General features: G+C 39.6%; 4 protein-coding genes and 1 non-coding gene across 11 annotated transcripts; 3 read left to right on the top strand and 2 right to left on the bottom strand.

The window, feature by feature from the left end:
* Positions 1-4,807: 4,807 nt before the first annotated feature.
* Positions 4,808-33,732, top strand: N4BP2L1 (NEDD4 binding protein 2 like 1). Of its 4 annotated transcripts, none has more exons than XM_028105737.2 (5): positions 4,810-5,218; positions 28,498-28,625; positions 28,937-29,025; positions 31,037-31,105; positions 32,071-32,225. In XM_028105737.2, the coding sequence occupies exons 1-5, from the start codon at positions 5,037-5,039 to the stop codon at positions 32,125-32,127; spliced, it is 525 nt and encodes a 174-aa protein (XP_027961538.1). In that variant the 5' UTR covers positions 4,810-5,036; the 3' UTR covers positions 32,128-32,225. The 4 variants fall into 4 exon arrangements, with proteins under 4 accessions (XP_027961552.1, XP_027961538.1, XP_027961534.1 ...); XM_028105733.2 differs by lacking the exon at positions 31,037-31,105 and adding an exon at positions 30,911-30,987 and having other exon boundaries at positions 4,815-5,218; positions 32,071-33,732; XM_028105744.2 differs by lacking the exons at positions 4,810-5,218; positions 31,037-31,105 and adding exons at positions 19,476-19,510; positions 30,911-30,987 and having other exon boundaries at positions 32,071-33,732.
* Positions 13,207-13,339, top strand: LOC114212968 (small nucleolar RNA SNORA16B/SNORA16A family). The gene has a single exon (XR_003610090.1). It is a non-coding gene; the product is annotated as a small nucleolar RNA SNORA16B/SNORA16A family (small nucleolar RNA).
* A 3,104-nt stretch (positions 33,733-36,836) lies between the features above and the next one.
* Positions 36,837-97,631, bottom strand: BRCA2 (BRCA2 DNA repair associated). The gene is made up of 27 exons (XM_028105568.2): positions 97,527-97,631; positions 96,656-96,761; positions 94,062-94,307; positions 87,803-87,911; positions 87,121-87,167; positions 86,988-87,028; positions 86,686-86,797; positions 85,896-85,945; positions 85,538-85,649; positions 82,809-83,915; positions 76,157-81,151; positions 74,203-74,298; positions 71,689-71,758; positions 64,467-64,900; positions 63,817-63,998; positions 62,495-62,682; positions 58,969-59,139; positions 58,105-58,459; positions 54,687-54,842; positions 54,439-54,583; positions 53,036-53,157; positions 50,657-50,855; positions 50,273-50,436; positions 50,044-50,182; positions 40,947-41,191; positions 39,234-39,380; positions 36,837-38,102 (listed from the first exon to the last, which is right to left on the bottom strand). The coding sequence occupies exons 2-27, from the start codon at positions 96,720-96,722 to the stop codon at positions 37,464-37,466; spliced, it is 10,338 nt and encodes a 3,445-aa protein (XP_027961369.2). The 5' UTR covers positions 96,723-96,761; positions 97,527-97,631; the 3' UTR covers positions 36,837-37,463.
* Positions 97,632-99,471: 1,840 nt separating this feature from the next.
* ZAR1L (zygote arrest 1 like) lies at positions 99,472-143,907 on the top strand. 2 transcript variants are annotated; one of them, XM_088021791.1, is made up of 7 exons: positions 99,472-100,146; positions 100,686-100,778; positions 102,336-102,410; position 103,983; positions 139,988-140,005; positions 142,167-142,193; positions 143,804-143,907. In XM_088021791.1, the coding sequence occupies exons 1-7, from the start codon at positions 99,487-99,489 to the stop codon at positions 143,905-143,907; spliced, it is 978 nt and encodes a 325-aa protein (XP_087877917.1). In that variant the 5' UTR covers positions 99,472-99,486. The 2 variants fall into 2 exon arrangements, with proteins under 2 accessions (XP_087877917.1, XP_027959325.1); XM_028103524.2 differs by lacking the exons at position 103,983; positions 139,988-140,005; positions 142,167-142,193; positions 143,804-143,907 and adding an exon at positions 106,201-106,344 and having other exon boundaries at positions 99,487-100,146.
* FRY (FRY microtubule binding protein) lies at positions 142,798-490,939 on the bottom strand. 3 transcript variants are annotated; one of them, XM_028104226.2, is made up of 61 exons: positions 490,735-490,939; positions 362,795-362,994; positions 337,276-337,329; positions 321,456-321,595; positions 316,155-316,245; positions 315,868-315,947; positions 315,677-315,757; positions 309,698-309,866; positions 306,747-306,839; positions 306,554-306,652; positions 304,696-304,797; positions 282,835-282,938; positions 282,249-282,357; positions 280,313-280,399; positions 274,414-274,585; positions 272,939-273,071; positions 268,595-268,702; positions 260,531-260,789; positions 259,043-259,225; positions 256,606-256,692; positions 254,183-254,442; positions 253,535-253,724; positions 252,771-252,895; positions 250,426-250,483; positions 249,476-249,567; positions 249,011-249,183; positions 247,737-247,897; positions 246,414-246,524; positions 242,477-242,631; positions 234,204-234,303; positions 233,752-233,923; positions 227,549-227,805; positions 226,926-227,072; positions 225,279-225,447; positions 223,994-224,084; positions 217,937-218,019; positions 212,302-212,452; positions 211,677-211,780; positions 210,728-210,913; positions 208,340-208,538; positions 206,753-206,874; positions 202,683-202,870; positions 201,526-201,620; positions 199,693-200,300; positions 198,703-198,800; positions 198,143-198,313; positions 194,411-194,551; positions 192,216-192,395; positions 190,321-190,482; positions 187,726-187,800; positions 185,362-185,532; positions 179,374-179,574; positions 178,662-178,823; positions 175,804-175,970; positions 174,172-174,361; positions 169,101-169,250; positions 167,875-167,973; positions 165,708-165,791; positions 155,568-155,678; positions 144,839-145,041; positions 142,798-144,240 (listed from the first exon to the last, which is right to left on the bottom strand). In XM_028104226.2, the coding sequence occupies exons 1-61, from the start codon at positions 490,937-490,939 to the stop codon at positions 143,982-143,984; spliced, it is 9,177 nt and encodes a 3,058-aa protein (XP_027960027.2). In that variant the 3' UTR covers positions 142,798-143,981. The 3 variants fall into 3 exon arrangements, with proteins under 3 accessions (XP_027960027.2, XP_027960020.1, XP_087877916.1); XM_028104219.2 differs by lacking the exon at positions 490,735-490,939 and adding an exon at positions 407,397-408,244; XM_088021790.1 differs by lacking the exon at positions 155,568-155,678.
* Between the last annotated feature and the right edge of the window lie 27,962 nt (positions 490,940-518,901).

The raw sequence follows: 518,901 nt of genomic DNA, 5'->3' as shown, positions 1-518,901 counted from the left end.
CCATGGGCTGCCCAGCCCCCACTCAGAATGTAAAGTTATGTACATATGCACATACACACACCCTGTATACAGACAAACACACACACACTTTCTGAATTCTGAAACAGATCTGACCTCAAGGATATTGGTTAGGATTGTGGGACTTGCACCATACTACAGGTAACTATCTTTTTAAAATTCCGTTTTAGTTTAGTTGTATTTAACAAACTTCAAATGTGAAAATTCATATTTGAAAAATTGAAGCCAGGGGTGGTTACTCACTGTCCAACATGTAGGCATTTTCTTACTCCCTCTGTTTTCAGAAAGGGAGCCTGTATTGTCTTGTCTTACCTCCACTCCACCCTATCCTGTTTGATCTCCCGGGAATAAACCTCTGGGCTTCTCTAGGAGGTGGGCAGGTGCCTGACTCTGGATGCTTCTTTTTGTTTGTTCGCTTGTTTCGTTTCTTAAACAGAATTCCAACTGACCTTCCTATTTAGAGCCTCACCTCCAGCCCCAAATAGTCTAGTTCTTGAAATTTTAGGTGTTATGCAGGGTAAATTGTGTTGACTCACAGCTGTCTACAATTCAGGGTTGTTTTCTTTGCTTGTTTGTTTTTGCCAAATTAACACTTGGTCTTTGCTCTCCAGTTTTCAAAACTTTGTTGCTGTAATCTTCTCTTTTTTCTTATAATTTATGCTTAAATATAATAACAAAATAACTGCCCTCCCAAAACATTTCAGTGGGGTTTCAAAGAGGGCGTGGCAATTAAGTATTTGTGTTCCATCTGCCATCTTTATTGGGAATTGAGGGCTTTATTTAAAATAGCTCTATTTTCCCCCTTATGCTCATTTCGTACAGCTTTAGTTCATCTTTCTACCAGACGGTGGGTCTGTTCCAGATGGAGACCAGGGTCTTCAGTGTTTTCTTGAACTCCTTGAGAGTCTTGCTCTCTCTGTAGGCTCCTAGAGCCATTGTGAAACTGAACTTGCTTTTGGCCGAGGATGGGATGATTTCAGGGAAGAACGACTAGTATTAGTGTCGAGGCATAGACAGCTGCAGAGGGGACTCTGGGAGCTGGCAAATCCTTGCTTTCTTAGGGGTCTTCACCAGCGATACTTATGGATTTCTAAGGAATACGGTAGAATCCACACTGCCATGCCTTATCCAAGGGTAATATTATAAATATTTAACAATAACTATGGCATGAGTAGTGACCAGTTCCGAAACACCTTTATGCTGTACTGACAGCTGACCCTCTATCTAGGCTTGTGCCTGGGTTCCAGAATGTCCCCAGCTCTCTCCCCTGTCTTTATTATCTTTCCCTAATTTCCAGAATAGAGCTTTAGAAAAATGGGCTGGGGCTACTTTCTCTTGCTCCTAGGCTTTAAAGCTTATAGTCCTTAAGTGTCCTGGTGCATAGTGGCAAATAGTTGCTGTGGAAAAGCAGATACGGTCCTCACCTTGGGGAAGGGGTGTGGCACTAAAAAGAATAAGGGATGGATTGTGGGAGGCAGAGGCAAAATCAGGTTTGTCCAGAGAACATTCCACATGGCAGACCTCTCGTAGGCCACCAGACTCCTGTGCATTTCTCCTGTCAGTTCAGCCAAGTAGACGTACATATGCTGTATCACTTCTCTTCCCTTGTCCTCCTTTCCCTAACTTCTTCTGGCTTCCTGCAGCCTCCATCTGGCTTCTAGGGGAAGGATGAGGGAAGAACCAGGAGGGGGCAGTGTTAGTAGAGAGGAGGACAAGGTCCTATCTGGTCCGATTGTGCAGAAAGTGGCAGCAGGTGCAAGTGGAGCTTCTGGATAATCAGGAGTCTACTACACAAACAGCTAGACTTCGTTCTGGTCCTTTCCATTTATATCACTTATATATAACAAGAGAAATATGTATGTGAATAAGACCAATTTATGTTTTTAAGGAAAAAAATGTCAAAAAATTTTTGATAGGGGAAGAAAAATAGGATTAGAGAGCAGTGGGAAAGCTGCTGCCTACATATTTTAACTGGTTCTGCTGCGTTCAAGGGTCTTTGGTTAGACTGCTTCAGAAGCTCCATCTTGGTCTCAGACTTTCTGCCATCTTGGCATCTCTAGGGTAGAAACTTGGGGCTGATTTATAATTAAGCATTCCAAATCCTGGGTTATTTGGAGCTGTACATTTGAGGGTTAAATTCCTGATTTTCACTAGTTCTTCTTATGTACCTCCTTATTTTTCCATGTCTTTTAAACAGTAGTAATTAGAGAAACATTTGAATGTTTCTTCATTTGCCAAAAATGACTTACAATTTTCTTTACGTCTGTCATGGTAATGGTTTCTAGTGCAGCAAAGTAAGATTGTGCTGGTCATCACATAAGCTAGAAATGGAATGGAATCCTAGAGCTGACAAGTTGGTTGGATGAAATGAAGGCACTAAGGAGTGTTATCACAGGGATCCTCTGACTTGGGTGTAGCCCAGATCTCTGGAGGCTGCCACCTAGGGAGAACCAGTAAAGATATGAATGTAGCTCATAGCAAGCTGGATCTCAGATCCATCGATATGTTTACTGTTTGCTCCTTAGCTGACATTATCATGATCTTGGTTTATTCTTAATATTTAGTAAATCACACTTATCTATTGAGAAAGTAGTTCAGGTCCACATACAATTATTGAGGACCTCCTGAATGTCAGGCTGTCTTATTAGATCTTGAGGGTGACAAGGGTGACACTGTTCCCACTTACAGCCTAGTGGGGGGAAACAGATACACAGATAACTTTAAACAGTGTAGTTCAGAGGAATAAATCAGAAAAAACAGCCAGAGCTTGCTGACTAGTTAAATGTGGGGGTTGAAAGAAAGGAATAGTGTCTAGGGTCACTTCCCAGTACTGCTGCCCATTTTCTCCTCCTTTAAGCTCTTTTCTCCTAGGCCTCCATACATCTCTATTTTAGAGTTCTGTCTGCTTTGCTGATCATTCTCTCATACTCTCCTTTGGCAGATCCACCTCAAAGGCACACTACTTAAATGCTGGTGTCTCCAGGGACCCCTCTTCAGCTAGACAGCTCTATTTCTCTATCTTCTTCTCATAGGGCAAGGATTTCCAAAGCTCTGTCTCTAGCTCAGACCTCTCTTCTGAGCAACACACTCATATTTCTCAGCCTCTACTAGGTTGTTCCATCTGCCACAGACACTCCGGATGCTAAAACCTCAAGACCCCAAAGCTGTGTGTCTCTCTGTGCCCTATCCCACATTGCCTGGGACCCCCTCTGTAGAAGGAGATGGAAGTGGATGGAGGTCTCATGCAGCACTAATAGAAATACACTAGCCACATATGTAATTTAGACTTTTCTAGTAGCTGTCTTAAGAAGGCAAAAAGAAACAGCGATAAAACTTTTAATTCTGTATTAACCCAGCATACCAACATATTATCATTTCAACACATAATCAATATAAAAATTACTGAGATATTTTACATTTTTTTTCCATACTGAACCTTCAAAATTCAGTGTGTGTTTTAATCTCACTTTGCACTAGCCACATTTCAAGTGCTCAATAACGCTGTGTGGCTCGTGGCTCCTGTATTGTACAGTGCAAGTCTAGAATTAAAAAGGTAGTATTTGAGGCTGGGCAAAAACACTCTTGGAAGAAGTATGATAGAACACATAGAAATAGAGGATACCTACATTTAAGCATCACTATTTTTATGAGTCATATGTGTTCTCCGTTCCTTATGGTTTTCCCCTAATATTTAGAGAAGCTTTTGAAATTCTAGTTTTCTCAGCAGTGCCAAGATCCTTCCTCTGATTCTGAGAAGAGATTTTCAAGGGAGAGCAGCTCATCTCCCCGCCCCCACCTCTCCAGGGGAATCCCAAGGGGAAGGTGCGATTCTCAGCACAGAGCCCCTCCCTACTTGGGCCCTTCCTTCCAAAGTTTATTATGAAATCTCTGGATTTTGTTTCAGAAAGAAATTGCTTTTCTTCACAATTCCTTTTCAAAATTTTCATACCTTAGCTGCCAGAAACAAAATGAATTTACTTTACAGTAATTATTACAGCCAAAGCCACCACATCTCCTGGATTTTTCCAGCATGGTATTTTCAATATTGTCTCTTTCGGTCGGTGCATCTTGAATTTTGGTTCAAAAAATAGGATCACTCTATCACACCCTTGAGTGTGAAATATTGGAGAGTGCTATGGTGATCAAGCAACTGGCACTCACCAGTTCCTGAAACTTAGAACTTAATTCTGGATACTTCTCTATAAATGATTTCAGGAGACTGCTCCTTTCCCTGGGGAGCTGAAATCTTTCCAGAGAGGCCGTGTCTTCTCAGGTGGCAGCCCAAGCCAGTACCTGGGCAGTACAGGTCTTCTCATGAGACCTAGTTTATGCTACCGTTGATAGATCACTCTGAGTTTTAAGGGGAGCTTTTTCTGATGAGATTTAAAGTTACGTAGAGGCGACAAAGCTTTCTAAGAATATTTTTGGCAGGCTAAAGAAGGATTAAAAAAAAAAATGATACAGGCCCTGGGACAGCGGTATTAGCCGCTGGGGCACTAGCCAGATATTGGTGCTCACGAACTGGGGGAGACAATGGACTTTACTGTTACTATTCAAAATGCTGTTCACGTTCTTTAATCGTCGACTAAAATTATTTCACTTTCAAGGTCCAGGCCAGTCGGGGGTGGGGTGGAGGAGGGCTGTTGCAGAGGGCCTGACTTCCATGGCGGGCGGCCCGGCGAAGTATCTCAGTGTCCCACCGGGCAGGCCCTCTCCCCTCAGGGCGAAGGGCACCGAGAGGCAAGGGAGGGCGCTGGCGAGCGGGGCGGGGGTCGGGGAGGGGTGGGGAGCGTCACCCAGGTCCTCCAGTCTGCCAGTCTCCCAGCGTCCCCAGCTTTCCAGGTAGGGACGCCCCCTCCCACGCAGCGCGGTTCGCTCGGGTGGGAAGGAGGGGCTGGGCTCTGAGCGCCCGCCCCTCCATCTATCACATGGCCGGAGAGCCACAAAAACAACAGCTTTGGCCAAGACCGTGACTTCAGGAAAGGGAACCCAGGGCTCTCGCAGCCAGCCCCCACCCCATGGAGGAGAGTTTTCTTGACTCCTTTGGGAGGCTGAGCCTCCAGCAGCAGCGGCCGCAGCAGAAACCTCGGCCGCCGGCCCCGCCGCCCCCGCGTGGGACACCTCCGCGCCGCCACAGCTTTAGGAAACACCTCTACCTCCTGCGAGGCCTCCCGGGCTCGGGGAAAACTACGCTGGCCAGGTAATGACAACGGCCTGGGCGCCGGCGCGCGGACCCCGGCCGAGCGAGCCCCTGGCCCGAGCCGCTCCGCCCCGCGCCCCCACTCCCCCGCCCCCCCACGCCGTCGCGCCCGCCGGGGTCCTGGTCCCGGCCCGAGCCTGGCTGCGGGGGGAGCCCGCGCCGTCCCCGGTGCCCGCCCGGCCGCGGGCCGGGAGAGGAGGGCGGCCCGTCCTGTTTGTTTCCATGCTGCGCTTTCCCGGGAGGACGGATTTCGGCACTGCGCCTTGCGCAAGCCCCAGATGGCACCGGCCCCTGCCCGGCCGCCGTGCCAGCCGGGCCGAGGGAACCTTGGCCGCCCCCGGCCTCCCCAGCCCGGGGTCGGGAGGCCCGCAGGGATTCTTCTTCAGGAACCCCGGTGGCGACTGCAGAGAAAACCGCGGGGCCGCCCGCTAGCGCGCAGGCACCCGCTACAGTGCGTCAACAGGCGTTTTAAACCAGAGCGGAGAAACGAGAGGGCCAGGGGGCGGGGGGCCCGAGGCAGCAGTGGCCGTGGCCGGGGTCGGGTGGGGGGCCGTGGGGCCCGCGTTGAAAATCTAGCGGATTGAGGCAGCCCTGCGTTTGCTTTGGCAGCTGCGAAGGCGCACAGGTGCACGGGGGGGGAGGGGGCCGGCGCGGACACCACAGGCGGTCATTGACAGAGCCTCGCTGTGGGCGCCCAAATTCGTTTACTCGCGAATTGCGTAAGCTGCCCTCCCGGTACAGGTCAGCGCGAGTTACGCGGGCTTGTTGCCTGCCGCCTCCTTGCCGGGCCCACCGCTACAGCCTCAATTCCCACCACTCCCCGCCTTGCACTTGATGCTACGGCAACGTTGAACTGTTTCTCTCCTTGCTTTTGCTGACGCTGGCCCGCCTGCCTGGCTTGCCTTCCGCCTACCTTTGCCCGGCTGATTCCACTAGCCCTTTAAGACTCGGATCTGTTACCTTACCCAGCAGCTACCCCTCCCCACCAGTTGACGCTCGTCCTCGGCTCCTTGGCTTCCTGTTTACACCTCTGTGACTGTGCTTGGTTTTACACATGGTTTTGTTTATCCTTCAAGTTTCTTGAAGCTAGGGGCGATAGAAGTAGTCTCTTGCCCTCAAAGAGCTTTCCATCTCATTAGAGAAGTAAGGCTAGCCATAGAGCCATGGAGCTGCTACAGAAGAATCACGGTTAGCAGACGTTCAGGAGCTGATTTGGGGGGGTACATAAAGATGGGGGGAGCAAGGTCTGAGTCCACTGGGGTCAGCGAACTGTGACAGTCCTGGTGATGTGCTGCCAGTTTTAATTCGGATTCCTGGATGGTTTGTGGAGTAAAAGCCTTTAGCGAAACAGGATTGCTACATTTTCACAGATTAAAGGGGTGGTGACTTCCAAAGGGTCCTAGGTACCCTTTCCTAAGACGCAAGGATTTCAGTAGGCCTTCTCTCTGGTTAGGGTGGTGGAGGGTGGAGAGTGGGGGGGAGCCTGCTTAGAACCCAGCAGAACTTGGGTATTTTTTGATAACAGTCATGGTGGGTACATCTCTTACAAACTAAGTATCTTTTGAATTCAAATCCCGTTTAGTTTCACTTTGATTTTGCTAATCTGTGGCCTCTGGCACACTGAGTGTCAAAGAAGGAAGTAAAATCTTTGGCCAGATTTTTTTTTTTAACCACTCAGAAGGGAAGTGATAAGTGGAAGGGACGCGCATAGGACTGAACTTCAAAAGCCATGGAATTTGGACCTTAGATTCCGAATCTGTAAAGTTGAGTGGGTTGGCCGGGGTGGTCTTTAAGGTCCCTTCTGGCTCTAACATTCTACACTTTTAGGATTTTAATTCCTGGTTGACATTTGGCTAACCAGAAGACACCGGATGAGAGACCAGCTTATTAAAGAACATCTCTCTAGGGACGACTGGCGTGAGCACTGGCCTGGGAATCCGAAGATTGTGCCTTTAGATCCTCTTCATCATGAAAGCTGGTGACTTTCGGCAATCACCCAGCTTCTCTGGGACTTATTTTCCTTATACGTGAATACTAAGAAGCGATTAGATTAGGTGATTTATTGAAGATCCTTCTGGCTCTCAATTTCTAGTTGTCAGTCTTAAGAATGGCTTGTTAATAATGGCTAGGTAAAGAGCTCTGACCTTGGAGTCAATTTACAGCTTCAAATCCAAGCTCTGCCACTCACTGTCAGAGCTTGTGACCTTTACTCAGCTCCTCTGCACCTTGATTTCCTTTTCTGTTACACGGGGATATCTGCTCTGTCCACTTCCGAAGACTCACAGACAGAGGTTACAATGTGTGTGAGAGAACTTGCTAAACTTTAAAAGTGCTGTATACATTTTATGAGGTGTTAGTTGCGGCTTCAGATGTTGATCTGCTGAGATAAATCAGGGTGTTACCGGGGAGAAGCCTGGCTCTGAAATGCCGCAGGTAGCTGGAAGTTGACTTGGTCAGTTCTCCGGTTAGGAGTTCTGGGGCAGAGGAGACTTGGCCCTGCTTTGGGGGGGGGGGGGGGGGCTTGTGCATTTGTGTAGCAGTCTGGGAAGTAAGAAGGGAAACAGGCCACAGCTCAGCAAGGAGGGAAGCCTTCAGTGAGGATGAAATGGTGTGGTGGATGTCACCAGGATGTCACCGGCCGTGGCCCTCAAGGACCTGCCTTCCCCTCCTCTCTGGGGGTGGGGGGGTTGGGTTGGGAAGAGAAGAAAAATGGCAAATTGTTAAAAAGTACGCATGTGGAGAAAGTAGTAAAACTGTAAGGCTATCTGATGTATTGTTGGATTCTGGGAAATTCGTATTTTCTTCATTCTCTGTATTTTCCAAATTTTCTATAATGAATATGTATTTTTTAAATCAGAAAAATAAAAAGCTTTTAAAAATTGGAGGAGATCATTTTTACAAATGTGGGTTCCGCTTTTTTTCCTGCTTTTCTCATTTGATTAAAGAAATAATAAAAGTTATTGAATTAGGCTATGTCTTTCTTCCAAATCAATGTTAGATTATTGTGCTTTTCATTTTTATGTTTTTATAGTTTGAAGGGGTTGGGATGTTGAAACCATCTATTTAAATTCTTTGGGCGTATTTAAAAAACAGAGTTTTATCTGGTTAAAAAATTTTTTTAGTACGACAGAGTACTGAAAACTTAGCATGCCCCTAAATCTGTTTTATCACCTCTATTTCATGACAAAAAAATTTCAAAAATAGTTTCTTACCATTGACCTGTAAGTCCTACTTCCAGGAATTCATCCTAAGGCAATAATTGGACAAGTGCATGAAGATAGAGAAATATTCATCACAGTTATATGATAGAAAAAATGTGACCCAACTTAAACATACAAAAATAGGGGATTAGCTTACAAGTCATGCAGTTATTAATGGGAACATAGATGTATTTGACATGCAAATATATTCATTCCTCCCCCCCATTTAGTTAAAAAGCCTATAAGCAAAGCTATCTATCTATACAAAAATTCCATTTTCTATTCAAAGAAAGGGGGTCTACATATAATCATAAACAAATGTGTGAAAAGATATGTTAGTAGTTGTTGACTTTAGATAATGGGATTATAGACCTCCCCCCGACTTATTTTCTTATTTTTCTATAACAAATATATATTGTTAACTTTTTAAAGTTGAAAATAGGGGCACCTGGGTGGCTCAGTGGGTTAAGTGTCTGCCTTTGGCTCAGGTCATGATCCCAGGGTCCTGGGATGGAGCCCCACATTGTGCTCTGTGCTCAGTGGGGAGTCTGCTTCTGCTTCTCCCTTTGCCTCTCTCCCTGCTTGTGCTCTCTCTCTCTCTCAAATAAATAAATAAATAAATAAATAAAGTCTTTAAAAAAATAAAGTTGAAAATAGTTTTGTGAAACAACTTGGCTAAATAGAATCAGGTTGTGTGGGACAAAACATTTATTAAATAACAAAATAAATGTGTCATTTTCTATATAAAAAGTCTTTTTCCTAGGTTTATTCTCAGTTGGACATGTATTAGGAAACTTTTTTTTAATACACAAGATTGATTTTAATTGTTATTTTGTTATTAAATACAGTATTAATTTATTAATTAGCATACGAACTCACATGGGCCACTTGATTCTTTGACACCTCAGGTTCTTTTTCATTAAAATGGAGCTAACATTTCATTAATAAGTTTGTTGTGGGGATTTAAGAGACTGGTAAACAATGATCCCATAATTATATGTGTGAAAGCACTGTGGAATGAATGGGCTACACAAATACCAACTATTGTTAATTATTATTCACTAATCAACAATAATAGTATTTGCTGGGTACTTAAAAAACTATTAGTACTTGCTTAGTAAATAAAATTAAGAGAAGGAGCCTACAAAAGACTAGCAAATGGAAAACAAGAATGCACACACTGCTGTGGGTAAGTAAGTTGTAACGGGGAAGAGCATTTTATATGGCTGTTGGTGTTCAAGGCCAGGGAAGTCGCTGAGGATGATTAGGAGGATAGGAAAACTATGGATGAGAGAGAGTTTCTTCCATATGGAAATGGTTCTTGAGCTGGCCTTGAAGACGGGGAGGATGTGGCTGAACAAAGGAAAGGGTTAGCAACATGAATAAGGAGATGGAGATAGGAGACAGACCGCTGGGTGGTGTGAAGAGAATGGCTTGACTGAAGTGGATGGGAGGAATTAGTGAATGTGTTGGTTAGGTAAGCTCAGAGCCAGATCATGGGGAACGCCAGAACCTGCACCAAGAAGTACTGAGTTGTAGAAGAAGTAGGATTCCAGTCCCAACACCCTTTCACTCTCAGCAGATGATCCAGAAATATCTGTTTCCACAACTGAACTGACAAACTCACCTGGATCTGCATCTGTCCTTTCCTCTTACATCAGTGAAGGGTTCTGTGGACGGTCTGTTTACCTCTGTGCTTTGCATCGTGTGTGCGTGTGTGTGTGTGTGTGTGTGTGTGTGAGAAAATGTCCCCCTTTTGGGCCATTTTAACCATTTTTTAAGTGTACAATTCAGTGGCGTTAATTACATGATGTGCAACCATCACTAGTATCTATTTCAAGAAACTCTACCCATGAAGCAATAACTCCCTGTCCCCCTTTCTCCTCAGCCCCTGGTAACCTCTGATCTACTTTCCATCATTATGTTGTTTGGCTACCCTTAGATAACTCATGTAAGTGGAATCATACAATATTTGTCTTTTTGTGTCTGGCTTATTTCATTAGGCTTAATGTTTTCAAGGTTCATCTATGTTGTAGCCTATATCAGAACCTCATTACTTTTTGTGGCTGAATATTATTCCACAGCATGGATATACCATGAAATTGTCCATTTGAAATGAAATGAAATGGCAATAGAAGAGGGTAGTTTTTCCTTTTGTTTTTAAGGCCATATATGAAAAATGTTGGCAACCTTACGTCAGTTCCCTGGAATTTCTTTGAATCTTTACATATCAATCAGAGCAAAGTCTGAGACCCATGCTCTAGTACGTGTTGCATCCTTTGCAATGTTCCAGTTCCTTTTGGCACCATCACAAATGGCTTGTAACATGGATTCAGCTAAGCTCAAAGGATGCTTGCTGACAGCTGTCTTTTTTTGTTTGTTTGTTTTGTTCATGTCTCCACATAACATGAACTTTTCCATCAAGAGAAATACCTTTCCATTATTTTTGGGCACTAGAGCTTTCCACGGAAGTTAGAGGACGCTTTCCTGATGTGATGAAATGATCACACAGAGGCGAGGATGAAGGTATACTTTACAAGCAAACGCAGTGACATATGGGAGGCAGTTGAGAAGGGTGAGAAGAAGTAGTGAGTAGTGAGACCCTGTAGCATCCTGTGCTCCACAGCGCCCCATGGCTTGGACCATGGGGTTTTTATTTATGAGGCCAGTGCTCTTGAAAATAAAAGCAAGGTCAAAATAGAAAGTTTACAGTATTCCAAGTCTGTGTCTATAAAAATAAAGTATCACTTAGGTGACATATCAGATCTTTATTCACTTAGGTCTATTTTCAATGATTTTTCCTAAGGTGGGTTTTAAATCTCCTCTCTCCGTTGCTGAGAGTCCTTACAATACCTTTTTCCGCAGGTTGGGATGAATAAGGACTGTAAATGCTAGAAATGTTTCACAGAGAGTAAGAAGATACAGTGCAGTGTGTGTTTGTAATTACTTGCTGGAAAGGCTGCCCAGCTGTACAGGGGATTTACCACAACCATGGTCCTGGAGCCACTGGGATCGTGGGAGAGCACCCTGCTGATTCGGAGCAATATCATATTGCAGGTGTGGCTTATGATTAGAGAAGCAGTAGAAATAGGGGAAGAAATGATAGAGGAAGAATGTTTTCATAAGAAAATCTCAGGACATGCACAAGAAGTTCCCGCAGAGTTAATCTAGTCCAAGCCCAAGACACTAAGCTCTGAGAAGTGAGACATCTTGATCAAGGTCATAGGGATGACTTCTTACTTCTAGTCCAGAGCCTTTACTTCTATACCAGAGGAAGAAGTTAGTGGGAGTGATTTCGTAAAAGAGTAATGAGGTTGGTTTTGATCTGTTGTTTAATAAAAACAAAAACACATGGCCTGTTAAAAGGGCTAAGTTTACCTGGATTTCAACTGTTAGGGTAAGAAGGCCATATTTTATTATTTGTTAGTATTGATGATATGTTTCTTCTGCTATTAAAAAATACCAGGGGATTTATTTTCTTTATTAATCTGGTACCACTGGGGATAATGGGAGGGGATGATTTCAGTTTTTTAGTAAGTATTCATATTTATCCTGATTACATTGTGTTGCACAGAGATGTTGTCAACACTCAACTCTGGAGTTGGCTTGGATCTCAAGCCCCTTCCTCGTCTGCTCACATGATAGGACATTTGTAATTCAATCTAGTGCCTTCATTCCCTCGTGGCATTTCAGTGAACTCTTTTCTATAATGGTACCATTCTAGGCCCATTTCAGACTCTAGAGGAACCCAATAAGAAATTGTTCGTTTTCACTCCAAATTATCTAAAGAGATCTAGGCTCTATGGATCGAGGAAATAGTACGATAAAGAGAAACTGATCGAATGTCTAATTGTTCCTTCATAAGTATCTCTGTTGCATCATGTGTGTGGCTATCTGTTTTTATCAAGGTAAGAGCCTGGGAAAAGGGAAGGGAGAAAGGAAAGAAAGCCCACATTTATTAAGTGCTAACTGTATGCCTGGCACTTTATATATGCTAGCTTATTGGATCTTTACAATAACCCTACGATACAGTTGATTTCATTTTATAAGTGAGGACATTAGGATCAGAGAATCACACAATTGATTCTAAGAGTCCAGATTTCATTATACACAAAGTGGTCTTACCTTACTAGGGATGTTCATGAACAAACACACCTACATCTGCTTTTCCCAGTTACTAGGGAATCCCGTTGAGGTATGACTGTATAGCTCGGATGTTTCAATGTTCTTTTCCCACACTTTAAGGACGTGATGAAGAAGTGGGTCTGAGAGGGGCTTTCTCCGCTCTTTAAAGTAGCGCCTCTCTAACATTCTTTGCCCTGTACTTTGACTTCCTTTCCTCCCATGTAGCACCATCTGACATATGCTTATTTATGATCTATTCCTTTTATTAGGAGGTAAGCTTCTTGAGATGAGATGTGTCGTAAGCTCCATGAGATCAGGAAATACTTTCTCTTCAGCTTCTGAGAGAAGGTCTGGCACCTCGTAGGCCTAAATCACTAAATATTTGATGGATTTGTTAATTCCAGAAACTTCCTGAGAGTTGTCAGCTCAGTTGTCAGCATGGGTCTTGAGTAAAGCACAAAAGTGAAAAAGAGATTATTCACATAAAGTGAGCTGTAAAAGAATGAATGCGCTGTGGAAAACAGACAAGAGAAAAAAAGGGGTACAGCCACCCCCTCCAAAGTCCTCTTCCATCCGTGCACAAGAGAACCTGTGTTTTACACGTGAAGATATCGGATGTGCTGTCTCCACCACCCAGTAGTGAACACTAAAAAGAGGTTTAAAATTTAAAATCAAAGATGCAGCTGCTTTCACATAGAAGCAGCAGTCAAAAAAAGAGCCTAAAGGGACAGTTTTCCTGTTCAACCACTGTTCTGTTGTCTGTAACCGATTTATGACATTTTGGGAAAACACAGCTAAAAACAAGCTAGTACTGAGGTAGGTGTGCTTCTGATGCCTTCTTTTCTGAGCATGGCTGAATTGACCAACAATTGAAACTTGGGGGAAACCAGTACCATTGCTAGATTCTACAGAAGGGAGCTCTTCACATGCAAGAGAAAGGAAGTTCTTCTAGATGAAGTGGAGTGGGACCACACTGGACTTGAGGGCTATCTGAGAGTCTGGTTTGGGATCTCATTAATATGCCCTACTTCAGGGCACAAAGGGTGAGGGCAGGAGTGAGCAGTAGCACAGACTGGGAACTCTTCACTGGAGTCTCCCTAGCCACTGTGGCTTGGAAGTGTCCACGGGGCTGGTAGTGGTTGAGCTGCATCTCTCCAAGGGCAAGGCTCAGCCCTTGTGTTTGGCAGCACCTCGAAGGTCAAACCACACCAGGACTCAGGGGAGACTGTTCCAAGTCATTTACAGCTGTGGCCCCCACCCCATTCTCTTCAGGCTGTTGAGTCGTAGAACTTGTTCCTGACCCCGGAGTTTAAAGTCCTTGAGGAGAATAACATCAGAGTAGAGTGCTGGAATCCAAGAAGACTCCTCTCTTCCAGTCCCTTTTGGGGGGGTAAACCCAAGGTTTGGGTAAAATTCTCAATGTACCAAGATGAGTAACTAGAAATTCTCCTCACACAGTGTGGGGCTGTATAAAAAGTGTTTGCATAATTAAGGCAACAGAGCCTAATATTCAAGAACCATTCATATACTCAGCAGGTACTTATTAAATATCTCTCATATGCTTGACATTCTTCATGAATGTCAAGAGAGCAGTGAACAAAACAGACAAAAATCCCTGCCTTCATGGAACGTACATTCTATCAGGGGAAAAATTTTTCTTAAGGGAAGAAGCAAAATTTAAATAACATCTGCTCTTCTCTGTACTTTCAAAAAACAAACAAAAAAGAATTCCATGGCTATTCCACTTGATGTATATGCCCTCAGGGACTGTTCCACATATGCAAAGGCAGATGGGCACAGTGATGTTCGCTGAAACTTGTTCATGGTAGGGGAAATTGCAAACAAACTAAATGTCACTAGAGAAAAGGATACATAAATGTGGTTTGTTTATTTTATAGTGTGCAGCTCTGGGACCGGAAGTCTAGGATTTAATCCAGCTGTACCACTCACGGGTCTTTGTTTTTTTCCAGCTTTAATGAGAGGTCATTGACATATGACATTTGTTTTTTAAAGATTACACATATAAGTGAAATCAGACTGTGTTTGTCTTTGTCTGACTTACCTCACTTAGCACAATGCCCTCCAGGTCCACCCACGTTGTCACAAATGGCAAGATTTTACTCTTTTTATGGCTAAGTCATATTCCATATATGCACCACATCTTTGTTATCCATTTATCTATCAATGGACACTTAAGTTGCTTTCATTTCTGGGCTACTGTAAATAATGCTGCAGTGAACACAGGGGTGCATATAGGTCTTCAAATTGGTGTTTTGTTTTCTTCAGGTAACTACTCAGATGTGGAATGACTGGATTAGATGATAGTTCTATTTTTAATTTTTTTAGGAACTTCCATACATTTTTTCATAGTGGCTGCACCAATTTACTTTCCCACCAGCAGTGTATGAGGGTCCCTTTTATCCACATCCTTACCAGCTCTTGTTATTTCTCATCTTTTCGATAATGGCCAATCTGGCTGGTGTGAGGTGATACCTCATTGTGGTTTTGATTTGCATTTCCCTGATGATTAGTGATGTTGAGCATCTTTTCATGTGACTCTTGGCCATCTGCATGTCTTCTTTGGAGAGATGTCTTTTCATGTCTTCTGCCTATTTTTAGATCAGATATTTTTTGGTATTAAACTGTGTAAGTTCTTTACATATTTTGGATATTAATCCTTTGCTGGATATATGGCTTGCAAATAACTTCTCCCATTCAGTAGGTTGCCTTCTTATTTTGTTGATGGTTTCCTTTACTGTGCAAAAGCTTTTTAGTTTGATGTAATTCCATTTGTTTGTTCTAGCTTTTGTTGTCCTTGCCCAAGGATACTGGTCCAAAAAAAATATTACTAGGAGTGATGTCAGAGAGCTTACTACCGATATTTTCTTTTAGGAGTTTTATGGTTTCAGGTGTTACATTCAGGTCTTTAATCCATTTTGAGTTTATTTTGTGTGTGGTGTAAGAAAGTGGCCCAGTTTCATTCTTTTGCATATGGCTCTCCAGTTTTCCCAGCACCATTTATTGAAGAGACTGTCTTTTCCCCATTGTTTATCTAGCCTCCTTTGTCTAGATAGACCATATACATGTGGGTTTATTTCTGGGCTCTTTATTCTGTTTCATTGATCTATGTGTCTATTTTGTGCCGGTACCATACTGTCTTGATAACTATAGCTTTCTAGTATAATTTGAAATCAAGGAGCATAATACGTCCAGCATTGTTCTTCTTTCTCAAGATTGCTTTTGCTATTTGGGGTCTTTTGTTGTTCCATATAAATTTTGGTATTATTTGTTCTAGTTCTGTGAAAAATACTATTGGTATTTTGATGAGGAATGCATTGAATCTGAAGATTGCTTTGGGTAGTATAGACATTTTGACAATATTAATTCTTCCAGTCCATGATCATGTTATATCTGTCAATTTATTTTTGTTATCTTCAATTTCTTTCATCAATAAAATCTTCTTACGGTTTTCAGAGTGCAGGTCTTTAACCTACTATGTTAAATTTATCCCTAGGTATTTTATTTTATTTTATTTTATTTTATTTTATTTTATTATTTTATTTTTATTATTTTTTGATGTAGTTTAAGATTGTTTTCTTCATTTCTCTCTTTGATAGCTCATTATTAGTATATAGAAATGCAACCAATTTCTGTATGTTACTTTTGTATTCTGGAACTTTACTGAATACATTTAATAGTTCTAATAGTTTTTTTGATGATCTTTAGGGTTTTCTGTATATAGTATCATGTCATCTGCAAATAGTGACAGTTTTAATTCTTCCTTACCAATTTGAATCAAGCCTTTTATTTCTTTTTCTTGTCTGATTACTGTAGCTAGGGGTTCCAGTACTATGTTGAATAAAAGTAGCAAGAGTGGGCATCCTTATCTTGTTCTTCATCCTAGAGGAAAAGCTTTTAGCTTTTCACCATTGAACATGATGTTAGCTGTGGATTTGTCATACGTGGCTTTTATTATGGTGAGATACATTCCTTCTATAACCACTTTGTTGGGAGTTTTTAATCATAAATGGATGTTGAAGGTATGACCTAGGACAAGCACTGGAGTGAGACAAGGGTCACCCACAGTTTGGCCCTCCTGCTGCAGGCTCCCCCCCAACCACCCCTCTCACGCCTGCCTTGGGCCTGGACAATCCCACAGCATGATCTCCCTCCAGGACCCACATACCAGGCTTCCACTTCCAGCTGGGTTCTCGGCCTCATGGCTAGGACCCCAAGGAGGGCCGCTCAGACAAATGCCTAAAGGACCATGCTTGGGCCACAAAGGCTAGCTATTATGGTGTCTAGTGGCCAGGAGGATAAAAATGGATGTTGATTTTGTCAAGTGCTTTTTCAGCAACTATTTAGATGTTCATACGATTTTTATCCTTTGTTTTGTTAATGTGTATCACATTGATTTTTTAAAAGATTTTATTTATTTATTTGACAGAGACACAGCGAGAGAGGGAACACAAGCAAGGGGAGCAGGAGAGGGAGAAGCAGACCCCCCACTGAGCAGGGAGCCCAAAGCAGGGCTCGATCCTGGGACCCTGGGACCATGACCTGAGCCGAAGGCAGACGCTTAACGACTGAGCCACGCAGGCGCCCTCACATTGATTTGCAGATGGTGTACCATCCTTGCATCCCTGGAATAAATTCCACTTGATCATGGTGTATGATCCTTTTAATGTAGTGTTGAATTTGATTTGCTAATATTTTTTTGAGGATCTTTGCATCTATGTTCATCAAGGATATTGGCCAAAATTTTCTTTCTTTTGTGGTGTCTTTCTCTGATTTTAGTATCAGGGTAATGCTGGCCTCATAAAATGAGTTTGGAATTGTTACTTCCTCTTCAGTTTTTTTTTTTTTAAGATTTTACTTATTTATTAGACAGAGAGAGAGAGCATGAGCAGGGGGAGCAGCAGAGGGAGAGGGAGAAAAGCAGGCTCCCTGTGGAGCAAGGAGCCGGATGTGGGGCTCGATCCCAGGACCCTGGGATCACGACCTGAGCCGAAGGCAGACACTTAACCAACTGAGCCACCCAGGTGCCCCTCCTTTTCGGTTTTTTGGAATAATTTGAGAAGGATAGGGACTAACTCTTCTTTAAATGTTTGGTAAAATTTACCTGTGAAGCTCTCTGGTCCTGGACTTTTGTTTTTTGGGAGTTTTAAAATTACTGATTCAGTTTCATTACTTGTAATTGATCTATTTAGATTTTCTATTTTTTCATGATTCAGTCTTGGAAGATTGTGTGTTTCTAGGAATTTGTCCATTTCTTTTGTTTTCCAGTTTGTTGGCATATAATTATTTGTGGTAGTCTCTTATAATTCTTCGTATTTCTGTGATATCAGTTGCAACTTCTCTTTAGTTTCTTATTTTATTTATTTGGGTCCTTTCTCTTTTTTTTCTTGCTGAGTCTTTTTTTCTTCATGAAGTTTATTGATTTTGTCTATCTTTTCAAAAAAATCAGCTATTAGTTTCATTGATCTTTTCTTTTGTCCTTTTTTTAGTCTCTATTTCATTGATTTCTGCTTGGATCTTTATTATTTCCTTCCTTCTGCTAACTTTGGGCCTTGTTTTTTCTCCTTTTTTAGTTCTTTTAGGTATAAAGTTAGATTTTTGGGGGGATTTTTTTATTTCTTGAAGTAGGTCTGTATCACTATGAACATCCCTCTTAGAACAGCTCTTGCTATAGCCCAGAGATTTGGAAAGTTGTGTTTCCATTTTAATTTGTCTGAGCTATTTTTTTATTTTCTTATTGGTGTGTTCATTGACACATTGAGTGTCATTTAGTAGCAGGTTGTTTAGTCTCCAAATGTTTGTGTTTTTTTCAGTTTTCTTTTTTTAATTGATTAGTGTCTCGTTTCATACCACTGTTATCAGAAAAGATGCTTGATATGACTTAAGTCTTCTTGAATTTATTGAGACTTGTTTTGTGGCCTAACATATAATCTATGTGTGACAGTGTTCCATGTGCACTTGAAGAGAATGTATATTCTGCAGTTTTTGGATGAAATGTTCTGTATATTAAGCCCATTAGGTCTACTATGTTGTTTAAGGCCAATGTTTCCTTATTGATTTTCTGCCTGGATGATCTCTTCATTGATGAAAGAGGGGCATTAAAGTCCCCAGTATTATTGTATTACTGTCAATTTCTCCCTTTTTGCCTGCAAATATTTGCTTTATCTGTTTAGGTGCTCCTATGTTGGATGCATAAATATTTACGAATGTTCTATCCTCTTCTTGGATTGACCCCTTTATCATTATGTAATGTCTTTTGTCTTTTGTTATCTTTTTTTTTTAAAAGATTTTATTTATTTTTTAAGAGAGAGAACGAGCACGAGTGGGGGTGGGGAGGAGCAGAGAAAGAGCGACAAGCAGACTATGTGCTGAGCGTAGAGCCCAACATGGGGCTCGATCCTGTGACCCTGAGATCATAACCTGAGCTGAAATCCGGAGTTGGATGCTCAACCGACTGAGCCACCCACGTGCCCCCAGTCTTTGTTTTAAAGTTGGTTTTGTCTGATATGAGTATTGCTTTTCCAACTTTGTTTTCTTTTCCACTGGCATGGAATATCTTTTTCTATTTCTTCACTTTCAGTCTGTGTGTCATTAGAGCTGAAGTGAGTCTTAATTTCTTCATCTGTACCACAGGGGTTACTAACAGTATTTATCTCACAGGTCTATTTGAGCATTATATGAGAAATGTAAATCCATTAGAATAGTGTTGGAACAGAGTAAGCACTTAATAAATGTTAGCTATATTTGTTGATAATGGAGCACTACATATAGCGGTTAAAAGGAATGGACTAAGTCTATATATAAACATGAATAGATATAAAAATATACTTTATTTCATTCAACAAATATTTATTGTGTACCTACTATATTCCAGGCAGTCTTCTAGGTACTTGAGAATAATTAGTGAACACAACAAAGATCCTACCCTCATGGACCTTGTATGCCAGAGGTAGGGAAGCAGTTGTAAAGTATAAAGAAATTATATGTTATGTTAGAAGGGATAAGTGCCCTGGAAAAGGGAAAAGAGAAGTATAGTAAAGGTGTTGGGAATGCCAGAGTTAAGGGCAGGGGGTTAGTTGAATTTTAAGCCAACAAAACAAATATGAGAAAATGTTAACAATTATAGCTCCAGGTGGTAGGTATACAGATATTTATTATATTATTTTTCCTTTTCTATATATTTAAAGTGTTCTTCTTGAAAATTCCTCTCCATGCCATGAGATAAAAAAAAAATAATAATAAGGAGTCTGAAATACGAAGGGAGTCAGCTAAGAAGCAGAAAAGAATTTAAAAGGAGCTAAATGAGAACTATTTTAAAAAAAGAATCCAAAGAAACTGTTGGACTTTTAGTCCATTAGAAATAGAGATGAATAGAATCACAATTCAGAAAATCAAAGAGTAATATAGAAGACACATGATAATAAATACAATCAAATAAAACCATAGTAAATATAACCAAAGCTACGATTACAGATAGAATAGCACATATTTCTGAGTTGAAGACCTAAACAAAAGTGATAAAAAGATAAAGTCAGTACTTAGACATATACTAGTAAGACTGTTGCAAAGCTATTATTAACTACTCCAACCTCCTTAGTTCCTTTTTGTTGGGTGTGGCAATGTGCCAACAATAAAACTACTTTTTCCGGGGGCGCCTGGGTGGCTCAGTCGTTAAGTGTCTGCCTTTGGCTCAGGTCATGATCCCAGGCTCCTGGGATCGAGCCCTGCATCGGGCTCCCTGCTCCACGGGGAGCCTGCTTCTCCCTCTCCCACTGCCCCTGCTTGGGTTCCCTCTCTCGCTGTGTCTCTCTCCGTCAAATAAATAAATAAAATCTTAAAAAAAAAGCAAACAACAACTACATTTTCAAGGCTCTCTTGCTGCTTTCCGCCATGTAGAATATGGATGTGAAAGCTGGAGCTGCAGGAGGAGGCACAGAATAGAGGAGGGAAGGAATGGAAGCCTCATGCTAAGAAAGGTGGAAGATACCTGGATTCACTGTTGACCTGGGTCCATGTGAAATCTCTGTATTTTTTGTATGTAATATATAAATTTTTAAAAGACACTGTTACCTGAGTTTTCTGCTAAATGCAATTAAACCCATTTCTAACTGAAACATTGTTGAACTATAAACATTTGTGGGAAAGGATTGTAATCCACTAGTTCTCATCCAGCCAAACTGCTCATGTGTGAAGACAATATAGGGTCTTTCTCAGACACACGAGAGCTCGCAAAGTATGTAACACCCACGTATCCCGACTCCGTGTAGATCTGAGGTAAAATTCAGGCAGCACAGCATTCACGCTGTGTAAACCTGGACCAATTATTTAACCTCTTGAAGGTTTAGTTTCTTTATCTAAAAACTAGAGAAAATATTATTTACTCATAAGATTGTTGTAAAGGTTAAGGAGAGATAATATATGCCAAGCCCCTTGTGTATGTTTAGCACTCTTGAAAAGAAAATCGATTGCAACAACCAAATTTAGCCCACCAGGAGAAGAATCAAAGACATCTTGAAAAGAATATCCTTGGGGTGCCTGGCTGGCTCAGTCCATAGAGCATGTGACTCTTGATGTCAGGGTCGTGAGTTCAAGCCTCATGTTGGGCATAGAGCCTACTTAAAAAAAAAATCCTTCTATATGGTATCGGTCAAAAATGTCTCCTCAACAAAATAAGAAAATAAAAGTATAAATTGTATAAAGGAAAGATTCATAACTACTGGATATAATTTAAAAAGTAAGAAAATACTGGAAAAGAAGATAGTGAAGAATTTATACATTAAGCTTAGTGGAACAAAACAAAGAGTCCAGTAACAGACCTAATTAGTTTATCATTTAGTATATTAAAAAAAAAGTATTTTAAAGCAATGGGGAATTGACAAAGTATTCAGTTAATGGGTTTGGGATAACCAGGTTCCCATGTGGAAAAAAAACCCAGTTAGATCCTTAACCAATACAGCATACCAAAATAAAATTTTAGATGAATTGGGGAGTACAATGTAATAGAACAAAGAGGAATATTTTCATAAACCTGGGGTGGGAAAGACTGTTATCAGAGGCAGAAAATAGAAAGTAAAAGATGGATACATATGACTAGAAAATTTCTAAAAATTTAGACTTCTATGTTAGAGTTTATCGTAAACAAAATTTTTAAAAAATTTACATATTCAGTAAGGAGATAACGTTTATTAACAAAGGATATGAAAATGCAGTTCATAAAAGAATATTTCTAAATGATCAGCACATGTAAAAATAATCTTGCTGATAATCAAAGAAGTTGGTACAAAGTAAATGGTTAACTCTAGGGCACTGGAAAAGTAAGTTATGATACATCCAAGTGAATATTTATGTCATAATCATTAAAAATAATGTCATAGCAAGATATTTCATGAGTTGGGAAATAATTGCTTTGGAAGTAAGTTTGGTGAAAACTTGGTATGCTCTATATTATGTTTCTGTTTTTAATGTAACAAAACATCGGATAAAAAAGAAATTCTATCTACCTATCTACTCACCTACCTATCCTTCTGTCTCCTGGAAAGAAGATCAGAATGTTCATAATTATGTTTAGTTGGGGGAATATGGGAACCTCCCCTTTTTTGCAGTTTTCTGTTTAAAAATATTCTGCAGTGAATATATATTTCTTTGCTAATTAGGAAGGAAAAACAATATTTTTAAGGTTTGTGTAGACAAGGACAGGAGCCAGCTTGAAGGGATACCTACCGGTGAAATTTGGGACAACTTGAGCATCATAAAGAATAAGGATGTTAAAGATTATTAAAAGGGAATGGGAGGGGCGCCTGGGTGGCTCAGTAGTTAAGCGTCTGCCTTCGGCTCAGGTCATGATCCCAGGGTCCTGGGATCGAGCCCCACATCGGGCTCCCTGCTCCACGGGAAGCCTGCTTCTCCCTCTCCCACTCCCCCTGCTTGTGTTCTCGCTGTCTCTCTGTCAAATAAATAAATAAAATCTTTTTAAAAAAGGGGGGGAAGGGGAAAGAAAGCTCCTCTTTACAAGACAATGCCACAAAGTAATAGAAGAAATTACATAATGAGAAAAATCAACATTCTGCAGTTCCTAATGTAATACTTGATTCAGGCAATGGTCAGCAATGAAAGTAAAGATCATTGAGGGAAAGGATGGTGGGCAATAGGATCATTACATGGAGTCTCACAGTGTCACTGCCCACCCCCCCATCCCTGCCTTCTTGCCCTGATGTTATCTAATATATATATATTTTTTTATTGTTATCTAATATTACAAGTGAAGCAATGTTCCTCTACAGAGGAGAGATCTGGCTGCCACCACCTTTTAGCCAAGTGACCAGAGGGAACATGATAGTACAGACTGTCATTATGTGCAAACAGAAGTATACAAACATTACCTCTGTACCTTCCTTCCAAAAATGTGTCACCTAGATCTAATCCTGAGGAAACCATCAGAAAAACTCAGAATGTGGGGTTTTCTAAAGCCAGCTGACCTGGACTCTTCAAAAAGGGAAACCAAAGAAGGCATGAGGACAGTTGTAGATTAAAAGACACCAAAGAGACATAAAACCAGATGCAGTATCAGAACTATGAAAGACACTATTAGGACCATCAGGGAAATCTAAAATTTTTAAATTTAAAAAATTCTATTAACATTAGCTATTATAAATTAGTGTTCATTTTCTAGATGTGCTCGTGTTATTGTAGTTATGTAGGAGAATGTCCTTGTCCATAGGAGATGCTTGACTAGGAATTTAGGAGCCAAGTGTCACAATGTCTGCAAGTTAGTTTTTGAATGGTTCATTAACAGTTCATATGTGAGAAAGAAAATAAATGAGGCCAAATGTTGACAACTGGTGGCTGGAGATGAAGGGTAAGCAATGTTGATTGAATTATTGTTTCGACTCATTTCTAAGGGTTTGAACATCTAAATATGAAAGGTAATGGGGGGAAGTTCAGGTGGAAATAAAAAGGAGAGAGAAGAGTGAAATACATGAGACATAAGGGACATGGCATCCAGGTACAATGTGTGGATCTTGTTGGCTCTCACTTCCAACAAATCAACCCTAGGGACACATTTATGAGAGAATCCGGGAAATCTGAACACTGGTGGGATGTTTGGTGAAATGAAGTATGAAGCAGGTGAAACGAGATCGGCTATAATTGTTTTTTTTTTTTTTTTTGAGAGAGTGAGCACGTGTGCTGGAGGGAGGGGCAGAGGCAGAGAGAGAGAGAGAGAGAGAGAGAATCTTAAGCAGGTTCCACCCCCAACATGGAGCCCTCTGCGGATCTTGATCTTGATCTCACAATGCTGAGATCATGACCTGAGCCAAAATCAAGAGTCAGATGCTTTACCAACTGAGCCACCCAGGCACCCTTGCTGTGATAATTATTGAACCTGGGTCATGGGTCCATAGGGAGTGATTGTATTATCCTGTCTACTTTTGCATGTTGGGAAACTTCCATAGAAAAGTTGGGGGTGCAACTCAAAATTGCATAGTAACATTGGACTTTGTCAGGGAGTGAGTGACCAATAGATATCTAAATATGTTCCCATGGGTATACATAAGAATTACACAGAAGAGTGGTAAGTTGTGAAATCAAGATTAGTACCCGAATTTCTCTCATAGCAGTGATTTTAAGTGAGTTGCATGGGAGGGGGGAGCTGTGGTAGTGAAGGTTACATGGAAGTAATTGTCTTTCTATTTTTTTCCTTTTCTCTTATTTTTATCCTCTCAATTTCCCCAGTGCATGAGGCTCTTGACCACCATAAAGAAAGCTAGAGCTGATGCATTGTCTTCATTACTTCTGAAGCTGATGGAATGGTATTTATTGCTTCCACCTAAGTTTGAGAAATTCAAGATTTGTCTATTTCATCAGTTCTTATGTAGCTAGGAGAGCTTTTATTGTCCTGCAGATTCCAGATGCTACTGTACCTGCCAGTGCTAATTTAACATTCAGCTGAAGATAAACACAAGGTTTCGAAAGGAATGATCATTCAGGAAGATCATACAAACCTCCTACTCCCCCCAGCCTCCCCAGGATCCGTGAGAGCTGTAAAGGTGAAAAACACTCATATTTTTGCATGCCTGTTGGTTAGGAGGACCAGTTAGGCTACAGTCAGATATCTCTTAGGGAATGATGAGCAGGTGGTCTAGCCCCATGGTGGCCCTGAACAATTTAACTTTGACTCTAAGGCAGAATTTTACAATTAAGGAGGGCAGTAGTTTCTTCGTTGTGCGTGTGTTTTCTTTTCTTTCTTTTTTATTTTTTAAGATTTTATTCATTTGAGAGAGAGACAGAGAGAGCACACAAGCAGGGGGAGAGGCAGAGGGAGAAGCAGGCTCCCTGCTGAGCCAGCCAGGAGCCTGATGTGGGGCTTGATCCCAGGACCTGGAGATCATGACCTGAGCCAAAGGCAAACACCCAATCATCTGAGCCACCCAGGCACCCCTGTGTTTTGTTTTCTAAAAGGAAAAAGGATTGAAATAAAATGTGAATTGGATACTCATGTCTTAAAGCTTTTTTAAAGGAAACATTAGAGAGTGAGAATATTAACTTCCACTAGATAATATAAGCCATAAAGAGGAAAACAAGAGTAGACAAGCCTATGTACAGGAGAAGAAAAATTCAACTCTGAAAATGGTAAAAGACCACAATGAAACCTATGAATGGCAGACTTAATAGGAAAACAAACAAGACTTAAAAGGGATATCAAATCTGGGACAAAAAAAAAAAAACCCAAAAAAACTCTTGGAACCAATATCCATAACTTTGCTTAACTTAGTATATACAGAGATAAGGAAGATAAGTTATACACTACTATTTAGCCTCTGAATGCAGTTTTTATTATTTAGACTAGGTAACACTGATGAAAATACTTTAGAAACTCTAAAATATTCACAAATATAAAATACACATGCACTTAGTGCTTCCTTTAGATTTTTTTCTAAGGTGTCATCATAGTAACTGTTTGCCTTGGAGGTTAAAGTTTGGACTTACGATTTGGGCTTTTCAGTTTGAGTATCTTTAAAGTCAAATAAAAGACATGTACATGGAAAGGAGGCAGATTTGTTTCATCAAATCTCCTTTATACTTTTGTGTCACGCTGTATCCGTGGTGGAGTTTAAGTGGCTACATTTCCTTGCCACCTCTCCTGTGGTTTAGTTCCCTCCACTTTCACTGGGGGCCAGCACAGCGACTCGCTTTGACCAGCAGAACGGGGTGGAAGCCTAGCAGCTTGCACTCGTGCCCTCTGAACTACCGCGGCTGGTGAAGAGGCCTGGGTTAACCCCCCTGAGGCTGAGAAACCACAGGGGCTGAGGGGCGGGCCGGCAGTCAGCGGACTCCTGAATAGAGGAGGCCCGCGGAGACCACCTAGCGCCTCCCCCGTCAGAGGACTGTGGCTGCACGAACGGTCCCAGGCCCGTCCCAGGCAGGACGGGCAGGACTGCCCCCATGCGCCCAACCCAAACTGCCGATCCATGAACTCAGTTCATTACCTTTCCCGGCAACAGGCTTCCTGGGATGGGAGCACCATCATGAATCACTTTGATCATCTGTTCCCACTTTAAACACCCCACATCCCTTTGGTGATCTCATGTCACACGGTTTCCATGCTTTTCAGACCTTACACTGACCTGGTCACTCTTCTCTGGACATAGTCCAGCTTGCCAAATCTCTCTTTACATTGTGTAGCACTCAGAACGGAAAACTGCTGCAAATACGATTTGCCCCTTTTACCTGCTCTGGTTCTTTCCTAGAGCTCCTTTCTCATAACAAGACCCCGAAACAGGAGCTTTACCTCTCGTGCTTTTAACCCCCTCCCCCAGCGGCAGAATTTTCTCACGTCTCAGGATCCAAGTCCACTGGTGTTGCCTTTATAATGCTTCCCTGTCTGAACTGTTCCCGACCCCAAAGTCTCTTCTCCTTCATCCGTACAGCTCTTTACACTGAGTGTTAGGTCCGCTGTGTCTGGCTCCTTGGCTAGGCTCTGAATTCCTTGAAAACAGCTATTTTGTTTTCTTTTTGTACCTTAACACTTCACCCAGTACTTGGCATATATTAAATGCTTAGTAAATGTTTAATGAGTTGGATAATTATCTAATATTCTCTGGGTATTAAAATACATTATCTTCTCGTCTACATTTTTCCACAAGGCCATTAAGAGAGACCATCAGATTCCTGTCTAAATCAAGATGTAAGATTATGTCCATTGAATTTTTCCCTGTTTACCAACTCAGTCCATCAGCTATGGTGCTGCTTTCTTTTTAAATGCTGTCAAGCCTGCTGAAGAATTTTGACAGAAATGTTTGTTTCCTGTTTCTGGAATGTGTTCACTCATTCTTGAACATTGAGGCGTTTGCTTTATTTTGGTTTTTCATCTCTTTCATTCACAGCCATACGAATTCACTTGCAGTAATTTCAAGATTACATACACACTCCGGCGTATTTTACTACTGTGGCACATCAACAGTTGGGGTTGGTAAATTTGATCTCATGCGTTATAACTATTAATACAATAATAGTACTTTACATCGTTAAAGTGCCTCACCATTTGCAAAATGTTTCCCCAGATCTGATCTCATCCGCGCCTCAGGCGAATGATAGGTAGGTGGATAGGTAGTGATGCTTATCTGTGGTTTTCGGTCAGGGAAATAGCTTAGAGAGAGAGGTCACCTGACTGAGTAGAGAGTCAAGAATTGAACCCAAGCCTTTCAGAGCAATTTAGAAGCTTGTTTAGGATCTGGGCTCTGGTGCCTTATGCGCATTCTGCTCAGTCCTGATTAAAGAGAGCTTTTCTCACGGAGAAGGACAAACACACACCACCAGTTGAACAGCTCTGCTTTCTCCGTGCGTTTCCTGTTCTTGTCATTCTCCAACCTTTTTTCCTCCAAGCTTTTACCTTTTTATTCTCCCCTACCCGGCTTTGTGTTCTGAGCATACCCGTTTGGTCATACATTCTGCTTGCCTGCAGAATTTGTTTTGGTGCTGCAGGGACGAAGGAAAGAAACGGACACTCGTGCCGGGCGCTGCACCCGTGACTCCCCATGTTATTGGATCAGTGTGGTGACCTAGCAGGACAGGTGAAATCATCCTTCGTTTCTACAGATGACGAGAGAAGGCTCAGAGATTTACGCAGTTACTACCTACCATCACATCCATCTCCCCCCAAGTTGTCTCAATAAAGATTTCAAGTGGAAATATCTGCCCTCGGAAGTGATTTTGTGCAGAATTTAATATGCTTTTTTGTTGGTTTTGTTTTGTTTTAAAGGGGGCACACCATGATGGTTTTCCTTTTTTCTGTGATATTTTCGTATTTTGAGAGTGTGGGAGTTTAGGAAGTCCTGGGGAAGGCCGGCTATACCTCTTGCCTTCCAGTGTGGTTGTTCCCGTTTGGTGTGGGTCACTGTTAAGATGTAAACTGTTACCTGGATAAGGGTTGCGCACCCATGCAGCCCTGTTATACACCTCTCATACCTCAGCAAGAATTAGTGTCTCAGATGGGTCATTACAGAGACCAGAGCTCCAAGGAGCTGGGACCCGGGACAGGTGAGAGATGGGGGGAAAGGGCCAGGCTGCCACCTGGGGGCTGGCATTGGGGGCGGGTCTGGGGGGAGTGCACTGGTGCATCCCTGCGCAACAGGCAATGAGGACTGGTGCCCACGAGGAGGCTGTCGTCACACCTTCTCCTTAACCTCCCGATCTAGAGTCAGTCTTGGTGCTGCGGAAGTCAATGCGGTGACCACACTTCTGAGTTTTAGGAGTTGGGCCGCACACACAGCCTCCACCTTCTAGAGATGATAAGCATCTCTCTCTTTAAATTGAATTTCAACAACACGCAACCTGGTGGCCTCATAATTACAAACTGCTAAATGTTAGAGATGGAAGGAAATAATCTCTATAATGACTGTGCTTAGTCATAAAGCAATCTCTTATTTCCCCACTTTCTAGACAATTGCAACACGACTTTCCCAGGGCCCTGATTTTCAGCACGGATGATTTTTTCTTCAGGGAAGATGGTGCCTATGAGTTCAATCCTGACTTCCTGGAGGAAGCGCATGAGTGGAACCAGAAAAGAGGTGACAAATTCCTTTCCAAATTCCCCGGGAAATCCTATCGTGCACATAGGTAGTAGCTGCTGCAGAATGAATACGTTTTCTAGAAGGAGCGTAATCAAAAGTTCTGCCATTCCCCCCCCCTAAACAGAATGTCAGAACATAACCTCCCTAGATTCCAGGAAAAAGAAAATGATTGGTAATGGGTTCTGAAATATGTGGCACTAAAGTTGTGTAATGAGAACAGCTGTGATAAAAAAATAACAAAATATGGAGTACACTCACCCTTCTGATTGTTGCATGTTGTTCACTTGTTCTGTAACATTGTGTTGCAGCCAGAAAAGCAATGAGGAATGGCATATCCCCCATTATTATTGATAATACCAACCTCCACGCCTGGGAAATGAAGCCCTATGCAGTCATGGTAGGAAGAAGCATCATTCCGAATTTTCAGTTACGGACATTTTGTGAGAAAGTTGCAACATTTGTTCTTTCCTCTTCTTCTGATCTGCCATGATCTCATCTTTATTAATCGTAGCTCTCTCAGGGCGCAGGTAAAGAGGTTTAATTTTAGTGTTTCTCGGTTGTTCAATGGCTGAAATTTGCTGAGATGCTAATTATCACCTCAGGGTACGTTTTTAAATTGTCCTTGGTCTGAATTCTTGATAGTTTTTCTGTCTTGATTGTTTCCCAAGGGGAGACATACATGCCCAGGAGCACCCTCTGAGACTTACACAGAAATACTGGTTGGATGACGCTACTAGCCGAGTGGTTGATAATAATAAGCCCCTTCTGTCTTTGGCAAGCCAGGGATTTCAGCGCTGGGCGGTATTGGTGCGGGAGAGTCTGGGGCAACTTTTTTTTGGTTTAAAAACAGATTGAGAATTAGCACTCTAACCCTATTTGGATACTAGAATATAAATATACAAAGATAACAACTCGGCTCTCTGTTGTCAGAATAGGAAAGAACAGTAAGATGAATAAAACATTGTGCATAGTTTTAATTTTGAAATATGTCTGAAAAAAAATCAGATCTCTTATGGTAGTAAGTTTTCACTTCCTATTGGGTATATAGACAGGAGAAAAGATCCTGAAACACACAGGGCAGGAAGAAGATAGCTGAGTAGTCTGATTTTGTCACACACAATCCCCACTTGGCTAACTGTAAAGGGAATATCTCCAAAACGGGGCTTGTGACTTCTTTTTAATTTGGGGGCAAACTAGCTTCTATACAGGTACGCTTTTCTCGAACTGTATGTCCATCAGGTTTACTTGGGCCCAGCCTGTGGGACTTTGGGTTCGCGAGTAGGAAGGAATGAACATCAGCTTTGTGGTTACTTCAGTTCATGGACCAAGAATCCACTTGGGAGAGAAATGAACAGGGACATGAGTAGTCTAATCAAGGCAACAACTCAAAACCAAGAGTTAGCGGGAGAGTGGCTTAAGGGAAGACATTTTACTTTTTTATTTTTTATTATCTGGAATGTACAATCTTTTTCAGCCATCCACAGCTATTAGTAAGACCCAGAAATTAGATATTTTCCACTTATGATATTTGAATCCTTCTCTAATTAGAGGGGTCCATCTCAAGAATGAAGAGGAAATCTTTTTACTTTGCTCTTTTCGTTCTGTATTTTAGAACATAATAAACAATAGTGATAATAAAGTTCAGATTTTGAGATAAAAAAAGTAGTAGCCAATTTATGAATGCAAAGAATATTTGGATGTTTATATGGAAACTGTAATCATTTTCTAAACTCGAGGAAAATGGGGCACAGTGCACTGGGCCAAACTGTGTTGCATAGAGGGGAAAGCTCCCTTTGGCGGGAAGAGTTTGTAAAGAGTATGGGAAAATCACTTTTATTTCATAAGCTCTGTTCCTGTGGCACCCTGACTTTCTAACCAAGGTGTGAGGGATGGGACAGGGCATTTGACAGAAGAAACTATGCTAATCATATAAGGGACTTTGAGAAGCCACTGAATGTATTTCTCATACCTGTGAATAGGATATTTAAAACTAGTCCAGCTATCTATTTTTTAAAAATGTCCCAAAACAAAGAACCGTTATAATTTTCCTACATAGTAGATAAAATGGACCAAAATTTATCATTGGGAGCCATAATATAATCTGAGAGTGGCTAAGCATGGAAATGAACCAACTGTACTTATTAAGATAAACTCAGGCCTTGGATTACTGGTAAAACAGAGGACTTGTAGAAAGGATTTGTAGTAAATGTGAAATGGCAGCATAAACATTCCCAAACATACATACCATGTCTTCAATGTTTTATGTACTTTTGAAAAATCAGGCACTTGAAAATAACTATGAAGTTATATTCCGAGAACCTGACACTCGCTGGAAATTCAACGTTCAAGAGTTAGCAAGGTACTTCTTTGTTTTTCTAGTTCCTCATTATGTATCCTGCTATTTTCAGGTATTTCAGACCGAACAAAAGAATCTTTTCAGGCTGGAAATGGACATGGTAGTTTTCAGGCCAGAAATGGTAATTCTTGGAAATTGATAACTTTGGAATTATTAATGTGAAGACTTTAGTTTTGGGTCAGTTTTCTAATATAATGCTAAATGCTAAACCTTGGCTTGGACTTGGTCCTTTTAAAGGACACATATAACTTTCTGCTGAAATGCTTCTTCATTAATGAGCGTTTGAAAGCACTTTTCTCTGCATGGGATTGCACATGTCAGTGGTGTTTCTGCATTTAGGCTAAATCTTTAAAGGTCTTTAGATGTTGAACAGTCTGTGGTTCATTTATGGTCTAGATGCTGCTTCTAATTTATAAAGCAATACATGTCCAAGTAATACTAACTTGTTGACTGAGTGCATGAGTTCTGATATTCACTATGTGTTACTAGATGATGCCAGTGATTTAAAGTAACCAGTGAGATCAGAATTTACTTTTTAGGAATAAGGCTAGTTCATTCTATGGTTACAAGCAGATAGCGTTTCCAAAGTGGGTCTGTGGCCCAGCCTCCTCAGGATTGCCTGAGGGGGTTGTTGAAATTCTAGTTCATGGGCCCCATTCCATTGTGGGGAATCTCTGGTAATTGCATTTTGAACTATATCCCCAGTGGTTTCTCATGCCCACTTGAATTTAAGATTATTTTAATTAGCATCTAGAAGTACCTAGGACTGACTGACATGAATTGATTATAGAGATATGCATGATTAACAGGCAAATATACAATAAAAAGATCTCACGGTGTTCTTTTACGTCTTGAAGCACAGAATTGAGACTTCCAGAAACAAAGCATCGGTGAAGGTCTTGCTCTTTGCTAGGTTCAGGGCGGCATGCAAAACAGGAGTGGAGCCTGAAAGAGAACTCCTTAAGGGGACCTCACGCTTCTGTGAGAGTTAAGTCCTGAGACAAGGGAGTGCATCTCTAAGTAAAATGCAAGTAATTCCTTTTGATAGGCTGCCTTAAGTAAATGTTTGCATTTGTTCCCACGTAGAAGAAACATTCATGGAGTCCCAAGAGAAAAAATACACCGAATGAAGGAGCGGTATGAACATGATGTTACCTTTCACAGCGTGCTTCACGCCGAAAAGCCCAGCAGAATGAACAGAAACCAGGACAGGAATAACGCGTCCCCTCCCAACGGCGCACGTTACTGGAATCCCTACGCAGAGTTTCCCAACCGGAGGGCTCCTGGGGGCTTCACACACGAGGGCTCCTGTAACAGAAGAGGCGGTTGTCACCATGGATATTAGAAGCCTGTCTGACAGGCATTCGAAATTTTCCTAAATCAGTTTTTACTGCCAATTTTGGTATTTATTCTTTGTTCGGTTTTCGTCAAAGCTCTAATTCCAGTGTAAATAGTCCGACCTGAAAGTTTTTGAGCAGAAGCCATTATACTTCATCTTCGCCGAGCATTTGTTTAAGTGATCCTGTATGCATGGTCCGACGCTGGGAATTCGGCCGCTTTGATTGTAAACAGAGTTCCTTTCTCTAGGGAAGCCAGAGATTGGAAACTGAAACCTGAGAACGTACCCAAGCACAGAATCAGTCACCTAAGTCCGAGATGTAGAAGCTTCAGTACCACTTTCTCTGAAGAAATCTATTTTTCCAGGAAATTCATCTCCATCAGGAAAGTTGGAAAGGTGGGGGAGAAGTGGGAGGCAGGAAAAACGGTGCCGTTGCTACTCTGAGAATCTGTGTATCCTCCAAATGTGCGAGGTGTGGCTGTCAGGATGATACTGATTTTCCTTTAGAACGCACATGCCAGAGAGCATACACCTAAGGGAATGTTGTCCTTCAAAGTAGACACTTGGGGAATTACTCCTCTATTCTAGTGATGTGTTATTGTTAAAGAGGTCTGTCGGATCCTTCTTTTAAAAATTTTTTTGGAGACAGAGAGCAAGAGCGGGAGAGCGAGAGTGGGGGAGAGGGAGAGGGGGAGGGAGAGAGGATCCTAAGCAGGCTCCTCGCTCAGCAGGGAGCCCACTGCAGGGCTTGATCTCACGACCCTGAGATAAGACCCGAGCTGAAATCAAGAGTCAGGTGCCCAACCAACTGAACCACCCACGTGCCCCTATCGAATCCTTAACAGCCCTACAAGCTACTGAGGAAAATCAGTGTCATTACTTAAAGTCACATCTTGGTTTTAAATTACCACTTTATTGAATAAGTTTAACCTAACTTTTGGCTGTTGTGCTAATAGTGTAAATTAAAGAAGCCTGACTTTATAAAGCACCAATTTTTAAGAGTTAAAGCAGTTTTTAAAATTATGCCTGTTAATAGACATGTGTGTGATCACTTGGCTGCCCAAATGTTTGGGAGTGCAAGGAATTAAACATCCCAAGATAGAAATCATACAGGGCTATGTCTAAGCCATGCCCCTTGGAAGATGACCAGTCTTGGTGTTTTATGTGGCATTAAGACAAAGTTCTGCCACAACTCTGGAATGTCCCTCTTATGCCGATACTGAATCTATGATTCCAAATTAAATCTCAGCAGGTTAGAATCACATTTGGTGTGAGACCATGATTAAGTAAGACCATGTAGGATGTATGCTTTATTTCTTGTTGGCCAACAGCTTCTTTCTAATGTTCTGTGAAATATTAAGTGTCCTATATAATGGTGCTTTTATGGCTATTAAAAATTATATATGGTATTGCTTTCTATGGATTTGTCACTGAATCTAAACATTTTTTGGACCAATGATATAAAAAAGTTATTCCCCTAAATCCCATAGAATTCTACCATATTAAGAACCAGTTTTTCTTTTTTTTTAAAATTTTTTATTGTTATGTTAATCACCATATATTATTACATCATTTGTTTTGGTGTAGTGTTCCATGATTCATTGTTTGTTCATAACACCCAGTGCTCCATGCAGAATGTGCCCTCTTTAATACCCATCACCAGGCTAACCCATCCCCCTACCCTCCTCCCCTCTAGAACCCTCAGTTTGTTTTTCAGAGTCCATCATCTCTCCTGGTTCGTCTCCCCCTCTGACTTACTCCCCTTCATTCTTCCTCTCCTGCTTTCTTCTTTTTCTTTTTTCTTAAAATATGTTGCATTATTTGTTTCAGAAGTACAGATCTGTGATTCAACAGTCTTGCACAATTCACAGCACTCACCATAGCACATACCCTCCCCAATGTCTATCACCCAGCCACCCCATCCCTCCCACCCCCGACCACTCCAGCAACCCTCAGTTTGTTCCTGAGATTAAGAATTCCTCATATCAGTGAGGTCATATGATACATGTCTTTCTCTGATTGACTTATTTGACTCAGCATAACACCCTCCAGTTCCATCCACGTTGTTGCAAATGGCAAGATCTCATTCCTTTTGATGGCTGCATAATATTCCATTGTGTATATATACCACATCTTCTTTATCCATTCATCTGTCGATGGACATCTTGGCTCTTTCCACAGTTTGGCTATTGTGGACATTGCTGCTATAAACATTGGGGTGCACGTACCCCTTCGGGTCCCTACATTTGTATCTTTGGGGTAAATACCCAGTAGTGCAATTGCTGGATCGAATGGTAGCTCTAATTTCAACTGTTTGAGGAACCTCCATACTGTTTTCCAGAGGGGTTGCACCAGCTTGCATTCCCACCAACAGTGTAGGAGGGTTCCCCTTTCTCCACATCCCCGCCAACAGCTGTCATTCCCTGACTTGTTAATTTTAGCCATTCTGACGGGTGTGAGGTGGTATCTCATTGAGGTTTTGATTTGGATTTCCCTGATGCCGAGCGATGTTGAGCACTTTTTCATGTGCCTGTTGGCCATTTGGATGTCTTCTTTGGAAAAATGTCTGTTCATGTTTTCTGCCCATTTCTTAATTGGATTATTTGTTCTTTGGGTGTTGAGTGTGATAAGTTCTTTATAGATTTTGGATACTAGCCCTTTATCTGATATGTCATTTGCAAATATTTTCTCCCATTCTGTTGGTTGTCTTTTGGTTTTGTGGACTGCTTCTTTTGCTGTGCAAAAGCTTTTTATCTTGATGAAATCCCAATAGTTCATTTTTGCCCTGGCTTCCCTTGCCTTTGGTGTTTCTAGGAAGAAGTTGCTGTGGCTGAGGTCGAAGAGGTTGCTACCTGTGTTCTCCTTTAGGATTTGGATGGACTCCTGTCTCACGTTTAGGTCTTTCAACCATTTGGAGTCTATTTTTGTGTGTGGTGTAAGGAAATGGTCCAGTTTCATTCTTCTGCATGTGGCTGTCCAATTTTCCCAACACCATTTGTTGAAGAGACTGTCTTTTCCATTGGACATTCTTTCCTGCTTTGTCAAAGATAAGTTGACCATAGAGTTGAGGGTCCATTTCTGGGCTCTCGATTCTGTTCCATTGATCTATGTGTCTGTTTTTGTGCCAGTACAAGAACCAGTTTTTCTATATCTTAAACTTATTTACCAGTCTCCTCTAATAGGAGACATAAAGACAAAAGCAACCTTATATTTTACATGCTGAAATTATTTGATCTCTGCACATTAGAAAGACTATTACTTTAACATTTCAATACCTGACACGACTGAAATCTTACTGCTATGTAACCAGTATGAAGTGGCCCCAGGTTTAGATCCAGAGCTTTTAAAGAGCTCAGAAGAGTAGTGTCCCTGTTTCTTTTTTTTTTTTCCTTATATGACACCTGAAATACTTGGTTTGGAAACATAAAAAGAATTATTAAATGCTGCCAGCTTTATCCCGGTAGAAGTGATCTATTTTTTCTCTTAATTCGTATGTGATTTTTTGAACACTCAACTTTAGCTTGTAGTGTTTTGTATTACTAACCTTTGCATCATTCATATAGCTGGCATAGGGCTTTATGTACAAGATAATAGGCTCTCATTAAGTGATTGTTGAATAACACAAGTTGCTTTTACCTTTTATCCCTTATACAGTGCACCTTCTTGACTTTGAAATCATTGTCACTTCTTAGAGGATAATATCCATTTATACTTAAGCTTCATGGTTTGCTTATATAGCTTTGCTATATTATTTACAACGTATAAAAAAGGAGTGTGCGCATGAGATCTCTCTGTGATCTAAATGGTAATGAAGAACAGAGGAGGTACTAGCAATTCAGGTTTTCTAGGAATGAAAAAAAAAAAGGTAAAATTCTTATAATTCTTTTTGTTCACTTGAGATTCAAGTTTTATTCCCTGTTCTAGAGTGGATCACTTGGAAAATGATTGGGGTGTGAAGGACCAAATTGTTTGAACAAAACTTAAATCACATATTATTAAGACTGGCAGAACACCTGAGTTAAAAAACTGCAGAATGGACTATTTATGTTAATAATTTTTAGAGGAGAGAAAAATCATGGATCACAGTTATGAAAGAAAAAAACTGCTTCTTAAAAGATTTATTCTAGGGTTTGAAATGTGTTTATAGATTTGAAAACATGGTATTTTATATAAATTTAAGACATATTAAAAGACCTGTTTGAAGAGCTTCTCCATGCTATTAGCTCCTATTAGAACTGCATTCTCTTTTCTCTATTAAGCATAGAAAGGTAACAGATGAGAATGTCCTCTTATATTGAACTATTCCTGTCTGCCTTGGTGGTTAGAGAAAACCAGGTTTGAAGGAAGGACTTGCTGAGTCCTGTGATAGGGCTAAAAATAAAGCAGGTAGAATCACAGCCAATTTGAAAGAAAGATTTTCTCTTAAGTTGCAGATGATCATTTTGTTAAAAAAACACGAACACTATGAAATCTGCTTTAAAGCATTTGAATTTTTAATTAAAATAATTCAGCGATCACACTGGAATCATGAAAAGGAATTACATTGAAGATTCTGTTTTTCTTGCAGTTATGCTGTCTTAAGGTTGAAGAATTGGTCTAAAGAAAACACCACTGTTGTTTCTTACTCCCGCTGACTTTTGATCAGGATAGAACTATAAGAGAACCAACATTCATTAAGGAAAAGTCGTTCATAGTGGGTTACCTCTGAAAAAACCAAACCAAACCAAATCACCTAAAATAGGAACTAAACTAAAAGGAATTACAGGAGTCAAAATAACTGTACTTAGAAACCTAGTTTCATTTAATTAAGGACACAATTTAAAGAGAAAGGTATGTTTACTTTGTAAAATATACCTGATCAAATCCAGTGATCAAATCCAGTCATAAAGATTTAAAGATTTTTTTTCTTGATTAGTTAGTAAATAAATATACAGTCAATTTTCAGACATGTAACTGAGATTAAAGTATATCGTTACAGAGACAGGCCAGGCGCATTCCTGAGATAGACAAGCACACAGGGAGATTTGGGACTGTGTCCTTTTTTTCTCATGCAAATCCTGATGTACTTGATGCAAATCCTGATAGGCTGAAGCTGCATTTTCTACAAATTGGAAAGGCTGAGTCAGTAACTGATTTATTGTCATTTTTGTTTCTGTCGCCTTTGCAGTCTCACAGATGCCCTTTTCACTGTACTTGCGTCCTGCACATTGGTCTCCCACTCTTCGGTGCGGGCCTGGGGGCTCCCGCATCCTGTGACCCCAGATGCAGCAGAATGCCTTTTCTGCCTCAGATAATCTTTTGAGCTCTCGGGAGCAGTCCTAGGGGAGTCACTGAGAGACATAAGTTGATTTTCTCCTGCCAGACCCGACAAAAGGGCTTGAGTGTTTATCAATGCGAGTTCTTCGTCTGCTATTGAATCACTTTCCAAAAGGGAAAGGTCATTAAATTTAAGTGGAGTCATCTGAGGAGAATTCAACTCTTTCTTCTTTATAGGTGTTTTGTATTTGGTGCCGCAAGCCCGTGGTGGCTGAAAGGCCTTCTGTGCAGCTGGAGAAACAAATGTACAAATGGGACTGACAGGCGGAGGTAAAGGCAGTCTACTCAAAAAATCCAAAGCTTTTCTCTTCTTGCAGCTTTTTGGGTCATCCATCTCTTTCTCCCCTTTACAATAAGACTTTGAAATCATCTGGGCTGATCCAGGTGTGGAAACAGACTTCTCTTTTGGCTTACGAAGTGATAAAGGACTCTGGTAATTCATCTCACTACTGGGAGAAGACATCTGATAAAAAGACAAAAAGCAGCCTAGATAATTATGCACTAATATATAAAACATCATCAAATTAGCTTTTCATTAGAATTATTTTTTTTAAAGATTCATTTATTTTAGAGAGAGAGAGAAGGGCGGAGGGGCAGAGGGAAAGGGAGAGAGAGAGAATCTCAAGCAGACAGACTCCCCAGAGTGTGGAACCCGATGCAGGGCTCGATCCCAACCCTGAGATCATGACCTGAGCTGAAACCAGAGTCGGACACTTAACTGACTGAGCCACGCCTGCACCCCTCACTAGAAATATTTAAGCACACAAATACCACACACATTGTCACTCCCCTCATGACTCATAGGTCAGATGATTCCAAGAGACCTTGATATGATTGTGCTCATTCCAGAAGGAAATAGTTTTGCATAAAAAGATATAAAAATGACAGGAAAAGAAAGAAGAATGAAGACTAATTGTACTAAAAGACAAAAAAGGAGGTAGGGGAACATAACTTATGCACTAATCTTTTCTTTTTCATTAACAGTTTAAACAAAGATAAGCATTTTTAAACCATTTTAAGAGCACAGACTGACTGGGTTCTAGTAGGTATACTTTTTAGTTTTGTGACTTTAAGCAATTGTTCAACCTCTCTAGGCCATAGTTCCCTCATTTGTAAAGTGGAGATAATTTCCATCCCATGGATCGTTGTGAAGATTGAGTTAATATAGATATACCTAGCAACTGTTAGCTACTTAAGAATTAGTCATCAGCCAGTATTACAGACCTTATGGCTTGATGTGCATGTATTGTGATTTAAAGAGTTAAATCAAACTGAGCTTAGAAACAACCCTAATTGTATAGACTAGTCCTCCGAGCAAAAGGACACAAGCCAAGTATTTTCCATTACATGTACTTGCAAAGTTAAAAATGAAAGCACCTGTTTGTAAAATGCCCCCAAAGAACGTTACATTCTGGCTTTGATAAACAAGATAGAATTTCTAGATAACCTAGACTTACAGGAGACAGATAACAATTAACCACACTTTCTAGGTAAGTTTAATTACATTTTACCATGTTTACTAGGTATACACCAAAATATATTATTGCCTTCATTTATAATATTAACAAAATTCCTTAAATTTACATTAACTTACCAGAAATTTATTTCCCATGCCAAGGACTGTTTGAGCAGTGTGTGGCTCTGAAGCATAGTCTTTAGTCGGGGTGGACAACTTGGGAGCGTTTGCATTAAGTATATGCATAAGTTTGTTTTCTGCATCATTGCAAAACATACCAATATTCTAAGAAAATAAATGGGAAAAGCTGTTTTGTAAAATGAAAATGGACATAGTCATGTTTTCAGAAAATGTTACTTTTAAAACCAGAAATGAAAGGTTCAGACCAGAAGAAAAATAATGACACACCCCAAATTTGATAGCAATTGTCAAACAATCTGTCAGTGTAAAAATGCAAAGCCAACACAGTTGTTGGAGGGAGAGAGGGAGTCTGTATGTCAGGGAAGGAAAGAGATGGGAGAGATCTTTCCAATCATCCAGTTTAATAAGCAAGGTTTCACATGATACTGGATTCATTGCTGGAAGATGGTCTCAAGGTCCAGCTCTATTTCCTACCTGATAGCTGTAAATCATCCAACATCTATAGAGTATGCCTTAGGTTAGTAGTAAAATGAGAGAATCACCTCATGTCTGTTCCAAGAATTAACTGAAACAATGAGTAGGTTAAACCACATAAAACTGTTGTTTCAGAAATTTCAATTGGTCAAATACCAGCAATTTTATAGGATTTAACCTAATTCATGAGAGTATTTTGTAAAACTTAAAAATGCTATGTAAATGACAGTCAGTTGTCTCTGAAGTACCCTTGAACAGTCTCAGAGAAAACCTGGATGTACTCTGTATGGGAGCCAAATAATGAATGCACCCCCCACTCCACCCTCCAGTTTAGAAACCAGATAAATCAGGGTGTTATTCTTCACTATGTGTACTGAGTCTTTAGACAAAATATTACACAAACCTCCTTCACATAGCTGGCTACTCTAATGCTTTTAAAACGTAATTTTATTTACACATATTTTGAATAACACACATTTCAAATATTAAAGAGGCTTATCTTGAAGATTCTTTACTAGTTAGCAATTTATAAAATTCAAAATTTTATTGGAAGGCAGCACTGCAAAGTAGTTAATAGTTTGGGCTACACATTCAGATGGCTTAAGTATGAATCCTGCTTCTAACAACTTGGCTGTGTGCCTTAACCTCTCTGTTTTTCATCAATAAAATGGAAAAAAGCTCCATACCTCATAGAGTTGGTGATAGAATTAAATGCGACAGGGCTGGAACAAGGCCTGACACACAGTAAGCACTCTAAACTTTAGCTAATATTATTACTTGCTGTTTATATAGATTTAAGGATAAAATGCATACATTATCCAGGGAAAATAAATTTCAGTGTTCTATTTGGGAGTATTTCAAATCAAAGACAGATATAAACTATAAAATACTAGACATGGAGTTTAAAATGTAAATTTGGAATCGGCATGTTATTAACTAACTACACTACCAACTGCTCTGAACCATGGGCAGCTCCTATAATTCTTGTTGCTCACATGATTTGTAGCTCTGAACGTCCTCCTCACAGTTTCCCCTCACTCAGTCCCCTCCAAATCATCATCTCTCAGCTGTTGTCCTCCCATCTCCTCAGGCTTATGAGCACTTTATACAGGATGAAACCGCATTACATTGTATCTCAACTATCCAGTTTTCATAGAAGCCACCATTTTCCCTTAATATTTGACCATCAAAATAGGAAAATACCAAAATGCGTGGTAATGCACAAAGTAATTTTACCTCGATAGTATTTTTCATTTTGTGGAATAGCTCTTGAAAATGGCCCTCCTTTGGACTGGCAGAAAACCTGGAAAAATCTCCAGCAAATAAAGTAGGAATTCCTGATTTGGCTTCTGGTCGCCACTGGAGGTTGCTTGCAGCAATTAATGTGTGAGGTTTAATAATGTCCTCATTAAGATCGGCCCAAAACTTTATTGCCAATAAATTATGGCATTCATCTGACAAATAGACCAAAGGAGCAAGACCTAAAGAAACAAAACAAAACACCCCACTTCATTATATATGTTAGGTAAATTTAAAAAATGCAAGGAACTTCTAATATTCCCATTTGTTTTGGTATGCTAATGGTAAAAACAGATCAAACTAACTAAATTTAGAGAAAGCTCAGGATTTCCAAAATAGCCTGTTGCTTATCATGCTAAAATGTTAATGCCAATATGACAACATATTCTATTACTGAGGCCATGGGGAAGCAGGTTCTCTGTTGGTGGGAATACAAATTTGTGCAATCCTCTGGTGAAAAAAATTGGTAGAACCTAGCAAAGTGATGCACGTTTACCTTTCCACTCAGCAACCCCACTCTAGTACTCTATTCTGAAGATGTACTTCCAAGTATAGTGAGATACATATGAACAAGGTTCAAGAAAATACTGTGTACGAGCTTATTCACTGAAGCACCGTTTGTAGGTAATTATAAACGATTTAAAGCAGCCTGTATTACGCAAGAGTAGTATGGCACATTCAGACGACACTTACTATGCAGCTGTATGAAAGAATGAGGAAATGCTCTGAAAACACAATGGTCCAAAATCTTGGGGATGAAGCAAAAGCTGTTCTAAAGAGGGAGGTTTATAGCAATACAGGCCTACTTCAAGAAACAAGAAAAACCCCTAATAACCCTTACACCTAAAGAAAATATAAAAAGAACAAACAAAACCCAAAGGAAAGAAATTATAAAGATTAAAGCAGAAATAAATGAGACTAAAAAAAAAAATTCAATGAAACCAGAAGCTACATCTTTGAAAAGATAAACAAAATTGATAAACCAGACTAAAGCCAGACTCACCAAAAAAAAAAAAGAGAGAGAGAGAAAGGACTCAAACAAAATCACAAATGAAGGAGGAGAATAACTGACAGCACAGAAATACAAAGGATTAGAAGAGAACATTATGAAGAATTATATGCCAACAAATTAGACAACCTAGAAGAAATGCATAAATTCTTAGAAACATGTAACCTTTTTTTTTTTTTTAAAGATTTTATTTATTTGAAAGAGAGAGGGAGAGAGTAGAGCGCACAAGCAGTGGGGACAGGGAGAAGCAGGCTCCCTGCTAAGCAGGGAGCCCAACATGGGGCTCAATCCCAGGACCCTGAGATCATGGCCTGAGTCGAAGGCAGATGCTCAATGGACTGAGCCACCCAGGCATCCCTGAAACATGTTAACCTTCTAAAACTGAATCAGGAAGAAACAGGAAATTTGAACAGACTGATTACCAGGAATGAAACTGAATCAGTAATCAAAAAATTCCCCAATAAACAAAAGTTGATGACCAAACGGTTTCACAGGTGAGTTCTACCAACATTTAAATAAGAATGACTACCTCTTCTCAAACTATTCCAAAAAAAGAGAAGAGGAAGGAGAACATCCAAATTCATTTTATGAGGACAGCATTACCCTGATGAACACAGATGTAAAAATACTCAGCAAAATATTAGGAAACCAAATCCAACAATACATTAAAAAACAAACAAACAAACAAACATTCACCACAATCAAGTGGGATTTATTTCTGGGATGCAAGGGTGTTTCAGTATTCACAGATCAATCATCATGATACATTACATCAATAACAGGAAGGATAAAAACCATATGATTGTCTCAGTAGATGCAGAAAAAGGATCTGACAAAGTACAGCATGTATTCATGATAAAAATCCTCAACAAAGGAGGGTTAGAGGGAACATAACTCAACATAATAAAAGCCACATATGAAAAACACATAGCTAACATCATATTCACTAGTGAGAAACAGAGCTTTTCCCCTAAGGTCAGGAACAAGACAAGGGTGCCCACTTTCACCACTTCTTATTCAACACAGTACTGGAAGTCCTAGGTGCAGCAATGAGACCAAAAAAAAAAAAAAAAGAGAGAGAGAAAAGACATCTAAGTTGGTCAGGAAGAAGTAAAACTTTAACTATTTGCAGATGACATGATACTATATAGAAAACCATAAAGACTCCACCAAAGAACTATGAGAACTGATAAATGAATTCAGTCAAGTTGCAGGATTCAAAATTAATACACAGAAATCTGTTGTGTTTCTACATACTAATAATGAAATAGCAGAAAAAGAAATTAAGAAAATCCCATTTACAATTGCACCAAAAAGAACAGAATACATAGGAATTAAAAAAAAAAAAAAAGAGAGAAAGCTCTCTATTCACTGTTAAGTGAAAAGAGAAAAGCACACCAAAAAAAGACTAAAATTCGTTACCCTTCATATAAGAAAGAAGTTGCTATAAGAAGATATATACATGTATCTTTCCACATGTAGAGAACAAACACAGGAAGGATAAACCAGAAACTACAGAGACAGGATGTGGGTAGAGAGAAGGGAAGGAACAGCACTGGGGTAGAAGGGATGAGAGGGACTGACACTTCTTGGAGTATGCCTTTGTGCAGCTGACTCTTGAATGCAGTATTTCACACACCCTTCACATAGCCCACAAACAAATAAACCCAACCAGATAGGAAATTCAAAATGGAACACAAACATATTTCCTGGCCTTTCTATCTAAAAGGGCCTAGAAGCAATGGTACCTCTGAAGTAATGAGTACATAGTCTAGCAAGCAGATGTTGGCTGTAAACAACATTTTCTCAAAAAAAAAAAAAAAAAGTCCAGGGTTCCTTGGAGAAGTAGTTGATTCAACTTGACTGGGGCAAGGAACATACAACATGAACCTGGAACATCTCGTTGATGCCAAACAGTAAAGAGGTGCTCAAAAAATTACAGGAGTCAACCTGAAAAAATTCCTAAATGGCCTAAACTGAAACAATCGGAGCAACAAAATAATGCAGGTATTGAATTTTAACCCACAGAATGAAATACATATTCATTAGTCCATACTGATATAAATCAATAAGGAAGTAAATTTGGGGAAAAGAGGCAGCTCTTACAGTGGAATTCCAATGAATTCCAATAAATGGAAAAGAAAAAAGGAAATCAGGCAAATACTACAATAAAAACTGTTGCAAACAAAATCAGCTGATGGATGCTGAAATTAATTGGTGAAAGTCTGAGGTGAAATAGGACTTGCACAGTCTCAAAGAATCTGCTCCAAGGTTAAGGTGGCAGACACCACCTTCACCAAATGACCAAGGTTGCCACTCTCAGTAATAAGCAACATCAACTTCATTAACCCCTTGATACCAGAGAAGGACAGGCACAACACTGTTTCTGTGGTAATTTTGCCAAACATGCATAAGCTTATTCCAATCATGAGAAAACATCAAACCCCAAATGGAGAGAAATGCTACTAAATAATTGATCAGTCTATTCAAAAGAGTCAAGATCATGAAAAACAAGAGAAGACTGAGGAATTATCAAAGACTGGAGGAGAATAAGGAGAAATGATGATGGAATGAAAGTGGGATCCTGGAATAAAAAAAGGAAAATAGCACGACAAGCTTCTAATTCAATTACATTCTATAGTGTAGGTAATAATAGTGTGCCAATGTGAACTTCCTGATTCTGATCATGGTACCATGGTCATGTAGGATGCTTACATTAGGGGAAGCTGGGTGAGAGATATTTGGAAAGTCTGCATTATTTTTGCAACTTTTCTGAAGGTCTGAAATTATTCAAAATAAAAAGCAAAAAAATTTCAATGCCAAAAATGGGAAGGGACCACTGGATAAGCCAGGACAAGACTAAGGCACTAACCATTCAATCCTACTATTTAGAATTCCTTCTCTGTTACTGTTAAAAATTATGTTTCCCTTTATAAATGATAGGAATGGATCCCATTCTCAGATAATGGGGATCTGATCTGATTTGTTTATTCTATTGCAAATGATGGTAATTCCTTTTATTTCTTTCAATTTTATAAGTCGATTTATTTAATGGATTTTAATCTTAAATATTAAAAATTGCTTTTAGAGAAATTATATTTCCCAAACATGTTCAATTTTCTAATTTTGGAATTTGCCTCTCATTATATTCAAAACTTGATTATAGCCCTTCTATCAAATGCCCTTCTTTAAACTATGTTTTTCAGGCGCCTGGGTGGCACAGTCGGTTAAGCATCTGACTCTTGATTTCAGCCCAGGTCATGATCTCAATGTCGTGAGACTGAGCCCCACATTGGGCTCCACACTGAGCATGGACCCTGCTTAAGATTCTCTCTCTCCTTCTCTCTGCCTCTCCCCCTCCCACTTGTTCTCTAAAACAATGAAAACATAAACTCTGTTTTCCCCCAATTATAAAAGTAATACACGTTTACTGAAAAACATTTAGAAAATGCAAAATATAAAAATAAGCTTCCAGGATAGTTTCCTCACTTCATTTTTTCCTAGAGGTTTCATAGCTAAATCAAATCATATATGTTGGAAAAAAAAAACAAACAGAAACTTTACTTATTTCTCTGATTACCACGCATCTTGTAAAAATGGTAACAGTTGGAAGAATTTTTTAAAGTAACACTTTTAGAATGTTGGCACTAAAAAAAAACCCTGAAAATAAAAGTTTAAGAAGAAAATTATCTTGTTGGTTTGTAGTCTGGGGTTGCTCTGAACTTATGCTGTACCTTTTAAATTCTTTTTAGAAAATTTCACTGAAAGGATAAAGCACGTAGCAGTTGCCAAACCTCCGTTCAGGAATTCTCCAGCCAGCGATGTTGTGATGTGGGTGCAGAGCCCTCCATCTTCAGGTCCAGCCTGCGCTTTCAGGGAGCGCTGGTTATGGCCCGCTCCCACCTCGGCTCCCTCTCCCAGGCTTGCCCTCTGCTGTAGGGCCCGCTCTCTGGAGGAAGCATGCATCCAATGACTGGCCCCTAACCTCAAGCCGGCATGACCCTGAGGGCCATGCTCGCTGCAGAGTCCCTACGGGGACACACGGGTGCTGTTCCTGGGGGCGCTTTCCAGGAAATCTGAGGGTTTCCCAGGGAAACTGACCTAAGAAGTGGTCTCATTTAAGTAATTCACTTTATACCAGTTTTTGTAATACAGTAACAAAACAGACTGAATGCTACAAGTCCCTACTTTAAGTCCAATTCTCAAATGGTTGGGTTGGGTTTGGGTTTTGTCAGAGGGAAGTATAAGAAAGAACACATAAGCATTAGAGCCTGAAAGTATGGGTTCCAATCCTTTACATAACTGTGACCTTGGGCAGGTCACTTAACCTCTTTGAGCTCCAGTCTCCCCATCTGTAAAGTGGAATGATAACAGCAAATGAACAGTGTTACTATGAGGACTTTATGAAATTCTCAACAATTACCTGCTCCCCCACCCTGCCCTGCCCCACTTTGTTAGACGTGGGGACAGAAAGAAACTAAAACAGAGTCCCTGTCCTTGAAGAGATCACAGTATCATGGGTGGGGAAGAGGGTCAGGAATGTGGGCACAGGCCCGGGCCATGTGATGCATGTGATGGGTGCCGACCCAGCGAAACACATGACACGCTGCGGCAGCTGAGCAGGGGAGCTCTGACCCCGGCACAGGCATCTGGCTGGGGGGTGGGGGGGGGGCATGTAAGCTGACTAAGGCATGACAACCTTTCTTCAATTCTTCACGAAGGGAGGACAAAGGGCATTGTAAGCAAAGTGAACACATATTTAAAGGTAGGAAGTGCTAAATGTTCTATATAGTGGGTCAGGAACACAAAGTCACAACAGTTGAGCTGAGGTGTGTGGGGTGGTGGCTTAAGGCAGGCAGCAGATGAGTTTTTCAGGTATATGAAGGAGTGTGGGTTTCGTTTTCTAAGGGATAGGAGCCACTGAAGATTTTAAACCAGGAGACATCATGATCAGATTTGGGTGTTACGTAACTAGTACTTCAGGCTTAAGGTGGCACTTTGAAGCTTTCTATAACAGAATTTTCTTCCTCTAACAGTTAACATCAAACTAAATAAAAACAGAAAGAAATGTTCACCAAAAACAGAAATGAGGGATACCCTGATATAAAATTTAAAAATTAATGATCAAGGAAAGAAACAAGATTGTGGATAAGGCCAGGCACAGAAAGGCTCAGCTTCTAATTCCTTTCCCCAAACTGGTAAAATGACATGAAGCTTGAGAATGTTATTACCCATAAACCTAAAGGAAAGCAAACGGCCTGCGTCTCCTTGCCTTCTTCCTCTTCTGATCAGAAATAATGAAAATGGCCGCAGGGGAAGCAGGTGACCAGGAATGACTGACAGAAGTGAATGTTCCAGGGTTTAATGGGTTGAACTGTGCCCCACCCAAGATGCTAAAGTCCTAACCCTCCGTACCTGTGAATGTGGCCTTATTTGGAAACAAGGTCTTTGCAGATGTAAGCAAGTTAAGATGAAGTCATTATGGTGGATCCAACCCAATGTCCTTATAAAAAGGGGAAATTTGGACACAGACACGTACATGGGGAGAATGCCATGTGAAGACGAAGGCAGAGATCGGGGTGATGCACCTATAAGCCAAGAACACCAAAGAATGCCAGCAAACCATCGGAAGCCAGGAGCAAGGCACTGGAGAGATTCTCCCTCACAGCCTCAGAAGGAACCAACTCCGCTAACACCCTGATTTTGGGCTTCTGCTCTCCAGAACTGTGAGACAATACATTTTGGTTGTTTAAGCAACCCATTTGTGGCACTTTGTAACAAAGTGTAGCATAGCAAATTAATACCCAGGGTGACTCACTCAACTGGGGAAAACAATGTAGAACAGAGATAGTATCTTCCAGGGATACACAACATACAGTGGAAAGAAACTCAAGTACTCAGCCATCACACGGTAACCAAGAGGGGAAGACAATGATTTGGGATATGGCAGAAAGTCAAGACCCGCCTTTTCCTCTGCACACACCTCACCTCCTCACCACTATGTGTCCTGCCCGGGGCCATCACAAGTGGTTTCAGGTCAGTCTCCACAAGCAGCCAGCTCCCAGGTCCTGCTGTATTCCCTGGGCTGTCTCCAGAAAGCTCTGCACAATGACTTCTTTCACACCATCTCCTACCTCTCCCTGTCTCCTGGAGCACCTTCCCTGGACAAATCTCCACTCCGCTCAACCGCTCCCGTAACTGCTGTCCTTACCGGCTTGCTGGCTCTCCTCGGATGCCACGGCTGCCCCTGCAGACCTCTTGTGCTCCTGGCAGTCAGGCTGGGGTAGGTGACTCCCCTGCTCCTTGCAGGCTGCTGCTACCCGCCCCTAGAAAGCATTCACCCTCCTCACTGGGCCTTTCTCATCAGTATACACCATCTCATCAGGCTGCTATTGGTTTTTTCATCGGAAAAAACATTCTCTTGATCCCAATTCTCCTCCTTGTGAGTGCTCCATTTCCCTTCTTTGCTTAAAGCATGATCTTCTTGAAATGGCTGCATTCTATAACCTAATATGCATGCCCCTCCGTGCGCCCAGTGCACTCCCTGGTGCTGAAGCCAACAGTCCCTTCCTGGCCCTCACCTCGCTGTCTCGGCTATCAAATACCATCTGAGACTGAATCACTCTCACCCCTCCAGGATTCTTCTTCCCTCTGCGCTTTCCGTGCAGCTCACTCTCCTAAGTACTTCTGCCATCTCTCAGTGGCTCGTCCTGTTTTTTCCACCGAGTCCTTTACATCTCTCTGCCTGCCTCTAAACACCAGCGTGCCCGAGCTGCTTCTCCAGCTACCCCCACATCCAGTGACCTCGGCTGCTCTCAGCTTTAAACATCACCTGTATGATGATATCCCAATTTATCTTTATATCTTAGCCCAGACCATTCCCCTGATCAAACTCCTGTATATCCAACTGTCAAGCAGAAATCTCTGTTTATACTAAGTGCTAAAACTTAACTGACCAAACTGAGCTCCTGACCCTCAGCACATACCCTGTTTTTCTTGCACTCTTCCCCTCTCAGTCAATGGCAACTCTTTTCCCAGGTGCTCAAGCCAAACACCTTGGCATTGACTCCTTGACTCTTCTTACCCTACCTACACTGTCCGCCTCCTTCAAAATACAATCAGAAACTTGCTTACATGTGGAATTTAAACAACAATAACAACAAAAATAAACAAAAAAACCCCCCAAACTCATAGAAAAAGGGATTAGACCGCCTGGTTGGGAAACAAATCTGCCCTCTGTGTTGGAGGCAGACACGATCTCCATCCTTCCAAGATTTTCTGCTATGCAAGCATTCTTGAAGTAAGAGTCTGAGGCAATGGCTGCTATAAAATGTGCATAAACATCACAGAGAATAGCCTGCCAACACCAGGAACTAATGGGACGAGGGGAAAATAGCTAGCAAGGTGGTGGATTTTAATCCAGCCATATCGATCATCACATTAAAGCTGATCAGATTAAATAAACCCGTTAAAAGACAGGCCCTCAAACTGCATAAGAAAACAAGATCCAACCGTGTTGTCAGAAAGCCAATTTAAAGATGTTGGTAGGTTAAAAACAAGAGTGGGGAAAAGATGTACCATACAAACAAGAACTAACCACAAACAAGTAGGAAGAGCCACACTAAAGTGGCTCCTTCCCTAAAAAGAAAGTAGGTTTTAGAACAAGGGACATTAGTCCAGATAATGAGGGATACTGCCGAGAAGCTGGAGGTGGAGGCTTGAATGTTCAATAAACTGCAGAGGCACATGATAATTATTTGTCTAGTAATCAAATGCTCCAAAACATTTCCAGCAATTTCTTTAAAATTAAATAGCACAGAATGGCATGGAAGTTCTTACCCTGTAATAATGTAGAATTGCTTTTCATTAAGAATTAAGGTTAAAACAGGCCTACTTTCAAATCACTAGTCACCAAATTTGCTGATTTGTAACTCCAATTAATCTTAAGGGATGACAAATTTTAAAAAATATTATTTTTCAAAGGCATCCATAAGAAGTTACAATTAAAAGTACACTGTGTATTACCTATTTTTTTCACAACAGAAACTACAAATCCTATTAGGTCCACCTCAGAACAAGGTGGTTGGAAGTCTGGATCCAATAGTTTGTTGAAGTAAAGGGGCTCCCTTGGCTGATAAACTTGGAATAGGATTTCATCTGAAGCCTATGAGGGAAAAAAAAAATCAGTGTATGTAGATTCTATAAACTAATATGCATTCATCAAAATTAAAAAACTCTAATGAAAAGTTTGTACCGGTAGTTGCTGATACTGGGTTTTCTTTGTTGCTGTTAGCTGTATATTAGCTTTTTCAGATTTACTTTTCGATTGTGATGTTGCAAGATGATGGATTCTGTATCTCTTTCCTTCTGTTAACAGGGAATATAAATCTGATGATGGACGCCAGATACTCAGTGTAACTAGATAAAGAGGAGAAAGATATAATGGAAGAACTGATAAGCATTAAAGTTCTTGTAAAACAAATACCGTAACAACAAAGATCTAAGGATTATAGCATTGTTTTGAGGGCAGTGGTAGCCCATTTTTACTCCTCTGATACAAGTTCACTTTATACTTTATCTAGCATTTGAACTCATTTTATTAATATAGTACTTTAACTTATAAAATTTACATACTGACCTGAATCTTTTTCTTTTTTCCCATAGCTTATGATACGCAATTTCCACACGGTTGTAACATTCCTTGATAAAATTTGTTCTCCTTGCTCAGCAGATTCCATAGCCTTCCTGAATTCCAACTGGATCTGTGCTTGCTTCTTATCATTCAACATCTGTCTGTGATTATTCAAGGCTCTTAACTGCTCTTCACTGAAGTAACCCTATGATCATTTAATATATTAAGGCAAATGATACTAGAATAAAAAGCAAACAAAAAAACCCCTAATCCATTGTAAATGCATCCCTTTAAATGGGGATAAAATACAACAGAATTCGAGTTCACTTTAACAACATGACAATATAAAAATTGAGACTAATATACTCAGCTCATCACATAACAAATATTTTCAGGTGCCTTAAACTGTTCATTTATCTTTGTGACAAATTTCCCGAGGGCCAAGACAACCCCCTACTTATAAATGTACTCTAATAATCATAACCACCATCAACGTTATAAATAGCTGACATTTGAGTGCTCCCTGTATCTGAGGATTGGATCTGTGTGTGGTAAATGTATTAATTCATTTAGTTCTTACAATAACCCAGTGGGGTGGACACTAGTATTGTTTGCATGTTGTAGAAGATGAAACTGAGGTACAGAGAGAATAAATAACTTGCAGGGGCGTATAGGTGGAGGTAGTTCAAGAGCTCTCATTCTTAACCCGAGGTAGTATAATTTTATTAACTCTCTGGAACAGCAGATACTGTTAAAAACAGACGCATGCTACAAGCACTTATCTCTGCCTCCACACTTCTCTCCTGGTCATTTTAGCAAATTGCTGTCTGTATCTCTTGGGACTCTCGCCCAGTACAACAAAAGTGAATGAATAAACAAAAAATAAAATCAAATAAAAGATGAAATGGAATCCTGACTCACGATGCACTAGACTGCAGCTGCCTCACACATCTTAATATCCTAATCCATACTGGGAAGGGAAACTACGGGATCTGTGTACCCTGAACAGGTCTTTCTAAATACGCAGATAATGTTTAGTTTAAATACAAAGTCCCCCAACACTCAACATGGTCACTGAAAACAAACCCTTTGGGCAGAGTCTTTTAGAAATGGATGGCTATTTTTCCCTCCAAGAATTGCAATGAAAACTGTATCTAAGTGAAATCTCTAGAATCATGTACTCTCAGGACCTAGTGAGAAGCCCCTCACAGGCTTTCCTTTGACAGAGGTGGTGGGGAGGCCCAAGAGAGAAATCATCTGTCCAGCTACAAAGTGGCAGGCCCAGGTCTACAACTTAGTCTTCCAACTCTCATTCTGCCTCCTTATTTTCTCCTTTAAATAAATCCCATAAAAGGAAACAAGACTAAATAATATTTTGTTAAATTTTGTGATGAAATTAAAACTATTTTCATGATGACTCATAGAAAACATAGCTTCAATAAGAGGCAAATCATTTTTCAGGAAAGCATAATAAAGCCTTAACTGACAGACTTTCAGCAAGTATACTCACAGGCTTTAAATCCGGACTCACTCCTCACAGGCAGAATCTGAGTTGTCACATTTGGGAATATGAGCAATTCTATTCAGAAAAGCAGTGCTTACTCTCCTAAGGGAGTTTTGTCTATTTTGTAGTCCCACTAGTTAAGAAAGTTAAGGCTATATACTAGATTTACTGTCATCAAATAAATGAGATTAATCAATAAACAAACAATAATTTTCCTCAAATTCCCTCTCCTTCCTATGTAGCAAATTAATCCTAGAATTTGCATTAACTGGATATACAGGTGTCTAAAAATTCAGGAGATAGCTTAATATATAAAATGATCTTCCAATATTAGTAACTAACATGGATGTGGAACTTTATAATAGTACACTTTTATATACATTATCTAATTTGATCCTGAAACAACTGATTTTATGCCCACTTTACAGCTATTTTATGCCCAATTGGGTAATAAATGGCATAGCCATAATTCTAACACAGTTTAGTGCTTCTGACACTTTTCCACCAAAATACCCTTAAGGTAGAAGATTAGGAAATAAACTCTAGGTAGGATCTGAGAAAGAAGTGAGCATATGAAAACTGAGACAATGCTTTGAAGATACTTGTTTTACCTTAAATGTAAACAAGTTTTGCCTGTATTTTAAACCACATTTAACTAATATATAAAATTATTTAATCTTTCTATCCTCCATTTGGTATAGAATTGCAAAGGTACTGCATTGGTCTGGCACATCACTGAGGACCCCAGAAATGCAAACATCCTCTTTGAGAAACACACCCTTTCAACACAGCACTTGCCTTAATGGCCAGAAGATGGACTAGAGCTTCCCACCATTAAGGAGGAAGATTAAGACCCACTGGATGCCCTCTTACTCTCTCACCTCCAGATAACTCGGGTCTGGTGCATTCGTCACTGCTTCATAAAGCTCTGCACCATCTTGCAGAGCACAAACTTGCTGTCTTGTTAATGCACATGATGGTATACATCGTTTTGTTATATTTTCTAGGAAAAAAGCATCATTAATTAGCCAAGCCACAAATTTAAGAACACTGAAAGCTAGAGGAAAAAGCAAAAAGTACCCAAAGAAGGGAGGCTAAAAGGCAAAACACAATTTATCTACTAAAAGTTTTCTAGGAGAATTTCAAACTAGTGTACTCACTCATGGTTTAAAAAATTGTCACACAGAGAGCTTACTTAGAGAAACTCGTAAATTAAGTAAATGATTTCATGATTTACTTAATCATGAAAACAGCATGAGCTGGTGAATCAAATATTGAGAGTCCAATTTTTCTGCAGATTTATAGAGAAGAGGAAGTTGAAAATCATGAATGCAGAACATAAAATTTTCAGCAAAAAACAAACATAAATTTCATGTCCTTTATGCTAAAAATACTGTGATTTTTTTATTATTAAAATTGCTGCCACAGGGAAAACAAGATCTAGCTCCAGGTGTAATAACATATAAATCAACAACTACAACAACGAAAATGCAAAAGTTATATATAAAGTAGGTAAGGATATTGAAGAAAGAAAATGATATACGGCTGGGGAAAGTAATTTTTGAGTGCTTATCCTTCCTTTTTATTGAATATATTTGACATATAACACTATGTAAATTTAGGGTGTCCAGTGTGTTACTCTGATACATTTATATACTTAATATGATTGCCATTGTGTTGCTATTTATCACATCACATTAGTACAATATTGTCTATATTCATTATACTGTGCATTGGATCACTACAGCTCATTAGCTTGTTGTTGTTTTACCCTTAAACACCATCAGTTTTATCCTCCCACCCCTCATCCACTGATAACCACCATTTTACTCTTTTTATGAGTTTGATTTAGTTACATTCCGTATGTAAGTGACATTATACTGTACTTGTCTAGGGGAAAATAATTTGGCAGTTTTTTCCTTTGCTGCTGATCTTTCTCTAATACCAAAAGAGGATACTATAAACACTTTAGTACTGAAGCTTAAGAGGAAGTTTACTTAAGACTTCTGAAAAGTGCTATGGTTATGTAATGTTTTATTGCCTAAGACAATCACAAGTATCTAAAAGCTCAGTGTGTTGAATAAAGAGGTGATAATTTGGGGTCACTTCAATGCTTATCTGTATATCTATGTAATTCAGATACAGAATTAGGAGAGAGAAGTCTATTATTCAAAACAAAGACATTCACTCAATTACAGAGGTTAAATCAGAAGCCTCTAAACATCTTATAAAAAAACACTTATTCTCATATTAAAAAGAACTTGTAATATACAACTCATTTTACCGTCATGCTTTTCAAATTCCCCTTGAATTTTATTGAATAAGACTTCTAGTTTCTTTTGTTGGGCTTCTGCATATTTTGTTGCCTCCTTTTCTTCCTCTCGTTCATTCCGAAATACGCATACTCCAGACAGGGTCCTCTCCATCCACTGTAATGATGTGTCAAACACAGATACATGGTAGGGAGGGATCATTCAAATTAATTGTCCCAAAAGGAAGAAATACACAGTAAGCTTTAAGAATATATCATACCTGTATTGGGTATGCTCTTTGAACAACTACATCAACACAACCAACATTTCCTCCATCACTGAAAAGTGATGACAAGGGGAGAGGGAAAGGCCTAGGATCAGGAGAGAATCCAAGTTTGGCATACCAGCGAGCAGGACGAGTACTGTTAGCAGAAATCTGGACAAATTAATGAACAAATCGATTTATAAGTTTATATATTCAATTCTATTTCAGATGTCATAACATTTTCATTCATTTCTTTCATTCATTCAAACATACTCATTTTCAAAATCCTCATGAACATAGGAGTGTAGAGAAACTGTGCAAAAGTGAAAACACTTTCAAAATACAGTCTCTCAAAAAATCGTTTATGCTGTTGTAGAGTCTTAATGTAAATATTACTATTAGAAAATTAATTAAGAGTCTTCAATTTAAACATGATGGATTAAAGACCTAAAGGACAAAGAGAACTGGGGAAAGAAGGGCAGTGGATGAGACATTAGCAAAATTTTGGAAGCTAAAAGTTTATCGGACAACTGGTAAATAACGAAGCATCCTGAGAATGATTACAGTTAATAAAAATAACAAACATTTCTAAAGCACTTCTTATAGGGCCTGGATAGTGTTAAGTGCTTTACATCTACTGACATTTAATCTTTACAAGAATCCCAAGACTTATTGCCATTTTACAAATGACAAAACTCAAGTATAACCTGCCCAACGTTACTCAGCTGGCAAACTTGTATGGAGCCACTAGGAAACAAAATAATTTAAGGAAATCCCTCAGAATTTGGAGGCAACAGGTCCCTCTGAAGGAGGGAGCATGAGATGCGGCTGAAAACAGAAGGAAAGATTAAGTCCTCAGATTTCATTTCCTATCCCAAGGAGTCCTTCCCTTACACCAAGAAGAACCTAGGACAAATTACTTTCTGGAGAGGCTGAATCACACATATCCTAGACTCTGGAACACAAGGCAGAGGCCACTGGGTGGGGGGGGGGCAGGGTGAGATGCTATACTCAAAACAAAAATGCAATGAAAATCCTTATGCTAAACATGAGTCTCCCTATTAGTTTTCTTACTCTGTTCAGCTCTCAGACAGTCACTGATATTTGAGGGTCTCCTAACAAAAGCAAGTCCCTGTCTTATCACTCCACAAATTGACAAAAGCCCACCTCACACAGAGCTTCTGATCAACTCATTAGTGCCCCACTCTGGAAGAGGAAAGAACAGCTAACAATCATCAGTTGAAGGAAGTCTCCAACTGAGAGACCCAAACAAACAAAACATTATGTGAAAAAAAAAATGCAGAAAACAGAAGAAACTAAAGTAAAACAAAATATTTATCAATAGCTTCAGAAAGATAAGATGTTGCATCTATGAAACAAGAACAGGATGTAATAAAAAAGAAACATTTAGGGAGTAATAAGGGCCTCGGAGACCGGAAAATTATGCCAATAGGTACAAGCTCATTTTAGGGAGTAGATAATTAGAACTAGAAAGTAGGGGGAGCAAAGACAACAAAAGAGAAAATAGGAGAAAAGATGAGAAAATCAGAAGACCAATCAAAGAAGCCTACCGCTCAAATATCAGGAGTTCAAGAAAATTGAAAAGGAAAAAATGGAGGGGGAAGAAATTATCAAAGAACTACTTCAAGAAAATTTCCTACAACTCAATGAGGGACATATGTTTATAGACTGTTAGCCACTGTGTACCCAGGGCCATGATTTTAAAAGACAGGCCAACCCCAAAGTACCTTGCTGGGCAATTTCAGGATACTGCAAACAAACAATCTTCAAAACTTTTTAGAAACAGATCATATAATGAAGGACTGGGAATAAGAATAGCACTGAATTTAGCAGAAGCTATACCAGAAGTAAAAAGATAATAGAGAAAATGTCTTCAAAATTCTGAAGAGATTATTTCCATCTCTAATTCTGTATTCAGCCACCTTACAATAAGCTCAAAGAAAAAGCTACAAGCTCCCTTTCTTAAAAAGCCTCTGGGGGTTGCTTGTGTGCCTTTAGAGCTAGGGAATAAATCCATATAGATATGAAATCCAGAAAACAGGGCTTCCAACACAGAAAGAAGTGAAATTAATTTGTAGAAATGTAACTGTGCAGCATACATAGAAGGTAACCATGTCAGAATGGGGTAGGAGTATGGAGAGGTCCAAGAGATCTCCAAGAAAAAGAAACAGAATTGATAAAGGTATTTTAACATATTGAGATGATTTTTATGTATCTCTTGTGTGGGAATGAGTTGGTGATAAGGATACAGAAAATTAAAAAAACAAAACAAAAAAAGCAAGACAGTTGTTAACTCCAGGGCAAGCAGTAAGTGGTAAAGAAAATGTAATTAGTGTATTATATGCTGTGCTGCGAAAAATATTTTTCAATCATTATAATGTAAACAGTGAATACAGACTTCACTCCTCAACTTTCATAGCAGGAAGCTAACAGTTAATGTCTAAACTGAAGGAGAAAAGATGACATAGTAGTATATAAGCAAAAGAAACTGCCAAAGAGATTCAAAGTGGTTGCCTTTGGGGAGCATGGACAGAGGTCAGGCAGGATGGCTTCAGTAACTGCTTTTTTGCGGGGTGGTCATAAGCCTATGTTACATGAGGTTTGAAATTATGCACATGCACTGATTTGATAAAAGCAAAACAAAAAATTGAAAGCTACTGCAACTTTAATATTCTAAGCAACATAAAACAAAAGGCTGTTTCCACTTGACTAAAAGCAACACAATGTGGAGTTAATGACAAAGTATCTCTTTACTTAAAAATGTTTATTAAATGCCTTCCTGAAGTAGAGTGATCCAGAATATGAAAGAAGTAAATTATTTCACCTCATAAGTGAATCTAACTGCACAATATTAGTAATTTCTCAGTATCAATTATTGTAATTGATCAATTTGTAATTGATCAATATTGTAGACTATTGTACAATATTGTATTTGTAACTTATCAATATTGTAGACTATTCAATATGACAAAGTCCTATTATATAGGTTTAAGTCTACATAGAGATGAAAAGTACATTTTATTATTATAGATTTAAGAATCACTGAAACCTAATTTTCTAATCATACTGGAAATAAAGGTCTAATCGAGTAATCAGGGTGGAAACAGAGCAATACTATGAGAACAAGATGGCACCAAGGGCTAGAGGTACCCAAAGCCCAAAATCAAATCCAGTGCAAATTTGCTCCTGCATTATTTTAGCTCAATATCACTCTCTCGGTTTCCCAAAAATAGCACAAAAAAATTTAACAGTCTGAGAAATTTGCCACTTACACTCAGACTATTAGTATGTTTTCAAGAAATGGAGCATCTTTAATAGGCCAAAGTTTAAAAATTTAAAATACGAAACCTCCCTAGAATTTAACTGAATCAGGGACCGATTTTTACCAAGAGTGTGCATTAATTTAATTTACCTTTAACATAAGAGATTCTGGGGCTTCGAGTGGTGTGCAGGCATCAGGAAAGCCCACCAGTTCTGCCCCGTGAATAATGATCTTCTGACCCACGGTCAGTCTACCGTTCTTTACGAGAGCTGCTAGGGGAGGATCAAACTGGGCCTTAACAGCATACCATCCATCTGTGAGCTCGACAATGCCCACTTTTCTGGTACCCACACTACTAGTTTTACTGCTGGAAGTTTCAGATATATCTGTGCTTGATGAAATTATTTCAGAAATACAGAGAACAAGTGTTTTTGCAGCCGTGTCATCCCTTTCCATTATCTTTTTTATAGCTGATCTTCTGCTTCTATCAATTTCCACATCATATCTAAAAATAAAAAGAAAAATGCACATTTTAGGAATTGTAAGTCTAGAATTTCATTGTAAAAAGGTCACTGAATAATTGAGAATAAAAATTAAATACTTTTGCTGAAGAATTGCTAAGACAGAAGAGAATTTAAAATTTGGTAGCTACCAATATAGTAAGTTTTATAATATTAAAATATGAATTAAATATTAAAACTCCCCAAATGCAAACATGGTTTATTAGCAATCCCTGAACAATGGATCAAATTAGTAATTCATATTCTTCTCACATGCCAAGAGGTTAAAGGGGGTGGGGGAAGAGGGAAGCAAGAGGTGTAGGAATGTGTGATTTCTCTTAAGGGGGCTGGAGGATTGACAAGAGAATTACTGTGTACAACTCAGCGGCAGTGTGGGATGGCGACTGTCACTGACAACCGACTCGTGTACCTCTACGATGGGGAAGTCACAGCCTGCGCATAAGTCTGAACCTCATCACATATGTGATTACATAATATAATGCATTGAACTTGCCTGTATTTTAGTTGAAGAAGCACCCTTTCTGGGCTTAGGCACCTATTAGCAAATTCCTTAGGAAAGGCAAATTCCATAGCTGCCAGTTTCCATATAATCCATCTGTAGTGATTATACACCCAAACTCTAGAAATAAGATTTGGATCCACACCTGGGGTGTCGCACAGAGCCCTGACCAAATAAAGGTAGAACAATATAAAAATACACATAAGATGATACTGAATTCAATAACCATGACCACTCTTTGCACAAACACTACATCACACAAGATCATTTAGTACATTTTTATGAGTCAGAATATAAGTAATATAATTTAGAAAATGATTTGACATGTATCAAAATATACTAATAAAATTAACATAGTAGTCAAAACAATTATTTCAACTGGAAAATGAGATCCTTAATTTAAATAATTGTATTTTGGGGGCGCCTGGGTGGCTCAGTCGGTTAAAGCGGCTGCCTTCGGCTCAGGTCATGATCCCAGGGTCCTGGGATCGAGCCCCACGTCAGGCTCCCTGCTCCATGGAGAGCCTGCTTCTCCCTTTCCCTCGGCCTGCTGCTCTGCCTATCTGTGCTCTATGTCTCTGTCAAATAAATAAATAATATCTTAAAAAAACAAAAAGTAAAATAATATTTTAGATTATTTTTCTTAAAAGAGATTGTTTTTAGAAATCACCTAAGAACATCCTTCTCTAGGCTAGTGCTTTTTAAAGATCCTCCTCTCTCTGCTCAAATCTCTAACTCTCCTTCCTTCCGCATTCTCGCTTTGAGTACTAGGGAAACAAATAATCAAGAGAACTTCGAGATGCTTCCACCCTCACAACCACCAGCCCACCAGCATCTGGACCTTTACACTCTGCCTCTCCTGCCACACTAGCTCCCACCCTTTCTTGCCTAGTTAAGGACTTTGATCTAGGATATGCCTCTTCTCTCTCCCCAACATCAACTTCTTTCTTTTCTACTGAACAATTTCCATCAGTATAAAAATAGTTTTTCTTTCTTCCTTAAACACAATACAATACCCTTTACTCCTACTTCCTTCTCCACATATTGCCCCTTTCTCACCCCATCAATTTACTGACTTATTTTCATTAAGACTAATAATGACCTCTGCATTGCTAAATCCATGTTCAATTCTCAGTCATCTTCCTTTACTCACCAGCAGTGACTGACACTTGGTCATTCTTTATTCCCTGAAGCTCTGTCCTCACTAAGCTTGCAACATACCACACACTCTTTGGTATTAATTTCTTTCAGGTTGCTTTTTCTCAGTCTCTCTTTCATAGCTTTAATTTTCATCTATATGCTGACAACTATGAGATTGATTTCTTTGCCCATACTTCATCTATAAACTCCAGACTTGAATATCCAACTGCCTACTCAACATCTCCACTTGGGGGTCTACTAGTATCTCAAGCTTCAAATGTCCCATGTGGGGGAGCTGGGTGGCTCAGTTGGTTAAGCATCCGACTCTTGATCTCGGCTCAGGTCTTGATCTGAGGGTTGTGAGTTCAAGCCCTGCCTACTTAAAAAAATGTCCCAACTGGACACTCCATTTCTCTTCCATCTTTGAGCTTCTCAATTCTCCATACATGGTAACTGCACCCTTCCAGCCGCTAATGCCAAAGTCTTTGGAACTATTTTTACTCTCCTTTTCTCTCACTCCTCATCCAATCCTTGAGCAAATCCTGATGGTGCCACCTTCAAAATATACCCAGAATCCACCTGCTTTTCACCAACTCTACTGCTACCTTCTTCGTCCGAGCAGCCACATCTCACCTGAATCACCTCAATAGTTTCCTAAGAGGTCTCTCTGCTTCCATCATCGTCCCTCCCGACAGTCTAATCTCAAGAGCAGCCAGAGTTATTCTTTAAAAACAAGGCAGATCATGTCATTCCTCTGCTTTAAACATTCTTATTCAGGCCAAAAATGGTTACTCAGAGTTAAAGCCAAGCTTCTTACGAAAGTTTGTAAGGCCCCGTCTCTCTAACTTCATCTGCTACTACTCCTCTCCTGTCCATTCTGCTCCAGCTATACTCACTTTCCTCCCGTTCCCTAAATAAGCCTGCTTCTTGCTTACAGCCAATGCTTTTCCCCGCAGGGTCCTATGCTCACTCCCTTGCCCTCCTTCAGAACATTGACCAAATGTCAGGGCCTCAGTGAAGGCTCCTGACTACTTAGCTTATTTTAAAATTGCACATTTCCTCACCCGGGTCTGCCTTTGCCCTTTCCAGCTTTATCTTCATAGTATTCATCACCTTCTAATATACTATACAACTTACTTATTTCTTTTTAAAAATTTCCTTCCTACCCCAAACCCCTCTACTATAATGTATGACTTATTAGGGCAGAGATTTTTGTTTTCTTTTGTTATCCCAAGTACCCAGAAGAGTTATCTGGCACATAGTAGGTCCTCAATAAATATTTGTTGAATGATCAAAAAACAACTTAAGCTTCAAGAGTCAATGTTATGAAACATGCTCACCTGATTACAGGATAATTACTTTTTTTTTTTAAGATTTTATTTATTTATTTGACTAAGAGATACACAGTGAGAGAGGGAACACAAGCAGGGGGAGTGGGAGAGGGAGAAGCAGGCTCCCTGCTGAGCAGGGAGCCCAATGCGGGGCTCGATCACAGGACCCTGGGATCATGACCTGAGCCGAAGGCAGACGCTTAATGACTGAGCCACCCAGGTGCCCCAGGATAATTACTCTTAACTTATACACTATGCAAGTATAATATATACTTAATACAAGAAAACAATATAACTGTTTAGTATACTTTTCCACCTAGAATTGATAGCAGATAATTATGGGAGACAAGTGCAAGATGTAAATAACATTCATGTCTTCAAGTATTCCAAAAACATAACAAAAGTTTCAGGAAAAATGTTTTACCAATTTCCCCAAATTATAAATTTTGGAAAGATATATAGGAATTTTAAAAAATGAGAGCATTAGAAAAATGTTTCTCATCTCTTGCCCTTGGCATGGTAATTTTATCTAATAGCAAAAATTTTAAATCATCTTTGTAAAAACATTAGAACTGTAAGAGGTTATATAGTTGTTAAACTGTTGATGTTTTAGGCCAGTAAAATTTACTAGCTATTTGGTATTACTGACACTTGAGTGTTTCTGCTTAGCTTCTAGTATTTATATTTTATATTTCTTGAAACATACAATGAAAGGGAATACGACGTAAGTGTGCGTGTGTGTGTGTGTGTCTATCTACGGTAAGGTCCACTCAAACTTAGCTCTTCTTATCAGTCTTTATTTTACAAACACATATAAAAAATGTCTCAACTGAAGAAAAAACCAATTCATTAAATCCTAGGACAAACCATAATTCATTTTTCAAAAGATTACAACAGAATGTCAGTTGAACCACAATGTAGTTAAAATAATTCACTATATAAAAATTTGATTTCTAGCCAACTTACTAAGTTTTAAAGAGGTAAGTGAAAAAAAGAGAGAGATGGTGGAATACAGAAAAGTTAACACAATCTCTTTTTGCATGGAGTACCTATAAAATTCTTCTTTTCCAGCCTTTCCATCATTGGAAGGTATGAGCCATCCACCGTCAGCCAACTGTATTCCCTCTCCAGACCATAGTCCTTCCTTACCAAAATAATCCTGAGTGTGAAACTGAAAAGACTCTGCATTTTTGCTGTTAATTTTTACGCAATGTTTGGAAACGCCATACATATAGAGCTGCACAAAATAAATGACAAAAAAATTTAATAATGAATGAAAAACAAAATCAAACAAAAGAGCATGTTTCATAGAATAAAAACAATTATAAGAAATCAAAACTGAATTTACAAAATTTTTCATTTAAATATTAAAATATTCACCATCAAAATATTTAACTAATAGAAGCTAAACATTTTAATATAATATAAATGACTCCTACATTCAAGAGTCTGCTGCACCCTTTTCATTCCCCTTGTGCATAAGCCTCCTGCTTTAGCTGCCATAGGAAGTCATTTTGGGGATAAAAAAGTAATTTAATATTTTACGAAATCTCTTAAGTTAAAAAATTCAGAAGGGAAAGAACCGTGAAAAGCGTTAAGTATTTTAGGGGATCTGACCTCAGGAGGTCAGATCTGTACACAGGCCTGGCCCACTTCCATCCCAGCATGCTTCATCCCAAAGTACGAGATTTGTTTGGATGTGACTCTGGAGTCACACTCCTTGCTTTGGAACTAGGTCCAGTAGAGGAAAACTTACTAGTGAAGTGACTTTGGGGCAGTTACTTAACCCTATCTGTGCTTCAGTTCTGTCATCTGCAAACAGTGAACAAAATGACGGTGCCTTTCCTTTAGATGCTTGTGAAGATTGAGTGAGATGTAACCACCACAGGCACAGTGCTTGGAAGGGTGACGAGTGCAGAAAAACTACTCAATAAATGTCACCTATTAATATTATCAATATTATGTTCACCTCTCCATTGCCTAAAATTCTAACTAGACAGCACTGGCTTAACAAGAATCCTTTTTAAAAAAATGTCAATAGCTCTTAATGGATTCAGGGCTATGAGTTAATCACCCTTTCAATTCAAGTAGACTACTTTCTTCTAACACCTGACAGCACTATAGTAATAAAATGAGTACATTTCGAAGGGGGAAGAGAACTAGCAATTCTGGAGCACAGATCACTTTGGTGGGATAAGGCAGCAGAGAAGGAGGCTGCCACTGTTGGCTGATTAGGAAACAAAATTATTTCATTCATCCACTCCCACATTCATTTGTTCTTTCTTTGAACAAAATAATTTGGAGATACTAGTTAATAAAATGAAATTATACATGACTATAGAAGTTAGTAGCCTTGTGGACAAAAGCGTACCTGTTTATGAGAACACGCAGAGGGGACTCGGCCTTCCACTGCTCCTCTCAGAGAGATTCTAGGCACAGTGGAGGTTTTTGCAAGATACAGGCTACCTGGCTGTGGAAAAATGTGCTGCCTTTGTTTCTTTTTAATCCGCATATCCTGTATATCTCTGGCATTCTGAAGATTTGTAATTAAATCTATTAAAGAATTAGCAAAAAATAAATGTGCATGTAACATTTAAAAAGCACAACCTTTGTTTTATAAAGTCATATATATCAATTTGCTCTAATTTTCAGGGATAATTTGCTCTAAATCTTAAGGGACAGGCAAAGTTTCAACTTGTAAATAATAGATCTATTATTTTTATTTCAAATTTGGAAAAAAATTAGTAGCCTGTTAAATATATATTCCACTAACAGCAGTCTTAGATTGTTAGTCTAAATCCCCCCCTTTTTAAAATAAGAATAAGTAGTCACCTTTGAAAGAAAACATTAGAATACTTTAAATCTAACTCTTTGGGCTTAGGAAAAAATCTAAAAGCATTAAAAAAGGTTCTGAAATTATTAATTGTCACAGAAAGGGACAAATCCTCAAGGCATTATTTAAATATGAGAATCATCTAACTGGAAGGCAAAAATATGTCAACACAAATTTTCACACAATACCTAAAGGTTCTTTTTCACACTTTGTGACTATTATAGTTGCTGCTTGATTGGAGTTATTTTTCTTAAGCTGATGAATTCCACTGTCATTATTACTTGTTTCACTATCACCAGGGCCATGTTCATCTATGTTTTTTGGGTTTTGTTTGTTTTCTTCCAAATTAGTATTCTTGCTAATACACTGTTCATCTCTGTGAAAATGTGATTTAGTTTTAAAAGGTGGGACAAAGACTTTCACTGGTTTGCCTGGAGTATTCGAGTGTCTCCTTTTTTCATTTCTTGTGGCAGGAACTGTACAGAATGGCTGCCCTGAAACTGATAAATTGCTTGAAGATTTTTCCAAAGCCAGGTGTTCATAAAAATGAGATTTAGACAAAAATTCTTGACCAGGTGTGGTGAAATTTGGATTTTGCATTTCTTGCCGTTCCTTAGTTGTGCTACAATGAGGAGAAAATATTTAAGTTTGATTATTTACCAATAAATGGACATATATGTAAATGTTTTAGAATGTGCTTTATTCCTGCCCCCCCCCCCCCCCCCCCCCCCGCCATAAACCTCAACTGCCATAATGGCAATCCTACTCTGGCAACTGTTTTGCATTTCATTATGCTTGCCATCCAAGACAACACCACACTTTTCAAGTCTGTAACTATTTCTCCCACACTGACCTCCAGCCTTTACCATTTATTTCACATAACAGTCAAACATGGATCCTCTTTGTCTCCTCTAGTTCGATCACAGTACTCCTTACTTACCTCCTTTACCAGAGAAGGATCTATCCATCCTCTTATGACTAACACCCTCACCTGTACTCCTGACGACACCTACTAAGTCAGTCTCCTCAGGAACCCCACTATTTGAATTATTATTCCACCTCTCTCCTTTCTCTACCACCTGTTTATACGTTTTTTGTGTGTGTGTGTGTTCCTTTCATTTAGCCAGAAAGCCATGCCCACCCTTGAAACACTTTTTTCTTAGCCTTACCTCCCCTTTGAGCTAATACTCGTTGTGACCTACCCTTTATGGCTAATCTTCCTAAACATGTAACCTAAACTAGCTATTTTCACTTCCTCAATTTCCATTCACGGAACTCTCATTTCTCCCACTGTTCTACAGAAATTGTTCTCAACAAAGTTGCTGATCACCTCCCAAGTGCCTACACACAAATTCAACTTCCTGTGTAAACTCATTCTACCTGGTCTCTGACAATGGACTTCTTAAAATTGTTTGTTTCTTTCTCTCTCTTTTTCTTTCTTTTGCTGGTTTTTCCTCTTTCTGACTCAAAAAAATTCCCATCTCTAAACTTGGAATTCTTCCCTAGACATTTTCCCTGGATGATGTGAGCCATTTCAAATGCTTAAATTATCATCTAACAAAAATATTAATCTGTATCTTCATGCCCGACTTTGCCTCAGGTGTTATTCCTATTCTTTGAACCTCATATAGCACCATATACCTCTACCTTGATGTTCCACACTCATCTCAAACTCAACATGTCCAAAATTAATTACCTTCCCTAGCATACATGTTCTTTCTCATATTTGATATTTTGTTGAAAATCCCATACTTCCTTTTATTCAAACAGGAATCCCTGGAACTTAAAGTTACCCTAGAACTAATTTATTCAGTCATCTAACCATCAAATATTTTATTTTTATTTATTTTTTAAGTAGACTCCACATCCAGTATGGAGCCCACGGTGGGGCTTGAACTCACGACCCTGAGATTAAGATCTGAGCTGAGATCAAGAGTTAGACACTTAATGGAGAGAGCCACCGAGGAGGCCCTCACCATTAAATATATTTAATGAGTTCCTACTGTGTGTCCTAGACACTGTTTTGGCTGGAAGATAAAATGGGAACAAAACAAAATCACAGGGTTTATATTCTAATGGGAACAAAACAAAATCACAGGGTTTATATTCTAGTGGAGGGAAGCAGACAAACAAATATTGGTAATCAGTGCTCTAGGGAACATTAAAAGCATGGTTAGCGGGGGCAGGGAGTGTCCAGCAGAATTAAATAATATTTTATAGAGGTTGGTGAGGAAAACATTACTGATAAGGTGACATTTGCACAGAGCCCTGAAGGAAGTGAGAGATAATGCCATGTAGGTATTGGGAGAAGGGTGCTGCAGGCAGAGCGAACATCATGTGGTAGGCTAGGCACAAGTACAACTGGAACAGAGTGAGCAGGGGAAGTCAGCAGGTGAGACTGGAAAGAGAGCAAAAAGGCCAGATCATGGAGAACCTGTACACCCTGGGGTAAGGACTCCCCAACTGTACCCTGAGATGGGAAGTCATGGACTAGTTTTTGAGTACAGAAATGACCCTCTCTATCCTAGGGTATGAGTGTATTTTGAAAGCAGAGTTGTTAGACTTTTATAGGAAAACAGATTAGGGGAAGCTGTTAAGTTTGAGATGTCTATTAGTCACCCAAATAAAAATGTCAAGTAGGTAACTAGATGAATGTGTATGTTGTTCAGGGAAGAAATTCAGGCTTATGACGTTAATTTTGGAGCCATCAGTAAATAGATGGTATATAAAGTCATGAGAGTGGATGAGATAGCTACTAAGGAGGAAGGTCAGGAAGGGAAGCATCTGGAGCTGAGTCATGAGGGAACCAGCAAAAGAGAATAGCCAGTGGGAAGGAGGAAAAGAGAGAGGTCCCAGAAGTTAGAGTAAAGAAACTGTTAAAAAGGCAGGAGTGATTAACTACGTGAAGGCTGGGTTAATAGGAGGGTGGAGAGCTGACAAAACTCAGCAATATGGGGTTAACCGGCAATCTTGACAAGGGGTAGTGCGCAGCGATCAGAGAATGAGGTGGGTTCAGGAGTGAAGGGCAAGAGATGAAGTAGAGAACATGAGTGGAGATCATTCTAATGAGCTGTGCTTCAAGTGGGTAAGGAAATGGATTGGTGGGACAAGAGGGATCAAGAAAGGGGTTTCTTGTTAAGACGGAGACTTCTAGCGACTACCTGACTAATGGGACTGACCTAACAGAGAGGAAGGCAGTATCAGTGCAGGAGAGAGGGCGGCAACTGCCGGGCTGATTTCCCTGAATGGATGGTTGAGAGATCTAGTGCCTAAGAATGCATAAACCTTCTGCCCCAAAACTTGTTTTCATTGATCTTGTATGCCCTTGTTTTGAAATATTAAAATTCCTGTGAAAGTGAGGAGATTACTTTGTAGGTTATGACCAAGATGTCTACTGAATGTAAGTGGAGATACCCTGCCACTCCCAGTATACCCATCATTTGGCCAAATCTTGACTCTTATCTCCCACTCACATTCTCCTCTCTGCTCTAGCACCTGTGTTAAATTGAAATCTTCACTTCCCTACTAATCTCAAGACAGTTTCACTTTGGTCTATTTCTTTTTTTTTTTTTTTAAAGATTTTATTTATTTATTTGAGACAGAGAGAATGAAAGAGAGAGAGAGAGAGAGAGAGAGAGAGAGCGAGCACATGAGGGGGGGTGTCAGAGGGAGAAGCAGACTCCCTGCCAAGCAGGGAGCCCGATGCGGGACTCGATCCCGGGACTCCAGGATCATGACCTGAGCCGAAGGCAGTCACTTAACCAACTGAGCCACCCAGGCGCCCACTTTGGTCTATTTCTAAAACACAAATCCGGTTATGCTGCTCCTCTTAGAAATTTCCACACAAACAGTCACTATCCAAGTTTCAACTTGTCAGAAATGACACAGGAAGCTTCCTATTTATAGGTCCTAACCTCCCCCATTTTTTTCCGTTTCCTCCTAGTCCCCACAGCACCCCAGCCTCCTGAATTCCGTGAGGAAAGCCACGTAACTTCCTACTCTTTCCAGAGTGTGGAGTGCCCTCCTCACCTAAACATCCCTTACATTCTGTCTGAAGAACTGCTGTTAAGCTTCTGCCGCATAATTAACTGCCAGTTTTTCTATGCTGTCGCATCACTTTGTTATACCTACTTTAGTACTCACATCACAGTAATTCTTTTCATGCCTGGCTCCAAGACCAGCCAGAAATCTGAGGTAGAGTTACTTATCTTTATATCTGTCTGCACAATATAAATAAGATCCTTAGGAATTTATGCATGCTTACTTAAATGCACAAGACTATTTTCTCATCATATGTGTAAATTAAGGTAATATGTAGATAAATAAACTTTTACTTTGATTTTTAACATTACAACCTGTTTTTGAAGATGAAAACAAATAAAAAAATCACCTGGGTTTCTATATTCAAAACATGTATATTAGTAGCCTGCTGGCAGAGTGCAGGTCAATGAATGTTTTCAACAATGCCACACATAGTTATTTTTGAGAAGGTAACATTAAACACAATTTAAACCATAGTCCTGGGCTAAAAAATTTACCAGATAGAAAAGTTTTCACAGCTGCTTTCTACAATTTTAGATGCTTCTATAATATTCACATCCATTATCCCTAAGTGACATCTCTGTAACTGCTTCTTCTTGAAGAGCCACTTGGAAAAATGATGATTTAGCTCTTTGTCACCACTTCTACTTTACTAAACTTCCTTCCTTCCTTTCTTGCCTCCCCATCTTCCCAAGTTATGTATTTGATTGTCAATATTTAATTATGTACCCTCCCTGGTCTTCTGTCAGAGTGGACAAGAGGTAGTTGTCTAGCTTCATGGAGTGGAGGAGGCGATGTATTTTCAACTTGTACCCTTGTTCTGGCTCCTTCCTTTGTCATCACCAATTCTGAAGATTCATGAATTCCTCAGCTTTTGAGGCTTCTCCAGTGTAACATGGTTGGTTCTTTCCTCTCCCCATTACGATTCTGAATCTGTTTTTTCCCCATATGCTTTGAAAAACAGCCACTGTGGTCTCCTGTCCTGTTCTCCCTGTCTTGAGTGTAAGGTCACTCACTGTGGTTTTGGTAAAACTCTGGAAGGCAATGGAAGCTACATGAGTATGTTCAATCTACCATCTTTACCAAGAAGCTTCTTACTGCATTAAGACTTCAGGTTCTGCTTCAATTTTATCTTGCAAGCTGACTTCCCCAGGGCTCTATTTTTCTGTTCCAAAATGGTCTAGCTGCCTGTCTGGGCTTAGTGACACAGCTCTCATTCTGGGATCTCCCCTCAGCACCATCTGCCTGGGGGATTCCCTCTGCCTCTCTACATTCAATTCCTGTTTCTTCAATCTCGCCTCTTCCTCCTTCTTTGTTATGTACTGGTTTTGTGAGCTTCCTAAGAAAAATAATTGGAGATACATCTTTTGGTACTCTGCATCTGAAAAATGTCCACCTCACACTTCTTTGATATTTTGGTCAGCGATAGGATTCTAGGCTGGAAATCATTTTCTCTCAGAATTTTAAAGGCACTGCTCTGTAGTATACATTATAGAATCCATAATCTTCTAGCCTCCAATGTTAATGGCGAGAGAATTTATACCATTATGACTCTTGCAACTTTGTTTGAAACCTGATTTTTTGGCCTGCTGGAAAATTTAAGGTTTCCCTTTGCCCTTAGTGTTCTAAAATTTCACAAGGATGAGCCTTAATGTGAGGCATTTTTATTCACGTGCACATTCAGAGGGCCCTTTTAATCAAACTCTTATCCTTCAGTACGGATAAAGTATCTTGAATTATTTCTTTGAAAATTTCTCTTCACTTCTCCTTTGTTCCTTCTTTCTCAAACTCCAAATTTTCAGATGTTAGGTCCATAGGACTGAATTTCCTAATTATCTTTTCTTCTTTCATCTCTTTATTCTATATTTTTGGAGGTTTCCTAACTTTTATCTTCTATTACTTCTGAGTTAATTTATCATCATAGTTTTAATTTATAAGAACTCTTTTTATAACAACTTCTTATTTTAAGGATGCAATAGTTCTCTATCCTGAGAATATTAAGTTTTTTTGAAACTTCATTCACTTCCTTGCATGATCTATTTCCTCTAAGTTCCTTTCTTTTTTGTTTGTTTTTGTACTATGGATATTATCTTTCACAGAGGCTTTCTTCCAATAACTAGTGATCCTTGATTCTCTCTTATTTAAGAGTGAAGTGTGTGCTGTGGGGTTCATCAATTGTTGACATCACCGACTGGTGCCATGGCTATGCAGTTTCATTTGAGTACCTGCAACTGTATTTGTAGTCTTTTCTTTTTTTTTTTTTTTTAAAGATTATTTATTTATTTATTTGACAGAGACAAAGCGAGAGAGGGAACACAAGAAGGGGGAGTGGGAGAGGGAGAAGCAGGCTCCTTGCTGAGCAGGGAGCCTGGTGTGGGGCTCGACCCCAGGACCATGACCCGAGCCGAAGGCAGACGCTTAACGACTGAGCCACCCAGGTGCCCCTGTAGTCTTTTCTATTGAGCTGTCATGTTCCCCAGAAAAAAAACCTTCCAGTCTTCTGCCTAGAGGCCTGGCTGCCAGTATTTGGGAGCCAAGTGTGGGAGAGAGGCTGGGGAGTCTCATTACTCGATAAACAGATTTTTTACTTAATCTCTGTTTTCAGTACCTCCCCTCAACTGTGCCTGCTGTGTCTCCACCCTCCCAATTCAGATTCCCTCCAATTCATCTTTTCCAGACAATAACCTTCTGGTCTTCTGGCACAAAAGGGATAACTAGCTGCCTGCAGTGGGGGAGGGGATATAGATGTTTCTTAAACAGATTTTCAACTGATCTATTTTCTACCTCACCTTCAGAAGAACATGCTGCTGCCAATTTGAGTCTTTCTTGGGTTCTTTAGGGGAAGTTGGGTGGCTTCTCTGCTTGCTCTAATGTGAGGTTTTAGCTTTCTATGGACTAAGTCTTTCATGCTTTTTGGCTTCCAAAATTTGTTGTTTTTTTTCCTCCGATCATTGTCCTTGTGTATTTTTAAGTTAAAAAAATTCTCTTAGTAATTTGGGTAGGGTTTTGAGAGGAAGGAGAGGTAAGAGAATATTTTCATATATGCCATCTTTTTTGATATATTTGAAATTGATTTTCAGTAATTTCCTTATTTCTCTTAATCTCTCTTATCCATAAAGTTGGAATAAAACCTTTGTCTAATTTCCAAAGATGTTAAGAAACTAAAAATGAGGTAATAATATGAACAGCACTATAAAGTACTACCAAAGTACACTTACTTAACTTGCAGGCTTTCAAAAAGGGAAGTGTTAACTTCTTTATTGCATATTAGTGCCATTATTATTTTTAGAAATATTTACTTTCAAAAACCGTACCTTTCCTAAACTGTATTAGAATTAAAAAAAAAAAAACAAACTAAGTATATCTTACCGAAAGGGTCCACAGGTAATTGGCTTTAAAGAAATATGATGCATAAACAAGCTTCTGTCTTTTAGGGTGCCTAGAAAAATATTTCACATTATGTATTAATGAAAATGTATTTTACATTATGTATTAATGAAAATCTAATGGGAGATTTTATTTTGTATGCCTGTTTATCACACATTACTATAAATATTTACATAAAATTTTTGATATTATAGACTTGAAATATTTGACTCACAAATTGATGACTATATACCAAAAAATTCAGTATTAACATATAAGGGAAATCATTATAAATTTAATCAGCTGATGTTAATCATAACTCAAAATGTTAGCTAACTGCCATGCAAATATCGAATTTAAAATTTAGTCTTATGAAGGTTTTACAAGCCAAACTTTATGACAAGCCAAACTTTAGATATTATTCTCGTTATGCAATTTGTACTTTTTTTTTTTTTAAGATTTATTTATTTTAGAGAGCAAGACAGAAAGAGCGTGAGCATGAGTGGGGGGAGGAGCAGAGGAAGAGGGAGGGAGAGAACATCAAGCAGACTCCCCACTGAGCGCAGAGCCTGACGCAAGGCTCAACCTCATGACCCATGAGATCATTACCTGAGCAGAAACCACGAATGGGACACTTAACCAACTGAGCCACCCAGGTGCCCAGCAACTTGTAGTTCTTAAACCTTCAACTAGTTCATTAGTAGGGGATTGGTTGAATAAACTAGAATACATTGATACAGCCACATGATCAAGTGCTATGCAACCATAAAAAAGGAGGAGAAACACTGATATGAGGAATTCTTAATCTCAGGAAACAAACTGAGGGTTGCTGGAGTGGTGGGAGATGGGAGGGATGGGGTGACTGGGTGATAGACACTGGGGAGGGTATGTGCTATGGTGAGCGCTGTGAATTGTGTAAGACTGATGAATCACAGACCTGTACCTCTGAAACAAATAATACATTATATGTTAAAAAAAAAAAAAGAAAGATCGTAGGAAGGGAAAAATGAAGGGGGGGGAATCAGAGGGGGAGACGAACCATGAGAGACTATGGACTCTGAGAAACAAACTGAGGGTTTTAGCGGGGAGGGGGGTGGGGGGATGGGTTAGCCTGGTGATGGGTATTAAAGAGGGCACGTATTGCATGGAGCACTGGGTGTTGTATGAAAACAATGAATCATGGAACACTACATCAAAAACTAATGATGTGTGACTAACATAACATAATAAAATTAAAAAAATAAAAAAAGGAGAAAGATCTCTACATAGTCATTAAAGATTTATTGTGGGATTTATCCCATGTGTTTCAGAACTAAGCCTCTATAGTCCAGTATGTTTATCCCTCACTATCTGAATTCTCCCTTTCCAAACCCAGGAACCAAGTATATAGCGAGCAATAGTTACATGTTTTATTTATTTTTAAGCATTCCATGGTAATGAGATAGGAAGCCATGGAGAGTTTTAAGCACTGGAAGGGGCATGATCTGACCTTTTTGTTACCAGGATGATTCTGGCTGCTATGCTGAGAGCCTGGAGGAGGAGCAGAGGCAGAAACAGAGAGATGAGTTAGAAGCTATGATTGTGGCTTGGATGAAGGTGGCAGGGGCAGAGGTGAGAAGAAATGATCAGATTCTTGTTATATTTCAAAGGTAGAACCTATAGGACTTGTTGATGGGCTGTGTGTGGAGTATGAGGAAACGAAAGAGTAAACGAGGACATTAAGGTTTTGATGTATCAATTGGCAGAATGGCGCGAGAAAGGAAAGAACAAGGAAGAATGGGTTCGGGACAGGGATGGAATCAGGAGTTCAGCACTGGTTGTGGTGACTTGGAAATGCTTATTAGTAATATAAGTACAAAAGTTCAAGGGCAAATGAATGATTAAGTTTGGAGTTCCAGGACAGGTTAAGTCGGCAGATACAATTTTGGTAGTCACTGAAGTTTAGGCAGAGAAGAGCTCTGAGAACAGAGTCGTGGGGCACTCCTAGGTTTAGAGAAAGGAATGAATAAGGAAGAGCCAGCAAAGACAACGGAGAAGTGGCTACGCAGGAGGAGAACCAAGAGCATGTGAGTGACCAACTGTCTAATGTGGTTGAAAGATGGAGCCAAATGACACAGAAATGGCTGCTGGATTTGCCAACATGGCGATCACCATGTGACTTAGGAAAGAGTGATTTTGGTGGAATGGTGAAGGTCAGTCAAAAGCTTGACTGGATTCCAGAATCTAAGCTTTAAATTATTACACTAAGATCTTACTAAATTTTTACAGCTTTTCTATTTAAAAAGTGATTATTCTATAATCACTTCATGCTTCCCAATTCTGGAGAACCTCCACATCATACTAGGTGTTATGAAGGAAGAGCTCACATAACAAAGCAAGACGTATCTTTAGCAAACCACGCTGTAAAAGTCTTGTCCAATTGTCTATATTCTCAAAAAAGCTTAGAAAAAGAACTTAAAAATACTGTGTGTAGTACCTACAGAGAGGGAAAAGATATGAACACAAAGCAAACTTTACCATCTGGAGTGCTTTTCGAAGCTTTTAAGGATTTTTCTTGATTTTTCATTATCCTGTCGAATTCATTTAACAAGTTTCTTTTAATTGGGGGTTCTCCTAAAAAGAAATTTCCATACATGTTTTTAAAGCAAATAGTATCAATTTTATTTTTCCAAAGCCTATACAGTCCATTTTTTTAAAACTGAAGAACTGACTCTTACAATTTCTTAGGCAAAAGGCACATAATAATAATTTAAATAGCAACCATTCTATTTTGAAAGAGACAATGCATTTTTCAATATCAAATTTTTTTTAACCATTTAAGACACCACTATCTAACAGGGTCTAGGGATAAAAACATGTTACCAGTTACCAAAGATACACTACTTTTTAATAAATTGGCACTGACTGTAACTGTAGGTTTACTGGAAATATGGACAAACAAAATTTCTTAAGTAAAACTCTTTCTGCATTAAACTGGAGAAGGAATTTATTATGTAGGTCCTTGAATTAGAGAAGAAAAGACTTTTTAAAATTACCAAAATTACATTAAAATATTAGTAAAAGTATTACTTATTTAAAATTTCTCCAAAGGCTGAGAGTAAAATTAAACCGTAATTCGAGTTATATATGTTCATGTCAACTGAGATAATATGTGATAATAGGTACCTTGCTTTTTGATGCTTTATTAAAGGGAGTGAATTTGTAGAATTTAATAAGTAAAAGTGTCCATGGAAGGCTTTATCAAGTGTTAGATTATGAAGTGATTTAGCTCTTTAACAAGGTCCTGTACTATTCAAGTAACCAGAAGCTGATTAAGCTATATATTTATATATGATAGAGATGAGGGAAATTAAATGGTGATGCTGTTGAGAACATTTATTAGAAGTCAGAGTTGTTGTTTTATTTTTTTCTAAGCAGGCCAACCCATTTGGGAATACACATGAACAAAATGGGTTCCTATAAATAGAGCCACTCTTTTCCATAAAGCAATTGTGAATCTCTTAAAGCATCTGCATTTCAGGATTTTCACTAGAGCGCAGCCATAGTTTAAGGTAAGTATCATAAACTTACTACTATTCCCATAACATAAACTTGGTACAGAATGTGACCCGGATAACACTTCAGCAAATCTGTACCCAGCAGGGTTCCTGAAGGCACCAAGTGGAAGAGTGAACTGACTGCCTTCAATGTAATCTGTAGTCTGAATGTAAACCCTGTAATCTGAAAAGACTGAACAAGACCAGTGATAACTTAATTCTATGAGTTTACAGTTTTTTAAAAGGAGCTAGTTATTTAAGATCATCCACTTAAAAGCAGGAGAGTTAGTTATGGCATTTAATTGTATTTGATCAACAGATTCAATTATTTAAGATTACTCCTTGTCAGAGATACTAACAGAAAAAAAAAATCACACTTCCAATAAACTAACTGAACTAAGTTGTTACATACACATTTAAAAGAGAAGTTAGACTATAGTCCAAATAGCATTAAGACCAGAATGCTATCTGCTAAAAATAACTGATTTTAGAATACTTCCTAGATGAAAAAACAGGAGGCAAAACACCACCTTTAGCTGAAACCTATTTTTAAAGTTCATAAGAGCCAGAGTCGGAACCTCTGTGTGCTCTCTCTATATACATATTCATATTTATTTGTAAAACAGTTACTAAGTTGTATTATGCAGGCTGTTATAAGGATAGAAGTTTCAGATTTTCTAGGGAAACAAACCTTTTAACAGTAATTTCTCAGTTATAACTCCACTAATAGTCTCTAAAAATACAAGAACCTCAAAACATGTTTCTTACTACAGACTCAGAGAAATCAAGAGTGAAATCACCTTCACCTAAACTATACATAAAAGTCTATAAAAATAAAACTTATAAAACCTGAATTGCTTTAAGCTAACATTCCATGATTTTTAAAGACTTAATTTTAAGTGACTGGCAACCTAAAAGTAAAAAAATAGACTTACCAACTGAGACAAGTGCATCTCCTCTTCTTTTTCCAATTCTTGAATTTAACAAAACCACTTCCTCAGTGTTTTGGCGTATAAAAAGAGAGTGTTTGGTGTGACTTAGCAGTTCAGAATCTGTCAGCTCACCATCTTCCATAAAAGCTTTGGCAATCTCTACTGTTTCTGTTTCCAAATAGTTTTCTGGATCCTTGGAATAAGTAGAACAAATTTCTGTATTTGTTTTCACAGGAAGATTAGGAACAGTTTCAGTTTTCCCAATTTCTGTTTTTTTTTTAGGTAAAGATTGTTCTTTTCCCAAAAGATGAATGTTCTCAACAAGAGATACTTTGCTTCCCAGTAGCAATTGCTGTTTGTCTTGCTTCAGCTGAGAGGGACATGGAGAAACTTTAATGGAGCAATGATTTTCTGAAGAACCACTCTCAACATTACAGTTACTTGATAATTTAAATTCTTTATTGTAGGCCTTTTCCAATTTGGAGTTTCCACAATGTTCTGGGGTTCTCTTATCAATACAAGAGGGAGGACGTATTTTTGATACATCTTGTCTAGATGTAGATGAATGCTGAAGACCACATTCAGTTCTGATCAGATCGAATTCTTCTAACATTCCCTTAACTTTGCATAAGGCACTTTCAGAAACTGGAACTTGTTTCCCACTTGCTGTGCTAAATCCTGAGATAGCAGATGATAGTAAATTTTGGGAGGTATGTAGCATAGCATTTTCATTTGTGAACTTGTCTGAATGTTCATTATTTTTAAATGATACTTTGGGAAAGAGTTGCTTGGCACTATCTTCTATCTTAGAAAACACCTGCCTTGCCTTTTGTAATGAAGCATCTGATACTTGTACAGATTTTCCACTTGCTGTGCTAAAAATCCCACAAGCATTCGTACAAGGGACTGACTTGGGAAGCTTCCCTGTACTAAGTTTACATATATCAGAAGTTTTGGAATTATTCTGACAAGGTGGTATTTCAGAAACTTTCTCCAATCCAGATATACTTTGGTTAAGTTGTAAAGTTTTTTCACTTTGAATGTCAGCAAAAACCTTACGTGAAGACGAACTATGTTCTGCATCATCCAGAGAGTTCGGAAAACTAATATCCTCTGAATCATCCAGTGCGTTAGGATAACTTGTCACAATTTTCACATGGTAAGTGTCTGATTTACTCTTGGTGTTTTGCTTAATTACCATAAAGCAGTTGTCTGTAAATCCCTCTGTCACTTTTGACTGGTGTGCAACAAAACTACTTGCTGTACTGTATGCAGGTACAGCATTATTTGAATTAGGATTCAGTTTTTGAATTGAATTAAAATTTGAGTCAGATATGGCCACTTTACTGGGTGTATTTTCATTTTTGCATGAGGAGTTAGTCACAAGTTTCTGAACACAAATATCTTCATTTACAATTTGTGGGTCTGTGTCTGCTTCTCTTACAGTGGACATCATTTCAGAAAAACTACTGTTTTCTCTTTCCTTAACATTGTTTATTACTGGCTCAATACCAGAAGTATCAACTTTATTTTCTGAAAGATATTCTGATTTATTATATACCTCACTGGAATGACAAAAATCTGAAAGGTATGAATACCTGTTTGACATGGTACTATTACTTAAATAAGTTGGGCCTTGTTTTTCAGAAAGATGATTTTTGTCATTTTCAGTTCTGCTACTACTTGAACTATTTCCACATGAAAGATTTTCTACATAATCATCAGGATATTCTTTTAAACAGATCACCTTGGCAGCATTTATTTTTTCTGGTTGATCATCCAATTCTCCTTCTCTAAGCCATTTTTTTGCTTCAAATAGTGAAGCTTCACTCACAGAAATTTTTCTACCATGTCCTGTGTAAAATGCTAAAGGTGAATTTTCAATGGCTGAGTAAGTGGATTGATTTATATAAATTGTAGGTTTTTTTGCTGTTTCTTTTTCTATATTTTCATGTACTTTAATTTTCAGAGAGGCACGATCTGATATTTTAAGATTTTCAGTTTGTTTGTATAAATTATCACTTAAGAGCCTGGGTCCCACTGCAACCTCATTAGAAACAAGTTTTTTTTCCTCTAGAGAATTCTGCATTTCTTCATACTTTGGGGCAGTTGTTAATTCAATTGTCTCACATGCTAATTCAAGCCCATCTTTATATTCCTCCCTGTCCTTGGACATCTTTGCCTCTTGAAGGCTAAAATTAGTGATTCCACTATTATCCTGCTCTTTTTCATCAAAAAGATTTTTCACTTTGTCCAAAGATTCCTTTGCAATTTCTATTTTTTTCCCACTAGCTGTATGGAAACCCAACATGGTAGGTTCTTTGATCTTTTTGATTTCACTTTCTGGTCTTTGCTGGAGGGTCAGTAATTTATTTTCAGTACCAGTTAGGTCACTTGCTTTCATCGTTTTGTCTTTTCTTTCAGTATTTTCTGTTTTCTCATGACTGGAGATGTCTATTTTGTTGCTATCTATGCCAGAAAGTAATTCAGAATTCAAGGAATCTGAAGAGTTATTCAATTCTTCTGTCCATTTTTGATCAAGGAGATTTATAACTTTCTTTAATGACTCTTTGGAGACCCTCATATTTTTCCCACTTGCAGTCTGAAAGGATAAATCAAAAATGTCAAAATCTTTTATGTTTTGCCTCATTGTATTAGCTGTGAACTGCTGCTTATCGGACATATTAACATGAAATGTTTCTTCAGCTCGTGCAACTTCCAAACAGGTTAAATCTGACAAACCTTCTTTAATTTGAGTGTTTCCCTCCTTCATAAACTGGGTAGATAATTTTAGATCTATGTTGTGATCAATACATGGCAAACTGTTTTCTTCATGAATATCAATTGTATCATTTTTACTTGAATCACTACCAACAGATTCTAAGTTATGAGTACTTCCACTGGCACTAGTACACTGGTTATCTTCATTTTCTGTATTTCTCTTGTAACCTTCAGTATTTTCTTCAACAAAAATGCCAGTAGTCATTTCAATATTATTTTCTAGTATTAGTTGGCTTTTATTATTTTTCTCATTTAAATTTTTATCATTGTTACAATCTTCTATCTGAATCATTGAAACAGCAAAATCATTACATTTACTTGAGGAGAAACTTACTGTATCTACTTCTACAGAAGTTTCCTTACTGATATTCTCAAGGTCACTGAACAGCTTCTTAGCTTTTTGCAATGCTTCACTACTAACATTCAGTTTTGTGCCTCGAGCAGAATAAAAGCCTCTAAACTCCACTTCATTTTTATCTGTTAAATAGCCAGAAGCACTTCTGTTACCGTTGGTTCTTGACAAGCAAGCAAACTTCTGCTTACCTCCAAGTATACCTTCAAATTTCTTACTGCTATCTACCTGAATGATAGATGGGGCATTAATTGTGAGATGAAGATCGGTATCTCTGCATTCCTCAGAAGTGCTATTCAAGACAATCAGCTGGTTTTCAGGCATTTCAAATGGATTTTTCTGTATTATGTGGCTTGGTTTTCTAAACTGTGTAAATTCAAACTGACTTCCTGATTCTTCCAAAATAGTAGAAAGTTCTGTAATTTCTGCCTTTTGGCTAGGTGTTAAATTATGATTTGAATTAAAATCTCGCTTTAAAGTTGGAGGAGCTGTGTGACCACTTTCACTATCAGAAACACATGTGCTACTCTGCACAAACCCAGATACACTATTACTTGACTGTGGATCAAGTGCAAGAGGTTTGCTTAATTTCTTTTGACTTTCTAATGATGAGGTATTTACAATTTCAATACACGCTAAGTTAGTAGGATACCGTTCTTCAATATCTTTGAAGAGCATTTTACTTTTCTTAATGTTGTGTTCCGAGAGTTTTATCTCTTTATTAGAAGCTGTTCTGAAGCCATTTCCAAAATTGTGATTTGAAATTGGATCTGACAGTCTTGCCCAATTATTCATGTAATCATTATTTCCATTTGATTTCCTAACTATATTCAAAGTGATGTCTGATTTTGAATCTTGATCTGGAGTCATTTTTAGTTGCTGCTTTATGTTATTTCTGTTCTTTTCTGTAAGATCATCTATGTTTGATGAATCAAAATCTTTCATAATCGACACTTTGGTTGCTTGTTTGTCATCCATGTCTGTATACACCACCATGGTAGAGTTCTTGAGAACAGGGTCTCTTACACAACAGAGGTCTGCATCATGAAGTTCCTTAATATTTCCTAAAACAGAAATATTACTTTCATTAGTTATCTCTAAGACAAAATTATTATCATCTGGGAAAAGTTCTTCAGAGTTTGGATTGACAGCTATTTTTGAAATTAAAGTAGCTTCTTTTTGGTCTTTTTGGATTGTGGTGAGATTTGCATTTTGGTTGAATTGTACCTTCATTGAAGGTGATGCTACTGTTACATATTTTTCAGTTGACAACAGCTTAGCGTTTTTAGAATTTGCATTTAAAACATGTATTTCTTGATTCTTTTCCATGGAAATATTTTTGGTTAATTCAAAACCAGCTTCATGATTCTTACATTTTAGTTTCTCTGATATTTTATATGATTCTTTTCCTCTAGAAATCATGACCGGGTTTGATGGAGGATCCCTGGAGCTAGGAGTTAACAGACTGGTATTATCATGGTCAGATGAAAAGCTTTCTGGAGATTGAAAGTGAATACCACTACCTTCCACTTCTGAATGTGGCACAGGAGGGTGACTTACTGCAGGCAAGACCTTTTCTTTTATATCTGAAACTCTTTGACTTTTTGCATCATCTTCACAGGGTTTTTCCTGCAAGGATGACAGACAATCAGTTTCTGTGGTTATAAATGACTGCAGTTTTTCCTTATTAATTTTTGCTTCTTTATAATCAAGATCCTGAGGTACTCTTTTATTATTAGGAGAACTGGTTCCATTATTGGAAATTTTTCTCAGAATTGTCCCAAAAGAGCTGGCTAAAGACACAGTTGGTTCTTCAGAATCATTCTGTAAACAGTTTTTTCTGACAGAAGAAGAATGTGATAAACCTAAGCATGAAGACACAAAGTGACAAAATTAAAGTGCCATCAATCACATTCACTAAGTATTTTCCACTAAGTAAAAAAAGTAGTATCTAAAACAAGAATTACATGAAAAGTAAGATGTGAATGTCAGGCTTAAAACAAAGAATTCTAAATATTCTCTATTTCAAGTTATTACATTTTCCAACTAAAGATAAATAGGACTTAGTATTTCTTTCTAACATGTATCAATTCAATCAAAATTAGTATGTAGTTCAAGAAAGCAGCTAGCTACCATAAGTAAAATGCAAAGTAGTTTTACTGGAAAAGAAAATGGAAAAAATTCATTGCTAATATGGGTGTAATAGCAGATAAAAAAGCAAGGCAAAGGAAAGGAATTAGAAAAGTAATCACTTCCTTTAGATAATTTTGTCTTTGATATTGAAGAAAATCAACTTTTATTTTTTAAAGATTTTATTTATTTGAGAGACAGTGAGGGTGAGAGCAAGAGCGAGAGAGCGAGAGAGAGCATGCGTGCACCTGCATGCGTGCATGAGTCGGGGGGAGGGTCAGTGGGAGAGGCAGAAGCAACTCCCTGCTGAGTGGGGAACCTGACGCAGGGCTTGATCCCAAGACCCCAAGATCATGAACTGAGCTGAAGTCAGATGCTTAACCAACTGAGCCACCCAGGTACCCCCTCCAAAAATCAATTTTTAAGAACAGGTTCTACAGAGTGAAAGGCCTGAAGGATGACCTGATCTCAATCATAAAGGCAAATGAGATAAACTGCTTGGAGTTAATTTTTCAACACCTCTGAATTCCCTATTAGCAAATCAAAATTATTAATCTCATTTTATTTAATCAGTGACCACCACTACATATTAGCTCTTTCATTGATTCTAATTCTGACATACACAGTACCAAACATTTTTCTCTGGAAATTAACCCAAATCTCAAACAGTTCCTCTATACTCCAGTTCTACCAAACCTATTATTCACAGAGATATTCCACCCACTAAAATCTTCTCAAAGGAATATAAAATCATCTTTTTGACATACAATTTAGTTACTAATAAAGGAACTGTTGCTCAAATAAAAACTGAGTTTCACTGTGTACACTCTGACACCCAGAGATACAGTAATAACTCTAAATAATCTCTAAATATTTAAGAAAACTATGTAACAACAAAAATTACTTTTATAACTGGTTTACATTAAACTTAGCTAGCTATTAGCTTTTCTTTTCTATTTTTTTACAAGACAGAGAATATACAGTAAATATCACAATATATTTATAGAACTGTCAAATTTGCATAAATAAAAATTAAAGCAGTAGTAGTCAAATTCTTGATTCTTATGAATCACATGCTCTGTCTCAAGAGTAATGATCGTACATATACTATGCAAACTGATCCAACAAGTCTGAATAAAATGATTTTGAACACTGGTAATCAAAGGCCCAAACAATGCCGTAGACATTGCCTCACATTGAATATATGATATAGAGATTTGAAAAAACCAAAAAACCACATAAGGAAAACCAAAAAAGAAACTAAAGAAGGAAAGCAGGCAGTATATTTTTTAGAAAGATTAAAGAAAGAGACACATATTCAAATAAGAGAACTTGGCACCACCATAGAACTATATGCACCATTCTCTCTCACTCACACCCACACAGAGGTACCTGAATCAGCATTTGTAAATGTCAGTGGTCCTTCAAAAGTGTTTGCTTCAAATTGGGCCGAATGCTTGGTTAGTCCCGATTCCTGGTCTTTCCGCGTTTTCAGTCCTTGATAAGATGTTTCATCATTTATAACATAAATAAACTTCTTTGTTTTCTTTTTCAAAGTGGATATTAAACCTGAATTCTTCAAAGCTACAGAAGTATGTTTGAGAGTGGCTGGCCAGCTTCCGTTAACAATTGAACCTAAAGAATCCTCTTTCTGTGGGCAAATAGTATGTTTTTCCAATCCACTTTCAGGGGCTTCAGGTTCTTCTTTAGAGTTTGGATCAGTCATATTATTTGAGAACACTACACTGGACGTCTCTTCAGATGATTCTCTTATTCTGAATATAGACTTTCTGATACCCTGACATGGAGAAGCTATTAGAGTAGTTTCAGATATTGCTTGCTTTACTGAAGGAATGGAATCTTCGTGAGATCCAAGACACTGACTTTCATCTATCTTATTTACCACTCTTTCCTCTTTTAATGTCATCTCTGAATACTTTGGTACACTTGAAATCTGTGGCAAAGAATTTTCCAAAGTTATAAAGTTGGTGCTTTCTTTCTCTGTGATTATGAAGTCTTTTTCTGAATTATTTTGGTCACAAGAAGAAATACGCAGTAGAGGTGTATTCTCCATCTGGGTTCCACTTAGACCTGAGAGAGTTAGGTGGGGCCATTCAGAGACTGAAGATGGTACAACTTCCTTGGAGATTTTCTCACTTCCATTCCCAAAGGGCTTCTGATTTGTTACATTCCAATCTAATGGATCACTGTCATTTGGTTCCATTTCAGATAAAAATGAATGTTTATTTTCTTTCATTTGGTTTTTAGCTTCCTCACATTTTGTTTCACTGAAAATATTTTTCCTAGTCTTGCTAGTTTTTATTTTTGGTAGATTTCTTGTTTTATATTTAGGAACACATAATGAAAAACTATCTTCTTCAGAAACATCTGCAACTGTTTCATGTACTTCATCTTTTAGGACATTTGGTGTTGACTTTCCAAAATGGTCTTTGCAGCTATTTACTTCACCAAATGAATTCCCTAACATTTTCCCCAAACCTGTTAAAATTTAAAACAGATGCATATTAATAACATTTCAAAATATAGTCATATAATTTATACTATTCTTGCAACCTCTCAGAAATAGTATATACTAAATAACACATAAGGTAGTAATTAGAGGGTTATCCTGAGCACCAGCTTTTTTGGGGGGAGGGGAGAGGGAGGGAGTGCCACTCTTCTACTGTTCTTCTGGTAAAGACTGATTCCAATGTCCCCAAAGCCTTTTACTCATACTCCAGTCCCTTTCTTTATAAGCTCTGCACAATTAAAACTCAATCTTACTATATATATGCAATTTAACATTCTAAGATTTATCAAACCAGATGTTCCAAATTAATTTTGTGACCTGGGGCACCTGGATGGTGCAGTCGGTTAAGCATCCAGCTCTTGGTTTCGGCTCAAGTCATGATCTGAGGGTCCCGAGATGGAGCTTCACATCAGTCGTCTGCTTGGGATTCTCTCTCCCTCTTCCTTGCCCCTCCCTACACCCCCCCATGCTCTCTCTCTCTCAAATAAACAAATCTAAAAAAAAATTTGTGGCCCTACAATAACTGAGAGTAAAATATGATTTTATAAACACATACACACATATACACAGTTATTCAATCCTACACATTTACACAAACACACACACATACTAAGAAAAATGCAATATTCCTTTTTTTTTTTTTAAAGATTTTATTTATTTGAGATAGAGAGGGAGAGTGAGTGAGATAGAGAGAGCACAAGCAGGGGAAGGGGCAGAGGGAGAGGGAGAAGCAGGCTCTCCACTAAGCAGGGAGCCCAACATGGGACTCTATCCCAGGACCCTGGGGTCATGATCTGAGCCAAAGGCAGATGCTTAACTGACTGAGCCACCTAGGTGCCCCAAAAATGTAAAATTCTAATGATCTGTTTAGGTAAATTTTGGTACCCATGAAACTCTAATTACTTTCCAATTAGAAAATAAGACCTTCACATTTCGTTATTAGTTTTATTCTTAATCTCTGTAAGGTCTGAGTTGTAGGTTTTGTTTTTGTGTCACAATAGCATCTTTTTTTTTTTAAGATTTATTTATTTATTTGAGAGAAAGAGTACACACGAGCTGGGGGAGGGGCAGGGGGAGAGAAAGAGAAGCAGATTCCCTGCTGAGCCCAACACAGGACTGGATCCCAGGACCCCGAGATCATGACCTGAGCCGAAACCAAGAGGCAGATGCTTAACTGACTGAGCCACCCAGGTGCCCCTACAACAGCATCTTGAATGGTATTACCTGACCATGATTAAACATTTTCATTTAAATCAAGTTAGCTTCTGAGTACCTTGGGTGACTCAGCTGAGCATCTGACTTTGCCTCAAGTCATGATCTCACGGTCCTGGGATCAAGCCCTGCTTTGGGTTTCCTGCTCGGCAGGGAGTCTGCTTGCTCTTCTCCCTCTGCCCCTCCCTCTCCCCCTGCTTGTGCTCTCTCCCTCCCTCCCTCTCAAATATTTAAAAAAAAATAAATCAAGTTAGCTTCTACGCACAGTGTGTTCAGTAATTAAGAAGGAAAAGCAATGTATTTTCTCTTTAAGAAAGGAAGAGCAATACTTCAATGATGTCAGTTAAAAATAGCAGTTCAATTAAACAGAAGGACTTACCTTGACTTTTAGCTTCTCTTTGATTCTTGTTTTCTTTGTCTGGCCCAGAAGGGATAAACCTATCATTTTTCTTCAGATTTCCATCATGGTTAGAAAAACAGCTTTTAAAAATCTGCAAAAGTTATATTTTAAAGTCACTAGTATAAAAACTCTCACTATGCATTTATATTCAACTTAGAGACAGAATTACTTCATATGAAGTCAAGAAAATCACATATAGGATCAGGCTTAGAGACTTTCTCAAAGGCTTAGATAAGTCAAATTAAGGAATGAAAAAATGCAAGATAAATAATTTTTCAAGGCATTCTAAAATTGTAAGTAACTGCAACAGCATAATCAAGTTGTCATATTTACTTACGGCAGTAGTGTCATTAGGAAATACAGCTGCAGATGCTTCCTCATCTCTGACTATAAAAAAAAAATTCAATTTATACGGTCTTATATACCACACACTAAACTGAATGTGAAAACTTAAGTATTTTTTGGGCAGACAAGACACATATACTACTTCAGTAAATGGCGCATTTGAAACAAAATGAATTGACTCAAGTATGGTAATTAGAAAGGTCAATCAACATAAGCTACATTCAATTCCTTAGCACCACTCATAAGGTGCTTCTAAGAAACTGGTTTGATGACCCTGACTTCAGGTGATACCATCCATAAAGACAGGAAATCAGATGGAGCTATGGGGTCATGACTTAAAAGATAAAGCTTGTAGACTTTAGCATTTATTTAGATAATAATACTGTCTAAAAGTATATTTTGTTACATACTTCTTACTTTTTAACATGCTTTTACCTGTTATTTCATCTAAGCAACAACAACAAAAAACAAAGTTAAATTCCCAGCCAAAGAGAAATCAAAATTGAATTTATTTTTGCTAGAATAATTTTAAAAATCCTGGTTTGCCTATAAATGGACTCCTACAGAATACCACTCCTAGAACACCACTTAATGTACTTGTGATTTGTCCCAATCTACACCAAGTAGAATTATTCTGAACTACTAACACACTTCTCAAAGATAGTATTATCTAATCTAATTACTACTTATCTTTTCATATATTCTTTTTGTCAGAAGACTTAAAGATGATACTATATTAACGTCATCTACCATCTTACATAATACTCATTTGCTATTATTACCTATTAGCACAGTAGAACTAAGGGTTGGTGGTGTGGCTAAAGAACTTGACCAAGACATATCAGGATCCACCTCAGCTCCTAGACTTTCAGAAATATGTTTTGGTGTCTGACCCTGGAAATAAAGAAAATATTTATTTCACAGAAATGCACTGATGAGTAAGAGTACTTTTTTCATTTATCATTTACTGAATGCCTACATGAGATTGTTAGGTACATATTTGTAAATCTCAGGGCAAAAGTAAGACACTGTTGTCAAATTCTCAATTACTACACAATAAAAATAAACCAGGCAGAATATTTACCTTCATAAGCTTCGGTGTATGAAATAGGCTCCCACATACCACTGGGGGTAAAATGAGGGGAAAATTACTAAGTTTTATATTTATTAAAATTTAAGATTATTCTAGAAATAAAAAGCCTTGTTTTTAATCATACCCGACTTCTCTCTTTGTGGTGTTATATGTGCACATCGTAGAACAGGACTAAAACAAACAAACAAAAAAAACCAAACACAAATCCTTCAGATTATTCAAAGATAACAGAAATGGCAAGAAGAAACAAAATATTAATCTTATTGAAAAAAAGGATTCTCAGTCACATTAGACTTACACTACTTTGTAATATTTTGTTACTTTTTAAAAAGCAAACATCTCATGAAGAATTAACTACTAAATTATATTTAAAATGTCCACTAAAAGTAATGTATAAAGTACTCAAAAATTTCAGCTCCTAGGAACTGTATGTTTTGAATTTAAAAATTATGTAAAATGAATCTATAAAAGCATCATATTCTCTCAAACGATTCAAAGTACACAAATAATTTATTTTAAGCTATTTCAAGGGCGTTGCTTTTCATCATTTTGTAACTTAAAAACTTCATAGACTATAAACAAAAACCAATGAATTCAAAATTGTAAGAAAAACAAAGTAAAATGTTTCTAATGTAAAAATTATTGTATTAAAGGACTCAACCTAAAAGGAGATTATTTAAAAATAGAAGATCCTCTTTCAGGCTCTTAGTTAAAGTATTAGCATGAAAATTAGATGCATTTCTATAAAACAAATAGCATATGTAGGAAAAGGTTTCATTTAAATATTTTAATATAACACATCATACCTTTCACTAAGACAAGAATTTAAAGGTGGGCTGGTAACATCATTTGTTTGATCCACTTTAGACTTCATTGTGCAACAACTTTTATGTTTACTATTGGTAATATTCTTTCCTGAAACAGTACAATAATTAAGTGAGGATATATATGCTCTGGATTGTGAATTTTCATTCTCTGAAAGCATTTATTTTTATTTTTAATTTTTTTAAAGATTTTATTATTGGGCGCCTGGGTGGCTCAGTTGGTTGAGCGACTGCCTTCGGCTCAGGTCATGATCCCGGAGTCCCGGGATCGAGTCCCACATCGGGCTTCCTGCTCAGCGGGGTGTCTGCTTCTCCCTCTGACCCTCTTCCCTCTCATGCTCTCTGTCTCTCATTCTCTCTCTCTCAAATAAAATAAAATCTTAAAAAAAAATAAATATTTTATTATTTGAGAGAAAGAGAGAGAGCACAAGCAGAGGGAGAGGGAGAAGCAGCCTCCCTGCTGAGCGCAGAGCTGAACACTGGACTTGATCCCTCCCAGGACCCTGGAGATCATGACCTGAGCCAAAGTCAGATGCTTAACTGAGCCACCCAGGAGCCCCATCTCTAGAAGTATTTAAAAACAAAAAGTCTCATCTATACTGGGAAGGACAATATATATAGAGTTTAGCCTGAACTGGTTTCTCAGTTTGCTGATTCCTCCCAAAAGGGGATGTCTCAAAGGATGTCTGCCCCCATTCAACAAGTATATAATGTACATAAGACACTGGGAAATACAATTCAAGACAGCTTTAACTTCAAAGAGTTCATAATATAGCAAGAGAAATCTTTTGAAATTCCACAGAAGTGGAATACAGAACAGAATGTTGTATGTCCTATGATTAAGTCACATGCACTATGGTATCATGGAAGCTAAGAGTAAAGAAAAAGACATTTACTAAAAACCTACCAAGGTACCAAATCTGATCTTCTGCTGAAAACCTTTCAAGATCTTGTTCTCAAGATCAGGGTCAAATTCCAACCCCCGCCCCCCCAAACAAACAAACAAAAAAACCTCCCAAGTAACAAGGACTTTCATGGTCTGACTTCTCAATTTCTACGACATTCTTTCACATTCTACTTTTCAGCCATACCCAACCACTTGCATATCCTGTAAGAATGCACTCTTTCACTCTAGGCCTTTGTACAAACTATTTCTCTATTTCTCTTGACCTGGAATATCCTCTTTCAGGCGTCCATTTTGAAACCCCCCGCCCCGGAAAAATTTAGTGGTCCCTAACATGAGATTAAGTGATTGCTGCTACCATATGCTCCCACAGAGTTTATCATACACCATTCCTGCTTCCCCTACTAGAATGTGAGCTCCTTGAGGTAGGGATCTTCTCTTATTTATCATTGTATCCTAAGCAACTACAATCAATGTCTGATGTTACAGTCACGCCACAATCCCTGGATGAATGAATTAGCAATGATTAGAAAATACTTGTTGTTGAACACCTCTACTTTCTAAGCAATAATGCTCAGACAGGGTTTCTAAAGCTGTATGTGGCTCTATCAAATCCCATTTATAGTTTTTCAATATTCCTATTTTCTGTATCACAAATATGGCATTCAAGGCACTTATGATTACTCATAAAAATTGCTTTAAAACAACAGGTTCTTTAACTGATCCTATAACCTCCAACTTAGAAAAGTTTTGGGAAAGGGCGCCTGGGTGGCTCAGTTGGTTAAGAAAAGTTTTGGGAAAAATAAGTCATATCAGTGTTAATAAAATAAGGCAAAGAACAAACTGAGAACTATTTGTAGTAGTATACACAAAACACTGCATTATATTTTCATTTCTCAAGTAACAGGAAATAGACATAATCACTAATAAGCCAAATACACATGAGTTAAAAACCCCATTTTGACAAAATATCCAATCTCTTCTTATGACACTTTTAAAGATACTAAAAAGTATCTAAATGTATTTTTTAAAATTTCACCTTTTCCCTGTTCACTTTAACAAAGATCTTAATCAGAAAGAAAAACCCTGCAGTTAAATAAACCAAACCATGAGCTACAACTACACACACTTATAACAGAATGGCTAAAGTCCAAAACAAAGACAACACCAAATGCTGACGAGGTCTTGGAACAAGAAAAACTCTCATTCACTGTTGATGGAAAAGCAAAATGATGCGGCCACTTTGGAATTCAGTTTGCAGTTTCTTACAAAAGTAAACATATTCCTACCAGAAGATCCAGCAATCATATTCCTTGGTATTTTCCCAAATGAGCTGAAAACTTAGGTCCACACAAAAACCTGCACATGATACAGCAGCTTTATTTATAACTGCCAAAACTTGGAAGCAACCAAGATGTTCTTCAGTAGGTGAACGGATAAACAAACTGGTATATCCATATACAGCATCATTCAGTGATAAAAAGAAATGAGCTATGGGGCGCCTGGATGGCTCAGTCGGTTAAGCGTCTGACTCTGGCTCAGGTCACGATCTCCAGGGTGTGGAAGTGATCAAGCCCTGCTTCCAGCTTTGTGCTCAGCAGGGAGTCTGCTTCTCCCTCTCCCTCTGCCCCTCCCCCAACTCGTGCTCTCTCTCAAATAAATAAAATCTTTAAAACCATACAAACAAAAAAAAATGAGGTATCAAACCTCGAAATGATGTAAAGGAAACTTACACTGCTAAGTAAAAGAAGCTAGCCTGAAAAGGCTACATACTCTATGATTCCAACTATATGACATTTTGGAAAAGACAAGACTATAGACAACAAAAAGATCAGTGGTGGCCAGGGTTGGGGTTGGGGGGTGCTGTGAATAGGTGGGACACAAGGGATTTTTAGGGCAGTGAAACTATTCTGTAGGATACTGTAATGGTGTATACATGATGTTTTATAATTGTCAAAATCCATAGACCAATACAGAGAATGAACCCTAATGTAAACAAACGACTTCAATTAATAATACAGTATCAGTATTGGCTTACTAATGAAAAACTCAAATGTAAAAAATAAAAAGTAAAGAAATGAACCAGGCAAAAATAAGTTCGTACCCAAATAAACATTTCCCAAGTAACCTGAGAATCTCATAAATAGGCTGAATAATGGAGAGAGAAACTCAGAGGATTTTATGCAAAAGTAAGGACTGCTGAGAAGCAGAAATAGCACATTTCCTTATGAAACTTTAGGGATAATTCTTTTTTAAAAAACAATAGATGTTAGAACTAAACGAGTAGGTTAAAAACAGCTTAAGTCTTACATTTTAATACTAAACAAAAACAAAAGGTATCAGGAAACTACAGTCAGAATTATTTATGCACTACAACCTTAAAAAATTAATTCCTTTGCAGCAAGTCCAGAGTAGCCTTATTAATTCATTCCATTCCTTCCCTAACTATAGATAGACCAATTCCAACAGGTTAAATTAAAGAATAAACCAGTGATTCTAGGTAGGTCTTTCAAGATTCAGTAGATTCAGCATAAACTGGTTTACGAAGCTTTTCCTGAGCACATTAAAATAGATGGCTGCTCCCTTTACCATGCCCACAACATAGCACTTTGCATATCTTCCTATTATAGCATATACTACACTAGTGTATTTATTTATACATTTTGTCCTATACCAGACTGAGTTCCTAAAAGTCAAAAGCCATCTATTCATGTTTGTATCCTTAATGCCTAGCAAGCTGCCAGGCACAAAGCATGGAATATTGAATGAGTGATTCCCTTTTCTGTGTTCTGCATTTCATCTGCTAAATATTCCTTAAGGCTCTATCCTAGGCCTCATCATAACCAGTTTTCTCACTTACGTGTGATGACTTTATCACTTTCCAAATAGATAGGTGGTTCCTATAGCTTACTCTCCTGCCTGTATTCATTAGTTTCAGTTTTGTATTCCCCAAAGCCTTCGGGACATCACCTTAACACCCTATTACTGTCCCAAACTGCAGTCCAAAACTCAACCTATTTTTTTTCATCCTTTCAAGCATTTTCCCTTTTTAAAAATAAAGATTTTATTTTTTCATGAGAGAGAGAGAGAGAGAGAGAGGCAGAAGCAGGGTCCCCACTGAGCAGGGAACCCGATGTGGGACTTGATCCCAGGACCCTGGGATCATGACCTGAGCCAAAGGCAGATGCTTAACCAACTGAGCCACCCAGGCGCCCTGACACTTTTTCCCTCTAAACAGGTAAAACCTGTTTTACCTCCAGTGCTTACAACGTCTATGAATGTCATCATTATATTCTTAGTTATGCCCTAAACCTGTGATTTGATCCTTTCTTTGAAATCTCTAGGTCTAGGCTACTGTGGGGTCTTACAGTTTCTATCTCTCATATCCACTTTCACTACCATTACTCTAATTCAGGCACTTGGCCCCCTACCACCTGGACCATTATATGTCTAATTGATCTCCCTGCCTTCAGTCTTCGTTTCCATGCGAATCACCTGATTAGTTTAAAATGTATACTTATAAGTTTTATTTCTAGAGATTCCTAATTTAGTAGATTCAGAGTAGGGCCTGAAATCTTTTCTTTCATTTAGCACTTCAGCAGATTCTCATGATCCAGGCATCACATTTTGAAAACACATCTCCAAAGATGGTTGCCAGTTATTAGGCCTTTTTTTTTTAAGATTTATTTATTTATTTGAGAGAGAGAGAGAGAGAGAGAGCACGCGCGCAAGTGCCTGCGAGCTGGGGGAGGGGCACAGGGAGAGAGAGGATCCTCAAGCAGACTCCCTGCTGAGCACGGAGGCCGACTCTGGGATTGATCCCAGGACCCTGAGATTATGACCTGAGCAGAAATCAAGAGTTGGATGCTTAACTGACGGAGCCACCCAGGTGCCGCAATTATTAGGCTTTCTAAAATAAAACAAATAGTCATTTATTCTATAAATTTTTACTGACAGTCACTTTGTATGCCACTTGGTATCCAACAACATACAAGAAAACCTTTGCCCATTACCTATATCTTCTTTGTGTATGCATTTTCTAGTACCATGAATTTCCTTTTTCATAGCATTTATTCCACTATAACTGCTTATAGAAGTCTCCTCCATTAGAAGCTAAATGAGTGTGACAGGGAAAACTGCCCAGAAGCAGATAGGTCAGTCAAGACCTGAAAGAGGAGCATGAAGTAGCTAGATAAAAGGTAGGAAGAAGTATATAAAGAGCCAAAGAGCAAGGTGGTTTCAAAAAGAAATTCAGTATGAATGAATGGCAAATTGAGGCTGGGTGAGAGGGGGATTATGGCAGCATGAGGCCTGAGAGACCAGATTATAAAGAACCTTGTAAGTCACGTTAAGGAGTTAAGATATTATCATGAAGGCAAAAGGAGGTAAATCAAAGGTTTGAGGCAGGAAGTGGCATGATCAAATTTACATGGGATTTTTCTGCTCAACAACCTATCAAATAAATTCAGTTTTTTAAGTCTGGCGTTCAGTACCCGGCTCTATGCGCTCTTCTTAGCCTTAAGTTTATTGGTCCCTTTTAGACATGCAACACTCCAAACAATCTGAATTACTTAACATTCTCTTAACAATCTATATCTTCTTCTTCATGTTTTCCCCTTGGCCTTGTACATCATTACTCCATGCCATCTTCAAATTTTTGAGTCTCACCTATCCTTCAAGGTTTAATTCAAATGAATCACTCTCTAATTCCTCCCAAACCTATTTATGCTCTTTCTTCTCAACTCTCATTGTACTTTTTGTACTTTGCTTTTCACACGTACCACATTCAATCTTAGACTGTTCTCTGTCGACTGTTAATTCCCCTTACTTTAGAGTCATACTCCAAAGAAAGGGAGAATATGTCACTTTAAGTAATAAACCGTTGAATGACTATGGACTCTTATTACATGATTGATTGGAATATCTGGCATATATGCCAGGGAAACAGCTACCAAGTCATAAGACATTTAAAGAAAATTGATAAAAATAACCTTCTCTGTCCTGTGATAACCTGCAGAAATAGTTTATTTAATTAACATCAAAACAAGTCCTACTTTTTTTTGGTATAGGAAAGACACAATTTAACAAATCTCACTAGGCAGGATACATTAATCAAAGGAGGGAGGAAAAGGAGTACTAAGTACCCACATTATTTTATTTAATCCAAACTTACCAGACATTATGTTCACCATCTCCATTTTCCAGGTGGGAAAGTGAGCAGAAGAGGTTGATTTGACCAACATGACACAATTAACAATAGAGCTGGGAGTTTTAACATAGGTTTGTCTGAATTTCTGGTTCATGTTTTTCCCCAGTTTACTGTACTACATTACTTACCTGAGTCTAACCTGTACTTATCTAATTCTTTTAAAGGAGATTGTTGGTACATTGGCACAATTAGATCTTGCTCTCTGAATATTACTGGAGTTGAAGCCAACTGATGATAAGTTTTCCTTTGTGGTGTTTTAAATAGGTTTGGTTCATAACTGATTTTATATCCAGATTCTTCTGTGGGTTCAGAATTATAGGGTGGAGCTTCTAAAGAAAGTTCTTCAAACCAATTAAGACTTACTGGTCCTAAATCTGTAAGAAAAAGAAAAATTCCATCTTGGTTTTAATCAGTGACAGGTAAGTTCATGGGCCTATAAAAATCATAATAAAGAAAAGGATGCTTGAGATTTTGACTGTAGATTACTTTTGTTAAAGCATATTAATTAAACAAGATCATTAACCTATTCTCCTTTCAATCTGTAGCAAGGTATAACAAGAGTTTACAAAAATTACAAGGTGATTGCTCCTAGCTACATTAGCTAGCTTTTCTAAAGTTTTCTTTCTCTTACATTTATGATTCGGAGACAGAAGTCATTCATAGTAAGAAGGCATTCCACAGATAACAATTTAATTACAAAGAATATAAATGGATGTGATAAATCTATAGGTACAGGAACGTATAGACTCAAATAAAATGGAATAAAAAGAGTCCTTGTTAAAGAGAAATGACAAAACTTCTATTATGATCTATCTGCCCTTAAAGTACTGATTTTCAGTGTGTGGTCTGTGGACTATGGCAGGGGCTGAGTGGGAGGTGGAGAGGTCTCCAAGGCAACTTCAGGAGGTCCATAAGGTAAAAACTATTTTCATAATAATACTAGGGCATTGTTTCTCCTTTTCACAATGTTGACATTTGCATCCCTGGTGGGTAAAACTGATGACATCTTTGCATGAGTCAAGGCAGTGGCAATAAACTGTGCTAGTAATTGTATTCACATCATGCACTTGTCAAAAACAAAGCCAGTCCAATTTAAAATATTAATGAAGCAGTAAAAATTAGTTTTATAAAGCCCAATTCTTGAGCACATCTTTTTAATATTCTCTATGACAAAATGGAAAGTATGCATAAAGCATTTTTGTACATTTAAGTACAATAGTTGTCTAAAAAAGCACTCACTACAAGTTAGCTGAATTAGCACTTTTTTCACAGAAAGCCATTTTTAGTAGAAAGAACAACTAACAAGTCATTTTGAGTTGGGTGATTTGGTAAACATTTTCTTGAAAATGAAGTTAGCCTGTCACTGCAGAAAAAAGTTTGCTGCCAATGATAAAATGGGAGCTTTTATTTTTAAAAAAAATTTTTAAAGTAGGCTCCATGCCCTCCGTGCAGAGTTCAATGTGGGGCTTGAACTCATGACTCTGAAATCAAGGCCTGAGCTGAGATCAAGAGTCGGACGCTTAACCGACTGAGCCACCTAGGCGCCCCCAAGTAGGAGCTTTTAAATGGGAATTAGAATTTTGTTAAACTTTATTAGCCTTTGTAAACTTGATATCTTCCTAATCTCAAAAGACTTTTCTGATGAGATCAGCTAATTAATGAACGTAATTTTTTTGGTTTAATACATAAAATTTAATTTTTATAGTTTAATATTAATGTGTCAATATATGGAATAATTAATTTAAATTAATTAAATGATTATATAGTTTAATACATAAAATATAATTTTTAGTTTAATATTAATGTGTCAATATATGGAATCTGTGTAATTCAGAACAATGACATTTTCCAAATGATCAGTGTCTGATGTTACAACACAGATAAAAGATTTATTCAAAGTGCAAGAAAGACTAATAGAATTAAATGTAACAAAGGGAGTGAAAAGTTCATGATATGGTTTCCCATTCCATACTGCAACTCTTAAAACCACTTGTCAAGTTTTGGTATATTATCAAAGTTACCCACAATTAACTGAAGACTATTAAAATACTCCTTTTTTCAAATACATTGTTGTGTGAGGCTGGCTTTTACTTGTATACTTTTACCAAAACACTGTACTGCAACAGATTAAATGCAGAAATTGGTATGAGAATCCAGCTATCTTCTACTAAGCCAGATATTAAAGAGAACTGCAAAATTGTAAAAACAGTGCCAGTCTTCTTTTTGGGGGGGCAGGGAACAGTTATTTTTCATAAAAATGTTTATTTGTGTTACTATGCAACGGATTATTTTTAAGTGAATTAATAAACATCTTTAAAATTCTTAGTTTTCATTTCTATATGGTAGCCTACATAAAAACTCTTTAAGGTTCTCAATCATTTTCAAGAGTGTAAGGAGTACTGAGACTAAAGTTTGACAACTTCTGATATAAAGTAACATACCAATGCTTCAGATTTGCTAATAGTTCTGCTTTAAAAACAATTCTTCCTACTGCTAATCAAAAGGCCAGTCTCCTCTTTATCCCCAGTGTTCTATACTTATTATTTCGTTAACTGTATATGATCATTTTCTTAACTGGATTTGTGACCCCATACGGAACAGTTTATAGTGAAAACAAAAACGTTACGTACTGGATTCTTCTCAGCAAACATGCACAGCTACGTATTTTTCTGAAAACATTTTCTCAACGTAAATGACCGATGTATATAAAATTTGTCAATACCTGCTTCACTGCACCGTGTCTTAAAAATTTCAAAAAAAGTCGGCCTCTCTTTGTCTCCAATAGGCATTTTTATCTACAATATTACTCCAATGCTTGGTAAATAACTCTGCAAAAGACAACACCAAAATACACTTCACAGGGATGCAGTCCTTGTTAACCGACTCTGAGGTAAAATCAGAAACAGGTAAACTTGCTTAAAGTTACATTATTTACCTCGGTCCTATCTTTTGGGACAATAATCGAACTCACTGCGATGATGGGAGCATTCTATACTTGTGCTGCCCGATACAATAGCCACTAGCCACATCAAGCATTTGAAACATGGCAAGTATGATTCAAGAACAGAATTATAAATACTATTAATTTTAATTAACTAGTTACGTGTGGCGAGGGGGCGCACAGTCAACGAGGAGTCCTATTAGAGATAAAAATATTTTAACAATGTCAAATCAGTAAATCTTCGTAATACGGCAATTGCCTGGGGGTTAAGTAAGGCAGATACAGTGTGTCAGGAGCTGTGAAACACTTTCTAAAATTACAATATTCCGTTAAAGTAACTTCATCGTATTTCCAATTAAGGACATTTCAGAGTGGGACATCTGGGGCAGCTAAAGGGCAAATCCTGGGCGGCTGGCGGGGCGCAAAGTTGGGGAGTGGAGTTCCAGGGAAGGGGCGGGGCTCGAGTTTGCTTAGCCGAGGGGCCGAACCTTTCCGCCCTTTCTCCCAGAAGATGTGAGGCGGGCAGAGACCCGAGGGGGGGGAGCGGGGGGGAGGCAGCAGGCCGCGGCTCCCACCCAGGGAATGAGGGACGTTCCCCCTCCGCCTCACACCGCGGGACAGGCTCGTCCGTCTCCACCCAGCCAACACTAACCGTCTCCGGAGGTGCAGCTCTTTTTAGCCAGAGAAGGCTGACAAAAACCGCGCCGGCCCTTCGATCAGAAAGCTGACCCGCAGACTCCTTTCCGCGGCGATCCACGGCTGGGACTACTTCCAATGCCCCGAGCCCCAGCAGCTCCGCCTCCGCCGACCTTATTTCAGACTCGCGCGCCAAAAGCCCGCTCTCCGGATACGTCACGCGGTGTCGTCGTGACGTGACACGCAGCGTGCGTGCCACCCGGAAGTCAGCTTCTGGGCGGGCGGCTGGCGCAATTGTGTGGCGAAAGCCAAGTCCTTGTTCACTGTTGGACAGTCCGGCCTGGAACCGCGTGAAGAGGGAGCTGGGGTGCTTGTTCTCTTCTCCCTGAGCCTTCAGAGTAGGAGGCGGTGCTGCTGGGGATGACCGCGCACTGTGTATCCTCCCCGACTCCTCCCCCTTTTCTCTGCTCCACCTCACGTTTGGATGGTCGCCGAGCGACAGGGCCTGGGGTCTTTGAAAGAACTTTGTTCTGCCCGCAGAGTGAACGGTCCCCCAAAGTGGCCCGTGGTTGTGGCTGACTGCCTTCCCTGCTGCGTGCTCTCTACAGAGTAGAAAGGGATAAGATTTGAAGCCAGAGGACTTTAGTTCTAGTCCGCATGTTGCTCTTAGGTAGCAGCTTTTCAAGCCCTTTAAGCCTGTTTGCCCCCTTGAAAAATTGTGAAACCACTTTAACTCTCTCCTGCGATGTTAGGTACTACCCTCTGCAGGATTCCGTAGCGTCCTTTACATTCTTCGGGTGCTCATCACCTCGTTTTGTGCTTGTCTTCTCTCCAAGTCGCCCTGGGAGAAGGGAATTTGTTCTCATTCACAGGGTCTGACATGAGCAGCACGAAGCCTAATTCAGGTTTGTTGTATAACCTAGAAAGCTTTCAACTGGTGTAGAGTAAGAGCTGCTCATAGACCTTGGTGCTTCCAGAAAGCTCTTGAGCAGTAAACAGTGAAAGAACCCTGGATTAGAAAAAGAGTGGTTTGTACGTGGTTACATAGGCGTCATTTTAGTTTGATCATACTCTAGCTTTGGCAGGAAGCCTTACCAATACAGATAGTAAAGCTTATGATAGTTACCACTTACTGAACACTTACGAGTTATTCTGTTTTGTGTTTTGTAGGTAATACCACATTAAATCTTATAATCCTATAAATTAGTATTGTCAGATGGGGAAACCAAATCACCAGGTTAAGTAACTTGCCTGGTAACAAGGCCCAGGTTTCAATTCAAGTCCCTTTGATTTCAGATACTTAACCCGTGATTAAATTTCTATTTATCCTTTAAATCAAAATAATTTGCCTTTTTTTTTCACCTTTTTGGGAGAGGGATCTTCACTAGGGGTGAATTAATGAGAACTGTTGGCATACATTACAACCCTCTGAAATACACTTTCTCACACTATATACAACCCTCCCCCCATAACGTTATGCTCCTTGCTTCTGTGGTTCTAGGGTCTTTACATTCATTATCTCTGCCATAGTATACTTACTTCCTTATACTCTTCTGGTTTGCTGTTCAAATAACTTACTATTTGCATTTGATTTACTATATGCTTTAAAACAGTATCTCTAAAATAGTTACTATAGGATACATGAGTCACTTGCTAATGAAAGCATGTGTGCGAATAAGAAGTCAGAAATGAAAAACAGCTCTGAAAAATATTCAGGGACAGTGAATTGAAGAGATGGGGAAGAGCAATTAGGAATCAGGTGGAAATTAGGCCTCTGTAGATAGGTACATCTCCTGTCCTTTAATTAGGGTAATAGGCAGCAGCTCCCATCAGGATCTGAAATAAAGGGAGAAGCTTGGAATGAACCTGCACTAACTTGATTAGGGGGCAAATGAAGGGGTGGATGAAGGTGGAAGGCAAAACAAGGAGACAAACCCCCTGGGATATTGTGCTGTGCCTGGGTACCGGGCGAGCCGATGGAGCGCTTTGTCCGTGTTCCCTATGGCTTGTACCAGGGCTATGGGAATGCAGTGCCTTTGGGCCATCCCGGACTCTCTGAACACAAACAGCCCGACTGGAGGCGAAACACTGGTCCCCCCACTTTCCTGGCCAGGCCTGGGTTGCTGGTGCCTGCAAATGCCTCTGACTACTGCATGGACCCTTACAAGAGGGCACAGCTTAAGGCTGTTCTCTCCCAGATGAACCCCAGCCTGAGCCTGCGGCTTTACAAGGCCAACACCAAGGAGGTGGGCGTGCAGGTGAGCCCACGGGTGGACAAGTACGTGCAGTGCTCACTGGGGCCTCGCACCTTGTGCAGCTGCTCTCCTTGGGGCAGCACAGGCCACAAGGCACCTCTATCAGCCTGGGGAGTCTATTCGCCAGTGATAGGCCGCAGGGGCTTGATTCAGCTGCAGAGGGAGGAGGAAGACCAGGAGAGGAAGGCACTTTTGGGTCCTGCTGAGGCCAGCCAGCAGCAGCAGCCACCACCAACACCTAGGTCGGAGGAGGATAAACAGGAGGAACGTCACCAGCATGATGAGCTGGAGGAGGAAGATGCCTCAAGTCCCCGGGAAAGGAAGAGCAAGCAGGCCCAGGGAGGTGGCGGAGCAGATCTGCTCAGGAAACCCAATTTCCAGGTGAACTTTCTCCTCCCTGTCCTCAGTCCTCAGCTAGCCTCATCCTTTCTTTCCTCTTTTCCATTTCTGGGGCAACAGAGCAAAAATCTTCTTTTGCTTTCTCCCTTTACTTGATGAAGGAGAGGTAGTTCTGAAAACGTGTTTTACATGGCCTATAGATTTTGTAACTTTGGTAAAATAGGGTGCCAACTTTAAGCATGTGAAAACCGAAAGTCTGGCAGCTACTGCTATTGGGAATGAGGAGATAAAATGGGGTTTCAAGCCTGTCAAATATATGATCAGATTTTCATTCAGGGGAGATTGTGCTGGTGGCATTGTTGCAAGAACATTAGAAAAGTATGAGAGACGGGAACAATGGGAATCCCAGAGTAATCCTTGAAAGATGAGATGCTAAATTAGTGTAGTAGGCTTGAGAAGAGCCATGAATGAGGTTAAGGAAGCTTTTTGTTTTTTTATATGAAGCCATGAGGAAAGAGGATCTGGCTTTCCCCCTCTCCCCCCCGCCAAGATTGTAAAAGGCTTTTCCCCCTTATCTGCAGTTTTTGGAACCAAAATATGGCTATTTTCACTGTAAAGATTGTAAGACCAGATGGGAGAGTGCTTATGTGTGGTGCATTTCTGGAACTAATAAGGTAAGTAAAGGTGAGCGAAATGTGGGAGGAGGGTGGGTTAGACACAGATGTTAAATAGAGGGAGAGTGTTTCCTGATGGAGCATGACCATAATGCTGTCTCATTCATTTGGCATCCTTCGTGCCAGGCACTTAATAGGTACTAAATGTTTGAACTGAACCGATTTGGACTGTCCATATGAACTCCTGAGGCTCTTAAACCTGGTGTTACATTTGGTTTGGTAGTTCTGTTGAACAAAATTTCAGGTTATTTAGGTGAACTCTTGTCATTGTGTATGGTGGAAATGTCTGTACTCATTTCTTAGTTGGTGTATTTTTGAACCTGTTTGGGCCTTAGCTCCTGGAAATTTCCATGGTCTGTCCACAAGGTGGGGCAATAAGAGAAATAATTTATTGTGAAGGTTAACCTCGGAGAAACTTCTTTAGGCTAAGCAGCCCCCCCCTCTTAATTTTAATTAGTTGTCAACCTATTAAGATTGGGAAAGATTTCACGATCTGCATTTCCAGATTTCCCTGATAGACTCTGGTCACAATAGACTCTCACTTCAATGTGAAGACTCTAGGCTGGGGCTCAGCAGCTTCTAGCTCCTTGCACTGGGCATGCACACTTCATTTTGCAACAGTCTACATCTGGTCTATTTCATTAACTTCAGCAAGCAGTTGAGTTTGAGACCCCTGTGCTTTCTACATTTTAGATACTGCTTTTCTGGCTAACGGTCTATAGAAGGAGAGGGCAAGGAGGCGTGCTAAGACCTGAGTGAAAACTTGACTTTTCATACTAACCATTTACTAGACCGTGGAGGCAAATGATTTTTAAACTATACTAAAATTACTTAACTCTTTTGCCAGAAGAAAAACAATGGGTTTAATTAAAACACTCCAAGATGCAAGGATACAAAGAACAAGACCTAGAACTCATTCTTAAGAAATTTATTCTCCTAGGAATGACACAGAAAAAATGCAATTTGGTGGTAGATACAGTGGCCCCAGGGGCATGGAAGTCGTGCAGAAATAACACAGGAGGGGGATGATTACCGTGTCGGAGGAAAGGCATCATGATGTCCATGCAGGATTTTAGAGGGTAAAGAGGAGTTCATCAAGGAAAGCAGGGAGAAAATGTGTACAAGAAAATGCACAGTTGAGAAACAATATGTATGGGTGTGTAATTATGAATAATTTGAAGTTCAGGTGGGGAAATAATGAGAAAATGAAAAAGTGAGGGCTCATAGACTAGGACAGAAGGAGAAGGTCAAGGCTTCAGCCCACACAATGAGCAAAATTATAATAGCTACTTCCCATCAAAGATTTTTACTTTGTGTATATTGTTGGGTAGTTGTCAGAATTATAGAAAATAAATGGTAGTATCTTGATTTTACAGGTAAGGAAACAGGTTCAAAGAGTGAGAAAAAGTGACTGATAACACCAGAAGAACTTAAGACCTCAGGGTAGAGGTTGGGCAAAAGCAAGGCAGAATGTGGGGGAATGAATTACTTAAATTAAGAACTGGGAGTCTAAGGTACATATAATCTTGTATAAAAAAAAGACTTATTTCTCTTTAGGTTTATTTCAAACAACTATGTTGCAAATGCCAAAAGAGTTTTAACCCTTATCGAGTAGAAGCAATCCAATGTCAGGTAAGCATGTAGAGCCCTTTCATTATGTCTATAATGTTGCCCCTCTTAAATAGAAGCTTCTGTGGCAAAATGTTGGGATTGGATAGAATTAGATATTTGCATAGGAGTGTTGAGTTTTCTATACCTTGAATCTTTGTAATATTTTAAATCAAAGATAAATTCTAGATTTTGGGGTGGTGTAGGAACGGGAGAAAGATTGACTCCTTTAAGTTGCTTTATATGGTGTGTTTATGTATGGGCTATATGTGCTGTTTCTCAAACATTCTGTGTGTAGTTTGGATGTAGCAACTTTTTTTAAAAATTATTTTCATTCCAGTTAACATAGTGTTATATTAGTTTCAGGTGTACAATATAGTGTTTCAGTAATTCCATATGGATGTAGTAACTTAATAGGTAACTTGTATTAAGCCTTTACTACATACCAAACTTTGGGCTACCTGCTTTACGTGCCTTATCTCCTGTAATCTAAACCTTGAGGTAGGTGTTATTCCCATGTTACAGACCAGAAGGCTAAAGTTCAATAAGAAAATAACTTGCTCAAGTTTAGATCAATAGTAAATATTAGAACTATGATCAGATTTTATGGGGCCTCCAGTGTCTAGGAAGTCACAGAATTAGATGAGAGCTTATCTAAAACAGCTTGCGGGAGACCTCTTTTTAAAATTTTCAGGGAAGTGTGACATAGTTCGTTTTTGTAATTGAGTTTTTTTAAATCTAAATCCTTCATTTAGTTAAAAATATTTTTCGTACTACTTCAAAATAAATATTCAAAAAACTAGTCTAATAATTTATAAATGATTTACCTTTAGATTTTCTAGTCTGACATTCAGTCTGTTTATGTTTAATATAAGTTGGGTTTAAATATATTTTATTTTCTTATACTCCTTTTTCTTGTGTTCAATTGAATTGTTTTTAATTAAAAAAATGATTCCCCATCTCTATTATCTTGGTAGTTATTGTTTATTCTTCTGGTAGTTACCTTAGATGTTACAACATGATTCTTTGACCTATCAAGGTCTACATAAACTGTGAACATTACCTCTCATTGACAATGCAATGAACTTAGAACACTCTAACTCCTTATCACCTCATCTTAATTTATATACTGCTGTTGTATATTTTAATTTTAAACTTCGCAAGACCTTATTTTATATAGTCATTCATTTAGCTTAAGCTACATATATTTCCTTTCTGCTGTTTTTAGGTCTTTTTTGTATCTGGGGCCATTTTCCTTTTACCTGAAGAATACACTTTAATATTTTTAAAAAGATTTTATTTTATTTTAGAGAGAAAGAGAGAGAGAGAGAGTAGTGGGAAGGGCAGAGGGAGAGAATCTTCAAGTAGAATCCCTGCCAAGCACAGAGCCCAACATGGGGCTTGATCTCAAGACCCTGAGATCTGGGCCAAAACCAAGAGTCAGACACTTAATGAACTGAACTACCCAGGTGCCCCATGTTTTAATACTTAATGTAGTGTAGGTCTGAAGGTGGAACATCCTCTTGGATTTTAAAGGATAATTTTGCTGGGTATAGAATTTTTAGGTTGGCAGTAGTTTTCTTTCTGCCCACTAAGGGTCTGACCTTCATTGTTTTTGTGAAGTTGGCTATTAGTATTTTTGCAGCTCTTTTGAAGTAATATCTCTTGCTCTTTGTCTCCTTAAATCTGCTTGCTTTTAAGATATTTCTCTCTGCTTTGGTTTTCAGTAGTTTTACAATTATATGCCTAGTTGTGATTTCTTTGTATTTACTCTATTTGGGATTCATAGTGTTTCTTGAATCTGTAGCTTGAAGATTTTTATCTCTTTTGGAAAGTTATCAGCCATTATCTTTTAAAATATTACTTCTGCCTCCATTCTCTCTTTCTTCCAGTTACTCATGTTAGACCTTCACCATCTCCCTTATGCTTTTTATGCTCTTTTCTATATTTCTTATGCTTTTGTCTTTCCTTGCTTCAGTTTGGATATCATCGACAAAACTATCCTTCATTTCTCTAATTCTTTCCTTAGCTATTTCCAACCTGCTATTAAATCCATCTGTTGAATTGATTTCAGTTATTCTGTTTGGCAGTGCTACAATTTTTATGTGTTGAAAAAATGACTTCCAGTTCTCTGCTGAAAATATCGGTCTTATTTCTTTGAATGTATTAAGCATAATTATCTTAATATCTGTATTAAGTGACTCCATTAACTTAATGCCCTATGGTTCTGTTGCTATCCTCTTAATTTTCTGTGGTTCTGTCTCCTCATACACCTCCTATGGTTATTTTTGATTGAGTGCTGTCTATTGAATATGAAGAATTATAGTGATAATTTGAGGCCTAGGATAGTATCTTCCTCCACAAGAGATTTGTTTGCTTCTGGTGGGAAGATTAGAGACACCAACAATTTAGATTGCTATTTTCTAATCAGGGTTGAGCTGTTTTGAAGCTGGGCTTCAGCGTCTGTGAAAGCTGGGTCAATTCTTGGTTCATCTTTATTCTTAGGCTGCAGCCTTTCAGGGTCCCAACACAAAACCAGGTCTCTTCTGTTGGGCATGTTTAAAATTATCCCTCAGCTTCATCAGCTTGTCAAACTTACTTTCAGCTTCCCACTGTCTTTCACCTCTTCCAGAATTGGCAGACCTTTAGAGAGGAAATAGTCCCAAATATCAGCCTCACCTCCATTTCTGGGTTTCTTTCTCTAATGCTTTGATAATTCTCCAGTGCCTTCAAATAGTTCTTTTAAAAAGTTATTTTTCTTTAGCTCTGCTTTTCAAGTTATCCTAAGTAGGCGGCTTGGTCAAAATTACTAGTCCACCATTGCCAAAAACAGAAACCTACCTTTAGAGTACATACTGATTTTTATTTATTTATTTTATTGAGGCTTTTCTTCCACAGTGAGAGTATTGTGAGGATTAAATGAATTTATATAAAGTGCTTAGAACAGTGCATACAATAAATACCATGTATTAGCTATTAGAATTTCCTTACAAGGATGCATGCTTGTCACTCACTGGAAAAGTGGAAGATATCAATGCACAACATTTCATAAATCATATTTAAGACTTTCATTTGCAAAATGAAAATGCCTGTTTCCACAATATAAAATGTAAAACTCTTTTTAGCTGTGGTCATATGCAGAAAATAGAGCAGTGATGATCAGTTTTAAAGATTAGCAGGTTTGGGAGGGTGGACAAGGGCAATATGCTGGTCTCCATAGGATGTGATTTTTATTTATCAGAAGACAGAATGGGATAATGGTTAAGAATACTCTAAATTATAGTAAAGATTAGGCATGTCTGGAGAGAAAAGAGAATTAACTTCCTCTAGAATCCCTCCCCCCTGGTTGTGACAACCAAAAGCATTTCCAGACATTGCCAGATGTTTGCTGGTTGGTAAAATACAGCTGGTTGAGAATCACTGCTCTCAGGTTTTCGAAAATTCCAGCCTAGATAATCAAATCACTTAATACTCACTCACTGCCTCTCAACCCCACCTGGCTACAAATGTAAAAACCCATTAGTGAAGACACTCTATAAGCTCTTTTAAAATCTTTCTCTTACATTAGATCTTCTTGTTTGGCTTAGCAGTATTCTCTGAAATATCATCTTTGCTCTTTCATCTTGAAAAATGCATGGCATTTAACAGGATAGGAGTGGTTTTGTACAACTTGGTCCCGGACTTCTCATAGGATTCAAAGGAGGATGAAGATATGAGGGGTATGGGTGGTGGGGAGAAGTATTTTGATTTGAGGATTATATTTGAAACACTGATTTAATTATTTAGTGTCCAAACTATTCCTTGTTTTCTAAAGACCTGTTCAAAGTCTCGTTGTTCCTGTCCTCAAAAGAAAAGACACATTGATCTAAGGAGGCCTCATCGACAGGAACTGTGTGGTCGCTGCAAAGACAAGAGATTCTCCTGTGGCAATACTTACAGCTTTAAATACATCATGTGACAGGCAGTATAAATTGTACAGGACACCCAAGTCTCCTTGTAACTCACTGTACTGTTCCTTTTTTGCAACTTAGCTCTGAGCTGATATTGGAAAATGGATTAGGCTTTTGTACTTTTTGTAGGTTGTATAGCAATTGTACAATGTGAGTGGAATAAAATAAATGCATGTAAAATAGACCGTGAAGGTACATTAATTGTGATCACGGGGTAAAAAACCTCCATATTGCAGTGGGAAATAGTAGATACTGTCCCTTATATAAAGGGAACAATGAAGAGGAACAATAGTCATTTGACAGACTTTTTATCAGCTGCGTGTTCTAAGCACTGGGAACACAGATGATGGGGGGCAAGGTCCTTGCCTTCAATAATTATAGCAAATGCTTAAACAGCACTTATGTGCTAGGGATTGTAACTCATCATAGCAGCCATATTAAGTAGAAACTACTATACTGTTTCTTAACAGATGAGGAGGGAGCCACAGAGAGATCATAATATAGAGCCAGGATTTGAACCCACATGGACTTGAACTTGCTCCATGGCTTGAACATTACATTTACACTTTCTTTTTCTCAGATTCAGATGTGGTAAGTCCTATGAAGGAAACGGTGCTATCATAGAGTGAGCTTTTAGACTGTGTGGTTGGGATGAGGGAGCAGGAGAATTGAGACCTGCAGGATGGAGGGAGCAGGAGAAAAGAAGATGGTTTTCATCCAAGGGAACAGCAAGAGCAAAGGCTCTGAGTGTGTGGGCCACATAGTTGGTATGTCCCAGGAATAGGGACCCCTCAAGCTAATGTGGGACAGAGGCTGGAGAGGATAGGTCTCAGGTCACAGAAAGTTCTTTTGGCCATGGTCAGGCATGCAGCAGCCCATAAAGGAGTTTCAACAAGACCGTGACATCAGGTTCTTTAAAAAAAAACTCCCTCTGTTGAGGGAAGACCAGAATGTACAAGCAAAATGATGGCTCAGACAAGGGTGATGGCCATGGAGATGGAGAGAAGTACATCAATTCAAGATAATGTTGGAATTATACAGTATTGGAAGTGGATGATGCAAAAATAAATGACTTTTAGATTTCTACTTTGAGCTATGGGGCAGATGGAATTGAGAGGTATAACATTTAGGAGCATATTCTGGAGGCAGATTACCTAACTTCAAATCCTGGGTGTGGTAGATGTAAGTTTGTGAGCAAATTACAAGCATATCTTAAAGCTATTTCAGGTTCAGTTCCAGACCACCGCAATAAAATGAGTATCTCAATAAAGTCAGTCAAATGATTTTTTTAGTTTTCAGTACATATAAAAGTTATGTTTACCTATATTGTAATCTATACTATGGCCTATTAAGTGTGCAATAGCATTACTAAAAAATGTACATAATTCAAAAATAATTTACGGCTAAAAAATGCTAAACATGATCTGAGGTTTCAGTAAGTTGTAATTTTTGCTGGTGGAAGGTCTTGGCTTGATGTTGATGGCTGCTGACTGATCAGGGTGGTGCTTGCCTACTGACTGATTAGGGTGGTTGGGATGGCTGTGGCAATTTCTTATTTCTTATTTTAAGACAACTATGAAGTTTGGCTCATCCATTGACTCTTCATTTCATGAATGATTTCTCTGTAGCGTGTGATGCTGTTTGATAGCATTTTACCCACAGTAGAACTTCTTTCAAAATTGGGGTCAATACCCTCAAACTATACAGCTATTTTATCAATGAAGTTGATGTAATATCCTAAATTCTTTGTTGTCATTTCAACCATCTTCATAGCATCTTCACCAGGAGTAGATTCCATTGCAAGAAACCACTTTCATTGTTCATCCATAAGAAGCAACTCCTCATCTGTTCAAGTTTGATCATGAGATTGTAGCAATTCAGTCACATCTTCAGGCTCCACTTTGAACTCTAGTTCTCTCATTATGTCCACCACATCTGCAGTTACTTCCTCCATTGAAGTCTCAAACTCCCTCAAAGTCATCCAGGAGGGTTGGAACCAACTTCTTCCAAACTGTTGGCATTGTCCCATGAGTCATGAATGTTCTTTTTGTTGTTATTTTTAAAGATTTAACTTATTTGAGAGAGAGAGAGAGAGAAAGTGGGGGGAGGAGTAGAGGAAGCAGGACAAGCAAATTCTGTGCTGAGCATGGAGCCGGGATGTAGGGCTTGATCCCATGACCCTGAGATCATGACCTGAGCCGAAATCAAGAGTTAGATGCTTAACCCACTGAGCCACCCAGGTGCCTTGTGAATCACAGATGTTCTTAATGGCATCTAGAATGGTGAATCTTTTTCAGAAGTTTTTCAAGTCACTTTGCCCAGATCCATCAGAGGAATCACAGTCTATGACAGCTATAGCAGTTTGAAGTGTATTTCTTAAATAAGACTTGAATGTCAAAATTATTCCTTGATCTCTGGGCTGTAGAATAGATTATATGTCAACAAGCATGAAAAGAACATTAATCTCACTGTAAGTCTCCATCAGAGTTCTTGGGTGACCAGGTACATTGTCAGTGAGCAGTAATATTTTGAAAGGAATCTTTTTCTGAGCAGTAGGTCTCAATAGTGGGCTTGAAATATTGTTAGACATGTTGTAAACAGATGTGCTGTCATCCAGGCTTTGTTTTTCCGTTTATAGAGCATAGACAGTAGGTTTAACATAATTCTTAAGGGCCCTAGAATTTTCAGAATGATAAGTGAATATTGTTTTCAGTTTAGTCACCAGTTGCATTAGTTCCTAACAAGATAAGCTTTGAATCCAGGCATTGACTTCTCTCTTGCTGTGAAAGTCCTTGATGGATCTTCTTCCAATAGAAGACTGTTTTGTCTACATTGAAAATTGGTTGTTGAGTGTAGCCACATTCATGGATTATCTTAAGCAGATCTGAATAACTTGCTGCAGCTTCTACACCAGTGCTTACAGCTTCACCTTGCACTTTTATGTTATGGAACTGACTTCTTCCCTCAAACCTCATGAACCCACCTCTGCTGGTTTTAAACTTGTATAGCTTCCTCACCTCTCTCTGCTTTCTTAGAATTACAGAGAGTTAGGGCTTAAGGGAATGTTGTGGCTGATTTGATCTTCCTCTATCCACACCACTCAAACTTTCTCCGTATCAGCAGAAAGGCTATTTTACTTTCTTATCATTGTGTGTTCACTGGAGCAGCACTTTTTAAAAAATTTTTTATTGTTATGTTAATCACCATACATTACATCATTAGTTTTTGATGTAGTGTTCCATGATTCATTGTTTGTGTATAACACCCAGTACTCTACGCAGAACATGCCCTCTTTAATACCCATCACCAGGCTAACCCATCCCCCCACCCCCTCCCCTCTAGAACCCTCAATTTGTTTTTCAGAGTCCATCGTCTCTCATGGTTCATCTCCCCCTCCGATTTCCCCCCCTTCATTCTTCCCCTCCAGCTATCTTCTTCTTCTTCTTCTTTTTTTTTTTTTAACATGTATTGTATTATTTGTTTCAGAGGTAAAGATCTGTGATTCAGCAGTCTTGCAATTGTGCAAGACTGGAGCAGCACTTTTAATTTCCTTCAAGAACCTTTCCCTTGCACTCACAACTTGGCTACCTGTTTGGCAAGTGAGATTAGCTTTTGGCCTATCTCAGCTTTTGACATGCCTTCCTTACTAAGCCTAATCATTTCTAGCTTTTGACTTAAAGTGAGAGATGTGCAACTCTTCCTTTCACTTGAACATCGAGGGACCATTGTAGAGTTACTCATTGGCCTAATTTTAATATTGTTGTGTCTCAGGCAAAAGGGAGGCCTGAGGAGAGGGAGAGAGATGGGGGAATGGCTGGTTGGTGGTACAGTCAGAACACACATAACATTTACTGATTAAGTTTTTCATCTTATATGTGCTCAATTTGAGGCACCCCAAAACAATTACAATAGTAACATGAAAGATCATAGATCATCATAACAAATATGATAATGAAAAAGGTAGAAATACTGTGAGAACCACCAAAATGTGACACAGACACAAAGTGAGTAAATGCTATTGGGAAAAATGGTGACGATAGACTTGCTTGACGTAGAGTTGCCACAAACCTTCAAAGTCCAGTAAAATGAAGTACAGTAAAACAAGATATGCCTCTACTTAACTCTTCATGTCTCAGTTACTCTTATGTAAAATGGGGATAATCCTAGTACCTGTCTCTTGGTGGTGGCCTGAGGACTAAAGGAGCTGATATGTGTTATGCACTGAAGATCATACCTGTAGCATTGTGAGGGCTCAGTAAACAGCTGTCCTTACTTTGATGGAGCTATGTAGTGAGATGGGGAGAGGGTTTCTGTTTCAGTATATTAGATTTGAAATATTTGAGACATCCAAATGGACACATCATGTAGGCTCTTGAGTACATGAGTTTGGAATTTAGGAGAGCTGTCAGAGGTGTGTGTGAGAGAGAGAGGTTTGGAGATAAAAAATACATAGTTTTTAAAGCCTTGGGTCTGGATGGGACCACCTAGGAGGAAAGCACAGTACAGGGCTCTGGGGGCACACCAACATTTAGAGCAATGATTCTAAAACTTTCATGTCCCAGGAGTTATCTGGTGATCATGTTAATTGCACATTCTGATCCTGTAGGTTTGGGGTCTGAGTCTGCAAATCTAACAAAGTCCCAGATACTATTAATGCTGCCGGTCTTCTGGATCACACTTTAACTAGCAGGAGATTGGAGATTAGGTAAAATAAGAGATGAAGAGGGATAGGAAGAGGAGGGTGTCACAAAAGCAAAGCTAAAACTATTTCCAGTTCAACTGAGTCAATTCCTGTGGTGAGTGAGAAAGATGAAGATAGACATGTCTGTTGGAATGGCGACATGAGGGTTATTGATGATCTCGAAAGAAGTTTTTGATGGAATGGTGGGGATGGAAGCTAGAGTAAAGAAAGTCAAGACAGTGAATAGAGATAATACTTTCTAGAAGTTTTGCTGTTAAAAAGCAGAGAAATTAGTGGTAGCCAGAAGGGCATTTGGGGGAAAAGTGAGATATTGAGTACATTTGTATATTAATGGAAATAATTCAGTAGAGAGAAATAAAATAATTCGGTAGAGAGAAATTGATGGTACAGTCAGTGGAGGACATGCCCACGGGGGCAACGCCCTTGAAAAGGGAGAACAGATGAAATCCAGAGCACAAGTGGAAACAATAATATTTTCTTTATTGTAAAAGGATGGAACACCTAGGGCATGGGGCTAAAAATAAGTTTATAGATTTGGGGGTGAAGATGAAATCCTCTGTGTTATGTACTCAGTGCATTATGAAACAAAGTCATTAGCTGAGGTAGATAGGAAGGGAAAGGGGTGGGAAGCTGAGGAGGAAAAGCAAGGACTGAAGTAAAGTACTGGGAATTTGGTATTATCAGGGAAGCATAATTGTATTTTCTGATAGCATTGGGACCTTATTTTGAGACTTGGTGCTGTTTGAACTATGCTTGGCTGCAGTTGTGTTCTAGTAATGTCACATGTAGGGGGTTCTGGTGCAGGCATGGGAAGGGTAGATCTTAGTTTTAACTAGTTGAGTAAGACATGTGTAAAATATTTGATAATGTCAGCAAGGGAGTGATTATAGTCCCTGGAATTTAAGCTCGTTCAGCAGAAAAAGGAGTGAAGGCATGGGATGGATAGTGGGAAAAGTAGTGAGATCTACAGGTTGTTATTTACGACGGGAGAAGAATTATGAGATCGAGTGGGAGTGAGAATGAAAGGGAACTGGAAGGATCCCCAAGTGGGATGCTGAAAGGTGAGGTGCTGCAGCTGGTACACTTACTGCTACCAATAGGGTTTTGATATAGCCACGAGATCGGGTAGTCAAAGTGGAGTAGAGGGGTGAAGATCCCTGGAGGAAAGAATGCGAAAACTGAGAGGAGAAGATTTTGTGTGGGTCATGCATGAGGATGTTGCAGTTCCTGACAACAATATGAGTGGTTGGGGTGAAGAAGGTGGCAATGAGCAATAAGCTATAGTCTATTCAATGAAGAAGGGGGTGTGAGCAGGAGGGTTTTAGATCAGCGGTTCTCAACCACAGCTGCCATTTAAAGTCATAGGAAGAACTTTTTAAATTCTAAGGCAGGTTCCTCCCCTCAGCATTTAATTTAAGGGATCTGGGGTGGGGCCTGTGCCTCTGAATCTTTTAGAAGTTTTCTTAATGGTTCTCATGTACAGCTAAGGTTCACAACCACCCCTGTGGGTGATGGTGATGGGCTTGAGGGAGGACAGCTAGAACAGCTGGGTGGCATGAATTTCCACCTCTGGACTTTTTGAAGTGGAAATGAGAAAAGAGTTGGAAACAGAGGGAAGCAAGGAGGAGTTTTCTCAATCTCATGGCTTAGGAACTTCTAGAAGTTGGTGGCAGGTGGCTAAAGTTCTTGGGACCCGAATTCATGCATAGGGTTAGAGCAAGAGATTGCTGTTAAAATCAGGGTCTGGGCTGGAGGCGATGGTGACAGAGAAGGAAGTATCTGCTAGGAAACTGATCTGTATGTGGACTGCAGTGAATTCTAGTTGCTCATTTCTGGTGACCTCAAATACAGAGTCACAAAACAATGATAGATTTGGGGTTGAATCACTACACAAACAGCCTACATCAAAAGGTGATTGGTGGTGTGCTGTTGAAGAGCACTTTGCTGGAGAATAAATCTCTTTGAATTAAATGTTTTTCAAAATGGGATAGTTATACAATGGCTGGTTTGGTAGACCCTGCTCTGAATTTGACTGAGGGACTCTTCATTTTTGTCACGTACCCCTGGTGATTCTTAGGTTTGAGAATCACTAAGGTAGTGTTTCAATCTTAGCAACAAATTTCAACCCTTAAATAGCCCTGGAATTTGAGTACACTTTGGTCCAATTACATCAATCTCCAGAGCAGTGAAGCCTGGGTATTGGTGTTTCAAGTTTCCCACATGATGTAATTTGCAACTAAGGTTTCAAATTCATTGTTCTTACACTCGGATTCTTACAGGAGAGACAGGCGAGAATTCTAATTTTTCCTCAGGGGTTTTAAATACCATCTATACGTCTTTGGTCCAGACTTCTCAACAACAGACTCACATATCCACCCATTCGCTCACCATCTGGTCTTAGATGTGTAATTAGGTATCTCATAGTTAAGATGTCTGAAAATTAAATCTTGATTTACACCTCTCAAACGTACTTCTTTATCTCGGTAAATGGCAGTTCCATTCTCCCATTGGTTTGGGCCAAAGTTTGGAGTCTTGCATGTGTCGCGTGTTATCATCAAATCCTGTTAGTTCTACCTCTGGAATATTTCCAAAATATACCAACTTGTAATCACCTCCGTTGAGATTACCCCAGCCCAAGCCTTCATTACCTATTGACCGCACTATTATAACAGCCTTCTAGCTGTTTTTTTTTTTTTTTTTTTAAGATTTATTTATTTGAGGGTTGGAGGGGGAGAGGGAGAGAGAATATCAAGCTGACTCCTCTGCTGAGTGTGGAGCCTGATGCAGGGCTCAAAATCACAACCCTGAGATCACCACCTGAGTTGAAACCTAGAGTCAGATACTTAACAGACTGTGCCACCCAGGAGGCTCTAACTTGTCTGTCTGCTCCTGCCCTTCTGTGTCTATTCTGCACACAGCAGCCAGAGCAATCCTTTTTTTAAAATTTTGCTTTTATCATGGTGAAATATATATAACATGAAACTTACCATTTCTAAATGCACAATTCAGCAGCATTAAGTACATTCACAATGTTGTAAAACCATCATCACTGTCTATTTCCAGAACTTTTTCATCATTCAAACAGAATGATCCTTTTATGACAAAAGCATGTCACTGCTCTGCCCCCAAACATCCAGTGACTTTCCGCTTCACTCAGTAAAGGACCAAGTCCTTCCTGACTCACCTAACCCTTTCTGCTGTCCTCTCTGAATACTCTCTTCTTTATTCATTTCACTCAGTCACTGGCTTCCTTGCTAGCCCTTCAACAATAGGATCATGCTCCTGCTTCAGGATCTTTGCATTTGTTTTTCCCTTTGCTGGAATGCTCTTTTTCCCAGAAACTCATATCATGTCCTCACTTCATTGAGACCTCTGCTCAGATCTCATCTTATTAGAAAGGCTTCTCTAACCCCTTCTGAAGTAGCACCACACCCCAATTATTCTCTGTCCCTGTTTTGTTCATGGCATTAAGCACCACCTGACATAGACAAGTATATCTTCTCCCATTAAAATGTAAGCTCCTTGAATGGAGAGATGTCATCTGTTTTGACAACTGTAGTATCCCCTGAAACAGTGCCTAGCTCATAGTGGGCACACAATAAAAATTTGGTGAATGTAGGAAAAATCTCAGCTCATGATAGGTATTCAAATGTTAATAATCCGGGGCACCTGGGTGGCTCAGTCAGTTAAGGGTCTGCCTTCGGCTCAGGTCATGATCTCGGGGTCCTGGGATGGAGCCCCGCATCAGGGTCCCTGCTCAGTGGGGAGTCTCTTTCTCCCTCTCTCTCAGCCGGCTGCGACCCCTCCCCCGCTTGTGCTCTCTCTCTGTCAAATAAATAAATAAAATCTTTAAAAAAAAACCCAAAATGTTAATAATTCTAAGTAAGTGTATCAGAAACTTAAAACACCCAGCTTTATGGAGATATAATTAACATAGTATAAAATTCACCTGTGGACACTAATGTTTATGTTCAGGCAGGTATTTGTAAGCAGGTATAAGCTACTGATACAAACAGCAGGAGGTACCCTTATTTCTATGATTCTGCAATTCACTGGAAAGACCAGTGTTAGGATTTGGAACCAGAAGCACCTTGAGACCTGCTTCTGTGCATGTTTGTGTATGTGCATGCTCGTGTCCGTGTGTATGTGTGTGTGTTGCTAATCGTTATAATCATCTTTATTCACAGCTTCACTAACGCATTTGCTTAGTGTTCTCATTTATCAGTGGGAATAACACCTGCATGTATCCCTAAAATGTATGGTGCGCTTTCTAAAACACTCTGTTTGGAGACCGTAATTTTAATCAGCTGAAGTCCAAATTATGGTGCCCTATCTGAATTACTTTTTTTATGACTGTGGATAAAATGTGTATAATGTTTCAGTGCCAGAAAGCACCGAGATATGAGGAAGCATTTCTCTTATCATTAAAGCATCTGTTAGATATTTACCCTCTCTTTTGGGTGGCTGTCTCTACCCCTCATCACCTTTCCATTCCTCTGTGTCCCTGGGGAGGTGAAAAGTAATGCTTCAGGCCCAATACAAACCCAAGGAGATTTGACTGTGTAGGTCTATAATTATTACTGGGTTCAGTTGGGGTGGGGCTGTGGCTTTAAGGGGCCTTTCTCTTACACAGTTTTCTTCACCTACACTCAGAGAAGAGGAGATGAAGAAAGAGGAAAAGTAGATAATTTCCACATTAGCAAATCTCTATTGTTTTATAAAATTAAGGAAAAAAAAACACCTCCACTATATTTTATGACTATAGATTACAATGTACTATTGAAATCCCCCCTTTATTTAAATTTTAATTCCAGTGTAAACATACAGTGTTATGTTCATTTAAGGTGCACAATATAGTGATTCAACAATTCCATATGTTACTCAGTGATCATCGAATTAACTGTACTCTTAATCCCCTTCACTTCATCCGTTCCTCCACCCACCTCCCCTCTCGTTTGTTCTTTATAGGTAAGAGCCTGTTTTTTTGTCTCTTTTTTTCCCTTTGTTCATTTGTTTTGTTTCTTAAATTCCACATATGTGTGAAATTATATTGTATTTATCTTGCTCTGACTTATTTCACTTAGCATTGTACTCTCGATCCATCCACATCATTGCAAATGGCAAGATTTCATTCCTTTTTATGGCTGAATAATATTCCATTGTTTATATATACACCACTTCTTTATTCATTCATCAGTCTGTGGACACTTGGGCTGCTTCCGTACTTTGGCTGTTGTAGATAATGCTGCTATAAACATTGGGGTGCATGTATCCCTTTGAATTAGTGTTTTTGTATTGTTTGGGTAGATACCCGGTAGTGCAATTGCTGGATCCTAGGGTGTTCTATTTTTAACTTTTTGCAGAATCTCCATACTGTTTTCCAGAGTGGCTGCACCAGTTTGCATTCCCACCAATAGTGCAAGAGCATTTCTTTTTCTCCACGTTCTTACCAACACTTGCTGTTTCTTGTGTTCTAGATTTTAGCTATTCTGGCAGGTGTGCAGTGATATCTCATTGTAGTTTTGATCTGATTTGCCTGATGATTAGTGATGTTGAGCATCTTTTCGTGTGTCTGTTTGCTGTGTGTCTTCTTTGGAAAAATGTCCGTTCCTGTCCTCTGCTCATTTTTTAATTGGAGTATTTCTTTTTTGTGTGTTGAGTTGTGTCAGTTCTTTATACATTTTGGGTACTAACCTTTATTGGATATGTCATTTGTAAATATCTTTTCCCATTCAGTCAGCTGCCTGTTAGTTTTGTTGATTGTTTCCTTCACTGTGCAGAAGCTTTTTGATGTAGTCCCCATAGTTTATTTTTGTTTTTGTTTCCCTTGCCTCAGGAGACATCTAGAAAGAAGTTGCTATGGCCGGTGTAAAAGAAGTTATTGCTTGTGTTCTCCTTTAGGATTTTGATGGTTTCCTGTTTCACATTCAGTTCTTTAATCCATTTTGAGTTTATTTTTTTTGTTTGGTGTAAGAAAGTGGTCCAGTTTTATTCTTTTGCATGTTGCTGTCCAGTTTTCCCAACACAAATTTTTGAAGAAACTTTTTTCCCATTGGATACTCTTTCCTCCTTTGTTGCAGATTAATTGACCATATAATTGTGTGCTCATTTTTGGGTTTTCTATTCTGTTTCATTGATCTATGTTTCTATTTTTTTATGCCAGTACCATACTGTTTTGATCACTACAGCTTTTTAATATAAAGTCTGGAATTGTGATGCCTCTAGCTTTGCTTTTCTTTTTCAGGGTTGCTTTGGCTATTCAGTCTTTGTTTTAAACTCTATTTTGTCTGATATAAGTACAGCTACCTAGGCTTTTTCCCCCCTGCTTCTTTTTGAATCTTTTTCCATCTCTTCACATTCAGCTCATACTTGTCTTTAGGTCTTAAGTGAGTTTCTTGTAGGCAGCATATACATCGATCTTGGTTTTTCATCCATTCCATCATTTCATGTCTTACAGTTGTAATAGTTAGATCATTTAAACATTTAAAGTAATTATTGGTAGGTATGTACTTATTGCCATTTGATTAATTGTTTTCTGGTTGTTTTATAGTTCCTCTCTTTTGCTCTTTCTTTGTGACTCATCACTTTTAGTGTTATGTTTGGTTTTATTTTTTTGTGTATCAATTATAGGTTTTGGTTTGTGGTTACTATGAGGCTCACTTTAACACTCTAAGTATTTAGCAGTCTGAATTAGGTTGATGGTCAGTTAAGTTATAACACATCTAAAAGAACTTCATTTTTACTCCTTCACCCTCCATGTTTTATGTATAGATTGTTGTTTGTTATATATATATATTTTTTACATTTTGTGGGTCTTCTTAACTAATTTTGTAGTTATAATTGATTTTACTACTTTTACCTTTAATTCTACCTTTATAAATGATTCCTCTACTACCTTTATTGTATATTTGCTTTTACTCATGAAATTTGTCCTTTCATAATTTTATTTCTAATTGTGGCCTTTTCTTTTCCACTTAAAGAATTTGCTTTAACATTTCTTGGATGGCCAGTTTAGTGGTGATGAACTCCTTTAAATTTGTTTATCTGAGGAACTCTTTATTTCTTCTTTACTTCTGAATGATAATTTTGCTGGGTAGTGTATTCTTGGTTGCAGGCTTTTCACTTTCAGTCCTTTGATATATCATGCCACTTTCTTCTGGCCTGCAAGTTTCTGCTGAAAAATCAGCTCACAGCCTTATGGGGCTCCCCTCCTGTGTAACTAGTTGCTTTTGTTGCTTTTAAGGTTCTCCCTCTCTGTTTAATTGTTGACATTTTAATTAGTATGTGTCATGTTTTGGATTTCCTTAGGTTCATCTGGTTTCAAACTCTATGTTTCCTGAACCTGGATGTCTGTTTCCTTCCCCAGGTTTGGGAAATTTTCAGCTGCTATTCTTAATATGTTTTCCACCCACCCCTCCTTCCCTTCTTCTGGGACCCCTTATAATGTGAATGTTTGTTCATTTGAGGTTGTCCAGGAGATTCATTCACCTATCCTCGTTTTTAAAAATAATTTCTTCTTTTTGTTATTTAGCTCAGGTGCTCTCTGTTACCCTTTCACGTCCCTGATTTTTCTGCATTCTTGAATCCGTTGATTCCCTCTAGTGTAATTTTCATTTCAGTTATTGTATTTTTCAACTCTAATCGATTCTTGTTTATATTTTCTATCTTTGTTGAAGTTCTGAGTTACTTCACTCTTCTCCCTAGTTTTGTGAGCATCTTTGTAACCGTTACTTTGAACTCTTTATCAGATAATCATTATCTCCTCATTTAGTTCTTTTTTTTTTTTTTGGAAGTTTTGTCTTGTTCTTTGATTTGAGCATATTCCTTTGTTTCATTTTGCTTGATTTTCAGTGTTTGTTTCTATGAATTAGGCATATATGTTGTATATGGTTGTCTCCTGTGTAGACTTAGATTGCATGGTGATTTTGGCTGGCTGGAGTTGTGACTGGTATTGCCTGCAGTTCCTGGGACACTCTGTGTTGGAGCTGCCCTGTGGGGATGGCCTGAACTGAAGTTGGGGCAGGCTAGGCAGTCCTGGGGCTCTTTGTACAGATAGTGCTCTGGCAGGACAGCTGAAGATGAAGTGGGTGCATGCTGGGCTGGGGGGAGGTCCCAGGGCTCTTTGCACTGAGGGAGTATTGACCAAAGGTGTCCTGATGTATGAGTGGTAATGAACTTCTTTTAACTTTTGTTTGTCTTTATCTCTCCTTCAGTTCTGAATGATAAACTCACCAGGTAGAGTATTATTGGTTGTAGGTTTTCTCCTTTCAGAACTTTGAATATATTATGCCACTCATTTCTGGCTTGTAAAGTTTCTGTTGAAAAATCACCATATAGCCATATGGGGTTTCCCTTGTATGTAACTAGTTTGTTTGTTTCTGCTTTTATGATTCTCATTTTGTTTAATTTTTGACAATTTAGTTATTTGTGTCTTGGTGTGGATCTCCTTGGGTTCATCTTGTTTGAGCTCTCCGTGCTTCCTACACCTGGATTTTCCAGGTTAGGGAAGTTTTCAACTATTATTTCTTCAAATAAATTTTCTGCCCCTTTCTGTCTGTCTTTTCCTACTAGGACCCTCTAGTACAAGAGTTCATAAGTTTGATGTTGTACAACAAGTCCATAATCTATCCTCATTTTTTAAAAGTGCTTTTCAATGAACATATTCAAACACTGACAGTACTTGACAGTAAACACTCATATATCCACCTCATAGAATCTACCTTTAACATTTTACTATACTTGATTTTTCACAATCTAGTCATGTATCCAATCCTCTGTCCATCCTTCATTCCATTTTAGTTTTTTGAAACATTTCAAAGTAAATTGCAGACAATAACACTTCATCCTAAATACTTCAGCATGCATATCATTAGGCCAATATTCTGTTTGCAGTTATTTTTCTATTGGTATACAGTTTAAATACAGTATACTGGACATACTTTTCATGTACCTTCACTGTATTTTTGTAAATGTGTACATACATAACCCATGTAATCCAAGTAACTATTGAGATATAGAACATTAACATTACCATGAATATTTCTTTTCTATTAGTAAAAGTATAGTTGACATATCGTGTTATATTAATTTCAGGTGTATACCATAATGATTCAATATTTCTATACATTACTCTGTGCTGACCATGATAAGTGTAGTCACCATTTGTCACCATGCAATGTTATTATGATATTATTGACTATATGTCTTATGTTGTACTTTTCACCTCCAGGGCTTATTTATTTTATAATACAAGTATGTACCTCTTAATCCCCTTCACCCATTTTACCAATCTCTGCACCCACCTCTCCTCTAGCAACCATCAGTTTATCCTTTGTACTTAAGTCTATTTGTTGGATATTAGCTATTCTGACTGGTGTGAGGTGATGTCTCATTGTGGTTTTGATTTGCATTTCCCTGATGATTAGTGATGTTTAGTATCTTTTTATTGGACTGTTGACCATCTGTATGTTTTCTTTGAAAAACTATGCATGTTCTCTGCCAATTTTCAAATTGGATTATATGTTGGGTTTTTTTTTTGTTTTTGTTTTTTGGTATGAGTTGTATGACTTCTTTATGTGTTTTGGATATTAACCCTTCATTGGATGTATCATTTACAAATATCTTCTCCCATTCAGTTAGGTTGTTTTTTGTTGTTGTTGATGGTTTCCTTCACTGTGCAAGAGCTTTTTATTTTGGTTTGGTCTCACTAGTTTATTTTTGCTTTTGTTTCCCTTGTTTGAGGATGTCTATCTAGAAAAATGTTGCTAAGGCTGATGTCAAAGTGTTTACTGCCCATGTTTTCTTCTAGGAGTTTTATGGCTTCAGGTCTCACATTTAGATCTTTAATTAATTTTGAGTAACTTTTGTCTAAGAAAGTGGTTCAGTTTCATTCTTTTACATGTAGCTGTCTAGTTTGCCCAGCACCATTTGTTGAAGAGGGTATTTTTTTCTCATTTTATATTCTTGCCTCCTTTGTTATAGATCAACTGATTGTATAAGTATGGGTTTATTTCTGGGTTCTATATTCTGTTTTATTGATCTGTGTGTCTTTTTTTTTTTTTTTTTGCCAGTAACATAACTGTTTTAATACTGTAACTTTGTAGTATATTTTGAAATCTGGGATTTTGATACCTACAGCTTTGTTCTTCTTTATCATGATTGCTTTGGCTATTTGTGGCCTTTTGTGGTTCCAGATCAATTTTAGTTCTGTGAAAAGTGCTATTGGTATTTTGATAGGGATTACATTGAATTTGTAGAATGTTTTGGGTAATATGCATATTTTAACAATATTAATACTTCCAGTTCATGAGCATGGTTTATTTTTCTATTTCTTTAGGGCATCTTCAATTTTTTTCATCAGTGTCTTATAGTTTGTAGAGCATAGGTCTTTTTCCTCCTTGGTTAAATGTATTCTTTTGGGTATAATTGTAAATGAGATTGTTTTTAAGAAAAAGAAATTTCTTAATTTCTTTTTAGGCTATTTCATTATTAGTATATAGATATGTAACAGATAGTTGCATATTAACTTTGATTCCTGAAACTTTACAGAATTCATTCATTCTAATAGTTTTTGGTTGAGTCTTTAGGGTTTTCTATATGTAGTGTCATGGAGTCTGCAAATAGTGATAGTTTTATTTATTCTTTACCAATTTGGATGCCTTCTAGTTCTTTTTCTTATCTGGTGTATCTGGAACTTCCAGTAGTCTGTTGAATAAAAGTGGTGAGAATGAATATCCTTGTCTTGTTCTTGATCTTAAAGGAAGTGTTTTCAGGCTATGATGTTAGTGGTGGGTTTTTCATTTATGGTCTTTATTATGTTGAGGTATGTTCCCTCTAAAACCAAATTTTTTTTTTTAATCACGAATGGATGTTGTATTTTGTCAAATGCCTTTGCTATATCTACTGAGATGATCATACGGTTTTTTTTTTCATTCCTCTCATTAATGTGTTGTATCACATTGGTTGACTTACAAATATCAAACCATCCTTGCAAACCTGGAATAAATCCTACTTGATCATATTGAATGATCCTTTTAAAGTATTATTGAATTCAGTTTGCCTAGTTAGCTAGCTAACTAGCTAGATGATTTTTGCATCTATGTTCAACAGGGATAATGGCCTGTAATATTCTTTTTGTAGTGTTTTTGTCTGGATTTGGTATCAGGGTAATGCTATCCTCATGGAATGTCTTTGGAAGTTTTCCTTTGTTTTTTATTTTTTTGTAATAGTTTGAGAAGAATAGGTATTCACTTTTTTTCTTTATTTTTCCTGAGTTGGCATATTTTTTGATTGACTTTTAATTTTAAATTCAATTAATTAATATATAGTGTATTATTGGTTTCAAAGGTAGAGTTCAGTGATTCATCAGTCTTAGGTAATACCCAATGCTCATTACATCACATGAGGTACCTGGGTGATGGACATTAAGGAGGGCATGGTATTCACTTTTTCTTAAATGTTTGGTAGAATTCACCTGTGAAGCCTTCTGGTCCTGGACTTTTGTTTATTGGGAGTTTTTTGACTACCAGTTCAATTCTGTTACTAGTACTTGGTCTGTTCAGATTTGCTATTTCTTCCTGATTCAGTTTTGGAAAGTTGTATGTTTCTAGGAATTTATCCATTTTTATATAGGTTGATCAATTTGGTGGCATATAATTTTTCATAGTATTCTAATTTTTGTATTTTTGTGGTTTTGGTTGTTATTGCTCTTCATTTCTGATTTTATTTATATCAGTCCTCTCTATTTTCTTGATGCATCTGGCTAAGGTTTATCAATTTTATTTTTACGAAGACCCAGGTCTTGGTTTCATTGATATTTTCAATTTTTTTCTAGTCTTTATTTCTACTGTTATCCATCCATCCTTCCTTCCTCCCTCCCTTCCCCTTCCTCTCTTCCTTCCTTCCTTCCTTCCTCTCTCTCATTTTCTCTTTCTTTCTTTTAACCAACTTGGTACTATATTTGTTCTTCTTTTTTTGTTTCCTTTAGGTGTAAAGTTAGATTTATTTGAGACTTTTCTTGTTTCTTGAGGTGGGCCTGTATCGCTATAAACTTCCCTCTTAAAACTGCTTTTGCTGTGTTCCAAAGATTTTAGACTATTGTATTTTTATTTGTCTCCATGTGTTTTTTGACTTCCTGTTTGATTTATTCATTGATCCATTGTTTTTTTTAATTAGCATGTTGTTTGTCCTCCAAGTTTTTTTTCAGTTTTTTTCCCCCTTGTAATTCATTTCTAGTCTCATACGTTGTGGTCAGAAAAGATGCTTGATAAAAATTTGAAATTTCTTAAATTTATTGAGACTTTTTCTGTGGCTTTAATGTGATCTATCCTTGAAAATATTCCATATACACTTGGAAAGAATGCGTTCTCCTGTTTGGAAGGAATGTTCAGTATATATCTGTGAGGTTCATCTGGTTTAATATGTCATTCAAAGCCACTATTTCCTTGTTGATTTTTTGTCTGGATGATTTGTCCAGTGATGTAAGTATGTTATTAAAGTCTCCCACTGTTATTGTATTACTGTCAGTTTCTGCCTTTACATATTTTACTATTTGGTTTACATATTTAGGTGTTCCTGTGGTGGGTACATAGATACTTAAAATTTTATAGCATCTTGTTGGATTGATCCCTTTATCATTATGTAATGCACTTCTCTGTCTAATGCTACAGTCTTTGTTTTTAAACTCTATTATGTCTGATATAAGTATTACTACTTTGGCTTTTAGTTCTTACTTCCATTTACATGGGATATCTTTTTCCATCCCTTTACTTCTACTCTGTGTGTGTCTTCATGTCTGAAGAGAATCTCTTATAGAGAGCATATAGATAGGTCTTGTTTTCTTTCTATCCATTCAGTCATCCTATGTCTTTTGATTGAAGCATTTAGTCCATTTACATTTAAAGTAGCTATGGAGAGAGGAAGGGGGGAAGATGGCAGAGGAGTAGGGGACCCTCTTCCAACTGTCCCCTGAATTAAGCTGGATATCTATCAGAACACTCTGAACACCCACGAAATCAGCCTGAGATGTAAGAAGATATATCTGGATCTCTACAAACAGAATATCGCAGGCGGTCATTTTCGAAGTATGAAGTGGGGAGCCATGATTCCACGGGCAGATATTAGAAGATAAACGGAAGGGAGAGGGAGCCGTGGGGATCCTACACCTCCAGTGGGTGATAGCCTCCCATGCTGGGGACAGGGCACAGGGTTGCACACCGGTAGAGGTGGGGAAAGGACTTCAGGGCAGCCGCCCAGACTGAAACCTGGGGCGGCGGGGCCGTGCATGCAAACTGGGGGTGGCTGGCAGTTTTAAAAGCACAAAGGGCAGAGACGTGCTCCCATGCACTGACCTGGAGGTGAGGACTGGGAACCCTGCTGAGGGGCGCACAACCCAGACGCTGCAGTTTATAGCAGCACAGACAGAAACAGAGATAGTGTGGCCTGGAGAGCTCACTTTCTGCCTCAGAGCGATCTCTGTGCTCTGAGGCAGAGGGTTGGAAATGATCTCTTCTCCTCTGACTCTCAGAAGAGATGCGGAAAGCCGCCAGGGAAAGCCACTGGAGAACAACAGCCCCCCAAAACCGGTTTTCACTGACCCCATCCCCTCACAGGGGGCAGAGCAACCCTGCCCAAATAGGGTTGCCTGAGTACCAGTGTGGCAGGCCCCTCCCGCAGAAGACAGGCTGGGAGATCAAGAGGCCCACAACCCTAAGGTCCCTATAAAATAGGTGCATCTTGCTTGTGTTGTGGTCAGGAATTTGAACTCTGTACATTCCCTCAACCACCCCTCAACAGAATGACTAGGAGGAGGAACCCCCAAAACAGGAAAGACTCAGAGACTGTGACTTCTGCCGCAGATTTACAAATGGATACAGATATAACCAAGATGTCGGAAATGGACTTCAGGGTAGCAATTATGAAGACAATAGCTAGAATGGAGAAATCGATTAATGGCAACATAGAGTCTCTAAGGGCAGAAATGAAAGCTGAACTGGCAACACTTAAAAATGCTATCAATGAGATCCAATCTAATCTAGATAATCTAACAGCTAGGGTAAGTGAGGTAGAAGAATGAATTAATGATATAGGAGACCAATTGATAGAAAAGAAGAAAAAAGGGGAGGCCAAGGAAAAGCAACTCAAAATCCATGAAAACAGAATCAGAGAAATAAGTGACACCATGAAACATTCCAATGTCAGAATTATTGGGATCCCTGAGGGGGTGGAGAGAGAGAGGATTAGAAGATATATTTGAGCAAATCATAGCTGAGAACTAACCTAATCTGGGAAATGAAACAAACATTCGTGTCCTAGAGGCAGAGAGGACCCCTCCCAAGATCAAGGAAAATAGGCCAATGCCTTGGCATTTAACAGTAAAACTTGCAAATCTTAGAACCAAGGAAACCATCTTAAGGGCAGTTAGGGGGAAGAGATTCCTTACATACAGAGGGAGGAACATCAGAATAACGTGAGACCTATCCACAGAGACCTGGAAAGCCAGAAAGGGCTGGCAAGACATATTCAGGGTACTAAATGAGAAGAACATGGAGCCAAGAATACTTTATCTGGCAAGGCTGTCATTTAGAATGGATGGAGAGATGCAGAGCTTCCAAGACCAGCAGAAACTGAAAGAATATGTGACCACTAAGCTGGTCCTACAAGAAATATTAGGGAGGGTTCTATTAAAGGAGAAAGACATCAAGAGTGATATAGAACAGAAATGTACAGAGACAATCTATAGAAACAAGGACTTTTCAGGCAGCACGATGACAAAGTCATATCTTTCAATAATCACTCTCAACGTGAATGGCCTAAATGTTCCCATAAGACATCACAGGGTCGCAGATTGAATAAAAAGACAGCACCCATCCATATGCTGTCTACAAGAGACTCATTTTGAACCTAAAGATACATCCAGACTGAAAGTGAAGGGATGGAGATCCATCTTCCATGCCAACGGACATCAAAAGAAAGCTGGGGTAGCAATTCTTATATCAGACAAATTAGATTTTAAGCTAAAGACTGTAGTTAGAGACACAGAAGGACACTATATCATTCTTGAAGGGTCTATCCACAAGAAGATCTAACAATTGTAAATACCTATTCCCCCAAGATGGGAGCAACCATCTACATAAGCCAACTGTTAACCAAAATAGTCATATTGATAATAATACGTTAATTGTAGGAGACCTCAAGACTCCACTCTCAGCAACAGACAGGTCATTTAAGCAGAAAATCAACAAAGAAACAAGAGTTTTGAATGACACACTGGACCAGATGGACCTTATAGATATATACAGAACATTCCATCCTAAAACAACAGAATGCTCATTCTTCTTGAGTGCACCTGGAACTTGCTCCAGAACAGACCACATACTGGGTCACAAATCAGGTCTCAACTGATACCAAGAGATTATTCCCTGCATATTTTCAGACCATAATGCTTTAAAACTGGAACTCAATCACAAGAAAAAAAATTGGCAGAAATTCAAACACTTGGAAGCTAAAGACCACTCTGCTCAAGAATGTTTGGGTCAACCAGGAAATCAAAGAACTTAAACAATTCATGGAAACCAATGAGAATGAAAACACATTGGTCCAAAACATATGGGATACTGCAAAGAGGGAAATACGTAGCCATCCAAGCCTCACTCAAAAAAAAAAAAAAAATAGAAAAATCCCAAATTCACCAACTAACTTTACACCTTAAAGAACTAGAGAAACAAACAGTGCCTAAGTCACGCGTTAGAAGAGAAATAATTAAGATTAGAGCAGAGATCAATGAATTAGAAACCAGAAACATAGTAGATCAGATCAACAAAACTAGAAGCTGGTTCTTTGAAAGAATTAATAGGATCAATAAAACACTGGCCAGACTTATCCAAAAGAAAAGAGAAAGGACCCAAATTAATAAAATTATGAATGAAAGGGGAGAGATCACGACTAACACCAAGGAAATAGAAACAATTATTAGAAATTATTATCACCAACTATTTGCCAATAAATTAAGCAACCTGGAAGAAATGGATGCCTTCCTGGAAACCTATACACTACCAAGACTGAAACAGGAAGAAATTGACAACAGGAATAGGCCAATAACCAGTAACGAGATTGAAGCAATGATCAAAAACCTCTCAAAAAATAGGAGTCCAGGGCCTGATGGATTCCCTGGGGAATTCTACCAAACATTCAAAGAAGAAATAATACCTGTTCTCCTAAAACTGTTTCAAAAAATAGAAACAGAAGGAAAGCTTCCAAACTCATTCTATGAGGCCAGCACTACCTTAATCTCCAAAACCAGGCAAAGAACCCATCAAAAAGGAGAATTTCAGACCAATATCCCTGATGAGCATGGATTCCAAAATCCTCAACAAAATCATAGCTAATAGGATCCAACAATACATTAAAAGGATCATTCACCACGACCAAGTGGGATTTATCCCCAGGATGCAAGGTGGTTCAACATTCACAAATCAATCAGTGTGATAGAACACATTAATAAGAGAAGAGAGAAGAACCATATGGTCCTCTCAATTGACGCAGAAAAAACATTGGACAAAATACAGCATCCTTTCCTGATTAAACTCTTCAGAGTATAGGGGTAGAGGGAACATTCCTCAAGTTCATAAAATCCACGTATGAAAAACCCACAATGGGGAAAAGATGAGAGCCTTTCAAAATTTCCCTCAAGATCAGGAACACGTCAAGGATGCCCACTGTCAGCATTACTGTTTTACATAATACTACAAATCCTATCAACAGCAATCAGACAACAAAAAGAAATAAAAGGTATTCAAATTGGCGAAGAAGATGTCAAACGCTCTCTCTTTGCAGATGACATGATAACTTTATGTGGAAAATCCAAAAGACTCCACCCCCAAATTACTAGAACTCATACAGCAATTCAGTAATGTGGCAGGATACAAAATCAATGCACAGAAATCAGTTGCTTTCTTATACACTAACCATGCAATTGTAGAAAGAGAAATTAGAGAAATGATTCCATTTACAATAGCACCAAAAACCATAAGATGCCTCGGAATAAACCTAACCAAAGAGGTAAAGGATCTATACTCTAGGAACTAAAGAACACTCAAGAAAGAAATTGAAGAGGATACAAAAAGATGGAAAAACATTCCATGCTCATGGATCAGAAGAATAAACATTGTTAAAATGACTATGCTGCCTAGAGCAATCTATACCTTCAATGCCATCCCGATCAAAATTCCAATGACATTTTTCACAGTGCTGGAACAAACAATCCTAAAATTTGTATGGAATCAGAAAAGACCCCGAATCGCCAAGGAAATGTTGAAAAAGAAAAAAAAGCTGGGGGCATCACGTTCCCTATTTCAAGCCATATTACAAAGCGGTGATCACCAAGACAGCATGGTACTGGCACAAAAACAGACATATAGAGCAATGGAACAGAATAGAGAGCCCAGATATGGACCCTCAACTCTATGCTCAAATAATCTTCGACAAAGCAGGAAAAAATATGCAATGGAAAAAAGACAGTCTCTTCAATAAATGGTGATGGGAAAATTGGACAGCTATACAGAAGAATGAAACTCGACCATTCTCTAACACCATACACAAAGATAAACTCAAAATGGATGAAAGACCTCAATGTGAGACAGGAATCCGTCAAAGTCATAGAGGATAACATAGGCAGTAACGTCGTCGACATCGGCCACAGCAATTTCTTTCAAGACATCTCTAAAGGCAAGTGAAAGAAAAGCAAAAATGAACTTTTGGGACTTCATCAAGATAAAAAGCTTCTGCACAGCAAAGGAAACAGTCAACAAAACAAAGAGGCAACCCACAGAATGGGAGAAGATATTTGCAAATGACACTTCAGACAAAGGGCTGATTTTCAAGATCTATAAAGAACTTCTCAAACTCAACACCCAAAAAACCCCACAAATAATCAAGTCAAAAAATGGGCAGAAGACATGAACAGACACTTCTCTGAAGAAGACATACAAATGGCTAACAGACACATGAAAAAATGTTCATCATTAGCCATCAGGGAAATTCAAATCAAAAGCACATTGAGATACCACCTTACACCATTAAGAATGGCAAAAATTGACAAGTCAAGAAACAACAAATGTTGGAGAGGTTATGGAGAAAGGGAAACCCCTCTTACACTCTTGGTGGGATGCAAGTTGGTACAGCCACTTTGGAAAACAGTGTGGAGGTGCCTCAAAAGATTAAAAATAGAACTACCCTATGACCCAGCAATTGCACTCCTGGGTATTTACCCCAAAGACACAGATGTAGTGAAAAGAAGGGCCATATGCATCCCAATGTTCAGAGCAGCAATGTCCGCAATAGCCAAACTGTGGAAAGAGCCGAGATGCCCTTCAACAGATGAATGGATAAAGAAGATGTGGTCCCAACCAACATCTTATCAATCCCTTTTTCAAAAAAAACATTTTTTTATTTTTCATTTTTAGAGCCATATTTTATCCCTTCATAGTAGGTACCCTTATTTTTGGCATATATATATATATGTATATATATATATATATGTATATATATATATATATATATATATATATATATATATATATATAATATAAGTTGTTCTCTCTTTAAAATTTTGAGATACAGTTTCTTCTAAGAGATCAAAATATACCCTAAATCACTAGTGTATGGCTTTATTCTAGTCTCCTGCCTGATCACATTCTCTCCCTTTTTTTTTTTAATCTTCTTCTTTCTTTTTTCAAACAACTTCTTATCTTATCAATTCCTTTTATAAAATATTTTATAATTTTCATCTTTACAGTCATCTTCCATCCCTTCATTGTATCAACCCTTATTTTGTACATATATAAGTCTTTCTTCCTTTAAAATTTTAGGAGGCACTTTTTTCTAACAGACCAAAATACACCCAAAATCTAGTGTGTGGCACTGATCTATGCACTGCCTGATCATATTTGATCATATTCTGTTTTTTTTTTGTTTTGTTCTGTTTTGTTTGTTTTTATCTTTTTCTTTTTTCTTTTTTCTCTTTCTTTTTTCTTTCTTTCTCTTTCTTTTCTCCTGGTTTCAGGTCTTTTCTGATTTGTATAGAGTATATTTGCTGGGGATGTTGTTAACCTGTTAGCATTTTGTTCTCTCATTCATTTATTCTCCTCTGGACAAAATGACAAGACGAAAAAAATCACCTCAGCAAAAAGAACAAGAGGTAGTACCGTCTGCCAAGGACCTACTCAATATGGATATTAGTACGATGTGGGACCTAGAGTTCAGAATCATGACTTTAAAGATACTAGCTGGGCTTGAAAAAAGCATGGAAGTTATTAGAGAAACCCTTTCTGGAGAAATAAAAGAACTAAAATCTAACCAAGTCGAAATCAAAAAGGCTACTAATGAGGTGTAATCAAAAGTGGGGGCACTAACTGTTAGGATAAATGAGGCAGAAGAGAGAATCAGCGATATAGAAGACCAAATGATGGAAAATAAAGAGGCTGAGAAAAAAAGAGATCAACAACTACAGGATCACGAGGGCAGAATTCGAGGGATAAGCGATACGATAAGACGAAACAACATTAGAATAATTGGGATCCCAAAAGAAGAAGAAAGAGAGAGAGGGGCAGAAGGTATATTGGAGCAAATTATAGCAGAGAACTTCCCTAATGTGGGGAAGGAAACAGGCATCAAAATTCAGGAGGCACAGAGAACCCCTCTCAAAATCAATAAAAATAGGTCAACACCCCGACATCTAATAGTAAAACTTACAAGTCTCAGAGACAAAGAGAAAATCCTGAAAGCAGCTCGGGAGAAGAGATATGTAACCTACAATGGTAGAAATATTAGATTGGCAACAGACCTATCCACAGAGACCTGGCAGGCCAGAAAGGACTGGCATGATATCTTCAGAGCACTAAATGAGAAAAATATGCAGCCAACAATACTATATCCAGCTAGGCTGTCATTGAAAATAGAAGGAGAGATAAAAACCTTCCAGGACAAACAAAAACTAAAGGAATTTGCAAACACGAAACCAGCCCTCCAAGAAATATTGAAAGGGATCCTCTAAGCAAAGAGAGAGCCTAAAAGCAGCATAGATCAGGAAGGAACACAGACAATATACTGTAACAGACACCTTACAGGCAATACAATGACACTAAATTCATATCTTTCAATAGTTACCCTGAATGTAAATGGGCTAAATGTCCCAATCAAAAGACACAGGCTATCAGATTGGATTAAAAAACAAGACCCATCAATATGCTGTCTGCAAGAGACTCATTTTAGACCCAAAGACACCCCCAGATTGAAAGTGAAGGGGTGGAAAACCATTTACCATGCTAATGGACACCAAAAGAAAGCTGGGGTGGCAATCCTTCTATCAGACAAATTAGATTTTAAAACAAAGATTGTAATAAGAGATGAGGAAGGACACTACATCCTACTTAAAGGGTCTATCCAACAAGAAGATCTAACAATTGTAAATATCTATGTCCCTAACATGGGAGCAGCCAATTATATAAGCCAATTAATAACAAAAGCAAAGAAACACATCAACAACAAAGCAATAATAGTGGGGGACTTTACCACCCCCCTGACTGAAATGGACAGATCATCTAAGCAAAAGATCAACACGGAAATAAAGACTTTAAATGAAACACTGGACCAAATGGACTTCACAAACATATTCAGAACATTCCATCCCAAAGCAACGGAATACACATTCTTCTCTAGTGCCCATGGAACATTCTCCAGAACAGATCACATCCTAGGTCACAAATCAGGTCTCAACTGGTACCAAAAGATTGGGATTATTCCCTGCATATTTTCAGACCACAATGCTTTGAAACTAGAACTCAATCACAACTGGAAAGTCGGAAAGAACACAAATACATGGAGGCTAAAGAGCATCCTACTAAAGAATGAATGGGTCAACCAGGAAATTAAAGAAGAATTAAAAAAATTCATGGAAACCAATGAAAATGAAAACACAACTGTTCAAAATCTTTGGGATGCAGCAAAGGCAGTCCTGAGAGGAAAGTATATAGCAATACAAACCTTTCTCAAGAAACAAGAAAGGTCTCAAATACACAACCTAACCCTACACCTAAAGGAGCTAGAGAAAAAAGAGCAAATAAAGCCTAAACCCAGCAGGAGAAGAGAAATAATAAAGATCAGAGCAGAAATCAATAAAATAGAAACCAAAAGAACAGTAGAACAGATCAACAAAACTAGGAGCTGGTTCTTTGAAAGAATTAACAAGATTGATAAACCCCTGGCCAGACTTATCCAAAAGAAAAGAGAAATGACCCAAATCAACAAAATCATGAATGAAAGAGGAGAGATCACAACCAACACCAAAGAAATACAAACAATTATAAGAACATATTATGAGCAACTCTATGACAGCAAATTAGATAACCTGGAAGAAATGGATGCATTCCTAGAGATGTATCAACTACCAAAATTGACCCAGGAAGAAATAGAAAACCTGAACAGACCTGTAACCACTAAGGAAATTGAAGCAGTCATCAAAAATCTCCCAACACACAAAAGCCCAGGGCCAGATGGCTTCCCAGGGGAATTCTACCAAACATTTAGAGAAGAATTAATACCTATTCTCCTGAAAGTGTTCCAAAAAATAGAAATGGAAGGAAAACTTCCAAACTCATTTTATGAGGCCAGCATTACCTTGATCCCAAAACCAGACAAAGACCCCATCAAAGAGGAGAATGACAGACCAATATCCTTGATGAACATGGATGCAAAAATTCTCACCAAAATACTAGCCAATAGGATCCAACAGTACATTAAAAGGATTATTCACCACGACCAAGTGGGATTTATCCCTGGGCTGCAAGGTTGGTTCAACATCCGCAAATCAATTAACGTGATACAATACATTAACAAAAGAAAGAACAAGAATTATATGATCCTCTCAATAGATGCAGAAAAAGCATTTGACAAAGTACAGCATCCTTTCTTGATCAAAACTTTTCAGAGTATAGGGATAGAGGGTACCTACCTCAATATCATAAAAGCCATCTATGAAAAGCCTACAGGGAATATCATTCTCAGTGGGGAAAAGCTGAGAGCCTTTCCCCTAAGGTCAGGGACGCGTCAGGGATGTCCACTATCACCACTGCTATTCAACATAGTATTCGAAGTCCTAGCCACAGCAATCAGACAACAAAAAGAAATCAAAAGCATCCAAATCAGCAAAGAGGAAGTCAAACTCTCACTCTTTGCAGATGATATGATACTGTATGTGGAAAACCCAGAAGACTCCACCCCAAAACTGCTAGAACTCATACAGGAATTCAGTAAAGTAGCAGGATATAAAATCAATGCACAGAAATCAGTGGCATTCCTATACACCAACAAAAAGACAGAAGAGAGACAAATCAAGGTGTCGATCCCATTTACAATTGCACCCAAATCCATAAGATACCTAGGAATAAATTTAACCAAAGAGGCAAAGGATCTGTACTCAGAAAACTGTAAAATACTCATGAAAGAAATTGAAGAAGACACAAAGAAATGGAAAAACGTCCCATGCTCATGGATTGGAAGAACAAACATTGTGAAGATGTCAATGCTACCTAGAGCAATCTACACATTCAGTGCAATCCCCATCAAAATACCATCCACTTTTTTCAAAGAAGTGAAACAAATAATCCTAAAATTTGTATGGAACCAGAAGTGACCCCGATTAGACAGAGGAATGTTGAAAAAGAAAAGCAAAGCTGGCGGCATCACAATTCCGGACTTCCAGCTCTATTACAAAGCTGTGATCATCAAGACAGTATGGTACTGGCACAAAAACAGACACATAGATCAATGGAACAGAATAGAGAGCCCAGAAATGGACCCTCAACTCTATGGTCAACTCATCTTTGACAAAGCAGGAAAGAATGTCCAATGGAAAAAAGACAGTCTCTTCAACAAATGGTGTTGGGAAAATTGGACAGCCACATGCAGAAGAATGAAACTGGACCATTTCCTTACATCACACACAAAAATAGACTCCAAATGGTTGAAAGACCTAAACGTGAGACAGGAGTCCATCAAAATCCTAAAGGAGAACACAGGCAAGCAACCCCTTTGACCTCAGCCGCAGCAACTTCTTCCTAGCAACATCGCTAAAGGCAAGGGAAGCAAGGGAAAGATGAACTATTGGGATTTCCTCAAGATAAAAAGCTTTTGCACAGCAAAAGAAACAGTCCACAAAACCAAAAGACAACCGACAGAATGGGAGAAAATATTTGCAAATGACATATCAGATAAAGGGCTAGTATCCAAAATCTATAAAGAACTTATCATACTCAACACCCAAAGAACAAGTAATCCAATCAAGAAATGGGCAGAAGACATGAACAGACATTTTTCCAAAGAAGACGTCCAAATGGCCAACAGACACATGAAAAAGTGCTCAACATTGCTCGGCATCAGGGAAATCCAAATCAAAACCTCAGTGAGATACCACCTCACACCAGTCAGAATGGCTAAAATTAAGAAGTCAGGAAATGACAGATGTTGGCGGGGATGCGGAGAAAGGGGAACCCTCCTACATTGTTGGTGGGAATGCAAGCCGGTGCAACCACTCTGGAAAACAGTATGGAGGTTCCTCAAACAGTTGAAAATAGAGCTACCATACGATCCAGCAATTGCGCTACTGGGTATTTACCCCAAAGGTACAAATGTAGGGATCCGAAGGGGTACGTGCACCCCAATGCTTATAGCAGCAATGTCCACAATAGCCAAACTGTGGAAAGAGCCAAGATGTCCATTGACAGATGAATGGATAAAGAAGAAGTGGTATATATACACAATGGAATATTATGCAGCCATCAAAAGGAATGAGATCTTGCCATTTGCAATGATGTGGATGGAACTGGACGGTGTTATGCTGCGTGAAATAAGTCAATCAGAGAAAGACATGTATCATATGACCTCACTGATATGAGGAATTCTTAATCTCAGGAAACAAACTGAGGTTTGCTGGAGTTGTGGGGGGTGGGAGGGATGGGGTGGCTGGGTGATAGACTTTGGGGAGGGTATCTGCTATGGTGAGTGCTGTGAATTTTGCAAGATTGTTGAATCACAGATCTGTACTTCTGAAAGAAATAATGCAATATATGTTAAGAAAAAAAAAGAAGAAGATAGCAGGAGGGGAAGAATGAAGGGGAGTAAGTCAGAGGGGGAGACCAACCATGAGAGACGATGGACTCTGTAAAACAAACTGAGGGTTCTGGAGGGGAGGGGAGTGGGGGGATGTGTTAGCCTGGTGATGGGTATTAAAGAGGGCACATTCTGCGTGAAGCACTGGGTGTTATGCACAAACAATGAATCATGGAACACTATATCAAAAACTAATGATGTAATGTATGGTGATTAACATAACAATAAAAATAAACAAAAAGAAGATGTGGTCCATATATACAATGGAATATTACTCAGCTATCAGAAAGGATGAATACCCAACTTTTGCATCAACATGGATGGGGCTGGAGGAGATGATGCTAAGTGAAATAAGTCAAGCAGAGAAAGTCAATTATCATATGGTTTCTCTTATTTGTGGAACCTAAGGAATAGCATGGAGGACATTAGGAGAAGGAAGGGAAAAATGAAAGGGCAGAAATTGGAGGGGGAGATAAACATGAGAGACTATGGACTCCGAATAACAAACTGAGGGTTTTAGAGGGGAGGTGAGTTGGGGGATGGGTTAGCCTGGTGACGGGTATTAAGGAGGGCACGTACGGCATGGAGCCCTGGGTATTATACGAAAACAATGAATCATGGAACACTACATCAAATCTAATGATGTATTGTATGGTGACTAACATAACATAATAAAATAAAATAATAAAATATAATAAAATAATAAAATAAAATAAAGTAGCTGTGGATAAGTATGTACTTATTGTCATTTTGTTAATTGTTTTCTGATGTTTTTCTTATAGTTCTTCTCTTTTCCTTTTTTGTTCACTTTCTTTGTATTTTGATGACTATGTTACGCTTGAACCCTTTATTTTTTGTGTAGGTATTATAGGTTTTTGATTTGGGGGTACCATTGGGTTCATATATAAAACTGTATGTGTATAACAGTCTATATTAAGTTCATTGTTGCTATGTTTGAATACATTCTGAAAGCACTAAAATTTTAGTCTCCACTCCACATTTTATGTGTGTGATGTCATATTTTAACATCTTTTTATTTTATATAGCCCTTGACTAATTTTTATAGATATAATTGATTTTACTACTTTTATGCTTTAATCTCCATTTTATAGGTTATTAATAAGTAATTAGTAAGTAATTAATCTATCTTTAATAATTACTTTTACCTGGGAAATTTTTTCTTTCATAATTTTCTTATCCTGGTAATGGCCTTTTCTTTCTACTTAAAGAATTCCCTTCAATATTACTTGCAAGGGTTGTTGAGTGGTGGTGAACTCCTTTAACGTCTCTTAATCTGGGAAACTCCATCTCTCCTCAATTCTGAATGAGAAACTTGCCTGGTAGGGTATTCATTGTCATAGATTTTTTCCTTTCAGTACTTTGAATATATCATGCCACTACCTTCCTGCCTGCACAGTATCTGGTTCAAAATAAGCTATGAATCTTACTGGGTTTCCCTTGTACTCAACCTTAACCGTTTTTGTTTGTTTGTTTGTTTTTCCTTTTCCTACTTTTAAGATTCTCTCTTTATCATTACTTTTTGCCATTTTAAGTATGTGTATTGGTTTGGACCTTCTTGGGTTTATCTTGTTAGGGTCTCTCTGCTTCCTGGACCTGGATATCTGTTTTCTTCTCCTAGATTAGGGAAGTTTTCAGCTATTTCTTCAAGTAGCTTTTCTGCTTCTTTCTCTCTCTCTTCTCAGATCCCTATAATGTGAATGTTATTACCCTTGATGATAATGCAGATTTCTCTTAACCTATTCTCATTTTTTATAATTGATCTTCCTTTTTGCTGTTCAGGTTGGTTGTTTCCCATTGCTCTGCCTTCCAGATTGCTGATTCATTCTTCTGCATCCTCTCATCTGCTGTTGATTCCCTTTTCTGTAGTTTTCATTTTAGTTATTGTATACTTCTCTTTTGACTGGTGATATTTATTATTATTTATTTATTTATTTATTTTTATTATTAACATATAATGTGTTGTTTCAGGGGTACAGGTCTGTGATTCATCAGTCTAACCCAATACATAGCACTCACTACAACACATACCCTCCCCAGTGTCCATCACCCAGCCACCCCATCCCCCCAACCCCCTCCAGTCCAGCAACCCTCAGTTTGTTTCTTGAGATTAAGAGTCTCTCATTGTTTTTCTCCCTCTCTGGGTTCGTCTTGTTTCATTTTCTCCTCTCTTCCCCTATGATCCTCTGCCTTGTTTCTCAAGTTCCTCATATCAGTGAGATCATATGATAATTGTCTTTTCCTGATTGACTTATTTTGCTTAGCATAATACCCTCTAGTTCTATCCATGTCGTTGCAGATGACAAGATTTCATTTTTTGATGGCTGCATAATATTCCATTACACCACATCTTCTTTATTCATCTGTCAATGGACATCTGGGTTCTTTCCATAGTTTGGCTATTGTGGACATTGCTGCTATAAACATTGAAGTGCAGGTGCCCCTTTGGATTACTATATTTGTATCTTTGGTGTAAATACCCAGTAGTGCAATTGCTGGGTTATAGGGTAGCTCTGTTTTCAAATTTTTAGGAATTGTTCTTTTTAACATTTTCGATGTCTTTGTTGAAATTCTCACTAATTCATCTGCTCATCTCTCAAATGAGGAGTATCTTTATGATCTTTACTTTGAACTCTTGCAGGCATGTTGCTTATCTCCATTTCATTTAGCTCTTTTTCTGTGATGTTTGTGTTGTTCTTTCATTGGGGAGATATTCCTCTGTCTCTTCACTTTTTCTAACTCTCTTAGGTAGGTATGCTACCATTTCTCGTCTAGAATGTAGTGGCCTTGTATAGGAGAGATCCTATGGTGCCTTATAGTGTAATACCCCTTAGTAACCAGAACTAGGCGTTCCAGGGCTGTGCATCCACTGTGTGGGCTGCATGTGCCTTTTGTGGCTAAGGTGAGATTGCTGTGGGCAAACTGGTGGTAGGGGCTGTTCTTCACCTCAGCTAACTCCAGTGACCCACTTTGCTTTCTGTGGGCCGCTGGGCAGGGTTTGCTTCCTATGCTCTTTTAGAGGCCCAGCTTTAGCCACCTGGTGGGTAGGGCAGCACTCAGACTAGCTGTCTGCAAGTAGCCTGTCACAGCTGCGGGCACAGTGAAGGGCAGGGCTTGATGTCTGCACAGCCAGCTAAGAGGCCCAGCTGTAGGAACTGCAGGCATACTGGTGTGTGTGGTTATTTCCCCACCTTTCCTGACTCCAGGGAAGGAGTCACTTTGAAGTGGTGTTCTGGTCTGGGCATGGCTGCCTGCTGGGAGTGGAGGGACACGTCCCGCTTTGTAGGGGCACCTTCCAAGCCCAGTGGGTTGGGTGGCTCAGGTTTGTAGTGGTGTGTTGGTGCAGGGCATGTGGTGTCAGCAAGTGAGATAAAGATGATTAGAACTGGCTCGCACAAGTGTTCAGCTCTCTAGGCTGGGGTAGGGCAAGGAAAATGGTGCCCATCAGCACTTTTGTTCCCAGAGAAATTTTCTGCAGATCCCTGCTTTTCAGGCACCCTTTCTAAAATTAGTCAGTAAGTCTCCTTCATGTATACCCGAGGTGTTTTTCAAACTGCTCCTTTTTTGCTGTGTCTCAGGGCAAATTATTTAGTGTGATGACTTTTTCAGGGCAGAGACTCAGTCTCCTATCACCCTCAGGCTCTTTTGGAGTTAAGCTCCACTGACTTTTAAAGCTCCTGGTGTTAAGTCCTGCTGATTTTCAAATCCAGACATTAGGGGACTCATGTTTCCAGTGTGGATCCCAGGGCTGGGGGTGCCCAGTGTGGGGTCTCGTCCCCTTGCTTCTCAGTGATTATGATGTCCCTCCCATTTGTGGTTAGTTAAATGTGGCAGTTTGGTTCTTAACCAAGTGTCTGCCCCTCCTGTCCTTTTTGATGTGGTCTTCTCTCTATGACTTAGCTGCGGAAGATCTGTTCTGTCACTCTTCAGGTCTTTATGTGAGTTAGTTGCATAGATGTAGTTGTTGCCTTGGTGTGTCTGTGGGATGAACTGAGCTCAGGATCCTCCTACTCTGCTATCTTCCCAACTTCCTTATCTTAAAAAAAATTTTTTTTTCCCAGCGTGGTTGCATTCCAGTATTCTGTCTCCCAGATCACTGCTCTCTGTTCTTCTGTATCTTTTAATCTGCTGTTGATTCTCTCTAGTGTGTTTTTCTTCTCAGCCATTTTGTTCTTCAGCTCCTGTTTATATTTTCTATCTCTTTGTTGAATTTCTCACTGAGTTTATCCACTCTTCTCTAAGTCTGATGAACATCTTTACGATCATTACTTTGAATTCTCTATCAGGTAGCTTATCTCTATTTTGTTTAGTTCTTTTTTTGAAGTTTTATGTTGTTCCTTCATCTGGAGTATATTCTCGTTTTGTTTCTATGAATTAGGCAAACAGCTACTGCTCTCAATATTAAAGGAGTAGCCTTGTGTAGGAACATTCCCTGTGTCGATGGCATGTATCTGGCAGCTTTGGCCAGCTGGCTGGAGCTTCATCAGGTGCAGGCCAGTGTTTTGGGGCACTTTGTCCTGGAGATTCTCTGGTAGGATGGCTAGAGCTTGGGTGGGTATGGGCTGAGGCTTTGCATGCAGGGGCATCCTGGTGGGATGGGTGGAGCAGAAGTCAGCATGTCGTGAGGTGTTCCATGCCCAGGCTACCTTAGTGAGATGGCTGGAGCTGTAGTGGGCAAAGGTCAGGGGTGTTAGGGTGTGTGCCACCCGAAGGCAGCTGTGGTGGGATGGTTGAAACTGGAGTGTGTTCTGGCAGGTGGCCATCTTGAGATGATGGCTGGAACTGGTGTGGGCTGGGGTCTGGGGCTTGTGGAGGTGGCCAACTGTCTAAAGCATTTGGGCCCTGCTTCTGCCCTTCCTATCAGGTGGAGGGGAACATACACAGTGGTGCTTGCTAACACCCATTACCCCAGAGAGAGTTGCAGTAGTTTTCCCATTGTTGGGCAGAAGCTCTAGGGGTCATAAATGAGTTTCTTTCACTTATAGTCTAGTTACCCTTGAAATTGATGCTTTTTTGTTTTGTTTTGTTGTATCTCAGGTTGGGGGAATCTAAGCATGGTCCCTTTAATGCTATCCCTTCCAACTGCATTTTGTGTATCAGGTATGGGATTTCCATCAGTACCATGTATCTGTCTCTCCTGCTGTTCTTTGTGTGGTCCCTCTGTTTGTCTGGTCAACTCTTGATCTCCTCTTCAATTCTGAATAATAACCTTGTTGGGTAGAGTATCATTTTTTTTAAGCTTGTTTTTCCTCTTAGCACTTTGATTATCTCATGCCTGCCACTTCTGGCCTGCAAAGTTTCTGCTGAGAAATAAGCTGATAGTCTTATGGTGGTTCCCTTATATGTAACTAACTTGTTTTTGCTTTAAAAATTTTTTTATGTTTAATTTTTGACCTTTTTTATAATAATGTGCCTTGATGTGGAGCTCTTTGGACTTATCTTGTTTGGGACACTCTATGCTTCTTGGGCCTGCATGTCAGTTTCTTTTTTTAGGGTATTTTTCAGCTGTTATATCTTCAAATAAGTTTTCTTCTCCTTTTTCTCTTCTCCTCATATGGCCTTTATAGTATGAATATTAATTAGTATGCTTGATGTTATTCTAGAGGTATGTTAAACTATCCCTAGTTCCAAAAAAAAAAACCCTTTCTTTTGCTGTTCAGTTTGGGTGATTTCCAGTACCATGTCTTCCAGATTGCTAATCCATTCTTCTCTATCATCTAATCTGCTGTTTATTCCCTTAGTGTATTTTTCATTTGTTATTGTAAGTCTTCAGATCTGATTAGTACCTTTGTATATTTTCTCTTTGTTGAAGTTCTCACTGTGTTTATCCATTCTTCTCCTAAATTCAGTAAGCATCTTTATTGACCATTACTTTGAACTCTATCAGGTAGATTGCTTATCCCTGTTTCATTCAATTCTTTTTATGAATGTCTTTTTTTTTTTCCTTCTTTCTTTTTCTTTCATTTGGAACACATTGTTCTGTCTCTTCATTTTGCCTAACTCTGCTTCTGTATATTAGGTAGTTCAGCTATGTCTGCTAGTCTTGAAGGGGTGGCCTTCAAGGGCCCAGGAGATCCTCTGGGGCCCAGAAGTACAATCACCTGTCCATTAGACTCATGTGCTCCAGGGCTGTTCAGTCTGTGTGCTGTATGCATTCCCCTATTGCAGTGGTACCAGACTGCTGTGGGTGTATTGTTGCGCAGGAGTGGCCCCCATTCAAGCTGGCTGTGCATCTGGCAGCAACTGATATAGGTGTGCTAATGGGATTAGGCTGGTGCCTAGCCTGGCTGGCTGAGAGGACCTACTGAGATGCAGGTTTGTACAGGGCTCTCAGTGGGGCATGTTCCCTGCCATTAGGAGTCTAGAGGGAGGATTCCAAAATGGCACTTGCCAGTTCTGGGATCAGCATGGCAGAATGAGTGAACAAAAGTGGCTGCTGCCAGTGTCTCTGTCTCCGTGGAGAGCCCCAGCTGTCTCCTGACTCTCTGGCAGGTACTCCAAAATTCATAAGTGGGTCTCTTTCACCTGTGGTGTGTGCACTTTTCAATCTTGTATTTTTACACTGGTTTCTGGTTTGAGTGAGTCTGTACATGAGCCTTTTTATGAATGGGTTTTCCTTTCCCTGCGTTCTATAATTTTCTTGGACATACTCCCTTTTGGTTTTCATAGTCATGTGTTTTGGGGACTCCTCCATCCTGTGCAGGATGTAAGGGTTAGGGTTCCTGATACAGATCTTAAATTTCAGGGAAAAGTTAATAACTTTGAGAACTCTCCTGACCATGGGACACTGTACCAGGAATGTGTGTTCTTTAGCGAGACCATGTCTCTGCCTCTTCTATCTGTCTCAGTGCTTTTTTTGCAAGGGCTCTGTTCATCCAGTTTCTAGGTCCCCTTCTATGGGAATCACTCTGAATGTAATTGTAGATTTTTGTGTCCATTGGAGGAGAGTTCAGGATCTTCCTATGCTGCCATTTTGAACATTTCCCCCTCTCAAGAAAGTTATTACGATTAGTTAATAGTTGTACCTTTGGTAACATAAAAAAATCCTGGCTCATACTCCCCTGTTACAGGCTATTTCTAGAAAATTTCTACTTAAGATTTAGTTTTTGTGTGTTAGAGAAGTAAGTTATATTTGTTAGTCTAGGTAAGTATGAGTAGGAAGACAGTAACAGATTGCCGTGTGTGTCGTGTCCCTGTTTTTCGTGTGGGGTGGAGATAGATGAGCAATGGTGACAGAATTAAAACTCCTAATTTTCCTTATAGAGTCTGTTTCACAATTTTAAGGATGACAATCTAATGATAGGTGTTGACAAGTAGAGTGCTCACTCTTCTGATTTCTCTCTTTGGTTGATTAGAGAGAGCTGGTTAAAGATCAGTCTTAATTTAGTGTCCACTTCCAAAGAGGTAACAGATAGTTCCTGCTTCACAGAGTCCCTGGTTAGCCCCAGTGAGTGCCAATTATGGAATGTATATGAGTGGTGCCCCTTGGGGTTATCATGTGGCAACCCACATGCAAAACTATAAATGTGTGCCAAAGGCAAAGATCTCTAAACCAGAAATAAAATCCATGGTCGATATGTATTTTGTCTTTTTTTTAGTCTAAAGGAAGTTCTGAATAGAATATCAACCAAGATTACATCACAAAAACTTTAAATGTATTTACAGAGTGAATAAGTTACATAGATCAACTTTGAATATGTTTCTGATGTGCAACTGTCTTACATGCACACAGCTAACACTTGACAGCATTAATTTGAAGGAGAAAACTTAAGAATGACCCTTTACATATATGTTACAAATAAAATATGACATTTCTTAAGTAACAAAGTGACAACTCAGAGTTTATCTTTAGGATTCTACTTGTGGCTATCCAGGTATTAAAATATGCATGCATGACAGGTGAAAAGGCTTGGAATTTATAATGTGAATTTCTTTAACTTTTTCTACAAAATGGCAAAGTTGGTTAAAATTAACACTCATCCTTTTGTAGTATAAATATGCTCATATAAGCAACCTTCTAGTAAAAAGCAGCCAAGACCCTTACAAAAAGGTCTATCTGGACCATATTTGGTGCTAGGGTTCTAATCACAGACTCCTGCAGAGAGATTCAGGGCTTTCAGAAACAGTAGCCTAGCAACATAAGAAAGGTACTTCATAGCAGCTCCTTTTAGATACAGTAATTGTATTCAAATTACAGTGTATATTAAATTGTCCATTTACAATTCCCTTTTCACATAAACAGGCTGTCAGCTTTTGACCGTCTTACAGTTTTCAGTGGCCAGCTTCATTCTGCCTGCCCCTTCCTCAGCCCATCAAAAAAAAGAAAAAAGAAAAAAAGAAAAGGAAAAATAAAAGAATGTACAAGTTTTAGAATATAAAATATTTTTTTAGTGAAGAAAACATTGCACTTTTGCCAATCTAAAATTGTTTCTAGAAAGGAAGGTATTGTTCAGTGTAGTCAGCTTTGGTATGCAATGGAAGTCACTTTCTTCAGTAGTGAGTTGCATCTGCTCAGTAAAATAACACTTTTGTGCCACACAGCATAACAGATGGAGTCTGTCCCAGAAAGTTCTATGCTACCTTGGTTCTGATAGTATTGCTACACGTTGGAAGTTCTGTCATCCTGTTTAGAAAAAGTCCTACAGGTAACAAGAGGGAGAACAGTCTGACCAAGCCTTCTGAAGGCTGAAAAGACACTGAATGACGTCACCCCAGCATGACAGCACCCCCAGCTTGGAACCCATGGGGGATGGGAGGCTCCTGTCAGAGACTAGTACCAGAAACACTGGAGTCTGGAAGAAAAGTAGTGAGGACCCGGTAACTCTGGGCCCTGCGAATCATGTCCCGGATCTCCATGTTCAGCTCCATCAGCTTGGTGCATATTTCGGTCAGGCTCTGGTTAGACCCCACCAATGCGTAAGTACCCGTTTGTCCCAGAGTTTGATGACGGAAATAAATATTCAGTAGTGTCTGGACCTCATCATCAGAACTGCTTCCAAAGATGTCATTGGGCCACAGACTTCTGCAGTCAAAAAACAGCATAGATTAGAGGCACTATTGGTTACAAAGTTGAGAGGTTATGAGCCTCTGTAGTATAAGAATATTACTTTTAAAAAACCAAGCTTTGAGGTATAGCTCACATACTACTATACAATTCAACCACCTGAACCATACAATGCAGTGGCTTTTAGTGTATTTGGAGTTTTACAAACATCACCATAACTGATGGTGGAATGTTATTGGTTCTGATGAAAATATCTAAAGCTTCTAAATATCAGAACAGAATTTGATAATCATAAAACATGTATTTGCTATGCATTCTGGTTCCAATGAATGTGACTATACTATGAAAATATAAGGGGAAAAGGATACATTCAAATAATAGTTTTCAAAGTATACCCGGACATAATTTGAACTGTTTCAACATTACAGGTATGACAAAAGACCAGAAGTAACACCTATATTTTAAACATGTAAGTCCTGAAATCTGATATAGCTGGCATGGTAATGGAAAAGATCTGAGAAGGATGTGTATAAAATATCTAGATGTCCCTTTTGTAGTGATTAACTATTAGGCATGCATTTCTTTACACCGTTTCTAAAAGAAATAGTAGAGTTACCTGCATTCCCTGATTTGCCGTAAAGCCTTGCCAAGTTCATTGTTCTTCAGGCACTCCAGCATGGACTGGATGGCCGCTTCAGTGGATGTGAAGGTTGGCTCAGACCATGCACCCTCTATATAGAGAGGGTCAGCTGCAATGGCCGCAGTGGCCTCCTTCAGGTTTTTCTTTAAGTCACTCAGTTCCCTGGACATATTTAGCAGCTGTTAAAAAAATTGTTTTTACCATATTTAGTTGCAGGCTAGATTTTTGCATCCCCAAGAGAGAAAATTTTCATTTCTCTGGCCTGGTTAAGCATAAGCTTGATATCTTGGTAAACTAAAACAACAAATAAAACTACTACCTGACATGTGTAGGGGATCATATACATTGCATAAATTTCTGTATCAACTACTGGGATATTCTCCTTAGATGAAAGGTTAACATTTGCTTTAAACTGTTTTCTATTTAAGTAGAAGGGCATATCCAGAGTTAAAATGCATAAGACAACAGACTTGGGTAGAGCTGGGTTCAAATGCCAAATTCTGCACTGTATTGTGGGACTATAGTTAAGTAAATAGACTTTTATGTGCTTCAGTTTTCTCTTCTGTGAGACTGAAGACATTACCTACCTCACAGGTATCTTTAAAGATGAGATGATGTATATAAAATGCTTAGTACACTTTGGTACATAAATGCTTAATAAGCATAATCATGAACATGGATCTTGTTTAAAAAGTAACTTTTTCTCATTTGTATGCCATGGGAAAAGATGAAAGATATAATTTAAGGAAAAGGAAAAATCTCAAGGTAATATTATTATTCATTTTACAGAGGTAAGAGGTATTTTATCTCAAAATTACTGGTACCAAAAGATAAATCATAAAGAGAGAACCTATGTCACTTTTTAGTGCCCCCCAGATATACAATGGAAGTCAACTGTTTTGCAATTTGATCTCAGGAGCATTTTTAAAAAGTTGATGTGCATTTAAAGATTTGTTTTCCTTTGTAAGGTAAGTTGGTGCTGTCTTTTACTTTGGAAAGTTGATTTACCCAACATCTTCATCTTTCCTCATTCCCAGCTAGCTCACTGGACCATGTCTAGAACCAAACCCCTCCAGAATTATTTGTCTTCACACAGATTACTATTAAATACAACTACCTACTCCAATACTAGGTTTAAAATTTACTGAGGTAATCCTTTTAAGTAAGGTATTAGAGGAGGAGCTTGGGAAGATGGCAGAGTAGGAGGATCCTGAGCTCACCTCCTCCCATGGACACAGTGAGGCTACAACTACATATAATGCAACTCCCTCTGAAAACAACCTTAGCACTAGCAGAACAGTTCTTCCACAGCTAAAGATATAAAGAAAAGCCACATTGATAAGGGTAGGAGGGGCAGAGAACCAAACCCCGGGTGTGACAATCCATAAGGAGAAGGGAATATCACAGAGGGTGTGCAGAGGTCTTTCCCGAGGAGAGGATCAAGCCCCACATCAGGCACCCCCAGTCTTGGGGATCAGCATGGGGAAGATGAGCGCCTATAACATCTGGCTTTGAAAATCAGTGAGGCTCCAGAAGGGTGGGAGGACTATGGTAAACTGAGACTCTGCTTTTAAAGGGCCAGCATATTATATCAGTCACTCCAAGACACATTACAGATTCAGTAGTATGAAGAGCATCTGGGTTATATATGAAGATTTATGGACTAATTTTGGGCATGTGTCAGATAGGCAGGGATCTGTAGGAGCTTTCTCTGGCAATAGAAGTGCTGGCAGGCAACATTTTTCCTCCTCTCCTTAAGTCTGGCTGGCCCGATGCTGGTGGAAGCCAGTTCTGACAATCTTCATCTACTTTGCTAGCACTGCTTGCCTTGCTTGGGCAGGTATTCCTCCTGCTATGGGGAGCAGGCAGCCTGCAGCAGCTGCAGCCAGGTGACTCAGCCAGCCTAGCTGGGGTCAGTCCTGCTCACCGACATGCCTGAAGCAGTCATGGTCCAGTCACAGAAGGCACACCCCTGGAGTGCCTGGTTCTGGTGACCATGGGAATGCACTGCAGGGCTCCACAGGGACATCTTTTACATAAGGCCACTACTTTCAAGACATAATACACTGAAACAGAGGTAAAGGGAAGAGGGGAATATGTTCCAAATGAGAAAAGATAAAACCTCAGAAAAAGTACTAAACAAAACAGATAAGAGTTCAAAGTAATGGTCCTAAAGATATTCACTAGGCTTGAGAGAATGAACTTGTGAGGATTTCAACAAAGAGAAAATATAAATAAGAACCAGAGTTGGAGAATACAAAAGAGGGAACTAAAAGTAATTAGAGATGCAGAAGAATGGGTCAGTGATCTGGAAGACCGAGTAATGACAGCACCCAAGCTGAACAGCAGAAAGAAAACTGAATTTTAAAAAATGAGGATAAGGGACCTTTAGACAACATCAGTTTTACTAACATCTATAGGGGTCAGAAGTAGAAGAGAGAGAGAAAGGGGCAGATAACTTACTTAAAGACAGAATAGCAGACAACTTCCCTAACCTGGAGAATGAGATGTCCAGGAAATACAGAGACCCTCTAACAAGATGAACCCAAGGGAGGTCACATAAGAAATACTTAAAATGTCAAAAATTAAAGAGAGAATCTTAAAAGCAGCAATAGGAAAGCAATTAGTTACACAGGAGGGAAGCCTCATAAGGCTATAAGCTGAGTTCTTAGAAGAAACATTGAATATATCATGCCACTCCCTTTTGGCCTGCAAGGTGCTGATGAAAGGAAAAATGTCTACAACCAAGAATACCCTACTTAGGAAGCTTATCATTCAGAATTGAAGGAGAGAGAGTTTCCCAGAAAAACAAAAGTTAGGGTTTATCACCACTAAACCAGTCTTACAAGAAATGTTAAAGAGACTTCTTTAAGCAAGGAAGAGTCCATAACTAGAAGAAATTATGAAAGGAAAAAATTTCACTGGTAAACATATACTAAAGATAGTAGTAGATCAATCACCTAGAAAGCTAGAAAGATGACTAAAAGAACAGTAAAATCAATTATATCTACCAAAATTAGGGGATACACAAAATAAAGAGATCTAAAATATGATGTCATATACATAAAATGGGATAGAATTAAAAATGTACTGCTTTTAGAATGTGTTTGAACTTAAGTGACCAACTTAAAACATACTGCTATATACATATACATAGGATGTTATATATGAATCTCATAGTAACCACAAGCCAAAAACATACTAGATACACAAAAAATAGAAAGCCAAGCATAACACTGAAAAGTCATCAAAAAACAAAAGGGGAAAGAGAAGAACTACAAAAATAACCAGAAAACAACAAACTGCTATAAGTACATACCTATTATTAATTACTTCGAATGTAAATGGACTAAATGCTCCAATCAAAACACCTAGGATAAATGAATGGATAAAAAGAAAAACAAGACCCATCTATATGCTGCCTACAGGAGACTCGCTTCAGATCTAAAGACACATACAGACTGAAGGTGAAGGAACGGAAAAGATATTCCATGCAAATGGAAATGGGGAAAAAAAAAAAAAGCTGGGATGGAAATACTTATACCAGACAAAATAGATTTTGAAACGAAGACTAACAAGAGACAAAGAACATGCTATTAAACCAATGGATCAAGGAAGAAATCAAGAGAAAATAAAAAAAATACTTTGAAACGAATATGGAAACGTGTGGTTCAAAATCTATGGGGGGGAGCCTGGGTGGCTCAGTCGTTAAGCGTCTGCCTTCGGCTCAGGTCATGATCCCAGGGTCTTGGGATCGAGCCCCGCATTGGGCTCCCTGCTCTGCGGGAAGCCTGCTTCGCTTCTCCCTCTCCCACTCCTCCTGCTTGTGTTCCCTCTCTCACTGTGTCTCTCTCTGTCAAATAAATAAATAAAATCTTAAAAAAAACAACAACAAAAAAAACAAAAACAAAATCTATGGGACTTAGCAATAGCATTTCTAAGAGAAAGTTTATGATACAGGCCTACCTCAAGAAACAAGAAAAAACTCAATCTAACCTTACATCTAAAGGAACTAGAAAAAGAAGAACAAAGCACAGTTAGTAGAAAGAAGGAAATAATAATATTAGAGTAGAAATAAATGGAATATAAAAAAATAGAAAACCTCAATGAAGTTAAGAGTGACTTATTAGAAAAGATAAAAACAGCATAATATCCTCTAGTTCCATCCATGTTGTCGCAAATGGTAAGATTTCATTCTTTTTTATGGCTGAGTAATATTCCTTTATATATATATACATATATATATATACATATATATATATGTATATATATATATACACACACACACACACCACATCTTTTTTATCCATTCATCAGCTGATGGACACTTGGGCTCTCATAATTTGGCTATTGTTGATAATGCTGCTATAAACATCAGGGTGCATGTGACCCTTTGAATTAGTATTTTTATATCCTTTGGGTAAATACCTAGTAGTATAATGGCTGGGTCATAGGATAGTTTTAGCTTTAACTTTTTAAGGAACCTTCATACTGTTTTCCAGAGTGGCTGTACCAGTTTGCATTCCCACCAACAATATAAGAGTGTTCCCCTTTCTCTGCATCTTCGCCAACACCTGTTGTTTCTTGTGTTGTTAATTTTAGCCATTCTGACTAGTGTGAGATGGTATCTCATCATGGTATGTTTTTTTTTAAGGTTTATTTAGAGAGAGGGAGAGAGTGAGCATGAGTGGGGTGGGGAGGGGCAGAGGGAGAGAATCTCAAGCAAATTCCCCACTGAGCATGGAGCCTGACACCGGGCTTGATCTCATGACCCTAAGATCATGACCTGAGCTGAAACCAAGAGTCAGATGCTCAACTGACTGAGCCACCCAGGCGCCACTCTCATCATGGTTTTGATTGGTATTTCCCTGATGATGAGTGATATTGAGCATCTTTTCATGTGTATTATGTTAAGCAAAATAAGTCAGAGAAAGACAAATACTGTATGATTTCACTCATGTGGGATTTAAGAAACAAAACATATGAACATAGGGGAAGGGAGAAAGAAAGAAGAGGGAGGGAAACTATAAGAGACTCTTAAGTATAGAGAACAAACTGAGGGTGGATGGAGGGGAGATGGGTGGGGGGATGGGCTAAATGGGTGATGGGTATTAAGGAGGGCACTTGTAATGAGAGCACTGGGTGTTTTAGGTAAGTGATGAATCACTAAATTCTCCTCCTGAAACCAATATCACACTATATGTTAACTAGAATTTTTAAAAACTTGAAACAAAAAAAATATAAAATACACAATAAAAAAAGAAAAACTGATTAACCTGTAGCCAGACTCATCGTGAAAAAAAAGAGAGGACCTGAATGAATAAAATCAGAAGTGAAAGAGCTGTTACAACTGACAGCACAGAAATACAAAGGACTATAATAGACTATTATGAAAAATTATACACCAACAAATTGGACAACATAGAAGAAATGGATGAATTCCTAGAAACAGTCTTCAAGACTGAATCAGGAATAGAAAATCTGAATAGACCTATTACTAGTAATGAAATTGAATAAGTAATCCAAAAACTCCCAACAAAAAATCCAGGACCAGATAGCTTCATGGGTGACTTCTACCGAACATGTAAAAAATATTTAATACCTATCCTTCTCAAAGTATTCCAAAAATTGAAGCAGAAGGAATGCTTCCAAATTCATTGTACAAGGCCAGTATTATCCAGATAATCAAACAAGCACAGTACAGACAAAAGATTAAAGGCCAATATTCCTGATTCATATAAATGTAAAAATTGTCAACAAAACATTAGCAGAGTTCAACAAAATATTAAAAGGATCATTTACCATGACCAAGGGGATTTATTTCAGGGATGCAGGGATGGTTCAATATCTACAAATCAATGTGATAAGCCATATTAACAAGATGAAAGATAAAAATTATGATTAATCTCAATAGATTAAAAAACATTTGACAAAATTCAGCATCCATTCATTAAAAAACTCAACAAAGTGGGTATAGACAGAACATACATTAACATAATAGAGGTCACATATGACATACCTGTAGCTAATATCATACTCAACAGGGAAAAGCTGAAAGCTTTTCCTCTAAGATCAGGAACCCAAGCCAAGGATGGCTACTCTTGCCACTTTTATTCAACATAGAACTGGAAGTCCTAGTCACAGCAATCAGACAAGAAGAAAAGGCATCCGTATTGGTAAAGAAGACACTAAACTGTCACTATTTGCAGATGACATGATACTATACACAGAAAACTCTAAAGACTCCACCAAAAAACTATTAGAACTGATAAATGAATTCAGTAAAGTTGCAGGATACAAAATTAATATACAGAAAGCCACACATTTTGTACACTAATAACGATAGAAGGAGAAATTAAGAAAACAATCCTATTTACAATTCCATCAAAAAGAATGGAATACCTAGGAATAAATGTAAGGAGGTAAAAGATCTACACTCTGGTAACTATAAGACATTGATGAAAGAAACTGAAGAGGACACAAACAAATGGAAAGATACCACACTCATGAATTGGAAGAAAATATTTTAAAAATGTCAATACTACCCAAAGCAATCTATAGCTTTGGTGCAATTCCTGTCAAAATACCACAGGCATTTTTCATAGAACTGGAACAAATAATCCCAACATTTGTGTGGAAAAACAGAAGAGCCCCAAGAGCCAAAGCAATTGTGAGAGAGAACAATAAAGCTGGAGGTGTCCCAATCCAAGAGTTCAAACTATACTACAATAGTAATAGTAACAGTAATAGTAATAGTAATAGTAATAGTAATAGTAATAGTGATAGTAATAGTAATCAAAAACAGTATGGTACTGGAACAAAAAGATACATAGATGCATGGAACAGAACAGAGGACCTAAAAATAAACCCATATGTACACAATTAACTGACAAGGCACAAATATATGATGGAGAAGAAAAAAAAATCTTTTCACTAAAAAGTGTTCGCAAAATTAGACCACTTTCTTATGTCATGTACAAAAATAAAATGAATTAAAGATTTACACGTAAGACCTGAAACCATAAAACTCCTAAAAGAAAACATAGGCAGTAAATGCTTGGGCATTGGTCTTATCAATATTTTTTTGGATAGGTCTCTTCAGGCAAGGGCAAAACAAGCTGAAATAAACAACTGGGACTACATGAAACTAAAGTTTTTGCACAGCAAAGGAAGCCATAAAAAAATGAAAAAGCAACCTATTAAATGAGAGAAGATATTTGTAAATGGTGTATCTGATAAAGGGTTAATCTCCAAAATATGTAAAGACTCATACAATCTGATGAAAAAAATGGGCAGAGGACCTGAATAGACATTTTTCCAAAGAAGATCTACAGATGGCCAACAGTCCAGGGAAAAGATGCTCAACATCACCAGTCATCAGGGAAAATGCAAATTGAAACCACAATGAGCTATATATCACATCACACTAGTCAGAATGGCTAATATCAAAAAGATAAGACCAAGTGTTGGGAAGCATGTGGAGAAAGGAAGCCCTTGTGCACTGTTTGCAGGGATGATAAATTGGTTCACCACTGTGAAAAACAGTATGGAAGTTCCTCAAAAAACTAAAAATAGAACTACCCTATGATCCAGTAATTCCACTACTCAGTATTTTACCCAAAGGAAACAAAAGCACTAATTTGAAGAGATAAATGCACCCCTTTGTTTATTGCAGGATTATTTACAATAGCCAAGATATGGAAGCAGCCCAAGTGTCCACTGATAGATGGATGGATAAAGATGTGGCGCGCGCGCGCGCACACACACACACACACACACACTGGATAACTGCACAGCCATAAAAAGAATGAGATCTTGCCTTTGTGACAACATGGATGGACCTAGAAGGTATTATGCTAAGTTGAGTGAGTCAGATGGAAAAAGACAAATACTGTATGATTTCACTTATATGTGGAATCTAAAAAAGAAAACAAATAAACAGGTTCAAATATAGAGAACCAACTTGTGGTTGCCAGAGGGGAGGGGAGTTGGGGGATGGGTGAAAGATGTGAAGGGGATTAAGAGGTACAAAGTTCCAGTTATAAAGTCACAGGGATGAAATTACAGCATATAGAGTAAATAATATTGTAATAACTTCGGGGACATATGGAAGCTACATTTGTTGGGGTAGCATTCCCTAATGTATATAAATGTCAAATCACTACGTTGTATGCCTAAAACTAATATAATACTGTATGTCAAGTATACTTTAATTAAAAAGAATATTATAGTATTTTATATATATAATTTTTAAGTTTGAAAGTCAATATCTTAATTATTTCAAAGCTAGGGATGTTTTATATACTATGTGTAAGTGTGTGTAGCCATTTAAGACTTCCCTAGATTTAAAATAATTAAGGAGAAATTCACTTTAAATTTGTTAGATTGAAATAATTATGCATAATATATATACATGATATGAATACATAATTTATTACTCTAAAGTGAAACCTGAATTGCTTTTAAATATGGGAAATGACATGAGTTACATTTTCATGTGCATTATTTTTTGAGCAGAGATGGACTCTAAGGTTCCTGTTAATATTTGCTAGAATAGCAAACTTTATCTTGACAACATGTCCTGTAACTTGCATTAACTGTGTTCTCTTTAATCTAATAATTTGTAATTCTGTGGAGGAAGCCTGGTTTGTGAAGAGCTCTTCATACCCCTCCCTTGAAATTGGCATTTAAAAGTATACTTAAAAACTAGTCAGTCATTTTCCTGTTATCAAACTAAGTGATAAATATGGTAACAAGGCTGTCATGTGTGTCTCCTCCTCTACCCTCCTCTGACGTGAGGTTTCTCGGGCTCCGTCCTCACCCCACTGCTCTTGGTAGGATGGGCTGTTCACGGATGACCAGCACATCTGCACCTTTAGTCCACATCTCTCCTTTGACCTCAGATCCTCCCACTGAACTGCTTGCAAGACGTCATTAACCCTGGGCATGGTCTAGTAGGCAGATAGAGTCTCTGACCAACACGCGTGGATGTAGAGCGGCCTCAGTCCTCCTTTATCCCTGTGTCAGCTATGGCACCATGGGTCACCTGGTTCATTGGAGATGGAACCTGAGCATTGCCCTCGACCCCTAATCGGTTTCATTGGCCTTTTGTGCTAAGTCTTTCTTTCATTTTCTGCCCTCTCTCCATACCTAGCCCTTCCGTCCTGGTTGAAACCCTCATCCTTGTCTGAGCTATTTCAACAACCTAGTGACTATTCTCCTGTCTCCAGCCTATGTGTCATCAAATCCACCCTTCACATCCCTGCCATAAAAATCTAACTAAAACATTCCCAGGCACAGTATCTTCTGTCATCTAACCCTTACCTATCTCTTGTGCCAGATTCTTCCTTTTTGGTTTGCATTTCATATTCTAGCAATACTAAATTGCTTGTACTTGGGGCTCCTAGGTGGCTCATTTGGTTAAGTGTCCGACTCTTGGTTTCAGTTCAGGTCATGATCTCAGGGTCCTGGGATGAAACCCCGTGCTCAGGAGGGAGTCGGCTTCTCTCCCCCTCCCTCTACCCCTGCTCATGCTCTCTCTCTCTCTCTCTCTCTAAAATAAAATCTTTTAAAAAAAATAAGTTCCTTTTGCTTCCCTTTTTAAGATTTTTATTTATTTATTTGAGAGTGGGAGAAGCAGACTCTCCACTGAGCAGGGAGCTGGACACAGGGCTCAATGCCAGGACCCTGGGATCATGGCCTGAGCTGAAGACAGACACTTGACCAACTGAACCACCCAGGCGCCCCTGTAGTTCCCTTCTCTTTTTTACCACTTTATGCTCATGCTGCAGCTGCTTAATGGAACATTTCTCCTTAGCCCTCACTTCATCTAACTCCAACTCCTTCTTTAAGAATCAGCTCAGGTTGGGGCGCCTGGGTGGCTCAGTCGGTTAAGCGTCTGCCTTCGGCTCAGGTCATGGTCCCAGGGTCCTGGGATCGAGCCCCACGTCAGGCTCCCTGCTCAGTGGGAAGCCTGCTTCTCCCTCCCTCTCTGCCTACTTGTGCTCTCTCTGTCAAATAAATTAAAAAAAAAAAAAAAAAAGAATCAGCTCAGGTGTGATTTCCCCCAGAAGGCTTTCCTACTTCAACCTCCTCACCTCCAGCTGAATTAGATGCTTGACATTTGCGCTTCCATAATATCCAGTGTACATCACCATTATTTCACTTACTGTGTTGCAGTAGTATTTCTTCACTTCTAGGAAAATTTTGGCTCTCTTGGAAGTAATATGTTTGTTACTTTTAAAAATATTAAAGCATCCTAATGCTAAGCAGGACAGGGCAACTGAAAAGAATCAAACGTCATGTAGATATTTACTTCTTATCCGAATGTTAGGGCAAGTATGAAAAAGTAAATATAAAGAAGAAAAACCATAACACAGGAACTTTTTCAAAGAAGGATGTCCAGAACCAAGGTCAGGATCAGTGTGGGCCAAGTGAGGCCTCTCGGCATAGCATCAGGGAGGCACTCACTCTCAGGGTTGTCCTTAAATTTTGTGCCTCGGCTAGTCACTTGCTTTGCCCTAGTCCTGGCACTGCCAAACTAGAGTGGAAGGAAAGACAACACATATTTAAATCTTGTGTTTGAGCAAATCAGTTATGTGGGAATAAAATCACTTGGACAGTTATAAAAGGGCTGGGGGGAGAGACCAAAAGGAAAGGAATGATTTTCATGGTAGGACTTGGCGTTGGGAGGTGTGCGGCTCACCTCTGGCATGGAGCTGACTTCGTGCACCTGGCCGATGAGCTTACAGTAGGACTGAAAAAGCAGCAGCAGCTGGAAGTGAAGCTTATATAACCTCTGGCACAGTTCCAATTGCTAAAGAGAGAGTGTGCATGGGAAGAAACAGTTATTAAGGATCATTCTTGTATAACAAGGGAAATCTTGGTGGAGAAAAACATTTTTTTTTTAAATCAAGGAAACAGAACTAGCTGTTATTATTCCAGATGAAACAGAACAACAAAATCCAGCCAATAAATATCAGTGAGAAATTCACAATACAAGATAGAATAGCTCCTGGAAGATGACTAATTAGGAGGGGTCGCTATAAAGGGACTCAGTGAATCACCGGATTTTCATTATGTTTGCCAATTAAATCCCTACAAATTATAGCTGTGGTCATCTTAATTGCAGTTGTCTTAAGTTTTATAAGCTAAAATTGTTTTAAAAAGCAAAAGCAATTATGAAAAGTATATTTGAAAGGCAAAACATTAAGTCATTCTGGGTGTCAAATTCAGCAACTGGGGGGGTTACTCCATGTGACAATTTTGGCTGCCATTTAGAGTGCAGACACTCATCTCAAAGTCTGTGTAAACACAACAGTCAGTCATATGATCCTCTAAGGTGTTGTATCAGTTTTAGTGACAATGCTTCTACTCAGTGCTCAGTAAATATTTGTTGAATTTCAAAGTTAAAAGGGGGCTACAAGTGCTAACAGAAAAGAGAAATTAAGGAAACATTCAAAACTTTCTGTGGAAAGAACATTTAAAAGGGGTCATACAAAATGGCCCTTGAGCCCTATAGCTACCTCTGGAATTTAAAATGTTTCCATTATATGACTTAGGTATACTATGAGGGAAAAATAAATCTTGAGTAATTCCAACACCAACGATCGTACTACTCTTTGAGCCGTATCTGCTTGTAATGGGCTCTATACTTTGCCCGTTTTACTCTAAGAATGAGTTAGCTCCTAGGTGGTGGATGGCAAGTCTGTGGAAGAAAAGAGGAGCCTTCACGAGATAGAATTTCATGGCTCAGCAGTCACCAGGGAAAGTGGGTTAAATATGTGGCGTCAATGAAACATGTCACTGTTCAGTGTTCAAATGTGGTTAAGTAAGGATAAATAGGGCCTTTCTTTTGCTAATGGACTATACAAGAACTCAGCTCAGAATGGAGAACTTCTGAGGTCCCTTAAAATTGTTCCCCCAAATCAGTTTAGGGAGACAAATGACAAGAATGTAAATTTAGGCTTTAGGAAGAATATCCAATTAATAGTGCTAATAGAATTTTGATCCTAATTGTTAAAAGTTACGAAAGTCCGGGCTAAGGCTACGCTCAATGAAGTTTTCTTTCTCTTGTCCTTTCCCTGGCTCCTGGGGGGAAAATAACAATTCTAGATTTAGACTGATTTGATCTCTCAATGCTGATACCAAACACAAGTTTAAAGAAGTAGCTACACTCATTAGTTAACCCAAACTGGATCTTTGGTTTAGTAAAGCATTTTGTTTTTTGATCATTTCAACCTTTCTTTATGGAAATCTTTTAAAATCTGATGTAAAAGATAACTGCCAGAGACTTGCAGATAAATAAAAAAATATTTTTTAAAAACATAATGTTACCTTCACAAATTTAGGGTGAAACCTAGCTATGAAAACTCCGACCTTTGTTACGTGTTGGATAGTGCTGGTTATTACTCAAGATATCCCACTGATAGTATGAGAGTTCATAGCAACTTAAGTTTCTACTTTGGGACGAAAGCAGCCCAGAATGCTACTAATTCACTGCATGTCTCAGTCTACCAAATAAAATAAAATGAAACGCAAAGGGGAAAACATGCTAAGAGATAGAATAGTAACTGTAAAAATAAGATTTGTTATGGGTCCATGCCTAAAATGGACAAAGAGTATGAAAGAAAGTTAACTTACTGCAAGAGATTCCATTTGCTACACAGCAAGCATGGCACAGGAAACAAAGGAAAGGAAAGAAAGTACAGGGTCAGTGTAATGCATGCAACAGAAAGCATGGCCCTCTTCCAAGAGCAGAACCGTCAGCAGTATTAGCATTTGCTTGCCCAAACTCGATCAATGGTTGCACGTCTTGTACCCATTCAACATGCACAGCGGTCCAGTTAAAAAGAAGCTTGAATGGGAAACATATCACTGAAAAATAATTGGTAATCATTTAGACTCTCTGATTAGTTGGTTTAGGTTTTGTCAGTCTTGGAGACCAGAAGTCAAAACTTTTATTGCTTGAAGGTTTTAGTGTTTAACTGTGAATAATATGTGAATGGAGTAAAACTGGGAGGAGACCAACTGAGTAATCTGAAAGAACTGTAGCCCAAACAAATTATACTTTTGCTACCTGTTAGTTAAGGCAGAGTCTTTAATCCGTTTCACTTCCTATCTGCTAAACTATGACAATCCAATTAACATAGAATATAATTAACAATCTAAGTGGCTTTTTAGAGTCAGATTGCCTTCCTCGTTAAGAATATTCTATAGGACTGTGAGATATAGTCATTTCAAATGAGTAAACCTAGTCTGATACTCCCGAACAAGTGTGAGATACAAGTAATTTTCTTGTATTTCATTTGTAATAATTTTGTTCTCAATTTCTAAAAGTAATCTAGAACTGGTGGGTAGTTTAGAATAATATAAATTTGTAACTGAGCCATGTTCAATTATGGCTTCCATTTTTTGGTGTCATCATATCATGACCATAGACTTGGCTTTAAGGAAAGTGTGGGTATGTTGGAAAGATGATCAGAGTCTGACAGAATATTAAAAAAAATCAATTTGGCCATTCCTAATTATGGATCACTATACCTGGTTCTGGATTTTCAAAATATTTAAAGACATATCTAACTTAGTTTCTAATCCTTAATAGGAAAATCGCTTATTTTAAAGCTCTTTCTAAAATCTCTGGGTTATTATCAGTTTAATGTATTATATTTAATATATGGTATATTACACACACAAAATAAAACTATCAAATTATTTATTAGTATCTTCAGACATAAAGCCCCACCACTACCAACCCCCCTCAACACCTTCTCCTAACCTCCGAGAGTCTCTTCTTGCCTCACCTGTTACTAATATCCTACGAGTTGGGCACACTGATGACTACTGTATTATGTTTATTGAGTAGTTTTTTGGACCTTGGCCATGAATATCTTTCAAAGCGTTGAAAGATGAATACACTGAAGCCTGTGACGCAGATTACACAGCGTGAGGTATTTACTATTTTGAAGAAAACTTTATGCCTAGACGTTTTTATGACCAAACCTTAAGTACTGAAAAAACTGCTATCTTTCTACTGTTTTCCAAAACAAGGTTGTAATTCAAGAAGGTCATCAAATCAGTTAAAGCAGAATGTCCTCTGTTCAATAAAGGAAAATGAGACTTTTTGACTCCAGCTTAGTGCTGAGGAATTTCATTGTCCATGAATTCCTCCCACTCAGCTCTCAAGGCACAAAACTGTATTTCTTGGGGGATGGCCAACTTGACACACACCAGTTCTCAATATCCTTCTTAAACGCTCCTTTTTAGGTAGGTTGGTGCAAGCCGCCTTGCTATTCAATATCTTAGAATCCTTTTCTAGGCCACAGGCCGGGGCCTCGTTTGCATTTAGAGCTCCCCAAAAGATAGTGAAAAATACCTTTCTAGGGGGCGATTTTATGGCAAATGTTAAAACCTTTTATCCCTCTTGTGCTAATGTTTTCCTGTATCCAGATTTTAAGAATAATCCCTTCCTAAGTCTTTCTGAACATATTTATGTTTTGGTGACTTAAGATTCTTTTGAAAATGTTATGGGAATGGCACCATTTTATTTGGTCAGAAGGATTTTCTTCACGCCCTGTTCCTGCACTCCTAATATAATTTGATTTATAAATTGGATTTAGAGGTATGTTTTCTCAAAACGAGAAGATCAAGAAACCAAGACGTTAAAAACTGATCATAGACAGGGTAGCTTAAAAGCCGAATAATCTAATTTTTGTTTGTTAACGGTAGCATAGCCATTCTTGTTTCTCTATATTCTTCTCTAAATGAGTTCTATGCTTAGGACATAGCCAGTCAGGCAAAAATTTGAGAAATGTTTATCATGACAGAAGATGAGCCACAGCGTACTGTAATAGCTATTGTTTTCATCATAGTTAATCTCTGAAAGCCACTGGTTTAAATTAAATGGGATAAAATTTAGACAACCTAGCCTAAGAATACATAGATGTATCTAATCTCCTAAGTAGGTATAATCAACATGTGCTCGGCTGTTGCTAATATCACTTGGGGCTGGCTCACTGATGACTATTGTATTGTGTGTGCTGAGTAGTTTTTTGGACCTTGGCCATGGGTATCTTTCAAAGCTTTGAAAGACAAATACCTTTAAGCCTATGATACAGATTACACAGCCTGAGGTATTTACTATTTTTAAGAAAACTTTAACGTCAGCAGACACTCCTTTTAGTCAACGCGGGGAAGAGGATTCCTTACGGAAGAGTAACTGACTCTCTGAAGGGTGCTGTTTAATGGGTTACAGTTTAACTGCAGAAACTGCAACTTTTCTTGTTCAGTTTGTTTAAGAACAGAGGTTGCAGGCTTCTCGTGCATAGTGTCCAAAAAAGACCCTAGTAGTTGGAATGATGATTGGAATATAAGATGAAATGTAGTTGGGCTAAATGTAAATGACTGCACTTGAGTGTGAAGAGTCAAATGTTCAAGTAGTGCTCAGAAATACCTGTTGAATTGGGACTGTGCCAACTAAAATCACTTACAATGAGTGAAATGGAAACATCTCCAGCTTTGCCAGGGCCAGCCCTACAGGACCCGGGAGGTGAGCCATATTCCTTAGTTGAAAGGCTAAGGCTCGTGCTGCCATCCAGAGCACTTGGAGCGGGGGTTCTTCTTCCCGACCCACGTTTCTGTCCACTTAAAACTATCTAGTGGTAGCCACTCCAGATGAATTCCGCAGGAAACGGAGAGGTCGGTGGAAACCCAAATTCTTAAGGAGAAGGGCTGTTGTAGGGTCATGAAGAGTTTTGTCCCTTCTGCTCAGGCTGAGAAAACATGGGTAAAGCAGGGTCTGCAGATCAGTGAAACTGCTCTCATGAGACACATGCAGATCATACTCCTTGTCTTAAATTCTATTTAGTGTATGCCGTGTGTTATTCTAGGAGAATGGCTATTATAACCACCTGGAAGCCTAAATCATTGACTAATCATGCCTGTCTTTTAAAATAAGCCTTCTCTCAAAAATACTTCCCAAGTATTAGAGACGTTTTTCTTTTCTTTAAAGAAAAGAAATTCTAGAGAATTCTAGAATTTAAAGGAATTCTAGAGAATTCTCTAACAAACACCCGAGTGAGCCGGTTCAACAGACAGGCGCTTGCGTCTTGTATACAGAGAGATGTTTCTCACACACGCAAGAGTAACACTCTCTCAAGCGGGTGCTAATGGGTGGCCCATTTTTCTTGAAACACACAGCCCTGTCTGTCTGGCTTTCCACTTCTCCACTTGGGGGCCTTAAGTACAGTGACACATTCTTCTATTATGAGAAAAACAGCAGTCCAAGCATCATGATGATTGGCACCTGGCTCTTGCCTTCAGGATTAGGAACTCAACACTGCGGCGGGAAATGGTGGACAGCACACCAGAGGGGCAGCTGATGTTCAGCCCAAGCTCGCAACCGCCATATAAGAAGGCAGGCCCAGTGTTGCTGGCTCTTCTTTTTCAGAGATGGCATTCTGTTGTGAATGTATGCGTATGTGTGGACAATTTTAATTTTTAAATGTCAGGCCAATTAAGAAAACATCATACAAGCTTAATAAAACATGTCTGTGAATTGGGTTACAAGTGTACAGGCTACCAGTGTAACCTTTTTATATTATTTTGATGTCTGCAGCTTCATGTTAAGAATACAAGAGAAACTGGAAAATAAACATTTGACACCCAGGAAGGAGTTATATTCTCTTCTACAAACCTATCCATAGTGACTTCTCACTTATGCCACTTGTTTGGAATGACCAGAAATCAGCTTGTGGCAATGACCATTCGGGGCTGGGTAGGACTTGGGGGTGGGAAGACTCCATATGCCTGCGTGTACACCATCACCATCTCTGGCAGACTGACCTAAGAGCTCAAGAATTTACTTTGCTAAGTTCAGTGAGCCAAGTTACTAATCCCTTCCTAAAGTACACACTTCTCTGAAACAGAAACACTACTGTAATAATCACTGGCAGGTTTACTCCCCAGTCTGCATTCAGACACAGATTCTATGAATCATAAGGTCACTTCCCATCCCCATTCCACTTGCCTCCATGCTCAGAATAATTGGCAACTTCAAACTGTTCCAGAAGACAGGGAACCTAACTAAACAAACGAGTTGGAGAGAATCACTTGAGGGTAAGCTGTCCTCTGAGGTCAAACATTTGCTGGGTTTGCTTTGGGACAGAAGCCAAACCGTAGCTCTAATTAGCAAAATAATATCTCTGCCGACTCTGGACGTAAGATTGTTGTTTCAGTGGAGTGATACCATCGTCCATCCTCAAGGCCCACCTTTAGTAGCGTGTAAAGATTCCCCCCCCCATTTGCCCTCATGGCCCATTTTTGGCCTTGTTGGGAGTGTTCTCTGCGATGGGAACACAGTCTTCCTCATTTCTACACTCCCCCCTGTGCCTAGCCAGACCTCACATTCAGCAGTGGTTCAGGTAAGGTGGGTGGGATTAGAGAATGTGTGGTTTGAGCTGCATGCCTGGTGGACAAACTACTTCCAGGGTCTACTAAGAAAACAGAGAATTTAACAGTATCCCGACGATTTAAACAAATCACCCAAGCCTTGCCTGAGTCAGTGGGAGAGCACCCTCTCCAGTAGATAGTATACAATTTGCCTTCCAGACCAGCTTCGACCTCAGAACTGGCACATACAAAGGACCAGAAGCTTCTTCTTCAGGATATTTGTTCATTGTCTGGGTTCTCTGGTCATCAGTGTGTCCATGAGCCACGCGGGGAAATTCTAACGCACTGAGCTAATACCAGTAATGGGAAGAGAGCTGGGTTGGTTTTGCAAAAATGCTGGAAACATCAGACTCAGAATTTGGCCTTAATGTTGACCTTTTCCTAGCAAGCCCACTTTCCTCCCTGCTGGGTGTTGTATGCAGGTTCCTAAAACCATACAGACTTTTAGACAGATGCTGGAAATTGTCCTCTATCCTTTTTTATGTGTATGTTTTTACCTTTAAACTAAGAGAAAGTATGAACTCTGGGGAGGGGAAGAATCTGGCTTGCAGAGGTAGCCTCTCAGCCTCAACTTTCTTATCTGCAAAATTGGAAAAACCATTCCAAGGACTGTTGTAAAAGATCAAATGTGTTTTTATATGTACAGTGCTTGAAAACAGTTTCTTCTTTCCATGTTTGTGTTCTCCAGCCTTTATTATAATGCTAACAGAATTGACACATATAAATACTTGAATGAAGAAATGAAGTCTAAAAACAAGAAAAGGGATGAGAAGAAACACGATTACAACACAGATGCACAGAAAGGGGGAGAAAAGGAGGAAATGAAAAAGAAAAAAAACGGTAAGAGGTAAGAAGATTAAGCAAAAACGACAGAAATCTTTCTTCGAGGGACGTGGAGAAGAAATGGGGAAAAAAGGGGGCAACTGAACAAAAGAAAGCCACAAAAATAAACTGTAAGCACAACAGAGACACATAGTTGAAAATTGGAATGTTTGGGGAAGAGGATATTTAACTGGAAGTCCTGAGTTCTTAGATTTAAGCAGGAAGCTGTAAACAAATGAACAAATAAATAATAGATTTTGTTTTAACCCTCATTCCCCAAAATCTGCAAGGTATTAATGCATTCTCCTGATGGAGATTTGATTATAGAGAATATAACCAAATTAGATGATTGAGGGTAAACATTTAGATAACTATTTTTATAGTCCTAGACAAACTGTTTCATGAATTAGACTAGGTTTTTGCTAATTGTAAGTCATAACTTGGTAACTTTTCTCTGGACTGAATTTATTTTAATAGCAGAGTATAGTGGAGGGAGGATTGGGCCTGGAATCAAAAGGTGCAGGTGCTACTGGGTGGCCAAAAAATCTGTAACATATCCCGTGTGTGTGTGTGTGTGTGTGTGTGTGTGTGTGTGTGTGTGTGTGTGTGTGTGTGTGTGTGTGTGATGTAGTTAACGCGGTACTTTTGGGGTATGCTCATGGCACAGGTTATTCAGTGAAAATCAGAGTCACAAGTCATTTGAGGTAGCACATCACAGATACATAGGCAGGGACTGATGGAAAGGCTAGAGTCTGTTGTATTTTGAACTGCACATTCAGCTATGCTTACTAGAGACATTAATGTGATGTCATAAAACCCATATTTTTAAAATGTAATATAGATACACCATTTGTTATGTACATTTGCCTGTTTCCAGATGTTGTGGCCAGGCCATGTTTTAGCCCGTTGCCTATCAACCATGAAGCCTTGGACCAGTCACTTGGTTTCCTTGGTATCCTTATCTAAAATGGGGCTGTTGCTGTCTGCCCCGCCTCCCATGCCCCGGAAGATCAATGACGACAGGGATATGAAAGTTTTCTGTAAGACACAACGTGAAATAGAATGTCCTCAAGGAGGGCAGTGATGTGGAAATGCAACCCACATGTTAGAACCCTATCTAGATATTTCTCAGTCTTGTAGTTTGCTTGTTCAATCTCATACCTCTTCACTAACACTTACCAAGGGGCTCACCTGGGGACTCACCCACAGCAAGGATAGTTACTCTCAGGACAGCAGACTTGTTCAAAACAATTACCAGATTGAGAACCACTGGTATTCTGTTGAAAATTTTTACCCCTCAATGTTTTTTTTGTTTGTTTGTTTTTACACCTTAGTAAAGCACTGTGTGTCTAACACAGGAAGATGGTTTCTCATCCTCTGAAGGGTGCACAGTCCAAAATGCTTTTTTCAGTAGTGGTGAGGTAATGCCAAGGTAGCACCTCTGCCTAACTGGGCAGCAGCCTCCTCACGTGACTTCCCTAATCCACTCTGGCGCACTTCAGTCTGTTTCCAGAGTAGAATGCAGGAGCCTGACTCTAATCCTACCCACCCATTAAAACATTTCAGTTGCCTACCACTGCTGTGAAGATAAACACCCAAGCCCTGCACGGTCTGGTTTCTGCCAGCTTCTGCTGACTCTTCTCAAGCTTTTCTCCAAGTTGCTTTCTACACTTGCAGCCACGCAGGCTCTCTTCAGTTCTTGCAAAGGGCCACGTCCCCTCCTGTCTCAGGGCCTTTGCACAGGCTCTCTACTCACTCCCCTTCACTTGGCTACCTCTGGCTCACATTTGAGATCTCCACGGAGATGGTACTTCCATGGAGAAGGCATCTCAGAACTGCCCTCCCCATTTGGTCAGGTTCCTTTGCTACCTTCTTGCATAGCTTATGGTTCTTTCCTTAATAGCACTTGGTGCTGTTTGCATTATATGATTTTTTGACTAATGTCCATCCTCCCTGACAAGATCGGAAGCTCCACAAGGGTGCAGGCTTGTCTGTTGTTCATTTTCATATCCACCATGTGGACCACATAGGAAGCACTTAGTACATAACTGCAGAATGAATGATTTTAATCCATTCATAGTCTTCTGCCCCACCGCCTTGACAATACAGCACACATTTACAAGCCAGCTGGTCTGACATGTATATTTAAAGCAATTCTAAATGAGAAAAAAATCATATCTGTTTTAGAGTGATTGCTGAAAGGTCAACAAAGATTTCCTTCACTGAAGAAACTAAGTGATTCGGTGAAGAATGAATGAAATTTGGTTTTATATTCTAAAGGAAGAGCAGATTTATTTATTAGGGAATGATTAGTATAGTTAAATGATGTCCAGCAAAAAGATCATTTTTATACCTCTGCTTTTCCAAAAAGAAGACTCCCCTCCCCACGAATCCCATCAACACACAGTCATGCGTGGCCTGAACATCCTCCCGTCTCACTCTTGCTCTTCTTGTGACTATAATGGGGTGACCCATTGCGCGGCTTCCTTTCTCATGCTCTATGCTTCTCGGGTGGGTCAAAATCAACACACGCTGTCAGGGCACGGAAAGATAAATTCTAACAGGTTTTCATTACCTTTTCTTCCGAGTCCCCTGGCTGACAGGTAATTACTCCATCTCTTGATCCTCCTGCAAATGTTGCCTTGCAATTTGCAAGCCACTGTTGTCAGAAAGAGATGCAGACATAGGTAAAATCAGTGATGTCCTGAGGACATTTTTATCATCAGTCCTGTCAGGGAAAATTGATGAAGCTTCTAATGACAGTAATAAAAAATTTTGCGGTAATGCCTTTTGGAAATTATTTTTTTTCTGGTTGAAGATAATCTATTTGAGATTAAAATATCTTCATATGGGTTCGGTGATGCTCATTTATTTTTTTATTTTTATTTTTTAAAAGATTTTATTTATTTATTTGAGAGAGAGAGAGACTGAGAGAGCACATGAGCAGGGCAGAGGGAGAGGGAGAAGCAGACTCCCGGCTGGTGCCTGACACGGGGCTCCATCCCAGGACCCTGGGATTATGACCTGCGCTGAAGGCAGACGCTTAACTGACTGAGCCACCCAGTACCCCTATGATGCTCATTTAAATATATAATTTCAGCATTGTGATAATAACATTCCTGGAGGATGGTTTCACCAGACCATTCCTATTTTATGTATAAACTTGAAAAAAATCATATACAGTTAGACACCTTTCATATGATTGAGACTGGGAGATAAAACCAACAATTCCTCACAGGCTGGGGGATTCTGGACCATGAAACTAGACTCATGGCCCACCTACCTCTCTGTGATATTGGGTGGCTTCTGTGGGGGCAGGTCTACTTCAATGTAAGAAAGGCTATTAAAATAACAGTTCAGCTATTTAGAGATTCTGACATCCTTAAGTATCTGGGATAGTAACTAATACAGATGGAAAAAGGAACCCCGGGGCACAAAACAACAAGCACTGAAGAACTGAAATTCACATCTGACATCAAAAGATTGGTTTGTTCACTGAGAAGAATGGAAGGATTATTTTTATTAACTGATGACGGAGAAGGGGGAAAGCCATGACCAGTAAAGCCACAGAAGTAGAAGACAATGGGAATTGTTATAGTAGAATGTCAGAACTCTCGCCCTTGGGTAGATCATGAAAAGATCAATAACAACAATAACAACAAACAAAAAACAAGTTAACTGTATAATGAATGTCTTCTGTGTATGAGGCACTGTGCTGGGCAGCTTACACAGGTTATTTCTGTTTTAAAGGCAATACTGTGTTGTGTTTAAGCACATGGACTTTTGAATCCCATAGACCTGGGTTTCAATACAACTTTCCACCTCCTAGCTAATGAGGACAATAATAGCAACTCCAGGGTAGTTGTGAGCATTCCATTATTTAATTTAAGATATATAACTCTGATCAGGTTGTTGGACACGTAGAAAGGACGCAGGAAAGGCTATATGCTATGACTATTATAATTGTTATATCCTTACAACAATTCTGCAAATTAGTTATTATCACTGTCTTACAGATGACGAATCTGAGATAAGGAGGTAAGTAACTTATCCAAAGTCACTAACCCTTAAGTAGCTGAACTGTGATTTGAACCCATGTCCATCTGATTTCAAAATTCATGTCTTTTCTATAGTTTGGCATATTATAAAAAGTGTCCCATAGATATTACACTCAATTGCTTGTCAGAAATCAGGGGCTCTGCATGCCTGGTTTCTGGATCACTTCTGTCTCTAACATTTTACAGTCTAGATCTGTGAAGGAAAAAAAAGAGTAAGGAGCAGGAGTCGAGGCCAGGAGAAGCAATGAGGTCAGGGATAGGCAGCTACTGAGAGTAGTTAAGAGGAGAGAGCTGAGATCCACCCCATCTATGTTCAGGTGAGGCAAACACTGGAAGGAAATAAATACCAATTTTATTAAATCTCTGAGAAAAGTTAATGACATTGACAAGGAGACATATTCAAGCAGATACTCATGTTTTCCAATTTCTGGGTAGGGAAATTATGGGGATAAAAATGAAAGCTGAAGACTTCTCATTTGTAGACATCATTTTTGTATCATCCATACTGTTGACAGTTCTAGCACTATTCAATTGGAACTGTAGTCCCTAACAGAGGAATAGATGAGGTCTGTCTTCTTCCAAAGATCCTATCTTAAATTAATCACAACACCTCCCCAGGGCTCATAGTGGTGGGGTTCATTTGATTTTAACTGAATGTATATGTACAGAAACACAAAAACTTACCGAGAGAGTGGCTTCTTTTCTGTTGTTGTAAGTATCCAAATATTCTTGCAGTTCTAAAACACTGAACTTGAGTTTGTCCAGAAGTCCACAAGAAAGGAGCTAAAGACAGGAAAATAATTTGTATTAAAACAATCAGAAAGATAACCGCACACAGGCGTGGCTACAGAGAGAGAAAAGAGAAATACATTTAGAAATAATGCAAAGTGAGGACCAGTGGCTCCATTTTTAGTAAGCTGTGCAACGTGTAATTTTGTTCCACGATCAGCCGCAATGGCAATTGACTACAAGCTCGCTAATCCAAATCTCCCATGAAAATATTGTTTTCTCCGTATCAGTATAGACTTTCAAATCTTAACAAGTGTCTGTAGGAGCTCACGTTAAATATCTCCATTTTATGCATGAACTCTAGTACCTTCATCTAGTAATATTCCAAGTAGTGTGAAGACAGACCTCCAAATAGACTTTCACACTGATTTTATAGTTAATCTGAACTTTAAATCCTTTAATATAGAATGATTTCTCTTACTGTATTCCCTGCTGCAAGGTAGCTAACTACCAAGTTCCTGGAAAGACTCATTCTTCAGAGACTTTTGAAATCAAAGCACATCCGCGTTGGTTCTAAATTCAGTAATTACTCAGCATATGAGATGGTTGTGTGATATGCATGGGGGCATGAGCCCCCAAAGAGCGCACCCGTCATGCAGGCTTAGAGTTATATTCCTAAAGTCATGATTTGGCAGTCAGCCAGAGGATGCTTTAACCAACTCTCAAACTCATCACTTGCTGTTTGGGCTGGATGAATCCCTCCAGGGGGCGATCAGTCTCCACGCGAGATTTGGGAGTGAGCAAAGTGAGGACATACTGCCTCTGGAGCCCCATCTGGCTGGCCAACCTGGCATCGTGGGGACAGGCTAGGTCAGCTCTGAGGGGTCACTCACCTATTCATGGCTGTCAAAGCCAGAGTTATTGGAGAGAGGTGCCAAGGACACGGAGGGGGCACCAAGGTGGATTTTTCTCCTGATTCTCTGAAACGACTTGGCCTTGGCTGGTAATGTACAGTCATTACTATGCAGACTCAGGCCTTTGGGGGTCATGTCACAACACGGGGCTTCTCACAAACACTGACAGTATCTTTCAGACAAACCACAACACAAGCATGCTTCCTGGAATTTCCACACCTTAGTAAGCTGGGCTAGCCATTTGCTGCCAGAGACTGGGGTACTCACAGTCTCAGCATCCACGAAGAGTGTAGGGCATTCAGAGCAGGAGGTGAGCATCTGAGAAGAGCTGACAAACTTGGACCCGATTCCCCGGAGATTGTCTCCAAGGTAACTGGCCGCATCACAGGTTAGGAAGCAGAATCTTTTCTGAATATTCTGCAAGGTAAAATAATTACCATTTGTAAAGGGCAAGTTTTAACTTATGCACTAGAAAAACCTATTTTTTAATCTTTATAAAAATATCAAATGAGTGCAGGTCCTTAGGTAGAGGTGGGGGGGGGAGATAGGGAGTAGAGTGCATGTTGGTCTTAGGTAAATAATCACCCAGTGTGGACCAAATTTCTTCCTAAAGTGTCATTTCCCAGAGCGTGGATGCTCTTAAAATCTTTTAAATAAATGGTGCTTTTCTTTTTGCTGGTGGTTAGTGCTGGTCAGCAACTTGAGTCCTCCTCACTTGTTTGTCAGATCAGTGAGAAATTACTCAGATTACGTAAATGTGCTCGAGTTAGAAAAGGTCATGAGATGTAATGCTTTTCTGTTCCCCAAGATCACAGCTTCCTGAGAAAGAGCATCAAAATAGTGCCATTTGAGCCTCTGAAAAGTGGAAGTAAATGCTATGTGGGTCTGGAATAATAACTCCCTCTGAAAGCGCGTCTGCTCTGGTGTCTCTAAGTCTGTCCCATAGTGGTGCTTATGTAGACTCATTAATCCTCACAACCGGGGAAAGAAGTCAAGGTTCAGACCTGACTTGCCTAATGTCATGCAGCTTGTAAGTCACAGAGGAATGATGAGCCTGACTCCAGAGTTCATACTCCTTCCACAAATCGACAAAGCTTCCTAAGAGCTAGTTTCTCCTATACTGCCTGAGGACAAAACCGGAATTAGGAAGAATCTGAGTCATGGTGCCTGTGTCAGTGCCAAAATGGGAACATGTTCTAGCCCTTAAGCTTCCAACACACAGTATCTTTAACAAAAGGAACACAATATTTAACCAAAAAATAATTCCAGTCCTAGGCACTGGCTTTCCTCAAAGAGATGTCATACCTTTTGAGTTGTGGAATCGAATCCAGGAGAAATCCTCTCTGCCCTATTGGGAGGAAAGTAGATGTCCCCCAACAACAGCAGGCTGATTCTTTATGCTTTATATTAGAGAAATGCCAATCATGTTGCATATTAATGATTTTTTACTTCATATACATGAGAATTTTGGCATAATGCAGAGCATACATATGTCTTTATGGGGCTAAGTTAGTTTTATGTACAGTTAGAAAAAAATTAAAAAAAAAACGACTGAATGTTAGAGCAGAAAGAACGAGAAATGCCATGTCTAGCATCATACACCTAGTTGAGTGGCAGAGCCGGGAGTAGCATTCAGGTCCCCAAAGAGTTTGGGGTTCTTTCCATTTGACCTAAGGATAAGGTGAGGTCTGGGAAGCTATCTGTCAGGGAACTTGAGAGCCTCTTATATAAAGGCAGGTGATATTGAGGGGATATACACTCATTTTGTCCTCACCTGACTTCCGTATAAACACATCACATCATTTGGAGGCACTGTGTGATACCATGACAACATCCTAACCCAGGAGCAGCAGGAAGGACATATGATGGCTGAGACACTTGGAAAGATGGTCACGCTGGACCATTGGAAATCAATTCCTCATTTTTAAAACCAAATTATTTTGGCAATTACCTCCTCTCTACCCCTCCCAAATCCAACTAAATACAGGGAAATGTGGCCTTCAAACTCACAGGAAAATGTAGGAGAACAGTAAACAGACATGGGGGGGACATGACAACAGCTTAATAGACTGCATGCCTGGAATGTATTTCATTTCCAGCATATTGTATTAATACCTATTTTGTGACTCATATGGCTCTCAATCACATAGCATTTGATAACAGTTGAGAAAGTTCTTAAGGCTCAATGTAATATGTTTTCTTAAGATTCTATTTATTTGAAAGAGAGCGAGTGAGAGAGCACAATGGGGGAGGAGTAGAGGGAGAGAGAGAAGCAGACTCCCCGCTGAGCAGGGAGACCGATGACAGCGCTATCCCACAACCCTGAGATCATGACCTGAGCTAAAGTCAGACACTTAACTGACTGAGCCACCCAGGTGCCCCAAGGCTAAATGTAATATTAAAAACTGAAATAAGAGGTACACATTTGTATGATTATTATTGCAGATAAGCTACATAGGGATTAATCTAATACATGAATGGAAAAATAAAGTTCAAACCCAAAAGTGCCCCCTACCCGAGGGCCCAGCCTCACCTCCGAGCTCATGGGACAACCTGCTGGTCTACTGTCATCAAGTCACATGTCCGTTTAAGAATTCCACTACAAAAGATTCCCATTCATTCATCCTATGTTCACTGAGCACCTACTGTGTGTTAGCAACCATGCTAGCCATAAGACACCATTACTTGCCCTCTTGGGGGGAAAACAGATAATAACTAATTCTCATAGAATGTGACAAGCATGACACATGGAACCACAATGTGCTTGGGATCCCAGGTGACAGAATGGGAGAAAGAAGGGAAGTCTTCATTTGCTGCAGTGAGCTCCAGTGAGGGGTTTGTGTGTCGCTGGGAGTACAGCTGAGGGCCCAGGGGACACGGGCATGCCGGGCAGAGGGAAAAGTACTGCTCAGGATGTGAAAATTGAGCACAGTCTAGTGACCATAATAAGAAAAAAAATACTACAACAGCCAAACTTAAATTATTAACCATTGGCCATTATTTTAAAAGAGACTTCAGAATGATATTAAAAATAAATTCCTTTGTTCCTAAGTCCTTAACAAGTAAATTTGCCTCAAATGGTAACTTCCTCATGGTTTGTTTTAACATTTCAGTCTGGCTCAGTGTTAAGAGTGTTTCTGGAGTTCTTATCTCTCAGCAAACAATTGTTTTTCTCTCTTAAGCTTAACAGCCCCTCCAGCCTCCAGTTAATCTCAGATACAACTTTAGTTTGTCCAGTAGACTTTCTCAAAGATGTCCCTGAGAGGAGACTGAAAACTTGGCAGAGAGCAGCACAATAACACTGAAACTGTAGCTGTTAGTACTACTGGTATATAATTCTCCAAAAAAATGGGTGAGAGAGCTATAGCAGGGGGCGTGGCAGGCAGAGGCAGAGGGAGAAGGAGACTCCCTGCCGAGCAGGGAGCCTGATGCAGGACTAGATCCCGGGACCCCGGGATCATGACCTGCGCCGAGGGCAGACACCCAACTGACTGAGCCACCCAGGTGCCCCCAGACTTTACTTTTTATAGTAACTAAATTGCGGCTTCCTGGGTTGGAAATTTTTTAAGGCAGATGATCCCACTTTTAGTAGAATTCCTGATTATCCTGCCTTTCCCTTCTGCCATGGCTCTTCTTAAGGTAATCGATGAGTGGGCCCATCCCTCAGGCCAACCAGATTATGGTCCCCCTTTCATGATATACTCAACAGAACTCAACCTATAAAACAGTGTAGAGGGGTTCCACTCTTGTCTGTCCATTCACTCGCCCATCACTCACATCTACTGGAGGCTGGAACTCATTGTCCCTTTCCATGTTTCCCCTGTATTATTAGTGGCAATTCTGTTTTGTGGGTTATCAAATACAGGTTTAGAAAAAAATGCTGAAAGAAAGGCATCTTCATTATAGGAAATTAGGAACTTGAAAGAAAGTAAAAAGAAGGGGGAAAAAAGACACCCATAATCTCATCACCCTGAATAAACTACAGTGAACTGCTAGTATATGATCTTCACTATTTTCTGAATATTAAAAAAAAAAGTACTGTACACACTGGTTTTTTAAAACTAGTTTTCTCTTAAACTCTATGGTAACTATGTTTCCATGTCAGTCGATCTTCACCTATAACCTCATCTTCCTGGCTGAGCATTATTCCCAGCCCTGCTACTTTCTTAGGATCGCCTTCAAATAAAGCACACAGAGCCAGTTAACTCCAGTGCTGACAGAAGACCTTCGGGGTTTCTTCATAAAAAGCCGTGTTTCTCTTCTTTTGCTGCCTCCCACCCTCCACCAATCACTTGATGAAATTTGGAGTAAAAGTTCAGAACAGGATACATAAAGGAACTGACAGGGATCTGCACACCAACAGACAGGCAGGCATCAAAATAAACCTTCAAGCACCCCCCAGAAATCGAGTTCCCTCCATCTCTTTGGTTCAGCCATTGTAAGTGTGTTTGGGGATAACAAGTGAAATCTGAAGGTGTCCTCGCAGAGACTGCTACATTGAGCCGTGGGCAAGATGCCACGGGTGCCTGGCTGAGGGACTGAGAGCCAGCCTGCCCTCTGCTGGCCACACTCGGTACTGCACCGGTCTGGAGGAAGGGGCCTCTTTGTAATTTGCGCACACCCTGTTCAGACTAAGCAAAGTATGACCATTCATGTGTTCAGAAGCATCTACGTACGACACGTTTAAGGAACTCATGCGGGGGAAAAGAGAGAAAAGACAACGAAAGGCTAAACACGAATAATGAAGAAAAAGGAGAGACAGAGGAAGTGTCTTAAGAGAAACGACGGGATGCAGGATAGGCTTGGCAGAAGGTACCACTCGATGGTTCTGGTGTCACGGTTGCCTGGGACGGATGACATCCACAAAAGCCAGAACGACAAAAGCGAACAGCACAGGGTGACTGGGTGGCTCAGTTGGTTAAGCGACTGCCTTCGGCTCAGGTCGTGATCCCGGAGTCCCCGGATCGAGTCCCACGTCGGGCTCCCTGCTGAGCAGGGAGTCTGCTTCCCCCTCTGACCCTACCCCCTCTTGGGCTCTCTCTCTCACTCTCTCTCTCTCAAATAAATAAGTAAAATCTTAAAAAAGGAAAAAAAAGCGAACAGCACGTGGACTGCATCCTCGCGGCGGGGGGTGGGGGGGGCAAGGCCTTTGCAATACCAGTTTGGGAAGGTTGTGCAGATTACGGTTAAACAGAAGAAAGGCTGGGGTCAGAGGCAACTGAGGGGTACCCGGAGCAGAAAAGAGTACAAACCCCGAACGAAACCACCACGCCTCCCACCACCGGAAGCTAGCTGGCCCTGCTACGAGACGCAGTCCTCCAGGCGCTGGGCCCCGTACCTTAAACAAGGAGGAGAACACATGAAATGTATACACCGCACAGGAGCCGTCCGAGTCGCACATGAGCTGGTTGATGTGGCTGCGCCAGGCTTCCTCTGCGTCGTCACAGGCCGCCGGCTGGAATGCAGCAAGGATGGCCGAGAAGAAGGGCGAGGGCGGGGGAGAGACGCCCCTGTCACCTTCTCCAAAGCTGGGAAAGAGGAAGACAACCCTGTCAACAAGTGCCGTCTTCGTCCTCCCCCCGGGGTCGCCTCCCTCTGGCCCTGCCGGCTGTCCCGGCGAGGTTGCGTCGGGGACTCAGCTCTCCCTCCCCGATCTTCGGAATTCTCCTCTGAATCTAGGAAAGAGAATTTTCACCTCCAGAATTTCTGGGATTCCTCCCCTTCTGACTTCCTTTATAGTGAGTCGGGACCCGCCCCCAGAGCCTCCAGCACCGAGTGCTCTTGCTTTCCCAGCCGCCGTTCCCCAGAGAAACATTACTTTTGGCACTTTCGCGCCTTTTCAGCTTTCATTGGGAACCATTAGAACACAGATTTGGAATCTGATTTTCAGATTCCACATGTACTTTGTGGGAGACAGTATTAATGGCTGCACATGCATGAATGCCCAGGAGCAGGGGGTGGAGGGAGAAAAGGCAATGTAAGGACAGAGAGGCGGGGTGAGAGGCGCAGAGCCCCACGGAGGAAGGGAAGATAACGACCACAGGCGAAAGGTCAGGTTCTTCTGTAGGAATTGTCACCTTCAGCTTTTCCTTCCAAGGACAGACACTGCTCACCATAACAGAAGGTCTTTGGCCATTATCAAAAGCTCCATAGTTCTTGTCCACATTCAGAAGAGAGATTTTAGGATTTTTTCTTCTCTAGAAGTAAATCTCTAGCCTTATCACTTGTGATTTTTTTCTAGACACTGCGTTAGTGCGTGTGTGTGTGTTTTTGTGTGTGTGTGTTTTTGTGTGTGTGTTTTTTTTTTTAAGCAGGCTCCATGCCCAGTGTGGAGCCCAACGTGGGGCTTGAACTCACAACCCTGAGATCAAGGCCTGAGCTGAGATCAAGAGTCAGCCGCTCAACTGACTGAGCCACCCTGGCGCCCCTGCATTAGTGTTTTTTATCTATTCCTCTCTATTTCTGTCTACTCGCGTTCTCTGACTAGATCTCACTAGTCTCAGAAATATCAGCCACCAGGCTGAAAGCCACCCACTTAAAAAAAGAGTAGGTATTTAACTTATAAAGAGCCTCTTGTTCTTGTCTTTTAACTCGAAGTGGAAAGAACTCCTCGTTTCCAAGGTTTGCCAGTCTTGCTTATCTTCAAAGCTTGCAAGGCTTGGACCATGTCCCCAGGCCCCTCTTTGGCTTTTGAGTTACTCTATGGCTTTATGTTGCTCGGTGTTACTCTGTGTTACTCTATGGCTTTTAGGAGTCACTACGTGAATACCCCTTTCAGTTCCGCACCAGGCCCTGCACCCAGGCTGGAGGACTCTGACCAGCTGAGAGCCTTCGGAGTCAGAAGTCGATTCGGACTCCTCATTAGGAAGTCCCGGCAGTGCCCGTGTGACCTTTCACCTGAGATACAGTGAATGTGATACAATGTGCCAGGTACGCTGTCACCACTCATTTCCACCAAGGGCTGCTTTACCTAGCGAGAGTAAACTGGTCCAGTCCTCTATTGCCTTTTTCTTCTGCCTCAGTCATATCCAGGCTGAAGCTACCACTGCATTCGAAGGTTGCGGGGAGTTCATTGACAGAACTGGACAGGTCGTCCTCATGCACGGCTGTGTCCTCCTCCTCCTGGACGGCTTCAGCCTGGAAGAAGAAAGAGAGGAAAGAATCCCCCCACTTTGTAAGAATATATTTGGGAAAATCTATTCAACTAAAGGGAAAATAAAAGAGACCAATCCCGAGAGTAATAGAAATCAGGGGCATTGATTTTCTGGCTACAAAACAGTCCCTTTCTGTAACTGGACTCGGGAATTCTCGGAAGCACTGTTCATTCTTTACCTTCTTTTCAGTCTTGCCTATAGTGGTTTCCAAAGAGGCTCTTAGTAGATTGCCATATTTGATCCATGATTACGGGAGTATAAATGCTAAACTTAGAAAAGACCACAGAGACCCCTTGGTCTAGCCCTCACATTTTATAGGAAACTCATGTGTGGGAAAGGGACTTGCCTGGCACCAAGTAGATAAATCGGGGCCTTTGGATTTAGAGCTCTTTCCACTGTACAAAACTTGCCTTCTAAAGCGAGCCTATCCAGAGGGAATGCTCTGACACAGGACTCCTTTACCTATGGAAACTGGAATTTAGAATCATCAGTGGCTGGTATACTAAATGCTCAAGATAAACCTGCAGGGTGCATGAGTGGTCCATGGTTGTTCACTGAGCCAGCCATGTTGATAGGCCTTTCCATACTGGAAATCCTCTAAGACCCATTTACATACATGCTTTGCTCTTGGAACCCGCCCCCCCCGCCACCCCGGAAGATAATGGATAGGAGAGGCTGCTCTCACATTGTTGTAGAGGGAGCAGCAAAATGCAAGGGCTCTCGGTCAAGGCAGAGCTGGGATCAGTGAGGTGCAGGAGAGAGACACAGCAAGAGCAATGGAAAAAGAGGCTGGGTTTGAACGGGGGCCAGGGGGACTCAGCTGGAGAACTGACTGTTCTTTATGAGAGGAAGGAAGGCAACTGGGTTACAGACCAGAAGAGGAGAGGAAGACATCACACGCACATGTTTCAGTGAGTCATTTTCTTAAAACAAAACCAAAGCCATGCAAAAAGGAAATCTATATGAATTTGAGCATTATCACGGGTTGCCGGCTGGCCACCCAGTTGGTATTTTGAATCTAAGATTAATAGAGAAATTAAGAGGAGTGTTTAAAGATATGTTAGGGAAACAAGATAGCTCATGTCTTTGAAGGAATTGCTCATAAATACTGAGTTTCAGAGGCTTATCCATATCTGCTTTTTCCGGCTTTTTAAAACTACAGTGGTGCCAACAAGACTGGCTGCTGGTGACTGGTCTGGGTCATTAGTGTACATAAACCTAATCTATTAGGGGAGGGCTGGGTTCTCACAAAAATGTCCTTTATTTTCCCTTTCTAACATCATGGCTGTATCGCACATTGCAGAAACCCAGCTCAGGTGGAAAACAGAGAGAGCCTTTCAGAAATCAGACTTAGCTTTTCCTTGATTGAATTAGATGATTCCTGCCTGAGTTCCTAAGTATATTACCACTCAGGTAGTGCTTTCTATGAGAAATCTATGTAACTTGGCAATCAAAACAGAAAAATTGAGAGAATGTCTATGGTAAGACTGAGAAATAGCAAATGCTAATAACTTCACATTTATTTTGTGATGTCCTTCCCATGATATTTAATTTCTTAATCTTAGGATTCTGGCATTTTGATCTCAGACAAGTTTCCTTTCTTTCTGCACCTTTTTTGGCCATAAAAGGGACTCTGCTGACTCTGAGAATCCAGACTGTAGTCCTTTCGCACTGAGGCTCTCTTAGAAATAATTCTTTAAGCTTCAACATTTTTAAGTGATTGCGATTTGGTTGGCTGTCCTTGGTTTAAAGTACCTGGACCTCAGATCTGTTTTAAGTGCGCTGTAAAAAGAGTACACAACAGCCAGTATTATATTTTTTTCCATTAGAAGTATCAGAAAGAATATACTTTTATACAATTTAAAAATTACTTTATAACCTTCTCTTTCAAACTTATACTACCATAGCAAACTCAGGATAAAGGACACCTACTACCAACAGCTATTTTGGTATTTGTAACATAGAAAATAAAATTCTATATTAAGGGCCACATATGTGGGCACTTATGTGAACACAGTGTGGAAGTGGATAGTTTTAGGATTAGAATTAAAAATTAACAAAAAACGAAATATACATTGCTAGCTTTTTAAAGCCCTGACTTTTTAAATAAGAAAATTGTATCCGTTACTTACTTTTCTCCTCTGTCTGGCTAGGACAGTTTTGTTTAAATTTGGCATAATATTGTGATTAACACTGAAAATTCCAGTAGTATGCCAAAAGGCCAGAATGGAGTCAATGTACAAATTGTATAACTGGTTCCTACATAGGAAAAAATTTCCCCAAGTACATGCAGACACCCACACCTCACTTAGCATATTGTTTTATAAAAGTCATGACAAAGAACAGCAGTTCCCAAGTCACAGCAATCTCAGACATACACCGATTTGTTTTGCCGTTAATCAGCAGTGTTCCTGCTATATGGAAAATGCAAAATGTCTCATTTGAATGAGACCTCAAAGCAAATCTCTTTGAACCACCAAGAAGATGGCTGCTCATTTGTGAGGGTAAAACAACTTCAAAACATAGGCTCAGGTGCACAAATTCAGTTATTTTAAAAAAGTCAGAAAGGAAAAAAATACAGTCCCTCCACTTAGAGCCCCCTAAGATTTCTCAGAAAATTGGAAGTACTTTTTCTTTAAGAAAACTACAATCATAATTGCCAAAATCTCTTCACCTTGGAGCCCTCAGAAATCTGCAGATTATTCATATCGGACAAAGACGCATCAAAGCTAGCCATTCTGGTGTTAAAGGAATGAGGATCAGCAGGGGTCATGTCACAGGCTGTGGTGAGCGATTCCATGGGATTAGTCTCCTCAGAAGGGGAGCGAGTCATGATCTGTAGAGAAAGCAAAGCAAATAAAACCCAGTGTGGAGTTTCTTTAAAAGCTCAAATGATCCTTTACATAAGAGTACAAACCATTGCCCGAGCTTGTTTTTGGGTGACAGATATTATTTAACGTGCATATTTCACTATTGGAACTTAAACCCAGCAGCTGGTGTAGGGCATTAGGGCACAGAACTCTAAAACACGAACACTCATACTTGCAGATAACCACATCCAAATGTCCGTTATATTTCCTAAAACTTCAGATGTCTCAGGCATTTTTTAAAAGATTCCAGCCTCATAAAAGTTATTTGAGGAACAATCCAGGCCTTAATGGATCTGATGGTGTTCAAGGCTTCTAACAAATACCCGAGTGTTTGTGTCTGGTTGCAACCTATAGACAAGAGGCTTGTTACCATCAGTTAGACACTACCTGATTTTTTCAGATGTTAGTTTAGCAGCTGTGCGAAGTTTCTTTAGCGGCAACTGGAAACCACGCTCCTGCTTCGATTACAAAAATAAAACCTCCCGTTTCCCATGGTGGGAAGGTGGTCCCACTTACTAGGTCGGAGTGCTCCAGGATCTGGCTGGTTGTGAGGTCCTCCTCTTCGGAGGATTCATCGGAGTCCTCGTGGTTCATTTTATTTAGGCTGGGAGACCTTCCCGAAAGTTGGCGCTCCTCCAGAAGCTGCATATCACACTTGTCCAAACTGTCCAGAGAACGCCTGCGCACTCCCCAGTTGAAATTGTCCATACTCTCACCCTGAAATCACACCATCAGCGGGTTTTTATGCCAGAATCTTCCTGCACTCACACCTTCACACATTTAATTAGTCATAGCTTAGAAATAAATGCTTTCATTATGAATTTCCAAGCTCTCATCTACTTTGGTACCAGACATTTTGTTTACGTGATGTGAAAGGTAGTAAAGCATAATATTTTCACCTAAGTGCATATTGAATCATAGGTAGAAGTGATTACACATTTCTCTTGGGCCTGGTGGGTAACACCATGTTTTCTTAAAAGGTAACTTTGGTCAACTCTGTAATGATCTAGGTTTCCAAAAATCTGTAAGAAAGAGACCATTTCTATTAAAACAACCTCCAAAGAGGTGAGGCCCCTCCCCGGCCCATTTAGTACTCTTTTCTTCGGAAGGAGAAAAAGTAGGAGCTATGCTGTAGCACATTCCACATCCTTCCGGTATTAAGTAGAAGAGTATTAGGTAAACATTCCAGCCTGTTCCTGCTACAGCGGTTTTTGCAGATCAAATGCAGAGTTAAAAGAATATCTGAGAGCAGCTGGGCGAAGTCTGATGGATCATGCACTATGCACAGGCCAGAGCAGCACAGCTTAACTTTTGCTTTAGGCTCATCTTTAAATAATTGTCCTAACATAGAAAACAGTTGCTTTCCTGGACCTGAAATGGTTGACTTGGTACCAAGCACTAATGCTGACTTGTACCTTTTCATTTCTGAGACCTGTGCTGAGTGACAATGCAGGTGTTAAAGCTTCTCATTGTATCCCAGACTTTCTCTACCGACCATCTGATGTTAAGTAAGTGTATTTGTCCGACAAGAAAATCTTTCTTAGAAAGTAATTTGGGTTTTATTTCTATCCTCTCTGTTAAAACAGGAATAAAGGAAGAGAAATAGCCCCTTGATGAGCAAGTTTTAACCTATATAGATAGGTAATCTGAACAAAATCTAGCCCAGAATCCTTTCATTTAGAAGTCATTTGAAACACTGTCTGATGGTTCGCTGAAATAAAATAACTTTCTGGTGAGAGCTCAGTGAGTAGCATAATCATATAATATGAGAGATGTAAAATCACTGTTAAAATTATGAGCTTTAAATTTACTAATCTTCCTTTGGTTTAAGGATCTATTTCTTCTGGATCCTAATGAAGCAAAACTTGCCATTCTCATAGATCTCTCATATAACAGATGCTTTAACTTTTCTGAAGTCTTTTCTGGCTATTCATGGCAAAAGGCAATAGGTAAGAATCCTAAACACATTCTGGATCTGATACGAAAATTATCATCATGATTTATCCCCATGTATGATGTTCACGATTGTTCTTAGAACTGTTTGATTATAAAGAGTAGTATCTGCACTTTTATCTGTATCTGCTATGATAAATTGTCACCAAATAATTTTTTTCCTAGTGGAAAAGGTTAACTGTTTTGCTGGGATTTTAAATTAGCTATTTCAGTGAAAAACTGAAAGAAAAATGTGGAAAAGGCAAGAGTTCTGGAAAGAAAAAGAAAATGCAATGTGTGAAGAAGTTAAAAAGATGAAAAGAATAAGAATACAGAGAAAAAGAAGAACATGCAAACTACTGGGAGAAATATACAAATATGAATATAAAACCTAATTCCTAAAGTTGATTCTCTTGTACCAAATCAGTGAATGGGTTGGATGAACTATCTTAGGCAACAGTTCTGGAAGTCTCGCATGCTGAACCTGAGAAGAACCATGAGAGAAATACAGACGTCTAGGGTGAGGGAATGCTACACTGGGCATGGATCGCTGTTCCTAGTGATATGACTGCACCACTGGTGAAGCCCTGAATGAACCAGGCATGAGAACTAGGGGTAAGGGAAGGCTGTTCTTGCAGGAAGAATATCTGGATGTCTTTCTAGAGCATGCAGTAGCTCCACTAGAGGCGAAGGTGTTGAAACTGTTTCCCTGGTAGTGGCTGAAGAAGCGAGATGCAGTAGTGCATCTCTAGTATGGGTATCTATAGTCTAGCTCAAGTTCAAGTGTGTGGTTATTAAAAGTCAACCTACGTGGTCAAAAGTCAAAACAGTGTTTTACTGATTATGTCAGATTTTCTACGTGTGAGAAATTTAGGAGATGGCTAATTATTCAAGACAATCTGCATCTGTCAGTTATCAAACTTAAATAACTACTCAGGATTTATACTGAGATGAGAAAGCATTTGTGACTGAACATTCTAGAAATGTCAGAAATAATATTTTTTGAAATAATTTTTTTTCCATACTAGAACTCTATCAAGTAAGGATTATTGTTGAAAGAATGTAGGTGCAGTGTGGTCAAAATATATTTCCTCAAATATACACCTTCTCAGAGTTGTCTGACACGACACAGACATAGTAAGGTGCTCATAGGTCAGTTTGCCCCCTGATGGTCCTGGCTTATGCCTGTTGTCTACGTGCAGTTATTATTAGCACGCCCTTTGACTTGAGAAATGGTTCTCATTTGGATGAAACTTTATATAGTTGCCATACAGAGATAGCTCCTAATGCTGGAAAGGATCTGATTGGAAGTGTTGGTGGTATATTGTTAGATGTGGCTTGTTGGCTTCACTTTTAATAAGAGGATTTAACAACAGAACCAATCCAGCTGGACGGCTGCCTTCTCAGAAATAGTAAGATTTCCATAGATCATATTTAAAACCTCACTTTCGCTCAAGAGATAGACTTATGCGACTTCTAGACCAGGCATACCAAGATTTTAAAACTATCTTGTATTTATAGTTTAGAAAATATTTCCATACTGGAGCAACAAAGAAAAATCCACCTTGCACCACACACACACCTCAGTGTAAATATGCACGCAAATAGGCATATATATGCTAGAAGGGAGGAAAAAAGCAATTATGTTGTTATAAGTCTGCAATGATGCAAAACATCTACTTAGCATATCTGAATTAAAGATAGCATCATCTTACCTGAAGTTCCTGGGTAGCAGATTGAATGGACAGAAAAACAAATAAGAGGTCTATTTAAAACAATTATATTGAAGACACTCAAGTGCATTCATCTTAGTTTTAACACAACAGCAATACACAGGGCCAACAATACAGCCTTCAGTAGATGCGACTTTAAAAAAAATGGTGAAGATATACAAACCCCCAAAGAGAGAAATCAGTATCAAACACCAGGAAGTTCAAACCCTTTTGGGGGTGGATGGTGTAGCTGGGGTAACGAATCATAAAAACAATTTCTGAAATAGCTTGCCACTTCAGGGACCGGCAGCTTCTGCTCCTTAACACTTTTTTGGGGGGGGGGGAGGGAGGATGCTTAAATTTTTATTTGTGAGAAAATTGTTCAACTTCGTGAGAAAACGAATGAGGGTCATCCGCTGGGGGAAAAAGAAAAGGTGGCATCACCTGATCCATCTCACAAGACTAAAGTGTTTGTGGTCGTGGTGTGTTCACTGCTGATGTGCAATTAATAGCAAGGACATGGCACCTTTTAACGATCCTTAAAAGTTCTAAGGCAAACTGTTACAGATAGGAGGCAATAAATTCGGAATTCGGAGACTACTTAATGAAAAGGAAGAGACATTAAAAAAAAAACCCAAAAAACATCTTGTCTTTCTTTTTTGATAATTGTGTTTTGCTCTAGACGCCAGATGAGCTTGGCTTTCTCAGATGAGAATATGCTGAAATTATTCACCAATGACAGTACAAAGGACTGCCTACTGCATGCCTGACACTCGGCAGAGGTTATCTTACTCCCGGCATCAACTTGATAAGCAGATATTATCAAACCCATTTAACAGATGAGGAAGTCAAGAGAAGCTTAAAATTCGCGTTTTAGGGCATAAAGCTCCGTCAGTGGCAGAGCTGAAATTCCAAGTTGGACCTGCCTGACTAAAGCTCGGGCATTTTTACTCTAGCACTCGGTAAACTTGCTAGAATCCCGTATTATAATCTTATTGAGAAGTAGCAGAACATTCTCAGAGAGTTTATTTTATTTGGGTGGAACAGATACTCTCACACTCTGAAGTTTCTTACAAAATCTTAATCGAATAAGATAAAATGATCACTATGCTTTTGAAGTTCTTGTCTGCTAGGATAATAGAACACTAGAAGGGAGAGGAGTATTTATTATTTATTGTCCCTGAAAAACATCAGTATAATATTTATTTTCAAGTGAGAGGCACCTCCGATTTTCCTTCCTTTGTTCTGATAGAAATTAAATTTGTTAGTTTTTCTGAAATTGTGTCTGATTCCTCTACTTTACATCACTCCTGCAAGGTCATGTCCCATAACACATTTTTTTTTTCCTTTTGGCTGAGACTGGAAAATAATACTTCTCTTTCTTCATCAAGTTTTCCCTCATTTTAACTTCCAGAGTAAAGAGGGTGCCTAAGCTTGAATTCTAGCCTAAGAACAAGGATTAGGTCAGTGACCCAGATCAGGGAGCTAATCTTCTGACATTCCCTATAGCTCTGGCCTCAGAGACATTTTGAAAGTATTCTAAACGGTTGTATTTTGGTTTAGACTTTTTAAAACAATCCTCACTCCACTTAGTGATTGATTTCTCTATTACTCATTAAGGTTAACAGTCAGAAAACTCTGCAATCCTTGTTACAGGTTCTAGAATAATTCAAGGTGAAAAGCTGACACTTATTTTGAAGATGCTTTAAGGACTGGGTCTGCTCAACTTGGTTTCTAGAGAAAGAACAGGTAAAGAAAACATTCTGCATTCTGAGGACATAATTCTCCCCAGACATCCAGGCTAGGCCATGGCTCCTTGGCCTTACCTCGACATAAGACGATTGGCAATCATACATATCCTTTTAGGGAAGGTGAGCTGCTTAAGGAAGCACCATTTCTCACAAGTTTATAGGTAAGTCAGGAGGTGCCTACCCATCATGGTATCTGATAAACTTTGAAGAGGGGCCTCCATTTTAAATGTAAGACTGGCAGAAAGCCCTTTCTCTCTCTGGGAAAATCAGTGCATTTAGCTAAACGTAAACTCCAGTGTACTAAGGAACACTGTGAGCTGGTGTGGTACCAGGCATGTTTACATATGCCAGCCTCTCATCAGTCAATTTGGTTTTCCTCCATGAGGCAGAGACTACCCCCAGCTGGAAATGAGAGGGTCAGAATGATGCCCCTCCTTCCAATCCCGGTTTTCAAAACCATGATTCATAACAGAAAGCATCCTATTACCATAATTATCATTCAAATCCATGAATCTGCATTTGCCGGTTGAGACATGAATTCAACAGCTCCAGGTGTTGGGAACACAAGCTACCAACCTAGAGCAGAGCCCAGAGCTCTTACACGCCTTCTATCTTGTTTCAAGTTGTAATGATTTCATCAAACGGCACAAGGATGCTGGAGCCCTCAGGCTCCTGTCTCCTGTTGGAGCAGGCAAGCTTTGAAGTCATCAAGTAATTTCACTTTTAAAATAATTAGATGCTTAGCATGTTTTCCCCAGGCACCAGTGAACAGGCTCAGAACTTGAATGTTTTTGTGATTTTTTTTTTTTTTTTTAAAGTTCACCTTTGCACTGCACACACACAGTCTTTGTGTGGTCATTAAACGTCAGATCTTTGCCATTTAGAAATAACTTGGCAGCTCATGCTGTGGACTCAGACAGGAAGGGTGTGGTAACTTTTGCCAAAGTTAAGCTGCTGTAAGTTTGAATAAGTTGATTCAAAATAAGGTTTACAGCTTTCCAATTAAAGACTCTGTTATAAAACCTCATTATTTAGCGGGTAAAAAGAAACTGTTTTCATTAGTCAAGGAAAGGCTGAGTGGGTTATTTTTTACAGAGAATATACTGTACCTCTCCATCCTCCAGCTCCACATCTAGGAAATCGAAGTCCCTAAAGACTCTAAACTGCTGCTCGCTGTTTGTGTCATCCATGTTCTCCTGCTCTCGGGCGCCGTCCTCAGAAGACACCAAGCTCGTCTGGTGCTCAAGCAGATCCAAATCCCCACACGATGAAAAAATCACCTACGAATCACAAGAGTCCTCTCCTGAGAGACCGTTCTCCCGTCGGTTGTTTGTGCTACGAAAACTGTAATTGGCTCTTCATGGCCCTCTATTTCCAGTACACACCTAATTCCTTAAGTGGGTATTTTTAGAATGTTCTTTTATTATTTATGTTGGACAGGTGCCTTCAGATTAAACTCATTGCAAAGACACAAGTTCATGCAGGAGGAAAATGCTCAAGTCACATTGCTGCTTCCTAACGGATGAAGACTGGATCCCACCTGGTGTGTGTGTGTGTGTGTGTGTGTGTGTGTGTGTGTGTGACAACTGAGCATGTGTTCACAAACTAGGGCAGCCAAGAAATTTTCCATTGTTTCTAAACTGAGGTTAGAAATTGTATATAATGTTTTAAGGACTACTGATACCTGTAGAATAATCTGTGAGAGCAAAGTATTTAACCCTTTCAGAGATAAGCCAGAAACTGATAAAGAAACAGAAGCCAAAAACTACTACAGTCCTTGCTCATTTGAATTACAGACGAGTATCTGAGTAGCCAAGCTTGTAATTTATACCTAAATTCCTTTCCTGTTGATATAAACAGAACAAAACATTTTTTCCCCTATTAAGATCTTTCATATGTTAATATTTTAAAACTGTCTTTTGTGTTTAGGTTCTTTCCACCAGGACATTTACTAGAACTTTACAGAAATAAGAAACTGCAAATGAGGGACGCCTGGGTGGCTCAGTTGGTTAAGCGTCTGCCTTTGGCTCAGGTCACGATCCCAGGGTCTTGGGATCGATTCCCACATTGGGTTCCTTGCTCAGCAAGGAGCCTGCTTCTCCCTCTGCTTGCCACTTCCCCTGCTTGTGCGTGCTCTCTCTCTGACAAATAAATCTTAAAAAAAAAAAAACAAAACTGCAAATGAACCTAAATGTTTTGCTATCCAGCCTTTCCTGAACATAGATTGATATTAAATAAAGTGATCAATATGATTTTTAAAAAGATTTTATTTACTTATTTCTAGTGTGTGAGCAGGGGGAGGGGCAGAGGGAGAGGCAGGGAGAGAAACCTCAAGCAGACTCTGCAGTGAGTGTGTAGCCTGAAGCGGGGCTTGATCTCACGACCCTGAGATTATGACTTGAGCTGAAATCAAGAGTCGGACTCTTAATTGACTGAGCCACCGAGGCGCCCTGCAGAGGCAAAGTGCTCTTTCTCTCTCCCTCCGCCTGCCCCTGCCACTTTCCCCTCGTCCCCTCTGCCCTCGGTAATGTTACCAGAGCAGCAACAAATCCACTGATCAGTAACACTAAAAAGGTGACTTCAGTGGAAGCCGAGCTTAGCTGCTGGCTGGCTGGCTGGCTGGGGCGCATTTCCCAGATAAGAAAACACCAAACTGCGCTTGCGTGAGAATATATGAGCCTCCGACATTTCATCTGCTCATTAACTACCCTAGTAGATACATTTTGAGGTTTAAAAGACAGCTCCCCAGAGCAACTGTTTGCTAATTCTTACTTTATTTGGAAAATTATTTAGTTTGCTATTTACTTTTTTGTTGATAACAAAGATGCGGAGATATGGATGAAATAAAAATGCCCAGTGAAACCAGACCCTGAGATTTTTATTGCTTTGGCTACAGTAGACTCATAGACAACTTGAATTTTCAAAATTATATAAAAACTTCAGAAGCTAAATCCTAATACTGCGATTATTCATTTATTCCAAAACCCAATGGCATGTTGTTGTTGTTCTCTTTTAACTGTAACATCAGTGGACGCTTATAAGAGAAAAAAATCCCATAATGATGTATCATTATTTCCATCCCTATTGTGCATAAAATAATGACATCACAGGAAGAGGTGTGCATACAAGGAGTAAAATTGCACCCCAAAGGAATGTTTATTAAATATCGTGGTGCAGGAGAGATTCATAAATAAGGACGTCTGAGCATATTTATAAAAAAAAAAAATCCAAGAAATTTTAAACAATGAAAACAACTGAGTATTTATTTGCAGACAAACTGGAGGAAACAGCCGTTCATTGTTTCTGAACTAAGTGAGATTAAAAATCATAGTGTTGAGAGAAATGATCTACAGGTTTGATCTAGATGGTGGATATCATACCTGTAATTCATAGCAGACTTCTCTAAAGCTAAAAAAGATCAAAGGTAAAAAAGATATGGTGTCAACATACACGTGATACATGACAGAACTTACTGATGGATTTTTGCTTAATCCTACTTCTTGGCCACACAGAGAAAGGACGTGCACCAACTTCTCTTTTGTCCTCTTCTGGAAAAGAGACACAGAAACACATTTTAATCACGGGGTCCTGTGATCAAATCTGTTCCAATACTGTAAGCCACTAGCCACATTTGACTATGGCCCCCAAAATGTGGCCAGTAAGAATTGAGACATAAAATACACAAAGGAATGCAAAGTATCTCAATAATTGCAAAATAGTGGCTGCATATTGAAATAATAATACTTGAGATGTTTTAGGTTAAATAAAACATGTTATTAAAAATGACTTTACCTGTTTCTTTTTACTTTTTTTTTAAAAAAGGCGACTATTAGTTTAAAATGAGACACACATTATGTTTCTACTGGTCAGTGCTGTCTAAGTTTTCCCAACGGAGGGCGGGTGAAAATCAGCCCCTGGGTTCTTCAGCAGACACTCCTGACTCCCCTTGATAATCTTTTCTTGTCTTTCAGCATTAGCAAGGCTTTCCTTACACCTAAATTAAATCTATTATGTTCCAGCACAAATCTATTTTCCTCAAATGGGAGAATAACTTTACTTCCCACAGAATTAAAAAATTCAATTATCTGCAAGCCATATTAAATCTTTTTCAATTTATTCTTCCTAAAGTTAAACAGATTCAATTCCTTTCGCTTTTCTTCACAAGCCTTATTTTTAGGCACTTACGCATGGAAATCCTTCTATAAACTGTCACATTTTCCAATGACATAGATAAACTAGATCTCAGGATGATTGGTGAGTTGAGAATGAAAAGGAAGAGTAGCTGGGACCTAAAAAATGTTAATATACTTCAGACATGCTCTTAAAGCAATCTTCCTAACTCTGTAAAATGATTTTTCCCTTTTAATCTGATTTAAGTTAATGTGGAGACTGTTTGGAGGCCAATATCACTCATAGCTTTTCTTTCTTAATGGAATTTGGCTTCACTGCATTCTTCTTTCCAAAATTATAGAAGGGACGCTCAATACCGTGTCTTTTCAAGGTCAAAGACAGGAAGACCTTGATGTGGGCGGATGGCAAGAGATTTGCTAAAATATTTTCCTAAGTTTTAGTGGGCATTTTACAGTTGTGGGAAGGAATCAATGTAGAGGAACCTGGAACTGGGATGTATAGTTTTCTTCTCTTTTCCAGATCCCCAAGAAAGTATAGTAGGCTCTCTTGCTCAACAGCTCAATGAAACGTCATTGAGAAGCAGCTATGTGCCAGCAAGTGCGATGCTTTGCGCTCCACTCGCCTAACCTTGGTGAGCCCTGCGGTCCCCTGCTCAGTGCCCACCATTTGGCCTTCTTCCAACAATACAGTCCCTCTTTTTCTCTTGGGGACAGCTCCTCTCCCACTAAGTGGGGCTTTGCCTCCCTCACACATGTTACAAGAGTCCTTTCTCTAGAATCGCTATGGATGTTGGGGAGGGAATGCCTCTGTCCTGGAATCATCAGAGCCAAAGACCATGCAAATCTGGAGCTGCTGGAAGCTGTTGGTATTTCCTAAGACAAGAGTCTGCTTGAGAATGAAGTCGCCAGAGAGGGAAGGAGGGCCAACACTGGGAAGGGAAGGAGAGGACAGTGAGAAGGGGAGAGAGAGAGGTTAAGGATCCAGTTCCTTGGTTTTGTGTACTAGAATCCAGCTGGGTGGGAAACCAAGCTATGGGAGTTAATAAATTCCTTTTCTTCTTGAGGTAATTTTCCACTGGGCTTCTGTCAAGTTAGTTACCAAAGAGCCCTGAATAATGCAGAGGTTTCATTCGACAGCAAGTTTGATGACACTCACACTGTAAGGCAGTCGCCCAGGGAGCGAATGGACCTACAGAGAGATCCAGCAGCCTGCTCTGCTCCGTATGGCTCAGACTGTCCGTGGAGACCATGATTGGAGTGCACGCTCAGGGGACAGTGGTCAGAAGGGCCACCGGAAAACAAAGTATTTGCACATCTTAGACTAAGTACAGGCCTCCTTAATGTCCATTCATGGAGCAGCGGGTAGATCTGACCACTTCCTACCTTCTCTTTCCTCCCTGGTCCCTTAGCATCGTTGGCTAATCTCTTCCCTCCTCCCTCCCCTCTCCATCCGTGTAAGAATTTAGACAATTTTACCGGTCTACAAAGCACTGTGGCTTGAGGAAGCAACCAGAAAAGCAGATTCTGCATTCTTGTGCAGCCCTTTCATGTAGAACTTAGTTCTTGGGAGAACTTAGTTCTCCCAATTAAGGATGCATTATTTGGAGAAAAGAGAGCTCATGTGGGTGAGACGCCGAGGGGATGGGGCTTCTTTATCTATTTGAAGGATTGCCATGTAAAAGAGAGGTCACATTTCATTCGCTAAGTCTTAAGAGACCCAGGACCAATGGGTAGAAGCAGCAAACATCAGACTTCAACTCAATGTAAGGAGCTGTTCAAAGATAAAATAGGTTCCCTTGGAATGCCAGTCACTGAAGTGCTGACGCCTAGATGGGCAACGTCAGCATGGCGAGGGAGGAGCCCCTTATCATATGGGCAGTTGGGCTCGAAAGGTCCCTCTGAACTCCCTTCCAATCCTGGGAGCCTAGGAGTCTATACCTGAGAGTACTGGGGCCTTTTCCAGCTTACAGGAACAAGGACATTGGAGTTGGAGCCTGATGACGTAGATGACGTGCTCCTGGTGACGGCCACGGCCCTGGGCTTCCCATCCCGTCCAGAAGAGTTCTGCAGCTCATCGTATCGCCTCCCAATGATTGGCGTCTTGACAAAAACAAGGAAAACAAAAGTCCACATTCTCCCATCCGCTTAATAGTTCTGTGGAATACGGGATCACTCTCCCCAGCAGCAACCAAGCCCTGCTCATTTGATTAAACCTTAGAGAAGTTCAGAGTTACAAGTAGGCTCATTTTCCTGATGTTCAAAAACATATTCTAAATGGTTTTACATCTTCAACGTTTTCCCACCCTCTTTAGCTGCTGAAAACAAATACAACTCCTTGTTCTTAAACATACTCAGGAAAGCATTGATAAAGATGAGAAGCAAAACATTCAGGAAAGCAAACAGTTTTCAGATGTTTAAGCTGAAAAGAATTTCTTATTGTTGTAACAAGAGACCAAAGTTCCTTCCCTTCTTCCCAACCTTTAAGTATTCTCAATTAATTAAAAAATTCTTTAAATTGATTACATCTTTTCGATTATTTAAGTGAATGAATTCGGGGCCAGGTACTTGGGCAACACTTTAGAAATTTCACTTCTTGAGAGTTCATTTCTCATGCTGGTGTCTTGTGGCTGGGTAGACAGCACCATCCACACTTTAGCCCCGACGAGGCTGCAGAAACCCGTTTGTGGGCCTACCCTCAGAGGTGGCAGACACCGGCTGGAAAATCTCCATCTGGATCTCCAGCTCTTTATTCTGGAGCAGCTGGGTCCCTAGGGGTGTGCGGCCGACTGGCTGCTTGTTTTCTGTACCCCTTTTGAACAGAATAAACTTCACTCAAGGAATAAATGTAGCTCTCCCCCTTAGCCATGTAAAAAAAACGTTAAAAATTAAAAAAATAATTGATCGGATACCTTGAAATCATACACATACTAAATATAGTTGCAGGTATCACAAGGGCAGCAAGAGTACCTCAACCTGGGTACTGAAAGCACAGAAGGTCAATGAGACCATTGTCTGAAAAAACCCAAGCTGGCTTCAACCCACTTCATAGAGCCAGTAAGTTTCACATAATCAGATCCGGTTTATTCCTTCGGTGAATTTATTCATTCAGCAGTGTTGAAGAATATTTGTTAAGTACCTCTCTTGCACCAGACACTGTACCAGACCCTGGTAACAAAGTAGACAGAGTGTAGTTTCTGCTTTGGTGGGCTTATGGGGCCTGGGGTAAGCAAGACAGGAAAACAAAGTATTTGCACATCTTAGACTAAGTACAGGCCTCCCAAATGTCCATTCACGGAGCTGCAGGTAGACCTGACTACTTCCTACCCTCTCTTTTCTTCCTGACTACTTAGCTTGGTTTTACTGGTCCCTTCCCTCCTCCCTCCCCTCTCCCTTAAGGCAATTTTACTGGGTCTAGAAAGCAGTGTGGCTTGGGGAAGCAACTGTAAAGGCAGATTCTGTATTCCTGTAAATCTCAGTCATTTGCTGGTCTGGCTGGGAGTTCAGACAGCAAAGCTGTGGATGTGAAGATAGGATAGGACACCTGTCATACAAAGGTCATGGTTTAAAATGCTTAAGATCATTCCATTTTAAAGGTATCTTTTTTTAAAAATATCATTTTTTAAAAAAATAACTGAGGCTAGCTTCTATTTTTAGAAGCTGCCAATTGGGAGCCCCAAAGAATATGACACTTGATGTGTTCTTAAAAAACAGAACCAAATTTAGGCCTTAGGAAACTTAATTTGAAATAAGTGTAAAATAAATCTCTCTTTCCTCTCTTTCTGACCTTTGCCCACGTTTCTCCCTGCTGAAGTAGACAGAAGCAGAGAGCATACCTCTGAAATATCAAAGTGAAAGTCTAGGGTTTTTCCAGGTAATTCCTTAGAAGCACTGGTCCACACTCGATGTATTTCTATCTTTGAGAGGTCACTGTGCTGGTAGGAAGGCAAAACTAGGCTGGCAGATCGAGAAACTACCAGCTTCAGGATATTCAGAGCTTCTCTCCAGTGAACACTCTGAAGGGAATAAAACATTCGATGGTTAAAGACAATTTCATTAAAAAAAAACCAAACAAACGAATCTACTGCTAGCTACTGAAACTTCTTATGACCAGTCAGAATTCACGGACGGAAAACAGTGCAGCAAATTCCATCCTATGCAAAAGGCAAATGACATAAAAAACCAATTTATATGTAAGGGGAGATACATTTGGGAAACAAGCAAATACAAAAACTGCAAATTTTGTCCATATTCAAATAAACAGAAGTTTAACATTACAAGGTACCATTTTTGCCAACATGGTACCTCCTCCACACGAGCAAAAAAGTCCCCCAGTGCATTTAGGCTACCGACCACTCACTCTTCCGCAAAACTCTCCCCACCTCCAGCTTCTGGTCTTCCTTGGTTGTTTTCCTACCCCCCCAGCTCCCACCACCACCTTTGCTTCCTGGGCGCCTCTGGTCTTCCCACTTCCTATCTTCCTCATGACCTAACCCAGGACTCTGGGCGCCGTTCTTAATTCCTGTCTTTCCCTGCCTCCGGATAAACGGCTTCCCTCTCCATTCCTGCTGGCAGTGCATCGGCTGAATCCTCCCCAGCCTCTGCGTGGACTATTTCAATGGCCTCTTAACTGGCCTCCCTGCTTGCGGCCTCTACTGAAGTCCAGCATACCCTCCCTAACTATGGTGATCTTTCTAGAACTCTTCAGACCGAGAATCTTCCCTGCCTAAATTTCTTCAAGGGCTCCCTCTGGTGGGCAGGGTAGAGTCCACACTCTGAACTCAGCCCACAGGAGTACTCTCCCCCAGGCGGCCCCTGGAGTTCCTCACACCAGGCAAGCTCTCTTTGCCACTGTGTCTTCACTGAGGTTATTCCCGTGTCCCGGAATGCCCTTCCCCTCCTTATCGGCTTATCCCAGGCCTACTCTTCCTGTAAGACTCATTTGTTTTGCCATCTTTGTCTCCCTGACAAACCCCAGGCAGACTGATGGGCTTCTCCCACAAAAATATTGAGCATAGATAAACTAACTTGGTAAAAGTTATTATTATTATTTACCCAGCCTTGGGAATAAGAGCACATGAAAGAAAACACATTTCCTTCACTGTTAAGTTCTGCACAGGGGAGGTCATGATTTGGATGTGAAATTAGCCGCCATTCAAGAGAAGATATCGAGTAACAGAGATAGCCCACAGGCCTGAGTTAGAATAGGCGGCCTAGTCAAACGATTTTTTTTTCTTTTTTACCAGGGGCACATGATTTGTAGAAAAACGTGAACCGAACCCCTGGTCCCCACGACTTCTGTGAAGTAAGAAGGGGCTACTGAATACCTACTAAGTGCACGGCGCTTTTTGGAGAAATGCCACTTGAAAAATGGAAAATAAAAAAGGCTTGGAAATCATTTTTAGCATTAAATAATGTCTGCAAGCAATGTGATGTTGAAGTGACGATGGGGGAAAAATGTCTAAAATAATTTACACTGTATGGCTTTGTGGATGAGTTTAGCCAGACAGAACCTCACATCTGCCCTTGAACTCTGCAACTCACCAAGCACACACCTGTTTATTTGTTGTAGTATTTTCAAGCACACTGAGGCAAGTTGCTCAACTTCACCTCCCTCAACTCTAAAGTGACAATTTTAACCCCTGAATTAACCCTTTGCATGTGGAAACACCTGGCCTAGAACCTGGCACACCTGAGTTCCTTCTTCTCCTTCTGTGAAATAGGATACTACAAATACAACCCTGCTGGGCCCTCCCAGCCAGGTGTGTGCCTTTAATACCCAGCCTGTAAGCCCCAAGAGGCAGAAACATGTCCTCTGAGGGCTCGGGAGCTCACCAGGGCTGGTCCTGTCTTTCCCCTCACTATACCACTCGGGGTGTGGTCAACCACAACTGACTGTTCTCAGTGGGTTAGAGATACCAATGCACGAATGTGCAGCCTGTGCAGCCAAGGTCAAGCTACAGATCCTCAGTCTTTCTGGAATGACTCTGGAAACAACCTTGTTCATAAGTGACGTTATCCAAATACTCACTTGCACGTATTTTTCAATGGTCTTCAGAACTTCCACATTAAACTGTTTTACAGGGACGACGGACAGGTCCATGTAGCTGAGCAGACTGTAGATCACCTGGAGGAGGGGCTGCTGCATACTGGGGAGACCCTTCTCCAGCAGCTGTGGGAGGTAAGGCACAGTGTGACACAGTGTGACACCAGCCTGCTCATACAGGAGCACCAATGCCTCCCCACACCTTTATGAGCACACGTTTCCTTAGGAAGGAAAGGAGAATCCTAACCACTAAAGAAATGAAGATATCATTAAAGGCAGTGTAAGTAGTTCTGAATATATAGATATCATATCCACGGTGGAATACAAGAAACCTCAAAAGGGTTTGAGGTTTGAAAGCATCAAATACCACTAATTACTGAAGATTACAAAGTAACACAAAAGACACAAGTTATTAGTTATCAAACTGGCTAGGTTTCCCAAGTGATAATAGTATGGTTGAGGATAAAAGATGGGTATTCCTACACATCAGTGGAAATGTAACTTGGATAATGTGGCAATTGGCTTCAAGAGTACTAAAAACAGTTTACAGCTTTTGAAATAGTAATTATCCTTCTAGGAACTTTTCCAAACCTATAGACACTAGGATTTATATATGAGATGGCACCAAGGCGTTATTTATAATGGTAATAAACCCACAAAAAACTAAACAAGAAAGCTCTGTAAGCAACATAAATGTTGAACACTAGGGAAAGGGATACAAAATTATGGCAAATTGTATGATGAAATATATAATCAAGAGAATGACATTTTAAAGATTTTTATTTATTTGAGAGAGAGAGAGAGAGAGAGAACGAGTGGGGGGAAGGGTAGAGGGAGAGGGAGAAGCACACTCCCTGCTGAGCAGGGAGCCCAGTGCAGGACTCGATCCCAGGACCCTGGGATCATGACCTAAGCCAAAGGCAGACGCTTAACTGACTGAGCCACCCAGGCACCCGAGAATGACATTTTTGAAGATAGTAAAGGCTATCAAATAATATTAAGTCAAAGAGGAAGGATATGCAATTTCTGTATAGTAGATGATGCCAAAATCGATGTGAATGGGTGGGTGTTACAGAGAAATAACAATGGAAAGAAATCTAACAAAATGTTAACAGTGTTTCTCTCTAGATAACATAATGATTTTGGATGATTTTTTTTTTTTTATCTCCCCCTCCTGTTCTTTTCCCCACTTTTCTGTACCTACTAAACTTTCTTTTAGGGACATATACTATGATATCAACACAATTTTAAAAAAAGAAAGCAAAATAATGAGAAGATTTATGTGACAGACATCATGATAAAAAGTTACTGTTCAAAACAAAGAACCGTAGAAATGATTCAAATAGATGCTGAAATTCCACATCAAAAGTGGTCAGAAGAAATAACTGAGCAGTTAACACATGAGGAAATGAACAATTTGGCAAATCTAGTGCATGGAAAAGTGAACATTATTCCTAGAAAGGAAATACACAAAGAGAATAATTTTAAAGTACCAATAAAAACATAAAACCAAAAAAAGGAATAAAAGGGATAATAAAATATAGCGAGGATATAGGAAAACACGTTTATACACTGTTGGCAGTATTGTAAATAGGGGAAATCTCTGTGAAGACCAATTTCCCAAATGTGTAGAACTAAATAATGTATTCATGTATCCATGCCCTTTACCTGAATAGTTACTTTGAGAAATGCCACCAGAAGAAATCACCTGGATGTTATCCGATAAGAAGTCTACATAAAAGGACCATTTGTAATAGAAAAAGATTATGAATATAAGCAACAGGAGAGATGTTTAAGCAAATTGGGTTACATTAAGCTATTAGAATCCCACAGTTGTTGAATGTGACACTATGTGAGCATAAAGTTAATGCTACGTGAACAGAGCAGGCTCACCGGAAATACTGACCGTAGCTACCCAAAATTACATGTATGTGCCTGGCCAACACCTGAAAGAACACACGAGTACTTGAACTAGGAATTAATATATACTATAGCAAGTGAAGTTTATAATAAAATTTTCAGTGACATTTTGTGACAAAGCCTCAATAGAACAAATTAGGTAATCCATTCTTATTTATTTTTATTGTGGTAAAATGTACATAACATAAATTTACCACTCTGACCACTGTTAAGTGTACAATTCAGTAGCGCGAAGTGTATTCATACTGTTGTGTAACCATGGCCACTATTTATTTCCAGAATTTGTTCATCATCCCAAATGAAAACTCTGTTAAATGTAAAACGCTAAGCCTCCATTACCCCGTCCCCAACCCCTGGTGACCACTATTCTACTTTCTATCACTACAGATTTGCCGATTCTATGCACCTCATAGAAGTGGGTTCCTGTTATATTTGTCCTTTTGCGTCTGGCTTCGTCCACTTAGCGTGATGTTTTCAAGGTTTATCCATGTTATGCCATGTGTCGATGCTTTATTCCTCTTTAAGTCTGAATAATATGTATGTATGTATATGCCACATCCCATTTGTATTTTTGAAACCTTATGTCTAGTGATCCAAGCAAGTCTTACCTCCTTGCTAACTTACACTTCACTTTGTTTTAAAAAAGGCATCGTCTGCCTTCATAAGCAGGGCATTTACATTGGTTATCCCAGTATTTCCTGTGAGCTGAGGCATGTGTGTGCTTTCTTAGTAATTCTTGCAGGGACGGATGTGACCAAGGTGATTATCCAAAGCAGCAGGGTGGCATATAAGAGAGGCTCCTTAAAGTGCCAGGATGGGATGGGGTGTGGAAAGAACCTTTGGCTGTTGACAGTCTGAATGCAGCTCACATACTGCTGACCCAGATTGCAAATCAAAATCCTGCAGATCAACTATCAGTGTTGATGGATAGGGCAAGGACCCTCTTCCAGGTACAAGAGTTCAGTCTTGTGGAGCCTTTCAGAGGATGATTGACTCTAGCCTATCTGCACCCTGTACTGGTGACATAACAAAGAGAAGTTAGAATGTACCATCCTTGTCACTTCTGAAAAGGCCCTAGCAAGAGGTATGCATGCACATCCCTCAAGCAAAAGCAACGATGAATATGCTAAACCAAGGTGGCTGTTACGGCCATTTCACTTAGATTTCACGACCTTGTGTGTTAAGCTAGTGAGTGACCAGAGGTGCTACCAGAATACATTTCATCACTTGTCTGATATGCTGTGTATTTCCAGGATGAAGGACATGGGGCTTGGAACCAATGTGCTAGAAACACAGTTGTATGAGGACGAAAATCCCATTCAAGTTTAAAAAACAAACTTAAAGGTGAAGATAAAAGGCTTATTTCAAAATGGGTGCTTTGCTAATTCGTTTAGAGCAAACAACCATTAAACATATCAAGTCACACAGTAACTCCTTAAATAAGATTTGAACACCTGGAGTAATTAGGATACAATTTCCCCATTTCTGGAAGGTACTGACAGGTATTAGTGTAGTAAAAAGAAGGAATTTAAGTTTTTGAGGCGGGTATACCCCAGTTCAAAGGTTGGCTCTGCCACCTTAAACATATGGCAGATTATTTAACCTGGTTGGGCCTCAGATTCTTTGAGGATAGCACCCTCACCACTGCATTGTTGTGAGGACGTAAGATGCTTCCATACAGCATCTATGATAATATATAATAGGCACTCACTCAATAAACGAAGAGATTATTATCCATTCCATATAAATTTTTTATCCATGAAAACTATAGTGGGTATCCTTGATTGAAGAGCTTACCTCTGCCAGGTAGGTCACCATATTCAAGGTAATGTCAGTATATGCTTCATGAAGGTATCGGCAGACCACGTTGACCCATGTGGCGCAGTCCCTTGTGTAGCTGTGTGTTTTATAAAGAGTCATGACATGTGCAAGATTGGAAAGTTTGGGATTCTTTTCTTCCAAACACACCTTTTAAGAGAAGAAAATCAATGAGGGATAAAATAGCCTGATGAGCAGGAAGATGTGTCAGAAATTTTGCTGTAAGATTGCAATGTTTGCAATTTTGCTTTGGAACCTGGAAAACACACTGATACTTTTTGTGTGTGTGCAAGATGCAGAAGTGCTTATCTTAGTCATTAGCTAATATAATTTTCACAGATTCTTTCCACCTGTCTTCTCAATAATGAAACCACAGGACAATGTGCATTGGCTACTCAGCGATGTAAATTACTAGCCATATCAGTTATAATTTTCAGGTTTTGTGAAACTCATTTCCCTTTCAGGGCAATTTCTGCTTAGCATTGGACCTTCTGGAAGGCCTGTATGGATCCACATGAGTGTGGTGCCAGAAATCATACCTGAGCAATCCTTTCGGCTATATCCTTGCAGAACTGATTGGGATTTTCAAAATGCTGGATCAGCTGGGGCAGGAGACACAACACGTTCAGTGGAAACCCTGGATCAGAGAAGATGCAGTGGAGATAGCTGAATATGGTGCATCTTAACTGTTAACCGTGGGAAGGAATATTGCAGATTTTTTTCCCAAGGTGATGCAAAAGCAGTTTTTTGAACCAGCTTTACTGTGATCTAACACAAAATCCAGGAAAAAAAGGGTACAACCACAATGACACCAGTTATAGAGGAGGAACTTGAAGTAGATGGGTAATTCTGAGATATGGTGACTGTCTTGCTATGGGCTGTGAATCAGGATGACTGGCAGAGATTTTAAAAAGCAGATTAAAGTGAACTGAAGCGCTAGTTTGAAACTTTTATCAAAAACCGTGTTTTATGAAAAGCTTGTATGAGAGGATGTAGGCCAACCAATTTAAGTCTTACTCATGTAATGTAATCAAAAAGACTCTTTAAAATGGTTAAGTAATGGCTTAGTACCACTGTGTTAAGCTCTACCTTCATGAAAAGAAGTCTGGGCCACATGCCATGGTATTAAAAATATGGCTGGTGATTTGGCTTGATTCAAAATGATAGGGAACCAAGTGAATTTTCAAGAGGGGGAAAAAAAAGCTAAGAAAACAAAAAAGATTTATGATTTAAGAAAAAAGAGAAAAAAGGTTTATCTGTACAAGAACAATGGAATAAACTGACAGTACCTGTGATTTGATCTGGAAAACACAAAGAAATCATTAATATATTACTTCTGCCCCTTTTATGCTGTTGCCTTAAACATGCCTCCCACAATTTAAATAGTTTTAAGTAAGAAATGACAAACTATTCCCAAAGAACAATTTCTAAACAGAATTCTTGAAGGTACGAAGCCCATTACCATATTATGCTCAACACTAACACAACCACCACCAGATCTGCAAGAGAATGAGTGATGTTGGCCTTACCGATGGCTTGGGACGAATCCACCATGGATACTTTGGATACTGGTGTGAGTAAACTGAAAAGCTGCAGGGTCAGGTCGGTGGTGGTGAGGGAGGTGAATCCTTTTAGCAGCAGCTGCTGCAACCCTGAGAAGTCTGACCACTTGAGCTGTGCCTGGAGTTTCTCAAGTTTTTCTCGGTTCTCAGCTTTATCAAGTGGCATGTGAGCCAGTAGCCTGTTCAACAGCCTCAAGGCCATTAGGTATTCAAACTCAAAATCAGATTCCATCAAGGCCACTGTGACCCAAAAGATGGTGGCCAACAAGTTGGTTGGATGGTTTATGTGTGATGGGTCTGAGAGGCTGTCCTTCAAGGAAGATGAGCTTCTTGTTTTTGAGGACAGGCCTTGTTGGGTACAAGCCTGAATTCTGTCCAGTGTGGCACTCCGGGGTGGGTCTGAGGATCGGTCGACAACACCAAATTTCTTGGGCACAGAAAAGCTTCTTTGATGCCGGCTCCGTTCTGCGGTTGCCGTGTTGCCACTGGCCGCCCCAGGGTTCACATTTAGTTGTCCTGTGCTCTTTCTGCTTGCTGTTAGTTTAGTGCTAGAGCTTAAATCTGGTGATGAAGAGCTGGGTATAAAAGTAAAAAAGTTCAAAAGAAAGCCAACATGCTTCAATGAAGAGCCAGTCCTTTTAAGATCCACTGTCAAACGGTAAGGTAGGGAAATCGTTCTTTGAAAATACTGTCTATTCTTTTTTTTCCATACCCTTAAGCTTACAGGAATAAATTTCCTATTCCTAAACTTAAAGCTATGAAAAACAAAACAATGAGAAGCCTCACGAACAAAATAACAAAACCTAATACTGACTTATACTTATGGAAAGGCTAAAGAAGAGCAGTTGGTGGTAAAGTTTCCTGATCTTTCATTTATATTTTTCTTTGACTTTGGGCAGGAGTAATTTAGAAATAGAGTATACCTGATAGGCACACAGTTTAATATTCTATTAACTGATAAGAACAGAAATGGAAAGGATATTATCTAGAAAGAAAAAAGTAACTGCATCAAAGGAAATTTTTTATGCTTATAAAATATCTATGAGAAATGATCTCTAAGCCTATTTCAGGCTGAAAAGATAAAACTCTTTATCAGCATTCTTGTTAAATTCTTACTGAGATAAACCTGCAGGTTTATATAGAAAATGTGTATGATGTTAGGAATCATACTAAAATCACCTATCCATAAAAAAAATGCTCAACTTAAAAGTGAAACAAGGCTCAGCGTGATTTATGATAACATTACTGACTCAATTTCAAGCAAAATGAGCTCAATTACACAAAGAGAATACAGAATTGTGAATGATTTGAAATGGGTAATTAAACATTGGCAGGGGCAAAAGGAACAAAAATAAAAAAGAAAGATCCTAAGATAGGGATTTATTCAAGTAAAATCAACATTAATTCTAGCTGTTTTTATAGTGATGGTTCAGATGAGTTTTGTATATATTCGTTCAAAAAATAACATTTAGTTTTGGTTTCTGCTTATAATGTAATAAATAGGATGATTATTAAATAAAATTTGAAAAAGTACTCAAAGGCATAACACAGAAAATGAAAAACCATTAATATTTGTATTATTTTGAAGTAACATTTCTCCTCTATCTTCCTGATGTTTAAAAATACTTATATAATGTGTATATATTGGGTGCCCCATAACTTTCTCTCTTTTTTTAAACTAAAGAAGAAGTCATATATCAAAAACTAGATGTGTTCTTTGGACTTTGCCCAAAGTGCAGGCATCTCTCAAATATTCAGTCCAGCCTATTTGATTTCAGGAGTCATGAAGCTGCTTCTCACCGAGATAATACCGTTAAGAGATCGCTGTTCTTCAAGCAGTCAGACAGGTTATCCACAGCAGCTTCCAACGTAAGGAGTGCCTCCATTACGTAACCCTGCCAGACATGCAAAGATAACATTTTGTACTGCTTAAAACTCCTGCTCACTTCCTGAAGATAAATTTAATTAACGCAAACTTTATTCAGTCTAATGTTAATATCATTGAGGGCTAGACAGCCATTGTTACTGTAACTGACCAAGTCTAAAAACAAATTTTAAGGGCCCCTTAGGAAATGCAGATGGCTTAGCCGTTAGCAGGTAGTCACAAAGATCTATTTCCCGAGACCTGAGGTCCTGAACAGCTCAATGTCATTTGAAATCCAACAGGGAGAGGGCAAGGCTAAAGATGGCAATCATGGCCCCTTGCTGAGGGGGATGGTGGGCATTTGAAAGACAGAGTGGCAATGTCTCAGCCAGAGATGAAGAGCTGAGGTATGAGAAGGGCTGTGCCTCAGCAGTATTTTGAAGAGCACATCCAATGGCCAGAAAGAGGAAAAGAGGCTAGAGTTCACAGGTGTGCAGGTCTCCTAGGTTGTAGTAACTTTTCTGATGGAAAAGAAGGGAAAGAAGGGCTTGGCTCAAGCTGCAGAGCTTGTAATGCCCTTGGCTTTCAACCAGCTCCCCAGTCCTTGGGCTCTACCCAAGGGTCTTTCTTCTTGTGGTATCTACTCCCTCCATTACTTCTTCAGCTCTCTCAGTGTACTGAAGGCTAGCTATACAGAGAGGGGTGGTGCTTTGCATAGACACAATGGAGATCCCTTCTCTGTGTAGGGAGACAGCACAACTGCATCCTAGCTCGGTGACAAAAAGACAAAAACAATACAAATAATTCCCCGATTCCCTGTCAAATAAAACCAACAACAAAAACCACCAAGGAGTCCCCAAGGGGTTTTCAGTGGTTGGCTCAATAAAACAATAGCTACTGGATTTCCAGAACAATGCTCCTTGAAGTGTTTTTTGTAAATATAAAAGTTAATCTCTAAAATTTTTTTTTAAAAATTATATATGCCCAAATGGTTGGAATAATTGCGAGAGAAAGAAGGCTCAAAGAAAGCTGTTAAGTCTTCATCTTTGACATGAGAGAAGGAGAACACATTCAGCGGTCTTTCCTTCCATACCTGAATCTCATCTCCATGTTCTCCGATCACCTCCACCAGTCTGGAGAGAAGGTCAGACAAGGCGTGTGCTGACAGAGGTTGCTTGAGCGCCCGGAATATCTGGAAGGACCGACCGGCATAGTGCCTCGAGGAGCTTGCAAGGGCCGTCTGCAACGCAACTTCACTCAAATGTTGCTCCAGGTGGAAACCTAGGCACCAAGGGGTCAGAGGTAGGTCAACTGATACTCCTCAAACCATGAGGCACCAGTGATCTATAGGCGTCAGTCAGGTTACCTGCACAGAGCTGCCTCCTGTTGGTACTTGTTTAGGAATTAACCATTTTAAAATTAAAAAAAAAAACAAAAACCCAAATTTGGATAGATCTTAAAGAGGCATAGTGCAGTAGAAAGAGTCAGAAGCTTTGAAGCAAGAAGGTTCTAGTTTTGAACGAGGGGTGTTGAGACTCTGGGAAAGAAATGTATTCTCTATGAGCCTGTTTTCTTATTTTTAACTGGAGAATAATAGTATCCATTTCCTAGAGTTGTTGTTGAAATTCAACAATTCAAAAAATGCTTTTAGTACAGCGTCTGACACATAACACCGACTCACAAATGTATTCTTGTTTATTGCCCTATTATTTTTCTACACTGTTCTTCTGAACTACTTTTTGCATGGAATACTTTCACTCCTGTTTTCATAAAAGAATGTGTTGGGAACAAGTTTTCAGAGTACTTGTGAATGTAAAAGAAAGATGTTAGTGGATCTAGTCAATTCTAAACACAACCAAAGCCTATAGCAAAGTCATCGCTCTTCAGAATAGTCTATAAATATGCAGATATTGAAAAGTAGATGTTGCCAAGAAGGCAGCCATCATTTAAACTCTCGCCTGAATATTGGTTCTTCCAATAGCATGAAGGTTGTCTCAGTCATCAGAAAACCACTTGATCAGATGAAAAGAAAATGTAAGGTAAAGCACATGGTTGAATTCTGGGCCACTATCTGTACTTTCTGCTGTGTCTCTCTGCAGGAGAAAACCTGACTACAAAGTCAGAGGACCCGATGAAAACAGTGATTTTGGCTGTCTCTGTGATCTAGAGGGCTCTGTGGTACATTTGATTGTTACATAAAAGTGAATCAGGGAGGATAATTTAACGTCATTGTTCTTAGCTGCTGCTGGGCTGTTTGACCCTAGGGGCCTGTAGATTATATAAGAAAATGTTCCTGCAGAGCAGACAAAGGGTCCTGGAAAATGGAGTTAGGCATGCGTACTCAGGGTGGTAAACACAGGATTAAACCCATACAGGCAGTTCACAATTTAAGAATGGATCATGTTTCAAAACAGAATTTGTCACCTTTATTTTGTTTTATTTTCCTACTTAATTTCATTACGTGTGGGGTTAGATCCTCCGTTGATGAACTAAAATGTTATTTACATCACCATGGACCTGAAGGCTAGAAGGACACTAGGAGGATTGCAGAATCCCAGCGCAACTATGACAATGTCCTTAAAGAAATGCTATTTAATGTGTCACACAGCAACCCTACATTTCCCAGCCTTTCCTGCAGCTAGGTGTGATCTCATGGCCTGAGTCCTGGCCAGTGGAATGTGAGAAGAAACCCTGGATGCCACGTTTGAGCTTGGCGTGGTGTAAATCCCTCCTGAGTAATCCTCCACCTACGCTCTTCCTCCACCTGCTGGCTGGGCAAGGAGGGTTGAGGAGAGGCCTCTGAGTAATGGGGGTGACAGAGCCACAGGACGGAGGTCTTTGAAGCACCATGTGGAAGGCCACTGGACAAACATCTACCCTGGCCTGTTATGGGATCTAGAAGTAACCTTCTACCGTGTTGGCCTCCGAACTTTGGGGGCTGTGTGTTACAGCAGCTATGCTACCCTGATTAACACAAGTGTTCCTGGAACACGTTTTATCCTGCTACAGTGGGGACGGGCACAAAGCAGGGCTGTACAGGGAAACCATAGTGAGTAAGAGTATCTGGGGTACGATGTGGAAAGACAGCCTCTAAGCACCCTCTGAGGAAATAGTAAAGGGATTTGTGTGTTTTCTCATTTTTATTATCTTCATACAATCTAAGGTTTTAGACAAATTAATGGTTCACACACAAACAATAAATTTATTCCTTTGGGTTATGTTCAATTACTAAATGACTTTTAAGTGGGGGAAATACCGAGGTAAGAGGCCTTAATATTTCAAAAATATTCCAAAGGAGACATTCAAAACAAGAAACGTGAATCCTATTACTGAAATGAGTTTCTCATGTCAGTTTATCAGTATTTTTTTTTAAAGCACCCTGTGATAACTAGAAGAGATGTGATTAGTCTGGAATGTTTCGAACTGTGAGGTGTGCTAATCATCAGAGGAGCTGGGAAAGCCGGGGAGCCATCTTTCCTGTGGCCAGCCTGGTGTGGGGGAAGAAGGTAGGGACACTTGTTGCATCATGCTGGGGAACCAAATTTAAATTTCACATGCAAACCGGCCCCGGCCAAGTTGAATCTGAATGGTATACAGCTAAGGGCTTAAACATCACAATCCGGCTATAGTCTAAATAAGAATCATACTGTGTTCAGAATATTGAATGATCATTAGCACAGGAATTACTAGCAAATACTCTCAAAGTTAACATTTTATCACAAAATTCTTTTTCTAACCAGTTTTCAAGTCTGAGAATTTTTCACAGCTGAGTCTGAATATAGTCAATAAGATTTACTACTCATGCCCTTCGTTTTGTAATATTTAAAAATTTGAGTATACTTGACACACAATGTCACACGAGTTTCAGGCGTACAACATAGTGATTCAACTTCTCTATATGTTACGCTGTGCTCACCAGAAGCGTAACTACCATCTGTCACCACACAACACTGTTACAATATCATCCACTAGATTGCCTGTGCTGTGCCCTTCTTCCGTGACTTATTCATGCTGTGACTGGGAGCCTGTACCTCCTACTCCTCTCTACCTGTTTTGCCCATGTCCCTACTCCCTTCGTTCCAGCAACAATCAGTTTGTTCTCTTTATTTGTAGGTCTGATTCTGCTTTTATTTGTTTATTCATCTGTTTTTTAGATTCCACATGTGAGTAAAATTATATATTTTCCTTTTCTCAGTCTGACTTACTTTACTTAGCATAATACCCTCTGGGTACAGCCCTGTTGTCACAAATGGCAAAAATCTCATCCTTTTTTGGCTGCATATATTATGATATATTCTATTATATATTCCATTATATGTGTTTATTATGTATATGTATAATATGTCTATTATATGTAGTGGAATATATATGGAACGGATACATATCTCCATCTATACATACACACACACATCTTCCTTATCCATTCATCTGTGGGTGGACACTTGGGTTACTTCCCTATCCTGGCTATTGCAAATAATGCTGCAATAAACATAGGAGAGCATGTATCTTTTCAATTAGTGTTTTCATTTTCTTTGAATAAATGCCCAGTATAAAATTATTGAATCACTTGATATTTCTATTTTTAATGTTTTGAGGAAATTCCATATTGTTTTCTATAGCGACCGTACCAATTTACATTCCCACCAACAGAGCCTGAGGGTTCCTTTTTCTCCACATCCTTGCCAACACTTGTTATTTCTTATCTTTCTGATTCTAGTCATTCTGATCGGTGTAAGGTGATATCTCATTGTCATTTTGATTTGCACCTGATGATTAGTGATGTTGAGCATCTTTTCATATGTGTGTTGTGTCATGGCCTTCTTTAAACAAAATTAATATTATAGGGCATAGTTTAATTCTAGTGAGGTAAACGAAGCAAGGAGAACAGTGACCTTTGGGAATTACTTGATAGAGCATAATGCAAAAATACATGATATTAACAATCACTCAGTTAGGCACATCTGAAATAAGCCTCAAAGCTCCCCAGTGAATATTCTTCTGCTATCAATGCTCAATGCAGAACTATATATACTATACACACACACACACACACGCTATATGCAGAACTATATATATATATGAAGTGTGTGGTCATAATGGGAAGAATATGCTCCCATTACATGGAATGTTAGAAGTGGCATTTGGGGAAACAGGATAAATTACCTGATTTGGAGTCTTTAAATACAGATACAACATGACGTAGAAAATTAGTGAGCTGTTCAGCACTCTTTGAATTTTGATTTTTGGGTGTGATGTCTTCATGGCACCAAAGTGGACCAAATGCCCTTAAATAAAACATACAAAATGTTAAAAATATAACCATTTAAATATAATCATTTTGCATTTTTAAAACCATGTATGCAGTTGTAACTCCAAGGGCACAATATGATTTTTAAATTTTACTGATTAATGTGGGGTTAATTTCAGTCTTGTAAAACTTAAGAGCATACTCAAAACAGATCTAGTTAATTTATGGAGGTATATTTTTTCTTATGTTTTACTCACAAAATGAAAACCTCACAAAATTTACTCACGAAATTAAAACCTCTCAATTCACCAGAATAGTGTTTACACATAATAGGCGCTACATGTTTGTCAAATAAAGTGATATAAAATATTAATTAAAATATAGGTTTAGACATAGACTCTATTTGTACATTTTAGATTTGCAGAGAGAATTGCTTTTATCAGGATCATATCATTAGGCTATCAAATACTGTAGAAACAAATTGAAGATACAGCCTCTGATATCTACTTGGTTTTCAGCAGGAAGAACAGGATGGAGCCAGATGTGAGAATTTCAGAGAACACTCTTCCCAACACGTGGTACTGACAGTGTTGAGTGGTGAGCACTTTTATTCTCCACAAACCATTCAGGTCTCTGAGATACCCTGGTTGTAGGCACCATCAGCCCCCTTCTGAAGCTTCCTGTTCATTAAAACCTATATTGAGCTGAGAGCTGCAAAGAATACTCTGAAATTAACTGAGGAAAGAAAATGCTTTTCTCATTTTTTGCATTAATTGATACATTGATGGAAGAAAAATCGTGGGTATCAGATAACGTCTATACAGACTAGACTTCCGGGATTTAATGCACTGAGAAAGGAGAGCAGTTCCTCCCCCCATGCAGCATGGTTTTCTTAATACAAATACTGGACCTGGGATGCTGGAAATTCTGAAGCCTTACAAGCTAAATTGTTCAGTAGGAGAACCAGAAGACAAAAAGACAAAAAACAGGATTGCTTGTAGCTTTTCTTGATTTTGATCATCAGTTTGCTTCCTTTCCTATCATGCTTCCTATTGTTTCTGACTTCCATTTATCAATGACTCTGGATTAGAGGAGCAGACAATGGTCCCCTCTGCAGCTGCTCCTGGGTCGACCATGGCTAATATATTTGGTTTCCAGAGCAATGTGCTTTGCCAAGTCTCAGAACTCCCAGATCCTGGCAGCTCTAATAGATGATTAAAGTCATCCTCACGGCGGGGCGCTACTGTGTCCTGTCTCCATCTGCTGCATTGTCTTTGTCCGTGAAACCTCCCGCCCATCAACTGTGCCATCAGTAGGATCTTAGACAACTTCTGCCAGGATCTACCTGGTGCACAGACTCCAGCAGATGCAATTTTGAAGAGAAAAGAAGGCTTTGCTAAAGCCGTGGGCTCGCTTTTCCATCTGTCTGGTTTTAAACAGATGACATTTGCCCCCCAAAGAATAACCTAAAGACAGGCCCCTGTCTCCTGACCCCTCACTACCTGGTCGTCAGAAACTCAATGAGCTTGTTTGCCTTCTCATCCGCTTCAGCAGTTGTGTCTGTGTCCTCCACTTCCTGGGTCATCTGCGGGAGGTTCCCGCTGCTGCCCCCCAGACTGATGCTGGAGGATGTGGAACTGGAGCTCAGCCCCGAGTCTGGCACTGGGGATGATTGGTCCTCTCTCAGGAAGTCAAAGCCACCTAGTGGGACAAGAAGGTCAAGGCAGAATGTGCTAGGCAGGGTGCTTCATGTGGTTAGGAGGTGAGCAAACAGAAGTGCGTAGTTATTTAAATGTTTTGGAGAAAACATTTGATTGTGGCTGTGGTTATGATGAAATGAGACTGATGTTCTTTCCTTGCTTCTGGAATAGTTGCACTGCCGTGTAAACCAGGGTGTCTTTGGTAATAGGGGTGTGACCTGCTGTTTTCTACTCTCGTGTATGAATCGATTCTTTCTGCAAAAGAAGTGGGGTGTGTATGTGTGCGGTGCGTGTGTGTGCATATGTGCACACGCATGCACATGTGCACAGACCCACAAACAGTTCCACTATACATGTGGACCCAACTGTGCTGTTCATAAATTATTCCTGGGTATTAGACTACTTAAATCGGTGAAATGATACCATTTTTGAGGATACCAGCACCTAGTAATTGATAAGTTATACACAAGGTTTTGAGTAAGTGAACTTACAACTGTAAATATGATGTGCATATTAATATGTCTTAATAAAATACATTGCATGGCAGTCCAAGAAATATGGTAGAAATAAATACTATATATTTTTTTCCCACCTCATATTTGGTTATCATTCTACATCTCTGGATGTGTTATTGGTTTGACAATGTATATACACAACCATCCCTTTTCTCCTACTTAATAATCATAAAAAGCCCATAGTATCCGACAGATACCCTGAAATAGGAGTGAGGAGCCGTAGGCCTGACTATCATCCCTGCCATTTATTGTGCAGTCTTAGGGAGTTTATATAACTTCTCTGTACCTTAGTTTCCTGTTATGAAAGAGTAAGACAATAATTTCTATCACACAATCACATAAGATTTTAGCCTGGATTTAAAAGGAACCATAGTTGAAACTAGGTGTTCAGTAAGTATTAGTAAATGTTTATGAAGAGGAGACATTTTCCAAACCCTTCGTACACCTATTCCACGTATGCTATAGAGTCAATCATTTTAGCTGTCTGTTGTTTGTCTTGACTCTGGTATATGGTGTTTTGTTCTGTAAATCTCCACTTTATGCCACACCAGTGGTATAGTGAATACAAAACTGATGCACTCAGGGATACACAACCTGATGGACATTACAATGTTCTCAGTCTAAGACCATATGCTTAATGGAATACATCCTTATCGTGGGGAATTAGGACAGCCAGAAGTCTTCAGATTCTTTTAATTAAACATCTACAGTAAAGAGAGTTTTATGTCTCTGAGTGGCTATTGATGGGTTATTTTCAATAAAGTATAGCTTGGTTTAAAATAAAGGGCTGAAACTGAGATCAGTAGTCCTGATGTCTCAGACTTAGTGACTTCATGTTTGTTTTCCAAAGAAATATCTTAACGTCTGTCAAAGGACAAGACAGCACTGAGTACAAGTGATGAGTAAAAGGTACATCCTCTTCAAGATTATGAATAAATCTTGGTGACATATGAAGTGCCATACCATATCCAGTGCCAATGTAATGTACAAAATAGTCAGGAATGTTAGTTCATTCTCATTTTAAGGTATTTTAAATGTTCCGATTCTAAATGAAAACCACTGGCCAACCCTTCTGGGAAAGTTTTCATGAATAGCTCGAAACATCAGAGTAATTTGACTCAAACATGACTCAGCTAATGCTTTCTGTTCTCATTTCTAAGAAGAAAATTTTGGTTTCAAAACAGCAATGGTTCTCAGTAGACTTCCACTCATGGTGCCTTCCAGAAAAATCAGACACTTTAAAAAAGTGAAAATTCCTTCAGGGGAACTAGAAGGTACACAAGTGATACATCGGGCACCCTGGCAATGACCTGCTCTCAAGGTGATGGAGAAGGTCACTGTTTTGTGCATTCTGATCCTTCAGTGTTTGAGACTGATGCTTTTGGCCAAAGGGCATCTTAATTTTCAATGTTATCAGTAGGAGCATATTTAATGAGAGCAGCAAGCATAATAATAAGGAAAAAGACATTTGAAAATATTCAATAATGAAGAAGGATTTTGAGAACCACGTTAACCATCAGGTGGAATGGTGTATATTAATGGTGCTGCTACTTGCTCACTTGGAAAGTTGGGGGGTGATCACATTAGGGAAGTTAATTTGGGCTCCAGTGACACTGTGTAAGTTATCTTCGCATTTGTGATTCTGTCTCAGGCTCTCTGCCACTCCTTTCATTACCTGTGTAGAGATACTCTGGTTGATAAGCTGGCTGAACTGTGAGAGTCTTAGCTTCGCCCATCTCTCGAGTCTGCAGGAGCACAGAAGCAATGGCATGAAAATTACTGTTGCAAGAGAGGGCAATCAAGAGGTGAAGAAGCAATTTTTTGCTGTGTTCAAAGACTTCAGGCCGGTAATGGTCCAAACCTGGAACAAAACAGTGGAATCTCTTAGTATAAACAAGTTTTAAGCTCGTTTAGATTCCAGGGATAGTAAAGATTCCAAGTCACTCGGGAGGAACATGTTAAAAGAATGTTCGGTTTTCTTTGTTATAGTTTGTGTTACCAACATAAAGAAGTTGGGCTTAGGAAAAAGAAAATGCTTTATTTCTCAAATCAAGTGTTCTCATAAAATGCTGATAGATGGACTTTTCTTGACCTCTCAGCAGCATTTGACATGGTTAGCATTCCTCCTTTGTGGGATGTTCTCTACCCTGGATCTCCCTGTTAACTGAAGGATTCTAACTTTGTTCGTCTCTAACTAAACTTCTGAATCTCCCTGGCTTGTTCCTCTCCCTCTTTTTGCTCTATAATCTGGCTCTTTTAAAATCTCAGTGCTTGGCCGACTGTGCTCTACGTTCTTTTTCTCTTTGAGCTGACAGTGTCTCATGGCTTTAAATTTATCACATCTAGCCAAAGACCCTCAAAGAGGCCCCACTTGTTTTGGGTATCTTTTTAGGTATAGCATTAACAAGGTACCACTCTATATTGCAGTAACAGGGCAATTTTAAACAATGACCAATCAACTGAAATTGTAGAGCAGATGTCACACAGAAGCAATGAAAAATGGAAGAGACTAAATCTTTCAGAGATGAGGAAAGCAGGATGTCAATGTAAAAGGAAGGCTCTCTGGATTACAGCTATAGGTCTTTGATCCTATTGGCTAGAATTCCTCTTAGATCCAGTCTTACCTAAGAAGACAGCATGAAGTAATAATGGTAGATGAAGAGCCCAATCTTCTCTCACACTGTGATCCACCACCATCTCAGTCATAAAAATAACAGCAATATTGCACCTAATCAATGACATGATGAAATTAATGTAACTTCTGAAGAGGATGGAAATACATTGATAGATCATTAAGTCACAGTTAAATACAACTCATAAGCCCTGCTGAAGAATTATGTAAGACCCTTATTCCAGGGAAATGGAGTTTAATTTCTGACATAGCACAGAACTCCATAAAGAGAAGAAATGTTGGCTGAGTTGATCACATAACGGGGAGACTTACTAGTCACTCGGTAATAAGAGCTGAAGAAGGAACAATTACTCACAACCTAAAAATCATCACAGAATGCATATCCATATCCAGATTGCATCAAGGAAAAATTTCAACTTATAAGGCAGCTTTGCACACTGGTTAATATTCAACCAAACTCTACAAATACACTGACAGCTACAAGTTAAGTCGTGCATGGTCTGATTTCAAAGGTCATTTCATTTGTTGGGACCTGGAATGATCTCCCTCCCTTCATAGGAGGAAAAGTCCAGCCAAAGTTAAGCAGTCGTTTTCCTCTACGCACACATGCTACTTACCTATGGAGAGGCCCCCGGGGAGTGATGGTCTCTGGGAGGTAGTCAACCAGGGGGGCCCAGCATCCTCCAGTACAAGGCATGGGGAGGGGCTGTGGTTGTTTGGTCTCTGTAATAGTCAACAGCCAGCCCGTGTAGGGAGAAATCGGGTCATCTACAGGGTGAGAAAGACAAGCGTGTGTTATTTTTAGGGAGAGATGATTTTTGTTTTCCCTACTTGGTGTTTGTAGAAAGAATCTTACAAATTTAGGCTAGTAAAAATAACTTTCTAACCATCTCATTTGGTGAGTATGAATTATAGGATCAATGGGTTAGAATCACTTGATTAGATTTTTTAGTCCCTTTATTTTTTGATAATCTAATACACAATTATGCATTACAGAGCAATGGGAAATACAGACATGCAAAGAGAAAACATTAAATCATGCAAATTCTCATCACTGTGAGAACTTGGTTTTTCTCCAATCTTTCCCATTTCAGTAAAATGCAACTCCATATTTCCATTTTGCTCAGGGCAGGAGCCTTAGAGCTATCCCTGATTTATCTTTCACATCTCACATCCAACTCATAATCATGATAATAATGATGAGGATAACAATAAGAATAAAAATAATAACATTAGGAGCTAACACAGGGAGTACTTCCTTTATGCCAGGCACTGTTCTATGCATTGCACATATTCTTTTAGAAGATTCATTTATTTATCGGGGGGGGGGCAGGAGGAGAGGCCCGATGTGGGGCTAGATCTCACAACCCCAAGATCACGATCTGAGCCGAAATCAAGTCAGATGTTCAACCAACTGAGCCACCCAGGCGCCGCTGCATTGCACATGTTAATAGCCCAATAATAGGTACCTCTTACCCCTACTTTACGGAGGGGAAACAGAGGTTAGGCAACCTGGCATCATATTCAGTGAGCTCTACCTTCAAAACATATCCAGAATAAGACCACTTTTCCCCATCTCCATCACTGCTAGTGTAAGTCACCACACTCTCTCACATGGAGACTGCAATGGCCTCCCTACTTCCATCCTTGCCCCTCTACTGTCTGTCTTCCACAGAGCAGCCAGAGTAATCCTTTTAAAACAGAAGTTCATCCATGTCTCTCTCTCTCTCTGCTTGACACTCTCCAGTGGCTCGCCTTTCCACTCAAAATGAAGTCCAAACTCCACACCATGGCTTTTAAGGCTTTACAAGGTCTTCCTGCTATTACTCTCTTGGCTTATCTTCTACTACCATCCTCCTTGCTCATTCTGGCTTTCTTGCTGTTCTGTGATCACACGAGACACTGTCCAGCTTCAGGGCCTTCACCTCTAGCATTCCCTTTGGCTGCAGTGCTCTTTACCAGAGGGCCCATGGCTCCTTTACTTCACACGGGTCTCTGCCCAAGTATCAATTTACTGTAGAGGATTTCCAGGATCACTCTATTTAAAATCTACCCCCACCCCCAATCACTTTCTGTCCTCTCACTCTGCTTTAGTTTTCCTTCCTGGCACAGATCACCCATTCATCAGCACGGAGTACCTCTTTTGACTCTCATATAAGCTCCACAACAGCAGAGACTTTATTTTGTTCATTGTTGTTTCCCTAGTACCCCGAACATATAGTAGGGAATCAACAAATAGTTTTTGAACTAATGAACTTCCTCAACAATATGCTTAAAGTAAACAGCAATGAGTTTCAAAACAACTTAACCTTACACTTAAAGGAGCTGGAAAAAGAACAAACCCCAATCCAGCAGAAGGAAGGAAATAATAAAATTAGAGCGGAAATAAATGATACAGAAACTAAAAAAACAATAGAACACATCAGTGAAACCAGGAGCTGGTTCTTTGAAAAGATCAACAAAGTTGATAAACCTCTAGCCAGACTCAGCATGGAGCTCCTTCTTAGAATGCTCTCAATAGAGGTCAGTGGCATTCAAAGACAAGCAGGCCCACTGGAGGGCCACATGATATGAGCCAGGCACATGGCTTCGACAAGCTGGCTCAATCCTGGGATAGGTTTTAGTGTATTAAGAAGAAGGATATATTAGATCATCTTTAGGCAATTTCTACCATATGTAGATTTTCTTGGCTGCACTCTTGAAAGGCAGTGAGAGGTAACAGATTCAAGGATCCTGGTCCCGTGTAGAACGCTGTCCTTAGCGGTTAGCAGAGCCAGTGGAGGGGGTATCTATCCATTGTGAAGACTGAGGCTTACAGCAAGGGTGGGCACGAGGACACAGCCCCCTTCTGGGATGTCAGGGAAGGGAGTTTTCCAGGGGCAAGGTCAGGATTTGCCTCAGAAAGCGACTGTTAGGTCTTACTAACACACCCAAAATCGAGCAACTGGAACCCTCTAAATTCTATGCCATGAAGCTTGGCCACAACAGTTTTAGCCCAGAAAAAAACGTAAAGCATATGTGACAGTTCCTCATCTCAGACCTCCCAGTAAATTACCTACAGAATGTTCCACTTTCAGCAAATTAACGTTTTGAGTAACTATCTAGGATAAGCTAATTGCAAAATGTACTTCTAAGTAATCAGCTACTCTATAATAAAACTTAAAAGGAGAGCAGAAATGGGAAGAATATCAAAGAATTAAGAAAAAGAGAAACTTGTGAGATTTCTGTTAGGGAAAGTATATATTTTTCTTTGTTTCAATGATGTTCTCAGATACACATCTGATCAGCAAAAATGTGCTGGATTTTTAGTGATTGGATTAGGAATAAGTGGGCCTAAAACTGGTTTTCTACAGTTAGGTCTACATCACTAGGACTCAGCTTCGATCCAGCTCAACTAGTTGTATCCATATTATAGGGTTAAATACACTAGCATATGGCCTTCGAGAATAATCCAGATATTTTAAGTAGTCCTAAAAAAGCTTACATCATATTGGTAGGAAGATTTTTATAGATCTGGGTCTAAATCTGTTTTTTGTCCATTTTCCTCAAGGGTTTTTTTTTTTTTTTATAATAGAAAAATACTCTCAAGAGGCTGCACACAGTCCTTCCATCTGGGTAAACCCAGATTATGAAGCCCTGGGGCACTAGGTCTCTCCTGATTCCTTCTTACTCTTTCTATCTCTAATGATCCTCCCAGGAATTCAGGGAGAAAAATAATCACCCTTCACATACACCAGAAGTGTGGCCATACGGTTTTGGAATTGAGCCTACCAATTTTGCTTTTCTTATGGCACAGGCCATTTCCATCCTTGTGTAGCTAGAACCAAAAATATATCAGGGAGGACTCAGTTACCAAAGTCCTAAGGGGATCTGTGCCCTATTAGACGTGCTGCCTCCTCCAGAAACCCAGAGTTAACTTCTATTACTTAAACACATAGAAAACGATCTTAGTATATATTTTCTGGGTTTTTCTGTGATGAGAATATGGTTTGAGTAACTTGATTTCATTTTCTCTTACAATGAATAATTTAAAATAATAAGCTCTCAGTCCCCAAATGACATGCTATGAACTGGAACTTCTCTGGTCAATAACTACAACCATGTAAAAGATATTATTGATACACGACTCAACTGGATTCAAATTCTGTACCAAAATTTTCCTATTAAAATGCTGTTTATTTTATGCTGGCACAACAAGTTTATAAAACAACATTTCTAGGTGAAATAGATGCCCTGATGATAACATTAGACTTCTTTTTATGCCTTTCGCAACTATTCACTATAGTTTTTTTTTCTCTTCACAAATACTTCCATTATTTTTTTTGTTCCTAAAGCCAGTGATGTGTTTATGTAATGACACAATTATCTCATTTTCTTATAATTAGCCTCTGAAATTCACTATTTATGTATTTTCTTTTTTTTTTTAAAGAATTTATTTATTTGACACACAGAGAGAGATAGTGTGAGAGAGAGAGCACAATCAGGGGCAGAGGGAGAAGCAGGCTCCCCGCTGAGCAAGAAGCCGGACATGGGGCTCAATCTCAGGACCCTGGGATCATGACCTGAACTGAAGGCAGCCGCTTAACCAACTGAGCCACCCAGGGGCCCCTATGTATTTTCAAGAGGATTGAAATTACTTTATTATAGCGTTTTCTACCAAATTCTATGTTCTAGACCCAGAGCAAAGAGATACAATTTAAAGGGATTAACTGGCAAAGACAGCAATATTCCTGATGTAAAATCCACAGTCACAGAGTGGTTTTTTTTTTTTTTCGTTTTGTTTTGTTAAAGAGAGAGAATGAGCAGGGAGAGCGGCAGAGGGAGAGGGAAAAACAGACTCCCTGCTCAGCAGGGAGTCCGATGCGGGGCTCCATCCCAGGACTACGGGATCATGACCTAAGCCACAGGCAGATGCTTAAACGACTGAGCCACCCAGGTGCCCCTAGAATGTTATGTTTTGTTATGCTTGTCACATTTTGGCGGGGGGGGGGGGAGGGTAGGATTTGACTACTTCACCTTTTCATGATGCTATTTTTTTTTTGTCCTCCAATTCTGAGTTACTGTTGCATAGCAACCAGACTTTTCTTGAACCAACAACTCTCCATTTCTCAGCTACTACTCTCCTCATCTGTAAAATCTAGTCCCATCTAAAACTGATGGTCAGTGCCCCTGAGATTTCAAATATTCAGTGTTTGGATGGTATGGTCCCCTGATGGGGCACAGAAAGAAGAGAAAATACAAAGAGCTTTATTTTACCTCAGATTGATAGTACTATTAACAAGTTATATAGGGATATAGGTGAAACTTAACCTATGTTAGAATATGGCAATTATATACGGATTTTAGACATCCTTTCCATTGGTATTTTCAGGCTAGAGAATTGCCTGTGCATTAAGAAGCAGAATCAGGGCAGCTGAAATATGGTGTCATTACAACTACATAGCTCTTACCCACTCTGCACATTTTCCATAAAAACAAAACAAATCAGAACAACAGCTACAAAGGCCCTATGCATTGACAAATGAACCTAACTCATGAAATACCATCATATTTACAGTTTCCACCAAATGAGACAAATAAATCCCACCAGATAGTTTACTGATTTCCTCAGCATACCGAAATGTCACAGGGAGTGTTCTTTGGTTCCAGAATTTCTGCAACTTGTGACCAAGTGATACCCTTTACCTGCTCAGTATCCACAGAAGCTGTTCAGGGCTTAAACAAAATAATGAATGCATTGACCTTTTTGGTGTTCCCACCTTCCCAGGGTATGAAGAAATTCCTGTGACAGTTATATCTCCCCGTTTAGTGAGGTTTTCACTTGGGCTACTGAGACTATGCCATTGAGAAATTCAAGGTGAAAACAGATCCTACCCTGGGCGAGCTGACTCACAGAACTTAAAAGGTCAAATCCACTCTTAAGAGAGGTCGAAAAACTGAACTGCAACATTTGTTCTCTAATGGGACAAATTCTGACTAGGCCTGCCCCAACTGCATTACCAAGGAAAAATGCCAAGAATATAAAAATATGGATTTGGGCAGTAGTTTGAAGTTTTCTAATTTTGATTTGTTCATTGCACGGCTTCTTTTTACTGTTAAGAGGCTGACTCTATGCTCACCTGCATAGTTGGATTACGTAGTTACTTAATATTTATGGACCTCTTTTTAGTAATTAGAACAGGAATAATCAAAATGTTCACTTTCCACTCCCCAACCATCTGCATTCCATCTGAACAACCTGCTGGTACTTACTTTTATCTTCATCATATGATCCTCCAGAGCTATTGCTGTATCTCGACTCTAGGCGGGTGTGGGCTCTGATGACGTTACTAAACCTTCAAATACAAGAACAACCGTTGGAAATACTGACACGTGTGTGTATGTGCTGTTACTCATAAACACATACTATTATTTAGTGGTTGAGTTTTTGGCAGTGAGTTCCAATGATGCTTTTCCTAAAGGAATACTGTAAAAACTGTACTTCAAGCATTTTGTTTTCCTTGAGAGGGCCAGTGGTCACCCTTGCTCCGAAGCACAAGTTCAAGCCTTCATAAGTGAAATATTTTAAGGCTAATATTTGGATTGAGCCAGAAAATAACATTTGTTTAGAAAGAAAATAGATATGACACTGAATAATTTGAATCCCTTATTCACATGGTAGCCTGGCATAAGGTAGGTGGTCAATAAATAATTATTGATTAAGTCAAAGTAGATAGAACTGGGAATATGCAAAAATGGTTTCATAACAAATCTTGGATTTTATCAGCTTTACAGTTTCCCTTAAAATGATCTGAAGGTTTTCAGGAAAAGGTCCTAGGTGTGGAAACGGGCTGAGTAAGGTTATACGACTTGTGCAGTGTCAACCACAGAAAGGTGGCAGGAGGAGCATGCTTTGAGAACCATGCTTCCTCTGAGCAGGTGAACAGGTGATTTTAGGACTGAGCTCTCACTCACTAGCTCTGTGACCTTGGCCAAGTCCTGTATCTCCTTGGGGACCCTATGTCCACACCTGCCAAAAAGGAATAAGAATAATACTTCATCATTTATTTCACTGGGGTTGTTGTGGGAATCAAAAAGAAATAATGCAAGAACATTTCCCAAACTGTGAGACATCCAACTCTAAGGGATTAGTTATTATATTTCTACCTTGAATTTCTAGAATGCCTTGCCTTCTCTCTTCAGGGCACCAAAGGCTTTCAAATCAATAGTATTTTTGTCATCCAAAGGCCTACATGTAGGGCAAGGGGGTGGCTAAGGGGAAGTGATGATAAAACTTTATATTTACTTTATATAAAATGGTACAGGTTTTATCTACTTCATATATATGCAGTCAAAGCCAAGAATTAAGGCTATGTAGAAATATCTGGAAAATTCAAACCAGAGCAGGTGTGTTCCCCTTCATTACTGACAGGTGTTCTGCCTTAACTGACAACAGATCAACACTCTGTTTCCCTCTAGAACACTGGGGAATGCAGGGCTACTGCTGTCCTCCAGTGTATGGAGAAAAAGAGATGCTTTAGGAAAAAGTACTGAATGTGCCATTAAGACCCCTACCTTGTCCCAGGTGTATAATCTCGGAACATCAGTGATTTAGATTTGCTGAACACAGAAATGTAACAGACTCTAATGACTTTGGTTTTATTCACCTCTTTGATGTTGGCTGTAGCTTTTTCTTTCTCCTAACACAGCCATCTTTTCCCTAATAACTCTGTATCTTTTTTTTTTTTAAGATTTTATTTATTTATTTGACAGAGAGAAACACAGGGAGGGAATACAAGCAGGGGGAGTGGGAGAGGGAGAAGCAGGCTTCTCGCTGAGCAGGGAGCCCGATGCGGGGCTCGATCCCAGGATTCTGGGATCATGACCTGAGCCGAAGGCAGACGCTTAACGACTGAGTCACCCAGGCACCCATAACACTGTATTTCAAGCATTATTGTCATATCTTTTGGGCTACTGCTCTGTGCATCCATAAAACAGAACAGCTAGGACATCTGCTCAGTCTGTCTACATCAGACTGAACTTACGAAATTAGGAAAGTGACAAACCTACTACCTTTTGAAGATGTTCTTTAATCATACTTGTGCTGACAAATGCAAAGTTAAAAACAGCATAGGTAGAGCCCAGACCTCATTCAGCAAGGAACATAATCAGGGGGATGAAAGAATTCCACATCTGGAGACTTCCATGGGACAGAGAGCTCATGAACCATAAACAGTATATGCTGGCTTTCTAATCACGTTCTGGAGGGGCCAGGCAGGAAAGAATTACAGAAAGGATGACAATCCTTCTCTTTTCCTTTGAGATTCATCTAAAGGAGAGTTAGGCAGAGGTTATGAAGCCAAGATGAACATGAGGAGCAAGCCCCTTCCAGACTGTTCTCTTTACTCCGGAGAAGATCAAAACCATAGTGTAGTGAAGTACAAGCTTGGCAACAACAACAAAAAAGTAAAAACTGGCTCCTAAAATCTGTTATTTTCCTTTGCTTTCCTGGCTTGAAGAAAACAATTTTGGGTCTGGGTTTTAGAGGAATTTCAAGGATTAAGTAGACCAAATAGCTTTTTAATATCAAAGGTACATGTCTTAAGAAATATATCATGAATATCACTCTGATAAGAGAAAAACTAGAAGGACAAAATGTTTCTCTAAATTTTAACTTGCTGATTTAGCTCAAAGTAATACATAGGCAACTTTTTGTAGATTATTAATTTCTATCTCTGTATCAAGCGAGATTACCAGAAATTCATGCATTTGAAGCTTATTGCTTTGGCTCCCTATGGAAAAAAAAAATCCTTTCATGGAACCTATAAATTTATCAAATAAGCATTTCTTAAGGGTTGATGTATTAAAAATAGTTATGTAGTTTGGCTCTGCATATTTTACAAACTGCTACAAACAGCTATTTTAATAAAAAAATGTGTTCACTTTGTTGTTTAATAAAAAAACCCTACACGATAAATCCTTCTTTGAATTTAGGGTAGTTTTGGGGTGCCTGGGTGGCTCTGTCAGTTAAGTGTCTACCTTCGGCTCAGGTCATGATCTCAGGGTCCTGGGATCGAGCCCCACACCATCGGGCTCCCTACTCAGTGGAGAGTCTGCTTCTCCCTCTCCCTCTGCCCCTCCCCTCCATGCTCATGCTCTCTCAAATATATAAATAACATCTTTTAAAAAAAATAATAGAAATTTAGGGTAGTTTCTGTTAGTAGCTTCCATGAATAGTTTTTATTTTTACACACTGAAAGTTATAAAATTCACTGTATTCTTCTTTTTTTACTCTGGCTCTTGAAGAACTCAAGTTTAGGTTAATACTAACTTTTAGTAGTTTTCCTTAGTGAGGACTTGAGGACTTTCAACAAAACTATCTTACTCTCCTCTTAGCTTGGCTCTTATTCCCTTACCCTTGTTTTAATGATACCATAACCTATCTGAACTTTTTGTTAATAGATATTATAGTATTAAATATTACCAAAATACATCAAAGGGCCATTAATCTAGCTGGAAAAAACATGGCATCAGGCCTGCTTCTTTGCACAACTCCATGGCGCCCCCTGGAGCCCAATAATGTATTTTGGTGACTAGTACCCCCAGGAGTTGGGTAACACAGTAGCCTGGTCAGTATTTCTGACCAACTGTATCTGCAGACCCTTTGTCTACAAGGACTTTAAAGAACTAGAAAGAACAGACTGTTCACAAGGACTGTAAAGTAACTATCTTCTGTACTGGGGTTAGCAAGAGGGAGGGAGAAAGGGGCCAGATGGTGTTTGGACAGCTTATCTCTGGGGCTGTGAGATTTCTCCCATTTTTATTCACATACTGAATAAACATTAAAGAATTCCTACTGTGTTATAGCATAGTAGGCTAATCATTAAGGACAGCAATATGTATGCGAGATATGTGGTTCCTGTTTTCCAAGAATGAACATCTAGTGGTTGAGACAAGTGTGTGTACAGGTACCTATAAATCAACGTGACAGAGTCTACAAGGAAGGAAGGGTAATAAGTAGATTCAAGAGAAATAGGCATCTTAGGCTGAGGGCACAGTCTACTTTCACAGAAAAGAGAGAATGTATTAGAGAAATCGTGCAGATGGAGTACAGGATCAAGGGAATAATGGTATCCTTTGGGATAGAATAGTAGTATATATATGGTTATATACATATGAATATATATAAATATGGCCAATAAAGCTATAGATAAATAGATATAGCCGTTATGAAAGAACCAGATATATATGCATATGTATAGAAAGCGTGGGTACATAACATCAAGCTTTCCAACGGCCAACAGAGACACAGTGAGAGAGGAGGGCAGCAAGAGTTAAACAAGAAAGCCCCTATTAGAGGTGTTCTCTGGCCTTGATATTAGAGAGGATATTAGAGATTAGCCTCTTAATTTCAAGGGCCACCACTAAAAACTTGCGCAGGACACTCAGGACTCTGGTCCCAAAGGGGCCTTTGTAGTGAGATGTTAATATACAGACATTCATCACCTTTCTACCCTAAACAAGATTGGAAAATTCAGTCTAGACAATAAATGATAAAGAATGTTATACTCCAACTAGAAAGCAGAAATATCTTTAGAGAAATAATGTCATTATTTACCATAAGGAAGTTTCCAAAGAAGGTACTAACAAATACAGATTAAAACCATGCTAATTAATCATCTTGTATTGTCACTGATGTATGGAGTATGAAAACCTTCACTCATTTCCAAGAATGAAAGAAACGCCTCTATTAGAGATCTGTATAGGGCGAGGTCTATAATCATGATCCACTGGGTTTGGGCTTTTAACCTGAAGGAAGGCTCATGTGGATGAGCATCTGCCTAAAGGCAGTGTAGCAACCCAGGAATGAAGATACTGGGGAACCTGATAAGGGCCCGAACGGGAAATGAGCCTTCAGAACTCCAGAGGCAGTCCGTCTTATGTCAGATACCAATCCACCTGCAGCCCCCGCCATATTCTCCTGCACAGGATGAAATCCTGAGGACGGTCACGAAGCATCTGGAAGCATTATGGGTTGAGTGAATTATTTCAATTAGTTGATCTATTGAATTTTCTCCATTATGAATCTGTGTGAGTATCTCATCCTTGTTACTAATTTCTTAAGTGAAACGGCTCCTCGGGAGTTTTCACTAGAAAATTGTCAGCCTAAGGAGTTTTCGACACCATGAGAATCATTCTAGTTTTTATTTTTTAAAGATTTTATATATATATATATATATATATATATATATATACACTTATTTATTTATTTAGGGCGCAAGTCGGGGGAGAGGCAGAGGGAGAGGAAGAGAGAGAATCCTTAAGCAGACTCCCTGCTGAGCACGGGGCCGAACACAGGGCTCGATCTCGGGACCCTGAGGTCACAACCTGAGCTGAAATCAAGGGTTGGATGCTTAACCAACTGAACCACCCAGGCACCCCATCTAATTTTTATTTTTTTAACCTATTTTTATTTTTTTATTTAAACAAATTTTTTTAAATTTATTTGAGACAGAGAGAATGAGAGAGAGAGAGAGAGAGAGAGCACATGAAGGGGGGAGGGTCAGAGGGAGAAGCAGACTCCCTGCTGAGCAGGGAGCCCGATGCAGGACTCGATCCAGGGACTCCTGGATCGTGACCTGAGCTGAAGGCAGTCGCTTAACCAACTGAGCCACCCAGGCGCCCCTAATTTTTATTTTTTAATTTGAGTCCTATTTATTTCTTTTGTTTGTTTCTCTGCTCTTCACAATTAACTACAGGAAATGGTGATGCCAATTTTATTTATTTATGAGTAGCTTTTGGACAATGTAAAGGGGCAAGAGAAATACCATTAAAGAGCTAATGTGAAGGGACTAGAGGCTTCTTTTAGCAGGAAAAGGCAGCGTTGTTGGTTAACCAAATTTGACCATGTAAAGACAGAACAAAAATGATGACGTTTCATAGGACTCACCTCAAGACAACTGCTCAATCTCTAAGTAATCATTCCACAGTCAGATCTGAAAATTTCACATGGAAATTCCCTCTAATTCCAGATGGTCTGTGACCACTAGCAGAACCACCAGTGGTTTTTAGTAAGCCCTGCGGTAAGTGGGATTCAGCCACCAGAATGACATCCCTCTTAATCTTTCTTTTCTCTGGCTTTTCTCAGGGAGAAATCATTATCTTTAGGGATATACAGAGCAGAATCAGAGTCAGTCTGTGTTTCTAAAAGCAAAGAAAAATTTGTGTGTGTGTGTGTAATTTATGAAACACCACAAAGTCTTACTGATGCCTTTGTATAGACTATTGCTGAACGTTATACTGGACATTAAGCCAAATTTGTGCACCGACCTCTCATCAGATTCTTTCAATATCTTGCTTTCCTCGGCGTCTGGGAAACTGTCTTGGCCAGCAACCACCGTGTTGCTGCTGGAGGTGGTTCCTGCAGGTAGGATTAGAAAAAAATGTAGGGGGAAGGGTTAAGCCCAGGTCTCAAGTAATTACAGTGAAGGATTTCTTATAAAATCTCATGTTTGGAAGATTCCTTACATCTTCTATACAATCTCAGACATTCTAAACAAACTTCCAAGCCCACACCACTGAAATGGGAGAATCCCAGACATCTGTTATGGTCAAACCAAATTCCTCAACTCTCTTATAAAGTGCAGCTACAACATTCTTGAAACACTTTCTTCCTGACCACTTAGGTAATGAGCTTATTTATAGTGGCTGACCCTGCTGCTAGATGCTTTAGAATTTCTGGGTCCAGGAGTTACTAAACTAATGTTAGTGAAGCAAGTCCAAGTACCTAGAGCTTCTGATCCCTGGGCAGTATACTGCTCCTCTTTGGGAACATGCTCTGGCAGTAGGTGCAGGGCAAATAGAGGGCAAAAGAGACCAGTGGAGGAGAGAGATTTGAAGGCAGTTATGGTATTAGGAAAATCAAAGGGAAGCCGGCTTCAAGGAACTTGAGGAGGATGTTATATATTTCATAAAATGCTGCTGAGAAGCCAATTTATTGAAAGTGATAATACTGTTGAGGGGCATTTTAGTTAACTCTGGGAGACTATTAACCAGGAAAATTCCATAGATATAGAAGGAGGGTCCAGAAATGAGATTCCGAAGTGACTGCTGTGTCCTGCCAGGGATCAACCTAAAGTACAAAGCTCCATGGCTTACCAATACTGGGTCACTGACTGATGGTCACCCTTACAAAATGATTTCATTAAACCGATAAGGCCCTTCAAGAGTCTCAGCTATTCTGAAACCATCTTTTTTTTTTTTTAAGATTTTATTTATTTGAGAGAGAGAGTGAGAAAGAGCGAGAGAGTGAGCATGCACGCACAGGCAAGAGCAGGGGGGAGGGGCAGGAGGAGAGGGAGAAGCAGACTTCCTGCTGAGCAGGCAGCCTGACTCGGGACTCCATCCCGATACTCCGGGATCATGACCTAAGCTGAAGGCAGATGCTTACCCGACGGAGCCACCCAGGCACCCCTGAAGCCATCTATTAAATGAAAGTTCACACAGGAATAAGGAAAAGTAAACACACACATACACTCCTATCCCTTCAGTGCTCTCCATACAGAAAAATCCAGAGATCCAAGACAAGATGTCCACCCAGCTGCCCTCCCCCTACCGGAGGCTGCTGCAGAGGCCTTGCTACTGGCTGCGAAGCGGTAGAAGGGTGGGTTGTCACAGTGCTGGACGATGGGATTCACTGGCTCCGTCTGCTGCAGCTCGAAGAGAAGCTCCTCCATGGTCTGAATCGTGTTATTACGACACAAGTAGATTGCCACCTTTTTAATCTGAGAAGAAACAGAACATAAGGGATGTCTTCCAGAGCCTCGCCCACAAGAATGCTAGACTGTAACCTGTTCCCTTCCAGGAATGCGGCCTCCCCAGAGCTACCATCCCGATAGCTCAGCTTCATGGTCTCCTAGCATGAACCAAAGCGTTTGGATTAAAACTGGCCTCTCTGCACATGTGTGTCTGACAGAAATACATGTTAAAGGCCTTACCTACCCTAATGTCCACATTTACATAAGTTACCTTTGGGGCATATGCATTCTCTCTCAGCTGAAAACTTGCCCGCTAAGGCCTTATCTAGAAACAAGTTTATTTATACAAGCCATGGGAAAAAACTGCAAGTTATTTTTGTTTAAATAAGGAATCCAGTCCCCTGCTCTTCTCTACTCCCCTAGAAACAAGTGAATTTTAGCTGTTTGTAGGGTTTTAAATTTTAAAAAATAAGTCTGGATTAAAGCTCTGCCTTATTGTGGCCCTCACCGTCCAACCTGAGGCATGGGAGCCGCAGTAGGGCTCAAGTGGTTCAAAACAGTGGGCAGGCAGGAAATATCTCACAAGAACCAACAGCACAAAAATGCCAACTGAGTTACCGTTTTATTTTATTTGTTTATTTAAAAAAATTTTTTAAATTTAAATTCAATTAACCAATACATAGTACCTCATTAGTTTTTGATATAATATTCAATGATTCATCAGTTGCATATATGAGTTAGGGTTTTAAAAATGTTGTCTAGGGCACCTGGGTGGCTCAGTCGTTAAGCGTCTGCCTTCGGCTCAGGTCATGATCCCATCCAGGTTCCTGGGATCGAGTCCTGCATCGGGCTCCCTGTTCAGCCGGAAGCCTGCTTCTCCCTCTCTCACTCCCCCTGCTTGTGTTCCCTCTCTCGCTGTGTCTCTCTCAAAAAATAAATAAAATCTTAAAAAAAATAATAATAAAAATAAAAAAATAAAAAAATAAAAATGTTGTCATTTTATCGATCAGATCACCTTTAAATACAAACACTAAATATCATGTATCTCAGGAAGATTTCTCTCTGCTTATTTCTCTCCTAACACTTACATTTGAAGAGAAACACCTGGATACTCTCCATTTTTATTCTGTTTTAAGAGCATCAAGATGTAAACATGAAGCATTTTTATTAGTCATAATGTGTTACTGAGTTTCTCTTAAATAGTGGGTCTACTGTTTACAGAAGGCAGCTTTTAGTAGCTGTTAGGAAAATATCCACTTTAATTCATAAGTTTCTGTGTCCAAAGGCTTAGAAAGAGGATGACAGGTGTCCCCAGGACACTGTAGCCTGCTTCTCAGGGGGCAGAAAGACACTTTATGTAACATGTAGACGAGCTCCTGGGAGATTAGCGTGACTGACAAAATGTGACATCTCCATTTTACTCAGCGCCAAGAACACATTCTGACTCGCAGTTGCAAATACAACCAACAGGAGCAGTGACTCCCGAGAGTCTGAGGGACACTTACATAGGGCAAGAGAAGCGTGTCGCTGCTAACCCCACACAGGCTGATCAGGAACTGCAAGGTGATCCTCAGGTTGTTGCTCCATTTCTCGTTGTTGGCTAAAGCATTCCAAGCATTTTCCATTTCTGGTCCAGGAACTTCATCACCGTACTATAACACACAAGAGAAAAACCAGCCCGGGAGACGTGTGGGAAAAATGGCAGGATGCAAAATGCTTGATTAAAAGTTGTTATAAGGGTCATGGCCATCTCAAAATCCTAAGAAGGGGGAGACATGGTCATTCCTCAGACAGATGCCATTTTTTCAGCAACTTACAATGCACCAAGCAGTAATGTACGTACTTATTGTCATAATTTTTAATATGTTAGGGTTCTTATTTTTATTATTACTTTAAAAAACAGTGGTAAAACACACATAACATAAAGTTTGCCATTTTCAAGCATACGGTTCAGTGGCCTGAAGTACATTCACATCGCTGTGCAACAATCGCCACGCTCCATGCCCTATTCGTGCGATTCTTCATGGTAAGAGCAGCTTGCCCTGAGTGGGCAGCACAGGGTTTGATCAACCCAGGGGTTCCCTGGATGACAGAGCCGTGCTCTGAGGCACGGATCCTCGGAGTTTACCTTGGCCGTCATGTACATGAGGTTATTCAGGACCAGTGACGTGGCTTCCGGGGAGCCCCAGCCACTGCCTCTCAGCCCGTGTGAAGCGGTCACTTCCCCTTCCTGGTCCTTGACGTCATCGTCTGGGCTGCTGGGGCTTGACCCCGGGAGGAGGAGCCTGCTGTCCACCAGCTCGATGTTGTGCAGCCAGGGCAGCAGGTAGGTGAGCATGATCTGACGCCCATTTGGGTGCGTCGTGGGGAACCGCTGGCTGACCTCTAAAGGGAATGGCAGTGACACAGAGCCGTACGTTACCTCATCGAAATAAACGAAGCTACTAACACCAACGGACAGATGGAACAGTGACTTCAGTGTACAAGGCATTTTCACATACAGCAGCTCCTCAAGGCCTCCAAATCTTACAAGTGAGCATTGTCCTCAAGCTTCTTGTGTCTGGCGCTCTGTGGACCATTGTCAGAGACCACAGCGGGAAAAGCATGGGCTTGGTCAAAGTGGAGTGAGGCGCGAGGCTTCATGAGCTCAAATCCTCTGCTCTGGAAGAGGCGCATCAGAGCGGACAAAAGCAAGGGGCTCGGAATCAGGACATGTGATTAGATCCCAGCTCCTGCACCTACCAGCTGCAGGAAATTCTGTTAGTTATTTAACCTCTCTGTTCCTCATCTGTAGAATGGGACCACCTTGGGCCATTGTGAGGATTAAGAGATAGGATCATGGAACACTACATCAAAAACTAATGATGTAATGTATGGGGATTAACATAACATAATTAAAAAAAAAAGAAATAGGATCATAAGGTATCTTATATGCTCAGCACAGTGCTGGGTGCCGAGGAGGCTCTTACTAAACAGTGGTTGGGACTGTTGTAACAAGGACTATTATCTTTCCACTCTTCTGATAGTTTACCAAGTGTCTTCCATGAACTCTTCGTTGTAAACCTGAGGAGTGAACCTTCAGTATGTGGACTCACGTTCCTGGTATCGACTTGAAAACTGCCAACTATGCGGCTGGTGCATGCTCAGTGCTGTACTTCGTTTTATGAAATAAATGAATCAAAAGGGTAAAACTGGACATTCAGCCCCTTATTTTCTGTGACAGCATTTATGCCTTGTTTCACTGTCAGCAGCATTTAATCTTGTGATCTGAATAAGCTGTCTATAGAAATAAAAGCACAGCATTACCTATATGCTGCAAGCTGCTTGTAATCTTTTATTTCTAACATCTAGAGAAGAAACGGTTTTATCCTAAGGGAAATTCGAAAGCACAGTCTGATGCACTTGTTATTACCCAGCATGGCATGTAATCTCGTTTGGGGAGCTCTTGGCTGCTAAACAATAGAACAACAAAGATGCCAGGAATTACACCAAGATAATCCACTAGATCCCTGAAACTGTAGCTTTAACTGATTTGGCCCTTTTCCTAAAATTACAATTATCATTTTTTTTTATTTTGAAAAATATGAATATATTTAATGCTGGGCCGCAATAATCAGGGTTAAGCTGTGATGGTCCCCATAGCTCAAAATTTCAAAACTGACTTAATTTCTAAACTTTACGGATGTGATGATTGACATCATGAACTTTTATGACACATATTCAGATCCTTCAGATCCCAGAACATTTATTTATTCAACATACGGGGCCTTTTCTAGGGGCAAGTCACTGTGCTAGGCACTATGGAGCCCGCAAGGACTCAAGGTTCAGTTCGTGTCCCTGAGGAGGAGGCTCGGAGGCAAGCGATGTTGACAGGTAACTCTGGGGCGAGGTAGCAAGTGATAAAGAGGAACAAACAGAGTGTTGTAGGGGTTCGGTGGAGGAAAAGGCCTTCTGGTTACAAGGATTCAGGGCACGCTAGGGCAAAAGAACTATTTTAACTCTGCTAGAAAAGGATCGGGAATTTGGAGGGGAATAAATCCTTCCAATTGGAGGGACACCCTCTATTAAAAATACATTTTTTAACAGTGGCATAAAAACCTCTAGTCTTTTAGAGGCAATGATTACCTTCTAACACATCACACGATTTGCTTATTTATGATGTTTATTACATCTTGTCTGTCAGACTCAAGGTCCAACTGGTGTGTGTGTGTGGGGAGAGGCACCTAAATCAGGGCCAGGATTGTAGAGGTCTTTCTGGAGGGAAATGGGGAAAAAAATGCCACAGGCATGCAAACAACCCCCACTCACTCCTCCAGCAATAAATTAAAAAAAATGTGAGATGGCTGTTCCGTACAGTTTCTGGCTCCTCTGGGAGTGACCTGTGCAACTCGCCTGGCTACTTCCAAGGAATTAACCCATCTGACATTACAGGCGATAAAAATCTCACCACAGGGTTTTTAGTAGTAAAAGCAGTGAAAACAAGAGCTAGAAAATCGCTATAGCCTCCTCCTTTTTCCATGTTATTTTAAACAAGTTATTCCTCATAAATCAAAATAGCCCAAAGGTCAATTCTTGAAGAAAATCTTCGATTGCCCCTGCTTGCCACTCACTGTATGAGCTTCTTTTGTCTTGAACACTCTGTACTATCTACCTCCTCTTCCCTGAGTTGTCCAGCCTGCTACCAGCTTTCCCCCCTCAGCCAAACAACAAGCTCAAATCCCGCTCACCCTCAGACTCTGCGACCCACTGTAGCTCCAATCCTCTCCTTTTCCTTCTTTCTCAGCCAAGCCACTGAGATGTGGCTTCTACTGCACTTTCTCTGCAGAAACTATTGACAGTTACCAATAATTGTGAATTGCGAACTGCGAGGTCCAGAGGGTGATGCTTAGATCGTATCTCCTGGGAGCTCTCTGATCCAGTCAAGGCTGTGGACTGTGCTCACTCATTCCTCCAAAATCCTTTCTTCTCTAGGTTTCCATGATGCCCACCTTCTAGGTGTTCTCCTTCCTCTCTGAATGGGCCTCCATCCCTGTCTGTTCCCTCACTCTTCCTGGGCCCAGTCCTCAAAATCTGGGTGCCTGGGTGTGTTCTTCCTCTCTGTGTCACTCCCCTCGTGATCTCTTCTGCTTCCTTGGTTCTACTCCCCTTCTATTCTTCCATAAGTCACTAGCGCTGGTCTGCCCTTGACACTAGTCTGTCTCTACATAGGGATGTCTGACAGACACCTACATTCAATATCCCAAGCTGAGCTTATGATCTCTGCTTTGTCCTTAGCCTTTCCATTCCTCTGTGGATTGGCTCTTGAGGTGGGGCTATCACCCCCTACCTCCCAGATATCATGCCAGGGACTCCCTTCTGTGTACCCTGCCTGGAAGCTCTTGACTCTGGTCTCCCCTTTCTACTCTCACGGGGCTGTCTTAGTTCAGGCCTTCATAATTTCCTCCGTGGACCACTGTCATTGTTTCTCAACAGATCCTCTCCCTTCAGACTGAATGTTCTTTTATCCATCCTTCACACACAGTCAGTCTTTCTAGAATGCATTCTGCTCTTCTCCCTGCCTCTTGTTTGAAACTGATCAGTGGCTTTCAGAACCCAAGCAGCTTGTTGGATGCCTGCCTTCCTGTTCCCACGGCCCTGAGGGGTTTCAGGAGCACCTAGAGATCACTGTCCTATAAACTCCTTAGGGTACAATACAACAATACAAAGCCTTCCAAGACTTGACTTCTGCTTCTCTGTCTGTCCATGACCATCTCTAGCTTTCCCTCATCCCTGCATGTTGTAGTAGCCCAACTGACCACTACATAATCTCTCGAACGCAGCATGTTATTTTATACCTCTAAGTCAACCCACGTGCTGTTTCCTTGGTCTGTAATACCTACTTGCCAATTGTAATGTCAACTACTTGTCTGCTTTGCAAATTTCTACTCCTCTTTCCAACTGCAGCTCAGACACCAACTTCTCCAGGAGGTCTTGCCTGATATTCTTGGCCCAATAATTGATTATCCCCTTATTTCTATCTCATACACAGAATGTGCTTTTTTTAATTACACTTGCTGCTCTGTATCATAACCACATGCCTGCACATCTTTCTTTATTACTAGATTATGGCCCATTGATGGGAGAGAGACTGTTTTATTCACATCTGTGTTCCTAGGACCTAAGCACAGTGCTTGGCATAGAGGTGGCACTCAAATCTTGGTTGACGTGAACAGAAATACATTTTAGTTTTCCAAGAAGAGAACTAGTTTATCAAGAAGGCTTTTTCTGGAGTCCCCCCACTGTTTCAGGCATGAGGCAAGGATGTGACTAATTCTGTTGCAGATAGATGGAGAGATTTTCACAGTAGAAACAGATTTTCAATTAGGTCTCTCTTTTTTTTTTAAGATGTATTTATTTATTTATTTTGGGGGGGAGGGGCAGAAGGAGAGGGAGAGAGAACCTCCAGCAGACTCTGTGCCGCGCGCAGAGCACAGTGTGAGACTTGATCTCACAGCATTAAGATCATGACCTGAGCCAAAACCCAGAGTTCGATGCTTAACTGACTGAGCCACCTAGGTGCCCCAGATTTTCAGTTAGGTCTTAAGGAAGACTGGAGTTAGGGAGAAGGAGAGAAGGGCCATTTCTGGCAAAGGGAAGAGCATGCACAGAAGCAAGGATTGACAAAAGGGCCCGGCATGTGAAAGGTCAAGTGAGACGGGAGTAGAAGGTTCTTGGATGAAAAGGTTTGGAAATCAAGTTTGGAAGAGGAGGTTTTTTTTTTTTTAATCAGTGAAAGAGTTCCTATTATTTAATGTCTCTAAGCCTTAGTATCTCATCTGTAAAATAGCAAGGGTGATTACAGTGGTGATGGTGGTAATTCCACACCAGCCCTAGGCTAACTGCTTGGGTTTATCAGTTTGTTCTAATCCTTGCACCGTCTGAGGTAGTTACTACTGCAGATAAGGGTAAATGGAATTTAGAGGTTCTATGACTTGCCCGAGATCAAACAGCCAGGGAATGGCAGGGCCAGGGACGGACCCAGGCTGTCAAGCCCAGAGTCTCATTTCTAACCACTACTCATGGGGTTGCAGAAATCAAATGATAAATCAAGTGTGCATAAAGTGCCTAGTATAGGCCACTCAATGGATGGAAACTGTTATTATCAGCAGTTAGTTTTAGGGCAGCTGGGCAGAGAAGTCTGAGCGGAGAAGTGCTGTGCATATTTGGTTTTGAGTAGTGGGTGGATTGCAGGGTTGAGGACTGCAGGCAGGGGATGTTGGGACAGGGGTGGGGTGGGGGACTGAGGGGGATCTGCACGAAGGCCCTGGTAACAGAGATGGAAAAAGAGGACCAAATGAGAGACCAAAATCAGCCTCTTGACAAGGCAGGAAGTTAATCGACAAATGTAATTCTTTAAAGGTGGGTTTTCACAAAAATTACTCACAAAGACTACTTGTAAAGATGTGCTAAAAATCTAAACTCTCAACAACTATGTATGTAGCAACATACAAGGTACAAAACACCATCACCATCACCACCAAAAACAACTTGCAGCAATTATATGTATTAGAAGTTATACCACACATACTTAATTTATTTGGGAAATTTTACACACATAAGGTATAGAGAAGGATTATGACTAATCTAAGCATCTCTGCATTTGTCCTATGTTTATTTTAGATAAACACACTTTTTATATTTAAATATATTCCAGAATTGCCTTCTATACGTAAGGGAAGTTAGTCCAAAGCAATTGTGATCTACAAATTTAGCATCAATAATTTTGACTCTAAAATGACACCAGCCTTGAAGAAGGAAAATGACAGCCTCCCCATTCTCTTTCCACCATCTTGAAGCCTGTGGAAGCCTGCTGGTAACAGCACTCCTAAAATAGCAAATGTATCTGGAAGGCTGTGGTCCAAGGCCATTTTCCATTTTTGCTGGCTATAACAGGGGTCTCTTGAACCAGAAGGAACACACACAGATCTTCTCCTAATTGAAGATGTTTATGCTTGAGGTGAAACCGAATTCCATCTAGGCAAGAGATAACTCTTACGCGTACAAAGCAAAGAACAACACAGTGACTCCTAGTGGCAAACCAAATAAAACCAGAGTAATCTGGGGAAAGGTAACCCTGGCTCATGGGAACAGCCGCATGGTTTGTGCCAAATTCTAAAGCAACCTTTCTGCTGAGGCCGTTGGACACAGAGTCCATGTGACGTTGTACCCCTCAAGGATTTAAACTTGCTGAAAAGTAAATAAGCAAAAATGTAGATTTGTTCTCTTGTAAAAAATAAAATAAAAGGGAGATAACTCTGTGCAGAAATGATCACACGTGTCCTTGCATGGTACCTGAGAAGAGTGGGAGGGTGAGCTCGGGGTACATCCTGGCCAGCTCACATGACAGGAGCGCTAGTGACACACTGTAGAGGGGTGGTAACGGGCCGTGTGTTCCGTAGAGAATACTGCCGGGTCTCTGTTCAGCTACTTTCTTCGAGTACACGAAGAGCTTGGCTTCAAGGATCTACAGAGAGGTAGGAAAGGGAGAAATGGTATGAAAAAACATCGGCTGGCTGACTCAGGAGGATTTATGTTTCATCAAGTTTCATAGTAACAAAAGTAATGAATGCATATTTTAATATAGTATTAAAGGTAAAGCATCAGTTAGTTCCTGTGTTTAGAGAAGGCTATGTAACAGTCTTCTCACTCCTCTATACCCCCACCAGTGATATATAGGAATAAGCAGGCATCCGGGCATCAACCACCCTCTCTCCGAAGTTTCTACGTAAGTAAATGATACGTGCCTGCATGAGCTGCATGGAGATTTCATAAATCTCTCTGTTGGTGTCAGAGGCCTTGAATAGAACAAGGTTCAACAATGTCACTATGTCAAAGGGATAATTCCTAAAACAAAACACACACACAAAAACAAAAAACAAACAGCATAGTTTTTAAGAGTCTGGTTAGTCATCTTGATAAATCATTACCTCTCAAAATTCTAGATGGTGACTGACCTCAGTCACACTTACTAATGATATTTTCATGCCCATTTGGCCATTTCCCCTCCTCCGCATTCTTTTGCTGTTTATTAGAAGAAGAGAAATAGCTCTGTTTTTGTTTAAAATTGACTATTGTTGCACCAGGATAAATGAACACACAAAAATCTATCTACTGTAAATAGATTTTAATGAAAACCAAATAAAAATGGAAAGAAGAGAAGATGATATGTTTACATTCCTCAGTAGCTCACTGATTTAATATTTTCATTCAATCCATCTAAACGTTGTAAGCACCAAACATATACCAGGAACAACTGCACAGTACTGATGATACTAAGTTAGTAAGGCTGGCCCCTTCCTCTAAGGGAGACTTACTGTATAGTTAGGGAGATAATCTATAAGGTCGAGTTATGGTGAGAGTAGCCACAGCATGCTACAGAATCCCGATGAGGGACACCTACGCCACACTGGGGGTGAGAGAAGGCTTTTCCAAGGGGGAAACCAGTAAACTGAGATTGGCAGAGCCAGGAGACATTAGCCAGGCCATGGCAAGGGTAACATGGGGGAGTGTTCTAGGCAGAGACAACTGCATTTTGAAAGATGACAAGAATGAAACAGCAAGATCCCTTCTGTAAAGGAAAGAATCTCTGTGTAGCAGACTGAGTGAAAGAATTAGTAGAGGAACAGAAGATGGGACTAGGGTGATAGGTGGGTTCAGCTTATGGACTTCATCCTAAAAATTAAGGTGATCCCACAGGATTTGCAGTGGGGCAGTGAGGCAACGACATCACCTTTGAAGAAGCGCTCTGAGTGCTCTGCAGAGAAGGGGCTTGTAGGGGGGCCAATACTGGGAGCTGTTACAATATACCAAAGGGGAGCTGATGAGGGTCTGAATTAGGGCAGGAATGGTAGAGACAGAAAGGAGGGGATAAGAGATGAAAAACGCTAAGGAGATAAAATTGGCATGATTTGGTAATTGATTGCATGCATGGGATGGGGAGTAGGAACCCAGCCAACTAACAGTATAACCAAATGGAATGTGTGTAATAGGGATATTACAGTATAATCAAATGGAATATGGAACTTAAATTCATTTTCCTTTCTTGCTATCTAATACTCCTTAAAGATGATTTTTTTTTAAATGTTTGTTTTTTTCTCATGGTGGAAAAGAGGTCATAAATAGAAAACTCTTGGTGAGATAAACAACTAGGGAATGGTTTGCTCCATAGGTAGTGAGTGACTGATATTTATCCTGAGGCAAACTTCAGAAAGCAGAAGATGGCTTGGAGGTGGAAAAAAAAAAAACATTAATTATTTTCTTGTGGGTTCCTTTTTTGATTCTGTAATATAATTACAGTTGTCTAAGAAGTTCGGTTTTTGAAAAATCACCCTTCTAGAAAGGCATAATACTATTATGAATACATGCCCATCTTACAGTAAGTTTAATCAGAGATTAGAGTGAGCATTGGTTAAATACACGAAAAAGGATGGTTTTCACTTTTATTTTTGACATTAATCAAATGTAATCTTTTATCTTTCTAGTAATACATGAATACACCTTTTTTAAAAAAAGATTCAAGCAATGCATGGGGCCAGAGGATCTATTCTGAAGACGGTTCACTCACATGGTGGGAGAGCTGGTGCCGGCTGTAGGTAAGTGTACAGAATAAGATGTGGAAACGTCTACTTCCTTTTGCTCTCCCAACTGTTGGAGGCAACCACCCTTTTCTAAGTATGTGTATAAATAAGTACCCTTCCCTATTACACACATTGTCAACATAAATGTGATTATAGTACCCATGGGTATTGTTTAGAGATGAGCTTTTTCAGTGAATGAGGCTTACCCCAGTCTTCTTAATGGCTGCACGGTATTCCATAGTATGGTCATACCACAAATAGATCAATTTTATAGCAGATGCTGTGGTGTGCCACCTGGATCCCCCTTTCAGGACTGAGGCACTCAATCCTCCAACTAGCGTTGGAGGCTGAGGTCTCTGGCTGAATCTGGGAATTGCCTTCGGCCAAAGAAATTTGCCCAGGTCAAGGACATTCCCATACCCAGCAGTAGCCCCTGTGGGACTAGTTGAGGTCTCTTTTCCTCTGCCCAGTCCTACTTCCTGCACTTGGCCATAGATGTTGACCCCAAGGGCATTCCCTAATTAACATCCTGTACTCAGATCTCCACCCCGGAGTCTGTTTCCTGAGAAATCCAGCCTTTGACCTGTATTAACAGTCATTTAAAGGTTATTTTCATTTTTTTTCATAGTTATAATGTTTTTCACTGTTATAACACCAAATGTTATTTCTTTAGAACAGATTTCTAGGAGAGGTGATACAGGGTCAAAGGGTGCAAATCAAATTTTGGTAGATATTGCCACATTGCCCTCCAAAATGGCTTTACTAATTTGCACTCCAAAAGGATTACTTTCCCAGAACTCTTATTTTTTAATTTAATTTTATTATTTTTTAAAGATTTTATTTATTTGTCAGGGCGGGGGGCAGGCAGAAGGAAAAGCTGGCTCTCCGCTGAGCAAGGTGCCCAATGTGGGACTTGATCCTAGCACGCTGGGATCATGATCTGAGCTGAAAGCAGATGCTTAACTGATTGAGCCAGGCATCCCTAGAACTTTTATACTGAAATGAACAAAAAAGCACGCGGTTGATTTGTCAGATGAGAAGTGAGGGAAACCTCCTACATGCTGTGGTGAGGATAATGAAGAACGATGGGTAACATTTATGTTATGACCTGCCTATTTTGTGCTGGTTACTCTGCCAAGGCCTTTACGTAGATTTGTTATTTTATCTTCCCCACAAGCTTAGAGGCTTAGAGACATTAAGTACTTGACCAAGTTCATGTACAAGCAGTAGAGCCTACACTGTATCCTGGGTAAGTCTGACTCCAAAGAATGGACTTATCCACAGTGCTATCAGCCTCCTGGACAGCCCAAAATAGTACATTTCATAGCCAGTCTAACTTGGAGTTCTAACAAACTGCAGTATCCAGGATGGACTGGGAAAGTAGAAAGGACACTCCAGGAGGCCCACCGCGGCAGAGATACCTTACCTACGCTGCTGTCTCTAACACGGAGATTTAACACATATCCATTTTTATATAAAAGAATACTAACTGGAACTTAAATAAAAACTTGAAGAGAAAGAAAAGGACACTGACAAATATTGCTGGATCATTGGGGATTTTTTTAAAGGCAGGAAAAGGGAAGACAAAGCCTCCCTCCTATGCAGGGCCATGCACTGGACTATGTAATTAGTGCACTCAATTAGCTGCTTAGGACTGAACTATGGACTTTATGGAGAACAACATTGAAAGAAATAACAACACAGATACAGAAAATGAAAGAATCCCAGAGAAGTGAAAAATTAGATCTCAAAAGAGTGAAGGAGTACAAATAAAACATCTGTACTTAGATGGTTAAAATAGGCTTAGAAACAAAATCTTACACCTTTCAGTATTAAATTATTCAATGCAGGCCACGGGAAGGGTAAAAGATAAAGACAGCTGTGATCATTTGGAATAAAAATCAAATCGTAAAATAAATACAAAAGGCAGATGTAATTCAGAAAGCAAACAAAAAATAAAACTTTTTTAGTCTAGAAGAGAGGAGGTTTTGAAGAATTTGGGAAATACCCACTAGCTCTGGCTTATATAAAATGGAATGACAAAGTTCGGGGTAACTCTGAGGTATTCTGGAGAGAAACAGATTTCATTAGTTGATAGAGGGGATTACACCATAGCTTTCTGCTTCCAACAGCTATTGAATAGTAAGAGTGTTTACACAGTGCCTACTATGTGCTAGGCCTTAGGTCAAGAAATTGGATTCATATTTTACAGATATCTCTCATCTTCAGATCTATAGATCTATTTTTAAGGACTTGATTAGAAATGCCGTATTTACTCATTCCCCTATTAACAGACTTGAGGTTGTTTTTCACTGTTTTAAAATACAGTAGTAAATATCCTGCATGCATTTCTGTACATGGTTGCGATTTCTTTTCTTTTTTTTTTTTTTAAAGATTTTATTTATTTATTTGACAGAGAGAGACACAGCGAGAGAGGGAACACAAGCAGGGGGAGTGGGAGAGGGAGAAGCAGGCTTCCCGCCGAGCAGGGAGCCCGATGCGAGCCTCGATCCCATGAACTCTGGGTTCATGACCTGCGCTGAAGGCAGATGCTTAACGACCGAGCCACCCAGGCGCCCCTCTGTACATGGTTGCAATTTCTGAGGCTAGCATGTACCATATTAAAAGGAAAGATTGGTTTAATTTAATCATTAGGTTAATTGGTTTAACCTAATCATACTAGTGTTCCCATTTTACAAATGAGGAAGTGTGTATAGTAACGTGCTCAGGAACACACAGCTTGATTAGGGGCAGAGCTAAATTCAAGCTCAAGACAGCACGTTTCCTGAGCCCAGATTCCTAACCTCTGTGCTCTCTTGAAATCTTCAGCTGACTGGCAAAACCAAATGAGGTTATGCATCACCAGCTAGGGAGTGTGATTAGGATTCATGAATCATAAGCTTCCCTTGTCTTCCTTGGTAATATATAGATGCTATTTCCGTAAGACATGTGGGACATCTACTTGTAATAATTCAAGTTTGCTGGGGCTGATTTAAATTGGGAAAGATTATAAGAAATTAGCTTAAGGCAAAACATACAAACAGCAATGGCAACAAAAACCACCTCCCAAGATAAACCCAACAAAATATAAATTAAAACTTTGACCTTATATGTAATTCTAAAACAGTTATTAAATACATTGTAGTAGTACGTTGGAGGGTAAGAGTAAAAACAATAGAACTCTCAAGTATTTAATTAAATGTGAAGAGAATTTTGTTGAGTTAAGCCACCAACTGGAAATGGCCTACACTTTTAATATAAAGCATACTATTTACCTTGATTTAGAATGTTGGATATCCATTTAATCTCTTTCTCAATTTCTTTATCTGTTCTGTACTGATATAATTTGGAGTTGAGGGGAAGTTAATAAGAAGACACAAAGAAATCAAATAGGTATTTGAATTAATGCTGCCTGACAGGTGAGCTATTTCCTTTTGTGTTTAATTATAGTAATGAGCTGCACTTAATAGCTTTTAATCAAATATAAGATATATTTTATAAAAAATTCTTCAAAATTAATATTACCAGTTCTACCATCACTTTCTACTTTTATCCTCACTTCTCCTGGTCCTATTTGAGATCCACACTGACTTCCAAATCTCTCAATATCACTGGATACATCAGAGTTATAGTAACACTTTCAGTTTTGATTGGATTCCACCAAGTTCACAACACACACACACACACACACACACACACACACACACAGAGTCCTCTATAGAAATAAAAGAAACAAAAAAAGAACATAGAGAACTATTTTTTTTCATTATCACAGCTGATGAATACAGGGATTGATATATTAAACTATGCAAAACTGGCTAATTCCCTCTTCTAAAACCAAAAGTAGAAAGTTTTATTCAGGAGCATTTTTTAAATGTTCAATTTTTTATGTATTTTATAGTTAATTGTAAATGGTTCCTTAGTGAATGAGATTGGTTATAAACTGTCATATTCCTATAAAAAAATCCAGCATATGTTCATTTCTATTTGAAAAGGAGGAGATAATTCTTTACAAGAAAGATTCTTCACTTTAGAATATGACTTGTAGGAATTACTGTACAGATAATTTGTTTGAGAATGTTAAAATATGACCCAGTTTAGGTATGAGTTTTCAGGAACATATTATTTCATAACAGAAGGTAGTTAGGGGTTTTTAGGAGCAAACTTGTGGAAAACAAAGCAAAAGCCAAAACACCAGAATTGCTTTCAAAAAAGTACTGAAAATATAAGTACAAAGATTGTTTGAACAAATCCCGAGGCTTATCCAGACTATGCAGACTGAGAATTTATGAGGAGACAGAGCAAATTTAAGCCCCAGCTGAAATTTTAAATTCTGAACATGCCCCGTGGTGACAAATGACAGAAGGGTTGGCTACTCTCTTGGCGGACAGATTGCGGCCATGTCAATGCCTGGTCCTCGAAACTTCCTGCTGGATAGATGAGGGTCGTGAATGTAAGTTGATCTGCAATATTTGTCTAAGAAAGCAGAATAGTTTGGAGTAATATCTTAAAAAAAATCTAAATATGGGGAGTTTTATGATTTAATATTTTTGTGACTGGAGATATTAACGAAATTCAGATTATACTGCTAAATTCATAGACATTTATTAGTGCTCTCTAAGGAAAATACCTAGATTCACCCAGAGGAATGCAGCACAATATTTTATGAGATGGCCATGCAATGAAATAAATTTGACTAGGACAGTTCACATCGAGTTCACTGGGAGAAAGGCAGCACAGAGAGGAAACTTCTTTGTTTTAATTCTTGTCAAAGGGATCTAGGGTCCAAGTCATATTCTAAATACATTTTCAAAATCAAAAAGAGTCATGTGAACAGATTTATTTTTAAAATATCAAAATATCTGAAAATAAAAACACACTCTGGAGAAAGGTTTTTGCAAAAAAAATTTGCTATTTTGGTAATATCCTATAGGTATAACTATCATTTCATAATGTTAACATCATGAAATAAAATGATGGCAAACTGGACAGTTTAGATTATATTCATCTGCTGTAACTTTTACTGAGATTGAAATGTATAATAAACATTCTACTATTAAGATTATAGAAAATGTAAGCTTTAGATGTGAAATGTTATCTACTGTCTTTAAAAATGAAAGCTGAAAATTTTAAAGAAAAACCTCTCTCTTGAAATAGCATGTTCATTTTAGGTTTATTGAAAGTAGAGGTCTTCTAATATTCTGTTCTTATTAATTTAGAACAGAATAGGTTGTAATAGGTCAGAATTTAAAGCTCATTCACTTTATTCCCTTCATCTGGTAGCTTAAGGTAGCTATTTAAAATTCAACATTTAATTAAAAAGGAAAAATTAATAGTCTATATGAGTCTCTTCAAAAATAAACTTGGGCTGCCTTCTATCAGTTTCCAATACATAAGCTCTTTCTTGGGAATAGCTTATGCACTTTGCGGTCTTCATTAACCCTTTCATTTTGGCTATGAAATTATTTCAGTGAAATAGTGAAATTATTTCACTCAATAAATTACAGTGCTGCATGACTTCACTGAGGGGCTAATTTACATAACTAGAGAGTGTGGTTTTATAAGTGTAATCTATGGAACCCAGGGTGTCACATTTTCTTTTCTTCCTTTCTGAAGTTTTGGGCAAGAGAGATGTAACTTTAAAAAAAATTTTTTTTTTTTTTTTAAATAGGACCCATACCCAGTGGTGGAGCCCAATGCAGGGCTTGAACTCACAACCCTGAGATCAAGACGTGAGCTGAGATCAAGAGTTAGACGCTTAACCAACTGAGCTACCCAGGCAGCCCCTTTTATCTTTTTTTTTTTTTTAAAGATTTTATTTGAGTCTAAGAGAGAGAGAGAGAGAAATAGAGAGAAAGCACGAGCAGCAGGGGAAGGGCAGCGGGAGAAGCAGACTTCCTACTGAACAGGAAGTCCAATGCAGGGCTCAATCCCAGGACCCTGGGATCATGACCTGAGCCGAAGGCAGATGTTTAACCGACTGAGCCGCCCAGGCGCCCATTACTTTTTTTTTTTTTTTTTAATAGAGCGATGTAACATTCTTAGGTTGCTTCCTGGGTTTAGTTTGGTCTCAGGATGGCTAAAGGGCTTACAGTTCACACCTGTCACAAACATTTCTAGAAACTCCTTTAATTCCTTTAATGTACCTTCTTTATGATTTTCAAATCCTGCTCGTATTTGTTCCTGTGAACTTCCGGGCAATTAATAAGAAGGATGCTATAAGGACAAATCATTCTTCAGGAAAATGAGAAAAATCATTGTAGCTGCAGACTTATAGGGAGTGGTCTATCTGCTGGGGAAATATTGGCCATTGTGTATTTCTTTAGAATTCACTCTGCTCAGATAATTGCAAAACAGTCAGCCCTCATACATTCATATCATGAAGAGCAACTTTCATTGTACTTGCCACTTAAAAACCTTTCACTTACAAGAATTCATACCTGCTTCCACACACAGTTGCTATGGCTTTGAAGCAGCCAGATGCGAGCTGGTAGGAACCTGTGTAGCATCGGTCAATTGCCCAATTAAAAAGATTAATTTGGTCGGGATTAAGTTCCAATAGCAAGATGACGACTTCACAGCCAAGTTGATGAACCTGAATACATGGAGAAAAGCAATTATTCATGTTTAATGAAAAGTTATTCCAGGGAAAGACACAAAATCATGCTTAGCCAACATAAACTGGGAAAATTGAAAGTGGAGACAGAGTATTCACCTCAATTTTTTTTAAGATTTTATTTTTAAGTCATCTCCACACCCCACATGGGGCTCGAACTCACAAAACCCAAGATCAAGAGTTGTGCCCCCTACTGACTGAGTCATCCAGGTGTCCCTTCATCTTAATGTTTATTCCACATATTCTTCTTTAAGAGGATGCAAAGTTGCAACTGAAAATTGAAATGTATGTATAAACTAAATCAGACTCTGTAAATGTGTCATGTATAGGGTTCACTTATTCTTGAGTTTTAATTCTGAAAAGGTAATAAAGACTTTGTTGGCAATGTTTCCTTATTGCATTTAAAATATTTTTGAACAGTACATGTATCTTGTTAAAAATTAAGTATACAAAGGATGGCCTTTATGCGTGTAAGTCTTTTGAGGAAAAAAAATCAGAATATATTTATGGGGCTTGATTACTAAACTTAGCTGGCAATGTTTTAAAAAGAAATGTAGTTCCTATAAGCTCTTCTTAATCACAGACTCTCATGTGAATTGATCATCATACCAGATAGAATTAATGGATCCTTTATTGACCGTTCCTGAAGCTACTGTCGAATACTGGATGGTCACATTTGTCCAGGAGAAGCCTGGTGCCTGGAGGCCATATTCCCTTCAGAGAGTAACATTTTCCTGTCTCCTTCTGTTTCCTTCTCTTGCCAGTTGCGACCAGGTGGAGAAGGAAAGATTCTGGCTTTTTTTTTTTTTTTTTTTAAACAATAGGGTGTGGACTAAGATGGGAGCAATATTCTAGTTGGATGGCCAAACATCATCAGCCTAGTTCCCCACAGGCTTAAGTAATTAGCAGCAGATAAAAGCTAATGATACCACTACAAAGGACTTAAAAATAACATTTCATTAAGAAGTTAGTTTGACTTGAAAGAAAATCAGCAAGTTTTTATTGAGCTTTAGAAACCCTATTTTAGAGTGTAAGATACATAGCATATAATTCACAAGTAAATGAGTTACTGTAACTGAACACACCAGTGTGAACACCAGACGTACACACCACATTACCAGCACCATTGAAGCCAGTCTTATGCACTGTCCTATCACTAGTCTGTCTCTCCTTTTCCAAAGGAACCACTATCCTGACTTCTACCACCATTGGTTAGTTTGGGCTGTTTTGAACCCTCTGCAATGGAATTATATAGATTATAATTTTGTGTCTGTTTTCTTTCATACAACTCATGTTTGAGAGTCATCCACATTCATTCATTGTCACTGTTGTATTCTGATATATGATTATTTCACAATGTGTTCATTCTATACTGATCAACGTCGGGTGTTTACAGCTTTTGACTTCATAATACTGCTTTGAACAATTTTGTACGTGTCTTATGTTGTACATATTGGATATATATTTTATGAAATATATATCTGAGTACAATTGCTGGGTCGTAGGGTGTCCTATGTTCAACCTTAGTAGACAATGCCAGTTTTCCAAGGTGGTTATTTCGATTTCTACTCTCTGTAGACTTCTATGAGAGTTCCTGTTGCTCTATTTCTTCATTGACATTGTCCATCTTTTTAATCTTCACCATTCTGGTGGATTTGAGGTAGTATCTCCTGTGGTGAGTCTGCATCTCTCTGATTACTCATGAGCTTGAGAACAGTTTTTTATGTTTATTGGCTATTGAAATAACCTCTTTTGTAAATTGCTCGTTTAAGTCACTTGCTCATTTTTCTATGAATGTCTCTCTTATTTATCTGAAGGGATCCTTGATATACTCTAGATAAGAAGTGCTGGTTTTATCTTGCGAACATCTTTCACTCTGTAGCTAGCCTGTTCACACTCTTAATGGTGTTTTTTGGAGGAAGTTATTAACTGGTTTTTTTTTACAATTAGTAATTTTTGCATCCCGTTTAAGAAACCTTACTTAGACCCCAGGGATTAAGATTTCCTCCTGTATTCTTGTATTATTTTCTAGAAACTTCAGTTTTTTTTAGCTTTCACATTTATATCTATAATTTAATTTCTTCTTTTTCACTCCTGATATCTTATTTTTTCTTTCCCAATGCATTGACTAGGATCTTCAGTATAATGTTGATAGAAGCGGTGAAAGCAAGCGTCTTTGGTCATTCCAATCTCAGAGAATACTTTCAATATTCACCATTAAGTATGATGTTTATAATAGGGTTTTTTTTTTAAACACCCTTTATCAAACTAAGAGTTCTTTTTTATTCTTAGTTTTATTAGGGGTTTCTCTCATAAATAAATGTAGAATTTCATTAAATACTTTTTCTGCATCTATTGAGATGCTCATATATTTTCTTCTCGAGGCTCTATTAATATAATTAACATACTAAGAACTGATGGCTATTTGAACATTAAATAAATCTTGAAGTTCTTGCATAGTGCCAACTTGATCATGATGAATCATTTTTATATATCATCAAATTAAATTTCCTTATACTTTATTTACATTTTTGTATCTATGCTCCTGAATAAAATTGTCTTTTAATTTTTTTCCCATTAAATCCTTGGCAGGTGTTAGTAATAATGTTATGCTGGTCTCATAAAATATGTTGGGATGTATTTCTTCTTGAGCTGTTTTCTCTTTATGGATTTTGTATAAAATTGATGCAATTTGTTCCTCAAATGCTAAACTCATCAGTAAAGCCATCTGGTCCTAAAGTTTTCCTTGTAGGAAGACTTTTAATTACAGATAAAATTTCTTTATACTTCTATGACTATTCAGCTTTTCTTTCCTTTTTGGGTTGTGTTTTTTTTAGGAATTTGTCCATTTGACCTAAATTTTCAGGTTTATTGGTACAAATATGTTCATATGTTCTCTTTTCTTTTTAATATCTACCATTTGTAGGGATGTCCCCTTTATATTTCTGATGTCGATGACACGTGTCTTTTCTCTTTCTTGATCAGACTTGCCATGAATTAATTATATTAGTCTTAACAAATTCAACTTTTGACTTAAATTATCATCTCTATTAATTTTTTTCTTTTTCATTAACTTCTCCTTTCATCTCTATTATTTCCTTCATTATACTTTTTTTTCAGTTTGATATGCTATTCTTTTTATAACTTCTTGAGATGGATGCTTAGGTCATTGATGATCAGCCTTTTTTCTTTCTAATATATATAATCAAGGCTACACATTTCATTCTAAGCAAGGCTTTACTTACAGCCCACAAGTTTAGTATGTAGTATTTTGTTATTCTTCAGGTAAAAAATAATTTTCAGTTTCTATTGTTATTTGTTCTTTGACTCACTAGTTATCTGGAAGAGCGTTTCTTAATTATCTTCTTCTTATTGATTACTGGCCTATTGTCACTGTGAGTAGAGAAAATAGTCTGTGTCATTTCAATCATCTGATCTTCATGGAGACTTGCTTTTGGACCCAGCTGATGGTCAACTTTGGTAAATATGTTGTGTTTTTTTATCCTGATGCATCACAGTGTAATGTGTGCAACACAGAGACCTATACTTCTGTGGCTGATGTTGAAGGTCATTCTGTCTAGGGTGATCGGCCTTGACTGGGTTACTACAGTGCATGAGCATTGTTCACAGAATGACCTTCAACATCAGCCACAGAAGTATAGGTCTCTGTGTTGCGTGTGCGTGTGTGCACACACACACACACATAACACACACAAAACAAACAAACAAACAAATACAATGTATTTTTGGCTAATACTTACTCGTAAATCTTGACAAGCCAGAATGTTGTCAAGCCACTTGTACAGGTAGCCATCCGGGGAAAGGCCCACGTTGTCGAACACAGGGCCACAGCACAACACCGCTGACATTGCCTGATAACGAAACAATCCAACATGGAATGAAATCGGCAATGATCTAATAACACACAAGCGACTCCCTAAAACGTAACTACCACATTTGTAAATGATGAGGGTCTTCTAAAGCAGTTATTTTCACAAGATAGTAAAGTATTCCTTACTAGGTTAAATAAAAAGGACCAGAGGCCCAATTTTGGATTTTTAAATAAGAATTAAAAGCCATAAATTTAACTTCGTGGACATAAAATTTTATGATAACAAATCTTTACAATGAAAGAGTAAGATACTCACAATGAAATGACCATTTCACAGTATTTAAAACTGACCTTCAGTGATTTTAAGTGAATAAGTTCTGCTTTATAAGGTAAATACAGCTTTTCAAGTTTTGCTTTGGTGACAAATATTTGACTAATGTACTAAATTGACAAACCATGGAAAATATGGAAGTAAATAATTATGATTCTTAATCAAAGAAAAAAATTAGGAATATAAACTTTAGTTACTTGGAGGAGGAGAGCAAGCAAGGGAATGCAAGAGAAGGGGCGATCTTGATTCACTTTGTAATTAGTAGGTCGCCATGACTATGAGGGCCATGGTTTAAATCAGCTTCATTGAGGCAAGAGTCAACTGGAGAGTCAGCAAACTTCCAGTATATTTGACAGAGCCAATACACAGTTTTCTAAAGGTCATTAGGCTGTAAGGAATCATGCTTGTGATTTTGAACAGCCTTATTTTTGAACAGCCTTATTAGTGTGGGAATTTATTTGGGGGAGTCTTCTACAATAGGAGACTAAAAAGGGAATGTGGCTCTTGGTGGATTCTGTATTTGAGGTAACATAGAGATCTTGCAGTTTGTAAAGCTAACCGCCAAGGCAGCTACTTACAGGGTAAATAAGCAAAACCAGGTGGTTCTCATGGTTTTCATCTCATAGATGAAAGTGAGAGCTGGGAAAAGTTTTGTATTTTGAAACTGAGAGCCCAGCTGGAATATGTACATATTTATACACAACTATCTGTCTATGTTGACATGCATATGTTTTGGAATTTTAAAAAATCAGCTTATGCATTTCTGGGTGTGTGTGTTTGTTGCATGTGCACATATATTTTATCATATAATATTAGTTACTTTAACCTTATTTAAGGCATGGCTGTCAGTTTAAGGAAAGGTTGTTAATTTAAGGAGAGACAGTCTGACAAAAGTTATTCCTCGAGACAAAGTTGCCCTACCTTTAATGCACAATACTGGTATCTTGTAATCTGATGATTTCTATCACTGTAGCGATCCAGAGGGGTGAACATAATGCTGAAGGGTCCTGCCCACTGGCTAAATAAGATGAAAAGATGATGCCTCAGGCTTTGCTGGGGAAACAGAAATCTTCGGTGGTGAACTAGAGAGAAAACACAGAGTTAAGAGTCTCCTAGACTGAAACGTATAGTGAATACAGTTTAGGTCACTATTATACATGATTCTTAGATTTTGAGAAAAGGAGTAATTTTATTTCCTAACTCGAGTTTTCTTTAGGTAATGAAATGAGCATTTAAGAAGGCAAGCCTAATTTTCTCTCTTAAGTGTAGAGTCCTCTCCTCATGCTGCAGTCAGTGACTCCTTGTCCAGAGTGGGAAGCAGAAAGAAAAAGTGGACTGGCAGACACTGCTTTTTAACCAACATCGAGGAAGGCTGCAACACCTCCTGCTCAGCTGCTTCTCACAGAGCAAACGTCCTTTCGACTGCTGCCGCCCGTCTTTGAAAGTACTGGGAAATATAATGTATAGACCTCCATTTGAAACAAACACACTCTAACTGAAGAAGTCCACTCAAATCTTAACTTAGGGTCCTCCAGAGGAGGAGGACTGGTAAGAAGAAGGTTTTGCAACATCAAAATAATGGAAAAAGGAGAACCAGTTGAACTGTGACCTTTTGTAATTATGTCAACATTTTTAAATATAGTAATTTTTATACCACATTGGCCAGCTATTTTTATTCTCTACACTTTTATTAGATGAAAAGGTTTCATACCCATTTGCTCTATGGAAAAAAAAAAACCTCTCAATAATATAATTTGCTAAGCTGTATAGAATTCTATAGAACGGGTTGCTTGGAGAGTCAAGAGGAGGAATACTGTGGAGCTGTATCACACGTTCGCAGACGAGCACAATGAGAAGGAAGAAATGAAGCTTCTGTGAATGTTCTCCCTGAATTACTTCCTTCCTCTGGAAATTGCATAGATTCATTTTCAGATGGGAACCCAAACAAAGAAGAGAAATAATGGGATAAGCACAAAGCCAAATTTAACTCCTTTTGCCTTTCCAACTCTGTGCTGAATTACCACAATCTGTTCCCATGTGTATTCCCAAGTAGTTCAAAATAAATGCAAAATAAATGAAGGACCCCATCCTAGACCTGCACACAGGCCCGTAGGATGAAAGAGGAAAGCACAGCAGTGAGGAACACAAAGGGTTTTTCAAGCACGAAGGGACTTCACAGTGATGCATCGCTGTACCTGGTACACACTGAATCAAGTTGGCGACCATCGCACTAAAATGTGCCCGGATATCTTTAAGAATTTCTACTTCTTTGTCATTTTCAGCTTCTAGGAGCATGCGGGTCAGATCCACATATTCTAAGAACAAAGCTCCAAGGGCTAAAGTATCCCGTTCTAAGGCTCCATTTGTGCTGGAATTAAAAAAAAAAAAAAATTAAGCTTTCAGATGATTAGTCTTTATGTCAGAGTAGTAAATGCTTAAGGGAAAAGAAGATTCACTGTCAGAACTCGCACACTAAATTTGTTCTTGACCCACAGGCAGTGTAAATAAATATGAAAAAACAACAACAAGCTTTTTTGGACTTTTCTGAGTAAAAGTTAAAGGTAACACATTTAAAAAAAAAGAAAAAAAAAAGAAAGACAAGAAGAAAGAGAGACAAAAAGTGGTGAGGTGAGATGAACTCATTCGAATTCTCACCCTACCTGTCACTTATGACACCTGCATCAGCCAGAAGCTCAAAAATTCGAAGTAGTTGTAGCCTTAACAAGTCCCGCCGTTCTCGGCGTTTTTTATTCTGTGTAGAAAGAGGTAATACATTTATGCACGTGGGCAAAACAAAAATAACTTTGCTTTGGGAAACTGTATTGAAGAAAAGCATCATCTAGCTATTTTCAATTTCCTAAACATAAAAGACGAGGGTATTTCTCTTTCTTCCAAATCCTTAGAGAAAATGCTTGCTATTACGGGCTCTAAAAGAAACATATCCTAAGTGGGTCAATAAATATTTACAAGGTGGCAATGTTGAGAACTAACCAGCCTCATTTCCTAGATGCTTCCAGCAACTACTGAAAGACGGAGTCACTGAAACACAGAAAGGGACAGTGGACACAAAGAATCCCACCAGTTCTGGTCATGCAAGTTGCACTAGTAAAATTCTGCTACTTCTTCTATCTTTATCTGCTAGATGGGAAGTATTCTTTATTTTTTATCCTGATACATTATAAGTTTGTCCTTTCCAGAGTTCACGCCAGGGAAGATAATGTTGAGGAAAACGCTTCCTACGCCAGATGAAACAAATAATATTCTTGACCACCCAACTCCTTGTAAAGAATAAGTAAACCAGCTAAAACCCAAAGTTCAATCAACTCAAACCTCCTGCAAAAGAACATAATAGTTTTACATACATAGGACTATCTAGGTTGTTTTGCCTTCATGAGTTTAGAAGAAAATCTTTTAAAATAGGAACTGTATTATACTAAATACTCAAATACTGAGCAATAATAAAAATAACAAAAGTTAAAATATTAAGATTCACTGTTAAAAGCATTCTGGGTGTTTGCATTTTTTTTTTTAGGGGAAACCATTAAGTATCTAAATTTATACTATTGTCCAAATAAACTGAGGCATGAAGTATTTAAATTAAAAATCTTACCTCTGGTCTTCGTTCCAGAGCTTCTTTCATTAACGGATGAAGTTCTTCTACCAATTCTCTATGGAGGAAAAAGGTCAACATTTGAAATTCATTATTATTGACACCAAGTTTGTCACCAAATATATCCATTCAAGCCTAAGTCATGTGCTTTTCTCACTTTGCTTCTGACCTCAAAATGCCCCCTGGTCTTTCTGTTTCTCAGTCACATGGTGAACTGGAACTAGGTATTGGCCTAAGCTTTGTATTACTGGTTTTCATCCCAGTGTTACGTATATAATTTTGGCTCAATACATATTTGTTGACTTGATTTTGATTTCCTGTTCTGGAGTCCTCTATGGAGTCCTCTCTAAATGGCTAAAACAAACAATATGTTGTAAGTGACTCTTAAAATCAGAACACTTTATTACAGGCAGTGGGGATAAAGGTAAACAAAATCGAGTCCCTCACAGAAGACATTTTCAGTCTAACTAGAGCAAAAGAGACGGGGGCAGTTGTCATGGCACTACTTTTGGGATCTGTGCTCAGGGAACTGACAGTTGATTTTAAAATCAAGTGTTTTTGGAGGTTCAAAGATAAACCCCTTATTTGAGCTATAGGATAAATGCAAATTATGGCAAGTATTATAATAACGAGGTTTTCATCAAAACCTTTTCTCTAGTGAAGTAAAAAATAAGTTTGATCATCTATCTATCTATCTATCTATCTATCTATCTATCTATCTATCATCTATCGTCTTTCACCTGTTCCCATTTTTTCCAGTTCTCAGCTTTATATCCACGAATCTAATTATTTGTCTTCTTTGGGAAATAATTTATGAACTGCTATGTCAAGACAACAAAATTATGAGCTCTAGCCTGCTGCCAAGTATTTTGTCTATAGCCTACTCTATGCCTGAGCACCTTGCAATATTCTGGCTGGATGTTTTGTGCTATTAGACATCATCCTCCAGGGAAATCCAAAGTTAGGAAGGTAAATTTTATGGCATTCTGTGCCGAGAGACAGAAAACCTGCATTCCATTTCAGATTTCTCTAACACAGATGCCAGCATTTCTTCATCAAAGAAATGGAAATAGTATTGATGATCTCCTCCAATAGCAACCATTTGCTGACTACTTACTACATACATTTTTTATTTTTTTATTTTTTCATACATTTTTACATTTAATCCTCTCACTCTGTAAGATTGATTCTATAATTATAATAATTTTTCTTTTTTATTAGATACATTTTATTTTTATTTATTGTAACAATTTTACAGGTGAGGGAACTGAGGCCCAGAGACATTATGTTTTCCAGACCCACATGGCTAATAAATTATATAATCTTACCCACCCTGAGGAATATTGAGGGGGTAAGATGTACAAGAGCACATGTCCCTGGCAAAGAATGTTAGGTTCTTAGGCTCTTTGGGAAAGAATGTTAGGTAATTCCAGGAATTGTTTTTCTTATTTTCCTGTAGTATTTCTACATGATTCTTTGTCTTAACTACTTAAGTAGTAAGGAGTAAAACACTGGTTAACTGTCACTCAAGTATCAGAACTGACAATTACTTTTTTTAAGAATAAAATCTGACTGTATATGTGAATAATGTAACAGATTTTTTTTCAATGGCCTCTAAAATGTCTCATTAATTTTTCTTTCTCAAATAGGGTTTCTCGCAGATGCTTGGAGCCTTCCCTTTCTATGTAAAAAAAGTCAGGATTTTAATTGTGCTTATAGGCGCTCATTGATTTGCTGAAGTCACCAGAGGCAGCCCGAGCTAAGACTTTATGATGGCTCTTTCAAAAGGCTTTGACACTGCCTCAGATGGAATGGTTATTTGATTAAAGGTGTGAAATGAGTAAGGAATCCAGAAAGTGAGACCTGATGGTTCTATTAAGGCAGCTAAAGCACCTTCTAAAGAGATGGGCTAGTATAACAGAATACTCCTGAAAGAGTTCTGTCAACGCTTAAACTGTGAGAGCCTGTTGCATTTATAAATGGCCAATGAGCAGACCTCATTGTTCTGACAGCAAAGCCTCTGAACAGTCTGGCTCACTGGCGACGGACACTGAATCATCTTCACTTATGGTTCTCTAGAAGAAGCTTGCGCACATGAGATAAAATCTGAGACGTCAAATCAAAGCTGCAAGGACCACAGGGGACAAGCGAAGGCAATCACGAGGATGCTTGCTCTATGCACGTCAAGCCACGCGGACACAAAGGAAATGGCGCAAAGCCTATAAACTCCCCAGGCACATGCCAACACGCAAACACAAACTCAAACTCAAGTTAAAAACAGGAACTAAAATTAATGACAGCAGCAGCAGGAATGAATTTAGAAGACCTCATTGAGATGACCGTACCTGAAAACAAGGGAATTTGTTCTTCCGAATCCTAAAACTAAGGATTCTGTGATCTCAATGCCCTCTAGTCTCATCAAAGGCACCAATTGCTTTAACAGAACTCCCACCGATGGGGTGCCTATGGCCTGAAACAAGTTGATTAAAAGTGAAAAAGAGGTAACACGGTAACTGATGCTTCCTTTAATCAAATGATGATTCCATTATAACAGTTTCAAAGTACTACACCACATCCCAAAGCACTGCCATCATTTCAGAAAGAAAGAAAGAAAGAAAGAAAAAAAAAAACCACAGACAGACATCAATTTCAAAACAGCACAATGAATGCATTTTTCACCTGGGACACAAATTCTAAAGAATATTTTTATCATAACAGTCTTCTTTTAAAAAAAAACAATTAAGTCAACAAAACCATTCTTAACAAGATCATTTAATCAAGGCATGGTTTAAGGGCAAATACTCGGCGAAGAGCAAGAGAAACGTGGTCTGTAGGGCAGGAACCAGACCTCAGGGTGCTAATAAATACAAGTCACTCTATGGTCTGAAGCAAGTTTCTTAACTTCTCTTTCTCTTCAGTTCTCCACTTGTCAGGGAGGAATAATAAGTTATGCACATCAACGCTCAATGGAATTTAGAAACGTGTAGGATGAAAATCTGATCCCACAGACTCCAGATGGCAGGCACAGTGCAATGTGCACTGTGAACTCTAGACAAACAAGCTAAAAAGAAACCTTACAGAGTAATTCTTCTGAAGCATGTCATGTCACCTTGTTATCGTAGCTCACGGTGCCATCGGGGGTGGTGGCCAGGATTTCTGGCGTGGACGCTCTTAAGTGTCCCGGGCTCATGATACTGGGTTTTGCAACTCCAAAACAAAGAATAAGGTAATTTCTCCACAAGGTAACATAATTGTCTCCGCTGCCGGCAGTGCTGGTTTTCTTGGCATTAATTGGGCTACTAGAAATATGGATGTGAAAACAGGAGTGAAAGTAAGTTCTGGACTTTAAATATCACTTCTTAAATAAAGATCCTAGGAAGGGCTCAAATAGAGTTGAACAACTGTCTGTCAAGGCTTGTCTATGCTGTTCAGAACAATCTGGACAGGGAATGTCTCTACTGGTCTCTACTGGACGGGAAGCTGAATAGAACTTGAAGACTGTTTTCACCAGTAAGGGTCGGACAGTCTACACCCAGACAGTCAGTCATAGGGATGATTAAGGAAAAGAAAAAACTAACTCTGGACAAGAAAAAAAAAAAAAAAAGAACTTTTGGCCAGTTTTTACTCCATGTTTAGGAGTCTGTATTAGGAAACACAGAAACTAGAGAGGATTATAATATGCCAATCTGTTAGATAAAAGGAGAACGTAAGAGGGCAAATGATCAACAACACCAAGGAAGACATACAATTCCCTTACTTTGGGTCTACCAGGGGCATGACGGACTGGAGCCGAGTGAAGGCGTATGGCCAGGCATAGCTGAGGGCTGTGGGGCAGTGTTTGGGCAGGTTCTCCTGCCGCAGGAAGCTGAAGAGGCAGAGAACCCAGGGGTCTTTGACTGACTGAGCGAATATCCAGACATGGGAAGGGCTCTTCACGTCATAATGGCTGTTGACCAGGACTGCGTTCCACTCCACCAACCACTGCAGATCCACACTGTGGGTCAGCGGTAATGTTGCCTGCAGGTTCAAGAAGTAGGCAATGAATCAATGCTCAACGGTAAATTACATGTCCTCATCGGGGCTCAGCCTAAAAGCCCCTTTGTCCACACTGCTTTTCCTGACCACCTCTGCAATGGGCCAGGCTTTGAATCTGAAACACCCTTCCCACACCTACCACTTAGGGTGTCAGTTTATAGCCACTGCTGTGTCCTATGCTGGGCTGCAAGCAGCTGAAGGGCAGAGTTTAGGGACACAGGTCCTATTTCGTACAGTTTTAACGTCACACAGCACTGTGCATTAGGACACCGAAGCTGCTCATTAAATATTTGTTGAAAAATATATGGCCTTAGTTAAATTAAACTCAACCCTGGATTTGCCGTTTAAAATTCTTTAAAAGCTATTATTACCTTCTGAGATTCATCAATGTGTTTTTATCCCTGTAACCAGTATCCCGGGCTTTTAAAAGCCATACTCTTGTTTACCTTTACTTGGACTAAACTACCTTCCCTTTGACATAGGAAGATGGCAAAATGCAATCCCTTTTATGAAGGGCATTTCACAGATGATCTTTGAGGTAAGGGACCTACTTATTCTTGTCCTGTGTTATCAAGCCAAAACAATACTACATTCTAAAACACTTTTGATCTATACCTCATATAAGTTTGTATGTGTCATTCTCTTTTAAGTCCAGAATATCAAAGTTTAGGGAAGACCAAGTTTCAAATAATTCAGCAGTGAGAGACAATTACCTTTATGACTGTCGGGCAGTTAAAATGATCCTTATTATCTATTGGGTTTACAGGTTCCCCTGGGTACGGGTGCGTCACTGATCTCAGTGGTTAATGGTCTCTAGGGGGGCACAGCCTGAGCTTCAGAACCTGAGAGGAGATTCCAACACAGGCTCCACCCAAAGCTTGTGAGCTGGGAAGAGTACCGACCATCCCAGAGTCTCTGTCTGGGAGATATTAATTTATGACTTGGGAATCATAATGTTAATCTCACCTAATCTTCAGGTGAACTAAGTGAGATAAGGAATGTAGAAACACCGGGCACAAGGCAGGCACATTCCACTTCTCCCTTTTCTGTGTATTGTCCTAAGTGCTGTACTGCGGATCTAGTAACCCCTGGCTCAAGATTTTGATCCTGATAAACAGAACAAAATCACATGAATATAATCTGCAGGCAAATAAGATATGGATATAAGACAATTAAACTCGACTCCTCCATTCCATGTTAACCCAAACTGAATTTCTAAAAGAAGTAGGGTTATGCAATATCACTGTGAAAGTCTGCCCTGCCCAGCTTAATAGTTTGAGGAATGATCATTAGCACTACAACCATAAGCCAGAACAGGGCCACTAAAGGTAGGGATCTGTGCTCAGTCTCAGAGAGAGACCACGAAAAGGCTTTGTATTCATTTATAGCTATTTGTCAGATATATCTGTATTCATTTATAGTTATTTGACAAGAAGATACAAGGGGCATCAGCAATGTGGATGCTGTGAACGGTCCCCGATCTGCACTGCCTCTTTTTAGCTAGTGACCTGGAATTAATCCAGGTCCCCTTCCTGTACTAGACTGATTTTTAAAAAAATCAGATAATTAATATCAGTATCAATTACCCTTCAATTTGTTCAGGAAATTAAAAGTTGCCAATATGCTCTTTAAAAAGGGAGAACGTATTCGACTGACAGATAAAAGCATCCTAGATTCGGAGTCCAACTAAGGTTAAGTCCGGGCCCTAACATTTCTCTGTGGGACTATGGCCCCGCCCCTTAATATTTTTAGTTTCAGTTCCTAGGAGGGTCAAAAAAGATAATAAATATGAAAGCACACTGTAAACTGTCTAAAGCATCATGTATAAGTTACATAATGGTGTTGAGCATGATATGAGCATGATAAATAAAGAGTTAAAGAATCTTGAGCAATTCTTCTTGAACTTGCTGTTTGTAAAATATCTATACTCCTAAGTCTCAAATTTTGTTTGAACTTTATCTGAACGTTTCCTAAGCTAGTATCTGAAAACCTTGTCTTGTTTTCACAAGTACTGTTGTGTCAGTTTATTATCTGACATGAAACCGCAGAATTCTTCCACATCATTTTTCTTTGTCTCTCTTTTTCAGACAGGTCCAGAGCTTACACTTGAGAACAATTAGGAATCAGGATCAAATGTGTACTTACCGAATCTGAAACTGCTACATGAATGAAACTTTCGAGAATGGACGAACTTAGTTGATCCATGACATCAATCATAGGCCTGTCATCGTCCTGTACAAAGGGTGGGCAATTACTCTCCATGGGAAAAAGAATCCTTCCCACCCACCCCACTGCGTTTGTTCGGTACACGAAGCAGAACAGCTTGCAAGATGGTGATAAGGGTTTTGTCACAGAAAAGTGAGTGCCAAGATGGTGAAAGGTAGTAGATAAAATTCCCTGTGATTCTGAGTTTAATCTTTCAAGTTTCAGTGGAAGATGGTTAGAGCTCCAACTTCACATTGTACTGAAAAGACACAGACTTGAATTTCAATAAGTTGCACATGTACACAGGCTCTAAACACCGGTGCCTTCCATCATCCAGCAGAGTGTTCATGTTGTCATGAAATTTTAGGGATGGAAACCCCACAAGAATATGCCTTGCCAGACCACTAAAAGGCTACTTGCTTGTCACTCATCTGCTAAAATAACTGATAAATTGTTGACTGCGACTGAATTTTAGTTCCAAAGAAAGTGCACTTGAGACTGACCACACACTCTGTGGTATCTTTGTTGTGTACAGCTATTTGGTAAAAGAAGCAAACTGCAGAGTATGGGAGAGAGCATCTTATGGAAAATTCTTCTACACAAATAGTACACATATTACATATGTGTGTGTGTGTGTGTGTGTGGGTGTTTGTGTGTGTGTATCCATATATGGATATGTGTATGTTTGCCACCCTTTATTATAGAGAAGCTCAGAATTATAAAATTATTTACTTTAGAAGCCTTACAGGAAAGTCTTGGAATACCATTATTCATGTATGAATGAGAACGGTTACAAAACAATTGTGGCTGGGAAAAAAACACACAAGCTCATAGATACAGAGAACAGATTGGTGGTTGTGCGGTGGGTGAAATGTGTGAAGGGAGTCAAAAGGTAAAAACTTCCAGCTACAAAATAAGTAAGTCATGGGGATATAATGTACAACATGGTGACTATAGGTGATAATACTGTGTTACATATGTGAAAGGTGCTAAGAGAGATCTTAAAAGTTCTCATCACAAGAAAACAATTCTGTAACTCTGTATGGTGATGGATGTTAACTGGACTTATGGTGGGGATCATTTCACAGTGTAAACAAATATAGGTTCATTATGTTGTACACCTGAAACTAATATAATCTTGTAGTTCAATGACACCTCAATAAAAAAAATATACGAAAACAAAGTTGTGGCTGGTAGAAGAGAGCAACATATGAGAAATGTCCTTAACACAGTCTTGGAATAGAAATTGAGAGCATGGATTTTATACTTGAAACAAATATAACAATTACGGTCAACTATACTTTAAAAAGAACCTGGGCCTCTGACTTTCAATTCTGGCTGTGTCATGTCCTCCCTGTTGACTTTTGGTTAAGGTATTTAATCTCCCTAAACCTCAGCCTCAGTATCTGTACAGTGGGTAAAATACTACTAATTTTTAGGTTATTGTGAAGGTTAAGTGAGAAACTACGTGTAGCACACAGCACGATGCCGGACACATCCATGGTAATGATTATCATTCCTATCAGAGTTAGAGATTTAATGCAGGTTTACCAAAATACAGCATGTCTTGGACATCCATTTACCAGATACCACAGATGTCCTAAAATATATCACCAAGCCATCTGAAGAAAAGTGAACAGAAAGGATTGTGATGAATTTGAAAATATTGGGTAAAGACAATGACCATTTAGTGGATCGGAAAACCACATTCAGGGATTTAAAACAGGAAAATGGAAAGTAGCATCTTTCTGAAGTATGTGACATAACAAGCTGGTCCTTCTTTCATCAACTTATGCAACTTATGGTTCGGTCACTTGTGCTGGCAGGTGATGAGCCTTAACATCTGAACAAGGGCATATAGCCCTTGACCAAGCGCAGACATTAGCTGGCCCATCATGCTTAATAATTGGCTTACTTCTCCTGTCTCAAGAGGACATATTTTCTTGTAATTTTAAGATTACTGAAATCAAACATATTTTAGTTAGCCAGACTGTTTGATACCCTGATCATTTAAAATGGAACTCATTATTTTTTCAAGTTCATTCTCTAATAGAAACGTAATAATGTCTTCTTAATTTGACGTATGCTGAACATTATGAAGGAAAATGATCTATGACTTAATCTTAAAATTCTTCACTGCTTAACCAAGGACAACCTCTTAGTGAATCAGGAATGGTCTTTTCTACTGCTCTCAGAATATATGATATATCTCTTGGAGATCAGGAGTGTTCTTTCATAATCAAAAACCCATGATGAATATTTTTTGACATCATGTGTGACATGGAGGCACATAAACTCGTAATGCATTATTCACAGGTTTTAATCTAAACTTCAAAAGAAAGAAATGAGTTAGAAAATTCAGAAGGAGAATCCATACCTCAGGCTGACCCAGGGCAACAAATAAAGCTCGAATTTCCTTGAGTATTAAAACAGACAGTTTGCGTGTGGCCACCTGGAAACTGCAGAGTAAAACCAAAGCAAAGCCTTCCACAGCGTGAAGCACGCTGCAGTGGGGGCCCCGCTCCGACTGAATTCTGTGGCTGGAGCCATTTGCAATCAGCTGTCGGGCAATAAGAACACATTCTATATTCAGAAAAATAACAATTGAAGAAGAAGAAACTACTCATATGTGCATCTTTTGGTACATGTGACCTCATAATATTAAATTGCAGCGACTCATAACCAGACATGACTGTAAATTCATTACTATTTCTAACAGATCATAGATCCCTTTTTTCCTTTAGATCCATTGTTACTTTGGAACACCATCTGTTATCTCTGATAAGAGAAAACTTTCAAAGGTTGTTAATATTAATAAGAACAAACCAGTTTCCATCCATATACCATTTGAGATGACACTATAAATTGAGTCAAAGTGGCCTCATTTGTTTCGACTCAGATTCCCTATAGACTTGTGGAGAGCATTCAGTTGAATTTTCAAACATTTACTTTCTAATCACATGTACTTACTAGTTTCTTGTGTTCGATTCTAATCTAGGTGTGTGAACATTTATGAGGTGGGTTCTGAAAGTTTCCAAGCCACAACCAAGTAGCTCTAAAGCAAAAGCAAGCCAGACAACAGGGCAGATTCCACATCTATTTCAGTTTTCCTTTGACAAGCTCACATAACCCTTGTTTTTCTACCTATCATCCTTTGGCACGTGTACAACACGGGGAAACAGGAATGATCTAGGATCGGGGATCTGGGCTGTTCCCCCAGTGCTGTTGTACTCCCCCGAGCCTCCATGTTCCTCAGAATCTCAGCTGTGCTCTTGCCTCACCAGGCCCTGTCTCCATCTGCTCATTGCCAATGTCAAGTTCACCACCGCCCTTGTTCTCCTCTGACAACTTCTCCATAACCTGCTCTTCAAAATGTTGTCATTCATTTTTTGCATTTAGGACTGAGGTGGAAGGAATAAAGAAACCATAAGACTGCATTTTTCTTCTCTGTGGCTATTGGACAATGCAACCAATGTGTTGTAGGCTAGGATTAAAAAACAACTGGTGGGCAGCTAACTTTTATATATACATATCCATATCCAGCTCGAAAGGCATATCCATACCCGGCTCTACATCCATGCTTACAGTCATTTGCTCTTAGAGATTTATAATCATAATTCACTGAAAAAAGCAATTTCCACTCCCTGAATGGCCTGGTGAATGATAACAAATCTAACCTGATGGTATATCAACCCTGAGTTTCTTGGTCACAATTTACCCAAGTTGGAAAAATTAAGGGCCACCACCAGGGAGAAACTTCCTAGGTAGCTGGAAGTAAGAACTCCAAAGGTTCTCCAAGCTGCAACTCATTTACACATATACTATATTAGGGAGTATAAATTGGTGGGAAGAGTGTGAAAATCACCTCTGAATTTCTGATCTTGTTGGCTTGTTCATAGACTTTTCCTTGAGTTTGTATGACCAGTTTCCACTGGGTGAGCAGCTGGAGCAGTAACTTCAGGGATGAATCAAGGAGTGTGTGATGCATGTCATTGACTTCCCGAAGTAGGAAGTTGGTAAAGCCAAATAGTACATCTTCTCTCCAGTCTGAGAAGTCAACAAGTAAACCCTGAAGAGAATTTTGTGCAATATGTCGCAGCTCATCGTCCATATGAATAGAGAGCCTGTGAAATGAGTAAAAGACAATAAAAGCCTTTAGCTTATTAATGTTTCTTTTAGATTTGTGATGGAACAAATACAGCTTTCTGCTTTTATTCATGTCTCAAAAATGGGTCACCCTCTCGTCTATTCTTCATTCAGCTCCCCTCATGTTGACACCTTATAGAACCAAGGTACGTTTCTCAGAGCTAAGGAATTAACCTGGGTGCAATGCTATTAACTGAACTACAGATTTTATTCAGATTTCACCAGTTTTTCACTAATGTCCTTTTTTCATTTCAGGATGGAATCTAAAATATTACCTGGCATTCAGCGATATCTGAATACTTTTTAATACAATGTTGACTACAGAATAAATTAGTATCAAACCCTATCACTTTTAAGGATAAGAAAACAGTACCAGAGAAACTAAGGGGCTCACCCAGAAGTTCAGTGCAAATGAGCAATTAAGGGTTAGATTAATGGTCCGCAATTGGTTTTGCCCCACCAAGGGATATTTGGTAATGTCTAGAGACATTATTGATTGTCACAACTCCGAGAGTGCTACCATCATCTCTTTAGTAAGCAGAACCTACTGATGTGGCTAAACATCCTCAAATGCACAGGACAACTCCCTACAACAAAGAATTATCTAGACCAAAATGTCAATAGGGTCAAGGTTGAGAAAACCCAAGTCAACTGAAGAATACCAGGGTATTGGTGGTATAACCTGTAATACCATAATAATATTAAATCATGACATTGGTATGAACCATCAGTTAACATCATGTGTTATAGATTCTTTTATTCATTTATTTAAGAAACAAATATTTTTGAGACCTCCTGAGATTTGGACATACAACCCTTCAGATATGGAGTTCAGTAGGGCTGTGTCTATTGGGTGCGGAGCTTGAAGGAGCGAGGAGTGAAATGGTGCTAGAAAGGAAGCAGGGGCAGCTCGGTGAAGGGTCTGCAGGCCACCCAGGGAGGCAATACACTAGGGAAGGGGTTAAGGGTGTGTGCTCTGGAATCGGAATGTCCAGCTTGGTGTCTTGCCTCTGTCACTTACTAGCGATGTAACCTTGTGCTAGTTAGTCAATCTCTCTAAGCCTCAGAGCCTCATTTGGGAAACAGGGACAATAATTATACTTGCATTTCATAAACTTGTTGTGAGGTTCATGAAGATGACCCACATGCAGCGTGTACCACCACACTGAGAGTGTAGCAAACACTCAGTAACTGGTAGCTATTATTATTAGAAAAAAAATGAGCTGTATCTTGAAAAATATAGGGGAAATAACATGATTAGATTCACATCTGAAACAAAAAATAGTTAGGCAGGAATATGGAGGATGCCTTGGAGAAGCAACTAGAGTTGGGGCAGAGACCAGCTAGGAGGTCACTGCAGTGACTTAGGCAACAAGTTGTGTGTGGGGGGGTTTGACCCAAGGCAGAGAAGTACTGAGAAAGGGAGACAGATCAAAGACACTGGGGAGATAGAATTTCCAGCACTCAGTGGCCCGGAGGCGTTCAATGTCAGAGAAGAAAATGTATGAGTCACTGGGGGCCCCCCAAACAGGGCAGATAGTATCCTCAATGAAGGGAAGAAAACACCTGGACCCAGACTGTGTAGGAACTTCCTCAAAGTCTAGGATCCCAGCCCAGGACTTCTAACCTTTAATCTAAACAAGTCTGGTACAGTCTTATGTTTTTGAATAAACATGATTTCAAAACTTGAAAAGCAAACACCTTCCTTATTCTCTGAAGCATAAAGCACACTAACTGGTCCAAATTTGACACTGTAAACCAGGTATAAAGCTCATTAATGAGCAGATATATATCAAGTCAGGGAAAACATATTTCCTGTTCCAAAAGCAAGCGATGTTCTAGGAAGTTGCTGAGAAGGAAGATCTAAGCTGATTCTTCAGGTTAGACTTAGCCTGCAAAGTCTAAAGTTTTTGTGGGGATCACAGTTGCTGAAGGAAAATGTAGAGGCTTTTACACTGGGCTTCCAATTAAGGCCTGTCTATGGCAGGAATTTACAAACTTTGTGTTTTAATCAGCAGCTATATTTTTTCCCCCAAAATTTTAAGTATAACACAAAATTTGAGTTGAAGCTGGGGTAAAGGGCCTAAAGCCCACCCATTTGGGAGGAAACATTATTCTATAAACAACAGCCTTGAGTCATTTTGCAGCCCATGGTTTAAAAATACCAGTTTATAAAAAACAAACAAAAAAATGCTAGTTTATAAAAAACACTTGAAGTCATCTTCCCATCTTAAGTTCATTATTTCTATTTATTATATTTATACCTATCTGTGGTCCTGAATGTTTTAGAGAATAAGCTTCTATAGAGGACTTCCAGTGGAAAACACTTCCATAAAGGTGAGCTTCAGATTCACATGGGATCAGCTTAGTACTTTTGAATAATTTTGTTGTGTACAGGTACACGAGTCAGAAGGAAGTGATGTCAAATTCACAAACCAAATTCAGAAGGAAAAGATCCATTAGGAGAAACAGCCCCTTCTTAACTGTGGCAGGATAAACAAATGGTTACTATGAAGAGGTGAGGAACCTGCTGTCCTGTAATATCACCAAGAGCAGCAGAGGGAGAAATGGTTTTAAAGTGAAGCCCAGGAGACAATGGTTTCCCAAAGGAGGGATATGCTGACAGGTGGATGGTTAGCCTTTGGAATAGTTCACCAGAAGTGGTTGGAATGTCTTCTCAGCGGGTATTAAAGAATGAACTTCCATCTATGCACAGTGCTCTGAACTGCATCTCAATTAAAATAAAATAGATTAAAGAAATAAGATTAAGTGGTTTATTGAAGCAATATATGCAATTAAGACTATAGTTCTCAGTCACCTTCCACTGTACAGACATATACTGAAAGTGAATGGTAAATGCTAAATGACAAATATTTTTCAGGTACCACAGAGGATTGTGGAATTGTGTGTGCATTACCTCATAAATTGCCACAAATTATAAGGAAACACTGCATAGTGTTTATCTGTCACTTTGAATCAAACCAATGACATTTGTCACTGCCATTTGGCTGCAGGAAAATTCTGTACATTTGGGCAACCGACTTTACTCTTCTTATGGTCAAATCTCCTTCTCTGAAAATAGGAATAAATGTATGCCCAGCTTTCTTAACATAATGTGCACGAAAACTCATTGTACATCATGGCATAATCTGTTATTCAAATGTAAAGATGCCTAAAAATAATAACTAACATTTGCTGAGAGCTTACTGTGTTCTAGGCACTATGTAAAATTATTTATATGCATTATTTGATTCTCACAACCTCATGGCAAATTGTTGAAAGGGGAGGGCAGAAGCTGAACAGCAACCCCTTCGTGAATATGTAGTATTGTGGGAAGTGACAGAGGATGGGAGCCTGTAGACTGTTGAGGGAAAGGTCCTTCCTGTGGTCAAGGGACAGAGCAGGAAACATCTGGGAGGAGAGTCAGAGAAAAACGATGCCTATGGCCAAGGACACAAGTAAGCTCCCCTCCTATGTGGAGAATCTTGGGAGCACCCAGACAACTGGGAAGGGCAGGCCCTGTGAGAGCAGGAAGGAAATCCTCCCCAGGGATCTTATCGTGATGTCAGGAGGGCCTGTGGAGCTTCCGTGGAATTCCTCACACTCGGCCATTAAAAGTGGGCTGAGCAATACACATAAAATCAAAAATGTAGCAACTTGGAGAAAGGGGTTTACCGGTTCATTCCATACAACATTGTCATGCTAAACATACTAACAAAAGTCTGAGGTTAGAGTGTCTGTGATTTTTAGCCATTACCTGAAATGCTGGGAAGGGCCTTGGGGACAGTCATGTGGGACACATCCTTGAAACTCCTTATTCAGGGAACTGAGCTGGGGGATGGGGATAGAGAGCTGGCATGAATGTTGGTCTTATTTTGCCAGTTATAAAGAAAACCAAGGGGCACCTGGGTGGCTCAGTCGGTTAAGCGTCTGCCTTCTGCTCAGCTCATGGTCCCAGGGTCCTGGGATCAAGCCCCACATCAGGCTCCCTGCTCAGCGGGGAGTCTGCTGCTTCCTCTCCCTCTGTCCCTTCCCTCCCCCTGCTTGTGCTCTCTCTCTCTCTCTCAAATAAAATCTTTTAAAAGAAATAAAGAAAATCAAGTTTTTCTCCAGTAGAAATGTACCATGGATGTAACCGTGAAGCATCTGAACTAAAAGGTCTCATACCTCTCTGACTAGACTGTATATCGTCTCAAGAGTCAACTCAGTCCAAATGTGAGTGGACTACGGAGGAATAAAGTACCTACAGACTGGAAACCCACATTTATTGCTGTTGAATTTCTTCATTTTGTCCTCTGACCCTCTCAAGGAGATCTGAAGGGGCTCACTTTTCTCATAGGTTAGCAGGACCCAGTGTGGAGGTCGAGCACTCCATTATCTTCCCCTTGGGGAGAACAGCCTCCAGCTTCTTTTAAAGTCTATGGAAAAGGCCTCTTCACAGGCTTCCCATATAAGTACAGTCATTTTCTTGATTTCTAAGCCTTGAACTCTCAAGAATGTTTATTTGCTCTTTCCCCTCATAAAAACAGTACCCATTGCTTTGAGCTTTGTAAGAATGTACATAATAATAAACACGATGCACCATAAATAGCACTGACATTCCAACCATGTCTAACAGAATTCCCTTCTGGCATGCCTGGCACCATGGTCTGCAGATCCAGGCATCACTGGATTCGGGGATCAGAGTGATCCGGGGGTAAGAGTCTCTCACACAGAGTCACAGCAAAATAGTGTCAGAGGCTGTACCTGAACACTGCGTGACATTTAAAAAATTTAGTATTTCAAAGGCCTCGTGCACATAATCATCCCCAATTAGAACTTCACCGACATCAGTGAACTTCCCTTCTGCTTCAGTTTAACTGATAACTGCTTTTTCCCTGCTGACACATTTTCCCCTGGATTAACCAAGGTACACGTCTATGACACGTGGCCTTCTCCAAAATCTTATGAAATAGGCAATATTGTTCCAGTTTTTAAAAAAGATTTTATTTATTTATTTGAGAGACAGAGAGAAAGAGTGAGAGAGAGAGCAGGAGTGAGGGGAGGGGCAGAGGGAGAAGGAGACTCCCTGCTGAGCAGGAGCCGGGATCATGACTTGAGCCGAAGGCAGACGCTTAACCCACTGAGCCAACCCAGGCGCCCCAGTATTATTCCAATTTTATCAAGGAAAAATGTCTGAGGGCTTAAATAATTTGTCTAGGTCACATGGCTAGTAAAATGGCAAAAGCAGGGATACAAAATTCAGGATTTCCAAATGATTCCATTTCATTCCCATTTTTCGGTATTTCCTCCAAATCTCTCAGATGGTGCTCTCCCATTCTCTGGAAGCTCACAGACCATGAGGAACAGTCTTCTGTCCCCTAATTTCGCACTGCCACATCCAGCCCCTTCACTCGGCAACCCCTCTTCTGTGCACACTGGACTCCTACTCACGCAGCTCGTCCGCTGCTATCCCTAGCACAGGGACGGGCTGCTCTTACATTTCTGGGTAACCTTGGCACCTGACACCTGCCTCTCAGCAATTTCCTTACTCTCTGGCTTTGCCAGCATCTTGGGAGACTCAATATTGTAGTATCTTAGCCTCTTCTTCCTCAGCTACCCCCACTCCCAAATCACCATGTTTCTTATTCTCTGGAAATGTACCCTTTGCTCCTTTTTAGACCTTCTCACCCAGAGCTGGAAGCCCCTTTGTGATCCAGGCTTATATTTCCCTCTCTTCCACTGCTTCCCCACCTCCAATGAATGTGTTCTTCGCTCACATTCTGGTTGTTAGCCCACAGCAAAAGCCTAGGCTGCAAATCTTTTTTTAACTTCATAATCTTCTTAAAATATGTCATAAACTATGGAATGGAAGAAAGAAGGACATGTGGAATGAAAGTTGTTGATGACAGGAAAGAAGGGGTTATAGGTAGCAGTGACCAAAGCCAGCTAGAAGGGTGGACTGCTTTGGTCAGAGAGCACCAGGGCTTGAAACAGTCAACCTCACAAGTCAGCACCGTCCTGTGCTAGTGGTGACTGGCAGGAGGAAAGGGGCAGCTGTGTCTACGCTTGGAGGGCAGTGGCTACAAATGATATTAGCTGACAGCAGGAAGTGATCAACAGGAGTCCAAACTGGCCGTCCAGAGCAGAGGGCATGATGACCACGATGACCAGGAGCATGGTGCTCGTGGAGATACTCAGAAGCCGTGGGGCGGCCACGGGTGGTCTGCAGTCACGTGGGACCAGGGCTTGAGTTATTTCATTTGGATATTGATGGGAAGGGCGCTCTCCGAGGGCTAGCAAATGCGGGCAAACGAGGTCATGCGTAATGCGCCTTTCAGTCAGTCAACATTAATATGTTATCCTTCTCTGGGCTTTCGTCTATTCCACCATTATCAGATTAACCAGCCTAAAATATTTTTTATCACATTATTCTCTCACTTAAAACTCCATCGGTCCAAATGCCTCAGCTAATAGTAAAGATTAACTGAAAATCTATCTCTCCAGTCTTGTTTCTAGGTCTTTTCATCATTGGCTTTCTAAATTCCCTTTTTCTTTCTTTCTTCCTTCCTTCCTTCCTTTCTTCCTTCCTCCCTCCCTCCCTCCCTTTCTTCTCTCTCTCTCTCTCTTTCTTTCCCTTTCTTTCTTTCTTTCTTTCTTTCTTTCTTTCTTTCTTTCTTTTCTTCTTTTCTTTTTCTTTCCTTCCTTCTTTCTTTCTTTCTTTCTTTCTTTCTTTCTTTCTTTCTTTTTCTTTCTTTCTTTCTTTCTTTTCTTTTTCTTTCTTCCTTCCTTCCTTCCTTCCTTCTTTCTTTCTTTTCTTTCTTTCTTTCTTTCTTTCTTTCTTTCTTTCTTTCTTTCTTTCTTTCTTTCTTTCTTTCTTTCTTTCTTCTTTCTTTCTTTCTTTCCTTCTTTCTTTCTTTCTTTCTTTCCCTCTCTCTCTCCTTCCTTCTTTTTCTTTCTTTTTTCAAATTAAGGATGATTTTGTTCTTCCTCATTCCATTCCCTTCATGGGCCCCATGTTTCTAAGGATTTCATATTCTAAATTGCTTTTAAGTAGTGTCACTTCTGATTTTTAAATTAAAGACACACATAACTATCAACTAGAACTTCATATCAACACGAGAAAAATGACACTTATTTCACTGTAACGACATAATTTCACTTAAATTAACTTGAGGTTCTAGTTGGACTGCACATTCTCATAGACAATGTTGGGAGGGTGATACATGTACGGCTTTTGGCAGCTTTCTGAAGCACTAAAATTAGTTAAGGATCCCTGTTACCTACCTTCTTGGCCCCCTGGGGGTCTGTGGGCATCAGACTGGGAATCAGACCCTGAATGCCCTCTTCTCCAGGCAGATTCATCTCCCCATTTCCCGGCCCCACCCCTGGGCCCTTGTTCATGTCACGCTTTTCCTTTCTGAGTCCTATCTCAAGCTCCACCTTCTTCCAGGACTGATCTGCTGACTTCCTCAGTCCCTAGTAATCCCTCTACCCACTGAACTCACATATCACACTTTTTGTGCCATTAGTTTGCACAGTTTCAGGCCTTGGATTGTTAGTTACCTTATGAGCTTATGTATTCGCTTCTACATTGGATTTTAAGCCCCTTGAACATGGGGAAAAAGACAAAAAACATTTTTTTATTTCTCCTTACCAATACATAGTACCTAGAATAATGCCTCATTTAGTACATATCTGTCAATTTTTAATAATCATTCTTTTTTTTTTTTTTTTTTTTAGGACTCATGACAAAGGATTACAATCAGTTTAATCAAATACACCCATGGCAGTTCTCACTTACCTAGCCAGCAAGTCAATAAGTTCAAGTTTTGACATTCCATCAGGAAGCAGTCGGGGGATAGCAGCAACACAGGTCCTGAAAAGATCTATTTTTGGCTTTCTCTCACCCCTAGAATTTGAAAACAAACACAGGTCAAAGGCTATAAAAAGTTTTTAAAAAATCAATCAAGTATGTGAAAAAAGACTAGAATCCATGCCTTCTGAATCACTGCGTGGTGTTTACTGCGTATTATCCTCAAATATTTATGACCTTTATAGCTTGGCCAGTTCTAAGAGAATGTACAAAGATTTGATTCTTAGAGGTATATATCCAGAAAGAGAAATGCCAATGTCAACACTATTCTACCATACAGTTTGCCATTCAGTTGGGTTCCATGGGCTTTGGTCCCTGTGGACTGCAGGGGGTGGCTGGGTAATAGACATTGGGGAGGGTATGTGCTACGGTGAGCGCTGTGAATTGTGCAAGACTGTTGAATCACAGATCTGTACTTCTGAAACAAATAACGCAACATATTTTAAGAAAAAAGAAAAAGAAGAAGATAGCAGGAGAGGAAGAATGAAGGGGAGTAAGTCAGAGGGGGAGACGAACCAGGAGAGATGATGGACTCTGAAAAACAAACTGAGGGTTCTAGAGGGGAGGAGGGTGGGGGGATGGGTTAGCCTGGTGATGGGTATTAAAGAGGGCACATTCTGCGTGGAGCACTGGGTGTTATGAACAAACAATGAATCATGGAACAGTACACCAAAACAAATGATGTAATATATGGTGATTAAAAATTAATGCTTGAAAAAAAAATACTGAACGCACTAACATGCCTAAATGCATCAGCATGTAACAAATATGGTGCAGTCATTCCTACATTCAGCATTTAAGAGTAGGATTTTTGTGTATACAAGGAACGGTGCCTCTAACAAGCACGACATCTGGAAGCTTCTCTCCCTAGTGAGTTATGCTTCTCCTCTGGAGGTCCCCACTGTCATTTAAAAAATTAAGTGCTTCCAAAAATAAGTCTTTCATAATGTCAAGTAAAATCCTGAAATGTATATAGTTGTGCACTCAGTTCAGAGTTTTAAAATTACTCTGATGAGTCTGACCTCTATGGAGATTCCTTCCCTCGTTTTATTGTCTTCAGAATATGAATGCTTAAAGATAATTAATGTCTTCTACATTCTGTTGTAAAATCTGAAGGAACACTACATTTTATGACAAATTATTTCTATTTTTAGTTGATTAAATAGGTAACTGATTCTTAACCACATACTTTATCAAGAACCTTTACGAAAAAACTACGCCACCCATCAAATCCTTCAAAGAACTAAGTGACAAAATATAACAACATATTAACATAACAACATAATAATATATTTAAATTCTGATAATTCAGTCTTCTGAGAATAAATATAAAACTGTCATGAAATTAATGGTATTGTAGGACACAAAGACAATGATGAAAATGCAAAGTAGAATAAAGTCATTCTTTCTTGGAATAGTAACTGTGGTCAGAATAGAAATGCAGCAAGCAGAATCCACCCTCTCTATAACCAGACAGCAGTTTTGCTTTTTAGCCTGGCTTTGTTTAACTTGGTTAGGAATGAATATAATATAAAACTGTTTATGTGAAAAATAAAACATACATGTTGACTTCTCAAATACTCTATTTTTGCAGAAAGTTATAGGATGATTTTCTGTCCTTTTCCATAGCATAGAATGCATGAGCACTAGAGAAGGAGCCATTGCACAGTGGTTTTTAATCAGCTGAAGGAATGAGAAGTCTTCAGGTGACATCCTCAAATAGCTGTATTGAGTTAGAGCCTAGGGATGGCTCTTAATTGTTCATTTGCAACATGGTGAGTCGTTTAAATAGTTCTCCTAGCTTGCTCACCAGATGTTTTAAACAGCTGGGAATATTTTCATATCTGTTGGAAAACAGATGACCCCGCTGACCCGAATTTGTAAGGCAAATTCCGCCAGGCTTCCAAGCTGATAAAATGAGCCTAGATTAGAAACTCTAATGGGTGCATGATTTCCTACTACTGTAGTCCTTGCTCTCTGGGCTTTTAAGGATTTATTTATTTATTTTAGAGAGAGCGCATGAGGGGGTGGGGGAGGGGCAGAGGGAGAGAGAAAATCTCAAGCAGACTCCCCACTGAGTGCAGAATCTGAGGCAGGGCTTAATCTCACAGCCCTGAAATCATGACCTGAGTGGAAATCAAGAGTCGGACACTTAACTGGCTCCCCTCTCTGGGCTTTTATAGGAAGTGGACCCCCCAAAACATGATTTTTATGAACAGATACTGTTATTATTTGCTAGCATGTACCACAAAGGGGATGAAGAATGGACATGGTGCAACCATAGAATGCTAATATTCAAGTTTATACCCTACCCAGGATATGGGAAAGTGAAGGATTGACTATCAACTCCAATGATGGTTTCCATTTGCATGGTGTGGACCTCAACTGTCTTCTGCCAAATGCTTACCTTTCTTCAATGTTTCTTTTTGTCTTTGGGAAATGTAGCAATGAGTTATTTCCCACTCAGGGACCTGCCTTAAAATGTAGCAAGGAAAATATTCCTAGCCCTATTTGGGGGGGTCTTAAGATGAATAGGGAAAAGTAAAGAATCATCTTAGAAAAAGTTTAAGGTATTGGTGAAAATACAAACAAAATGTTTACCGTTACATTTAAACCTGTACATTTTTATGGTTTTGAATATATTGTTTTGGTCCTGACCCTATCGTATGATCTCTTGATTGTAAATATAGTTTTCTTTTAAAAGCTTTTTTTTTTTTTTACTAATTTTAGGGGAAACAACTACAATGCAGAAGTTTTAAAAGCATTTCTTATATCTTCTATATTATCAATTGAAAATTGCTTTGATATATTGAAAAAGCACGTACTAATGAGGTTAAAGGTTGACTAACAATCTGGCAATTTGTCAGGTAAGAACTGGAGCTGGAGACATCTAATGTTATTCATCTTTGTCAACTTCAATTTTTGTGATTATTTAAATGTGATCATTTAGGGGCGCCTGGGTGGCTCAGTCGTTAAGCGCCTGCCTTCGGCTCAGGTCATGATCCCACCAGTGTCCTGGGATCGAGCCCCGCATTAGGCTCCCTGCTCCATGGGAAGCCTGCTTCTCCCTCTCCCACTCCCTCTGCTTGTTTTCCTTCTCTCGTTGTGTCTCTCTCTGTCAAATAAATAAAGAATATCTTAAAAAAAAAATGTGATCATTTAAATCAAATGAATGGCAAGCTGCAGGATAATATGCATTGTATCATCCCATTTTTGTACAGCACATGCATATATACATATATTTGTGTTGACAAAGGAAAAGTTCTGGAAGGAATCACACTGAGTCAAGGAATGGTCGCAGATATCAAGTGGAGCTCTGAGAAGGGGATTTTCCTTTCAACTTCATATACTGCTAAATGTGCATTTTAAAATAATTCTGTATACTTTACTTTGTCTTATCATGTATTGTTTTGTTTTATCATACTTCATTTTTCACATGCTGCCATTGTAATTAAAATACAAACCCACAATATGAATTTCCCTGTATAGGTAACAACCCTCCAACTAACTGTGGTGTTTGGAACTGGAGATGCTAGAGGACCAAAGGAAACTTTCCCAATTGTATTTTTGGGGAATTATGCCCCAGGTGTCAAATATAATTTAATTCATAGTCCAACAACAAAGTCTGAAGTCTCTTAGAATGTAAAGTTATAACCTAATCCTAGTTCCTGCCATCACGGATCAAAAGCAGCAAATTCAAGTTGTATGAGTTTCTTTGGCAGAGTTCTAATTATAAAGCCACAGCTTAGATTTTGACTAAGAACACTTGATTTCTACATTCAAAACTACAAATGTTTTTGTTTTTTTTTAAGATCCAGTATTGCTATGACATGGTTGCATAGAGATTATTAGGCACATTTAACTCTCGCAGTTCAGGAACGGTCGGTCACTAAGAAACAAGTGAATTTGAAATTTATAAAGACAGAATGTTTGTGAACTGGTGATGTCACTATGCCACATAGGTTGTGATAGAGCTTGGGAGCAAAATACACTTCCGGAAAATGTGGCACAGTGAAAGAATCTTGGGCTCCATTTTCTAACTTACCGGCCTAATGATACTTGAGATGTAACTGAAATAGATCAATCTCAGGTTTGACTTTAACTTTCGAGTTAGTCAAATACTGTCAAAAGACATTTTTACCATCCTTACCACTTCTTAGAACTCTGATGCTAGGAAGAGGAGAACAAATACAGAATAACTGGGAAGAATACATGAGAAAAATCTCTGCTGGTACATTGTGGCTAATTAACAACAGTCCTCACTGTACTCACGTGATCATGTCCTCGGGTTCTTTGTTTAGCATCTGAACGTTTGTTAGCATCATACACCTTCCTACTTCTTTATCAAGGTGCCTTAAAATATTGTCCACAGCTTTTCGTACTTGAGAGTAATATAATGACATGCCTGGAAAACGTGCATTACAGTTACATCTTTGACTAAATCCATCAAGGAATGAAATCCTAGTTTGTTCATCCTCTATGACATGTTTTTACTGTAGACCATCTATGGGTCATTCATCAAGCAGATCCTAATTCAATCCTTTTTCCACTGAACTCTTAGCATAGTGCCCTGGACTTGGTGGATGTTCACCAAATAATCACTTGAATTTAATAAATAGGAATTCTAATTGTTCAGAGGGAAATATTTTCTTTAAGAGTTAAAATAAAAAGGAAATGGAAAGTTTCATTTTTGAATTTTTATGTTTTTGGTTAGTACAAGAAAATTCACCATCGTTACTGATTATGTAAATAAAAATTAATTCTCATTTGGGGTTAGGATTGTAATAACTTTATTATTCTCTGAAATGTATGTGTGGATTTTTTTTAGTAAAATAAAAATGACTTTTAAATTTTAAAATGAAGGAAAATGTATTTTAGCTATCGTATTTTTATGGCTCTCATTAAATACAGTGTCAATGTTCTACTATGGAAGACAAATATGCATAGCCTATGTATTTCATATATATATATGCATTTTATATATTTATGTAGTATAATACAAATGAAAAACAAATTGTTTTGTATTTAAAATTTGTATTTCAATGAAATAATTATTAATGATCATTTCTCATTCATTAAATCTTTCTGAACTCATTTGAGCATTGCCTAATTAAAGATAAATATTTTAAAGCGAAAAGTCTCCTCAAATTTCCCTCAGGTGTTTGACATAAAAATTATTTTAACAAAGGTTGTGGGAGGTTTCTAAATTCAGGTATTCAACAAAGAAGGAATCATCTCTTTGGATTAAAATAGCTAAACTAAAAAGAAAATAATCTCATGTAGGCTAAACCCACAATATAACCTGGCGCATGTGGGATTTGGAATGTTTAAAACACAGATTAAACTAATTTTACTGAAAAAAAAAAGAAGGAAAGGAACTATAAAAATGAACAAACTAACTAACAAATGAGTATTTATACGGTTGCCTTATAAACAGGATTATCTACCAAAGGATACAGATGGCTTAGAAATTTACTGTAAAATGTAGATAATCAATATTAGGAGTCTGAAAAGACCACAGATAAAAGTCTAACATTTAAATGGCAAAATGTTTACCAGGAAGTTCCAGAAAGTTTAAAGGGCAGTAAAACAAAGCACAGCATGAATCAATCAAAACAATTAATGTTGGAATGTCTCGCCAGTTACTTCTATAAAATTTTTTTAAGTGTATCTCACTGAGGGTAAGGTTCCACTGGTTATTGTAAGGGCTTAACAAGGCCCAGCTCTAGCACATCTTTAAGACCCACCTATCATTTTGGCTTCTTCTTCAGTTAGCGTTTTACTCAAATATGTTTTCTTCACTCTCAGTGTGTTTCCTGAAGGGAGAACAGCTCCTGTCACTGGCATGGGAGGCTCACCATCTTTCTGCTGCAAGCTATCGGCTATTACTAAGAATGCCCGTAAACCAATGTTCATTCTCTGTAAGAGATAATGTGTTCATGATAAAAAGAAAAGCCCAATTATTGTAGTCGAGTTAAACCATCAGTCTTTGAGAGAAGTTAGCATGGTGTGCTATCCAGATTAGTATGAGAAAGTAATTTAAAAGGCACAAGACTTTAGGCCAAACCTATGAGTGTAAAATTACGTTCCTGTCACTGTTGGCGCACCACAAGAAAACCACTGGAAAGATTTTCACCCTACTTGGAGGGTATGTTTGAGATGGTCATACCCAAGGAATCCTGGTGCACCTCAGAGGGAAAGGCAGCCGTCCTCTGGGGCAGCTGCAACTAAAGTAAACTGAGGTAAACAAGGGACTCCTATGTCTCCTGGAGGGAGAGAGATGCCACATGTGTTAATTCACAAAGACTGAATGAAAACAACAGGAATTCCAACTGTGAATCACAAAACACAAATGGTCCGCTCTGAATTGCGGGATGAGGACTCTTGATTCAAAAAGACTGGCAAGTTTGAAAATGAATTTTAAAAATTCCATGCCACTGAACCATGTTACTGATAAAAACACATGAGCTTATGAGAAGAAATGCCATTCTGGTCCAGATCTTTATCTTCCTCAGGCTCAGGGAAGGCATAATATTGGCTCTGAAAGATGACTCAGTGAGAGAGTTGCTACCAGTAGCAATGTCTTAAAAGGTCAGAAGGTACTAAAACATCTGCTCTTCCTTAACAGCCATGTGTAACGCATTTATACTCATATTTTCATGAAGTAATACATGAATATATATCATATGAAGTAATAGGTTTCCAGAGTAGGCTACTACCTGCAGCAGAAAATAAACTTACTACTACCAACAATGATAATCTAGTTATAATTTACCAAGTCCCTAAAATGTATCTGGAATTGCTCATTAACTCTCCTTTTTAAAACAGCCATGCAAGGAATGTGTAATTACTCCCATTTGTCAGGTGAAGAAACTGGGGCCATATAAGTAGTAGGTAGAAAGCTATACGTCCAAGTCAGGTTTGCCCAAAATGCCTATTCTCTGGTACATGGTTGCATTCTATAACAAAAAGTAATATAGATTTCTATTCATTTTGGAACTATTTATTCAAGCCTCAAGGAATAATGATATTTCAACCAGGATTTGGTGAACATTTCTCTGGCTCATTTGTACCCATGCAATGTGTACTTTATGATTTTATAGCCAGTTTCCAGAATGAAAGAGCATTAACTTTAAAAAATTTAACTGTGTAGGAAAGTCCATTCATTTCCTCATTTATTTTAGTAGTTCACGAAATATGTTCTAGGCTTGTGTATTTTTCTCAAGACACAGCAATGTTTTGGATAAGGAAGTAAAATGTTCAGTTCAGGAAATGCAGTATCAGTAGAATAACCGTGGACTGACGTAAATAGTCAAGCCTCAATTATTTGCAAGTGGTATATCCAGTTTATGAACCACACTGGCCAGTTCTCTTAGTTTTCCTTCCCTCTGGATAACACTAAAGGCAGAAGTAAGATGGGATAGTTTGGGACACATATTTTTGATTTAATTTCATAAACAATTTCTTTTTGTATTTTGGGTAGTTCTGCGTCATACCTCTCCCTTCTATTATCTGTGTGGTCTTAAGAAATCATGTAACTTTTCCAAGTCCAAGTCTCAGCTTCCTTTCTGTAAAAGGAGAGCAATAATACCTATTGATCATACAGGGCTATGGTGAGGATTAGTGCCTGAAGAGTTCCTGCTGTTAATTATATATCTGTAGGTTAGAATCTCCACATTTATTTTTTAACGTCAAGTTTATTGAGACATAATTCACATACAGTAACACACACTCTTTTTAGTTTAGTTTATGATTCTTTGAATTTTGAGAAACCTATATAGTCAGGTAACTGCCATCAAAGTCAAGATATAAAATTATTTCCATCATCTCAAAAAGTTCCCTCGTGCCTCTTTACAGTCACTCCACCCCCCAACCCAGCATCTGACAATCAGTGTCTAATTCCTGCCTGATAGTTTTGGCCTTTTCCAGAATGGAATCAAATGGAACATAGCCTTTTGTGTCTTGCTTCTTTCATTTAGCATCAAGCTTTTGAGATGCTGTTGCAAAATCAGTAGTTTGTCCCTTTTCATTGCTGAATAGTATTCCACTATATTGATGATGCACGACTTGTTAGGCACTCACCAGTTGCTGAATGTTAATTGCTTTCCTGTTTTTAGTGGTTATCACTAAAGCTGCTATAAATATTCATACAAACCTTTCCAGACTTTCAGAGTTTTAATTTCTCCTAGATAAATACCTTGGGGTAGAAACGTTGGATCATTGGGTAAGTGTACATTTAACCTTAAAAGAAATTGCTAAATTGTTTTCTAAAATGATTGTGTCTTTTTGCATTCTCACTAAAGTAGTATGAAGTTCCAAATGCTCCAAGTCCTTCTCAGCACCTCTCATTGTGGTTTTAACTTGCATTTCCCTAATGATTAACAATGTTGAACATCTTTTCATAAGTTTATCGGTCATTTGTATTTCTTCTTTGGGGAAGAGGCTCTTCATTTTGCCCATTTGAAAAACTGGGTTGTTTATTTTCCCACTGTTGAGTTGTGAGAGTTCTTCATATTCTAGGTACAAGTGCTTTATCAATATGTGTTTTGGAAGTATTTTCGCCCAGTCAGTGGCTCTATACTTTAATAACAGTATTTATTAAAGTGCAGGCATTTTTAATTTTGATGATGTTTATCAATTTTTTTCTTGTAATTTATGATTTTTGTGTCCCAAGAAATTTTCACCCAACCAAAGGTCACAAAGATTTTATCTCATGTTTTCTTCTAGAAGATTTACAATGTTGGATTTTACATTTAGGTTTATGATTCATTTTGACTTAATTTTTGCTTACTGTGCAAATTATGGGCTGAAGTTCATTATTTTGCAAGTGGATGTCCATTGGTCCAGCACCATTCATTGAAAAGACTTTATCCATGGAAACAACTTGAAAATGTTGCTGAAAATAAATTCACCTTCTATGCGTGGATCTTTTTCTGGATTCTTTATTTTGTTCCATTGGTCTTTATATTTACTCTTCTGCCAGTATGATACTACTGTAGCTTTACAGTAAGTTTTGAAACCAGGACATGCCAGTCCTCCAATTTTCTTCTTCTTTTTCAGAATTATGTTGGTTATTCTAGTTCCTTATAGTTTCCATATAAATTTTCGAATCAGTTTATTGAGTTCTACAGAAAATGCTATAGGGATTTTAATTGGGATTATTATTGGGATTACAGTTTAATATATAGATTAATTTGGGGACAACTGACCATTTTTATATCTTTCAATCCACAAACATTTTTCTCCACTTGTTTTGGTTGTCTATGATCTTCCTCAATGTTTTTTTAGTTTTCAGTATATAAATCTTACACATAATTTGTTAGCTCTATTGATATTTTGTTTTCATTGCTATTGTAAGTTGTTCAATTTCTATTTTTCATTACCCTAATATAAAAATATATTGATTTTATATATTTATCTTTTTATTTTTTTAAAGTAGGCTCCACACCCAACATAGGGCTTGAATTCATGACCCTGAGATCGAGAGTTGCATGTTCTACTGACTGAGCCAGCTAGGTGTCCCTATATATTTATCTTGTATCCTGCAAACTTTCTAAAATGATTATTAGTTAAGTAGGTTTTCTGTAGATTCTTTGGTATTTTCTACATAGGCAATCATGTTGTCAGTGAATAAAGAGAGTTTTATTTCTTCATTTCCAATCCATCTACCTTTTATTTCTTCTTTTTGCCTCTGGGAATGGCTAGGACCTCCAGGTCTGTGTTATTTTAGGTCAAGGCAAGAATGAGAGAAATGGATGGCTTAGAAACTTCTCACAGATGAGTAAATTCTTATGATGATGAGGATGCATATAGGAAGCCATCTTGGTCTGAATTAAAATGAGACATGTAACTGGAAATTATTTAATTGTTGAATGGTGGTGCACTATAGACTTTGTAGTAAGAGAATCCTTTACATCTCCAGGCCTTGTTCACAAGCTATTTCCAAAATATTATTTAAGACACAAATTGAATATATTCCTTGAGCAACTGTGTCCTACAACATATTTTATCAAGTGTGTGACATCTGCCTTATAGACTATTCTCATCCTTGAGTGTGCTATTGAGTGGGGTCATAAATATGTCTTTAGGCTTCTAATTACCAACTACAGATAAACTCTCCCGTAACCCTATAAGCTCAAGAGAAATGAAAGAAGATACTCAAATATCTTTTTGTAGTTTTTAACATTAAAAACCCCAAATTTCCAACTGCTCTGCCCAAAGAGGTTAACTTTAATTAATCACTGATTGAGGAGTTTGAAGGAAGAAAAAAGGGTAAGTTTTATACATGGTGATACTGATGGTAGCTTTTAATACGTTCTTTTCAGACTAATGATCTGGAAATTCTGAGCACTGTTAAAGATAGTAAAGCCATGACTCCTGAGAAGAGAAAAATATTTTGAGAAACCTTCCAGCAGGACCAGGCTCTTTAGCATAGGGTCCTGGGCCTCATTCTGGCCCAAATGCCCTGGATTTGCATAGACTTTGTCCCTCTTCCCTTGGTCCACTGACCCTGGCTGCAGCCATTTCACAAGACTGTGATATCACTAGACATGAGACAAAAACTCCCAGACTCCCATTTTGGGGCTCCTCCATGTACCCCTAGATATATGGCAACCTTAGCACCAAGAAGAGAATACAGGCTGTGGTGGGAAGAAGCATAAGGAAACCAGGAGACCTGGTTCCTCTTATTGCTAACCAGCTGCTGATTTTGAGCCTCTGTCCTTACTGACAGAATGAAGGAGCCAGACAATATCACAGTGTTGATAGGAACATCCTTAAAAACAAAACAAAACAAAACAAACTATGGTGAGTTTTTTTTCTTTTTTTTTGGCTTAAGAGTTTGTAATGTCACAATATCACAAGTATTCCATGAGGTGATCTAGAAAAGTATTTTGTTCATTTTACTGGCAAAAAAAAAGCCGAAGTTCAGAGAGATAAATGTCACATAGCCAGTAAAAGTGGTAGAGCTTGTGTCAAGAGCAAATCTAATACTGCTGTCTTCTGGTTCAGTGTTCTTTCTACAATATCAGAGGGAAAGGACTGCAAAGAGGCAGCCTGCCAGGCACAGTTCTGTTGGCCCACAGTGTTTTTAAAGTTTAAACTTGAATGTGCTTCTCATTTGCATAGGTCCCTCCAATTGTGTGTCATACCCATCATTTCCATGATCTGCCTGGCCCTTGAGTTGTGATGCTGTCACAGAAACATATATTTATACATGATTCAGTTTCACTAGATTTTAGTATTTTATTATTACATGTATTCATTCTTCTCTGTTTCATCACTTCCCAATACTCAACTTGTTAATCTGCATCAAAATAGTTATATAACTGACTATTTAAATAAGTACTGACTAAATAAAACAACCTGACTTGTAGTGGCAGATTATCTTTTTTGGGCAAGGTTTACTCTATTGGACAAGAAGTGACTATGGTAGCACATCAACCTGCCATCATTCTAAGTCTATTCATCCAAAATCTGACTTCTGAAATTCCATCATCTATACCATTTAGTCACATAACATGGACAGAAACAAACAGAAGACTTTTTAGAGAAATGTCCTTTGCCCTATCCCCCAAAGTTACAAAGCAAAGGTATGGCTCTGTCAATACGTGCTCTGTTAGAAGTATATAAAAGGATCATTCATACCTCTGGACTGAGACTGAAAGCTTTTGCTGGTTTTCCCACACAAAGAAAATCAAAAATAATTTCTTTCATTGCAAAATCTAAACGTTCCTGTCGTGAAAAAGAGAAAACAAAACAAAGATGTTAAAATACAAATTCAACATGAAATGTCTATTTTCATTCTAGGTACCAAACAGTTGGCTGCTAAAAGAAGCAAGATACTGCTCAATTTTACGTATCAAGAGAGTCCCTGAAGGAAGACCATGCCCACTGGAACCTTGGGTGAAGCTGCCTCTGTTTTCATGTGGTGCACAAAAATGTTTTCATTATACAATATGTGGAATTAGCCCCTAAAGCATGGAATGGCTAATGACAAAACAAAAAACAAAAAACAAATCCCCCAAAATGAAAACCCCAAACACCTGGAGTGTCAGGGCTTATACACAGTCTCAACACTTCCTGCTTGTGTTACAAATGCTGATAACTTCTTGAAACTCAGTTTAAAATGTGTTTTTAAAAATACCACTGCAAGGGGCGCCTGGGTGGCTCAGTCGTTAAGCGTCTGCAGCTCAGGTCATGATCCCGGGGTCCTGGGATCGAGCCCCACATGGGGCTCCCTGCTCAGCGGGGAGCCTGCTTCTCCCTCTCCCACTCCCCCTGCTTGTGTTCCCTCTCTCGCTGTGTCTCTCTCTGTCAAATAAACAAATAAAATCTTAGGAAAAAACCTACTGCAAAATGACTATTTTCTCCTATTCTCTAACATTTCAAATCTTTTGGCTCATATTATAATGGACAATTCTGCAAGTGAAATGAATAACCAATAAATAAGATACATAATGGTACTTAAGTAAAAAAGCATAAGCCAGATTTTAATAATTTGAGACAGTGGCTACTATGATAGGATATGTTCATTTTATACAACATATTCCAGAATAATCAAAGTACATGCTCAGCCACGTGATAACTACATGCAGAAAAATCACATTAATTCATCTGCCTGCAAAGCAAGTAATGTCTTTTCTCTAAGTGCACATATTACAGAGGCATCTCATTATACCAAACACACAGAGAGATATCAAATATTAGTCTGTGAAGTAACGACTGAACCCTCCATCTTTATATCAGTATCAATTGTACCTAACCGCATTTTCATGCTTATAATTTCCCCTTACCCACACAGCATTCTGAAGTACACTGGGCAAGCATTTCGCCCACATTTTACAGATAAAGATATAGAAGAAAGATGCTCTCTGATTTGTTAAGGGTATAGAGCTGGCTTGTAGCAGAGATTGAACTGGAATAATTATCTTTTTCCCTTGTTCTGTAAATTGCAAGGAAGTCGAAGTTGGGGTGTTTTAAAAGCAATAATCTTGGGTCTATATAGTAAACTAAATACAAAAAACTATGTTTATTATTATTGGACCCAGTTTTTAAGGAAATTAATACCTGCAAAGTTATTAGAAAAGTTCTTGGCAAAGAGTAAGTGCTTAATAAATGCTAATATTTCTATTTCATTCTTCTTTCTCACGGGGTGAAAGAGCATTTTTATTCACTCTTCAAATTTCACAAAAATCATCTTTTGATTTCCTCCAAATGTCAGACTCTTTGCTTCCTCCTGACTTGCAGAATCCAGAGCAGAGATTCAGGACAAAACAGGGACTAGGAGTCAAGAGACCCTTTTACTAATAGGCTCTGTGACCTTAGATGAGTCACTCAAACTCTGTCTCTCAGTTCCTTCATTTGTCGAATGCTGAAAACATTTAATATACTCATGTCACTCTTTGTTTTGAAGCAAAAAAAAAAAAAAAGCTATGTGTGAAAACACTTACAAAACCATTCTGAAAAGTCTTTACACATAAGATACTACTTTAGACTCTTCATCTGGTAGTACTTCCTAGGAAAGAGACTGGCTACTTGAAGGCCATTAGATTACTCCCACTGCCAGAAGCTTCTCCATTACCTGGGCAATGAACTGGATGATTTTCACAAAGATGTTCAGAGGCATATCCCTTGGCACCACACCACGGGACCCTTTGGGGAAAAGTGTTGTGATGATGGTTATAAGACGGCTGAAAGATAGGGAGAAAAAAGAGAAGACAAGCAAGATTGGCTGAGCTCCAGTTCTGTAAGGGAAAATGGCAGATGTTTCATCTTATCTAAGTATCAGAGAGAATTTGGAAAAAGAAAACAAACCATTTCATCCCTTTTCCATTAGCATAATTACTCTATGAAAAGTTTTTCTGGAAAACTAAAGGCAGCTGGAAAATATAGCCATTTGCTTTGCTAACATGGTGAAATGCAGCCTTGGACATGGAACCACCTGGTCCCAGTAGAGGCTGAAATTTCTGTAATGGCTATTGAGCCAATGACTAAGGAAAGCTTGAAAAATGTCCTTACCACTTAGATCTTTTAGAAACTGTCAACTGAATAGTTTGTAGTTTGGTTAGTACAGGTAGCAATAAAACAAAACACCCTCTCCATTGGCTGAGAAATGGTTACCATTAACTCAGTGATATAGTTACCATTAACCCAAACCAGCTCCTTACCTCTGAGTAGCTGTGTTGCTTTCACATTTAATTCGAATCATGTAAACCCAAAGTAATCTGTACAGAGATTCCAGTGCAACTCGAGCCATCTTGGGGTCTTTATTCTACAACAGAAACCAGGATGTAAGACAGTATTTGATTTGAGATTTAATTAAGCTTAAGTGGAAAAAAAAAGATTAACTAGTAATGTATGGAGAATATTCTTTTCTGAATTCCTAGAAATGCAGGGCCCCTACAAGGCACCTGTATCATCTGGGACTTATGGGGTATTTGACTTCAGGTGTCCATTGGGTAAATAATCTATGAGGAGGGATCTAAATAGCCATGAGGACAGGACAGGGTAGTTCAGGGGGAAATCGTATCATTCTCTCTTTTGCCAAGGTGAATGCTTGTAATTGCCTTCTTCCTCTAGCCCTAGGGAACCTGTATACTCTAGCACTGAGAGAGAGAGAATCAATGTCCTCTTTCTATTGTTGATTATGCCCTTTTTGCTTTGATTCCCCAAGCTCCCTAGCTCCTCATCTAATTACTCACCAACATTTATTGAGATGAATGTGTACTAAGCAGTGTGTTAGAGCGTGGGTTATAGAGATAAAAGATAATCCTTTTCCTTAAGTTGTTCACAACCTCTGGGGGATGGGAGATGGATAATAAGTAATCAACTCTACGGCACTAGAAAAAACTGGTAGGGAGAGGAGCGAGAGAATGGAAAGAAGGGCAAGCTATGGAAAGCTCAAGGAGGGTAAGGAAAAATTTCCAGGGACAGATGAAAACTCAGTTGAACTTTAATCCCTTCATTTACTCACGTGTTCATTCAACCAAACATCTGAGTGGCTACAGTGGGCCAGGTACTGTGCTTGGCACAGTGTAGAACTTTGAACAGTGTAGAAAGATGATGGGAAGGGAGAACACATGGAAGCTAAGAGAGCTGGAGAAGATACGTCATGTCTCAGAACCTGGGAACAGTTCACATGCCAGTGCATGGGGCCGGGTGAAAGACTAGCGGCTTGTGAGGCCAGTGAGGAAGGCAGTGGTCACATGTGGGACCCCACATGCCTGGATCCCTAAGGGGACCAGGGTCCTTTTCTTTTCTCTCTTTTTTTTTTAAAGATTTCATTCATTCACCTGATAGAGACACAGCGAGAGAGGGAACAGAAGCAGGGGGAGTGGGAGAGGGAGAAGCAGGCCTCCCGCTGAGCAGGGAACCCCATGTGGGGCTCGATCCCAGGGACCCTGGAATCACGACCTGAGCTAAAGGCAGACGCCCAGCAACCGAGCCACCCAGGTGCCCCAAGACGAGGGTTCTTATGATGGTGACAGGATGCCACTAAGATCAAGGGGACCACCAAAGAAGTCCCTGCCTACAGTGAAGGGAAAGAAAGGAGCAGAGGCAGGGAGACCAGCTATGGCAGAGCTACTGGCTTCCAGGCAATAACAAGCCAGAGAGGAAGAAACTGATTCTTTCCCTACTGTCCATCTGACTCTAATTATATTCCTCTTGATTTAAAAATCATGGGTCGGGTGGTTTCCCTGATGCCTGTGGGACCCATGTAACATTTCTTGGCATGGCATGACTGACCAATCAATATGTAGTTCTAACCTACCTTTTCTGCCTCCCTTCCCTCTATTCTCCCACAAGCCCCCTAAACTCTAGCTAGGCCGTGTGCATTCCATTTCCATGTCAGGAGTGGGTTCCCTCACCCACTGCATCTTTTTTTTTTTAAGATTTTATTTATTTATTTGATGGGGTGGGGGACACAAGCAGGGGGAGCGGCAGGCAGAGGAAAAGAGGGAAGCAGACTCCCCACTGAGCAGGGAGCCCAATGCAGGGCTCGATCCCAGGACCCTGGGATCATGACCTGAGCTGAAGGCAGACGCTTAACTGACTGAGCCACCCAGGCGCCCCTGATCCTTCTTTTCTATCAGGTGAACCCTACCCCTTCACAGTCTACTTGAATGTCCCTCTTTTGTGCAGGCTCCTTGGTTCCTCCTCAGGTCCTCGACCCCATCCCACCAAAGCTAATTCTTCTGTCCTGAGTGTCTTCTGACCTTCATACAACCTCTAGCATACAGCCTTGTTTAGATGTCTGAAAGAAAGGGGCACTGTTTACCTTGACATCTATTAGAATTCCCACCATTCTTCAGGGGGTCGATAAATGTTTGCTAAACAGTCTTTGAGCGTCACTCTTAACTTTCTTATAGGTTTTTTGTTTTTATGTGACTTTTCTTCCCTTATTCATTTATTTATCTTGCCATAATTGCTTTAGCTGCTTAATTCTTAGTGTAGATAATTTGGATACTGATTTTTATAGAATTCATAAGTGTTTAGATATTACGCCAGATAAAGCTTATTTTTAGACTATTTATGTAAATTCTATGGAAAAGATGATTGAGGATTTTTTTTTAGATTCAGGAGAAATAGAATAAATTTTTGGTGTGATCATTATAAAATTCTAGATTTCCATATGCTTTCAGGTCTGACTTTAGAATTTGTTTTATTAGTCTATGTATTCATGGGCTAATATCACATTATTTTAAGTTTTGAGGCTTGTGTTTTATTACTATATTGTACACCTGAAACTAGTATTATACTGTATGTTAAGTAACTGGAATTTAAATAAGAACTTAAAAAAATTAAACCAATGTGTTTCATTATCTGGTATGGACTATCTTCCATCATCCACTAGTTTTTTTCTTCTTTTCAAAGGGTTTTCCCAGATATTTTCCATGCTTATTCTTTCAAATAAACTTTATAACTACTTTTCTAGCTGTAGGAAAAAAAAGACCCCAACTTTATAAAGCATACATTGATATATAAAGGGTTATGATTTGCCTGTTTGATTTACATGCTTGGTTACATAGAGGAACTTTAAACTACTAAACTGGTAAAGTTGCATTTAAAATGTTCCATCATTAAAAAATTTGGGGAATTCTAATTATCCTTCCCCCAAGCACTCCAAATTAGCAAATCTATGATGTGTTTACATGGTGGTTAAAAGCAGACTCTAGACACACACTGCCTGGGTTTGAATCCATCCTTGCTCTTCAATTTATTAGTGGTGTGGCCCACCTCAGGGAAGCTCCTTAATCTCTCTGGGCCTGATTTTCACTGTCTGCAGATGATAATCCTATCTACCTCATAGGAATGTTGAGAATCAAATGAGTTAATGCATAGAGGATATTTAGCACTGTTCTTGTCCATAGTAACTATTATTATGCACAAAGCACCAGGATCTAGCAGTAAACATGCTCTGATTTGGGGGCGCTTCCATTCCAGTAGAGATGTTTCTTCATTTGTTAATTTATCTTTATTAGTATATGTATTTTATATTTGCATAGTATATCATTCAAAATTCTCTCATGTGCCTTATCTCATATTATGAACCAGGATGGGGTAGGGCAAACATCACCTAAGTTTCATTAAGGAACTTAAAAGAGATCTCTAGTTTAAACAATTCATATTGCTATCTTCTGTTTAACTTCAGTTGATTTTATATTCTTTTTTCTGTCTCCCTATCCACAATTACCCTTTTGGTGCATCCCATTGTGACTGATGTTCTTTTACTCTTAAGAATATGCTTGAGATTATCTATTTTTGTTTCCACAGAGACTGAAGAGCAATGTGGCTGACTTAAGTTTTCACTTTGTTTTACCTGTGGATCCTGTTCTAGTGCTTGATTTTTAGCATTTCAAGGTGATATCGCTGATCACTACCATTGCCTCCTCAAGTGATTTTCTTGCCTTTCTTCCATTCTTGGCACTGTCAAATGGTATTCTTAAACTGCAAACATGACTGTTTACACCCCCACATTTAAAGTCCTTAAGTGGCTTCTAATCACGTCCTGGACAATGTCCAAATTCCATGATGTGGTACATGAGGCGCCTTTGGCAATCTGGCTCTCCCATTACTACCTCTTGCCTCCACCTTGGGCTTTGGTGCACCCCATACCATTATATCCCTTACCTATTTCTGGTCTATTTGGAAAATTTCTCCTCCCTGGCAAGATTCAGTTAGGTGTCATCTCCTCTATTAAATCCCTACCATTACAACCACTATTTCTCCACCCCAGAAAGATTGCCAAGTGCCTTTGCTCTCTGCTTCCAGAATGCTGTTCTACCCCTTTACTTGTATATTTCTTAGCAGACTATGAACTCCAGAATTCTGGTTTGTTCATTTTTGTGTCCTCAATGACTGCCAAACAGCAGGTTATCAGTAAATATCAGTTTAAAAAAAGCAGACTGTGAGTAGTAGCTGAACAACTTGATGCACTAGCAAGATGTCTTTATATAGGACCTATACAAGGAGGCAGTTCAAGAAAATGACATAGAATGATCCTGAACTCACCTCCTCTTAAGGACACAACTAATCTATAGCTACATATGGAATAATTCCCTCTGGAAAGACCCTGAGCACTGGCTGAACAGCTACTTTATAACAAGGAATAAAAGGGCCACATGAAGACAGTCTTGACAACCCCACCCCCCAAGAGTGGTGACCCACCATGGGGAGGGCATCTCACAAATATGGAACTCCTCCCTGAGGAGCATGGAGTTTGTGCTCCACATTAGCCACTCCATCCCTTAGGACCTGCACCAGAGAAATGAGTCCCCAAAATGTATGACTTTGAAAACCAACAGGGCTTACATCCAGGAGAGCCATAAGGCTGTAGGGAAAGAGAGATTCTGCTCTTAAAAGCCTCATATGCAGATTCACTCTCCCTGGGGCCCAGTACAAAAGCAGCAGTTTGAGAAGAGCCTAGACCATATGTGAAGAAGATAAAGTTGTTAATATTAAGGCATCTGCTAGAGGAGCAAAAGCCTGTTAGGATCCTGTGCAGGGATGGAGGCACTGGTGGGTGATATTTTTACATTCGCTCTCAAACTTGCTGGTGCTGGCATTGGGAAGTACTATTTTTGTACTCTCACTCTAACCGACCAGTGCCAACCCCCACCTCCCATGCCACTGTCTTGGACTTGCACCCTTTGTGTTACTCCCATAACCCTGTCCCTGCCCCCCTTGACGTACCAAAGCCAGTAGGCATGCAGAGCCCACACAGGGGATGCCCTTGAGTGCCAGGCTCTGGTGGCCAGGGGCATTGCGTTTCTAGGCTCTATGAGTCTTAAACAACCAGAGAAACAGTTCCAGAGACAACCAAGAACTAGGACAATGTTAAACAATAAGGTTCATTGCCTATATAGGGCCACCCCTTTAAAACTGGGAGAGATAGCTGTTTTGCCTAACACATAAAAACAAACACAGAGAGTCAAGCAAAATGAGGAAACAGAGGGATATGTTCCAAACAAAAGGACAAGATAAAACCTTAGGGAAAAAAAAAACTTTAATGAAATGGAGATAAATAATTTACCTGATAAGGAGTGAAAGTAATGGTCATAAAGAAGCTCACTGCACTCAGGAAAAGAATGGAAGCACAGAAAGATTTCAACAAAGAGACAATATATAAGAAAGTACCAAACAGAAGTCACAAGCTGAAAAATACAATAACTTAACTGAAAAATACACTAGAAAGGTTCAACAGCAGATTAGATGAAGCAGAAGAAAGAATTAGTCATCTGGGAGACAGGGCAATAGAACTTACCCAAACAGAAAAGCAAAAAGAAAATAATCATAATCATAATCATAATCATAATAAAACATTGCTTAAGAGACGTATGAGACAACATCAAGCAGAATAAAATTCTGATTATAGGGCTTCCAGAAAGAAGAGAGAGACAAAGGGGCAGAAAACTTATTTAAAGAAATAATGGCTAAAAACTTCCCTAACCTGAGGAATGAAACAGACATCCAAATCCAGGAAAACCAGAAGGTTCCAAACAAGATGAACCCAAAAAGACTCACACCAAGGCACATTGTAATTAAAATGTCAATGTTACGCTGAGTGAAATAAGTCAATCAGAGAAAGACATGTATCATATGAACTTACTGATATGAGGAATTCTTAATCTCAGGAAACAATCTGAGGGTTGCTGGAGTGATGGGGGGTGGGAGGGATGGGGTGGCTGGGTGATAGACATTGGGGAGGGTATGTGCTATGGCGAGTGCTGTGAATTGTGCAACACTGTTGAATCACAGATCTGTACTTCTGAAACAAATAATGCAATATATGTTAAGAAAAAAAAAGAAGAAGATAGCAGGAGGGGAAGAATGAAGGGGGGGAAATCGGAGGGGGAGACCAACCATGAGAGATGATAGACTCTGAAAAACAAACTGAGGGTTCTAGAGGGGAGGGGGGTGGGGGGGTGGGTTAGCCTGGTGACGGGTATTAAAGAGGGCACGTTCTGCGTGGAGCACTGGGTGTTATGCACAAACAATGAATCATGGAACACTACATCCAAAACTAACGATGTAATGTATGGTGATTAAAATGACAATAAAAAAATTTAAAAAAATGCCAACGTTAAGGACAAAGAGAGAATCTTAAAAGCTGTGAGAGAAAAATAACGCGTTATGAACAAGGGACATCAGGTCAATGAACAATGAGCATAAGGTCACCATTAGATTTCTCAACAGAAACTTTGCAGGCCAAGAGAGAGTGGCATGATATATTTAAAGTGCTGAAAGAAAAAAAAGAAAAACTTCCAACCAAGAACACTCTACCCAGCAAGATTATAATTTAGAATTAAAAAAGGGATAAAGATTTCTCTGGACAAGCAAAAGCTAAAGGAGTTCATCATCACTAAACTGGCCCTAAAAGAAATGTTAAAACAAAGGGCACTAATTAGTAATAAGAAAACATGTGAAAGTGAAAATTTCACCAGTAAAGGTAAATATATAGTAAAGGAAGTAGACTACTTATAAAGTTAGTATGAATGTTAAAAGACATAGTAAAAATAACTACATATTAATTAGTTAAGGGATACAAAAACCAAAGAGATGTAAAAGGTGACATCAAAAACATAAAATGCAGAGTTTTAGAATGTGTTCAAACTTAACTTGCTATCAACTTAAAATAGACTGTTAAGTATATAGGCTGAGCCACATGGTAACCACAAAGCCTGTAATAGATACATAAAAGATAATAAGAAACGAATGTAAGCATACCACCACAGAAAGTCATCAAATCGCAAGAAAGCAAGAGAAGAACAGGGGAACAGAGAGAAACTGCAAAACAGAAAAAAATTAACAAAATGAAAATAAGTACATACCTATAACAACTACTTTAAATGAAATGGGCTAAGCGCTCCAATCAAAAGACACAGAGCTGCTGAATGGATAAAAAGACAAGACTCATCTGTATGTTGTGTATAAGAGATTTACTTTAGATATAGGGACACATGCAGACTGAAAGTGAAGGGATGGAAAGATATTCCATGCCAATGGAAACCAAAAGAGAACTGGGGAAGCTATCCTTACATCAGACAAAACAAACTTGAAGACAAAGACTGTAATAAAAGACAAAGAAGGGCACCACATAATGACAAAGTGGTCAACCCAACAAGAAAATGAAACATTTGTAAATATTTATGCACCCAACATAAGAGCATCTAAAATATAAAACAAATATTAACAAACCCAAAGGGAGAAATTGACAACAACACAGTAACAGTAGGGGACTTTAATGCCCCACTTACATCAATGGATAGATCATCCAGACAGAAAATCAGTAAGGAAATATTGGCTTTAAATCACATATTAGACTTTAAATGGCACATTAGACTAGATGGACTTAATAGATATATACAGAATATTCTCTCTGAAAGCAGTAGAGTACACAATTCTACTCAAATGCACATGGAACATTTGCCAGGAGAGATCATATATTAGGCCACAAAAGAAGTCTCAATAAGTTTAAGAAGATTTAAGTCATATCAAGTATCTTTCCCAACCATAGTAGTATGAAACTTTTAGAAACCAATTACAAAAGGAAAATTGGAAAAATCACAACTATGGGGGAGATTAAACAACATGCTACTGAATAACCAATGGGTCAATAAAGAAATCAAAGGAGAAATTTAAAAAGTACTTTGAGATAAACGAAAATTGAAATACAATAAACCCAAATCTATGGGATACAGCAAAAGCAGTTTTAAGATTATAACGATATAGGCCTATCTCAAGTAACAAGAGAAATATAAAATAAACAATCTAACTTTAAACCTAAAGGAACTAGAAAAAGAACAGTTAAAACCCGAAGTTAGCAGAAGGAAGGAAATAATAAAGATCAGAGTGGAAATAATGAAATAGAGACTAAAAAGACAATAGAGAAGATCAATGAAACTAACAGCTGGTTCTTTGAAAAGATAAACAAAATTGACAAGCTTTAGGCTAGACTAAGGAAAAAGAAAGAGGGCTCAAATAAATATAATCAGAAAATAAAGAAGACAAATTACAACTGATACAAAAGAAATACAGAGGATCATAAAGGACTATTATGAACAATTATATGCCAACCAATTAGAAAACCTAGAAGAAATAAATTAATTCCAAGAAACATACCATCTTTCAAAACTGAATCATAAATAGAAAAATCTGAATAAAGCAATTACTAGTAAGACAGTTGAATCAGTAATCAAAAAACTCCCAACAAACAGAAGCCCAGGATCAGATGGCTTCACCAGTGAATTCTACCAAACCTTCAAAGAAGATTTAATACCAATCCTTCTCAAAGTCTTCCAAAAAACTGAAGAGAAAGGAATACTCTCAAACTCATTTTATGAGGCCGGCATTACCCTGATACCAAAACCAGATAAGGACATACACAAAAAAGAGAAAATTACAGGCCAATGTACCTGATGAACATAGATGCAAAAATCCTCAACAAAATATTAGCAAACTGAATTCAACAACACATTAAAAGGATTATGCACCACGATCAAGTGGAATTTATTCCAGGGATGGAAAGATGGTTCAACATTTGCAAATCAATCAACATGATAGGCCACATTAACAAAATGAGGGATAAAATCATATTACTTCTCAATAGATGCAGAAAACCATTTGACAAATTCAATACCCATTGATGATAAAAACAAATTGAGTACAGAGAGAATGTACCTCAAAATGATAAGAGGCCATATATCGCAAGCCCACAGAACATCATACTCAATGGTAAAAAACTGAAAGCTTTTTCCTTAAGATCAGAAACAAGACAAGGTTGCCCACCCTCACCACTTTTATTTAGCATAGTATTGGAAGTCTTACCCAGAACAATTAGGCAGGAAAAATAAATAAAAGTCATCAAAATTGGAAGAAAAATGTAAAACTATCATTATTTGTAGACAACACAATTTAATACATAGAAAACCCTAAAGACTCTACCAAAAAAGTTAGAATAACAAATGCAGTAAAGTTGGATGGTACAAAATCACTGTACAAAAATCTTTTGCATGTTTATACAGTAACCACAAACTATCAAAACGAGAAATTAAGAAAAAAATCTCATTCACAACTTCATCAAAAGAATAAAATACCTAGGAATAAATTTAACCAAGGAGGTGAAAGACATGGACACTACACTGTACTATTTTCTTGGAAACTAGAATGTGTATATCACAAGGTACTTACTAAATCAGGCATTGTTATCCATGATGTACATGTATTAACCCATTTTAATTCTCACAACAACCCATGAAGTAGTAACTGTCATTGTTCTCATTGTGCAGAAGAAGAAATCAAGGCACAGGAGGGCTAGTAAGTTGTAGTGCCAGAATTTGAACCTAGACAGCCTGGTTCCAGTGTCTTGGAAGCATTAGTTTTTCTACTAGAGTTTAATATTATATGGAGCCCACTCCAATATACTACTGGCGTCTACTAGATTGTACTCTACTTGAAAACAGGATTTCCTCCTCACTGTCTTCGTATTCCAAAAGCAGCTAACACAATAGGGGTTTGATATATATTTTCAGGATGTAAACACTTTAGCATAGGTCTCAAACCACTGATTTGTGTCAAAAATCTCTACTTCAGGATCGAAGGACTCTTCTCCCATTGTAATCTGTTTCTCCGTTAATTAACAATATATTAATATATTGTGGCTCTGAGGTTACAGTGATGAAAGTGTTCAAGAAACTAGTAGGCTTCAGGGACGCCTGGGTGGCTCAGTCGGTTAAGCGTCTGCCTTCGGCTCGGGTCATGATCCCAGGGTCCTGGGATCGAGTCCCGCATTGGGCTTCCTGCTCAGCGAGGAGCCTGCTTCTCCCTCTTCCTGCCACTTCCCCTGCTTGTGCTTTCTCTCTCCCTCTCTAATAAAAAAAAAGAAGGAAAGAAACTAGTAGGCTTCAGAGTGGATCTTCCCTTCTCCTCTCAGTGTGGGTCACCAACACCTTCATGTGACATCAGCTAGCCGAGGACCTGCCCACCTTCCTTAAATTTTGCTTTTGATTTAGTTAAAGCAATTCAGTGTTAACAGTAACAAGTAGGGAGAACTGAATTCACTGGCAATTTGGCCGGTGATAGGGTCATTGGAACCAAAGTTTCTCAAGGTTCACCAGCTGATCATTTGCACTAAGTCACCTGAACCTCTTATTTTTTTTTATTTTAATTTTATTATGCTATGTTAGTCACCATACAGTACATCATTAGTTTTTGATGTGGTGATCCACGATCCATTGTTTTCGTATAACACCCAGTGCTCCATGCAGTACATGCCCTCCTTAATACCCATCACTGGGCTAACCCATCCCCCCACCACCCTCCCCTCTAAAACCCTGTTTGTCTCTCAGAGTCCATAGTCTCTCATGGTTCATCTCTCCCTCTGATTTCCACCCCCTTCATTTTTCCCTTCCGTCTCCTAATGTCCTCCATGCTATTCCTGATGTTCCACAAATAAGTGAAACCATATGATAATTGACTTTCTCTGCTTGGCTTATTTCACTTACATCATCTCCTCCAGTCCCATCCATGTTGATGCAAAAGTTGGGTCTTCATCCTTTCTGATGGCTGAGTAATATTCCACTGTATATATGGACCACATCTTCTTTATCCATTCATCTGTTGAAGGGCATCTCGGCTCTTTCCACAGTTTGGCTATTGCAGACATTGCTGCTATGAACATTGGGGTGCATATGGCCCTTCTTTTCACTACATCTGTGTCTTTGGGGTAAATACCCAGGAGTGCAATTGCTGGGTCATAGGGTAGCTCTATTTTTAATCTTTTGAGGCACCTCCACACTGTTTTCCAAAGTGGCTGTATCAACGTGCATTCCCACCAAGAGTGTAAGAGGGTTCCCCTTTCTCCACAACCTCTCCAACATTTGTTGTTTCTTTCCCTGTCCATTTTTGCCATTCTAACTGGTGTAAGGTGGTATCTCAATGTGGTTTTGATTTGAATTTCCCTGATGGCTAATGATGATGAACATTTTTTCATGTGTCTGTTAGCCATCTGTATGTCTTCTTCAGAGAAGCGTCTTTTCATATCTTCTGCCCACTTTTTGACTTGATTATTTGTTTTTTGGGTGTTGAGTTTGAGAATTTCTTTATAGATCTTGGATACCAGCCCTTTGTCTGTAGTGTCATTTGCAAATATCTTCTCCCATTCTGTGGGTTGCCTCTTTGTTTTGTTGACTGTTTCCTTTGCTGTGCAGAAGCTTTTTATCTTGATGAAGTCCCAAAAGTTCATTTTTGCTTTTGTTTCACTAGCTTTTGGAGATGTATCTTGAAAGAAGTTGCTGCGGGCGATGTCAAAGAGGTTACTGCCTATGTTCTCCTCTAGGATTCTGATGGATTCCTGTCTCACATTGAGGTCTTTCATCCACTTTGAGTTTCTTTGTGAATGGTGTTAGAGAATGATCAAGTTTCATTCTTCTGCATGTGGCTGTCCAATTTTCCCAGCACCATTTATTGAAGAGACTGTCTTTTTTCCATTGCATGTTTTTTCCTGCTTTGTCAAAGATTATTTGACCATAGAGTTGAGGGTCCATCTCTGGGCTCTCTATTCTGTTCCATTGGTCTATATGTCTGTTTTTGTGCCAGTACCACGCTGTCTTGGTGATCACAGCTTTGTAATATAGCTTGAAATTGGGCAACGTGATGCCCCCAGCTTTGTTTTTCTTTTTCAACATTTCCTTGGTGATTCGGGGTCTTTTCTGATTCCATACAAATTTTAGAATTGTTTGTTCCAGCACTTTGAAAAATGTCATTGGAATTTTGATCGGGATGGCATTGAAGGTATAGATTGCTCTGGGTAGCATAGACATTTTAATAATGTTTATTCTTCTGATCCACGAGCATGGAATATTTTTCCATCTTTTTGTGTCTTCTTCAATTTCTTTCATGAGTGTTCTGTAGTTCCTAGAGTATAGATCCTTTACCTCTTTGGTTAGGTTTATTCTGAGGTATCTTATGGTTTTTGGTGCTATTGTTAATGGAATTGTTTCTCTAATTTCTCTTTCTACAGTGCGTTATTAGTGTATAAGAAAGCAACTGATTTCTGTGCATTGATTTTGTATCCTGCCACATTACTGAACTGCTGTATGAGTTCTAGTAATTTGGGGGTGGAGTCTTGGATTTCCCACATAAAGTATCATGTCGTCTGAGAAAAGAGAGAGTTTGACTTCCTCTTTGCCAAATTGAATACCTTTTATTTCTTTTTGTTGTCTGTTGCTAGGACTTCTAGTACTATGTTGAATAATAATGCCGAGTGGGCATCCTTGCCGTGTTCCTGATCTTAAGGGAAAGGCTCTCAGCTTTCCCCACTGAGGATGATATTCACTGTGGGTTTTTCATAGATGGGTTTTATGAACTTGAGGAATGTTCCCTCTATCCCTATACTCCGAAGAGTTTTAATCAGGAAAGGATGTTGTATTTTGTCAAATGCTTTTTCTGCATCAATTGAGAGGACCATATGGTTCTTCTCCCTCCTCTTATTAATGTGTTCTATCACATTGATTGATTTGCGAATTGTTGAACCACCCTTGCATCCCGGGGATAAATCCCACTTGGTCATGGTGCATGATCCTTTTGATGTATCGTTGGACGCTTTTAGCTAGGATTTTGTTGAGGATTTTGGAATCCATATTCATCAGGGATATCGGTCTGAAATTCTCCTTTTTGATGGGGTCTTTGCCTGGTTTGGGGATTAAGGTAATGCTGGCCTCATAGAATGAGTTTGGAAGTTTTCCTTGTTTCTATTTTTTGAAACAGCTTCAGTAGAATAGGTATTATTTCTTCTTTGAATGTTTGGTAGAATTCCCCCAGGGAATCCATCAGGCCCTGGACTCTTGTTTTTTTGGGAGGTTTTTGATCACTGCTTCAATCTCATTACTGGTTATTGGACTATTCAGGTTGTCAATTTCTTCCTGTTTCAGTCTTGGCAGCTTATAGGTTTTCAGGAAGGCCTCCATTTCATCCAGATTGCTCAGTTTATTGGCATATAGTTGTTGATAATAATTTCTAATAATTGTTTCTATTTCCTTGGTGTTAGACATGGTCTCTCCCCTTTCATTCATAATTTTATTAATTTGGGTCCTTTCTCTTTTCTTTTGGATAAGTCTGGCCAGTGGTTTATCGATCTTAATAATTCTTTCAAAGAACCAACTTCTAGTTTCATTGATCTGATCTACCATGTTTCTGGTTTCTAATTCATTGATCTCTGCTTTAATTTTAATTATTTCTCTTCTAATGTGTGGCTTAGGCATCGTTTGTTGCTTTTTCTCTAGTTCTTTAAGGTGTAGAGTTAGTTGGTGAATTCGGGATTTTTCTATTTTTTTGAGTGAGGCTTGGATGGCTATGTATTTCCCCCTTAGGACCGCCTTTGCGGTATCCCATAGGTTTTGGACCGATGTGTTTTCGTTCTCATTGATTTCCATGAATTGTTTAAGTTCTTCTTTGATTTCCTGGTTGACCCAAACATTCTTGAGCAGAGTGGTCTTTAGCTTCCAAGTGTTTGAAATTCTGCCAAATTTTTTCTTGTGATTGAGTTCCAGTTTTAAAGCATTGTGGTCTGAGAATGTGCAGGGAATAATCTCAATCTTTTGGTATCGGTTGAGACCTGATTTGTGACCCAGTATGTGGTCTATTCTGGAGAAAGTTCCATGTGCGCTCGAGAAGAATGAGTATTCTGTTGTTTTGGGGTGGAATGTTCTGTAAATATCTATGAGGTCCATCTGATCCAGTCTATCATTCAAAGCTCTTGTTTCTTTGTTGATTTTCTGCTTAGATGATCTGTCCATTGCTGAAAGTGGAGTATTGAGGTCTCCTACAATTAACGTATTGTTATCAATATGACTCTTTATTTTGGTTAACAGTTGGCTTACGTAGATGGCTGCTCCCATGTTGCGGGCATAGATATTTACAATTGTTAGATCTTCTTTGTTGGATAGACCCTTCAAGAATGATATAGTGTCCTGAGTCTCTAATTACAGACTTTAGTTTAAAATCTAATTTGTCTGATATAAGAATTGCTACCCCAGCTTTCTTTTGAGGTCTGCTGGCATGGAAGATGGATTTCCATCCCTTCACTTTCACTCTGGATGTACCTTTAGGTTCAAAATGAGTCTCTTGTAGGCAACATATGGATGGGTCCTGTCTTTTTATCCATCTGCAACCCTGTGCCGTTTTATGGGAGCATTTAGGCCATTCATGTTGAGAGTGATTATTGAAAGATATGAATTAATTGTCATCATGTTGCCTGTGAAGACGTTGTTTTTATAGATTGTCCCTGTAAATTTCTGTTGTATATCACTCTCGGGGTCTTTCTCCTTTTATAGAACCCCCCCTTAATATTTCTTGCAGGGCCAGCTTAGTGGTCACATATTCTTTCAGTTTCTGCCAGTCGTGGAAGCACTGCATCTCTCCATCTATTCCAAATGACAGCCTTGCCAGATAAAGTATTCTTGGCTGCATGTTATTCTCATTTAGTACCCTGAATATGTCTTGCCAGGCCTTTCTGGCTTGCAAGGTCTCTGTGCATAGATCTCACGTTATTCTGATGTTCCTCCCTCTGTACGTAAAGAATCTCTTCCCCCTAACTGCCCTTAAGATGGTTTCCTTGGTTCTAAGATTTGCAAGTTTTACTATTACATGTCAGGGTCTTCGCCTGTTTTCCTTGATCTTGGGAGGGGTCCTCTCTGCCTCTAGGATGCAAATGTTTGTTTCATTCCCCAGATCAGGGAAGTTCTCAGCTACGATTTGCTCAAATACATCTTCTAGTCCTCTCTCTCTCTCCACTCCCTCCAGGATTCCAATTATTCTGACATTGGAACGCTTCATGGTGTCACTTATTTCTCTGATTCTATTTTCATGGATTCTGAGTTGTTTTTCCCTGGCCTCCTCTTTTCCCTTTTTATCTATTATATTGTCTTCCAGGTCACTTATTTGTTCTTCTGCCCCACTTACCCTAGCTGTCAGATTATCTAGATTGGATTGGCTCTCATTGATAGCATTTTTAAGTTCTGCCAATTCAGCTTTCATTTCTGCCCTTAGGGACTCTATGTTGCCATTAATTGATTTCTCCATTCTAGCCATTGTCTTCACAATTGCTAGCCTGAATTCCATCTCTGACATCTTGGTTATATCTGCATGCATTTGTAAATCTGCAGCATAAGTCATAATCTCTGAGTCTTTTCTATTTTGGGGGCTCTTCCTCCTAGTCATTCTGTTGAGTGTTTGAGGAAATGTATAGAGTCCAAATTATTGACCAGAACTGAAGCAAGATGCACCTGTTTTCTTGGGACCTTAGGGTTGCTGGCTCTTGTTTTCCCAGCTTGTCTTCTGGGGGAGGGGCCTGCTGCACTATTACTCAGGCAAGCCTGTTGGGGTGGAGTTGCCCTGCCCCATGTGGTGGGGGATGGGCTCAGCGGGAATCAGTTTTTGGGGCTTTTGTTCTCTGGCGGCTTTCCACAGCTTTTCCACGAGTCAGAGCAGAAGAGACTGTTTCCAACCCTCTGCCTCAGAGCAGAGAGACCGCAGTCTGTTCTTCAGTGAGCTCTCTAGGCCACACCATCTCCGTTTCTGTCTGTGCTGCTATAAACTGCAGCGGCCTGGGTTGTGCGCCCCTCCGCGTCCCCAGTCCCGCCTCCAGGTCGGGGCACATCTCTGCCCTTTGTGCTTCTAAAACCGCCAGCCGCCCCCAGATCCCGCCGCTCCGGGTTTCCGCCCCGGGGGCTGCCCTAAAGTCCTTTCCCCGCCGCTACCAGTCTGCGCGTCTGTGCCCTGTCCCCAGCACGTGAGGCTGTCGCTCACCGGCGGTGTAGGATTCCCATGGCCAGGCACCCTCCTGCTGCCATTTATCCTCCAATATCTGCCTGTGGAATCAGGGCTCCCCGCTTCATACCTCGAAACCAACCACCTGCGATTTCTGTTTGTAGAGATCCAGATCTTCTTACATCTCAGGCTGGTTTCGTGGGTGCTCAGAGTGGTCTGGTCCAGCTCAATTCCGGGGGCCAGTTGAAATAGGGTCCCCTACTCCTCCGCCATCTTTCCTTCCCCCCTGAACCTCTTATGAACATGCAGATTCCTTGACTGCACTCAGACATCTGAAATTAGAATCTCTGGAGGTAGGTTTTGAGAAGTTGCATTTGTAACAGGCTTCTTTGGAGATTCTGGTGCATGTTAAGGTCAAGCTCTACTGACAGAGATTGATAAACAATTTTAGTCATCTTTTGATCTTGTTATACTCAACTACCTTCTAGTTCTCTCTTCCACTTCAACTAGAGCCATTGAAGTAAATCTATTTCTTTCTGTCATATTCCCTTGCACATCATAGTCAACCCCTTTCTTCTTTTAGGTATTTCCTTCTGACACTGGAATTTCTCTGATCATAATTCACTTTTCGATGACCATATTACCCAGAGAACCTATGTGCTAAGAATATAGGTTTAGGATAACTCTAACACACCTGGACTAACAATTTATGCAGATTATTTTCTCTTCAGTGTCTGAATAAATAAGGCATTCATGGAAAGTCATACCCTTGTCAGCTGATTACTAATTTTAAGCCTAGTTTATGTGCACTATTAGAATTTATAAATCCCACTTTGAAATGTGTCTTGAACAGATCTGAAAGATAGATGAAAAGAGATTTTCTCAGGGTCCCTGGGTGGCTCAGTCATTAAGTGTCTGCCTTCGGCTTGGGTCATGATCCCAAGGTCCTGGAATAGAGTCCCACTTCGGGCTCCCTGCTCAGCAGGGAGTGTGCTTCTCCCTCTCCCTCTGCGACGCCCCCTGATTGTGTTCTCTCTCAGATAAATGAATAATTAAAATCTTTAAAAAAAAAGAAAAGAGATTTTCTCGTTTATAGAAATGAGGTTAATATTAAAGCAGAATAACTGCTTCTAGAAATTTAAAATAGCCAATACTACACCATTTAAATTTGAAACTTACAAAGAGAACAGTAGTTGTATTAAAATGAATGGTCCCATACATTTTAATGCATTCTACTGATGGCTGTGGAATCCTTAATGTATTACTCAATGTCTACTCAATGATATAAAGATATCATTAATTATCTTACTATTATATGAAAAGTTTAAAAAAGCACTCCTTAAACTTCACTGTGATTATTACACATAAATATACATTAAGTGCTGAGGACAAGTTTCAACAAATATATGGCAACCACAGTTTTTGAGATTCTTAATGGAAATCAAAAGAGCTTCCTTGCACCCTCCCTCCCCTGCTCCTCCTGAATGTGTCATTCTCTGTTACAGTATCCTACTTTATTTTATTTACAGCAGTTATCAATATCTGAATTTTTCTTCCTATGTTTACTTGTTTACTGTTTGTCTCCCCCACTAAATTACAAGGTCTAAGAGGTCAGAGAGTGTTACTGTCTTATTCATCATTTACTCCCAGCACCTAGGACAGTGCCTGGTACTCTTCATGTAAAAAACTGTTGACCAACTGATTGACTGGACAAATGAATGAATTCAAGTCTTAGTATAAGCAGTGACCGAGATGAAAGGAGAACCATTTTTAATTCTGTATTGTCTAGCCTTCAGATAAAGTATTGCTCTTGGAGCAAAATATTTAGAAAAACATAAATGATATCCATGAAAGTATAGAGCGAGCTCAATGGAGCTTATGACACTGTCATGGTGTTCCATGACAAAGTCTGTAACCCCCCATACCACTGGCTTGGCTCATAATAGATTTCCAATTACTGAGAGATATTGTTGTTATTAACTATATAGCAGACACATTTTTTATCTTTTAAGGTTTCTTTTATGGTTTTATTTTGTTTTTATAATCTGGACCTCTGGGATATTATATTCACTATCATAAAATTAAAAAAATTAAAAAATTGTTCCAATTATATCCATTTTGAAGGATGGGAAACTAGCACAGTTATTATGAATACTTAATAAATACTACATGTTAAAAGAACTATTAATAAATGGAGAGTCACAACAAAAACATAAGTACTATTAAATCAAGTTTCATAACACATTTCCTTTTTTTCAGAATTAGGTGTGTTATGCCTGACGTGAAGGGAATGTATCAATTTTTAATTGCCCAATATGTTCAGATTCTGACATTAAATATATAGAAGAAAAAAGTATTGGTTACTACTAAGCAAGAGTTCTTGAAAGATGTCAGTGTTGTGGTAAGAAGGTGCCATAAATTCCCCATCACTTCACAAGCGTATATTGCTAACATAAGGTTGACCTACTTAACTAAGTGTAAATAAAGACTTCAAGTTTGTGTTACCAAAGCAGCCTGCTTCCAACAGACTGACTCTGAAGATAAACCAGGGCACTGACATTAAATGAGCATTGATCTGAGAGCTTGTTTACTTTGAAAGCAGCAGATTTTTCATGCTCAGTCACTTCTATTCTGCTCTATGTCACACTGCCACCTTGATGACCCCCCTCTGCAGAACACATCAAAGATGGCTTTGATGTGTTCAACAGGTAGGGTTCAAACATTAGGTTCACTATACTTAAGCATGTAGAGGGAAGTGGGACACAAAGAAGGCCAGGGTGCTGGAAGCAAAAAGGGAACAGGTAAACAGGGAGAAAAGCTGGTCTGCTGGTCATTATGAAATGATATGGTTGGCTCTACCCTCATAAAATACTGACACCATTCAAGACAAAGTATACTTCCGAAGCCATGTTAGTTTTTCTTCACGGAGTATTTGTTAAGTTGGTTTGGAAGGTTTTCTGTATATTTATGACATTTTAAAATGGTCTCATTTTTTTGAAAGATTTATTCATTTATTATTTTAGAGAGAGAGAGAGAGAGAGAACATGGAGGGAAGGGGCAGAGGGAGAGGGAAAGAGAGAATCCCAAGCAGACTCCCTGCTGAGTACAGAGCCCGTGGTGGGGCCTTTTCCCATGACCCAAGTGGAAATCAAGAGTTGGAAGCTTAACCAACTGAGCCACCCAGGCACCCCCAAAATGGTCTTATTTAATCCCTACTGGGTTTAGTTCTAAATATAGGTGATACCATTTTATTCCAATTGTAACTCATCAAGGATCTTTTTATATCTTTTAGCCTTGGGGTGGTGAATTCCAACAATTTACTACCCATAAAGAAAAATATCATTGCCTTATTTGGCCTAATAACTACCTCTTTCATGCTTCATGGGGTCTTGAACCTTTACACAGGGCACAAGTATCTCTCTACTCTCAGCTTTTATATCCCTCACTGTCTCTATCATGCATTTTGAAACTTTGTTATATATCTGCCAATGAAATGCTAAACTCCTCAAGGACAGAGACTCTATTCTATATCTAGTTTTAATATAGTTGACTTCCCCTATGTTTCCCACTTCCAGCACCTTCCCTAGCACCTCACACAGTGGGCACTTCATACCTACTGGGTGAACTGAATGGAATTCTGGAATTTGGTTCAGTCTCTATGTTATTGCCTCTATATAATACTCTTTCTGATCTCATCACAGCCATTCTCTTAGAAATCCTAGTGCTTGGGGGCACGTGGGTGGCTCAGTCCGTTAAGCGTCTGCCTTTGGCTCAGGGCACGATCCCAGGGTCCTGGGATCGAGCCCCGCATTGGGCTCCCTGCTCGGCGGGAAGCCTGCTTCTCCCTCTCCCACTGCCCCTGCTTGTGTTCTCTCTCTCACTGTGTCTCTCTCTGTCAAATAAATAAATAAAATCTTAAAAAAAAAAAGAAATCCTAATGCTTGAAATGTTTGCATAGGGATACCCCATCAGCTTGTAGTCCCACTTCTCTCTACAGCCATTTATAATCCTGTTATTAAGTCTTTTTGGTGGGTTTTGACTAAAGCACCCATATTTTAACTTTAAGGCACTTACAGTCTAAAGTAAGATTACACCACTATATTTCAAAAGCACCTACTTTAAACAAAAAATTTTGGTTTTTTGGCCACAACAATAAACTCTCATGCAAAGTATTATCTTAACTCTAAAATTCATCACAAAAACACTTAGCATAATATATACAGAAAAATGCACTGTGAACATTCTTAATTACTTCTTTGAGCAAGATGACCATTTTCTACCTGTGTAAAATGTAAATAAACAAAAAATATTTTTAACTGGAACTAATAACTGAATAACTTAAAAGTGGACCAAACAACAACAAAATGACATTGGGCTCTGTGTTAGAAATGTATTACAGATGCATAAATCCCTAAGTAAAATATCAGAGAGTGCATATTATATAATAGTTGAAAACCCTGAAAAGCTTTTTGTTTTTCAGAATACTTAAAAGCTTAATTCTATATCCACTGCTACTATATTTCACGCCAATTTGAAGAAAATAAATGATTCTAATCTTGGATTTCACAATCCATGCTTAAAACAGCTCTAATGCAGATTATGGTGTAATTATGGTAAATGCCAAAATAATATAATTAATCTTAACCACCTCACTAAATTAAAGTGTCTTATAACAAAAAAGACAAGGCAACATGTATAAGCACATACAGGATTGTATAATTAAGTAGATTTCAAAAATTCTAAAGCAGCAAATATCAAACTCATAGAAGAACTTTAAGACACAACTGGAAACAACTAGAAAATATACACTGTTTGCACTTACGTTAGGGTTGATTTTCATTTAGTTGTCTTTTATTAATAGGTCACTAAAACTTAAAATATGCTTAACCACTTAAAAGTTATAAAGCCAAATTTAAAGCTAATCATTATAGTAGTTTTAACTGTAGGTTCCTCAGTTTTAGGAACAATGACTTCATTCCTCTCATTGAGCACCTGTGCTGCCTACCCACCACAATACTTGTTCAGTGAGTGCCTAGGGCTGATGGACTGCCATGTGGCTTGAACAGAATACCTTCAAATAATCACAAATCACAATGACAGGTAATAAGTATTCTCTGTGACTGGGGCCCAATCCCCCCACAGAAAGGAACTTTTCCCCTCAAATATTTTCCTAGATTGGCGGGGGCAGAGGAAGGATGCAGGAAGTACAGGTGAGCTTCTGAAATCAATTCACATGGTTCTGCCAGCGAAGTGCAGCCTCCCCTTTTTTAAAATCAGTTAGATAAAATGCAATAATTAATGCATATACAAAGGTATTTAATTCTACCCCGAAAATGATCCTTACTAGAAAAGATTTATTTCCCCAATTTGGGAGTGATTTCTCTTCTCCTTGGTCATCTTCTAAAACTGACTATATTTGGGGTGCCTGACTATATTTGGTCAGTTAGGTGTCTGACTCTTGGTTTTGGCTCAGGTCATGACATCAGGGTAGTGAGATCAAGCCCCCTTTTGGGCGTCTACTTGAGATTCTCTATCCCCCCTCCCTCTGCCCCTCCCCCGGCATGCATTATAAATAAATAAATAAATAAATAAATAGTCTTATATTTAATAAGGAGAACTCTCATTAATATTTTTTTTTCATTATCCCAATAGTATAGGATAATTCCACTGCAAACTTTAGGAATCACTCGCAGAAGCACATGTAACCGTCTCAGATGCATATCTAGGGTATAAAAGATTGTTTTGAACTGAGAAATACTAACTTTAAGGTTGGATAAGCAGTTGTTGAGGAAAATGTGCCACCTGTTCAGGAACAGCTGCTTCTGACTGACGCAGAGAAGGCAGGTCACCAGGGGGTACAAGGCCTGAGGAGAAAGAAGGTGAGGTCATGAGATGATTTCTACTTCAACAAACCAGGTAACACACATTCTCTGGAATCGCTACCTAGCCATCTCCCTCTGTGGGCCAGAATAAACAGGACGCTCTATAACACAAGGCTCAACGGGAGCCATGCAGAGGTAAGCATTTCGCAAATGCCTTCTGACGATGTTGGGGGTGGAATTATCTAGAATTATGAAGTGTATAATAAGTTTCATGTATAGTAAGTGGAAATCTGATTCACTGATTTAGTCTTCACTTACGAATTTTAAAAACAAACTCATTATCTTAGATCACTCTCAATCCTCAGGGAGAAAGCAGGAAGGCACACTAATTTTAAAAATATTATTGGGGTTTTTGCTCATAAACATCTACTAGCTTGTCCTTGTCTAAGAGGTAGGTGTATATATTTTCTTTTGCATGCAATCTTCCTGTAATTAAGGAAGATTCCTAAAAGAAATGTTATTGCATTGGTAAACTCCACCAAGACAAATTTAACCACAGGAGGAATTTGCTTACTAGTGAATAAACAGAGGTGCTACTGTGCTTTTCCTGCCTAACTGGGCTGGTTTCCCACAGCAACTGGAGAAGATAGAAAAGCTAGCAACTGGAGAAGATAGAAAAGTAATGAGCAGCCACCCAAAAAATTTATATGCAGAACCCATCACCATTCTGCTGAACCAGACATACACCTTGAGGGCACCCAAAGAGTTAAGGCTAGTGAAGATTTAAACAAAAATATAACAGGCTCATCCATTAAGTTGAATTAACAAAAAACAATTGCCACAATGAGATTCAGTGCTTCACAGACCATTAACTTCATTTTTTTATTCGCTTGGTTTTAAACTGACTTTGAACTAAGCTACCACTGAGTATAACTCTAATTCCAGCCAGTAATCTAAAAAAAAAAAAAAAAAAAATACTAGTGATTAGTCACAATGACCATTGACGTAGGAAAAAATACTCAAAACAAAAATCAAGGTAAGCCAGTCTTGACGTAGACAATGAGGACATCTGTCACCACTGCCAGCAAAGCAGCTCTGGGCATTAGCTCCAATAATGGTGGCAATGCTCATACTTTGAAGACTGGCATAAATCATGCCAGTAAACCAGCTCCCTAAGTAACCTGCTTCCTCCATACTGTCACAATTATAGCTCATATGCCACGTGTTGATTCATAAACCAGAGTCTTTTTTTTTTTTTTTTTTTTACTACTGAGGGCAAAAGGTTGTGGTAATTCAAAAGATTTTTCTGTGCCGCTGCCCATCAGCACAAACGCTTTCCCAACTACTGTTTCCTCAGCCTTCAGAGAAGCTTTCCTATGTCTCTCTCCCAACTCCCTTTGCTGCCTGCTTCCATTTTGATTTTGAATATCAGGATAGGAACGAACCAGCGAAGACCTCTGGAGATTGAAAAAGATAAACTGTTATTATAAACTTTGATTTTTAGATTGGAAAAAATACTCAAAACAAAAATCAAGGTAAGCCAGTCTTGAAAATAAACAACAGAATCTTAGGACAAGAAGGGTCATCTGAGGTGACACCATCTAATCCCCTTATATTATTGTGATCCAGTTACGGTCAACGTTAAGTGCAAGCTCCAAATTTTGAAATGCTCCCTCTTTTGGGGGCAGCTGTAGGTAATGCTCCCTTCTGGGGGACCCTGATGACTCTCAAATAGATTTCAGCCTAAGGATTTTAGCCTCTGCAGTTTTGCGTTTTGGATTTTCTCAGAGTTACCAACCAACGAATGCTTCTTTCGAGAAGAAAGTTCCAGCGTGGTGTCATATAGGCTTTCAACAAAGTTTCTAAGGCAGGGAACATTTACTTCATTTTTAACAGCCTAAAATAGAGATGCATGTTAATATCATATTAATGAAATTGGTGATTCTCTAATCCAATTTGAAGAAGTTCTTAAAAATAAAAACGTAACTCACGGCAGCAACTGGGACAAGAATTTCAACAAAAAGCCCAGCCAAGGCATGCTTGATATCTTTGTCTTTGACCTCGAGGAAATAATGTGCGCATTCCTAGGGAGTAGAAAAAAGCATAAAGGAGGGAGAACAGATTGAAATGTGTACATAAATGTACTTAAACAAATTTAAGGAAACAGCTCTTAATTCAATCATATACACTAACATAGCATATTCCTTAATCCATTAAAGAAAATCACTGGATTCTAGCATTAATACTTAAGTTCAAAATGCCCTTAATGATATTTTGCAAGACTGGTTTTCTCACCCTCCCACTTCTCTCAAATCACTATGCTGAAAGGACAAAGCATCTACAACCAGGAAGCAAGTACTCATCCACTCACTTATTGGTTGAGTCATTCAGACATTCATTGCTGACAAATTTCTCTTGACCACCTACTATGCGTGGGGCCCTGGGTCCTTGATTAACCCACAAACACGGGTCCCCAGAGAAGGTAAACATGCAAAGAGAGGCAGAAGATATTAAACTTATTTTGGGCCCTGTGACAGCCCCAGGCACAGAGCTGTTTAATTCTTAGCTCTGACATTTTCGGTGTGTTTATTATTCAGAAAGTTTCATAAGCAAGTCTGGAATGTTGCCCTCCCCCACCCCAGGCAAGAAACTTTTAGAATAGTTCCTCAAGCAAGGATGTCTTTGCCTGTGGACTACTATCTATGAAAGGGTATCTTTGGTGGCCCAGAGAATCATTTATTGGGGAAGCTGGCCTGTTGAGAATTCCACCAGCCCCTTTCTCTTTCCTGGCCTTTTTGGTAGTAACTCTTCATTAGGTATTGTTTTCATGGAAGGGTCCAAGGCTACAGGGATTTGTGATGACATATTAATATCTATATTAGCTATTATACTTATTTTCAGTCAACATTGGGACCACTGCCAACAAAAGTTAACACAATCCCTAGTCTATTGATTCTATACTAAGACATCAGTCCAAGAAAGGCATTGCCAACATGGAGTCATTGAAATGATTTCCCCAATGCAGAATGGCTCTTCATGACTCCTGGAATTGGGGCCCTTTTCCTACATTATTTTGTATATGTGTGTAAATACTCTTTTGAGTCATCATTCAAATACATAGATACATGAATTATTCATATGAGAGAGGGATAAAAAGTGTTAACAGTTACTAAGTGCTTACCACATGCCAACAGTCCTCTGAGCCACCTTCTAAGGTTAGCACCATTATGGCAGCTTTGCACAAAGGTAAGTGAGGTGGGGAGGGGTTAAGGGTGACTTGCCCAAGGTCACAGTGTTGGTAAGTACTGAAGTTTGAATTTAAACCCAAGAAGTTTGATACCTGGCCTATATTCTTTTTTTTTTTTTTTTAACAGTTTCACAGAGATATAGGTCACATGATATGCAATTCACCCACTTAAAGTGTACAATTCTATGGCTTTTAGTATATTCAAAATTGTACATTTTTTAAAGATTATTTACTTATTTCACCGATTTGAGAGATTGAGAGAGAGAAAGAGAGAGGAGAGAGAAAGAGGGCAAGCAAGGGGAGCGGCAGGCAGAGGGAGAGGGAGAAGCAGACTCTCTGCTGAGCAGGGAGCCCGATGCAGGGCTCGATCCCAGGACGCTGGGATCATGACCTGAGCTGAAGGAGGATGCTTAACTGACTGAGCCACCCAGGCGCCCCCACAATTGTATTTATCACCACAATTAAGTTTAGAACCTTTTCATTATCCTCCAGAGAAACTTTGTGCTCTTTAGCAGTCATTTCCAACCTCTCTATCCACACTCCCTTCCTCTAAACCAATCTACTTTCTGTCTCCATGAATTTGCCTATTCTGGACATTTCATATAAATAGAATCATATAATATGCGGCCTTTTGTGTCTGACTTCTTTTACTTAGCATAATATTTTCAAGGTACATCCATGTTGTAGCATGGATCAGTTCTTCATTCCTTTTTATGGCCAAATAATATTCCCTTATATGGATATACCACATTTGTTTATCTATTCATCAGTTGATGAACACTTCGGCTGTATTCACTTTTTTGTTATTATGAATAATGCTGCTATGAACATTTGCATTCAAGTTTTTGTGTGAATGTATATTTTCATTTCTCTTGGATATATCCCTAGAAATGTGGAATTGCTGGATTACACAGCAATTCTAGATTTAACCACTGAGGAACTGCCAAACTGTTTTCCAAAGTTGTTATGCCATTTTATATTCCCACCAGCAGTGTACAAGGGTTCCAATTTCTCTACATCCTTACCCACACTTGCTATTATCTGTCTTTTTGATGATAGCCATTTTAGTGGGTATTAAGTAGTAGAGCGTATATGTCTAATCCATCTAAGCTCTTCATTGACAAAGACCCTCACTAAACCTAGTTCACAGCATTATTAAAGAAAGTTTTATAAATTCTAATAGAGCCACATGTTCTGCAAAATCCATATTAGCAACAATTCTTTTGTTAGTACATAATGAGAAACACTGCATAATTGACACCTAAACCATATGTATGGTTTGGTTGATTTTTAAAAAACTGATCCTCTTTTATAGTAGGAATAAAAAGTTTTCTGCATTATTTAAAGTTCTGATGCCTATGAATGTTAACATAGCCACCTCAATGCTATCAATTATAAAAAGCAAAAAAATCAGCAATCAACATACAGGTGAGTCAAAAAGAGCAAAAAAGCCAACCAATAAGACATTCCACTATACACCCTACTTCAAAGGTGATATGAAAGTTTAAAAGTGAAATTATCTGGCTACAACTCTATTATTTGGTTACAAAGCACGTTATGCATTACTGAGGAAAAAGTAGGAGTTTCTCCACATTGTCAAGTGAATGGGCTTTCACATTCCAAGCCAGTCATTCTGATAAAGGGAGCCGTTTGGGTTGATAGCCCTTTGGTTCTCCTGCCCAAGATATTACCTACCTGCATAAACTGAAGAGAAGCCTCGAAGTCCTCCACTGGATACATCTTAATTCGAAAGAACTTCATCCCCATTATCAAGCTGATAATGCTCTGAACAACATACGGGCTCTGCTCTTTGTGCCGTAATTCCTTGAGTTCTGCCATAAATTTCTTCTTTACAGCAGGGAATCTAAGAAGAGAACATGAGTGGTTTATCAAATAATGGGTATGAAAGTGACTATAATGGAGGCCTCCAGCATCTAGGAGTGACAGGGCACAGTGACAGGAGTCCTTTGAATCAGTTGAGTACATGGCTGTCATTTTGTAAGGATTTCCTACTGGGGATTTGGTAAAGAGTACAATCTTCTCCTTTCTTCTCTTATTCTATAAGATGCTCAGCATTTCCCTCAGTCAGGGAGAAGATTCAGGGTTATTTAGACCCTCTCAAAATGGCCTCGCTGTTAAACTGAGCATGACAAAAAGCTCCATTTCCTCAGGCTGGGCAATTTCCAACATAACTGCAGACCCCAAGGGCCTAAAGTATCTCTAATTGTAAGCATCTGAGCAATAGCACAGGCCTGCTATCTCTGACAGTGACAGCAAATCATGCCAAGAAATCGTCCTAATTCATTTCCAGAGTTTTCTATCGTTGTTTCTTTTATACTTTTAGGTTAATAATCATTGAAAAAAATACTTTTAGGTTGTAAGAAAATCTAATGATGAAAAAATTCAAATCAAATCTAAAAGATGAATAAGCTTTTTCTACACGCACAGGATGTTACAACTAAAAAGACACAGTCTGCAAGGAACTTAAGGCGTCTGTATCGCCTAACCGTAAAATATTAATAACTAATAGTATTAATTACAACAACATTATCATATAGGATTATAAAAAAGAATAGATCCTAAGAGGCTAGAAAATAGTAGCAGATCTGCAAAGTACCCAAGGTAGAGGAACATATACATAAAAGTGATCCCAACTATTTCTGAAATGGCTGGTTAAAAGAAAAAGGCAAGCATTCTAAAATTCACTGTGTTTTGCTTCCTGAGATGATTAGCCTGAGGTTCTAGAGATGTGAAAAGGTCATTTAGGAGCAAGGCATGATTAAAGAGGGCTCTTATGATCATAAAAGTTAAAGGCCAACTAACAGAATCCTGGAAGGTTGAAACGACTCTTGACAGCTCAAGGTAGAAACCTGAGGACAAATAGAGTAGGTGGTAAGCATGAAGCTATTGTTTCACCAAAAGGCAGTACAAGAGGGCCATGACTGGTAAGTTGGTGTCGGAGACGTGGCGACACCTGGTCCTTTTCTCGTTCTTGGCTCCGGTGCAGGAGGGTACGTGGTGCTCATTTGGGAACAATTGGTTAAAACTGTATTTTTCTAAACCAATTTATAGATTTTTCTTCTTACCTGCTACATGTATTTTACAATAAAAGAGGTTTTTTAAGAAGGCAGTGGAAGAGAAAATATAAAATCCAAATTCCAATGTCATCTTAAACTACTTCTTACAGAGTAGAAAATACCCTGATGCGGAGGACGGAGACGATGACAGCTGCAAGCAGACATCCAGAACCTACGATATGCCAAGCAAAGTTCAGTGAACCCTGCATTTCATCGTCACGATCACGTAATCCTCACAACTTGAGCAGAGCACTATTATCATACCCTTTCTACAGAAAAGGAACTCGAGGCTGAGACTTCTTAATGTGATAAAATTGCACAGCTGTAGGCGGCAGAGCCAGAATTTCAAGCCAAATGTCTGGCTCTAGAGTCCCTACGCTTAATCTCTGTGCTATGTTTTGTCTGGACCCGTGGTTCTCAAAGTGTGGCCCCCAGATCAGCAGCAGCAGCCCTGCTTGGGAACTTGTCCGAAACACTCATTATTGGCCCACATCACACCTACCGAATAAGAAACGGTGGGGCTGAGTTCCAGGACTCTTGTTTAACAAGCCCCAGAGGTGATTCTGCTGTGCTCAAGTTTATGAAGCACCGGTCTGGACTAGGAATAACGATAAGGTATATTTGTAAGGTGGTTTATATTTTCTGCACATTATACTCTTACATTTTTACCTTTGCAACAATCCACTGAGTCAGGCAGTGAACGCATTTCCATTTTACAAATGAAGAAACAGATGTGGAAGATCAACATGACAAAGAAGACTCAAACCCAGGTCTTCTGACACAAATTCCAGGAATTTCCACTGTACTCCAGCTGCCTTACATTGCCATGAACTACGAAATACAGTCACTGCCTTAAGAACAGTGTACAGTTTGGGAAGATAAAGCAATGTAGAACTGACCATGAACCATGCAAAGAATAATAATGATAATAATAATAAATAAGATTATAATCATTAAAAATTATTTATAAAATTAATTATTATGATTAGTTATTGTTTATATTAGTGAATATTATTTATAAGATTATGCTATAATATATATTATATAATAATATATTATATAGTAATAATATAATAATGTGATATAATAATAATATAATAATAATTATTTGTGAGGTGCGCTGGCCAGTGCCTGACCCTTTGCTGGGATCTCGCTGATCCTTCCGGGAGATGGAATGGTCAGGCCAGATCACTTTCTCATATTTCACATTGCCTTTTACGAGAATAATACACTTAAAGAGGCTCCAGGGCACAGGAGAATGAAAGGGCTCTCTCTTTCCAGCTGGATAATTAGTGGAGATTTCTGGGGATTTGAATTGGGGCAAAGGCTGAGTCTTTAGGCAGCGATGATAAAGGGTGGGAGGCAGAGACGGTGTGCAAAGCAATGGAAAGGACACTTTTAATCAAGATTATAAAAATTTATTAATTCTCAACTGGATTTTTAAAAATTATATTTTTATTTACGTTATTCCCAAACACTAAAAAAACTTACCAAGGATTTTAATTTTGAAATGTGAAAGCTTAAAAGGAAAAAGTAATCTTATAGGTTAGAGTTATATTGTCTTAAAGACTGTATGATACTTAGGAAAGTTTGTTTTCTATCTCTAATCCATGACTAAAACAAGGAACAGTAGGAGAGCGCAGGTTACTTGTATAACTTACTAGTTCAACATTCTCATGAGTGGGTGGCTGACGGTCTAATTATTTTTCATGGAAGAATAAATATGGCTATCTTTTACAGGTCCCAGATGACATAAACATACTACTTTAGCATTAAAAAAATCCCAAAATCTATTTGCATTTAAAATCCATTTTTCCATAAAATAATTTTAGGGAAAAATTAATTCATTTTCAATGACTGTGCCTTTAGTGTTTTGTGCTGTCTTTAGTAAATACAGTAACTAAATGATTACTCAGTCTTTGGTATACTAGAACATCCATATGAAAATAAACTGCTTTGAAATGTTGAATACATATTATAAAAGTGAGAGTTTAAGAATATATACCTTATGATTATACCACATAAAGAGAAAGTAATTTTGAAATCTATGTATCTTAGAGGCCATTATCACTATTTAAATAAATATACCAGATTTTAACCAAAAAAAAACTTACCTTAAAAAAAAAAATCAAACTTTAACTTAACTGACTTTCAAAACGTCAACACTTGGGAGGGATATCACTAAATAGCAAAATCTTTTTCCCTTAATGATAGGAATTAAGTGCATTATCATTAGTAAGATAAAAAATAGTGATTTGGGGGTCCCTGGGTGGCTCAGTTGGTTAAGCGGCTGCCTTCGGCTCAGGTCATGATCCTGGAGTCCCGGGACCGAGCCCCGCATCGGGCTCCCTGCTCAGCAGGGAGTCTGCTTCTCCCTCTGACCCTCTTCCCTCTCATGCTCTCTCTCTCTCTCAAATAAATAAATAAAATCTTTAAAAAAATAGTGATTTTGCTAAAACTTAAAGACTAATACTAAGCATTAATAACTAAAGTCATAATGAAGAAAATATTTCATATGCATTACCACTGGGAGCTGGATGTAAAGTCTAGAATTAGAAATGTTATATGACTCAAGTTTAGCACCCTGTACTAGATAAGCATACATCCTTCTTTCCCCCCTGAGAACAAAGGAAACAGTACTTTTCTAAGGCAATGACAAAGTAATGTTTCTGGCATACTCACGAAAAGGAAGCAATGTGATAATTTGGATTATGACACCAGTTTAAGATTGTACTATCTATTAATAAAGGTTATCTATACATTGAGTGGTTGAGAATATATCATTGTGATTACTATACACTACTGTAGTTACTATAAGAAGCCACTGACCAAGGGGTTCTCTTATGACTGGAAAGTATTGGAGCGTTGTCCAAATTGAGACATTTCATATACCCGACTATTGCCGAATTGGGACAAATACTGACATCATGGAAATTAAAACAAGCCATGGTTGGCAAGAAAACACTGGCTTGGTGGATCATATAAATCTGACCTAATATGGAAATTCCTATAATCTTAGAATGTGGCTTAGTTATGACATTGTTTTTCAGTTCATTCACAACCAACTCAAAATCACTATTGCTAAGGAAGCTCATTCTACAGTAACCAATATTGTAATGCACAGTTCACAAAAACTAAGAAAAACACAAAAAGCCATTTTTGGCAAATTAAATTTTCCAAATGACAGTATAAGAGAATTGGGCTGGGATAATTACAGAAGGAATTACACAGGAATATGTTGAGATTTTCAGGGTTTGACACAAATGAGCCAAATACATATCAATAACTCATTTTTCTGATCTTTTCTAGGAATGGGGTTGATACATGTGAATCAACTTGCTAGGTAATTAAACCTTCTCCCTTCAAAATGCCAATACTTTTTATCATTCAACTGCAATAAAAAGAGATGTATTGGGCTTTTTTTTCTTGATGACTCATGAACCACAATTATGACAATGGGCTGCAAAGTCAATATATAATCTCATGCAAAATGGCCCAGATAACACTATTGTTTAGTTCTTATGTATGCTTTGGCTACTTTTTCTTTCCTCTCTGTTGCTGCTAGTCTTTGAGCTTGATATTTCTCACTGGCATCAGTGTATCTACCTCTCTCCCATCTAACACTGATATTTTATGTGTTAAAAAAAATGTATAGTTGAGATGAATAGATAAACTAGGTTTAATAAGTCACACTGAAGAATTCTGGGGGTCTGTTTCCTGAGTTCTTGTCTCTGTTTTCACTAGGTAAGGTTGCTGAGTAAGTACTTTTTTACAAAATTTTGTTTTTTGATAAACTGGGCATTTCCATGCTATTAAGTTAGGAAATTCCATCTCTTGGAGATAAAAATCTCCTTCTGAGGATTGCATTTCACAAGCATCAGGGCATCACTGTTGCTTTAAGCTCACCTCTTGGCCTGGATTCATATTTTGTCTCTGGCTCATTTTGCTTAACCTCGGCATTCAGGATTTTGCCTGATTTGCCTCAGGGTTGAATAAGATGAAGATGGGTGAATAAGGTGTGACATCACTTTTGGAAGAAGTATATTATTGCTAATAGTCTAACACCACTTTGTTCTAGCCTGCTAAGTAGTGTTATGGGGCCAGATAAATTTAGCAATGAGAATTTTCCCCTGACTTGTTTCCATGACAGAGTCTGGGACATTTTTAGCTCAGCTGAATTAAGTAAGGTCTATAGTAGAGGGACATTCTAGAATGGAATTTTCCCATTCACAGATGATATATATCATAACTACCCACTCATGGAATATAGAAAACAAAACTTCTAAAACTGGTAAACTTCTTTGGAATATTTGGGCAGAGAGAAAAGTAATTTGGTTAGTCCATTTCTTTCTTTGATGCAGTAGTCTGAAACTCACGGACTCCTGGTAGGACCTGGACCAACTGCCAGGTAAAAAAGATTATGGAGAAAACAACTAAAAACAGACTTGGTACTTGCCTTGAGGGAGCTTTTAGTTAGTTTCAGAGACATGGCACCCATCACAGAAAGGAGCCTAGCTCTCTACTAGCTCACACACAGCCCCTTCCTGCAGTAGAAAAGGCACTCAAGTTCTTATGGTAAAGGACTGAGTTCACTTACTTAGCTTGTGCCAACACGCCAATGACTTCCGCATACAGGTCTGCCACAATGTGCATATTGCCAGTGTTAGGACCAAGGTACCTAAATAGGATATGAATAGACAAGTGAGGGATCCCCCATTATCTAAAAAGAGCACACTTGTTTGAGATTTAAGTACCCCACTTCTTCAAAATTCTTAGGAGAAAAATTACCCTTCTTTGTACTTAAAGTGCTTGAAAGCCAAGTTAATAATGTCATGTATTAGACTGTCTATTACAGGATGAAGTGGAATCTGAAAAGAAAAAAAAAGATGGCTTTTAACTTGGAAGGGAATATTAAGGATCAAATCAGTAACAGTACTTCTGGTAACTATATATGGCCTTTAGCAATCAATAAACATAATTCACATAACCCAGTATTTGAAATTCATGAACAATTTAAAACTTAGATTTTAAAAACATTAAGTCCGATCTAAAAGGAACATTAATTACTGACCTACCTGTTTCAAAACTTCTATTAATACTAAAGAAAAAATAAAATCAATGGCGAGGTCCCGTCTTTCCATTAAATAATCTCGCTGTTGTTCATCACTGTAAAATTTAAAATATTCACATTCAGTGGCATTGAAGATATTCTCGGCGTGATACAATTCACCAGACATAGAGGGCTCATTCCCAATGGACTGCAAACCAATTCTGCTATTATGAGATTACAGTGGTAAATATATGCTAACACTTATTCTCAGTGAGTGAGGTGTAGGGAATTCACATAGGAACAGAATACCTGACTTCAAATTTCAACTTTTCAACCATGTCAACTTGAGTAGCTACTTGTGAATCTACAAGCTCATTCAATGGACTTCTCTTTCTTTCTTTCTTTTATTTTTTTTTCAGAGCAGATTTTTTATTGTTATGTTAATCACCATACATTACATCATTAGTTCTTGATGTAGTGTTCCATGAGTCATTGTTTGTGCATAACACCCAGTGCTCCACGCAGAATGTGCCCTCTTTAATACCCATCACCAGGCTAACCCATTCCCCCACCCTCCTCCCCTCTAGAACCCTCAGTTTGTTTTTCAGAGTCCATCGTCTCTCATGGTTCGTCTCCCCCTCTTGCTCCCCTTCATTCTTTCCCTCCTGCTATCTTCTTTTCTTTTTTCTTAACATATGTTGCATTATTTGTTTCAGAAGTACAGATCTGTGATTCAACAGTCTTGCACAATTCACAGCACTCACCATAGCACATGCCCTCCCCAATGTCTATCACCCAGCCACCCCATCCCTCCCACCCCCCACCACTCCAGCAACCCTCAGTTTGTTTCCTGAGATTAAGAATTCCTCATATCAGTGAGGTCATATGATACATGTCTTTCTCTGACTGACTTATTTCACTCAGCATAACACCCTCCAATTCCATCCACGTCGTTGCAAATGGCAAGACCTCATTCCTTTTGATGGCTGCATAATATTCCATTGTGTATATATACCACACCTTCTTTATCCATTCATCTGTCGAGGGACATCTTGGCTCTTTCCACAGTTTGGCTATTGTGGACATTGCTGCTATAAACATTGGGGTGCACGTACCCCTTCGGATCCCTACATTTGTATCTTTGTGGTAAATACCCAGTAGTGCAATTGCTGTATCGTATGGTAGCTCTATTTTCAACTGTTTGAGGAACCTCCATACTGTTTTCCAGAGTAGCTGCACCAGCTTGCATTCCCACCAACAGTGTAGGAGGGTTCCCCTTTCTCCACAACCCCGCCAACATCTGTCGTTTCCTGACTTGTTAATTTTAGCCATTCTGACTGGTGTGAGGTGGTATCTCATGAAGGTTTTGATTTGGATTTCCCTGATGCCGAGCGATGTTGAGCACTTTTTCATGTGTCTGTTGGCCATTTGGATGTCTTCTTTGGAAAAATGTCTGTTCATGTCTTCTGCCCATTTCTTGATTTATTTATTTATTTGAGAGAGAGAGAGAGAGAGAGAGAGAGCACAAGCAGGGGGAGGGGCAGAGGGAGAAGCAGGCTCCCCACTAAGCAGGGAGCCTGAGGCAGGGCTCGATCCCAGGACCGTGGGATCATGAACTGACCTGAAGACAGATGCTTAACAGACTGAGTCACCCAGGAGCCCATCCATGGACTTTTCTAAGGTGACTTTCTCTAATTCTATCATCTGTACAATGGATACAGACCCAGGGCAGGGTTGCCATACTGAAGGTGGATATTGAGAAGCTCCTGTGAAAGAAGCTACACAATGTAGGAAACAATAAGGACAGAACATGATCATCAGCTACAGCAGGACTACAGAGGGTGGAGAGAGGTTAGGAATCACTTTTCTTTTTTTGTTTCCATGCCTCTTTCCTCTTGACCTTCTGTCACTTGAGATTTATGAACGAAGAAGTGAAGGGGCAGTAGGACAGAGAATGCTTATAAAGCAGGTGGAAGAAGAGGTAGGAAGAGGCAAAGTGCAGTCATTTGAACTCACTCAAAAGTTAAGGAGCAGAATTAGCACTGTCAGAAGGACAGAAATGTCAGTCCACCCCCACCCCCATCCCCACTCCCAGCCCCCAGGTGCTGCCTATCTAACATACTAACTAAGGGCTAATTTGGAATTGAACCAAGAAAGACAAATGATGTGATTGCCGAGACCCCAGCACAGAACTATGGCTAAGAGCATTGGCTTTGGTATGGAACAGTCCTGGGTTAAAATGATGCCTCTTCTATTTACCAGTAATTGTTCCATCTACAAAATGGGAATAATAATAGTAATTACAGAAAGGTCTGCTTGAGTATTAAATTAGACAAAGTGTGTAATATATTTATCATGGTCTCCTGACGTGGAACTGCTCAATACTTGCATATTAAGGAAAAGCCATGAGAAAGGATGACCAGATTTGCGCTTGTCAGGCAGGTCTGTTTAAAATAAATCAAAAATATTATAAATAGGGAATGTTCTTCCCTTCAGTCAATGGGAATGAGAAGAAAGGAAGGTGGTATTTAAAATCTAAAAAAGAACTTCTGGAGAAGCTCTGTAACCTGGAGCAAGTCAAATGAAGGCTGGTGAATGACAGAATGGGTTAACAAGGGAGGCTGCAACTGTAACTCTCAAGGAGAAATGTATGGACAGGGTAGGAGCTCATTCACTCAGGATCACTGTGAATGGTCCTCCCAAGAGGAAGAGCACTGGCCCAAACCACCTATCTGAAGTCCTTCAGGACCCACTAGACCTGGAAAGAGCTTCTGCCAGCTGGAGGAGAACTGCATTAAAAAAGAGAACATTCAAAAGTCTGACCTGGAGATTATATCACGGAATAAATATATAAGAAGTTTGAAGACCGAAAGGAAGGAGAGCTTTCAAAGATGGCCAGCAGAAGTAGACAGAAAATTGTTGTGTTGGATGGCCAACAAGGATCTTTAAAAGGGGCCAGAGGACCTTGAGAAAGTAACAGTTCTTGGCAGGGAAAAAAAAATTTTAAACCCCTGATTCTATTTAATAAGTCAATTTATGCTTTCAAATAAAAGTAAGACCTATACTTCTCCAATAATGAATTCAACTTTATTGCTGGTTTGAGGTCTAACTGCCAGGAGCCGGCAGCATTTGACAAATTTATTTGGCATTCAAAATGTTGATGTTAGACTAATCTTAGAAATTGTAACCCTAGTACACATCTGTCACATTTGACTGTTTTCGGTTGCTTAATCTTCTCTCCAAAGTTCCTCTTTTCTTTTTTTCTAGTAACAGAAACTCGCATTATTACCTACATCATGCTCTAGACACCCTCATTCTTTTGGCTTTCTCCCAAACACACATTCTTATTTTGAACTCCCTAATGTTAATTAAATGCTGCTGAGTTGAATTTCACTGTCCTGATGCCATGTTTGATCTTGACAATTACTCTAATCTCCTAAAAACAGTCAGTAACCTGATTTTTAAAATATTATTTTCCAATCCATAAAGAAATAAATTCATGAAAAATCCAGTTTTAGTAACTACATTCTGACAAAACAGAGAAACGAAACTAAGACTCAATTAATTCAACTCACTAAAACAGCCCCATTCCTCACTCCCAAGGAAAAGTTTAATATCTGTTTATAAACTAATGATGTAACATATGGTGATTAACATAACAATAAAAAATTTTACAATAAGAAAAAAGATAATAAATTGCTTCTTGTTAAAAAATATGTTTATAAACTAACATGTAATATGGGAAGAATAATAAAATGATACCACTAATTAATTATTTAAAAAAGATTTTATTATTTATTTGAGGGAGAGAGAATGCACAAGTGGGGGGAGCAGCAGAGGGAGAAGGACAAGCAGACTCCCCACTGAGCACGAAGCCAGACATGGGCTCCATCCCAGGACCCTGGGATCATGACCTGACCCAAAGTCAGACACTTAACCGACTGAGCCACCTAGGCACCCCTAACACCATTAATTTAGTAATCACACGGTCTGAACCATTTTCAGACACAGAATTAAGATTTTACCTTTAAAATTTGATACATCAAAAAATATTTGTAAGAAGAGACTGCTAATTAGCGTGGGGTTTCTTATTGGGGAGCTGAACTATTCTGGAATTAGTAGTGATGACTGCACAACCTTGTGAATATACTAAAAACAGAACTACACAGTTTAAAAGAATGAATTTTGCCATATGTACATTATATTGCAATAAAAAGTTCCCTCTCTTCAACTAAAAAAAATGATTCAGTATGAAAAAGTTACTAATTTCTCTCCCAAACAAGATGATAAATAAATGACTGAATCTTGCATAAACTCGAGCATATTATAAAATGAAATTACAAGTTTGGATGAAATGTAATTCATTTCATGACATTGAGAAGTGGATATTTAAAAAACAGTATTAGAAGTGTCAAGAAAAATGAGAGCGATAAATCACAAGAAGTAGTTAATATCTGATTTTCTTAATGATTCATTTCCGTTTATTCTCTTTAAAAATGCATAATCAATTCATATAGAGAAGTCTGTTTTAAAGTAAAATTTTTTAAAAGGTAAATATAGCACACTTTCTTATATTTACTTATATTTCAAACATATGAATTACATATATTTACATAAATGTTTGGGGGATGCACATTCATTTGACAGTACAAGAATCTTAAATTTTATGGTTGCTACAAGGGTTTCTAAAGCAGCAAGTTCCAATTTTCAAATCCATAAGAGAAGGGGAGCACAGAATAAACAAACAAAATTCTCCGCTGCAAGGGAAGTTCGAGATGGTGTAATCTGACTTCCCTGTTTTGCTTGCGAAGAGACTACAGTAGAGAGGTGGTGAGTTGCCCAAAGTCACAGGGCTAATTTGTGGCAGCTCCAGGCCTAGTGCTGATGTCCCGCCCTGCCTCCTCCCCATGTGGGCACCCTGGGCACTCAAGGTTACCAGCAAGGACGAGGCAGCATCATGCAGGGCCTGCACCAGCCCTTCTGCTTTTAGGGTATACACTGGAAGAGACAGGGCTCCGGAAAGAAGCAGACACAAGGGTAACTTAGGGCCCTTTACACCTGCCCCGCCAATGTCAAAATAATGCTGAGTATGTCTTTCCAACCTGTGACAAGTGGCCGTGACTAGTACTCCCACTGCTAGACAGCCCCTCTCCCCCTGCCCGCCCCCAGCACCTGCTAGGTATCCATGTACAGACGGGCAGATTTAGATGATGCATAAATTCCATTTTGACTTACGTTTCTGGAAGGAAGGAAGGAAGGAAGGAAGGAAGGAAGGAAGGAAGGAAGGAAGGGAGAACCTCATAATTCCTACACAAAAGAAATGTACCTTTTTGATTTATTGCTTGTTCTTGGCCTGTATTCATGTGATTCATCCTCAATGCCATTTTGCCTTTTATACCAGTCAAATAATGTACGCAGAATGGAAGGCAGGCAGTATTCAGAAAGGGAGCTCATTGAGTTGATGACCTACAGAGAAAAACAGGTGATCAAAAGGCTTTGGTGGCCCTGCCAGTTACTGAGAAACTTTTCATTTAACAAATAACTCCAAGCTATATTCACCACAAAACCTTCTTATTTATCACATCTTTCCTTCAATAATCTTTATTAGTACATTCCCAAGGGCCCAAATCTCTTAATGTTGACAGATGTTCCTTACATTACAATTTTATGGTTCAAGAAAGTTAATTACTTTGACTTCCTTTCATTCTAGAAATCAGATGTTAACTGCATACAGGTTATTCATGGACTGCAGAGAAATTATTTTCCAATACTGTCCAAGAAGTATAGTGCCTTGTACTCCTTAAGTCTCAAAAATGCTTGTTGTATAAATAAATATTTTAATTAACACAATTACATTAGTCGCTTATGTGAAATAAAAAAATCTAGCTCCCAAACAAATAACCCAAGTGGTAATACAATGTATGGGTTTCTGCCAATAATCACTCATCCACTCATCTGAGTTATGCCCCAAATTAGACTGAAGACATGAGCCAGTAGCAATAATTTCCTATGTATCACCTTAAAGGCAAACTACTGCTCTCTTTTTCAAACAACAAACATATCTTTGATAGACGAGGTATTTTAATTTCCTTAGCTGGAAAGATTTGTGATCTTTTATTAATTATCACGAGAAAATGAACCTCAATTGATATCTCATACCATGTGCAAAAATTAATTTAAAAAATCATACTATAAAAACTTAAAACTATGAAACTTCTGAAGAAAACACAGGAAAAAATCTTTGTGACTCTGGGCTAACCGAGGATTTCTTAGGTAACACACCAGGAGCAAACTCCATGACAATTTGATCCTGAACGTCATCAAAATTAAAAGCTTCTGTTCTGGGGATAATTCAATCAATCAAGGATGGTTCGCTATTCACAAATCAGTCAACGTGATACACCACATGAACCAAATGAAGGATACAAAGTCATACGATCATCTCAATAGATCATACTCAATGGTGAAAAACTGAGAGCTTTTCCTTTAAAATCAGGAATACAAGGATGTCCACTGTTACCACTTTTATTCTACATAGTACTGCATGTCCTAGCCACAGCAATCAGACAAGAAAAAGAAATAAAAGGCATCCAAATTGGTAAGAAAGAAGTAAAACTGTCACTATTTGCAGATGACACAATACTGTACACATATATGTAAAAGTTATATATACATATAATATATATATGTATATAAAACTCTAAAGACTGCCAAAAAACTATTAGAAGCAATAAATTCAGTAAAGTCACAGGATACAAAATTAATACACAGAAATCTGTTGCATTTCTATACACTAATAACAAAGTAGCAAAAAGAGAAATTATGAAAACAATTCCATTTACAATTGTACCATACAGAATAAAATGCCTAGAAATAAATTTAACCAAGGAGGTAAAAGACCTGAACTCTGATAACTATTAAGACATTGACAGAAGAAACTGAAGAAGACACAAAGGAAAGATATCTCATCTTCATGGATTGGAAGAATTAATATTGTTACAACATCCATACTACCCAAACCAATCTACAGATTTAAGGCAATTCTTATGAAAATACCAACAGCATTTTTCACAGAACTAGAATAAATAATACTCAAATTTATATGGAACCTTAAAAGACCCTGAATGGTCAGAGCAATCTTGAAAAAGAAGATCAAAACTGGAGGTATCACAATCCCAGATGTGAAGCTATACTACAAAGCTCTATGTAGTACTGGCATAAAAACAGACACATAAGATCAACGAAACAGAATAGGGAGCTCGGAAATAAACCCACACATATATGGTCAATTAATCAATGACAAAGGAGGCAAGAATACAAAATGGGAAAAGACAGTCTCCTCAATAAATGGTGTCGGCGTTGGGAAAACTGGAAAGCTACACGCAAAAGAATGAAACTGGCCCAGTTTCTTTTACTTTCTCACACAAAAATAAACTCAAATTAATTAAAGACACCTAAATGTGAGACAGAAAACCATAAACCTCCTAGAAGAAAACGTAGGCAGTAACTTCTCTAACATCAGCCCTGGCAACATTTTTCTAGATATATCTCCTCAGGCAAGGGAAACAAAAGCAAAACTAAACCAAAATAAATAGCTTTTTGCATAGTGAAGAACACCATCAACAAAACGAGAAGGCAACCTACTGAATAGGAGAAGATATTTGCAAGTGACATATCTGATAAGGAGTTAATATCCAAAATATATTTAAAAAACTTAATACAACTCCACACCAAAAACTCCCCCCAAAAATCCAATTAAAAATGGACAGAAGACTTAAGTCAACTTTTTTTCCCCAAAGAAGACAAAGATATGGCAAACGGACATATGAAAAGATGCTCAATATCACTAATTATCAAGGAAATGCAAATCAAAACCACTATAATATAATATAATACCTTATATGTGTCAGAATGGCTGAATCAAAAAGACAAGAAATAACAAGTGTTGGTGAGGATGTGTCCAAAGGGGACCCACCATGCACTGTTGGTAGGAATGTAAATTGATGCAGCCACCAAGATACGGAAGCAACCCAAGTGCCCACCCATAGATGAATGGATACAGAAGATGTGGTACATATATACAATGGAATATTACTCAGCCACAAAAGAGAATGAAATATTGTCATTTGCAACAACATGGATGGACCTAGAGAGTATTGTGTTAAGTAAAATAAGACTGAAAAAGACAAATATTCTATGATTTCACTTATATGTGGCATCTGAAAAACAAAACAAACAAAAAGGAGAACCAGACCCATAAATACAGAGAACAAATTAAAGGTTGCCAGAGGGGCGGGGTTAGGGGGATGCACAAAATGGGTGAAGGGGATGGGAGCCACAGACTTCCAGCTATGCAATGAATAAGTTGCAGGGATAAAAGGCACAGCCTAGGGAATCTAGTCAATGATACTGTATATTGTACAGTGACAGATGGGAGCTACACTTGTGGTGAGCACAACAGAATGTATAAACTTGTGGAATCACTATGCTATTCACCAGAAACTAATGTAACATTGTGTGTCAACAATAGTTCAGTAAAAAAATTAAGAGCTTCTGCTTTTGGAAAGATATGGTCAAGAAAGTGATGAAAAGACAGGCTGTAGACACAGAGAAAATACTGGCAAACACCCCTCTGATAAAGGCCTTATAAACAGAACATGTAAACCTACAACGAGATACATTTTAACCACCTCATTTGGAAACACAAATTCACAAAATTTCTTACTAGCAAATTATAACCCCCAGTGCTGATGAGACAGTGATTAAATAGGCATGTTCAAACACTACTGATAGATGAAAAAGATTGGCATAACCTATCTGGAAGGAAATTTGGAAATGCAGATCAAGAACCTAATAAAAGGCATTCTCAATAAGCCCATTCTTAGGAATTTAACTCAAATACATAATTAGAGGTAAGAATGTTCAGGACAACATTACATATTATACAAAAAATGGGAACACGCTAAATGTCCAGCTATGTGTAAATGCCTTAATACAATGTGGAACAATGTGATGTAGATTATCTCTGAAACCATTAAAAGTCACATTTCAAAAATATTTAATGACATGAAAATGTTTATGTTAAGTGGAAGAAGAATTTAAAAATCATTTAACTGGTAAGATTCCAACTCGGTACAGACCCTACGGTAAGTATGCATATACAGAAAACACAACTTGGAGGTGATATACTGACATACTGAGAGTGCACACGGAAATCAGGAGTCCTCAGGACAGAGAGATCACTAGAGGGTGAGAGATAAAGAGACATGAAGGTAGGATTTTACCTGGGCCTTTTATAGAAAGGGTAGAAATGTGAGATTAAGAGTCAAGAAAAAAGCTAAGCAAAGACTCAAAGGCAGGAAGCCTATGGTGATGAAGGTGCAAAATAACTGTTCATAATAATTACAGTGATTAATTTAAAGAAGGTTTTGAGTGAACTGAGAGAAGAAATATTTGGCTGGTGTAGGAACTTTGGTATACCAGAGTAAAGAAAAATACTGTTGAAAATTTTAAGCTGAAACTAAATCATAGCAAGTATTTAATGCTAGTCTGAAGAATTTGTTTTCTTTTCTAGAAAATGGGAAGCCCATAAAGATTTCTGAATAGGAAAATAAGCCCACAGACATGTTGAGGAAGTTTAATTCAGCAGTGATGTGTAGGCTGGACCAAAAGGGTCTGCCAACAGGGGTGGTTAGGAGCACACACACACACACACACACACACACACACACACACACACACACACACACACTTGAACTGAATGAGGTTATTGCAACAGTTCCAGGCACACAGTGATCACGGCTTGAGCTGGGAGGTGGCAGAAGAAATGGAAAACCTTAGTTAACTTAAAATGTTTCTGTAGTTAAGCAGGAGAGGCTTAACTTCTTTTTTTAAAGGAACTAGAGCAAGCGGAGCTCAAGTGCTTCGTGTCAATGGGACTTTCCACTGTCAGTTTTTAAAAGCAGCTCTAAGACTGAATGGAACAATTATGTGTTCTTCCTCAGATTCTCTTTCTTGAGAGCCTTATTTCTTGCTCTCTCTTACGATTATGGTTATAAGTACATACACGAAATTGTACATATCTTTAGCTATGGTTTAATATCAGTTTTCAGAAATAAATAGGCTATTGCAGTCTGCCTGCCCTCTGAACATAATCACCAGTTTTTAATTGAAAAATATCTAATTATTTTTTAAAAAACAGCCCTCCCCACACAAACTGTAATATTCATAGCCACAACATATTTCCCTTTGTTCCTGTGGCTATAACAGCAGGAAATTTGGGGAGGAAAGCAAATTATGGCAAGTCATGGGGGTAATTTACAAGTTCTCTCTAAAGTTACCCCAGCACAAGAAAGGGTACTTCCAATCACCACCATCTCATCTAATATTTTGAATTGGGAAATGAAGGGGGTTCCTCCCAGAGGGGGAAAAAAAAATCAGATTTCAGAGTTCCTCAACACAGGTTAATTCTGCCTTAATTATTGCATATGTAATAAAATCCCCAACCATCTATTATTTTATTTCAGTAATTTAAAAATACTTGTGTAAGTCTGGACGAGACTAAAGGAGACATGATGACTAAATATAAGGTGGTATCCTAGACAGTATCCTGGAACAGAAAAGAGCTATTCAGGAAAAAGAAATAAAATGCAAATACAGAATTCAGTTACTAATAATGTACCGATGTTGGTTTCTTGGTTGTGACAAATATACATGGTAAGGAAAGGTGTTAATAAAGGAAACCGGGTGTGGGGAACCTGATAAGTGTCTGTGCTATCTTTACACCTTTTCTGTAACTATTCACAAATAAAAAGTTTAATTAAAAAACACTTGTGTGGGAAATTTACATGCTTCTGTTATTTACTACAGACCCATAAATGTGATATAAACCTATGTTTGCCCCCTATTTATCTCTGGGTAGAGCACACAATGTTTAGCTACTTACACTTACTTAGGTGTAACCCACGTGCTCCATAGAGAACGTCAATAGTATTCTTTAAACCTCAGCCATAATAATTTTTTCTACCCATTAAAGTCATCTCAAAGCCATTCTTGGTATTATATCTACTGGACATACTTTCCATGGCAAATACACTGAGACCATCTTAGAAGAGATGAAAGGTCAGGATGGGGTGGATGTGTGTGTTTTTTCCATCTCTCGGTTATAGCCCTTTTGAGTCCAGGCTTTCAGGAAGGAAGGGTGGAATTTGCAAAGACCTGGCCCTCAAAGCTCAGGAAGGGAGGAAGGTCTAGCTGGCTTCTTGGTTACTCAACTCCTTCATTTACAGGAAGCAGAGCCAATGGTGAGATGAATTCTAGCTCTGTGCTGCTGTTGAAAGGGGGCAGGCCCCTTTACAAAGATGTTCTTGTTGCATTTAAATGATCATATTCTTCCATCATAGATGAGCTAGGTACTGTGCAGCTTGAGGAGATGGAAGTGCACAGAATCACATAACCATTTCATACCGGTGTTTTCTTTTTGGGGGGATAGAAGGGGATACTAAATGTACTTTGCAAATGTTTCTTGACGTTTATTTTGGCATTTTATGTATAAATAGGCTAAAAGAGACTGTCCATTATGCTGTAGGTAAGATATTAATTCTTCATAAGCATTTTATTATACTTGCTGAATGCAAAGAAGGAAACTTTACATAAATATTTGAATAATTACTCAGTGGAGTCACTCCATATCTTACAGCAATAAGGCTGACTTCTCCTGAGTGGTGCATTTCATGAATAAATTTTAAACTAACTTCACTGATAGTTTAATTTCTCAAACTAGTTCAGATGGCCAAGTACCTGGGCGTCAGGGTACAGTCTTAGTAATACCACAAAATGCTGATTTATTACAATAATTCAAGTGCAATTTTTTTTACTTGATCATATATCGTACTAGTGCTAGATAATCTAGCATTCAATCAGTGGTGACAGATACCAAAGGATTAAGAAGAATTTCTTACAAAAACTTAAAATTATATAAATCTATATATTAAATCTATTTTTCCTGCAAATTAGGAAAAGATCTATATTATTTGATTTTAATATCTTAGTTCATTTTATAGAATGCATTGTTCCACTGGAGAATAATTGAACACTGAGTAACACTAATATGAATCCAATGCCAGTTAATTTGGTTTTACTCTTGATTGCTTATATTTTTCATTTATGCATTTTAAATAGATTTTGACTGAACTGTAGCATTAGCATCAGTGTTGAAGCACTAAAATTTCATCTGCTTCCTTTCCAGAAAAATTATTGCTACCCAAGATGGTAAAAAGTTATTTTCGTTCTATTAGAGAGGTATGGATTTATTTTACCATGTGTTTCCTGTTTATAGATGGCATTTTTAACATATTAAGAAACTGAGGTGCTACAAAAGTATGTAAATATTTAACATCTAGAGGAAAACCCCACTTACTCAGAATGCCTGAGCAAAGTATCTGGAATTTATAGAGATGACACTAGTAAAGAATATGTCACACTGAATTGCAAATAAGCTGCAACTTAAATAATGTTCTCAGCACCCCCTATGTGAGGACTGATCATTCACAAGCCACGTTTTCATAATTTCACTAGTGCACTGGGAAGATCAGATGGTCCTGAGTTCAAGTTACAGCTCTGTCCTTTATAGGCCGCGTGAGCTTGGGCATGTCCACTTCTCTGAGGCTCTGTGTTTCCAGCTGTAAAACGGGACTGAAGAATATTTACCTCACTGGGTTTTTTCTGAAGAGTAAATGAGATATTATAAAGTGTGGGGCACATAACAGACCTTTAAAAATGTCTATTTCTATTTTCCTCTTCCATTTCTAAATACTGAAACTGAAGCCCAGACATAAAAAATTTTGACTTTGAGAGGATCATAGGCTAAGTTAATGACAGAACAAATGATAGAAATTATTGTTGGAATTTTACTTATCAGAGCTGATATTGTAAAAAAAGAAAAAGAAAGAAAGCAAGGAAGAAAGGCAGGCAGGCAGGAAGGAAGGAAGAAAGGGAGAAAGAAAGAGAGAAAGAAAGAGAGAAAGAGAGAGAGAAAGAGAGAAAGAGAGAAAGAGAGAAAGAAAGAGAGAGAGAAAGAAAGAGAAAAAGAAAGAAAGAAAGAAAGAAAGAAAGAAAGAAAGAAAGAAAGAAAGAAAGAAAGAAGAAAAGACAGAAAAGAAAAGGAAAGGAAAGAAAGGAAAAGAAAAAGAGAAAGACCCACCTAGCTCTTATCCAAGCACAAAGATACCAGGGCCTCCATTATAACCCTGGTAGCTTGGTTTGAGTTCCCACACCTTTCTGGCTCCAGCTGAAGCAAACACGAGGCCTTGCAAAGGCTTCCTTGTTGAGGGGTCTGAGCAATGCCTGTCCTACATTAGCGCCATAAGAGAAAGGTGGGGAGCACGGGCTCCCTGGGTTTGCTGCAGGCAACAGCTCACTCTGGGGAAGGACACTATCCCAGAACCAGAATCAATAGGTTGAATAAAACCAATAATTGTGAGCCCAACTTATATACACATCAGTCTCTCAGGAATCGCAACCACCTGAAAACACCGAGCCCAAATGTAAATGAAAAATGGACACAACCACTGGCAGAAAGGCACAGTGCTAAGCTCTTGTATTTCATTCAGCACAAGAGGGTTCTGTAAAACACACAAGGGTCTCATTGGATTCTGCTCTCCCCTCCCTCAGCTGAGGACCCACCCTTCTTCTGGCCAAACTCTCAATCAGCCCAGCATTGGTGATGTTTCCTCTCCCTGCCTCACTTCTTCTTCTCTGACACCCGATTTCTGCTCTTGCCACACTACCGGTAACCTTTGCAGAAAACATCAGAAACGGCAAACCCACTGGCCAACCAACAGGCCTTTGTGTTCATTCCCCCTCAAGTCTCCTGAGCAAATGACACTCTTTCTTAGGTTCTCCTTGAAATGCTTTCCTCCTCAGGATTCGCTGATGCTGCCCATCTTACTTAACCTAGACTCTCTCTCATCTCCCATATGGTTACTTACGCAGTGCTGAAGCACAGTAAGACAATTCGCCTGTGAAAGTAAGGATTTGGAGTCTAGTTCTGGTTGTTCTGGCACCAGCTCCTTTGGGGAGTAATCATACTTTACTACACCAAGAGGAAATAACTTGCCCTTACTGTATGTGACTGTTTCCAGAGACAAAGTCGGAGCAATACTTCAAATAGAAAACAGCATGCAGCATACAAATGTTGGTGTCATGTGACTTTACTGCATGTTCAGGTCATTATTACACAGAAGCAAAAGTCTAAAACCAAGGGCAGACAAACTTGACAAGAAAGCACATGTAAAAAAAGCAAGAGAGCACAGGTAGCTGGCAGGTATATGAAATGATAAGGATTCGGTGATTCCTTTATTCAACAGCCACAATTTTCATCTCTGTGAGTAAATGTATCGAGTGAGTATCAGTACCTCCTTCACCAGGTGAGGGTTACACACTTCCCTAGGTGAGGCTTACTGTGGAATACTGGTTTTCCCTATTTAAAATGGGTTAATGCGGTATTTCAGCTGCATCTGGTCCCCGTTTACCCATGTCCATGCTCACCACAGGTTAGCTACTGTTGCACCCGAGAATCCAAAATAAAATGCCTTGGACTTTATATTTAAAAAGGATATCTGTAAACTCTGATAACAGGAAAGTCACTTGAAGTTAAAACGGGGAGCTCACCCTGGCCTCCATTCATAGGACCCCCCCCCCGCCACAGACCACAGATAGGAAACTCATCACCAGTACCATGATTGTGTTCTGTCTGGTACACTGCTTTTCCATTGAAGTATTACAGCCAGTCATAATCAGCCAGCATAACCTAGCATAAATGCTTAAACTATTTAATATAAATCTATCGACTATGAAACTGTATTCTACATGCCAACCAATAGCACTGAAGCCAAAGGCTTTCTCAAAGCTGGTTTCCAGTGAGCAACTAACTGCTGATCTCTCATTCCTCTGTGAGGGTCTCTGCCCGGCTGCCATCATGGCCCATCCCTGCCCCGCAAAGCTGCATCTTCTTCTGAGGCTTCTTCCAATTTTTTTGGCCACCATTTTTTTCTGGACATCCTTCTGTGGATCTCACTTCCTGATCCTAAACTCTGCTTCCCTAGGATATTCTCCACCCATTTGCTCTGGTCTCTAATCCTTTGGTGTCTGTTGAGCGACCCCATAAATGAATGAGCCCCGGTTATTTCTCCTGAGATATCTTACCCTCTCTGAAAATTCAGTACGTGTAAAATGATTTATAACCTCTCATCAAGCCCAGCGTTTCTCTGTTGGAAGCGCTTCTCATCCATCAGAAAGAGTCCAGACTTTGCGGTGTCCTTGGGCCCCCGTGTGCCTGTCCCACTTCAGACCCAGTCACTCCTCCATACTCTGCTCCTCACAGCGCAACTTCTCTGTCCACGCAGACCCTTCTGCCTGTCATGATCCAACCCATTTCCCCTGGATAACAGATGTCTTTAAAATGCCACTGGGCCCTGACTGCTTCTGTGACATAGAAGCAGTCCACCTTCCGGGCGTCATTAACTGCTCCCTTGCCCGAGTTCCCAAAGCACTTGAAATGGACCTCGGGTATAGCATTCATGCTGTGCTGTTACTTGTTGGGATCTCTGCCTTGTTCCTGGGATTGAGAATTCCCCGAGGGCAGGAACTCTATCTTACTGTTTTTATAACCCCAGAACCTTGCACAGGTATAGTATACTTGGCCACTCCGTGTTCGCTGAATTGAACAGAAATGGTTCCAAACCATGGTTGAAAACCATAGTTACTTTTTGTTTCTCCTTCTCTCAACCAATATTGATTCTTCTTATACAATTTTACATACGATTATTCTTTCTAGTTCCATTGTCTCCGTTTTAGTTTGGACCCTTTCAGTCTCAAATCTTTATCAACACCCAAACTCCCCAAATGCCTCCACACTACAAGGATCTCTTCATTCATGAACCCTGCTACCTCGGGGTTGACACCAAGTTGCTACTTTGATCAAATTGATCCTGGTATATCTGAGATAAAGGTCCCCCCACTGCCATTAACGTCTCCCACAGTCTGATCCTTTCCTACCTGGTCTCTTCCCTAACACTCCCAGCCAATAGGAAAATTTTGTGTCTCAGTAGAAAACTATGCATCGCTCAGAGCTCACCTCTCTAGGGGTTATCTAATTGCAGTCTGAGGGAGCTATGCACCTTTTAATGCCTTTGAGCTATTTTAAAATTGTGCATATGATAGACTACTGATAGCAATGCCAAGGATTCTTGTCTACAGACAGAAAAAAACACTGTGCCCAGTGAAGGTTCAACTGACTTCACTCTCCCACTGTTGGAAAAAGCCAGTTTTGCCTCTGATTGTGCATTCATTTCAAAGTTCCTGACTTATAAATGGGTCCATTTCGGGGTTCTCTTCTGAACTGGTTGTAACTTCCTCATTAAACATGAGTTTTAATCTCTCACCTGTGTTCATTTTATATTTCTATGAGAGTCACAATGTCGACTCTTTTTGAATATTATCTTTTAACAATACACATCTTCTGTCTCAACTAACAGATCCATTCATCAGTCCCCAAAGATAACTTAAAATGTCATTTTTTCTGTTCAGGGCCTTTGCACATTTCCTATCCTCTTTACCATCAACACCCAGTAAAATCCTATTGCTTCAATTGTTTTAGACACCTGATAAACTATGTCCTCTTCTAGAAAGATTTCTCTAGCCATCTGGCCCTGAAGTGTATGTCTTCTGTTCCCTGAAATCTCACAGTGTTTACTGTTGCACCATCCATGTGGCATTTCTGACACACGCGGGCCCCCGTCAGAGCTGTTTGTGCACTGCCTTAAACTCTTCCAGATCTGAAGCTCCTGGAGTGCAGGGACCACATCCTTACAGCTCTGTCCCATACACAGCTTTGTGTGTATGTACAGGTAAACACACACACACACACACATTTTTTCACACACACACACACACAGACACACACACTTTTGATAAATATTTGCTAAAATAAAGAACTTTACCACTAGGACAATTTTTCACTCATTCTACTCGAAGCCCTGACAGGTAATTTAGGTATTTAAAATAAATTGGTGGCAGTATACATTTCCAAAATGCTGTTGGAAATCTCTTCCACCTTTATTAATTCTCATTACTGGTATGACTCTCTCACTAGCAGGGACTGAAACCATCACTAGCTCCCTAGTAGAGGGCAAAGCTTGCTGTCCTGGGGCTCACATGATACTTGGTCCTTCCACGGTGAGCTTACTTAGTAGCCTAGGTTATAATTTGATCATATTTCTTCTTTGTCTCACCCATAATTGGGGGGCCCCCCAGTGCAGGCACCATGTTTCCTTCATCTTTATTTCCACCAGCTAGCATAATGCTTGTTACATGGTTGCCACACAGTAGGTGCTGTATAAGAATGGGTCAAGTTCATGAATTTGTGAAATTTGTAAAAAGTGAAATTCTGGGAATGAGGGTATAAATTCCAAGCTCTCCAATGTGTAAAGCAGTTACTAGTATGATTTTTCTTCCACTAATACTGAACTTAAAAAAAGCAATCCTGTTTAGACATCTTGTTATTTATGAAGCAAAAGGACTTTTTCCCCAGGCTTAACCTATACAGGGCTAGATTATAATCAGATTAAATTAAGAGATATGAAGCCAATAGTTAATTATATATAAAGCATATAAAAGAAAACCTAAGAAAACATAAAGCTTTAACCCCTAAATATGCATATCTTAAAATTCAAACTGTAAAACTGACAAATTCTAGGAATATTCCACAGTGAAAACAAGAGGTATACAGAACTGTAAACAGTATAAACAGTATTCTTTATTGGGCATTTGGTAAAAACTCTACTATATGATATCTAGGAAAGATAGGTAATACCTAATATCTAGTCTATTCTTCTTCCTTAGTTATCAAATACCTGATTTTTTTTTTTTTAAGTAGGCTCCATGCCCAGTGGGGAGTCCAACGCGGGGCTTGAACTCACAACCCTGAGATCAAGACGTGAGCTGAGATCAAGAGTTGGACGCTTAACCGACTGAACCACCCAGGTGCCCCAATAAAATCCCTGATTTTTAGATGGACAAATGATTGCTCAAAATAAAATTTCCCAATCTTTCCTACAGCTATATGTGGCTATGTGATTAAGATCTTGCCAACTGAGTATGAGCAGAAGTGGTGTGTGCAATGTTGAGACGTTCTGCTTTTTTATTTTTTTGCCCATAATTCTTTTTCTATTTCTCCTCCCTGCTGCTTGGAATACAGACTTAATGGCTGAGTTCTAGAAGCCAAACTGGACTATGAGATGAGCCATACACAAGACAATAAAAATAATATAAAGATACTAGACCGATTTTCTTTGTATTTCTTGAATGTGAGAGAGAAAAAAATATCTTACTCAAGTTGCTGTTATTTTATGTGTCATTTGCAGCCAAACCTAATATTAACTGATACAGGATCTGAGATCCCTTACCTGTTGAAAACTCCTCTCTAAATTTTCGCCACCTTAGTTTTTAGATATAGAAGCATGTTATAGAGTAAAAAGCACTGGCTTTGTAGTCTGAACAAATGGATGCCAGTCTTGGCTCCTTCAGGCTTTAGTCATATAGTGTTGGGCAAGCTGTCTGAGACTCATTCCCATGAAATGTAATATAGAGATGATGATGATGATGATGGCTTCTTCTTGGGGTTGTTGGAAGCAGTGAGTGATGTCAGCTGAGATCATGCATGAGAAAGGGCTTCATAAATTATAAAGTATTATGTTTTTTTTTTTTTTGCTTCTATTTCTAGCAAGAGAAAAATGAATCATGGGCTTGTTAAGTGGAGGAGTAAACAGGACCACCCGGGATCAGGCACTGAAAGTGCAGAAGCTCAGTTCTCTCTAGTCTATCATTCATGCCAGTGACATTTAAAAGGAAGAAACTGATAAAAAAATATTCTCTAAACAGGGACCAGCTGCATACTACTCAAAGGATGTATTTAGCATAGTGCCTATCCTCTGGTAAGTACTACATGCATACCACTTCTACTGTTACTACTGCTCCCACGATCATCTACACCACACAAGGTGGCATCACCAGCATGTTCTTTTCGCAGAGATGGATCTCTGTGGAAATCCAAATTAAAATCCTACTGCTTGCTATTAGAACAAGGGGAATTATATAATTTGAATGTTTAATATCAAAAGACTAAGAAAGCTTGATACATCCATGGCATTGCCAGTGGAACCTTGATTGTTATAATTTGCTGGCAAAACAGTAAACGGGCAGAGGTGAACCAATTTCCATCAAGTTTCCTCATGGCCCGGGAGTCTTGCTATCTCTTTAAAGTGAAACAGACTTTGTAGGTTGCCTTCTCTCCTGGTTCATGTGTAAATTTATGATTTAATGATGAGCGGATAATCTTATGTGCCTTATTTGAAAGTTCTCAGTGGCCATTTTACTACCGATTCACTTGCAAAGTGTCCTTAATACAGGGAGACCTGTTACGGAGCAGTGCTGCTCAAGCTTTAATGTGTGCGTGGGTCACCTGCGGATCCCCTTAAGCTGCAGAATCTGATTCAGTAAGATCTGGGGCAGGGCGGAGATTCTGCATTTCAACATTCTGGGCAACAAGGTTAAAAGTATTATAGCTAATTAAAGTGGCAAAGTCGGGATTTAAACCTGGTCTGTCTAATTCCAAAGGCTGTCCCTCTCCCACAATGCTGAAATGCAAAAACAGAGGGCTGAATAAGAAGTGGGAAATTGTGTTTAAGCCAAATCATTTGGGATCACTATTTTATGCAATGTTAAAATTTACAATTATTATTTTCCCAGAGAATAAAGGAAGATATACATTAAGCTGGAGAAAAATAAATTTTGTTTTTGAGGGAAGGACAGTGATATCCTAGGAAGTATCTAGGAGAGAATACAGACAACATAAAATCGAGTGGACAATTATGGATGATGGACAATAAATATTTACACTCTTTTTTTTAAAGATTTTATTTATTTATTTGAGAGAGAGAACACAAGAGAGAGCACAAGCAAGGGGGGAGTGGCAGAGGGAGAGAGAAGCAGGCTCCCCACTGAGCAGGGAGCCCGATGCGGGACTCGATCCCAGGACCCTGGGATCATGACCTGAGCCGAAGGCAGACGCTCAACCGACTGAGCCACCCAGGCGCCCCCAGTCCTTACAGTTTTGGACCGAAGAAGTCTGGACTTTAACAGCCGGAGAACTTTCCTTCTGATTCCATATAAAAGTCAATTTCAAAGCCCTGCTGAAAGTGCATCTCTGTGTGTTCTCCATAAGACAAGAAAACCCCCACCATATTAGATCAGACGGTGGTGCATCCAGCAGTACTTTGTCTCTACCACTGGTTCCAAGCGAGGTTTTTGAAGGAGAACATGCTGTCTTCTCTGTCGTTAACTGCGTAAGTTCAGGAAACACCACAAACACATCTCTCACTTCCCCTGATGCCCTGTTACCCATCATTCTTAAACATACGTAGAGCCTATAGTTACTGAGCCAGGATCTATCAGATCCTGATTTCCTATGTTTATTACCTGCTGTTGAGAGCAGGATGCCCTTTTACTAGTCCCAATCTACTTTCAAAAGACTTTCTTTGTATTTATCCTGCCTTAAATTGTTTTTTTTTCATGTATCATATTCTCTGTTAGACTCTAAGTTACTATACTGTCTTGTAATTATTGTTTAAGTGATTTTTCTCTCACAATATTGTGAATTTTTGAAGGACTAAAACTGGTCAATTTTGTATTTTGTAGCAGTGTGTCAAGCAAAGAATGGGCATTCACAAAAGAGCTGGATGAAAACATAATAAGCTCTACTAAATTTTGGAATAGAAGTTCCTTTATCTTTTCTTAGTTTCTTTAATTCTGATATACAAAGATTTAGGAAACGATCAATTGAGGGCCTATTTGTATTATTACAACATATTCCCATTCTTCCCAGTTCAAAGCAATAGACCTCTACTGAATGTCTGCTTTAAGCCATAATTGTAAAAACTGAAAGACACAGTTCCTAAGATCATATCCCTGTATCCTCTTTGAGGAAGTTAATCAATACGCTAATAATGAGCATCCAACCCTTATCTTTTGTGCATTTTGAAATAAATAAAAACTAGAATATAATATGTATATAACTTATTACTACATACTTGGTCAAACTGGGGATCTTCTCCACGTTGTAGAGATTTTGTCAATGGCTTTTCCTAGGAAAAAAAAAGAATAATTATTAGATGCTCGAAAACAGCATAAAAAAGTGCATTATTTTTATAATTTTTCTAATTTACTTCTCCCTTGATGGGACAGAGGTACCAGTTTTTATTTACTTTATTTTTTTAAAAGATTTTGTTTATTTATTTGAGAGACAGACACAGCAAGAGAGGGAACACAAGCAGAGGCAGTGGGAGAGGGAGAAGCAGGCCTCCCGCGGAGCAGGGAGCCTGATGTGGGGCTCGATCCCAGGACCCTGGGATCATGACCTGAGCCGAAGGCAGATGCTCAACAACTGAGCCACCCAGGCGCCCGAGGTATCAGTTTTTAATTTTTTATTATTTATTTATTTATTTTATTTTATTATGTTATGTTGATTCCCGTACATTGTATCATTAGTTTTTTTAAACATTTTATTTAAATTTTTATTGTTATGTTAATCACCGTACATTACATCATTAGTTTTTGATGCAGTGTTCCATGAGTCATTGTTTGTGCATAACACCCAGTGCTCCACGCAGAACGTGCCCTCTTTAATACCCATCACCAGGCTAACCCATCCCCCCACCCCCCTCCCCTCTAGAACCCTCAGTTTGTTTTTCAGAGTCCATTGTCTCTCATGGCTCGTCTCCCCTTCCGATTTACTCCCCTTCATTCTTCCCCTCCTACCATCTTCTTCTTCTTTTTTTTTCTTAACATATATTGCATTATTTGTTTCAGAGGTACAGATCTGTGATTCAACAGTCTTGCACAAATCACAGCGCTCACCATAGCACATACCCTCCCCAATGTCTATCACCCAGCCACCCCATCCCTCCCACCCCCCACCACTCCAGCAACCCTCAGTTTGTTTCCTGAGATTAAGAATTCCTCATATCAGTGAGATCATATGATACATGTATTTTTCTGACTGACTTATTTTACTCAGCATAATACCCTCCAGTTCCATCCATGTTGTTGCAAATGGCAAGATTTCATTCCTTTTGATGGCTGCATAATATTCCATTGTGTGTGTGTGTGTGTGTGTGTGTGTGTGTGTGTGTGTGTGTGTGTATACACACACCATATCTTCTTTATCCATTCACCTGTCGATGGATATCTTGGCTCTTTCCATAGTTTGACTATTGTGGACATTGCTGCTATAAACATCGGGGTGCACATACCCCTTTGGATTCCTACATTTGTATCTTTGGAGTAAATACCCAGTAGTGCAATTGCTGGATCGTATGGTAGCTCTATTTTCAACTTTTTGAGGAACCTCCATACTGTTTTCCAGAGTGGCTGCACCAGCTTGCATTCCCACCAACAGTGTAGGAGGGTTCCCCTTTCTCTGCATCCCCGCCAGCATCTGTCGTTTCCTGACTTGTTAATTTTAGCCATTCTGACTGGTGTGAGGTGGTATCTCATGGAGGTTTTGATTTGGATTTCCCTGATGCCGAGCGATGCTGAGCACTTTTTCATGTGTCTGTTGGCCATTTGGATGTCTTCTTTGGAAAAATGTCTGTTCATGTCTTCTGCCCATTTCTAGATTGGATCATTGGTTCTTTGGGTGTTGAGTTTGGTAAGTTCTTTATAGATTTTGGATACTAGCCCTTTACCTGATATGTCATTTGCAAATATCTTCTCCCATTCTGCCAGCTGCCTTTTGGTTTTGTTGACTGTTTCTTTTGCTGTGCAAAAGCTTTTATCTTGATGAAGTCCCAATAGTTCATTTTTGTCCTTGCTTCCCTTGCCTTTGGTGATGTTTCTAGGAAGTTGCTGCAGCTGAGGTCGAAGAGGTTGTTGCCTGTGTTCTCCTTTAGGATTTTGATGGACTCTTGTTCTCACATTTAGATCTTTCAACCATTTTGAGTCTATTTTTGTGTCTGGTGTAAGGAAACGGTCCAGTTTCATTCTTTTGCATGTGGCTGTCCAATTTTCCCAACACCATTTGTTGAAGAGACTGTCTTTTTTCCACTGGACATTCTTTCCTGCTTTGTCAAAGATGAGTTGACCATAGAGTTGAGGGTCCATTTCTGGGCTCTCTAGTCTGATCCATTGAGTCTATTTTTGTGTGTGGTGTAAGGAAATGGTCCCGTTTCATTCTTCTGCATGTGGCTGTCCAATTTTCCCAACACCATTTGTTGAAGAGACTTTTTTCCACTAGACATTCTTTCCTGCTTTGCTAAAGATGAGTTGACCATAGAGTTGAGGGTCCATTTCGGGGCTCTCAATTCTGTTCCATTGATCTATGTGTCTGTTTTTGTGCCGGTACCATACTGTCTTGATGATGACAGCTTTGTAATAGAGCTGGAAGTCCAGAATTGTGATGCTGCCAGCTTTGCTTTTCTTTTTCAACATTCCTCTGGCTATTCGGGGTCTTTTCTGGTTCCAAATTTTAGGATTATTTGTTCCATTTCTTTGAAAAAAGTTGACAGCATTTTTATTGGGATTGCATTAAATGTGTAGATTGCTCTAGGTAGCACTGACATCTTCACAATATTTGTTCTTCCAATCCATGAGCATGGAACGTTTTTCCATTTCTTTGTGTCTTCCTCAATTTCTTTCATGAGTATTTTATAGTTTTCTGAGTACAGATTCTTTGCCTCTTTGGTTAGATTTATTCCTAGGTATCTTATGGTTTTGGGTGCAATTGTAAATGGGATCGACTCCTTAATTTCTCTTTCTTCTGTCTTGTTGGTGTATAGAAATACCACTGATTTCTGAGCATTGATTTTATATCCTGCCACTTTACTGAATTCCTGTATGAGTTCTAGCAGTTTTGGGGTGGAGTCTCTTGGGTTTTCCACATAAAGTATAATATTATCTGCAGAGAGTGAGAGTTTGACTTCTTCTCTGCTGACTCGGATGCCTTTTATTTCTTTTTGTTGTCTGATTGCTGAGGTTAGGACTTCTAGTACTATGTTGAATAGCAGTGGTGATAGTGGACATCCCTGCCGCGTTCCTGACCTTAGGGGAAAAGCTCTCAGTTTTTCCCCATTGAGAATGATATTCGCTGTGGGTTTTTCATAGATGGCTTTTATGATATTGAGGTATCCGAGGTACCAGTTTTTAAATAAGAAACTCTCCCTTAGCTATTCTGACCTTTATAGTGTTTGACTGCTACCACGATTCTTAACTATTCATCTTAACATATACCTCTGTGACCAAAACCTTAAAAATCTGATGCTATAAGTGGCCCAGAGTTCTCAATGGAAACTACATAATAAAAACTACGGAATAGATGTGAAAAATTTTACTGTCTATCCTGGGACTTGACATACAATAAAAAGTTGAAAAAAAAACTATGGCATTCATATGAAAATTTTATTATCTATCTTGGGACTTGACATATAATAAAAAGTTGAAAGTGATACACTATTCCAAGTCCCTAGATTTAGAAACAAAATAAGGTCTATTACCCTACCGGTAAAATCGTTACTATGTGTAACTTGGAATTTGGGGCATGTTATTTGACTATGCCACATCCAAATCTCTGTGGAAATAATCTGGGTAGTGAAAAAGGTCTACAGAAACCATTTTTCTAATCATTACACCTTTGTTTACATCAGGAAGACTTAACTGACTTTCCAGCAGGGCATTTTAAGGACAACCGTTTATCCTTACCTGTCCCTTGTTTTCCTTTTCTTTTCTGTTTTCGGTATGGGAGTTAATAGTGATCCATAATTTGATTCAGGATGAGAAACCATGTAAAAGTTATATATGAAAAACAACAGTAACTTTTACTTTAGCCAATGTAGATGTCCCAAAAGACTCCATTTACATGTTGTCAATCACATAGACCCTCTTCCCTACCTCACTTCTCCAATCTTCTCCTCCACCTGAAAAGATAATATACACCTAAGGCAGATAGGAAACCCACCTCTACCCACCCCATAGAGTCTTTTTTCCTGAAGAAGTGCATGCACATGGTGGGCTCAGTCTGGGTATCTGATGTCTTACCATGAGCCATATAAATCAATTGCTCTGTCTCATTTGCAAAATATACAGCTTCAAAATGTGTATTCATCTAAAATAAAGAGAAAACTGTGTTCTTAAGGGCTAACAGACACTTCCTCTTCAAAGTATGCTACCTAGAACACAATGGTGGGAGAGTGGATACAAAAATGTAGGCAAGAACACAGAAGAACAATTAAAGAAGCACCAGATTGAGTTGATGGCACAAAAAGACAATTTAGCAATTAAATTGTGAAGCACTTCCTATATATGCAAAGGTTATAACGTCATCCAAAGTTCTTCATAAAACCAGTTAAATTAAAAATATGAAAATTAAAGACATGAAAACAGGTGGTGCCAGGTCCCACAAACACCCCTGGAACAGATGCAGCATAAGCATTTCTACTCAACATTTTATTTATTCACCACTCAACAGTAACTGGGGGCTCACAACATGCCCAATGCTACCTGTGGCGGCGGGGGGGGGGGAGTGATGAAGAACATGTGGTTCCTGCCATTAAGGAGAAAAGTCTGAAATGGAAAAGTAAGCAATGACCTCTTATGACTGTTGTCCATACTCGCTCATTATTCAAATCTCAGCCCAACTGTCACTTCCTCGGGGAAGTCTTCCGTGAGTCTTCTCTGAACACCACGACTAGCCCCCATCCCCTACCCCTCACACGCTTGCAAAGCTCTGTATACGTTTCCTTTCACAGCACTTACCATAGCGTAAAGTCACATCACAGTGTGGAATCATGTTATGCGATTACACATGCATGAGGGATGAGCTAAGTGCCGTCCCCTCTAGATTACATCCTCCAGAAATGCAGGATGCTCTGGTTCTCTGACACTTAAAAAGTTACAGAGCACAGCCTTGCTTGGTGATGGCTAAACATCTGCCAAATTAATAAAAGCTTTAGGCCAACGATGTCCAGTTTCTTCAAATATGAGATCCCTCGATTTGCACGTGGGTTTTGTTGTAAGTTAGAAACAATTTTTTAGTAGACTCTTTTATCATGGCAGAATATGCGTGATGTAAAATTTGCCATTGTAACCACTTTTAAGGGTACAATTCAGGGTAGTAAAGACATTCACAATGTTGTGCGACCATCAGCACTATGTATTTTATAAAGACCCCTTTTAATGTCAAAAATTTTCCAGGAACTCCCAACTGCAAAACATGCACTCACAGCTCCAGGCATACAAGAGAGTAATTCTATTTTAGTATCTGTTGTTTAAAAGTATAAATGACAGGGGCGCCTGGGTGGCTCAGTCGTTAAGCGCCTGCCTTTGGCTCAGGTCATGATCCCAGGGTCCTGGGATCGAGTCCCGCATCGGGCTCCCTGCTCAGCGGGAAGCCTGCTTCTCCCTCTCCCACTCCCCCTGCTTGTGTTCCCTCTCTCACTGTGTCTCTGTCAAATAAATAAAATCTTTAAAAAAATAATAAAAATAAAAGTATAAATGACAGAGAACTAATACTATGCCTTCAATGATACTTTTAAAAAAGTTTTGTACTATAATAACAACAGTACTTATTTTATATACATTAGAAGAAATGGAATACATCTATATGGGAGACTAATTTACTCAGCCAAAAGATGCTTAGCACACCTGTGGATCTGTAGACTTTCACAGTAACTCAGGAGTTCATATCTTGGGAACCTTCTCTTGCTACTACCTGAAAGACAGGATCCTGCTACAGTGGGGGAAGGTGACTGTGAACCCTCCCACACCCTGAAACTTCCCATGCTTAAAAGTTACTTTTTCCCCCTATTAATTAGATGGGAATGCTCATGAGAATGATATTTTAAACTTACACATATTTGCATACATACGAAGGAAACACTGATATGGTAAGTTGTTGCTATACACAACTCATGTGGGTCCGTTAGCCAAGAATTTGGGTTCAGTACCTCAGCAAAATAAGGAAAACAACGTAAAGGTACGTTAACTATTTTTTCACAAATATGCTGTCTTCATCATATTCTTTGAAGACTTAGTTTAAATGTTCCTCCCAAGATTAAGCCCTTTCTCAGTTCTCCTTCCTAGAGCCACCTGTTAGTTGTCACATGGGACTCTGCATCTATTCTTGTTAGCATTTTCACTGTGTTGCAACTTGTCTCTCTCCCCACACGCTGAGGACATAGTTGGGACTTATTGCCAGGGTTTGTTAAATGACTGAATATATGTCTACGCATTTGGAAAGATAGCTCTGGGCACAGAGAATCAAGCTCACATTTCACCATTCCCAAGTAATTTCTTTGCATTGACACAGATTTTATCAGTGTCATGAGGCTTAAAAGTAGACCTGGGGAAAAGAATATCATGCTGGCTAAATAAAAAGTAAAGAGAAAAAGAAGAAAGTTAGGGAAGGAGGTAGGGAGAGGAGAGAGAAGGGAGAAGAGGGAGGCAAACGTGCTCCAGCTCAGAAGAGAGCCATATGAATACAGAGCGAACACCAGGAAGACTCAAGGTAAACTGCAGAGGCATGCTTCTGCTTGAGGTTCTCCTGCAGGAGACCAGCTGCATAGAATCCAGAGTCTAAGAATCCAAGGTCTGCATATTCAAGACACCCTGGTTCTCAAAGAGCATTAAGTAAGTAGTAAAGTGAAATCGACACAGAATAAACAACCAGTAAAGAACAAATAGAAATAGACTATGGCAAAGGAGGCTAAAAATAATGGTCTCGTTCATCCAATTAGAACAGTGTGCTTTTACATTTTTTAAACATTTGTTTTTTATTTTAATAGCAATTTTACTTATTTACTGAAAATTTGTTAACTGAATTGAATGATATGTGTTTTTTTTTTAATCATTGCGAAAAAACTTAACTTTGGGGTGATGGATCCTTGAAAATTCTTAGTGGTCCAAAGCTAAGAGCCTTAGCCTTGCCCAGAAGCTCCAGCTCACTGGGGGACACTGAACAAAGAGCTGAGCAAACCAAAAACATCGGGAGACTTGGCATTGAACATCAGTGGCTGCTAAAAGCACAGAAAAGAGCTAACTAGGCATTAAGTCCCTTCTCATGAGAACAAGCACTATGAAATAGTCTTGACCAAAACAAATAAAAAAACCCACCAGACCTGAGTCTGACCAAGCCTCGGAGGCAATGTCCAGTTTTTAGGAAATACAGCAGTTAGGGGAATATGTTACACTATGCCAAAGGGATGCAATCAATAAAATCCAGACTGAAAGAAACTCTGAAGGAAAGAAAAGTGTTTTTTTCAATAAATAAGCTGCAAGGGGGAGAAATGGCGGCGGGGGGTGGGGAGGGAATCCTGTTGATTTTTTTAAAAAGATGATGGCAATGTGAGGATCTTAGCTTGGGAAAAAAGAAACCTGTTAAAAAAGTATGATACTCGTGAGACTATTGGCAATTTGAACACTTTTTGTCTATTTGATGATGTTAAGGGATGACTGCTACTTTTTTAGATGTGGTAATAATACTGCAGTTTTGTTTAAAAGAGAGTATCTTTCAGAGATACATGCTGAAAAATTCAGAGATGAAATAATATAGTTTCTAGTATTTGTTTCAAATAATATTCAGGGGAAATGTAGGGAGTGTGTAACAAATTGGCTGTGCGTTGATAACTGTTGAAGTTGGGTTCATTTTATTGTCTTTCTACTTCAGTAATGTTTGAAATTAACCATAAGAAAAACAAACACAAAACAGGAGAACATGATGCATCACTTCTGTCATTGCTTAAATTTTTTTTTCTTTACAGTATCTCGCTTTTCAAGATAGTATAAGCTACTTCTTAAAACTTATTTTAATAGCACTTATCCAACAAGTTATCTTTTCCTAACGGGGTTGCAGAAGGACCCTCTCCCCATTGCTTTCCATTTACAGATAGGATTTGGTAGCAGATATCTTGCCTGCTGTGTGAGAAGCAACACACAGCTCTGTGTGCACTGTGGGCTTTTCTTTGAATTTGCTCCCCCTGAATCAAAGAGCACTGCTGTCCTCACCCATCCAAGAGGGATTTTTTCCTATTGTGAAGAATCTTGTAAGGGTTTCGAGTATTTCCATAAGAAAAGAGAAAGGTCCCTATTTGTGCTTCTCACACCTTGGGAAGTTCCTCCCTCCCTGTCCCTCCCCTCCCCTAAGAAAACACAAACTCTGAAAGCTCTTCCGTGCCTTGTATCTCCCTGAAAAGGGCAGAGGAAGGCCATTGACTTCTCCCTCAATTTCCAAACAATTTCAGTGTCTGCTATAGCTACATTCTCCCTTTTAGTCTTTTCACACTCAGCCTCTCTATAATGGAGAGGAGAAAAGACGGCCATATGAGACAGAACAGGGGCAGTTAGACAAGTCTAGAAAAGGCTCATGTATCAAAAGGTGTCCTATTTGTGGGATACAAGGGGCTTATTTAAGAAATCATTTTCTATATCTGAATGTTTAGGGACCTAAAAAAAAAAAATCCCAAATATGTCCCATACAGTAGGACTTCACTAATCTAAAAAGATCCAAACTATCGCCCTCAGAGATATTTCAATAAACATGTAAACCAGCAATGTCACTAGAGTTAATATGAGATTATTTAATGTGTTAAATACATCACCAACCTTGCTTAGGATGCTCTTTTCATCTCTTTTAATGATTTTAGCAGTTGGACGTAGTGGTTCAGTGCATGGGCTTTGGAGTCAGAGACTCGAGTTTGGATTCTAGTTCCCCTTATTTATAAACATACGAATTTTACTTAACCTCTGTAACTTTCAGTTAACTTTTAGGTAAAATAAAGATGAATAATACCAACCTAATCTCAGAGAACAGAAAGAAGAATAGCTTGGAGTACTCAATAACCAATAGTCATTAACATTATTGAAATTCCTTTTAAGACCATTATTATTGGAATTAGATCAGATTAAAATATGTAACCTCTTTCATAATGTTTAGGAGCTGAAACTAAGTTCCACTCCTTTTTTTCAGGGTAGTGTACACTCCCACTAACATGATTTAAGCTTTAATTTTAGCTTCCTGGAAGTTTCCAAGTATAACTAGAAAGCCGTATTACAGAGAGTAGGAAAAAATAAAACATTATAAGGAGTAATTGCTTTTCTCTCTTAAAAAATAAAAGTCTAAGGTTATTATAGTGATTTTAATTCTTAATATGTAATTTGGAGGAAACCTTTTAATTTAATGGTGGGATGGTTTAAAAAAAAAACAAAACCAAAAACAAACCACCACCAACCTTCTCAAGTCTTGACATGACAGTGTTTTTGATTATAAGAACAAGTCGTGGCATAGTTGACTCAGGATTTTGATGCTATCAGCAGTGAAATTTTATAATCCACATGTCTGGTCTGAGTAGCTAACAATTTTCAGAACTGAACCACCACAATTCGGGTCTCCACAACACGAGGAGGGGAGAGTGGGTAGCGAGCTGTCCCATCAAGTGCTGATAGCTCCTCCGAGCAGGGAGCTATGGACTCGACTGTTGAAATGCCACTAAAGCATTTCATCCAGAGCCCACAGCGGCAGGCACCCTACCTAGTCTGAACTAAAGAAAAACAAGGTTCAAAATATCTTTATGTTTGATACATATTTTTCTCTTCAGATATTATTGGTGCAGCTTTTAGTCAACTTTGGAGACAGATCTAAGGAGTGAGCCTGAGAACTCACAGTTCTGAGTACCAGACTATTTCTCCTCAAAAGACTCCCCCTACATGAGGGGCAATCTGGGACCCAGGGGGTCTGAACTGCCCTGAAGATATACTCTGGTCATTTTGATTTCCTGTCAGTATCATTGAACTTATAGCAGGAGACTGAGCGGTCCTGAGGTCTGTCTTGGTTTGTCCACAGGTAAAAAGGGACATCACCCCATGGCATCCTCACTGGGTTTGTGATAAGACTAATCAGCAGGACTTGGAACGCTTGGAGGTATGTGGAAGAAGGGTGCTTGTGGAAACTGACACAGCCATGTTTCCCCTTATTCTGTTCAGTATTTAAGATTAACTTTTTAAAGATTTTATTTTTTTATTTGACACAGAGAGAGAGAGAGAGAGTGAGATAGCAAGATAGTGAGAAAGAGAGAGAGAGAGAGAGAGAGAGCGCACTTGAGCATGAGCAGGGAGGAGGGGCAGATTCAAATCTGGAAGAATATTTTGGCACTTAAAAAAAACAAACCTAGAAACTCTCAAGAGAATCTGTCCTATTTGCAGCTGGCTTTGTAAATTTCAGTGAAGCCTATTTCTTTGCCATGTCCAACAGTCCCAAGTTCAAATCCATTATTTGAACAGTAGAGGGGAAACTTCAATTAAATTCAGCTACAAAGTTAATCTTCATTTTAATTGAACAAAAGAGCAGTTCCCACAGGCATTTTTTTTTCCTTTTTTGAAACAATGGCAGCTACCAAGAAATGTAAGATATCACCTTTACTCATCTGTTTCTGGGTTACATTCTATTTTGTTGGTATTTCGATTTTTTTCTGGTCCCAATACACTGCACTAATGGTGCATGCTACGTCCATTAAGAGGACATTCAGTGCATGTGGATGGACCTTTCCGTGCCTCGTCTGGGACCCTGCTCCATCAGCCAGCTCCTCAGTCCCCCCCAGTGTCACCCTCCCCCTTCGGCAGGCTCTCTCTATTATCAACATGCTTAGACCTTTTCATTGTAGTGCCTGCCTTGACCACATACCCACTGTTTTCTTTCTATGCCCTTCTCATCTTTAGTTCTTCAAGGAGTGGTCTATATGTCCTGTATCCCCTTCCTCCCCCATTCTTTCTTCAATCCCCTGCAATCTCTTCTGTCACCACTAAAAACACTCACCCTAGAGGCACCAGTGATTTTCTAAATGACAAATCTGGTGGCCATTTTTCAGTAGTTTTCTTTCAGATCTTTCAGCTGCAATGAGACTCCCTTTTGTTCACTTGAATCACCCTATTCCTCCACGTTTTCTTCTCCTACTTGTTTAGGCATCCCTTCTCTGTGTCCTTCATAGGCTAGCTAGTCTTTCTTCGAAAATGTTTATATTCTCCAGGGCTGTCCTTGGAGACTTGAAATCAGTCATGTTCTGATTTTCTTCTGTCACCACTAACATATCACACACACACACACACACACACACACACACGCACCCTTCTCAGACCCAACCAAATCACCTCTCACCAAAAAAATCCTATTTGCCCTTCGAGGTTCATTTATCTCACCACACTTTTCCCGATGACTCCTATGAGAAGTGACAGCTCCGTTTCACTCTTCAGTAGCTCTTCTGGTATTCTCTAGCTCTTGTGTACCTAACCAATGTCATCCTAGTTATTCATGGACATATCATTTCCCAAGTAGATCAGAGCTTGGACTTTAGAGTCAATCAAACTAGGTTATGAATTGGGGTATTAACCCTAACTATACCACCTTTGGTATGTCTTATTAAATCTCTCAGGTTCAGCCTCTCTGACTAAAAATGAAGGAGGCCATGGGTCTAGGGGTTAAGAGGAAGAGTCCCAGAGTTAGATGGTCCATGGTGAATGTCAGCTCCACCACTTGCTGACTGTGTTCTTTGGACTAGTTACTTAAATTCCTTGTATGTGAAGTGGGGTAGTAAGAGTAACTACACCTTATGATGTTGATGTGAAGATTAGGTGGGTTAATATTATTCAAGCATTAAGAACAGTGCTTGGCTGTATGTAAACAAACTGTTATTATTTTTACCCCCACCTTCTAGGGTTAATGTGAAGATTAGTGTGCCTGAAATATGACAGATGAGCAAAAAATGGTAGTCATTCTTCATCTTTCTTTTTGTATAATACACAGCATCAATCATTTGTACTTGGAAGTTGGAAAATACTATCTATTTATATATCTATCTGTAAGCTGTTATCAAAAGTACCTTATAAAACATACATTCTTATAATTGCTAGCATGATCTGTGGCTATCAAGACTTGTGCTGGTTAAAATTGTACTCAAATACTATTTGTTGACCCAAATGCCCATCAAAATGTGACCACATAAACACACTGCAGCCTATACATTAAACGGAATTCTACTCAGCAATGAAGATGAACAAATTACTGATAAACAATAAAATAATGGATGCATCTCAAATACATTATGCTGAGTGAAGCAAACTAGACCCAAAAGAGTACATTTTGTATGGCTTCCATTTATATGAAGTTCTAGAAAATGGAAATCTATACACAGATCAATAGTTGCCTGAGGTCAGGGGTGGTCGTATATGGTCCACCTTCACAGGGCACAAGAGAACTCATTGGAATGACAGAAATGTTCTGCATCTGGATTGTGGTTGTGTGGACACATGTGCATGAATTTGCCAAAATTCATCAACTGTAGATTTAAAATCTCTGCAGTTTAATGTATGTAAACTCTACTGTAATGCTGATTTAAAATAAAACTCTTCATTGGATGAATGAGAAGAAGAATCCTCAATCTGTCTGAATGGCACTGTATTTTCCTGAAGACCAAATGGAGGAGGGGAGGCCACTGTGATGGTAATGATTTCACTTTAGGAATGGGAGCCACTGCCTGGTTTCCATACTCTCTTCCTACAGCTAGTCTATCGTGAGCATGAGTGTGGCATTGTTTGCCTTTGAGGAGCTCATAATATGTTATTCTGTCCACTGGGAATCCCAGGAAATCTTGGGCAGGGGGGTGTGGATGAAGCCACAGAGCTGATATTTATGAGGTGAGACACACTGATCCCAGGGTCACTGGGCAAATTTGGATTTACTTAGAACACCTTGACTGACCAATGTGGTACGTATGCAGCACTGTTCAGATGGGAAGGAGTGCATGCTACACACTTTCTCAGGGTGTTACTGACAGGTCAGAAGCTCACATTGGTGAGTAGAGACCATTGCACTCAGTGCTGCAGACAAGTCTCCTCTCAGGTGGAATCTGGTCACCCAGTGCCATCATCTGAACCCCAGCAGCTAGAGCAAACCCCAAGTGAACCAGGAATGCTGCCATTCTGGAATTAGAATTTGACACACAGAGATAAGCATTTTCATTTCTGTTGAAGTTCTACTGTCCGTAAGTATCTTTTTTTTTTTTTAAACTTTTTATTTATTTATTCATGAGAGACAGAGAGAGAGAGAGAGAGAGAGAGAGAGGCAGAGGGAGAAGCAGGCTCCCAAGGAGCAGGGAGCCTGATGCGGGACTCGATCCCAGGACCCTGGGATCATGACCTGAGCTGAAGGCAGACGCTTACCCATCTGAGCCACCCAGGCGCCCTGTCCGTAAGTATCTTGAAGTTTTATTTTCTACATGAGCTATTTCTACATGATGCTTCAGGCAGGATCTTCTTCATGATTATCATTATATAAAATTCATTGCATACCCCAATTTGTGCAGCCAAACAAAACTTCTTAGTCAAAATTTAAATGATCCAATTACTTGAGCTAAGGAAAAAAAGGTTTGGTTTTTCTGATAAAATAAAAGGCAAACTCTGGGGATAAAGAATAGAAAAATAGGTAGGTCAAAATCTACTTACCTATCTATCTTTTAAAGTGCTATTAAAAGACAATGTTCTGGAACTAGATAGAGGCGAAAGCTATACAACCTGTGAATACTGATTGAATTGCTCTCTTTGAAAGGGTGAATTTTATGGTATGTGAATATATCTCACTAAAAAGCAATACATCCATTTCAGGTCAATCAAAAATAGTTAAAGATGATGGTACTTGACTTCCTTTTTGTGGTCTTTGATTCCTGGGCTCAGCGACTGAATCATCTTGGAAAAGCCTACTAGAATATTCCAGCCCCACTTAATGTGATTACAACTTATGAATTGAGTAGAAATCCCCAAAGGCATCAGGAAGTACCATCAAATGGAATACTGTATTTTACAAAATCGTTTAAGCCAGAGAGTACAAGATCTATAAGTCAGCAACAATCAAAAATATCTAATAAAATGTGTCTTATTATTCTTAATATGACCTGTGGAAATCCAGACTTCTGCTGGTTAAAATTACTAAATTGCTACAGTAAAGCCCGCTGCTGCCTAAAACCGTATTAATCACACTTTCAGGAATGTCAAAATGCAAAATGCTATGTGGAAACATAGAGATATTATATCATAGTGAATGTCCAGATGGGCCTCTAGTGCTCATTACTATGTCATATTATTGAACTTATTTTTATTGGCCTTTTCCTGTTACTTTAAAACATGATGCTATATTTTCAAATATTCTTTTGTGCTAAAATGAAATCTCCATAAATAGTAAAAAGAAGCATATAATCTGAAAGAACCAGACTGAAAATAACTTGAGGAACGACCTTCCCCTGGTTTTGTATTCTCAAGAAGAAGAAACTTTAGTAATTTTCTCATAAAGTCACTGGACATAAAAATTAAGGTCCTACCCATGGATGAACTGAATTGAATACTGTAAAGTTCAAGGAAAAAGCCCTTAGGGTTTTTTTTTTATTACTTCATAATACTTTGCATATGGTTTATTTGCTGTAAGTTTCAGTTGAAATTTTACTATCACGGTGCATTAAATTTCATTTTACTGCCAAGAAATCCTACTTAACAACCACAAAAGAAATCGTTTGGTCTCTATGATCCCAAGAATACTCATAATAAGGAAAACACAATTTACTTTGAACAGTGTATAGAAAAATGGGAGTTTGTGAGCTCATCTGAAAGATCACTTCATTCAGCAGCTAAATGAAACCTTTCAACTATTATCCCTGGGCTTTAACTCCTAATACTATTTTGTTTCTGTGTAGGGTGAGTTTCCAGATTTCTGGCGGATGCCTTTATGGATTAAGTAAGGGGTGCCAGGCTGAGGTGCTTTGCTAAGAAATCATTATTTTTAAAGTTATTTATTTATAATTTGGACAATGAGCTAGTACTTTGTCAAGTCTAATGTAAGTATTTCTCACCTGACCAGAATGGTTTCTTAGTCTCCTTTCAGGACAACATTAGTTTGATTCTATCACTACACTCAATAGGGAACTCAATCTAGAAATTATTTTCATTCTTTTTCAATTTCCCTTATTAGATTTATTGAAGCAAGAGAGGCCTCTGTTTAAAGAGGAGTGTGGCTAAAAGCACTAGCTGCTTGTCCTTCTGGGAAGCCGACTCAAATCCACAGGGAGGATTTGATGCAGAGAGGCATTAAAGCTGGTATTCTGCTATTTACACATCCTTAGTCATCAGACATGTAACATTTGGTTAGGATAGGAAGATAGGCATATACAACAGTACAGAAAACCCACCATCTTGCAAATTTGGGCACGGTGAAATATCATGAAATATAACATGGTTGAGGTTAGTGACTAGCTATCAGGCTACAGGCATGACTAATATACCGATCCAATAAATAAAGATCCAAAGTTAATTAGAGGCAGTAATTCTATCTTTCAGTCAGTACAGCATGATTTCCTAATTCACAAATTCCTTAAATATTGAAAAGGTTCCTGATGAAAAGATCTGATATTTTCTGATATTGAGCAGTCTGCAGATAACTCCAATTATCTAAAGAGGTGAAATACAGGATTATGGCCAACTGTTCAATCTCTGTATGTGCTAGAGGTGAAAACACAAGCTCTTTTGTAACTACAAATAGATTGTATCCTAACCTTGGTCTGTTAACTCATCGGATCCAGTCCAAAACATAAGAGGAAGCTAGGGTGAGTGTGCATTTCACTTGCCAAAGGCCTTGGTTACTTAGAGCCACAGTCGAATTCATTAAAACTGCTAGAACAAACAACTCATCATACCTAGTTTGTTGGTGGCAGGCTACCAGTGTGTTACTGTTACAGTGCAACATCCTGCCTACCTTCAGAGTTAACGGGAGCACTGTCCTGACGCCAACACCGTGACCTCAGCACCCAGGAGGAGCTGAAAGCCTGAGATGCCGGGCCAAGGAACAAAGATTTGTCAACAGACGTTGCTGCAGGAACCTAGAACACCATTAGCGTGCAGTAATGCTGTCATCAGCTAATTGCCTGGCCTTTCAACGTTGGTGCCAGCTGCCCATGACTGGTATTCACACAGGTTTGGTCTTAAGGCATGACATATTTCATTCCAGATTCATGGTGTGTGGTGCAAGATAGCCCGGCATCCTTTATTCTTCAAAGACTTGCACAACAAGAAAATATTTTGTGCTTCTTCTAGTTTACTTTTAGACTTACATTACAACAGAAATTGCCTTGTTTGTTTTAGGTTAGCAAACCTGCTAGAGCATGTTATGTTATGAAGTCTCCATTCCAGAACAACACAGTTAGCATCACTATGAGTAAGTGTCTATCACCCTACATCTGTGCTCCAAGCTCAACCCAGTGATAACATCTGGAGGATCTTGCCTGTGTCTTGCCCATTAACTATTTTGTGAGCAGGGGCTATCGAGGCTCAAGCAATCCCAATGATAAACTCTCCCATTTTCATATCACTGTTCATCAGAAAAGGGTTTTTAAATATCAGAACATGAGAGGAAGGCAAGCACCGCCCTCTCGCTCAGTCACAGGCTCTGCTAGAGGACAAGATGAAAGTTAGATGTGTTTTCTTCTTTTGAAGTTGTAGGCAGATCTTTTCCTTTTCCAGGTTTCAATCAAAGTAGAGAAAAAATTACTTGCTTTCTAAGTCTTAGGCAAATTAGAATTTCTTGTTTTTCTTGTTGACATTTTATGCCAATAGACTATAGATCTAGATGAAACCCCTGGCCCAATACCTGATTTAATTTCTCCTGCAGTTCCTTGTAAGGATACTGGAAGCTTAAACCAGGGTGGATTCGCCAAGATGTGACTTAATACATCCAGAGATGTGGAGAATTGATGCTTGTATTTATTATATACATTAGAACTAAATCTGTGCCTGGTTGTCAACATTTCATTGAAAAGAAGACAATGATGGGTCATACTTAAATGCTTTGTTAGAAGCACAGGCTAGTAAAATCAAGTTTCTTGTTTGTGGGCTAAATTAGGGGAAGGAGGGCAGACAGAAGAGGCTGCCTCACGAGTGTGGCTGAAAATTCTTGGAAGTTATAACTTCCACTTATAATATAAATAAGTCCTGGGGATATAATGTACAGCATGGCAACTCTAGTGACAACCCTGTATTGTATATTTGAAAGTTGATAAGAACGTACATCTTAGAAGTTCTCATCATAAGAAAAAAATAGTAACTGTGTGGTAATGGATGCTACTACATTTATTGTGGTAAACATTTTTTTAAAAGATTTTATTTATTTATTTGAGACAGAATGAGAGAGAGAGAGAGAGAGAGCACATGAGAGTGGGGAGGGTCAGAGGGAGAAGCAGACTCCCCGCTGAGCAGGGAGCCCGATGCGGGACTCCATCCCGGGACTCCAGGATCATGACCTGAGCCGAAGGCAGTCGCTTAACCAACTGAGCCACCCAGGCGCCCTGTGGTAATCATTTTGCAATAAGTACATATTTCAAATCATGTTATATACCGATAACTAATACTAATCCGCCTAAAATGAATTCATCTAAAACTCACATGTTACATTATATCATGTATCTTTATATTTATATTATATTATATCATGTATATCATGTCAATTATATCTCAATAAAATGGGGGGAAAAGAAAATCAGTTTGAACTGATGACTCACTTCAAGAAAATTAAATATTTCTCCCTCTGAGGTTGTCAATAAATGTAAACACATGAATGAGAAAAAGAAAATTCTTGAAATTTTCTGAACTTGCTTTATTTAGTTGAATAATACAGCCTTTCATATTTTGGGCCACTGGCTTCCCAGTGTGGCCCGGCATGAAGATGTTCCTACTTGTTTCTGAGACCCCTACCCTCAAGAACCCAGGACATTTCTTCTTAGAAAGCTTTTGAAAACCATTCTGTGTGGACTCACTCTCTAGGTTTTCCCAGTTTATACACGGGTAAGCCTCAGGTATTTTGCTGGAGATACAGTGAGATTGTGGGAGTGCTGTCCTCTCTTGTATACTTTTATTTGCTTGCTTCTGTCACCTCCCAGAGCACAAGTCCCTACAGGATCCAGACCAGGTCTGCTTAAACCAGCTTTGGCTGTGTCTTTCTCAGAGCCATGGCAGAGTTCAGAACAACCATTTGACAGCAACAGTGAATGGCCAACGGCAGACATCCAACTGTCCTGCTCAAGCCTCCATTCCTTTTGAACAAACGCAAAGCGAGGAAGCACCAGGCTGACTTCAAAGAAATATACCAGATTTGGTTAGTTGATACCTATTCTTGAGTGATGACGACAACAATGATGATGACTGAGCACTTAGTAGGTGCTAAGGATTACAGCAGGAGCTCCACACATTACCTCTAGCCCTCTCAACTGCTCTGTGTGCTAGGTTCTGCTACTCCAATTTTGCAAATGAGAAAAAAGGGAGATTGACTGGCTGGCTCAAGGCCACACGACACTAAAGAGGTTGAATCAGGATTCAAATTCAGATCAGACTGAATAAAAAGTTGTTTTGTCTTTACCTTTATCCGTTCTTGTCCATTAAATCTACAAAGTCAAGATTATGGGTGCTCTTGATTTTGATAAGCTGAAGAGTCTTGTTTTTGGAAGAGTTTATTGAGAAGGTAATTGCCTGTGACTACAGTGACAGATGCCATATAAATGGAGAGACTCAGAGATAATGAGAACATACATTCTGAGACTGTCCAACAGCTTAGAGTCAACCTGACTCTCCTCTTCACATATTGCTAAGGTGAAGAAGGGAGCAGATGACCATATCAATGAATAATGAGGTATCCTTAGATGCCCCGAGGCAGAAGGCTGAGAATCAGTATCTCTTGTACTCAGCAGATACGAGGCATCATCTGCTGGGGAGTACAAAGGACAAAACAAAATCCATTATCAGTTTAGAGGTTGGCAAGATGACCCTCAGAAGCACAGTTTCCTACAAAGACATTCCTTTTAAGCTACTATATTGTTTCATCTATTCATCCATCTATCCATTCACTCATTTATCATATAGTCATTCATTCATTTATTGAAAAACCCTTTACTGTCTATTGTATATAAAGCAGAGTCCTAGACATGGGGACATGCGGTGTGCGTGTGTGTGTGTGTGTGTGTGTGTGTGTGTGTGTGTGTGTGCTAAAGATGAATCAGACAGTTATTGCCTCTAAGGAACTTACTGTCTAGTATAGTGTTTCTTCAACTTTAAAAAATCTATCTCCCACCCACCTGCCATGAAAATATGTATTTTACACTATGGTCTGATATACATACATGTGACTCAAAGTTTTGTAAAGCGTTATTTACCCTTAAAACCTATAATGTACTCTGATATTTTTTCTTTCTTTTTAAAAGTTTTTTATTAAGATTTATTTATTTTTATTTGACAGAGAGAGCACAAGTAGGGGGAGCAGCAGAGGGAGAGGGAGAAGCAGGCTCCCCACTGAGCAGGGAGCCTGATGCTGGGCTCCATCCAGGACCCTGGGATCATGACCTGAGCTGAAAGCAGATGCTTAACCGACTAAGCCACCCAGGCAGCCCTACTCTGATATTTTCTATTCTAGCCTATTCTAATACTCTAGTTCAATAAACATGGTACAGTTTGCTTGAGGGAATGAGACAGTGCTTCAGATAGAGATTTAGAGGTGTGTATATTCACATCTACATAGCTGTATGGAGTCAGCAGGGAAGAAATCAAGTAAACTTTTTCAGATGATGAGGTACTTGAGCGGGACCTTGGAACATAGGCTAAAAGACAGGCAGGAAGAGGCAGGAAGGAGGCAGCATGCGGAAATGTACCGTGGCAGGCAAGCATGGACTTGAAACATGGTTTGGTAAAGGTGCAGGGTCAGGAAGTAAGACAGACTGTAGCCAACTCAAGGAGTGCAAGGGTGTGAAATAAAGGTTTTGAACAAGGAAATGAAAGGGACAGGGTTGTATTTAGGGAAGATTCATCAGTCAGGATCAGAAGAGGAATGGGTGACAATACCCTCACTCTTCCTTTCATGTACTTCGAAGCCACTCCGCCTTGCCATGGAACTTCTGCTTGCAATGAGCCTCACAGTGCAGAGGTCCACCCTGGCCTTATCTGCACGAGAAGCAAACCAAAAATTCTGCAGAAGACTGGCAGGAAAAGGGACTAAGGAAGCTAAAATCTCACATGCTATAAACACTTGGAAATATTGAAAGAAATGTATTTTTTTTTTAATGCAGAAATAAGTTCACCAGAAAGGAAAAGGGAAATGAAAAGAAAGAAGACATGAGGTGACGAAGTGGCTGCACAGGGAGAGGACTATTGGTCTCATTACCCTGGAGGCCTTCTTTGTTGCCCACTTGGGGACAGGAAACAAAGCTGTGGGCCTTGAGAGGTGGGACACTGGAAATAAGACACTTACAGAAAGTCTGGTGCCAAAAACGAAACAATGCATAGAGAAAAATCTATCCACTGGCACAGGAAGATAAAAAGATATTCCAATGGTCCCTGCCTGGGTTTGGGTAAAAATAGCAACAACATCTTCCCTGAAAATTTGAAATCAGAGTCCCAAGTCTTACATGAATTTGGGGTTTACCTGTATCACCTTTTAGGTGCATAAACTCCCAAGCCAACATAATATTTGGCCCCAGATAGTGATAACTCTGGAGGTAATCTAAAAGAGGACACAAAAAATGTAGTTTAAGGTGATCAAAGACATAAAATAGAAATCATAAACTTAAGAAAGGAACAAAATACACCTAACTAGATTTTATTTTTATTTTTTAATTTATTTTTTAAAGATTTTATTTATTTATTTGAGAGAGAGAGTGAGAGCACAAGCAGAGGGAGAGGGAGAAGCAGACTCCCCACTGAGCAGAGAGCCCGATATGGGGGTAAATCCTGGGATGGTGGGATCATGACCTGAGCAGAAGGCAGATGCTTAACCAACTGAGCCATCCAGGCTAACTAACTAGCCATCCAACCCCTAACTAGATTTTAAAAGAGAACCAGAGCACTTCCAAAAATGAAAAAGTCACCAAAATTATAATTCTTTTTTTTAAAGATTTTATTTATTTGAGAGAGGGAGGGAATGAGAGAGAGAGCACATGAAGGGGGGAGGGTCAGAGGGAGAAGGCAGACTCCCTGCTGAGCAGGGAGCCCAATAAGGGACTCGATCCAGGGACTCCAGGATCATGACCTGAGCCGAAGACTGTCGCTTAACCAACTGAGCCACCCAGGTGCCCCAAAATTATAATTCTTAATAGGCAAGTTAAACAACTGATTAGACACAGCCCAAGAGAGTGTTAATTGAGGATGGACCCGAGAAAATTACTCAGAGTGCAGTAGCAAGAGACAAGAGGCAGAAATAATAAAAGAAGGGTAAAAAAGATGAAATAGAGCATAAGGTCCAAAATACATCTAATAGGAATACCAGAAAAAGAGGGAAAGTGGAGGAATGGCAATATTCAAGTAATTAATGGCTAAGAATTTTCCAGAATTGATAGAAGATATAAACCCTCAATTCAAGAAGCATGGGAGTCTCAAAAAAGAAAATAAAAATTACGCCACATCCAGAGTGTAGTGAAACTGAAGAACACTACAGACAAAGAGAAAAACCAGAAAAGCAAATAGGGAACAAAATCAATCATCCAGAAATAACAAATCAGCCAAAGACTTTGCCATAGCAATGTTAGTGGGAACATAGTGAAATATATCGCCAGAAGTCTAGGCAGGGGTATAAATGTCAAACTAGAATTCTATTCCCAGCTGAACTACCACGGACTGCTGAGGGAGAAATAAAGACCTCTTAGATAAACAAGACCAAGTGACTTACCACCCACTGATTCTTATTTAAAGAACTACAAAAAACATATTTTGGGAAGAAGAAAATTTAAACAGAGGGAAAGAGTAGGAGGCAAAAGGAATAAGCATCCATTGTATTATTTTCTATACTTTTCTGATTTGAAATAAAAATATTAAAAAAAGCCACAGATGACCCAATTTAGCTTGTTTAAAACACTTTGCTTGGGAAAGGTAAAATAATGGTAAGACTGGATAAGAGCAAATGCTATCAACTAAGCCCATGAAGCAATAAAAGTAGAATACAATTATTGATTAATCCATAAATATCAATAAATATGACCTGAGCATCTTCTGAGCAAAAAGAACAATACTGTTAACCCAGTAAAAGATGTTTACAAAGAAAAAAAATCTAAAATTTAATTTTGGTAGAACATCTTTATTTCCTGTCCTTTTTTTTTTATCATTAAAGTTAGCTATTTGGATTTTAGAAATTCACAAATACAACTTTAATATTTTGTGTAACTGTCTAATTGATGTGGAATTTTGAAGAATTTAGTCTTTTTTTTTTTAAGATTTTATTTATTTATTTGCCAGAGAGAGACACAGCAAGAGAGGGAACAAAAGCCGGGGGAGTGGGAGGGGGAGAAGCAGGCTTCCCGCGGAGCAGGGAGCCCGATGCGGGGCTCGACCCCAGGACCCTGGGATCATGACCTGAGCTGAAGGCAGACACTCAACGACTGAGCCACCCAGGTGCCCCAAGAATTTGGTCTTTTAAAAGTAAACTGAAAAGTACAGATTCCGGAGGATTGCCACAGCTAATAAATCTATACTTCCAGCTTTTTGAAAATTATCCTTACTACTCCCATACACATTTTAATACACCAAAGATAATAAAATACAATTTTGTGATTTAATACAAACCTACATAAACTCAGGCTTTTAAAGGATTCAGTGTCTTTCACATAGACCTAACTCAGCAATAAAAATAGTAAGGGACATTTATTGGAATTCACTTTAACCATATTATACATACATCAAAAATAACACCTCTTATTATGGCTACAGAACAAAATGCCAAATGCACATTAACATCTTTTGAATCCAGTAGCAAGCCACAGAATCTACTCACACTTATTGTCTCATAAGTAAGCAAATATAAGGACAAAAATTACTAAGCATTTTCCAGCAGACCAAAAATGCAGATGGCACAGAAGCTTGTATCTCTGCCAAAAGATACAAGGGGAATAAATAGTCCCTTTTTATAAAAAGCAACAATACTAAAAATTGATTGATACATTTCTTGAGCTAAAAACATAATGTTCATGTACTTAGCCCTCAGCATCTAGTGGACTCTCATCCTCGGCGCACCATGAAGATTTGCTGATGAACAGGACTTACACTGTTTCTTTTCCATTTTTCTTGTTTGGGGACATTTAAGTTTTCTCACTGAAAGGAACAAAAATGCCTACCTCTAATTAAAAGAATGCTGTGGCACATATTAGTTGTTCAGACATACTGTTTACTCCAAGAAGAAAATGCTACGCATACAAATTCCGAGCTAGTAATGATGAGAAAGTTAAACCCAAACTATTTTACTTCGTAAATTCTCAAATAATGACATATAAACTATTATTTTGGAAAGACGGATGGCTCAGAAGGTGTCAGGGCCTAGCCTTTTCAGCATCTCTTTCAACTTTTGTAGAACCTCCCTATTCCTTAGGGCAAATCACCACGGCAATTTCAGAGAACCCTGATCTGCCACTGTTAAGAAGTGAAAGAACTCTTCTTTGGGGCTTCCCACTCTCTGCTCCTTAAACTCCCCCATGACCTTTGGAGCAAGGTGGCTTCTCACCCTCCACCAGGGGAGACAGGCTGTACAGCCTCTGCATCTCTCGAGGTGTTTGGAGGGTTCCAAGAATCAGCACAATTTGGGGCAATGAGAACTTGAGTACTGGATTTTTGGCCGATTCAAGTTATAGGACAGCCCTGCATTGGTTTGTTTTAAAACATTAAAGAAGGTATCTGCAGATGAGGATGACCATGTAAAGACTGGCAACAGAATGTAGAGAGTTCAGAGGTGGGCTCTGAAGGCATCCAGCCTGAGTTCAAGTCAACACCGTGCGACCTTGGGCAATTACTTTGCCCTCTGTGTGCCAACATTTCCCATCTGTAAATGGGGATATAAATACTACCTACCTAAGGTCACTGTGAAGATTAAAGGACATAATAAATTAAGCCCAGTGACTGGCACATAGTACTTACTCCAGGAATATTAGCTATTATTATTAGCAGTAAGAGTAGCAGAAAAATTTAAAAAAAATAAGTGAATAGGGAAAAGGTATTGTCATAAGGTTTAATTTAAAGGATTAAAACTATAAAACCAAGAAGCGTTCTATAAAATAGGAAGCTAGAATCCATAAAGATAACCTCCATTGGTTTAACAAAAGCGTTGTTTATTTATTTATTTATTTGTCAGAGAGAGAGAGAGAGAGAGCATAAGCAGCGGGAGTGGGAGAGGGAGAAGCAGGCTTCCTGCGGATCAGGGAGCCCAATGCGGGGCTTGATCCCAGGACCCTGGGGTCATGATGTGAACAGAAGGCAGATGCTTAACTGACTGAGCCACCCAGGCATTCCTCTAAATAAGAACTTTAAAATGCAAAATTTGTAACTTTCAGGCAACCACATATTTAACATTCTTGAACCCAAACCTTAAATTGTGATTCTTACAAAGGTCATTTTTCCTTTTTTTTTTTTTTAAGAGAGAAAGAGTGGGGACAGCTAGGAGCAGAGGGAGAGGAAGAGAGAGAATCGCAAGCAGACTCCGTGCTGAGCGCAGGGCCCAACGTGGGGCTTGATCTCACGACCCTGAGATCATGACCTGCGCCAAAACCAAGAGTCCGACGCTTAACCAACTGAGCCACCCGGGCGCCCCACAAAGGTTATTTTTAAGAGATGATGTTGAGCATCATCCATTACGTATTTTTTTAAAGACTTGCTTTGTGGGTTCAATAGTATTATATTCAATTATTTTAAGCCCTGGTGCGGTAAAGCCAACCTCACATCATCTTGTCATGCCCCAGGATCCTCTCAAGAGGTAGAAAGCCGAGCTTCAGAGAAAAAGCTGTGTCATTCTGAGTTCCTTTCTTTTCTCTTATTGTGTATGTCCCGCGAAGGTCAGAAAACAAGTAATCTGAATCTACCAATTGGACTTTTCTTCCTGACTGTTTTGAGATTCAGGACTCTGTCTGTAGAGCCCTTGTTAGAGCAATTCACATAAGGCTGAAACACATGCCTTATTTTGTAGCAGAATCATCTGCAAAGAAAGATACTGACGTCCAAGGACATTATCTGTCTAATAAGAGACCTAAAGGTAAGTGAGCCGAGAATTTCCTGTCCTCCGATTTTCAGAAAACAAAGAGGTGTTTCTGAATGACTCACCAAATAACTTCCTCAGACAATAGATCACTGAGACCATATGTTCTCAAACTGGGAGTCCAGGCAGCCACTTGAAGAATGATATTTTTTCTCATTTACTTTAAAAACAGACAAAGGATTTTCACTAAAGTATATATACATAGCAGAAACCCTGGACACAAGTTTTCTAGGATTCATACTTATTGCTAAATTATGCTTATTAGTCTTAAATGTAGTAGTGAAGCATGCTACTTAAATGTATTTGCCAAGGATTGTTTTGAAGCCCTTGACTCTCATTTTTTTTTCTTAAATCAGGAAACTTAATTACAACCTTTTAAAAAATTACCTATGGTATCAAAAACACTTTGGGAAATCCATCTTTTCTTGGAGCTGTAAAATCTACAATATTTAGTGTAAAGATGAATTTGAAAGGGTGTCGTGGCACGTACTCACCAGAGGTTCTGCCATGATGATACGAATCTTACGCTCAGCCTGAGTGGTGAAGTTGACAAATAAACTCTTGAGAATATATTCTCCTGGTTTGCTGTCTGGGTCCACATTGATGGGTAACATGGTTGGCGGCCCTTTCTCTCTTTGTGTGCCAGAAACAGGTGGAACTGGAGGCTTGATATAACCGTTGCCAACTGGAGAAGCTGAAAAATAGGATAGATGTTCTTATTGGCTGAAAATAACATCATAAATATCTGGACTGGCTGTTTTAAAACATAAACATAAGGATACGAATTGTATCAAGAATGCTGCACTTCATGTTCTAACTTGGCCTTATTCTTTAGGAATACTGTCAGAATTTAATTATTTTGATTACATTAAGTTTGCATTATGCCATGTTTGATAATCTCAAAGTGCTTCTGGTTACCACATTGCTTTAGGTAAATTACCTTAGTAGCATGCAATACAGCTGAGAAATCCTACAGCATTTAAGTAAGATGTTTTTTGCTTCTTTTTTATGTCCCAGGGAAATGGACTAAGGAAATGTATGTGGGGAAAAAAAAGTGATTTCTTGTTCTGGTTTTCCTAATGGCCAGGAGCTCTCTGTGCTTTATTCTAATAATGGAAAAGACTCTGGGAGTGGTGGCTTCCAGACTTTTCCATGAGCCCAGAAGTTTCAGAAACCCAACTGGCTCTTGCCCCTGAAAGAGATGTTCCTCTTGAAAGGTAAAAGGCTCAGGCAGTGCCCCATCTATGCCATTCAAGGTGTAGGTTTTTTTTTTTTTTTTAAGATTTTATTTATGTATTTGACAGAGAGAGACAGCATCAAGGTGTAGGTTTAACTCTTCACTCGTGCCACCCTTCAGTTCAAGTTAGGATGCTTCTTCTCACCCGTCATGAAATGTGCAGCTTCCCTATTTGGATTAGATCTTGAATCGAGGCAGTTGTCAGAGTCCCCAGTAAGTGGTCTCCGTTCAGAGTGCAAGAGAATCAATTATTTTGAGAGAGAAAACAAATTTTATCCGTAAATGAAATTTCACATCTTTCCACTTTGTACTATACTTTGGCATGTCAAACCCTAACACGCACCACCTCCTTTACCTAGATACTTGTGAGATGGTCAGGTAGGACACGTTTCTTTCTTCAGTGAAAGAAATGGTAAGAGTTAAACGTGGTTAGGACAGAGGCATCAGAAGTGCTAAGGACAGGAGGAGGATAAAGTAGACTTTTTTTTAAAGGAAGAACATCTAGTTCTGGATGACTGGATACACAGATTAAGGAAGAGAGTGAAGAAAAAAGTGAGTTTCTAGTTTGGATGCTGGTTTGGATATCAAGAGGATGGTGGTGTATCTTTGATAATAAAAGAGAAAAAAGTCCTAGATCCAGGAAAGCCGAATACTTTTCTCAAAATGACAAATAAATTCAAGGCTTCTCCTCCCTTCTTTCTATCCCAAGCAAAATTCTGAGGAAGCCAAGCAAAAATTGTATTTATTTTATTGAATGACAAACCTGTCCTCATGTAGGGTATAGGTTTCTCCCTCCTCTTTCCTCCTCTTGCCCAAGCCCCTTCCTCTCTATTCCATTTAACCTGCCATACAGGTGAGGGGCACCTTACATCTGGAGGGTCTTCCCATAACTCAACTACCACTAAACTTTACGGTCTCTCACGTTATAACAATAAAATATGTCTTAGGTATAGTATTCCATTTCTTCTGCATTCTTATGAGCTCCATCCTAGTCCAGGCCCTTGGGAGATTTAAGGCTTGATGATTATAGCAACCCCTTTGCTGACTTTCTTTCATTCATTTTACTTTCTTCCCCATGGCTTTAATATACCATTTTTCTGCTCAAGATTTTCAGTGGCTCTTAATCATCATCCAGCCTCGAACACACGGCCTGCTTTTGACAGCCTTCTGTAGATTGCCTGAAGCCAGTGCCTGAGTCGTACTGACGGCCTTGTCGGCACACTGTTCTCCCTTGTGCCTCCTTCCCACTCTTTTCTGCTCATCTAACTCTCTTGTCCTTTCAGAACCATGTCTACATCCATGTCCACAAAACCTACCTGCACCAGGCCACCCTTCACTGATAAGTACGTATTATAAGATTTAAACATTTAATTCATGCTCTTTGGCACTGGTCATCCTACATTACCTAAGACAGACTCGGAAGACAGTGGACAAGTGAAGTGATTATCAGTTGGTTCCACAGTTTATCCCAGGTGTGGCCCTGTGACCGAACCATATATTCTGCTAAATGTATCCCCTGAAAATTTCCCAACAAGACTGTCACCTCCTGGTCTAATACAGAGTTCTTCACACAGATAATACTCAATAGATCTCCTTAAATAACTACCTAAAGTGACAGCTTACTTTATTTCTGTACATCTTGAAGTGATTCATAGGGAGGGAGCTCTTGGGGAAGAATCCGGAGTTAGAATCTTTAAAGGAAGAGGGTGCGGTATTTGCAAGCTAGAGTCATTAGTTAAATGGCTCTCCAAGCAGCTCCCTAAAAGGCACGACTTATTCTAATTGGACACATTCAAAATCAGGTGATGCCAATGAAGTGCTGGTCATTCCTCCGCTTTACCTGCTTCTGGCTCAGTGCAGGTGTCTTTTTGGAAGTGGGAAGCCTCCCAAGGCCAACTTACAGAGGGACATAAGGTCTCCATGAGATAGCTTCCTAATGTTATCAAGGGCATTGTGCCATAGGCCTGGAAACTGGAATATAAACCAAGAAAGTCTAGGTGAAAGGCAATCTTTCATTCTCTTTAGTTTTCCTCAGGATTTAATCCATTTCAAAAGACAGCACGATCAGGTTGATGTAATATAAAATTGCAAGATTGGATCCATAATTATAAGACTCTGGGGCCCAAAAGTCATTAACCACAGTGAGAGGATTTGTCATAAGGGCGACCTCTGGCAGGCCGCCTGCAACGTTGCATTTTGAACCAGAGAACCGAAATCCAGATACCCAGAATGTCTCTCAGACGAATATTCCATTTAAATGGCCAAAGTACCAAGTCACTGCTGTCAGAAAAAAACCTTAGTCCCCTGTACTTCAAAGCCAGACATCCTTGTGAGTACAAAAGTCTGCATAGCATTAGCGAGCTGGAACTAGCCTAGCCCAGCAGAGCCCCGTGCCAACACTGAAGGAGATTCAAGGGGAGGGGGCCCATCACTCCTGCTTCAACCCCATCCGCTGGGCAGACGGAGACACAGTAACATTTAATGGGGTAAGCGTCCTTAAACAAGATCCGCTGTTTTAATAACTCTTCGTCCTACCCTAATTAATTCATAACAAACCATAGCCTTTTGTCAGAATGATTTTCAAAAGTAAACATATGACATAGCACTTTTCAGTAACTCAGTTATCTCGTGACAATATAGTTGAGCACCAGGAAGCCCATGTTCTCTGGTAGTCAAAATTGAGTCCCAAAGTCCATACTAGTCCAAACACTAGAATGTCACTATAAGAAAGACATTGTTAGACTCTCCCTCTGCCCTTGTTTGCTTTTAATCTACACACGATTAAGATCACTACATCAAAAACTAATGATGTACTGTATGGTGACTAACATAAGATAATAAAATAAAATTAAAAAAAATCAATGGTCTAGTTTTTAAGTTCACGAGGTCTGGAAACAGAAAATTACAAGGGAAAGAGACATCTCTGAGTACAACTCCAAGAGCAAAAGAGAAAAAAAAATGGCACTATGCTAAAAAGCCTCCCAAACTTAAAAATGAACTTGCATAAAGTCGATAATGACTATTTTCCATTGCATAAAGGGCCACAGAATCAGACACTCCGACAGGTGTGGGGACAGTAATGTGTCCATCTGGCATGCTGTCACAACTAAGATTCATGACGAAGACCCTAACTCCCAGGGAAAGGCTATGGGACGTTTGATAGATAGTCTTGAGCTGGAGAAGGCAGGGAAAAAGAGTGATGTAGATTTCCAAAAGATAAGCCTACAAAAATGGTTTGGGTGTAAAAAGAATTTAGAATTAAGCTTAAGAATTTCGCTCTGAAGAATTACATTTCTTTCCTCATAGGGTCTGACTTGTAACTGGAACTTAGTTTTGATGGAAACCGACACACCGCCAATTTCAGGAACAGCCGCGCTTCAGCCCCTTTCCTCATCTGCCAATGCAGACGGCTCCTGTTTGAATCGATTCTTCCCCTCCGACAGTGTTTCCACTGCTTTCTGTCCAGCCGGGCAAGCAAGTCCGCCCACCGTTTGAGGTCCAGGTGAGGATTCCCTCCCAACCTGGCACCGTCTGGGCCACCCAGTCACGCCCATGGCGGCGCCTCTGGGAATAGGGATCCCTGCTCATGAAAGGGTTCTGACAGGTCACCATTACCTCATCTTCCCCACCTAAAAATACATGTTGAAGGAACAATTTCATTTGCTAGATTGAAAACTGCTCTCATTTACATTTCCTGCAGGGGATACATTTTTGAGCTTCATCTTCATCTGCTTTTATCCTCTCTCCTTTTCTTCAGCTCATCTTCCCATCTGCACACATCAGCTCAATGTCCCTAGGAAGTCACCCAAACCGGGGTTCCTGTGGGTGCGGAGCTGAGGTGGGGGCCCTGAAGAAGAGCATCGCGTTCAGCTATTGACCAGGGCCCTACTTATCGAATCTTTTGGAAATCTGCTTTCTTTATAGATTTTCTCATTTACATTTTAATCTTGCATTTAACATGTTCAATTTTTTCTCCATTGCATTCTTGTATCTTAAATGGGTTTTGTTGATATTATTATTTTATTCCAAATTCTGTTTCTATTTGGTTCTGCTGGATGGCTCCAGGGGCTGCCTTCTCTCTTTCTCTGGGTCTCTATTTCTTATAGTGAACAGGCTCCATTCCTTCATCTGTACGAAGTCTCTTTTCAGCTTTTGTGGCCCATTCATTACCTCTTTAATAGATCTATTTCTGACTGCAAGCGATGATCTTTCAAACATGACTATTTTTTTCCCAGTGTCATTGCCTAATAGCTTGCCTTTTAGGCTGGCTGCTTTTATCTGGCTAAGGTCTTCAGTACACTTTCCCTGAATTACCAACATTTCCAGGAATTACTAACTTCCTAACTGCAACACCAATACAAACACCCCACAACTCATAGTTCAGCTACATTTTTATTATGTCACTGAAAGGAAAGTTAATGTCATAATGAGTTTCCTCATATGAACATCCCAGAGGCTAAAAGCGGCACTGTTTGTTACAGGAAAACAACTGGTTTTCTCAGTCAGATTTTCAGCGAAGTTAACACCATCAATCTTTACAGGCTCATTCATTCTTCAATCATTCATTCATTCATTTCCACCAATATTTATTTAATGAGTTCTTAGGTTTCACTCACTCTTCTAGGCACTGGGAAGGTAGCAGTGAATAGAACAGATGGTTCCTGCCCTCACGGAGTTTACGGTTTGCCGAGGCAGGGCCATGCATCAGCAATTTTGTGTACACACACACTCATGCACACATGCACGCATACACACACACACAGATCACAATATGTTCAAAAAGAAAAAAAGGAAAATTAAACAGAATGAGGGGACAGAGGAATGTTCAAATGTTTTAGTTTGGAACTACTGTGGAGAGGAATGAAAGCTGTGTGTCTTCTTGGTGTCTAAGAAAATCCGAACAAATATTTGGCGTGGGCAGGATCTGCTTTTCCAACCCATCCCTTTGGCCCGCCCATTTCTGTGTCAGTTCTGGTTGGGAATGAGAAAGTTAACCAGGCTGCATTGGTTGACCAGGACACACAGCTCCTCTGCCCCCCCTCCACAAAGTATGTGACTCAGGAAAGAGGACCATCTTCGTCTGCTTTGCTCCAGCGTGTAATGATGCACAAGCACAGAGCCAGTTGTTCAAAACGCTCAATGCTGTTTCTGATGTTCCCATAACTAGAAACAGCCTCAGAGCATTTGAAATTGGAAAAAAAAAAGGTTTCCTGTTCTTTTGAAGTGCTCCTGAGATTATATGGTGGTAACTGTTCAAAGTAGCTACTGCTCTTAGAAATGGAGGTTCATTTAAACAACTTTATTTCCCAGAGATCAGTGTAACCTATTTTTCAACACAGGAGTAAATTTATTAGAGTTCTTTGTTCACAGTTGGATATACATTATTCTTTCTGCCAGTTCTCAGGGATTCATTCCTTTTGTAGGTTCTGAGGGCAAATCCCGTTAGTACCCAAATGCTGGGATCCTTCTTTAGGACCTGATGTCCACCCCAAATCCCTCTTTTCCCATAAGACTTCTTTTGTTTACTGGCACTACAGGCACATTTCATAAAACATAACAAACCAAGAATGACGCAGCTACTGTGAGAACATGTCACACTGTGTATAGAACTATAATAAATTGTCCACTAATGCATTTATGAGGGTGCTTAAGAAATGGCATTTTAAAAGGTACTGCAAATACTCAAAATGACCAGAAACTTTAAAAGTCATGCAAAATAAATTAGGATAAAAAGAAAAAAGTCTTCCAAATGTGATAGGAAGAATTATTTTCCTCTGAAGAGTATTATTAAGAAATGGAAAATGTTGGGATAAGAAGAAACAATTAGTTTGAGCAATAGAAAAATATTTCTTAACAAAGAGATGGATGATTCCTAATTTTATATATTTCAAAATCAGTCAAGAGAATACAAGGTAAAAATATTCAAAAATGCTTTTTGCCTTGGGAGAAAATATAATAAGTGACATGGTAAGTTCTTCTTAACGAATTTCTATATAATTCTGGTAATGTGAAACGTTCCTCCCAGTTTTGTTGATAAAATGTTCTTCCTTTCTCTTTCACTACTTAGTTCTCTTAGTCCTATAGTTCTATAGTTCTCAAATTGTGTTTGTTCAAGTTTCAGGGTCCATACGATCTCTCTAGGATAATTAATGTCTTTAATCCTCAGAAATAATCCTAGAAGGCCAAACAATCTCACTTTTACAGATAAAACCATGTAGGTTGAGAGAGATGAAGTGTCTTGCCTAAGGTCACAGAGTGGTTGACCCAGGATCTGATCCCATGTTTCTCTGACAGCATATATTCTGAGTGTCTTGTATGACCCTGAATTTAAAAACAAACCAGTTGTCTATGATGAAGACTGAATAAAGTAAGTTCCCTTACTTTGGCCCTGGTATGAGCCAGTTCTGGGACTTTAGGGGATGAAGAAATCAAATATAAATGTTGTGACTTGGAGAATGAAGCTTCCTATAGATTAGTATATAGTTGGCGATTTTCTAGAAAGGCTAACATAACTGCCAGCCATGGAGGTCCCTCCTGCAAAGTTGTCTGCCCTCTTAAACTTTAACATATCTTTCAACCAGTAGAAGGGCTTTGGGAAGGGCTAGGAGTACAAAAAAGGAGTTAAAGGGCGCCTGGGTGGATCAGTCGTTAAGCGTCTGCCTTCGGCCCAGGTCATGATCCTCAAGCCCCACATCGGGCTCCCTGCTCCACTAGAAGCCTGCTTTTCTCTCTCCTACTCCCCCTGCTTGTGTTCCCTCTCTCACTGTGTCTCTCTCTGTCAAATAAATAAATAAAATCTTTAAAAAAAAAAAGGAGTTAAGAAATAAAGGCCTATGGGGCGCCTGGGTGGCTCAGTTGGTTAAGCATCTGCCTTCAGCTCAGGTCATGATCTCAGGGTCCTGGGATCGAGCCCTGCGAGCGGGAAGCCTGCTTTTCCCTCTCCCTCTGTTGATGCCCCTGCTTGTGCTCCCCTCCTCTATCAAATGAATAAATAAATCTTAAAAAAAAAGAATTGAAGACCCATAAAATATGTGAAATCTGATTATTGACACAGCTTAGAAAGGTCTAGAGACTACCCTTTCCTAGATATACTGATGATATCAACTTTAACTGGTTTTTATTCGAACAAGGAGTAACTGAACTTCTGTTCAGTCTGGAACCTCTCCAAACCATTTTTGTCTTTGGTCTCCCAAAGACTGGATACCTGGGAGAGAGTGAAGGAGTTCAATAAAGAGAACAGAAGTATTGCGTTGCTGCCCTGTTTTCTTTGCTCCCTTCCTTTGCCTTTCAGTATTTTATCTTAGAGAAATGACAGTAACACCTCAGTGATTTCCTTTATAAGTGTCTGTCATCTGCTAAGATGCAATTACATGGACCTTTCCCGATTTTCAAAGTAGGTACTGTCACCAGAGCCTGAAAGAATGTCTGCCAAGATCTGTGAGCAAAGGAAGATGAGGTTACATTGACATTTCAAGGTCCTTTCTCACCAAAAGAAGATCGAATAACCTGCTAGAGGCAGGATAATCCTGATTTTCAGCTTCCTTCTCCCCAACAGAACTGACCGAACTGCTCTAATTCGTGTGTCCTTCACTGGCCATCTTCTCTTTCTTCTCTCATTTTCTTTTCCTTTCCATTTCTTCCTCTTTTGGCTTATTTTATGCAGCAAAATCTCATTAATTTGCAACCCATTGAGTCAAACTTTGTGATCACTTGGACAAGGCTTTGCACTTTTTTGTTTTAATATTAACTTTGAAAAAGATATGCTGACTTACAATGTGAATCAGTGGTGATTAGAATCTCTGCACATTAGATTCTCCTTGAAGGCCGGGCCCCACCTGATTCAGTGGGTCTGGGGTGGGGCTCAATAAACTGCATTTTTAACCAGTCCCGGGTTATGCCAAAGTTGCTGGCCAGGGACTATAGTCTGATGCCTCTGATATAAATAAATGGGAAAACAAAACAATTAATCCAGTTAATAACATTGTTTTTAATTCCATTTGCCTATAAATATGCCTCATTAACTTTAACTAAGTTAATGCTCTTCAGGCAAAACATAGGAAGAACACTGAAAGGGGAGTCAAAGGTCTGAGTGTGGCTCCATATGACCTTGGGGATGAACTTGCACCAACTGAGCTTCAGTTTCCTTATCTGTTCTTTTTTTTTTTTTTTTTAAGATTTATTTATTTATTTATCTGACAGAGAGAGAGACAGCGAGAGAGGGAACACAAGCAGGGGGAGTGGGAGAGGGAGAAACGGGCTCCCTACAGAGCAGGGAGCCTGATATGGGGCTCAATCCCAGGACGCTGGGATCATGACCCGAGCCGAAGACAGACACCTAACAACTGAGCCACCCAGGCACCCCTATCTGTTATTCTTAAAGAGGCCAGGCCAGGTTGTCCTTTCTGCACCAGTATTCCATGACTATATAAAAATATACACGGAAGGGGTGCCTGGGTGGCTCAGTTGGTTAAGCATCTGCCTTCAGCTCAGGTCACGAGCTGAAGGCAGAGTATGTATATATATACAGTGATATATACAATGAAATATTACACAGCCACACAAAGGATGAGATCATGCTATTTGCAACAACATGGATGCACCTAGAGGGTATTCTGCTGAGTGAATTAAGTCAGACTGAGAAAGATCAACTCGATATGGTTTCACTCACATGTGGAACCCAAAAAAAAATCCCAAACAAATGAACAAACAAACAGAAAGCAGGATCAGACCTATAAATACAGAGAACAAACTAATGGTAGCTGGAGGGGTACAAGGATGGGCAAAAGGGGTGACGAGAAGTGAGAGGGACAGGCTTCCAACTGTGGAATGAGTAAGTCACAGGAATGAAAGACACAGCACAGGGAATATAGTTAATAGTACTAATAGCTTGTATGGTGATAGATGGGAGCTACACTTGTGGGGAGCATGGCATATGTTTGTTAAATCACTATGTTGTATACCTGAAACTGATGTAACATTGTGTGTCAATTATACTCAAATACAAAAATTTAAAAAAATTAACACTTGCCTTCCCTTGAATTAATATGAATTAGGTGAGATTGTACCATCTATCCTCTCTATGGAGGAAAGCTTTTCAAATGATCCTAACCCTTCCACTTCTTCTCTGGTTCCACTCACCTTCCTGAGACTGGCAACTCCCTATACTACAGGTGGACACGTGAGGAAGCCTGCTTTTATTCCTAACTGTAAACCCAACACTTGTGCTGTAATTAAAAAAGAATTATGTACCAAGAGTCTGCCTTTCACAAAACCCTATACTAGGCCTAGTGAAGGACAGAAGCATCATCTCTTTTCTGGGCCACTGATTAGCCAGACGTTATGGAATAGATGGCATTTGACCCAGGTCTTAAAGGACGGGTAGGATTCTGATGGGCAGAGAGGAGAAGGGGGCAACCTAGTCAGAGGGAAGAGCATGACAGGTGCATGGAGGCATCTGCTAAGAGTCTCTCCTCATCCCTCCCTCCCTTTACCCCCCTACCACACAGGCCTATCTTAGCACACATGTTCAAACTTTCTCTTCACTAAGGAACTGTAAAGTCCTCAAGAACAGGACTACGTCTTGCCTTTATTCCATGCACTTAGCATAGTGTCTGGCATCATTAATTAAACAACTGTGCTTATTTAATATTTGTTGAACTGAACCCATCTGATTGGGAATGAAATAACTGAGCAAGTATATATATGAAAAGCTTAAACTCTTGAGTCCTATAAAAATGTAGGTTTCTAGTTCTTATGATTAGAATTAAGGTCTTGAGTGGCAAGCCAGTGAGTTTAGACTTTATTTAGAGGACAACTGGGAGGAGCTAGCAGGCTTCTGGGGAAAACGTTGAACTGGGGTTGTGTAGGGTGGGCTAAAGAAGGGCTGTCTGAAGGACAATACAAGTTAAAGACCACTGCACCTATTATGAGAAGAAGAATGAAGATGGGAATCTGGACGGGGTCTACTGAAACAGGAAGGAAGACAGTAAGTTAATCTTATACAGATGAACCTAAAGTCCAGTCATATCACCCTTTCCCAATAAAGAAAACATGCAAAATAGATTTCCTGGTGAGATGTTACAATAATTAAAGTGTTTAAGAAGCATGTTTAGAGTATCAACTCTAGGAGCTTTCTCAAATTCCCTACCAGTGGCAGGATATTGGTCAGAGTTACTATACCCAACCACTGAAAGTGATGTTGGCTACGTACTCCTGAATGACAGAGTGGCTTTCAGGCTCCTACCACTGGAACAGAAATGACTTTGGCAGTGTAGCAAAGAGGGAGTTGTAACTTGCCCTATGTCCATGTTCATCAAGTTTTCAAAACATTCAGCTGATGTCCATTTAAAAGAAAACACTGGGGATACAGGAAAAAGTTAAATGTCACCCTAAGGAAGCAAAGAAGTAACTGAAAGTTAGGTACATTTTATTAGACAACTGCACTAATTTCTACAAGTCAATGGAGGAGATAAAAGTGGGTAGATGATTAAGACTTAGGGGACAGAACAACCAAACATAATGTGTGGACCTTGTGTGAATCTTGGCAGAAGCAGCCCAACTGTTAAAAGACATTTCTGAAAAATGACAATCAAAGGACGCTGAAAATGGACTGGAGATTAGGTTATGTCACAGAATTATGGTCAATTTCTTTAGATATGAAATTAGCACTGTGGGTAGGTAAGAACACATCCATATTTTCTAGAATGCATACTGATTGTATGGAGTTCAATGAAATGATACCTCTATTTGATTCGAAATGCTTTAACAAAGAGAAAGAAGGTATAAATGAAGCAAACCTGGCAAAGTCTTGATAACTATTGAATCTGAGTGATGGCGATATGTTGTATCTTGTACTATTATTCTTTCCCCTTTTGTGTTTGAAAAATTTCACAATAAAACATTTTTTAAAAGATGAGGCTCATTTGTAAAAAGTTCCCTACATCTTATAATGGCAATAATGAAGCAATACTATTATTCCTTCATTATTCCATTGAGGAACTAAACTCAATTAAAAATACATTAAAAATCAAACACCATCTTTAATCCAGGTTTCATCATATAGGTTTGAATATTCACTCAGATCTCAGGTCCAACTACATCCTTCCACATGAACTTATACGTGGGACGAGTGGTGTGGGTCTCTTTACACTGAGGGACACATCGCAAGGATGTGGGGTGTCATTTACACAGCCATCCTTTATCATACATATATCACAATACAGTTTGACTCCTTTCAGAAATATTTGGGTCTCAAAAGTTTATGAGTATGATCAGCTAATCAGTTAGCTGAATAACAGATTTTCTTCGACACTTGATATGTATGTTACTCTGCAAAGTTCTGGGGCGAATTCAAAGATAAATTTAAAAAGACAATCTGAGAGACTTTTAAAATGTAGTATTTTCAGCTACAAGATGCCACAAGGCAGTGTCAGGTTGGAAGAGCACATACATTTGGGAGAGCATATGTTAGCTTCATTTATTTATGTATTTCATTTGTTCATCTATTCAATCAGCTAATATTTAGCAAGGGCCCACTCTACTCCAAGCACTACGTTAGCTGCTAGGGGAGCTGGCAGTATGCAGGGGAGGCAGGCATTATAAGATAAATACACCCAGAAATATAATTACAAAAGAGGAATTGCTGTGAAGGAACAGGGGAGACATATTTGTGACTGTGGGGTCAGGGCAGGACTCTCTGGGATGGTGACACTGAAGTTGAGGCCTGGAAATAACCGATGATAGGTACACCCAGAGAAGGCATAAGACAGAAGAGAATGGGGGTGGGGAGCGCTGGGCTTGTAGGAATTCATATAAGTAGGGAAGAAAGGACACTTGATGGTGGCTCACTCATTTCTGGCCAGCCACTCCCTGGTACTTCCCTATACCTAGCTTTACCCTCCTGCAGGGCACTGACGTCCAATTGATATATGATAACACGTTACATATTTGTTTTCTACTGCACTTAAGTGCCGCAAGGGCAAGGGATTTGTTTTATTCCTTTTGTATCCTCACCTTCTAGCTTAATACTCAATAAGTATTTGCTGCATTAAGGAGTAAGGAAGCATTAAGATCTATAAGGTCATGAATTGTCTCCATCTTAGAAGCCCAACATTCAACCCAAGACTCATACTTAAGTAAATTGAGAGAGCTATTTCTGCAACCAAGCAAGATGCTGACAAATAAAGCACCAATCTGCCCAGGAGCAGAATATAGTATCATGGATGACAGCATGTCATTTCAGCAGAGAACTTGACTATCGGTGTGTTGAGCATGCCTGGCTTATGAAATCTTTAAAGCAGTTGTCAAAGTGCGGCCTGTGACCCATTACTCGATCATCAAACCTATTTACTGGGTGCTAACCAGGATGAGTTCAAGGAGATAGAATAGAAAACCACAGAAAATAGCAGGGTGATGACATCCTGCACAGTGAGGGTAAGTAAGCACTATTTCACAAAACTTTCATTTTCAGTCTCTGTCCCCACCTACAGATGTGTATGGGGGGGTGTGTTCTGGGTCATAATGCAAAATGTGTTTTTCTGTGTGTCATGATCAAAAAGGCTCTAGAGGCTGTCGCTTGCAGACCATTATCTGGACATTAGACATTACCCCAAATGACAAGCCCGGCTTTCTGAGCCATTTTATTAGAACCATACTGAAGCTGGGCATCAAGGGAAAGAGAAGAACAGTCTCTGTCAGACGTTTTTGCCACTGTACTAGTGGGAGCATTACACAGGGGTCCAACCTAAGGCAACAACGAGGAAAGAGCAGGCTGGATGTACAGGGACGGCCACCAGGAGCAGGGCCAGAAGCTGCCATATTTTGACAAATGAAGGTCATAAAGTTTTAGCTATTCTCCTGCAAGATCCCCTTTCAGATTACATGATGAAGGCAGTGACCTGAAAGGGAGTCTAATCCTACATATGTCTTTGTTAATACAGATTATATTATAAAATGCATACACACAGTTACAGTATGCATTGCAATATGCATTCTATTAGATAATATATACACATACATATGTATACAATAATATACATATACATATATATGATAGAGACATTATGCATATGCCTTATATAATATACATGATAACAAAAGATACATTTCCAAAATCTATAATAAAGGAAGAACTTCCAGTGCAGGGTATACAGTAGAAGCTCATGCAACATTTGTTAAATACATTAACTGAATAAGTGAAATCCTTTGTAGTCTAGTTCGTTTTTTATTTTGTCAACATCAAAACATTCATTAAATTCCTGGTTCATATGCACTTATTTACTTCGATGACAGCTCCTTTAATAAAAGAAAGATTTTAGGTTTCGTTAGATTCTTAAATAGTTATGGAGATGTACAATGACCATGTAAAATTCACTCGATACATGCCTACCAGAAGTTTATCATCTAAGGCAGTGAGGCTGTGATAAATCTATGAATTCAGGGAACACATATTTGTCGTTACTGACCCCTTATAAAAGTTAAGTTCATATAATGGGAGCAAGAAAGGCAGTGAGTAAAAAGGAGTTAAGATGGCTGCCAAATCATGGGAGTGGTCCATTCAGTGGAAACACAGTAAGGGTTAGTAACGTATCCAAGAGATATCAAACAACAAAAATACTAAGTAGTTCACATAAGTCCTAGTATGATGTAGCATTTTTTCTAAATACATGAAACTGTAAGTTTTATCATTTAACTTGTACACTTGTTATACATCAAAAAAAAAAAATCTCTTAGAGGAAAAAATAATGTTCCCTAACACACACTCAACTTTTATAAACCACAAAGTAAGGAGTAAATTAATGACTAATAGAGATTTCATTCCTAGAAACAGAATGGTATCATATGTAAATATCTAATAGTTTCATTAGAGATAGTGCAGAAGAATAATTAACAAGTAATTAAATCTCCCAAATCATTAATAAACAAAATGTTTCTCTTCTTTTAGAGCAATATGTTGTGCCTTTGCCATTTACAAGTTAACTTTTCCTACCTTCATTAAATAGAAAGTTAAATGGTCGATATCCAAGATGCATGTAATTAACCCTGTGTCATGGAAGTTTCCTCTCATTAATTTTTCTGAACTCTTATACAATATTGCTTACAAGGTTATATGCTAGAACTAATGTAACCAGGCCATTACTCTGATAAAAGAAAAGCAGAGGCATGCAGTTTGGACCCATTTAGTGTTGGTTAACCCATGGTATCCTGTTTTTTAATTCGTAAACAATAAAAGAAAACATTTTATTTGTAAATGTTGGAGAAGGCTAAGCCAAAAGCAAAGGAAAAACTGCCTCAGGCTTAGTTCAATGCTTTAAACAAAATAATTGAGTATTTACATTAATATTTAGAAGAAATCAAGCATAAATCCTACTCTGCTGTAATACAAAATGCAATGGTATTACCTATTTTCCAAATACATCCTAAGCTATTTTTACAGATTGCAATTTTGCAGCACAGACAGTCGTACTGAATCTTTTAGTGAAACTTCAGTGCACAGAAAAATTCCATTACATCACAGCATGTTGTTCCATAGACTTACATACAAAAGTTACCTCTGCAATACTGCAATCCCAAACAGAAACTTAAAAAGCAATATTCCTGCCTCTGAACAGTGACATTATAAGTAAATCCCCACATGCAGATGCAATTGGCAACCCCCCACCCCCATCCATTGAAACCTTTAGGGAAATCTTCCCTACATTCAGCATTTAACAACCAACGATCCATGCCATACATGTCACCAGCCCTTCATACCTACCAAGCCCTTTTATGAAGCTGATCACACAGGATCGTCTCCAACAAGCTGCTGTAATCTCCATGAGCCTGAAAAGGAACCCAAACGAACAGTCTGGAACTGCTACACAGACTATGTTCCAAAGCAAAAAAACGTAATGACGGACTCCATGATCCCGTTGCTCAATGGCACCATAAGTGTCTCAGCCACAAGGTAGAGCTCTCTTATTTTTGGCCAAGGTGTATTTTTAGTCAGGTGCTAAAGACCTACAGTAGAAGACAAACTAAAACAGGCCTTCCGTCCAGGCAGACTCTTCATACCAATGGGACAATTTTTAGCTGCACAGTAAGACAGTGACCTACAACTCACAGAGTGCCCGTATGTCTATATTTATCCACGAGAACATACTATACTGACAGATTAGTAAAGCTGCTCAAAGCACTCCAGGAACATGAGCCCGACCCACACGGCTCACCATAAACAGTCCATGCATACCGAATGCACGTGCTACCCACAGATCTAGCTCACCCGCGCTGTTGTGTTCTGTGATTGAAGAAATTTAAGAGCAGAGATAACACGGGGCAGGTGATAAACCATTGCTTTGGGAACTAGGAGCTCTTGGCCACAAGTACAAACAGCTTTAAACAGCTTAAATTCTTACAGACTAAACCAGTAGCAGAGAATCCCCATGTGAAGCCAAGAGTCAGTGAGAAACCATACACCCTTAAGGAAAAATGAAACACTGAACATCTGTTGATACAACCAGTAAAGAAAAGCGATTGGGTTTAATTCCATAGTTGTATTATTTTAAAAGCACAGCCTAAATCAACTGGTTAAAAAACTTAATTTATAAGACCAGGAATGAGCCACTATTTATTGGTGAACATTAAGTATCTCACCCCCAAAAGAAAGCAGGTTTAGACCAGTGAAGAGACTGAGAAAGAAAACTGCAAAGTTACTTAAAAACAAAAGTATAACTAAATGATCTTTCGGTGGGCATGATTTCTGACAGACGACTTCTATGAGGGTCAATGAAAATCTATGTCTTCACTAACACAGCTGTGAAGAGCATGAAAGCCAAGTAATTTTCTATTCTTGATTTACTCAGGGTCACTGAAGGCTTTCTTGAGCCATATAGGTTGGAATTACAGAACGGCACAGTACGGGGAATGAACTGAAGCCTTTCACAGGAAGGAGAAACATGTCCAAATTACCCACATGAACACTTCAGGCAAGCGAAGGCGCCAGCAAAGATGCCCCATGGCACCACTGAGTCTCACACATTTAGGGTTTATAACCTTTTTTAAAGAGTTGGCTGATGTGCACATGTGGTATTTGGTTTATGTTTTACTCAAAGGGGTCCAGACAATTCTAATACAAGAGTGTGCCTATGGACGTATCTGTGTTTTCAGTAACAAGGATTCTTTTTCAACTCTTTTCTTTCCACATCTAAACTGGAATCAAGACTTAACTGAAAATTTGCACTTTGTCAGCTTCCAATCTCTGGTGCTATTATTAGAGCAGCCTTCCAAATGATGTGACTGTCATTCAATTAAAAGAACATGACTTCAGGCAGTCTCATAGAAATATCAAAAAAAGTATTTGTCACTTTATTTTTCACTCTTTTTACAGATACGCCTTACCAAACAACGTGTAAGGGAGTGCAAGGTGAAAAAAGGGCAGAAAGGAGAGTATTAGCAGGCACCGAACTGGCTTCAGGTACTCCGCTAGGCACTCTTCACAGACTACTTCCAGCAACCTCATAAGGTCGGCTTTACATCTCCAGCTTAGAGGCAGCAGAAAGGAATCAAGATTGCCCAAGGTCATTCAGATGCAGGTTTGTCAAACTCCCAGGGTCACTGCACTCAATTTGTAGTCTAGTACTTCCCTTAATATGAATTGGAACTTCTTTGTTTGTTTTGTTTTTATTTTTTTCTCTCTTTTTTTAAAATTTAAATTTTGTTAGTGAACATACAGTGCAATATTGGTTTCTGGAGGAGAATTCTATGATTCATCACTTACATACAACACCCAGTGCTCATCACAAGTACCCTCTGTAATAGTCATCCCCCATCTCGCCCATCCCCCGCCCACCTCCCTCCATCAACCCTCAGTTTGTGCTCTATCATTAAGAGTCTCCTATGGCTTGTTTTCCTCTCTCCTTTTTCTCTTTTCCCCCTTCCCATATGTTCATCTGTTTTTGTTCTTAAATTCTACGTATGAGTGAGATCATATGGTATTTGTCTTTCTCTGACTGACTTATTTCATTAGCATAATATACTCTAGCTCCATTCACATCATTGAAAATAGCAAGAAAGCCAAACTATGGAGAGAGCCCAAATGTCCATCAACTGATGAATGGATAAAGAAGATGTGGTGTGTGTGTATATATATATATATATATATATATATATACACACACAAAATGAATTGGAACTTCTAAGCCAATGGTAATCTTAGCATATTTGTCTTTGTATACATTTAAAGAGCAGCCCTCAAATAATCTTTTTTTTTTTTTACCTAGAAATTTCACTTATTCAAAACCCAGCTGAATTCCGGAGATTACAGTCTTATTTGATGCCCTCCATTGTCTATTTGTCCTTCTGTGATAGCCAGGCACTTACTGGTTTGGGGAGCATCCTTAGGGCATCTTTGGGTCCCTAGGCCTAGTAAAAGTTGAAGTAATGAATAATCAAAGGCGTCCTTATAGTCTAAACAGATGGCATAAAGTCCTTCTATTAAAGCTCAGAGTCTTTGATACTTTGATAGAGTTCCCATCTAACCTCATCCATCTCCACTGAGAAGTTACTTCTCCGACGGTAGACATTATTCTAACACCCTAATTTCCTCCTCAAGTTATGTTAGATTAAAAGCAACTGTGAATGGGTGAAGGCTTCTAAAGTCCGGCATACTGACAGCTGAATTAAGTGAGAGCTGATGGCTTATAGTAAGTGAAAAATCGGGAACAACAAAAAGCAGACATAAAACTTTTGAAGGATAGGAACTTAAAGATAATTTAGTATAAAAAGAGTTGACCCTTAGGGCACCTGGGCGGCTCAGTCCTTAAGCGTCTGCCTTTGGCTCAGGTCATGATCCCAGGATCCTGGGATTGAGCCCCATATGTCGGGCTCCCTGCTCACTGGGAAGCCTGCTTCTCCCTCTCCCTCTCCCACTCCCCCTGCTTGTGTTCCCTCTCTCACGGTCTGTCAAATAAATAAATAAAAATATTTTAAAAAATAAAAAAAATAGTTGACTCTTAACATTTCTTTTTTTTTTTTTAAAGATTTTATTTATTTATTTGAGAGAGAGAGCACACGAGAGGGGGGAGGGTCAGAGAGAGAAGCGGACTCCCTGCCGAGAAGGGAGCCCGATGTGGGACTCGATCCCAGGACTCCAGGATCATGACCTGAGCCGAAGGCAGTTGCTTAACCAACTGAGCCACCCAGGCGCCCTGACTCTTAACATTTCAAGAGCTCCAAAGGTAGCCATATATTATAGAATCTTTATTAATTAATACATCTGTTAATGATCTGAATTCATTTAGACATGGTTAAACTATGTTAGCATCCTATAGTCATAGACATAATATAGAAAATACTAAGGCAATTAACAGAAAGAATTCCGTTCACAATTATTAAGTTAAAATGTTTTGACACTTCAAGAGTTAAGCTTCATGACTGGGAGAAGTTTCCTCAGACATCATTTGTTTCCTGATGATGCTAAATAAATGTCATGCATTTTAGACTATATTAATATAATCTAAATAAATAAAATCAGCTGGATTACTGGCATGTTTAATTGATAGTTCCATAGTAACCCTCAAATCTAAATTAAATTATTACTTTAACAGTTAATCTAATATTCATAAAAATTTCCTCTCTGCTTCTGGGTGGCCTGGTGGCATGACCGCAAATATTTTTAAAGGCAAATGAAAGTCCAAACCCGATACTTCTACCTTCACAAGCTTAGAAGTTGCAAGGAAGTTTCTGGGTGTGTTTAGTTTACCTCACTGCTTCAGGAAAGATTGTTCTTAGGCTACTGGCCGACTGATAGCTACTTTATTAGCACTAAGGTTAGATCACATAACCACTCTCATTAAATGTAGCCTCGTGGTCTATTCACCTTCCTTAATGTCAATCCACACTACCATATTATGGGAAGCAAGAAATATCCTTTAGACACCAACCAAGAAATTTTTTCCACCTTGAAGAAAAAGCCAGTTTTTAAAATGATCATATTAAACACTATTTCATTCAAAATCCTCAAGTGATAAAAAACTTAAGCTGATGATGATTCTTGTTTCTTTTTTCAGCCTTGGTCTTATAAATCTAGTATTTCTCATGAAGCTTTTAGAACTAGTTTGTGATATATTTAATGAAACATTTCAGTAATCAAGTGGTTCCATTTTATATGCATAATAACATGCACATTACTCTTTCTGGAAATTTAGGAAATACAAGTATTGAAGTATTATCACAGAAATATGGCAGTTAATAGATGCCACTGCCAAAAGGATGTCTTTTCACTCTTTTTCCATGACATAACATAGTATAGAATATATTCATTCACCTGTATTAATAAATCTTTCAGAGACAAAGAGCCTCTGAGGCTTTCTTAGGGTAGGAATCAAGTACAGCACCAGAACTGAGCACACCGTAAGCAAACATCACCTGCAGATCAGAGAGCTCCTAAAAGACAATGTGTCATTGTGCCTGGAAGTTGTGGCTATCAAGGAGACATCTAGTAGTGGGGAGTATTTGCCAAGCATGTAACTGCCTCAAGATATATGCTGCAAACACATGCAGCCCAAAAATGTTTACCAGGAAGACCTCTAGGAAAATACTGGTTTGTCTTGGCACAGAGTGCCTCTGGAAGCAAGCCACCATGAAAGAAGTGTTCTCCCAATAGGTGTGTGATGCTCATTAGGTACAGATCGTCTGAACCTACATGGAGGCTCTCTTTAAGCCTCCATGTATCAAAAAAAAAAAAAAAAAAAAGCCTCCATGTATCACTTGTGGTGTAAATTACCAGGTGGACTTAAACCCAGCCTTGGGGAGGAGAAGTGGAAAGGATTCTATGTGAATGAGAAGTGAAAGAATTTACATGTTACGTGTTCTTACGTATTCTAAATGCTTTTGCTCCAAAAAGTTTCTCTCGTGATTTCCTTCCATCAGCTTACAAACATTCCCTTGTTCTACAATTATAACTGGATCTCTCCCCTGCCTACAGTCTTTATACGATTCTGGAGGATTATGGTGTTGATCTTGTTTCTTGACTTTAACTCATTTATTTTGGGAGGAAGGAGCCTGAAAAAGCCCAGAAATGACCCAAAGCTGGAGAGCTCTATAAAAAGTACAGATTCCACGGCCTCAAAAAGACCAATAGAATCTCAACCTCTGGTGAGGGTAGAATCTTTTTTTTAAAGGCCTCATAAGTGATTCTGATGTGCAGCCAGGTTTGGAAGCTACTGATGGCCTCTGGGAATATGTAATAATGAATGATAATTGAGCATCCTGTAACTGTCTCCCTAGACAGGGGAATGCAGAGGAAAGTTTGAAATAGTTACCGTCTGAACAGAGCTATCAAGCTGGTAACCTCAAACTTGCGACTTCCAACATAACGAAGCATCAGGAAGTAAACCTAAAAATCTTAGGGTTTGCTTATTCTGTCCTTAATTTGTTTCTTACCTTAAAACAGCCTCATAGGTTCCTCTTCTCTGCTCCAAATAGATGACAATCCCAAACCTAAGTACTTTATACACAGACTAACACAAATCCTTCCTCCAAGTCTAACTTTTATTTACACACAACTCAAGCAGATGGGATGTAGAAAATCAAAAGGCGAGATGTAGCAAATGATCACTTGATGGATGCAAAATTTCTTAAAAGCACTCACACAATTAAGGACTATGCCAACAAAAGCTGGGCAATGCCATTCATTTTAGAGTAAACCTTCGGGAATCAATTAGTAGTCCTTAAAGACATTTCTGAATGGTTGCCCAGAATAAAATAAAAGGGGGGGGGCATATGTACTAGAGGACATGGTGTCAACAAAGGGTGAAAACTTCTAAAAGATTATATTTTCATCCAAAACATCTAAATACCTAATAAAATAAACCTGACCATGGGAGTACAGTTCCGATTGACTCATTCACCGGAGTTCAGGTAAGTACATTCAGAATGAGAGTAAATAACTATTTGTATCAAAGAGAACATCCTTTAAATCAAGATTTCTGAATTTGAAGTTTTGACTGAACATTTTAACACTTTCCATTATGTATATAATCTCTACTGACATGGTTAATGCCAAGAGCTCAGGAAATTAGCCCATTGTCTTTTTTGCCACTCATTAAGAAAGCACATAGAATCCAACAATGTCTAAGAACAGGCTACCCTGAAGGTTAGGGACCCATGCAGCTAAATATCCCATGTCCATTTCCATTTAGTGCTTATGAATCATCTATACTGGTTTTACTTAGAAGCAAGAGAAATTTCCAAAAGAGAAATTTATACACAGAAATGAATGGAGTAAGAACACCACTATTTTGGGGGCTATAATTGTTTTAAATTTTGCCTTTACAAGTGCACTGGAGTGGGGAGAAGGCACATAGCTTTTTATTACTAAGGAATTTTCTTTCCTCGCCACCTTCATCTCCATAACTTTGCTCTGCCCAAGGAGGATTCTGAGACAACTCAGACGTTCTCCTTGTATTCTGGGTTATTGATACTTTGGAGAATCAAAAAATATGGCTCAATAGAAGGGTCCTCCTTCAGGTAAGACGTTGTGTCCAAAGCAGGGCATCGGGAACCCACCTGCACCTAAATGAAGCAAAATATAGATTCCATGGTAGCATGGACCTGTAAGTCCACGTTTAAGGGCCCTCTCTGCCACACAACTAGCTAGACACAGGTCCTTCGGCAAGTCACGCAGCCCGAAATGCAGACTATTCATTTGCATATATGATAAAGTCAGACTTATACTATGACAAGACAGCAATCCTGCAGCATTTTAGAACTAACTAAACTTTCCTTAGGCTAATCTAGAGAGTTTCAGAAGATCTCTTAAGTCTAGCAGGCAGAATGACAAGCTGGATGTCAGAAGTTACTACTAAGCACAGTCAGTATAAGGCAACTCCCAAAATGAAATCCAGGTTTAGAGTGTCTTTATTTTATATTATGAAATGGTGAAATGCCTAAAAGTCCAAGATCTTATTGAAAAACCATTCAAGACAATTTCTAGCCACATAGAGCTATTAAGCACTGAAATTGTGACCAGAGCACCTGAGTTACTCAATTTTAATTTTCATTTGTTTAAATTAAAATTTAAAACCTGATGTTTCATTCAGTTATCAGAAAAAATTTAGTTATGTTTGGAAGAACTGCATATACGAAACTATATTTAATTATCAATTTTATGAAATCTAAGTAGAAATAAGGTATTTTGACCCATTTGGTGTCCAAATTTAGATGTACTGGTGGTGTAAGAGAAACACTGGATTTTGAAGAAATGGTCCCCCCCAAAATGTAAAATACTTATTAATAATTTCATGGTGATTACATGTTGAAATAATACTTTAGATATACTGAACTAGGTAAAATACTTTATCAAAATTAATTTCAGATGTTTTAAAGCCGTTTAATGCGACTACTAAAAATTTTAAAATTGCATATGTGCCCTGCGTTATATTTCTCTTATACATGCTGTTCTGAAGACCACTTACTGCTTATTATAAGATGGATATATGGGAAAAAATTTTTGTGAATAAACATGGAAAGCCATTAAGAAAAGCCACAGTGTTGCATAGTCATGAATTAGTCCAATTCCACATACAGTCCAATATATTCACAAATAAATGATAAAAATATTGATTTATTGATTTAATAAGCAAACATTTATTAATCACTTCAGAAAGTATCAGGTTGGATGAGACTGAGAGTTGATTACCTTTATCCCCACTTGACAGCCGAGAAAATTAAATTAACCTGTCCAAGATCGCACACCAGTAAATGCTAAGGAAAAGGACTCAAATACAGCTTTTCTGGCTCAGAAGTTCGTACCCTTCCTACTGTACCAGATTGCTTCCTAGAAGTTGAGAAGCAAAAACACCATAAAAGATCTCTCTGATATTAAATGCTTCCACATGGTGACCAAATCCATATAAAACCAAAATATAAAACTGACTAGGAACCAGATTTTTAAACATCTTAATACTCCCTTGACATATTATCGTCTACATGACAATTGATCACACACCGATTTGTAACAATAGCTCCTGTATTACCACCATCATTCTCACTAACTACCTCATGGATTTCCACCTTGCCCGCCTCTTGGGGTAAGTACCTCACACTTGTTTGCAATGCACCCAGGCTTCCACTGAAGTGTTTCGCACACGGTGGGTTCTCAATGAATATTCGTTGATTTGTTTAAGTTTTAAATTTTTTTAAAGACTTTATTTATTTGTCAGAGAGATAGTGAGTGAGAGAGAGAGGGCAGGCAAGGGGAGTGGCAGGCAGAGGGAGAAACAGGGTCCCCAGGGAGCAAGGAACCTGATGCAGGACTTGATCCCAGGACCCTGGGATCATGACCTGAGCTGAAGGCAGACGCTTAACCAACTGAGTCAACCAGGCATCCCTAAATTTTTAATTTTTTAAACCACATCTCTTTGGGAAGGAAACCTGGTGAAATCGTCTAAGATTGTGACTTCCTAATACAGACTCCCATTAGCCAAAATTGCACACCACTATTTTGATTCATGGAATCATTTCATCATGGGCACGTAATTTAGTGGGCTTGGAGTTAATATCCACCTGAAAACTCAGGAGGAATTCAAGTGCTGGGGAGAATGGGCTAAATATTTAACTAGAAAGCTAAACGGACAAAAGTGGGTATGAATTTTTATTGGGCTTCTTTTTCATTCTGACAGGCAGTTCTGGAATTCCCTTCCATCTGCTCTGGCCAGCCGTCAAGCCGCTCTTTTGCTTTGCTTCTTCCGTGGTGAACTACACACTTCTTTATTTGACATTCATTTTCCTCCCCATCCTGCTGACCCATCTTCTCTTTCAAAGACCTTTTAAAAACTCCACTTGTGCCACAAAAACCTCCCTTTAACCAAATAAGAGGGAGATGGTTATTTTCCTTACCCAGTTACATGCTGGGATGCAATAACTTTGAGCTCCCCAATTGGAAAGGGGTGAAAATATTTAAATATGTAACTATATGAATGGAGTTTTATTTTTGCATAACCTTTGGGCTTGAATTATGATCTCCGATCTCCACTATATTGCTATAGGTTCCTCTACTTGAATAATCCTCATTCTTAAGTAGCCTCTGTAGAGTTTGTTGACATGCTGACTTGTCTTCCTGCAATACTGTGTGGTGGATATATAATTATAAATTAATTTTAAGTTCATTATTTTGCAATATTCATTCAGAGAATTGAGAGTACACAAGACAGTAGGGGTTTTTATAATCAAGTTAGGTGCACGTCTGCCTTACTTTCTTAAGTGATGACATACCCCATGCCATTACTTATTGTTACCAGAGCACTCTGGCATTCTGAAATAGTTACTGTCATGCCCTGGCAGCCCATGAAAGTTAACAGCTTCCAGAAGTTTCGTCATGTAAGGGCAGGGCAAGAGGCACTGGGAGAATCTGATTCAACTAGCCTTAATGGGATGGAGTTTGAATTGGCATAAAAACATAGAAAAATACGTCATGATCAAGTTGCCTATGAGTGGGAGGAATTTCCTCCTAGAAGGACTGATGCAGGTACACCTGGCCCCAGAAAGAACACGACTCTCCCTGGACAGTGAGGGAAAAGTGAAACAACTGATAATTATCTGTCCTGATAGCAGCAAACCATGTCTGGCTAGCAGTACAATAAAAAGCAGCTAACAGAGATTATCTTGAACCTCATCTCTTAAGAAGTGCCCACGTTGGGCCCCTTCATGCGGCATCGGTTTCCCGTGAAAATCACAGTACATCTTCCTAGGAGACTTCTATACTTCCAAACCGCTTGAGACAGCTTAGATGAACTGACACCCTAACACCACCCCAAAGCATTCCAGCGGGCTGGGTACCATTCGTTAAATGCTGATTTGCACATTCAAGAGATTCAAGGTCATTTGGTCATCTCAATTGTATATTTTATTAAAAAACAAAACAAAACAAAACCTGCCAACCTGTAACCTGGGAATAACCATGAAACAAATTCCACAGAGGGTATGCACAGGCGCTGCAAAACACCTCCGTGTTACCTCGGAGCAGTCAACCAAATGAGTACTGTCAAGAGACAACTCTCCCATCCCCTTTTATCCTCAACACAAATATTCTATTTAAAGAGCATGGTTTCTATTCAATGTATAATTTCAAAACACTGTTCCTCAGGTAATTGCTTCTGTCTCTCTTTAAGCAGCTTGCATGAGCTACATAATCATACGTGTTCTGTACTTGCTTAATAGAGCACAGACTGGACCTAGGGTAGAAACCAGATCCTGGCGATTCTACCTCCAACAATTTAAAACTGCTCCCTCCTCTCCAGCACCTTTGCCATCACCTTGAGTCCTTGTCACCTCTTTCCTGGGCTTTCCCTGAAGGGACTCTCCCCACCTTCATTTTTAGCTAAGACCAATAGTGAGCTGCAGTCTGACCCTGTTGTCCCTCACCTAAAAATCAGTGGAGGCTGCCCCATGCTTTCAGGGTGAAGCCCGGAGCCTTCAGCAGGTCCTTCAACGTTCCTCATGATCTGACCCAACTTGTGCAGCATCTGTCACTCTCTGTCAGGGACCCTGGGATCCAGCTGTCGCTGCCTGAACTGGCCACATCCAAACCTCCTTACATTTGCTCACATTCTTCCCTCTGCCCCTTGTGCTCTTTCTGTAGCATTCTTCAAGTTCAAATGTCACAGCCTCTTGGAACTATTCCTAGCCTCTTCCCTCCTACTTAAAATGATGAGTCACTTCCTCCTCTTGATGATTCTGTAGGTCAGTCTCCCTAAGTCCAGGCACAATGGCTGGCACAGGTAGAACATGTATTTAATCAGCATTTTTGTTCTCTCTGCAGCTTCCTTAGATCTCCTCTTTCATCAAAGCAGGCGGTCCTTTACTGTAAAGCTCACAGAAGGCAAGAGCGGGGTTCTATCTACCATGGTGCCCTACACGAGGAGGCCTTAATAATTTACAAGAAGGAAAGGAGGGCCTGCTGATTCACTCTCAGGGACTTCCTGGAACTTTTCGAGCATGTCCAATTTGGGCTGATGCTTTGAGTACATCTACCTCACGAGAAAATCATGAGAAATATCTTTGGGTTCAGACTTTTTTCAGTAAGGCAATCAGTCTCTCCAAATAAATTCTCACGTGGGCAAAGACCTTGATCAGTAAAAATTACATTAACTAGGTAGATTTCACCAAAAATGGTCTCTTTCTAATTTGGCGAAAGTGGCTGGAAGGTTTAAAAGTAAAGTTAACTTAAATCCACATAACTGAAATGACATTTAGACAAATATTAGTGTTTGTTATTATTTTTACAGAGAGCAATCTTTGGCAGGGTTAACGGATTTAAAACAAAAACAAAAAGAGGGGGATGCACAAAATGGGTGAAGGGGAGTGGGAGATACAGGTACCCAGTTGTGGAATGAATCAGTCCCAGGGATGGAAGGCACAGCCCAGGGCATGCAGTCAGTGCTCTAATAGTGGTGTATGGAGATATACTTACAGTGAGCACAGCACAACACACAGAGTTCGTGAATCACTATGTTGTACACCTGAAACTCCTGTGACATTGTGTGTCAACTGTACTTCAACAAAAATCTTTGAGAAATAAGGCAGAAGCAAAAATAATCTACCACAGAAATATTCTCTTAAGTTGGCTGATCAGGACATCAATAAAAAATTATTTCACTCTAACTTCATTTTGAGTTTCACAGACACATCTGCCCATAGTTCTGTGAACACAAAGGTGCAATTGAACTTGTCGAATTTACTCAAGGAAAACAGGTGAGGGTCACAGAAAGAAGGGACTTTATAGCCAAGAGTAGATGTTTAGTTGCTGTTTGAAATAAAAGACTGACGTACAAAACATTTGGTATTGCTTGCTGGGGCTGATCTACCGATGGGATACACAAATGCCAGCTAAGTTTGGCTCTAAGCCTCCCATGTCCATTCAGGTCATTTTATCCAGTCTGTCAAACATTTATCAGTTTATTAACAGCCAATGTGTCCTCAAATGTGCTGGGGAATCCGACAATGACAAGATGATTGATTTTTGCCCGGTTGCAGGGGGTGGGGGGGTCCCTAGACAGGCAAAGCACAGTTACACAACAATGTCACTGTTGCGACAATGGAAGTGTGTAGAAAGCGTAGGGGAAGTGGGGCAGTGAGAGAAAATTTCACTCAAACGGGACACCTGAACTCATCATACTTAGGAGGGGAGTTTGGCTGAGGTCCAAAAAACATACGCTTAATATTTAATTCATGTGACACAGAAAATGCTGCAACTATAACATATATTAATACCTTAATATGTTATCAGTCACTCTACACAATTCTGAATTTGAAAGAAAGGTATTTCACCTCGGATATCTTCAGATGGTGTAGTTTCTGAAGTTCCAAAAATATCCGTCTTTACCAAAATGTCCACTATATGAAGTGGTAAAGATCAGGTTGCCAAGACAAGAAGATGTCACAGAGAACCCCAGGTCATTCTGTCCTGGCAATGAGCAAATGAGATAAAAGCATTCACTCATAGAAGAATTTAGATAAGCATGAAATAGGTAAATTAATAATAGCGATGGTTCCCATTTATTGAGCCACTGCAAGTGAGGCTGTGTACTAAACACTTCATAAACATAAACTCTTAATTGTTATGGCTCTATGGGTAGATATATATACTCATTACTTATTTATAAAGACATGCATGATAGATAATACCTTTTTAGGGAATCCGTTTAAGTGACTTGCTCAAGGTCACATAGCAAGTAAGTGGCCGGGGCAAATCATATGTTCATGAACAACCCAAATCATGTGAGAAAAGGAAACAAAACAAGCTTAAGTAAATTCTTTTCATATTGTATACTATAATCAAAGTTAGTGAATCCAGTGGTCAAAAAGGCAGAAGAATACAGAAGAGACAAAAAGTAAGTCATGGTTCCTCCATGTAGAGGATTCACATTTCAGAGCCACAGCTTTGTGTTGCTTCCCAATGTGGATATTTAACCTCTACTTAGGCCAGAACACAATGAAGAACTAGGTTTGCATAATGGGCCTTTCTTCTTTGTGCCACGTGACCAGCGTTGCATCAGTTCCCTCTGCTGCATGGCTTCAGTGAAGGGTGTGATTCACTTCTGTTTTCAGCAAGGAGGGAAAAAAAAAGCAAATAACCCAAGTGGGATGACACTTCTGGCTGACTCTTTCCAGACCTGGTTCACTTTCTAACCATTTCTTGGTTAAAATGGAGGAGACACACTTGCTCTCAAGTGCTTAGCTCGGATTACTCTGCCAGCCCCAGCACCATTGGGCAAGGGTAGGTCTTTAACATGAATTTAATACTGTCCATAAAGAACATTCTAACGTTCTCTCCTTTGTGTAGGTCAACAGCAGAAACTTCATGAACACACGGAGCTGAATAAATCAGTGAGGAGTCGTCTTTCAATAGAAAACAGCCCAGTAAGATGCAGACTGAAATGGGGAGGGATGTCCTAGGGACAGTATCAACAATTTATCTCTATCCTGTTCCCAGAGCCCAAAGAGCATTTTCATTCTCCTGGCCCAAGAAGTGACAGTCTCTTAGTCACCCCCTAAAACAAGAGCCTTGTCTGGCCGAACAATATCTTTAATGAGCTCATTGCGCCAATTTGATGGCTGTTATTTTGTGTATAAGGGACACTTGAGGATTGATGAGTGGACCTTCCATCACTGGAGTGTGTACACTTCATGACTAGTTAGATCCTCTGCCTGAGCTCCCTTTACCAGATAATTATACTTAACTTTTGGTCTTTTCCTTCACTCTAGGCAACCTTCCCTTAATTTCTGCATCACGCCTATCAAGTCCAGGCTCTCTATAGCTCACCAGCATAAAAGCATACAGAATAATATAGTTTAGCATGGCAACAATACTCTCACCCCACTCCTGGCCCATGACTATGAATACAGACAGTGCGTCAGGGGTCAAGTCGATTTTTGCATTCCGTAGAACTCGTAAGCTTACTGAAACAAATGATTTGGATAGAGATGGTCTACAAAATGAATTCAGATGAGCACTTTCAGTTCATAATGACAATTTAGTTATTCGCTGTGTTTGCAACTATCTACTGGTGTGGATATGATCTTCGCATATGGAAATCTCACTCTCAGTGTCAACACACCATTACAAAAACAAAGGTGAGATCAGTGCTCAAAGCTGTGGTGAGGACCAGTCCTGGCCTGGAAAGGTGGGTGGCAGCAGAGAAGCAGGCAAGGAGGAGTTGTGGATGCTCCAGTTAGGATGCTCCACGTGATGAACACCTGGAACCAGGTCTTGGCAGAGGTGATGGGTACAGAGATCCAGATGTGGGAGATGTCATTTGGGATAGAGAAAGCATGACAAGTTTTAACAATGTTTTCAATGAACAAGAAAGAAGAGCTGAAAAGGACTCCAGTTCCTTGCCTGGGACTAACTGATCATGAAATTCAGCATTTAAGATGAGGAAGCTGAAGAGAATAATGGACCTGGAGGAGAGAGAGAAAGTCGCAGCTTCATCGGGCTGGTGAGAAAAGATTCGGCTTTGGAGATAACTATCAGCAATATAGGAAAACAGTAGGGAAGATCTTGCCTTAGGGGTCAATGAGTAATATTTATGCACAAACAAGAGTCACTCTTACTCATACATGCAACTCATCTTTCAGGGGGTTGATTACTGGTCATATTTTATTATAATTATCAATTTATGTTGGTCTCTTTCTATTTTTTTTAATTTTAAAGATTTTATTTATTTATCTGACAGATAGAGAGACAGCGAGAAAGGGAACACACACAGGGGGAACAGGAGAGGGAGAAGCAGGCTTCCCGCTGAGCAGGGACCCCGATGCGGGGCTCGATCCCAGGACGCTGGGATCATGACCTGAGCTGAAGGCAGACGCCTAACGACTGAGCCACCCAGGCGTCCCTCTATTTTTTTTTCTTAATGAGAATTTTTATTTAGGAAAGGATGTCCTTTGGATAGACTTCTTCCTTGATCTCATTGGCCAGGACTGTATGTGACCTCTACCTTTAAGGAAGACTGAGAAAAGTCCTTTCATTTTCCAATCTCTCTCACATGAAGACAAGAGAGAAGCTCTTTTTTTTTCCTCTTTAATACCGATCACCAGGCTAACCCATCCCCCCACCCGCCTCCCCTCTAGAACCCTCAGTTTGTTTCTCAGAGTCTATAGTCTCTCATGGTTCGTCTCCCCCTCCAATTCTCCGCCTTCATTTTTCCCTTCCTACTATCTTCTTTATTTTAATATATAATGTATTATTTGTTTCAGAGATACAGGTCTGTGATTCAACAGTCTTACACAATTCACAGCCCTCACCATAGCATATACCCTCCCCAATGTCTATCACCCAGCCCCTACCACTCCAGCAACCCTCAGTTTGTTTCCTGATTAAGAATTCCTCGTATCAGTGAGGTCACATGATACATGTTTTTCTCTGATTGACTTATTTCGCTCAGCATAATACCCTCCAGTTCCATCCACCTCGTTGCAAATGGCAAGATTTCATTCCTTCTGATGGCTGCATAATATTCCATTGTATAGATATACCACTTCTTCTTTATCCATTCATCTGTTGATGGACATCTTGGCTCTTTCCACAGTTTGGCTATCGTGGACATTGCTGTTATAAACATTGGGGTGCACGTACCCCTTCAGATCCCTACATTTGTATCTTTGGGGTAAATACCCAGTAGTGCAACTGCTAGGTCGTATGGTAGCTCTATTTTCAACTTTTTGAGGAACCTCCATACTGTTTTCCAGAGTGGCTGCACCAGTATGTTGGTCTCTTTCACTAGACAATATTCTCCTTAAGAGTAGGAACTTGGCTCATGTTCAGCTAAAAGTCATCTTAGGGTATTAGAATCCAATTTTTTTTTTCTGCTGTCTACACAAACTGTGTCCAAAGGCTGAAAGCAGTAGGTAAATCAAGAGTGGCAAAAGATGCATTCCTCCTTATTTTCAGGAAGAATAATACATTCCAGAAATTCCCCCGGCAACTTCAATCACAGTTGCAAGCTTGCACTGAAGGCTGAGAGTAAGTGAGCTCCTGCCTCTTACAGAGATGCTGGGGGAAATGAAAACAGGAGGGAGCTGGGAATGGCTCCTGCTGGACAGCCAATAAGAACAGAGGTTCTGGAGCCAGAAGTAAATTTGAATCTAGGTGCCAGCACTTACTGATGCACTTTCCCTGGGAAGTCATTCATTCAGTCATTCATTTGTTCGTTCGTTCATTCGTCACCTATAGGGTGGTATTTTCCAAAGTAGGATCTGAAGTTTCAATGAGATGAAACTCAGTAGTCCTTCATAAATATTCTTAATAGACCATTCCAAGACTTAGCTGAAGGGTGCTGTGGATAGGTAGTAAAGTGAGTCAATAAAACCCTTTCAGATTAATAGCTGAATCTAAACAATGTGACTGAAATCTAAACCTCCCTGGAAAATATTGATATTTCTACATAAATGGAAATACCCCAAAACAGGAAAATATTTTGGTCATTTTTTTGGTAATGACAAAGTTAAGGATATTTCATCTACTGCTGTTGGATGGCATTCAGATGAATTAATACTGTATTTGCTCATTTTAATCTAATGACAGATTTCAATAAACCTAATATATTTCTGTTTTCTTTCTCTTTCAACAGAGAACGGGCTACAAGTTCTTGAAGGGCTCAAGTTTCTGATCTAGCAATATTCTCTCATAATTTACTTAAAAAAAAAACAGACTCAATTTCTTATTGAATGGGCATAAGAAAAACATCAGGGAATGCTCCTTTTTTTTCTTGAAACTAGAGGCGGAGAGATACAGAATTTTTATTTGAGAACTTTCCCACTGCTTTTTGACAAATACCACTGTGGTGACTTAGTGGGAAATACATGTCAATATCCTTCTGCTCCTACCTGAGTTTAATCAATTTCACCTACTATTAATCAATGTCTTGATCTTGCAAAGAATGATGAGAGATAGCAGAGTTTAGGGTTTACCCTAGACTCTAGGTCTGATCCCTGGCTCTGTCACTTACAAATGGTATGCGTAAAACAGGGTCATGGTAAAGATTAGAGGAAATGATGCACGTAAAGCATTTACTATAACACGTGACACTTCTTAAGGGCTTATAAATATCAGCTATTATTACTGTGCTTAATGCAATGCTACGTAACAAAAGGTGGGAAGTTATTAATAGTCATCTACCATTGTATGGATTATATTTTATGGCAGTTTCTATTGTTTCCCACCCTTTTGCCTTGGTGAGAATCTCTATTTGTTCAAGTAGCAGGTAGTGGACCTACAGAATGTGGACCCACTCCAGCCCCAGGGCCTGCATCATGGTTTGTCTAAACCAACATGGTAATTACATTCAACTTTGCCAGGACTGGCATATCATCCACTTCCAATTAGGAATGCAAGAAGTTTGCTGGAGTCTTTGGCAAAATTTTCTCCTCCTTGCCAGAAGAAAGACCTAACCTGAACTCCCTCCCTTCCTGACTCTTAAGTAAAGCAAAGATGTTTGGAACTGAGATGGCCATCTGTGATCATGCAGTGACAAGTCTAAAGATTGGATGGTCTGAGTCCTTGAGCTTCTAAATCCACCTGGAACTTCCCATCTCCAGACTGTGAGTTAGGTAAGCGAATTAAAAGTCTTTATTCTTTCAGCCATTGTGAAGTTATTCTAGTACTTCTGGCAAAAGCCTCCTAAAATGACACACATTTCAAATTACTAGATGGCAAGAAAAAGTTCTATTTATTAACCGTTCTACCTATGAACAGCAGGCCTGATACTGTACTGTGATTACTGACAAGAGGGATTCAGGATTTAGAATGAAAATCACTGATCAGAATCCTACTCAATCATTTCTATTTCTTTTCTTTATTTAAGTGGAACAGTTGGCTAATTTCAAGAGACAATAATTTGAATTTCAACTCCTTTGCCCTTCTAGGAAAATGGCAATAAGCATTGAAGTGCATAACAAAATGATTAATAAGAGAAAGAAAAGAAGTTAAGTTAATGTTAAAATAGATTTTTGGATATCTAAAATGTAGAATTTGAGAGACAGAATTTTTTGGAGAGAATGAGAATGAGTTCTTAATCATAATTTCGACCTTTCTTAAAACTCCAGCATTTAACATTGTTAAAATTTTTTTTTCAGTTGACAATGGGCCAGGTTTTCAAACACATTCAAAATTGATATCTCAATTGGCAGAAGCTAGGATTAGCTTTCCCATAATGATAGGGACTGGGGGTTTGTTAGTACACGGAACACAAAAATCAGCAGGGATTTATTCTTACTTTCCTATTTTCTTGCAATTGTATTCGGTCAAAGAAAATAGAGAAGAGGTTGTCCTGTACTCTCAGGCTGGAAGAGAAGATGAGAACAGGACTCAGGGCCACCATCAAACCCTGAAGTAAAACAAAACACCCAGTGTGGCCCAACACAGGGCCTGGCTTCTCTCTAAACTCTCTACAGAAGCTAAAATACTCATTAGAAAAGTGTAAGTTTAATTTTGGGAAGCTAAAATAGTACAAGTGATAGTAGAGCTAAGACCATGCTGTCAGTCAATAGCAAGGCCTCATTTTTAGGGCAGATTCATTAAAAATGTAGTTTTCAAAAGCTGCAAATTGAGAAGCTGTGTTCCATTTTTTGAAGAAAAACCGCAATTTGTCTTCCACGTGGTATTCGAACTTGTAAATTTTAAACTAACTGCTTATAATTTGCGAAAGCCATAGGTGATCTATTCCCTTAGGGTAAATTTTTTAGTCGTAAAATTCTTTATAGCTTTCACTAGAGCTTTCTACTAATCACAGGCATAAAGTACAGGTGGATGGTGTAACAAACCAGTGTTTCAGACAGATTTTTAAATACTATCTTGCATCCTTATAACCTTGACTTCAACACGGCTTAACCAAAACATAATATCTATTAAAACCTAGGAGAGAATCCTTTGTATGATCATAGCTATAAAGCTTCCCGGATGTAACAATTTCTACAAGCACCATATCTCACTGCCGAAAGACATGCTTGTCTCCCGATCAAGAATGCCAGCACTTCAACTGGAGACAACCCTGTTCAAATTCACACAGTCACTTTACTGCCAAAAAAAACAAAACAAAACAAAACAAAAACAACAACAATAGAAAGAACCTGATAGGCTGTGTAGTATGACACCTATTTCTTATTCAGAATACTTAAAAGCAGACTAGTCCAAGAAACTGATCAAGCTTAGAAAGCCAGAGATCCAGTCTCTACTTATCAGTCAAGTTCAACAGTGTACAACTCAACCTCCTCCAGTTTGGCTTTAATGGCTTAGGAGAAATAACTGACACATATTGCGATGTTTACACAAACCTCATTTTCAGTGGAGGTATTCAAAACCCCTCACATTAAACAGGTAGCAACAGGTGTCACGTTTGTTCCTTTCACATAAGGAAGTGGGGAAAGGAGGCAATCAAGGTCACACACAGAAAAATAACAGAAAAACAGGGAAGAAAAACTTAATCTTATATTTAAACAACTGAAATATGTTATTGAGTTGACTCTTATGTAATACACCATTTTCTTGATTTGCCAGATTCTTCCTACATAAATATAACATTCGAATGGAATTCTACTAAAGTTTTGCCCTAGTTAATCTAATACCCTATCCTTTTCATGGCTGCCAAAATACATATTTACCTGTTTAAGTCTAAACTCAAAGAAGTCAGCCTACTGTCTCTTAAGCTCAGGCAAAAAAATTTTAAGGGAAATTTAATTGTATATTTCCATAATGTTGTGCTTGTGACATTAGCTGAGAAATTCTGAAAATTTCAAAGCTGTCTTTCACTGCTAAACTACTTTGCACTTTGCAATTGATTAAGAACAGCCGAGGCAGTCAGAGTTGTATATCAAATTAGAGTTGATAAAAGCTCTTAAAACAGACTTGAATGCCTTCTTGAAAAAGATTTCCACTCCCTTAAATGACATGACAACAAATTCTTACAGCAGCATAAAAAGTATTAGCTGAAATGTTATGGCTTTGGCTTAAATTTCCATCTGCAGCTCATCAAATGACTACACAGTAGAAAGGAATTAAACCCAAATCAGACTCATTAGAGAGTCTGATATGCTGGCAGAATATAAACTTCCACTGCTTTGCAGCTGGGGTTCTGGGTGACTAATATTTAAATGCTTGTGCTTGGATGTTCTGTGAGAAAGAAGAAAAGTGTAACCATAAAGGTGAGAGGTAGGATCGTGAACCTTACAGAAAGAGAATTCTCTCTCACACAAAACCTCCTCTTTAATCTCAATGTTCTGAAGAGAGGACCACTCAAATGAAGAATGACTTAGCTTTAAATTAGTCCCAGGTCAAAATTCTGATAAACATGGTAAGTCTTCTTCACAGTTTTCTAATGTAAAGAATGCCTATCTGAAACTCTTGCTGCCTCCAAGACTGACATTAGTCAAGTGTCCCAGGGTAAATAATTTACCTTTCCTCTTCTCCTTCAGCTATCCTGCTAGGAGGAATGTTCTTGTAGGAATTTGCCTGCAAACACCAGGTTTCCAACAGTTGTCAGATGCCATGAAAGTATAAATCCATAAAGTTAAACTAACAGAATCTACTGAACACACTCTCCCACATAAAATTCTCTAGGACATAGACTGTCTCTGGAATACCACTGGATCCTTTCCCCGGGATTCTTCTGCATTAATTATTTCTGAGTTCTGAAACTAACAAGGAAGGAAGGTCAGCTCTAAGATCCCTGATGGTAAGACCCAGGTCTGATTCAGTTATGAAACTCCCAAAGAAGTGTGTCTGGTGCACGGTGCTCAAAAGGAAGTCCTGCATAGTGTTTATCTTGCTTCTCTGACACTGTGGAGTCAGCAAGGTATTCTGGAGCAACAACCGAGAAAAGCTGACTCTAAGATAGTAAGTTTTTGAGTATAATCTAGTATTGAAAAGTAAGTAAAGATGTTCTTATGGAAAAAGCTATTCCTATTACTCCTTCAAGCCTGAGAGACACTTTTCAACTCAAAGGAGAGAACATTTTCTTACTCGTATAGCCAACGGTTCTAGAGTGGAGAAATATTTAAATGAATATGATGAAAGGAATCTATCAAATGACAGAGATTAGTAAGGAAAAAGATGAGATAAAGCTGTGTACTTTATTTTTCACAAATGCCATTCACCTTTTCAGGAAGTGATTGCCTGCTAAATCTTCTGCACTGGGTTGTGGGCAAATAGGGGGTGATTCTCAGAAGGTACACACTGGAGAAAATTAGACATGTTTTGAGTGTTTAAAAAAGATGACTAGGAAATGGTAGGGCACAAATACATCCAGAAAATCGTAATACATGTTTTTTATTCAAAAATTTTTTTTCATTTATTTATTAAATTTAAATTAAATTATAGGATGCCTGGGTGGCTCAGTTGGTTCAGTGTCTGCCTTCGGCTCAGGTCATGATCCCAGAGTCCTGGGATCAAGTCCCTCATTGGGTTCCTTGTTCAGCAGGGAGCCTGCTTCTCCCTCTGCCTGCCACTCCCCCTGCTTGTGCGCGCTCTCTCTGACAAATAAATAAAATCTTTTAAAAAGTAAACTGAAATTCAACTAATTAATATATAATACATAAGTTTTTTAAATGGACTCACCTCTGTGTATCTAAAGTATTAGATGCCAAGATATACTGCTTTTTTTTTTTTAAAGTCCTATTCAAAGGTAAAGACCCTGGGCTAAAATTATTATTTGTCCATTTGAATCTGATCTGAAACCTCACAAAATATACCTATTTGATGACATCTGGGTGTCTCATAGCTCAGAAGCTCAACTTTGGGGGAATTAAGCCTTATCATCCTGAACCAGGAACATTTAAGAGGAGGCTAGTTTATTCATAATCAATGCATCCCATTCATCAAATGAGGTAATGTTTTTAAAGGTGCTGAGCAAACCACAAAGCACTAAATAATTTTACGATTTAGTACAAGCAAAGAACCTGCACAAAAACCTTGTGTATGGGGCTGACAAGCCACAGAACAGCTCCAACTCAGGAAAATGTCATTTCTCAGCCCAAACTCACATCTGAGCCCAATCATTTTGAATATACCATGAAGCTTAGAAATCTAGAAGTTACTAATAAGATGATCGGGACATATGTAACCCATTCAATTCCTTGAACTGTACCCAGAAGTGAACTAATGAGTCATAGGTATTAAGATGTTTTGAAACAGATGTCTTTTAAATAAAGAGAATATTTCATGTTGTATCATCTGAATGTGCCACTGAAACATCTGAATGCTGGCAACTTTCTCAAATATCCTGGGCTGTTCCCAGATTGTAAAAGCATCCAGATCACCTCTCCTTCTTGCCCACTGCTGTTTGCCTATTTCAGCTCTTGTTGGCACCTTTACCTAGCAGCATGCAAAAGTAGGCAAAGAAGTTGAAATCAAATCATTTTGTGCTGCTAGCCTTATAGCAGGTTTTGTGGTGGACAAAACTGGTGCTATCAGGGAAAATGAGATCTCTGAATTATAGATTTCCATTAGTCCTGGAGATATTCTCCCTGTTCTCACTGCTAAAGATGATTAGGAGCTTGCTACCATTTCCTAAACAAATAGAACCTACCAGAGAAACCTCAGCATGGCAAGCAAATGACCATTCGGAAAGAAGTAAAGCTTATTTAGTATGTTTTTATTTACTAGAGCCATTTAAATCATATATTTATATATACTGTTAAAAAGCAGGAAAAAATCAACATGAAACACTCCTAACAAAAGAAGTGTAGCTTTTCACTATAATCTTTTATGCATGTGTTGTATGTTCAATCAAATGACCACAGTGAACAAACTGTATTATTTGTAATAACAATGGTGAAGACGTCAATACTTAGTCCTTTCAAACAGGCTGTGCTAAGGAGATGGTGGTCTCCAGCACTGGTTCTTGGGAGGAAGTGGGCGGAGGGAGAAAGATTATGAATAAACTAGCTTCCTCTTCATGTTCCTGGTTGAAGATGATAAGGCTTAATTCCCCCAAAGTTGAGGTACTGAGCTCTGAGATACCCAGATGGCATCAAATAGGTATATTCTGTGAGGTTTCAGATCAGATTCAAATGAACAAATAATGATTTTAATCTAGGGTCTTTACCTTTCAATAGGACTTTGCACAGAGGGTAGGAGGCTAGAGAGAGAAAGAGACAGAGCCTGTGCACTCTCACACACGCCCAAGCCTCAGGGTGCATAGGGAGGGAGGGGACAAAGGGTTGGCAGTGTCATCAGCCAACAAGAATGAAAAGTATCTTATAAATCCCTAAGATCCCCAATGTTCTTGACCCTTTGATTATCCTATGGGTGATTTTTTTTTTAAAGATTTTATTTATTTATTTGAGAGAGAGAATGAGATAGAGAGAGAGAGCACAAGAGGGGGGAGTCGGAGGGAGAAGCAGACTCCCTGCCGAGCAGGGAGCCTGATGCGGGACTCGATCCCGAGACTCCAGGATCATGACCTGAGCCGAAGGCAGTCGCTTAACCAACTGAGCCACCCAGGCTCCCCCTATGGGTGATTTTTAAAAATGTGATCATCAGGTGGATTGGAGGAAAGTTTTATGGTGCTTACTAGCATCCTGACTTTGAGCAAATCATTTTCCCAACTCATTTTATTTTTCATCTGTAAAGTGTGGATAATAACATCACCTTGCAGGGTTATTGGAAAGAGTGAAGATAATAAACACAGTGGTCATATGGCCTCCTTTGCCCAGGGCAGTCCCAGTATAATTATTAACTTTCACTCTCAAAAGTGTCCCAGTTTGGACAAATAATGATGTGGTTGCCCTACATATAAATTACCAAGCGTAACATCTGACAGGGAGTGGGCCCTCAGTCAGTGTGACAGTTACTGTACTTCTAAAATTGTTCAAGCATATTAACAATGACAAAAAAAACAACACACAAAACAAACACACAAAACCCCCCCGCTCGTTATTGATCCTCATCACAAACCCAGAAGCAGGCTCTTTCTACTCAGAGTAGATGTTGATTTGGGGTTTCGTTTCTCATTAGGACTATAAACTACTTGGGCAGAGGTGACCACGACCTGAGCGACAGCACGTCTGATCAGACATCTGAGTGACAGGAACGCAGAAGTAACTCCCTCCCCAACGCCTGGAAGGTGCTCGGTGCTTCCTACGGTTTCAGGGCACTGAGGGAAGCTCTTCTGCTCTGCAGCTGTACTCCTCTGCTGGATTCAGGCAACTTGGTTAACTTTAGTTTTCTACTTCTTCACCTCAGGTTCACAAAGAGGTGAAAACTAACACCTTGAGGTTTCTCTTAAGCCTTTCTTGTAGGGTCTTTGAGCTACACTGATGACATAAACAGGGTAAGTCCTGCTCCGCACTCAGTCAATGGTGTTTCCCATCCCCATGTGCATGTGATCTCTCTCTGTCCCCAGAGTTAACCCGACACTAACCAGCATTTTCTTTTTTTCTTTCTTTCTTTTTTTTTTTTCTTTCTTTCTTTCTTTCTTTCTTTCTTTCTTTCTTTCTTTCTTTCTTTCTTTCTTTCTTTCTTTCTTTCTCTTTCTTTCTTTCTTTCTTTCTTTCTTTCTTTCTTTCTTTCTTTCTTTCTCTTTCTTTTCTTTCTTTCTTTTTAAGATTTTATTTCTTTGAGAGAGAACAAAAGCAAGAGAAATCACGAGGGAGAGGGAGAAGCTGACTTCCCACTGAGCAGGGAGCCCCATATGGGGCTCGATCCCAGGACCCTGAGATCATGACCGGAGTTGAAGTCAAGATACTTAACCGACTGAGCCACCCAGGCACCCCCACTAACCAGCACTTCTATGTTGGACAGGAATATTGTCCTTCATCACCACAACTTAGCTCACTACGATATATCTGAAAAATGCCACAGCCAATTCTCTCGAGTGATGCAAGTTTTTCTAGAGCAACATTAGACATTTCCCAATGTACAGAAGCCCTTCCAAAACAGGCAAAGGGCTTGCTCAGTTCCCCAGACTAGTTTGTCAATGGAATTCTTGTTACTCGAAAAGAGTTAAGAAGTTTGCCTTGATGGGGTGGCAAGATATGACAAATGTAAGAAAGATGCAGACTGCCCTGGGAAGATCAAGACATTGAAGAAGTTTGGAATGTACCTTTGTTCATTGGGCCCTGTTCGTTTGGACACTAGGAGGTAGACAGAAACACAAGGAATGCCAGATGGGTGGGAGAGCCCACATACTCCCTCTATATACATCACTAAAAAGTGCATACATCACTAAAAAGCACGCCTTCCTTTCCTCTGAAATAGCTTGGAACAATCTGCTCTCAACTTGGTAGCAGAGCTGAAAGGCTAAGAGGACTTCCTGCCACTGAGGCCGTAGCCAGGCCATCTTGAGTGCTGCTGGGAGGTATTTACTTAGGGGAGGTGGGAATATTCTAATAGTAGCTGAGGTAGAAAAGGGAGGAATGTTGAAAAGTAAATCTAGAAAGTAAATCTAAGGAAGCAACTATTTTTGGCATATTCACACAGCTCCCTTCTCTAAGGGTGTAGCAAGTGTTGACTACTCATAGAATATTCCACAAGTGATGTCAGGGGTCTGACTCTGATTTTAAGTGGGTTTAGAAGCGAGGGGAGCGTTGGAATACATTCATATTATTTTAACATTTATTGAGTGTTTACGATGAGCTAGATATTGTTCTTAGCGCTTTAATTCTTAAATACCTCATTTACTCCTGTGGAGTATCCATTCTTTTTGCTTCCATTTCACAGATGAGAAAAATGAAGCAGAGAGGAGTTAATTAACTGTCGAAGGCCACACAGGTGCAGGCGATAGAGACCTGAACCAAGCCTATCTTGTCCTTCGACTTGTGTGTTCTAGCTGAGGGTGCGCCAGATCAGGGGGCCCATGTGTGTACAGGCAGGAGTGAGAGCAGAAGAGGGGTGAGCAAATTAAATCCAGCTGGAGCGGAAGAACAATCGGGGAGAGAGGCTGGATGGGGAGCTCAAAAAGGGTCCTGAATGGCAGTCACAGACTCAGGGGCGAGAGAGAGTTGTGGTGGGGGTCTTTGAAATGCAGGCAGAAGCCTCTCCAGAAGCCCCCCTTGGCGTCAGGGGGACCTTCAGGAGACCACCGGAACATTCCAGGTTAAGCTGAGAAAGGCCCATGGAGGCTTTGCCTGTGAACACCACAGGGAGCAGCTGTGAGAATCACTGAATGGCTGTGGAAAAGCCTGGATATGACTGGGGAAGGAGCCACAGGACTTAATAGCGGGGGAGGTCCGAGGGGCTAAGGAAAGCCTCCGCAGTGAGGTCTACAAAGGACGTTTTATTTCCAGACATCAAGGCCATTTTAATTCCCAACTCCATTAAAATGAAAGGGCAGCCTGACAGAGTGGGCATGCCAGTGAAGAAGAGTGTCAAAATGAACAGTGAATAAAAAGCTAACACATCTCACCAAGGCAGCGACTGATTTAATTGACTTGTTAATTCTTCAGAGGAGACATATACATGAAATTACATTTCCCCCACAATGTGCCCTTTAAAAAAAATGAATGGAAACCTTAACGGACATGCTCATGGAATCATCCCTCCTTTTACTACCACCTTGCAAAGCAGTCAGCCATAGTTACACCGCTTGTTTTATTGCTTTTTAATTGTTGTACTTTTATAAATAAGCACCACTATGTAATTAGGAGCTGGCTTCTCCACTCAGGTATATGGGCAGGCATCCTGACCTCTCAAACCTGCTGCTGGCCAATGAGGAGCTGCTTGCTCCGTGATGCAGCCTCTCAGCCCCGTTACACTGAGTAGGTCAAAGCCCTCAGGCTACTGTTTTCTACGCTAGACAATCTCCTTTCTCTCTTTGCTACTGAAAATATGTAAAACCGAGAGCAAAGCTAGGTTATAAGCAGGTTAGTGTTGCAACAAGCTTAAAGAAGACTAAGCATAAAGTATATTTCCTCTTCCTCTTTCAAGAAAGGACTGAAGAGCATTCTGACTTCCAAAGGAACGCTAAAGAGAATCATCAAGTTCATGCTTCTGTAATGAAGAAATTAAGAGAGGGCAGGTATGGTGTCTCATTCACCTTTGCAGCCCCCCAGCCTGGCGTAGTAGGTGTTGAATAAATATTCGCTGAATGAATTTAAAGAATTCAACATTGTGTCCCAGATACTCTCAAAGTAGATATGAACAGTCATTTTGAACCATTTCCTGATGTGAGAGAGCGAGTGTGTGTGTGTGTGTGTGTGTGTGTGTGCGTGTGTGTGTGTGTTGGGGGGCAGGGTGCGCTAGGAAAGGTGGAGAGAATATATATACACTTTGTCTAGAGTAATTTGAAAATTGACAAGGGGAGAAAGATTTTAAAAGAAATCCCACTGGCCTCAGTATTGTCACACATAATTTTCTATCTAATGAGACAATGACAAAAATTGATAGGAGAAAATCATCTGGCCTTCGTGTACTCAAAATGATGATTCAAAACCACATACCGATGTCAAACTCAGAGTAAGTCTTTCCAGTTATTGGAAAACTGCTCCATTAAGAACTGTGTGTGTCAAATCCTTTTCATTAATCAAAGGGTGGATAGACAAAGGAAGGTTCATCCTGGAGTGTGAAGTATCACACAAATAATGGATCCAAGATAAATGAATTACGACTAGAACAAATAAAGGAATGCTATTTGGGTGACAGTAGGACTCCCAAATGGCTTCCCACTTGTAGAAAAACAGCCTCAGACAAGCCCCATCGTGTATACAGTGGTGCAAAATGACCTGGGAAAAAATGGTTTCTTTGGATATAATTTACAGATGCATATCCCTGAATACCTTAAGGCTGAAGGTACTTTGGCTCTTTTCTTAAAGCAATTATGGCACGGGTTCTCCTGCCCAGGTTCTGTTTACATAAGAACAATCTTGGCCACAGGTCATCTGGGTAGGAGATAATTAATCTCCAGCACTTTGAGCACAGGTAGGTTAATTAGCCATGCATGTAATACGGCACCAGAATTTTTCTTGGAAAAATTGTTTTGAATTTCAAACAATTAAGGATCTGTAATACCTGCTGGTCTTTTATCCAGAGCAAGCACAAAGGCTGTTGGAGAAATAGAGAAGACTTTGTTTTTAAACTATTCAGAAGACACAAGGCATCACTGATCACCTGAAGGCCTCGTTTTAATTGGATTGCAGATCCATGATGCCTGAGAGGTTGTCTTTTGGAAATATGTTATTGCTAAAATCTTTAAGTAGGTCAGTAATGGAACTTCAGAAGCCATAACATTCTGATATCCTAATAAATGATCAGGGTCAGAACCTTACTTTGTTTATATTTCAGCAAAGCATGTTGTCGGTTTGGACTATAACACATCAGGATTTTTACAAATCCAAATATTAAATAGCATTCTGAACACCATCCACACGGACAAGGGAGAGAGAAATAAACCTGCAAATGTCTCTATATACAAAAGAGATGAGTCTTAGGTTTTAGACTATTAAGTACTTTTTTTCCTCCAGACAATACCCTAATAAAACAATTACGAAGTACTCTGAAACCCTGCCACACCCCTTCGATTAAACCACACTTCACAAAATACTTAGATAAAGCCTGATCAAATAAACATTAAGGCAGAAAATGCAGCCTAGAATGCCCCATCCTGCACTCTGCCCCAGTCTGAAGGGCCATCTCCCTTGAAAATTTAATCACACAAAATCTACTGTGATTCCACTGCAGCCTTTGCACTTCAGGAAAGCTACTTCAGTCTCTGACATTTTGATTTTCACAGCAGACCGAACCGAAAAGAAAAAAAACAAAAAAACAAAAAAACAACTTCCTTGGCTCACAGGCTTATGCCTCCAGTTGAGATTTGATTTCTCGAACCTTAGGCAACATCCAGCAAATAAACAAACAAACAAACAAACAAACAAGGTTATTTTCTATTACTCACTATTACTCCAGGATTTCAGTAAATATTTGATACTGATCTCAAAGAAGCCGGAATCCTGCTGGCTGGCCATGTCGGCGGTTATACAAAGAGGCTCCCGGGACCGGACTGGGAGCCGCCGGAGGAGCAGGTACCGGGCGTGGAGATGTGCCTGTCACAGGTTAGTGATGTCAGCGGCGAAGAGGAAGGCTCTGCGGATCTACCTCCGGCACGGGCAGGGAGTCCTCATTTAAAGGACACCGAGGAGCGGGAGAGAGATGCTCGGCCACTCCTCCTTCTCCTCCTCCTCGTCGGGGTCCAGGACTTGCTTCTTATTTGCTGGGTGCTGATCTGCCCGCGGCCCTCAGAGGCGGCGGCGGCGGCCACTGCTTTCATTTCTGGTCTGCCATAACCAGAGTGGCGCGCTGCCGGCCGCCCACATGCTCTGCTCCAGCCAGGTACGCTACCGAGGAAGTCCCCACCTGAACTGTGATCCGTTTTCCCCTGGGAGGGACGGTTTCTTGGCTGGCCTCCCTGACACGGTGCAGACAGCTCAGCCCACACAGCTCTCCGCAGGGCTGAGCGATGGGCTGGGAGCGCCGCCCCCTGCCCCTGCCCACGGGCCCAACCTGAGCCGCCACTCAGCCCCGGACTCAGCCGGCAGAGGCGGAGGCGGAGGAGCAGGAATTTCCCAGCTTCTGTGGCTCCTTGCTCTTCAGAAATGCTTCCCGGGAGCAGCCCGCGTGAGCACTGGCTGCTACTTCCCCTTGTGTCTGTCCCTGAGATATACACAACTGCATCGCGCTGCAGCAGGCAAAGCGGCACCCCTGGATCTGGTTGCAGTGACGTTTTTTTAAAAGCCCCATCTGTCAGCCTTGTTGCAGTAGGAAAGCTGGGCTTTTTCTTCCCCTTCTTTCACGGGCACAGTGGAAGCTGCACTTGGTGCTCCCCCCCCCCCGCCCCAACGCTTCCAGACAGGCTTGCCGTTTTGAGATGCACTCCACCCCGAAACGTGTGCGTCGGAAGGGGATGCTCAGTCGGCTTGTTTACAGAAATGTCAGGCTCCGCAACGGATCTGTTTCTCAAACCTATCATTTCTAAGGTTCACCGAGCCCACGGTAGCTTATTTATTTGTATTAAAAGAAATGAGAAGCAAAGGCATTAGATTCCTTGCTGTACAATGGCTTTTTAGTTCATGAAATCTTGCTATCAGGTGTCCTGATTTCGGTTAGCTGTATTTCATGTTATCATATAGCTTGACTAGGGGATTAAATAAGAGCATTCTAATTTTGACAGGCTGCCTTTTGGTAGGTGGGATTTGGCCAACCGTCCCGCAAACCACCGAATACTTCTCCCCTTTCCAGTACATTTCTGATTAATATTTTCCAAAGGAATGAATAAAGCCATATTAATGATTATTGAACATGAAAAATGTTGGGCAACTCCCCTCAAAACACACAAATGGGACTTTTTAGACTAACAGTTCTTTTGAGAAATTGAAAGAGTGCAATATACTTTTAAGATGAAAAAAGATGAAGAATTTTTAAAAAATTTAGCACCACAGAGAACCAGTACTATGTCCTGAAATGCCCCAAGACACCATCAATATAAGCTTTGCAAGCTCCTTACACTTACACAAAAGGCAAACCCTGAGCTACCAAGATTTCCAGCTCCACTCACAGAGCTTCATTCCCGTGAAGTCACTTATCAGATGGACTTTTCTCTTTTTCTTTTTAAGATTTTATTTATTTGAGAGAGAGAGAGAGTACATGAGCCACAAGCAGAGCAAGAAGCAGGCTCCCCACTGAACAGGGAGCCCGACATGGGGCTCAATCCCAGGACCCTGGGATTATGACCTGAGTCAAAGGCAGAGGCCTACCTAACTGAGCCACCTAGGCGCCCCGGACTTCTTTTTCATGTACACGCATTCTAGAGTTGATAAGCTAATTTTGTTTTGTCACCTGTACTTTGAATGTATGGATTCCAAGTGAAACAGGACCCAAAGGTTTTACCTCAAAACAGCGATCACATACGAAAACAAAAACTAATATCCATACCCACCTTTCTGAGGCCTCTACATGGCAATGAATGAACAGGGAGGCTGCAAGGCACCTCGGAGTTAATGAGCACAAAGTCTCTCAAGACAGGCCCCAGATTCCTACCTGACTCCAGACCTTACTAGCTAGGAGAACTGGGGCAAGCTATTAATCTCACTAAACCTCAGTTTCCTCACCTGGGAAATGGGGTTAATAGTGGTGCCGAGCTCATTCAGTTGTTGGAGAGATTAGATGACATTATGAGTAAAATGCTCAGCACAGTGTCTTGCATATAATAAACAATTAAGTTTAGCGATATTGATATTTATGATGAAACCTTAGGGACACCAGAATCAAACTTTGGAAGTTAAACACGTTTGTACCACTGGTATGACTTAGAAGATATATCACTTTTGAACCCCAATGGTAACAATTTGGGGCTAGCAAGTTGGAGACATTTCAAAATCTGCAGTAAGCAAGCACGCTTTTATATATTGTTACTCAAGCATACAGAGATTCTCTTGGTCCACCTTATAAAAGGGATTTTTAGCTGGCTCTTCAAAGTTTTCAATCCTACTGTAAACATATTAATTGGCTGAGAATGCCACTCATATATATTTCAAGAGGGAATGATCATAAAATTTTAAATGCTATTGAGAAAAGAATGTTTTTAATGGCATCTCATTTTCCCTGTGAAGAGCGAATCAGTAAGAGCCCAGTTTCTGTCCGTTAGAACCTGAAATCTTGCTCATGTGTGCTTTTTTTCCTCATTTGAGTACCTTTAAAGAGAGCATATATTGTAAAAGAACAGAAAAGGACTTTTGTTTTGTTGAAAGGCCTACAAATCAAATAGAATGACACCTGCTGCAAGCTGGGATAAAACATTTATCCTTTTGTCTCCTCTCTGGCAGGGGCAGGGACACTTATAAAAAAAAAAAAATGTAGTCAGAAAAGGCACCTGGACAGAGGGACCTAAAATACAAAATAAAATCTGAATTTGTCCCTGGCTTGTTATGAGACTTCAGATGTCATTTAAGAGGAACGAGGGACCTTTCCTTAATGATCTTAGGAGACCATATAATGAATCTTTAAGCAAGGGATTAGGCATAGATTTTTTTTTAAAGATTTTATTTATTTATTTGAGAGAGAGAATGAGAGATAGAGAGCACGAGAGGGAAGAGGGTCAGAGAGAGAAGCAGACTCCCCGCTGAGCAAGGAGCCCGACATGGGACTCGATCCCGGGACTCCAGGATCATGACCTGAGCCGAAGGCAGTCGCTTAACCAACTGAGCCACCCAGGCGCCCTAGGCATAGATTTTGGAGGCTCAGAGAAAAGTAGCAGTAATACAGGAAAGCTGCAAGTTGTCAGGAAGTGGTATCCAAGAGTGGAAAAAAGTCAGAAAATAACCTGAGACATCATAATTAGTAATACTATCTACATTTATTCAACACTAATACTGTGTTTAAAAATATCTATTTTATCATATTTAATCTTTCCCCCAACCTAAGAAGTACTATTAATAGCCCCATTTCATAGATGAGAAAATGGAGGCTTAAAGAGGCATAGAATAAGGTCAAGGTCATAGAGCTGACAAAATTTAAGTCTAGCAAATTTTAGAACGGAGTCATTTACTCCTTTCTCTCTCTCTCTCTCTTTCTTTCTTTCTTCCTTTTAATAACAAGCAAGGCAAGAATCATGGTTATCAACCTTCTTATCCAAAATTCAGGAAGAGATGCTAAGACCCTTGTTATCACTACATAATAGGAGTGCTTCAGGCCCCAATGGTTGTCCAGGACTGCTTACTGCCCTCCTGGTGGGCTCTAGCCTGGGGAAGGAATTGTTCCCTGGGGCTTTGCCCCACCCTGAAGGAACCTAGAGAAGAATGCTGTTATTTTTCATATCAATTTGATTCGTTGTACAGGTTGTGGTCCGTATAAGGATGCCGGACCCGGGGTAGGGTTGGGGCAAGTGAGGATGGCAAGCTCGTCTGAACTCTACTCTCCAAGCTGTAAAGGGATTGGAAATGGGCTGTGTCCACCCTGGTGTGTGCCACACATCTGCCCAATACTCAATCCACAGGAAGGGGTGCCTAATTGTGATCCATATAGCAAATGGACTGGTGGTGGCCTGGGGTGGTACAGTAGGAACGCTAAGAAAACAGAGCATTTCAAGAAGGCAGAGGCCAACTGGTCACCCATGTCCCAGCCTGCTGAGTGGCAGGGTGGGATGAAGGTGGTAAAGGATGCATGGACTGTATATTATAATCTGTGGCATTTAGCCATCATGCTAAATGTTCCCACTCTCTATTCTCTCCCTCCAGAAGAGCCACGTGTCTCTCAGTTGTGTATCTGCCACAGCCCCTAGCACACATTAAGTTCTCATGCAAAAAAACACATAGAGGGAGTCACTGAATGAACAGATGTGTCCGCATGCCTACCGCTATCTGTTGCCTGTGGAAAAAAAATGTACAACTGAAGTGCAACCGGTTTGTATTTTAATTCATATTGAATTTTTCTTTCCTAGCATTTCTGACAATTTTTTTGAGACGAAAATGTGTGGTGTTCAAAAAAATGTGAAAACAAAGCTAGGCAAACAATCTGGATGCTTGCCAACATCAAGAGGCTTCTCCTAATGATTTTAAAGAGTGTGATTGAGTTGATTGGGTTAGGGTTGGAATCCGCCCCCTTTCCCTGCGGATGGCTGCACGTGGGCGCACACGTGTAATTACTGTCAGAGTGACATGTACATTCATGCATAGAATGTATTAGGCAGAAGAGAAATGTTTTCCTAGCATCCTGAGGAAACAAAGGAAAATCACTTCTTGTAAGAAAGAACAGCTTTATTAATTTTTGCTCAGTTTAAAATTCCCCAAAAAGCATTAAATATATCCTATTCCTACAATTACCTATTGTTGCTTAATAAGAACAGTTCCAAGTCAAATTAAGCATCACCTGAGATCAATGGTGACAATTATGGAGAAGGCTTTGATTCTCTTTATGCAGGATGAAGTCCTTTAGAGATAAAGCAACAATATCAATCAAAAACTTTTTTGATATATTTTAGGTGCATAATTTTGGGCTGATCTAACTTGTGCTAAAAACACAGTAGAGGAAAAAAATATGAAGTGATGCCACATCATGTTCATCTCGTAAACAGAAAACTCAATAATCATTCCCTTAAAAAATCCAACCCACATACACACATCTTCACAAAAATAGATCCTGCAAATTTTGAAAACGCTTATTCCATTACTATTCAGTACAAATACTTTTTTTTCCAAAGGAACTGAAATACATTAAAATGTTCTGAATGCCCCAGAACCTCATTAAAGCACAGCTTGTTGTTGCCCAGATTCAGATGTAAACAAGGAAAATCGTATCTCTTAAAATGGTTTTCATTAAAGATTAGCAGCAGAACCCATTTTTCTTCTCCACTCACCTCCTCTGCCAAGGAGTTTTATAAGGGACTGTGAGCCCTGACAAAGGAATCAAATGTCAGTCTACCTCATGGGAAGGCCATGAAGGATCTGAGCAGTGAAAGGCATCCGATGGCTGCAGGGAGCAGGGTCAAGTTTGAAGTCCATCCCCCTTGCTGCTCTGTGTGGGGAAGTCCCCCTCCATAAGCTCATAGTCACCCAGGGTGTGTTACAAGTTTAGCGTAGGGTAGGGGAATTCACATTAACCAAGCACTTGAGGTTGAGACGCTGCTAGGCTGTATTTCAGAGGACCTGTATGGACGCGCACTAGCAAAGGGCCACATCTGCTGGGCACCTGCAAGGCACATCTCAAAAAGTGGTGCCGACGCATCATTAGAATGAATTGGGACTCGGGTGTCTGTTAACTGTGGTCTCTACCCCTAGCATCTTCATAATGGGTGAAATGAAAATTGGGCCTCTCTCCCAACACTTCCCACTAATGTTCCTAATATTTGCTCTTGAATGGGGACTTCCAGAGCAAATTCTCCACGGATATTAATTAGAAGGGACACACTATATTATGCCAGAACCAAGGCCCGGCTCTCCCGCATAGGAGCTCTGTTGCTTGGCCGCTGAACACCTCCCAGCCTCAGTTTCTTTATCTGTAAAATAGTGTTTATCTCACGGTCTATTACGAGGATTAAATGAGCACATAGCCAGATGACAACTGTTTTTTATTTATTTATTTATTTATTTGACAGAGAGAGACACAGTGAGAGAGGGAACACAAGCAGGGGGAGTGGGAGAGGGAGAAGCAGGCTTCCCGCTGAGCAGGGAGCCTGATGCGGGGCTCGATCCCAGGACCCCGGGATCATGACCTGAGCTGAAGGCAGTCGCTTAACCAACTGAGCCACCCAGGCGCCCCAGATGACAACTGTTAAGTAGCAGATCTAGAGCTAGCAAAAAACTCAGAATACCCAGCACAAAATACCCGCTTAACTCCAAAGTCAGGTTAGGGAAAGAGGGCGGGGGGGGGGGGGGAGGCGGGGAGAAAGAGAGAGAGAGAGAGAGAGAGAGACTCTGCTCATCACAGAGGTTTCCATCCCTACCCTCCACTGGCTGCCAGGGTAAGGCCAAAGTTTTGCCAAAGTAAAGAAAGCCTGCACTTGTGCACATACAAAAAAATATTATTTAATATTTTAGTGCTTCCAACTTTCAGTGTCCAGGGTAAAGCCAAGTAGAGGTTCTGGTGAGCTTAGTATAGGCTCAATATCTACCTAATTTACTCTTCTCATTGACCTCTCAAGGTAGTGCCTACATATTTGAATATTAAGCTCGAGCTCACCAGGAGATGTAATTCATACATATTTTGTACGTACAAATATAAAGATTTGACCTCAATTTCTGCAAGGCACAGGAGTAGTTAATACTGTATTTATAGACTGTATGTGAAGAGAAAATATGGGTTTCTTCTGCCTTTTATCGTGGAAGCACACAACTGGGCTGATAACTTTACTACCCTATTTTCAAAGAGCACCAACAACCAGAGAAATTATTTACACTGAGATACAAACAGATCCAATATCATGAGCTGCAATAGGAGCCAACAATTAATACATGATTATAAAATATTAAGTTCTTTCTGAAGAAATAAAAATATGGCATTTGCTTTGCATGTCATTATTTACCAAAAATGCACAGATTGATAATAGGATTAAAAAAACAATTATATTAATCACTCTTCCCAAACACTGGTTGCCCTTGAAAGGAGAACTAAGAAAATAGTTTTTCCCTATAAAAATGATAATTAAACAAGCAAAAAAAGGTGCATTCTCATAGTTGCATTTAAGTGTTTTGGCTATGGCAAGACATTTCCATTATTAAGTGATTAAAACTTAAGTACCTAATTTTAGGGCTAGAACTAATATTCCCACTAAAGTTCCTAATTTCATACACAAAAGTAAATATTAGATTTTAAGTCATAAGAGGCAGATCAACTTTTCCTCAAAGGTACCATTTAATGTATATAATTATTGAAATCTAGAATTTTAGAGTCAATGAAATTGGGAAAAATTGGAAAATTTGATTAGTTTTTTTATATCTTTGCTACTTAAACTTTACACATACTAACCATTTTTCTCTTTTAGGTGTGATCACATGTTTGCAGTTATCTACCAACAAAGTCTTGACTGGGAGTCAAGAAACTCTTTCTCCTACTCCTTACTCTGACCCTGATATGATGACCTTGGACAAGTTACTTTCTACTAAACGAGGAAAGCTGCTGCTTATCACCAGATGGGCTCATCTCGTAGGTTTGATTTTCCATAGTATTGGGAGGAGCCCTGGCACGGGGAAAGAACACTGCATAACAAATTATTTGATGTCAGTCTTTGGCATTTGTTATTTGAATCTTTTGGCAACAGATTCACCTTCTCAATTCTGTTCTGATAAAGCTAGGATCTTTAGGATCTAGGATCCTTTTGTATCCCATATAAAGCACGCGAGGGCTGATGAGGAGCAGCCATGGACACAGGACCAAAAAATAATTGGGAAGTAGAAAGAGATAAGTCAAAGTGAAAATGATTGAGTTGTCTTCTGTGAAGGTAATAAGGCAGGATCAAAGGGCTTCGTCTGGTTTAGAGGAAAACTGATGCACAGTCTATAACTGGCCAACGCCTGGAAACCAGGGATACACCATAGCTGAAAAGCAGCTCATTGTCCCTGAGATGAAGAGTTGAGCTAAGGAATTACAGATACATAGAAGAGCCCTTCAGGTGTAACAAATGTTCTAAAAAGAAGTGTCTACCTCACTGAGCATTACCGATTCAACCTTCACAGTGACCATCTGTCCACGGAGCTGCCTTTAGAGGAGTCTGACAACAGTGACGTGGAGAAACATGTGCATCGCCTTCTCTACCCCCAAGCACAGATCAATGTGGGAGAAAAGGTCACTCTGAAGGCCCAAGTAAATCCTGGAGGATAGAGACAGTCTTGCTAGGCATGTTTTTAGAAAGGGTGGGGAAATCACCACCCTATTTTGACCAGACAGGCAGAGCTTTGTGTAGGTGGGTGGAGCTGCTAGAAACCATCTGAATGATGGGAGGGAGCAGCTTAACAGGCTGATGGGGAGAGCAGTTCCAACTGCCCTGCTCAGCTAAGAAGCCAGAGAAAGAATAATGAGCTTTGCAGACGGTCAGGGTGGGTGGGGTCACTTTGAGCAGCCCAGGGAAAGAGAGGTGGAGGGTCAGGATTCCAATCTCCACCATGTCAGTTGTGGAGAGAGCCAAGCTCGGGTCAAGCCCTCACTCCACCAGGTACTGGCCTCAGTGATCCACTCCTGTGGGCAAGCTATTCCCTTTTCATTTATAGGAGACAGGTGATACTGTACCATCTGCTAGCTACAGAAGCTTGTTTCAGGATCTCAGAGGAGATCCTGTAGATGGAAGGGCTTTGTATCCACAGGGTGCCCATGTTAGGGTGCTCAGGGCTCCAGGAGGCTAAGGATCACACAAAAGGGCAGGAGGCCCCCTGTCAGCTCTTCCCTCTTCCAGAAACACATCATCACCTTCCAGCCATTGTGGACTTTAGCTTTTGGATTAGGGACATACCACGGTTCTCCTGCTATTTAAGTGGCCATTTGTAAACTCCAGGAATGTGCTGGTGGTTTGCTTGCGCCTTATCCAAATGCCACTTAGGTCTCTGGATAAATACAGGATGGGTGGCAACTGCAGACTGCATACTACTCCACCCTACCTCAAGATTTATTTTCCATCTTCTTTGCTCTTCAAGAGAATTTTTTCTTATTCTTTATAATTTTTCTAAAAAAATCTACTGTCTATAAATTCTTATAGCCTCATCTTTATATATTACTTCCACATATCTAATTTAAATTTTATGTTCATGGAAACAACGGACAGCAGAAAAGTAAGGAAAGGGGACATGGATGTGGACCTTCTTTTGAACTGTTGGATAAGATTTTGGGACATTTCTGATAGTAAGAAATGTATCACGAAGAATGGAATGAATATAGTGATACTCTCTCCTTTGGCTTTATATCTTACTTGTACAGATGAGGACATTGAAAGTTATGGGGACCCGACAGCTAGGACATAACAACAATAACGAAGATAATGGCTGGCTAGATGATAGAGCCAAGATTGGAACTCAGATCTGATGCTAGGCCAGTCACGTCCAATAGAAATATAACATAAGCCACATATGCAATTTAAAATTTTCTAGTAGGTACATTTATAATAACAAAACAGGTAAGAGTAAATATATTTATTTAACCTAATATACCCCAAATATGATCATTTCAACATGTAATATATGTAAAATTATTAGTGGGATACTTAATATTCTTTTTTTTTTTTTGCACCAAGTGTTTGAAATCTGGTGTATTGTTTTATAGCACATTTCAATTTGGAGAGCCACATTCTATGGGCTCAATGGCCACATGTGGCTAATGGGTCCTTTATTGGACAGTGCAGGTCTGGGAAGTTCTTAACTATTTTTGGACCCTTATGGCAGTCTGGCAAAACCAATAGGCTCCTTCTCAGAATATGAATAAGACAAAATGCATGAGATTACAATGGAAACCAGTTATTTTGAAATACAGTTACCAAATTATTTTAAAAACCACAAAAGCTGTGGTATTGTAGATACACATTTTTTTTACGTACACATTAAAGAACATAACCCAGAGGTAAGCCCAATAATTATAATAATTTTTCAATAAAATAATAAACATAAATACTGAAATCTACCTAAAGCAACTGTAACATGATGAAAAAAAATCTGATTTCAATTGGTAGTGAAGTTAAAGGTGCTGCTAATACTATTTTTGTTGCTATATTAGTACTTGAAGAAAATGGTAAATTTCAGTTAGAAGTTAATGAGAAGCAAAATGTAATTTTTTTCCCATCTTAGCCCTTGGATCCCCACAATCCTACCGGTGGATCTGCTTGAGAGCACATGTTCTCACCACTAGTCTCTACTCCTCCCACACACCACTCCTTCCAGGAGAGCTCAGTTTCGGGTGCTTCCTGAAGATGGTCATAAATAATTGCTACACACTGGAGAAGCTTCTCATGCCTCCCCCCACCCCTTCTCTTGATTCTATTTCTTTCTCTCTCTTATATCCCTTGCTTTTTCTGTCATCCCCATTGTACTCTTCAGGATCTTACTATACTCAGTTGGGGCGTTCAATAAATGATAACATGTATCACAAGGCTTTTCCCAGAAGTTACAGGTACCATACTCACCAAATAACTTGTTGCTGAACTATAGAACCCCAGCTAATTAAAAATACAGTACATACAATGTAACTCACATTTGTGTGTGATCTAATTTGTTGGAGAATATGTAAAATGTCATCCTCACAGGTTCAATAATCTCCCCTCCCCCAAACTTACATGTATTGATAAGTTGATGAATGATATCCTAAATTCTTTGACTATCCAAATGGAAGGGAGATAGGTTATATTATTCTATACACTTAAAATAGTACTCTGATCTTCACAGCTAAGTTAATTTTTAAGATTTCACTTTGCTTTGAGGTGTGGAACTCATTTGATGGATCAAAACCAGCATATTTTTCTAATACAAAAGAACAGGAAGGAACACCTTAGAGCACATCCTATAGTAAGAGGGGTAAGCATGGTTTCAGAAAACTTATGTTTTATATATATATATATATAACATAAATATATACACATATGTGAATGCTGGGTTCTGATGTAAAATATACTGCTTATTGTGAGTCATGCTCAGAAAAGTTTGGAAATCTTGTACGTTGCTGGTGGGAATGTAAAATGGTTCAGCCACATGGAAAAGTTCGGCAGTTTCCCTAAAAGTTAAACATAGAATTACCACTGGACCCCACAATTCCACTCTTGGCATATACCCTAAAGAATTGAAAACAGGGACTCAAACGAATACATGTACGTCCACGTTCACAGCAGCACTATTCACTGTGGCCAAAAGGTGGGAAAAGCCCAAATGTCCATTGATGGAAGAATGGATAAACAAATTGTGGTAGAGCCCCAGTGAAATATTCAGCCAGAGGAAGGAATGAAGTACTTATTGATCTATGCTAACCGACAAACCTTGAAAACATTATGCTAAGTGAAAGGAGCCAGCCCATCAAAGGTTGCATATTGTATGATTCAGTGTGTAAGAAATATCCAGAATAGGCAAATCCCTAGTGACAGAATGCAGATTGACTGTTGCCACGGGTACAGAGAGGGGAATGGGAAGAATCTGGTGAATGATTAGGGATTTTACTTTGAAGTGAGAGAAAGTTCTTAGAAGGAGATGGAGGTGGTGGTTGTACAACACTGCGAAAGTATGAAATGCCACTGTATTTGAAATGGTTAATTTTATGTGATGTGGATGTCACTTCAATAAATTATTGAAAAGGAAAAAAAAAAAAAAGTTGGAATGTCCTAGCTCTAGGAAGGCTTGTCGTTAGCTCTACTTTTCATTTGCATGGTGTCTGCTTCCTCTGTGGTGCTACCACATCTCCACCTAGTGGTGAAGGTGCCCTCTGGCTGGACTCACGGACTGGAGACGCCCGGTTGCCAAAAGAGCCACCCTCAGGTCAGGAGCTCTTCATATCTGAAGCAAGTCAAGGCCCACACCCTTAACCGCAGTAGCTACTTCATGAGCATCCAGATGATGCACAGTGATAACCTCCAACCACTTTGAGCTTTAACCAGGGAAGAAGGATGGTTTCCGTCCTGGTCCTGAGATATTTCTCCAGAAGTCTCTCTAGGATTCATTTATCTGTCTTTAAACTGGGACTAGCAGCCCCTACAGCAGGATAAGGATGAATACAAGATAGCATAAAGAATGCACCAAATGTGAGTTTCCTTCCTCAACCTTCCTTATTTCTAAGAGTATGGACTTATGAACCCCAAACGAGGACTTATATCTCCAAAGGAGCTTCCCCGCTTCAGACTGTCAATGGAAGAAACATGAAGACTGTGGGTGTCCAGAGCGCAGAGACCTAGATCTGGAGGGTGCAAGCATAGACCACACAGCAGAAACAACAGAACACAAAGCCCAGAGGCCAGAGCATCAGGTTGCTGGTGAGTACCAGGTGCATAACAGGATGGGAAGACAGAAGGAAAGGAGAGATCTAGCAGACCTTCTAGTTATTGCCACAAATGTTGCCTGACCGGAGAGGGACAGACAGACAGACAGACACTGACCACCTGCATGCAAAAGGGCTTATGTGAAGATTCCAACTTCATAATGTGTTCTGTAAAAAATGAAAGGCAGACTGAAGTGTGACATGTAGTTACAAAAAACCACCAGAAAAGACAGGCACAAAGTCATCTGTTTTTCATATTAGAAGGCCAAAGGGTACAAGCAACTCAAAGGGTAAAAGAAAGAACACGGAGGGAAGGATCACAGAATTAAAAATAAAATAGGCAGGAAAAATTACCAGAGCAAAACGCACTGCTGCCATGTCCGAATATTCAGGATTTATAAGAAATTGTAGCAGGTGGTGTGGTTTAGCATTGGAAAACTACAGGAAACAAACTGAAAATACGCTTCTTACATACTTGTAGGAATGCTATGGGATCAGTGGGGTAGGGGGTGAGCAGAAAAGAAAACCCCGCCGGTGTGCGGCGCCAGGCCACGCCCCCAGGTTGTCTCAGGCAGGCGCGCTCCCGCACTCTGCAGTGGGCTCCTGGTGCCTTTTCCTCTCCACTGCCTTCCCGCTTCTCTCCACCATCCCATTTTCCGGGAAGACTTTGCCTCATAGATGGCAGCTGATGTGAATGCTCCCATTTTTCTGCCACCAGATCTCTAAGACCACCTTCCTGCCCTGTTAGAATGGAGGAAACCCCATCTCCGCTCCTTGCCTGGGACCTCACTCCCTCAATCTCTTGTATCTTAACCTTTTTCTTCCTGAGATCGGTCCATTCTTTATTAAAACATTTAATACCTCTCATCTGAAAAGCAAACAATAAACAAAACCAAACCTTCCTTTTATTGCACATTTCCTTCCAATTTCTGTCTTAGCTTTTTGACTTCTCAATCACCGCCTAGTGTCTCAAGACAGCTGCCTTTCCACGCAAGCTCCTCCCATTTCCCCGTCAGTCCAATCCAGTCCAGTCTGTCTCCTGCGGCCACACTCCCGCTAAGGTGACCAACAGCGCCCAGTGAGCCAGTGGGCACTTCTTAGTCCTTAACTAAAATGGCATCTCTGCTCATTGGATAGTGCAAAACCACACCCTTCTTGAAACTCTTTTCTTTGCTTTCATGACCTCATAATTTCTTGGTTCTCCAGGTCTTGTATGGTCAGCCCTGCCTCCCCCTCCTCCCAATTTTCTAGCCACCTTGCCCCCCTCCATCTCAAGGTGAGCAGGGCTGCTCTAGCTGGCCACAGGCTCTTCTCCATTCTCTTGCCTTGCCTAAGTCCTCCTTACCCTTCCATCAGTCCAGATAGCGCACCTTCAGAGAAGCCTTCCCTTGATATGGTCGTCTAACTCCAGACCCACTGTTAACACTTCTCATAGCTCCTTTTACTTGTCTTTACTTATCACACGTAGTTATGCATTTATCGTGCAGTTTTTTTTGAATATGCTTTTCTCCCTCTTTGGACTATCATTTCCACTGGGCCAGAGTATATGTTTATTGTGTTCACCATTTTACTCCTTTAGTCCTGGGACACTAGGTAAGTGCAATCAACACAGCACACAGTAGGCACTCAGCATATAATTACTGAATGGACAGCCATTTGGGTAAATGAATGAATGAATGAACATTCTAACCAATGGCAGGGAGCCCAAACACATTAAGGTCTTTACACTGGCTGCTGCAGGCCTTTAACCTTCTCCATGCAAAGCTATTCATAATTTTTCCAGCTTTCGGATATCTGTTTGAACAAATCCCATTTGGGCCAAGAGAAGCATGGAGTTGAGCAAGCTGACAGCAAAGGGAAGTAAAAAGTCAAGGGGAAAGTCAGCCTGAAGAAGAGTCCCTCTGTTCTCGGGGTTTCATTTCTTGTTTCCCTAACACCATCTCCGACCAGGTCAGGTGTAGAGGGGGGCTCTTTCTTAGCAGTGTACCATGGATCTGGAAACTGCAGAAGCTATATGTGTAGGAGCGGCAAAGCATAGGAAGTATGGGGAAGGGAGAACAAAAAGAAGCTTTGAAGACAGAATCAAAGTCCAGAGGACCTGGGAGGGTGGGTGGGTCTTAGAAGTCATCAAGCCAATTTACTCCTTATAAAAGTCAAGCCTAAGCTCCAAGGGAATCACCTGAGGTTTCCATTGGTGGGAGAACTGGGTAGACCGAACCTATTGCCCTTTTGCGTACCACCAACGCCTGCGAAGGTGGAGAGCCAGGACACTGATCTTGTTACTGCTTGCATGTTAAGGGAGATTCTTCTCATTGGAGCTATTTCACACCCATCCCTTTCAAAGCAGGGTTTTTCTTGTACTGAAGACTGCTTGCATCAAGGCCATAACATCTCTAGTAAGATACCCAAACTCTTTTGTACTTAGGAATAATGGGAGATGTTAGAAAATCCCAGGCAGGTGTCTGACTAGGATTGAGCTTCATGTAAAATTTTTGACCCTTATCCTTTAAACAATGCTTTGCAGAGCCTGTTGATTTGAAAGTGATAGAGGGGACAGCAAATTCCTTGCTGCCCTTGGTCAGCTAGGCTGGGGGACGTCTACCCTTCCTAATCCCACTCACTCTCCAACTTACTGCCATTCCTGCTCATTGGGACGAGTGCGTTGTGACTACTAATGCCCAAACCCCATGGAACCTTCTGGTCCTCACATCACATGGCCTCCCGGCAGCATTTGACACCGTTGGTCAAGTTGACTTTTTTGACACTCTGGCTTCACTTGCCTTCTGTGACATCAGCCTCCTCTGTTCTCTTCCTACCTCTGTGACTATTTGATCTCATCACCTTAAAGGCTCCTCCTCTTTGCCTCCCTTAAATTGTAAGAGTAACTCAGATTTCCACATTTAGCCCCTTCTTCTCATATATAAATATTACTTAGATATTTCAGTTAACCCTTAGCGTCAGCTATGGTGTGATGTTTCCTAATTTCCATACCTCAGATCTTGCTGAGGTCCACGTCCACATGTACCTCTTTACCTTTCAGATACCCCTCAGTTACCCAAAATCCAGTGCAGCTAAATCTGAACTCACCACTGCCCCTTCTCAGCTTCCAGCTTCTACTCTGTCACCTGAACGGCACCACCATTTCCTAATTCACTCAAGTTAGAAAGCCGAGAATCCCCTTTTTCACCCCGACATGTAAAGCCCCAGCAAGTCCTGCCAATTTGACCTCTTCGCTATTTCTTGTATCCGTCTGCTCATCTTCTTTCTGCCACCACTGTCTTAATTCACGTACTTATAATTCCTTGCCTGGCTCAATACAGAAGTATTCTCATTGGCTCGTGCTTCTGTATACTGCTGCTGGCTTGTTCAATAGTTTCTACTGCTTTGGGGACAGAGCTCGAGCTTTGGTGGTCATCCTAGATCCTTTCCTACTTCTCCAACTTCATGCAACACATACTTCAGCCATAGGGAGCTGTCTGCAAGTCGCCCAAACATCATGCAGCCCCATGCTATTATGCTCTGCACTGTGCATCCTGCTTGTTCTTCCCACTTTCCCCACTGGAACCTTCACCCACTCTCCTGAGAAGCTCTGACAGACTTCCCCAGGCAAAGTAAAATGCTCCTCGTCTGGCTCCAGTAGCACCCATTACAAGGTCATGTCATTTTCAGTGACTTGTCTGCTTCCTACTAAAACTGTGAGCTCCTTGAAGGCAATGGAAGGACGCGCCTCTCATCTCTGAATCACCGGCACCTAGCATGGTGCCTGGGACATAACAGATTCTGCAACACACTAGCCGAGGTTTATTTTTGTGGGTGAGCCCACAAGTAACAGATATAATAACATCATCCTCGGTACATTAAATGCATAAAATATATCCTTCTGCTGTACATCTATCAAGTGATTTTCTATGGAAATCTATAGAAACAATAGAAAGGAAAACAATGTATGGTTTGATACAAACCAAAGACTAAAAAATCACATGACAGTATAGAATAGCCTGTTTGCATTAGTAGCCAATCAGACAGATATAAATTTTAGAGATTAATTTCGAAATCTGCCATTACCACAAACTTTCCCTAAATGCCATAGGCTCAACCCTTAAAAACAACAGGGCAGACGAAGAATGGGATTCATGATATCTTAGAATGCTGTGCAAACACCCGTCAATGACAAGACTTAATTTTACTCCAAAACACTTACCTAGCTGATCATTCACAGAGAAGCAGCTCCAGTCCAGAAAGAGCACCACACAACTCAATGTGACCTTCTTTTCCATGAAGGAACCAATGAATGAATATACCTTCATATCACGTGAAGGTCTACCATGTCTTTGAATTTCACATATGCAGAAATTGAAGTATTTAAATATGATGGTTATGGCCAAAGAATCAGTCCAAATGCTGTTCTTATATTTGGAAACTTTCCTCTCAGGACCAATTGAAGTTATGCTGTTGACATTTCACAGTCTAACCCTGAGGCAGTTATAACTTTATTCATTTGCTCTTCTTGTACCTCAAGTGTTCTGGCGTTCTCTGAGGTCACTGGCATGTTGGCAGACAGCCCCACTGGGCTGTTGGAAGCACTCCAGCTGAACAAACTGAGCCAGGCTTGCCCGGCACAACATCACCTTCACATACTCTGCCCCCGTCACAGGTGGCCTCTTAGAACCTGATACATGGAAACACCAAGAAGCATGAGAAGTGTTTGCTTTGTAACTGAAAAAAATTCCCGACATTTCTCAGGATGCAGAGTGCCCAGAGATGGGCTACTAGGAGCTCAGATAAGGCCGACTGTGCTAAGAAGACTGACCTCAGGAAGTAAGCTCACGCCAGGTTTTGTTTATTAAACTGTCTGCCACCAATGGGATTGCTTCTGCGGTAAACACAGGTGTGAGGAAACCTGGAAAGAATCAGAGTTCTTACATTTCAAACTACTCTAGCCCTTACTCAACTCCTGTGCTTTATTTGGAGGATGAAAATAATAGCACCTGTAGGACTGATTGCTAATAACAGACTGCATAATAGACTACCAAGGGTTTTTTTTTTAAATCAAGTAGATGACTAACTCTCACACTCTCACATTTCAGTATAAAAATGTATGTCTCAGGGTGTCTGGGTGGCTCACCTGGTTAAATGTCTGCCTTCGGCTCGGGTCATGGTCCCAGGGTCCTGGGATCCAGCCCCACATTGGGCTCTCTGCTCCGCAGGAAGCCTGCTTCTCCCTCTTCCTGTGCTCCTCCCCCGCTTATGTGCACACACACGCACTGTTTCTCTCTCACATGAATAAATAAATCTTTTAAAAAAATGTATGTCTCAGCTGCTCTCCTAATTTCATTAAACATGTCTATATGTGTATATACATAATACACACACACACACACACACACACACACACACACACACACACACACCAGGACTAATTCCTCGGCCAGTTAAGAACAACATAGACTTCGGAGAATCAAAAGACTCTTTTCTCGTGTACTTTCAGTTAACAACAAAAACAGCAGTAATAACAACACGGGGCAAGTCTAGTGAAGAATCAGTCTGATTTTCTGTTATACTTTTTGAAACACCAGCAATGAAGAAGAAGCACTAGCTCCACTCCAGCCACAGAGGCCTCCTTGCTGTTCCGTGAACAGACCAAGCCCAGGGCCTTTGCACTGGCTTTTCCTTCTGCCTGAATTCCATCTCCCAAGATGTCCACATGGTTTACTACCTCTCTTTCTTCAGGTCTCTGCCTATCAGAAAGATCTGCCCCGAGCATCACACACAAGGTAAGATTTCATTCCCCTGTCTCTGTACCCTCCTTTTCTTGCTTTACTTTATTTGAAGCATGCTTCACTTTCTGAATAATACATATTTACATGCTCATAGTGTGTCTCCCAAACTCCCCAGCATGTAAGATCTGAGAGGGCAAGGGTTATGTCTGTTTTATTCCCCACTCCAATCTTAGTACCCAGAACAATGTTGGGTGCAACAAGATAGGGGCTCATGGAATCCTGAATGAATGAGTAAATGGATGAATGAGTTTTGTTGCAATTTAGCTTACTCTATGTATATTGTGGAATATAATGTGCCAAATCGACAAGCAAACATGTCAAATAATATATCTACATCAACAAATGCGCACAGCAGTCCCTCTCTGCTCATAAACCTTGACAAGTTATGGTCCATGATGAATTAAAGGTCAGGTTTGACTGTTTCTGGAAGGATTTCATTTTCTCTACTGTTGTCAGTGTGCTGCCATGGATGTGAAGATGGCATCACCTTGGGGTTTGTAGCCCTGTGATGGTCTAAGTTGATGTGCCTGCTGGATGAACTGCTCAATCTCCAGTTCTCTGAATTTGATTGAACTCTCCCTACCCTGACCAGAAAGAAAGCCCGTTTGGTGCACTGACAGCCAGGAGATCTGGGGTGCCTTTTACCAAAATGCCAGGAGTGATGGCCCAGGATAAACACAGGAACTGGGACTGTGGGGGAAAGCAGGTGGACCTGGGCAGCAAGTACATAAGTGTCTGCAAAGCCAAGGATGCCTAAGGTAAGAAGAGAGGGAACCACAGAGCTTGGACCCATGCCACCTCAGGCTTCTGGAATGCGCCTGCAAGGGCAGGGCAGGTTCATTTAGAAGAAGCTGATGGGCATCACCTTTGAGCCGTGGCACTAGAAAACGGAGACATTCTGTTTTGCGTATGGTGTTCTTTCTGGTTAGATTGAAAGCAATTTCATTTCTCCACATTGCAAGTGAAACTCTTTAAGTGGACTTGACCTTTCAAAAGTCATCAGACAGACACCTTGAAAGGCCTTTCATGATAAAGGTGGCATAAGCAGAGGAACATTTAAGGCTTAGGCTAGTGATATAGAAAACTTAGCAGTGGGCAGCTTGACTCTTGTTACTATTTCTAATTAGAGTCCTGCTTTCTGTATGATGGCTAGACCTTTAGCTGTGTCTAGCTAAGGGATATTATTATTAGTTCTCTGACAATGACAGTAGCGTTCTGATTTTTTAGACGTTTTGATTAATGATTTGGATGAAGCCAGAGGTATCATACCCATCACATGGGAGAATAAAGTGAAGTCGGGGGACAGGGGCACATATATAATAAATGACAGTCTCGTGGGAATGACTAGAGGGTAGAATATGAGCCAAATCTAACATGTAATATTTTGTTTTAGGTAAATGCAAAACTTTATACTTTGACCACCCCCAAGATTACCAAAAGTAGGGTGCTTCTCTTATATGTCCATTTACTTCATAGCACACGTCAATTTATAATTCTGTATCTGTTTGTTCACTTGTTTACTGAAGCCTGCATGGGTATAACTTAAGCCCCAGAGAAGGTAGAGATAATGTCTGCTGGTTTCCTGGCTGTATTGCTGGTGTGTGTGCAGCACAACCCAGCAGGCGCTCAGGACACACTTATTGAATGAACAACTGAATGAAGGTTGGAGGAAAATGTGACTTAAAAAGAAGTCATTTAAAGCTTTGGCATTTCTCTTTGACTGCGAGTTCAAGGCCAGGTAACAATGCTGGGGCTATCAGAGGTAATCTAGATGTCTAGAACATGGGTTGTGACTAACCTACCTGATTCTTCCTGTGGGGTCACCTGCCTGCTTCTGAGTGTTCCAGTTAAGAGGTTATATGTTATGGGCTGAATTGTGCAGCCCCCCCATTCCTGTGTTGAAGTCCTAACCCCCAGTACCTCAGAATGCCACTGAATTTGGAGTAGGGTCTTTAAGGAGCTAATTAAGTTAAAATGGGGTCACTAGTGTCCTAATCAAATATGACTGGTGTTCTGACTAGGACACAGACACATAAAGAGAAAAGACGATGTGAAGACACAGAAGACAGCCATCTGCAGGCCAAGGCAAGAAGCTTTAAAGAAGCCAACCTTATCCATACCTTGATCTTCTAGCCTTCAGAACTCTGAGCTGACATTTGTTTTTTACCCTGCCCAGTCTGTGGGACTTTATTATGGCAGCCCTAGCAAACTCATACCTATCGGTAACTGCTTAACCAACTGAGAGTGCATAATTTAACAGTGAGGTGAATTAAGAGGGCAGGGAACACTTTCTTCAAATACCTGAACAATTATTACATAGAAGAAAACATAAGGGAAAACTTTCCGACAAAAAGAGATACCCAAAAATAGAATGAATGAGCACTCCAATATATAATTTACTTATTTACTGAATTTATTGTTTACTGGTTGACTCCTCTGGCTAAAGGTAAGCTCCAGTAAGACACATAGTAGGTGCTCAATAAATATGCTGAGTGAATGAATTCCACCGGAGGTACTGAGTTTCCTGTTACTGAAGGCATTGAAACAGAAGCCAGACTCACCCTCTAGAAGGATATTACTGAGAAGTTTCTTGCAGAGGACACAGGGTCACGCTACTCCGGGGTCCTTTTTTAAAGTTGAAATTTCATTAATCTGATTCTATTACTGATGAATGAAATATAGGTACTCCTCTTAATAAAGGTCCACCTTTAATCATCTGTCTCCATATACAAATTCTAGTCAAAGTATCAGGACCATACAACTTATTTATTACAATTCTTCAGCCTGAAGGCATTATCCACGCATTGTATCTCCCAACACAAGATAAAAACACAAATTTTAAGTATAGTTAACTATAAATTTTTTTCTGAAAGTCAGCCCCAAAAGGTAGATAGACCTTTCTGTTTCTTAAATCTGTTTTTTTAATAATTTTTTATTGTTATGTTAATCACCATAAATTACATCATTAGTTTTTGATGTAGCATTCCGTGATTCATAGTTTGTGCATAACACCCAGTGCTCCACGCAGAACGTGCCCTCTTTAATACCCATCACCAGGCTGACCCATCCCCCCAGCCCCCTCCCCTCTAGAACCCTCAGTTTGTTTCTCAGAGTCCATCGTCTCTCATGGTTCGTCTCCCCCTCCGACTTACTCCCCTTCATTCTTCCCCTCCTGCTATCTTCTTCTTCTTTTTTTTTTTTCTTAACATATATTGCATTATTTGTTTCAGAGGTACAGATCCGTGACTCAATCTGTTTAATTTAGAGCATGAGATCCAACAGCAGAAGACTGTGGAATCTTGATAAATGTCTGATGAAGAATAATTAATAATATTAAAAATGATCATCTTCTTTTTATCCTCCCAAGAGCAGTGGCAGATGGTGTATACTGGCTGTGCCTGTGGCTGCCCATAGATCTTTCAAGAAGCCAGCATTCAAAGAACAGAGTGAAACTCACAAGAATCTCATGAATTTTCCTGTTGTTCCAAAGGTTCTTTTGGCACAGACTCTGCTCTAACAGATGAGCCTGTTTACTTTCAATCACAGCAATCCAGTTTAAAAAAAAAAAACAAAATCACCAGATGATCTTACAGAGATTTTGAAAAATAGATCTGTCCTTGAATACAAAAGAGTAGGCTGGGACACTCTCCTACTTTCACTCCATCGAAGAATCTGAGTCCTAAAACCAAGATTTTAAGACATTCGCGTAGCTCAGAAATACTGAGGTGAGAGCGTCATGATGTTCAGGTAATTGAAAAGCACAAAATTTTCAGTCAAGAAGATTTTTGTTTCGTAATTCATTTTGGCAGATGTTTCACATTTGCCTGTTCCCATAAACTTTATTTCCAACTTGCTAAAAGTCTGCCGGGTGCCAAGAGCGATACTACATATGGACTCAAGATGGCAACTTCTACAACCCAACATATGTCTATGTTTGCAGTACCTACGCTTCCATGTTTGTTTACGTTCTAGCTGTACCTCCAAAATATTTATTTTCATACAGAATATTAACATTCTAAATGGAACCAAAGAAATGCTCAACGCTGATTCGCAAGCACATGGAAAAACGAGGCTGTGAAATAGACAGTGGTAACTCGAAAGTGAGTTTACAATCCCAGGCAGCAGTGATTAGTACCGTGTTGAATGGATCCTACCGGTCGAATTTCCCACCTGACTCCCACAGCCCCAACGTCAGCATGATGGCATGGGGAGAGATGCACTGATGACAAAAAGGAGCTGCTGAGAATTGGGCTCTCTGTTCCATCTCTGTCTTCATCATTGGAAAAGCCCGGCTGGTGCTAGGCAGGCCTACCTTATAAAATAGGACTTGAGGCTCTGGGGTCTCAAGAAATGTTTGCTATTCTGTCCAGCAGTTTGCAAACTGTTCTGTGAATCATTTTTTGAGTGGGGTTTGAAGGAAAGTGTTATCCTGGCTCATTACAAAGCCCCAAGGATGGGGAAATTGTCCCAGATTTGGAATTGGAACATCTGTGTCCCAGTCCAACCTCCACAATTAGCCAATTGATGACCCTGACGAAGTAACTGGAGTTCCCCATTCTTCAGGCTCCTGCTCATATAAAAATAGGAAAATAAATAAATAAATACTGGCTATAATAATCAATTAAATAGGGGAACCTACAGTGTCTATCGAATCACCACAATGCACACTTTAACTATCTTACAATTTTGCATGTCAATTAAAGCTGAAATAAAAAAATACATACCACTTAGGACTATAATAAAGATAGAGAAAATATATGCACATAGCATGTAAAGCGCATAATGATATTAATAGATTATACTAATGATAGTATTTTTTGGGAGACTGCTATGTGTCCGCAACTGTGCTCAACATTTTTCATGCATCATCTTACTTAATTATTGTAATAACTCTATGAGTTTGGCATATTATCCCTATTTTATAGATGAAGAAACAGAAGTTTAGAGAATCCAAGGACACTCAGACAGTAAATACTTGCCTGGCTGATGAGATGTAGTTTTTATGAACTTACGTAGTTCCATGATTGAACACAAATTGCACCTAATCTTAAAGGGGTGAAATATTTTAGTCTGATAAGATTAATTATGAAGTACCTTTTATGTACCACATAATGGGCTATTTTACATGCTATGGCATTTAGTCCAAAGACGTGTGTGTGTGTGTGTTTATGAACGAGGTATTGGGAAGATTTTAAAGATGGAAAAACTGAGGTTTATCAGGGGTGAGTTATTGCCTTAAGGTGGCAGAGCTGTAAGTGACTTTTGATTCCAAAGCAGGCATAGCTCAGCGCACAGCCTTCCTCTAACTTTGTGTTCTAATCTACTTCAACATGAGTTAACTGAATGAAGGCAATTAAAAAAAATAAATTGTAAAAAAATGAAATAATAACAAAAGTTAACATTTTCCCTTTTTTCATTCTTGCTTTTGGATACTTACTTAACATAACTACTAAACATTCCACTCAAAATCTGACCACTAAGGGGAATATTTTTTCAAGAGGTAACATACAGTTAACATTGGGTCTTTTAAAGTAGTAATTCTGGTCAAAACTAAATAATCGGTCTGGTCCCAACTCTGTCAATCAACTTTCTTCACATTTTTCCCCAACAGACAAATTTCTCCTTCTACCCACCGTCACCACTACCACTGTCTAGGGTAAAGGCCACGCCCCTGGTGCCTCCCTCCCACACCTATCATGGTCACTGCCACCTCCAAACCTTTGCTACATTCTCCCTTTGCCTAAAATGTGGTCTTCTTCACCAGTTCAAATTCTATCCACCACTTCAGATGGTACTCAAGCCCTCCCGTTCTATGAGCTATCAGGCTAATCATGGTCTTCTCCGCCCTGGTCTCTTACTGTGTGTAATGACATCCCTATTCCACATGATACTTGATTATTAGCTTTGATCATTATTGCTTCTAGATGTGCAGCCCATCTCTCCAAATGGACAATAATGTCCTTGGGGATAGGCTGCCTTTATTGTTTTTCTCCACTCTGTTGTACTCAAGAAGCTGTCAATAATTTTATAACGATGGAAGAGTACATTTTTTAAAAAGGAAAACACCACAGAGTCTGTAAATGTTGCTAGCATCTCTTTTCTTGCACTTTATGTTTTAAAAATTCAAAATATAAAGAAAGATAACTTTCTCTAACGAGGCACAGATCACTGAGTATTTTCTAGGTTTGTACAATCCAGCATTTAATACCTTAATAGTGTTATCGTAACAATGAAGTTTGATAAAAGCGGTATGTATTATTAATGAAAGCAAGTTCAGTTCCTTTGAAAATAAGGTAGACGTTCATGAGTCTTTATTCATTCAACAGACAGTACTGAGAACCAGTGAATTGCCTGACACTGTGTTGATCCCTCTGGATACAATGAGATATGGTCTTGACCCTCAATAGCTTATAGTCTAGGAGCAAGGAGCAACACACATGGTGATTGTTCAGTATCATGGTGGCATAATGCAGGTTTCCATAATAATTTCACTAATAAAATAGAATCTGATTTATTACTAGACATCCTTAATGTTTGATAGCAGTGGATCTTAGTGGGTGAGATACTGCCCTTTAGGGGGCTTTTTCCAAATTTGTGGAGATGTTTTTGGTTATACCAGTGATGGGGCAGGTGCTGATACTATGTGGGTAGAGGCAGGACTGCTCAATGTCCTGCAATGCGTGGAGCCCTCCTGCACAATGAATTGTCTCATGTCCGACTTGACTTCCAAGTGTTCCCCTTGACAGCCCCATAGATGAGAAACTCATTTGTAATGATCTTAGTCTGGAATCTAATGGTTGTACTTGCAAATAAAGTATTAACAAATTATTTTTGCATAGGTTAATCATCTTCTACATTTTCAAGGAAGGCAACCACTATGTATGTTGAGGAAAGAGTGTACTTTGCTGTGTTTGGAGCTTGTACAAAAATTGGTCATCAATTTGGAAAATCATAACACTGAGGCCCACACCTGTGCCAGTCTCCATGGGGGGGCTGCGCCTTCCCGGTGGCTCTATGACAGGTGTGCACATCTGACTAGTTCACCCTGTCTCTCCATGGGTCTAATAGGCTGCGAATCACTAGTTCTACTTTCTTAAAGAAATTTAAAGACAAAATTCCCAACAGTAGGAGGTGAAATTCCTCTTTTGAGTTGTTTCCCTTTTATCTTTGCAGGCCATGAAGGAGCTCCCTATGGTCAGCTGTGCTCCCACATCATGGGCATTTTTCACAGATCCCACTCGCTCTCTGAGTTCTTCCTGCAGTGAGTGGCACCGGTGTGGATTTAAGAAAGAGAAGAAAGGCAGACACATAGAAGGAGAGAAAATTTTAAACTGTTATACCGAAGAAATCCTTACAGTCATCCTGAGAGGAATGAAAAATTCAGTCAAGAAGAGGAGTCAGAAAGTAAGAAGATATAATAATTTATACCATCAAGACATATTTGTTAAAAAATCGGAACCCAAAGAGGGATAAAATAGACCCCTGCCCTTAAGTGTTTATAACAGAACTAAATATGCAAACACTGTATGTGGTTTCTTGCCTGCTAGGAATACCCTGACACTAAACACACTGAATTTCACAGAGAAAGTATGTATGTTTCACGTAATTTCCAGGGGATTTCTGCTGGGGGGCTGCCAGGCAGATGGTTCAATTAGAGAAGTGATACAGACTGAAACACAGAGATGGAGGAAGGACAAGGCATAAGCAGCAAAAGCACTGATTCACTGAGCGCAAAAGGTGACGTGGGGAATAGTCACACGAAGGTTATAACCAAGCTGACCGATTTTACATTGGTATCAAAATTAGAGACACATAAACATATATTCAGTAAATAACTATAATACAGATTCATTTGGGGCAGTTCTGCAATTTTACGTTTAAAGAAATTTTACAGTAAGTACAAATAAGATCCTATGCATTCTAAACAGAAAATTCTTTGTTTTAACAAATGATCTACCTGTTGATTACTTAGGGGTACGTGATTCTGGATTTTTGGATTAATATTTGATGTTCGCATGGGAAAGTTTAGGCAGGAACTGAGTCATATTGAAATTCATGGCACTTCAATAGCGCTAAATAAAATCGCATTGGTTAGGCTATAAAATCTGGCAAATTAATAATTGGAACAAAAGCTACAGCTCAAAAATTATTTTATTGGGAAAAAGAAAAATGCTAATTCACAAAAATATTTTTTTAATATATTACTGGCTAAACACACATTTTGTACACAAACCTAACCCTGACTATTTTTGGAGTAGAAAATGATGTCTTTTTGGAGAGACAAACAATTTTGACTTTTCCTTTTTTTCAAAGGTTTGTCTAAGTCTAAGAAAGCGGATCGTTCTTAATGGGTTGTCATTTTTGAATCTTTCTTACTGCATTGATTTGGGCTGTTTCTAAGATCGAGAGCATCCTGGGCCACTGTCCATTTCTGAAGTGACACTTGCTGCCAGGTGGAGTCCCTCAGCAAGCTTAATCTATGCAACTAGGCCACTCCGTACTTGCCCCGCCGTGACACTTGCTGATGTTCAGGCGACAAGATTTGATTTACTGTGTTCTTACGGTGTTCTTATAATTCAACTATGTAACTCACATTCTAGAATATTCTGGGAAACAAAGCAACCTACAGGGGAGTGCTTTTGTCATGCACAAATAAGGCAATCTTCAAGGCCAGGAAGCATTTTTCCCCCTGGCCTCTGCTCTTAAAAGAATGTATTTTACATGATTAAGAATTTATCTCAAAATGCCCTCATATACTAGGTGGAATGAGGATGTCAGCATAGCCTCGGGAGTAGAGATTCTCCCATTAAACGCTATCTTAGAGACAAGTGAGAAAGCTCACTAGGATTGGTTTTTCAATGGTATGCTTCTTCCCTCTTTCCAAAGGAAACATAAAACTCACAAAATACCTGTCAGGAAGCAAAATACAATCTGGATATTTTAAAAAGAATCTAAAAGTAATTCTTTATCAGAAAATGGCCTCATCTATTTATTAAAAGCTGCATTATAAGAGATAATTACAATAACACCTGGTAGGAGATAACGTATTCTGGTTTAATGAGGGCATGACCATATATTATCTTGTTCAAGATTCACAGCCTTTAAATGTTTTAAACAGAAGAAAAATTAAATTTATTTTTCAAACTAGGGAACTGTGGCTCTGAAAAGCCAGGTCCTCCTTTGGAATAGTGGTAGAAAGAAGCCACGAAGGTGAAAATCAATTTCATGTATTTGAAGGGCTGGTGACTTCCCACTAGGACTGCTCGCCTGGGACACGCTCCCATCAGCTTGCCCACAGGGATGCAAGGGGCTCCAAGTACAGACCCAGGGGAGCACACATCTCCTGGGAGGCGTGGTGGTGGCAATGCCCCAGAGGATAGAGTCTGGAGTCCTACACCTGACTGAAACCTGCTGTCGTATTCTAGCCACATGACTGGGAAAATCACTAAACTCCCTGTGCCTCAGTTTTCTGTAAAGTGGGATACCAATAACAACATCTATCTCAGTGGATCACTACAAGGATTATATTAATACACGGTTAAAACTCGAAAATCCCATCCATCCCTATTACTCCTTTTTGCAAGGACTGGAAAGATCTCTCATCACCAAATACCCTTCTAATATAAAAAAATAAACCAACTCAGGATGCTCAATGACAGAGCCAAAACAGGAAACAGGATCTGATTATCAATGTTGTTAAAAAGGTATGGGCATTCGCCCAGATCACATGATTTTATACTGCTTCGTGCATTTATGTTCTAGACGCGAGCTGAGACTCGCAGGCAAGGACAGATAGGTCCTCACCCAAGAAACAGGTCCGGACCAGAGAACAAGCCTGCAGAGGGAGGGTCCCCTCCTGGGGGGGATGCCTGCTTGTCTTTACATTTTCTGCAGCCCTTGGCTATCTGATCTAATTATTACATTATCTGCTTGGGTAGAGGTTTTTTTTTTTTTTTTAAAGAAAACAAAACAAAACTCATTTGTTCTCCTGTGATTTCTTCATAATGTAATGCCCTTTTAAAAAGGTCACAAAAGGTTGCAGACTCCAGCTTTTGGGAATAATTCCCAAGACTGATTTTCTCATCATACATGATGAGAAAAAAAATCACTTCTAATTCATCTTTTGCAATTTTCTGTGTTTTTTATTTTATTTTTTTAAAGATTTTATTTATTTATTCATGAGAGACAGAGAGAGAGAGAGAGAGGCAGAGGGAGAAGCAGGCTCCCAAGGAGCAGGGAGCCCGATGTGGGACCCGATCCCTGGACCCAGGGATCATGACCTGAGCTGTAGGCAGACGCTTAACCATCTGAGCCACCCAGGCACCCTTCTGTGTGTTTTTTAAATACTGAAACCTTCCATATACCATTAAGGGGTTGAAACATCGGTGACCTCTACACAGAGATTATATGAATAAATAAGATACAGCTTTTAACTTGTGAAGTCTATATTGTCCTTAGTGGCATTAGTTTGTAAAGATACAGGCAGTTACTTCTAGAGAAGTGTGATAATTAAGGTCTAGCGCTAATAAAGCATATATGAACATGCAATCCCCCCCCATTGTAGCTCACGTCACTACAAGAGACAATAAGCATGTATTTAGAGATGCCGTGTTCTAAGCGTGCACACTACATCCAACGGGAGAGAGCTCTTCATTGGCAAGAGCTCTCTTTTGAAAGTTAGTTGTATTCTCTTAGCCACCTGGTAGGCCTGGACACAAAATCTCCTGCACTTTCCCAGCGCCTCGGCCCGCTTCCCAATCTGGCAGCCTTCAGCTCTGACGTGTATGGACAGTCCATTTGTTTGACTCAGGGTAGAACAACCAGGGACATGGTCCAGGTCCTGAGAGCCACGTTTCACATGGGCCTTGGCAATGAAGAATCCCACCACTACAGCTTGGACCCTGAACCTCAGCATTCAGACTTTCACTCCTGTCTCAATGGTGCCAAACCATACTGCTGAGGCTGGTTGGGCAGGAAGACACTTCACTTCCCCACCAAAATGAACCGCGCCAGAGGATCTTGGTGAAGGAGGTGCAAAGCATGCCAGAGGCAGCCCAGGCACCTTTCCTCACCCCCTCCCCCAACCTCAACTGCCCTGATAAAAAAGAGCCTTCCCCAGGCAAACCTGTGGCTCACACCTTTCGAAGAGTTGGATTCCTCAAGATCGCTCCACGCTTCTGACTTTCCCAGGGATGAGGAGCTCCGCATTCTGGAATTCACAACACAGGGGTTGCACAGATTTCAATCCACATCAATCCCCAGGGGGGTGGGGGTGGGGGAAGGGACAGAGGAAACAGCCCCAGGGAGCTTCTCTTCTCCCCAGCTGTGGCAGTGACACCTAGTGGCAGCCAGTAATAAAACCCCCAGGAGGAGAGAGATGGTTGTTGGATGCCATTGCCCTGCTGAAGATCATCCAGCTTGGGGCGCCTGGGTGGCTCAGTCGATTGAGTAACTGCCTTCGGCTCGGGTCATGGTCCCGGTGTCCTCGGATCGGGCGCTGCATCGGGCCCCGCATTGGACCCCTGCTCTGCGGGGAGCCCGCTTCTCCCTCTCCTCCCCGCTTGTACCCTCTCACTGTCTCTCCTCTCTCTCTCAAATAGATAGGTAAGATCTTTAAAAAAAAAAAAAAAAAAAAGATCATCCAGCTTGTAAGTAGTGGAGGTGGAGTTCAAAGTCCCAATCTGTGAATCTGTGCTTATTCCAAGTCTTTATCTTTGCAATGCATTTTTGTATTCTTATATCATATACATCTAACGATAGTCCTGTGGGGTGATGGTGGTTTCATGATACAGCTATGTTTTCATGAAAAAAAATCTCCTTAATTATATCACTCTCTTTTTCCAAAAGATGATGTTGTAGGCAGAATTTCTAAAATTTCCCCTCAAATCTGTCTGTTATAAACCCCAGAACCCATGAATTTGATGGGCTGTCACTCCCAGGATCATGTTATGTGATGTCATGTTAGATGGCACAAAGGAACATAGGGAGATTATCCAAGTGGGCCTAATCTAATCACACGAGCCCCGTGAAGTAGAGAGCCTCCTCAGGCTGGTTGCAGAAGATTGGAAGCACAAGGTGCTTCAGTGAGGCATTGCGGGCTTGGAGATAGAAGGCGCCGTGTGAAAAGGAAAAGCCCACAAGGACATGGGGATCTCAGTTCTACAACTGAAAGGACGTGGATTCTTTCAACAACCTGAATGAGCCTGAAAATGGATTTGTCCCAGGTGCCTCCAGGTCAGAGTCCAGCTCAGCCAAAACCTTGATTTTGGCCTATGAGACTGAGCAGAGATCAAGCATTGACCCATGCCTGACTCCTCACCCAAAGCAACTGTGAGATAATAAGTAGATGTTTTCAATTGTGAAGTTGGGGGTGCCTGGGGGGTGCAGCTGGTTGAGCGCTGGACTCTTGGTTTGGCTCATGTTGTGATCTCAGGGTCATAGGATCAAGCCCCGTGTTGGGCTCTGTGCTCAGCGGGAGCCTGCTTGGGACTCTCTCTCCCTCTCCGCCCGTCCCTTCCCCATGTTCCCACATGGCCAGGAGCTCTCTCTCAAATAAATAAATCTTTAAAAAATAAATAAAAAATAAATTGCTAAGTTGGTGGCAACTTGTCATACAATAATAGGAAATTAATACAGATGATTATAAAATTTTGGGGTTCTCCCACAGTGGAAACTCCAGAATTAGGACTCCATGCTCTCCCTTTTCTCTCTCTGTCTCTCTCTCACACACCCCCCACCATCTTCACCTGGTGCTAAGTTTTACTCTGAGCTATTTACCACACCTCCCTGCTCTCTGGTTATTCTGGTTCCCACTCACCCCCTTCACTCTCAGTGTCATCTCTCTGGATTCTTAGTTGGTTTCCCTGCGAGTTTCGCCACCCTCTTCCCTAATGCTCGACAATGCTGCTAGATTCCGCTTCCCAGTATTGCAGTCCCAGACACTGTTCTCTAGAAGTATGCTGACAGAATGAAGTCCATGGTGGTGGGAGTAATCATCATCATCATCATCATAGGACAATGTAGTGACTTTTTTCATAAAGCTAAATATTTTACATTTGAGGAACTTTTATTCTTTTTTTGTAAGATGTTCTTTTTATTTTAGGAAATGATTATAACGATAGTAGGTTGCAGCCTAAATGGTCATGAATTCTTCCCTGTTTGTTGGTGCCTTCGCAAGGTGATTAGCAGCTCCTCCAAGAGGAGGAATCCATTTCTCCACCTCTTGAATCTGGGCTTGCTCGTGTGACTTGCTGTGGGCAAAGGGACTTGTGCGCTGGGGCTTTCTCTGTTGCTGCAAGAACCCTTGGGCCACCACGTGAACATGCCTTGGCTGGCCACTTGGGATTAGAGACCAGGTGGAGAGAGGCCCTCCCTGTCCCAGCTGCCCACACCCCAAGGCCCAACGCTGTGAATGAGAGCATCCTGGCTCATCCAGCCCCAGGCAAGCAGGTCCAGACAAGAGGAGCCACAGAAGCATGACAATAATAAACGTGTGCCGTCCTAAGCCCCTGAATTCGGGGGTGTTTCTAAGGCAGCAAACTGATACAATAGCAAAAACTGGTTTGAAGTAGTTTTAAATATATATATTCTTACTTAGAAAACTAAAAAGTAAATAACCTCTTTGTAAATGCTTTTAATTTTCTAAACATTTAACTGGTCCAAGAAATTTGTAAAACCTCAGAACACAGCTCCCAATAGGTCTTTCTTTGTCTTGCTCAAAAGGCCATGAAAACTGCTCTGCCAAAAAAGCTTTGGATGCCTATTTATAGAGAGATATTTTTCTGCTTGATAAATGGTATCAGGCTGGGGAAGGAGAGCAGAGGAGGAGCAGAAGTTGAGTGGATAAAGCTGCATCCACGAGGGGGTGGCAACCATGGCTGGAGGACAAGGACTGAGGTGAAAGGTATGCTGTCAGGAGCCCAGGGAGCTGCAGAGAAGCCTAGTTAACCCAGATCTGGGTTTCTTGTTGTTTTCTGGGGAGAACGCCTGCTGGCAGACATAGCCCTTTGTTCTCTGACTTCTCTGGAATAATGCTCCACTGTATCCCAGAGAGTCTACTCAACACTCCCCCATCTCCCCACCACCACACTCAGCCCTCCCCTGAGTAGAGCTGCCTACCCTTCTAGTGTGGACAACTCTCAGTTCTGGACACTACCTAGCCAGAGACTGAGAGCCCTAAATACCTATGGAGCAGCAGTGTTTTCCGCAATGTAAGCCCCCAGGTCTGAAGCTGCCCCCGGAGGGAGGGCCCGTGTGGCTGCCATCCCTGGTAGGCAGTTACTGTACGGCGAATGCAGAGCCAGCACAGTGTACATGGTGTAATCTCTGAAAAGAAATAACTTAGTTGCTTGCTTAACCATATTTCTCTTGATTTTCTTTTTTTTTTTTTAAGATTTTATTTATTTGACAGAGACACAGCGAGAGAGGGAACACAAGCAGGGGGAGTGGGAGAGGGAGACCAGGCTTCCTGCCAAGCAGGGAGCCCGATGTGGGGCTCGATCCCAGGACCCTGGGATCATGACCTGAGCCGAAGGCAGACGCCCAGTGACTGAGCCACCCAGGCGCCCCTTCTCTTGATTTTCAATGGATCAATTTTTTTCCCTAATTTGTCATTGTACCGAATTTGGACCAAATTTGAAACAAAAGACTGAATTGATAAAAACATGGCGAAGGACTTCTGCTTTGGGTAATATGGAGAATAGGTACATGGACTGCCCCTCGTCCTGGAAGCAAATGAAGTATCCTGGATAAATTATTTAAATTCTTGGACATAAAACCTAAGTGAGGGAACTCAGTGTTAAGCAGAACATCACAGTCAACTTTCTCTCTGGGGGCACTTGTTAACTGCATAAACTTTAGCTTTGATTTTTCATGACCATGCAGGGGGCAGGCAAAAAGCCCAGAGATTGCCCCCGTATGTGGAGGAGTCTAATACGAGCTCCTCTCCAACATAGAGCTGAGACTGCAGACTGTGTACTCATTGTATGTGAATGGAAAATGACACCCACCCCCACACCAACAGGGGGATGCCAAAATATATATATATATACACATATATATAATGCTTGCAAATCTAGGCACTAAGAAGAAAAAAAATCACTGCAAAAAAATTTTGACTCACATGCTAGTCCTCATGTTAGTCTGGAGCTGAATTTCACACTGCTTAGGTAGTCCAAAATATTTCAGCCAAAAATTTGATTTTGAGGGATCCTTGAGTGGTAGTGGTCTCAGGTAGTGTTCTGGGAAAAATAAATGCCATCTGAATTTCTTCTTTGGAAAAATGTCTATTCAGGTCCTCTGTCCATTTTTAAATCAGATTATTTGGGGTTTTGGTGTTGAGTTGTATAACTTCTTTATATATTTATATATATATTTATACTTTTATATTTATATATTTTTATATATTTTGGATATTAACCCCAACATCACTAATCATCACGGAGATAAAAATCAAAACCACAGTGAGATATCACCTCACACCTGTCAGAATGGCTAGTATCAAAAAGACAAGAAATAACACATATTGGCAAGGACGTGGAGGAAACAGGACTCTCATGCACTGTTGGTGGGAATATAAATTAGCATAACCACTGTGGAAAACAGTATGGAGGTTTCTAAAAAAATTAAAAAATAGAATTATATGATCCAGTAATTCTACTCCTGGTTATTTACCCAAAGAAAATAAAAACACTAATTTGAAAAGATATGTGCACCCCTGTGTTTATTGCAGCATTATTTACAATAGCCAAGATATGGAAGCAGCCCAAGTGTCCATTGATACGTGAACGGATAAAGAAGGTGAGGTCTATATACAATGGAATATTACTTAGACACAAAAAAGAATGAGATCTTGTCATTTGTGACAACATGGATGGACCCAGGGGGTATTATGCCAAGTGAAATAAGACAAAGACAAATAACATATGATTTCACTTATATGTAGAATCTAGAAAACAAAAACAAACAGAAACAGACTCATAAATACAGAGAACAAATTGGTGACTGCCATAGATGGGTGTGAGGGGGATGGGCAAAATAGGTGAAGGGGATTAAGAGATACAAACTTCCAGCTGTAAAATAAATAAGTCACGGAGATGAAAAGTACAGCACAGGGAATATAGTCAATAATACCGTAATAATGCTGTATAGTGACGATGGTGACTGCACTTTGGTGAGACTGCATAATGTATAGGATTGTCAAACCACTATGTTGTACACCTGAAACTAATATAACATCCTATGTCCACTCTACTTCAATAATAAAAACTGAAAAAAAAAAAAAAAGAAGTGTCAAACCTCTCTGAAGTAATGCAACTTTGTCTTGGGTTCAAGGAATTGTCACACATAAAATTCCAAGGAAAATAAGTAGTTTACAGTAAAAAAACTAATGGGTTAACTAGCTAAATATACAAGGAAACAAGGCATCATAAAGAAAAATTAACAGAAACAACAGACAGCAAAAATAGACTCCCAAGGATTTCAGATAATGGAATTAGTAGATATAGACGTCAAAATAACTATATTTACTATGTTTTTTTTAAGATTTCATTTATTTATTTGAGAGAAAGAGTGAGGGGGGATTGAATGAGCGGGGGGAGGGGCAGAGGGAAAGGGAGTAGCAGACTCCCCACTGAGCAGGGAGCCCAATGATGCGGGGCTCGATCTCAGGATCCTGAGATCATGACCTGAACTGAAGGCAGACGCTTAACAGACTGAGCCACCCAGGTGCCCTATATTTACTCTGTTTAAATAAGTGTAAGATAAGTTTGAAAATTTGTTCAGGGAACAAAAAATATTAAAAGATTTCAAATAGATTAGGCAGAGAAACAAATACACTTTATAAATTAAAAATTTAATAATTGAAGTTAGAAATGAACAGATTTAACAATATTTAACACTTGAATTTAACAAATTCAACATAGCCAGAAGAATTGGTGAACTGAAAGAAGTACCTGAAGAAATTATGCAGAATGTAGTACAAACAGAAGAGAAAGGAACTATGAAAGATTAAGAAGGGTGCCTGGATGGCCTAGTCAGGTAAGCGTCTGCCTTTGGCTTGGGTCATGATCCCAGGGTCCTGGGATCGAGTCCTGCATCGGTCTCCCTGTACAGTGGGAAGCGTGCTTCTCCTTCTCTCTCTCTCTCTCTGCCTGTTGCTCCCCCTCCTTGTGCTCTTTCTCTCTCTGTGTGTCAAATAAATAAATAAAATCCTTAAAAAAAAGAGATTAAGAATGAGAAATTCTAACATATATCTAATTCTAGTTCCAGAAGAGTAGGATTAATATTTTTGACTTATTACTGGAGAATTTCCCCAACTGTGCCTGTCAATTAAATTGAATTATAAGCAGGAGAAATTCATGCCATGAAAAATATAGAAAAGGAGGACTAACTCTCAGTGTAGTATAGATGGAATTACAAGATCATTTCTAAGTGTGGTAGGAGAAGGACCAAGTAGAAATACTGTATTTTGGAGGTTCATGCATGGCTAGACATCTTTGCCAAAGATTATTCATAGTGAGAAAAACAAGAAAAGTGGTTGAAGAATTGGGCCAGACAGACATTCTTAAATTTGAAAGTTACAAAAATGTAAATCTCATATCAACTCTTAAAACTTTTCCTTAAGATTTATCCTGAGAATAACAATAAAAATAACATATTATTGAGTGGTTACTGCATGCTTGAGCTTTGTGAGTATGATCTGATTTAATCTTCACAATCCCAAGAGGTAGGTCAGTCATCAGCTGGATGTAATAGCCTCAAGATATGATGAGGCTTTGAGAGGTCAAGTACTTTGTCCAGGCCACATGTTTAGTAATCGGTAGGACTGAGATTCAAACTCAGGTCTCCTGATTCCAGAGCTCGACTGCCTTAGAGAAACAGAAAAAAAAAAATGATTTTTGAGAAAAGAGTAGAATCAAAGCTGGATTTGGAGTCAAAGAATTTGGTTGAACTCAGAGCTCCCATTTATAACTGTGTTTCTTTGTAAAACTACATAACCTCTCAGAGTCTTGGTTTTTTTCCATTTGTAAATTGGGAATAGTGATATTACCTGATTCTGATTCTGATTTTGATAATTAAATAAGGCAGTGCACATGCATGTGTAGTGTGCTATACAAATCTTCTGTAATTTACACTGCTCCATTACAGTGGCAGACCTATTTGCTTTAACCAATAATATTCTGGATATCCTATTAGTAATGGTAATCTAACCCAGATGCAGAAAATTCAAGGTAAAAACTATTAGCCAAATGATACAGGTTTGGCTAATAGTTTTGTGGAAAATTATTTTTTGCTTGGAACTAAGTCTGAGATTATACCCTTCTTTCCCATAAACTCTAGGGGCTGGGAAAAATCAGTAAAAATAGGCAATAATTAAGGTGCAAACAGAATGCCACAGAGAGAGGGTAATTACATTCCAGAATTTACTTTATCATATTAGGTAGTTTCCACATCATCTATTTACCACTGTCCAGGTAATGAACCTAAGAGAAAGTATTTCCTTTTTGTGACAAGCATATTAAACATCTCTATAGAAAAGAGCACAACTCATGGGGAAATAATTGAAATCACAGCATAGAAATCACAGAATTTAAATGGACATATTTTATTATTTTTTGAAATAAATATAGTCTAGCTCAGAGAAGACAACTCATATGTGAATGGAGATATAGATTTGAGAATGGTTCAGCACCTCCTCAGATGTTATCTCTTTGGGACACCATCACCTTTGCCCACCCAGACTTAATCTCTGAGAAATCAAAATTGTGGCCTTTCTTTTCTCTTATAGTTTTAATTCTAATTGGATACAGTCCAATGCATTGTTTTCCCTCCTTTGGCACCTATGTTGGAAGAGAAAAAATATGTTCACATGCTTACACCCAGATTTTCTGAAGTTATGACCCATATGCTGTTTCATGTTCTATTTTGGCCAAATCATCTCTCCCATGACATGCTGTTGTAGGCTTTATACCCTTCATAATCAAAGATGCAATGGGCTGGAAAAGGGGCTTCTGAGTGATCCTGCTTCAGAGTATATGGCCTTTTAGCTACTGTGTTTAGTAAAAAGGCACAGGGTCCCACAATGGTTGGCAGAATTATTTTGAATTGTTTAATATTTTAAGCAAACAAAGACTGTATCAATGAGATAAACACAAATAAGCCTTCAAAACATCTTTAAGTCACTTGTAAACTCTAAAGAGATGTAAATAAGCATCCATAAAATCCAATAACTTTTACAATTAGAGGTGAGCCTTCTTTTTTGGGAAACTGTTTCTCTTAGAATTGCATGGCTTTTCTTGGTCCATGACCTATTTACCTTTGGATTCCCAGGACCAAGCATAGCGCCTCGTGTATTTGTTGAATTTTTATGGGGTGAATGAATAAATATACCAGGACAAGAAATGGCAAAGTGATTAACTGATAAGATGAAAAGTGAGATTTTTTTTTTTTTTTACTGTGATATCAAATATTTATGTGGTATAGGAAGACACCAGGTTGGAGGGTTGAGGGTCAGGGAGAAGTGGGGGAGATTAGAAAGGTAAGAGATGGACAATTAACAAACAGATCTGCTGTTCAAAGGCTCTTCCCCTTACATGGAACCCATTACAAATCCCAACCTGGCATCTGTCTGTTACCACCATGGGAGTAAAGGCAGAGAGATATTCAAGCAGAAGTCACACCAGGGAGCAGCTATGGAACCAGGGTGGCTGGAAGATGGCAGGAAAGGGGACTCCACGGAAGGATTTGGAGCTTCATGTAGAGAGTCTGAAATGCCACTGAAACAGTTTTAGATTTTGTATTTCTGTAGGCAGTGGAGAGCCAACAGTATTGTTTATAGGATAATGGGTACGCATTGCTCCACAACACTTGAGGGTCAAGTAATACCAAACTTCTTTCTCCCACTAAATCAGAGCCCATCCCAGCACTGTTCCCACAGTTACTTATTAGTCTCTGGTGTTCCCTCCTCTTCCCTTGGATCATTTGAGAATTCCCTGAGGCACTGACAGCTCCAACAAGAGGTTTGCCAGATTTCTTGTTCCTGAGAAGCGTTAAGGCCTCACCACTAAGCCTTTTTTTTTTTTTTTTTAAGTGAAGTAAAATTCACACACATAAAATAAACCATTTCCAAGTGAACAAATCCCACGAAGTCTTCTGCCCCCATTGCTGCCCTACATGTTGCTGTTGGGCTCGGAGCCTCTTTGCTGTCTGACATTGCTCCTCCATGTGGAGGTCAAGTCTCTCCTGCTCCCCTGTCTGCCTCAAATGGTGGAAAATTGGGAAGTGAATTTCTCCACAGGGACTCCACCCCCTTTGCCTGATCTCCGATTCCCCTTGCTCAGACTCCTGAGGTTGAAGCGCCAGTGCCTGTCTTTAAGGGGGCTCAATTCCTCTAAGGCTCTGCCTCACCAGATGGATTCAAGCGCCACCTTGGACATCCACCTCTCCCAGAACCTGCACTTGTTTCCTTCCTGCCCAAGGGAATCAACCTCACCGCTGTGCATTTATTTTCACCCTACTCTCCACCCAGACCAAACGATTAATTCCATTTCTTTCTGACAGCTCATTAGAAAGAAAGAAAGTCCAGCCTTTAGGACCTCCCCCCCACAACCCTCCAAAAAACCCCACCCTATTTTTAATCTTAGAAAGGGTAGGCAGCTGTTCTCAGTAAATCTTAATTCTTCCTCCTGAATTAATTCATCCTCCTCATCCCATGAAAAGGACAGACAGTAAGGCACCTTGTCATATTAGAAACAGACACATGTATGGAAGCCTCAATTGTTCAAGTCTTGGTTGAGACTTTGCTCTATTAGTTGTATGTAAAAATTTCAGACCATTTCTAGAGAACATTTTGATAGGGATAGAATATAGAGAACATGGGTGTTTGAAAGGGATAATGGAAACTTCATTAGAGGAAAGAGTACACAGTGGGAAGATGGTGACCTCAACTTGCCGTGGCAAGGTACGGAGTGGGTACAATTGGCAGTTCCCCTACATGGAAAGCTGACATTCTGTTAAATGACTGGGGTAAAATAATGGAGGATATAGCATTCAGCATATTTTATACATCCCATACACTCTATGGAAAGGTAAAAGGAGCCTCAGTGGTTTATTCCAGGACACTATACCAAGCATCTCCTTTTTACATTTTTGATCATAAGGCTGAGAGAAAAACCAAACATTTAAATGAAGTGTTCAGTTTCTTATTTTGCAGATGACATCTCATATTACATCTTCTAATTCACCTGATTTTGCATGCTCCCCCAGGAACTATCAGCCTGAATCTAGAGACCGACATTAATTTCTTAGTTACAGGTACACTGAAATGTCTGTGAAGTCTTTCCTGCATTTGGGACCATTAGGACAGTTTCTGGGAATATTGGATCCTTTCCACCATCAAAAATTACTTGTGCAATTATTCAAAACTTAGCACTGTACCAATTAGCATACAGAAAAAAATCAGACTTGGAGCTTTCAAGAGACACTTCATACAGTCATGGAGGAAATGTTCCCTTCCCGGGGGGATAGATTAGTAGGTACCTGGCAGGGCAGGTAACTTCTGAGTCTGCCTTGGGAACGTAGCCCAGAAGAGACTTGAAGGCATTCTCTAAATTCAATACCTGTTTGTTCAGGTGCCCTCTTTAACCACCTGCATCCCACCTGGCCTTAATGATCATTTCTAATAACTAAAAGAGCACAAATCAGCCCTTTGTCTCCATTCAGTAATGGCTGAGCCCTACTCTTCCTCCCAAACATTCTTCTATGTTTGTTATCTTGCAACATTGTTTCAGTGTTAGAACATTTTGAGTGAGGTCAAAGGTGAAGAAAGAATCCACATCTTAAAAAACCTTTTGTGTAGATGGGCTAAAATCTAGCATATGATTAGTTCATTCTATTATTCTTAAGTTCACTTTTTTAAAAAGTATGATCTTTGTTCTTTACCCTGCGGCACAGTGTCTTTTATCTAAACACTACATAGCCAGGTCTCAGTTCCATTAAATCATTTGATCACCTTGTGCAGTGATATTTCTTTTGCTAATTTCTTATTATATCCTAAATAGATGATACATAGTTACATGTACTAGTACAAAATTCCTTTTTTTTTTTAAAGATTTTATTTATTTATTTGAGAGAGAATGAGAGACAGAGAACATGAGAGGGAAGAGGGTCAGAGAGAGAAGCAGACTCCCTGCTGAGCAGGGAGCCCGACGAGGGACTCGATCCTGGGACTCCGGGATCATGACCCGAGCCGAAGGCAGTCGCTTAACCAACTGAGCCACCCAGGCGCCCCAAAATTCCTTTTATTTCCACTGAGGACAGGTAGACAGTAAGGGCTTTCTTGGTCATGTTGAGTTATAAGCAGGTTTTAGTATATTTGACAGTCTGTAATGTCTAAAATTTGTTATTTCAATGAGAGCTAAAAAAAAAAAAAAAAAAACAAACCCAAAAAACAAAAACATCCCTTTTCTTTCTTTGGGAAAAAAAAGTAATAAAGAGTCTGACTTTGGGTATCAGAAAGCTAAATACTGATTCGTTCTTTCACTTTGTATTTCTGCTGCAACAAACAATAACCTAGAAATAAACATGCCCTTGCAGAATAGGGAAAGGTTGAACATCAGGAAATGCAAAAGAAAAAAACACCTTAATAAAGACGATCCTTGTTACGTATGCATTGTGACTTGCAGATTGCTTCTTTCCACTTGTCTACTTCCACATATACTGGGTATCTACCAAATGCTAGGCACTGGGTTTTGCGCCAGGGACTCAAAACGTGGTTTATGTCCTCATTGGGTCATAGCCTAAACCTGTACTATCCAATATAGTAGCCACTAGTCCCATGTGGCTATTGAGCACTTGAGCTGTATTGTATAAAACATGCATCAGATTTCAAAGACTTAGTCCAAAAAGAGAATATAAAATATCTCAATTATAATTTCTACATTGATTACCATTAAAATGGTAACATACTGGATATGTTGGATTAAACAGAAAATACCACGATCAACTCGCCTGTTTATCTTTTTTTATTGTGGCTATTAAAAATTTTTAACTTACACACGTGGTTCGGGTAACAGGGTAAGTGTAGTGATAGAGGGAGCCACAAGGGAGCCGAGGGAGGAGTTCCCGTCTCAACCTGTGTGGGGCAGGGAAGGGAGTGTGGCGTGTTGGTATTAATAAACACTTCCTAGATGGGGTGACATATTAGCTTCAACTGGAAGAACGGCTACAAGTAGCTGAGAGAAGGGAATGAGGAGAAGGAAGGCATTCCAGTTAGGGTAATGCATGTTATAGCTATAGCTCAGTAACACGTGTTCAATATCTGAAAGCTTCTACAGACACTGGGGGGAGATGCGGCATGGAGAATGGAGAGAACTGGAAGTAACTGGAGTCACTGGAATAAAAATTAGGGGGCAAGAGGTGGCAAAAGAAGAGACTGGAGAGAGGGAGGAAACAGACCCTGGCCAAGAGGGAGTTTAGGTTTTATCCTCTAGGTGGTAGATATATGTGAAGGGTTTTAAGAAGGGGACTAAGATTTTCACACCAGGGAACACAGCTGGTAACGGATGAATTAAGGGGGACAAAACTGCAGGCAGGGATGAGTTAAAAACTTGCAAAAGATCAGATGAGAAATGATGAGGACCTAAACCAGTTCAGTGATGGTAGGGGGTACAGAGTCAGTGAATATTTAGGAGGTAACGGGAAGCCATTGGTTAGATTTGGTGGGGGAAGGGAGAAAGATGATTCAAGAACTATTCCCTGATTTGGAGTTTGGATGATGCGGTGAACAGTGATGCCACCAACTGAGAGAGAGGACCAGGAGACATACCAGCGTGGATGGGAAGTTGGGCTCACTTTCGAGCATGTTGGCTTTGAGAAAATAGGACTCTGAGGATCTGTGCCTTGCAGGCAATTGGATGAACAGGATTGGAACTGTGTAGACATCTGTGCTGGGGCTCTAGGTCAGGGATCCATTTGTGACAAAGAATGGGACAGGATCAGATCCAACTTGCTTATCACTTTCAAAAGAAGAGTCAGAATTCATGTACATTATTTTACATCATAAAACAATTCTCGAGATCTCTTCGTTCCAGAAGAACCCTCAAGGTTTACCAATACACCAAACCCTGAAAACTGCTGCCACAGGAAAACAGGGGGCCCAGGGAGGGTTTTCCCATTTAGGTATTTTTAATAATGGCAGTAGGCGTATGCTCATGGGCATGGGGAAGAAATAGAAAGTGACATGGCGAAGATGCAGAAGAACAGGAGGATGTCTGGGAAGCCAAGTCCTGACTGATGTGGGGGGAAGAGGTAGAGGCCTAGGACGTGGGAAGGGGCACTTCCTGCTCTGAAATTAGGGAAAATAAGGTAAGCTGTGCTGCTTACCATCCCCACTAGGGTATGAAAAAATGTCACAGTGATAGGCATCAGAGAAATCTTAAAAATTTGGGGAGAGTTATAATTTGTGTGCATAAAAAGCTCTAATAATTAATTAAGTTAGACAGTACATTCTGTTGGTGAGATTATAGCAAAACAGATACTGTCATATGTTACTAGCAGGAGTGTGAATTAATACAGATCCCAGGGGAGGTTAATATGGCAGCTTCTATCCAAACTATAATTACATGTAATTCCACTTTTGGAAATTGGTTCTACACATACACTGGCTCATATTTGTTTATTCATTGGAGCAGTGTTTGTCATAGCAAAATGTTGGAAGCAACATAAATATCTACCGGTAGGGTAGTAGGCAATAATTAATCCTACATTTATCAGTGGAATACATATACCTTTAAGCAATGGCAAAGACCTCTCCCTACCCTGATTTGCAAAGATCTCCAAGATATATTAAGTGTGAAAAAGCAAGTTACAAAACCATCTTCATAAGATGCTACCTTTTGTGTAAAAGAGAAGTAAAATAATCTATATTTATATTGACTTGTATATGTATAAAGAAACCAATAATTGTGGTAATGTAAAGGGGTAAGGGAGGCAGGACTGACTGGATAGGGTATAGGGAAGGAAGGGAGGCTTTGCAATGTACAGTTTTTACATATTTTGTGTTTTATATCATGTGATACATTTTATATTAAATAATTCATAGAGAAAAAGTAAGTTAAGCACTAAAGCAAAAAATCATGCATATCTGTGATAGGGAGCTACCACGGTGTGAGGTCACTTAAACTCCCTGTCCTATATAGACTAGCTTCAACCAAGGGCTATTACCAGACCATTGCCTGTTCTTTTCCACATTACTGTAATGCTTCTCCCCAACTATTTGCCTGAAGTTGCTCCATATTATTTTCTTATCCTTCATTACTATCTCAAAGAAAAGATGGGTACCATTTTCCCCAGAGAGTTTAAAGGGAAAACAGCTTAAAAAATAAAATGTTCTGAACCCATGTCCCAAATGATCCCCATGAGAAATAAAAACAGAGACATACAAAGATACTCATGTGGTGGCAGAGCAATCTCTTTGGGAAACAAGAATTTCAGAAGCAGATACATAAAAGCTTGATGAAGAAATAACACCAAAGAGGCACAAATCTGTGCATTCTGTCAGGAAGGCTGGAAGCCCAGAATGAACCAAAGTTAAGGGCACAAAGGAACAATCTGTTTGTTGAGCTAAGGATGTTTGCTTTAAGTTACATCCACAGCCAGCATCTGGAATGCTGCTTGCACTCATAAATACCCACAGAATGCAGGAGGGATGGAGTCAGGACTGTAGTCAGAGTACTGAATTTCCCCCAAGCAGTTTGTGTCTGTCCTTTCAGTCAGTGAGCCTTATTTTTAAGTTACAATAAACATGAGTTCAAGGGAGTAAAAGCCCAGTATAAGTAAGAGATAATAAGAGAACACCCAGACATTCTCAGTTCAAGTCTTCAGACTCAAATAAATCTTTAGGGAGCACCTGAAAAAACGTCAATGTGATCACAAAACTGCTGTTCTTAGTCTTGGAGAAAGAACAACAAAGGGAAGAAGTAGCCAACTTCGAAGAAAGAGGAAAAGTACAGTTTAGAAACTGTGAAACTATCACATGGATTTTCTTTTATGTCCAAATTCCAGAGCAAGGTATAAAACAAGCAGTTTTTAAGTACTTAAAAAGAAATTAGTAATCATTCAGGAACCAATAGCTATTTACTATATTGACTTCTTCTCCTATCACTGGATTAAAAACTCAAGAAAATATAGTTAGGGAGTTCACAAAAAGTACATTAAACTTTCATAGATAACCTAGAAATATATAGCCTGGTACCACACTTAAGGGGTTTCTGAATCTACAAATGAGTATCTGTTATGTGTCTTCCACAGAGAAGGTTCTCAGTAAATATTTATTGATTGAATGGTTAGCCTTTACCAATTTCCCCAGGCAATAAATTCTCTAATTATTTTTTATGTGTCTGTCACTCCCACTAGAATATCATAAAATCCTTCAGCTAGAGTCTTACTCATCTTTTGTCCTCAGGGCCTAACACTGTGCTTGAAACAGCATGGTGCTCAATTAGTGTTTCTGAAAAAAAATTTTTTTTAAGATTTTATTTATTTGACAGAGAGAGACACAACGAGAGAGGGAACACAAGCAGGGGTAGTGGGAGAGGGAGAAGCAGGCTTCCCGCAGAGCAGGGAGCCCGACGCGGGGCTAGATCCCAGGTCTGAATATTTTTTTTTAAAAAACTCCAAATCCAGAATAGATATACCCAAAGCTCAGAAGGCGCCCAGTACTAAATTATTATTATTATTATTATTATTATTAATTTTTCTAAAAAATAACATGATAGTACTACCTTTGAAAAGGAAATACAATGTTGAGCTGGATGGATTAAGAGCCCATCTGTCATTCTGGCAGTGCTCAGACCACATCTGGAGGTGTTGTAGGCAAAGAGATTATCTTCTTTCCACAAAAATTTGGCATTTAATTGCCATTCTGTACCATACTTCCATCCAGATTTCTTTTTGTTTTTCCTCTTCAAAAACTTACAATCTCGACTTCTAGTTACACTCCCCAAACACTTCTCACATCTCCAGATTATTCCCGATAACTGCGTCCAAATGGCCAAATAGAGTAGGCCATTAAGAACATAAATATATTTGAGTAAACCAACTCAAAATATGATTGGTTGACCATTATATTTTTATCTGTAATTTTTATTACATCTTTACTAGTAAGTACAATGTCTTAAAGAGCAACTTTTTTTCATGGAGTCATTTCCAAATGTAGCTAAATTCTTGGTATTTTCCTTATGATATCCATTTGAGAAAAGAGAAATAAATTTAAGTGCCATTTTTTGAAGAAAACAGATAGAGGATAGAGAAGTAGTGAGCATATTATCTTTGACTAACTAGAATATAAAGAAGAATGAAATCATTTAATAATACCGAAACAAATAAAGAATTATGTCAGAATATGGTTTATTAGTTAATAGTAAATTTAAGGATCAGGAGACTTGAGATTATGTTTTAGGAACATAATTTTTAAGTTCCTAAAGTTTCAAGTTAATAGACCAAGCTTCCTCCAGTATGGTCCCATGACACCTTCTTGACCTCTACTGGAGTAATGCTTACATGTTGTAATTATTCCTAGGGATTGTCTTCTTGTCCCTACTTTGCAATTTCAGTCCCAGCCTTGTGTAGGGCTTGGAACATGAGAGATGCTTAATGTTTGTTGAATGCATACATGGATGAATAGTTGGACCTAGAAACAGGTCAATGGCATGGTGGGAAGGTTAAAACATCAGTAATAGATACCCCTGGTAGTTAAACTAGATCAGGGAGGTTAAAAATTTCATGTCAGTATTGAACATTCATTGTACTGACATGGAACTTCATGTCAGTAAAGACATGAAGAAATTAATCCCAAGGAAACAAACTGGCTTCCAGTGAACAGAGGAACAGGTTACTCAATACCCAGTATAAGCTAATAAGGTGAAAACAGTGTCTATGGAAATCAAGTGGGCAAATGTGTCAGATTTCCGCCGCATTTGTACCTGTACTAATGGAAACAAAGTTAATATCTGCTACATTTGGAAAGACATCTTCTGTGTACAGGCTCTTTAGAGATGGAGAACTCACTAGGTTACGACACCCAATCTCCACAGAGCTCCAGATAAGGAAAACTGTAGTGTCTTACCCCATGTCATAGTCATATGATGGCATTTTGAGGCAGACTAGCATACTGTTGTTTGGTCTGATGTCAGTTCAACTCTTCACTCGGACAGACTCCAAAAAAGCAGCCCCATTACATCTCCTGCTTGACAAGGGACTTTGAAGGCTCATCTTTCCCCCACCCTCTCAGGACTGATAGACTTCTACCTGAAGGTTTCCCTAAAACTTCCAGAATAATTTGTCAGGGTTATCCTATCATACTTTCCTTTCAACAGGTTCTTTATTTTCCATCAGAATGTTGTCCTCAGCTTAGGTTTATCCCACCAAACAATATAAAATGTATTTCAAAGCATTTTATAACGGGGAAATATAAATATCCAGTTCTATTTCTTAAACGAAAGAAGTTGCAGTCATGGCCCGAAACTCAATACCATCCTTAGCGCTAGCAACAGGGAGCTGGCGGAGGCATGGTCGGTGGTCGTGGAGCCCTATGTGTCAATCACGCATTACGCAACTCCGGGGCGAGCTTACTTGCGTGCCTGGGCGCCGGTGCGCGGTTCCGGGCGGGGGAGCTCAAGGAACGTGTTATCTCCACCAGTTTCACAACAACATACTCAATCAGGAAGCACTGTAAATTACTCAATGTTAGTCCTCAGTCTGGCTAAAAGCCCGCTGTATTCCTTATGTTTACTGGCCTTTAAGCAAACAAGTAGATCGTAGCAAAGCATTACAGGCTTTGGAACGCACAGGTGCAACCTGGCCCAGGGGGACAGAGTCCGAAGCCAGATTTTCTAAAAGGAAAAATGACTCTGTCAGAACAGAATGTTTCGGGTAAAACGACTTCACAAGGATTTCTAGTTTTATCCTTCCAGTAAGTGGTCAGGATTCATCTCCCTCAAAGTAACCTACAAAGTAAGTTACTTATAATTAAAAATTTGGCAGTGGTCTTGAGTAAGGAGTGGATAAGGGCAAAAGAAGCTTTGTTAAGAAAGAAATACAAAATAGCCATTATTAAGGAAAAGAATGCAAGCTTTTGAGGGCATTTGCTAAAAGCAATATATTCGCTTATTAAACAAATAATTTTACTTTATGGTTTTATGTGTCTTCTTTTAGAAAACACCTATGGGCACTTTGGGAAGTATTTTTTTTTTAAGATTTTATTTATTTATTTGACAGAGAGAGAGACACAGCGAGAAAGGGAACACAAGCAGGGGGAGTGGGAGAGGGAGAAGCGGGCTTCCCGCCAAGCAGGGAGCCCGGATGCAGGGCTGGATCCCAGGACCGTGGACCATGACCTGAGCTGAAGGCAGATGCCCAACGACTGAGCCACCCAGGCGCCCCAGGAAGTATTCTTAACAAAAGAAGAAATGAAGGTTGTTTTATAATAAAATTGCTCCCCCAATTTTTTATGCAGTATTATGCAACCCTGAGTTAATATTTTTATAAAACCTCTTGTCAGGGTCCTAAATACTTGGCATCTCATGTTACAGTTCTTAGCAATCACAGAATCTTACAGTTCGGAGGTTACGTAACTGGGCAAACTGAGACCTGGGGACTCATGTCTGGAGACAGGGGTCCTAATATGTGCTCACATCTGACACGGTCTTATGCATGGTCCCATGAGAATATTCGCACAGACAGGAAAGGATTACTGCAGGAAAATGGTCTCTGAGAATGAAGTCAGAACTTCTAGTTTTTGCAATGTTGTGGAGAATATAAACTGAAAAGGTTCTCATTAAAAGCACTCAGATAGGCAGGCTCCAATACAGTACACAATTTATAACATGCATAGCTAAGTTTGTAAGAGAGGACAGGAAGTCACAGGGGTCCTGAAATGTCCAGGAACGGAAAGCCTTTGTGAATAGGAGGTGACACTATGGTGAACTCACAAGAAAGGGTTGGAGAGTAGTGGCTGGTCTTGGGAAGCTGGGAGCTGGAGCTCTAAGGCCAGTGTGGAGACAGGAATTAAGGGCTTATTACAAGATACATTCTTGTGGATACATGTCACAAACCTACTAAAATGCCTCATAGGAATGAAATATACCAACGTCAGGAAGCCATTGTTACCCTTTGGGAGGGGGGATGGGGAAAGGATGGAGAGGGAGGTCTCACTCCACTTATTATGGTTCAACTTCAGAATTTTTCTACCTTATGATGGTGCAAAGGTGATAGGCATTCAGTAGAAACCATGCACTGAAATTTGAATTTGGATCTTTTCCTGGGCTACTAAAATGTGGCGCAATATTCTCGTGATGCTCGTCAGCAGCCATAGCTCCCAGTAGGCCACATGCTCACGAATATAACCAGTATAATTACAACCATTCTGTTTATCACTCTCAGTACAGTATTCAATCAATTATATGAGATATTCAACACTCTATTATAAAATAGGCTTTGTGTTAAGTAATTTGGCCCAACCATAGGCCTAAAGTGTTCTGAGCATGTTTTAAGGTGGGCTAGGCTAAGCCTTGATGCTCAGTAGGGTAGATGTAGCAAATGCATGTTCAACTTATGATATTTTCAATTATGACAGGTTTATTGGCATGTAACTGCATCATAAGGCAAGGAAGATCTATATATGAAAGTTTTAATTTCTGAAATTATTAGCATCTGTTTTGAGAGTGGAAGCATAGGTATCTGTGATAGTACTTTTTATTCTTTTTTTTTGTGAAATGCTTCATAATTATTTTTTAATTTAAAGGGAAAAAACCTGAGAGCTATATAAACCACAAAGAAATCAAAGGAAATATATGTTACGAGTTAAAGGGAAAGGCACATCCATTCTTGGGAGAATCAAGGAAGTTGGTATCCTGATCTGATGATGATGAAGAGCCTGGGGTCTATGTAGAAGTTGACAGGCTTTTTTCCTAATCAATGTTCACTTTATATGGTTGGAGGTGCTGTTTAAATGATGGAAGAATTCTTGAAAAATCAGAAAAAATGCTCTGTAGGAGGCTTCACATTGCCAGCTACCCTTGAGTATGGAATTGAGTATGGAATTGAGTATTCTACCAGGAGAATAAGGGGGAGCCATGGGAAGAGCTCAGAGTGTTGTTATGGTTGTCTTTTAGTTTTTGTTTTTAAAGAGTCCTCACCCAGTATTTGCACTATGTAACACTATTTTACCCCCCCTTTTTTTAAAGATTTTATTTATTTATTTGACAGAGAGAGAGATAGCGAGAGAGGGGACACAAGCGGGGGGAGTGGGAGAGGGAGAAACAGGCTTCCCACTGAGCAGGGAGCCCGATGCGGGTCTCGATCCCAGGACCCCGGGATCACGACCTGAGCCGGAGGCAGATGCTTGATGACTGAACCACCAGGTGCCCCTGTAACACTATTTTCCTGAAGTACACTCACACACACAGGCACATACACACACACACACACACACACACACACACACACACACACACACACACACCACATGCCTAAATGAAGTATACTGTCCCTAAAACAAGGAACAATTTTAGGATTCTAAAATTCCTATCAAGTTGTACTTTCTATTTTATGCCAAATTAAACTCCTAAAGAGATTTTTAGGAAGCACTTTGCAGACCAAATGAGAGTTCCAAAATAAATGTCATAATGTTCTAAAAAGTGGCAGGATCTACTAAAGCCAATACTTTGTTATAAAAATCTGTCTCTTATTTGAGTTATAACATACCTATAAGTAAAAAAGAAGCCAAATGAAAAAAAATGAGATTACCCACAGAAGGGACGAAGATGTCAACAAGTGGGAAATAACTAGTCAGTTTTATAAGAATTAGAAATGCTGGTTCTTTCACTTTCTGTTATATTTCTGGTGAATTCCTGCCACACTTTATTCCTATTGTTCCTGCAGTTCTCTTACTTTGGGGTGAAGTTATATTCCTGCACACTTCTCTCCCATCCTTCAACCCATTTAATTTCTCTTAGCCAAGACACTGTTTTGCCATAGGTGATCTTTGGGTTTTACCCATGTGATTACCTCCTACTAATCATTACACACCCAAACAATGTACAAATCACCAGGCAAGGTAAATCAGATTGTCTTCATTTTACATGAGGGTTCTGAAGCTCTGAGAGGTGAAGTCACTTATCCAAGGCCAGATAGGCGTAAGTGATAGATACAAGTTTCAAATCCAAAGCTTGCTTTCTTTCTTTTTTTAAAAGATTTATTTATTTTTATTTGTTTTGGAGAGGGGAGAGGAGAGGCAGAGGGAGAGGGAGAGGGAGAGAATCTCAAGCAGACTCTCCACTGAGCGTGGAGCCTGATGCGTGGCTTGATTTCACGACCCTGAGATCATGACCTGAGCTGAAATCAAGAGTCAGGTGCTCAACCGACTGAGCTACTCAGGCACCCCACAAACCCAAATCTTTCTGATTCCAAAGCACATATGCTTTCTACCCCACCTATGCCTTCATTTGACAAATATTTATTCAGCACCTATTATGTGTCAAGAACTATGCTAAGTGCTTGCACATAAACTACAAAAATAGAAATGATCCTCATTGCCACATAAGCAGCAGTCTCCTCTCTGACCTGTCTCAAGAAGTCTAGATGTACAAGGGCTCTGGAGTTACCTGTGCCAGAAAGCAGACATCAGTGACACTAGCCGGCACTTTTTGTTTCTTTGTTTTTTAAATTCCTGAGATTTTCAGCATTAAGTTTCCCCGAGGACCATTAAATAATTCAGGCAAGTTTTAGTCTAGGGCTACTTCCTCCTTTCACAGACCCTTGCATGATGTACATGGCCCTGTCTTTTTTTTTTTTCATTTTTTTATTATTATGTTAATCACCATACATTACATCATTAGTTTTTGATGTAGTGTTCCATGATTCATTATTTGTGCATAACACCCAGTTCTCCATGCAGAATGTGCCCTCTTTAATACCCATCACCAGGCTAATCCATCCCCCCACCCCCTCCCCTCTAGAACCCTCAGTTTGTTTTTCAGAGTCCATCGTCTCTCATGGTTCGTCTCCCCCTCCGACTTACTCCCCTTCATTCTTCCCCTCCTGCTATCTTCTTCTTCTTTTTTTTTTTTTTAACATATATTGCATTATTTGTTTCAGAAGTACAGATCTGTGATTCAACAGTCTTGCACAACATGGCCCTGTCTTGACAATTTCCACCTAACCTTCATTTGTAGCCATGACAGATGCCAACTTTCACCAGATTGTATTCTGTATTTGTGTGTGTGTGTGTGTGTGTGTGTGTGTGTGTGTGTGTGTGTGTAAAGCGATAGAGGTTTGTTAAGTGAAGATACAGAAAAAACTCTCAAGAGTGAGAGGGGTCCCAACAGCGTTGCCAACGAGGGCCTTTAGGGTGGATCTTTCATAGAAAGCTAACCAGGGAAATTAAATCCTTTTAACATCTCTATTGATAACACCTTCAATGGCTTACTTCCTTTTTAGGGACTGGTTATTCATTGTTGGTCACAGGTATTTATTCTGTACTCTAAAGTGGTGTGGACTATGGGTCCTTCCTCCAACTGTCCTTTGTCTGAGTTGTTGGATCTGGGGCATTTCCTCACAGGGCAGACTACCCAGTTAATGAGGGTCAGCCCAAGAACCCTATCATAGCTAGTCTTTCCTCCTATGTCCACAGCCTCTAGAAACCATAGAAATAGTGCTAAATGTCTGAGCCCCTTAATTATTTTACTGTTAAATAATTGGTGTGGCTTTCATGCTGAAATTCCCTTTCTGAGAAGCTAAGGAAAAGTCAGAAGAAATCCTCAATATAAACAGTACTGCCACCACAGTATTGTTAGAGAGAAACAAATGTCCAAGAGTAGGTAATTGGTTAAACATATCAACTCACCTGAAATACTATCATCACACCATTAACTACTATGGTTATGAAGACAAGGTAGTAGCATAAATATGAATACAATATAGTGTTAAGATAAAAATTATGTATATATAGGATTTAAAGATTTTTTTAAATGAAAAATTTGAAGAAAATACAGATTTGTGTTATAGACTTTAGGTGATTTGTTTTTCTTTTCTCTACTAGTACAAATAATATAGTAAAAGAAAGACTTGTAGCTATTCTCTCAGCATGGACAACTTTGACACATGTTTTATGATTAGTACCCATATACCCTCAAGGATAGACTGAGTGTAAAAGGCTCAACAAATCTAAGGTTGAAATCCGTGTGCATGGTATGATCTTGTTACTTGAACTCTCTGTGTCTCAATTCCTCATTTAAAGAATGGGGAAAATAAAGATATCCCCATCAGAGAGTTATTAAGATGATTAGATGAGCAAATGCTTCAAAAAAGCCCAACACCATGCCTGGCACATGGAAGGAATTTGGAATTTGGTAACACATGTCAATATTCCATTTACAGACCAGGATGGAATCATTCATTCATTTGTCCACTTAACTCATTCAACACACATTTGCTGAGTCCTGCCTAGGTGCCAGGGAGTATTCTAGGTATTTTTAATAAAAGAATTAAGTAGGTGGTTTTTATCCTCAAGGAGCTCACTATCCAACGGGGGAGAGAAACGAGTGACTCGATCATCATAACCAAGATTTGCAAAGGGCTCTGAGGAGTACTTAGAAAGGGACCCAACTCAGCATGACTGTGAATGAAGCTTTCCAGAAGGGCTTAATGCTTACTGAGTTCTGAAAGAGGCTGAAAACTATAGGATAAGCAGGGCATTGATAGAGCAGGAAGGGATGAAGTCTATTTCAGCCAGTGGGGACAGCACAGAGGTGAGGGAAGGTAAATGAATGGTAGTGTAGGAGGTGTAGATGGTAAAGAAAATGGTGTGCAGATTTCAATAACTGCTTGGAATTCAGTATACCTGGATGTAGAAATGAGTCTGGGAAGCCAGCAGTTACCTAATGGGCACCTGCCTCAATTACATCAGGATTCCATGAGGCAACCTTATCATCTCAGCCAGGTCTTTCAAGAGATAAGGCTTTATGAGACAAAACTATTATCTGTGTCTGTGCATGACCATGTGTCATCTCTGAGAAATGCAGTCCTACAATGTGCTTGAATAAAGTCTCTGAATAACACAGTATCACATGTTAAAATAGACAAAGACATATCCACTGAACAATTGTGTCTTTCTAGCTATCAGGACTTTGCTAAACAAAAACACATCTCTGTGTGTAACAATGAATTATAATAGGAAGTCCATCAGTGTTTCATCATTTTTGTTTTTTTATAAAGATTTTATTTATTTATCCATTTGAGAGAGAGAGCGTACGCAAATGCGAGCAGGGCGAGGAGCAGAGGGAGAGGGACAAGCAGACTCTGCACCCAGCACAGAGCTCTATGTGGGGCTTGACTGCGCGACCCTGAGATCATGACCTGAGCTGAAATAGAGAATCTGACACTCAACCGATTGAGCCACCCAGGGTCCCCTCATCATTTTCAAAATCAAAAAAAGCGATTCTTATGTACTCTGTGGAAGGTAACATTTTGTTAACATATTTGGCTACTTCACTAGATAAGCGATCACATGCAGTAATGTACCAAACACAGCAGTAGGACGAAGAGAAAAGAATTAGATGTTGCTACTTAATATTTTTATAACTTTTGTTTTTCTTGAAAATAATTTAAAACATACAATATGATTAATCAAATTCAAGACTCTGGAAAATTCCATTTCGTGGTGGTGTGGGAAGTGGGGTGTGACTTGTAGGAAAGAACCCAGGGGTACAGTTGCACTAACTGCTTACATCACTCCCCAGCTACATGCCTGGATTTTCCCAACTTCTCAGCTTTCATGTTTTATAAGCCAATAGATTTTTCTCCTATCAGGATGGATATCTGGATACATAATTACCATCTTTTAAAATTTGATGCATAGATCATAACTAGAGTGTTATGTATCAAGGGGTAAACACATCATCCTGATTATTCTAAAATATCTCAAGAATAGGTATTAAAATTATTCTTTATCATCCATTACAAGCCACTACATTATGATTTGTGTGTGTGTGTGTGTGTGTGTGTGTGTGTGTGTATATATATATATATATATATATATATATATATGGTCTATATTAAATAGTAGTTGAATGAAAACCTACATTTTCGGGCACCTGGATGGCTCAGTTGGTTAAGCGACTGCCTTCGGCTCAGGTCATGATCCTGGAGTCCCGGGATCGAGTCCCACATCGGGCTCCCTGCTCAGCAGGGAGTCTGCTTCTCCCTCTGACCCTCTTCCCTCTCGTGCTCTCTATCTCTCATTCTCTCTCTCTCAAATAAATAAATAAAATCTTTAAAAAAAACCCTACATTTTCTAGTATTGATAGCCATTTGGATCTTGCCTTACAGAAACATAATTTTATAAAAAGGTCAGCAGCTTTAGGAGAAAAGAGGGTAAGCTGAAATTCCTTTTTCTATTTTCCTTTCATAATCTCTAAACATAACATTCAAACTGTCATCATGAATGCACACATATATTTGAATGGCTGTAAATCTGTCAAATTAGAATCATTTGGGGACAATTCTCACAGGATTTTTAAAAAGCCTCAGAGTTGGTAACAAAGCATTGGCTCAAGATGCAGGAGACAAATTATTTTTACTACTTTGCTCCAAATTTATGGAATAACCTGGAACCAACCAGTGTGCTAAAGTGACCTTGCTTCCTGATTCATTTTAGGGGAACATTCTGGGAATCAGATAATAATTTTAGGAAACTTAGGACAGCTTGTTTGAGAAAAGTAAATATAAATGCAAACTCTTCCTTCTACAGAACTTACTTAATGTATATTACTACTAAAGAGTAGGAGTTAAAAAAAAAAAAGACCCAGAGATTTAAAAGATTGGCTTACACTTTTCCTATTCAGTTAGTAGTATCACCATCCACTAAGCTGCATAATCTAATAATACTGGTTAGAGAAGGGGGATGAGAAAAAAAGAAATGCTTATTAGTTGCCTACTATATACTAGGCACTGACGTGTTATCTCTTTAAAACTTCAAACTACTCTATAGATGAGGAAATGAAATTCAGAATGGCCAAGAAACTTGACTAAAATCACAGTTACTGTAATCTACTAGTCTATTCTTGACTCCATGTCTCTTCCATCCCTGGCTGGTGCTTCCACGAGGCTACTGAGTCTTAGAGCCACACCTCCTAAATAGATCTTGAATGTACACCTCGGTCTTAGATCAGGCTCTTACCATTTCTCACCTAGTCCAGTACCCAGATTTTTAATGGTTTCTCTGGTTCTGAAGTTTATTTTCTTTTATACAAGGATGTGTAATCTTAAGAGTTATTGTTTCTAAACCACAAAAATTTATGTCATTCTTATTCTGTGTCTGGATTGTGAGTTACTCATGAGCAAGGGTGATGTCAGCAAGATGACAGACCAGGAAGCTCCAAGCCCTGTTCTTCCATGGAAATACCAAATGAACAACAATATATGGACCAAAGTAGTGTTGTGGGAACTCTAGACACTAGTTAGGAAGTTTTAGCAACCAAGTGAATGCCTAGCTAAGAAAAGGCCACACTCAAAACAACAGGAGATTTCGTGCCATTTTTGCTTGCTCTTACCCTCCCCCGTACAGCATGACGTGGTCAGGAGGATGCCACCCAATTCCTGGTCCTTACCTCAGGACAGAAGGAAAGAGTGGAACTTGCTTGCAACATTCTGGCTTGTCGGAGGGACTGGTTTCTGTTTGGTCTAACTCAGCATGATAGGAACGGGGGCATATTTTGGGTATCAGGTTAGAGGCTGCTGTGGTGGCACAGTGGCCTTGTGAGAGCTTCAAGGGACTGCAGACCCCTGGACACCTGGGGGCAGGAGATTTCAGGTAGAGGAATACAATAGGATATCTAAGGTCATGAGAAGGAACAGGGATGAAACTTGAGGGAAAGTTATGAGATTTAAAAGCAGCTGTATATACAAGTGAGTTGGAGAAGAAAAAGTATATGCAAAGGCCCAGGGAAGATATATCCCCAGAAAAAGGCTGAGAGGGCCTTGAGCCTTCATATGAGACTAACCAGTGATCTTCCTCTGTACAGAGGCAGTTTACTAGGACTGGTGAGAAGATGGGCTTTTCAAATGCTTAATTGTCAACAAAAGATCACAAGATACCCAAAGAAAAAGATAAAGATGGCCCATTCCAAGGAACAAAATAAATCTCCAGAAGCTGACCCTAAAGAAACACAGGCCTTGGACCTAACAAAGACTTTAGAACAATTTTCTTAAGTATGCTCAATAAAATAAAAGACCACACAGCCAGAAAACTAAACAAATTCAGGAAAATAATTCATGAATAAAATAAGAGATCAAAATTATAAAAAAAAAAACCAAAAATATTAAAGCTAAATAAAACAATAACTGAATTGAAAAATTCACCAGAGAGGCTCTATAACAGATTTAAACAGGTAGAAAAAAGATCAGAAAACTTTAAGATGGGTCATTTGAAATTATTGAGTCTAAGGAACAAAAGGAAACAATAACAAAGAAAAGTGAAGGGGCTTTTGAGATACTATCAAACACAGCAATATATGCATTTGAGAGTCCCAGAAGGAGAAGAGAAGGAGAAAGGGACAGAGAATTTATTTGAAGAAACAACGGTAAAAATATCTCAACTTTGAGGAAAGCCATGGATATACACATACAAGAATCTTAACAAACTCTAAGTAGGATAAACACAGAGACCTACACTGAGACACATTATAATCAAACTGCAGAAAGTCAAAGACAAAGAGAGAATTTTGAAAGCAGCAAGAGAAAAGTGACTCATCATATACAAGTGATCTTCAATAAGATTCTTAGTGGATTTCTCAACAGAAATTTTGCAGGCTAGAAGGCAATGGGATGATATATTCATAGTACTGAAAGGAAAAACTGTCAACTAAGAAAGTTATATCTGACAAAATGGTTCTTCAAAAATAATAGAGAGAAATTAAGACATTCCCTGATAAACAAAAGTGGAGGGAGTTAACACTAGACCTGGCCTATGAGAAATACTAATGGGAGTCCTTAAAGTTGAAACAAAAGGACCCTCGGGCGCCTGGGTGGCTCAGTTGGTTAGGCGACTGCCTTCAGCTCAGGTCATGATCTTGGAGTCCCTGGATCGAGTCCCGCATCGGGCTCCCTGCTTGGCAGGGAGTCTGCTTCTCCCTCTGACCCTCCCCCTTCTCATATGCTCTCTCTCTCTCATTCTCTCTCTCTCTCTCTCAAATAAATAAATAAAATCTTTAAAAAAAAAAAAAAGAAACAAAAGGACCCTCGACAGTAACTTGAAACAATGAGTTATGTAAGTCCTCTGGTAAAGATCAACATATGGACAAATGTAAAAATGTGGATTATTGTAGTTTTGGTTTGTAACTCCACTGTTCTTTCTTTTATAGGATTTAAAAGACAAAAGCATAAGGAATAAAACCATGTTAACAGGTATACAATATATAAAGATATAATCTGTGACATTAATAATGTAAACTGAGAGGCGGAGCAGAGGTGCAAATACGTAGAGTTTTTGTATGCAACTGAAGTTATTATCGGTTTCAAATGGATTGTTATAACATTAGGATAGTTTATGTAATCCCCATGGTGACCACAAAGAAATTATCTGTAGAATATATACCAGCCACTGCAAAAAATCCACTAAACACAAAGGAAAGCAGCAAGGAAGGAAATGAGGACAAAAAGCCATAAGACTTCCAGGAAAAAATAACAAAATAACAGGCAGTAGTAAGCTCTTCCCTATCAGTAATTGCTTTAAATGTAAATGGGCTAAACTTTTTGATCAAAAGACATAGATTGGCATAATGGATTAAAAAAACAGGATCCAACTACACACTATCTACAAGAGACTTTGGATCTAAGGATCTAAGGACACAAATAGGGTGAAAGTGAAGGGATAGAAAAAAAATATTCCATTCAAATAATAACTAAAAGAGAGTAGGGGTGGCATACTAATAACAGACAAAATCAATTATCAATTTTGAGTCAGAAACTGTTATGAGAAACAAAGAAGTACATTGCATAATGTTAAGAACTTTAATTGACCAAGAAGATAGAACAATAATATATGTACCAAACATCAGAGCTCCTAAAAATACGAAGCAAATATTGATAAAATTGAAGGGAGGAATAGTCAGCTCTATAATAATATCAGGAGACTTCCTGATACTTATGAGCAAGTAATAGTCCCCTGCCTGGCAGTTAGTAGGTACTCAAATAGCATTTACAGAATGAATGAATGAATGAATGAATGATCCAGTGTGAGTTTTCTATGAATAACAGCCATTGTGGGGTAGAGTCAATGTGGAAAAATAATCATAACAATAAACATAACAAGATCTACTAATATAGGAATGAAAATCGAATTCAGCAAGGTGATCCTAGTCAATGATGGAAAGGCCAAAATTAGTATTTGGGGACTCCATGGAGGAAGTATACATTTTTAAAGGCATTCAGAAAGATAAATAAGACATATTGAACTTAAAAACAGTGTCACTGCTTCTGGGTATATTCACGCAATACTATATAGTATTAGTAATTTAAACGTGAGACTAAAATTGGTGTAAATCATTGAACGGGAAGCACAAAAGTTACTGTTAGGTGTTGAAGTTTATCTAACTGTGAAGATTTCATTGATCCAGAGCTCTCCATGTTCCTGCAGTAAAAACTTAACTGGGGTTCACTTCCCTGTACCATTATTTAAAACTTCATGAAAGTAAATGTGACTACAGGTAGAAATGATCCTGATCTTGACCTGGGCCAAAGAACTTTCCAGTTTACCTGAGTCGCCCATGGAAACCTGAGCGTGCACAAACAAAACTTCTGCAGACTGGGAATTCCCAGATAGGAGAGGAAGACAAGATGAGTAAAACTAAAAGGGTTTGCACAAGACTTTTATGGAGCCTTAACTACTACACTTTTGGCAGATAAACTTGGGCCTTGGGAAGAAGCTATTAATGGAAACAAATAACAGATTAAATCGTTCAGTGGGCTGATTAGGCTTGCTGCAACAACAATAACATTTTGCATGAGCAAAGATGGTAGCTCCAGACATAAGGAAAGGTGGGCAAATGTCAAGAGAAGAGTTGAAAGCAAAAGTGTGAGCAGACAAAGGTGCAGGGTCTCCCATGGTCAGGAAACCAGCAGCGCCAGACTGTACAGGGTCTCTACACGGAAAGTTTCCAGTGGAAAGTCCTATAACTACAATGGACCTTTATGTCTTTACCTCCTTTCTTGCTCTTTGGTAAACAGAAAGATAACATTCCCATTTTACTGATAAAGAAACCAAGGGACATAGTTCACCCAATCACACAATTAGTAGACCTTTGTCTCCCAGAGCCAGTAGATTTTGTTCTTTCCGATCACTTTAAATCTTGTTATTCTTTTAAAATCCACATAATTAAACAGCTAGGTTATTCTACATGTATGTACTTTGGAATCCAAATCTGTTGCCGCAATGACTCTCTTCTCTGTAATTAATATTGGGTAAATTCCTCTTAAAGAAAAAAAAACCAGACAACAGATCAATGAAGTAATAGCACCTTTTTTCAAATTCAGTAGAAAGATAGCTGTACAAGTGAACTCACTTATTTCTTTGGAGTAAGTGTGCACAGATACTACAGCTGGAAACAGGCAGTACACTGGAACTTTGGGGCCAGAAATAACATCTGCGAATAACCCAAGAGGATCTCTTCAGATGAGCCAGCTGACCCCGAGAGGCAAAGTGAGCTGCCCAAAGTCAAGTTAGAGTTCTAGTTAGTTATACAGCCTGGATGATGAAGCCCAGATCTTAGTGCAAACTCAAAAAAAGTGACTGCTTTACCTTTAGGAGAAAATCTAGCTCACTCCATAAGTCACCAATCTGTAAAAATGAAGAGATGTTTTAAAGCAAGGGGAAAAAAAGAGTACTGTTTGATATTCATAGCTAATTATCATATCCCAGTCACCTAGAGCACACAGCAAGCCTGAAGGAGATGGCACCATCCCAGAGAAGCCAGCCTAGAAGTGGCCCCACACCTCAAATGATTAATGTGGAAACACATATTTGATTATGGACATGACAAGTCAGGAAGGCTGGACCTGCCAGGAAGAGATGTGGGAGGAGCTGTTATTAAATATTTATACAGCACTGGTGTACAATAAGTGTAATTGTGCCAAACATATAAAGTCTTTGCCCTAAGGAGTTTGCTGTCAGTTGTAAAGCTGGTTATTCCTGAGATATTTGTTACGTGGCTTCATCAAGTAAACAATCCATTCCAGACATCAAAGAACCATCATTTCAGTAAGCTTTCTTAGGAATAAGACTTTACACCCAGTTATTTAGTGCAAAAGTTGCATATACTCATTACTATAGTAATAATTTTAGGAAATTCACTTTTATTCTCTGACAAGTTTATGATCTCCTTTTGCTGAGTCTCTTTTCTTTCTACTTCACTCTTCCGCATTGTTTGCACAAAACACCATTACAGTCCCTGCTGTTGTGGCATTCGGGATGACACCAGCCAAAGTGAAGGGCATTACAAAGTTTTGAGTTTGTAGATCTGTATTAGTCAAAATGAAACTGTCAAGTAATTGTAGCCAATTACGTGTGCTGAAGCAAAACAAATTAATAAAGAAGGATGATTCAAAACCATTAGGCAACTGATGGACACATGAAGAGCTGATGCGAGCTTTACCCAGGATACAGTGAGGGGGAAAGAGAAGTGGAAAAAGGAGGCTGCCTTTCAAGGGAAAATAGTTTATTTACCTCAGATAATGCTCAGAGGATACTGTATTACACTTATCACTTAATTAAATCTGTGAAGGATTTAAAGTAGCTAATACTATAAGCAAAAAAATCTTGTCGAACAGGGATATAGTAAGGCAAGAGTAAAATAACTGGAGTCCAGGTGATAAGAGATTTGGAGACAGGAAACCACTTTCACCAGGGAAGAAATACAAAAATAAACTATTGCTTCTTAGGAAATCATTTAGCTCTGTGCTTGCTCCTGATGGCTAAGACAAACCAGGCAGTGAAGACAAGCAAAGTATTCATTCATTCATTCATTCATTCATTCATGGCTTACACAGTTTCCACCTTCAAACGGCTTGGAGCCTGGGCAGAGAGCGTGCTGATAACAACAGACACGTACAGAATGAAATACTACAACCGTACAATATGCAAAGACCAGGGGACAAAAGGGGAGACAACTAAATTATCCGGGGGTGGGATTGTAAGGGATAGTTTGAGTGATGAGGTGATCTTTGAGCTCAGCCCTGAAATAGATAGAATATGACAGAGAGAAGCATGGTGGGCAGATGAGGAAGGCTGTGTGCAGACCCGCACCAGTGAAAGGCCAGTGGGGCCAGAAAGCAGCCCGCGGTCGGTGGGGCTGGAGCAGCACCTGGAAGGGCCGGGGCGGGCAAAAAGCCTTTCTGAGGGGGGTCCTACTGGGAAGGCTCCTGGGCCTTCAGTGCCATGCTCCCGAGTTCAAAAAGATTCTGAAAGCAGAGGGGCCATGAGAGATGCACTAACAAAAATAAAAAGCAGGGTTCAGTGTTTTATTTAAGAAAAATCTACCAGTGGAGGAGAGAAGTACTTCAGAGATGCAGTTCTAAACTCCAGAGGGGTCCTAAAATAGTAAAGATTCTTGGCAGTGGCTACTATTTTTATCCTGCTTTACAGGGAATATTCTAGGGAACATAGGGTGGCTAAATTACTTACCTATATTCATACACTGCTAATGGAAGAGGGGAAAGTATGGCACAGCTCTGGGTGGGACATAAGCATTTTCCTGAGCACCTACTATGGGCCACAATCATTGGATAAACATTTCAGGGCAATAAAAAAATAGAATATTTAGCTCTTTGATTCAAAGAGCTAAGAATAAAGGTAAAAAGATGACAGAAGCATGGAAAAAGACAGTAAACTTATTAGAAAGAATAATATAGATATATATATTCTTTACACAATAGAATTGATATCTTTTTGAGAAGTGTGCCCATTTTTGTAAAATAAATTATTTAAAATGCATTATATGAGAATTTATTAATTCACAGCATGGACAATTTACATACTTCATAAGGACCCTCTGTTCAGTTTCTGATTTTTGTATTTAAACTGTCTTTTAAAAGGGACATAGCTATACTGTAAACTGAGTTGAAAACAAAGCTACCTTTACTGAATAATTTAGCCTAAATGAATATGAACTTATCACAAACTACTCTGGGTATTAAAAATACAAAATAGTATGGAACTTCTAACCCCAAATGGTCTTCCTGATCCTTTAAGACTGTCTTCTTTTAAATGCCATCAGAAGATGGTAAGCAACGTCCCCTGGGTTGTCCCAGGGCAAGCTCTGTCCTCTACATGACTTAGCTACACGGGTCACTGAGCCTGTTCAAGTGAATACAAACATGTTTCTGACATGACAAATCCTCTTAAGACAGGAAATATGAGTCTTATCCCCTGCTAATGAGTCTACCAAAGTTTTAACTGACAGACCTTCTAACAAGAGTGATCTTTGGTTTATACCATAGGATAGGCTGAGCAATAGAATGATGGGGAGATGTTTAATCACAGTGGGGTTTTCCCAGGCCTTTTTTTCAGAATAAAAATACTCTCTGTAAAAACCCCTACTATCTATCCAACTGCCTCCTCTGGGGGATGAATCTTATTAAACTACAGAGTTTCTTGAAGAATGAGCTAAAGATCTATCAGAATCAAATCATGACTATTAAAATAAGTGTTCCTAGGCCAATCCCAAACTGATGAGCCAGCATTTGAATTTAATTTTAATAAGATTTGCAGATGGTTCTCATGTACTTCTATGCTGACCATGGGCTTAAAGGAAGTAGTCTCAGAGGGCCCTTGGATTTTGACAAGCATCTTGATTGGTTTTGGATATGCAATGTAGGCCTGAAGAAGAGCTTAGGGATAAGAGCTGGAAAGATCAGAATTGCTCTATATAACAGAAGGAGGAGAGGATAAAATTCTGGGGACATGGTGGTAGAAAGGAATTTGAAAGGACAGAGGGAAGAAGAAAAGGGGAAAAGAGCCACCAAGATGACTAGAGGATGAAGAATACTGATAGAGTAAGCATTGAAAAAAATCTAATGTGGCACGGGTAGCTGAAAAAGCTTTTAAAGAACGGGAGCATCTAAGATTAAATCAAAGTCACTTGTGCTGAATGAATATTGAAATTCCATATGCCTCAGTTTCCTCAGTGTCATAAGGGAATAGTAGCAAATCTCAGTCCATCAGAGCAATGGAAATTCAGGAGACCTTTCCCTTTCAAAAGGAACATATCCCTGATCCTCTCCCCCAAAAAGGAAATATTTATATAGGGTCTAGGTTTCCCCCCCAAGGAGGATCACGTTTCCTGTGTGCCTTTTTTTTTTTTTTTTTAAGATTTTATTTATTTGACAGAGAGAGAGCATGACCGAGGGTGGGGGGCAGGGAGAGGGAGAAGCAGACTCCTCACTGAGCAGGGAGCCCAATGTGGGGTTTGATCTCAGGACCCTGGGATCATGACCTGAGCTAAAGGCAGACGCTTAACTGACTGAGCCACCCAGGCGCCCCTCCTGTGTGCCTCCTTGAACTAAAGTTACCTTATATTGAAATTTCTTCTCTCTCACTTGATTGTGTTTGTCAATGAAAGAGACTTTTTTAATCTCTGGAAGACAGAATAAAAAATAAACCTGCTGAGATCTTGATGCCATGCATGAGATTAGACTCACCCCCACCCAGCCCAGTTGAGTCTTACCAACTCTGAGTGACATGTACTTTTTAAAACTTTCAACCTCACCTGTCCACCACTCCTGGCCACCACAGTGTACAAAATGGTGGACACGCGGAGGGTGAATAAGCAGATTGGTGCATGAATTGCTTGCCTCTAGGACCCTGCGGAAAGGAAAGTTGTGTCATTTTCTCCTCACTCTTTCTGTTCATAAAAAATGACCCCAGAGGTTCTTCATCTAGGTTTCTTTGGTGATATCAGGAAGATTAGACTGGGAAGCAGGAGACCACCAATGTAAGCTGTCTGTGTAGGTCTGTTATTTCTTCATCTGTGAAATGAGTGCAATGAATTAGATTCTAAGACTTCCTTCAGGTCCAAAATTCGATGATTCTCCAATTCTCTACTGTGCTAACTACCAAATGAGCTATTTTCTTGTCTAGGTTCTTCAACAGCACAACTACCAAGCACTTTTTAGTCTGAGCTCTGAAAAAATAGTGAACCCCCTGGACTCAATGGCATATCAGTAGGTTAATAATTAGGAGAGAATTAAACTTTTGAGGAAATGCCATAGGTTTTCAAGATGCCCTATCACTGGTTAAAACAACGATGACAAACTGAAATAGCTCACTGATGTCCAGAGTGAGCAAGATCTAGGATTGATGAACTCCTAGGACTTAAAAATCGGCACACATCTCCCTATTTTCCCAATAATGAAATAAAAATTTTTGCAAGTGAGATATGCTTCGCACCTAATTACATTCCTTAAAAGTTGATTGGAGGGGTGTTTGGCACTTTGAATGAGATTCATTGATTTCAAATTTTATACATTTTTTTTTTTTTTTAAGAGAGAGAGAAGGAGTGTGTGCATGAGCTGAGTATGGAGGGACGGGGTCGGGGCAGAGGGGAGGGAGGGAGAGAGAATCTTAAGTAGGCTCCATGCCTAGCTCCGAGCCCTGACACTGGGCTCAATCTCACCATGTTGAGATCATGACCTGAGCTGAAATCTGGGCACCACCCAAGGGCCCAGAAATTTTATAACTTTTATTTTAATTCCTAAAATATGCAATAGCTTATTATGCCACATTTAAACAGCTGTTGCACACCACTCATTCAGGAATGAGTAGCATGCATCAATATGGTACCTTAAGATTATAACTGCAGAGTATGAGAAATTAGGGGCCTACACACATTCTTGGGTAAGGGCAGAATCCCAGTTGGCTGATTAATCTGTACTTTATGCACAACTTCTTCTTAAAAGTTTACACTCTAAAGAAGCAAAACCAAAACTATACCACTCTATTTACTAAAAGAATATAGTGGATATTTGAGTAGATTTTTCACCTCCTCCTACAGAATGTATTTCCTTTTTTTGATTGAAGTACATATTGTATTTCAAATATAATGAAAGCAACATGCAATGCTATACTTCTGTCCGAAATCAAAATTTCATATATTAGTAATTTGTATCTTTGCTGCCCAAAAACAATTAAGCTAGATCCTAATATTGTTTTTATTTTTTAAAGACTTTATTTTATTTATTTGAGAGAGAGAGAGAAAGTGAAAGAGAGAGAGCACAAAAGGGAGTAGGGTCAGAGGGAGAAGCAGACTCCCTGCTGAGCAGGGAGCCCAATGCAGCACTTGATCCTGGGACTCTGGGATCATGACCTGAGCCAAAGGCAGTTGCTTAACCAACTGAGCCACCCAGGTGCTCCTAATATTGTTTTTTTTAAGCTATAGTGTACATACTGAGCTAGGGAGCCTTTCAAGGAGGAGAGTGACAATAAGGAGAAGCCAATCAACTCTTTGGGGGCTTCTTTCTCTCTCTTCCTCCTCCACCTTCTCCCCCCACTGATCCCCATAAATCCCCCAGAGGCAGTGGTTGGGTTGTTGGCTTATAATCCTTTGCTGTTGTTTGGTGGAAAGGATGAAACAGAAAAGTTCATTCTCCCTAGCTCACCTGATTCCCTGTGTTAACTCATCACTATGTTCAGTGTTTGGAAACTTTAAGAAAACCCTTCTAAAGAGGGAACCATTACTTACCAAATAAACAATGATGATGCTCCTGTTACTCTTCCTTATAAGCATGTAGGTAACATCTAGGGAGCTTCCCCACTCCCCAGAGGCAACACCAAACCCAGTTTCATACCTGCAAGTCATCTTGCCCTGTCCATAGCGGGGATATTTTCAAAATAAAAACCACCTCACATATTCCCTGCTGTGGGAAGTGACTGTATATGTGGATGTCACATTATTTTCTTTTCACCTTTTTTTTTTCTTTTTAAGTGCCCTCTGCTGAGCACGTTAGACAAATTCCTGATGGATTTCTTCTGCATCTCCGTCCCCCACTACCATCCCTGCCTTGATGCAGACTTTGTGTTTTCATTTTAGGTTGTTTATGAAAAATATCATCCCGGACCACTTCCTTTCTTCCTGCCCATCCATGTTTGTGTGCGTGGGAGTGTTTGGTGTAGGAATCAGAAGCCGATTTATTGCCAATAAAATGGCTTCTATCATTATAGATATTAGTTAAGCTTGGTGAAGCATACAGATTTTAGGCCCCTAATTTTTGTTGAAGAAGGACTGACTGAACAGTATGGGTATATCTGAAATGACAAAGCCCTAATTTAGCAGAAATTAAGGCCAATGCAAGACCATAACTTAGGGATGTTTACAATTTTCCAAAAATAAATTGCCTTCTATTTAAGTAATTAGATAGTAGTTTGTGACATCTTTATTAAAAGTAATTTGGGGGGGCGGAGCAAGATGGCAGAGGAGTAGGAGACCTGGATTTCTCTGGTCTCAGGAATTCAGCTGAATAGGGATCAAACCATTCTGAACACCTAGGAACTCAACAGGAGATCAAAGAAGAGTAGCAACAACTCTGAACAGAGACGCGACCACTTACTGGAAGGTAGGACGTGCGGAGAAGTGAATCCGAGGCGATATTCGGGAGCATAGACCGCGGGGGAGGGGGCCTCCATGGGCCGCTTCTGGCAAGTGATAGAGCCACGGAGCACAAAATCAGAACTCTTAGAAGTCGGTTCCGCTGAGGGACGTCGCTGCAGTGGCTAAGTGGGGGGTGGAACCCTCGCAGGACAGTGTGGTCTCAGGACCCTCGGGGTCACAGAAAGACCGGGGGTGCCTGAGTGCGGCAGAGCTCCCAGGTATTGGAGCAGGGAAGCAGCTGCAGAGACAGAGCCGAGGCGCGGGCTCTCAGCTCGGGGTGGCCATAAACCGTGATCCGCGGCCCAGTCGGGCCACTGCTCCTCCAGCAGGGACCCAACAAGTGGCAGAGCTGGGGAGACTCTCCTTCCTCCCCCTAGAGGAGCGGTGCGGGAGCACACCGCAGGGATCTGCTGGGTTTGGAGACTCCACACGGGGTCGGGTGCCAGAGATAGAAACGCTCGGTCACAGGCCGGGTGAGCACGGAGTGCGGCCGCAGACCGGGGAGATGGGAGTGACTGCTTTTCTCTGTGGGCGCACTGAGGAGCGGGACCCCGAGTTCTCGGCTCCTCTGGTTGGAGATTGGGAGGCCACCATTTTCACCCTGGTCCTCCAAAGCTGTGCTGAGAGCTTGCAGGGAACAAAAGATTCTGAGAGCAAACCCCAGCAGCTTGTTTAGCCGGGACCGACAAGGGCGGGGCAATTCTACCTCTGGCAAAGACATTTGGGAACCACGGCAACAGGACCCTCCCCCAGAAGATCAGCACGAACAGCCAGCAAGCCAAGACCAAGTTTACGGATCAAGGAGAACGGGAGAACTCCAGCGCTAGTGGAATACTGCTTATAGAATTCATGGCTTTTTACCATGATTCATTAGTTTTTCAAAGTTAATTTTTTTAACTGTTTTTTTTTTTTGAATTTTTCTTTTTCCCTTTTTCAACCAACATCTTATCAATCCCTTTTTTAAAAAAACATTTTTTATTTTTCATTTTTAAAGTCATATTTTATCCCTTCATAGTAGTTACCCTTATTTTTGGTATAATATATAAGTTGTTCTCTCTTTAAAATTTTGAGATACAGCTTCTTCTAACAGATCAAAACGTACCCTAAATCACCAGTGTATGGCTTTGTTCTAGTCTCCTGCCTGATCACAGTCTCTCCCTTTTTTTTTTCTTTTTCTTTTTTTTTAAATCATCTTTTTTCAAACCACTTCTTATCTTATCAATTCCTTTTATAAAATCTTTTATAATTTTCATCTTTACAGTCACCTTCCATCCCTTCATTGTATCAACCCTTATTTTGTACATATATAAGTCTCTTCCTTTAAAATTTTAGGAGGCACTTTTTTCTAACAGACGAAACTACGCTCAAAATCTAGTGTGTGACACTGATCTATGCATTAGCCTGATCATATTTGATCATATTTTGTTTTTCTGTATTGTTCTGTTTTTGTTTTTATCTTTTTCTTTTTTTTCTCTCTTTCTTTTTTCTTTCTTTCCCTTTCTTTTCTCCTGGTTTCAGGTCTTTTCTGATTTGTATAGAGTATATTTGCTGGGGACGTTGTTAACCTGTTAGCATTTTGTTCTCTCATTCATCTATTCTCCTCTGGACAAAATGACAAGATGAAAAAAATCACCTCAGCAAAAAGAACAAGAGGTAGTACCATCAGCCAGGGACCTACTCAATATGGACATTAGTACGATGTCCGACCTAGAGTTCAGAATCATGACTTTAAAGATACTAGCTGGGCTTGAAAAAAGCATGGAAGTTATTAGAGAAACCCTTTCTGGAGAAATAAAAGAACTAAAATCTAACCAAGTCAAATCAAAATGGCTATTAATGAGGTGCAATCAAAAATGGGGACACTAACTGCTAGGATAAATGAGGCAGAAGAGAGAATCAGCGATATAGAAGACCAAATGATGGAAAATAAAGAGGCTGAGAAAAAGAGAGATAAACAACTACAGGATCACGAGGGCAGAATTCGAGAGATAAGCGATACCATAAGATGAAACAACATTAGAATAATTGGGATCCCAGAAGAAGAAGAAAGAGAGAGAGGGGCAGAAGGTATATTGGAGCAAATAATAGCAGAGAACTTCCCTAATGTGAGGAAGGAAACAGGCATCAAAATCCAGGAGGCACAGAGAACCCCTCTCAAAATCAATAAAAATAGGTCAACACCCCGACATCTAATAGTAAAACTTACGAGTCTCAGAGACAAAGAGAAAATCCTGAAAGCAGCTCAGGAGAAAAGATATGTAACCTACAATGGTAGAAATATTAGATTGGCAACAGACCTATCCACAGAGACCTGGCAGGCCAGAAAGGACTGGCATGATATCTTCAGAGCACTAAACGAGAAAAATATGCAGCCAAGAATACTATATCCAGCTAGGCTGTCATTGAAAACAGAAGGAGAGCTAAAAAGCTTCCAGGACAAACAAAAACTAAAGGAATTTGCAAACACGAAACCAGTCCTACAAGAAATATTGAAAGGGGTCCTTTAAGCAAAGAGAGAGCCTAAAAGCAGCATAGATCAGAAAGGAACACAGACAATATACAGTAACAGTCACCTTACAGGCAATACAATGGCACTAAATTCATATCTTTCAATAGTTACCCTGAATGTAAATGGGCTAAATGCCCCAATCAAAAGACACAGGCTATCAGATTGGATTAAAAAACAAGACCCATCGATATGCTGTCTGCAAGAGACTCATTTTAGACCCAAAGACACCCCCAGATTGAAAGTGAAGAGGTGGAAAACCATTTACCCTGCTAATGGACACCAAAAGAAAGCTGGGGTGGCAATCCTTAGATCAGACAAATTAGATTTTAAAACAAAGATTGTAATAAGAGATGAAGAAGGACACTATATCCTACTTAAAGGGTCTATCCAACAAGAAGATCTAACAATTGTAAATATCTATGCCCCTAACATGTGAGCAGCCAATTATATAAGGCAATTAATAACAAAAGCAAAGAAACACATTGACAACAATCCAATAATAGTGGGGGACTTTAACACCCCCCTGACTGAAATGGACAGATCATCTAAGCAAAAGATCAACAAGGAAATAAAGACTTTAAATGACACACTGGACCAAATGGACTTCACAGACATATTCAGAACGTTCCATCCCAAAGCAACAGAATACACATTCTTCTCTAGTGCCCATGGAACATTCTCCAGAATTGATCACATCCTAGCTCACAAATCAGGTCTCAACCAGTACCAAAAGATTGGGATTATTCCCTGCATATTTTCAGACCACAATGCTTTGAAACTAGAACTCAATCACAAGAGGAAAGTCGGAAAGAACTCAAATACATGGAGGCTAAAGAGCATCCTACTAAAGAATGAATGGGTCAACCAGGAAATTAAAGAAGAATTAAAAAAATTCATGGAAACCAATGAAAATGAAAACACAACTGTTCAAAATCTTTGGGATACAGCAAAGGCTGTCCTGAGAGGAAAGTATATAGCAATACAAGCCTTTCTCAAGAAACAAGAAAGGTCTCAAATACACAACCTAACCCTATACCTAAAGGAGCTGGAGAAAAAACAGCAAATAAAGCCTAAACCCAGCAGGAGAAGAGAAATAATAAAGATCAGAGCAGAAATCAATGAAATTGAAACCAAAAGAACAGTAGAACAGATCAACAAAACTAGGAGCTGGTTCTTTGAAAGAATTAACAAGATTGATAAACCCCTGGCCAGACGTATCAAAAAGAAAAGAGAAAGGACCCAAATCAATGAAATCATGAATGAAAGAGGAGAGATCACAACCAACACCAAAGAAATACAAACAATTATAAGAACATATTATGAGCAACTCTATGCCAGGAAATTAGATAACCTGGAAGAAATCGGTGCATTCCTAGAGATGTATCAACTACCAAAATTGAACCAGGAAAAATAGAAAACCTGAACAAACCTATAACCACTAAGGAAATTGAAGCAGTCATCAAAAATCTCCCAACAAACAAAAGCCCAGGGCCAGATGGCTTCCCAGGGGAATTCTATCAGACATTTAAAGAAGAATTAATACCTATTCTCCTGAAACTGTTCCAAAAAATAGAAATGGAAGGAAAACTTCCAAACTCATTTTATGAGGCCAGCATTACCTTGATCCCAAAACCAGACAAAGACCCCATCAAAAAGGAGAATTACAGACCAATATCCTTGATGAACATGGATGCAAAAATTCTCACCAAAATACTAGCCAATAGGATCCAACAGTACATTAAAAGGATTATTCACTATGACCAAGTGGGATTTATCCCTGGGCTGCAAGGTTGGTTCAACATCCACAAATCAATCAACGTGATACAATACATTAACAAAAGAAAGAACAAGAATTATATGATCCTCTCAGTAGATGCAGAAAAAGCATTTGACAAAGTACAGCATCCTTTCTTGATCAAAACTCTTCAGAGTATAGGGATAGAGGGTACCTACCTCAATATCATAAAAGCCATCTATGAAAAACCTACAGCGAATATCATTCTCAATGGGGAAAAGCTGAAAGCTTTTCCCCTAAGGTCAGGAATGCGGCAGGGATGTCCACTATCACCACTGCTATTCAACATAATATTAGAAGTCCTAGCCACAGCAGACAACAAAAAGAAATCAAAGGCATCCAAATCGGCAAGGAGGAAGTCAAACTCTCACTCTTTGCAGATGATATGATACTGTATGTGGAAAACCCAAAAGACTCCACCCCAAAACTGCTAGAACTCATACAGGAATTCAGTAAAGTAGCAGGATATAAAATCAATGCACAGAAATCAGTGGCATTCCTATACACCAACAACAAGACAGAAGAGAGACAAATCAAGGAGTCAATCCCATTTACAATTGCACCCAAAACCATAAGATACCTAGGAATAAATTTAACCAAGGAGGCAAAGGATCTGTACTCAGAAAACTATAAAATACTCATGAAAGAAATTGAAGAAGACACAAAGAAATGGAAAAACGTTCCATGCTCATGGATTGGAAGAATAAACTTTGTGAAGATGTCAATGCTACCTAGAGCAATCTACACATTCAATGCAATTCCCATCAAAATACCATCCACTTTTTTCAAAGAAATGGAACAAATAATCCTAAAATTTGTATGGAACCAGAAGAGACCCCGAATAGCCAGAGGAATGTTGAAAAAGAAAAGCAAAGCTGGTGGCATCACAATTCCGGACTTCCAGCTCTATTACAAAGCTGTCATCATCAAGACAGTATGGTACTGGCACAAAAACAGACACACAGATCAATGGAACAGAATAGAGAGCCCAGAAATGGACCCTCAACTCCATGGTCAACTCATCTTTGACAAAGCAGGAAAGAATGTCCAATGGAAAAAAGACTGTCTCTTCAACAAATGGTGTTGGGAAAATTGGACAGCCACATGCAGAAGAATGAAACTGGACCATTTCCTTACACCACACACAAAAATAGACTCAAAATGGTTGAAAGACCTAAACGTGAGACAGGAGTCCATCAAAATCGTAAAGGAGAACACAGGTAGCAACCTCTTCAACCTCAGCCACAGCAACTTCTTCCTAGAAACATCGCCAAAGGCAAGGGAAGCAAGGGCAAAAATGAACTATTGGGATTTCATCAAGATAAAAAGCTTTTGCACAGCAAAAGAAACAGTCCACAAAACCAAAAGACAACCAACAGAATGGGAGAAGATATTTGCAAATGACATATCAGATAAAGGGCTAGTATCCAAAATCTATAAATAACTTATCAAACTCAACACCCAAAGAACAAATAATCCAATCAAGAAATGGGCAGAAGACATGAACAGACATTTTTCCAAAGAAGACATCCAAATGGCCAACAGACACATGAAAAAGTGCTCAAGATCGCTCAGCATCAGGGAAATCCAAATCAAAACCTCAATGAGATACCACCTCACACCAGTCAGAATAGGTAAAATTAACAAGTCAGGAAACGACAGATGTTGGCGGGGATGCGGAGAAAGGGGAACCCTCCTACACTGTTGGTGGGAATGCAAGCTGGTGTAACCACTCTGGAAAACAGTATGGAGGTTCCTCAAACAGTTGAAAATAGAGCTACCATTCGATCCAGCAATTGCACTACTGGGTATTTACCACAAAGATACAAATGTAGGGATCCGAGGGGGTACGTGCACCCCAATGTTTATAGCAGCAATGTCCACAATAGCCAAACTGTGGAAAGAGCCAAGATGTCCATCGACAGATGAATGGATAAAGAAGAAGTGGTGTATATACACAAGGGAATATTATGCAGCCATCAAAAGGAATGAGATCTTGCCATTTGCAACGACGTGGATGGAACTGGAGGGTGTTATGCTGAGTGACATAAGTCAATCAGAGAAAGATATGTATCATATGACCTCACTGATATGAGGAATTCTTAATCTCAGGAAACAAACTGAGGGTTGCTGGAGTGGTGGGGGGTGGGAGGGATGGGGTGGCTGGGTGATAGACATTGGGTAGGGTATGTGCTATAGTGAGCGCTGTGAAGTGTGTGAGACTGTTGAATCACAGATCTATACTTCTGAAACAAATAATGCAACATATGTTAAGAAAAAAGAAAAAGAAGAAGAAGATAGCAGGAGGGGAAGAATGAAGGGGAGTAAGTCGGAGGGGGAGACGAACCATGAGAGACAATGGACTCTGAAAAACAAACTGAGGGTTCTAGAGTGGAGGGGGGTGGGGGGATGTGTTAGCCTGGTGATGGGTATTAAAGAGGGCACATTCTGCGTGGAGTACTGGGTGTTATACACAAACAATGAATCATGGAACACTACATCAAAAACTAATGATGTAATGTATGGTGATTAACATAACAATAAAAATTTTTTAAAAAGTAATTATATTTGGCAATATTTCTTTTGAGAAGATGCATATAATTCCATAACGAAAGGAAATAAGTACAGTAGGTGTAGTTGACCCTCTTTCTGAATAATGCAATTTCTGTGCAGCATTAAGTATCATGTATGATATTCATTAACTTTTTATTCATTGGATGTTTCTGTGTATTTTATAATATTACTTGTATTGTTTATAAGCTTTTATTCTTAAGGGCTTAAATGTTTCTCATTCATCCAATTGGCTGCCTCTAACAAGCACTGAGGCTTAGCCAGTTTAGGCTGGTATAACAAATTACTATAGACTGGGTAGCTTAGACAACAAACATTGATTTCTCACAGTTCTGGAGACTTGGAAATCTAAGATCAAGGTGCTGGCTGATTTGATGTCTGGTGAGGGCCTTCTTCCTGGCCTGTAGATGGCTGCCTTCTTGCTGGGTCCTCACATGGCAGAGAGTGATCATCTCTTTTGCATCTCTTCTTATAAGGGCACTAAGCATGTTCATAAAGGTTCCACTCTCATGGCTTAATTGCCTCCCAAAGCCTCATGTCCAAATACCATCAACTGGGGATTATGGCTTCAACATATGAATTTGAGGGAGGGGGCACAAACATTCAGTCCCTTACACATTGTTACCATTTTAAAAAATGGTCAAGAGGTGGCAGAATGTTTTATCCTATCATTCTGAGCAGAGATTAGGACCTGGAGATGGGTAGCCTGCACCTCTCCACTCTGCCCTAAATTGATAAGTTAATATTCCTCTAGTTATACAGGAGTCCAAATACCTCAAAGGACTGGAAGCCTTGCTGAGTTGAGACTCATGGAGAGATCTTCACCTTAGGACTCTTTCCCACCTGGCTCTTTTTTAGAGAGCTCAGAAAAAAAGGCACAAATTACAAAAAGGAACAAAGCCCCAGCAAAGAAACTCTGAGGAGGAGGAGGAAGAGGAGAATTAAGGTCCCCCGGGACTATCCTGTAGGGAGATGCTTCATCGCCAATTAGGGTTCTGTGCCAGATGACGTGGTGTCAGTATGGCCATTAGCTGGGGCAACAGAGAGGGTTAAATATTGGTTGCTGGAGAAGCTTGAGTGCCCAAATTAATGCACTCTGCTCTCTTAGCAAAAAATTAGATATGAGAACAAATCAGTGTCTTAACCATCATCCACCCCTTGCACAGTGTTCTGCACCTAATAGACATTCACTTAGCAAGAGAGTTTAGATTTTTGTTGAACAGATGTTGTAGTCTTTCTCATGTATATTTTCCAGTGACCCTTGAGCACTACTGCAATACTTAAGGAACGTTTCTTGAAATTGTGTCTTTCTTGCCCATAATTACTCAAAAATGCCATCTAGCATTGATTATCCATTAAGATGACTTTAGTCTTTCTTAAGTGTCAGGGTGGGGAAAGAAGTGTGGCATTTGATAGTGAAGATGCACTATCAGGGGCGCCTGGGTGGCTCAGTTGGTTAAGCGACTGCCTTCAGCTCAGGTCATGATCCTGGAGTCCCGGGATCGAGTCCCACATCGGGCTCCCTCCTCGGCAGGGAGTCTGTTTCTCCCTCTGACCCTCTTCCCTCTCGTGCTCTCTATCTCTCATTCTCTCTCTCTCAAATAAATAAAATCTTAAAAAAAAAAAATGCACTATCGGTGAATCTGATCTCATGACCACCTTCGCAGCCCTCCTGTCTCTGGGATCTGGATGCTGGGACATTCAGAGGTCCATTTGGATGGACCTCTGATGTTTCCAGGATGTTCAGAGGTACATCTGACAATCAGCTGCTCAGCACACAAAAAAAGTTAAACTCATGACCCATTTGGTATGGAAAGGTTTTAAAATCATGAGTGAAAAATACGCAGGCCATCTTGTCATGAGAGTTTGTATGAGCACACCACCAGGAAATAATGACCTATTTCATCTCATTTTGTAACCCCCTACTCCCAAATCTATATCCTTCTAGATCTTAAAGAAAACCAGGAGGTATCCTAATTAAATTTTGAAGGCAAACATACTTATGATAGTTAGATAGTCCCAAAGTATTTGGAGCAAAAGCATGTGGGGGTGTGGTGGTTTCTCATGTAACTGACTACCTGGTGGGCCATTTCCACCCTAAATAGTTGTTGAAAGTACCTTATTTATTTATTTATTTGTTTGTTTGTTTATTTATTCTTAAATTTAAATTCAATTAGCCAACAAATAGTATATCATTAGTTTCAGATAAAGTGCTCATCAAAACAAGGTAATGGGTATTAAGGAGGGCACGTGTTGTGATCAGCACTGGGTGTTATATGCAGCTAATGAATCATCGAACACCACATCAAAAACTAATGATGTACTATACGGTGGCTAACTGAACATAATAAAAAAAAGTCATTTACAGGAAAAACAAAACAAAACAAAAAACAAACACAAAATACGTTATTTATGCAAACAGATAAAAATGCTTAAAAATCACCACTGAAGTATATTGAGTCAACACCAACTTACATGGATGTAAGCATTTGTAATCTTTTCATTAGTCTAGATGTGAATGCATATTTAGAGCATTATTCAAAAATGGGGGGGAAGTGTATGGGAACTCTTAAATCTGCAAAGTTACACATTTGCTGTAGATCAACAAATGGAAAGGAACTGTTTTTAGAACAGAAGTGTTTAAGCCACTTTTCCATATACTTATATAGTAAATCCTGAATTCAGAAACCTGTATTTTTATTTTTTATTCTTTTTTACGACAGGGAGAAAAGCCTGACGTGGCAGTATAAATCTAATGCCTTCTCCTTATGCCGAGTGCCCTATCGGTCCCTGCATAAAGGTAAAACATATTTCCCCTTGCTTATAAATCACACATATAAATATTACAGCATCAGCATTTTTGTTTTCCTTAAAAGTAACTGGTTTACTACTCATAAACTCATTAGAGGTTTCTGTTTTGTTTCTTTCTAGAAAATATAACAAAGGAAAACAAGAATAAAACTTCATCCCCTGGAATAACTTATCCAATAAATAAATTTGATTATTTAGGTAAACAGGCTACCTGTTTTTGTTGCACCAGTAGTTTTTAGTAAGAAATGCCATAAATATTGTTAAATACTTTAAGTCAAAATGTTAAATGCTGACATTCAAAAATTTTTGAAGTCTAAATCTAATATTTAAAAAGATTAATTTCAAGTCGTGAATTCATTTACAATCTTATATAGAAGCAATTTTTTAAAATCACAAGTGCACACCAATTACCTTCCTATTCCAAATTTTAGTTCATAAAAGAGCTTAGGGGCTGAGTTTCCAAAAGCAAGGCCTTACACTGGCAAAATTAGGAAAAAATATTAAACACCACAGGGCTACAAGTAAGTTTGTAAAACCCAGACATTGATGTTTCTAATCTCAAACAATTTTCAGAGCCTTTACATGACAGTACATTCAAGTTTAATGATTGCTGGTAAGAAAATACATGGATGTTGAATCACAAAGAAGAGTTTCCATATCCTCCTGTTTTTATGAAAAATGTAAAATTAATGGGTCTTTTACTAGTGTCTCATTATATAGGATTTACCTTAGCAGAGGGTCTGATTAACAACTCTGGAGAACTTGCCAACCATGAAGATTTGCAAAAGTGTTACAATCATACCCTACTACCCACTTAGTAACAGGAAAAGCACTAATTATGAAGAACCATACTTTTACTACCACCAAAGAATAAGAGCCTACCGGCAATTGCAATTGTGTATCATTTTATAGTCATGCCTTATCTCACTGGAGTTTAATGCAACCTGTGAAACTGGTGTTTTCATTTCCATTTCAAAGAAGGAAATAAGTTCTGAGAGATCAAGTGACTTCACTCATTTAGCAAGGGGGAGGATCCGAACTTGAACCCAGCTGTGAGGCAGATGTTTACTTTGTGAAATTCTTTGACTAAAATAGAAGTTCCAACTCTTGCTTTCTTTTTTTTAAAGATTTTAGTCATCCATTAGAGAGACAGAGAGAGCATGAGCGAGGAAGGTATCAGAGGGAGAGGAGCAAAGGGAGAAGCAGGCTCCCCTCTGAGCAGGGAACCCTACCCGGGATTCGATCCCAGGACCCTGAGATCATGAGCCCAGCCAAAGGTAGATGCCCCACCGACTGAGCCACCCAGGTGCCCCCAAACTCTTGCTTTTGAGACTCCCTCTGCTTTGGGCCCTGAGCACACTCTGCTCTGGTAGGAGCTTCTAGAGGAAGTTACAGGACCAGGTGGGCTGGGGTGCAGCCCACAGGGGGGTCGGGACACATTTATTATCACACGTCTTCCACCTCGCTGGACTATTTCACCACCTCTTACACACTTAATACGCAACGCGTGCTGGTGGGTGTCATGGGGAATACTGGAGTGTATGAAGTATGCTTCCTGTCCTTACCAAGCAGAGCCACTGAACCTATTCACAGCCGACGACAACAGAACACGATCCCAGGATGCAGTTTTTTTATAGCACATCTCTAAGAAGCCCCCTCCCTTGGAGGCCCTGCTGAAATGTCACCAAATGCTAGTACTATTCAGCAGGGTTCCGGAGGGACAGAACTCTAACAGAGAACACAATACTTGAGGAGGCATGCTTACTGACAGTGTCTTTTACCGTGCCTGTGATAAGTAGGGGACCCGAATCAAAATGCCCATCCCCACAGTCTCCTTCTGGCCGCCCGAAGGGAGGCCGGAACACATCCCCGTGCCATCGTTCTAATGGCTACCTTGTGTTTCCAATAGAAACCTACGCATGTCAAGGAAATGAGAAAAGCGGTTTTCCTTTAGAAATGTTCAAAATCTCTGATTATAAAACTACTATGATTTTGAATGACTTCTTTTTTTTTTAAATTGTGGATTTAAAAAAAAAAATACATGCCTTTTGAATGGAATTGAGCTAAAAATGAGACTCAAGATTTGTATCTGCCTTGTGAATGCTGGCCAGAGTCCCCTACTCCTCTGGCTGTGAGTAGTGCTCACCACGCTTGTCCTCTGACTAAGCAACACGGAAGTTCGTGGAACTGCCTGTTTCCTCCAAGCAGATGAGCACTTGCTTTTCACAGCGGATGATTGTAAAAATCAGTAAGATATTTTAAGAACTAGCTGATTATACAGACCAACTTGTTTGCTTAAGAATGCTGAGGGAACAGCCCATTACACCTGGCACCTGGGCCCCACTGGCTTCCAGGTGTAGACGCAGATGCTCATTTTAATTTGACATGCTTGTGTGTATGCTATATGTTAGGACCACTTCTGTCTCTCTCCCCTTTCTTTCACTGAGCTGAAGCCCACTGCTATAGAGCCGCTGGAGTTCTTGCAGGAGGAGGGGGAGACCAGGCTGGGGCTTGCTAGAGACACACACTCTTGACACTGGGTCTGGGCAGACCCCGGTGAAATTGCAGAACTTCAGCTTGAGCTAGCATTCTATTGCTGAGGCTCCTTTAAGGGCAAAAATGGTTAGTACTTAATGTTTGTGTGTAAATATGATTTTTAAGTGTATTGTTTTCCTTTAAAGATTCAGTGCTTTGAGTCCCTTTATTCAAGAGTCATTTACTGAGCTGTGCAACATGCAAGGCACCCAGCTAGGAAAATTCTTTCCCATCTGCCTAGACCAGAAACTAGTATTTTCTGCTATCTCCCCAAGGTCTAGAATAGTTCGTGGTGTTGAGCAGAGTCCTCACACATGTTTCAATGAATGAATTACACACCGAGACAAGAGACACCTGCATTTTTCCCCCACCAGGAGTTCTTAAAATGATGAAAGGCAGTATAAAGACCTTCCCCTGTGACAGTCTCTATCTGCCAACTAGTGCTTTCCTGGAGCTAGACTCAGGCCTTACAGAATGGATGCAGCTTCATGGCAAAGTAGTTAATTAACCACCAGATGTTGACTGAACACCTACTATGTGCAATTCCCTCTCCTGGACAAGTGGGTCATGCAAGGGCTTATAAGATACAGTCCCTGTTTTCCAAGAGTTTGTATCCAAACAAAAATTTAACAGTTGCCACAAAGTGACAAAGTGACCACTGAACCCATTCACAACCTAAGACAACTGAACACAATGCCAGGAAGTATTCTTTTTTTTTTTTTTTTTTCACAGCAGTTATGCAGTACTGAGGTCAAGAAAGTGGTAAGCATAACAGAGAACTCAAAGCGGTCAGAGGAAGAAAGGCAGGTGATTGCAGAAGATGAAGATAGAAGATTTTAACTGGACCTTGAAGCCCAGGTGGAGAATGAAATACAGGGCATAACTGGAATGTAAGAGTGTGTGAGCGCATGCGCGCGCGTGTGTGTGTGTGTGTGTGTGTGTGTGTGTGTGTGTGTGTGTGTGTGTGTGTGTATGTGCTGGGAGGTAAGGGAGAATGGCATGAAGAGAGTCTGGAAGAAGACAGAGAAAACAAGGTATGCCAAGAGTTAATTCAGTGCAGTGCATTTTGAATCAATTGAATAAATATTTATTGAGCACATAGTATGTGTCAGGCATTGTGACAGGTACTAGGGATACAATGGTAAATGAGACTGATATGGCCCATGGCTCATGGGTTAGTAGGAGATACAGACAAGTAAACAGACAATTACAATATGGTGTGATACGTGTTGTGCTAGGGAAAAGTCCAGGTGTTATGAGGAGGAGAAGGACACAGAGTGGACCCAACCCAGGTGGGGGAAGGAAAACTTCCTAGAAGAAGGGATGTCAAGCTGACACCTAAAGCTAATGTGGGAATTAGGTGAAACTATGCAGGTAGGGTATTCTAGAAGAGGAAACATGATGGGTCATGACAGTTGGAAGTTGGCTGAGCTGGCTGAGATGCAAGAGGTAGGTATGCCAAGAGAGAAGCTGAGGAGGGAAGCTGTGGTCAGATTATGCAGTCTCTTATACTTCACATGAAGGAGTTTGGACTTTATCCTACGAACAGTGATAACCACTGAAGAATTCTAATCAAGGGAATGAAACAACCAGACTTACATCTTGGGTGGATGACTCTCTGCAGTGTGAGAAGGCCCTTAGAGGAAAGATGGGTGACAGAAGAGAAGGGTGATATGCAGTTAGATTCTTGAAGGTCTATTCCTAACACAGGGCGAGAACTAAACAAATAGTTTATGAATGAATGGATAAACCGATCAACCAATCGGTCAACAGTTACAGCACAGGACTGAGCACACGAGACCTGAGATGGAGGGTATGTACGTCTGTGCATTCATAAGGGTCAGAGTGAATGCACAGTGGCATGCTGACATGTCTTCTAGTCTTGAATCCCATCAGACAAATGGCAACAACAGTTGACAACGGAGTGCAGCATATTCGAGCAGAAACAGCTTCAACACTGGAGTCAAAATACCCAGGTCTGAGACCTAGTTTTGCCAGTTGCTAATTCTGAGATGCATCTTAGTTTCTCTGACTCTCAGGTCCCACATACATCTTATCAGCTCATGATGTGCAGCTACATAGCCGTAGAGGGGAATAGTCATCACAATCCATGTACATTTCTGTTTTCAGGTGATGCTTAGGAGTGTTGGTGGGATGTGCAGTTATCCATTGCAAAGAGAAGTTAGGACAACCTGTGTGACAATGAAGTCGTGGTTTAATTAAAGAGGGATGTAGAAATCAAGTAGCCAGTATTATCCAGACTTTGTCCAGGTAACTTTCTCACCTGTCAGTTGAAGACCCTGAGTGAAATGCTGGAAGAAGAGAAGAGCCTATCTCCTGCCATGGTCCCCAAAGAGGGAAGGGGGGCAGACACAAATAATGTACTTGAAGGCCATAGGGTCAGGGGGGTGGCTCAGAGAACACAGAACCACTGAGGGACACGGTCTAGACTAGAACTCAGCTCCCCTCCATGCGGTGCCCTTTTCACAACACCACCCTGTTGTTAATCATGACAATTCAAGATCCCAGAAAGGATAACCTGTGTGAAGTCCAAGCTAAGAGTCTTCTTAGCTCACTCTTCCCACAGTTTTGCAGCTGTAGCTCACAGCCCAGAGTGAGATGACCTCATAGAAAGAGAAGATGAATGGGAATCATGGTGGAAAGAGGTGAGGGGCCCTGGGGTCTGGCTGTTTGGAAAGAAGCAGAGGCCTTCACGAAGTAACCGCGGGTGGTGGCGGAGGAAGGCAGGGTGCATCCTAACATAAATGGATCCTGGTGATGTTAAACCAAAGAGAACAAAAGGCAGAAGGTGAGGAAAAGGTCTGGGAGAACATTCCTGAAGAAGTGCTAGCAAACCAACCCAACAGAAAGTGCTCCCTGTGAGTCCGCTTCAGGATAACAAGGCCGGCCCGGGATCCTCGGTGCCTTCAGATCAAAGAGAACAGGCAGAAAGTGGCTATTTTTCTAGACACATCAGACACCCCTGTGCTGGTCCTTATGGCATTTTTCACATTATCCCTTCCTTTGTGCTACAACACTCACCCTTCTGGCCCATTCTAGTCTGGGCTTCACCTTCTTCTGCAGCAGAGTTTGACACCAGAGCCACACCACTGAACCGAGAAGAAATTCATGAAAACAGCAGCTTCCTTAAGAAATGTAATTTTCAGCTTGTGGCCTTGAGTCCCGGTGCTTCTAAATCATCTCCTAGCTACTTCCTAAAGCAGGATAATGACTCGGCTGTTAGAGGAAGTCAATTCCATTTTTATGAACTAAAACCTGATTGAATTATTATTTGTTTTGTTTTGTTTTCTAGCATCACAGAGTTGGTCCTTGGCAGTTGGGTCTAATTTATCCTCTGTAAAGACTCCCAATAGATCAATCACAACAAAAAAGGCCATTTCTAGGTTCTCCAGGAAATTCCAATGCAAATAAGCATTGAAATCAAGTTGACTAAATAATTCAGACTCTCCAGTGATCACTCTCCAGTGATACCTCAGTTTGGGGTCACTGTCACAGGCATCAAGTGATCTACACATCTGTAGTATCCAGGCATGGATACCTGAGGCAGACATCAGAGTCCCTTCATCCAGACTGAAATCCGTGAGTCTTCTGTGCTGTAATGCACCTCACCATCCACATTGTTTAATTGAACCCTTTACTACAAATGGTTTTAGGCTCTGATGCAAGACAGGAATTTGAAGCATGCATTTGAGTATTTAATGGTATTAATTTCTGGTGCACGCAAACATCAGCTTCACTCAACAATCCACTAATCTTGCAAAATAAAGAAAATACGCCAGAAAGTGAAATGCAGCATGGAATTCTTCCAGATTGCAAGCAAAGCAGTTCCTTGATCCGGCTGCAACTGACAAGTAATAAAATAGCCGCCTATTTATAAATCCTGAAAGATGTTACAATAAACAAAGAAAAGAAAAGGAAGAAGATGGGGGTTCTTTCAGAGTGAGGAATCATTTTATTTTTTACATTCAAACAGGTTTATCTGGTGACTTTAAGCTCTCAAATGTCCCAAGTTAATTTTAAATGTAACACATCTGATCATAATAACTGAAATACAGTCTTTTTTTTCCCTACTGGCAGGTATAAACTTAAACAATTCCTACCTGGAAATATGGACGGTCTCTTTTTTGGGCGCCTCAGGTGAATGGGTTCCAAATTTTTCAAGTTTCTTTGAAGTCTCCCTCTAATGTCATTTCCTATGAGTAGTTCAGGCGGCAGGCTACTCCGTCTTGACGATTTATAATCATTTTGAGACGAATTTAGTTTGTTCTTCGTTCTGGAATATAAATTGCTGTCATCAACTGCCATTGTAGGAGATACATTCGAGACTCTGAACAAAAATCTAAAAAGCCTAACCCCAAGCCGCAGCAGCCACTGCTGCCTCAGCCCCAGATGCGGATGTTCTCGTGCTTTACCCTGCACTTGTTTGGGAAGCTTAGCAAGTTGATAGGCGTGGACTCAAACAGGTGTAGAATTACTAAGTGGCCCCTCCTTTCGACAGTTAATAGCACGGGGGAGGAGAGATCCCCCCAAAAATCATTAGGTGCAGAAGAGCGGGGAATTTGAGCAGACGCGGGCACCCTGGCCCATGCTCCTGCAGATGGTCCTAACAAAGTGTGAAGGTGGCTGTGTGGCATTTCTGTGGGGACAATGCCATAAAGTAAACATGACTTACTACTTAAGAAGAAATACCCACGCAAATTGCAAGTCTTATTTTTCTCATTACTTCTCACACTCTTACAGATATTTTTTACAAGTTTTGGGGAAACATTTTTACATTCCCTCGTACCCTTTTGTTTCAAGCCACATAGACGGAACAAACATCCGTCTTTATGAAATTCCTCATCTGGCAGGCAGCCAAGTGGAAGTTGGCTGCAAGAAGGAGATGAGAGATAGTTGGTGATGATCAGGAAGGAACCCGCTGGGGGTGTGTATGGAGCAGAACAGTAGTGCCGGGAACCCAGCACCGCTCCCCGACCCGCCCTTCCATCCTGTCTGTGCTCTACCTGGCAGATGACTGCTCCAAAAGTTCTGCAGTCTGGCTGCAAAGTCAGAGGTCTAGCAAACACGCTGCGCTGGTAGAAGTCATGACGGCCTCCACTCAACAGATAAAAAGTAAATGTTATCCTTGCAGGTCTCTGCCTTGCTTTCAGCTATCGCGGTCAGCTGGGTTGGTGGTCTGAGCAAAACCAGGATTTGACCTCTTATATATTGGCTTTCTATCTCTTCTGGATTTTGCATTTTTGTGTCCTTTGTTCCCTTCCTCCTTGCTCTATCTATGTGGAAATGTTCTGCACTCTTTTCTTTAACTGACTGCGCAGAAATCATAACCTCTCCAGCCATGCCCCAGGGCTGTGCCCTCTGTGTCGTCCCTTTCTCCCGTCCTCCTTCAGCCTCCCCGCTCCCTCCAACACACACTCTCACACTCACACCTCTCTTCTGTTCTGACTGCAGTGGCGGGGGCGGGGGGGTGGTCAGAAGATAAGATCTGCCTTTTCTCTTCCCAGTGCTAGGAATCGGTACATACATAACATTACGAAGGATTTCGGGGTTGTTTAGAAATCACTATTTACTTTGGTTTCCTGGATGCCAAGTAGGTTTTACTATTTGTTAAAATTCGGGATTTGGGTGTCTTTACCTAGTTAAGCATACACCTCCACGCTAAGAGAAGTTTCCCTCTCTATTCTCTTTATGCCCTTTTGACAACAGGTCTTCAAACCACAAAAGATTTTCTGAAGAGAAAAGCATTGTTTTTTAACAATTAGATCCAGATCAGGGGTGCCATTATAATCCAGCAATTATACATGTAATTATAACCCAGCAATTGTATTTACACTTTAGGTTATCAGGTTATTTTACTAATTCTGAGAAACACCTACACCACTTCCCTCACAGGACTTAGAAACTATTTTATCAGGTAGCAATGTATCATTAACTTCAAAACAATGAGTGGTTTGTACCAAACCATTTTTAAAAGCCCATGAGACTGCTTGAATCTCCCTCAGCTTAATGAAAATACATTTTTTCTAGTAAAGAAGTAAAAAGTATTTTTTAAACTTTGAGATAATGATTTAATAACAGAAAAAACATTTCAAAATCTCAAGCCCAGCACTGAAGTTTCAAATACACAGCAGGGTAGAGTCCTAGGGCACAAATGTTGGATGCTAACAGGGAGAAATACAGCAATAGACAAGCAGGAGTTTGAGCTATTCAGTGACTGTTTCTTACCTAATTCACGGTTTCGTAATGAGCCTAACAAAAAGTGCATGTGATTGTTCCCATGAGAGACTATGGACTCTGAGAAACAAACTGAGGGTTCTAGAGGGGAGGGGCGTGGGGGGATGGGTTAGCCTGGTGATGGGTATTAAAGAGGGCACGTACTGCATGGAGCACTGGGTGTTATACACAAACAATGAATCATGGAACACTACATCAAAAACTAATGATGCAATGTATGGTGATTAACATAACATAATAAAAAAAAAGTGCGTGTGAGGTGAGATGGGAGTTTCCGAGAAAGGGTGTTATTGTTACACAGTGTGCAACAGGTACACCTGCGTGGTGTGCACGTATAATTTTGCCTTTGTCTTTAAGGGGCTGGCTGGAAGCATAGATTTAAGTACATACGCTGTTGTTTATTGCATGCTTAATACCAGCTAGGTTCCTTGCTTAAGCCTTCGACATGCACTATCTCATTGATTCTTCCTAATCACCCTGTTCTATAGCTGATCGAACTGAGGCACTGAATCAAATGTCTAGGAATTGGGGAAGGGAAGATTTGCGCATAGGTGTTTTATCTGGCTCCAAAGCTCCTGTTCAAGTCCATGCTTTACATTACAACACCGTGCTGCTTTATTAAGTGTATCTGAAATCTAAAAGGAATCGAAAGGTCTTTCTCTTTCTTCCTAAAATAATTCTTGGTTTTAAGCAGATTCCTTTTGCATCAACTATATGATTGAGGAGTGGTCCAGCTGAACTGCCGAGGCTTGTCCCTCGTCACTGACCTGTCAGTAGGTCTGAAGGTTTATGAGATGAAAGTGAGAAAGTGAGAAAAAGCAGAATAATTCAGAGTTTTGCTTTAATAATAAAGTACCCATGTTCAGGCTCTTCATATTAAAATGCATGTAATTATGGTATTTTCCTGAGATTTATTCTATAATTAGAAAAAAACCCTACCCTATTATAGAGGTAGCCCTAATCCTTAAATGATGTAGGAGGGGGCTGGAGGGTTCCTGATATGTTCAAATTAATCCCTTTCCTGCCCAACTCATTCTCCCCTCACAGGGAATATAAGCAGATATGATTCTAGCTCCTTCAGTATATTTCCTTAAAGAGAAAAGTGGAAACAGCTTGAATCTGCTATTATTAAAATTTTAGGGCAGTGAAAACAAAGCACAATATTTATTTAAAAGTAGTATTAAATCTGCACACATGAAAAAAGTAAACTTTCCTTTCAAAATATTTAAATTGGCTGCCAAAACAAATGATAATCAACCACAGAAAATGTAGCTTGGTTTGGTCTACATGAGAACATTCAGAGATTGTAATGTTAAGTCCACACCTCCCCCTGCTTCATGGTAACAGCCAAAAGTGGAATTCCATTCCTTCCCTTCCCTTCCCTTCTCTTCCCTTCCCTTCCCTTCCCTTCCCTTCCCGTCCCGTCCCTTCCCATCCCGTCCCTTTCCGTCCCTTCTTCTTTTTTTTAAGGCAGCCGAAAGAATGATGATATTGGGCTCTGGCCTCAGAGGAATCTCAAAACTTACAGCATAATTTAAGTAACTTAAAATATATGATGGATATTCTCTATTCCTACACTTTGTATTGACTATTGTTTTGAAGGTCTCTATTCTCCAGAAAAATCCAATATGTTAATCTCTTTTGAATTATCCTAGCTTCTTATCCTTCCAGAAGTTGTGTCTTTTACATTAAATGATGTTACCATCTCATGAACCTTTTATCCTTTCTGGTAAGGTATTATCTTCCCTGTCTTAGAATGTTCAAATATTCCGTTGAAAGACATTTCTTCACTTTGCAGCCATGATTTCCTTGTGAATTTTGGTAGGTTTTAAATAGCGTTACTGAGTTATTTTGCTTTTTTTGTGAAGAAGCTGCAGGTTTAGAACTGTGCGATCTGACAACTAACCATCCTTCTCGTTATCACCTTCCAAGAAATGATCCATCAAGAAGATTTTAGGCTGGGGAGGATTCACCAAATTATCTTTCAAATCTCAATCTGAATTGGTTGTACTGAATATTCTACAAATATTTCTTATTTTTGAATCTCTATTCAGTTTTTAAACTGAGAGGACCCATTATCCAGTGGGTTTGCCACCGGGAAAAAATAATTGTACAGCACTGTGATATGACGCATATCACCAAGTCAAGGAACTCCACTGATGCCTCTCTCTAAGAAGTCAATGGCCACCTCTTTTGCCAACGCACCTTTGCTTGGTGTTGGTAACAACACCTGCAGTATTATCTAAGGTGTGATTATGCCTGAGGAAATCTTTTCTCAGTTCCTAAAAAATACAATGAAGATTTTCAGTACTTATCTCATTGGTTCTCGAGAACAATTAAAACTGATGACCAGCCTTGCCTCTTAAAATTCTTTGCTCTTTTGCAGAGCACCTGGGTGGTTCAGTCAATTGGGTGTCTCTTTTTTTTTTTTAATTTTTATTTTTAAAAGATTTATTTATTTATTTATTCATGAGAGACGGGGGTGGGGGGGGAGCAAGAGAGGCAGAGGGAGAAGCAGCCTCCCTGCAGAGCAGGGAGCCTGAGTGGGGCTCGATCCCAGGACCCTGAAATAACAACCTGAGCCGAAGGTAGACACTTAACTGACTGAGCTACCCAGGTGTCCCTGGGTGTCTGGCTCTTGATTTCAGCTCAGGTCATGAACTCAGGGTCGTAGGATCCACCCCTGCTTTGGACTTTGCACTAGGCATGGAGCCTGCTTGAGATTCTCTCTCTCGCTCGCTCCCTCTGCCCCTTCCCCCCTCTAAAAAAAAAAAATTGCTCCCTTGGCTTCCATTGCATTATCTCTTATTTTTCCTCCTATGTCTCAGGTCTTTTCTGCTCAGATTCTTCATTTTTCACTTTCATTTGAAAGTCTATTTTCCTGCTCAGATTCTTCATTCTTCACTTTCATTTGAAAGTCTATTTTCCTCCCTTCTTCTCTTGACGCTTCTCTTTGGCATGCCCATTTATTGAGCATCTATTATGTGTCTGGCACTATGCTAAATCCAATGTCTGCTCTCAAGAACCTCTCAATCTAGGAAGGAAGCAAAACTATAACAAACTAGTTATTTCAACAGAGTGAGCACTCTGTGCAGAGGTGACACAAACAAGCTACTTAGTCAACTCTTCCTGATGGAGAGGGAGATGGGAAGGGAAGGGTTTTCAGAGGAAGGGTGAGTTCACAAAGCAGGTGAGGAGAAGCTGTACAAAGGCACTAAGATGTGACGTAACACCCACTGTCCATAAAACAGCAAGTACTGCAGTCTCTTACCCACACCAGCACATTACATCATACAAAAGCACAGACATTAGAAAAACAAGATCGGGGATTCCTAGCCTATAGGAGACTGATGGAAAAACCAAAAGATAGTATTAGTATATGCTTTTTAAACACCACGACCAAGGAGACATACGGAAGACACCTACTTTAAAAAAAATCTGTATTGAAAAACCGGCTCCAACTTTTCCAAACAATTTAGTAGTCCCGAACAAAATGTAAAAAGAGAAAAAAACCCGCTCGCTCCAGTAAGTAACCCTTCCCCGAATCATCTTTATGTATTCCGGAATCTGTGATGCAGGGATTTGCTGAAGCAGACTCTTAACACAAGTTTTGAATGGCATGCAGACTGAACCTTTTTAAATAAGCTCTAGAACCAGTTCTTACTGGCTTGAAATCCAGCTTCATTTTTGCTTGCATTCCTCCTTGTTCAATTTTGCAAGTCTCAGCAAAATGCTGGTGTAACTGCCTGGCTTTTTCTCAAATTAAGGTAGGGCTTAAGGGCACATTTCTCTGGGCTTGTTGTGGAGCTGTTTGGGGAGAAGGCACAACATAAACAAGTCTCGCTCTCTACACTACTTCCTGACACATCCACATAGTCTATGTGGGGAAGGACTGATGGTCCGTATTTTTATCTTCTGTTTATGGGATCGAACTGAAATTTGCATTCATAAAAGAATAAAGCTTTTGAACATTCTTGTTCAAATACCAGGCAGTGTAATCTCAGAAGTGTGCTTGCTACAAGGAAGTTGGCAAGTGACTATTATAAACCTGAGATGGCAGGAGCAGTGGTGGCACTCATCATTCTCACCTCCAATTGCAACTTTCATCTCTGGACCATGAAGTCTAAAATGCATACCCATCCCAAACTTCTCCACAGTGTTCTAGATCTGTATAGTCAATTGCATACCAAACATTTCTTGGTGACTCTCAGCACAAAACTGGCCCTTCCAAACCTGCAGCTCCTGAGTTTCTGATCTCACTAAAATGGCATCACCATTTACCTAGGGACTCAAGCTATAAACACTGGGATTATTCTGCCTGAATGATGTCATGTTATCTCTTAAACATCTTTTCATCTGTGTCCTCTTTTGTACCTTTGCTGTCACTACCCAGTGGTAGGATTCATTATCTCTTTCCTGAGCTATTGCTTCAGAGTCCCAACCGGCTTGGCCACTTCTAGTCTTAGTTCCTCAAGCACTCCACCTTTGATAAAGCCTCTTGACCCTTCATATCTTGGCAAATTACTCCTGGTTAGCCCGTTTCCCTCTTAAAAATGCTGTTAAGAATTGGACAGAACACCTCTGATGTGCTGACCGGCCGGGTGAATCATAAGACTAATTCTAACCTCGATACAAACTCTGTGCATCTTGTAAAGCAATGCAAGATAACTTTAGCTTTTAGAGCAGCCATATTTCCTCACTGTCTGATGGTCTGACCAACCCAAAACCCTGAATTTCAACACATGCCTTGCTGTGAAAGAGGTCTCACCAATCCTGGACCTGGTCTACTGACTTCCTGAAATGTATCAGAGGTCTTTTATGTTGCCTCCATGAGATTTCCTTTTGCTGGTTTTGGTTCTTAGATTCAGCCTTTGCTTTCTCGCACATGTTTGGGGTTCTGTTTGGTATTGGAGGGGAGAGCAGAAAGGATAGTATTCAGAAATTTCTTTTATTTTTTTATTCAAATAAGATTCCTTGACCTAAAAATCTAAATTTGTGAATTTTGGTTTCAGACAAACAAACAAATCATTGTTCACCAGGACTAAGCTGAAAGAAAGAAAAGAAAGAAAGAAAGAAAGGAAGGAAGGAAGGAAGGAAGGAAGGAAGGAAGAAGGGAAGGGAAGGAAGGAAGGAAGGAAGAAAGAAAAAGAAATTTTTGCTTATTTCACCATTGCCTTTTGTGAATTAACTAATGATTCATATTCTTAGGTGAAAGATATATACAAAATGGATAATAAATAACAACAAGTTGAAGAATTACTTATGTATTCACATAAGTGCCATTACTATTTTGGCAAATTAAATGGTATCATTATCATTATACCACTTTTATAAAATTCATTTGATTAGAGGGTGGTATTCCTGACGAAGACACTCAGCAAAGTAAGAACAGAAGGAGACTTTGTCAACCTAATAGAGGACATCTGTGGAAAATTTACAGATAACTCATACTTAATGAGGAAAGACTGAATGTCCACTCTCGATTTAACATTGTACTGGAGGTCCTATCTAGTGAAACTGGGTAAGAAAAGAAATAAAAGACATCTAAATTGAAAAGGAAGACATAAAACTATATTTGCAGATAAATGAGCACCTATATAGAAAATCAGACAGAATCTACAAAAAAATTACCAGAATAAGTAAGTTCAGCACGTTGCAGGATATAAGATAAATGTATAAAAAGCAATTGCATTTCTATGTTAGCAATGAAAAAGTGGAAAATAAAATATAAATTGACAATACCATAAAAATCTTAAATATTTCGGGGAAAATCTGACAAAAGATGTGATAGACATATACATTAAAAATACATTACTAAGAGAAATTACAAAAAACCTATATAAGTGGAGAGATAAATCATATTCACGGGTCAGAAGACTCAATATTGTTAAGATATCAATTCTTTCCAAATTAATCTATAAATTCAGTACAATCACAATCAAAATACTAGCAGAGCTTTTTTTGTGTGTAGAAATTGACAAACTGAAAAAAAATCGACAAACTGATAGGAAGATTCATACAAGAATGCAAAGAATCAAGAATAGTCAAAACAACTTTGAAAAAGAGAAAAAGTCAGAGGATTAAAACTACCAATTTCAAAACAATATAAAGCCAAAATAGTCAAGAGAGTATGACATGAAGATAGACAGAAATAGTAATGGAACTGAACAGGGAGTCTAGATGTGGGACCACATATAAATGGGCAACTGCTTTTGACAAAGATGCAAAGGTAATTCAGGGGAGAAAGGATAGTTTTTGCAACAAATAGTGATAGAACAAATGGATGTCCACATGCTAAAATAAATAAACTGATCTTTATCTCACACCACGTGCAAAAACTAACTAAAAATGGACCACAGACCGAAATATACCTCTGAAACCATAAATTCTAGAAGAAAACATAAGAGAAAACCTCTGATCCATAAAAAACCAAAAAAAAAAAAAAAAAAGTTAATAAATTGGACATTATCAAAATTAAAATCTTCTGCTATTTGAAAGAGACTGTGGGGAGAATGAAGAGATAAGTCACAGGCCAGGAAAAAAATATTTGGAAGACATTTATTTGATAAAGAACCTGTATCTAGAACGTGTGAGAAAAATTAATAAGACAATGAACAACTTGGTGCACCCAGATGGCTCAGTCAGTTAAGCATCTGACTCTTGATTTTGGCTCAGGTCATGATCTCAGGGTTGTTAGATGGAGCCCTGCATCAGGCTTCCTGCTCAGCAGGGAGTCTGCTTGGGATTCTCCCTCTCCCTCTCTTTCTGCCCTTCCCCCACTCATGTGCTCCCTCTCTCTCAAATAAATAATTCTTAAAAAAAAAAGAAACAGAATACAAGCAATTCATTTAAAAATGGGCAAAATATACCAACGATACTTCCCCCAAAATACAGACGGCAAATAAGTACATGCAAGTGTGTTCTGCATCGTCATCATTAAAGAAATGCAAATTAAAGAATGCAGTGACATTCTATTGCCGACTTATTAGAATGGCTAAAATTTAAAAAGATCGGCATATCCAGCACTGGGGAGAATTTGGGGAAACTGGAATTTGTATACACTGTTGGTGGGAATGTAAAATGGTAAAATCATTTTAGAAAAAAATTTGGCAGCTTCTAAAAACCTAAACATATACATATCATATGATCTAGCCATTCCACTCCTAGGTGCTTACCCAAGAAAAATAAAGGCATGCATTCATACAAGGACTTGTACACTGATATTCATAGCAGTTTTACTTATAATAACTAAATACTGGAAACAAATATCCATCAACAAGTGAATGGATAAACCGTGGTATATCTATACAATAGAATACTATTTATCGATAAAAAGATTATGGATTCATGTTGCAACGTGATGAATCCCAAAATAATCATGCCGAGTGAAAGAAGCCAGACCAAAAAGCATGCATACTATATGGTTCCATTTATATGAAATTCTAGAAAAGGTAAGCTAATCTACAGTGATACAGAGAAGATTGGTGGTTGCCTGGTGGTAGGTGTGGAGGGATGGGAGGCAGGGATGAACCAAGGGGCACATTAAAATGCTGGGAGGGGGTGGATTCATAGGTGTATGCACACATCAAAACGAATCAAATTGTATACTTTAAATATGGGCAATTTATATGTTAATTAAACCTCAATAAAACTTATTTTTAAAAAGGCAATGTTATGCCTTCCACCAGTGCATCTGACAAGGATTCAGAAATGTTCTCGACTTCAGGTAGTAAAGTTAATAAAAGCAAAACCAATTCTTCTGATTCCATCACCAGCATCAAGAGCGAGTGGAGGATATACATGCACCCAAGAGTTATGTGAGTCTTTTTCACTTAAGAATTTTCTTCTCCTGAATTATGTCTTTAGCTTTTAATTTTATACACTGTAGAACTTCTAGAATGCCTGAAAGAATGTCCACATTGACACTCCCAGGTAACACATTCACTAGTACAGTGAGTCGTCCAGAAAAGGTGCACAATAAATGTTACAGAATAAATGAATGAGTAAATAAGTAAAGGAAAAGAGAAGGCATTTCTTAAGAGGAATTTCCCTCACAAGCTACCAAGAAAACCTGTGAAATCTGTTAGGTCAAAGAACAATAACTGTTTTAAGATAAACTCTTAGGATAAACATCAATTATCTTAGCTGGCCTAGGTGCAGCCTGCCTAGACACCACAGGACTGGACAAAATGAGCTAGTCTGAAGCTTCTTCCCCAGTTGCCAATGCCGCTGATGTTCTTCAGACTATCATCCTATCTGAACCTTCCAGATCTAAGTGGCAGCATGAAGCCTTCAATGGCTTTGAAGCTGGATCTAATGGTGCCCTGATTGTTGAGGTGACACCACACATTTAATGAAAAGCATTTGAAACGTCCTAGCCATTTCATACACTGAGCTGGCTCAATTCTGTGCAAGTTCAGGTATAGTCAATGGAAAAACTTTATAACTCATGGCCATTTAAATGTCAATTTAGTCTTATATGATTAGCAGTTTTTTTAATATCTTACTATCTTGCTTATTATATACACAAGAGTAAAACAAAAGTTTCTCAGGAACTGATATTAAGCAAAAAGTTTGTAAGGATACAGATTTAAAGATCACCATTAAGAAGCCTAATCTAATGGGAAGAAAGCTCCATACCCTCAATATCTTCTCAAATTCATATAGAGCATCTAAAAAGATGGACCACATACTAGGCCATGAAACAAATCTCAAAATACCAATTTGTTTCATGTTGTCATACTAGATGAGACATTCTGTTATTACTACCTAATAAAACTGGGAATCAATATAAAAATTAGCAAAAGCCACTTTCTTTCATTCCAGTGCTCATAATAGTAATTTATTGGGCATCCCCCAGTCACGTCCTGTGCTAAGCATTTCTTGTGCAGTATTTCGTGTACCCTCATGAGTGTGGTACTACCATTATCTCCATTTTTTAGAGGAGAAAGTACATTAAGAGGGGCCAGGAAACTGCACTGAGTGACTAATTACAAGCAGGCCTATTCTTCTTTTATTACCAAAATCTATAAAATATAAATTTCCCCTTTGATTCTTTGTTTCTCAACTACCTCTAAGCTGTTTCCTTTTTATTCTTGGCTTCTCTCCCTGTTCCTTACCCTTACCTCAAAAAGCATCTCCTTTGCTCTGTCCTCATTTCTGGGTCATTTTCCATGACCAGGAAAAAGCAATTGGATCAAATGAGGAATTCAAAAGGTGTGCATCTAGTAAGTATTGCCACTCTCAGGTTGGAAGAAAGCACCATTTTCTTTCCTCTGCCTAGCAATTAAATTCCAACTCAGCATTCCAAACTCCTGTTTTATACAAAATTTTAGAATGTGCCATGTTTGTTTACTCACTATTGAGTCCTAGCCAGCTTCAAGGAAACTTTATCAAAAATTGAAACTATCTTCACCAGTGAGGTGGGCCTTAATTTTCTACTTCAATTCTCCCAAGCTCTCCTATCATCTCAGAAAGATTGACTATTCTTCTATAAATATACAGAAAAAAATAATTATCCATTCCATATAAAAAAAAGTGATTTATTTTATATCATATTCTAGAAGCTAGGAAAGGTCCAAGTACCAGAAACCAAACTCACAGAAGTCAAACCAACATCTTTCTACCCCTCATAAAATACAACTATAAATTTGTTATTAATTTATGATAAAAAGCTAAGAGACAGGATCTTAAGACAACTCTTGAAGCAGATCTATTTTTGGTTTACTGCATCAAATTCATATTTCTTACTGGTTTTATTAATTCTATTAATAATTACCATTTAAAGGACATCAGATATTTTCATAGTAGCTGAATCTCAAAAAAAAAATCCTATTTCAGATTCTTTTTAGCTTTTTTTTAATTTTCTTTTTTTATTACAAAGGACATACATGTTTGTTGCAGAATATTTGGAAAGTGCCAAAAAAGTAAATAAAAGGAAGCAGGAAAAATGGTCTAGCCTCACCTGTCTAGATAACCACTCTCAACTGTTTGGCACATTTGGTTCCAGATTCCAGGCTGTGCCCTGCCATCTATCTACCACTCACCTAGGTTCAACTTCAGAGCCTGTTCTCAGCGAACCAAAGGAGTCCATCCAGGGACCAGTACCACGTGGCTGGGAGGGGCCAGTGGAGTATTTCCGGAGCCAAGCCAGTGAGGTAAATGAGGGAAGCTGTCTAGAGTAAGAAAACGGGCCACCATACACACAGTGAAAATGCAGGGTGGCCCTCTTTCTCAAAGGGCAGTGGTGACTCAAGACCCAGTGGATTGTGCTTGTGGAGGACTGAAGGCCCAGATCTGTCTCATTCTCTGATTTTTCAAGAGAATTTTGAAATACTCATTTTTATGTTGAAATATTCTGAGTTGTCAATGTTGGCTCCAGGATTTTAAAAACATTATAAAGGACAAAGAAACCAAAATTGTGTACCAGTTGAAGCTTCTGGCTTAACCCGCTTCTCTGGGCCACACAGTCATTTTCACAGAACTTCTCCAGCCAATGCCAAAACCCATCATTTTAGACAGCAGATCTGTGAAAATCCTAGTTTATGCAGGGGGGTCCAAGTGAGAAATGTCTAGGAAATTCTTTAAACAGTCACTTTCTCTTGGATATTCACCATGTGAGGGACCATGCTGAAGGCTCCTGAATCTTGCTGCAAAGAACCAATTGAACTTAATTTTGTTTGACTGGCATTTTCCGAACTTACCTGAATACAGGCTGTCTTTGCCCTTTTTTCTATGTGAAAACTACTGGTATCCTTCAGCCCTGATGCCCTACAAAACAAAGTTTGGGAAGTGCTGCCTTAGCACAAAGCCATTTGTTAATGGCCACAGTGGCAGGCCAGGGTAGGAAGAACCGGGACAAACTTTATGATGGGTCTTAAATTCCTCGACATCCTCTTCTAGGCACCTCCTCCCCTGCAAGTAGGACAGGCCTCAGTGCTCTGTGAGAGATGCAAAATCCACTCCTTTTACCTGCACTAAAGAAGGTGGCCCAGAGAAAAGTAATTTCAAATAATTTGTATTAGGCTCAGAAATCCAATACTAGCCAAATAAATCATTGTAATAATTTACACAGGCAATGAAAGAAATATTTTTTTTTTCTCTTTCAGCACACACCAGCCACTGAAGAGGGGTAAGCAACGTCCAAATATAATTTATATTTTTCTACAGATAGTCCTCAACGTAGACAGAAAATAACTGAGAGTCAAAATGTTTTCACTAAATAGGTCATTACTCTGTTATACACAAACCTGTATTTTTCTTGTTGAACAAGTTCTTCCACAAAGGATCAGCTATCACACCACCTTCATGAAATGCTATCTATTAGGGAGGTCAGTTTTTTTCCATCAGGATTGCTTTTGGTTTTAGTTTGGCCTTTACATAGATGTAGAAGTTTGACTAGGAATTGAACAAAAGCTATTTTTCAGGTTCTCCTTTTCCCACAATAAATCTGAAATTCTCAGAGATGAACAACTACCTCAGCCCGAGGTTTTGTATGTCTTTATTTTTTGTCAGGCTTTTATTTTTACTACTATCGATCCAAAAGGCCAGGCATATAACTGTGGTTTTTCTAATTCCCATTTTCTACATTGAGAGATCAATGAAATATTTGAGAATTCTGGAAATTCTTTAGAGTTTTGGGAAAACTAGCATGGAATTTTCAAGGTGATTCAGACTTGAAGATATAATATTTACCAACAGTTAAAAATGTTTATTCTTCTGCCATTCCAGGAGAGGAACCATAAGAAATACAATTCTTTAAATCACTTAATACAAGAGTTCCCAGTATTGTACAAGTTGTCATTCTGGAAGGTAATATATATCATACTACACAGATACAGACATGAAGTTTCTTTTCTCTAGCAATGTCCTACAATGTAACCTCCACTTTGAAACATCAAAATGAAGGTAGTGAATGCCCAGATCTCAAACTAAGCAGTATTTTGTAGTTTCATACTTACTACGGGGAAAAAGAAAGGCCTTGGTAAAGACACTAAGCACATATTGTTGGGGTGAGCAGGGTGGGGATGTATTAATGGTGACTTTATTTGATCCTGAGGCTAAACAAGTTCTCTTGTGACTTCTTGTGAACATTCTTTTCCCTCAAACCAAACAAGTCAGTCATTTGAATCTTCTCATATCCTGTAGCTGTCAAACACTCTTCCTTGACATGGATTCAAAGCTATAATTTTCTACATGCACTGCTCTTTTTTTGGAGTAAGTGTGTGGTTTTTGGTTTATGTTGTTTTGTCTACATTCCTTGAAAATGCCTCTTCTGATGCAATGCTTCACGAATAGTCATGATTTTTCTAATCTGTAGCAGGGGAGGGGAACAGTGTGTAAGCACGCATAGATGTATGTATGTGTGCATATACCTACATCTTTATATGTCTAACAGACTGTAATTTTTAGATAGGTATTATTAATTGAGGGAGAAAATGTGATCAACTCTGTGTTCTCATTCTCAGATATTGGCTGTGAGCTCTTCAGATCCTTGTAATTCTCCAATCTCTGCTAGCACCTCAGATTTGGGCTCATGGCACCTGGTGGATATTTCCATCTGGATATTCGGGATCACTCAAAACGCGACACGTCTGGAACTGAAATCAGCATGATCTCTAAATTGCTACCCCTCCTGCATTTTCCTGACCACTGAAGTTTCTAACTTGGGACTCATTCTAAGTTCCCTCCTCTCTCACCACCACTACATGGGCTGTTTACCAGGTGCTGCCAATTTTGACCTCCTTGAGTTCACTGCGTCTTCTATTCCTGTCACCCTTGCCCTGATGCATGCCTCCACTAACTCTTGCTTAGATTCTGCAATAGCTTTCTCTCTGACTTTGGTGCTCTGCTGTTCAAACATATCCTAAATGTCGATGCCAATGGCACCATCTAAAAGGCAAATGGCGAGGTCTTTCTTCTGCTTACATTGTTTTAATGCCTCCCGACAACTGTAGGTAGAACGGCAATGGTAGATCCATTTCAATACCTTGGTAAGAGAAAGTGTGCTCTCCATGACCCGTGCCAGTGTGCTTCTTTAACTCTCCTACAATCACCTTCTTTGCACTTGGCGCCTCAGCAACACTCAACTGCATGTAGTTAGTACCCTAAACACTCCCCACACACAGCCATTTCTCAGTTAAGTGCCTGAGTTCATGGGGTCATCTCGTCCTGGAGTCCTTCTCTTACCTTCTCCTCACCCCTTAATTCCCTTCCCTCGCTCCCTGCCCTGCACCACCCCCACCCCCCACCCCCAGTTCCCCGGGCTCCATTAAGAAATCCCTCCTGGCTTTTGCCAGCTGAGTCAGTCGCACCTTGGTGCTCCTACTTCCCCCTGTGCAACTATCAACCACTGCCTTTCCTATACCGTTTTATACTTATCTGTTTATGTAAAGTCCCGCTTGCTGGAATAGAACTCATTTCTTACTCGTCTCTGTATCCCCAGTGCCTAGCACAGTGCCTGGCATACAGTAAGTGCTCGGTAAATGTTTGCCAGTTTGTGGAACTGGAGGCTCATCCTTCTGACTCCCTGGGGCCACCAGTGCCTTGCCCCAGGCATGTGCACATCTACACAGAAAAAAGCTCCTGGGGCTATGAGCAGGGAGCAGGTAGATACCAGGACAACTATGTCTTCTGAGTCCCAGCAACTTCTAAAAGCAGTTTGGGGCTGTATATTTCCATAGACTTAAACAAACACAAAGGCCTAACTGGTTGACATTAGCAGAAGAAAGGAAGTTAGACAAAGAAAAAATAGTAAGAGTTCAAAACAAACTGAACTATTTAGGTAACAGGCCACTATGGAAGGATAAGAGCTCATAGGGTTGGATTTTCTTGCTTCACAAATGGCTCAAACATGACTCTTAACAACTGCTTTGGTTAAGTTTCAAAACGAGTGAGGGCCGAAAGTAACCACAAGAAAGTCACTTTTTATTTTTTAGTTATACAATAAAAGAGGGAGAAGGGAGAGAATTCCAGTGTTCTTCCACTTAATTCACATTTCTAGATTCTAAATGCTACAGGATCGGTTTGGGCAATGACAACAGCCCCACGTCTAGGGAAGGGGCAGGACGAAGAAGGGCAGGGCTTTATGCAGCAAGAGGAAGGGGCAGGCAGGTGGGATTGTGGAGCCCACAGGCTTTGTTGTCTGCCACGGGGATGGTGCCTCCCTAGGAACTTCAGTCCTCTCTGGAAGCATTGGCCCCCTGAGCACACAATGGGGCTTGTGGAGGTATAAACAGGATGTCAGCCAAGGGCAGACAGCTGCTATACTTCCATTCCACCGAATGTGACACTCATTTGTTGAGTTCTTTCATGTATCAGAAATTTAAGGCTGGGGTGGGAGGTGGGATCAAAAGAATTGGGCAGAGTCCCTGAGCTCAAGGAATGTACAATTTAATGAACCAAGGAGACTAAGGCTACCTGACCAGACTAATTGTCTGGCTGCCTCCTATAAAGAACAGTCAGGGTATACTTGGAATAAGGAAAAGGAGGAGAAATGAAATTTCCATCAGACTCATTTAACGAACAATCCGAAAGCCTACAAAAATTCAAATAAAGTTGGAAGATGTCTATCAGTTTCCAGAAGGAAGAGCATAGGAATGAATATCTAGATGCGGTTTAAAAAACTGCTGCTGCAGATTGCTTTAGTTTCATTTTTGACTTACTAGTAACCAAGCCATTTATGACTAGAGGAATGAGCTTCTGAAAACCAGCTGAACTTTCGTGAGGGATATAAAACATCTTCATGTTTTATGACATTGATATGTCACATCACATGACATGTGATAATAAATGTATTTCTCCTAGCACCAGGAGGCAGCTGAGTGAGGGAGAAGTGGCACAGGGCCGGGGGGCCCAGGATAAGTTAGAGTCTTTCTGGGGACTGAATTTAGACACACTATGGAAAGTGTAGCTCACAGTGCCTGGTACATAATAGTTATTAAGTAAAAGCAACTTCTAACTCCCTCCCCTTTCAAATTCTAAATCAAATTGCATGGAATAATTCTAGAACAAAAAACTCATGTATTATGTGGGAAGGGTGGGTCAGGGGATGGCTAGTTTTAAAAAGTCTTAATAGTGTTATCGGATTTCTCAAAGAATGCATATGTAATGCTTTGCTAAAAATAAAAATCAGTGAGAGATTACAAGCCACAAAGCATATCATCTTCTGGAACACAGCCGGAAATGCATTGTATGAAGGTAAAGAAGGCATTCTCCTAGACCTTAAGGAGTTTACCCTATGGTATGAAATTGCTTTGTCTGGCAAGCAGATGAAAGAATGTTAAACTTGAAATCAGGGTCTGATTTTAGATTCTGGCATGTAGCGCCTGGGTGGCTCAGTAGGTTAAGATTCTGGCATGTATCAGCTGTGTCACCTAGGGTACGTTAACCTCTCTGAGCGTCTGTGTCTTCATTTTCAAAGCAAGAATGCTAGCATCAGCTACGCAGGACATGGCTATGGAAGAGTCAACAAGACAATTCTCATGAAAGCCCCTGGGTACAGGACTTGGCACAGAGTTGGCCCGTGATAAACATGAGTTGTGTCAGAATCTTTGTGAGCTGCATTGACTTTTACAGGTAATTCCAGGTAACAAGAGTACAACTCTGCTTATCTTCATGCAGTGCAAGAAATAGAAATAAGAACACACACTGAGCATTATTTTGTATAAAATGTAAAAAACCCAGGCAAGACAGATCCTTAAAGGGGGGGGGGGGAATTATTTCCATGACAAAGACATTTGTCGCTTTACATTGGTACTCCACCACCAGATTCCCTGGGTTTCAGACTCTTCTACTATGTATGGAAAATACATGTGCATGAGTAATCTGTCCACAGATACATACAAATACACAAGTCCATCTTTTTATATCACAAGAGATCATTAATATATGTTACACACAAATATTTAACTAAATAAGTAAAAAGGAAGAAAAACTCAGTTTTGAATCCCATGTCTACACTGTTCCTTTTTTCTGCCCCCTCCCACTCTTTTACTAACACAAGTTGGGCACAAGAGAGGACAAGGGAGCAAGGCCACTGCCACACGCAGGCTGCATCGCTCATTCACTGAGCTGCTTTTATATCATTTGTTCTCCTCTCCCTACCCCCACACCCCCATGGCTAAGCTTAGTGTCTGTGCTAGGAGAACTATAATTCAAGGAGATGGCAATCCTTCTCCAACATGGCTTTGGGGTAAAAATGTAATCAGGTCATGATGGAACGATGGCACATTCAGTGCATGGGGCGGGGTCCAGACTGGGACAATGAGTGGGAAGAATGAAGTTCTCTAACCTGGGAGGTCTGGTTTAGAGCGCAGCAGTGGAAGGAATGTGTTGCTCCTTTTGGACAAGTGAGGCTCTGGCTTCCTCGGGTCTGAGACTCCAGATCCACAGCCATCCTCTACAGGCCCTGCACCCTGTCTGAGTCAACAAATGGTTTATTTATTGAGCTTGTGTCAACACAAACTAACCTCTGTCCCAGAGAAAGAAAAAAAGAGTACTCCAAAAGCACTTAGATGGCTACTTTAAGTTCTGGCCATTTGAGACGGGTTTCCCAGCTGTAATGGCAAACAGGGCACATTCCCACTAGAAATGATCTCACTTTACTTCATTCTCATGTCTTTTTGGTTAAGAAGCCGGGTAGAGTGGTACTGTGGAAAAAAAGAGAGTCAGGAAAATTGTTTGATACTTATTTTGGTTCAGCAACTAGCTAGATGTGAAACAAGCCATTAAGCTGTTTGCTTTCCCAGAAGGTAGGGAAAACAAAGAGTTTGAATGATATGGTTTTGACCATCCCCACCAGCTCCAGAACAACTGTGACTCTACAGGACACAGTGCAAAAATTTTGAACTAAGATTGCTGTAACTCAATTGGAACAGATTAAAATAAATGAATTAAATATATGACTTAAGGTGACAGAGAAATAACACAAATCTAAAGAATATGGGATGGAACAATTTAGAAGACATATAAAGCCAGAAGGTAATGCATTAAAACACTGTAGAACTGATGAATCTAAGAACTGGTGCTTAAAAAAAAAAACCAAAAAAACCCCCCAAAACAATAAAAGATCCAAACTTCTGCCAAAGCTAAAGCTTAAACTTGGGAGAAAGTATGAATACACTACTTTAGGAACAAAAAGGGAAATGTATGACATGAGGAGGACACAATATTGTTACTATGATATCCCTGTCAAAAAATGCCTAACTTGAATTTAATCATGAAGAAACATCAGACAAACCTCAATTGGGAACATTCCACAATTGTAGTCTCTAAAAATCTTCAAGGTAAGAAGGAGAAAAAATGAGCATGTCTTGCTCCACAATAAAAAACACTAAAGAGACAACTACGAGCTATGTGTAATCCTGGGTTGAATCCTGGACCTCTGGGGGCAGAGGAGTGGCAGACAGGTGGGAGAAGGAGGAAGATGGCGCTGGTAGTGGTATAAATATCTATAAAGGACATTATCAGGGCAATTGACAAAACGTGAATATGGACTGTGGCAAGATAATGTTAAATTTTCCTAATTCTGTCTAATTAGATAAATGTACTGCAGAAATATACAAAAATACCCTTGGCCTTATGAAATATACATTGAAATATTTAGGGTATCTGCACTGCAGTTGTATCTGCAACTAATTCTCAAATAGCTTGAAAAAAAGGGGTGTGTGTGTGTGTGTGTGTGTGTGTGTGTGGTGTATGTATACAGGAAAATAAGGAGGAAGAAAAGGAAATAATGATAATATGAATGATAAAACAAATAGAACAAAAAGTAAATAATTGGTAATTCTGGGTAAAGGGTATAGGAGTGTTCCTTGTAACATTCTTGCAACTCTTCTATAAGTTTGTAATCATTTCAATATGAAAAGTTACAACTACATATATATGTTATATATGCGTAAAATATATATTATGTATAATCTGAATTATATACATAATGAGTGGCTTATATTCCTGGATATGAAAATATGTTTCAAAACCACAGTAATTAAAAGAATGTGGTAGCATAAGTAATCAGGAAGGATAATAAAACAAAATAGAAAGACAGAAGCAAGAATTCAGAATAAGATAAAGTTGAAATCTCAAGTTAGTAAGGAAAGTTAATCTTGGGGTAGAGGAAGATTTTCAAAGTATGGAATGAGAACAGGAACTATAAAAAATAAGGGTAGTAGACTTGATTATGTACTTATTTTAAAGGTAAGGTCATGAAAAAGTAATCAGAGATGAATTAATAATAGCTGACAAATATATGGAAAAAATGTTTGACCGTACTAATGATCACAGAAATGCAAATAAGATAACAATGAGATTTTTAACTGATTGAATTATCAAAAAATAAAAATGATAATTTGCATCGTTGGGAAGGGTGCCCAAAATGGGCACACGTACAATAGAAGACTACACAGACATTAATAATAATAAAGATACACATCTATTGATCTGGAAAGATGTTCACAGACTTCCCCTTCCCCTTGGCCAACTCACAGTTATTCATTAGTTCTCAACATAAATATACTTTCCCCCATGCCTTTCCTGGTCATATACCTTCACGGTATCTAGTACTCATCCTTGTCACTCATCACAATTTAATTGTATCTGTAACTGCTTGGGTGCAGGAGTTTTATTTGGGAGATGGTCCAAGGATACAGGAGGGAGTGAGTGGGGAACAGTGAGACAGAGAAGGAGGAAAAACCAATAAAGGATGATTGTTGAGCAGTTAAGTCTGGGCAACTGCTCAATCCTGCTGTGAACCTAATGAGGAACAATGTCGGAGTGCCTGCCAGTTGTCCTAATGAAAAACAGGGGGCTGGGACGTTTATCTACTTCATCCATCAGCCCACATCACCACTGAATAAGGGTTCTTCTGGGATGAGCTTATGTGTGAGCAAAGTGAGCTTCTGAGGCATCAGAAAAACTTAAGGGAGGAAACCTGGAGATATTTCCTGGTACATGCTTAAGATATGAAGGTATAGTGTGCACAGAACATTCATAGACACTGGCTCTTGGGGGTGTGAGGCAGGGCACAAAGACTGGTTGCTACAAATATCTTTCAGGGATCCTAGCTCAAAGTAGGTATCCAATAGCTATCTGTTCAATGAAACACAGCTTATAAAATATTACATTTTAAATGATCCTGCTTTAGTAAAAAAAAGATGTGTGTAATATGTGTGCAGGCAATACATATTCATGTATAAGACGTAAGGTAATGGAGAATTTTCAAAAATAGGATGAAATAATTATATCACTATTTTAGAAAGAGAACTTTAATAAAAACATGGAGAAATAAGTGGTAGTAGGGGAAGAAACTATTTATGGGCCAGGCATGGTGCCACGTATAGAGTTCTTACATCAATTCTGTGGGATTCTAATTCGGAGTCCCCCCACTTCCACACTTGTGCTCTTGGTATTGCACCACAGAGAAGTGGGGAGGCCTCAGAGGAAGGCTGGGTGCAGGGGGACCAGCTGCAAGGCAATGTGTAGCTGATGTTGCTGCGATTGGGACAAGGACACTATGGATGTAGAGACCTGAACAGACAGAGAGAGATTTTACAATTAAAATATAGAGAACTAAATGGCAGACTTGGGGGAAGCCACATGGGCAAAGGAAAGAGTCAGGGATGACCCCAAGATTTCTGGTTTGAGAAATGATAATGCTCTTAAGACAGGGGGTGCCAACAATTTGGAAAAACACTGGCTGAGTCCAGCTTAGGTTATGTTGAGTCTGAGGTACCTGAGAGATAGGATGTGGAATATTTAGGAACTACTGATGGGGAGTTTGGAGCTCAGGAGGGCCAGCACTGGGGATGATTAGGTGTGTTCAGTCTATGGCATCTCCGTAATAGCTCAATCCAAAGAAACTAGACAATTGCCCAGAAAAGAGCATTTAATAGTAAGCAAGGCTAGTGTAAATCCAATGATAGCAACATTTAAATGAAAAAGAAAGTGAAAGAGTAGCAACTAAAATGAGAGAACACCTAAAGACAGTAATATCTTGGAATTCAAGGGAGAAGAACTCCCTTTTAAAGGGGGAATTTAAAGTAGTCAAAAAAGTAAAATGCTGTGTAGAATCACTGGGCATTGGGGTGATCCTGCCCTTTAAACTAAGAGGGTATCCAAAAGAACATTCCACTAAACTAAGCTGCATGAGGGCAGGGATGGCGTCTATCTTACCCACTGTGGGACAGCACAGTGCTTGATCTAAAAAAGTACCCAGTAAGTAATTAATGAATGAAGGCAGTCATGTGAGCTGGCTTGGATTAATGCCAGAACCCAAACCATAATCATGCCAGTTGGGTGGGTTAAAATTGCCTTCTTTGGGGGGCTCATGGGTGGTTCAGTTTGTTAAGCATCTGCCTTTGGCTCAGGTCACGATCACACGGTCCTGGGATGGAGCCCTGCGTGGGGCTCCCTGCTCAGCGGGGAGCCTGCTTCTCCCTCTTCCTCTGCCCCTCCCCCCACTTGTGCTTGATCTCTCTCTCTCTCTCAAATAAATATATAAAATCTTCAAAAAAAATTCCCTTCTTTGGTCCCTGCATTTAATAATAGACAGTAATGGAGAGAAGATTGATTCTTGCTGTTTGAAATGGTCTTTTTAATAAATGGTCTTTCTAATAATAATTTCTTTTTTCAACCCTATTTTCCTACTTTCTTTATGTTCAAAGGAAAGATGTCCTTCCACCCTAATGGCTCTAACTCAAAACACCCAAATTAGCGTTCACTCGCATTGTTAAGAAAGTCAAATTGTTTGATTCTTTAAATTCCAGGAGAAGAGAGGACAATGAAAATATTTAAAAATCATTTAATGTAGAAAGATACTAACTCTGAAGGTATTTAAAATTCATTCTTTCTGCCTTCAACGTGTCCTCTTCTCTCTTCTAAGCAGAGTGTAAAATCTCTGTTAGTTTTTTTTAAATCTTTTGGCATAAACAAGTGGCTTAAATATCTTGTAGTTGAATAATAATCTTCTCTAAAGTCAGTTCAAGGGATGCCTGGGTGGCTCACTTGGTTGGTTAAATGTCTGCCTTCGCCTCAGGTCATTATCCCAGGATCCTGGGATTGAGCCCTATTGTCACCTGGGCTCCCTGCTCAGCTCCCTCTCCCTCTGCTCTTCCCCTCCCCTCACTCATGCTTGCTTGCTCATGCTCTTCAAATAAATAAAATCTTTAAAATAAAGTCAGTTTAATTTTTGCAAAATTCCTTCAAATAATATGTGAGCCATGATTTGATATTTCAGAGAGAGATGATGCTACCTAAGTCAAATAATCAGTGATTTAGATTTTTAAAAATTGTGGTCCATATAAAAGTTTATGCTAAAAGTATGAAGCCAGCTTTAATATGACCACTAATTTTTCTACCCATAGATGGTAAGGTCATAGTAACCATCTTACAAAAATGTACCAAGAGTTATCTTTTTCACATTTTACCTGGTATTCATATGTGGATAAATACATCTACAGTTTGAAGAACCCAATAGATAAACGAAAGGAAGAACAAATTCATTCTGAGAAGGTAATGTATGATCACAAAGTTTGGTTTAGGTGTGACAGGATCCTTCTTGGACGCTTGCCATTTTCTCTAGGTCCATTCTCTATCTCTAGGTAGGCTTGAGTTTGGGAAATGGAGTCAACCAGATTTCTGAAAATTTGAGTATGGGTGTTCCCCTTTTATAGTTCAAATTCATGAAAACACTGGTTGCTGTTTACTCTGGTTTAGATGAGCAGGGGATATATTTTTAGAACAGGAAACTTTACAGTTAATCAACAATCCTGAAAAAGTCATGGAATAGAATGAGCCCGTGTGTTTTTGGAAATAAGCTTTTAGTGTTTAGATTGCCTTTTTTTTTCTTTTTCCATCTTCCAAAAATTCAGTTCTGTAGGCAACTTCAGCTCACCTCAGAAGCTTGGCTGTTCAGTTTCCAGCAAGATTCCAGTTGGCCCAATGTAGCACAGAATGATGTGTTAAACTATTAAAAATAAATTGAGGAATAGAATACCCCATTTTTTCTTTCATCAGTATAAAGAGAAAATCTTTGGAAAGAGTATACAGGATTTGGTAAGAACGTGCATCTTTTGAAGAAAAAAAGAACGCATGAGGATGGCAATCTTTTATCTTAGCTCTAGCATAATCTCTCAATTTCTGAGTTCTTACTCAATCTCCTCTTCGTGGGTAAAATGAATAGTCAGGAATAAACTGATTCAACACTAGAGTGTAGTGATTTATACCATTTCTTTGGGAACTGTGTTACATTCAGTATGGCACTGCTTTTCTACTCTGCTATAGGAAAAAAAAAAACCCTCTGTATGCTTTTCACATTCTCTCTACTTTAAAAGCAATGCTGGTTAGACTTGGGTTATAGTTTTCTTTCAAATGTTTGGTGATGATATTACACAAGGAACACCATATTAAAAATTAAAGGCATTCAATTTGAATTCTAAATTTCTTTCTTGCTTGGTTTCTAATGGTGAAGGCCCCTTATCTTGCTCTTCAAACTGTAACCCAGTGTCTGTCCTCTCACACACTGGGAGCAAACCAGCATATTATCAAAGACTTCTACTGAGCGGCTGGGAAATGTCCTTCCCAGGTAAATATGGTTCAGCTCCAACCCTTAATATACCACTTAAAGCTGTATTCCAATAGCAAATGGAAATGTCTGCGTGATATCAGCACCAAATTTTATAATTTATATACTAATTCTCGACCTAAAAGAAAAATCTTTACCCATAGAACAAATACATACTAAAATCAACAGGAATTTATTGAATGACTATTTTTGTATGAAGCGATGCATTAAGTGCATTAAAATACAGCATAGTTCCTGTCCTTAAGGAATCTAAAATCTATCCTGGATAATACGATGTAAAAGTATGAGAATGTAAACAACAATCCGCGGCCTCAGCGGCAGTTTATAAGATGTGAAGGACAATTCAAAACAAGTGTGGAAGAGCTGTTGTAAGTCAGTGTATGATTAGTTTCAGAATGAGTTACAAAGACAATCACAGCAGATGCTACAGGAGTTGAAAGTAAAAGATAATTACTTCAGTTGGGATAAGAAGGAAAATATTAATGGGAAAGACCAACTTGGAACTGGATATCAAAGAAGGGGTGCATTGTATTGGCCAGGAGACATGAAGAGAACCTTCTGGAAGTGGCAATGTTGGAAGTGGAGGTTTGGATCAGAAAGCACTTCAGGCAATTCTGACTGCTCATCTTCTGCTCTCACTGCCTGTCTACGTCTTTGGTGTTAAAATGGGAAAAAATGTGAGATTATCTTTATTTAGCAAAGGAGTCAATATTTTTTGGTTTAACTGAACGTACCAGAACTAAAATAAATTGGTCCAGAATAGCTAAGTGTGTAAAACAACAAAACCACTTGCGGCCATTAAAGTTGCCTTAATTATAGCCACTGGTTGCTCAGTATAAGAAATAGGCACATTTATAGCAAAGAAAGGAGTCCCAAATTCGGGATGACTTGGTAAGTGTTGCCTATAATATCTGCTCACAAGAACTATTTCCTATCACTACCACCAAGAAATGTCCTGTCTGTTACCAAGAACACACCGAGGCACCGATTTGGCAAAAAGCCAAATGAACAGTAATCAATGAATTACAAATGGAAAAGCCAATGATTCCTAGACTCGTGGTGCTTGTCACACTTTTATGTGCACATAAATCACTAGAGGAACTGGTTAAAATACAGATTCTTCTTTCAGTTGGTCTGGGGTGGGGTCTGAGATAAGCAATTTGCTGATTTATTTTGATTATTGATAATATCCCCCTACAGTAGAATGTAACTCTAGGAGGGCAGGGGTCTTTGTTTACTTTGTCATTGATGTATCCCAAGCACCAAGAACAGTGTCTGGTACCTGTGAGGCAGTCAATCATTACGTGTTGAATGAGCGGACGGCATTACCCACAAACCCCCACACTAAGAGGATGAGTTTGCCAATTCTGACTCTGAGTGATTAGTTTTGCTCAAGAGACACCACTGACTCATTAAGATTAAGAAAGGTCTGCAACAAGGATGGAGGGGGCCAAGTGGCCAGGTGGCCCGAAGTTTGTACTAGATCATTTTCTGAGTCACTGCCTTCCCTGTGGGGCTCAGCTTGCCTTGTGCCCCAGCCTTCACTTGCTCAAAACTTAATGGGCATGAGGATTGACTTGGCACAAATTTCAGCTCATGATCTGGCTTTTTGTGACTCTCGCCGTCTACCAGCTGTGACGCTCCCTGGGTTGTTCATGTCTGTAGCCTTGGGCCTTCCCGTCTCAGAAGTCTTCATCTGAATTCTTCCTCCAAAACCCTGTGTGGTTTGGCTTAAGACCTAATTCCCACATTACCCTGGCTGTTGACCTTTTAAGCTTTGGCAAAGTTGAAAGAGTTAGGCACAAATCTGGCAACTACCTCGAAATCACAGTATTACCCTGTGAACCCCTAAAGACTGTGAATCTGACCTACCACTAATGTCACAAAGTGTTTGAGCAATTGCATGGGTATCTGTAAGGCCTATAAGTTATGTCCTCAGAACTAGAGAGGCCGAGCTTCCTTTGATACCCAGTTAAATTTCTTCTGTGTATTTTATGTTCATTTTCTTTACCCAGTTTTATATTAGGCTATGTTTCTATTTCTTATTGATTCATAATTTTAAAATACACTCTGGATACTAATTTTTATCACTTACGTCCAACATAAATATCTTCTCCCATTACATAGCTTATCATTTTATTTCGTTTATAGTACTTTCTGTTGGACAGACAGAAAGTACTATTTATTTTTGTATGTGTTATGAGGCAAATATCCATAATTCCCCCTACTTGTTCTGCTATGCCAATATCTAGCTTTCTATACATGTGGTCTCGACTTTGGTCTGTGTTTCTTATCCCCGCACCAATACTATTTTGACTAAATCAATATCGTTTTAAAATAAATTTTACTATTTGGTAGAGCAAATTTCTCCAGATAGCTCTTCTTCAAATACGTCCAAGGCATTTTTGTTCTTTTGTGCTTTCCATATGAATTTTAGGATCAGCTTGTAGAATTTCAAACTCCCACTCACCCACACAAAACCTACTGAGAGTTTGATTGGAGTGTGATTGAGTTTTCAAATCAATTTGGTAAAAACTGACTTTGATATTGAATGTGTGACCTGTCTCTCCTTTGATTTGCATCTTATTCAATATTCTTTGGTAAAGTTTTGTAATTGTCTTCATAAAGATGTCTTTTAGATTTGTTCCTAAGCATATTTTAGCTTATTATTGTGAATGAGATCCTCCTCACTTCTTCCCCACCCCCAAATTACTTAACAGTGGTTGTTGTTGCCAGAAAGCTTTGGTGTTTGCAGCTTGTCAGGCAGTCTGGGTTCACTAGGGCGTAGCCACCAGGCAGCAGGCTCATCCCCCTTTTTTTTTCTTTTTCGGCTTTTTTTAGGGAAGTGCAGGAATCAGGGTGTCATCTGAGATCTGCCTGATCTTCCAGACCAGGCCTGTATTACTGACTTTTGAGTGTGTGCTTTTCCTCTGGTGAGGCTGGTGAGGTGGAGCTCCCAGAACAAAAGGGCTTCATCATTTTTAAGGGCCCGTTACACCCAAATTTCATATAAGCCTCCTTTTCAGAGGCTTAAAGCTGAAATACCTTTTTCAATGTTTGCAAGTGGTACTCATTGAAACCCAAGCTTCCCTGGTCCTAGCCCCAATGCTCTTACTGTTTGCTACACATTTCCTTCCAAATATTGCTTCTCTGATAAGAAGCAAAGCCCAGGCCTCGGCAGTGTGAACACGGGCCTTGACCAACTAGACCGAGGTGGTGCCCACACTTACCGAGAAGTCCAGACTGGAAACAGAGCATCATCACTGGAGCACCAGTCCTATGGACTCTGCCTCTTTTTCTTTTCCCTTCCCTTTCCCCTTGATTGTTGTTGTTGTTATTTTTGTTTTGCACCTTACTTACTATTCCTGGTTTATTATAAAGAATCCAACCCAGGAGCGGCCAGATGGAAGAGATGCACAGGGCGAGGTAAGGGCACAGGTCACACCACCCTCCA

The sequence above is a fragment of the Eumetopias jubatus genome, unplaced genomic scaffold (genome assembly GCF_037043125.1).
Source record: "Eumetopias jubatus isolate StellerSeaLion01/CBP00866 unplaced genomic scaffold, mEumJub1_p1.0 scaffold_3, whole genome shotgun sequence".
NCBI lineage: Eukaryota > Metazoa > Chordata > Mammalia > Carnivora > Otariidae > Eumetopias > Eumetopias jubatus.
This window is presented reverse-complemented; position numbering and strand designations above follow the sequence as displayed.

Bases quoted from the DNA above. Each gene is read 5' to 3' on its own strand.
- N4BP2L1 (XM_028105733.2), top strand. From the start codon at position 5,037: ATGGAGGAGAGTTTTCTTGACTCCTTTGGGAGGCTGAGCCTCCAGCAG. The intron at 28,626-28,936 runs GTGACAAATTCC...ATTGTGTTGCAG, and splicing joins TGAGTGGAACCAGAAAAGAG to CCAGAAAAGCAATGAGGAAT. The intron at 30,988-32,070 runs GTACTTCTTTGT...GTTCCCACGTAG, and splicing joins AACGTTCAAGAGTTAGCAAG to AAGAAACATTCATGGAGTCC.
- BRCA2 (XM_028105568.2), bottom strand. From the start codon at position 96,722: ATGCCTATTGGAGACAAAGAGAGGCCGACTTTTTTTGAAATTTTTAAG. The intron at 85,946-86,685 runs GTAATAATAGCA...TTTTTTTTATAG, and splicing joins TAGTTCTACTGTGCTAATAG to TCAGAGATGAGGAAGCATCT. The intron at 81,152-82,808 runs GTACCTCTGTGT...CTTCATGCTTAG, and splicing joins ATTTACAAATGCTGATTCAG to GTTTATCACATTCTTCTTCT.
- ZAR1L (XM_088021791.1), top strand. From the start codon at position 99,487: ATGGAGCGCTTTGTCCGTGTTCCCTATGGCTTGTACCAGGGCTATGGG. The intron at 100,147-100,685 runs GTGAACTTTCTC...CCTTATCTGCAG, and splicing joins TCAGGAAACCCAATTTCCAG to TTTTTGGAACCAAAATATGG. The intron at 100,779-102,335 runs GTAAGTAAAGGT...ATTTCTCTTTAG, and splicing joins GCATTTCTGGAACTAATAAG to GTTTATTTCAAACAACTATG.
- FRY (XM_028104226.2), bottom strand. From the start codon at position 490,939: ATGGCAGTTGATGACAGCAATTTATATTCCAGAACGAAGAACAAACTA. The intron at 210,914-211,676 runs GTAAGACTGGAT...GTTTTGTTCCAG, and splicing joins ACTTCATGCTGTCTTCTTAG to GTTTGGACCATTACCGGCCT. The intron at 194,552-198,142 runs GTAAGCTCTTCA...TACCTCCCACAG, and splicing joins TGGTGACCTACCTGGCAGAG to CTGCTGGAGAAGGGTCTCCC.